This window comes from Vidua chalybeata, chromosome 1 (genome assembly GCF_026979565.1).
Source record: "Vidua chalybeata isolate OUT-0048 chromosome 1, bVidCha1 merged haplotype, whole genome shotgun sequence".
Classification (NCBI taxonomy): Eukaryota; Metazoa; Chordata; class Aves; order Passeriformes; family Viduidae; genus Vidua; species Vidua chalybeata.
Window position 1 is genome coordinate 105492338 of NC_071530.1, and position 524094 is coordinate 106016431.

At 39.4% G+C, this 524094-nt stretch overlaps 7 protein-coding genes and 2 long non-coding RNA genes across 17 annotated transcripts; 4 read left to right on the plus strand and 5 right to left on the minus strand.

The window, feature by feature from the left end:
• The first annotated feature begins 6760 nt into the window (after positions 1-6760).
• Positions 6761-26196, plus strand: THOC1 (THO complex subunit 1). 2 transcript variants are annotated; one of them, XM_053934679.1, is made up of 22 exons: positions 6761-8760; positions 9861-9934; positions 10042-10102; positions 10999-11065; positions 12102-12220; positions 12886-12934; positions 13432-13527; positions 13791-13873; positions 14390-14463; positions 15062-15170; positions 15372-15503; positions 15881-15981; positions 17254-17320; positions 17469-17519; positions 18171-18241; positions 19084-19107; positions 19520-19615; positions 19914-19979; positions 21908-21991; positions 22215-22362; positions 23836-23914; positions 25743-26196. In XM_053934679.1, the coding sequence occupies exons 1-22, from the start codon at positions 8356-8358 to the stop codon at positions 26036-26038; spliced, it is 2352 nt and encodes a 783-aa protein (XP_053790654.1). In that variant the 5' UTR covers positions 6761-8355; the 3' UTR covers positions 26039-26196. The 2 variants fall into 2 exon arrangements, with proteins under 2 accessions (XP_053790654.1, XP_053790665.1); XM_053934690.1 differs by lacking the exon at positions 19084-19107 and having other exon boundaries at positions 6762-8760.
• Positions 26197-27931: 1735 nt separating this feature from the next.
• USP14 (ubiquitin specific peptidase 14) lies at positions 27932-47027 on the minus strand. The gene is made up of 16 exons (XM_053934703.1): positions 46928-47027; positions 44324-44469; positions 43787-43819; positions 42197-42301; positions 40454-40557; positions 38343-38401; positions 36372-36502; positions 35986-36066; positions 35187-35266; positions 33574-33688; positions 32171-32236; positions 31765-31857; positions 30650-30778; positions 29551-29611; positions 28789-28896; positions 27932-28661 (listed from the first exon to the last, which is right to left on the minus strand). Exons 1-16 carry the CDS (start codon positions 46941-46943, stop codon positions 28510-28512), a joined length of 1479 nt encoding a protein of 492 aa, XP_053790678.1. The 5' UTR covers positions 46944-47027; the 3' UTR covers positions 27932-28509.
• Positions 47028-52206: 5179 nt separating this feature from the next.
• Positions 52207-134920, minus strand: ROCK1 (Rho associated coiled-coil containing protein kinase 1). Of its 2 annotated transcripts, none has more exons than XM_053941246.1 (33): positions 134069-134920; positions 103533-103614; positions 99737-99837; positions 98792-98929; positions 97461-97636; positions 94570-94654; positions 92818-92962; positions 92394-92532; positions 91884-91975; positions 91543-91702; positions 89083-89149; positions 85574-85662; positions 83972-84020; positions 83258-83393; positions 82811-82902; positions 82450-82696; positions 80676-80782; positions 79492-79642; positions 78460-78620; positions 77407-77591; positions 76616-76685; positions 75096-75190; positions 73646-73811; positions 72064-72157; positions 71624-71712; positions 71107-71295; positions 70807-70972; positions 64299-64369; positions 60451-60539; positions 59238-59316; positions 58858-59119; positions 57886-58093; positions 52207-53712 (listed from the first exon to the last, which is right to left on the minus strand). In XM_053941246.1, the coding sequence occupies exons 1-33, from the start codon at positions 134159-134161 to the stop codon at positions 53709-53711; spliced, it is 4077 nt and encodes a 1358-aa protein (XP_053797221.1). In that variant the 5' UTR covers positions 134162-134920; the 3' UTR covers positions 52207-53708. The 2 variants fall into 2 exon arrangements, with proteins under 2 accessions (XP_053797221.1, XP_053797231.1); XM_053941256.1 differs by lacking the exon at positions 134069-134920 and adding an exon at positions 133622-133639.
• A 21065-nt stretch (positions 134921-155985) lies between these two features.
• Positions 155986-162407, minus strand: LOC128787249 (uncharacterized). Of its 4 annotated transcripts, none has more exons than XR_008430639.1 (5): positions 162329-162407; positions 161708-162033; positions 158545-158735; positions 157267-157585; positions 155986-156579 (listed from the first exon to the last, which is right to left on the minus strand). It is a non-coding gene; the product is annotated as an uncharacterized LOC128787249 (long non-coding RNA). The 4 variants fall into 4 exon arrangements; XR_008430640.1 differs by having other exon boundaries at positions 155986-156368; positions 156524-157585; XR_008430638.1 differs by having other exon boundaries at positions 155986-156112; positions 156196-157585.
• Positions 162408-174619: 12212 nt separating this feature from the next.
• Positions 174620-306646, plus strand: GREB1L (GREB1 like retinoic acid receptor coactivator). The gene is made up of 34 exons (XM_053941346.1): positions 174620-174693; positions 230973-231076; positions 245719-245878; positions 246178-246375; positions 253434-253610; positions 256297-256473; positions 258401-258523; positions 261871-262008; positions 263903-264040; positions 264378-264497; positions 266220-266357; positions 268125-268310; positions 273911-274237; positions 275090-275218; positions 275816-275950; positions 277862-278059; positions 278853-279033; positions 280427-280619; positions 282084-282217; positions 284243-284582; positions 287521-287636; positions 287976-288220; positions 289241-289800; positions 290251-290353; positions 293230-293385; positions 293594-293733; positions 295471-295632; positions 295930-296134; positions 296819-296984; positions 297679-297906; positions 299274-299415; positions 300512-300712; positions 302426-302564; positions 303912-306646. The coding sequence occupies exons 3-34, from the start codon at positions 245722-245724 to the stop codon at positions 304073-304075; spliced, it is 5916 nt and encodes a 1971-aa protein (XP_053797321.1). The 5' UTR covers positions 174620-174693; positions 230973-231076; positions 245719-245721; the 3' UTR covers positions 304076-306646.
• Positions 306647-307192: 546 nt separating this feature from the next.
• Positions 307193-340550, minus strand: ESCO1 (establishment of sister chromatid cohesion N-acetyltransferase 1). Of its 2 annotated transcripts, XM_053941358.1 has the most exons (12): positions 340466-340550; positions 337683-337786; positions 337327-337525; positions 335388-336750; positions 334634-334745; positions 333410-333473; positions 331234-331348; positions 321705-321836; positions 314242-314331; positions 311586-311729; positions 310544-310731; positions 307193-308173 (listed from the first exon to the last, which is right to left on the minus strand). In XM_053941358.1, exons 3-12 carry the CDS (start codon positions 337521-337523, stop codon positions 308026-308028), a joined length of 2553 nt encoding a protein of 850 aa, XP_053797333.1. In that variant the 5' UTR covers positions 337524-337525; positions 337683-337786; positions 340466-340550; the 3' UTR covers positions 307193-308025. The 2 variants fall into 2 exon arrangements, with proteins under 2 accessions (XP_053797333.1, XP_053797340.1); XM_053941365.1 differs by lacking the exons at positions 307193-308173; positions 310544-310731; positions 311586-311729 and adding an exon at positions 314924-315046 and having other exon boundaries at positions 314247-314331.
• Positions 340551-342154: 1604 nt separating this feature from the next.
• On the plus strand, positions 342155-345142 carry LOC128797586 (uncharacterized). The gene is made up of 3 exons (XR_008434185.1): positions 342155-342364; positions 342764-342810; positions 344535-345142. It is a non-coding gene; the product is annotated as an uncharacterized LOC128797586 (long non-coding RNA).
• A 1826-nt stretch (positions 345143-346968) lies between these two features.
• Positions 346969-371060, minus strand: ABHD3 (abhydrolase domain containing 3, phospholipase). Its single transcript, XM_053960290.1, has 9 exons — positions 370812-371060; positions 369111-369274; positions 366394-366576; positions 364637-364682; positions 361713-361825; positions 358119-358292; positions 357421-357469; positions 357171-357336; positions 346969-349025 (listed from the first exon to the last, which is right to left on the minus strand). Exons 1-9 carry the CDS (start codon positions 370956-370958, stop codon positions 348847-348849), a joined length of 1221 nt encoding a protein of 406 aa, XP_053816265.1. The 5' UTR covers positions 370959-371060; the 3' UTR covers positions 346969-348846.
• Positions 371061-382335: 11275 nt separating this feature from the next.
• On the plus strand, positions 382336-453939 carry MIB1 (MIB E3 ubiquitin protein ligase 1). 3 transcript variants are annotated; one of them, XM_053958763.1, is made up of 21 exons: positions 382336-382766; positions 392003-392174; positions 394878-395007; positions 396805-396909; positions 404149-404215; positions 405009-405213; positions 406653-406836; positions 407127-407271; positions 408429-408562; positions 409543-409650; positions 413389-413586; positions 415768-415919; positions 433850-433982; positions 434364-434450; positions 437145-437306; positions 442068-442249; positions 443490-443682; positions 445964-446042; positions 447636-447722; positions 448874-448974; positions 453609-453939. In XM_053958763.1, exons 1-21 carry the CDS (start codon positions 382538-382540, stop codon positions 453747-453749), a joined length of 2994 nt encoding a protein of 997 aa, XP_053814738.1. In that variant the 5' UTR covers positions 382336-382537; the 3' UTR covers positions 453750-453939. The 3 variants fall into 3 exon arrangements, with proteins under 3 accessions (XP_053814738.1, XP_053814731.1, XP_053814747.1); XM_053958756.1 differs by having other exon boundaries at positions 382337-382766; positions 447636-447749; XM_053958772.1 differs by having other exon boundaries at positions 382337-382766; positions 437145-437273; positions 447636-447749.
• The last annotated feature ends 70155 nt before the right edge of the window (positions 453940-524094 follow it).

The window sequence follows — 524094 nt, forward strand, 5'->3', positions numbered from 1 at the left end:
TTATATGTGAAACTTAAGCAGGTGAGTTATATATAACATAAAACAGTATGATTGATAGAAAGCTGTAGTCAGGTGTTATATTTTGTCATTTGGTACTTTATCTTCAGGTTAGAAACTACACTGTTACCTGAGCATCCCTACTGCTGTGAAGTGCAGGGGCACCTCAGATTACTAATCCTACATAAAAATTCAGGGGAAAATATATTTTGTTTGGTGGACTGACTCTGTGTGTTAGGCAACTCTTTGCACATATTTCTCCACACAATGAGTTCTCTATTTTTTTCTCCCACCTGCTCAGATGGAGTGCAAAACAACATGAAAACAAGGACAAAATGTAACACAATGTCACTTAAATTGGCACTTAGAGTCAAGTGAAAATAAAGAAAGTGAAACTAATTCCAGTGTGTCCTTTCCCTTCAGCTTCTTCCCCAAGAGCCAGCGGAACTTTCATGTATGGTAGTGCATGCTCTCCTTCAGCTGTTTGCCCAGATCCCAAGGTTCAGCAAAGCACAGGAACTTGTCTAGGAATTTTTCTTTGGAGCTACCTCCATGCTTCAATGTATGCTAGCAGACTGTATTATTAATAATGATCTAGTGAAACCTTGATCCTGAATTGTTTTTACGAATCTGTTGCTGTCACGCCTCCGAGCACAAGCTCCAACAACTGGTTTAAAATCCAGATCCATAGCTCAGGGTCTCAGTTTCTTATGCTGCAATACAAACACTCTTGTTTTAATTACATAATTGTGAAATTCCTCAACAATAAAAAGGCCAGTGGCCAGTAACTATGCCAAACTATTAGAATAGTTAGAGAATATAAGTCTCATTATGAAGAATTCAATACCAAATGTGTGAGGAAATTGTTAATATAATGATTGTGAATATGCAAAGAATCCAGACTTGTGAGAGTCTGAGGAATCAGCTAACTAAGGAGAGGAATCACAGTGACATTGCAGGTACTACAGTGTTAGATGTATCTCTTGATACATGCAGTTTGCAATCAGGTTTCATAGTTCTCTGTCTCAGGACCATAACCAAGTCCCAGAAAAAGTGAGAAGGTTGATCAAATTTTTCTTCAGTTTTGTAAGAAGCATCTAAGGTCAGCGGTCATCTGGAAAAGCAACAGATCTCAGATAAATTGAGCAAGTCAATTTAGCCATTACTCCTAGGCTGCAGCCTGCTGAAGAGTAGGTGCGTGCAAGCATCCTGCCAGTATCCTGGTCTGCTCCACTTGCCAGAAGACAGCACAGGTAGGGGAGATCATTAAGTTATTTCTGTCACTGAGATCCATCCCATCTAATTTATGGTACTTAACTGAGTGCCTAAGAGATAAGCATACTTGTCCTAGGCTCTCTGTAAGGGCAACAGACCACCACAGTGTCACTTTCTCACCTAAATCCTGAAACACCCCTTTATTTTATCAGAAGATGTATTCATGAAGGCTGGGATCCTCACTTAGTTCCACACATGGTGGGGATCTGGGCCTTATTGAAGGAACAGAGCTATTTATGAGATCTAAAATTGAACACAAATTAGTAGGTCTTCTACCCCTCGCCTTTCATCTCAGTGCATTGGAGCCTGCCATTCCTACATCTTTTGTAAGAATGATTAAGTTCCAGAGCTTAGCTTCAAGGCTCTTCATAGGAGGGACCCAAGAAACACACAGCCTTACCATTCTGCCCAGTGATGACTAGGGACATCTTTTGAGCAAGTCTCAGAGCCTAAGAGGGCTCTGCTATCAACCAATACCATTTTGCCAACATGGGCATTAGTGTTGTCTTTTTTTTGTTTGTTGTCACTTGGGTTGATTCTCCTGCTGGGAGACTAGAGAGGACTTTCCATTACAGTCTCAGCAACCTGCTTACCACATGTTTTGGTCACACAGGATATGAGCAGCCCTTGAAAGGAGTTTGGTTGCATCACCATAGCAGGTTGCACCATGGCAATAACACTTGATCTTCTGGACCTGCACTATCTTCTTCCACCTAGAGAAACAGCTCACCTTGGCAAAGGTGTGGATGAATATGCATGTGAGAGCGAGAGTAAACAGCTTTAGGTTTGCTACAAATTGCAATGTTAAAGGACAATGGATCTCTTAATGAGCTTTCCCAGTACTGTATGACAAGCAAGGCTGCCTGGAAAAAGACAGCTTCTAATAGCAGCGAGCACTTGGAGATAACTGACAAAAATGTAAACACTCCACTGATTCCAAGTCTGTTCAGATGTTTTGATTGAACAAGCTATACTTCCAAATGCCCTTCCATACTTCAGTAGGTGAACTGTGTTTTAGTAGTTAGATAGTTGCACTAAAGAAATGTTCAAAACAAGAAAACCTCTGGGGCATTTATATCACGGGAAGGCATATTGATATTGCAGGGATTTTAAAGTGATTGGTTTCTCTAAAGCAATAAGAGTGACTAATTCCCCTTTCAATGAATCCACATATGCTCAGTTCTCAGGTTTTGAAAGGCAGCCAAAGCGACATTCTTTCAGGCCTTAAGTTGATATAAATAAAGTATAACAGAGAGCCCCAATAGCAAAGTTTATCAATGACACATGCCTTAGTTAGAATTTACACACGGACACGGCTGGATTTTTTCACTTTGTCTTCAGATGGCTCTTAAAGAAGATCATCAATTGCTGTAAGCTGGCAGTTTCCAGCCACAATCCATCTGAGAGGGGGACACAAAACCCCCATGCATAGACAATCTAAAATTACATTTAGAGAGCAGGAGGCTGAGATGAAACACAGTCCCTAAAGAGCAAGGTACTTTACAAACTTCCATTTGGGTATGGAGAACTTGTGTGTTTTGCAGTGTTGAAAAAAACCCAATCCAAAACAAAATCCAAACACAGATTTAGTAGAAAGGAACATATTCATAAAGTGAGCTTGTAGATGTGACATGGACAGTTTGCTGCTGGTCCTCCCTATGCTTTTTGGGTTTTTTTTTTCAAATATCTTAATAAAATTGTTAGCTGTAGGCCTTACATATGTTAAGATACTATTCTGAATTTCACTACAGTTTTAAAAATATTTTCCCATTCTTTCTTCACTCTTTGTTAAGGAGAACCAACATGTGAGAACAGCATATAGTGATCATGCAGCAACTGTCCTAGAGGATCCCCTCTTGTAAATTATGCCTTGTGCTGAAGTACAGAAGAGATACAGCAGTGAACAGTGCAACAACTTCCGATATAAAAGCTTCACCCAGATAGTTTGCCTTCTTTGGGGAGATTTTTTTATGGAGTCCTGCTACACAGCCTCAGCAGGGCTTTTCCTGATGCATCTCTGTAGCTTGAAATACAAGAGTAGATTCCTTCTTTTCCTCTTGCCTATGCCTGTCAGAGGTTATTTGGACTGAACTAAACACTGGTGGGGACTATTTCCTCATTAATCAAGCCCCACACAGAGAACTATTGGGCACCCAAATTAAAACATTTGTAGCATGGTGGGTTTCTTCCAAAGCAGACTGAACATTTGAGTTAAAGTGGGCTCTCCCTGCTTTAGCTTCTTTTATTCTTCCAAGGGCTCCTTCTTTCCCTCTCCACTAAGCCCAAGCTCACCCTCCAGGACTCATAACTCTGACCCCTTCTTAGCCCTTACCCCCGCTTCCTTGCCCTTAAGGGTGGGTCATCACACTCCCTCTATTCACCTATTTCTTTCTAGGATTCTCCCTCTCTTGTCTTCTTATTACAACTTGCTTGACTTCTTCCTTATTGCCCCAGTCCTGGATTGCTGGGTACCTTTGCTCTCTCATTTCAAATTTATAGTCAAAGAAAAGCTCATTTTCAAAAGCTTATGATCAGAATTAGCTGCCTATCTCTTCCACTGGCTTTTCTATGGTTTTTTTATGTGTCTGTTTGTACTAGAAGTTCTTTGGGGCAGAGCTGTATTTTTCCTGAATATTGACAAGGAAGGTCAAAAAGAAAATTACAAGGAGGAAAGAATGAGCTTCAGTAGTGAAGGAACCACAGGAACTGAATTTGCAAAAATGGCATCATTTTTCAGTAGCATAATCACGGAACAACAACATTCATATCAGAATTCATTTAGAATTCATATTACTGGCAGATGTGAAAGTAACCCCAGGCACTTGTGGTATAGAAGCATGGGTATCTGGTCCAGAAGATGCCTTCCTGCATTCTTTAATAACTAAGTTTGACATTATAATGCACTCATTAATTAAATTAAAGTGGTTCCATGTCAGACTATGCTCAAAATGAGAGGCACATTGTAAGGAAAATCTAGCTTAAAAAATGTCCAACTAATTCAAGTTCTCTGCTGAAATCACAGTAGTATTGCTAGGTTAGAATCCAAAAAATATTGCTACGTGAGGGGAAGAGCTGTTGATAGCATGGTTTTTGTGAATAGCAGCCAGATTGTGACACCATGCTTCTGAAAAAAAGCCAGATTTCCATAGTATTAGTAGCACACAAATATGAATTTTAGTAAATTCTTTTGGCAAAAAAAAAAAAAAAAAAAAAAAAAAACGACATATTCTCTACATTGGGATAAAACAATATATAGTAAACACTTTTGCAAGGTTTTGACTCTAAGGTCAAATCCCAAGTCTTGGTCATTTAAGGCCTTAGTGGGCCATTTGACAATCATTGCTGTTTGTGACCATATTTCCACCTATCTGCAGATATAAATTGATACAAATAAAGTATAATACCTGGCAGTATTCCAGGAGTTCTATGCCAGCAAGTCCCATGTCCCAGATAAAAGATGAAGAGTAGAAAAATCAGCCATTCTCAGATTCACTTGTGAAGCCGTCTTCTAGGTGAATCCAGGTAAATGAACCCTTCCTAGGCACTCTTACCAAATTATTTTTAAAATGCCACCAAAATACAAAATATATCAGTAAAACATTTCTGCTGTAACTGGTATGAGAGAATGAAATCATATGGCATTTATTCCCCAGCAATTTATTCAATAAATCAAGAGGAAGCCCTGAAAGTATTAAATGCACCAGAACATAATCATGAGATTCAACAAACATAAAAGTGTATGTATATTTTGGTGAAAAGTGTAATATACTAATAAAATGCAGAAAGATTCTCTATTATTCACTTTATTAAAATGTTATTTGAGTTTTCCTGAGGGGCTATGCTTTGTGTTAATCTTTCTTCTCCTTCGTCAGTCCACACATTATTAATTGTACCTCACAGTCAGTAACAAGCTACAGTGACTGGCAGGACGCCACCTTAAAATTAAGTGCCTAAGGTAGGACACCTTGTATTCATCAATGTTTAAAAGATAAAACTGCCTTTGTGCAACTTCCCATGACTGGTGTGGAAATAATAGGTAAGCTAGTTAAACCAGGCTCCTAAGGCAATTTATCCACCTTTCATGCCTGTAGTTCTACACTGGAGGGTGTACAAGGTGGTGGGGAAGGAAGTGGGTTAAGAAGAAAAGCACTTCAGCATGAGGGTTGGAAACTGAGGAGGGAGAGCAAAGCACTAAGCCCTCGTGCTATCACAGATGGGAGGCTTCAGAGTCTCCAGACATGCCCTTCTGCAGAAATGGTAACAGAAATTAAAATGGAAACTCAGATTGGTCTTGGAACAAGATTTTACTCCAAAAGACAGCATCTGGTTGAAGTTTTTTGTAATTCCATCTACACAGCCTCTTGACATATGATAGAACATCTGTTCTAACAACTGACCTCTGAGTACAGAGGTGTCCTGAGATACTGATGCTGTTGACTGTTTTCATCCATCTGAGCTTTCAGCTGGTGATAGCTTTAAATCTGGGCTGAAAAATTATTTTGCTTACAATACTGTTACAGAAAGCAATATTTACTTCTTTTTTCCCCCTTAGCTTCCCACCTACCACATACCAGAAGACACAGCTTTTTCTAATGTACGGCTGTCAAATTTATAATCAGCTATATTAATAATATCACTGACTCCTCTTTATATCCAGGACAATTGCGGCATTTTAATTTACAGGTATGCAGCACTACTGCTCTGATTGAGTTTCTGATCCCCAAAATCAGATTTTGTCTGCCAGCCCAGGGCAGAGTTTGGCACCTCTGTTAAGGAGGTGATGAGGATGGCTCTAAGCGATGTTGTCAGATGTTGCACGGTGACACCACCACGTGGCACGCAGAAGTGCCACGCTGCTGACATTGCTGTTGCAGGGGCGGTCTCTGCTCGGGGTGCACAGCAGCTGCTGGGGCGAGAACTTCTTCAGGCACTGCAGCCTCATCTGTCCACAACGCAACAGGAGCACTACATGGGGATGTAGCCCAGCATTCATCCCCACCTCTCCGTAGGAGAGTAACAAACACCGTTCCAAACAGGAAAAATTCGGTATAGAACAAGAGGTGGCTATAAATCACTATTAAATAACATTGTTCTTCCTCTTTATCTGTTCACACCCCAAGAAAAAAAACTCCTCAGTCATGTTGTACCCATTAACAAATATACTGCACTGCTTTTTTCAGTATATTGGCAGTTCTCTCTGTTCATCCGAAACATTAGTCTTGGCTTAAGGAATATTTCTAGTCAAAAAGGACTCAATTTTCTTTAGCAGTATCTCCTTACTTTCACTTTCTATAATCTTTTTAAAGTTTAAAGCTTTTAAAAATAACCTTAATAACCAATTCACAGAGTTCTTCTTTGGTTCTCTTTCTTACAGCAAGAGATGGGGGCTAGAATAATCTCAAATTGTTCATTTAGAATGGCACTTTATTCAACTGATAATATGATTCCATTTATTAAAGTAAGAGATGAGAAATAGATGGGGGGGGGGGGGGGGAGTCACTTTTCTCCCAAGCCTGAATGAACAACATTCAGCAAGTCTCACGTTCAAAGCAAGTCTCATTCAAAAAAGACAGGTCGTGTGGAGCCTATTTTCAATTTCGTGAAGCCCCTTTCCCCATGGTTTGAAATGAATTGGCATGGCTCTGGCATAGCCCAAGTTTTTTAGGCAGTGTCAAACAATGGCTTCAGTTATAGATGAGGTGACAAACTCTGGGCTGGCAGGGTGACTCCACCTCCCCATAGCGGAGCAGCGCCTGCAACCAGCCACTCAAGCGTGGGTCGAGCTGCCCCTCCGCTGCATCTTCCTTTTCTGGGCAAACACTTCCCTCTCCCGGTACAAAAGTTAACTACAGCCACACCACGCCAAAAATAATGCCCCACATATTCCCATCTATCCTTCCATGCGTTACTTTAAATATTTGCACTTAATAATGACAAAACACTTAATTTTAATATTACTCGCCTATGAAAGGAATATTGGATGTTTGAGCTTTTTCCCACCTTTGAACAAAAGTCTGGCAGTACCTGAGCTTTTGGCCAGACACCAAGGTCCCTTCTACTCCAAACAATTCCATGATTCTCATTCTATGGTCATGATAAATGTAATTTCTGCTGGAAATATTTCTGTCGCCCAGGAGGTATCTGTAGGATATAGCTCAACCTGTAAATTGTCAGCACTGAGGTGATTTTACTGATGATATAAGTAAGTCCCTAACCATTTTTACTTCAGTGAAAATGGTGTCACACTGTTTATCAGGAAAAAAAAATAACCAACAGCTACATCTGTAGAGTCATTTCCACTGTAGCAATAGTGAAACGTGAGAAGTCTGGGCACAAGTCTGATGAGGAGAGGCTGAGGAAGCTGGGGTTGATTAACCTGGAGAAGAGGCTCAGGTTGTTGTTCAAAATAGGTCCTTTCACCTGATATTCAAGAAGCCAATCCACAAGCTGAGTCGAGGTATTTTATTTATTTACAGTCCTGAGCAGAGAGGGCTGCCGAGTAGCAAATCCACAAAGCCAGCACGCTGACTACCAACATGTTTCACTATTTATACATTTTAGCAAACAAAGGCATTAATGTTCACTGGCTACAAGTTACATAGTTCTCTTATTAATTTGTATTCTATCTTCTGTTAGTTAAATAATTCCCTAATTCTCACTCTAATTAGTCTGTATGGTCAGGCCTTCTCCTGAGACCATGAGTCGGTGGTCGCAATCTCCCTGCCAGAATTACCTTTTACCCAGCTCAGCAGATTCCAGCACAGTTGAAGAGTGGGCTTTGTTAATTCCATCCTTATCTCAGGAGTTCTGCCAAACGTTCTGGTGGCCTGTAAATGCTGCGTTCTTTTGTGTCCACTCTCAGTGGCACATCCCCGAGCTTTGTCGACCTCCCCACATCCGAGATCATTGAACCATGTCAAACACTAAACCTTAACAAGCCAATCCTACCGACATGTCATTTACCCTTCTAACACCTGCACATCAAGGGAAGACCTCATCACCCTCGACAACACCTGAGGGGAGGCTGTGGCCAGCTGGGGCTCGGCCTCTTCTCTCCGGCAACAACTGACAGGACAAGAGCAAATGGCCTCAAGTTGTGCCAGGGGAGGTTTAGGCTGGATATCAGGAACAACCGGCTCACTGGAAGGGCTGCCAAGCATTGGAACAGGCTGTCCAGGGAAGCGGCGGAGTCACCACCTCGGGAAGCGTGCGGATGTGGCCGCTGGGGACGCGTTTCGGTGGCGGCCCGGCAGTGCCGGGTTAACGGTCGGACCCCACCGTCCCGGAGGTGCTTCCCAACCCAAAGCTCCGCACGACCCGGCGCTCCCAGGGCCGTCCCGCCGCCAGAGCCGCCGGCGCCCGCGCTCCGCCCTCATCCCGCCGGGGGAGCGGGGCCATGGCGTCATCGGCGCGCGCCCGCAGCGCCGCCCGCCCGGGAACATGTCGCCGCCGCTCTTCAGCCTGCCCGAGGCGCGGCTCCGCTTCACGGTGAGCCTCCCCCGCCTCCCTCCTGCCTTCCCTCCGTCCTTCCAGCCTTCCCTCCATCCCTGCGGCTCGGACCGGGCTACGGAACCCGGCTGTGCCTCGGCGCCTCCGGGCCCGCGGCCCGGCCGGGGCTGCTGCCGGGAGCGGCCCGGGCGCTCCTTATGGAGCGCTGAGCGCGGCCGAGGTGCGGCGGTGCGGGTGTGGGAGTGAGGGCGGGCTGCCGTGTACGCCTTGTACGCCGGCTCGGGGCATCAGTCTTCAGGGTAGCGAAAATTAATGTAAATGACAATGAAAGCGTAGCGTGCCTCCCGCAGCAAAACGTCCGGGCGTGCTGCACTCGCTGCCTCTGCTGAAGGATGCTTTTCCTTTCCCAGAGCTGGGGGGCTCCGTGTGTTCCCAGGCCTCTGGATCCCGGCGTCTGCCAGCCACGTTGTCAGACAAGAGGATGGGATTTGCAGTGAAGTGCTCGAGGCACAAGCACTCGATCCATTAGAGCGATTTTGTAACAGGAAGTCGTAATTTTTAGACCATCTTCTTAGCGGGAGTCATGTGCTTTTACACATCTTCATAAACGCAGGACTTGCAGGGATCCTATGGCAGTTTGCAGGTGACAGAAAATTGGGAGGAGGTGTTAACTCCCTTGAAGACAGGGAGAGGCTTTCAGGCACATGATGTGATTCTTGGGGCTGTCTGTGCAGGGCCAGGAGCTGGACTCGATAATCCTTGTGGGTCCCTTCCGACTGAGAGTGGTCTCTGATCTGTGTCCCAAACCATCATAACCACCTGAAGTTGTGAGTGGAGCGTGTGAGACAATGACAGATACAGTGTTGGTGACAAGAGCGTGATCCTCTGTGTATCATTTAGAAATGCTGCTTTCACCGCACTGTTAGCCCAGGTTTGAGGTATGATGCTCTGCTGGGCTCATGTGCCTAATTTCCCATGTGCTTCTTATTTGCCCTCCCTGTTACAAAGTTCTCTCTGTAAACTATCATATGGTGTGTGGCAGAAGGATTCCTTAGTATTTCTGTCCACTGTCAGAGGAAGGAGGAAGATACTTTTTGTTTTGTGCTTTTCTTAGCTTTTCTTTCTTTGCATTTTGGTAGACATCCACCAGAGAGGCTCTGATTAACAAAAGCATCAAGCCATTGTTGAATGCATTTAACCAGGTTCCTGGAAGGTAAGTAAAGTCCACTTGATTTTTTAAAAAGTGCCTATTTAGATAAGTTTTAGTAATCTTGTGCCTGAGGGTTGTTACTAACTAAGGTGAAATGTTTGCATTTGCAGTGAAAATGAAAAAAAGTGTACCTTGGATCAAGCTTTTAGAGTTGTTGTAGAAGAAGAAATAGTAAGTATTTTAAACTGCTGAAGCTTATCTCTTCTTGAACCTCAAATTTCTATTAGCAGGCTAGTGTATTAATGTAACAACAACTTACTTTAGCATAAGAAAACACTTTATTAAAAACTGGAGCTATGTAATGGTGAGGTAATTGAGATTAAATACAGATGATTCAAGGAGATTGGTAGAATCTTGTATTTTACAGACATAACACTATGGTGAGAGCTGTTGAGCCTTTTCTAGCAGTTTTTTGTAATGCTTATGAAAGTCTGCTACATCTTAAAATTCTAATTCATAAACATGTGTTGTTCAATAACTGTACTTTAAGAGTGGGTGGAAAAGGTAGGTTTGGAGTAGATGTCAGAAAGAAATTCTTCACTGTGAGGGTGGTGAGGCACTGGAACAAGCTGTCCCGAAATGTTGTGGATGCCCCATCCCATGTGGAAGTGATCAAGGTCACGTTGGATGGGGCTAGTGAAAGGTGTCTCTGCCCCTGGCAGGGGGGGTTTGAATACTGAGGTATTTTGGCCTCCTTAAATCAAAACTTATTTTGTGATTTGTTACTTATGTAACAAAGCTGCCTTGTCAGCTGAAAAGAATGATGAAAGGAGTCAAATAATGTATGATCAAATAATATTTGAATTAAGTCTGAATGTGGGATATTAATTTTCAGAGGTAAATTACTCTGTGCATTTGGGTCTTTAGTGGGTGGAAGCAGTCAGGAAATGTTTCATTGTCAATAAAAACTTACTACAGTTAACTGATAGGTCAGATTTCATAGATTGTTTTGAAAAGTTGAATGTCAGTATTTGTTTTAAATATGCCTACTTGGAAACAAGAATTTTAGTTTTGTTAGATACATTATGGTCAGATTGGAGAATTTCAACACTGTTTTCTTTTTTCAGATAAACAAAGCTCCATGTGAGAATCTCCTGGCAATTATTTCTCTTGCTATTAATGGAGTCACAGAAGGTGAGCTTCTTTCTTTCAAGTCTATTGGCAGTTTTAGGGACCATTTAGGGGAATTTTAAAATCTTGATTTATGTGAATCACCTGCTGTGGTTACCTTTGGTGATACATGGCTCTTATGCTAGTGGTTAAGCTTGGGTTTGGGTTGAATTTGGTTATATATGTGACATTTGTGTTGGAATCTCTTTTTTTTTTTTTTTTTTTTTTTTTTTTTTGTTAATAAAGAAAGATGAATGGGTTTGGTTGTAGCATGATTAGCAGTTTCTTTGTCCAGCACTCTAAAGTGATTAGAAGTTTCCCATCATAATTTCAGAGATGAGACCACTGAGGCAGAAAGGTAAAATGACTTGGCAGAGGCAGAAATAATATCTCCTGGGTATCTGTGTTCATCTCCTGTCAGTATATGGCTGTTTGTTAGATTCTTAAATCTGTTTCAGTGACAGATTGTGTCAGACATCAGTGTGCTGTTCTCCTCTGAAGTGGCTTTTGCTCTCTTCCTTTTGTTTATTTGTTCACATTATTCATCAAAAATTGTTTGTTTTAGTAAGTACAGCTTACAAGCTGTATGTTTTATGAGCTGTAGAATAACAAGAACTGTGCTGTGAGGAATGCAGTTCACTGCCTACAGAGCATGGGTGGATGGACTTGGAGCACTGTTTTAGTGGTGCTTGAAAAGGCTCTCAGGCTTCATGGATGTGTGTAGTGGACTAACTGTGGATATAGAAGTCTGAAGGAGTTCACTTTCAGTCTGCAGAAAGATGTGACATCGTTTCAGATTTTGAGGTCATTAGAACAGTGATTTTTTTAATATTTGTTTTATGTTAGTGCAAAGCTTTTGCAAATCCCTTTTGGGTATGTGTAGAAATAGGCTTAATGAAAGTTCACATTTTAGCCCAAGTTTTCTGTTAGGATTTGTAGGAACTCAGAAGAACTTCTTTCTTCTACTTTTTTTCATAAAATGTCCCTCAAGTGTAATGCATCTCTTTGTTTTGTATTTCAGTTCAAATTTGTTAAAATAAAAATTCCCTGTTCCTCATAGGTATTTGCACTGCATCAACTCCTTTTGTGCTTTTGGGGGATGTTCTGGATTGCCTTCCTTTGGATCAGTGTGACAAAATTTTCACTTTTGTGGAGAAAAATGTTGCTACATGGAAATCGGTGGGTATTTTTGCAAAATGTTGCATAGCTTGGCCAAAGCTTTTATCTTCAAGAACCATTTTAATGAACAGAATTTAACTGTGTTTGTTCAGACAGAATTTAACTGTGTTTGTTAACTGTGTTTGACACATAAGTGTCAGGAGCTCCAGAGATAGCACCTACTGTCTCAGTGTTTTCCTAATCTGGATTTTCTGACTAGAACCTCCTCCTGTAGTCATTCAGGCTGGTTTGTTTCAGATAACATTATAGGCCCTGGTATATTCACAAACTGATGTTTGTTGTCAATTCAGGTATCTACCAATTTCTTCTTCCAGTTCACCAGTATTGTGAACTTTACTTATTTGTATAAATCATACATAGAGTTATAAAGGAAATGAGTGTAAAAATTAGTGCATTCCAAGAAAAAAAAAGTGGATGGTATTCTTACAGTTCATTGTCACACATGTTTTTTTTTAATGAAGGCTGGATGTAAATGTGTTTTATGCTTTCTTGGAATTCGTGGGATTTGCCTTTTCATGAAACCTGGCTGTTATGTAAGGGAATACTCAAATTTAGAGTTATCTGTAGGAGTGACTTATACTTACTCCTATCTTGTGATTGGATTAAATCTGCTCAAGAAGGTTTTATGATCTCTTAATGTTCTAACTACCTTTACTCTGTTTCAGAACACATTTTACTCTGCAGGGAAAAATTACTTGCTGCGCATGTGCAATGGTGAGTGGTAGTTTTTCAGGGAGGGGAGAGCGGTATTAAAGAACTTCCTATCTCAGCAAATGAAAACTAGCTTAATAATTTGATTTAAATTCAGATGTGTTCAGTAAGTAATAAAAGTTGCATCACTCTGAACAGATACGTATTCTTGCTTTTAATGTAAAAGTCATTCAGGCCTCAGGGAACTCTCTTCATCAGTTGACATCATTATAGAAGAATATCATTCCTCAGCAATGACAATGCCTGTATCCAAGGTTATATTTGAGTAGGATTCATTCAAATTTATTTTTTATTGGGGTTGAAGGTGTTAGGAGAATTGGCAGAATGCATTTGGAAGCAATATGTCTGGTCAGAGAGAGTCACTGGCATTTGAATTGTACAATTATGAGCTTCCTTTCATTAGCTCTGTAGGTCATGTAATTAGCAAGTCTTGGATTCTGTTACATAAGGAATGAAAAGAGGGATAAATACTAATATCTTTTACTTTTTACAATATTTAGATCTCCTAAGAAGATTATCTAAGTCACAAAACACAGTCTTTTGTGGAAGAATTCAGCTGTTCTTGGCTAGGTTATTTCCACTTTCAGAAAAGTCAGGTGAGATTTTTTGCATTTCATCACACTTAACATCAAGACTAAATAAGCTGAACCTTTAAAGTCTATGATGGTTGCAAACCAAATCCAGTTGGACCAAATCACTTTGTCACTTGCATCCTAGTTCTTGTGTCTGTGACACTGTGACTTTTATTTGCTTTGATTTCAAATGTAAGTTTTGATTGCTCTGAGAATTGAGTATCAGTATTTTATAAACAGACTTGGGAACCTCACAGCTTTTAAGACTTTCTCTTTGTTTTTCACAGGGCTTAACCTACAGAGTCAGTTTAACCTGGAAAATGTCACTGTTTTCAATACCAATGAACATGAGAGCACTCTGGGACAGAAGGTGAAAATTCTTATGTCATTTTTCACTGATTCTGCAGTAAACATGTAAGATTGTTTGCACAAAAAGTGTTTGAGACTGTAGGTTCATCATTTGGTTGTCCCTCTGCCAGACCAAGCTGTTGTTTTGGGATTAGGCATGTTACCTGGAACATTAAGCTGTGCACTCTGAGCGGGAGAAAGATGGGTTTGATTGTGAGGAATGAGCACTGTCACTGTGCAAAGTTTTCCCCACAGTATGCAGAGGACAGAGCTGTCTCTTCAGTTTTTTTTCGGGAGAAGTGAGGCTACCATTGCATTAAGACAGAAATTTGTTGCACATATTACAGTAATAATAGATAAGATAGTTATTATTATTATTACAGTAATAATAAGAGAGATAATAAGAGATGTTTTGAGTTACCAGCTTAGTTTTCTGATCTGATATGTAATTGAATGTTTACAGTAAACAACAGTGTGAGAGCTCTGTGCAAACTGTAGTGGCATTTGTATAAATCTTAAATCATTTTTTCCTTTTTAGCACACCGAGGAGAGGGAAGAAGGAATGGACGTGGAAGAAGGTGAAATGGGAGATGATGAAGCACCAACAAGTTGGTGAGCTGACAGAAATTTAAAAGCTGAAGCAAAACTTTATAAAGTGAAAGGAAAAAAAGCTGTTTGGGAAGAATCTTCAGGTGTTGTGGTCCAAATTCTCCTCATGTTCTGCCCTCTGAAGATTAGATATATCTAATCAGTGAAGACTTCTGGAAGTGTCTTAATTGTTTAAGTTGCCTGAAAGACAGAAATGTACAGATCTGAAAATGTTGTATACCCTGGCTGAGAACCACTCTGGTTTTGGCAGTTTTACAAATTCACTTCACAAAACTTGTGATAAGATGTATTCAGGGATTTTGAGTATATGCTTATGGAGAAAAAAGCTGTGTTCCCCTTCATGCCTCAGATACTGAAAAACTCCTAAGATCCCTTTTGTGTACTATTTTTGCTTTTATGGTGAGAAAGTAACAGAAGACTGAATGGAAAACTCTTACAAGGACAAATTTTGGGTTACAGATTTCTCTGTGACGGTTTACTACTGACTCACTAATTTACTTCCAAAGTGAATAATGTTTTCTGCGGTTGTACATTCTTGAGTGAACTTGCATATAATATATTGCTTTTCAATATGTTTTTTTATTCATTATTTTTTCCACAGTTCCATTCCAATAGATTATAACCTGTATAGAAAATTCTGGTCACTTCAAGATTATTTTAGAAATCCTGTGCAGTGCTATGAGAAGGTGTCATGGAAGACGTTTCTTAAGGTAATCTGAGCTCATGCTTTCAACCATTCAGCCTAAGTAAAGGTCATTGTTTACAGAAGTAGCAGTGACAGCATAAGCTACACATCGGTAACAAATGGGTTGTTTCACTGCACTGATAGCAGATTTACCAAGTATTTTACTGGCTTGGCTTTCAGTCTGCAAAGGTTCAGTATTGTTTTCATGTTTCATTCTGTTTTATAGTACTCAGAAGAAGTTTTGGCTGTTTTCAAAAGTTACAAGTTGGATGACACCCAGGCTTCCCGAAAAAAGCTGGAAGAATTAAAAACAGGAGGAGAACATGTATATTTTGCAAAGTTCCTAACTAGTGAAAAGGTATGTGGTTTCCCTTCCAGAATCCCGGGCTAATTAAGGTTGGAAGGCAATTATGTCTGGTTTAGCCTCCCTGCTCAAAGCTCTCAGCTGGAGCAGTTGATCAGCACTATGTCCAGTTGAGACTCCACAGTTTCTCTGGGTATCCCATTACACTGTTTGGCTACTTTATTTAGATAGATTTATTCTATTCCATTTTCTATTTTATTCTTTGTGGGTTGCCTCTTAATTAATGACTTGGGGGCTTTTATTTCTGGAATAAGAGTCTTCAGTAACGCTGCCATTTGTTTATTGGATTTCATTTCTATTGTTGCCTTTACGAAGATAAGTTAAAAGAGAGTAAATATTTAAAGATCTGTTGCTTTTTTATTGTTGTTTAGCTGATGGATTTACAGCTCAGTGACAGTAACTTCCGTCGTCACATCTTGTTGCAGTACCTAATACTATTTCAGTATCTAAAGGGACAAGTCAAATTTAAAAGGTAATGTGAAAATATTTTGTGTTTTGGGGATGGGGAATTAGGAACTTGGAGATAAACCAAAGTATTTTAAAATAGTTTGCCTACTTACTCTGAAGTTGTGGAACTTGGAACCTTGATTGGTAAATACAGGGTGTGGCTGAAGTTATTTTATAGCAGGAGAGCAGAGGTCTCATTCATTTTGCTGTTCCTCTGCCTGATTCTTTGCCCTCCCGTGCTCTAGTGTTGATTGGCCTTGCTCAGACTTTTGCCATTTACTATACAGTCAAAAATACAATCTGCTCATATTTGCAGAGTATGTTTTCTGCCAAGTTGGTGAGTTGTGGGGTCTCAGAGAAGTAGAGCCCATTAAAACTTGCTTATAGTGAGTGTCAGCCATGAGAGGGAAGGAGACTCTCCTTGGCAGTACCAAGTTAAGACCAGTGCAAGGTAATTATGTGAGGCATCATTTTGAATCTATATTGACTCTGCAGTGTGGCATTGGTTGCTGATTTGTTTTTTCTTCATGTACTGCAGAACTCTGTCTCAAATGGCAAGAAATACCAATGGTGATTGTTGCTTTTATAAATTCATGGGATAGAACCAAACCCCATCTGTTCCTAGTCTCTAACATTATTCTGTAGAAAACCCCATCTCTCTCATTTCCTGTGCCCTGGGCCATATGTGCACATCACAATTAACATTCTTAACAAGGCAGCTGTCTCTCACCTGCTATATATTGCTTTTTGTAAACAGCCCTCAAAGAGCTTTGTAAACTAGGATCATTATCCTAATTCTACAGATTATTTATCAAGGCAGTTTTGTGGCGGAGAAGGAATGGAATTCAGGTCTTCTGAATTCCATTTCAGTCCTTTTGAGGTGACAGTCATCATTTCAATGTTAATGCATTGAAATATTAATTATAAACAGTCACTTATTGGTGGTCAAGGATGGTATGAGATACAAATGGTGTAGTATAACACTTGGTGAGGGTTTTTGAGGTAAATCTTTTTATTGTGCCCATTTGCTGTGTTTTGGGTCCAATATCAAGGTGTGATCTTGACTAACTCCAATGGGCTTCCTATTGGGTGAATCTACACCTTGAAAGTATAATCCCCAAGCACATCTAATTAATGCCACAAACTAATAAATGGTCAGTCCCTGGGACCAGAGCAGATCACATTCAAAGCATTTTCCTCAGATCTCCTCTAAGACCCCTCAGAAGGTACGTAGTATAAATTATGTGTCCTCAGCACATTTTCTGATGTGTTGTTATTTTTTTTTTTTCAATTGCAGTTCAAACTATGTTCTAACAGATGAACAGTCTCTTTGGATTGAAGATACTACAAAAGCAGTCTACCAGGTTGGTACAGTATCTACTCATAAAAATTATATGGAAGAATATTAAACATGTAATATTGTATCTACCACCTTTGAAGCAATAACCACCATTTTTTCTGGAGTTCTTTTATACAATGCAAAAAGTTCACCTTTTTTTCTCCCATTCATAGCTTCTTTCAGAAAATCCTCCAGATGGGGAAAGATTCTCAAAAATGGTAGAGGTGAGTATTTTGATGCCTGCCTGAACAAAATCTATATAGCACATTAAAAAAAAGCAATTTCAGCTTAAACTAGCTTTTGGAACACACCTCTTATATCTGAGGACTTTTACCTCATCCTAGTAAAAAATGGTCTTATAATGTCTTTTTTTTTGGTAGTCATATTTTATCCCATGTTTTCATTAATACTCTTTTCTTCCTTCTTCGGGGGAGAAACGGAGATGTGCCTGTATGTGCAAGTGTACATACAGGACGATGAGTTATTGGAAAGCAAAAAATACTTAAAAGGTTTTGTAGATAGGAGTCCTGTGCCCAAAGACATGGAAATGAAATACAAGTGAAATCAATTAAAACCCAAGAAGTTGTCTTTCTGCTTTTCCTTTTTTCCTATACTTTGATTGCATCTATTTTCTTGTCTAGACCAGGGGAAATAAATCTTCTCCTACAGTTTTTGAAGAGAGGAGTTATGCTATTTTTGAATAAATTAAACCAGTTGCCTAAGATTATACTGATGAGCTTCAAGATAGTAACTGAAACACACAACCTAGAACAAAGTTTTCCCCTTAATTTTAATAGCTCCATTTAAAACTTTGGGGTCAACTCTGAAGGTGCTTATGACCCTAATAATGTGCAGTACTTCCTGTCTTTCGACAGCATATATTAAATACTGAAGAAAACTGGAACTCGTGGAAAAATGAGGGCTGCCCAAGCTTTGTGAAAGAAAGGTAACTGTGTTATGAAACAGAAGCTTTCTGCTGCTTGTTTGAAGTCGTGGTTCCACTTCAGAATCTGGTACCCATGGTGTATATGAGCATTAACCGCTCACACAACTTGGAGATGCATACAGTTGCCTGTCCCTTCAGTGAGTGCAGGCTCTTAGATTTCTGCCAAAAGTTGTAAGGCTTGCAGTGTGTTAGGGAAGAGGTGGTTATGGGTGTGTATGCTCTCAGGAGAGCATTCTTTGTTGACTCAGGACAATATTTTGTGGTACTGAGGATCCAGTGGTCCAGGAGACTGGAGCAGGTTTTGTCGCCCCCTGCTTTCAGCAGACCCTGGATTGAAGTGGGTAGTGCCTGACTTTTCCATATATCCCTTTGGATTGCTTCTAATGAAGCCTTTGGCATTATGGCTTTGGCAGGGCAGCATACCTGGAGTTGGTGTAACAGTTCTCTTATGCAATTTATTTATTAATTTGCCACTTGATGGTGATCACTTACCTTAAAGGAAATGACAATTAGATGGCTTTCACCACTGAAAGTTTCCTGTGTTACTAACTAGTGGCAAAACTTGAACTTTGAGTCCATGTGTCTACTTGACTGTTTTGAGGGGATGACCAAACATTTGTCTTCTGCCCTTCCTCATTGTACACACAGACTGTGGCCTCTGTGGTAAGGAGCATCTGGGTCATTATATCTTTGGAGGTTCTCTTTTATTGGCCACCTCTTCATGACTTAAGCTGTTTGTAAATAAAAGGGAGGGGGGCTGTTAGAGAAATTACTGTTGAAGTGGGATTGTGGGGAAGTACAAGTATGAAATTTGACTTTTATAAATATTCTGTCTCCTTTAGATCTCATCCAGAGTTTCAGCTTGGGTAGGTCTTGCCCTAACCTCAGTGCTCTGGGATCTCCATTCTCTAATCCCATGAAATCAGGTGCAGCTGGGGAAAGAGACCTTGCAACCATGATCCCAGCAGCAGGGTAGATCACATCCTGCTGGCACAATTGTGATTTACTTCCTTCTCTTTAGTGGGACTCTGGTAGACCTTTACATTTTTGAGTGAACTAATTTTGGTGTCTGGCAGAATCCTTTATCGCTACTTTGCCTTCTCTCTCCTTTTCCCCACTTCCTCCTTCCACCCTTAGACTCACTGTCCCTCAGTCCTTTCATTATGATTTAACTTGGCACCATCTCAAGTTGAAAGGTGAAGGTGAAATAGCTTTTTTTGTTCTTGAGATTTTACTGGTTTGGTACTAAAGAGCATCTTTTTTTTTTTTTTTCTTTAGACCTCCTGATTCTAAGCCAATGAGACCTGTGAGGAAGAGGCCAGCTCCAGAGGACTTCTTAGGAAAAGGATCAAACAAAAAAATCCTTATGGGGAAGTATGTTGGGTTCTCTTTCCTTTACAGAATTTCTGGGTTTGGGTTGCTTTGAAGTTGGTTTGAAGGGGTTTTGTGTTTGGGGTTTTTTTCCCCACTGTTTTTTCTGTACAGCAATTTTCAAACATCCTTTCTTTGGAACTGCCGAAGAACAGCCAAAGGATATATCATTCTTTTAAAACTTGCAGTAGGCTTTTTTCCCTTATAACTATTTTTTACAGATCCCTTTAAAACAATCCAGAAGTGTGGCATGGTAGAATGATGAACATAAACAATGTGTGTTTATGCTTTTCTTTTTCAGTGAGGAACTGACCCGCCTTTGGAATTTATGTCCTGATAACATGGAGGCCTGTAAATCTGAGAGTAGGTAGGTAGAAAATGAGTGTGTTATTGTCTAAAGCTAAGTAATCAGCACTCTAATTAGAGAGTTACAAAATTGGCATAAGGACGATGTACAAGATGATCTTAGGTGTGCATTTCACACCTTGAGGGAAGGTGGTTGTATGAATCTTTGCCTTGAAATCTCTTTACAGTTTTCCTCACTTCATTGAGTAATTTTCATTGCTTACTAAAATAAAATCTAAGCTGAAAACTAGATGAAAACTCCCCTTTTGTAGAACATGATTGTATAATTAATTACTTTATATAATGAAGGAAGATTGCCAAGTCTGGCGCTGATGAAGTTAGCATGCTACTTGGCTATGATTTTCAAGCAGGCCTGTGCTTTAAACAATGCTAGATAAGAGGAAATTGGCTACCAGGCATTGTTCCAGCACATACCGTGTTTGTGGGGCAGATGCAGAAAAACACAATTATTGGTTGTCCCTTATGCTTGCACAATTGTAGGAAATGCTTAAAATGTACTCTGCTACACAACTTTCTTTGTTACAGATACCAAAATCTCTTTAGCTCTGCAGACATGATACAGAGTAAGAAAATTTGGAGAAGGAATGGGACAGTTCCCAAAGAGAACTCTGCTATAGTAGTGGCTGTTAAGTCTGGTTGCTTGGGGAGAGGTGCTAGTTGTGCAGATATCCTGGGTGGAGGAATTGCTTTTCTAGAGGTTCAAAGCTTTGCAGAGGAAGTGCTCTCTTTCCTTGTGAGGCTGGGAAGTGCAGGAAGGCCTTTGACACAATACTTGCTTTACTAGGCCAAGGGACGAAGGTGGAGTTGTGTTTGGGACCAAAGCTTTTGGTTCCATCTGTGTGATTGTATTGTGCTGCAATGTCTTTAAATAAAAATAAAATAAAATAAAGACTTTAACAAATGGAGGTAAACAAAGAAAATGCATGCCACAGTAAACCAGAAATAGATCCCATGGCATCCGGATTCAATTGCAAGGTTTTGTTATGGGCTTTGTGACCATACGTGGTCAAGTGAGTGTAGCTTTTTGCTTTGGTTCTTCACACCTCCACTCAAATGGGTTAATACTTCCTTAGCTGTCCCCTTTTTAGATGGCTGTTCTGGGAATAATATGGTAGAACTCAGATGAGTTTTCAAGGTGCTGGCTTTTTTCCAGTAGCCAGTGATGGTGCATGGGGCACTGCTGCCCTGGGCAAAATGCCTTTTTCAAAACAAAATTGAAGTGAATTTATAGACCAGTGTGCTTCACCCCCTGCTCTAGCGTTTTACTAGACTCCCTTGCAGAAGCAGGTGTGTCTCTGTCAGCATTAGGTAGGAGAAATACAGATCATTGCAAGCTTGCTTTGCACCACTGAGAGTCTTGGCTCTCAGTAACCTCCAGCTCTCACGTAGTCTGTGTTTCTTGGGTAGAGTCTTCTCAGCAGCAAACCATCTTGATGGTGTGAAATTTTATTTCTGTTCTGTTTTTAGGTCAGGGTTCCTTTTGTGCTGCTTTGAGTACTTGTCAGAACCAACCACAAGTGGTTCCAAGAGCAGATGGAACTGAGGTGGGGGGTAGCAGGAACAGCCATGTTTTGATGCTGTCAAATAGCACAAAACTAGCAGCCATTTTAGACTTCTGAGTGCTTGTGAGCTGTGCAAATGTTGTTGACAGATGTTGATGCCACCTCTTGGTATGGCAGGAGGTTTAAATGTGTATAATAGGCAGGCAACTGCTGGCACACTCTAGTGGCTATGCAGTAAATAATTTTATAGCAACATGTATCAAACAGTTTCTTTGCTTATTTAAAATTGTTAAATTTGAGTGGGTTGGTTTGGGGTTTGTTTTTTTTTCTTCAGTGGATGAGCTTGAGATGTGTCTGAAGGGACAAAGACTGTCTGTTTTAGAGAAGTTTGTGAAGCATATTAAGTTCCTTATTTGATTTTTTTTAGGGAATATATGCCAACACTGGAGGAATTTTTTGAGGAAGCTATTGAGCAAGCAGACCCTGAAAACATGGTTGAAAATAAGTATAAGTATGTCCATCTTTGCTGTGTTTCACTTGATTTTAATCTGTTTCATGTTTGGATTTTTAAAGAAAACGGACTGTTTTCAGCATTACTAGTATCTGTGTAGGACTCTAGAAATGTACAAAAACTGTTTAAATTTGGACAGAATTGTATTACTAAATGTCTCAAATCTTCCTCTGTGTTTTTATAGATGCTAGACTTTACTAATCAAACTTTTGTTTTATTGTAGGGCTGTGAACAATTCTAACTATGGCTGGAGAGCACTGAGACTTCTGGCACGCAGAAGTCCCCACTTCTTCCAGCCAACAAACCAACAGTTCAAGAGTTTACCTGAATATCTAGAAAACATGGTAATCAAATTAGCCAAGGAGCTGCCTGTAAGTAATATTATCTTATAATAATAAATGCTGAATTCATTAACTTTCTGCTTGTCCCTCTGCAGTCCATTTGGTACAAGGGGACAGAAGGGGCAAAAAAAAAAAAAAAAAAAAAAAAAAAAACAAACCAAACCCAGGAAAAAAGTTTGTACACTAAAGTAAAAATTACAAATAAAATTAGTCTAATCTCTGAAGATCCCAGTAACAATAAACTCAGTAACATTGATTAACCTAGTAACTGTTGAGCCCTGCCTTGTACTCTTGTGAAAGAACACAGGTAGGCAGGAGTATATATTTATATGTATGTGTGTGTGAATATATACACATATATATATTGACCCAGCTGCTTGGGTTCCATTTAGCAGTGCAGACCAATTTTATGGAAGGTATAAGCCAGAATCATGGCTCATGAATATACAGGGATGACAGGCAAAGAGGCAGCATGTGCAGCTGAAGGTGCTGTGATGTTACCAGAGCTTTACAGAAAGGTTTGCCAGAGTTTTTCTATCAGCTCCCTGACTTCTAAAATATGCAAAACAAGAATAAACCTTGTGGAGCTGTAAAATTAAGGCATTAACCCTTTGCTTGGTCGACAGTACAAATTTGAGTCTGGGGAGAGCCTTTCAGATAGCTTTATACACAGTGACAAGAGAGACTGCCAGTGGAGAAGGGGCCCTTTCTACACCTCTGCATTAGCACACAACCCAGCAATGTCTTGCAGATACAAACCCCTGCTTCTCTACTGAGACCTTCCTTTTGTGTAATGGGAGGTCTAAAGGTTGGAGTTTAATATATGGCTGTTTTGTTTGTCCAGCCATCAGAGTTAACTGTATGCTAATTGCAAGTTTAGAGAAAATGTGGGGATTTGAATTTATTGAATGTATTAGGGTATGGCTGTATGCAATATTCCTGATGGTACTACTGTCATGTGCCAGATGCTATGGCAAGAAACAACTGTGTACCTAAGGCCAGTGGCTAAAATGTAGAAAAAGATGAAACCTTTTGGCTGATCAGTAGCTAAATGAGGGAGTGAAAAGTTTGTTGTTTGTATATTTGTTTGCCACCTTCCAGAAGTCTAAAAGTACATAAACTTTGGGGAATTCCCAAGTGTGGAATAAAATTAGTGAATAACAGTAATTATAATCTTTTTAAAAAATGTTCATCAGTAGTGATCTTAAATTTGGTTGGCTGGGGTCTTTTTTAAGCAAGTGTTTAAAGCTCACTATGGAATGCTTAGCTGTTGTTACTATGAAAAGGAATCCTATTATGTCAGTGGATGCTTTTATGAGGTTTAGTTAGTAATATGTTTTATTGGAACTTACTGGTGTTTAGGAGACTGGGGGATTTTTAATTCTCATGTGGGATCATGTCAGGCTTTCCATTCTAACACACATTCCAGAGACAAGTACAGAGCTGTAGAATTTCTCTTTGAACACAAAATTCATCCAGTGATGTTTAGTTCTTTCATTGTAGCCTCCTTCTGAAGAAATAAAAACAGGTGAAGATGACGATGAGGAAGATAATGATGCTTTATTAAAGGAAAACAATGAAAGTAAGATTTGCGTATTCTCCATCTTTTCAGTTTTTCTCTTGATGTGTGTTGCAGAATCTGTATTTTAACATAGTTTCCACAGAGGGACCTGTTGGATTAGCACTTTCACTAGGAGTCTCTTCACATTTTATGCTGTGTGGTCTATGTTGCCAGTGTCACTAGGTGTTCATGGCTGAAATGTCAGCTGTGTAAAAGCCTGTGTGAGTACTCTTCACCCACTTTCCTGTTCTCTCTGCCCTTTAAGCACTGGGATAGCCCCTCCTGGGGTGGTAGTTGTGGGATTTTGTAAAATGGACATATTCCAACTCTGAGATGTTTACTTCCTCTTCATTTAAAATACCTTATAGGCAAAAGTTTCTCTGGGAGAAGAGCACCCTTCCTGACAAACATCATCTCACTCATTTTTCTCCACAATCCATGTGTGTTTGTCTCTTGTCTTAAATCCTGGCATGTCCTTCTCCTAGGTGTCCTTCCCTATCTCCTTTGTCTGTGAATCTGCCCTCTTCCATCCTCATTCATGCCTTCATCTCACAGCACCTTCTCCCTTGTGTGTTGTAACCCTGTGTGCCAGCTCCTGGATCCAGCATGGGCAGATGAGATATGCAGGGCATGGAAGTCAAACACTGGGTACCTGTGGCAGCTTTGTTTCAAGCTTTTTTGTCAGTGGAAAGCCACCTGTGGGCCTCTGTGAATCTCTCTAATGTTGCCCTTTTCCATCCAGCACTTGACCTTCTCCACAGTCTGCTTTGCAATAGTAGGGAAGTTCTTTCCTCTTCAGCTTAATGCTAATTCACACAGCCTTTGTGGTGTCACTGTGTGGGATTTACATCTTCCTTTGAATCTTACCTTAGAGCAACGCTGGCAGAGCCGTGGTCTGCTGTGCTTAGACATAAGGAAAGTGATCTGAGGGCTTTTATTGTTTTGTTGTTCTGCATCTTTTGTCCTTTCCCTCGATATGACTTTACTTCAGATAAATGAGTGTGACTGATAAGTGCTGGAGAGACTTGAAACTTCTATTCCATTCCAACTGTCTCTTCAGGCGGCACAAGAAGAGACTGATTTTTTAATAAGAGATGATTTTTTCATAAAACATCTTTTATTAAAAATAGGAATATGGTTAATTTCTCTGTGTAATTCAATCTTTGGTGTTTTTTTCTTTAAAATTGTGAAATAAACATGGGTGGTAAGCCATAGATAAGCTATGAATGTGCAAACCCATGTGTAATCACTACAGTACTTCACTTCTTAGCAGAGCCTAGTGTTCCATGGTTTTTATGTCAATGCCAGAACAACAGAAAATTCCTTAAAGTACTAACTACACATGAAATTTACTGTCACAGCCCTGTTGCCAATAGGAACATGAGAAAAAGTGGAATTAAACTGGATTTGTTTGTTTGGGTTTGTTTACCTGGGTTGACTTTGAGTGAGGTGACCGAAAAGTTCTAAAATACACACTCTGTATTTTAATGTTATAATTGACTTGTGTTGAAAACTGTAGTCTGCCTGTCAAAATCCTTGTTTTCATTTGGAGGAGGCAGTTCTGATATATTTAAGACTTTAGCACTTCTCTCAGTATAATAGGAGATAACATAAAAAGCAAGATTTTCCTTATTATGGGCATTAAGGGACATTGCTCTGAAACCCAGGTAAACATCTGTAACAATCTGCTCTCAGAGCTCAAGTAGGTTTGGAAAGCTGCAGGAAATGTGTAAGTCAGGCTGTCAGTAAATAAACAGAAGATTTAAAATGGGGCAGATCGGGGAAGATTAATTTGCGGTGTCTGGAGATGTTCCCTGTGTTTCACTGATTCCTTCTCTGTTTTCTCCAGGTCCAGAGGTGCAACGGGACAAAGCCATGACAGGCGAGCAGATCGAGTCCTTTGCGAACAGGCTGGGGGAACAGTGGAAGGCCTTGGCCCCCTACTTGGAGATGAAGGAATCTGATATCCGGCAGATTGAGCTGGACAGCGAGGACGTGAAGATGAGAGCGAAGCAGCTGCTGGTGGCCTGGCAGGATCAGGAGGGCATTCACGCCACCCCTGAGAACCTGATCACGGCGCTGACCAAAGCCGGGCTCGGGGACCTGGCCGAAAGCCTCACCAACGACACCGAAGGCAGCAGCTAACTCGCCTCAGATGCCAACTGACTGACTTGGGGCTGGGGGTGTTGGTAATTGTGACTCTTCTGGTGCTTGCCATTGATAATTGTTACTTTTGTTGCTAGGTAACAGATTTTTGATAGGTATTTTATGTTCAGTAAAGGATATAAAGCTTTTTAATATTACTGTTGGATTGTCCAGATTGTCTGAGAAAAGGGTTAGTTGCCATGGCCTGGAACTAGGAAGCTTCATCTTTGGTGGTAGAACATGAAGGGGAGGATGGAGAGTCCTGGCAGCTTTTGTGGCAGGCTGTGGGACAGTTTGGCACCAGCAGAACTCGGGTTGTTCCCACTGGACAGAGAACTGGCAAGCTCGTTCCTCACAGCAGGGAAGGACTGTTAGTGAAGGACTTTGGAGTCACCCTTTGGGGTGATGGGAGCTGAGGACTGTCAAAACCTACCTGGTAGAGGTAAAATAAGAGGGTTGTGATGTGCTCCAAAGCACAGCACTGACTTCCAGGGAAGTGCTGTCCTGCTCTCCCACTGAAGCAGTGGTTCAGTCAATAATCATGGGATTTCCATGCTGGTTTTCGTTAGTGATTGTTTTTAGCTTCTCATTCTTTGGCTATGTAGGAACATGCCTGAGTATTGGTAAACAAAGAATTTTCTTTTCACAGGTTACTGTGAAGGTTTCATTTTAAGGCCATGGTTGTCTGTAGATCGATACAAGCTGTTTTTCCCTCAAAATGTGAGAGATTTTTGTGGTGTTAAGTGGTAGCTGGCTACAGCTTCTTCTGTGGCTAGTTTGTGTAGTGTTTCTGTCACTGAACTCTTCTCTGTATTTCTTCAGCTATTCAGTCATAGCTGTGAATTCCAGCATGATTAGCTACCCTGGCAAAGGAGAGTTCCTGCCTGCAGAGCCATCGATAAGCCATTGAGTTTTGTGCCTGCTGCCCCACTTTGGACTTAAATGTGATTAGGAATTTGATTAGGGTGCTTCAGTGAAGGTTGGTAGGGGCAGAGATACAGGAAAATTATTGGCGCTAACAGCTCCTGCTGCATGTAGGGGTTGGTAGAAGGTATGAACTTCAACAGTTTCAACTGGTTAAGGGACTTGAGCATATTGTGAGTGGAGCTGTGCAGGTGTGACTGACAACTTCAGTGCTGGGAAGGCTGAGGATGACAGCTGGAGGATGTAGTTCCACAAAGCAGCAACCAGGCACTGACACCATCCCTCCCTCCCCTGTAACAGGATGCAGAAGAAGAATTTAACCCTGGAGGTGTTTCTGTGGCCTGCAGGAACAGAGCCAGTACTGCCTTGGGGGCTTCCTTAATGGGCAGAACTTGCCTTGAAGCATCGTGCCACTTAAAATACAGCCCCAGGCCTTTGGTGTGCTCCCAGGTGAAGCTGTGCAGGGAAGGTGGCACTGGAGTAACAATTGCAAAGCAGAAGAGCTACTTGTGATGGCCACAGCTGATGCCAGTGTCCCCAGGGAAGGGTAAAAGAAGGACCCTTTCCGATCAAGTGAGGCACAGGCAAACTCACCACCCTGCCAACAGAAGTCAAAGTATTTCATATGAACATGGACCAGCTTCTTCCAGAAGGCTCTGGGACACATCAACACTGGGAACCTGTACATCAAGGGGTGAGGGGGTGATGACCTTGATAGTGCTTTTTAGGCTTAGCCAGTGCTGAAAGACTTTTTTTATAGCAGTCACACACATCCAGTTACTGCAGATGGTCCTGTAAGTAAGCAAAGCCCAGTTTTGCAGCCACCACACTGGACTTAGCTACTGAGTAATGAGTAACAGGACAGGAGAGACATCCCTACAGCTTAAAAAAAAAAGTGACTTTATTCCATGACTGCTTTGAGACATTAATCAGTGGTGGCCCAAGAAGTGAAAACAAACACATACTGACTACAGTACCAGGACAGGAGCTGTTTTTAATGGAGACACATTGTTGATCACAATTTATTCTGAAATCATGAGATGCCAGCAACAGAACAGACTGAATCAGCAGGTCAGGCTGGACAAATACTTGATTGTAGCCACAGCTGTCGGCTACGGGCAGCAGCACTGAGTTACACAACAAGGCAACGGTTTCTCTTCTACCTTCCTAACAGAACTGCCAGGTAAGGCAAAGGATGGACAGCTACTGAACTGTGGTATAAACCATGCAAGAGTAACAAATGTGAGAGTAGGTGTGTAATAAATACTTGATGACATTAGAGAAGAAGGAGGAGGAGGAGAGGCTCATTAAAAAAAAAATTATCTTCTGCAAGACATTAAAGCTATTTTAAGTATTGTCACCACCACAGTGGGCAGTCCAGTCCCATAGTGACTAATTGGTACATGGATCAGTTTTAAAACAATATCCCTCTGCACACGAGAAGGTTTGAACAAATTATTTATCCACTTGCTAAAGCTCTGGGGTTAAAGAAGTGATCAGTAATCAACATTTATTTCACACCTAGGCAGAATGGCTAAAACGGAAGACTATTGTTCAGCTGCTTCTTCAACGACTTCAATTCTGCGTGGCCCGTAGAGTAGAACATAAGCTATATGCCAGTCTCCACCCCCAGATAACCTCAGAATGTCTTCAGGTGTAACAATGCTGACTTTGTCATCATCAAATTTAATCCATTCATCTGCAAGGAAACAAGAGCATCATCTGTACCTTAGATGCAGAAAATCTAAGCTTGCTTAACAGCCCCTTTGCTGAAAGGAGCTGTGAAGAGTGGTTAACAGGGCTGCAATTTGTTTATTTTTTTTTACCTTGTTTCCTTTTAACCCAAGACACATAATGCCCAGAGGAACTTGATCTGCCTTGATGAGTTAGCACTGCCTGCAGGTCATAATAGCCGCAATTGTTAGAACCAATATCTGAAGGGGAAAGAAAAAGTAGTTGAGTCCTACTTGAACAGCTGCAGTATTTTTAACAGTTCGCAGACAAAAGATGCATCAGCCAGGCTGCAGCACCATAGGTTTGTGTGCAAAACCCCAGCTACAGCATGGTACAAAACCATTGTGAACTAAAAGCAGCAGCTCTCAGCCAGGAGAGTCTCGGGAAACTGAAGATGTTGTGCATTCTTATGAAATAAATATGTACCCATAAGTATTACTGATGTAATGCACAGGGTGAGTGCTTTGGGCCTTCAAGCTCCAAGCCTCCCCACAACTGAGGCAACACCAGCACCACCACAGCACTTTAAAAAGTCCAGTTTAAGTTTTTGTTTTGATTTCAGCCTTCTACCACACACTGACAAGGCAGCGTGCAAAACAACTGCACATTGCATGCAAATGTCTTTTGATGTGCCTGTCTTCTATTATCACCAGCTTGTCAGATGGATGGCAATTATGCCTTTCACTATCTCAATGTTTTGGTTTACCTAATCTTCCCATTCCTGTCAGTCTTTGAAGATTAATTTTCAAAAGCATTAAAGAGACAGGGTTCTCAAAATAGTCCTACCATCAGGTACACTTAAACACAAGTAAATAGAAAGTTACTTTAAAGTAGATTTGCTTCCCTGTACTCACCATCAGGAAAAGAAAATGGTTCATATTTAACTTCTTTCTGTGCCCCATCACTTTTACTAGACTAAAAAAGAGAGTAAGTTGAATTAATGTGGAACAGTTTAATAAAAGCTCTAGCACAATCACATCAAATCCTAAGTCTCCATTAATTTAAGTACATTTCTAAGTCTAAACATTTTTGTTCAACTTCAAAGAAGTTCATTACTCTGTTTTTAAGTAGACATACAAAAGCCTCATCTGAAGACCAGTTTTAAAGCAAATATATAACCATTTTAGCACATACTGCCTGCAGTGTTCACCCACAAGATTTATGGGTTTGTTTATGAAACAATTCTGCAACTGCAGATTTATTCCTTGATGGGGGCTTGCTAGCAGCAGAAGTGGCAGACTCTCGGTGCCAATGCATTCTGTTCAAAAATAGCACTCTTTCCTTGCTCCCATCTGTGTAAGAGAGGATGCAAGCCTTATCCAAATGTTTAAAAGAATTTGCCAGGAGTTAGGCCAGGAAAAATACCAGCAAACTTTAAAAAAATGGCTAAAACACAACAATTTTAGCTCATTTACTTTTGTCTTCATTAAAGACAAGGAAGCCAGTCTTAGAATTATGTAGACAGGATAAGACATGAAATCATTTTCCAAGTTTTTACAGTGCTGACTTTAAGCTCACTAGTACATGTACTCTAATTTTTACCAGTCAGGCACGTAGCAGTGCCTTGTACGACCCTTTCCAGGTGCTGAGCAGGGAACAGCTTCCTACACCTCACTGAAGAAGGGAGCAGCCAGCGAACAGTAATATTTGAAAAGAATATTCTTTTGTAACTTAAAGAAAAACTTTAGGCATAGCAGTGGTAAACAGAAGCACTACATTGTAATATATTTAATACATGCTGTCTGACTACAGCATTTAATGTTTCTCATCAAGCAAACACACCAAAGCAGATACTGTATTACATGATAATACAGGATAAAAAGATCTAAAGCTCAATACCAAGGAGTTGGCTGTGTAAGAAAATAATGTATTTAGGGACATCAAGTTTTCTCTCGTCCTTATTAGTACCCCAATTTCAGCTGTATGAATTAGTGGAAGTGTCAGGAGACTTACGTTCTTTGGCTGTTGATTTACTTTTTTGTCTTCTAGATCTTTGAATTTTGATCGATAAGAAACCATTTTTTCCTGCAGGTCCGGCGTACACAGCTCATACACATCCAACATAAGAGGAAATTTGACATCCTAGGAAGTAAAAAACATAAAGATTTATTAGCATGATTTGGTACTCCACGTTAAAGCATTCTCCCATGGGAAGACAACACAATCAAATTAAATGCAACCCTCTTGATGGCAACCTTTCCTACTGGGATTCTGGTGACAGAACTTACCAAAAGAGCTACAACGCTTGCACAAAAGAATGTCTAATTCAGTATAAACAAACCACTGTAAATTATTACATTCAGCATAGACTAATAATAAATCAGATTCTTTATTATTAGCTGTCATAATTTCACACTACAGAAATACCTATACAGGCCTAAGGGAAAAGAAAAAAGAGGCAGGCATGTCAAATGACTGTATCCTGGAAAAAATGTTAATTTGTGCTATCCAAACTATCTTCTGAAATAGTTAACATGTACCTTCCATCTTGACTTCCTTTCCTCTTGTAAGGAAGGAGCACCTATCATGATGCTCCTTGGGCAGCCTAAGAGGTCTGTTGGCCACAGCCAACAGAAAGCAAAACCAGAACAATTCAGCTGTTTGCAGCTGGTTCCTGCATTTGTCCATCAGAAAGGCAGACAATTAAAACGACTAATACAGCAAGTGTCTGACAGAATAAACATCTCCCATCAACATTACAACACTGTTCAGAGTTTGAAAGCACGGCCCTCTCCTTAGTTAAACATTCTTCTCAGAACCACTGGTGAGAAAAGACAAAAAAAATCTTGTTTGTTGTCATCCTGTAATATTAGCAGTACTGGGACAAATTCACTTCTGCCCCTCACCTCCTTCCTCAGTCTGCTTGGGTAGTGTAGTTCGCCACACACCATCAAAACTGGAAACAAAACTACTTTTTACTTGAGTAAAGAAACTGCTCTCGGTGTTTTAAAATGCAATTTAAAGGCAAACAATTTAGTAAGTTGTCTTCAAGTCCTTGTTGTCTACCTTAAGTAAAAACTCACAGAAAACATAAAGAGGAATTAAACTTTAATATGCAGAAAACTTACCTTAAGAACTTTTGCATTCACAGATTCTTTCTCTTTGTAAAAAAATCTAACCATCTGAATAGTCAGGTACGCTGGCAAGCGACTAATTTTGGACTATAAAAAAAACAAATTAGGAAAAGCTATTACTTTAGATAATTTAGATATTACTTTTACATTCACAGATCTTTTTTACCTTAAACACTGGTTATCCTAAATTACTGTCTATTCTGGGAATGTATTTGTACACAAACCCACAGGAATAAAACAAGGTCTCCTTTTTTGAAGTTCTGTCTTAAATTTCTTGGTAGTGGATACTCAGACACTTTTATAAACATAAATCACATGGTGTTGCAGCAATAACTTTGTGGTTTGGAACAGAAAACTGACAATTAAAAGAATCATAAAGAGCAACAAAAGTACCACTCACAGATTTGATATAGAGTGCATTTCTCTGCAGCGTTGGAGAGAGTTTGGTGATTTCCTCCTGAAGACGCTGTAACAAGAAAAAGAAGTAACACATGTTCATCATAAAACACAGCTTAGAGAAAAGCACAACAGGGGTAAACAAACCATAAACCAAATCTTGTTCTGCCAGTCTCTTCTGTTGCTGTCAGCCATTACAACACATAAGGTTTTGAAATTCCTTGGCAGAAAGGACCATGCCCATTCATTCCTTCAGCTCCAGGCTCATTCCTGAACCCTGACAACACTGAGTTTCTCTCTGCAGAAAATTTTGCTCCACAGGAGTAGAACTCACAATTGGGTTTTATTAGTAATTGTATCTGGACTTGGTTACAAATGTATCATATCATGCTTGGAACACAACTGAAGAAAATACGAAGTTTCCTGTGAGAAGAATATTTGTACATTTCTCAGCTCTCAGTCTCAAGCAGCCAGAGCTGCATCTAAATTGACAGCTGGCGTCTCCTAACAAAAACTAGCTTGGTTCTTAGTGTTGCAATTGTCTTGCTCCAGGCAATCTAGCATAAAAATTGTAGATTTTTTTTGGCCTGAAAGTGAAGTTTCTTTTTTTATAGTTTTTTTCATTTGTGAGCATTAGCTATTTTAGCCTACTTTTCCTTCTAAATTCTGTTAGGGAAAAAAAAAAAAAAAAAAGAAGACAAAGAGATACAAAGATTATCTGAGGATCATACAACTTGGTTTTAGTCCTGTACAAACCAAATCACTGCCCTAGTCTTACACAGTTAATACAAAGGTTTTGCAGTAGCTCCTCTCCTCCTTTCTACTTCAGACTCCCTAAAAAGCCCTTACAATTTCAAAATATATACATACATAAAAAGCACAGACTACCTTAAGGGGTTCTACTTAAAAAAAGTTAGAGAATGATGTTGTCTGACGGAAAATAACGCCCCCTTCAAAATCTGCAAAATCAAATTTAGTTGTTACATCATCTGGGGGGTTCTTAATTAGGAACCAAAATGCCACCCTACTATCAAGTTGACTTTTGGACCTTTTGGGAACTGATTGCTGCATGAATCATGATACTGCTCAGTCTGGAGTGAAACCCAGCTGAAGAAACAAGTAGCAAACTGCCTTGCACTTGGTTACCTGCATGGGGAAGACCACATCAGGATCAAGATAATGCTCTGCTGAAGTCTGACATTAACATGTAATTCCATCTCACAGCCATCTTCCCAATGAACGCCAAAAAGACAACTGAAACTTTGTAGAGCTTGGAAAGCAGACGTCAATTCCAAGTCACAGATTAAATACACTTAGAATTAAGTGCATTTAGGTCACTTAGAATTTCAACTGAAAAATATGCAGGCCATTTAGAATTTCAATTCAATAAAAGTTGCAATAGCTTACCAATTTTAGTCCTGTAAACAGGTATTTCACTTCTTGATTGATAAAGCAGCTAAGCTGAAGGAGATTCTCCTTTCCTTTAGTTACTTCTTCTTCTTCGGCTTCTGTACATTTCATGCTTCACAAAATTAAGGAAAACCATGATGCACCAAGAGCTGAACTACTGCTCTAGTGAAAAGAACATGCCAAGCAGCACAGCAATTCAGGTAATTCTGTGCTTGTGTAGACAGTACTTTCACTTCTCATAGTACAAAAAATATTTGAAGGAGCCCTTCCTTCAGACCAATCTGTTCCTTTGTGGCTAAGGACAAGGGGCAGCAGGGGCAGACAGCACACCAAAAAAATTAAAATAAGTCTTTGATCACTATTTGAGCTGAGTTCTGCTTTGTCTTTCTTCTCCCCCATCACCATCCAACCCCCAGGACACGGAACACATTAACTGGCTGCCAACAGCCAGCTACAAATCATAAGCAACATTACACTCCATTGTTGCTTATGATTAATAAAGTTCTTCTACTGCTGCAGCTGGCCAGACTTCCTGTTTCTTTCAATATGCAAAGCCTCCTTTTTCTGCCTTGTATCTGTCCTCTTCACTGAAATAAAATTAATTCCTTCATTATTTTCTACACGTTCCTTTTAATTGTTCTGTCTGTCCTCTCCTCTTTTCATACTTCTAGCCCAATGCTTTTCTCTCATCCATCTCCTTCCAACCAGGTATTTTTCTGACTGCAGCTATTCTACAAATGCTGCTGTAATCACACTTTGAAAGTCTGCAACTCTTCTAACAAGTCTTCTTGCTGATACTGGCCTATGCATCATTCCTCTTAACTACACATTCCAAGACTCCCAACTATTTTAAGGACAACAAACATCACAGTAGAGGGAGAGAGATGGAAGATTCTTACCTTAAAGAAGGTCTTTATTCCTCATTACTACCAAGCTGTGAGATACAGTGTCTCATCTAAGGGGATGTTTCCTTTTTTCTTACAAGCAAAATGCACAGTGTATAATTCTTTCTAAAAGTGGTGCTCAGTTTGAGGACAGCCAGGATTTTGGGGTGGAGAAATGGGAAAAGAGCAATACTTGCCATGAGATGTGTGCCCCATGTGGTCATATCCTCTTTTTCTTGCTATAAAGAACCCACTAGAAAGTTGTCGGCTGCACTCATACAACTGTGGACACCTAATTTATTTCTTAAGAAATCAATCAAGTTACCTTTTGTGCATCTTTAGTACACCAGGTATGTCAGCAACACACCCTTACAAGCCAAAAAAACCTATTTAGGACAACAGTTACTTTTAGTTGGATAAAGCATGTCAGCATCCTTGAAAATGGTGAGTACCAATCTTCTCTGGGGAGGAAATGTGCTATTGAAATTCAACAAGTTTTTTTCCTGTAGATTTCCATTACAATTCTTTCTCCCTGCATCATCCTCTCTCTCAAAGCATATCCAATCTTGTAGTTTTGTGTACTCCTGCACAACATCATGACCTCATTCCCCAACCTACACCTTCATTTTCCATACTGTTCTGAACAATGCTTTTCATCCTCCCTGAACCCAACTGCTGAAGTGTGAAATCATTATCGTTTATGTCTTGCCTTAGTCTTTAGGATACGCTGTTTCAAATTCAATGCTGAAGAATTGATCAATTAAACTCTTCTTTTTAGAGGACGCTGCTGTAGCTCCAGAGTCTGTCTGTAAAACAAAATCTCTTATGATGTAACTTTAAACAGAATGTAAATACAGTCTTCTCTACAGACAAAATAACCCCATTTATTTAAATTCTTTAAAGCCTATTCCTTCATCTTTCTATAGGTGCATTTTCTCCTAGTCAGCCAATCTTCTTACACAGCATAAAAGTTTCACAACAAATATGCTTATAACATGCTGTTAAAACCAACCTGAACCCCATTAACAAGCAAGATCAAAAATTCATAAATCTCTGGCCCCCCATCTTAAATCTATCTTAAGTTTCAGGATACTCTTCTAAGGCTCTGCCAAGACTCTCCAGAAAACAGTTTACAGAGAAAAGAGAAAGATGTTCTGGTAAAATCTCGGGAAAAACTTTCAGCAATTTCTTTTATCAGGTTAACAGTTCAAGTTAAAACTGTAGCAAAAAAAGTTCTTATGTGCTGAATTCACAGGTTATCAGGGCCAGCTGCCACATACATGAGAGGCTATCACCACCAGCTTGGTGCAACACTGCCTTACAAAGCCCAGAGGGAAGGGTTTCCTTTAGCACACTCCACAGCATCACTGACAGGACCATGGTAGTATTATGCTGATCAGAGACATCAGAAAGCAATTTTACTATTCCAGACACATGTTAAAGAACTCACAAACAGATAATACTTAACAAAACGAATGTGAAATACTATAAATCCTTATTCTGGTTAGAGTAAGACTACAATTACCTCCATAATTGTATCACCTTCTATGCCTTCCAGCTTCTGCTGTAGTACCCTCATCATCTGCACCCAGCACTCATTGGCATCCTAGGAAGGGAACACAACATTAAATCTGACTACAAGCATTATGATTTAGTAACATTAAACCCATCAAGTATAAAGCCAAACGTGAGGATTACTTAACTAAGAACTTCTCCTAATTCCACCATGCATTTTTGAAACTAGCACTTGATACTACATTCAACTTCTATACAACTTTTCTACAGAAAAAACCACCCCACTTTACTGGGAGTAATTATTTTCACAGGAGAAGAAAAGTCTTAAAATGTTCTTGTTCTCGACTTCCAACATACTATAGAATTTTAAACAATAAGCTAATAATTGGTCTTTACCTGTTGAAGGTACTGGCCTTGATCACCTTTCTCTGCAAACTGTGGGAAGGCCATATGTAAAAACTGCAGAAGAATGATAGGTGGGATACTGGAGGAAGTTTTATCCATGGAATCAAACAAGTCTCTAAGAGCTTGAAGAAAAAGTGAATGCTTTGAGAAGCGAAAAAGCAATTCAAACATGGCAGGAAGTGTAAAAAGAACAGTAAAACAGCAGCAACATTTAAAGAATGATCACTTAACAGTGTCCAATTTGCTCTTTCCAAAGCAGGACCAAATTTTCCAGATGGCATAACAGGTGCACCTATGATCTCCTTTATGAACACAACTTTGAAAGCAAAAATATAGCAATTCTGAGAATTTGACACATATTGCTTTGTCTCTCCTGTCTGCTAACAGGGGGGAAAAAAATTTTGAGCAATTAAGATTTCATTTGGAACACATCTGAGGAACATTTTCACAAGAGAAACCAGAAGGCATTCACAATCTATCCTCTAGAGCAACTTAAGTTTCACCAGCTACTAGGAAAAAAAACTTCAATAAAATATCTAGGAAATACCCATGCTTAAGACCCAGAAAAACAAGTATGTGTATGCATATGTGCAGAGAGCTCATAACTATGTGAAATCTGATGAATGATACTGACTGCATGACAACACACATGGCTTTCTTTTTTGTTCCACACTCTAGCATATATCTTATCTACTCAAGTTACAGCATTTTAAATCCACAGATCGCTTTGAAGGCACCTGTTAATCCTCACAACAATCCTGTGAGGTAGGCAACAATCTGCTTGGTCACTAATTTACAAGTGAAGAGACTAATGAATTGTTCTCTTGAGTAATATTATTGAATATAGGCAAGATTACAGGGAACCAAGGTCAGTTGCTTCCTCTTTCAGAAATGTCTTCACTGACCTTGATAAGAGGTGCAACTGATATGACACAGCAATTAAAAAAAAAATGCCATAAGTGTCATGCAGGAGTTCCTGAACAGCTCAGCACCCAAGAATTATCTACAAATTACTTAAACTATTAAAATTCCTAAGAAGCAGAGCTGTCACCTTAAAAAGAAAACAAGGGACACAAAGTAAAGGTGGTGAAAAGGGGAGGGGCAGGCATGGCTGTATAGAGTAACCATTGAACTTACCACCCCAAAATTCGATCAGCAGGCATACCCACAAACTGGACCTTTCCTTCCTTATATTGTTTTGTTTTTCCTTAAATGGACTGGTAGAAATCCCAGTGTCCTGGCCCAGCATCTTAGTGGGGCAATGAAATAGAGTAAAAAAAGAAAAAGCGGACAAGTAGTACCCTTGTTCAAGTGTAAGGGGTCTAACTAGAGTTCTAGTTAGAGCTTGAAGATACAGGGCCACCGTGAGCTCCCACAGTGTGAGCACCCAGACCACCACAACAAAGAGTAACTTCTGTTTCGAAGACTCTCCTTTCCATTCCAGTTATGAAATCTGGATCTTTAGGGCAAAGGCTAAAAAGCATCAGTTTCCATCCTAACAATAATGCTCAGCCAATAAATAATATTAAAAACACCAATGAAATACATATCCCAGGAGCACCTCAGTATTTTAGCCTACCACTACATGAAACAAAGAACATTTCTACACAAAGTGATCAAATCAACAGATGGATGGATGGAATCTGCTTTAGGAAATTCCAATTACTTCATGCCTACAATGTAACACCTTTAAGAGATACATATTGCTTCCACCTAAGCCTAGATCACACTGAAGTATCTTTTCCCTAGTCTGCAGCCCGATAATGTGCAGAGCTAACTGCCTTGCAAGCAGGGGCAGAATAACCTTTAAAGTCAGTATGAATCCTCCAGTGCCAGCAGATCTGACATTCCTAAGGCATATGCACTAAAGAACAATACATAGTTTTAGTCACAAATTTCATCTGCAGTTAGCAGGAAATCACACACTTGTCTAAACCCCTGTTTTCTACTCTAAACACCAACCTGCAGTAATGTATTGAGCAGAGGCCATTTCTCCTGAAGCTCTTAAGGCACCACCATACCTAAAAGGGAAGAAAAATAATTTGCATGCAATTAAACACAAACAGGAAGGACAGTCGCATTTTTGAAGCAGGCAGCAACTGGATTCATTTAAAGGAAATCTATCACCCAGACAGAAGTAACCAAAGGTAACATTCACTCACATTTACCTCAAAGTTTCAGCCATTTTGCAAGCATGGAAGCAAAGGAAAACTGGCATTCTTCAGACAGTAAGTAAAGGCAGACCAAGAAGTCCAGCTACATCACTGCTGCTTCCCTAATCCTTTTGCCTCAAAGACTAGTTTTATTTTTAAAGAAACTGAGAAAGTCTGAACAAAAACTACCCCATTTCTGAAACACTTGCCAGGGCTTCTTCAGATACATGGGGGGAAAAAAAACACCTTCAAGGATAGATGGCAGATAAAATGCACAGAGATGGAAGGCAGGCTTGCTTCCTCCCTCCACAGCAGAAGCAAAACAGTGAGATGTTTTCCTGGGGAAGTATTTCCTACACTGAAAAGGTGTGGGAGTCCACCTTGTATGACAATAACTTACCACTCTTCTTTGAATTCCTAATTCAGCAGCTGGATGAGGAACAGATGGACTCCCCAAAGCCTTCAAGCAAAAGGAGGGTCTCACACATTCTCTAATCTCAGACTGAACTTTTGAAATTCTGACCACTGCTAGATGATGAGCAGGAAACTTTCCCCTGACACACTACAGAACAGGGAGGAGTTCCTTGGGGAGATCAGCAGAGCAGGCCGTGAGGAAAGTAGCTGTAACAGCTTTCCCAAGTGAGTCCTGTCACACCTCTCCCACTGCTATGCACTCTAGAGCCTTCCATGCTGCCACCAAGCAGGGAAGACCAAAAAAAGGCTAAATCTCCAGGGAAAAAAAGAGCTTGAAACCGAGTGTGAATCTGACTTCCCACAGACAATACGGCCACATTTTGTATTGCAGTCTGCCAGTTTCACGGGCTACATTTTGCTTTTTGGTATGTTAAATCTGTCAAATATTCTGATTTAGTGCCCTAACTCAAGAGTCTTTCACATGGAAATGAACAGACTTTCCAAAAAATATAACACTGATAGTCAATAAAAACCCTGAAACCAAATTTCTGTACTTCATGGATAGTTCTCAGTGCTTAATAATTAAGGTTCACCTGCTAACAGAATGAAAAACTGCTTATGACTACTTAAATAACAAGTGATCACAGTAATACAGAATATCCAGCTAGGTACCACCAAATCAAGAAAGCAGTGTATTTCAAAGGAACTAAATTAACCCTAAGATGGCAATAATACCTAATTCTCACTTTTTAAAAAATACTCATTGTTTTCTCATCTCTGAATTCATCTGGAGGACAAATTTAGGCCACATTGGAAGGTATTCTTTTCTCCTTGAATAGTCATAACTTTCAAGTTTCTTGTATATTCCTTACAAAAACAAAAAACCCATCCAACCAAAAAAAAAACAAACATTGATAATTTTCACATTTCATTCTAAAATAACAAAAACAAACAAAACCCAGAAAAGTTACCCTACAATCAGAACAAATTAGCAAACAAAACAAAATTCCATGAAGGCATGTCTTAGAACTTCCTGCTGTACCTCCAAGTAGCAAATGAAGTAGCAAATGTCAGAATTTCCCAGCTGAAAATACTGTGCAATAGAGCCACTGCAGGAAATATTCCTCAAAGGAACAGGACTCCCATATGATTGTTTTATGCAGAACAGGACCATAAAAACTAACAGCAAAAAAACAGGGTTAAGAGTTCAATAGCTTATTTTAGAATTTTAACTGGTCTTGATAGGAACTACTTTCTAGCTAAGCAAAACACATTCTCTCTATTAAAAGCCAGTTCCAAGAAACACGAAGCCTTAATTTCTTTATTAAAGTACAGACTAACACAGCCATAGGATAAACTTTAATTGATCATTCTGTTAATCTTGAATAGACCTAAAGAGTAATAAGATTGTTATGATAATCCATACCAGTATTAAAATGACCATTCTGCAAAATATCTTCTTCATAAACTAAAGGAAACATTTTAGTCACGGTGTTTTTGTCCTACCTTTTAAGGGCCTCTTTCACTTCTGGCACTGAGCGGATACACTGAACCGTAGCATTCATGTAGCAAGTGTTGCCAAGGTTTGTCAATCCACATGGCAATTCCATCTACCAAAAAAATTCACAAGGGTACTTGAAGGTCAGAGAGAAGCGGCAACCGTTTTTGTACAAACGCTATAATATGACAGCAACTTCTATGCACATGAATTATGCACAAAATCTGGAATATTCCATCAAACTTTATGAGGTTTCCAGATCCACTTTATGATTATATTTATCATTACACCATTTGATACTTTTAGGGCACATTTAGGAATGCTTTGGGGGTTTTTCTGTGCATGTTTAGTTTAATTAACATATTCTTCAAACACGCAGTCATTCAGAAAGTTCAACTATAATCTCATTCAAGTTTTGACCTTAAAATTCTATTTCCGTGAAATTTCCACATGAATACATTTGTACAAAACACTGATGTTTTAATTAAAATCAGTTTTCAGTAAAACTCTGAAAATGATGGAGTTCATAGTTGGAAACAAAAGCATTGTTTAAACTCCTCCCCAGAAATTTGCAACAGATTGATCTTTTCAGACAACTTGTGAATTTCTGAAGTTTTGACCAATGTGAAGGCCAACTAATATTAGTAAGCTAACCAGTTTCAGAAATAACTATAAATCACCACGTAATAGAATTTTTCTTTCTTTTTCTTTAATCCTGAATACTTAGGTATTTGTTAGCGAAAAACATATAGTTTAATGAAACTGAAGCAGTACTGCATACCAATATCAATTATTTTATGAAGAGAGAATTCATTCAGCATATCTCACAAGTGAATACATGCACTGCAGACAATTGAATTTTGATGTACAACAAAATTTCCACGTGACCAACTTTTTTGAAATGTTACCTGACAGTGAAATCAGCTCCTTGCTTGCTTCTCTGTTATCTCTGTGTATGGGGTTACTCGAAAATACATAAATACCCTTCCCCTGCAGGTGGCCTGGAAAGCACTAAATCCTGAAGCACAGACCCAGTGCTGAACTACAGATCCTTTTTCATACAGACATGCATAGAAGTATTTCTGTTCTGCATGCACAGTTGACAACAATTATGCAACTGTTAAGTATGACAAAGCTTGCAGAGCAAATGACTGGTGAGAAAATTAAGCCTTTCAAGTTGTAAAAAAGGAAATGCAGGAGTTACATCATTAAGAAAATAATAGATTAATTATGCTCTTTCAGACTTTACTTCCACAAAGCAAAACATGTGTGTCAAACTTATTTTCATTTTTCACAAAGTTGACCTAATACTAGTAACATGGACAAACAAAATCCCAAATACACCCCACCCCAAAACAAACCCTAGTCTCTCCTCACAGATATGAAAGAGGCAGGAAATAATCTTGCATATCTAAGAGGCCTTGTTTAGAAAAAGTACAGAACACTGACGCAGCAAGGGCAATACAACTTCATCTTTAAAAACATCAGCAGTGCTATTTTTAGAAAATCTACTAAGCTGCCTGCTCAAAGGAAAAACGGCACTAATTGTATGACTTTTAAATTAAACTCCAGACTTCTTTTCACCGCTCCCACTTCGGTCATTGATGTAGATTTGTGATTTCAAATTTGTAAATTTGAAGATGCTAAACAGACACTACAGATTCAAAACCCACTTTTAAGCAACTGCAAGTATTTAAAAACTTGCCATTACTTGAAGGTTTACAAGAAACTGAAGTTGGAAACATGCTTACAGCCGAAGCCAACTGCTCCTCTGTCATGTCCTCCACGAAGATGGGGCGAGCAATCGGCTCTTCTGGAAGCGCATCGGCGGAACCCATCATTAGTAAGGTCATGCCCTTGAAACACAGTAAAAACAGCAATGAACATCTAAGGACAGTTATTCCCACTCAAACCCTTAAGCTCTTAACATACTTCAGCTATTTCCCCAAAAATAAACACTGTTTGTTTATTTATCTCTTACTTTAACAGAACCAACATTGCACTACTGTGACTTTAGGGCGTACCTCAATCCCTCTTATCTAGGACGTACCTACTGAGAACAACTCCACAGTATTATCCATGCTAGATGTTTCCACTGAAACATCTGGTGAGGCTGGTGAGCTTGCCTGGCAAGTTCTGGGTTAAACCAGTTGAAAAGTGAAAAATAACCTAAACTACCACAATCAGTTTAGATATTAGAACTAACATTTAAGGGATAAAAAAAAGGCAATCAGGTTTCCATGCTTGCTGAACTAGCATAATATGGAAAGGAGTCTTTTTAGCATTCAACAGGAGCACATCTACACAATAAGATGTGTCAAAGGAGGAGAAAATTACTATCTGTAGTCCTGAAACATACAGTGCTAAGGAAAAGGATGAACAACAGAATGAAGAGAAACTGCTTTGACAGTGTAAATAAATCCCTAGAACTTGTATATAACATTGTTAAAATTAATAAAAGCAACTATTAGCACAACCACATGCAGAAAAAGACAAGAATATTATGCACTGTGGTTTTTGCGGAATAACTTTGCTACAATAGCTGCAGCTACAGGCTGCTAACAGATGCTTGCAAAGTAGTTACGAGGGTAAGAGCAATGCTACCTAATTCAATCTGCCCAGTGAAGAGCTGGAGTAAAACCCGTAAAGCTGTTACAAGATGTTACAAGAGATGTACAGTAACGAAAATGACACAAAAAAAAAAAAAAAAAAAAAAACCAAACAACAAAAACCTGTGGGATTCCCTGATGCAATATTATACAGGCAAGCAACACAAACACTTTCTGTTTTCTTTTTGAACTAGCCAAAGGTATGAATTACCATTACTAATGGTTTTGCTTAAAACTGGCAGCTATCAAACACAGGAGAGCACATTTCAGCAGGCTGGTAAAAAAAGGACATAAGCAGAAGTGTAACTTCAGCATCACCAACACATTTGTCCATGCTGGGGATGTGCAAGGATAAGGGTCTGCAGACAGTTCCCATGTTCACCAGCTCTCTCTAAATAACATCACTTATTTCTATGGTCAAGATAAGACAGCGCTGCTCTGACCCAGAACATTTCTTGTACAGAATAAATAAATATATGCACCCAAGTACTCCAGAAAAGAATTGTATGATTTCCCTGCTGATGCAAAAAAAAAAGGTTTTTTATAAATCAATGCTGAGACCTTTCTAAGCATGCTTACATATGACATCTATAAACTTATTTTTCATCAAGGTATAACTTTTTGAGATAGTACTGCCCATTCAAACAGAAAGAGCAAGCACTTTCAAGTCTTTCTTTAAATGCCAAAATAGAAAATCAGAATAGTAAAATTTAGTTACTGCTCATAACTTACATTCTTTATTTTTAGGTTTCCCCAGTCATCATCCTGTGAAATAAAATAAAAGACAATTATCTTGTAGCAAGATACCTGTAGCAAGTATTTTCATTAATATTAATCACATTTCTAAATATACAATTGTGTTTCATCCAAGGTTACACAACATTAACTATTTACATGTTATCAAGTCTCGTCTGACTAAAATGAAAAGCAGTTGTGTTTGCAATAAGGTTCCTCATGTGTTGTTCAACACTGCTTAAACGTAAACAACTTTTTGCCTATGTCTCATTACAGCAGGAAGTCTCCAGCAGAGAAGCACCCAAGAAACTTCTCTTAAACAAGCTAGAAAGAAAAAACTTACATTCAGATTCTGAACTTAAAAAAGTTACAAAAAAATCTCCCACCAAGCTGTGTTTTGTATAAGTGAGTAAAGAAGTGCAGTCAGTTTAACACATCCAGCCAAAGATCTTCTGGAGGAACACCCAAAAACATCGTCATTGCTCATGTTAACACATAACAAAGTTAGACGTAATATGAAAAATTGATTTCTACCTTCAGAGTTCCTCCTTTAACCATAACCTTCTGTCTAGCTGGCTGAACTCCGGTCAGCGCAAATAACTGGGCTTTGAAGACCATCGGAGGTTCGTCAGTGTTCAGCTCCACGCCATCGAATTTCTCTTTTCCCCATTTCACATTAACTGCAGACAAAATGTTTTGAAACTTGATTATTTCCTAATACTCAAAAATGCAATTACCAAGATTACCAAGACTTCATACAGTCTCAAAACATTGTTTTCAGCTCTTAAAATTGTCAATAATGAAGCTAGGGAACACCTTTACTATATGGCACCCGATCTATCAGAACATGCCACCTCCAGCAGGTGCAAAAATATCCTACAAACAAGTCTAAAGTAACATATATACTGAGAAACTCTGCAAGCAGTAAGTGTGTCTAACAGCAACAGTAAACCTTTAGCAGACCTTCACAAAAGTAGTTTGGAACTAACTCTCCCATTCTCTTGGCACTGCTTGCTGCAAACAACTGAACTTTCTGAAGGAAGTTCAGAGGTGTGATTCCAGCTCAGTTATCCGTAGCACTTCCGTTCTCCTTCAGAGGAAAACAATACAGCACTCTTTAAAAGCAAGGCTATTGACCCCAGTAAAGGTGCAGGACTGGAATTAAGAAGCAAAGTGAAATTTGGTCATAAAAAGTGTAAACCTTGATGCTGGAAATGGGACCATTAGCAGAAACAGGAGGCAGAATGGCACAATGGAATGTTAACTTCACTTTGGTGAGGTTAGTAATGACCAAACGCAGACAAAAAACGCCTGGAATAAGCTGTGTGCCTCTGCAGAACAGTGACACACCTCTGACCACTTCCAAGAACTAACATAGGTACATAAGGCTTCCTTAGCAAGCTGAGATTTTACTGAAAATCTGTAAAATACAGCACGCAGCAATATCCTAGATGCACAGTAAGTGGCTGAAATACCAGACTTTAGAAAAGCCATGTCCTTCTACCTGTGCTTTGGTTTTACATAAATATGTTACAGCAACCATACCTTTTCAAAACACAAAACTCTTAGAAGTCATAATTTTGAAAACACTTCCCAAAAAGTTCAGATTTCAGATGTATGCAATGCTTCTGAAGCGTTATATCACAGAATAATCAAAAGCAAGTCTAAATGAGTTAGACTAAATTAGTCTACAAAGGAACTCAAATGACCAACTTCTCAGTATTTCTAATAGAAAGCATCTTCTATTTTGTCCAACGTTCTGATTTTTTTTAAAAACACATTTATTATTTTGCACATTTAAGACCTACGAAGCACAAGGCATTTCCCATTTTCCAGGAAGGCAACCCGCTCAGTCACTGAACGAGTCAGCTGCACAGACTTTTGGGTTTTGAATTTTTGAACAGTCATGCTTCCACTGCTAAATACGCAGAAGAGTTAGCAATTATTAATCTGTAGCAATTAAATCTGTATTAAACTGTCACCGGTTTTGACAATGCAGCACTCAAGAGGAAGAATGGAATAGCATGACTGTCTTCTCTTCAGAGATTGCAACCAAGACTTTGTGCAAAATAAAAGAGAAACTCGTTAATTTGAAAACAACGGAAAGTAAGAAAAAGGAAGGACGTATTTTCCCTGCTGATCAGAAAACACAGTGCATACACTGCACAGAACGGGTCAGGCTGGAAGGGACCACAGAGGGACACCTCACCCAACCTCGCTGCTCGAGCAGCGCCATCCCAGAGCACAAGCTGCAGGATTGTGCCCAGAACATTCCTGAATATCTCCACTGAGGGAGACTCCACTAGATTTGGATAAGCTCAGGAAAAATCGTTACACTGACATAAGGATCCCAGTTTGCTAACCATAGCCAAAATAGTGGACAAGCTGTGTACTGAGGCTGCATATAACCTAAAAAAATAGAAGACCCCAAATAGGCCAAATCTGAGAGATATTATCAAAGCAGTAACTGGTCCCAGAAGTGTCACTGGAGGTTTTGGTCTTGAAGTCTTCCACGGAAACCTTTCCTCACAGAAAGAAGGGCCAGCAGGATGAGGTACAATTTAAGAAAGCTTTAACTTTAGGTTTAGGCTAGGCATTAGGAAAAATCTCTTCACAGAAAGGGTGATTAGACACTGGAATATTCTGCCCAGGGAGGCGGTGGAGTCACCATGCCCGGCGGCGTTTAAGAAAGGCCTTGGATGTGGCGTTCAGTGCCCTGGTCTAGTTGACATGGTGGTGCCTGGTCAAAGGTTGGACTTGGGGTTTTCCAACCCAACCGAGCCTGTAGCATATAATAGATTTCAAAGAGCGGAGGCAGGCACACCTGGAAGGCGCAGATGCAGAGCTCTGGCTCACCAGAGGGAACGGCCCCACTTATCTTTTAGCAGGAAGCCAGAGCAAGCCGAGACAGGGCAGTGCCGAGGCACGGCGGCCCGCGATTGACACCCGCCCTCCCGCCAGCAGGGCCAGGCCAGCGCTGCCTCCCTGCTTCCCTTCCCTCCCTCCTCCGCCGCCCGGGCCGCGCCTCCCGGGGCGCTCCCGCCGCCGGCCCGGCCGGGATGGCCGCGCACACGCGAGGGGCAGCGCCCGCCCGCTCCCGGGCAGGGCCCGGCGGGAGGGGCGCGGGGCCGCGCTCACCTGAGAAGAGCGGCATGGCGGAGCGGCGCGTCCCGGGCGCAGGGCGGGGCGGGCGGGCGCAGGGCGGCGGGGCGCGGCGCTGGCGGGGCGTGCGGGCGCGGGCAGGCGGCGGTGGCGGCGGCGGGTCCCGGCCCCGCTCGGGGTCTCATTCAAACCAGCCCCCGGGATGACGCTGCAAGCGCGGCCGAGCGGCGGAAGCGGGGCGGGAGCACTGCGCGCGCACCGCCGGAACGGGCGGGGCCGGCGGCGGGAGCGGGCCCGGCCCGGCCCGGGGCCCGTTGGTGCTGCGGGCCTGGGCAGAGTCGCCGCAGGGTCCGGGTTGGGGTCTGGGACGCGCCCGACCCCCAGAATGAGGGGCAGGCGGTGCTGGTGCCGCGGACGGGGAATGTCGGTGTGGAGGGCGCAGGGCTGGAGCGAGAGCGTGTCCAGTTCTGGGGTCGCCAGTGCAGCAGAGACTGGGAGCTCCTGGAGCGGGTCTAGAGAAGGGCAACCAAGATGATGAAGGGACTGGATCATCTCTGTCATAAGCTGAGAACTTCACCTGTTCAGCCTCGAGAAGAGACGACTGAGCGGGGCTGTCATCAATGTGTATAAATATCTAAAGGGAGGATGGAGCCAGGCTCTCCTCGGTGGTGGCACTCAACAGGACAAGAGGCAGCAGGCAGAAAATGATGCACAGGAAGTTCCATCTGAGCATAAGGAAGAACTTCCTTACTGTGCAGGTTACTGTGTGCTGGAACAGATTGTCCAGAGAGGGTGTGGATTCCTCCTGACCGGAGATATTCAAGAACCATCTGGATGCAATCCTGAGCCACGTGCCCTAGGACAGCCCTGCTTGAGCAGGGAGGTTGGACCAGATTACCCTCTGTGCTCCCTCCCAGCTTGACCCGTTCTGTGACTGTGTGATTCTCTGAGAGCTGAGCTGGGCTTTTGCATGCCCAGGGGTCTGCCCAAAAGCTGGGATTGCTCAAGGCAGGGGAAAGAAGGCAGAAAAAATAAAAAGGCTCTTGTGGATGAAATAGATTTGGTTTATAGGAAAGGGTGAAGAAGGAGCTAAAATTACCAACAGAAGAACTTTATTGGGAGGAGAGGAGATGAGTAGTCAACCAGCAATGTTTTTTAGGTTTGGTAGCACTGAAAGAGCACTGAAGGATGTGTGTGATGGCAACAGCCAGGAGCCTTCAGTGTGATAAACCCTAAGTTGTAAACATTAAAACCTGTAGACATGGAGACCTGAATCTGAACTGCTTCTACAAAAACTCTTGGTGTTCGGATGTGGTTAAAGAAACCAAAGCAATGCTTTAACATACAATGGAGAAAATGAGATAAGGGAGAAACATCCCTTCCTTCCTTGGACCTCTCTGAGCTCCCACCTCTAGAAACCCAACACCCCTCTGCTGCTTACAGGTGCAGCTGTGAAGAGCTTCTGCCACAGCTTGTACCACTGTCTGGTTGTTGGCGTGTGCACTTCTGGCCATACTTTTGCCAGATACTCTAAACAAGAAGGATCTTTTCCTTGCTGTTCCCCAAATGTGATTTTCAGTTCCAAACAGTAGAAGAATGAAATATAAAATGGCCAGAAAAATAATCCAGAGTTTGAACATAAGCCTTAAGGTGAAAGGCTTAGAAATGTCTGTCTTTTCAGTTTGTCATGGAGAAGAAGAGCAAAAGTTGATTTTATTGTCCAATGCAGGCTCCTAGATGGGACAAGGAGGTTTGGGGGAGCAAGGATTATTACATTTCACAGAGAAGCTTCAAAGGGTGTTATGCTGAAATTTTGCTGGATTATCTTGGATTTTGAATTAAGATGGAGTTTACAATTACTAAAGTGATTTGATTGTTAAAATTGACCAGCAAAAGTGATGAATCTTTTGTTACTTGGACTTGCTGAAAGAAGATTTCTAGAAAAGCTTTGCTCCAGCTCTAGGGTGAGATCCTGCAGACCATCTATTCAAGAGAGAGCAGATCCCAGCTGCCTACCTCTGAATCTACACGTGGGCTATCTCCAGTCGAATCTTTTGCTCTTTATACCAAAAGTGACATACGTACAGTCACATTTACTCGTGCATTTCAGTGCAGCTTCAGACCATAGAGCTGTAATTGGAAGTGGAATGTTCTATGGTCTGAAGCTGCACTGAATCCTTCCCTTTAGAGAAACCCTTAGCTGATCAGGGCTCAGGCAGTCACAGAGTATATGCATTTCCAGAATTTGGGAAAGGCACTAGAGGGTGCTGTGCTGAAGGAGAAGAAACAGGATTTGTATCAGCAGGAAAAACCATCCCGACCTCTGCAAGGTGTAGAAGCACTATCTCCCTTTTTGTTCCTCCCAGACCGTGTAGGCCTCTTCCTTCAGTAACAGCCATGTGCCTTTTTCCTAAAGGAGGGGATCAATAGATGCTGGTTTTCCTGAATCTTACACAAACTCACATAAGGAGTGTTGACATCAGGAGACAGAGTGCAACCTGATGTATAAATATGAACTTGATGACATTAAAATTGTAAAAGATTGGTTGAACGTTATTAAATGCATCTTTTAAAGACAGGAGCCAAGGCAACCTTGGGTGGAGGCATGGGGACACTAGAAGTGCTTGCCCTGGCTGTGTCTCTGTGGCCTGTGACAGGGCCATCTGAGCAGGGCTCCTTCCCATCCTGAGCTGGCTGGACACAGGCCAGCTTGGATCCAAAGGCTGGGGCCGTGTCATCAGCACTGTAGTGCATGTAGGCCAACAGGCCTGGCAGGATTTATGGGTGCTGGAAGATGGCTCAGAGCAAGTCCAGATCTGTTTAGAAAAGGCTTTTCATGCTGTGCAAGCTCCCGTGGCCTGGTTCCGAGGAGCACAAGTGGTAGGTGAACCCTCAGACAGTACAAGCAGGTGCTGCGATATAGCAGAAGGCGTGGGGAAGGAAACCAAACCCCTTGACAAGGCATGCTTTAGGCACCTGTGTGATGCCTGGGATAGAACAAAGATTCACTTCAAATAATAGACACTCAGGACTTAAAATACTGTATTTGCATTTCTTGTTTCTCTAAAGGTCAAGATGAGTTACCCTCATTCAGCGTATTGGCAGGTGCATTTACTAACGTATATTTGGTTTTCTGTGGGGAACATAATGTTCTTGGGAACCGGTCTACCACAGAATGGTTTGGGTTGGAAGGGACCATAGGCAGGGATACCATTTACTAGATCATGTTGCCCAGGGCCTCATCCAACCTGGCCTTGAACACTTATGGGGATGAGGCAACCACACTCCAGTGTATCTTCTATGTATCTTCAGTAAAGAAAATGTAGCAATGAGAGAAATGTTTAGAGTACCAACGACCCCCTTCCGTTTTTGTGTTACATCTTCCATTTCAGCAGTTTTCAAATGTTTTACATTCTGAGTCACAAGTGTACATCCAGGGGAAGGAACAAGAATAAAACTCTACCTGCATGTTTTTTATGTTTGTAATTAGTACATTAGAAAAATCCCAGCAGAGTTCATGAGCTCAGAGGGAAGCTCAGCTGCTGCCCCCTCCTCTTGCTGTACAATTCCCAATTTGCTTCCGGCTACAGCCTCAGTGGCTACGGTAGGAAAATCCCACCTGCAGAGGAGGCCCTATCCTTTTATTACCAGGCTGTTTTGCTACAGTTAGCTACTCTTCCCATTTTCTTTCCTGTTGCCTTCAGCAGGAATAGGGAGGCTTGAAGAGAGAATCAGATTTTTTGCATTCTACCAATGTCAGTGAACCTAATACAGTTAAGGTGGAGGCAAATCAACAAAAAAAGAGATCATGTAAGAATCTGAACTTTTTGATTTCTCAAGCAGCTTGTAGAATTACAGCTTCACCAGTGTAAAGGCAGCCAGGGTGATTTATGCTGGCTCTTCACAGCTTACACATTTCGTATCTCTTGATGACTTTCAGTTGAGATTGTAAGCATTACTTTTCCTAACAGTAGAAACATTTGGCTGCCTTTTTTATTCAAAGTGTAGCTAGTCCTGTAGATAGGCACCTTGCTTACAGTAAGCAAGTGCCAACATCAGTGTACCAGAACACACAAACTGTAATTTGCACGTCTAGACTTTATTATTACAGCATTTTAGTTGCAATTTATCCCAGACACACAAGCCAATGTAATTTTACAGTTCATTATGTCTGCTGCTGCTTTCCCAAGCAAAATCAGCATTAAAAAAAAAAAAAAAAAAAAAAAAAAACCTGCAGAACTTCAGCATTACTAAAAAACTCTGAAACTGACAGTAGGTGCCAGTCTGTAGAGCAAAAACCATTTTTCCACAATCCCTCTTCTCACTAGTCATAAGCTATTCATAACAGGGCTTACGCTATTTCTCAGATCCATGAAATTACAAGGTACTACTATTTATTAATAAATTTCTCAAGCAAAAGGTTTTGAGCCTGCAGAGGTAGACAGTTACACATAAAGGAAAGCAGAAAAGCAATCCACAACCTAATCTGAGTCTGGAGAGACCATGGGCCTTCCCAACTGCTCCAAATTTCCTATTATAATGTACATATTTAATTAAGGTATGTTTGATCATCTTACTGCATTTTTCCCTTCCCACTATGTGACAGAAGATTTAAGCAGGTCACAATTATCCCTTATATTGCTTGACAAGCTCACTGTCAATGTGACTGGTGATCTGGAAAGTTGTCTTCAGCGTGCACCAGCCACAGCTTTGATATTGCTGACATTTCAGATAGAGCAAGCTCAACACAGAGGAACTTGCTGAAGTTACATCAATGGCTTCTATTTATCTCTACTTCCCAGCTCTGTGACCTTCAAAGGACATACAGTCATTCACATGTAATTTGGCCTTACTACTCTATTGTTCTGCAGGCCTTGGTGGATTACCCAGGGAGATTTATGGACAGCTAGCTTCATGGGATGTACATGGCTGTTTCAAAAAAACCCCAAACAAGCCTAATCCCAAACCCCCCCACCAACAAAAATTGCCTTGTCTTTTGAACAGTGTTCCCTCCCACAAATAAGTGCGATTTCTGAAATTCCAAACCTGCATCATGGAGGATGAAGCAATCACAAGGCCAGCTCAGGGTGGTAGATTAATAATAAATATAAATTAGGCTACTACAGCAGGCCATCAGAATAAGGAAATGAAAATATTATTTAATATGGTATTTACTTACTCAGTCTTACTTTCAGACTGCCCTGGGCATTATGCTGCAAATGCACCTTGTACTTGGAAACTGTTGCAATGTCTGAATGCTTAGAAAGATGTATAAGCTGCAGTCAGGAGAAAACACCATGCCAGTCATTTTCAAATGGGTCTTTCCATAAATTACTTTATTTCTCATTAAATGAGCACAGAGTCATTACCATATTAATAACAGATATGTTTATTATTACATATCCATCAGTGCGGCTTTCAATACCACTTGAAACATGCAAATCGTCCTAAGGACGAATCAGTTTTCCAGTGCTTCTTATTTAATACACAACTGCAAAGCCATTATAAATTACTGAGGAGGTATTTGGTTAAGAAATAAAATAAAACAAAACCATACTGCCCATACCATGAGAATGTATTCCTGCTACAAAGCAAGAGTCTGACAGCATTTACTGAAATTCCTGAATTTCACCCAGAGCTTTTGCGTTTTTTTTTTTTCCTGCACTGCCTACACATCTCTTGGCTTATGAACAAGAATCAGTCTTTCTTTGTAAGAGGAATTCTCACTCAAAGATTGTACTTAATTTAGAAATGCATCTAGCATCTACAATACTTCAACCAATTAAAGTTCAGTAAAAACTACTGATATGCAATAGTTTTTTAGAGGTTTCTTTAGTTTTAGGTTTCTACATTTATCGACATGGCAATAATACAATTATCTCAAATTAAGGCACTAAAAGAACAATGTAAAACCAAGTAAAAGTGTTCTAAGAATAATTTACAGTTCAAACAGTGCATATATTTCTTAAATGTTTGTTAACTTAATGTACGTTATCACTTAAAATTGTAAGGCAATACATTATACAGTAATAGAAATGATGTACCCCAAAATATGCTTCCAAACTCGGTTCTTTTTACTGTTAGTTTCTAGCCTCTAACAATAAAATAATTCAGTATGGCTTGGCAAAAATGCATAGATTAAAGGCAATTACTTGTTTTCCCCCCTTTACAAACCTGCTGCATCAGTATTTTGTAAAGCATAATGTAAAATATTTAACACTTTGATCCATTCCATAGTGGGTGGTTAGCATTAAGGCTGTAAAGAACTCTGCAGTGAAGGCACTGAAGTTCAAGTGATAAGGCTTCATTTTAAGCTAGTTCTGCAGTTCTGCAGTCTTCAAGAGCACAACTTAAGAGTCTTGAAAGCAATTGCAGTCCTTCTCACTGAGAAACCTTCCTCTTCTACTCCATTTCATATGCTCATCTTGACATAAATATCCCCTTCACAGGGTTAACAGTCTTTTTCTTTCACTGGTACGAAGCAAGTTGGCTGCATTTCATTGTGACCGACAGGCTTTTTTAAAAAATCCAAAAGGCAGCACCTTTTTTATATACCTAGCTAAGCTTTATTTGCTTTAACTTGCATTACATAGTAATAATTAATCTAATCTACCTTGAGGCAAACCCGCAATTAAACACCCTCAGCGTGCTTTTGTGCCAAAGCAAGGAGGAGACAGTAATAGCAATCTTAACCCTGAAGCCTGTGATAGTTATGTTGAAAGGAACAACAGCCCGTCTGCACTGCTCTGTGTGGTTAAAAAAAGCCCTGTTTCTCTGACTGCATCCCATGAGGTTCCATTAAGCACTGTACATGTGGTTAGCTGGAACAAAAAAGAAAACAGACAATTAATAACAAATATAAAAATTAACTTTGTAACACTAGTGTGTGTTTGCCAAGAGCCTCAGTGAACAAAATACTTGATTTTAACAGAATTTTTTTTCAATTGACAAGGTACAATACTAACATCATACCTACATCATCTTCCACAAACTGTTCTCAGTTTCAAAAAAAATGAAGCAAACACAGAGATCAGACAGATGGTAATATTACTGCAGCTTTACAAGTAAGCAATTAAGAGTCAATAATCATGGGTGTATTCATGGCAATTGCAAGGTGACCCTCTTTCACTTGTGGGACAAGAAAAGGCTCTCTAGGCTAAGAGCACGCACATGCAGTTGCAGAGCTCATCTGATGCACAGGAATTTTGGCTGGTTGGTTGTTTTCCTCTTCAAACATGCATTAACTTGACCAAGTGCTCAAGTCCAACAGTATTAAAACAAAAGATCTCAGCTGTGCTAATACAACGTGAATAAATCAGCAGACTGTAAGCTATAAAGTGTAGGCTCCAATCTCAAAGCAGTACTGCAAATGCCAGCAAGTTCATCACGAAGTTCTGATTCACTCTCATTAGTGATAAGTTATTAAAATGAGGAATAGAACTTAGGATGAACTTTTATATGTGAAGCTCCTTTCAAGGGGTCTGAGACACCTCTCCATGAAGTCAAGGAAGCACTGCCTACTGACTGCAAAGAAAGGTGAGTCAGACCCTGAATGAAATGTACTGAAATGTCTTCAAGCATGTGTTCAAATCTGTATCCATTCAACAAAACAGTTAATGCCTGCTTACATGGTAGGACTCCATCATCGAGAGCAAGTTCTGCTATACTGTCTGACAAGAGAACAATTTTCGGATACTTAGTAAAAGCTAAACATGTACATCCCATAAAAATCATTGCTGCTCCTCTTATTCCCACACCTAGGTAAAGTGGTGAGGGAGGAGGAGAACTATAGGATGCATGAGTCCATAGAGACTGACCTAACAACTGACTGCCTCCTGAGAGGAGAAGAGCCTGCTGTTCCTCTGCTTAACCACTTTCCTGAGCCCAGGAGAGCATCCTCCTACTTACCTGTCCTCAGTTTTGGCAATCACTGCACTTCTCAGTGCAATGATCTACTCACTAGCTTGGCACAGTTAGTCTACATTTTTTTGACCGTCAGGAAACTGAATTTGTTGACCCTTCATGGAAGGGTCCAAAATGGATCATTTCAAGCACTTATCCAGGATCCAAGGACAGAAAAGAAGGAAAATAAGATGGAGAGGGTAAATCCTCCCCTTTAAGTAGAAGCAGGCTGTCAAATGAGCTCAGCTACTGTGCTGAGCTACCAGTTAAGTGTTTAGTACATAAGGTACACTGTGAATTTATTTAATAAGCCAAATTTAAACACTGGTACATTAGAAGTGAATTTTCCTAAAATAAATCCATCACCTCTTCTTTCTAAACACACAGAACAGAATATGTAGTGGTATCAGGGCACAGGCTGGGCACAGTCCATCACAGCAGTACTTGTCTAGTTCATAGATACAACTCACAAAAAATTTGTCTGAGAAAACCAATAAAAAGGTCCACAGTGTAACTGCCAGAATGAAGAGTTCCAATCTGGCCTTTTTCTAATGCTTCTTTGCTCAGTGGAACTCTGAATCTTTTCATTGTTTGCTCTCATTGCTCTGCAGGTGCCAGGCAGGCCTCACTACACTCCAGTCAGCCCTGTCTGATGGGGACAGAGTGTGTCACAAAGACACCCAGGAAGCTCCCTGAGCATCAGGGCAGTGCAAGGGCACCCACCTACCCTCTTGCAGACATCTCCACGCAGCATGACAGGCAGGAGCACACACATACCCAGCACGCCTGCTGCTCAAGTGCTGTGCCTCTCTAAATGGCTTATGATCAATAGGACTCTTTCTCCACAATCAGTGACTACAGTATGCAGCATTAAAACAGAGTTTCTTACAATTAATTACATGTTCTAAGAAGCTCTGTCAGTATTTGATATCATCAAGAAGCAAGATATCAGTTATGTCATCAAGTTCACTGATGGATTTGGGGTCAGTCTAGAAGAGTAATGTAAATGTTAACTGTTTGATCCATGTCAGCTTGTCAGATAAATTCAAGAAGCTAAAGAGGTAAGATACCATCCAGGTATTAACTTCTGAATTGACAGAAAATCTAAGAGCTTTATTTCTTCCTAAGAACTTGGAAGATCTTGTTGGGTGATGGAGAAAGGTGTGAGCAGAGGTTGTACCACTAGGACAACTGGAGAAAAACGCAAGGCTGCAGTATTTGGAACAGCTGATCTGACCTGACATTCACTTGTGCAAGACCATCTCCCTTCCTCCTTTCGTTCTTGAGGCTCTCCCCCAAACCTCTGTGACTTCTGAACCCAACAGACAATCACAAGCTTTTCTTCTGTGGAGTTAGGGTTGGACTGTTTTTGTTGTCATGCTTTGGGTTTTTTGGCTTTCCTTTAGGCAAAACATTCCTGGATTAATTTTCTGCTGAAAAATAGATCAGTTCACTCTGGTTATCTGTGAAACATGAACTGACACAAGATAAAAGCTCAGGAATGTGCAGCTGTCCTCCTTCTGGTGCTGGTGAGCTATCAGACTCATTGTATCTTTAGGATCTTAAAAAAGAGCTTTAATAATGGTGTTTCTCATTTTTTAAAGAAGTTCCATTCCCTACTTGTGCATTTCTGTGATTCTGTAACACTCTCAACAGGACAATGCCAACAGGATTAATAACAGCAATTGTCTGGGTAACTGATGTCCCCAAACACACCCATTCCTTTTAGAGTTACTGTAAATTTTCAAATATCCAAATCTGTTCCTCCTATAACAGATTAGTCGCAAACTTGTCCTAGCTAAAGGCAACTCCAGCACTTCTATTGAGACAGAGCAAAAAATAATCAATTAATTGATTTAAGAAAATGGATTTTTCTCCCAAAAGAGTATGCATGAAAGCTGGTTATTACAGCTACCAGAGGACCTCACAAGGATAAATGGAGAGCATACTCAGAATGCAATTCAAAAAGGTTTTGGAAGAGGAAGTCTACAACTCTAAATATCCAAATGTGAAATAAAGAAGTATGTGATTATCTTGAAGGCCTTCACTGAATATATTATGACCTCAAAACTATGATCCCTGGGAGTGCTCAAGGCCAGGCTGGATGGGGCCCTGAGCAACCTGATCCACCCTGGCAGAGTGGGTTGGAACTAGATGATCTTCAAGGTCCCTTCCAACCTAAACCGTTCTATCATCACTTAGGTTTTAGGATGGAAATCCTGGAGACAAGAAAAATCAATGCCCTTTTTGTCTTTCATATTTTTCTCATCTGTTCCCTTCAAGGAGGGTGTTTCATGACATACCCTATGTCTCCTTACATGCAGAAGTCTGTTTTTATCGCATTTCATGCCAGGAATGTTTGGTAGCCCTGCCAATCTGGGAAGACTCTTTTCTTACTGAGACACTAGTTTCTACTCCATACTGTCAATTCAATCAGTTATCTGGGGAGAAAACAACGCACATACTGTATCAGGAAGCTAATAAAGGTTAAAATCAGATTACAGCAACCTAAGCATTAAAAAAGTGTATTTTACATCATGTCCTGGTTAATGCATGGGGTCACAAATAGTTTACAAAAACAACTGCTGGGATAAAAGACAACTGGCATGAGTAAGCAGGGAGGAAGAACAGAATTAATACTTAACTGACCTCACAACAAAAGAATTGCCCTAACAACAGTCAGAATCTGTAAGTTTCTCATTTCAGCCCCTTTTGCAGAAGACTTCTACTATACACAAGCTCTGAGTCAATCCACGGATGGGATGACCGTGGATCACCCTTGCTGCTAAATGCCATTACTGACATCCACTGAGCCTTGCCTTTAAATGGGAAAAAAATGCAACTAGCTCCCTCCCAAGCATTGGCAGGCCAGGTACCACCTCCATGATACCTTTCCAAATGCGAAGAGCTGATAAATTTACCATAATAACAGGAAAATTCTGCTCCTTCCTTTGGGATTTGAGCAAAGATTTAGATCAGCACTTCAACAGCCATAACTATGGAATTATTTCACAATGTCACACGGAATAGGACTTATAAATGGAGGGTTTTTTAGCCAAGAAGATCTGTAGGTTTTGTAGCTTATTTCTCACCTAGTTTTTCCAGAAGTATTTTTAACAACTTTTCGGAATGACTGGTTTGCTGAGGATCTTGTAGACAAAGTTCTAGGAGAAGCACGAACAAAAGTAGATGGTGGTGTCTTAGGGATCTTCTTTACTAAATGTGTCACCCACTTCTTCTGTTCATCTTGACAGGATGCCAACAAGAGCATATCTCTTGCTGAAGTTACATCATAACTCACTACAAGGAAAAAGGAGGAAGATGATTCAGTGAAAACCCGGGCTCCTTATCAAAGTAAAAGTTATGACACACCAACTGTGCCACTGGAAGGAACAATGGCACCTATATACATTCTTATATTGGATTTGTTTTTAAATTTTTGGAAGACCCCAAACAGCAGGGAGGATTATGAATATAATGTTTTTCACTATTTGTCATTCTGCATTAAGATTACTGAGTCTAACATGAACATTCGAGAAATGAAAAACTTACACTAATTACAATTTTAATAAGCTGGGAAGTTGTGTGGGTGCCAAGTTCCAGAGTACATAGCCTGAATACTCCACTTCACAGCAGCACAGAGGAGAAACTTTTACTCCAGTCTGTGAGGTGGCTAAAGAACCACGCTGCAAGGTCTCAGCAGAGCTTGCTGATGCAGCCCCTGCAATTGTTCCTAGCATGGGTCAGGTGTAAGTGCAGAGGGAATGGTGAGGGCACCAAGGAGATGCCCTGTACTTGGGAACAAACCTCTAGGGAACCTTGTGCTCTCAGGGCCCTCAGCAGAGCTTCATCAGTTACACCATGGACCTCCCTACAGCGGTTTGCCACAGCTGCCTGTTCATAAACAGTGTAACAGCCTATTGCTTTAATAGAAACTTCCAAATCTAAAATCATGGAACTACAGTTTAATTTTAAACTGAACTGCTTTAATTCACCTCCAGTAGTTCAGCAGGTTTAGCTTAACCACATGGAGAATACAGAACAGAAAAATACCAAGAGTGTACCTTTGCATGGTGCAATTAATTCCTCCTTTTTATCCAAGTGGTCTCTGTGGCACTTCACATGGCATCTTCGACATTCTAGGGCAGCAGGGGGTTTAAAGACATGCCAGAGAGGTTTGGCACAGGCCTCACAGTTGGCTGGAAAGTGGTATAATGTGGGAATAAATTCATGGCCTTTGTGATTTAGAAAATTTGTCTTCTCTGCCGGCTGTACTGGTTCTACCTCCAAATCCTTCCTGCATTCCCCCTCGTTAGCATAGAGAATCTGAAAAAGAGCACTGCTGTGTTATTGTTGAAGCACTAAGTACTTTTATACCCTTTCCAAAGAAGCCACCTTTTTTTTCAAGAGAGTTAAATAGACAAGAGAATATACTTCTTTTTACCTGGAATATTTTAGGAATTTCTTCAGTTTCAGCTCTATATACATCTCCTTGAGTTACAGGCCGGACATGAAACAGCTTACTAGATTAGAAGAAACATGAATCAGAAAATGCTAAAAAGTTATGTATGGTTCAGAACAATTATCAAACTGCTTTGTAGTTCTTAGAAATTATGCAAGCAACATGACCTACTTCAACACTGCAATATGATTTTGGGAACTAATTCATAAACCATACAGATTTTGTCTACCCACGTACGACCAAAATATTTCACGGCATGGAAAGAGGGTCATCTTATAATGGATTCAAGATCCATCATGGTAAATTTACTTAAGATAAAGGCTTTCAAATACTTCCTCAAAACACTAGGAAGTCTAACATTATTGCTAGAAAAGCTTAGTGAGAACCTGGGTGGAAGTAACCATATTAAATAGAATACTATCCAGTAGTTTTTTTACTAAATCATATTATGGCTTGATGAATGATCTATGCCAAAACATCACAAAAGGAAATCTGGGGCACCAGCTGTTGGAAAAACTATTTAAATTGGAGCAAACATCATGTGGGTCAAGACTCCAAGTCCACCTCTCCCAAGATCCTGTTTTCAACAGTGGCTGTAGCAGATGTTTATGAAAAGAGATTACAAAACAGTTCAAAGAGAAAATAACTCTTTTCCTGGTTATGAGCAATTGGCAGCTGAAGCACTTCCTGAGTTTGAGAGTCCTTCCAGACCACTGTATTTGTTAGTCCCTGATACATCTATTCATGAATTCTAAAATCTTTTTTCAATTACTGTGCTGTAAGATCCCATAATGTCAATCAGCTGTTCAAACATCAGAGTCATGTACCAGTGAGGGGTTTCAGTGATATTTGACACCATTTCCCTCATGTATAACCAATGTAAAGGAATCACAATTAATATATTTTACCACTTTAAACAGAAAACAGCTGGAAAAGTTAGAAGCGCTTTGGACTAGAACAGCAATGATCCTTTCTCTTTTTCTCTAACTTTTAGCAATCACAAGATAAAGAACAAGTACTGTCAAAGTTCTGTTAATGGTACGCTAAAACACAGACAGACATTTTCCAACTGGTATGGGAAATTAAAAATTATTTATGGTATTTTTATTTCAAGCTTCTGGATTTGCTATCTGCTATTTCACACACAACACTCTTTTGTCAATTCGTATCCAAAACTAACAATGACTTTACTTACTCTATATCTAATACCATAGATGGATTAGACTGGTCCTTGTCTTTTTCATCGTTGTAGAACAGTATCTTTTTACTGCTCACCACAACATACTGTGGAAAGAAAGGGTACAACAGTTGAAATTGCATTTTAAAAAGCAATTATTTATCCTAATATACTCTCAACAAGCACATAAAAAGCCAGAGTTAATGAAAGGTTTCAAATTAACATCAGGAGATACTCAAATCATCCTGAAGGCAGCTACACTACTGACAGCTCTGCAGTGCTACAGTTGCAGTGACTGGTGACTGTATTGTCCCTGGATCACTCTAGAATGCTTGTGATGACTCTGTAAGCCCATCTGTACACAAACTCACAAATTCCAGTTGCTACTGGCAGGTTATTATGAAATTTACTGTATCACTGAGAGTGACACAAAGCAGAAGTTATCGCTTACTGATAATGTTATAAAAAACTTCTGTAGTTTTACAGGCCTTCAGGACTCACTGCTACTTCATAACAAACTGCTGGTAGGCTAAAACAGAGTTCCATGGCTCCTGCTATTTCCTACACTTCCAATTTAATGGACTGATAAAGAGCCAAAATGAATCAGCCAAAACAGAGATCTGGTAGCTATAAATACACTGAGATAGTCAAGATCAAACACCTCTAACCTAAGCACTTCCCAGTAAGTTCAAGACTAGAATTCACTGCCTGCTGCTCTCCACTGGGAGTTGCTAGTCCAACATCTTTGCTGGAACTGTCCACAAGCATAAGCTCAGTGACTGCTGTGACTGTTCCCTCCCCTGCAGTTTCAAATGTTTTAGAAGGAACTGAAAGATGTAAGACACTAAAGAGGATTTAAAGGCAGTAAACTGGCAGCTCTACACTGGTCTACACTGCTCTCCAGATTCACATATAATATAACCCAGAAGAACAGAAAAGCATGAGAGTGAATGCACCAATACTTCATCTTGAATTCCAAGTACTGGCAGGTAACTGGATGGGTTTCTGCACAATGAAGATACTGGTAATTTGAATAAATGTCTGCTCCTTCTACAAAGGGAGGTTTCAACCTCATTTTACACAGCACTTGAAGCTGACCTCAAAACCTGAGTATGAAAGTCACCTTAAGTTTATACAACAGCCTTTTTAAAATATGCTGTGCAAGGTGTGAGCTACAGTTGTAAATCTCAATTACTGAAAGGCATCTAAAAAAAGCCATGAAAGGGCATTTTGTCACAATTCCTTAATAGAAAGCCTGATCTGTTTGAGTAAGTACTAAGTGTGAGCCTCCTGGGATTTTTCCTATTAAAGAAAAAGACTGTACTTCAATTCCTTTATCCACTCCAATAGAAAACAAATGCCATTTTCATCTTTGAAGTGTGCACCTTTGCCTTTCAGAGACAAGAGCAAGCCCTTCAGATGACAACTATGACAAATGCAAATTCTGACTGTAAAGGAATTCAATTATCACACTATATATAAGCCTTGGTGAAAGAACAACCTAACCTCACAAAAAAAATTAATGTACAATAGTGTCAATATCCTGTTGTGACCATATTAAAAAATCTTCTGACAGTAGTTCTGTTTTACAGTGGTTTTTGAAGGATATTATATCATCTTCATTTGGGATGAAATGAAGCTCCAGATAAAAATAAGGGTAACCCATTTCAATGTCAGCTTTAGGTGTAACTGAAATGTTTATTCTCAAGTAAGTTTTCTACATTCACCCCTTTCTAACTTAAGCTAAATTACTCAGAGCGCATCGGGCAAAAACGTCAGTGCTACTGACATTTGAGTCAGAAATGCAGCAGCTCAAGTTGTAACAACACAAGGCATCAACCCAATTACACTCCTAATGTGATTTTGCTTTTCCTTTAAATTAATCTGGGCATGCCTATATTTGAGGTTGCACATACCTCCCACCTTCACAAAACTGAAACTACAGAATTAGGAAGAGAAGCACCTGAGGAGGTTGACTACCTGCCAGCTTACTTCAGCTACAACAGTAGCTGAAAGTGCAGTTCAGTTCAGCCAACAGAATGCACATGTGAGTGAACATAGTCCTTCACTACTGTGTCTCACTGATATAAGCCTCAGCTAGTTAAGGAACCTTATCAGTACAATTTATTTTGTGACTGAGCCATCCATCTGCAGCTCAAATTCCTCCGAAGTGTGAGCGCATTCAAACTAGGAAAGTGTTGGAAAGGAATGGATTAACTGTCCAAAATATCTTGAAGCAAGTAAATATGCCTATATTGGGCATGCCTGAAGAAATTCTGATAGTCTTTCACTGGAGAAGCTGCATTTGTCATGAGTTTAAGATTTCAGTTGTCAGAGAATGCAAAAATAATCTCCACTTTTAAAAAACAACCATAAAAGGGTATTTAGAAGCATTCTGACAGAAAAATGACACAGTATTTTATACCATCCAGAACAGAACAAAGGTACCTGATTTGTGCCAGGCATCATCCATTCTATAACAAGAGGATTCAGGCAGCCTTAGCAATCAAACAGATCTACAGAAAGCATCTGCCATTTGGTTTTGTTCCTGGTGGTGAACACCTTTCTTGTGGGTAAAGCACCTTCTCTTTCTGTATACTTTTGCTATTAATTCTGCTGGTTTTATTGTGCTTGTCTTAGTCTTGCTTTGTGCGTTCAGTAAACTGTTAACCATAAATTCTGCTTTTGTTCCTCCCTTACCCAAAGGGGTGGGGGGAAGGTGACTGGCCATTAGTTGAAATAGGGCAGAACTTACCACTCACTCCCAGCAAGCCAGAATAGGCGGTGGTTTTAACTTACATGCAAATCACCAAGGTCTGATATTGATGTGAAAATAGGCAGGTCTGGAACTGAAACTCTTGGAGTGTATAAAGAAGGCCATGGAAGCCCACTGAAAGTAGTAGTACTTCAAAGAAGGAGTACAGCAGCTCAAGACCCAATACAAACCCTCAAGTGCTTCTCTGACAGGAATGAATCCCTTCTCCCTTAAATTTTATAGGAATCTCTTTCAGCTGTTGTAGAATGTGTATGTAAATAGGAGCAATTGAGAAATACCTTTCAACAAGAATTAGAAAGTTACTTCAGAAGTGTCATTAATAACTCAGCAATTCCCAGTAGCAGTCTTTGAATATAAGGAAGATGAAGGAAAAGAAACTGTTTAATACAATTAGCTTTTAAAATTTAAAAAAATTCTAGAGACCATGTTCACTTTTGTATTTAGTTGTACTAAAAGACGATCAAAGGGGGGAACTGAAAAGCCAGAAAAGATAATCAGAAACTGGTTCTAAGTATCTGAATTTGAACATCGGATGTTTCAAAGAAACAGATCATAACCTTTGCAGAGGCAAAACAAGACTGCTTTGTTTGGAGTAGGAATTCTGGCACAGAGATCCCATTTCTGAGAGTAAATCAATTATTCTTAAAAGAAACCGATCATTTTAAAGGTGAGGGAGACAGAAACATCCTTGAAATCATGTGTAGCAAGTTACTGTGTGATGCACTCTTCCATGACCTTCAGAACATTTAAGTGTGGTAATCCCTACTCTGTGCTGCCTAGTTGCACAAAGAGGTTCTTTTTCAGTGACAGAATTATAAAGATGCTGACTCAAAGAAGAAATGTGATTTTTAATGGTTCCAAGATGCTTACTGTGAAGCATTTCCTCCCCTGTTGTAAATTTGCACAATGTCATTACTGAAGGTTTCATACTTTAATTTTCTTGGGTTTTTTTTCTTCAGTAATGTACATACACTAAATGACTCTTAATTATTTTGTTTGTTTCTTAAATACGAGTTGTAAAACCAATTCATCACATGCCTAGAAACTTTTCCAATGAAACTGAGGAAGAAAGAAAAAAAGGCATCTGTACCTGTTTCTTCCAGCCATGCCGCCTTATATTTCCTTTGTTTGGTACTGAAAGCCAACCTTCAAGTCTTGATTCTGGTTTTAAAAAATGCATGTTTAATAATTTTGTGTATTTATAATAATAAAGCAGAATAGCACAAAAGCAAACTACTACTAGTAGGAAAGGAAGATGTACTACATGCAGTAATGGGCAATTACCTATTCAGCAAAGCAGAATAAAAAGCACAGCTAAATAAAATGAAGATATAAGGATTTAATTCATGCTTCATCACAAGCCAACATCTGATTACACAGTTACTGCACAATAAAAGTGAAGCTGTTTTCCTTGATGCCAACATCTAACACTGTATGTAAATGGTTTGCAAAGAGCCAGGCAGGAAAGACTTTGCTTTGAAAATATATTACAGTTTAAATTAAGAGATTTTCAATGTAAACGTAATTTAACATTCAGAGGGACTTTATGAAAATACTCAGCAGGAAGATGCAGGAAGTAAAATAAATCAGATCCACATTTTCCACAGGAAACAAAAAAAGGAGAGAGAGCACAAGAGCAAGCAAAGCTACATGGGTGTCCCATTACTCACAGAAGATAAGCATAGGAGATAATTAAATAAGGAATGCAGGAAGAATCAACTAGATATAAAGAATAAGAGACAAGTGTTTTACTCCAATTTTCAGTGAAAAATTATCCAAAGAGAAATGTAATATCCTATTTTCCCACCATTAAACTACTGAAATAATTTAGCATTATACAAAAAAGGGCCACAGGAAAATTAGCATTCTGCCTAATGTGGACTGTTGATTTAGAAAGCCCTTCCAGCTAACTGAGAGTGGCTTCTAAAATTTAAAATTATGAAGCCAGGTAATAGTAGCACTGAAAACTTCAAAAACATTAAGTTAAAATTTTCTGAAACACTCTCCCACAACTATTTATGTCCTGAGGAGCTACTGGTTCCTTTTGTCCTTCAGGAATTACTCTGTGTGAGGTGTATCCCAGCAAGTACTGAATGCATTCAAATGTATAAAAGTTACTGTGCATATGCTTTGCTACACAGAATTACAATGGGACTGACACCTAGCATGGCATTATAATTAGGCATGTAAAAGCCCTTCCCACATTAGCCTTACAGCAGACAATATTTAGAAATGGACTACACTTAGGAATATGGAATAATTTCCCATCATTTCTCCATACAGGATAGCTTCAAATGACTGGAGGACCACTGAACTACTGATAACAACTAGAAGAAAAGCATGTTAGAACTCATTCCTGTGAGAAAACTTCTCAGAAAAATGAAAGAAATTTGTACTTCCCTGCCGTCTCACATCTGCATAAGAACTGTGAGGACTGGGCGGACTCTGCATAAGAACTGTGAGGACTTTGCTATCCCAGACTCTCCCCAGTTATTGATACTCAGTGGCTTTGGAAAAGAAAATCTATTTCCTTCATATCTACAGGCCTCACAGAATATGTTAATTCAAAAGTATTGCTTTGAATACTTTGATTAATTTTTACATTAAGAGAAGGTCCTTCCATTTTTACAAATTATAGAAACATCCTAAAACTCAGGTTTCTATTGCAAAACAAAGTGATGAATTGTGAATAAAAAACAAAGTACAGGAAACTGTGGTTCAAAAGGATATAGGAAGGATGACTTGTTAAAAAAAAAGGAAAAAAGTTTCCGTTGAAATTGTGGCATATGAAAATCTAGAAAGATCCAAATTACGATGAATTTTAAAAGATGCTTATAGGGACAGCAGAAGTTTTTCTAGGTTCCCATCTATTTCAGCATGTTCTGAAAACAATTTCAAAAGAAGTAGGAAGTAAATGAGGTATTTCAAATCAATCCATTGACATTCTTTTCTGTCAACTACAAATCTATTTTAGGGAGCAAATTCTATTTGAATGAGAGACAATTTCTGAGCTGTGAATAATGTCTTGCAGTTGAAAGTAACAGCTCCTGACCATACTCCTTTTCAACAAAGGTAAAATTCATCTGGAACCAAATGTACTCTTGAAAGGGTAGATGAGCTCTTTCATTCCAACCTCACCACAAAGGTTCCTCTCAAGTAATATTTATAGTGTATTTTCATTTCTCTTGACGGACTTAGCTCAACTGCAAATGCTCATCTGGCCATTTCACAAATATTTGATCCAGAAGACTAATATTTATTAGTGTTCTGATTAAGTAATTAAGAAAATATGGGCTATCTAGATTAAAAAAAAGATTCTTCCATTCCTGTCTTTAAAAATAGGCTCAAAACTATTGCCTGACAACTTTCCTCTATTTTGGAAAGAATACCAGAATTGATACCTCATATTTCCAACCCAGAAAGCCCAAGATAGGCCTCAAAAATGTCTGATGGCTAGCTGGATTTGAATAGGATATGAAGAAAGAATTCCATAAAGGCTACATATCTTATACTTATCTCTGAATATATTTTAAATGTAGATTTGCATTCTAAACATCTTCATGGCAAATATCCAGACTGCCAGGATTCATAGGGATTCAGTATGATAAGAGTGCTAACAGTAAGACTTCAATAAAATCACACAAGACAACCATGACTGTATTGCTTTACAAGACTTTTGTTGTTCTGGAACTAAGTAATGAGGGTGCTTTCATGAACAGTGGAGCATCTCTTTCCAATGCTCAAGAATTCCTACTCCTAAGAGTCTTCCACAGCAACCAAAAACCTGGACATACTATCTTGCTAATTCTTTCCATTCTTCCAATTTGGATTTTTCCTTCTGCAGACTGTTCTACTATAATTTCATGTGGATTTCACCAAGGATTTCTGCCTGGATCTTGCTTTGGGGTTTATTCAGGTTTATTCAGGCTGCTTCAGGAAATCCTATCAAAGTCCAATAAAACTGGCTGGCTTAAATGCTCCACACATTTATTATCCCATCTTATCTTTGTGCAAAACACACCTACATATGCTGTAAAATATTATGTGCTGCAGCTAAAGCTGTAGGGCAGCTCAATTGCTTAAATCATCTTGCCAATCAGATGAAAAGAAGCAATTCACCACAAGTTAAGTGCCCTGTACCAATTAGGAGAAAAAACCTTCATGTTCCTGATTATGTTCTGTCTTGGCAAAGAAGAATTCGGTTTACAATCATGCAAGTATAAAGACTCCCTAAGTCCAGCCAGAAGGAAGAGGCATTCCAAAAGCATCATTTAAAAGCAAATACCTCAGTTGTTTCAGCAAGGACTCTGTTAACACTGGACACCAACTGAGATATGAGTGGCTATCTGATTCAATAATCAGGAGTGAGAGTTACAAAACATGCCTAGAATTGAATACAAGGAAAAACCTTCATCCACATAATGATCTTTCCCATGTAAGTGAGCAAGCGCCTGAGAATAGCCTGGATTGTGTAAAGGGGCCAATCCCCACCTTGGGAGAGTATAAGTTGTCATAGCAGCTACCACAATTTGAGGGAGTATTTAGGCCAATGGCAGACAGAAAACACCTCCAAGTGAAATGCAACTCTAAAGTGTGTTACCATGTGATTTCTCTGTGTCTGTTTCTAAATAGAGAATTTTTTTTCCTTAAAATTTTATGAGCATTTTTTTTTTTTCTCAATTAAACCAAAGACTGCCCATTGCCAGAATCATGGCCATGGAATCGTTCTTTTATACATGCTTATATTACTTTGTACTTTTATTTTTTCCCTGGTGATGTTTTTATTGTGACAGGAAAATGAATAAATCATACTATAATTACTTATTATAAAATTCAACCATTTATTTGCTTAAATTTTTTTAAGTGACTTTGCCTTTAGAACTGTTGCACCAGCTATTGACTACTCATCACATCCAGCTCTTAAACAAGATGCTATTGAAGGTGCTCTGAAGGAATGGCCATGTTTGGGCTGTGGAAGTGATGGGAACTTGGCACACAGTTGAAGACAATCAACATCATACAACAAACTGTGGCAAATGGACTGCTGTAATATGTCACCTTCTGTTTTGTACACTAATTATTCGTTTGTAGGAAAAAAAACCTATGTGCTGGATAATTTCCTCTTTCTGTGGCATGGGCTATTTCTACTCTGAAGGCTGGTTGGGTTCTTTTTCATCTTTATAATGCTACTGCACTCCTTTTTTGCCCTCTGCTAAGCTCTTTGACAAGTGTGTGAAATTTGACTACACTAATGCCACTTAATCTCTTTTAATTACCAAATTGCTTCTTATTCAGATCCTGATCAACTCAGAAACTCAGTTAAAAAAAAAAAAAAAAAAAGCAGCATGTAGGGACATGATCTAAATCTAGAGAAGTCCTAATAATATGTATTAGAGGTCCTACCTGTATCACACAGTAAAACCAGCAGGACAACTGCAGTAAAAAATCAGAGGCATGTATAGAAAAAGGGGCAAAAAAGAAAAGAGAAATGAAAAGCTAGCAAAAAAAGAAATAGTTGAGGGCTAACAAGTAGACACCTCACCCAAGAACACCAGAACTTCCAGTAACTGTCATGTTCTAATTAACAATGGGAATTAACAGCTGACTTGCACAGACCAAAATTTCTGCCTCAAAATGGAAGCAAAGATTATGTACCCAAAAGCCTGATTACACACATCTCCAGAGGTAAAACTGAAAATAACCTTCCTTATTGAGGCAAAGAAAGGGCTTTTTCCTACAGTCCATCCAAGATCTAGGACACAATGGGGTCATACTGACACACTACTGCCCTTAAGAAAAAAATAGAGAAGGTGTCTGTGGCTGGATGGAAGGATTCATGTTTTCCATGCAATACACAATAGCCATCAAATGAAAATGGCTGAGAAGGGAAGTGAGCAAGTTCAAAACTACTCTTTTGAGTAGAATAAATCTGGTCTGTTTTGCTGTAGGAAAAACCCTAAAGCTCTCAATTGAAAAGATTTCAGAAATTTTCTACTAAAATTACGAACTGCAGTCTTCTTCAATTACAAGACACTTAAAAACAATAAGGCTTGATTCCAGTTTGTAATTTGAGGGGAGAAAAAAAATCCATTTTAATAAGCAAAACCCCTCTGATTTCCTTTTTAACCCTGTTAAATGGAATACACTGAAAATAAGTATCTATGAGAAAAACTCCTGAGAAGTCCTGCTACTTCAGAAATACCAGAAGGAATTCCTAGTAGGTAACAGCTAAGAAATAAAATGTTCCTTAACCAATCTAATAATTCTAAGAATTTCCAATGGAAGTTTGCCTTGAAGATGTTGTCAAAAGACAAAATCTTTACGAGATGGCAATTTACAGATCAAACTCCAGAATGCAAAAGGCTTCTTGAACAAAATAGAAGCTGCAAAGGAAAAGACTATACCATTATCTGAATGAAAAACTATTCTAAAATTAAATTCATTACAGTATTAATTAAAAATAAAAATCTAAAAATACACTAGGGGAAGATAGGAAACATAAATAGACACAGAAAGGAGTAGCTACATCAAAACATGTACTAAGACTGATAACCTACCTGAAATTTCAATCACTCTAAGACTCCTGGAAAAACTCTAGAATGCGGCAATTTGAGCAGCATGAAGTGCATTAACAGGAAAAGACACATCTAAAATTATTCTAATTATTTTTATCCAACTACTCATCCACTGAAGTCATAAAATACCCAAAATATTATTCTGGTTTTGTATGTCTAAAAATATTTTTCTACAATGAAATTCTGATTTATCAAAAATATATTAAATATTTCACAATGAATTCTAAAAATTACTTAACCATATAGAAAAAAGATATACCTAGCTATGATGTACAGAAATTGTCAAGCACATCTGATTGCAATAAATTTTTTCCTGTATTGAGAGATACAGAAGTGGATCATGTGGAAGTACTAAATGATCACACTTTTCAAACACTGGGCAAGGGGAGAGGTAAATAACTAATCAGTCTAACAGTGGGTCTCAAAGTACAGTGCCTGGTACTGATGCATGGAAATGGCTGGCTACACTGTATTACATGTTCTTATTTTAATCTGCTAAATCAGAGTACCATACAACCATAAATTTATTATGGAAATTCTTCCAATTATTTTTCACATCAGCAATTATTGCCAGTTGTCACAGAGGTGGTACATGACTAAGAAGAAGGTGCTACATGAATAAGAAGAGATAAGATCAAGACAATTTTGCATTCAGGATATAAAACACAATCATGAAGTTGTAGAAGTCTTGGCCCTGTCTTCTATTCACTAAATACTGCACATTGTAGTCACTATATTTGAAAAACAAGAGATGTAAAGATACTCCTTCCTCAAAAGTGCATATAAACAATGCTAATACCAAGCCATACAGTGGGAAGTGTGATGTGAGAAAAAATTAAGTCTTAAATATAAGCAACTAAGGTATGAAATTAAAAAAAAAAAAAAAAAAAGGAAGTGGAGATGTGATACATTAGACAGCCAGAAGACTTTAAGAAGCAATAACAAGTAATTGTTTGAAACAATACCTTCCAGAACTACGTGTACACAACACAGCCAAGTAGTTCAAATCTGCTTTTCTCATACCTGAAAGATTTCCATCCGTTTCATCTGTCGGAAGACTGGCGACACTGGTAGAATCCATTCCTTGCTGGAGGTCCATGATTTTCCTTCGTAGTTGTTCTATGTCACTCTCTTTACTGTCTAGCTGCATCTGGAGCTCATTCCTGTACGTAGATTCTTCTGCTAGTTGCTGTATTTATATACACACACATAGTTACTGTGTTACCAAAAACATGGCAGCCAAGTATTTTGTAAACTATATATATATATATATATATATAAAATATATATATATTCCACAGTATGATAAAAAAATTATTTTACCGCTTGCATTTCATTAAGCTCCTTTTGATATTTAACAACCATCTGATTGAATTTCTCTTTTTCTTGATTAAGTTCTAATTGAAGCTTTCGGTTTTCCTTCTCCTTCTTCCTCAAATCTTGCATGTTAGCTTTCTTTCTGTCTATTTTAAAATCTTTCCGATTCATTATCTCAGCCAGTTTGTTGACGGCCTGTTAAGAAAAAGGAGAACCAGTAAGAAAAATGATATGTACAGCATGTTTCATAAAAAACTTCTCAGTTCCTCTAGTTACAGGATCTGATAAAAAAAATCCCTTCACCAACATAAATGGCCCTTACTCAAAATTGAAGTAATACTGAAAAATCCACAGCATCAAAACTTATTTTTTAAAAAGTAAATTTAACAATGCATATTGTACATCATGGTTAATATAAACTAATTTCAAAGGAACTAAGAGTTAGTTCACAAAAGCAAAAAAAACTAAATACCTCTGTTAATGCAAAGTAATTATTACTATTAAATTGCATTAAAAGTTGTACCTGTGTCTTCAGAGTTCTTTCAGTGTTTATGCTCTTCTCATAATGCATTCTAATATTACTGATTTCCTCCTCTTTTTTCATTTTGTAATCTGTTAAAATAATATTCAACTTTGAGGTATTTTAGTACAAGGTAATTATTTTTAAACTTAATTACTTCTCTAAGTGCATTTTTTCCATTCCGTTTTCCTGTTGCTGCCCCTACTGAGCAAAATACAAGTTTCAAAGACAAAGATTACCAGTTTAACATTACTGCAATGACAGAAAATTACCAAAAGGATATATCAGAAAAGCACAAAGATGAAATAATAAAGCCAACATCCAGCCCAAAATAATATGGAAGATAAATAACAATGTCTTCTTCCACTTCCCATTTCTCTACATATGCTTCAAATTCAATCGTGCTTCAGAACAGATCAATTCAAACTCCAAACATGACATACCTTCCTCTTGTTTCTTAAATTTTTCACTGATCTCTGTGTTTTCCTTTGTTATTAAATCAACATCTTTGGTTAAAGTGTTATTAGTTTCTTCCAGCTACATGAAAAGAAACACATTTTAGAATAAACAACTTGACATAAATTCTAAAAATACCTATAATACTATTATTTTTAAAACCCTTAATTTTATAACAACCATTTACTTAGAATACCTGCCTATGTGAACTTCTAAAAAATGCTGCTATTATTCTGTGCTGCTTTGACTTACCAGAAGGCTCAAAATATACCTGTCCCAGAAAAAAAAAATTATCACTGCAGAACTGACAACACTGTAGTATGGAATCAAAAAACCAACTTAAGCAAAGTTAGATTGTCAGTTATGGAATGTGACAATTTTATATTAATTGGATGTACTTTGGAAAAACTAATATGTAGAAGCCTGATACCTTGCATCTAGACAGAAAAGTAACTGACAGATACTAGAACTGCAGCATTAAATCTAGAGGAGACACAAGGCATTTACTGCTAGATAATTGTCACACATCATGAAAATCACGATAAAACAAGACTAAATTTGGACTAAGACAAAGCAGACATAGGTAAATATGTGCAGAGCTTGCAAAACAAAGAAAAAAGGTGGAAAGGAAACCTATGTCAACTTTGAATATGTGAGTATGTTCACTGCCACAGCCAGAATCACTTAACAAATATGTATGAAAAACAAGACATAATTGTATTCCTAAATAAAGGTTTTGTTTGAAGCTTATAGAAATGATTGCGTATCAAGCTGTCTGACAATTATCAGAAACTTGAAACCAAAAATATATTGGGAAGGAGGTATTCCTTTGATGCCACAGACAATCTTCTAAATGCTGCTTAAGAAATAGTGGTATTCTGGAAATCTCAAGTGTAAAAAAGCAAATTCATGAAACAAACACTATTTGCACTATCTTTTCACAGAGATTGAATATCCATGGTCGCATTAACAGAAAGCTTTGAACAACTGAGCCAAGCTCAGTTACATCTGGAAATTTACACCCCAGGATTTTTAGGAAAACATGCACAGCTGATGCTAAATGGGAAAAAACAATGATAAAATAACTGTGCTACATATAGCCTGCTGTTTGAGACTTTTCAGTTAAAGACATTTATCAAGCTCATACTAGCATCCAAAAGCTATGCTATAAAGTGTCTTTAAAAATTAAATTTTGGGGTTTGGGTTGTGAAACTTGAGACTCTCAAGTGTTTTTTTTTTTTTTTAAGTTACTTTGCAGCAAGAGTCTCTAATACACAGCTCCACATTTACAAGATTTAAATAATACACTTGGCAGTGACAAGAAGTAAATACAAAAGGCTTAATAACTGAATGATAGACATTCACTTCATTTTCATTTTGGCTTCACCTCAGATGAATGCATTTTGTTTTTTAGGGAGGTTACATGATGAAATTTAAAGGTTCCAAGTGAGCCCAAAACTTAAGATACTTAATTAGTTATCACTTACAATCACAACAGGACTTCATTAATTAAAACCATGAATTTTGGTTTCCAGTTGGAAGAGATTTATGCAGGTATTGATAATTTACCCTTCTTATGATGACGTCCTTATCAGTCAATTCTTGTCTGTGCCTTGATGCAGCTTTTTTGCTTTCCTGATTCAGTTCATAATACTGTTCTTCAGCGAGAGCCCGTGCCAACCGTTCCGACTCAGCTTTGGTTTCAGCTAAATCCAACTGGGTAGCAAGTGTTTCTCTGTAAAAAGGACATTAAGACTTGCCTTTTCTATGCAAAACATTCCAAATTTTCAGGAAGACTATCAAAACCAAATTATACCACTCAGCTAATGGTCATTATTTTAGCTTCTTAAGAAAAACAAGAGTTACAAAACTGCATTCTGTACACTTGTATCTTTTGATGGTCCACACAAGCTACAGCAGCAAGCTTACTGTGATTTTCATTAACATTTCAACCATCCATGAAACACCAAGATATATTCTCCTGCCTTTGAGGAACAGAAAATAAAACTAAACTATATGTACAGAATGGTCCATCAAAAGATACTTAATCCACATTTGCCCATTATCACAATTCCATAGTTCTATCCAAGTGAGAAATGTTCAGGATGAACATAAGATTGCAGAGACTAGTGAAGGAATAGAATACAAAGCATCTACAAAAAGAAGTAGGAAAAGAAATAAATAACCTCAAGAAGAATAGGGGAGGTCTTGCCTACCTTCTCCTCCCTCCCCATTTCCTTGTGTTGGTTACCAGTCATGAACAACTTTGCAGAGACATATATATTTTCCTCCTACACCATATTTATTAGCACAACATCTTTTCTTTCTCCCTTTCTTAGCCTACCAAAATGCTGCACAAAACTAACACTGTACATAACCTCTGCCCTTCAGACTGTTTTCCAATGTTGATGCTCAAGCAGAACAAGAGATACAGACTTTAGAAGAAACTGTACTTTATGCATAAGGCTACAGTGTCCTTCTTCAGAACATGAAATAAATTAAGAAATTGGAAAAACAAGCTTAAATTTTTTTTCTTATTTGATAGCTTAGAAAATAGTACATCACCATTAATGGTTGTTAATAATAATTACTTTGGCTGTAATCAGAAATATACTAAATTTCAAAGACTTTGTTACCTTTTCCTCAAATTATTTTACTGACTATAGAAATATATTAAGTAATTATCAGGATAATATAATCAAATTTTAAAAGCTGGTTAGTGAGATGAAAACCACAAATTTGAATTTTTTCAAAATTTTTGATTCTTACTAAATTTTCAGACAAGTCATTATTCTTCTTACAGACATGATAATGTCCAAAGCAAATATGAATAACCATATTTGGCTTTGTGAGTCAGTATAGGTAACATCCTATGTATTTGCCACTTACAAGGTGTTACGAAACACTTTTAAGGCCTTTTTCTAAAGGAACTAAAACATCTTAGATCTGATTCAAAGTATACATGAGACAGTATTACAAGGAAAAACTTAGGTGTATGTATGGAACATAATGGGCATACTTTTCATTTTGCAACTCCTGCATTTTTCTTTGCGTTTCTTTATTCCTTTCATCAATTTCCTCTTTCAGTTCCTTAACCTGAGTTTTGTAAAGTGTCTGTAAAAGAAAGCATAAAAAAAGAATCATTATTCAAATCCCATACTGAAATTCCTCCTTGTTTTCAGCCTACTTAGTTTGAATTTGTCAAACCCCAACACATGCCAATACTGTCATTAGTGAAATTTCCTCCTTCCTTCCTCTCCCAGATGTTTCTTAACAGTTTCTGTTGGGTAAGGAACTGATATGACCAAATTAGTTTTCAGTTTTCTCGTGTGTTTTTCTATATAGCTGCACAAATACACATGCTGCAGAAGAGACAGAAGGCACTGTGACACAGCAGAACAGGTCTCCCGGACAAAAACAGGACAAAATTGCATCTTGAAGCATCACTTGTCTCAAAATGTTCATCCAACAAGCCTAACACCATTCTGTGCTTTCACCTGTTGAGTTCTCTCGGTGTCCATTTACCTCTTCTCTTAGAATTTTAAGTTTTTCCTGTATCAACTTAGTAAGTGATTCAGCTGAGGTCTGATTTATGTAAATGACTTACTTCTGTGAATTACTTCTGGTTTTTATAACTATATTGTTATTATTACCACCACCTGTAGTTCTGAAAGTTAAAATTTGATCTTCTACAGTAAACTACTTTTGCTAAATATTCAGACTGAATTATGAATGTCTTATTTAAACTACAAATTAGTGAAAAATGAAGAAACTGAGAAATACAATGCTCTACATCTTCTTATTAGCAGTATGCCATGGAGAAATGCAGAACAAGCCCCTGTAACAGATAATGAAATGATAATCATATGCAGTTTAGTAAACAAAGTTTTTTATTGCCTCTCCCAGGAAAAACCAAATTTAAAAGTATTTCCCAAAGTGAAATGAGTCTGTTCGTATTCATAAATGTATTTGAAGTTCAGGTGTTACAGAGATTTTTATCCTATTGTTTCTTTTCACAGAGATTAAACAGATCAAACTCCATCTATGAAATACACATTTTGGCTACCTGGAGTACCCAGTAAGGTTCTTCAGAGATTCAGGTGCAGAGAAGGTAGCTTTTTAGAATAAGGAATACATGCAGAATGCTACTGAGTCTATGGTTCTTAAATGTATGTATGGTAGATCAATAGCATGAGCTATTTTCCAGTAAGTTTGGAGATTTTGAACTCTCTACAATGTTTGCAATTGTATCAGAAAAGTATCTCCTTTCCAACCTCAGGATAGGAACAACTCTGATGAATAATTCAGGTAAGAGTTACTCAACATAATGTCAGTTTTGACAAAGAACAAAACAACGTTTTAGATACACCATCCAATGTTCTCTAATATTTTGTTCCTTGTTTGTATTTCAAGCAGGATTTTCTGAATTGCTGATGTATGAAAGGCTGTTACTTATATTAAAACAATTTTAGTTTCAGCTATTCATGTTAATTGATCTTATGTCAAAACTCCTTACACACAATTCCTTACAAGTCTTACCGAAAAATACTGCTCAGCTTCAAGCTGATCCTGAAGCTCACGCATTTGACCTTCATTTCCTCTGTACTGTCTTTGAAGGAATAAAAAAAGGGAAACATTTAAAAGTCAGCTACTAACAAAAGACAAAGACAATTTCTAACAGAACAGTACTCTACAATGATCTTCCATTTGCATATATATTACTTCACAAAGAGCAACAGTTTGCTGTATCCTAGAATTCTGATTTAATACAGCTCTTATTCTAAAACAGTGACCCTTTCAGTATGTAATTTAGAAGCCAAGAAGTACTCTAAGTGGAGAAACATTAAGCCAGCTGAAAGAATACGTGATAGAAGTCTAATGAAAAATGTCTTCATTTTAAGATAGTGAAACATTAAGAAAATTAATCAGGCAATGAAAGGGAACTATTGACTCCCAGGTACTAAAAGTCCCATATGATTTAGTAAGTAGCATCAGAGTCAATCCGTAAAAAAAAGTAACTCAAATAAAGAGGAATATATACATATATATATATCACACACATGTATATGTGTGTGTGTGCCTTAACACAGAATGGTGAGCCAAGAACTGTTCTGAATTGTAGCTCATGACAAAAATATTCCAACACTGAAGGGTACATAGAAATCATAACATGCAGCTACATAGGAATCATAACATGCAGCTAAAAATACTCTTTCAGTTTAGGAAAAAATGCCTATGCTCCAGAGAAATTTATTCACTAGCAGGAACAGGCAAAATAGTACATGCATAATTAAGCAATTTTTTCCATTTTACTTCAGGTTTTTACTTACTTTGCAAGTTGAGCCAACTCAAATTCCAGTAATCTCTTTGCTTCCAACAAGGTATTGATTTCCTGTTTCAGCTGCTTCTCAGAACCCTTCAAGTTATCAGCTTCAAAAGCTTGTGCCTTTAATTCATTCTGTGCCATTATTCGCTTATTCGTCTCTTGTTCTAGCTTAAGTGTCAGATTCCTTACCTAAATAAGAAATATTTCAATTTAGGAGCGTTTGCTAAATAACCAATTACATGTGGCTGAAGAGGTTTCACATAGGAATTTTTTTATATTAAACACCACTGACTAGATGCTACACCATGTACCATATCTCAAAGTATTCCTGAATCTCCAAACACTTCAATGCAATAATCTCACACAAAGCTGCTGCCCTTAGACCCTATGGCAATGATGCTGCAGGATGATAAAGCTTTCTCATTTTTAGTTTATTTCAAAGTCTCTGATTTAACTTATCTCAAAGACAACAACTGAAGGAACCTAAATTGTCTGCAAACCTCTCCATGGATTTCAGACCTTAAAAATCTCTCAACCTAGAGAAAAAAATGCATCTTACCAAGTACATAAGAACTAATTTACATGAGTTGTGACCCCTAAGACAGGTGTTATAAACTTCATTCCCACTGTCCTGTAAAGAAAACGTAAGGATGAAGCTATTATTCTTAGTACCTAGTTTTCACATTCAATAGTCTAACTGCATTTCCTTGAACAAAAGGAAAGAATGCAAACTAGACAACACAAACTTGGACCTGTAAATCATCCACATCAATCAGACTGCACAGTCAAAATCACAAGCAAATTTTTTCTTTAGAAAAAGAAAAAACACACAAAAAAAGTGTTACATTGAATTGGAGTTCAAATATGGAAGACATGATAGAGTTATGAAACAAGCAGAAATTACCTAAACCTACTTAGGCCAACAACTATCCTCAATTCTACTGAGAGTTCTATTATATAAGGAGCTCAGTATAAATGAATTTAATTTTCTGTTTTTCAGTTCAACTCGAATTTCTTATTTATATAGAAAACTATTAGCAATGAACCTTTTACTTACTTCATCTTCCAGTCTCTCCTTTTGCTGAAGAAGATGTTCCAGTTTCTGCTGAGATTGCTTCAGGTCGAAGTCCAACATGGAACACTGTTTTTCAGCTTGAACTATTCGATTTTCTGCCTTTTCTCTTGCTGCCCGTTCTTCCCTTATCTTTTTTTCCATTTCTAAAAAAGATTAAGGAAAGAAAAATAACAAAAATTATTACGTAGCATCTGCAAGCATGCTTTTGTAAAAACAGTCATAAATATCCTAATATTTTCAGACCTTTTTGTTCAGCTATCTGAGCTTTTCTGCTATTTGATGAAAGAAAAAAGATCCTGGCATTATTACAAGGAACACTAAAAAATAAAAATAATTCCAATCTGCATTCAAAGCAGTGGAATATTATCATGACAACTGCAAGATAAATAATGAAAGAAATAAAAACCAGAGATTCTTGAAGTAACCATTTTGACGTAAGGCAAAGTTTCATTTCCATGAATGGAAAGTAGCAAAAGAAAAAATGCTACCATTATTGTTAACTCTAAAAGCCACATTTAGGTACTGATGACCTTCACAGAGAAAACTTGACATATTCAATTACAAAATCAAGACACGCCTTTGATTCATGGATATACATCTATAAAAGAAACTACTCACTTCACTTTAGACAAGCCTAATGTAACACTGGTATTTTTAATGCAGTTACACAGGAATGAATGCTCCAAGGCATCTCTCTTGATAATGCATTCTTTCAATTCTGTTTAGCATTAGACAGAATTTCAAGATTCAATACCATTTCAGAAGCCAAGGAAGGCTTTGAAGTAAGGTATCCAAAACATGAAAAAACAATACAATCTTTATGCAATAGCATGTTAGGGAAAATAATTTAAAATGTGTAGTTTTCATGTTTTAAGATTTTCATACACATTTTCATTATAAAAGGGATCAAACACTTGTGCAACAGTACTACGGTGTAAGACAACGTGTGTTAAAATATCATAATCAGAACATGTTTTATTACGTATTTACCTGAAACTTGCAGGAAACACTTACCACACATCGCAACTGATCTTGCCTCCTCTATGGACTGGTGTTTGTCAGTTAACCGCGCTTTAGTCACTTTGTGCTCATTGACTTCCTGTTCTAACCGGTCTTGTAAGGATTTCAGCTTGTAGTTCAAATCTATCTCTAAATTATTCTTTTCCTAAAGATAAAGAAAAAATTATCTGATTTCTGTAATACCTGAGGAATCACATTTTTATTCCCTTTTTTAGTATTAAATTTCTGTTATCATATCAATGTTATTTTCCACACTTAGCAAAGAACAGTAACAGACCAAAACTGTACTCAGTGCTCTGGAAAAAAATCTCATTAACTTTTTTTCAGTAGTCTATAAACGTGTAAGAAAACCTACACTGGAAACATACAACTAAGGAACAGACATCCTAGAGCACAGAGGAATCAGAATTATTTTTACCTGGATGGATTTGGGTTATTTCGTTGCTAGGATTACCAGGCATTAACAGTAATTCACCAAACAAGCACCGGAGATGTGCTTTGAGAGACAAGCACTGGCCTTTAAATGGCTGCTTCACATAACAACAACTTAGGCTTGTCCCCTTCCCTCCCAGGCTGTCATATCTCTGGTTTATTTGCATAGACCACGCAGCACAGCAAGTCTTTACCTAACCTCACTAGACAGAGTTAACTCTGCAGTCTGTCTGGAGAAAGGGTGCAGGATTTCCTTCTACTCTTAACTTGTTTTTCCATCATATGGAAAGGATCAGAGACGTTAGGGGAATATTAAGAAGGATGGAAAGACAGAAAAAAATTCCACACCTAAGTTGATAAAAAAGCCTGCCTGGCACTGATCCAGTCAAATTAAAATCCAGTAAAGACAAAAAAATCAGATTTTTAAAAAGTTCATCAATTTTCAGAGGCAAGTTTTTGCAGTCATAGTTAGGCAGGAAGAAAAACATTCCTTGCTACTGGCAGTAGGACTGGATCCTTGGATCAGTGATAATGAATGACAAACACAATTTTCATGCACAATGCTACAAGTAAGAACTACCTGAGGACTTGGGAGACCATCCTGATGAGATTGTAAATTAGCAGTTCATAATTTAAATGCAAGACTGATTTAGAGCAATAACTCTGGACTTGGAAATATCAATAACATTTGAAAATATAGTCAAAAGCTGACAAAGAGCATCAGCCTCAACATCATTTCACCATACCTTTTCTGAATGATTAAGCATATCCTGTGCTTCTTTTCTTTCTGCTTCCACTCTTTCAAGATTGTTTTTAATGTTTTTTACTTCTTCTTGTAAAGCTGTAATCCGAACTGCCACAAAAAATTAAGTATCACTCAATATTAGTCACTTTACTTAGATCAATTGTCTTTGCAACTTTTATTGATTTCTGGGCCCATAAAATATTTCAAATACTTCAAAATTTTCAGGCATGTACAATGTACAAGGCCGTACATTGTAGAGCAAACTGACCTTTTTAGACACTCTTTATGCATGTCATCAGTAACAATTAACAAAAACTAATCATGCAAAAATGGTTCCTGCCTTCCATCACTTCCATTATCTAATATTCAAAATTTCTTTCATAAACCCAAGTTCTGCTATGTTATGCAACAAGCACCTATAAGTGATGCTAACTTCATTAATGGGTAGATAAGGCACATTACACAGAACATCAGTCTCAAACAGATTTCTGGGTACAAACACAACATGTATTCACCTAAGTGTGACTCAAACCATGGGGAAGTCAGGCATTGAAACAGGATCCCCATGGAAGGTGTGGAATCACCACCCCTGGAAGTGCTCAAAAGAGGCGTAAATGTAAACCACTTAGGGATGTCGTTTAGTGGTGGATTTGGCAGTTCTGGGTTAATAGCTGGCCTCAATGATATTAGAGGTCTTTTCCAACCAAGACCATCCTATGATTTTCAGTGCTATGACATGGAAGAAGTAACTATTCCTCAAACCCCACAGCATCTACCCTTGTATGACGTAAGAGTTTATATGAAATACTACATAGAATCATGTGGTTTGGAAGAGACCTCTGAAAATAATCTAGCCCAATCTCCCTGTCACATGCAGGGACATCTCTCACTAGGCCCTATTGCTCAAAGCCCCATCCAATCTAGCCTGAAACACTTCCAGGGACAAGGCAACAACAGTTTCTCTGGGCAACCTGTCCCAAGGTCTTACCACCCTTAGTGTAAACAATTTCTTCCTGTATCTAATGTAAATCTACTCTCCTTCAATTTAAAACCATTGCCCCTTGTCCTGTCACTACAGACCTTGGTAAAAAGTCTCTGTCTTATACACTCCCTTTCAGCAGGGAGAGTGCTCATCAAAAGCCTGTGCCTCATGGAAACTCAATACTGCAGACAGATGGTTCCAAAATGGCAAGTTAAGAGTCAGGGTCCATTAGCACAGGCACAGTCACGAACTAATGCATCTGAATAGTTTCTAGTATGGAAGAATCAATACAAATAGTAGAAAGTTTCAAGCATCTTGAAAAAAGGGATTCCGCATCTGTGTCCCTTATTGTGCTCTTAACCTTGCTTGTAAAAGTAATGTAGATTCATCATAAAATAAAACAAATGCAATTTAACAAAAAAATATCCTTCTCCACAAATGAAAGAAGAGCAAGTGCAGGATATACCAACTTGGCTACTGCACAAGGCAGTAAGACAGTGCTGCATCTTCTCTAGCACTGTCTCAGCTCTTCATATTTTCACACCACTCTACTCAGACTTTTAGTCAGTCAGTGCAGCCCCAGACTCACAATCAGTGTTTGACACTCTTCGATTTTGAAATTCTCTCTCTCCCAAGAGCTGCTCAACATGATCAGGAAGCCAGATCCAATCTTCAGAAATTGTTCAGTCACACTTCGTCTGCAGGTTGGCTTTCCTCCCGTCACCAAACTCTACTTCACTTAAATAGGGTTATCACAACTTTTTTTGGTAAAGTATAAATTCAGAATAATTACCCTGTAATTCTCCAATCATTTCAGATCCATGACTTCTGTCCCTTCGTTCTGACTCCAAAGCAGCTTGTAGTTGGTAATAATCTTTCTCCACCTGCAGTTTTGTGCTTTCCAGAACTCTGCACCTTTCCTGCAGTTCTCTATTCAGTGATTCTACCTGACTTAATGACTTGCTCATTTCTGTGTTACCCTTTCTCAGTCTTGCAGCTGTGTCAGATTCTGTCCTCAGCAAATCATTTGCTTCTTCTAGCTGTTAAAAAAAACCAGACAATATTCTCAAATATAAAGATTATAGAACCAGTTTTGCTACATTTCAATGCTCAAATCTAAGATATAATGAAGACAAGGAGCACAAACAACATACTTGTTTTTGTAACTGTGTTATCTTCTCATTTGAAATTTGTGAATGCTGGCTGATTTTTTTCAAGTCTTCCATCTGATCTTTTAGTGTGGACACTAAAAAGAAATTGTACCATTAATACAGCATAGTAAAAAACCCTGAGAGTTTTATTCTTGTTTTTTTTACACAAACATGCTCCAAAATATTGTTTTGCCTTTGTTAACTTTCTGCTTCTAATATATATTTTTATGTCAAATTTTGTGTTTGCAGACCAACAACACAGCACAGTGTTGTAGAGAACAGAATTTGAAAATAAGAACAAAAGTTGTGTTCAAATGAAAATGAACTCAAAATCTGTGTTCATTATTTGAAAAGCTCCCTTTTCAAACTTTTAAGTTACATAACACTACACTACTCCCCAAAACACATCATATACCTCCTCAGTGTCAGCGTTTGGACAAAACTGCATACCTTCATTTTCCACATTGCGTCTTTTTTCATTCTCTTGTTCAAATTTTCTTTGGTACTCATTTATCTTATGTTGTAATACCATCTTTTCCTTCTCAATCTGAGACACTGTTGTTTCCAAGTTCTTCCTTTGATTTCCCTAAAATTCAAAGAATTGGTATTTTATACTTACATTTTAAGGAATGATTGTTAAGCCAGTATCTCTGCAACTAATTAAACAAGGAAATTGATGCATTGCTTCAAATGAATGAATTTTTGGCTTCCTTGAAAATGTATTCAGAAAACACAGCTTTTTTAACTTCTACATGACCAATTTATACAATTACTAGAAAAATTGTTGTTAGTACAATTATATCTAAAGTAACTACTAAAAATATTATCAAGAGACAAGAGCACTTAACAGAAAATCATCTGCATTTTTGTAGTAATTGACTTTGATAAACTCCAGAAAACTTGCAACAAGCAAGACTAAGTAAAATATTTAGCAGAGTAAACAGAAATCAGCATGACTAACAGAAAGAAAAGTTTTTGTAAATGGCTACAAATAAAAATGCAATCTCCCAATGTTATGTATTGAAACATGATTGTTAGGGCTCAAACTCGAACACAGAACAATTTTTTTTTAGTCACAGAAAAAATATCTTAGAATCATGAAAGTACTATTCCTAACTGCACTCTTTACCCAACTGAGGCATCTTCAGGGGGGAAAAATATTACCTCTTCATCCAGTTCTTTCATTATCTTGTCTAGCTTTATGTTAGAAGATCTAAAAATAAAACAAGATCATTTAAGAGATACATTATACATACTGTTTTTCTAGTGAAATGATTTGTGACTATTACTAAAGTGAATGTTAATATTTTGACTAATGTTGTTTTATAATGAACATTTAAAGCTGAAGAAGACAATCAATCATTGCAAATAATTTATAGAAGATATCACTAATTATTTATCAGCTTTGTTACAGATTAAATATGTGAAATTTTAGGTGCCACATTTTATCCCTTAATCTGCAAAAAACAGTATATGTACACAACAGGTTATCCTTAAGATTAGAATACCCTGGGTAAACTGCTAAACCGTCATCTAATTATGACCTCCAAATACCTAAAATAGTTCATTAATTCCACAGTGGACAGCTCCCTACTACAGAAAAAGGTATATGAATAATATTATTTGAAAGTCTCTCTGTTGAAGCAATGTATTAAAAGATCGAACTACAGAGAGGGTGCAGCAAAACGCACAGTAAAACATCATTTAACTGACAATAACATTGACATCGTATTTCTGTAGGCAGCCAACCCTCTTCAAAGAGGACCCAGACAAGGCTGCCTGGCAAGTACAAAAAGAGGCAGTTGCAATAGCTAGGAGTATTTCCTATCTACTAACTCTACAGTGAATGGCATGACATACCAGAAGACACAATGGTGCTCTGACAACAACAGTAGTACTGCAGGAAGACAGCTACTGAATATCCTTCAAGAATGTACATCCTGCTTATGGAGAGCAATCAGAACGTGCCAACAGTGAACTTGTGTTTAAGTAAGCAACAGTGTCACATGGCCTAAATTCCCACTAGACCATTTCAGTTACCAGTTTGCACCTAAGGAGCTTGTAAAGCCACACACTATGGTCCTAATTCACAAGTCTAAAATCTTTGTATATCACATATACCTAGTGTTGACTCCTGGGATTTTTTAATTCTTCAGGAAAAGACTTCAAAAGGAGAAGCTAACTGAAGGGGAATTTAGTTTGTATGACTCTCAGTAAAAATGTCTGATTATCAGAAAAGAAGAATCTCAACTGTTCATAAGTGTGACTGCAAGAAAAACGCCAATTCTCACATAGCCGCTACTTCAGCATGGTAGAAACGGAACTTCAGAAAGCAAATTGTTGTTCTTATATGTCAGCCATAGAAAAAAAAAGTGGCATTCCAACAAGTACTCTGTATTTAGAAAACACCTAATTAATTTTAATAATCCAGTATATGCCATATATACAGAATCTCACCATTTCAAAAATCTCAGCATGGTGAGTGCGTACCTCAGTCCAATAAAACATCTGAATACCGAGGTATCAGGTGAACTCAAACACTTAAGTGTTCAGAAAGAACATGTGTTACACAACTGTCAAGGAAAAAAAAATTCTTTATAGCAAACTAAAGAAAATTTTAGAATTACTTAAACCTGTCCCTGGAACTCCCTTGGAGAACTACAACACCACTCTTAGTGTTATCCTGGTAATCCCTAAAGCAGTACCACAGAACTGAAGTGTTAGATATACTTAAATTATGTGAACAATTGAAGTTCAAAGTCTCACCTGCACTTTTGCTCCATTTCATCTTTCAACTGCATTTCATTATGTAGCTGTTCTTCTAACTCATAGATCATCTTCTGCATATTTTCCAGCTTTAAATATATATTTGTACATGAAAGAACATGCATTAAATTTAGAAACTTTAAAAATGTATTTCATAATATTCAGTTCTGCTTACATTGTATCACAGCTTACTTTCTTCTACCAGAATAAAACATTTTTAATGTGATTAAAATGTGATACATGTCCCTTCCTCCCTGCCCCCCCTTCCCATTTAATTACAGAAGACAGTTTTTTTCATTTGTATGTACATGAAATTTTAGGTATCTTCAATATTCACAGGGCTAAGCTGAATCAAATCCTCCTTGTTTTACATATCTTCAGTACCTGCCTAAAGATATTACTGCAAAAATTTAAGAAAACACTTCAGTAAGTCTGAAAATTTCTTCTAGCATGAACCACCATGTGTATTTTGCAATGCATCTTAAAAGCTCTCAACAAATTCAGGAAGCAGAACCAGGCCAGTCAGTTACTGGCAATGGGGAGAAAGTGCTCTCACCATCTCTTTAGTCAGAGTTCATTTTTACAGCTAGAACTGTACCAAGGTTTGAAAGATAGTAACAAACTTCAGATGTTAATATGGCACATTACTGCATAGCATGTACTGTTTGCCAGCAGGACAAACTCAGAAATTAATTCCTTTCATGTAGTCTCAAAATATCTACCACCTTCTATCGAATATATAGAACATCCCAACATCAAAATCCTGATTTAACATGATGGTGTCAGCTTTGAAGGAGCTCATCAAGCCAAACTCGCGTTGATTCATTATAAACCTTTCCACTGATATTGTAAAGATTTCAGCCTATTTAATTTTTACACATTTCCCTCAACACTCCTGGAATTGCATAGAGAAGCACTAGAAGCACTAATCTAGACTCTGTTCAAAGCAACATATTCAAGTGGTTCTGATGCTTTTCTTTCTTGTTTCCTGTTTTAACTCCAAAAAACTTCAAAAAATTAGACATTTCAGCACTTAACAGAGCAGCTCTGGAAAACAAATTACTGGTGTGACATAGAACATAACACTATGTGGATCAGACAATGCTTGTAGTTAAAAACAAGGGATAGCTTCTAAATCTAAACTTTGCGGACAAAGGAAGGACCAGTACACAATGCATTTATCTCCTTGGTATGAACTGAGAAATAAAGCAAGAAGCAAGACTATTTAAAGGCTCTCACTGTCATAAGAAAGGACCACAGCAAATGCCCCAAAACAGAGGATAACAAAGGTTCAATGTGATTGCTCTTCCATTTCCTTTTACTCATGTTATAGCCCTTCCAGACAGGGTGCACAGAGGAACTAAATGGGATAGATGAGAAACAGGTCTAAAAAAGACATCTGGCAACCGAGGCATTTCTGTACTGACTCCTACTAGCTTGGACTGCTATCGCATCCTCTTGTGCCTCTCTGTCTCTGCATGTTCTCACATCAGGCTGTACCCCAGGGGACCCATCTGAGCTCGCTGAGCAGTCTAATTATATCAGTAGAGACAACAGGCTTCCGGACTAAGTTCTGCACAATCTGCTATCAATAGACTAAAGAATACCTCAAGAAAATCCTGAGTTACAATTAACTCAGTATAAAAGCACGCCTTTAACTTTTAGTTTGCTCTTGGTTTCCATTTTGAGTAGGAAGCAGGGGAGGAAAGGTCAGCTGAAAAGCCTGTCTGCAACAGAGAAGTAAAGAAAAATCCCTCTGGAACTGTCATACTTTTTTTTTTTTTTTCTTGCTCACTACAGTATAGTGACTCTCGTTCTGTACCCTAAGCAAGGAAGAAAACCTAAGATCCAGGGCAAAAGAATCTGTTAATCTCCTTTTTCTTAAAATCTAAACTGTTTACAGGCGATTATGGCAGCACTAAACCAAGCTAAGCAATCAGATCTTCAAAGAGGTTTGATATTCAGTAAAAGGACATTGAATTCTATTTTTGCACAACATCATGGCCTAATTCTCTTAAGTTTTACACACTTGCAAAACAACTAATTTCTTGGAAATTTGTGGCACTCATGTGTTTCCCCAAAAACATTCAAAAGGCAGACATCAAAATGCAGAGAGACCAGGTAACATCTTGTGTTTTATTTCCAGAACGAATTAATTTGCTAACCATGTGTCAACATTACCATTTTCATTGCAGCATGTAATGAAAGAAAAACAGCTGAGAAAGAATTGTGGGGGGAAAATACCTTGTAATAAAGACTTAACATTGATTTAAACCTTCCTATATCACTCAAATTCTTCCAGACCTTCACCTCCCAAAACTGCTAAAATCACAAGACATTCCAGTATGTCTGACAATATGGACAGGACTATTGAGGATTCTTTAACTACACACTGAGTAGTATTCCACTGAGTATGCCAATTCAGTAACTCTCTTCAAAGTCAACCAAAAGCCAGCACACAGTTTTAAGTACTTTCAAACACTGGAAAGTCTGGCTTTGTTTTTAAATTTTACTGTATCAACAGTCAATTGCTTATAAGGAAAAGAAAGTATATAAAATACATCAATGTATGTAAAAAAACAACACATTTCAATTATTAAATTCAGTTGCCCAATAAAGGACATAAACAGTTCCCCTGACCTGTACAAATTTTCTCTGGGTAGTGCCATGTGTCATTAAACCTTTTTATTGCTAATTTAAGAGAAAAGGGAACAGAAATTAGTATATTTTATATACTATTGAGAGTATATACTGTTTTTTTTTTATATACTGTTGAGATTATATCTACTCTCAACAGAAAACAGAACAAAATACTAACACAGTAAATCATAGTCAAGGCCAGTATTTCTTTTAGAGTTAATTATCAATTTTTGACCATGTTTTCTTCTGGAAAGAATGTGATTTGTAAAATATGAGACCATTTTCAGGGAATAGCTCGATTTATATCAGAACTGATATAAAATCCAAGCACTCAACCAAGTCTCAAACACCTTAGCATATCTTCCTGGAAACCTGAGTGCCAAGATGCTTGGGAAGAACTGAAAGAACGCCTGAGCATTTCTTGCTAGGTGAACTGCTCTAGAAATGCAGATGAGTGCCCCAACTCCCAACAGCTTGTGGGGAAGGCCTGTGAAGGAGTAGAATGCCCTTCCACTGAGTTCACTGGAAGTCCAGACTCCATGGTTGCTGCAAAGCTACCCAAGATCAATAAGGCACTCTAAAAACCCTGCACAAGCACTTTGATATTTCTAAGATAAAAACTGTGAATCCTTTTCCACAAAAAGTTTTGGCTATTGTATTCAATTCAGGAAACCAATGTTATATTAAGAAGTGAAATTCTGCTTTTCCAATAACTTTATTAGGGAGGTCATACTAAAGAGCTAAAAATCATGCATTGATTTCATTGATCTCAAAACTCTAAGATAATTTGAGACATTTCTAACTCAAACAGTTTATGCCGATATATGCAGTAGACTCTTTATTAGGACACAATAAAGATGAAGACATACCACACTTTTGTCCACACTGGAGCCTGTTCTGTTGTCATTGGAATTTTCTGCAGGGACACCTAAATACCTGCAAAAACATTTTTAAAGTTGTATTTGAAGAGTTGTTTAAAGGTAAGATTATGAAAAAAAGATCAAGATTATACAGACATCCTAAAATATAACTCCCAGATTTATTGCTCCAAAATGTGGATAATCAAATAACAATCTAATCAGATTTAAGCAAATTTAATTGAAAAATTCAATTTACTGAAAGGTTGAAGTACAAAGCTGCAATAGAAGGCCTCCACAAAAAACAAAAAAAAAGGATTTTTGCCAAATGCAATACAACCACTTTTCTTTTTTTTAATAACCATTTAAAAAAATCTTTGCTTTCCTTAGTTACAACACTCTCATTGGCCTCCATCCCATAAATATTTACTCAGGCACTTAAGCAGCAAGTAGCAGTAATGAAGCAAAGTCTGCAGAGATTGTGTAACTTTCAACAAAGTTACTAAGAGTTACACACACAAAAAGTTTGCCCTGAAGCCAGTGTTCTTATTTTACGTAAATGTTTTCTAAAAATACCATAAATTTCTAATTCTGATGATTCTGGAGAGTCAGGTAAATAAATACAAATTACTGTTTTCAAATTCCTTTGGTATTTGATGTGATATTCTTGGCCTGATAGCAGATCTAAAGAGACATAAAGCATCTATTAAGTGCATCAGTTTACGTGAGAAATAACTCCAACACATGAACTGAGAAAGATGGGACACATCCTTTTTGTTTCACATGGATACTTCCAGATATAAAAAACCTCTCCAAACGATCAAGGACAGTAAAATCAAAGGCATCTCCAAACCATGATCAAATTAAGCACCAATCCAGATTTCAGACAATCAAATGACAGACTGGAAATGAAACAGTTTCTTATGGAAACAAGCTTGCTGTTTGGAGTACAAGAAGCCACCATATTTTACACACCAGGTTGTTGAGCAGTTAGAATGTGATACTGAGACAGGCACAGCGCCAGCTCCATCAAATCTGGAAGAGAACTCACAAGCCAGATACGGCTACAAAGCGTTCTCAACTGGAATTCCAAAATCTGTGTTAACACGTCCAGATACAGATTTATTTTTCTTTTAATGCTTGAATTATTTTCAGTACAAAAAGAAAACAAAAGTTAGGATTACAGGCTTAGCAAGCATGAATAGTCATTTCAGATTTTTCAAGACAATCACACCAGCAGAATATTACAGGACAAAATTCAGTTCTAGGCCAGCATCACAGTTCTAGTAATCCTGCGAAGTTACCATAGTAGCAGAGAGCAGCAGAACTCTTCAATGACAGCAAGAACACAGCCACTTAGCTCTCTAAATTCCTGATACTGTCCCCAAAAAAAGAAAAATAGGGAAAGAAGAAATTCTGTTATTAGCCTGCTCCTAATATGCTACTTCTTGACAATATATTCCTGCAAGGCAAAAATGAAAACTTTTTAAAGTTACAGACTAAAGTGAGAACAATAGGTGAAACTCTTGAACTGCTGAACTCACCCAAAGTGTACAGAAAGCCTGCAAGTCCTTCTACACCTTACCATGGCAAAAGGTAACAACAAATCCAACTCTTTGCAGAGATGGAAAGAATTTCACCACAGGCTTGGAAAAATGTTTCCTCTTCTATGCAAGGATGAAAACCAGATTTATTTCCTTTTAAGATTTTCCTATCCAGAAATGCTATTAAAACTAACAGTCTCTATCTGACAGTTCTACTAGAAGTTTTAGCCCATTTTAAGCCTGACACCACAATTAAAAGCAGCTTTCCAAGTATTAAAAAGTTACTGAGATTTTTGAATGTAGATGTAGCTATCCATAGGACCTACAGTAATAATGACTGTTGAAAGCATGAATTAATACAGCTTTAACTGATGTAATTTAGAAGACTTTTAAAGCAATACTGAAAGCCGTAAAGCATCAAGATCTCACTCAGTCAGTGGACGTGTATTTAAGAAAATTATGAAGCAGAAAGCGTGCAAGTAGGAAATTATTTCTAGTAAGCCAAGGTTTAATTTACCACACACTAAAACACTGATGTAAAGTATGGAAACTTCAGCTCAGGGACAGTAATATGCAGTAAAACAAATGGACTTTCAAACCCTGATTCATGACTCTAAACACAATTCAGTGCTCTGCAGGCAGCTCTGCCTGGTATTGGCAACAGTGGATTTTCTTGCTTAGCTTCTGCAGCATCATTATAAAAGCTTCTCGATGCGGAATAGCACACTCAACAACACAATGTGATATTTTAAGGTAATGATGTCTAGCAGTACTGGTTATCATAGTTAAAGTATTAAAAGAGTGTAATTTTTAGTATTCTGAATGATTAGTAAGTATCTGAATAGACTTGAACCTAAATATTGGTTGGTAAGAGTCAGGAACAGTGCCAACAAAGAATACACCATTAATTTGCTTTCTGCACACATACCGACGGTTGCTGTAGTACGTAAATCCTACAAAAGGAAGCTGGTTGCCCACAAATGCTTTTGGTATGGGAAATGTTTCTTCCTCTCCTTTGTCTTCTTCCAGATCATCAAAATTACTAGTGTCAATGTCACTACTTAAGTCAGGCACAACTGGCGCTACAGCTAGAAAAAATGCAAAATAGTATGATAATAATCAGTATACCACTCAAGTCACTAAGAAAATTTTGCTTGTTACAGAGTAAATAAAACTGTAAACTCCTTTAAGCAAAATACACCAGTCCTTTTGCTAACATGATACATAGGTAAGCCAGGCCACCATTTCTGAGAAAAGCACTATACTTACTGTCTCTGAGTGTTTCCCAAGCCCATTGATCATTTTTGAAGAAAAGGTGCCGTTTAATTTCTTCTACACCATTTCGTCCTAGCCTCACTTCCCTGTTAAAGAGTGTTTTGGTTAAACACATGAGATTCCATAAATTATTCTGAAGGAAAGACTCATTTTAAAGCATAAGCTAACAACAAAGACAATAAAATACCTCTCAAGCTACGGTAAAATGTACGCATAACTCAAATGTTTTCATAAGAAGATCTCTATATGAGCACAGCAGCTACATTTCAGAACACAGTCTGGTTTTAACTTTGTGTATAAGGAGCTCTGCTGCTTCTGTTTCCACCATCATGGACAGTTCAGGCAACTGCCAAGTTTTTACACTGCACTCATGCCCAGGCTCTAAGAACTTCACTTCTGAGCAATTTAAAAATCTACACAAAACAAATACTTTTTTTTTCCAACATGACAAGAAATACTCTTAACGAAGGCTTATTTTCATTATGAGTAAAATATAAACCTTACCTATCAGTTAAAAAGGCACAAATGAGGTTTTTTGCCTCTTTAGAAATGTCACTGTCATCAGGGAAAGTAAGGGAGTTCTTATGGTTCATAATCTTACTGTATGTTCCAACCAAAGAATCAGCATAAAAAGGTGTATCACCTGAAAAAGACGAACCACAAACATTAAAAAGCAGATCAAAATTATTGTAGACGTGATTTGTAATATCTGAATTACATATACAACAATGTAGGCAACGAAGTGAACAACAGGCAAGGACAAATGTTTGAGAACTCTGCCAGAATTTTTTTTAAATACACTCTGTAAATGCCAGGATCTATAGACCACAGCTCATGCCAGAAGAGCAATAATGTTAAAAACAAGAGTGATTTTAACATGGGATTCTAGTTAAGTAGTGCAGACAATTCTGATGATCCTACTACTCACCTACAAGCATCTCATACAAGAAGACTCCAACTGACCACCAGTCACATTCCCGCCCATAGTAACCATCCCCTCCCTGGGACTTCAATACTTCAGGAGAGATGTAGTCTGGTGTTCCCACAGCCGTGTCACATCGTACCATTCCTTCCTACAAAAGAGAGGAAAACAGCCAAATACAAGATCCAAAGTTGCCAGTAAGTTCCATGAGTTTATGCAGCCTAAGCAACATCAACAGATCCACATCAAATTTTGTCAACAAACATTCTTTTTAAATTGTTTTTTTTTTAATTTTTTTGAAGTCTAAGCTGCTAAAGCCAGAACAAAGCACTATATCTGTCAAACACAATGGAAGTTGCTTTAAAAACCTCAGTTAGTATCCAAGAAGTAATCAGAACTGCATCTAAGGCCCTGTAGACACCACACAGCCACTCATGCCAGTATAAATGTGTCATTTGCTGACAGGATGTACTGTAAACAGTGAAAGATCCTCTGTTAGCATAAATGGGTCATCATCAGGGATTTCGATAACAGGAACAGCTGAACTGCAAGTTTTTGGCCTCCAACCCAAGATACTGAATGCTAGAAAGACTAAAGGTAGATAAGGCTTTGAAAATCTATGTAGAGAGACTTCAAAACAGGTAATAGATGAGAAGAATGTTTGATGTTCCACACACCCCCAAGAAAGAGCTGACAGAACCGAGATCAATCACACTGGAGCTGTCATCCAGAATGCTGAAGGTGTAACCACACACCCTTTTCCAGTGCCATTCAGGCACTTCTGAAATAATCCTATGCCATTCCTAGAAATGGATCAGTGGGAAAATTTGCATAAAAATACATAACTAAGCAAATAAAATAAATATTAATGTAATGCTGCATATCCAGCAAACCCTAAATTAAACTCCTATGCTGAGCAATTTTTCTTCTAGAGAATAACCTTTCTCTTTCAAAAGACTAGAGAAACCAAGACTAGGCTCAAGACTACTAGGATTTTTACACATAGTCTACACTTGGTTTTCATTGGTGCCTTTTATTCAGCAGCTAAGTACAATACTCCTGGAATATGATGAGATCATATTGTACATATGACACCAATTCTACTAAGTGCCACGTATTTCAGATTTCCACAATATGTTTTCCTCAAATATATGCACAGGCTGACCAGTCAGTTTTGTGTAGGGAACAGCAGTGCTACACAGCACATGAATACTGCTGCAAAACATTTTTTTTTAAATGACTTCAGAATACATTTAAAAAAAAAAAATAATTCTATGACACCTGTTTCCTTCAGATTTGTCCTCATGCTATGTTAGCAACAGCTAATAAGTAAAACTGGTATTTAACAACTGGCATGACAATTTTTTTTCTTTCATTTCTGACACACTACATAAAAATCATCTAATTTCTTTGCCCTAACTTTTCATACCAAAAGACTTAAAGAAACAACCCTGAGCAACTAGAGACAATCAAAGGTTTGGCTTCAGAAAGTTTCTCTAAAAAACAGTACTTGAAGAACCATTTTAGCACTTTACATTGTCACTAAGTAAGATGCATGAATCACAGAATGATCTGGGTTAGAAGGAACCTTAAAGATCATCTAGTTCCTTTCACTAGGCTATGAAGAACAGTAAGGGAACAAAGTGGAACCTGACACTCTTCTCATCTTGCTTAAAACTTTCTAACACCTTTTCTTTCCACTTTTAAGTATGTTTTCCTTTCACAAACAGAAAAGTAAAATTACAAATATATGTTTACCTTGTTCATCTTCATACAAGTACCAAAATCTGCTAATTTTAAATGACCAGCTTTATCTAGCAGCATATTATCAGGCTTCACATCTCTGAAAGAAAAATACATATTTTAAAAAGTAAAAATGCAATTTAATAGATTTAACTTCTGAAAACAATGGAAGTCAACTGCTTTTCAGATGCAACATTTAATGGAAAAACAGCAACATTAATGCACCACCATTGCCTCCACTTTTTTTTTTTTTTGCTTTCTCTAAGTATCACGACCAACAGAGACTTCTGAACAACAACATTTTTAAAAACTAGAACACATGTGAGAATACAGCCTTAAGTCACCAAATTTAATAGATCTGGACACTAATATTGAACCTCAAGTTCTTAAAAAACACTCACTGATTATGTCAAACAGGCATTGAAAACATAGCTTCTCTCCTGTACCACTTGTACTTCTAGGAACAACTGAATGTCATTTTCAAAATTTTATTATTGTGAACAAATATTTTCCCATGACTGAAGAGGAGTATTAACTTATACCACTCACCAAGTACTTCCACTACAAAAGTTTTCATGAAGTAACTGGGTAAAGTGCAGTATGTTGATATCATTGAATATACTGAAGCAGAATAGCAGTAAGAAACAATTACCAAGATAGCATAACACAAATTTCAGGAGAAAATATATTTCAGAGACCTCAAAGGAGAACTCTGGCCATAACTGTCAGATTAAATGTAGTGCAAATGTACCAGTAAACTCACAGAATCATTTTGGTTGGGAGGGATTTTTGTAAGACTCTCAGTTAGCCGTCTGATCAAAGTATAGCTGCAAAGTCAAGACTGAACTTCAAAGTTACATTAGGTTACTCAGGGTCAAATCCAGGCAAGTTTTCTTTTTTTGAGGATGAAGAATCCATACCCTTTCTCTTGCACTGTTTGACCTCCCTCATAGTGGAAAAAACAGCTAAAGAATAGCTAGATATTCCCCTGCTGTAGTTTGTGTCATCCATTGCCTTTCATCTTTTCATCATGCAGCTTCTAGCCTGATCTACCTTTTTTATAAACTCCAGCTGGGCAGCTGGTGACTAATGCTTTCTATCTTGCCTGAACACTGCTCATGTTGTGAACAGAGACAGTGCTGATCCTGGCATCAAACCTCTGGGGAACTGCTGGTAGCTGACTGTTGCTGGACAGCACAATCTACTCACAAGGAGTATCCAGAGAGTTCTACCCATTCAAACTGTGCCTTTCTAACCCAGCAACATCTACAACCTTGCTAAAGTCAAGACAAACACACTCTGCCTCATCAGTGAAGCCCATCATCTCAACACAGAAGGTAACTGGTTTGGGAAGGCATGTATTACCCTTCATAAATCCATGCAGGCTGTTCACAATCACCTTCCCATCCACATGCTGGAAAATAGTTTCCTCACAATTTAATCCAACTGCCCTTAGGCTGGCTAGCCTTCAGCTCCTCTCTCTCCTCCCAGCCCTTCTTGGGGCAAGACAGGTGTGCCATTTGTTTCCCTTCAGTCATCAGGAATCTCCTAATTCCCACACACCTTCCAAGGTGACAGAGAGCAGTATCTTAAGGCTACTTGGCAGCTCCCTCACCACCCATGGCATGTCCCACCATGTACCCTGGACATGTGCATATCCAGTTTGCACAACTGGGACTCACTTTGATCTTCCTCTGCCAGAGCAATGCTTTCCTCTCCCAAGCTCTGCCACTGGGCACAGGCTCTGAGAGGCCTGAAAGCAGACCTTATCAATGAAGGCTGGGCAAAGGCAGCAGCCTCAGCCATTCCCATGTCCTTTGTCACTCTGTCACTGACCCATTAAGCAGTAGGCCCATATTTTCATAAGTCCCTTTTCATTCATCAGAGTTAAACGTATTAACTACAGGGGGAAACAAATTCCAAAAAATCTCCTGGTGTCAAAATAATCTAAATTTTCATGATAAAAACCTCTCTGTGCTGCTGGCATCTTCTAATGCCTGCTTTCTAAAGCTTGCAATACACACGTACAAACGGTTCATTCAGCCAGATAATTTACCCATTAGATGCAGCATAGCTACATAATTAATGATGTTCTAGATGCTACTCCAGCAATGGATTAGTAGTTTATTTTGCTTTGTGTTCGCTTTTTTTGCAAAAGCTTACGTGCTAACACTGATCTTGCGACCAAATTACAAAACGAAAATGTATATACTATAGTGTATACTACACACTACTCAAATTCTTCCTGTATTTTCTGTTGAAAAAAATTATTCTTCTGCTCCTAGTTAATATAACTAAAAGCTAGAAACAGATACAAGTTCAAATATCAAAAAGAAAACTTCCCAGCCTATCCGAGAAATGACTACATTTCACTTTAGGGCAAGTACATGATATGAAACTAATCCAAGTCCCTTTGCTCTGCATCTCAATTTTCCATCTTGCCCCTCACAAGAAAACATATGGCTGGGAGATTTTCCTCACATTGTTCACAGATTCTTGTTTAATGGGTCACTGAGGCTTCAAATGCCTAGCAGAGAATTAATTCCTAACAGTGGATACTACTGTGATCAGATTCCCTAAACAGCTTTTTCTAATCAAAAGAAAAGAACCATTTTGGGGCAAGCATGCTTATACCATTTTTGTTCTTATTATCTCTTGGTAAAAGAGGGACAATTTTAATGCTCCCCAAACTGAGGAACATCAGCTCACTGAAAACCTTTTCCTTGACTATATCACCTCAGACTTAAGAGTTTCTGATGGCAACAACTTTTCAATTTGTAAGATGGAATAATTATGGAATAACAATAAAGAAGTAGTATCTTGAATTTTAAAACTGCCTAAACGGAAGTAATTCTGGCAGCATCAGAAAATAAACAACCCTATGTAGTATCTTTTTTTTTTCTCACCTGTGTATAAAACCCATTGAGTGAATTGCATCTAATGCAAGTACAACTTCAGCAGTATAAAATCTTGCCCACTTCTCTGGAACATCATAGTTACTCATTAAATTCACAAGGTCCCCACCAGGCATGTATTCCATCACCATGTAAAGGTAACGGTCATCTTGGAATGCGTAGAATAACTGCAAAAAAGCAAAACCAAATAATAAGCCAGTTGTGTTTCAGTTATCTTTAATATTTTGCTTGTCAGCAAATCAAAGGCATTTCTGCGCAAGCTGATTTCCAAAGTAACAGAATTGCTACAATAACTGCAGCAACAGTGCATCATTCAACAAACCTCCTAAAAATAAGTTAGGCTCTAGAACCAGATCCTCCATCCCTTTATATTACCCTGGAAGAAGTAGAGGTCTGGTTACAAATTGTGATTAGTGAATTTGGTGCAATGAATTTTGAGATCATTTCAAAGAATGCTCATTACATTGGGATGTTAGTTGACTCATATGCAAAGATGAAATTACTCTGCTGCAAACATCTACCTGATTTTACTTGTAAACAGTAAATGTTTATTTTTTCTATTGTCAACATTTGCTATATAGAAAATGAGCCTAAACTTTGAACAATAAAAATATTTCCCTTAAAGTTGTCAGCCCTCTGTTCAACATGAGTAATGCAAGCAGATTTTTCTTTACTTAGAACTGTATGAAATTCCTAAGTTTTATTCTGCACAACTACACCCAGACAGATAGTAAAGCAGTTACCCATTTGACTTGGGTAAATCTTGAATGAGTTTGTGTAATTCCAACCTAACAGAAGAATTTATATGCTTAAGGGTAAGAACAGTTTAAATTAACAAGATGACATGTGCACCCACAATGCTCAATAATTGGTTCAGGCATGTTCCTTAGAACTTCAAAGGCAGCAGCACCTCACAAAAAACTGTCAGTGAGAATACTGAAATGGGGAAAAATAACCAGAGTACGCATAATTTGCAAAGATACATAGAATATAACAATTAGAATATACTGAAGCTCTGTCTTAAGCACGTCTTTCTGGTATGCTGGATGATTTAAATCCACAGAGCAGATGTACCAAAATATATCTGGTAAAAGAGTTTTAGTAATAAAGAGAAGAATTTATCTTGTAAATGTGACAAAATACAGTTTGAAGCAAGTGTTATACCTGCTCTTTTATATAGCATTGCTTATCTTAGTCATGCATACCCTAGCAGACCAAAAAAAAACCAAAAAACAAACTTTGAAACGTGCAATTCCAGGTCATGCAGTATTGCAACCAAACTATTCTCTAATGCCAGTATTTTAAAAATAGTATCACTTTACCTGAACAACCCAAGGGCTATTAGCAAAAGCCATAATATCCCTTTCTTCCCAGAAGAATGCAGAATCGGATCTTTTTATCATCTCAAATTTGCTCAGAAGTTTCATAGCATACACTCTCCTTGAGGATTTATGCCTTACCTGTGAAAACAAATGTGACATACAGAACATACTGGTTTGCCATATTAACACATGAAGAACATCACTGAAAACATTACTTTTCCTGCTTTACCATTTAACACATTTTATAAGACTCTTCACATTACTATAAAGGATTATAAATTTGTATATCAAAAAAATAATTACATCTGACAATGCATTACTTTTTAAATACTTGCTAGAACTTTTCAACACGGAAGTGCATAGGCACAGGAGTCACATAATCTGCATGTATGTGCCTTTAAAAGGACAAATATTGGCAGTGTTGTTAAATACTATAAAATTAAAACTATAAGCATTTTCCAGAGTTCACTAGCAGATGTCTATACTTGTTGCTGTATTTCCAGTTTCTCCCACCAGCACTCGATTAAATAAAGCAGGATTAACAAGCCTGGCTGCTAACCTATCACAAACAACACACATCTCTCATCTGTGAGAACTATGTCCACAAAAATCTGGTGTAGTCCCTGAACTGACAGAAACTCTTCTAGCCCTTAAGACTTCAAGTGTCCATGTAAACAGTGGTAAAGGCTACTTTTCTTGATTATGAGGAATACACATTCCATTCTAAGAGTGTAGATTACAATGCAAAACAAGTACTTGTGCACTCGGACAGGACTGAAATAGAACATTTTCAAAAAATTTCCATAAAATGTAATGGAATAAAATTTCACTGAGCCAAAGGCTTTAATATTTAGGACTGCATCTTCTGAACACAACACTGAGAAACAGATGCATGAGCAAGTAATATGGAATATGTTCAAATGTACAAATAGAAACTTAACTTACCAACTGAACCTCCCCAAATGCCCCTCTACCGATCACCTTCACCACTTCATAATCTTCAGCTTTCATGCGCAGATCTCTCATTTTATTTACTGTGTCTTTATCTACATAGAACAAAATCCACATTTCATATATAGTGAACTTAATTAAACCCATTTGTCTAACTTCAATTTTTCATAGTTTTTAGAAGTGCTGCTCAAAGAACCTACATTGCCATTGAAAAATTCCCTGCAAGAATGCGTGACCTTATTCTCACAACCAGTTACCAAAACTTGATATAACCTAATGCGATGACTCCACTGTACAATACTATTACAGGAGATCTTAATTTTGAAGTTTTGTTTAAAATAATTACCTAAAAAAAAAAAAAAAAGCTAGGCAAAAATTTCATATCCAGCATGATCCTGCTTGCAAGCTGATCAGTATAAAAATATTATTTCTGAATAAATATGCAACACAGCTGGGAAAGTGTAGAAGAAAATACACTACAAGACACTTGAAAAAAGTATTTTTTGAAAAAAGTTATGCTTTTCTGCACTTTCATGATTCCTAATACTCAAAAAAAGTAGATTTTAATTTAAAACATGCAGTGGGAATCATTGCAATTATTTATATAAACCTGTCATTCTATAAACTAGAATAATTTACAAACTCCCAGTGGGCAGATATACTAATTCTAATTCCAAATTTGGTAAAAGATTAAAACAGTCTATTTTAATCCACGTGGGTCAACACTGGCATGAGACTACGTAGAAAAGCTTCATGCTTCAGTATTTCTAAAAGCCAGGAAGTTCTACTAAAACAGATATGCTTCTAATAAAAAAAAAAATAATGCAACAGTATTTTATTTTCAAAAATAGTATTATAGGCCTAAAAGCAAAGCTTAGAGAGAATTAAGGACAAGGGAAAAAAACAGAGGAGAAATAAATAAGTTCATACACTAAAAAGTGACAAAGCAGCTGACAGAAAATTATTATTATTAGATTTCTACCTACACAGGCCACAATCTAAAGCAAGAGCTGCCTATCTACAATAAAAATTCAGTAAGATTTTATTACCTTAAGAGGAACAAACATAGTTTCTGTTTGAATAAATACTCTGCAGCATTATTATCTAATGTAAAGCAACCATTTACAACGCAGCATAACACAGGCATTTATTCAGGTAAATTATAGCAAAATTCTAAATTCTGACAAATTCTTTCACATAGGGATCAAAATATTCAGTAGTTCCAACAAATAATGCATTGCCTTATTTGCCCTGGTGACAACTAGCTTACAGAAGAGGAGCAAGACTGCACAGAACTAAAATGCAGCAATTTTGATGACAGCAATTTTCTAGCTATTGTTAACTTCCTGCCTATTAATCTCACAACAGGAGGTTCACCTCTTCTGAATAAAAAAGCACAATATGAATCCTTTAAATGGTATTCAATCACAAGCCTTGCCTATCAACAAAGCAGAATTAACGAAAACACATCTGAAGAGCAACCTAAGCTAAGGATTTTTAAATAACCTAAGTCAAGCTTGTGATCAGTTGCAAATTGAACTTTACTGCTTGAGATACATACTAACACTCAGTTATTTTCAGACAACATGTTATAGTAACAACAGTGCTGAAAATTCGACCTCCATATTCTAAGATCTGTTAAACAAGGATTATCAGGCTGCAGTATACTTCAATAGGCAGCTCCTTATCTCCCAGGACCAGCGGAGGACCTGCCCAGCTTATGCTGTATGAACAGCTGGGGTGGCTCCCATGGCAAAAATCCCCCTCCCAACTTGTCCTGAACTTTGGTTGTAACAAGGCTCAGATGCTGCCTTGAAATAAGCTGAGTCACCACCGCAAAGCAGGGCTCTCAGATACCTCTAATACTCATTTCTTCATTCTTTTAATTCTGTATGGTAGAGAAACAGAAAGGTTCTATATTTGCAAAAGTAATGCTCACAACCTCAACCGGTAGAGGCAGATTTTGGAGGTTCCACAAAAATACAATGTATAAATTAGGGAGAAGTAAAGAGGGGGTAAGGAATGGTTCATAGGACAGTCTACAAAATAAAGGAAGCAAACTCCCTTTTTTTTTGCCATCTAGAAATTTATTTTAAATTTCTGCAATAATGTTGCAAACTAGGCATCTAATACTGCAAAAAGATATTTTAAACAGTCTTCTAATAAAATAAACAGGAAAATGTCTATTTTTTTAATGGAAATTCAAGGCAAACTACACTTCACAGCTCCCTCTAAGGCCACTACTCACACATCCACAGCTTGCTTTAATATTTCAGCAAACACTGCAAGTTAATGTTTCAAAGGCAGTTTGAAGGGAACTAATGTGTTCTGTTCTCCACCTTCAGATTACTTCAGGTCACATCTTACACAGTATATAATTTATACCTAAAAGATATTCATTATCAGGCTGTAAATGTAAAAGTTTTCTTTCACTCAGCCCCAATTGCAGTAGTGAAGCTTTTTGAGACTCACTATTGATTTCACTACTCATAAAAATTACATTCATATTATCTGTTGCAATGACTATTTCCTTTGCCTGGTACAACTTCTCTTTTCTCCAAGAGTTTCACCACACCTTCTCAGTAAATAACTGAATATACAAAATGTGCATGTAACTAAGCATATGGTATCAATACAGTTTGAACTGTAAAAAGTTAAACAAAACATTTGAGCTTAGGCTTTCAGTAACCAGCTTACGTGCAAATGAGACATCAAACAGATCTAGTGGACTCAAATATTCACACAATTGGAGATTAATGTAAAATAATCACCACAAAATTCACTATCACAGATTACAGTTGCACCCAATACACCATTTGAAAACACCATGGAAACAAAAAAAATCTCAACATATATTTCAAAGCAAAGACAAAAATTATTTGAGTCAAATTACTTTATATTTACCATAAAAACATTTGTTAGAGAATTCAATTGAATTGCTTAAGCCTGTAAAAGTCTAACACCATTAGCTTAATTTCAAGTCTTGCCCATTTAGTCTACAGGCAGAAGCAAATCTTCCATCGGCAAACATTTCTGCCAGGGTCTTCAGAATTTGTCCATTTGGCAGCCTTCAGGAAGTTTTGATTCACAAATGCCTTTTTGGGGTTTTCCTTGTGTTTTGATTTTTTTAATTATGAAAATTATGGAACTATTATTTCTATTTAAAAATCAACTTTATTACCTTAAAATGTTATTATAGAGTATAATGTGCAGGAAATCTGGCAGTGGAAAAATACAGGGTAAATGCAGAGAATTCTGCAGACACATCAGCTGCATACACAAGTAAATGTATCAGCTATGCAGTATAAGATTTTCAAGAAAAGAGACCCTTTCTACTAAAAAACCCAAAAGCTTACAAATTATGCTCCAGCCTGTTAGTGAACAAATATTTAATACGATTCCATGACATTGTACACACCACTATGCCGTTTTACTGTTAATTGCTTATGATATCTTAGTACATGAAATTAGAAAACAAGTTATGGGAATCCAGGGAGTTGCCCTAACAAAGACAAGAGTTCTTTCTCTTAAAAGGCTTTGTGCCACTGCAGACAAGGCCATTTACAGGGGCAACAGATTGGACATTCAATTGCTGGGGATGAGATTTGCATAGACAGCTGCCACTTCACAGTGGGAAATAAACAATTAAGACTCTAGCACCCAAAACAACTTGCACCCAAAAACTCAATGCACCCCAAATCCCTAGCTGCTTTTCAAAGAGGTAGAACAGGTGTTTTCTTTTGATATTACAGACTTCTGTTATTTAGTAAATTAAACATTAAATACTTACACCTGTTTAAGAAGTTATCAATGTTCTTATTTTTTCTTAAGGCAGGAAAATCCAAGTCATATACCAAAGCATCTAATCCATCCTGAAAAAAACAAACAAAACAACAAACAAAATTAAGTATTTGGAAAAATAATTACACATGCTGCTAACTAAAGAGCCAAGATAAAAACCCAGTTGTCCCTATCAATCTTCCATGCAAATGAAATCATTCACATTTATTTAATGACTGTTAGCAGTTATGTGAAACAGCTGTTACTCCTTCACTTCCATGAGACTCATCAAAATTTAATTCCATATACTTCTATGTATTATTACCCTAATTAGCTCCATACTTACATGAAAATAATTACTTTTTTCAAATACAAAAAGAACAAATAGCAGTTCTAATGAAGTTCAGTAATATTAAAAAGTCACAGTGCATCACACAGTAGGCACTTGAACATGAAATGGCAACTAGCAAATAGGACAATGACAGTAAATTAATTCACATATATAATAAAACCCCTGCATTTTATCCATTGAATTCAGTGTGAATTCTCATGAACAAGATGTTGGCTTTTTACATTCCAACTTAAATCTAGAAACAAACAGCCACAAGCCCATCTGGCACTGCTATCACAGCATACATCCCTATCAACAAAAGCAAAGCAAACATTATCAAAAAACCAAACAGAAAAATACAATGAAGAAGGAGATACTTTTAAGGTCTCGTTAAGTGCTGTGAACTTTGTGACTTACAGTTTAAGTCTAAGTTTGTGACTAGGTATAAATGACTCCTCAGTGGGTAGCATCTTCTTGGAGAAAGATTAAACCCAGTTTTTTGGCTGAAAACCACAGATACGGCTTTGACTGAAAAAAGATCAAGTATTCTAGGAATTATGTAACAAAGAATTAAAGTGCATTAGGAAGTCCTCTCTCTCTGTCAGGTAAGTATTGTGTAAGTGACAACTGCAAAAACAGAGACAAAGGTCTTAAAATACAAATTGATGGATGTTACCAAAGCATGCCAGAGATTGTACTGCTATTCACTTGTCCGTCCATAGCTAGGTGTTTATGTTACCTATTTTTAACCTGCTTGGAGTGAGATATTAGACCAGACATATCTTTTGATCTGATCAGTTCAGATCTGACTAGACCTAATTTGATTGCTTTCAGCTTCTAGAAGGATTTTTCTATCCTTTTTTAAGGACTGAAAACTGATCCATCAAGTCTTTGTTAAGTATATCGAGTAACTATGCCTGAACCAAAACTAGAGCATAAGCTTTTTGAAAGCTTATTTTCCAGGAATATATAGTTGAGAACACATTTTGTTTAGCCTGAAATATTAGTCTTTGATCTTTCACTTCAAATTCAAACGCATTTTTCACCTTAGTCTTTAGGACTGACTGTTAACTATAAAAAATCCCAAGTGCTATCAAAATCAAAATTATTTCTTGGCTTGCAGTCCTCAGTTTTAAAGTATGCGAGATAGAAATTATTTACTTCAGATATAGTAAGAATAAGCAGTAAAATCATGACAGAATTTGAAAACGGGTAGCTGCAAGGATAATCAGAATTACTTTAAAGGCTGGATATTATTAAAATTGTCAATTTCATAAACACATTCCTTTTTTAAGATACCTCTGCCTACAGTGGCTCATTTTGAACTAAGAAATGCTAAAATGAGGACTATACAAATCAAGAAACGCATCACAGTATTTCACTTCTCTAAAATAAAGTCAGGTTTTGCATCTTGTGCATTAAAGGATCTTCTTCTTGACCTGACACTGGTGATGAAAAAAGAAAGCAAATAGCAAAGAAACAACATTAAACCAGTCAGTAGCAGAAATAAGAGAGTTAAGAGGCCAACAACAATTTGGACTCAAGACAGATGCGGAAATAAAGCTATGCAGGCAGGGTAATTTTAACTTAGTGAGAAATACTTTGCAAACCACTAGAAGACACCTTTTCCAAAGACACATGGTAAATATCCACAAAATCCAGGGAAAAAAAATTAAATTCTTTGGTTCTGTTGAATAGATTCAACAGAGAACCACAATAACTGCTTGCACAGCAGTACGAAGTCCACCAGTAGCTTCTGTGCATTTATCTCCATGCCAGTGAGGCAGTAGGAAAACACCAGCTAGGAGGCTGCTGGGTCCTATCTAGTGATTTTTAAAAGCAAGTTAGAGATGGCAATGAACTGTCAAAATCTGGGGTTCAATGTGCTGTGAAGCTTTCCAATCTGTAGTCGATTTATCCAGGTTCACAGCTAACACAGAACTTCCACACACCAAGCAGAAGCACAAAAGTCTCAAATCCTGGTTGGCTCTGGGGTTGTGCAATTATCTGCTTCTGTTCAGGGCTTGCTTCAAAAGCCAAAATTCACTCTTTTTCTTTCTAGGAAGGGAGGTTTCAAACACCAAATACAAAAATATACAAAAAATGGCAATATGTTTAAATTCATAACATCAATCTTACTTTTGTATCATGCTTTTTCTTTCAAAATACTAAAATATAAGCCCATGCCTAAAGAAGCATAAAGTACAGAAAACTTCATGGTTTCCTTGGTGTCTAAGACATATTAGTTATTTTGTTGTGTTATTTTTAAAAGTTGTAATTTAAAGATGGGAAAAAGTACACACATTCACTTTTAACAAGCAAAAGCAAATTTCAATACTGTTTAATTCAGAATTCACCATGTACAATGTTTCCTGTTCTGTTCTTCACCTTCCAGTTCTTAGATATGAACGCTATCAATTAAAATACTTAACTAAACAACTCTGAAATACAGATTCAAGCTCTTGATCTTCCATTCATTTCAAATAATATTTCAAGATCATGCAAACAATATCAAAGGAAGCTACATGCCAAGAATTGCTTATTTAAAAGGCTCTTCAGGAATCAGCTTCTCTTCACTACAGTATCCACAGAATAAACTAACCTGGATTAAAACTTCCATTTAAAAAAGGTACGGGTGGGTGGTATTCTGTAATTAAGATACTTGCAAATCCTTAACTCTCAAAATAATTATCTTCAACTGAAGTAAGTTTCTGAAGAAAAAAAAGACCTTGGTATTATTTTACTCTCAGACTGCAAATGCAAGACTAAGCTTGAAGCAATTTTATGGAATCATAATTAATGGAAGTAAAATACTTGGGATATCTAGTGTAAAACATAAAACATGAAACAGCCTATTTCACTGACATTAGCTAAAGCAGAAGAAGTTGCAAACACTACAAGCTGTCCCAGCACAAAGGGAAGCACAGAAGCACAGAAATTTTCAAATGGTATCACTAGTGGACAAACAGAGAGGACAAACAGAGAGGAGTACAGAAGCTCAAAGTGAGCGCTGGTTCAAAGTGGTGTGGGTCAGAGAGATGGGAACATACTATGGAATTGTAGAATTAATGGCTTGCAGAAAAAGGGTAAAGTCTAAATGAGACATGATCATTATTGCCAGCAGCTGCAGAGATAGCTCATCTCTCAGCTTTCTTCATTCCACCTTGGTCAATCTTTCAATATGTCATCTGACTTTTTTGCCAACACAGAAAGGAAGGGACATCATCTTTCCATCAAGACCTACAGCAGCCATACTCTTCTCCTCTTAAATGATGACAAGATGTCATTATAATAGGCAACCATACCTCCAGTAGTTCCAGGCCCTGTATTAAAATAAGGCAGCCCCAATTTTATGATGGATTTTTCCTCCACTTGGATGGGTGCCATGTATGTATCTTCTTTAAATACAGCACATTGCATACTTCTTGGAAACATATATTGTGGCTTAGAGGTATTTTCAGCTAACACTAAGCTCTACCTTACTTTGTCATTACAGAGCAATTTTCCTGTTTAGCTTTCAGGCCTACACAGACATTTCCCTTGTAACAGTTAAATTAGATTACTAAAATAAATTGGTTTATACCTCCACTTACATGGGAACAGTATTTCAGAGGTGACTGAAAAAGAACAGGGGAAAAACTTCATTTCTAATGTTCTTCAGTCAGTTTCATGGTCTGATACAACCTTTTCTATATCACATTCATTCAATGAAATCATCAGTAGTTTCATTATCTCTTTAAAAGACCATTTTATCCTTAAATTGTAACAAAGGCACACTAGTAAGTCATTACAATATGCAGAGTTCTTCCTTACGAAATCAACAATTCCACATATTCTGTTGGTTTAGTTTCATTCATTACTACACCATACTTGAAAGTTTAAAAGGTATAGTTATATGGAATACAACCAAAGTCAGTCTACATGCATAGACTGGCTCTGGAGGTGACAGTAAGAGTGTCCAGGAAAGAAGATATGAGCAAGCACTGCTCAGCTGTATGTGTGAGCCAGAAATGGCACTGTTACAGTTAACTATGACAAAAATTTTCTAGGCAGCATTTTCTTTGATGATTTTTGTCTAAATGTTTTCTCCGTCTGTTTCAGTTTCTTGCATTTACAGCATCATGCAGATATGAATTCCACAACCTATAGGCCACATGGAAGTGTACCTCATCTTGAGCTTACCACTCTTCAACCAAAAGAAGAGACAATGACTCTTTACCCACCTCCACCAAGACACAGCTTTACATACTCACAGCATTTCACCATTACCCAACTCTCTTCCAATTATCCTTGTATGAAAGCTATTTCAATTCCCATCATCAGCACACTCTGGTGATTTGTTATTTCCACCACGTACTTTTTAACTGGGGCACATGTGGAAAAACTGCACATTGTATTTAAGTTGTGAGCACACCGTAAGTACACAATGCATTACAACAGTTTCTGTTCTGTGCTTCATTGTATTTTCAGTTCTTCACTGAAATATCTGCTTCGTTTTTATAGTCACTGTGTACTAGATTGATTCTTTCACAAAACTAGGCACTACAAATCCAAGCTAGTTCAACATAAGTCCATAAAGATCAGAGGTGTTTTTTTCCCATGCACTCAACATTCAAAGATGAATTTTACCTACCACTTGTAATCAGCCAGGCACAAATCATTCATTTCTTCTTTGATTTGCTAGATCTTTAATTTTTACTGCTCTACCATCATAAATTGATAATTATTTACCATTTTAGATCCCTTATGACTGTGAAATATCACACATCTGTTAAACCAATATGTTTCGAATAGACTGATCACCAGCTTTCCATTTATTCATCTATTCATACAAGTGGCCAAGCCTTTGCCATTACTTTCCTTCCAGCTGTTCTAAAAATACAGAATGCTGTAAAATAAAACTTACTATTAACACAGACATTAACTACATAATCTATTAACACTGAATTTCTCAGGTTGTTATGCTAACTTCTTTTCATTAGATTTATGTAAAATGGACTGGTTTTCTTCAGTTTGTCTTAAGCAGTCTCATATTAACTGGATTTTTCGCAAATTTTGATCTATACCTACTTCCAATGCATCAAACTGCCAGTACTACTATGACTGTACTAGAGTTCTTCACTCTGCAACTACATTCCCTAATCTCAAAACTCAATACAATTATGTAATGCTGGTTTCATTCAGATATATGAATTAATATTAATATAATTTTATAGGGATGTTTGAAAATATATACTATCAACCAATTCCAATGTAGCAAAACATATCTCAAGATTCATAAGTGATATGAAGTAGAAAATGCAGTAAATGATTGACATTATCAGGGGACAATTACAGCATTTTTATATTTTGAAATTCTTTTTATACACATTTCATTATAACGCAATATCATCTAGCACAAATAAAAATACATAAAATTCAGTTGAAACTTTGTTATTGAGATACTTGATTATTTTACTATCTACTTAGCATTCAAAGCACTAAAAAAAAATACTTAATGAGTATTACCAGCACACAAAAGTTGCATTCCTTGGACAGACTGGCAGTTACCCAAGTTTAAACTCTTTGCCACTTTTCCTTTTTCAAATAGACAAAAGTAAGTCTTAAGATCTACAATTCTTAACTATCTGTATTTTGGTTCCCTGTATTGTAGCCATTTTCCTATCTCTATAGCACTATGATCTTCCCCCCTACTATCAAATCAACAAACCTGATTCACCTTGTTTTGCACATGTTCATCATAATTCGCAATAATGTCCTGTTATACGTAATTCTCTGGTCAACTATGCCAATAGTGCTACATTTATCTATCTCTAATCAAGTACACAAAAAGTTAATCATGCTCATTAATTTTGCTGTCCAAATAAGAGAAAATTGCAATTTAAGGCTTTATCCTTAAAGTGGACAAGACAATGTAGACAGAATTAAAGCACTTCACTTAAGAATTTTCATTAAATTGTCAGAGCAGGCAAAGTACACAAATTGACACATGGGCCTGAGTAAAACACCCTTGATTCTTCACCCAGCATGACAGAACTCTGCAGAGCTCCTTGCTTCCTAATATCCTGAAATACTCCTAGGAGTTCTTGCAAATTTGCTTGAACAGACAGCCTTTCAAAAAGAAATACTGGGAGTGGGGTGTTAACTCAATAAAGAGCAAGGAGTTTGACTCAGTGAAGATTTAACACCTGAAAAAGATCTTGAAACTTCAAGGCAGCATTATTGAAAGCAGTATGGATTATTGCTTTCATTTTGACCATTGTAGAGGGTTATTTGCATTGTAAAGGTTTAGTTGCAAACTTCACCCACATTCGGTGTGCTTCCAGGTATAAGTACATTTACTTGCCTTCTGTTCAAACAATAGCTGTTCAACATTTGCATTGACAAATTCCTGAAATATACATTTCCTACATGACTCACCAGATTATAAACCAATACAGCTATCTCAAATTATATTGATATACATAAACACATACATCAAAACACCCACTGAAACTTAACACCAGAGCCAAAAGGCCTCTCAATATAGTTATATCCATACTTTAGGAAACCTCAGGTGCAAGTCTACAGACAGATACACATGCAAGTAGTAATTCTGCATTACTAATTTTTGTAATCAGTAATTTTTGTTCACATGCACTTCTGGGTGTTGCTGTTTCTTCACTCCAGCAATGGATCTTACCACCTGAAGCATCTCCTAAAATAAACTAAAACAAAATGTAGTGCAAATCTGTGAAATCAACCTATATACAGTAAGCATGCAGGAGTACTGCCAGCATCCACTACACACCTCAGTCTCTTGCTAAAAAAGAGGGTAAATCATAGATCCTTCACACCAGAGCCCTTTTCTGTCCACTGACTAGATGGAGAAATCTCAAATCACTAGATCTGTTCTGAATGACACCTACTTGTGAGACTATCTTATGTCTAAAATTATGGAAAACTGACATTGTTTGAAGATGCGTTCCAGAAAATGTATTTCAGCAGGTGTTTCTTTCCACTCCAAATTCTAACACTATATTACAACATTAATTTTACAACAATAGCATAATTTCTTGTGGTCAACAGTCTTTACATCCAAACTTCAATTTATTACATTACTTCTTTATTATTTCAATTTGTCATCAGAATTAGTTCCACTTAGTATTACATCTTTAGGAACAACCATCAGGTGAGAGAGCAGTGTTTTCAAGGATGATGAAGAACACAGACCAATATGGCACCAAGAACGTATTTCAGTAAAATCTAGGCAGAAAAAAGGTACCATATAATTTGAAAATAGTTCAGGAAGATGTGAAATGGGAGTAAAAGCTGATTGACATTAAGTCAAATTATACTGATTCATTTCACAGCAAGTGAGACCACTGGATCCTTTCAGCTTCATTTCCTTAAAAAAGGTTCCAACTTGCAACCAACTTGCATTGGTTAATATGCTCTGTGGGCAAGTTTTACAAACTTCAAAGCTTCTATACCAAATGTGGCACATTCTACCATGAAAAGAATACTTTACATAAAAAGACCAATGCAGTTGTAGAACTATCTGGAAGGCTACAGACATTCTTTATATTTCAATGTGTAGAAAATACGAAAATAGCCTACTTCAGCTTTAAATGATTTATCAAACCCCATTTGACTAACACTAGAATTAAATAAAGTTTAAGTACAGCTTGTTAAAACCATCCTTTTCAAGAAAACTGTATTAAATGTGATTAACACAAGTACACCTAAAACATATATATTTAAATAGTGTTAGAAGAAGTAGGAGGCCTCGTCAGGAGAACTGATGTTTATCACCATGGAAGCAGCATTCCACAGCCACTGCAGCACTTGGCATTATGAAATGCCTCACAGGTCTAGAGTTCCCAGCTACTGTAACAACTGCAACTGGAGATGAGCAGACAACCTGACACACTATCCACAGAAATACCTCGTGGTGGAAAAAAGTGACTTCACATCCTTTCCACTTCTCAAAGTTATGGTACTAACCAAAAATATAAGGCAAGCCCTGTTCCTTCAACTAAGATATAAGATAACTATTTCATTTTTTTTTTTTTAGCCAAACATCACTTGTAAATTACATCAGCAAATGCTCTTTGAGGTCTCCACAGCTTTCTTGGTTATCCTGTGAGGTCAGATTCTTCCACAGGCAGCAGAGAGATCTGCTGTTCTGATTTGGGAGTCCCAACCTTTTCATTTGAAACACAAACACTCAAAACTACCAATTTAGATCAATGGAAGTCAACACTCTAAGAAATGCTCATTAGAAAGCAAAAGTAACATGGATAAAAATTAACACTATGGATGCAAATACTGGTACATAACTTCCCTTCAACAAAATGTATAAAGACAGATCAGAGATAGGAAAGAATGAAGACAAACTGGTCCAGTCCCAGCTCAAAAGTCTAAGACTTCTTTTGCAGCAACCTGCAAGGAGTCAAGTAAAGACTTCAACAGAAGAAAAGAAACTGCACAACTCCATTAAAAAATAGTGGGATTTACCAAAGGAAGCAGAAACCCCTCCACATCTGCTGCCTAGGAAATTGCTGCCTGCCTCCAGATTTATTTTCAGGCAGGTATCCATGAAGTGAAACCTGACTTCAGAAAGTAAGCCTTTGTCACTTGGGCAAGATGTGAATTAGCAAGACACCAACATGTTCATTGGAATTATTGCAAACAACATCAATAAAATTGCTTTAGTTCTTGTAAAAGTTGTCAAATACGTAAAGCAACTTTAGATCTCTCAGCTTTACATTACACTAAAACTAGCATGAGTTCTCCCATAAATAGCTAAAATTGCTGCTTCTAGCTCTCACACCACGCTTTTGCCTGAAAAGTGATACCTCTGCTATGAAAAACAAACAAACAAAAAATATTACCATCAAAGGATGCAATATTCACTGGAAAGGATACTAATTTTTCTGTAAAGCAACAATACCTTAGCAGCCATACTGAACCTGTTGTCACCTGACCTGGATGATGTTTGCTGCAAACATAACTAAGTGCTAACTACAGATATAAACAATAAACTATACAACAATAAAAAGGCAAGTTCTCTCTTTAGCTTTGACAACTTTGTCTCTGGAGATTATATTAGCTCAATAATTATGCTTTACAAAAAGACTCTAAAAAGGTGTATCAAGGAAAAAAAAACCCTCTGGCAGTAATAAAATCCACACCACAGAAAAATAATCCAGGGTCTGGAAACAGACGCTGAAAACAAAAGTACTTAATTTTTTAAACAGAGCACAGACAATTAATTGAATAACTTTTCAAGAAAGACTGGGAACATCATAATTTTTCTAGCAGTCTGGAAACACTGCACAAAATCGCCCCTTGCCCATCACCAAAATTCTTCCCTAAAACTCTACAAGTCAAAACACTTCTACAGTTAGAGGCAAATAGCCATGAGAGAAGTCCCAAAAAGAAGATTATAAAAGAATTATACTAAAAAAACTCTCTAGAAACTGAAATAGTAATTTGTAAAGCAATATGCCTTCCTTTAGGGTCACATGCTAACTAGTCTGCAAAATGAAAAATATGGGAAGTTGAGGCAAGGAATCAACTCTGAGAAGCTTCTTCGATTGCGCAATCTCCTGTCAGAGCTCTCACTACATTTCTGCAATAAACATTCCAGCACAAGCAATCACACGTCAAGCAGATATTTGAAATATGCAACTAAACAAGAACTTAGCACTATTTAAGAATTTGTGCATCGCTAGGCAGTTTTGTATAGCAAACTCTAGTGAAGCCCATAGACTTTTTTGTGCATTGATTAAAAGAAAAACTTCAGTTTCAATAAAAAAGATGTCTGTATGCAGAAATCAAATGTACTTTTATATTTTTTCTTTTTTTCCATGATGAACACTCACAAAAATGACTTTCAAATAATGTTATTTTTTTAAAAGATTATAAAATTCCATGAGAATTATTTTAGATATAGACAAGTTTTTTCTATTTCCAACCACTTCGACTCATCAGAATTAACAGGATTTTGTAACTAACAGGAACAAAACAGCAAGTTTTCCGCCTTTTTGGGAGATTTTCACTGTTAATGTAGAACAAAACAGTTCTGCTAACAGATTGTTTCCAGAGTTCAGAACCCAATGAATTAAATGTATACATCTAAAAAAACATGTTTTACCCATTACCTTTAAGCAATTTTTAAGTGCGAAGAGACAAGCTCTCTTTCAAAACCCACCTGAAGGCAAAATGGTAGCATATACAGACAATGCCACGAATGACACCATTTTAATTAATACTGGATGTTTAAGTACATATTCAAGTCACTAATAGTGACTACTTTCAGGTAAAAAAATTCTCCCCAATAGATGCTTTCAGAGAAGTTGTGGATGTCCCATCTCTGAAAGTCTTCAAGCCAAGCTGGACAGGGCTTTGAGCAACCTGTTCTAGTGGAAAGTGGCTGTCCATAGCAGGGGGGTTGGAACTAGATGATCTTTAAGGTCCCTTCCAACCCAAACCATTCTACAGTTCTCTGATTTAAACCAAATCTCTAAGTACTCTTTTTACCCTTTCTGACACCACAGCAGAATCATGACTAAAATCCTGAACGTTTTGGACTGCATGTGAAAAAAGAAAGTTCTAACTATAAAACCAAAAATCTACATGAAAGCATGGTTCCACATTCCAGTACTGAAATGACAGAACTGAATCAAAGCTGTCCATGGAAACTTAAGGGTGGCTTTCTACAAACTGCAAGTCTCTCTCATTATAATCAGTAAGGATTTTACCATATGTCATACTGCAACAATATAAGCTGGTTTATCTAGGATTTTCAAGTACAAAATTTCAAGAGGAGAAGAAGAAGTGTTAGAAATCCATTAGAGGATCCAACATTTTCAGTTTCAACGAAGTCCAAAGATGATGTGATTTATCACGCTTACAAGATAGTTAGGGACATGCAAGTAAGTTTTTCTTTGTTCCTTTTCAAGCTTTGAGACTAAAGTTTGAGGGAAACTAGAGCCACTGACTCCATACACCAAGAAAGAAGTTTTTTCCCAACATTTCCATTGCTCAAGCATGACAAATGCATTCCTAATGCACTTGCTAAAGCATGAGACACAGAGAGCAGAACTTCATAAAACTGGTATTCAACTTCTACAACACTGTGTACTTTCACCAAGCTCATATACTGCAATCATAAGGATGAAAAATACTAAAATACTAAGAAATAATTGTAAAAGCAACTCTTCTAGCAACTTCTCCAGCTACATCAAAAGAGTAAGTCAACTCCTCCCTAATACAATTCTCCTCCATAGCACTCCAGAACCTGAGAAAACCACCCCCCGACCCAAACAGGATACAACAGACTGATACATGTACTCCAACGGCATGATTTTCTTTTGGATTGAGAACATGGGAGAAAACAAATCTTAACCCAAGAGGAAAGAGAGCCAGGGCTGTCTGGACCATTGCCACAACCATGGAATCTTGTCAAAGTCTCTCTTGCCTGTCCTTACAAGGGAGCAAGACTGAGCCTGGGCTGATTAACTTAATCTCTACAGGAGATGAGGGCAGGCAATATTTTTGTCACACCATAAAATACTGCCACGAGACAAATCAGAGCACACTAACGTGATATTTTCTGTTCCTCCATTCCACTGACCATTTTGAGTAGCTGTCATTTAGTTTCTCATTAAGCAGAGAGCAAAACTGATAAAAATGTGGTTTTTACAAAATAAATCAAAAGGAAATGAAAGGCGACTTTTTACTTCCATCCAAATTCTATATGATTTTTACCCCAGCATTTGCTTTACGAGATAACTTTTCCAGTATCTAATTTCTTAAGGAAGTTATTAAAAAAGCACAGCTTTCTTGGAAATCACATGAACTAAGAGACTAGAGATACATTGTATGTGTGTATAAAAATATTAAAAAAACAAGTAATTCAAAAGCTATGTCAAACGAGGTCAGGCAGTATCTGCTACTTCCCATTCATATAAATTCTGTGTTTGTAAAACACTGAGGAAAGCAGGTTTCCAATTTCTAAATACTACAAAATATCAACATGAGATACGCTGGAATGTAATTAAAGAGCAACAATATCACTTTAAGAATTTAGAGTCACACTTTTCTCAGATATCTTGCACTTTCCAGAAGACTGCTGGATCACGGAGCCAATTTTTGAAGAACTACGTAAAACATGGATGGAAACAGTAATTTTGGAAACAGATGCTTGTTACCAATCATGGTCATTTTATAAATGAACACATCTAGCCTCAGAGACTTCAAAAGGAAATGAAGAAGGCAGTTATATCTTTTGTGATATTCAAACAAAATGCACTGGCATGGACAATGTTACTACAATGTTAATGCACTGGCATTAACTACAGATAAACAATTTGACTTAGAAAAGGAAATACCCAACCATCTGACATTAGAAAAGGTCTAAGACCAGGAAGTTTGTGTATGCATACATCCTCTATACAGAGATTTACACATCCCTAACAACCAAGCATTTCAATTTTTTTTTTTTTTTAAAAGTGACCTACCACTTTCATTCATATTCACATTTTACAAACTGTTTGCTTGGCAAGAGAAATAAGAAGTACCAAAAACTTCAACAGACACACAAAGTTCTTTGCTTTTACAAAATTACGAGTAGTTCATGAAGCAAAGCTCTATATGCTTAGGGCAGTCTTCAGAGAAGCCAAGCAATGCAGCATTTCATCTAATACTGTCACGTAAAGCACGTTCAAAATCCCCATTACTTGCCTCAGTCATGGTAACACATTGTGTTACTTGCAGAAAACAGAAAAGAACCGAATCTCCTCTTTTCTGAACTGCTGGAGATCAACTGTAAGATCATGTCACATTCACATGTTTAGAGTTCTCTTTCTTTCCTTCCAATATAGAATTAAGGGACAAATATGAAAACCAGTCATTTCTTATAATATTGACCCTTTACCTACTGAACTACAACATGACAAATTTCCAATTTATTTAACCTTACCTCATTGAAAAACCTATTAATCTGCTTATTCTCTGAAGATGACACTTAGCCCAGTTCAACACATTCAGTTAAAAGCCAACTTTTATAAATAAGAACACTGAGATAATACTTCTTAAAGATAATACCTCTTTTTGTATATGTTGCTGTAAAGAATTAAGAAAACAGCAGAAAACCAATCTATGAATAGATAAGCTATTCTTTCTGGAAGCCAATATAAAAATCCATGGCTGTCCAGAAGACAAGAAAATTCAGAAGAAAAGCTGAGTGGAATTGTTCTAAATTCTCACATACTTTTTCTACACAGAAGTTAATCTTAACAGCAGAAAATCATCTAAGTATCCTACAGCCTGACTTGCTGTGTTTCCAAACGCTCTCCAATGTCGCTCAATGTCATGAGCATGCCAACAACATATTTTGAATTTTCAGTACCAAGTTTTTAAAATTTTTTAATTACAAGCAGTTTGATCTTAAAAATTACAAAACCAAAATCAGGATAATACAGCTTACATTCCCTGTCAATCCTCAAAATAAATATGCTATTTTCTGTAAAAAGGGAGAAGCATACCTTTGAGTGTCTTAAAAGGCCAATGTGGCTTAGATTTCTGTTCTTATCAAGAGTCAACTACCAACATACTGAATTATTGTGAACTAGCAGAAACATAATAGGAACCTGATGGTAAAGGGATGACTAAAAGACATCCTGATTTAACCTCTTTGCCTTGCAATACCACAATAACAGAGGTACCTTTCCAATCCAAATGGATCATTTGAACTTGCTGGTTTACATTCTCAGAATATTCTTTCCTTCCTTCCTGACAGAGTTCATCTTAACTTCTAGAGTATGTCACAAAGAGATAAAAATTAACTCCGTGGAGCTGCTTTTCCTGCTGCTTTCTTTTTAAAATTCAGATACTATTGCTGTTTAGAATGAACAATATTTAAGGAAATAACAGCGGTTTATATTTTTGTCCACTTAGAAACTAGATTTGTTATGCATGTATTCTGTGGTTGAGTTTCTTCCATGTCTTCAGGCCACTACCTTTAAAGGTATTTCTCTTTAAGTCTCTTTCACTCTCATGAGACCAGATCTGCTGTTAAAAGAGAAATTAACATCGGGGTGCTCAGCACAGATATCATATCCTATAAATTGTCACCTCAGAAAATGGGACTTTGATAGCTGAGGAAACAATTTGTACATATAGCACGCACCATTACTTTCTGATTAACTAGCACTGCTGCAAACATGTTGTTGCACTGATTTAAGAGCTTCACTGAGACTCTGAAACAAAGCTAGGAAAAAGCAAAGGGAAAACCAACCAGTGAAACCATAGAGATGCTTTCTCCAAAGATGGAGCATCACAGAACAGTCTAGATTTGGTACTACCTCAAAAGTTCACCCTGTCCAACTGTTCAAGCAAAAGGGAGCCTTGATGAGATTGCCCAGCATCCTGCTGAGTCTTGAAAACCACCACCAATGGGGACTCTACCACATCCCTGAGGACATTGCTCCAATGACTGACTACTGTCGCAGTAAAAAATTTCTTTTGCACATAAACCTCTCCCAATGCAATGTGTATATGCTGGCCCTTGTTTTCTCCTCCTGAAAAGACAGCTTTAATCTTCTTTGTAGCTGTCCTATTAGTACTGGCACACCATGATGAGGTTCCCCAACCCTTCTCCAGGGAAGCACCTTCACTTTTCCCTCACAAACCAAGTTCTCCAGCCCTTTGATCACCTTTGTGACCCTCCTTTAGAGCTCTCCTTGAATTGCAGGAACAAGAACACCTCCCTACAGATGTGGCCTTACTAGCACTGAGTGGAATGATCACATCTCCAACTCTGCTACTGACCCCTCTGTAGATGCAGCCTAGGATCCAATTTGCCTTTGTTGCTGCAGCCATGCTCTGCTGACTCATGTCCACCTCGTTGTCCAACAGGGTCCCCAGGTTAGCAAGGCTACTTCCAACATCACAGATCCCAGCCTGTACCAGGCTCTTTGGTTGTGTCATCCCAGATGTAAAACACTGCCCTTGACTTTGTTAAACTTCATACTGTTCTTGTTTGCCCACTCTTCCAGCCCTTCCAGATCTCTCCATAAAATGTCTCTTCCTTCTAAAAGGTCTCCTCACTACTCAGTTCAGCATCATCAGCAAATTTACTGAGGGTACTTTCAATGCCACCATCCAGGTCATGCAGGAAGACACTGGAGAGCATTAGGCCCAGCATCCACCCCAGAAGACTCCACTTGTGGCAGGCTGCAAGCCTGAGTACAACCCACTGACCACCACACAAATTATGATATATTTTTTAAATAGTACATATTTGATGTCTCACCAAAATTAATTCAATTCTATATTAGCAAACTTTAGGTAGATTATTCCTTATGCAATTTTGGTGCCACCATTCAGTGTAACGAAATATTTTCATCACAGTTTCCTTCTAACAAAATCTAGAGTAGAAAATTATAACTGCACAGTATTGAAAGCAAAAACTCCTACCAATTTTTCCTGAAGCTTAGAGTACTTCAACTGAATTTGTAGATTTTTTTGAATTTGCATATTTTTTTAAAAGGAAAATGAATGTCATGATTTCCTATTTTTCATCACGTATAGTGTGCATATACGTATATAAAAGTCTGTGAAGGTACTAAAAATTTCTTTTTATCCAATTCATTTATTTAACTATGATGTTGAGTGATTAATGAAGCTTTTCAAAGAAAGGCTTTCCTGGAATTCTGTTAAGCACACCTTCAGATTTAAAAAGCAAGCAATAATAGTATATTAATTCATTAAAGTTCAAAATCACTACCTACTCAGTATGTAAGGCTAACAAGAAGGATAATTATTTCAGAGAATTAATAAACTTTATTTATTACAACCCTCAAACTGATTAGGTCAATGGAACATTTTAGTGATCTCCCCCCTTTCTTCCAGTGATTACACCACTGGAAACTATGAAAAACAGGAAGAGTCTCCCGTTATACTACTGAGCATTATCAGTTGAGTATTGGACACCACACTTTAAGTGCAACTTAAAATGCATGTATCTTCATTTTAACAGCTTCATATACATGCACAACACAGTTCAAACAGACAGTATTGACATTTTTCCATTGAAAGCATCAAATTTCATTAAGCTCCTCTTTGTATACTATTTTCCCCCGAAAAATACAGTAATTCCCTACCACTAGTTCAATGCAAAGAGAGTGATGAACATAATGAACATGCTACTAAAAAAGCTAACATAATGTAAAATTTTACTTATTATATTGAAGCACAGTAATTTCTAGGTTCATGTACTAATAAGCATTAGCATGCAGAGAAACTAATTTTCTTTACTTAAAAACAGAATTTTGCAGTCATAATCCCATGTAAATCAGTTTTCTCTACTTAGCTGTAGGAACATCTGGAACTTAAGAAAAATACAGCTCTAACTCAAAAAGATATCCCTCTCAATGATTTTTTAATGATTTTGAGAATCTAGAGAGATTCCAGCTGACTGGAAGCTGGTAAACATCGTCCCAGTTTAAGAAGGGTGACCCTGGAAACTACAGGCCTGTCAATGTCACTTCAACAATTATTATAGAGAAGCTTATTTGGGGAGGTATTGAAAAACACCTGAAGGACAATGCAGTCATCAGTCACAATCAGTATGGGCTCATGAGGGGAAAGTCCTGCTCGATAAACTTAATTCCCTCTTATGACAAGGTATTCCCAGGTATCAAGGGAAGCCAGCTGACCTAATCTTTTGGGATTTCAGTAAAGCTTTCAGTACTGTCTCACAGTGTGCTACCAGATCAAATGTCCAGCATTCAGCTGGATAAACACACCAGAGGATGGACAAGCAACTGGCTCACGGGTCAGGCGCAAGGAGTTGTCACCCCATTTGCTACATCAGACTGCCGACCTGCCACCAGCAGGGTTCTGCAGGGCTCTATCCCTCCACAGGGCCTTATGCTCATCAACATCTTCAAAAACTACTTGGATGCACGACTCGAAGGAATACTAAGTAATTTTGCCAGTGATACTAAATTGGGAGGACCTGCTGACTCCCTCCAAGGCAGGGAGGCCCTGCAGAGACACATGAACAAATTTGAGGGCTGGGCAACCACAAACCATAAACAAAAGAGAATGCTGGATTCTGCAGCTGGGATGGGCGACCCTGGATGTACACAAAACCAAAACAAGATGCTGGAAAGCAGAGCAGTGGGAAGGGACCTGGGGGTCCTAGTCGATGGCAAGTTGAATCGGAGTCAGCAGTGCCCTGGCAGCCAGAAGGGCCAAGCATGTTCTGGGGCATCACCAGCATGGCAAGGGAGGGGATTGTCCTGCTCTGTTCTGCACTGGGGCAGCCTCTGCTTGAGTGCTAGGGGCAGTTTTGGGTGCCACAAAATTAGAAAGATACAAAGCTTTTAGAGAGTGTCCAAAGGAGGGCCACAGAGGTGGTTCAGAACTTTACAAGGAGTGGCTGAGATCACTTGGCTTGTTCAGCCTGGAGAAGATGAGACAGAGGGCAGACCTCACTGCAGCCTGTAACATCCTCATGAGAGGAAGTGCAGGGGCAGACACTGATTTCTCTCTGGTGATCAGTGACAGGACCCAAGCGAATGGCATGAAGCTACGTCAGGGGAAGTTTTATGTCCGATATTAGGAAAAGGCTCTTCACCCAGAGGGTGGTTAGGCACTAGAACAGGCTCCCCAGGGAACTGGCCACACTACCAACCCTGACAGAGTTCAAGAAGCATTCCAACAACACCCTGAGGCACATGGTGTGATCCTTGGGGTTTGTAAAACGTTCAAGATCAGGATGATCCTTGTGGGTCCAACTTTGTATTTTTGTGATTCTAGGAAAATAATTTAAAAATTTGAAAGCAACAGATTTTATTAGAAAAGCAGTTTGCAACATACCAATGAAGATACAATGTTAAAGAGACTGATACCTGCCTTTTGACTTTAAGTCTTGCTGTGGAAGTTTTTGTTGGCCATTCATGTTTGACACATGTCCTTGTAGCTTGATGTCTGCTTTTCAAATACCTAATGGTACTACCAGTGAAATTTCCCTACTCATTAAAAGAAGTACAAAATGTAACTCGCCACCATGCCATCAAAACCACAAATTGTGGGGGATGGGGGAAGTACTTCCTTATTTTAGATGCAGGAAACAGAAATACAAAACAGTCTCACAAAAAGACTGAAGAAATCAGGAAACTCTAACTTAAAGCCCATTAGGCCAAACAAACAATTCCAACACCAAAATCATCTTTAATTATCATCTTACTAATTTCTCTGTCTGTTTTTCAAACCTCATACTTGTGTAATTACCTTTCAGACAGACAAGACTTCCTTCCCCATAAAAGGGCGTTTTTTTGTTCTTGTACCCTACCTTGTCACAGCATAAATGTAATTTGTTGTGTTCTGCAGCTTAAAACATTCAAAAGCAAAGAAAGATATATCACAGTATCAAGGATATTGCACTGATGCCTCTATTTGTTGATATTTTATTTACTAAGGCAAGAGGATAACATGGCACACCAATTTTCATTTCACATCCTATCTTTTCAAGAGATACTGGTACTCAAACAAGAGGAAGTATTTAAATTAAATAACTGACTTTTCACAACCTCAACGTCAAAAGGATAAAGTTATTTTTTATAACTGTAAGAATTAAATAATTTATGGTAGGCAAATACCCATTGCACAAGTTTAAGAATTAACTTGAGACTATAAATTGACAGGACTGGCATTACTGACAAAATTTTTGTTGACTGCTCCATTAGTTGTTTCTCCTTTACATGTTAGAACACGATTATGGGTTTTACTTTTACTGCAGAAGTGAAACAGAAATTATATGAAGACTGAAGAACATAAAATCATGACAACAGACACCTCCCTTCTGGATTTAAAAATTAGGTGATTTTTGTATTTTGCAGAGATGAGGACACTGTTATCTTGCCCATCTTCATCAAATGCTCCTACGCTTAACACTGTTTTTACCTTCTTCTGGATGTAGAAAGGGAGCTTAACAAATAAACTAGGTCATTTCTGTGAGTTGCACTTCATTATATCTGAAAGACATTCATTTATCATGATGAAATTCAAGGAAAGCAAGATCTACAGAGAATTATCTAATCTTAAGTATAACCTTTAGCTCTAAGTTACTTGTTAAAGATTGTGTCTTTTTCCATTGTTATGAAAGAGGTTATGTTGATTTCAACTCCTCTGAAAAAAAACAACTTATTTTGTAAAAATATGATATTACTTTTTAAAGTAATTCTTCAAAAATTCATTACCCTTTTTTTTTTCCACTTTTGCTAACCCATCCGCTCAGAAGACTTGTTCTTAAATTACATGTAAGGGCCTATAAGTGGAATTATCATTATCAGAAGAAAGCTTAGGATTTAAACTTGTTTCAACAATACATCTTTGCTGAACACTGTTATTTCCTCCCACAAAATATGAGTAATGCAGCATCACTGTAAGGTAAGTTTTTTTATGCTGAAATATACAAGAAAGAAAGCAAAAGATGTCCTGCATTGGTAGAGTTAGTCAACCTCTCACAAGATAGCCAGATTGGAATGAAAACCTTCAGCTGCCTATTCTGGCTGAATCTTCCACTGAAAAATTAAGCTTCTACTTAGAAGGCATCAGAAACTTTGAAAGAAACTTCCCAACCTGCAAATAAATTATTTTGATCAACCTTTTTTTTTATTCCTGACCATATCTATGAATTTGTCAAAATGCAATGAAACAGGGTATATAAAAAGAAAAAAAAATCCCTTTTTCTCTCCACTAGAATTCATGGTTCTCAGACCCATCTTGGGAAGAACTAGGACAGAAACTATTCTTTATATGAAGGCGGAGTTAATCTGACTCCATTCTTTGCCAGGAGCTCAAAGAGGAGATGACCAAAGAAAAGAACAATGCAACTACCCTAACTATTCCCTGATGCCAACCAAAACTCAACTGTCCAGAAGGCAGGAAGTCACAGAGGAATTGTCTACAGTCACTGCAGTGCCAGACTCAAAGCAGCTCCTGCAGCACCAGCATCTAACACCCCAATTTTACCTCTAAATGCTATCTGCTTAAATCCCAAGTCCAAACTATTAATGATAACAGTGTTATGGACAAAAGCTTTCCTATCAATGTCGGAAGGCATTTGAGGATAGAAAAGAAACAAAAGGAAAACACTTCAAAGATTCTTCTGACCTTACACTTCTCAAGAACAAGAGCAAGAGAGACTTTTAGTCCTTTCCTTACTCCAATCCAGTTTGCCATACAGAATCAATAAACAGCTCTGAAGTTTGCAAGTTACGTGACACAAGACCTTCTTTGTGTTACAACTTTTTCTTTAGACAAACAACCCAGAATTCTCCTAAATACGGTTTTCCTACCAAGAGTCTTCATAGCTTGACTCAGAACCACATTGTGACTAGCCCTAATGATTTCTCTGACGAGCTGATTTTGCAAGTGAAAACTATCTGCAAACACTTTAAGGTCATGCTACTTCCAAAACCCATAGGCACAAAACAGTCTGTGGAGTATGAGAAAGGCTAAAAATAGCCATGGGCATTTCAGTAAAATACAGAAGACAAAAGCTCTTCCAGGAAACCTACTGATTTATTCACTACAGAGAAAGCCTAGCTCATTAATGACATGTCCAATTATAAATTCAGTGTATTGGGGGAAAAAAATAACCAAAACAACCAACCAACAAACAAACCCACTGCTCAAACAAAAAGCAACACAATAAAACACACAATCCCATCAATAGTTCAGCTTTCACTCACAGGTCTTCATGGGCTTTTTTTTTTTGTTTATGCCACCATCTTTGCTCCACAAGTGCTGGCAACAACAGCCCCTCTTTCAAAAGCCATGGTGATTGCTGCCAATACCAGCAGAGCAAAAACTTCAATTCCTAGCGAGTCTACTGCTTGGCTGGCACCACTTTCAGCCTCGAACTTCCACAAAAGAGGATATATAGCATGTAACAGCAGGTTTGAATAGTCCCAGGACTACCAAAAAATGTATCATCGTTATGCCGACAATTGTTTGTTTAATTGCCAATGAACTTAGCAATGATTTAAGTTGAAGGAGGAGGACAGCTACCCACAGAAGATGTATTAGAGCAATAAACAAACCCTCACTGAAGTGGCAGAACCACCTTCCCTCTTTAAAAGTGGAGAATAAATTCTCTCAGCTCAATACCAACAGGATTCTTCACATGCCTACAATCAAAGCTACTTTCTAAGAAGAGATTAGTATAAAAATACATTTGTATAATCAGATTTTATAACAAAGAAGGGAATTCTATGATTCCACCTCTAACACTGACAACAGTGCAGAGTATCAACACAAAGTTGTGAGGCATGAGTAGTACCTCTATTTTCAACCACAGTTTCATGTCCTGCCTGGTATTATTCACACAACCTTGCATCTGCAGGAAGCACAAGCCAAGTACAACCAGTGCACACTTCATTCCTCCTGTCCTACCCTCACCCCACTCCTCCCTGAAGGATCTTCCCCATCCACTCCTACATGGTTAGCTCCTGGCTGGAGAGGTTTCCTCCCCTCTTATCTACTTAACAGAGTCACTTGCATACTTGTAGCCAAACGAGCTTCCAAATCTCATTCAACACCAAGATGGTGCTTGTTCTACTGACACCTTACACTTCAGCTTCTCTGAAGTCAAAGGTTGAAGCTGAAGTCTCTCCTCTGAAGATTCTGCCCAAAAACTCCACAGGCAGTCTCTCCTCTTCTCCAGTCTCTCAGGCACAGGTTCCTGTCACATCAGTATCAAAAAGTCTTTCACACTTCCAGAACAATAAGGAAGTCCTACCCAGCGTCCCTCACTGCCTGTCAAGAGGAAAACGACCTGTGTATACAGATAAAGAAAACACAAGGCTACATAATCAAGAAAAACTGAAGTGGCACTTGTGGAGTGCAAACTGGAGATCACTGCAAGGCAATCACTCTCTTTTTAGCTCCAATAGGAAAATCCTACATTCACAAACTAAAATATGAGCTTATGAATTCACAGCAACTGATGCCAGGTACAAATCTTTATGTTTAAAATATCTGAATCTACAAATGCCTCCACACAGAAAGTTCTTCTGGTCTTCTGTGGCAGATACCTTTCAAAAAATTATTTGGCCTAGAAACAGATTTACTGAACAAGAAGGCCAGAACTCTGCAAATAAATACCAAATGAGTACTGATGACTTTTCTATTTAGTTTTGGTGAATTTTATTTTCCGCTGTGTGAAGTTTCAACAGAGAAAGTATTCTTCTGAGAAGTGGAAAACTACAGGTTGCCCAGAGAAGCTGTAGTTAGGACAAGGAAGGACAATGCAGTTGTCAAAAGTCTTCCTGGGCAACCTGGTCTAGGCCACTCTATCAGAGCAGGGGGATGAGGGACGCCCAGAGGTTCTTTCCAGCCTCAATCATTCTGTGAAAAAAAACATCATTTGTACTCAACAACATATTACTTTCCCACAATACATGGTAATAAAAATTAAGAAGGCAGACTTCCAAATCACCATCCAAAGTAACTGATTTAGAAAAAATAAACAAATGATCAAACAGCAGCCAGCTAGAGATGAATGCCCAAACCATTGTTCGTTCACACTTTCCCACTGGAAATAACCACTATGGCTATAATACAAGTTTTACTAACCATCTGCTGAAAAATGTAACATCTCCAACCACAAAACAGGAAAAAAATTTCCTAGCTGAAATTTCCAGATGTCAAGACAAGCTTCTGGCTTCCTCTTCTTCAAAAAGCACATTCCAGATGACATACTTAGTTTTGTGCAGTCAGGGGTTTTTTTGGCTTAATTTATTTTTAAAAATTAAGCTCAGCCTCCACAGAAACAGTATTTTAATAGCAGTCAAGTCACTGACTACACAGGAAAACAGCCATCTTCTATTAATGCATTTTCTATGTAGGTATCTCACACCAAGTTTTCCTCAATATATTCATACCTTAGCACTAACTGCTGCACTATATTCAGATGTATTAAGTACTACGCTGTTTTCTACTATGTTAGAGAAAAATATAAAGACACAATTAGTCAATCTTTACATAACTATTAGAATTTGAGGATTTTTTCTAAGTGAATATTATGACTGATGAAGACCTGTAAGAAAAAACAAGGACATGTTCCGCATGTGTTTCCAGTTCAATTATAAGCTCCACAGCCCAGACACACTCAAGCTAGAAACACTTTTAGGTAGTTCCAATCTAGAGTCCAAACTAAAGCCTTTGTGTGTGCAGTGTTTCCTACTGAGGTTTCCAAGCATTAGGTCTTTGCATCATCTCAGATCATGCAACTGACAAAAAGCAAGCAAACCTTTACATATTTCTGAGCTCTATTAAAGAAATAGAAAAATGAATGCATATAAGAAACATAAGAGAAGCTAAAATAAAGAAATCTGCAGCTGAATTTCAAACAGGACCTACTAATAAAGAGATCTTACATACTGTCCCCGTGACAGTTTTTATTGTATAAATATTGACAGGGAGTGGCAACCTTTCAGCTAATGAAAGCCAATCCTTTACAAGATTTTGAGTATCAGAATAGACTTTGACCCCTGCTCCAGTCAGAAGCTGGTGCGGATCCTGTGCCGGTTCTCCCGTAGCAACATGGGCAGCTAACCCAGCCCAGCAGCTCCTGCTCGTCTAGACAGCCTCCAGACAGCTGTAACTGAAGATGCACCACAGCACCTTACACCCTGCTGAAGCTGAGCACACTACAGAGACATCTCTACCATGCAGACTGCAGACCTCAGCACAGGCAATCCAATCACCTCAGCACAGCAAAACAACGTGGGCAAGAGAAGCTCCAAACCACTTTTCTTCTTCTCAAAGATCCTGTTTCAGCGCTTGTTCAATCACTGTTCACAGAATCATTTAGGCCGGAAAAGACCTGTAAGATCATCGAGTCCAACCATTTCCCCAGCACTGCCAAGAACAATCATTAAACCGTGTCCCCATGTGCCACCTCTACACATCCTTTCCAGGGATGGGGACTCCATTGCTGCCCTGGGGAGCCTGTTCCAATGCCAGTGTTCCAGTGTCACAGTTTTCCTGCTGCACGTGGCTCCCTGCTCCACCTGTTTGCTGTCCATGCTGTGTGCCTTGGCATTAATTTGCATGTTAATTTCAGCAGATTGCTAAGGAAGCTAAAAGATGGTGTTATTTGCATTTGCTTTAACTGAGCTATAACTGGGTGTTGCCTGCATAGTGCCTGCAGTTTTACCAGTATTGTCTCATCATCCTTCTGGCTTTATTGCTGATGGAATGACTGGACAAATTAAGGTAAAGACAGAAAAGCTTTTAACCATTCTCCAATTTTTTTCTCAGATAAATAAGTTTGGTTTTTCAATATTTCTATTTGGAACTGCAATTTCGTGATAACAAAGGAGTTTTGATAAATAAAATCAAGCAACATCCACCAAAAACTACTTTAATTACATGGTTTGGGACCTCTTAAATTCAAGATAAACATCCTGTATCAAGACAAAAATCGCAGTGTTCTTTGGTAAGAGACCTTAAAAAGCTTTTTATTTCTATATAATACTAAAGTATGACCTAGGAAATTCTGTTAACAGCAACTGTGAGGCTACCAACATCATATGCTCACATGGCTTCTCAGTATTTAAGTTCTCAATGAGTGGCTCCTGAAGCTATCACTGTCCTCAAAGTCAAAGATTTACAGACCAACAGGTTGATTTTCAATTTGTTCAAAAAACAAATTCCAGGTGTTTCCCTCTTCCTTCCCTCAAGCAACAAAAAAAACCCACTCTGTAGTTGCCAGGGGAAAGGACATTGTTTACAAATATTTTTACTTTGTAAGAGCATTTATAGCTTAGTTGGGTGTTTTATTCCTCTTGTTGAAACGTGTCTTAACATCAACTTTCTGTTATCATTCCTCATTAAAACTTTTTATAGGAAAAATAAATAATTACATTCCTATACAGTCTCTAGTTTTATAAGCTAAGAAGAATTGGCTAAGTGAACTATTAATTCTTCTGTAAAACCTACCATACACCATGAAACAAATGTTAACATTTCGATAGTTCCACATCTCTACTGTTAAATTTCTAATGGCTAATGTAATACGAAAAAATTCTTAAGAGATGCAAGCTGAAATAAGAAACCATCAAGTTATTGTATTCTCAAAGCCAACTTAAGAGTTGCATTTTACCTTTGACTAACATAAAGATATATTTTATCACTGACTTAACATAAATCTTAATATATTTCATAATCTGTAGTGATGAGTAGATAACATTAACATTACATAACATTATTATCAATGTTAACTAATGTTTACATTAATAATTAATGGTAATAATTAACATTAATTATTTTTGCATATAAAGTTCAGATATGGTAACCTGAAGACATGGAACTGTATTTCTAGGTCAGCCGGAAGTCTTATTTTGAATCTAACTACCAAATCACAGAATGGTGTGGGTTAGAAGAGACCTTTAAGGGTCATCTAGTACCAAACCCCTGCCATGGGCAAGGACACCTTCCCCTAGATCAGGTTGCTCAAAGCCCCATCCAATCTGGCCTTGAACACTTCCATGGATGGTGTATCCACAACTTCTCTAGGCAAGCTGTTCCAGTGCCTCACCACCCTCCCAGTAAAAAACTACTTCCTCATGTCCAATCTAAATCTACACTTGTTTCAATTTAAAGCCCTTGCCCTGACACTAACAGCCCCTGTCAAAATGGTCATTTTATGACAGATGAGCCAGAAATTCAGATAAACCCCCCAAATCCTTCTCCACAGGGTTGCTCTCAAACCATTCAACACCCAGTCTGTAGTGATGCTGCTGATGTACCAACACAACTGCAGACCTTCCACTTGGACCTAAAGAACGGTAGAAACATGTCCAAGGAGATTTTGTCAGCCACAACACTTTCACATACTTTGGACCATCTTCAGACAACTTAAAGAATTCTGAAGCTGACAATCTGCAAGTGTTCATGAAGTTCTGATTCTTGAATATATATATATATATATATATATATATATATATACACATACAAGAAGCTTCATTAACAATCAAGGAAGCTTCTCAGATACCTAATTTTTCTAGCATTCAATCACTCAGACTTCAAGAGCAGAATTAGCGTGATTTCAGTCAACATGATTTCAACAGCTATTTGGATAGATACCTCTAAAGTAAAGGTACTTACAGTTATTTACTTTTTATTTATTGCTTTTTAAAATTTTATTATCAAAATCCCTAATCACAAAGTCTTCAGAAGTGCTTTCTAACACATTTAACAAAAGGGAAATATGTCTAGTAACAGAGATATATATAGAACTCTAAATATCAAAGATGAGAAGATCATCTTGCATTTTCCTATGCAAGACAGATGAACATATATTAATCTAGTTGATGAAACCAACCTAGGAAAAACAGGTGAATCAAGCTCTGTAGCTACACATTTCTGGTGCAACAAAAATGGAAATCTCTTCAAAGTCGATAAAATAAGTTTGTGATATGCTTTGATTTACAGTGTTTACTGCTGTCAGTTATTTTGAAGACAAACTGCTCAATAAATGAAATATTTGACGTCTTTGATAAATAAGACCACCAAAAGTGTGACGTTTCTAAAATCAACTATGGAAGTAATTGACTAAGTACCTGGATAATTTTAAAATTATATTGTTATATATATATAAAGAGAATATATATAATAACTCAAGTGCCTGTATAAACCATGAAAACACTCTTCATGAGTTCCTACCTGAACAGAGAGAGCACCAAAATACACTTTCACGAAAAGTTACTAGCTATTTCAGAATCAAAACCATATGCAATTCCAAGTCAAAACGTCCCACATCTACACACTTGCTACATCCCTTAACTCCCCACTCTCCACAAACTGGAAGCCCCTAAACCCCGAGAATTTACTAAAATATGGGTTAATTCCAAAAATTGTTGTAGAACCATACTAACTGAACACTGCTTTTCAGTGTTTAAGCTCACTTAGCTCAAGTTAACAGTTAGACACTTACACTGCCTTTGAGCCTCCTCAATACCCCTATGGAAATTACCAGGATCTGATCACTGCACACCCCACAGAGTGACCACCTCTCTAACACAGCCTTCAGTCTTATCACATCTTTTGGGGACTGTAGGACTCCTAGTACCAAATATTTTGAAAAAATGTATTACATGATGCTGTGACACCTTGTCTACACTTAACTCAGGCTTAAGCCTCCTCATGCCTCATCAAAAAAAGACAGCTTATCTATGATTCCCCTGTCTAGTACTAAATCAAATGCATGGAAGCCCCAAAGAAACAAATTTTGTTACAGACAGTCGCAACTTAAATTCATTTTCTTACTCTGTTTTTTATTACGGTTACGTAGCAAAAAACAGGAAAAATAAACACATCTCTCTCCTGCACTTCAGCTTTATGAATTTCCTTCCTGCAGCATGTGAATTGAAGTTACAAGGCCCTCAGAGCACCTTTTCCGCCTGCTCGGCTCTGTTGTCAGCACCCTTCTCCCACACCTTCCTGAAACGGTAACATCTTCCTTTGTATCAGGCTCCACCCCCATCTTCTTTTCTTAGTGTTCTCATACTACTTCACATATAAATTTAGAATCTTTCGAGCATACAGAATGCAGCTTATGACAGTTACAAAGCCCAAAATGGCTACAAAGCTGATTTAAAGGTTATTCCATGTCTTGCCTGTTCGTCTACAAAGGCTACAAACTGACAGGGAAGAAAAATAAGAGCAGAAGAAAAATGAAGCCAAGTTAGAGGATAAAACCATCCTAAGAGAAGCCAAGAGCATTGCTGAGACTTTTCATCATACAGCCAAAAAAAATGTTCCCTGAACCTAAATGATCCCCAGCATTTTAAACCTACACATACAGAATACCAGATGCTGAAGTGCCAGTGTATCTGCTATTCCTGTATTTCTGCTCAGATACGCACAGTTAGCTACCACCTTTGCTTAGGAAAAGTCAAAGCAGTTATAAGGAACGTCAACCTTAATCAAAGGTAAAAAAATATTTTAGAGTTTTAAAGTTTTACTAGAAAGAATTTTTGTATGTAATCAGAAAAATATGATTTAACTTTCTTGTTAAGTGTACCACATCTAAAGTCTGTCAAATTTCCCTCTTTAACTGAGACCTGCAGGGAGGAGAATGGGGAGCTCATTTCAGAAGGTATTCAAATGCAGATCAATTACACCTACACCTAAACATTTCTTCCTTAAAAGCATATCCATACACATTTTAATGGATTTGATAAATAAATAGTGCTTTGGGCCAAGAATGATGTTTGTAGGGTGAATCATCACATTAAGAACTGGTGTAAAATATTTAAGCCGTTTAGAAAATGTTAGGATACTTAAATTCTTCTATAGAAAAGACCCCAAGAATGCGTGAACTAAAGTATATGTCCAGCCAGCAATTAAGACTGATATATTGACCAAACACATACAAAGTTAGCTTACCAAGTGATTTCCTCAGAAGCAGCATTTTCTTTTTTAATTGGTAATAGTTTAAAAGAAAATTCCTAAACAACTGTCACTTCAAAGGACCTTAAAATCTGTAATGCAAACACATGTTCTAAAATTTTCAGCAAGCATGACAGGAAGCATCCCAGCAAATTCATTCCCAAACTGACTACAGCTTAAGCTCCTAATCACAATTAAGATAACTGAAATGGGGCAAATCCTTAAACTGATTATAAGATTAAGGAATACAGTTAAAGATACTACCAACTGCATGTCTGATACCTGCCAATTCCTTCCTACCACTGTAGGAAGGTCCCTATAGAACAGCCAGCAGTTCAGCACATACTAGCAAACTGAGCCATGGTTAATGTAAACTCTGGACTCCTAGATGACTTTATACTCTTGACACCTATAAATAGAACTTGGCTGTAAAAACGTCTGATTAGTCTCGAGGTATCAAAATTGACACACTATATTCTAAGAACCAGAGGTCTTCTCATTAGCTATGGTTCTAAGATGACAGATAGGTAAAGCAGATCAAGAGAAGCAAATTAACTAGAAGATGCAGTGCTATTTTCCTTTGTGACAGCAGCATCCACACAGCTCTGCTTTTATCTAGGGATGTAAGTTTGACCTGCCAACACTTCAAAAGCTCATAAACCTGTAATAAGTTAAAGAGAGTAGATAATATTGTGAACTTGTACAGATTCTTGCATTATTCTTTTAATCTACTCACCGCCTGATGCTCAAGCAAGCTTTCTGCCAAGAACCATGCAGCAGAAAATGAAGAATGACTATTAAGAGCTATCTCCACCCCCACACCTCCCTTCCCTTCCAACCCCAAATGTCAGAGTTCATACGGGGAACAAATCCAATTTCTTTGTTCCTCTCTGTGACAACAGAAAGCCAGGGAAATAAATATACTAAAGAACTTCCATCACTTGCTCCAAAGAAAATAAGCCCTCTACTTCAGTGTGAAAGCACAAATTACACTTTGGTACTATTTAAGGATATCTCTAGACATATCGAAGGACTAAGATGCATCCCAAACATATTGGCTGTATTTGGCATGCAGTTTACTGCGGTACTAAGTGAACTAAATGAGAACTAAAAGATCATCCAATTCTGTCAATCAGCTACCAAATGACGTTGGTTGGTTTTACATCAGGAAGTGTTATGGCTTGCTTTCCTATGATGCAGTTATAACACTGACAGCACTGGTGAGATCCAGCTATTAGGTACGATGATGCGAGCAGGCCTAGCACAACCACCAGTTTAAAATGCATTTAAACACCTGCCCCTACCTGTAAGGGCTTATTAATCGTGTTGTATGAGACTGTCAGCACTGCATTGCTTAGCCACAGCATAAGAGGACCTCAGTCTTTAAAAAAGTTGTTGGAGAGAGAACTGGTATCAAAGCTATTTGACGTCCTGTGCTCACACAGAAGAACGGCAATCACGAATTCCGCCTTTGTGGAAAGGCTCCACCGCCCCTGTGACAGCCGGCGAGGCACAGAGCAGCGCTCGGAGCGGGAGATGACAAGTGTGAGGCAGGGCTGGGCAGGCGCCTCCTTGGCATGAGCCGCTGTCCCGGCACACGGGCACACTCACGCACCCTCAGCCCAACTCTGGGTAAACAAAACACCAGCACGGAGCAGAGCAGTGACTCAGCCAGGAGTGCGAGATTCGGTCCCACAGGGTAAGGAATTCGGGGAGACGAGACCGGGGGCCCATCGGCGCTCCGTACTCACCAGCAAACAGTCCACGTTCACTTCGGATTTGGGGTCCTTCAAAGTCACGTCGATTTTCTCAAACCGAGACTCAAAACTTTCTCCTGTCGACATGTTTCCGGAGTTAAAAAGTTTCCCTTATTCCAGAGCAAAGTTAAGGTTAAAAAAAAATTATAAAGTAAAAAAAAAAAAAAAAAAAAAAAAAAAAAAAAAAAAAAAAAAAAAACCAAAAAACCAGAAAAAACAGGAACAGGCGAGCACAAAAGAGAAACTACAGCCTGTACCAGGCTGAGGAAGCGCCTACTGCGAGATCCCTTCAATCACAAAAGTCTCTGGGGCAAGTCCCCGTCAAGGGGGCAGAGAATCCAAGGGGAGCCCGCAGCAGGCGGGGGACGAGGCTGCTTCTCTCCCCGCTCCTCCAGGCACTCACGCAGCTTCCCGGGATGCTCACAGCTCCGCAGCAGCAGGTTTCCTCTCCCTCCCTCCTCTGCTCGGGCCCCGCCGTCTCAGCATTCCCATTTTCCCAGCCGGGGAAGCCGTCCTGGGCTCCAGCGTAGCGGTCCCTCCTCCTCGCCCCGCTGCTGCAGCGCCGGCGGGTCGGTGCCAGGTTCCGGAGCGCGGCTTTCTTTCCGGTGAACCAGAAGGAACAACAGAAGAGGCGAAAAAAAAAAAAAAAAAAAAAAAAAAGAAAGAAAGGAAAAAAGACAAAAGCCTGCAGCCACACCAACAGGGCAAAAATGGATGGAAAAATAAAACAATAAAACTTAGAGGAATCCTCTCGACGGCGTGTCTCAATGTCGTGGGGTCGCCCCGTCCATGGGCACCGGGCGAGGAAGAGAGGAAGGCACCGGGCGAGTGCCCCCGCGGGCGGCGGACGAGTAACCTCACCGGCGGAACGGCCGCAGCAGCATCTTTCTTCCTCTCTCTCCTCCTCGCTGCCTCCCGCCGCTACCAACGCCGGTTCAGCCCCTCCCTCTTTGCTCCTCCGCCTCACGGACGAGACGGCAGCCCGAACCGCCTCAGGACCGATCCGAGGTTGCGGCGTGAGAGGGGAGGAAGGAAGGAGGTGGCTTAAGGGGAGGGGAGAGCGTGAGGTCCGGCGGCTGCAAGGGAACCTGCGAGATCCACCAACATGTCCGCCTTCCTGTTTGAACAGTCGGGCCGGGGCGCGGGGCGCATGCGCGGGGGGAACGGCTCCGGTGCGGACGGGGCAGGACGGCGGCAGGGGGCGCGCGCCTGGGAAGGAATCACAGTAACCGAATCAGTGAGGTTGGAAAAGACCTCTGAGACCATCCAAGCCAACCTGTGACCGCGTCAACTAGACCAGGGCACTGAGTGCCACATCCAAGCTTTCCTTAAATACCTGCAGGGACCGTGGCTCTGCCACCTCCCTGGGCAGTCTATTCAGCGTCTAATCGCCCTTTCTGTGAAGAAATTCTTCCTAATGTCCAATCTAATCCTCCCCTGGAGCAGCTTAAGGCTGTGTTCTCTGGTCCTGTTGATTGTTGTTTGGGAGAAGAGGCCGACCCCAGCTGGTTAAACCCTCCTTTCAGGTGTTTGTAGAGAGCGATAAGGTCACCCCTGAGCCTCCTTTTCTGCAGGCTAAACACCCCCGGCCCCCTCAGCCGTTCCTCATGGGATATGCGATCCAGACCCTCCACCAGCCTCGTTGCCCTGGTGAAGGAAAAAGCGGGAGAGGAGGGAGCGGGCGGGAGGCAGCGCGTTCGGCTCGGCCCCGGTGCGGGCGGGGCGGGTGGGACAGCCCGGGATCCCCCTTCCGGGAGCCGCTGGCTTTGTGTGCCCGCCCCCGCCCGGCGGTTCCGGCGGGAAGTGCGCGGAGCTCCGGGGCAGCGTCCCGGCGGGAAAAGCGCCCCTTCCCGCCGGCTCCCCGTGCTAAGGGGGGATGCTGCTGCCGTGTTTCCGCCCTGGCTCCCCGGAGGCGCCTCAGCGCTGGTGGCTCCCGCCGCCTTGGCACGGCACGGGCAGGGGGGGACAGGTGGTACGGAGGGTCACCCCTAGAACTGCTGTGGACTCCATCCTTGCGGATCTTCAAAAGCCAGGCCCTGGGCAGCCGGCTGCCGGTGGTCCTTAGGTGAACCCTCACTGCAGATATTCCAGAACTATATGGGCGCAATCCTGTGCTGTCTTCTGGGATGATCCTGCTTGAGCTAGGAGATTGGACCAGATTACCCAGTGTAGTACCTTTCCAACTTGACCCATTCTGTGATTCTGCAGTTCTGTCCTACCCGATCAGGAGGACTGGAGAAGTTCACCTCCAGAGATCCATTTCAGTGGCAGCCACTCTGCCATCCTGTGTGTCCCAGGAAAAGAGATGCCAGCTTCCACAGTGCCAGAAGTTCAAAGCATTCCAGTTTATGTCCAGACAAGAGCCATGTGCAAGGTAGCATACCAAACAAAGAAAGAATAGATACCAGCAGTAAACGTGTGCAGCCCGTGTTGGTGTTTCCAATTCAAACCTTACCTTCAGACCACAGCAGGGACCTTTTCTTCAAATAAGGAAACAATCATAGAATCCCTTAGGTTGGAAAGGACCTATGAGATCATCCAGATCACCCTCTGGATGATCTCAGACCACTGTGTCAATTAGAACATGCCACTAAGTGCTACATCCAGTCTTTTCTAGAATACCTTGAGGAATAGTAATGCTACCATCTCCCCGGGCAGTCCATTCCAATGTTTAACAACCCTTTCTGTGAAGAAATTTCTCCTAATATCCAACCTGACCTTCCTGTGGGTCACCCTGAGACTTGAGCAAGGTAATGATTTCAAATATTACTAGACAGAGGCCACTGTACTGGTTCGGTTCTTCGACTTCCACTGCAGCTCCATAAATAGCAATGGCATTTTTACAAAGATCACTATGAATTGCATAGAGATTGCAATGAATAGTTGCCAGTAGCAAACCCGAATCATTAGCACTATAAGTTATTTTCCATGTCATGGTTAGGAAACAAATTCATAGCCAAGTGTTAGAGCATTTTAGCTATTCGGTCTTGGATGTCAGTACTTGCTATCTTGCTTGATTCAGAAAAAATAAGAAATGGCATTCTACATTTTGCTTTTTCTTATCCACAGCTGTCTACATCTTTGGTTTTGTTTTCTGCTGAGAAGTATATACAGTTAAAGCAAAAATACAGGCTACAACAACATTTCCTGCTCTCTTGTTTTGTGCTGGCTACTACCACAGCCCTTTGATTCAGAGGGTTTGGTTGCTCTTGGAAATACAGATGTTCCATTTCAGCAACCACAGTCCAAAGAGAACATTTCTGCAGGGTGTAGGCTTGGGATCATTTCATAAGTGATGCAGTAAGTAATTTCTAAAATACACAGAAAATGCTTCTTGCAGTCTTCATCTAAAGCAAGATGAAAATCATCACTAGAGATACAGAGCCTAATTCACAGTGCTCTTGGGCACCTGATTTAAGCATTAGGGATGACGCCAGGCCTCAGCAGGGTGATTTGAGGCACCTAACTGCAAACAATGCAAAATTCATGAGCCTGTAATGACGTATGGAAGAGGAAGCCTGAATCTGCAGCTTAGTGGGCAGAGGATCACCACTATGATCAGCAGGTGCCACTTAAGTGTTTTATCCAATGTCTATGGGAAAATATACAGGTACTCCTGGAAATGCAAAACACCTTGCACCTCTTCAGATCTCCCTGCAACAAAGCTTTTTTTTTTTTTTTTTTACAGTGGCCCAGATTCAACACATAAAGTGGAGAGAAGCACCATCCCATTGTTTGGCAACTTGGAGAATTCACAGAGACAAGAGCTGGGCATTGGACAGGCCCAGCCTCACATGGTTTTCTGCCAGTGGAGGATCTTGCCTCTGGAACAGTACACCTGAGAACTTCTACCAATGTGAGCAAAGCTGCTGTGTTTGTGTTCATCTGCGTGCAAGCTCTGTGTGTTTCAAACATGTCTGTCAGACTGGGCTTTTCTCACAACTGTGGTGGACTAAAAGTGCTTGTCTGTCTGTCTCAAATAGAATAGAATTTGTGTGGGAGGTACTCATGCAGCTGTCTTGGAAACTCTGAGCACTGCTTCAAAACTGTAAAAGGGAGGCTTTGGCTACCAGCATCAAAAAGGATAACAGATTCTAATTTTTAAAAGCAGGTATGGGTTAAGTGTCCAGTGTGATAAAGTACTCATGTTGTAACGTGAGAGTGTAATGTAATAGTTTTTAATCCAGAGAACACTCATTCACCTGCTGGGATCTTAAAGCCAGTTTTCACATACTTCAGTCAGACGATTTGTATCTATGTGATTAGGAACTTGCATATTTCAGCACTGGCCCCTTAGAAATCATATGAATCCCCATCCTACACAACCAACTAGTGCATTGAACTTTTGAACATTACATTTTTTTTGTTTACCTTCCTGATAAATAAACTAAAAATGAGTAATTTCTTCTTCTTGCTTTTGTTGTGTCACATATTTTGGAATCAAACTAGATTTTGTTGAGTGAGATAGGAATTATTCAACATATACATGACCTGATAACACTGAGCTGATAAAGCATGCAAATTGGAAAGATCATTTTTTCTCTCTTCAAAAAGCAGAGGCTTTTCTCTCTTCAAAAGTAGAGACTTCAAAAGTCTTTAATTCTTGAAAGTGTCTCTAAGTACGTTGATGTCCGTACAAAGTAAACTAACAAACTGATAATCCTAATAAAACCAAAACCATGGTCCCCATATCCATATTCTCTTGCCTGTTTCATAAGATATTTAAATGTTCCTGCTTTTTCTGTGATACAAATTGACACTGACTTAAAAACTGATTGTTTGGCAGAGATCAAAATTTCTTATTAAATACAGAATATCAGTAAATTGTAGAATGACTACACTGGCTTCCTCTAAACCATAATAAAATACTTATAAAAAGTATAAGTAATACTGTTTATTTTGCAAATAACATTCTTATACATGAGAGTAATAAGACTATGCATGTAAGAGGTTTCAGTAGTGCTCATTTCAGGAACATTTAGCAAACAGCAAGAACACAAGAATAGTGGAATACTCAAAGTACTGGCTCAGCCCTCTCTGAGCAGGTACTATTACTCCCATCCTTTTGTGAAAAAGCTAAGAAGAATTAAGCAAAAGAGCTTGTAATAAAGGCCATTTACATTTTTCAGGTCAATGAGTGTGCATTTTAAAAGGCATACACTCTCAGAATAAGAGAACAGGCTGGGACACCCGTGTTCCTGAAGTAGTTACTGACTTCAAAAGAGTTGCACAAGACAGAAATGAGACTATATCCTGTTCACCATATTAGGCCAAGTTAGTAATGCATGAGGTCCCCTCACAATCAGCTTCCAATTTAGTCAGCATGAAACCTTCAGCAGTTAAATCATATTATATTAAGCCTGCCTTTGGTCCAACGCCCTCTCTCCTTCTTTGCCCTGTGAAACTGGCTTAGTTTAGCCTCTGCTCTAGTCCTAGGGACAGTTAATAGCACAGGCCAGTGTGGTTTGAAGCCCTGGGATGAAAACTGGCCAATAAATCCAGTCCTTGGGCAAAATATTTTATCATTGCTAAAGCCCATCTGTGCAACAGGCTATTTGCAGGAGCTTCCTGCTTCAGGCAAGGTGTGATGGATGCTCAAGCAGACATATCTGAACTGACTTTGGATAATGATAAAGTCACACTAGCATTGATCTCAGTGTGCTTGCAAAACCTGAAAAATAAAAGCTGTGTTAGGTAATGAATGCCGGTGGCTGTAAGTAGCTGATTTAAAGCTGCAGTCACGGTGGTGACGCACTGCAGCCCCCTCACCTCCCTTGGGAACTCACCTATGCACTGAAAAGACTCCTCAGGGAATTATAGACTGAAAGCTTGCAAAGTGCTCTGAGCAGTGAACACATTAAAATGCCCTATGAATAGGAGAGAGAAAGTAAAGAAATTAGTCATAATTTCTTTAAAAAGTAAAAATATTAGTCATAATTTAGTATGCCGAGAAAAGTCATCTTGGCTCTTGATGAGGCAAAATATAGGACCTATAACAGAAATAGAAGTGGCCTAGGCAATAAGAACTTCTAGCACAAGAAAACACTTTTGCATATAATAGATGAAAAGAGAATTTCCTATGGGTAGACTCAACCAAAGTAGTATCTTTCAGACATCTGTTTGGCAAACATATGTTTGACACTGAAACAGCACAACATATAAATATGTTTTTCCTGTCTGTCACTAGATTTAATAAAGGTGTGAGGCTCCAGGCATATGGCCTTTCCTGTTCCAATGTATCCCACCTTCCCAGCAGAGGGTAGCTGCTGCTGTTCCCTATTACAGTGCATTTTCAAGCACCATAGTACTTGTGCTGGAACCCTGAGGAGAACCTGCTCCCACTGCCTGCGAGTGGGGAGTGATGAGTAAGAAATGGGGCACATGAATCTGAACCTTTGTTGTATGTTCTTGAACAAACTAGAAATAGTGGGGGGGAAATCACCTTTTGGAACTTAATGGCTCAGTTTGATGGAGAGGATCCGGTCTGAAAACAAACTTCTGCAAGGGAGGAAGTAAACTGGATGGCATTGTCTGTTCAAGTGCAAACGCAGATGTGTTTGCTGCCAGCAGACAAGGGCATCGTTGTATAAACAGCATAGACACTCCCAAAGTAACTTCTATTGTATCTGCAAAGGAGGGGAGCTGTGAGCTCAGAGATAGATAGCAGCTCCCATATCTGGTCACCATATGGCTTAGGCCAACATCAGCCACAAGTGCATATACAGCAGAGGCTCCCTCTGCTTTTATGCTTTAAAAGTGCAAAAAAACCCCAATCCTTTAACCAATGTATGTTGAAAGGTCACAAACCGATTTGAAATCAAATCAAAATTCCACTGGAATGCTGAAAGCTTCATACCCTAGTAAGCACCATTTCCGTGGCAAATACTATTTTCCTGTTAAAGCCACTTGATGGGTACAGAAAATTTCAATATACCAGAAATTCTTCCTTGAGAAAAACCTTTTTTATTTTCACTATCTCAGGGCTTAAAAATGGCCCAAGTACTTCTTGTTGGAAGTCTTTGAAGAGCCAAACAAATTCAACTCTAAGTCAACAAAAAGCTGTGGAAAAAAATTGCCTGAAAAAACGAAGGTTTCAGAAATGTAAGAGTATATTAAAGCAGGAGCTAAAAAGTAATCTTCTGAGGGTTTCATCCACCAGGATATAAACAGAAATAATACATCATTTGTGTCTATATATTTACATTGTATAAATGGATATATAAATAAATATGTATTTCCATTAAAGTAGAATGATTATCATCATTTTAGACCTCTTAAAAACTATCATGGATCCAATTTTCTACACTGCTATTATCTTGTGAATCACCAATGAGATTAAGGAGTTTTCTTCTTATTTCTCCAGTTCATAACCCTAAGTGCTCTCTTGTAAAACAAATTTCTCCCACCCCACCTTACTCCTGCTTCCCTGGCATACACATATCACATTTCCTGTGGTTTGATTCATTTTGCAGTCCTTTCTCAAACAGTTCTTCTGAAGACAAAAGTTAAAAGTAAACTAGGCTGAGTTTAAAAGTAAACTAGCTTTGATTGCCCTGGCTTTGTTTTTATGTATGCTGTCCTAAATATCTATACTCCTTGTAAATGCTTTTCTCTGATGAAGACTATGAGAAGTCCATAAAAAGCCATGTTTTTTATCTTGGGCCTGGAAAATATTTAACAGTTTCAGCCCTTAACAGATAATTAACTTCTAAATGACACATATCCTAACTTTCCTGGTATAAACAGAGAGGGCTCCATATGATCCTTTTCGGGACAGAATGTCAGAAGTTGCCATTCCTGACACTCACAGTGTGAAGATTCACAACACAAATCATAGACAATTGCTTTTATACCATGAAGCTTCATGAGATTCTACATGTCTTGTCTTAAATTAAATGCACTCAAATGTCCTTAAAAAGTTTTTTTAAAATGCATGTGTTTCATATGATTGTCTTCCGGATATTTAAAAAAAAATTAAAATTTAGCCACTAAGAAAGAATTCAAATTCACTGCAACTTCAGGAATTATAAATGAGTCAAGTTAGTAATTTTTTGGTGAATTTTCATAGCTAAACCCTAAAAGCTGATTTTGTTCACAATTGGGGTATTTTCAAATTCTTTTTTTAATCTCATGCCACTAGGCAATTGGTTAACCATTATTTTATACCAATGCTACTACCCCTGTTGTTTTCTTTATAAAGCTCTGGTACTTTTTGAACACATTTATAAGATTTGAGAGAGCTTAGTCTTAGACAACAGAGATTATTTATATATTGACTTTATTATAATTTTGTTTTCATTTGGCCATAACAACCCAAACCCCAGAAATGAAAATTTTATAGGTGTGATCATAGACAGAAAACTATGTGTATGAAAGTGTGAGCAAGCTCTTTCTCATCAAAGAGTTAATCTTATTCTTCTCTTCCTCCTCTCTTGAAGATAAAAGACACCAAACTTCCTACTTCCTGTGGTAAAATGCTATGCAAGTCTGTTGGGTAATTCAACTCTTGATACTCAGAAGATGGCAATTTTATATCAGTTTTACCTCATTATTTTGCTTCTTTATTATTATAATTATTATTTATTATAATTATGGTTACTTCAAATCCCCAGAACTGCCTTATTTGAAATGGAGAAGGGGTATAGGACAAGAACAAATGGCCCCAAGTTGCAGGAGGGAGGGTTTAGATTGGATATTAGGAAAAGGCTTTTCCTGACCAACCAAAGGATTGTCAAGTATTGAAACAGGGAAATGGTTGAGTCTCCAGCCTTGGAGGTATTTCAAAGATGTGCAGATGTGGCACAAGAGAACATGATTTAGTGGTGGAATTGGCAGTGCTGGGTTAATGGTTCGACTTTTGCAACAGAAACAATTCTATGATTCTGCAGACTCCTAATTTGATTATGGGAAAAATAATCTGATGAAGGGACAAATTAAAGGCCAGGAACAGGCCATTTCAAAAGTGTAGAAGATGCAAAGTAATACCTTCTTGATGGAGAGTTTTTAGGCAGAGGAGAAAAAAGAGCCAACTCTGTTTGCTTTTTCCAGAGTCAAATAAAGCCCATCCACCCGGACTGGAGAATGTCAGCGTTGTCCTAAACTGCCTCTGTAACAATAACCCTAAGAACAGATGAGGCTGCTCTATAAAGCACTGGATTAAAAAAGTACAAGGTGATTGACTCATTCGTGGCCCATAGCCATACTGATACTTGCAAAATTGCCTCTGGCTGATGTTCTAGAACCTTTACCACAGAAACAAAAGATACTGTGGCAAACAAAGCTGTCCCTCAGGAGTCTTAAACAATGAAAACAAAGCTGGGAACATGCATATGCAAAGCAGCATTTGTAAAGAGTTACATCATTACACCTTTGCAGTCACTCAATTTTTTGTGCCAAACTCTGCTGAAATTATGAAATCACTCAGAACTAGAGTGAGTTCTTTTAAACAGGTTATTGAAACTATAAGTACTATGTGCAAATTATTATGGAGTTTGCATTTGTTTTAATGAAAATGTCTTTTGTTTACCTGATTGCATGGAGTTCCCAGCATTCCTTGGTGGTGGCCATGCCATCATTTTATATACCTATGAAGGTAGAAATGTTATATTGCCTGCAGTGTAACATATCCACAGCAACTTAGACCACATCCACAACGTTTTGACAGATGTGATTGTATAATCCCACTGGCTGAAGTCAAAGCAGGTAACATAAGCAGGTCATAAGACCAGAAGTTTATCCCTTTGCTTGTCAGTGTGCATGCAGAAAAGGGACATACAACTCTGTAGCTCCAGACTTACCTGAGCTAGTTTCTAGCCAGCTAGCTGAGGCACCTGCAGTGACACAATCAGCCTCCACAGACCATCACGTTATTTGCCCAGGAGCCAAATCCCATGTTGCTGAAGCTTTGTGCAGCTGTTCCTCAGTCAGCTGGATTACACCATCACATCTGCAGAGCACAGCATGGACATGGTCTGAATTCCTATGGGCATTTCATGATGCTGGGAGCATAATGCTCCTACCTTTACATGTGTAGAAAATGATGGCACCATCATCACAGGGCACTGGGCACTACTTCATGTTGGAAAAACACAAGACCTTTTCACAGAAGGAAACCTGAACTCTGTTATAGTTTGGATATGGTACTTGTAGTTTCAGTAATTTGAATATAGGAATCTGTCCAATTATAAAAAATCATGCAGTTATAACAGTCACTGGTCAGTGATGTTATCTACACTATGGGTAACTATGGCAAGAATTTCTTGTGGCCAGTATTTCTACTCTTTGATGAGCTCATGATTTTTTTTTTTTTTTGTTAGTTGTTGCTATTTCCTTCTTGACTCACTCCTAAAAGGCACTGAAACATCACAGACTTATTACTCACACAGCAATAATTGCAACTATCCTTAAATCAGTTTTGCAAACCTGCATCCAGAGCATCCCCTACCAGAAGGGTGCATGCTCTGCATCTTGTTAAGTTGAAGTCCCCCACTTTCTTTTGATATGAGCCATGAGATCCAGCCTTTAATTTGAGTTTCTTTAGACTGGATTGAGTATGAGGGGAAGTGCCTGCAAAGCACTGGAGGTAAAGCCACACCATGGGAAAATGAGGAAAGAAATGCATGTCTCCTGCAGTGTGGGAGACAATCAACTATTAGCCACCAGTCTTCTCAGCTCAGCAGAGATTTTATTCCCCCCACCTCACTCTGGGCAGCCAACAGATCATTTGACAGCAGTCATCTTTATAGCATCTACGTGAGCATGGTGGGGCGCCTACTTCTGAACACACATTTCGTTAATGTCTCTTTTCATGTCCTGATCAGACTACTGCAAAACCCCACACGCAGACTCCCCAAAATGAGTCATGTCTGCCGGCAGGGATGTCTGCAAGATGTCTCTGCACAGAGGTGCAGAGCCGTGCAGGAAGCGTGGGAGAAGACCACCCTGGCACAGCACAAAAGCTTATTTATTAGAGAGAATGCGTTAGTGGAGCAGAGAGGGCCTAGCAGGTCAACCCCAGGGGGCAGTCCATTAGCTTCCAGGTAAAATGTAGTGGGTTCATTGTGACCTCCAAAGTCTGACTGCCATGAGGGCTGCCTCTCTATGAAATATGTCCCCCCTTGCATCTGCAGAGAATTGAAGTTCTGCTCTGGAAGGGTAATCCCCCAGTGGGACTTGGGACACTGGAACATGATCTGCTCTGCACATCTGAGTCCCCAAATTTTCCTTTCTTATGGCATGTTTTTATTTGTCTGGTTTTACATCCACTGTCCATGAGATTTTTCCTGTACATCAAATCTGACACTGGGAGAAGGAGCTGCATTACTCATACATGATTTCAAAACTGTGGGCAAACTGGATGGTTTCTTGCTCCCGCAGACATATGACTTCATCATGTCTATCTTCCCAGCTTCATGCACTGATACTCTTTGCTTCAGAGGCCTTATCACCAGCTGAAAAAGAGTTCCTTCCTTATCACCTGTTAAATTGAAGGATCAGTTGGGGCAGCCATGTGGCATCTCTTGGTTGCTGTCTGCCAGTAAGTTAGCTGCATTCACTTTCAATAACATGTCTTTTCTTAATATGTTAATTCATTTTTTGTTATTTAAATGGGAAAAAAAATAGGTTGGCATGGTAAAATTCAGACCCTCTAAAGCATAGTAGACTAATACAATAATGCCTTGGTATTGAACAAGTGACAAATATTTTCCCCTTTGACTCCAGAGTTTTCCACAGCATAGTTACCTGAGCAATTTACTCAGGTTATTCACGAGTAAGCTGTGATTAGCAGTATGCTATTAATTGCTGAAGCACTCTGGTTTGCTGCTGTTGTCCATAAAGGATAAAACAACACTTAGGCAGCCCAGTCTATTTCCAGCCCTACAATTTAAACTCACTAAATTACTAGGCCAATTCTATATTCAGAAATTGTTCCATCCTACTCCCTTATGCTTTCTCACTCTGTTTCCTCTCATCTTTTTCCAAGCATGTGTTGGACAACTTATATGAATAAAGTAACATTGATTTTTAAAATATTTATTTAACCTTGATTTTAAAAATATTTATTCTCCTGTCGATCAAAAGAAACAAACAACAACCCCCCAACACACACACACACAAACAAACAAACAAAAAACCCACCAAAAACCAAAACCAAACCCAACCGAACAGACCGAGAAACCAAATTACAAAGCTGTATGCAAACTGATAGAGAAATGGTAATGCAAATTTACCCATCTTTCACACTCAATAGCTGTTTCTAGTAGTCTGCCTTTGTCCTTAGGATTTAATTAAATCTCTCACAGAAAACAGAATTTGCTAGTACTTGACCTTTGTTTTCAGAGCCCCGAAACACAAAAGGCATTTAGAATCAATGACAAGGCACAAAACACAACGCACTCCATTTAGCGCTCAGGGCAACACAATGCTCATCCTTTATATGGAGAGACCCTGAGTTAAAAAAGGATTAAAATTAAGCCGCAGTATTCTTTTCTAGGTTGTCTCCTGAAGAATCACCACTTCTGCTTCAAGCTGATTATATGTTGTGCAGTCCACCAGCACATGATGCCCAATGCTACCCCTAAAGCGAACTTTTTTTCACTATATAAACGATATAGCCACTCTTTATTTTCCTTCACTGGCTTCCTTCCTGTCGTAATTCCTCACTGCAAGCTCCTCACCCTCCACTGAAGACCAAACACAAACTCCCGGCTCCCATTTCTGCTCCCACTTCCCCTTCCTCCCATCCGGGCCGCCTACAGCCAACTTTGTTCCAGCAGCCTTTCTGCTTTTGTTTCCCAGCTGCTCCCTCCTGCATCTCTTCAGCTGCTCTTTATATCACTTCCATCCCTTTTTTCCTAGATGGCTTTTTGCAGAGTTTCTTCACACTTTCTCTTCCTTTTCTTTCACTGATTTTTTGCTGGATTTTTTTTTCCTTCACTTTGGTGTTAATGGCAGAGAAAGAGTGGATTTATGATAAATAGTGAGTAAAATTTTAGTTCTTGCAGAACTCATTGAAGCAAGTGTGAAAATTAACGCCTAGCTAAAACAAAAACTGGCAGAAAGCTAATTAAGGGAAAGCATGATGTTCAATGGCCTTGAACTATGTAGAAAAAGGCTACTGAATGAGAAGCTACAGAGAATAATTTGCTTCTGTTCATGTTAACAAGGGATAGTAAGCCACATATTAATTATATTCCTTGCATTAGGAGTTTTGAGAGTGAAACTCTCCTTAGCCCTTGCAGAGTGGCTCTTAGTAGGAGAAAGGTATGCTCTGCCTGTCACACCAGCCAGCCAGGCCCATAACATTTCCTTCTGTTGATCTCTTACTCATTTACCATCCCACAAGCTGCAAGGAAGCCCGTTCACAGCTTCTTTCCCACCCAGGGGTGGGCTTCACCTCTGCCTGCTATTCATGCAGCTGGGAAAAGTTAGCCTGTTTCCCTGAACTAAAAAGTGTCGTTCTTGTATCTATTAAAACATTGTCGCTCAGCACAGCTTACAGTCTTAGGGTTTACAGCCTGGCTTTTAGCTTAACTAGAACCTGGGCATGTTTTTGTTTGGGTTTTTGAGGGTTTGGGTTTTTTTTTTTTAATGTGGGAGTAGAAGAAGCAACAAATACAAGTTAATATATTTGAGGGCAATAATTGAAATAATTTAATAATAACAATATAACAATAATAACAATAATAACTAAAATTATATTGTAGCTCAAGTTATTGCCACCAGTATCCTGCAGAAGGATCACTGGATTTGCTTCGGCATTTTCAACCCCCCCCCCCCCCATAATATTGCTCACTGCAATTTATACTGCTGAGAGACCTCCTACCTCCTGGGATACCTTCAGGGATACCTGGGTCTGGCCCATATGGTACAAATCACATATTTTAAGCCTTCTGTAGGAAAAGCAAAAGGTGTCCAAAACTTATGAAAACAAAGAAGACTAGGGGAGATGCACTGGCACTGGTCCCATTTCCATCATCTCTGTTGGTTAAACACTATTTTAACAAACGACTATATTTTTAAGAACAAATTATTCTATAGGTCATTTAAACAAATTCCCATAATCTACACAAAATCTGAGGACTTTTAAAGGTGCCTTCCAACCCAAACACACACCACACACACACACACACACACACAGAGGAATCCACCTCTGCCTCTGCTGGGCCTCTCCAGCAACTCTGTTGGCAGGAACTGCTTCGAGGATGTGTGAATCACTAAGGTGTTCCCAGTTTCTGCAGGCTGTTTTACCAGGTGCCAGGCAAGTTGCAAGGCAACCCCCAGCCGGAGGGACTCTCTCTTGCTCATGGTCCTCTGCCGGGCTCTGCACAAGCAGGGGCCTGATTCTGCAGACAGATGAAGGAGGGAAAGGCAGATGTTCTCCCGGAGGAAAAAAAAAGCATGAACTGAAGACACATCCTGTACCACGACTGCACATGTCTACAGAAAATTCTCCACATTACTCTGCTACAGAAGCTGCCTCTCCAGGACTTGCATTTCCTTTGATTTTCCTATGACCAGAAACAGCAAATAACAAATTTGGAATCAAATGCAATACCCACCCCTGAAACCCTCTGCATTTAACAGAAACCAGCTGGTTTTCTGCAGCATTTTTACGGTAATCTATTAAGCTATTTTCAGACTGCTTGAACCAATAATAGCAGTGAATGTCAAGTTCTTGTGTGCATGGCTGTACCCTTCATTTCTCTACGAGATATATTTCCAGGCAAGTATTAGGCCTCAACAACTATGTCAAACATTCAGATCAGGAAATATTATGTCCAAGAGGTAGATAATTCCCCCCCTGCTGTAGCCAGAAACACACAATATTCTACAACCCAGCTCCTCTGTTTCTTCCCATCACATATGCCAGGCACCACTGTTTTCCTTATTCTGTCTTTGTCCAGAGTTTTGACCTCTGATTGACTTTGAAGTTTACATATGAGGAAAAACAGTCAGGCAGCTGCTAAAACAAGCGCGGAGACATCAAACGGTTCTGAATGAATTAAAAACAAACAACTTTTATCTTTTTCTTTTGTGTTTACCAATACATTAACAGATCCAGATAGATGGAGAGATACACAAATGCGCATACATATATATTTAAATGGTAATGTTAAAAAATTACATTAAAAGAATATTGTTTAGAAGGATAAGGAAATTAGGAAAATTAGGAAATACCAGATTAAGACTGCTATGCTAATTTCTTTCTGCTACTGGGTGTGATTATCCTGTGTTGTACAGAATGAGGCATGCATCCTGTGGGAAAGTCTAAAATTTGATTGTGTCATGGAAGGGTTTGTAAGAAAACATATTCACATGGGGAGGGACAAAAAAAGATTGTCCAGAGAGTCTTAAATCTGCCATTTTCTAATGTATCAGGAACGGAACTGTAGCTTAAGTGGCACTATTAAATGACTGGAGCATAGGAAATTGGATGTTCTAGCTTGTTTTCAAGGGAGAAACAAGCTAGTGGAGGGAAGTCCCCTCTGACATGTATAGAGAAACACAGAATCTTGCCATTTATTGAGTCATTGCAGACATTCAATTAATTGGGTTTGGAGTGTCAGGCATAAGTAGGAGTTATTTGGTCCAGGCTCTGGAGCTGGAAGACCATTTAGTAGAAACCAAATTTTGTTTCCTCTACCGTACTAAACCTTTTTAAGCTTCATCTCTGTACATGTAAGATGATTTCCACAGTCAGTTAATTTAAATCTGCTTTCTTAAATGCTTAAAAAGCAATAGGTTATAGGATGAAAATTCTACCAAATCACAACTCTCTGTGTGTCATTTTGCCTTTCTGCCATAGATAAGCCATTGTCTCTTATATAGGCTACAACAGACTGCAAAAGGACCGGTTTGGATAAATGCAAATATGTTTTCCTGTGGTTTTGGGTTTTCTTTTTTTTTTTTTAATGCTGAATTTCACAGCATTGTTAAGATTGTTAAGATAATTTTTGTAGAGCAAAGTAGCAGTATAAACAGAAGTAAAATTGTCTTTTCAGTATTAGCTTCAGAGCTGAAGCAGTTTGTGTACAGTTATCTTTTCCATCTATCCCTTGGGCATAAAGGCAGTGAAAGAATTCCTAAAGAGGGGAAGGAAATTGCGTTGGTCAAGATCAAATTGCAAGCATGCATAATTTGATGTACTGATGACTGTCCACCAGATATCACAGCAGGGAGACTTGCCAAGATGTTAATTGTCCCAAGGACTGGAGTTTGATGCTTAACAAACATCTCAGTTTCATTGTGGAATGAAAGTTATGACAGCTGGAAAGACTCCTTCTTTTAGTAGCATGTGCAGTAGTGAGTAGCATTGAGAGAAATCATGATTTTAAATGAAAATGTCTTCTACTTGCAAATAGTAGTTATTGGTAGAGTTACTAGAGAGAGAGGAAGTGCAACTTCATAGCCTCAGTATGTGGAGTCAGTACAAAATTCCTGGGTTGACTTGGTGGCTTCAAATCAACTCAGACATTAGGGGAGCACGTAATTCTGTGTAGCTCTTTCCACTTTTGAAAATATCAGATTGTATCTTAGAGACAGTCCCACAGTAAAGTCCTTGTATAAAACAGCTCAAACCTCTATTTCACAGTCTTTGCATAGAAGTCTGCAGGTTGCAAACCTGGCATACTACAAGTTGGAAGATGTCATTTGTCACCTCTCATGTATGGACATATGAGCCAACAAACGAACAGGGTACTTTTTTTACTGTTTTTGAAACAAAGGGGTCAGTCGACAGCCCATTAAAAAGACTTACAGTGAATAAAATATTTCTAAACACACAAGACTCCCCTAATCTGACTTCTGTTAAGCAAGCCTGCTATTCATCACCCCAATCCTGAGCAGTGTACATAATGAGAAGAAATACTTCTCCATTTAGGACAGAAATTTTTCTCAATTTGATAGCTAGGATTTCATCCTAGATATTAAGAAAACTCTGACTGCAGTAAGTGTAGATCTCCTGGTCATGCAGGGAGCATTAGCCTCATACCAGCCAAGTAATTGTTGTCCAATTCAAGAATGATATGGCCTTTCTCTCTGATATTTCCCCTTACCACCAGATGGAGAAGAATCCTTCACACAAATGTTACCATGTCTGTTCTGTTGTAGCTGTTACTGTGGAGATTGTACACATGGGCTTAGATTCTCTTTTTGGCTGGAGCAGATTAAACTGCAGAGGGAATAACTGGAATTAACCAAGAGCTATCACACATATGCTGGATTACTGAAGCATGTAGGTGCTCAGCATTTCCCATGGGCATGAGTGAAAAAATGTCAAGTCCTTTTTTTGCAATAATCCTAATTTAATCTCAATATTCTTCTGAAAAAAATTTGGTAGTTATGTTTATCCACATAGTAGTTTATTATTTTTATCCACAGCATATATCCATGATTGTTTCAGTTTCCTCTCTGTGTAAAACTACACAGAAAAAAAATGATCCAGAGTAGAATACATTAATTACCTTATTTACTGATGAAACTGGTATCTTTGCTATAGCATTTCTAGACAGAGTTGCTGGAAACAACTGTAAGGGCAAATATCAATAAATAATGTTGAGAAAAATAATTATATCAAACAAGAAGAATTACTAGACTGTAGTGACTGAAAGCTGAATCTTCATCAGGAATACATCCAGATACCTAAAAACAGTGTGTACTTCAAAGCTCTGTATGTCCATATTGATGATGAGAAATAACAGCCATATTTTGGCCATTCCATAATAACTACTGGTTCCTGAAATGTTTGTATATCTGCAAGAGATGCTGTCCAGCAATCTCAGTTGATCAAACTGTTAAGCATTTTCTTACAAAGCAAGAGAACTTGGCATCAGCCTGGAGCTCAACCTGGAGTAGGCAGGATGAGTTGTGAGCTGGGTAGAGCAGCTGTTGATCCTGTTTTTGTTTCAACTGCTGTTTGCAAGGAGTTATTTACCCTGCCACACTTCATAGGCTGCTCCAAATTGCCATGAGGCTTTTCTTTCTTTCTGCAGCATTCAAAAGAGGCAGGTCTGTAAATTGTCTTCTCTGACTACTCTGAATCATAATTAGCCAGCGCTTTTTTGTAAGCATACCTCATAGTGATAACAGAATTCAGTCAGGCAGGCTACGTTGCTGTGCCTGCTCTTCCCCATGTGCACGTACATTCCCATGTTCACAACCTCTTGGGGAGCTCATACCAGGGAGCAGCTTTACCTTCAGCACCAGGGCAGCTCTTGGGGCTCTCCTGCTGCAGGTGCAGGGAGGAAAACCCTACTCACCTGCCCTCTGGGGAATGCATAACCTGTGAGAAATCTACACAACAGGGAGGCCATCCTCTAAGAGAAAAATCACCTTGGACAGTTTTGTTTCTAGGTGTCAGGGAAAATACTGACATTTATCTGTGGCACTGGCTGATGTCAAGTTACATTTAGGCTTGCTCATGCTCAGGAACTTTTTGGCTTGGAGAGAGAAGAAAAAGAAAGCAGGCCACAAGGCTCTTTGCTGCCTTTCATTTTGTCCTCTGGGTTGCTGCTTTTTTCCTTACTCCACAGCAATTCATGTGGGAGGGGAAAGAAGTGACTGTGGCAGAAAGGCACAACAGAAACTGGAAGCAGGAACCTGCATATTAGGGCATGGTGACCAGCAAATCTGCCAGGAGCTGGCGATAATACCCAGGGCACAGTAACCTACACTTACAGCTAGGAAAAATACTTTATGTGCTTCCAGGTTTGCTGGCCTGTTTGTGCTCTTACACCTTCCTGGAGAAACTATGGAGTTGCTGCTTGGTGTCAGTGCTGCTGGGCACCTCAAAAAAGTCTCTCCATGCGCTGAATGCTTGCCTCTGGGAGGTTAAGATTTTTGGTTTGCATAAATAGTTTATATTACCCAATCATAAATTTAATTCATTATTTATTTTATTATTATAATGTGTTACATATTTTATGTAAATATATTTGCTTCTCTAACTCCAATTTATACTACTCACTTTACTTTCCCAGGAAGGAAGAACCCTTGTTTTGGGAGAGTGTGTATCCACCCTCTGAGGAACCGCCAAAGGCTTGAAACCCAGGTTTCTCCTGCACTATACAAAGTGAGGAAAATGCCCTTGGTGATTATTACCTTGGGCAGGACTGAGAATGAGCAACAAAATCTGAGGAACACAGTCTGAAGAGGGGTGAATTTGTTTGCATTCCTATTCTGGTCTCCTCTTTGCTCTCTCTTACAGAAAGATTTTGGCCTGGACCAGTTTCTGTTTTTCTGAAGTGAGCTTGCCCTGGGACACTGGGTAGCTGAGAACAACTGCTGAGCAAGGACATTCCCCACTTCAGTTTGAGCAAAATACTGTTTACCCCATTCTCACTCATTTGCCTCTCCCATTTCCCTGTTTCTCACTGGAGGCGACAGCTGCCTGAGGCATGGGAGTAACAGCAGATCCCTCAGCTGCAACGGCTGTCAGACCAGGAAGGGCAAAACGAGCCCTGGGTACAGACCAAGTGTACCCAGGACCCTTGGAAATCTGCTCTTTGCTACGTGGTCCTGTTACCCTGCCCAAAGCCCCCTACACCCAGGGAGATGCCACTGCATGGTCTGACATTCTTCATGCACATAACCCCACACTGACTAGGGCACTTTGGCACTTACTTCCCTGTGCCACTGCACAGCATGCATATGCACAGCTGGACATTATCCTCTTCTTCCCACCACCCTGTCACTACTTTGAGATACAGAGGATCCCTATGGATATGAAGAGTGATGTCTCTAATTGTGGTTTCTGATCCCTGGCTGGTGCTGGGACAAGTGTCCCTCATTCATGGGAAAGCACAGAAGAAAGAGGCTCAACTACTAGACCTGTAGGTGCCTGAGCTCAGAAAGTCTCAGGGTCTCAACTGTTGGCACTCAGACTTGGCTTCCTTTGTGTGTTTGGCCCCCTCCTGCTTGCCCTACAGTTCTCTTCAGTTTTACCAGTCTTCTTTTCAGGAGAGACCAGGAGGCTCAGACCAACAAGTTCTGCTTACACTTGGTGACATGGATTGAGTGCTGGTTCATCAGGACTGGTTTCTGCATATCTGTAAGGTTACTTACTCATCACAGACACCACCACCCATGGTGAAAGCCCAGATTCTCACAGTGTGCCATGAGGGAAAATACAGCTTGCCACTGCCTGGGCCAGATTTGTCAGTGGGACAATTGATGGCAACAAGAACAGGAAAGCTCAGGAGGGGGAGCCCAGCTAAACAGCCCTGGGCATGGCATATGTGTGAAGGTAACTCTGACCTGCCTGCACAAACCATCCTGGCTTCCCATACTTGTGTTTTTTGAGTCCTCCCACTCTTAATTCTAATGTATAAGATTTGCTGCACCTGTCTATGCCAGCTACATAGTGTGCACACAGTGGATCCAACCCACATATCAGCAAACCTGCTGTGCACTGGCAGCTGCTGTTGTGGCCTGCCTTTCCAATTGGGAGACAGATGCTTTTGTCTGTGCACTTGTGCCTTAACATGGCATTGGAGCCAACGTGCTGAGAGCTGTTTCTACAGCATGAAGAAATTTGTGGTGGAGCCACTTTTCCCTGCAGTTGGTTACAAGACTGTTTCCTCAGATGGTGCAGAAGCCAACCATCAGAAGGCAGAGCCTTTGTTTGTCCTTACCAGCTCCTGCCACACAGAGCTCAGCTAAAGAGGCTCTAAATTTCAATTTTCCTCAGAGACACGTGTCTGGTTTCTTCCCAGACCACAGGATTGAATAATCTTTCATTCCTTTGTTTCACAGATTCTCCCATCTTTTCTGGGTTTTTTTTTTCATATATTTCTAACATGCACTGGATGTTGGGCATAGTTGGTTATTCTCTCACATGTGTTTTGTATGTCTGCTCTGCTACAGGCATTGACTTGCTCCCATGTTTGGAATAGAGATTGATATTGTTTGTATGGTCTAGCTACATGGAGATCCCCTGTAGAACTATCTTAAATAAGGGATGACAGTTAGTCAAATACAAAGCCATGTAAAGTAAAAAAAGGTAAGTTATTTGAAAACTGGGGGAACGAGAGGCTGGAAAGCAGTGCTGTGGAAAGGAACTTGGGGGTCCTGGTCAATGGCAAGTTGAATTGGAGTCAGCAGTGCCCTGGCAGCGAGGAGGGGCAGCTGTGTCCTGGGGACATCAGGTACAGCATCACCAGCCCGGCAAGGGAGGGGCTTGTCCTGCTCTGCACTGGGGCAGCCTCATCTCAAGTGCTGGGGACAGTTTTGGGTGCAATACAAGGAGTGTTGGTTTGTTCAGTCTAGAGGAGACTGAGAGAAGACCTTATCACAGTCTTCAACATCCTCATGGCAGGAGGTGAAGGGGAGAGTACTGATCTGTTCTCTCTGGTGACCAGTGACAGGACCCAAGGGAATGGCATGCAGCTGTGCCAGGGGAGGTTTAGGTTGGATATTGGGAAAAGATTTTTCACCCAGACGGTGGTTGAGCACTGGAACAGCTCCTCAGGGAAGCGGTCACAGCACCAAGACTGCTAGAGTTTGGACAACACTCTAAGGCACATGGTGTGATTTCTTGGGCTTGCCCTGTGCAGAACCAGGAGTTGGACTCGATGATCCTTGTGAGTCCCTTCCAACTCAGCATATTCTATGATTATATGATTCTGAAGTTCGCTCACAATTGTCCCAGACTGCTCACTCAAAGTTAAAAAGAACTTTTTGCTTTGCTTCCCATGTTCTGCTTCACATATAGGGATAACAACCCTTCACTCCACTAGAATAGAAAGATGAAGAAATATATGTAAATCTCCCAGATATTATTATAGTGAGAAGCATAGAAAAGCCTAGGAAGAAGCTGATGGTTTTTCCTCTGATAATGGGACTTGGGTCAGGCAAACATTTGATGAAGAAAAAATCAGTCCTACATGATTTTTTTCTTTATTGTCCTGCCTAACATTCAGCTTATCTCCTGATACTGTGAGACATGGGGGAATGTGTAACCACGTTGCAGCAGAAGAGATCCTCTATTCATCAGAGAGAATCTACTGCGGCAATCTTCAGTCAGTTTAAGTTCATACTCTGCAAGCATAAGCAGAGCAAACTTGGCAGGCTGAACAGTCTGTCCCTTCGGATTATTGACAGATGAATATAAACTCAATTACCTTGCTTTTTCATTCCAGTTGGGTTACTTGTGCTGTGTAACTAAGTACATCAGCATCTGGAGTCACTCTGAACAACAGGAGAAAACATTTTCTGGTCTTGAAACTAGAATTTTGTACAGCATTTATAACTTGCAAAAAGTCAGGAGGCTGGCTGTGCTTTGTTTCCTACCATCCTGAAAAAAACAAACAAGCCAAAACCAAGATAGAAGGGTCACCATTGCCGAGGGCTGGGGTTTCTTCTTTTGGTATAGCTAAAAGACTGATAGCCATTTTGCATATGAGCCTGCACAACTGAAAGATGTAAAACCAGCTCCTGAGTTTTCCTTACCATTCTCCCCACCACCACCATCTTCACTATCCATCAACCTGCCTCATTGCTGAAAGCTGAAAACACAAAAATAAATATTAGTTAACGAGTTTTGCACCCGGGGGTGGTAAACAAAACTGCTCTCCATGCCTGTGAGCTCTCAAAGGGAAACTCTGCTGTAGGAAAACAAATCTCATCACAGTAAGAACAGGTCTGCTTGGGGTAAGGATGTGTGTGCAGAGAATGAGAAGAATATTTTCACTTTTCTGATTTCATAATTAGGGAATGATGAGGTACAAAATCTTTCCTAAATGTGTCCCTCCAGTTAGAAAATACATACTTGCCTTATCTTTGTTTTCATTGTAGCTAGAAGCAGAAGTTGATGCTAATCTGATTCCTTACTCCTCTGTAGTTTGGGACATTTCAAATACATATTTTTGTCCTGAGATTTTGTCTCAAATGGAGACAATTGAGACTTTGTCTTGGACTAAGAGAATCAAGACTTTGTCTAAAATGCAGTAATACGGCGCATGCTAAACAAAACAAGTCTTTGTGTATCATTGTTATTAAAACACTGTAGCAGCAGGAAATAGCTAGACATGGACTTTCCTTTGCTAGTTAACTGCTGCTATAGATCTCTTAAAGTTCAACTCATTATACATTTAAATCCTATTACAGTAGCTGAATGCTTTGACAAAGAAAGAAACCTGTAAGACAGTTCCTTGCAAAATAGTAGTGCATATATTAAATCAGTACGTTCTCACCTTACCGTGTCCTTCATTCAGTCCACACTCTTCTGAACGTGACTTTCACTCCGGCACCCAGGCGTGACCTCCTCCCGCCTGCCCTCTGGAGCATCACCAGCGAGAAGGCAGGAGCCCCCCTGGCAATCTGGCCCCCTCGGGAGCTGCACGACAGGGTCAGGTCCACCCCTTCGGCATCGCTCACCAGAGCCGGGCTCAGTCCCAGTCTTTCAGGAGCTGTTTGTGAGTCGTTGGTCAGAAGAAACCCCGCACAGTTTAATGCCCGTGGCAGGGTCTGCTCTCTCTCTCGTCCGGCACTCCCCCTCCGCCGGTCTATGGTCTGAAACAAACGCAAGCTCTAGAAAAACAGATCTCCCTAGTCATACATGCAGGGATGGATTTTCTCCTCTTCTTCTGGTGCTCAAATCAGGAAGAGGAATAATTCCTCTGAAGATAATGGAGCAAACCAACACAAGCCAAAGGAGAATCAGACTGTAGCTCTAAGAAACACCTATTCCTATTACTTCCTGTTCTTTTTTTGTTTGGTTGGTTGTTTTTTTTTTTGTTTTTTTGTTTTGTTTTTGTTTTTGTTTTTGCTGCAAATATATAAATCTTTGTATTAGCTGACTTCAAAGATCATAAATCCCTAATTGTATGTGCAGACTACCAATGCAGTGTGCTGCTGATGCATAAAGCACACTTAGATAGTACACAAATACACTCAGGCTGGGCTTAAATTTAGCTTCAACCACACAAAAGCAATCTTTATAACTAAGAATGATGGGAAGAAAGATCTCATTCCAGACCAGATGAACATCTCATTTTTTCATTAATCCTGGATTTGGCTGATCTGACTTAAATGTGTCCTGAGACATTTCTTAATGCTTTGGAAATTACATACTTGGGTTGGAGATGCCAGAGTTAGAAAAAAAGGGGGGATTCTATTTTTAAAATTCTCCTGTTCCTTTTAAAAATAGATCAGCAAAGCATGACTTTTCCTATAGCTGTAATTTTTCAGGCTAAGCAAACTCCAGTAATTTCAAAAGCAGTGGGAACAAGGGGTCACTTGGGGCCAGCCAGAAAAGAAATTAACTCTTTGCTCTTTTCCAGCAGAAGTTTTTGTCATGCTATTATTATTGAAAGGAGTCATCTTATAAATGAAAAGTTAAGCTTTTCCTTGGAAGAAAACACAAACTGAAAAAAGTATGCAGCAATAGTGATTTCAGAGCTGTATGAGAACATTAATGAGGGAAGAGAAATAAAAACAGGAGTTCAGCTACGCATTTTCTCAGTACTTACCACTATAGCTGAACTAGAATTTGCTAAATGACGTCTGTCACTGACAGCTGCTGTCATCAGGAGACTGCCAGAAGCTACAAACACCTTTCAGCAGCAGGAGGCTATCAGCCATGGCAGTGTACAAGCTTTCCATGACATTGCCTTCAGTGGTGAGAGCTCCAAAGCCTTTCCCTAAGAGTATTGCTGAAAGTCTTCAGTTTAGAGGGGAAAAAAAGCCATGTTACAGCAGTATAACCTGACTCTTGAAAATTTAACATGAATAGTACAGATCCTTGTTTCATGATTGTTTTGTATCAGACAGTTATGTTACATTTTATACAAATCTACAAATAACCCCAAAACAATGAAAAACCCAAGCACAGGTAGATAGGCTGTCCTTGCCATTAAGGTGTGTTTAGCAAAAGGATGAACTCCCTCTGGCCTAAATGCACTCCTTTGAGCTCTGGCCATCTCACAGATAAAATCCCTAGGAGTAAAACTCCATCTTTACTTAACCTGCCAGTTGTAGCTCAAGTTTGCTGATTTCAACTGGGGCTCCACTCACATTTATATAGAAGTTATTTGCCATCTTCCTGGCAAGCCATAGGGTAAATGATTCTTTTCCCCAGTACTTTTCAAGTATGGGAGTGGGGGTTAAAAAAATCTATTGGTTTCACAAGTGGCCTCCAATGGGGGTAATGAAAGTTTGGCACTGGAAGTGCTTGGCCTCTGTAGTTTGAGAACCAAACTGGGTAAGCTAGGATAGATATTCAGGCTTTGAAAACACCGGCTATCTTTTGTTTGTATCTACATTTGCATTGAGATAAACAGCTCTCAGCAGAAGAAAATGCAATTTAAGTATTTCAGCCAAAGAACAGCAATTATAAAAATAAGGAACTCCTTTCCCTACCTTCAAAGCATTTGCTAGTGTCAATAACTAGGATCTGAGACCAAGTCCCGAGGCTTAAATCTCTTCTAACTTGGCCAGTTTGACACTTAGAAGATTTACTATTATGCATTAGACATTGTGAAATGTTACAAACACTTTCTTAGTAGAGCTTTTTTTTCCCCATTGACTAAGGAATAGTCACACTGCAATGATGTCACATTGCAATGATGTTGTAGACTCCTCCTTGAGAAATGAGCTTCTTCATGCTGTAACTGCAGAGTGTGATCAGTGGATAGACAGAACACTAATGAATCTTTAGTCACAAGCCATCCATACAGTTCAGTAGCACCCTCTGAAACATCTATAGCTCCTCACTTGTCAGAAATTGTGTTGCCTTAATAAATCACATGAAAAATCCTTAATGGTATTTTAACAGCATGAGCATGCATTGTTTCTAGGAAAAAAAAAAACTAAAACCTCAAAAACTTGGTGATCTAAAAGTGTATGCCAGGAAGGACAACCCTGTAGCTACAACTCACAGTAGCTTCTGATGCTGGCGTTGACAAAACAAAAGGGAGTCTTCTTTGATGTAATAAATATTTCCATGAGTTCATCAGAACCTACAGAACTCTTTGACCAAAAGTCTCTTTTATATAAAAAAAGTCTGCCATATATAAGCTATTATAAAGAATAAATTTTAAGGGCTTAATGAAATAAATTTCTTTCATGAAAGATAAATTTCTGATGAATTGAAAAGTGTAATATAAAGGTTATTGTTTGTTTTGTGTCTGTTACTGAAAAAGTTCTGCTAATATAATAAAAAAAATGCCTTTGTAGTTTTTTCTTCCTTTTACTTTTCAAGTTTTCTATATTTTAATTTTTGCATTTTCTTTCCAAAAAGCAGCTTAAGTATTGGACCAAAATTACACTTGTGAACGACCCAAATTGTTGCGATCTAGTGGCTCAATGCAGACTGCTGTTTTCAAAGACAGCAGATGGATCCTATAGGAAACACTTCCCTGAAAATCTAGCCACCTCAGGCAAAGGCTATTTTGAATTTTATAACCTAAATAGTGCCAGACCACCACTCAGATGAGAAATATGCAGAGAAAAAACCAGAAGATATTTTAAGGAGCTGTAGTGTGGGGACACTGTAAATTTGGGTTTAGGACTTCAAGTATCAGATCAGAAATTGGCAGTTGCATACTGTAAAACATTTTGGGATAAAACCCTCATGCTTTTAGCTGATTTCTATTTGAAACAATCTTAACTCTGTGCAGGTGGCACTTGGGTTTGTACTGATACTGTCAGAACAAATGTCATCAGCCAGTTCTCAGCTGCTTGTTATTTTGTCATCTGCAGTTTGGTGTTGCCAACTGGCGTTGCCAGTCAGTGTCCTTTACTTTGAGATCTTGCATGTTCTTTTGACCTCTTCTTTTGAATCCCCCCTTTGCCTCCCTCCTCATATGCTGAAGAAAGTGAAGAAACTCAGGATGATGTCAGGAATAGATATGGGTCCCTATCTCTAAAGAGGCACACTATAAATCACGTGCACTGTTTGTATTTCCCTAGTTCTGTTTGCCAAAAGTCAGCCTAGTCCTGGGTTGTCAGCATACATCATGATAAAGTTTACAATGCCATTTTTATGTGGCTATCACAGGATAGACACAAAGAGAACTGGAACAGTGCAGGGACAGAGTTTTGAAGTGTGACTACAAGAAAGGAACAGATGACTTGATGCAATAGGGTGCTGCTGGTTCCTGAGGTGGCCAGCTCATCCAAAGAAAGTGGGTACAATGGGACAATGGGATCTTGAGGGCAGACTTCAAACTCAAACTTTGAGCCTAAATGCTTTCTTATCAGAAAATAAAAAAGAATTCAAGGATTGTGAGGGGACTGCCATAGGGGCAGCAGATGAAGGGTAGATGAGTAAATGGGCAGTACCTTCTCTGTCCTTGGGTGTTGTTTACAGGAGAATGTCAAAATTAAAAAAAAAACACCTTGCCTCTGGCCCAAGTAAAGAAGCCATTACGAGAGCTCTCTTCTGCTTGCATTTTTTTATTTGTTTGCTTTATTTCTTTTGTGGGGTGCTCCAGTTTTCTGGGCACGTCTCCAGGGGTTGTGTGCTTTGCCAAGCGGCTGCTTCACATTCTCAGGCAGGCAACATCCTGGTTCCACCCTATCCTTAATGGGGTGTGCTCACACACCCTCATCTACCATCAAGAACACTTTATTTCAGATAGATGTCTGGTGAAGAGAAATTAGACTAAATCTGCATTTCTCCCATGAACTGACCTTATTTAGTGTAGCAGCACCTATAAATATGAGCTGTAGCTTGACACAGCAGTGTTGGAGAGATCCCAGAAGAGATACTCCCTGAGATGTGCACAGGCTCTTTCCACAGTCAGATTCACAATGTCTCCTCAGGCATCATTTGCTGTTGGTGCATTGTGGCGTAGTTTGACTTGAGTGACAAGGGACTTCAGCTGATTAGAAACTACACGGATCACTGTCACATTCTCCAGCAGGGCAGAGATTTCACCTGTGGACCATTGCCCACAGACATTTACTGTCTCCAGGGCTGGCCCAGACATGGAAGGAAAAAACCAGAGATGCAGTTTCTAAACAGAAAGGAAAATAGTTACTTGTTTGTGTAATAGAGGAAAACTGCTTAAATTTTACAATAGTGCCCCGGAACAGGGATGTATAATTCAAGGGAAAGATGTGTAAAAGCCAGGGAGCCGGAGAAAGCAGCTGGGGCAGCAAGGGGAGCGCTCAGCCCAGCAAGCACCCGTCCCGTCCCCGCCTCAGAGCTCTGCTCCCAGGCAGCCATGGGCAGCGGCTGGCTCGCTCCCGCAGCCCCCGCCCCCAAGGAGGGGAAAGAACAACCAGCCTGGTCAGGGGAACGAGACTTACTCCGGTGGGTGCCGCGGAACCCTCACTGCCCGCCCCGGGCAGCCCGCGCCAGGCGGCGGCGGGCCGGGCCCGGCTCCCCGCGCTCTCTGGGCCGCTGGGCGGCGCTGCGGCAGCGCGGGCCGTGAGGGGACTGGCTTGCTCGCGGGGCACTGGCGCTTGCGGGAAGCTGTGAAAATTATGTGTGTATATAAAGTATTAAAAAAATAAAAAAAAAAAAAAAAGAAGATTTAAAAATTTGGTTTAGGCGCAGAGGGAAGGTTCCGTGGGAGGATGACGTCCGTCATGGCGCTACTTGTGTACGGCAGCGAACCCCGGTGGCCCTGTCCCTTTTCCCCCCGGGAGCCACTGCCGATGCATCCCCCTGCTCCCGAGGGTACTGGAAGCACGTTCTCATGTGTCTCCCACACTGAGGCAGTGCTGGTACTGGAGGGTTTGTTGGGATTTCCACGGGAAGGGCAGAGTGACAGGCGGCATACAGCCAGGAGAGTCGGCTGCCGTGTAACACCACGGAAGGGCAAGGACGCCGCAGAGATGAGGAGCAGCATAAGTACAGATAGTAAACATTTCAGAAGAATGTTTCTCTGAAATGATGGTAACAAAGGGATTTTAATAATGTATTAATTACTATATGGGGACAGCATATAAGCGGTAGCAGTGACATAGGAAGGGGTGAAGCTTCAACCAACCTAACTGTGCTCTAGTAGGAAACACTTCAAGGGGATTTGTTAAGACTCTGCCTCAGTTTTGACTCAAGTTTGCCCGGGATTTTTGCCTATGCAAAATATAAACCAAAGAAAGATTTGCAATGGACCTGTTTTGGGAATTTCAATGACTGCCTCAGTTCTACATCTGGGAGTAAAAGCAAGTGGAGTCACTGGTGTGGAGGAAGAGTAGGTATGCCAAAATGCTCAGAACAACAGCCACTGATACCAGACATTCTAACATCAGAAAATGTGTCAGCACCCCAGAACTTCCTACGAGCTGGCAGAAGCTTGACATTAAAACTCGCTTTCAGACCTGTAAATCCAGGTCTGTGGATCTCCAGGGCATCGAAAAAATGTTCATAATGAAACAGTATTTGAAAGATACACAGAACAACCCAGGCAATTCAGGCCTTCTGTCCAGCCCTGACATTGCCTGGATTCTTCTGGCTCTGGGCCTGATGGAAGTGCATAGCCTGAAATGTGTGCTGCCCAAAATGACTGTGCTAGTAAATACCAAGATAAAAGAAAGTATTAATACTAAGTAACATGGATTTACAAAAAACAGATTTTGCTGAGATAATCTGGTACCTTTCTCAGAAGAGTAAGACATTTTCATATAAAGCTGCTAGATGCATGAGGCTTTACTTTTGTGCAGCTCTTTGATGAAGAGGTTGTAGTATATCATTATATCAGTTCACAATCCAGTGGTTAAATCTATCTTAATGTTAAACAATCATTGTTCAGTATCATTCATTGTTCAGACGTATTAACTAGTGAAGCTCCACCTAGATTGTCTCCTGGCTATTTTCCATTTTGGTCTGTGGTACAGAAAAAAACCCCATAAACCCACCCTATGGGAACAGACCAGAGGAACAGAAACGAAGTAGGCCACTGATGTAATCAGATGGTAAACAAAAAGCAAGCATAAAATATGCTACCCTATTACAGGTAAACATGAATCTATATATCTAAGACCAAAGAATGAAGGCCAAAAAATTAAGATGGGAAACTACGCTTTGAAGCAGTAGCTCTGGAAAAGACTCACAAAAGAGGGACACAGCAACTAAATAGAAACTTCCACTGAAAGGTGACCTAGAGGGACAGGGATACCTTCAGGTGTACAGGCAAGTGAGTTCTTCAGTTGGGCTAAGGAAGATTTTGAGATTTGTTACTATTCTTGCCGTTATGCGGAAATATTGGGTCTAGTTCTCCTGTGTTTGGGTCTGGGAGGATGTTCTCACATTAGTGGGGGGAGAGGTCAGTGTCATTTTGCTATGTTAGACCCAAAGCACACATTAAGGAGCTCCTAATGGTCCAGGAACTTCTCTTATAGACAAGAAAATGGTGCAATACAGCAAACAGAGTGCTGACATTTGTGAAAGCAACGCTTTTTATACCTGAAAGATTGATTTCTGGTTGTTATCAAGCATAACTTTCCTAGAACTGAAATCATTCAATACAACTGAATTTTTCTCCTAGATGGAAGTAAATACTTTTGAGGTCAAGCTTTCCAGCTTCTACCTGTGACTGGGAGCAAAATTATGTCCCATAAGATAGTTATCTGAAACAGGAAAACCTTATGCGCTTCTGAGTATAAATGTAAGACTATTTATTTTAGTGGACTTCTGAAAATAGCAAATTAAATCATAGAATCATAGAATCATTAAATTTGGAAAAGACCTCTAAGATAATTTAGTAAAACCATCAACCCAGCACTTTCAAGTCTGCCTGCATTTTTTTTGTAAGGGTTTCTTCAACCTCAAGCACCTTTTTTTCTGCCCTCATATTTTGCTCTTGGACTGCTTTTGTACAGAGCAGCCAATGTCAACACTTGCCTGTGTCCCCATGTGAGGATTTATGTGTTTGCAAGTTGCCTGCATCTTAACACCTCACCACTGTGTTATTTCTTTTCATTTTAGTGACAGCAGCACAGTGCATGCAACTAGGAGGCGGAAAGTGCCTAAAAGCGTCCTTTCTTTTTTGCTGAGTCTCTGTGCAGTTGCTTACTGACGATAGAAAAAAGGGACAACTGGAGAGCACCTGCTCCAAGCCCCTGCTCAGGACAGGGCCAATTTAACACATGCTACGCTGTGTCTTTTCCAGTCAGTTGTAAATATGCCAAGGTATGAGATTCCTCAGTACCTCCAGGCAACCAGTGCTTGAAAGGGTTTTCTTCCCCCCCCCTGTAATGTTGTGATGGAATTTCCATTCTTGTTCCCTGATAGGCAAGTAAGTGTCAACTAGTGTTTACAGGGAAGGCAGTATGCTTGATGGTGATGCGATGAAGGACAAACGCAGGGAGGTGGCATTTACATTCTTCAGCTTGCTCGTGGTCTTACTGGTTGCTCTGCAACTCGTCTTCAGTGAAACCAGATAAGATTTGAGTAGCAACGTTGTTCTCCCAGTCAGCGGGCAGTTAAACAACCAGGTAGTTGACCAAAGTGTTTGATGAAGGCAAAGAAGATTCTGTTTCGACCAGTACTTTAATGAGCATTGTGTTTACCTGCCTCCATTTCATGTCCATCTTCTCATGCCAGTTTTAGTGATTTCTGGTTCCCTCCTTAGCTGCATCTCTTGAAAGATTTTATAAACTATTCCCAATATCTGTCTGTTTTCAGCTCTGACTTGCTGACAACACCGGACTTCTTCCTTGAGTCTTCACTTCACAAGTGATATGCTTTTTCTCCTACCTTCAACTTAATTTGGAATTGAAAAGTTCAAAGTCTTGTGATTTTCAAGTTTACTTTTTGCATAATGTTCACATTCCTGGTGCTGATGATTACAGCAGATGGACACAGCACCCAAGCACCAAGGGTGCTTTTAGTCTGGCAACACTAAAAGTTGCCACCACAGCTGGAGCCACCATCTGTAAGACACCACAAAGCTCATTTGGTATTTTAAGAAAAGTGTTACTCTCAGGTGGTCTCTTGAGGAGGTTCCTGCTGAGAGACACAACAGCATGCCTTTATTTAATTTGAGGCTGTCAAAACCCAAGAAAATCTTTGGACTTTCAACTACAAAACATTATGTAAAACTGAACTTTCTTATGAGGAAAACCTTCCTCACAGGCTAGAGAAAATAAAATAAACAAAACCCAAAACCAAACAAGACAAAAACAAAAGCCCAATCAATTAACAAACAAAAAAGCAAAGGAGGGCAGGAATACCATATAAATTCACAGATTGCTAAATGTCATGAGTGAATATCCTGAGAGACTTAAATGACTTCTTGTTAATTTCAGATGAACAAAAACTCTTTAAACAAACTGGAAAAGCCAGAGGAATTTGTTTTGCATAACCTGGATCTGCCCTTTCGCTGGAACATGGGCCATTCTATACAATAAACACATAATAAGGGAAATCAATAGAGATTAACCCACAGTATTAATAAGTTGCAGTTTTGTAGCCCTCAGGATTTTCTTGCTCTTTTTGTCTGACTGGACAGCAGCTGTTTTGGGAACTGTTTCTAACCAGCAGAGGAAGCAGGCAGGTTTCCTTCCCTGCAGACAGCTATCACAATCCTGTCTGTTTCACTGTCAGGAGGTACCAAGAAACTGGTACAAAAAAGCAACATGGAAATAAAACATGACCTGAAACTACACATTGCAGTCACGAGGATCCAAACATGTCTGATCTGGGACTTGGGGCCATAGATTGGCTGTTGTGGACTCCATGCAGGGAGTTAGTGCAGCAGCCTTCCTTGCTGGCCAACTCACATAAAAATCCCATCCCAGATTGCTTTCAAAATGCTAGTAGGGAATCTCCACCAATTCTTTTTCACTGATGCCACAAGAAGACCCACAGAAATAAAAAAAAAAACTCTACAGCATGTTGTTAGCAAAGGTAACAAACTCACTGTCCATATTTTAGTACCATGTGCTTGAGAGATGGTAATACAGTAAAAGACAGAAAATTACACTAATTTGATGAAACAGCTGTTTTCCCTGAGACACAGATGAATCTAACTCCGTATTAAATCCAGTAGTTTTGTGAGACATTAGCCTAAATTAATCTCCCATGAAAGTTACACACAGAGAAAGAGAAAGAAACATAAGATGGGTAGTTGGACAAAAGTATTTGTAAGTAATACATTTTAACTCACATACAAATTTATTTTTGCAATGAGATTTGTAGTCAAATAGATATTGCAGCATTTAACTTGATTTGTTTTCTTTTTTCTCTTTTGTTGGAGAAACAGGAGAAACAGCTGGGAGATGAGTAACTAAAGTATTCTGTGTCTGCACACCTGCAGAGTGCAGGTTGAGGCACCTCAATGCCAAGACCCTGGAAGCTGCCCAAGAGAGGGATGGTAGGTATCCAACATGTTTCTGAAGCTCTGTGGGAAACCTTCACTGTGGAAAACCCAGCTGCTGGCAGGTCACACCCCCATGGGACACATCTATTTTTCTTTCTGTGCTTCAAGAGAATTGAGCCAAGCTGTCTCTGCATCCACATATCTCTGTACATTTTTCTGGAAAAGATGGAGATTTTATAAATATGGGAGTAGATATCTGTGTAGGCTTAGATGTTTGCCTCCACAAGACTAAGACAGCATTTGAGCCAGTTAAGATACAGTGAATGTTGGACTGAGTTCCCTTACTGGGAAGGGAGTCTGATCTACCATGATGTGTGTGGAGCCAGTAGGAAAACTGGGAGAGGAGTGAATTTCTGTTACATCTGGCAACTTCACAAACCCAGAAACTTTACCATAGGCTGCTTTAAGTAGGATTTTTTTTCTGTGTAAAGGGAACAGTGACAAACCCATGAATAGTTAGGGCTTGTGCAGTCTTATCTACCTCACCTTAAAAGTATTTTCCACTTGTAAGAACCTCAAAAGCACAAACACATCTATGACTTTCTGGCAAAAACAAAACAAAGTCACAAACCAAAATGAAAATTTGATACCCTAGATAGATAAACCTGCATAGATTATAGGTAGTGCAAAACACGAAAAATTCCTTGCACTACAAATATTACATTTAGGCCATGGGTGACATTCCACTAAAGACATGGATGCTGTAATTGTGAGATGACTGTTTTTCACCTCTAAAATTAGCAATTTCCATGTTTTGACTCCAGTTTGGATTCAGGGCCATTTTCTCTGCTATTGTTAACATACTTCTAGTTCACAAGCAGCACCTCTTATGCAGTGCAAATATCTGTCTAAGAAAAGGGCAGCAAAAATAAAGTAGCAAAGGAACTAATTGCCATTACCCAGCTGGATTCAGAATAAATATCCCAACAAATGTCAACCAACACTAACGAGGCCAAATTGAATGGAGCTGTGAGCAACCTGGTCTAGTGGAAGTTGTCCCTGCCAATGGCAGGAACTAGATGATCTTTAATGTCCCTTCCAACCCAAACTGTTATTCTGTGATTCTTTACCAACTTTGATGAGAGTCTCTTCTCTTACTGATAATAACTACAGGAAACTTTGCAAATTTGGAATTTAGAAAACTAACCATTGAGCTTTACTTTGCAAGCCATGTCAGTGCCATGGGGGGGAAAAACCCCCCACCTCTGTATGCTCTAAATGTAAATGCTTATATGAAACTGCAACTTATCTTTTTGCTATATATGACTAACTAGCCAGGAGACTCACAGCCAACCTGTGAGTGGTTCTGTTGTGCAAGTCAAATGGTGAACAACAGGGATAATTTTTTTATATTCCTGTGGTTAATGATCAAGTGATCCCAAGGAGACAGTCTGCATTCCCCCAGTATTGGTGATGTGTGGGTACATAGTCTAACCTAGGTCTCTTAACGCTTTCAAAAGTCAATAAGAACAAGAGAAGAGGGATTGCCTTTTGAAGGTGTTCATTTAAGAATGGGATGAAACTGCCAAGTTATTTTCACTGTCTATAAATAAAGATAGATTAGATCTCAAGTTTTATACCTCTAAAAGTTAGGCAAGACTGCCTCCTCTATAAGTAAGCCCTATTTAGAAGGATTATATTTCACTCTAGGCTATAAAATAATTTGATTCAAGTAGATGTGTTTGGCAATGGAGATGTGTCAATTAGGAGTAATGGATCTAAGTTTCAGTAGTGTCTCTGAAGGATCAACCCATGCTGAAAAATTCAGAGCAGACTGGAGTATTTTATAGAATAATCAGTATTATGCATACCTTGTATTATGCATGCCTTTTCCATTTTGTTTTCATATGGTCTTGCACTTTGAAAACATTCAAACAATAGGTAGTATTACTTTTTATTACATACAATTAGCTAAGTAGCCTTGGCAAAATTAATTTTTTAAAATAGTATTTCCTGATGAAGAAAAGACCAATCTATATCTAGATATCCCAGGGGAGAAAAACGAGTCTTTGATCTATGGGCCTCATGAGTATACTAACTATGCATTCAAAGATACATGGAAATTCTTTATAAGGTAGGTAAAGTGAACAAATCCAACTAACAATCTGAAAACACTCGAATAATTTCAAGCAATCACCATGCTTTTAATTTCCCTTTTAAAAATGATGGTGATATTGATAACATTTTGTTGTATAGTAAAAAATCTGTCTGTATCTTCTCAGTGAAAGAAGTCGAAATGGATTGTGTTAATCACATGGTGTATAAAAACCAGGCTTAATCCAAAAACCTGAATTCACAGTGTGATTCATTTTACTCAGCTACATTCTAAAGTAATGCACAGATTAGGTAACAAAAATGATTCCTTGATCAATAGCTAATAAAAATTATTCACTGAATGATCAGTGAATTCTGAAAGTGAAATGTGACATAAAAATTTGTATTAAAAAAAAAAAAAAACCATAAAAACTATGTAGACAGTCAGCTTTGACAAGTGCTCACTTCCAGGGTTTTCCATAACTGAGAACATACTTTTTTTGCAATATGTGTGGTATTACCAAAAAGGAGTAGTCCTTTTTCACTGCCTTATCTGAAACAAACATATTTAGAAAATTATGAAGAGACACACTCTCTCTCATGTAGTTCATTTTCCCTTTAGCTAGCATCCAGGCTGATGTTAAGGACAGGCTTCCTAGCAAAGGAAATGGCATCCTGCCATGCCTTTCATGATGGATGCTGTACAGTTACCAATCAGTAAACCAGAGCTGACACTACTAAATATTTTATAGAAGCTTCTAAAAAATGGAGACTCTGTTATAGTTTCTAGAGTCAGTGTGACTGAGATCTAAGTGATTAACTCCACGACTTTTCTACAATCATCTTTTTCTTTTTGTGATTATCTCATTAACAGTAGTCATTCTAAATGACCTAAAATCTTATCAAGATCAAAGAGGAATAGAAAGTATATGCCTGTCACTGACTGTGCACTACTGCTGAATTTCCAGAAAAGCTTGATGATGAGTTGCTCAATTTCTGTGGAGTGAGTAATGGAAAGGTAAAGCAAGTATGTTCTTACTAGTTGTAAGAAACACTCTTGTCTCCTTTATCTTGCTGTGCAGTATCAGTTTTTTTGGTAGGCGGCATGCTAAATATTTATGTTAAAAACACAAATGCCAAAATATGTATTTAAAAAATTTTACCATGAAATAATCGTGATAAGGAAGCCTAAATATGGTGACTTGGAACTGGAATTACAGCAGTGTCTGAGCATCAGATCTGAATTCAGTTTAGCTGTTTAGCTGACAGCCCTCAGACTGTCTGCAGTAAAGACATCTAATTTTATGTAGTTTCATACCCCATCTGCATCTCATGCTTTCTGTTTCATCCTATCCATCTGTTTCACCCATTTAGAATAAATGTTTTTGGAGCAATAGCAAATTTCATAGATGTCTCAATGTTAAACAGACCAAATTGTATCAGTCCTAATCCTATTTACAATATTACAACTAGGGAAAGGATAATTCACATCAAAATAATAAAGGGGTAAAGTATAATGAACCTTAAAAGATCATTGGTGATTCATACAGAAGGATAGAAGTTATTTAGAAGGTTCAAACCAGAATTATTTATCAGGATGATGGGATTTGCTTTAGCCCCAAAAAAGAAATCAAAGCAAAGTCTGCAATCAGATTTTAACTACAACAATACCATGTCTGTAGAATTTAGACACTTCATTCAGGCAAAATTTAATACCAAAGGTTTCATAGGCTGGATCAACTAAAACATTGATACTAAAACAGCATAGAAATTACTGGGTTTAGTATGTATGAAATCAATAGTTCACAAATAATAAGAAATTAAAGCAGGGAATTCTCTTGTGTAACTATTTGTTGGTTTCTTTGTGTTTTTTGAAACCTAATTCCTGAGGTTGGATACATCAGATTATCAGTGAATATTTAAATGTAACAGGCATAACAACGATAAACACAAGCTGCAGTTCAGAGAATGATCTAAGACGAACTTAAAACCTTTGCTTGTAGTATTGAGAAAAAAGGTTGAAATCTGTTGGAAGTTTGCCTTTATGGCTTGGAAGAGGGAAATAGACTTCCAGAGCACTATATTATAAAGGACCTTATTCCTATTGCTCTCAAACCCAGCAAATATGAAGAAAGTCATGAGACTTTCACTTAGGTGCAGAGTGAAATGCAATACACAATGAAGGCTCAGGTCTGACTGAGTCGGACTTCTGTAGTTCCACTGGGCAGTGGCCTGTCAATCTTTGCACAAAGTGTAGTATCGTACAGTGTTCTTATACAGTAGTCCTTTACAACAGAATAAAGGTGATGGTATCTTGCCTCGTGAGTATGAAAATGACCAAACCCCAACCTGTGATAGACAATTTTTTCTATGTTGCCTAGTCAGCAATCAGAAAATGCTGTTTGTTAAACAAGGTGCTTTTTTTGATGCTGCCTCTTTACTGCACTATTAATTTGACCTTGATTCCCAAAGTGAGTCTCTAATTGCTGTGTGACTGTATATCTGCTGTCAATAATTCCGAATGATTGGCTTCAATTTCTCACTGCTTGAAGTTGTGCTTTCTTTTTCCCCTCAAATGTCCTTTTGTTCTTGATGCCATCATGTTCCCCCAACTGTGTGGTCTCTCCTTTATTTCACTCCAGCAGCTGCTTTGGCATTCTGCGTCTTCTGTTTCAGGTACATGAGTGGTTCTGCACATTTGTGTTGTGAATATCATGGCTTCAAACCCTGAAAGACTTCTATGTCCCAAAATGTTCTCTTTGCAGATTTTATCCTGCCATCTGATGTGCAATATGGCCCACAGATGGTACAGATGAAACCGCCCTACAAGCTGTAAATGTTGATAGTCAAAATAAGAAGTTAGAAGAAAACATACAATTAATGTTTCTTCCTTTTCAAAAAAGCAAAACAAAAAAAAAAGTCCAAATAGGAAAAGAGTTACTGCATTAAAGCTACCAGAATAATTCTCACTCATTCAGTACATATCTCTAATTAAATTCAAACACAAATTTCGAGGGAAATCTAGACTGCAATTACTGGGATCAATTTAGATATAATTAAGTAATCTGAGTTAGAGTTATCATAAGCTTATCATAGAGTTATCATAAGTTACCATAGCGTAGTATTATACAGGCACCTTGATATGCTTTCAAATCTCTCACAAACCTTTAATAACAATAATAGTTACTATCTAAATGTGTCCAGAGCCACATGGCAACATTATCTCAAAAGGACTGACATTACTTAATTCCATCATATTCGTGTGTAATATCAATAGCAGAGTTGACATACACAGCATAAAAATGTATCACTTAGAACTGGCAAAGTGACAAAGTTTGATTCTAAAACCTGACCTGCTTTGATAAACTCCCTTAAACTCTGGTTCAATTAAATTTTTAGCTACCTGTTGTTACGGGCCATATTATTAGCAACTTTATCAATGCAGAGATATCAAGATGTTTAGGCTAATGGAGGTAGCTTGTCTTCAGGTAATCCACGGCAGAAGCCCAGCTCTAAGCAATTCAAGCATGTGAATAGCCCTCTCAAAGACAACTGATGTAGCTATTAACATAAAATTTGAATGAAATCAGAATCAAAGCAGCCAGTGAACAACCCATTTGCAAAGCTTTATTTGGCAGGTGCCTTGGTTTTGAACGTTAAATGAATCTAGCCTTTTTTTTTTATTCTCCTACCACAGTTCTCATTTCGGGACCAAGCAGCATTTTTGCAGTGCCACACTGTTGTTGTGCCTCTACTTTCTCCAAGGGGTATGGACAGTTTTTTCCCCTCCCACTTTTTGATGGGAACTATGCTGGAACTGAGTGTTTTAACCAGCAAGTACAAAAGAAAAGGATGTGAGAAAAGTACTGGACTTCTTTTTCTCTATGGCACACTGCAGCAGGTTCCTATCAAAGAATGAACAAACACTACCACTTTTTTGTCACTGTACGTTTTTTTTTCTTGGGTGTTGAAGCAGAAAGACAAAACACTTATATCATATCATAGCATAGGATTGAGTCCAATGGTCCCAAGAGATGAGAAAGACTTTTTGAAAAGCTCTCAAGAAATATGTCCTGTGAAAAGTGACAAGGGGGATGGTTCGTACGCTCGCTTAATCAATCCAAGGCAGAAGGAAGGAAATGCAAAATAATTTTTTTCCCAGTTCAATGGATATTTACGCTCAGAGCACTTGGCTATATTTCTAGTCTGCTTCCCATGCTCCTGCTATGTCTGACCTTCATCTTTGTACACACCAAGAATCCAAACCTGCTTCTTCCCCACCCACTTGGACACATTTTACAGATCTAAGTGTTCCAGATCCTTCTGTTTCCAATCTCTCCAACACAATCAGACTCCCTCATCTTTACCCACCTCTATTAAATATCAGACACGGTATCAGTTCAATGTAATATCAGACACAAATATACACAGAGTGCCCTTCTCCTGTTTGCCTCCAGCAACCTCCTAGCATGCTAAATCCCTTCAGCTTCTACTTCAGCACTCCTGGACCAGCTCCATTGCTAACTAAACCCAAACACAACATTTCCACCCAAATTTCAGCTCTGCCCACAGCTTTGACCAGCGTGCACTGCAGGGCTGTCTCTCACAGGGCAGATGGCACTCCCAATGCCATCTTCTGCCCTACCGGCCAACGAGCCACGCTATATATCCGACAGGGTTTTGACATTTCCTAGCTTGGCTCCTCTCAGTGCCCCTTCCCCCACAGAATGGAAGTACCCCAGTTCGCTCCGTCCTCTCCGAGTCTCGGTCGCTACGTCCCGAGTCTCACTGCTCTCCACCTGCCTCCTCCCCTAACTCGTGTCCACACTAGCTCCCGTTCCATCACCTCAGTCCCTGACACGACACTGGCACCCCCTTCCCAGCCCCGCCGCCCTGGGCCACGGCCGGGGACGCTGTCGCCGGACACCCCCGCACCTGAGCGGGGCACTCCCACGGGCACCGCCCGCTCCCCGCGCCTGCCGCCCCCCGACCCCTCTCCTCTCGCTGACAGAGCAGGAGGGGCGGCACCTGCGGGTCCGCCCCATTCTCCTCCCCTCGCCTCCCCTCCCCTCCTCTCGCCGAGAGAGAGAGAGAGACCGAGACCCGGAGGGAGGGAGGGAGAGAGAGAGAGACGGTGGCACTGAGGGCGCCGGGAGGGGCTGCCTGAGCGCAGTGCTCGGCGTGAGGGGAGGGAGGGGGAAATTAAAAAACCAAAACCAAACCCCCAAAATTTCAATTATTTCAATTTAAACAAAAAAGTGAGGGAGGTGTAGAAGGAGAGTGCTTCAACTTTTTCTCTCTCTGCCCAGCAAGGTAAGGGAGCGGCACGGGGCTTTGCTTCGCTTTCTCGCCGGTTTCTGGGAGGGCACAAAGGTAGCGGGATGGAGCGGCGGCATGTCCGCTGGCGGAGTCGCGCTCGGCGTTGTCACCCCGCGGAGCGCAGCCCCGGGGGCGGCGGCGGCGGGCTGAGGGCTGCCACCGGCGCGGCGGGCAGCATCCGTGTCACCCGCGGGCTGCGGGCGCCCGCCCCTGGGTGGGCTCCAGCCCTTTGTTACCGGCGTCTTGGATCGGAGCGGGGGGAATAACCCGCGCGGATGGGGCAAGGTGGGAGTGGGAGAAGCTTGGCCGGGGGGCTGCGGGAGCAAAGCAGCCGCTGTGGCCGGGAGGGCGGCGGGCAGCCGAGCCTCGGGACGAGGCGGGCGCGGGGGGTGCAGGTGGCTCAGCCGGGGAGCGGGCGGGCGGCGAGTGCGCCCCCGCCCCGCGCTGCCACACGGGCGGCCGCCGGCAGAGGGGGCTCGGCAGCCTCGCCCTCCGCGCCCGCGGGAGGCTGCGCCCGGGGCGGGGAGCGCCGGCCGTGGGTGGCCCGCGGGACTGGGGTGTTTGGGGGCGCATCTGGACATGTGCGGGCCGGGTTTGAGGAGGGAGGGGAGGATAGGGCGCCGGCTCCCCTCGCGGCTGTCGTTGTGGCGGAGGGACGGCTGTGTCCCCGGGAGACGCGACGGCCCCGACGCGCGGTGGCGGCCGCGCTGGCCCGCGGGCCGTGTCACCGGCGGCCCGTCCGTGATGCTTCCACCGCAGGGCCGGTGACCGACACGGCTCCTTTGCTGTTGGAAAGTAAGGGTAGAACGAGGAAAAAGCGGCTGGAATGAAGCCGGCGGCGGCTCCCCGCGGCAGCTGACAGATGTATACAGGGGCCTTTAGGTACCGCCGGCTCTGGCCCTTGTCTCCCGGCGCTCCCCGAAACCTCCGGAAGATGAAAACTTTGTGTATACCATAGGATTTCGGCCAGCTCAGCGGGTGGGCCAAGCATTGCTGTTTGTTTAGGCCCCAAGCCTCAAATATTTATCCATATTCTGAAATTTAGGAATTACCAATGGTTTGAAGTGCGGGAGACTCAGTTACCCCGTGGAAAAATATTTCCCATGTCTGCTGCTTGTCAGCATGTTTGCTTTGAATGCGCTCGAGATAGGACCTTTTTTTACATTATTCCATTTGCCTTTCTTTGAATTCAGGCTTTTCCACTGAATGATACTTTAAGTGTTATGGAAATAATACTCCATATTCTTCATACTTCATTGATACCTTTTTACAGAGAGCTTTATAAAAGATGGAAATAAAAAGGTGGCTGAGAAGAACGTGTTGTGTCTTATTGCCTGACTAGGAATTACTGAAGCTTTATTTTATTTAATTTATTTTTACATTTATTACTCTTGTTTGAGAGGTGAAGCAAATAGGTGCATAGTCCAGTTGCAGGTACAGTTATGTATGTGGCTTCTGAGATAGGTAAAGCTTTCAGCACTTTCAAATACTGTAAGGCACACCTAAGTTTGGCTTTTATTAAGGGATATGTCCTCTAAAGAGAAAAAAGGATGGGTCTTATGTTGACTGAAAAACTTACTACATATGTGCTAGTGGATTAAAATAATCTTTACAGATTTTAAACATTATCCTGTTGAATTTGCTTGTGAGTACAACAAAAGCACTTATGAAGCTAGAAGATTAGCTTGTTAAATACCTCTTTGCAAAGCAGTGGGGATTGTGTGAGTATTCTCAGAGCTGTTGAGAAATATTTAGTTGTTATTTTTAACATTGGTGGATTTTGTACATATGCATACTTTTTCTCATGTATTCTCAAGTATTTCCAACAAAATGCTCCAGAAAGTCAATGAAAAATGTTCAATATGTGCCTACCTGTTTAAATGATTGGGTTCTGAACCCTAAAGGTTTAATTCACCATCTGTAAATACAGATTAAAAATACAGTGTTTATTTCTGCTTACTGTTAGTAGTGTTCATACAAAACAATTTTTTTCTAAGGTGTTTAACAGGAAAAAAAAAATCAGCTACAAGAAACAATTTGTACATACCAGGAATTTTTATTGGTTGGGTTTGGTTGTAGATAATGTAGCAATCATAAACCGTGAGGATTTTTTGGTAAGATAGTTTTTAAGTCCAGGATGTAATACTAAAGGAAATAAGCAGTAATAGGCGAGCTGATTACTGAGCTTTTACCTTGACAATTAAATTATGTGAAGTTTCTTAAGATTGCATGAGGACATCACAGATGAAAGGAAGGGTGGTGTGACTGTGTGAAAAGTTTGTCTAGAATTCAAAAAAAGCACATTTGGTTCAAGGTCTTCTGAAACACGTAGCTACTGGCATTGGTATTTGGCCGTTCAACAAGTCATGTCCAAAGTATTTTGCAGATACAAGGGAAAGAAAATTTGGAGTCCAATTTAGGAGACTCTAATTAGTTGCTATGGGATATATAGAAAATTAAACTATTTTTAAAGGAGAAATGTCTGTACCTTGAAGCCGGTCTCACTATGAATGCTGGGCTGTTTATTCAGTGTAAAATTAGACTCAGTATAATGTCAGAAATATACTCTAGGAAACCTTTTAGTGAAAGCTGAAAAAAGATTGAATACTTTTCTCTCTAATTTTCAGTGCTTCTAGGAAATTTGGAGTGGGCATAGGACTTGTAAGGATTTTACTTTCAGTGGCATAACCAGTTTTGTAATACCTTTTATATTAAGCATGTGGTTTTTAAAAGTGCTTTTTTTACTTCGTATGGTTCTGTACCATATGTTTTGTGTTTAATTCCTTGAATGATCACTGAAACACAGCCAATTTTGGGTAAATGTGGCAACTGTTAACTAGAGCTTAGCAACAGTGCACAATAATCAAGACGGGAAGTGAGGAAGAATACCATGTCTAATTGAAACTATGGGGGGCATTTAGCTAGGTAGGACGTAATTAACAAGACATGGAGCTTGGGCATGATATTAAGGCATCACGTCTTGACTCTTGCCAAAAAAGGACTGTGAAATCAATAATGTAAAAAAAAACATTTCAGGTATTTTGCTTTACACCTTGGAAGAACAGCCTCTTTGATATGTATGTGCTTTGCCTATCCTTGCATAATCATTTATTGCATCTAATGCAAAAGGTGCATTTTCTTTTGTTTCGAAAACATAATTGTGAGCAGGAGAACTGTTGGGAAAACTGACAAATGAAGGAGTAATAAGACTTGACATTCTGACAATCATGTCTTTTAGAGAATTAGTCCTGTGAACTGGAGTTCATTAGATATAGTAAACAATTAAGAGATCTCTAATATCCTGAAACAGATTACAGCAGCAGTCATAAAACAACACTAAACTTCTACAATTTATGTGTTGTTGTTTTTTTTTTCCCAGAACTGTTGACTTTCCTCAAACTCTGTCTTGTCATTACTTTCTTTAATATGTTAAGAAAAGTATTGCTTCTAAGAATATGTGTTCAAAATGCTTTTGCCTAGTATAGTTTCAGGTTGGGTTTTTTTTGTTTGTTTTTTTTTTTTTTTTTTTTTTTTTTTTTGTTTTGTTTTGTTTTGTTTTGGTTTTTTTGTTTGTTTTTTTTTAATTCCAGACCTGATAATTTTGTTTCATGCTGTATTCTGTGTGGAGATACATTCATGGACCAATTTTATTTCTTGTATAACCCAAACACATCTTGTTTCTAAAAACTCTGAAGATATTCTTACATAATAAGGAGAGACCTAGTGAATAAAGCTTCAGTAAGTCATTGCAAAACCTTACCTACAACTCTGAGCAAACTACTATAGCCCCTGTTAATGGATTTGAATTTGCAGGTAGGTAGTGAAGATGACCCAAAACCAAAGAGCCATTTTTTGAAGGTGTGTGTATTGGTGAACTATCCAGTAGCATTAGGCTCTTAATAATTAAATAGAATCATTAATGTTTTTATAATCCAGAAGTAAAAAACACAGGATATCTGTTAGAGGAATGTAGATGACAGAAATTTGGAACAGAGTTTATTCACAACGGGGACAGCCAAATTTTGTACAGTGTTGTTGTTGGCTTGGAAGTATCAAACAGAAGTATGGAGTTCTTACAGAAATTATAGGCTGGATTGATGGGCCAAGGCCAATTGTATGAGGTTTATGAGGTAAAGTGCCAAGTCCTGCTCTTGGGTCATGATAACCCCGTGCAAGCAAACAGCCCTGGGAAGAGTGGCTGGAAATGTATGTGGTGGAAAAGGACGCGGGGTGTTGGTTGACAGCCAGCTACACATGAGCCAGTGTGTGCCCAGGTGGCCAAGAAGGCCACTGGTATCCTGGCTTGTATCATGTACTGTAGCCAGCAGGAGCAGGGCAGTGATTGTTTCTCTGTATCGAGCTCTGGATGAGGTTGCACCTTTAATCCTGTGTTCTGTTTTGGGCCCCTCAATTCAGGATGGGCATTGAGGTGCTGGAGCATGTCCAGAGAAGGGCACCAGAGCTGATGATGTTTCTGAAACACAAGTCCTATGAGGAGCAGCTGAGGGAGGCAAGATCGCTTAGCCTGGAGAAAAAGAGGCTCAGAGGAGACCACCTTGCTAGATGGGTGTTGATCTCTTTTGTCAGGTAACTAGGGATAGGACAAGAGGAAATGCCTTCAACTTCCACATAAATTCTGCATGGAAAGGTTTGTCCAGCATTGTAACAGCCTGCCCAGGGAAGCTGCTGAATCACCAGCCTTGGAGGTATTTAAAAGAAGTGTAGGCATGGCATTTAGAGAAATGGTTTAGTGGTGAACTTGGCAGTGCTGGGTTGATGCTCAGACTCAGTGATCATATAGGTCTTTTTTGACCTAAATCATTCTATGATTCTGTGATTCTAAAATGTAATTGAGTTTGGTTTGGATGACTGCTGAAGCCTGGTGAGCTGGTTTCTGTTGTCTTATTCTGTCACACAGTAATGTCACAATTTCTGTGAAATTCTTTTGGGACATGAGAGACCATAGAGAATTTTGTAAATTACTACTTTCATTGAAGTGTATTTAATGTTATTCTCATTGAGTTAGCATTTTAAGTTCTGTGGCACCTCAGATGTTTAGTAAAAAACCTCCATATACTGGACCTGAAAATCTTCCATCATATACTGTCAAATAGTTCAGTTAATTTGCATTTAATTTTTAAAATTTTTTTTAGGAGTTACACTACACTAACTAATAAAATGTTCATAAAATATAAAAGATAGGAAGAACTATATGTTGTGACATAAAATCACCAGAAGAGTAAGAAGGTAGGGAGCAGCCTGAGTCAGTATGACAAGATGTGATTGATTAATATTGGTCATGTAAGGTTTTAGAGAGGTTATTTTGAGATAGTTTTTCAAACTGCTGGAGCTGTGCACAGAAAACAGTGTGGGCAGACCTAAGATACTGTTACTTAAGAGATTACCAGACATCTGTTGTACTGGTTCCATGAACAAGCCTGGAGTGACTAGTTTTGTGAAATGCTGTGCAGCGATTCTCTTGTTCTCTGTCTGCTATCTCTATCACTGTCTGTAATTAGCTCTTTTCAAGACCCTTGGTGTGATTTGATCAGAGCACTTTGAGGCAAGTGAAGAAGTTAGTTACTGAATGTAACTGCAGTCTGAAACACACTCTATTAATAGTCTTCCTTTTTAAAAATGAAGATTCATCTGTGTGTCTCACCAAAAGTGATACTATTTCTGTAGAACTTACAGTGTGAAGCTTCTTTAGATGGCTGTTTTAAGCTGCTGAACATTTTCCTGGTACTCCTGTCCTTTTGCTCCAAATTCTGCTGCACCTCCCTCTGCAGCACCAATTTCTCTGTTGAATGGAGTGCACAGCACCAAAATTTCAGAGAAAACAGTAGCCTTTTTTGAAAGGCTCCATTTCTGACGCTTTTTTTCTCTAAAGCCATAGTAAATTTAAATTTGGCTTCATAAAGAATATTAATGTGCATATGAAACATTTTACCTCTAGCATTCTGCATATTTGAGAGCTATGATTTGTCCCTCCCCTTTCTTTTATAATGCTACCTCCAACTTCAAAACTTACTTTCTTATAGACTCACAGGTCTGTAGGCATAAGGAAACCTAAGCACAATTTTTCTGGGAGTGTGATAGATAAATTATGCTTTTAATTTGGTAGAATTCCCCGATGCCACCTCCCCTGCCCCCTCTTCCCCCCCCCCCCCCCCGCCCACTTTATTTCCAGCTGTCTTTTAAAAGGTAGAGGTGGTCATATGCAATTGTAATGCCAGTGCTCAGGGAGACTTGTATATACTCTGAGTTGTATGGTCCCTTGTTGTGTTATCACTCAGGAGTAATTGAGTAATTAGGAGAGTGCTTGGAAATTGCTGTAAACCTGATCCTCCACAGTCTTCCTAGTAAAGAGGAAATGATCACTTATTAAAAAAGTGAAGTGTGGCACACCATTCTGGGCTTAGTGAGATCCAAGCTGTTTCTCCATCACACGCACTTCAAAGAGATGGTGTACTGGTAAGGAACAGCAAATGCAAATAGCTGAGCTCACCTGCTTCTGATGCTGTAAGGACTCTGGGCAGCTACCTCTTTACACTGGAATCACTGGTGAAATAGGGATGTTCACAGCAAAGTTTTATAAATATTCCTATTGCCTACTCATGCTCATAATGAAGAGCATATGTGACGAAACTGTGTCTTGATGGCTTGATTTGGGATGTGCAGAGAGCCAAGTGCTCTGTTCCCTGTCCTGAGCCCCGTGTCCTTTTCCTGCTGGTACAGTACTTTGCTGCTATTAGTTCTCTTCTTACTATCTCCTTGGTGATAATGTGTTTCACAGTGCACAATTGCATCTCAGTTTTGCCATTCAGGAGAACACGCCATCTACTTTTACTGCTTTTGTTCCTGCCTCACTGACCATCTCCCTGTGGCTTCTCAGGAAGTCTCCCAAACTCTGTGTTGCTTTGCAGCATTAGATGTCTTTATTCTGCTGTTCTTTTACACTTTCAGTCTACTTTGAGAACAGCTGTTTAATAAAGAAAGCTTAATCTTGTAATTTCTTTAAACCACTTATACAGAATCAAATTCTTAGTGCAATTAGATGATTCCTTTGGGAAGACTGCGAAATAGGTCTTGATTTTTACAACTACAATGCACTGAATCAAGAAGTGGGAAACTACAACAGTCATGTTGTATGTGACATTTAAGAACATGGTGGTTTCCTATTCTTGTAAAAAATGCTTTCAAAAATTAATACGTATAGATAAGATGTTAAGATGCTCTTGTTACTCTTTTGAATCTGAACCTCCTAGAGGGACATTTCTGGTTGTGAGAACAATAAGAAATTAGGTGTATTAGCCAAGTGATCAGTACCACCCCACAGAGGAGCAGTTTTGAAGCAAACATAGAGGAGAAGGGTGGGAAAGGCAAAGCCATCCAAGAACACTTTAATGCCTCCAGCATGCCAGAGGCACACCGAACCACCGATGGGATATTTAAAGCAGAAATTCAGAGTGAAAAATACGCATATCCTTTTGCAGTAGGTAAATTTTGACAGTTAGTGCCTGCCATATTTTTTTTTTTTCAGTAGGAGAGTCAGCACTCCAATTTCCTTTTGAGCAGGATGAAGACAACTTGCCTGCCAGACTGTGGACTTGGAGGAAGAAGGTGAAATAACAATCAGGATTATAGCAGATGTGGAAGGTGAGCTGGATTTCAAGGGCACAAAGATTAAAACATTAGCAGTCACAAACTTTTGTATCAAGAGCTATGAAATGACAGAGCATCTAAACATACAGATTTTTTTGTTTTGTTTTGCTGCATTAACTTAGTAATAGTCTTCTTTCTTACTACGTGTCTGAAAATGTTTTGGGTGCTTCAAGGAAAATACATAGGCAGTTGCCTTCTCCAAAGTACTCAAAGCTAGAGAGGATAGTATGTATGTATGTATGTGCATGTACATATATATACATATATGAAAGAGAAGAAGACGTGAATTAGAAATGCTGAGGTCTAATATCATACTGATCCAATACATTAGTGGGTCTTGAAGATTCTTTTTTTAAATGATTGTCTGGCTGAGATGATTTATACTGTTTTTTTGTGTTGTTGACAGTTTTCCTTTAGAGACCAGAAGTTCTTAGTGGGTAGTAGTTGTGCCACTAGTAATGTTCTTCAAAACAGTATGCCTTGGAAGCTTTTAAACGAAGGCCACCACCACAAAAAAAAAAAAAAAAAAAAAAAAAAAAAAAAAAAAAAAAAAAATTAAACAGCAGATGTGACCTTGTGGCAGAAAAGCCTGAGAAGGAAGGGGGAGAAAAAGGATTCTTCTGGCTGCTCTCAGCTATCATAATGAACAGTGTTGCTTGTTGACTGCCCAGCTTGGCTGTTTTATTGAGAGAAGGTCTTGTGTCTGGTGTCTGTGCAGAGAGATGCTCAGTTTTCATCTGCAGCACAACTGACTGGCTTTCTATCAAGCTTGGCTTTGGGATTATTCCAGTTGTCACGTGCATTTGGTGTAGAAAGAGGGAGGCCATGCTTGCACTTGGATTTAAGCACTCCCCTACACAGTGCGGTGTAGGTTTTCAGCTCCATTTGCTGTCACTGTAGTAAATCCATTTCTGATTATGTGCTAAAGCCAGACAGATTAACTGCCAAGTTGAACTTGTGAAGTTGTGTGTGGGTTGCCAGAGTCCCTTCTGCTGGAAAAGGCAGATCTATATAAACTGTAGACTTAGAACAGTTAAAAATTCATTCTAACATTGTTGCTTTGATGTCTGTTAGAAAGCAAAAGAAAAATTTTTGCTTTTGATTACCATGTTTAAAGAATGCTGTCCCAGCAGTGTAATAAATGAGAACTGGATCGGGGACTTAGTTTCAGTAAAATACAGTGTTCTTCCAGATGCTTTTTAATTGAATCTTCCCGTGAAAATGGGCTCAACTTCAAATTCAATAACATGCAATTCAGGGGTTTAAGGCTGAAAACGACAGAGGAATGCAACAGATGCTGCATAGTTTTGATACTTCTTATGTTGGATGATACTGATACTTTAAGCTTGTGTTCTCTATTCTGATTCACTTTATAAACAAGAGCAGCATGAACCTCAGTGTTTAACCTTGACATGACTGGATCTTTACTTTATAGGTCACTAACAGTTTGTCCAAATTGCAAAAACTACATGTTGGGAAACAGATGAAGTATTTGTATCAATAAAATATTAATTTCCTTTAACAGAAGCTGTTTTGTGCCTTGGGCTTTTTATTTTTAAGAAACAGACCTTCAGTCCTTGATTCATTGTACTCTAGCTGAGAATCACTGAGAAACTTACAGTTAGATTTGACAGGATAATAAGTCAAAACTATCAATGCAGATCAGCCATGAACCAAAATAAATCATAATATGTGTTGTTTTAATAGGATTTCCAACATGGCCCTGCCAAGAGTGTGAGTTTGGACTGGTTGACCTTCCGAGTTCTGTTGTTGGTTTTAAAATGAGGTAGTACAAAACCCATAAAACTTGGCACTATTACCTATTGGTGAGATACAGCTTCCTAAACAATTAATCTGGTCCAAGGCCTTTGCAAAAATACTTAAGGAACAGGCTACTGCCAGCCTGAACTGTTTTGGTAACCTGCTTTCCACTTTTCTTCTTTCTGGCCATTTTTCTGCTGTGTGCCAGATGTGCTTTCTGTATATCATCAGAAATGTGTGCTGGTTGCCCATCCAGTCACAGGCATCAACAGAGAGACTCCATGAGTTCTGCTACTGGCAGCTCTCTGCTGGTCTTGTCACCTTGGTGGATGGCAACAGAAATGGTCTGGTGATTGAGGCATTGCTGGGCATGTGTTAATAGGAAGGCTGCAAAGCTTGAGTGACTCTGTAAGAGGTTGTTTGGCCTGTCTGGGATGGAAGATTGAGCATCAAAGGGTAATAATGATACCTGATGGACTGACATGGTTGCATTGTCTAAAATCAGTCTGTCTAGATTCACATTCATAATTGAATGTTTTACTCTAAGGAAACTTGGAATAAGTCCAGTAGTATTAATTTTAAACCTTTTCCAGGGCTAAAATAAAGCATGCATAAAAAGGAGATACTTGTTATTTCAGTCAATCACTCCTTATTTTGTTAAATAGTGAGATTTGGGAACTGCAGTTTTCAATGACATGCCCTCCAGCATCTTTCTGTTGAGTTGTATGTGTGTCCATATGTTTTATTTTTCTGGACATATTGATTCTTATGTGATGATTCAGTATGTGGGTTGCAGTTTCTCCTTGACATATTCTAGCTGAACACACTCCATATGTAGAGGAAAACCGGCCAAGTGTAGAAAGAAGGGGGTTGTGCTTTTTTTGTTGCAATTATGAAAAGAGGAACAGAGGCTGGATGATAAAATACCTTTTCCTGTTTCAAATGATTATCTGAATATGTTGTGGGAGATTGAGGTTTTGTAAAAAAACATAGCAAGGCAGGGGAAAGAACTAGAAATTTGCAACTGCAGATTGAATTTTCTTTGAGAAATTCCACCTCAGGAAGAAGCTGACTGGCAAGTTAACAAGAGACAGAAAGCAGAACTGTTTTATGATTCATTGTCCCAAAGACAGAAGCAAGTGCATTTTGAGGCCATATGCCTGGAAGGAGGCTGGCCTCAGGATGATTTAATTGAAACAATTCTGTCCTCTCTGTTCCAGAGTGCAGTTCATGCTGAGAGAGACTGATAAATTTCTCATTAGGAAATGCTTGTTGAAAATGTGGTCTATTCTCTGTGTTGTCACACTGCCTTTCTGATCTGGAATAAATTACATAAATTGTGTTCCTTTCAGCCAGCATGCAGAGATAAGAGAATGCACGGGTGAATCTTGTGTCCATTCTGTCCTTATGTATGCCTGGAAAAATAGCCCCAAACTAAATATATAAGCAGAAAATTGTTTTAAGAGAAATGTCCCCTTTTGACACTGATGTCACACTGGGGAGTAAATAGTTAAATGCAATGCTACCATATAGGCACATGAAGGATAATACTCAGTTTCTGATGTTCATTGTTTTGGAAATTAGGCTTGCAATTATGTACTTGTAGTTTTTTACTGGCTTACCTATCCCTGTAGGTTATCCCTTTTGTAACTGCTTCTGTGTTTCTATGGATAAACTTATTTTTACGTAACTGCTTTTAACTGATGTTCACGGTTCTTTACCATGCTATTCTTCTGCCCATCCTTTAATGAACAGTAGTGCTATTATGATTTTAATAAGACTGAGGAATGTTCTTATGTTTTGAACACTGCCTATTGCTATTGTATTCTATGGCAAAAAAAGGATGAGGACTTGTTTGGATCATTCACAGATACAAGCTTTATTTTGCTGTTGAATGGCTTAGTTCAAGGTAAAGAGTCAAGTTAAACTGATTATTATAATAGACTGTGTTAGAAGACCTAGAGTTCTGAACTACTAGTTTGAGAGACGGAGAATTTAAAGAAAATACGTTGTGATTTTTCTAAGAAAAAGATACTGGAATGCAGTCTCTTCAGACCTCATTTCATAGAATCATAAAATTATTGACAGAGATTTGAGGAAAGCTTGTATCCTTTTACATTTCGACCAAAAAACATGCAATGTGTCCAGAGATACCACCTTGGCCAGGGAATGTGGAAATTTCTTTGGTCACTGAAGAAAAAGCATGATGGTTTACTTAAGAGGGAAAAGAAAACAACCTTTCTCTCCCCCCTTAGGTGGTTCTCTCTCTCTTACCATGGCAGAGTGGTGTAAGGCACATATATTTAAATGTAAGGGAAAACACCTCTTTTAAAACTATAATAAATGCCTATGGAAAGCTATAATGTATGTTTTTCTCCCAGATGATGGTCTGTGTATTAGCAGGTAAAGAGTATGGAGCTTTTGCAACTGTAGTATATTTCACACCATTTACACTGATGTACAAAAGAAACAAAACCCTTGCAGTCCCTAATTAATTTAATATTTATAGAGAAATTGCTAACTTGCATTAGAAAAGGGTTATAGTTTCATGTCTTATTTAGCCAAATTCTGAATGTGTTAGAAAAATAAGTATATCCATTCCTAAATAACTCTGGGATGACTATCATTGCCTGCCTGATAGAAGAGACTAATTTTGGTAAAGAATTGGATTTAATCTGCAGGTCTCTTGCTCAGCTGTGAGGAGGCCAAGAAAAACAGCTGTAAAAATGTTGACGTTGGCCATGAATTTACATAAATAACAACTTACTTGCTTTTACATGTATACTCAGGGTGGTATTACAATGTGGACTTGTGTCTGCAGAAGATCCGGTTTTATTTCCAAATTCTGCCACTGAGAGATAGCACATGGCATCTACATGCCTCCGATTCCCTCTCTCTAAACCACGGGTGTTCTCGGCCTGGGAGTTTTTGAAGCACTATAGGATAGTAGTGATTTGCTGCTAAGGTCTTTAATGGCTGAGCCTGGAGGGCCCTTAGCTCAAGTCTCCTGGTCAGGTCCCTGGGCTGCTAAGCTTCATGCTTCTGTCAGAAAGCTTTAGACCTCAAAGAACAAATGGTGTTCTTGGCATACATACAAGCAGCTATTTGGCTTTTGTGTTCAAACCTTCTGTTTAATTTCAATCAGCTTAATTTTAATTAATTGAATTTAGACATCACAGTCTCTGGTTTGCCTGTGAAAGCTATTTGCCATGTACAGAAAGCTGGGGCAGCATCTCCGCTGAGATGACTTTATGGTGAAATGGATTCGAAAGTCCAAGGCCTTTGGTCAGTGAAGCAGCCCATGGCCTGTGTTTACCCACCACAGTGGTGGTAACCAGTATCTGCACTGGTGTCAAAGGAGTACATGAAATACCCAGTGAAAATAGGCTGTGTCTTGCAGAAGGTCTTCAGTACGGCTAAAGCAAGCAGTACTTGAGGAGGGAGTAAATAAAGATCTTGCAGACCACATGCTGTCGCCTTTCCCCTCCCCCCACACTCCCCTTTTTTTTTTTTTTTTTTTTTTTTTTTTTATTGGCCATATGTTTTAGTAGTCTAAGTATGTGTCAGCGGTAATCCAGGCTCTGTGCTCTTAAAGGATGATTACCCAGTTTGTTGCCAAAGTGAGACTTTTGCTTCCCCATTTAATTAATTTCTATGAGTGTCGTAATCATAAACCTTTTTTTAATTTTTTTTTTTAATTTATTACAGATTACTCTTTGTGTGGCTAAATTTAACTCCCATCTCTTTTTGCTGGCTACTGGTCTGTTCCGGGTTTGTATGATGGGGGGGGTCAAACAAACCGGTTTGTTCCCTGGATGCTAATCTGAATTTCAGAGGCGCTGTCCTTCACCCCTGGGCTCTGCTCCCCTCCCCCTACTCCCTGATCTCTGCAAACAGCCTCTTCGGGTCTCTTTCTCCCCTCCATCCCACCCCCCACTCCAGCCCTTCTTTCCTCCACTGGCTCACCAGAATAGTAAATGTTGATTATCCTTTCCTATTCATCCCATACCCCAATTCTCACTTATGGTGTTTGATGTACTAGAGAATTAATGTTCCTAAAATTCAAATGGTTTAAAAGCCTGCTGGTCTGTGTGTTGTATTAAAGATATGGTGCTTTTTTAAGGAATTAAATTTTTCGGGTTTTCATGGGTTAAAGCAGGTACAGGGTTTTCTGACGAGTTTAAAAAAAAAAAGGCTGTGACCTTTTGTCAGGGTGTGATGAGGGTCATCTTTGTTTTATATAAAATAGTGATTAGGAACTCCCCTCTTTAGGGAGTAATTTTGCAGGTCACCTTGGCGGAACAGGGAGGGGTTACTAACTAGCATTGGACCCCTGCTTGTAACCCGTGTTCATGGTAGTTCTCATAGCATGGATACAGTTAACCTCCTTCTTGCCTTTAAAAAAAGGAAACATGGCTAGTGGGCATGCAGAAAGGCGTTGTTCTTGCACAGAATAAACCCTCCTACCTGGTATGTGGAAAATAAACAAACCCACAAACATACCGCCCTAGTAGATTGAAATGTATGTGTGTCGGGGAGGAGGGGAATAACACGTAGGAAAAGATTTATGCCTTCCTTTGGGCTGTTGCTTGGTAACAGAAAATGCCTCTTAAGCCTATTTTTGGAGAGGGGAGGGGTGAAACTTGATTCAGTGACCATCTGTCCCAAGCTGGTTGATTTCCTGTTGAGCTCTCCTTTGTTTCTGTCAAACAATTGATTCTTACCCTTTACAGATAAGAATACTGTTGGTGACATTGCCCTGAATCAGCAGGTTGCCTTGTGGCAACCACAAAACAGATCTATTAATTTTAATAATTTTTTCTAATGTTTAAGGGATTTTGGTTTTTTTTTGGAGGCTACTGACCGTGGTTTTACTTATCTGGGATTTATTTATCTGTGTTGTTGTTTTGGTTTTTAGGTTTTTAGCCCTTTGGGAATGCCTGCAGTACAGTAGGCAAATGTAATAAATGTAATTGAAACATTTTTAGAGAAGATGTAATAAGCTGTTTTTTCACTCTGAAATTGTTGGGGAAAAGCAGTCATGGTTTTGGGCCCATTGAGCCTTTTGTCAGTGGGGGGGGGAGCAGAAGTTAATTGAAGTCACTATTGAAGAAATCCCCACTGTTCCTGTGAAAACAAAACCCAGATTCTTAATTGCAAATGGAATATTTGCTATTGTTCTTGCTTAATTGTCAGAAAATCATTCTCTGTTTGACTACCTCCTGATGTTTGCTTAGTAGTAGTGTGCTGGATAGATTTGAACTCGAGTTATTTTTCAGTCATCTGTTTTATTTGTATTGCAGAAGCCCATATTTTTCCTTTAGTTTTATGCATGCAGGGTACAAGGCCCATGCATATGCCAGTATGTGTGTGTCCTCTGTAGCTGCAGTTATTTAAAAGCATTCCAATGCCGTTTCCTTCCCTGCCCTGAATTTCAGCATTCAGAGAAGTATTTCATAGTTCCAAGTATCTGCTGAAGGGGAATTAAGGCATGTGTGACACAAAGAGACAGGTTATATGTGCAAAAAAACTAGTGAAGTCCCCCAGTGCAGAAGGAAAATATAGTCACTGTTATTTCCTTTAGTCATTGAACTCTTTCCTGGAGTACTTCCATGATGTTGTTTTATTGAGGAGAGTGAGAAGGAAAGACTTTCAATACAAATGTCTTGGCATCTTACAGGTCTTTGCTTATTTGAGTTTAGCCTACTTGTCACTCAGTAGATGAAATATGGAGGTAATTCCCAAAGGTCACTTCACAGACTTGGAGGTGTTAGAAAAGGTAATTTCCCCTTTTCTTCTATTTTTCCCACGTGCTTTCCAGGTTGCTTTTCAGAGGTTGGAGACCTGTTGTCTGCAGCTTTCAGCATGGCCCTGCATGCATGTGGATTCACTCTTTCGGAAGCCAATGGCAATATGCCTACTGAACAGTGATTTAGTGAGTGTTGGGTCAGAGATACCTGTGAGATTTCCATCCTTTCAAAAGAACATTGCATCTGTGATTTGTGTCAGTAAGGGAGGTTCATAACAAACCATGTGAATGAGCCCATGGCTTGTGGTCCATCAGCCCTTGGCTCCTTGTTGGCTGCCCATTTCCTCACCCCATTCTCAGTCTTTCCCCCTGTTTTTTTGCTGTTTGTTTGGAGCATGCTGGGATGTGGCAGAATGACTGATCCACTTGAAAAACAACATTGTTTTCCAGGTTACTTTTCAGCTGGATGAATTCCTTGATCCAGTATACCTGCTGAGTGGCATGCCAAGTTTGACTGGTGCAGTGTAACACAATGGGGTGGAAGTGATCAGTACTGAGTAGATTTATTTTATTTTTTCACAAACCACTAGTGCCAAATGTACTGTGAAGTGTTTTTAAACATCCATTCTCTTTCAGGTTGAGAAAGCCTACTTTTGGATTTTACACTGGACGGGTGTAAAATTAATTGAACATGTATATGTGATGCTTTTTGCCTTTTTTTTTTTTTTTTTTTTTTTTTTTTTTTTTTTTTCTTTTTTCTTAGAAAGTGATAGGTACTACCAACATGCCTTTTGGGTATTTTCAGTTTATCTTAAAATTATACTGAGATCAAAAAAATAATTTGTAGAACTAATGCCAACTAAGTCAATGTTGACCTGAGATTTTAAACTTGACATTGAAGGAACTGTTCTGAACTGTTTTAAGAACTGATTAAATTTTGCTTCTTCTTGCAGAATTATTTTCATGAAGGGGAAAAAAAAAAACCCTGGAAATTTTATTTCAGGCTTGAAATAAATGAAAAATGAAGCCCTGTTCTAGATATTTGGAATACATTTTTTGTGTTTGACCTAGAGAAGATGATGAGTGGTTGTTCTTATCCAGATTTTCTCAGAACCCTTAAAAGAGCATTACTAAGCTGTATGACTCAAATTGTAGGGAACTGACAAAAAGTCCAGTTCTTCTGGCATCTGGAGCAAGCAGCTGAGTCCATGACCTGTGCAGATGACACAGCAGTTAGAATACAGTCCTGCACTTGTCTTTGTGCTTTCTCTACCTGGGTTGTACTGCACTTCTCCCCTTAGAACAGATCTGATGTGCCCTGTGTTCAGATAAAAGCATCTCCAGATCTCCCAGTCAGAAGGCACAGGACCTGTGGCTTACCCTGCAGACAGGAGGGCAGTAATTCTAGAAAGGGAGGTTGGTAGAAGACTGGCATCTGCTTGCATTCACCTTCTCATGTTGCTTTTGCAGGGATGGAATTATTTATGAACATTTTTTTCCTATCTGAATGCAGTCAACCAGAGTCTGAAGAACTGCTGTTTAATGTCAGGGTGTTTGGCAAGGGTTTTCTTTTGGGAGGGGGAGCCCAGAGGTAGGGTCATGATGAGCTGCTTCTCCATGCTTGGTGAGTTCATTGTATGTGCCTCAGGTATTATGTCATGGTCATGTTAATGTCCCTATTGCAGTTCTGACTCAGCAGCCATTTACAGAACTGACAGCAGTGCCATCCTTAATACAAGTGAGAAATCTTCCTCTCTTGTGATAAAAAGGCCTATTTGTGGTTTGCAGAACAGAGTTTGGGCACTGTAACAATGACTTTATGCTGTAGGGATAAGAATGATGTGACCCTTCCCTCCCAGCCAAAATCCCCAACTCCAAAACCACGTGCATCAAAGGTGCAAGTGCCAAGCTTCCCTTCTAGGAAAGTATGGCCATTAGCACCACTGACAGATTCTTCAGGGAGGAGGCAACAAAGAAAAGGCTTTTAGGGAGCCTTTTGTTTCCAGCAAATAGATTCCTGAAATTACAAAACTGAAACTTAACTTGGGAAAGGAAAAACTCCGTGTTCTTCAATGGAGCTACATGGCCGATTGCTTCCTAGTCTACAGCCCTGTTCTGTGTTAGAAGTTACTGCTTAGGTGAACACTCATCTTTAAAAGAGCTCCAGGCCTTGGGCATACTGGGCTGTGCCCATCCTCTAATCTTTGCTTAATGTTCTGAGGCCTAAGCTAGTGTCTCAAAACCTACCTTCTCATATTTCTGAATAAAATGTGCTCTTTTGTAACCTGCTGGCTCAATGTCCTTATGAGTGTGCTTTCCTTTGTAGAGATGAGCCCATTTCCCACTCAGGAGTGGGGAATAGCCACTCCCATATATATCTAAAAAACATGTGAGTGGATCAGAAAGTATTCTTCCATACATAATAACTGATTTGATTTAATCTAGATCTTCTTTTTGATTTATTTTATAAGTTGCAGTTGCCTGGAGATACACTGCTGTTATGCACTATGATCAATGCTTCGAAAGTGTAACTTTGGTGTTTACTAATAATGTTTAACATGATCCAGACATTTCATATAATGTAGTGTAAAACAAGAGAATCTGGACTATTGCATATTAAACAAGTGTTGCCTCTGTCTGGTACAGCTTTATATATGTGGGTAAAGGACTGGAGAAGACTGCAGATAAGTGGAGGATGTAACTCTTATGTGTGTCAGTGTTATCCTGGAATGGCAGTTTCTGTGAATGGAAAAGAAATACCTTATCAGTTGAAAGAGAAATGAACCAATGTAAGGCAAGGCAAGGCCAGTGTCTCTGAACTACTGTTACTCTCCAGGCTTTTTGAAGCAAAGATTTTTGTCATCACATGATGACCAAGTAGACCAATATTTCTACTTTTTTTTGTCCTTCACTGAGCAAAGATATGTTCATTCCTTCCCCACCCTTGTTCTCATGAGGTTGAATTTCTTGCTCATTTTTCCAGTGGTTTTGCTTGGAGGTTTTTTCAGATTCTTTCCCTAAGTGACTAGATAGCAGCAAAGAGTAAGGGGATGGAACTAAAATTAAACCAGCTAAAGCCAGCAGCTGCAAGATCTTTGTTCTGTTCAGTCTTGACCACAAACTTCCCAACAGACATTGGTGGTGGTGGGGGCATGGATCTCAATTCTTTATCTTCTTAATTTTCTTCTCCCCCTTCATGAGTAAAATGGAAATAAAGTGTTACTTAAATGAGCAGCTAAATTCTTCTTAGTGTTGGTGTTGAATTAACATACACTGTAAAGTCTGTAATAAACAGTGGGCTTACAGAAATATCCTGGGAGGATGTACTGACTTTTTTTTAGTTTTCTTGCAGTACATTTGTTTAAAGTAAATTATCTAAGTACCATGAAAGTGGGTCTTCGTTTTACTCTTCTTTTTGGAATGCAATTTATTAGTGATATCCAGAGGAGTCAGCAGCATAAATAATGTTTGTTTCTAGTTGTGTTGGGTGCAAAGGAGGGGGGTTCACAGTGAAGAGCTGTTTTGTTTGGTGTGGTTGATTTGTTTGGAGGGAGGCTGGAATTGCTCATAGCTGTCATTCAGGTTTTGTTTCAAAGTCCAAGGACCTACTGGGAAAAACAAAAAGCTAATGAAAGCTGACTGTATTTCAACCCAAACCCTGTGGAATCCAAAATGATGTCCTGACACTGCATGTATTCTTATTCTCCTGCATTCCCATGGTTACTAAGGTAACAGTTTTTTAGAGGCTTTACATCTTCATTGTCAAGTATTTGCTACACTTATTGTTGCTGTTTGCAGATTAGGGCAATTTAAACAATGCCTTTTGAAATGGCAACCAAAAAAAACCCCAAAAAGAAATATAGTAGAAATAGTTGTAATGAATCAACCTTCCCTTGTGTAAATTTTCAGTGATACATCTCAGAAGCCACACACAAAATGTCACCCTGGTCTTAGTGCAGGGATTTTAGGCAGAGGAAAATGCTTTTTTTTAAAAGCATGTTAATTACAGAACTCCAAATACAGATGTGAGGAGTACCAAATGTGACTTAGTGCCTTTTTTGACTACAGAACTGTGAAGAAACTGAAGTTTGTGTTTGTGTCAGGGTATTGTCTCTCTAGTTACAGTATATCTGTGAGAGTGACACGAATCTTGTAAGCTGTGTTATCTACTGCATCTGTGAAATCATACTTGAAAAATTAAGCAACTGGGGAAAAAAATTACTTTTTTTTCTAACAAAGAAAAAGGCAGAACTCTTGTACTTGAACACACTTTATTGATGCTCCTCTGTCCATTTAGATCAAGCAGAAATACGCTCATTCACATCTTCACTGTAAAAATGGATTATAGATGAGATGGTCAGGCTTGTAAGTGTATCTCCAAGAATACGATATTTAAATTGATTTAGTACCTGCTGACTTCTTGCAAATCAGTGCATTGCTGCAGCAAAAATCTTTAGCTTCTGTGCTATAAAAAAAAATAGTGAAAGTAATGGAGTCTTTACATCATGATGATTTGTGCTACGCAGCTGAAATATGTACATAATGATTCCACTTTGCCTGACAGAAATAAAATGTTTCTAGTTGAGAAGAATCCTGCTAGACAGAGGAAATACAGGTACTGTTCTCCCTTGAGTGTCCCTGAAATGAGTCTTTTGCCAAGGACTCAAGAGCCCTTTTTTGGACAAACCCATGCAGTGGGTGAGATCCCCATGCTGCTGAAGTGAATGTCCACGAGTGTCCATGCTGTCTTCATCTGGGCAAGACTCAGAGTATGCCTGTAGACCACTTTTTTAATAAAGGTGGGTTATATCAAACAACTTTATTGCTGCTTATTTGCAGCTAAATATGGTTTCTTTGGAAGCATAAGTGATGATGGTGGGGGGGCCCTGTTGAGCACCATTTTATTCTGGTTTTGCAGATGCTGCTCATGGTGGTTTGTGCTCAGCCAGGCATATGTCTGGTCTCAACCATCTCTACCCCCAATATCAGCAAGAGGTAACTTTCTTGAGGTAGACAAGACTTAGGAGTCTAGTGTTCAGATAAGTACAGAGCAGATTACCCCAGAAAAAGGGAGGTGACAGATGGGTGGCTGACGCCAGAGGGGTGAAGCTGAATGCAGACTGAATTAGTCCCTGCAACCAAGAACAGAAGGTGCTTGGCACGCAGCTCTCACAAGTTATCATTTTAAAGTGTTTGTAGGGAAGCCTTTAATTTGATTAGGTCATTTCCTTAATAGTTTTGTACTTGTGGTTGTTACATTGCCCTGGACAAAAGTGTCATTTGACATCAAAATGGCTGTTAACATTTAGCTTTATAATAAGCCATTTATCTATGGCAAGATTTAAATTTTTCTGGTATATTCAAAAAGCTGAATTAATGAATTAATGTATGTATGAAAATAGGTATACTTTCGTGAGAGTACTGAAGGAAAGGTCATCTTCCTTCCATCTCACTTAAAAATATGTAAAATGCATAAGAAAAATAAGGTGTGCAACTCAAAAAATTATGTAGTGCATCATATATTTACAGTTAGAGTTAATTTATTTAATGGTATTTTTAAAACTTGTTTAAACCTGTTGTTATACTTTCAGCACTTCTTTGAGTTTTTTGAAAGTTGTAGAACAAGAGGGGGAAACAAATTTATTATTAGTGCTTTGTGAAGCTTTTGAGATTCAAAGCTACCAGTATTCAACATGTGTCAGTTGTAAGCTTACTAGGAGGGCTTGTAAATTCCTTAGCTGGGGAAAAAAAAAGTCTCTGAAGTGTAAGGTTTTTAAGGACAGACTTGAATGCAGAAGGGTCCACAACAACTTGTTTTTTAAAAAAGAAATACAATAGAAAAGTCATACTACTGTTTGCCGTACTTGGGACAATCACTGAAAGCTAATGTGGCAGGAAGCTGTAGCACCCTCTGGCAGAATTTTTCCATCCTGTAATAAGTATCTTCCTTCCCTGCTGGAACAGGGATGCACATCCACCCATCTCTGATGTATGGAGTGTTTCAGAGGAGTTTGGAGGGGGCCTCCGCTTTAGGGAGCAGGGAGGGTATCAGGGTGCTTTGCTCATGCTTTGGTATTCCAAATCTAACCAAATATCATTGAAAAGCATTTGTATGGGCCTCAAAGGAGCCTTCCACTTTGCTAATGAAAATCAACCCTACTCTTTCCTTCTTTTGGTCCCCCATCCAAAAGGCAGGAGCAAGTCTTGCACAAAAAATCTGTTTTTCAACCCATTTTTTTCCATCAGTGCTACCTCTTTTGGTTTTTTTAAAGCATGATTTTTATACATTTTTGGTCAACTTTTTAGATTCCACTTTTAATACCTGTTGAAAACTTATTTTTCATTATACTCTTAAGAAGGGTTTCTGTTGGATAGGCTCCTTTCTCTTCAAGATAATTATTTCAGAGAAACTGAAAGATGTCAATAAAATTAGTATGAAACCTAAACTTTAATGAGTCATTAGGTACATGTTCTTCTCTTCAATGTGCTGGTCACTGATTAGATTCTAGGAGATTCTACTGGGTGCTTCAGAAGTAAGAGTGCCACTCTTGACGGTAAATTTGAGATCAGAGTTTGGCAACCTTGATTTAATTATTTTTTTAAAGCTTTGTGTTTGTTGTTGTTTGGTTTTTTTTTAGTTTTGTTTGTTTGGGTTTTTTTTTAATGGAAGATATTTGAATGCCTTTATTTCTGAATAGCAGCCGGAAGAATTTACTTCTTTCTTACCTCTAGATATTTCAACAGAAAGTTATTACCCTTCAGTGAGGAAAAGGGTATTTACCTCAGTAAGAACCAACTGTGGTGGAGCACTGGAGAAAACAGGAAGAGTTTCTTTTTCTGTATGGTTTGGCTGTTAACAGCAAATTGAATTTAAACTCTGAGTTGACTTAGCTGTTTGCATTCTTACAGATGGCATACGTTTCTGCAGTTGTCTTAAAAGATTTTGAAGACTGAAAGTGTGGGTAAAACCAACAAGATGAATTAGTTGCTGGAATGTTTTGTGTGCTCCTGGCTCAGACAAGGGAATGACTTATTCTTTGTGGATAAAAACAACCTAATGCTTTAGCAGACATATAATTTCTAGACTAATTGCACAGTATTTATAACCCATTTATGGGTTATAAATTTGCATTATCTGCAGCAGATGAAATTTTTTTCTCCTGAGCCATTAGGCAGCCTACCAGTTTATTCCCATTGACAATGATGGCTGATGAAGAGGCACAGACATTGCAGGATCAAGCTATAAATTTAACTTCTGGCACACTGGAAGTTCTTCAAAGTGTCTTTTGTTGGCAAAGAAAATTCTTACAATGTAAATAAGTATTGTATCTTGCAGCCCCCATTGAAGAGAGAGGGAATGACATGTAAGAATATTCTTGAGGTTTTGATGAAATGGTTTTCTCTGGGAGAACAGAACACAGAAATAATTCAAGAACCCTTTTAAGGCTGCAAGATTTTACTACTTCATATCTTCTTCAAGCAGCCTCTGCTGAACACCATTGGCTATATAAGAAACACTGAGGGTTCTCCTCAATAACTGCATAAAAGAGAGATGATGAAAAGCAGCACAAACCTATTTTTTTCTGATCCTCTTTTTTTTTTCTATAAACTGACTTTGTGGAATTTCCACACAAAATTTTTAAGAATGGCCCATTTTTGACATGGCAGCTCTCAAATCTGTGTGGAAAAGCTGTTGGTCATGCACTAGGACTAAAGTAAATAATTCATTCAGTAACCTCTTCATCTGACACTTAGTGTTATAATAGAAAAATTATTATCACATCTAATTTATTCAGACTATCTAAACAGAATGTATCCAGTGATAATTAAATAGACTGTTTTTTGTAATATTTGCATTAGCCTATTAATCTTTTTCTTAATTAAGTGTATGGGGTTGTGCAGCCTCTGGTTACATAGGTGTTGGTTGAATAACCTTATGGGAGGAAATTTGGTGGTTTTCAGCTCTGTTTCACAAAACTAAAGTATTCCTAAGACCAAACAAGTACATAAGATCAGTTGCAACTAACTTTGGTTTGCAGCAAGGAAACCAGTGGAAACCAGAAGGCCAAGGGGGTTGTCTTCCATCTGTGCTGAAGATGCAAAGTCATGCTATCTATAGGAAAAGAAAGATGACATTGCCCTTTAGCCTGGGTTTAATGTAGGTCATTTGGGTCACCAGATGACATGACTTTAATGGCCAAACTGCTTTTAACAATTGCCTTGGGCAGTGTTTAATTTCACTGATCCTTGCCAGCCTTCAGGAGAAGAGAGAGGAGAAATCTACCTTATCTTTTGGTTCTCACACAGTGATGATTTAATCCTCTTTTGTACTGAAATTTCTCTAATGAAACCTATTACCTAGTGCACACTTGTTATAGTTGGATGCAGCACAGGTTTGTATGAAATTTCAGAGCAAGTTGACAGGTTTGTTTGTGTTCTTGGGCTGTTCAGCTGCCATGTGCAGAATTCCTAGTCTGTTTAAGTTGACCTATGGTTTATTATCTCTCACATGCAATATCTTCCTTCTTACTGCAAACCACTGTAACAATCAATCATACTGTCATAACAGAAGAGAAAGGATAGAGTGGAATTCCAATTGTTCTACTGTTTTTCCATCCTGGTGATATACTGCAATAGCAGTTCAGGGAATATACAATATTCTCTTTTGGAAATAACTCAGTATATATCTTAGAAAGTGCATGGATGTGTGTCAGTTTTGTATAGATGCTCTGAATGGGCTACTGCCCAGAAACAGATGGAAACAATGCTATTAATGTGCTAGCTTAATGGTCTGTAATGATAGGGAGGGAAAAGACAAAAAAAAGCAAATGTTGAGGCATTAGTGGGAAAAGAAAGGAAACCAGAGCAAAAAAAATTATTCTGCATCTTTAGGATACCTACATCTTGAAGGTCACATACAATTTGTTTCCTTCCTCTTGCTTCTGTGATAACCATATTAAGATTGGAAAAAATACGGAGAAATAAATAAGGTTGAGCCAAGTGTAGAAAAACTACTATAATGTAAGGAACAACTACATTGACTAGACTTCAACCGTGCAAGTCAGATAGCTGAGGTCCATAAAATACTGTGGGGCAGAAGGTGAGAGCTGTTTGTGTCTTCTGGAGGAAAAGAACTGAGTGGCATCAAATGAAATTAGCAGGGGCTGTGCTGAATGCAAACAAAAGGTGATAATTACCAGTGTGAGGTGAGGTATCACACTCCTTTCTCAGTCCCAGGCGTGGTGCTTCCTAAAGCAGCTGGATAAATTTATGGTTCCTGTTAAATGGGCCTTGAGCTGCAGATCAGTGGAGGCTGGGAGGGTATTTCAGATACTTAGGACTGCAGGAACATCACGGAGTTTGTGACAGTATCTGCTGTTGGCCACTGTGTGACCTAGGGAAAGCAGCCTCTGGTCTGACTTTTAGGTGTGTCTGCTTTTAGGTTGATCTATCCACTTCATTGTTCTTTGATTAGTGTGGGTCACTGTGTTGGGTGATGTGGGCTGCAGAAAGTGTTCCAGGTCTGCTCTCACAGTGCATTTTCTGCAGGCAGTGAGCCAGTTGAAAGCAGCATACAGGTGTCTTGTCTGCAGCATGTTGGTTTGATAGGTAGTAAAATTAAGTATTAACAAGCAATTCCAGGAATGCCAGAACTGAAGAAGCTAGTTTCCTAAAGATCTGTCTCTTTCTTTGTTAATAAACTCTGATTTAAAATGTTTTCTAGATTTAGGATGTGGTTAGGATCAGCCCTTCCAATGGCTTCCTGTTGTACCGTTGCACAGTCAAATGTCCTTCCTAACTGGCTAAGTTTCCTCATGAATATTGAGAAGCTGAAATATTTTTCAGAGCTCTGTTCCTCTGTTTCATCTACATGGAATTGTGGGTTTAAGAGGTGGTTGACAGAAAACTTGTAATATGAGCCATGTTTCTCTTGGAAGCCAGACAAACAGAAATAGTATGAAATAAATAGAAATAATACAAATAAGCCAAATAATCCTTCATCTTGCCACAAAATAGTAATAATATAGTTGGAAAAGTCACATGAATATAAAAAACAGATTAATGTTAATCTTTCTAAAGTTTTGAGTGTAATACAGGTTAGTTCACTGCTCATGGTGTGCACAGGAGCAGTGGGGTGTGAGTGTGACATCCTATTTTTCTTACATTATTTAGTAAGTGACACACGCTGTGTTCTTGCTGGTTGTTAACAGCATGTGAATTATGAGGCCAAAGGGGTCTTCCTCATGACAATGGCTAATGTTTGCAGAAATGCAAAGGTCACGATCATGACTACTTTTTTTTAATGCCAACTGGATACCAATGACAATTACTGAACTAGACAGTTCTTAAAGGGTCAGTTTATTGACTTACTTTCCCTGCTTTGTGAGGGGTGATGGAATCAAAGCAACTGCCTGGCTTCTGTTCCGATTTAAGTGAGTTTAGCCTTGGATAGTTTTCCTTCATATTCCCATGAAAAACGGGAGCAACTGGTTCACTAGGTTTTTTTTTTTCTGTGAAGTGCTACTTGATTAGCAATATCTTTAAGAAAGAAAAGAAAATCAACTTCTTAAAACATATTTTGTGTTTTTTCAGATAATTTTCATTTCCTTCTAACCTCTAGTTTAAACTTTAATGGAGAAAAAAAATTGGTGGTGGCTTTTTACTTCCAGATTGTAAGTGCCAATGGTGACTGTAGTGTACTTTTTGAAAATAAGTTTTTAAAACAAATTTGAATATTGACATCTTCAAGCTAAGCCCAGGATGTTAAATAAAGCTCTTTACTTATCTGTGGCTGAAAATATGTGAATGAATGGTTTTGGGTTTCTAACAAACAGAATGTGTTTGGAGGGAATTGCAGCTGTAGGATGAATGGCCATGGGTTGTATCTTCTCTTTCCCAGCTCAGGTGTTCAAAATTGAGTGTCCATGAGGTTAAAATTGATTCTGGATTAATTCCTCTGTAATGCAGTGGCCTTACATCTGTGGGATGCTGGAAGTCTGCACTGCAGTGTGTTTAGTTACCCCTTACAGTGATTAAAAAACTGAAGTGGAGACATGAAGGCTGTTATTTGTTACTTTGAAAACCATACTTTCCAGTTACTGCACTGAGTGATTTCTGGAGTAGTAAAATACTAGTCTAGTATTTTAAGAGAGGGCAGCTCACTCATCAGGAAGTTGAGTCACAGTTGGTGTGGATGCAGCGCTAGGAAGTATCCTTCTTAATAGCCTGAGAAGACAAGAGGTATTAGATGACCTAATCATTTTCCTGTGATATTTTTGCTGTTGTGACTTTATTTTCCTGGTTGCCAAGACTAAATGTGGAGGTCATCTTTTTTTTTTTTTTTTTTTTTTTTTTTTTCCTTCTTTACACAGGAAAGTTTAATCAATATACAGCTGGTTAGTTTGAACCTTGCCTGAATTTGTGGCCTTCTGATGCAGGTATGGTAGGAGTATGGTAGATGTGATACTAGAACTTAATTTTATCGGTTTACAAAACTGTTGATTAATTACTAAAAAGAGGACTTTGGCTTTATGATAAGAATCTTTGTCTCAAAAGAGGCTGGAAATTATGCAGTCAATGACTTTGTGTTTGGTAATAGCAAATCCATATGAAATTTGTCTGAAGTTAAAGAAGTTGGTCTAAAGCCAGATGTATCAATGCAACAGTTGAGTGTAAGCTTAAAAGTTCTTGTTTGTGTCCCCTTGGGAGCTGAGGAGTAGTGGTGGCAAAGTGAAGGATAAAAGTCTTGCCAAGGTTAAAACTGGCAGTGAAGGAAGAGTCACTTTTAGAAACAAATGACAGGAAACAGCAAATACTTTTAGACAAATTATGTTAATTTATTGTTTTAAGTAACTATAGGTGAAATTTATAATCTGAGATTTGCAAGTGGTTTCTGTGACACAGTTTAGTATTCTAGTGCTTTTCCAGACTTCAGTCATATGTCTGAAGCTTTGGCTTGTTGAATGGCTTTTGAAGACTACTCTGTCCCCTTACTTCAGCTGTTGGCAGTTTTTGGCATCAAGCACACAGCGAGAGCAATTGCTTTTTTTTGCAGAAGGGAAAATACTGTGAAAACATTGCTCTTGTTTGCCTTTTTTTTTTTTTTTTTTAATCCCTGCTGTTTAATTACTTTGTACTTGGCAGGAGTAGATTTAATCTTGAGGTTACATCTTTGCTGTCCCTTCAGAAATTAGCCAAAGTTATTTAAGACCCAAAACTTCTAGTTTATTCATGCTCAGAACTTGCTAGTGCTGCACTGCTAAAATTCCATGTCCCCTATGGTTCTGTTACAGCCTGCAGCTGTACAACCTTTAGTTGTACCCCCTGACCCTTACAACCCTTCTGAAGATAACACACTGAGGGTGAGGAGGTTTTAAGGGTGGCTTTTGTGTGTGTGGTTGGATTTAGGCGACTTGCAGGTGGAAGATGGTGAGGAAATGGAAATCATCATGGGGGGAGTAAATGAGGCTGAGAAAGATAGGGAAACTGGAGGTGAAGGATGTAGAACAAAATGAGAAGGAGATTGGACTGGCCATAATAGAATCTGAGGGCTTGGAAACTAAAGGGAAAGAACATGTTAAAAAAATCAAGATTGGCTGGATGAGGAGGAAGTTTTTGAGAATCAGAAAGGGAAGTGAAGGGGTGTTGAAGGCAAAGCTGGGCAATAACACAGAAGATGTTGACAAGGAATCTGAGAACTGCTAAGATGAGGGGGGAAAAAGTGTACTGGAAGCAAGTGTTTCTGACAAATTTGTATACAAATAGGCAATGTTGGTTGTAATGAGCCTTGGGATGATGGGAGAGAGTTGCTGAACTGGGATAAAACTTTAGGAGTGGGATGAAACCCCTATGGAATGACAAGAGCTGGCGCAGTGCAGCCTAGTAAACAGGATTCAGATTAGGGAAAGGGACTGGTCTGGAGTTTGACAAAACAGTTGGGAGATGAAACAGTAGGGTTATATCAGAATAATATGTTTCCACAGAAATGTATCCATTGTAATACCTAAAAAAGGATCAATTTTTTTTTTGTCACTTTTCTGCTGTGTTTTGGGCTGACCATGGCTGGACACTCAATACCCACCAAAATCACTCTATCGCTCCCTTCTTGAGCTGGATGGGGGAGAGAAAATACAGCAAAAGGCTTGTGCGTGGAGATAAGGACAGGAAGAGATCACTCACCCATTACCATCAAGAGCAAAATAGACTTGACTCGGAGAAATTAGTTTTAATTTATTACTAATGAAGTCAGGGTAGGGTAACAAGAAGTAAACCCAATTCTTAAACACCTTTCCCCCACTCCACCCCTGTTCCTGGGCTCAACATTATGGGTCCTCTCCTACTCAGAAGTGATATTCTGTGATATTTCTCTCCCTGCTCCCCTGCAGCAGTACTATCAGTTCATCACATGTTGTCTCTGCCATTCCTTCCTCCTCGGGGGGAGGACTTCTCACACTCTTCCCCTTCTTCACCAGAGGGTCCCCTTTTCACAGGGTGCAGTCCCTCAGGAACAGACTTCTCCAGCATGTGTCCTGTATGGGGTCACAGGTCCTCCAGAAAATCTGCTCCAGCCTGGGCTTCTCTCTCCATGGGCCCACAGGTCCTGCCATCAACCTGCTCCAGTGTGGGTTTCCCAAGGGGTGACAGCCTCCTTTGAGCAGGGTTTTGGGTCTGTGTTCCACCATGGAGCTCCATTGGCTGCAGGAGCACATCCTGCCTCACCATGGTCTGCCCCACAGGCTGCAGGCAGATCTTGGTTCCTGAGCCTGGAGTACCTCCTCCCTCCCTGACCTTGGTGTCTGCAGAGTTTTTTCACATGTTCTCACCCTTCTTGCCAACTGCAGTTGCAGTAGCACATCCACTTCTCCCCCTTCTTAGCTATGTTATGCCAGAGGCACTACCACGGTCACTGATGGGCTCGGCGTTCTTCTGCAGCGTGTCTGTCTTGGACTCCACTGGCATTGGCTCTCTTGGACACAGGAACCTTCTAGCAGCTTCTCACAGAAGTCATCCTTGTACCCTTGTATACCATAACCTTTCCACACAACCCAAAGACATAGTGTCAGTAAATATCATAAATCTTTTCACTGACAGGGTCTTGCCTTATTACTGCTGTTCCACATGAAGCATCTGACTCAAGGAGAGGAGCTCCGAAGAGCTTTGCTGCTTCTTGTTTGCCAAGCAGACATGGGAGAAGTGAGCACCACAGTGTTCTTTCTGATCTGTGGGAATACTGGCAGTGCTGCTTGACTTCTGCTTGTCTTCATGAAAACAGACCATCAACTAATGGTTGCCCACCTCCTCCCCTGTTTGGGGAATAATTATCCCCACAGATACTCAGCAGTCTGATCACATGCTGCTGGAGCCAGGACGTTGGTGGGTTTGGCTTAGTTGTTGGGTCAGGCTGCGGCTGGGATAGAAAGGAGGTCACAGTCAGGGTCAGGAAAACCCAAGGTCAGAGACCAAAGAAGTACAAACACATTAATCTTGAGGGCAAGGCAGGGGTGTGGATGCCCAGCTCTGATGTGGAACATGGGAAGTGCCGGTGTGCCAGAGTAAGCGTCAAAGCCCAGAGTCTGGGCTGAGGCAGAGGCTGGACTCCACACTAGAACACAGGAATGCTGAGAAAGGAGGCTGGTGAAGCAGGATGGTTGGGAATGAGTCTCAGAGTATCAGAAAGGAGGATCAGGGATTAGATGTAGAAATTGCAGCATAATACACAGTTTTAGGGAAATTGGCAAGCTCACAGAAAACCTTCTGTAAAGATGTACCTACCACTTTCTGACGGTATGGCTGAATTTGGGGCAGCTGTCAGGTGGGGCAGCACAGTGGGGGACTCCTTTCATAAGAAAAGTTCAATCAAAGCCCACTTGTGTAAGTGAAGATCATCGTGTGTTTTCCTAACTTACTGCAGATGCCTAGGCTTCACTCTCTATGGAGACTGTGCCACAAATGTGTTTGTAATGTGTGGTGCTTTCCTTGTTTTGTCCCGGGTATGGCAGGTACACTGGCACAGACAGAAGAAAAATACTTGTATGGTGAAATCACATTCTGAGCTCTGATTTTACAAATGTTTATGAAGAAGGTCCTGAGAGCACTGTTAGGAGAGTAAAACCAGTTCTCTGGGAAGCAGCTAAAGCCACAAATTATTACAATTATATGCTTGGCTGTTTCAGAAAATTAGAATTACTAACTTTCCATTGAGGAAAAGAAGGAGGTGTGTATGAAAGCTGATCTGAATTGTTGAAAAAAGAGAAAGTAATTAGTGAGGTTTCATGTAGGTGAAACCAATCTCACTTAAAAAGGCTAACTAGCCCCTCATTTTCATGACTGTAATAAAAATTCATTTATTCCTGGCTGCTGGCAACATAAAGTAGCTTAACAATTAGTGTGGGATGGGCTCATCTGTGGGTGGCATGTGAAGTAATACCAGTTATTCCTGAGGGGAAAACTCATACTTTGCTACCTATATTTTTACCACCTCTAGCACACTCAGTGGACTGGAGTTCTGCACCTGTGGCTCCAGTATAGCCAGGATGGAATGAGTGTAGGATTTGAATCTGAATTGCCATGGGATTTTGGCTCAAACAAATCAAGTGGCTTGCACTGTAAGGTGGAAGCTCAGGTAGAATTAAGCTTAAAAACTTGTATAAATAAATACAGATTTACAGGTTTTGGGATGTGAGGAATTCTTTTGACATATTCAATGTTAATTCAGTGCTCTGCATGTGGAAGGGGAGAAAGTGGAGGCAGAAGTGATTTGATGTTCCTTCAGACTGTTTTAGCATATAACACGGGTCAGAGGAGTTTCTCAGTTGTTTTCATACAAAATCTTGGGACACGGGAGAGGTATAATAATTTAATTTGATTTAATTTGGTTTTCCATCCCTTAAATTTAATAATTATCAATAAATGATAATTTAATAATTATCATTTAACAATTATCAAAATTACTGTTTGTTTGCCTGGGTTTTTTAACTTGTGAGGCACACACAAGGTGCTTTCCTACAATTTGTTTCACAAGACCAGATGATGTTTTGGTGTATGACTTTGAAATTTTGTGGGTTTAGGGTGAGATTGCCTTAAAAATGTAATTTCTTGCTGGTATATCAAATTGAAGCTGAGAAGCATTTCTGTGTTAAATACAGTTAAATTAATTGAAAGAATATTTGAAAATAAAGCTATTTCTTCCTTTCTTTTCTCCTCCTCCCAACTCTACTCCCTGAACTCTAGGAAAAGCCTATTCATTTGTAAAGCTTCATTCTTCTTTCAGGACTGGTATTTTGGGAGGGCAGTTGTACTGTCATTTGTAAAGGGGCACATCAAAACCTACAGTTTTTATTTCTTTTTTCTACCTAGTGTGTTCATCCTGCCTGGTTTTGGTGCAGAGAGTGTAGAGTGGCACAGGATGGGATGGAGAAAGGAAACAGTGACAGAGAAAAATGCAATGCTTAATTTAATAAAATTTGGTTTTCTGTTTTAAAGCCTGAATTGTTATTTTGTCCTTTTTGTAACATTGGCTTTAGAGGAACATTCAAAATAGTGAATCCATTTTCTAAGTTTAGAGAAGTGCTGTTTATTAGGCAGCAGTTGCAGGCAAGTAGAGGAAATTTTTTCGTGCCTACACGCAGTTTAATAAGGTTCTAATGACAGTAAATTTTACTAAAATATTTTTTATTACTTAGGAGAACTGCCAATCCACAAATTTCCTAAGTATGAGGACATGCAGTTGGTGCAGCCAGTATTTCTTGTATCTCCCTCTGCCCCCTCACCTTTGATTTACTAATAACTCTGATTCTCTTGAAAATTTTCTTCCTTTCCCACCCAACAACTGCTTTATAGCTGACAAAAATAAGCAATTTCCTAGCCTTATCCTCTACCTACAGAGGTCATAAAAATTGCTAATGGAAATGCTGTTGCCTTCTGTTGTGCGATTCTAATAGGAAACGGATCACTGCAATTTATGGGGTACTTACCCTTTTCGGTGCATGATGAATGGCTCACTTCAAATGATGCTTCCTCATTGATTTCCAAGTATTTATCACCAGAAAAGACAGAGCAGGAAGAACAGCATTTAAACATGAAGTTGATTTTGAAGATGTTGTCTTTTCACTACTGTGTGAATTCATGGCAATATAGCATTTGCTCTAGTAGGGAAGCAAAAGATGTGAAGTCAGTTCTTTACATTGCTCTTAAGATTAGGTCTCTGAACCCACTTTTTGTTATGCTGTATTAGCTTTCTTGCCTGTTCTTTGGTAGAGAGAGTGAGAGGCTTACTCCGTGCAGGGGTTTTGCTCACACTCTGCCTATTTGCTGCCATGTTCTTGAAACAAGCACATATGATATTTATATGTTAGTAGTCTCTTTGCTGTCACGTTTTTTGGGATATCTTCACTTAATTCACAGGAAAATCTATATGCAAATAAATTCTATGTAGTATTTAGCAGGTGACTGAAATATTTGTATTGGTGTGCTGTTTTTTTATTTTGCTACATGAAGTATTAGAAGAGACCCTCTGAATCTCTTCCCTTTTTATCTGGCTGGACTGGACTGAATCAAAATAAAACGTTAATGCCTGAAATGTTCATATGATCTTTTTCTGTGTGTTGCTGAATGAATCACTGGGCAAAACCACATGTAAGCAAGGTAGATTATGGGCAGATACAATCCTACAAAATATTTTTGTTTTTAAATTGCCAAGAGTAGAAAATTGATACATCCCTGTGCCAAGAAGGATAACTTGCTTCAGTTGAGAAGCATATTGCAGTTTTACAGTTTGTTAGACTGGCTTAAATGTCATCGACTTGACAGTTTTTGAATACTGCAAATGGTTATAGCTATGCAGTAACTAAAATTATTATCTTTTTAAATGGTAATGTTAAAACTTTTTTGCATTCTTCATTTCCAGAGAGTCCAATATTAGTTAATTAGATAATATGCTAGCAAAAATGAGGCTATGTTGGTTAGAAAAAAGCATGGAGTTTCACAAGTCACTTTGATAGCTACTACTGCATTTAGGTTTACTATTAAATGGATATGAACTGATTTTTCATTAAAGAACATTATATGAAACCATTGATGTAAAATGCACCTATTCCAGAGAACTTCTAATAATTTTAACTTTCACTGTGTAAGAGCACATCTTTATACTATTCTCTTACATTATTTATCTGCTTCTCAAGATTATAACTTTGCTCTTTTCTTTCTTATTGTAATGTGATTTATAACTTTTTAGTTTCAAATCATGATGCAAACAATGGAAGTGAAGAACAAAATCTGCAGATGAAGTCTGTGCAGTTTCCATTTTTCTCTCTTTTTCTGAAAGCTGTGTTGAGTAAATCTCTAAACAGCTACCAGGCTGCACATGGATGACTGATAAAAACCACTCTGTATTGCCTACTTCCATTGCTAAGATTTATATAATTGGTATTCAGATGTCTCTAGTGTAAACATACTGGATGTCAAAAGAAAACAAGTTTAGACTGTCATACCTCTCTGATCAATTTGCTCTAAAATGGGCTTAGTATAATACACAATTCCTTTCTACATGAAAAAGCACTTTTCTGTAAAACCATCCTTTTCAGCTGTCCTTTCCAAAATCAGTATTATCAAGTGTTCTGTTCTTAACTTCACCTGCTTTCTCACACCACACTGCAGTTACTTTCACAAGAAGAGCTCTCATACTTGTGTGAGATGTCTCACACAAAATAACAACAAAAAAAACCTAGTTATCAGCCTTGCAGAATGCTAGATTGTATGTTCATATTCTGGGCTAAAAGTTGTCCTATAAAGGATTGCCTCAATTCCCACAGTGTTCAAGTGGAGCCACCACAGTCAGTGATAAATCTGTGTTTCCTTTGGAAACGGATGTTAATTGGTTGGACACTGAGTAATGGGTGATGGTGTGAAGAATAGGTGCAACTTTAAATCTGTGTAATATTGGAATGTAAAAGATAATTGAAATAGTATCTTGTTTTCGAAACACAAAAATAGTATCTGATTTGTTAGAAGGCAGAGAATAAACTATATTCTTTATCTTGGGTATGTGTAAAGATATGGGCGGAGAAAGGGAAGTTAAAAATATAGTCATTTACTGTACTTAATTTCAATTAAAAATAAGCACAATTCAATTCAATGTATCTGCTTTTCTTTGTAACTTAGGGTTTGGTGCACATGCTTGAGTGGCAGAGGACAAAATGTACTGAAGATAACAAATGTTCTAAATGATGAGAACAACATGCACTGAACAAGCACAAATCATTCAGATATCTCTCTAAATTGCACATGTTGAATATAAGTGACTCAAAATTAGGTTGAACTAACAATCTAAAAATACATAGAACCTCTTCTTTCTAAATCCTGCTTTTAGAATTTATGTTCTACATCAAAGAGCTGTTGATGGCAAGTCTTTAAATGACTGGCCCAAATCTGAGTTGAATAATATTTTGGAATGAACTGTTCCTAGTCTTTGCTCTTCTAAACCAGCCTTGTCTCTGAAAATTATAATAATCTATATTTGCAGACTTGCCTTTTGCTCTTGGTGGTGGCATGGCCTGTATTGAAAATCTCACGTCTGGAGATCCTGACATTTTGCTGCAGCTAATGAGCATCTGAATCTGGATAGTCACAGGGCTGCAATGGGCTTGTTTGTAAGGTTGGAGCAATGCTGGTTTTGAGTAGTGCTGGTGAGTGCTGCTGGAAGATCTGTCAGTCAGAAGATTTCAAAACAAGGGCAATTGCAATAAAACATTGACAGAATTTTAATAAAGTTACAATTGCTTAAAGAATGTTCAAACTTATTTAATTTCTCTTTTTACCTTATTATCTGCCTCACACTGTTAATATGTAAATGTAAAAGCTGATTACAAAAGATATTATGTAGGTTCATGAAGTATTTTAGTAGTACTACCCAATTCTTTCATTGCCTTTGCTGTAACCTTTGGCAGAGCTTCATGGAAATGCAGACCTCATTGAAAAATATTGACTTGAATTAAAACCATGTATGGCTAAGAGTAGTCCTATGAAAGCTTTGGATATAATTTAGATTTTCTTTAGTCAAATAATTTAAAATAATCATCTTAAATTATAAATCAGTAGTTTATAGAGAACTTTGAAAACCATTTGTATTGCTGTTTGTCTTTTAGAGCATAGGTGAGAGACTCATAATGAGAGGAATCATGTTTTCTTTGGTAATTCTAGTGGGGTGTTGATTTTGAGGTCTTTAGTGGAAAAAGAGTTTAAATAGGTGACTTAACAAAGTTGTGTTATCTCTAAAAACAATTATACTTTACTATTGGTCATGGCTGAAAATCATATTTTACTGTAGTCTAAAAAGCATTTTTTTTTCATTGAAGCTGAATGTTTGAACAGAGGTTTCTGTTGTAAATGAGAATTGCTTATTGGTTTGAGTTTCAAAAGGGCAGATTTTATTCAATCTCTGCTAGCTGTGTACTGCAGAAGAGCACTCCACTGGGCTTCCTTCTTCAGGTGCCAGGTTCTGCATTGCTAGAACGGACAGCTGTGGCTGTAAGCAAAAAGTCAGAGGAGCTGTTTTAAAATTCCAATTTATTCCTCACTACTTAGTGCTCTTAAATAAATACCAACTAGGCCTGTTATATGTACTGGGCTTTTACCTGTTTATTCTATGCCTTGTGTTTCTTTCTGTGTTGTTTTCTGCTCTATCTGAAACAAGTGTTATGTGTTTGCTGTTTAGTAACTTGTAGTTTCCCTGCTTTTATTTTGTGGAAAGTCAAAACTCCTAGTATATAAATGAGTTGGCAAATAACAAAGTTGCACAACCTGTTATGAAACTTCATCACCGTCAGTCGCCTCTAGTACAGAAAAACATTTTGTTTCCAAAAATGCAAACTAACAAGTATTTGCATGTTTAGTGCTCAGGGATCTGACTTTTATTTTTATGCATCAGAACTTAATCACAAACTCAATAAAATTCTATTTGGATAAAGCTGATAGCAGCTTATTGTCCATCAGTATAGGGATGGAAAGTCGTGTTCTTTGCTCTATGAAGGGCAATGATCATATCCTACAAAACTAGTGAAACCCCCCCTCAGAGGGCCAGCATGGAGAAGATGTCAGTCAGAATATTCTTTTTCAATACTCTGAGGAGTCATTCAGCCTCAGGATGGAGCTTCACTGCTGGAGTCAGCTTTCCCTTCAGCGCTCCTTCAGAGACTGACATTACACCTACAGCTCCTGGTGTTAATAGGACTGCACCTCCCTCCATCTGCAATTCAGACATCAGGATAGGAAGAAGCATTTGATCTTGTCATGGTGCTGTAAATTATGACTTAGAACCTTAAGCAAGACAGAAAGTATTAGTGGTTGTTAGTAAAGCAGCAAGCAAGTCTTTATCCATAGTTTTTTTCTTAACTAGAATGAATTCATTGCCCAAGTGCCCTTTGGCCTCATCTTTCCAAAGGAATTCTGTGTTTCAAGTGAAGAGAACCTTGCATTCAAACTCTGCTAGCTGGTACCTAAGTGCCCAGGGGTATTTAGCATGGGGAGGAAAATGTTCTGTACTCACTATTGTGACTATTACTTCCAACACAAAAGCATCCACAGCTCTGCTCCATGAATTTGCTTCAAATGAATGTGCATATGCTAACAATCTTCTGCTTAACATATATAGGGGAATAGCACCAGTAACAAATGCACTGCCTTCTTTTAAATTAGCAATTTACTGTGAGGAATTTCCAGTTTGTAAATGTCCTGATCCAATCTATCATCATATGGAAAACCCACAATCATGGTATGTTTTTGTATGTTTTCTCAGTGCAGTGCAAAGGTACCAGAATGTGCCTGTTTAGAGAAAGATTTGACTTGGATAGACACTGACCTCAGGACAGCAAGGAGCTCCATGTGAGCTATCCAGTCCATTGGTCAGAACATGATGCTCACAAAGCTACCTGCAGCTGTGGGTGGGCTCTTTCTGCTTCTTGAGCTGCCTCTTCCCTCCAGATATCTTTGCTCTGCATGTGCTGGGAAGATACAGCCTTGTCAGGGCTGTAGGTCAGCTCCGTGCTTTGTTAACAAAAGAAACAGACTCAAAGGCATGTCTTATCTTCACAGGAGCTACTGCAGGTCCCAGTGCTCTCCCATTCCACTACTGGGGGAGAGCTACTCCTTTGTTTTCAGGCATGTAATGCAAAATTCATCAGTCAGATACTGAAATTGTTGTATTTGTTGTTAAACTTCACCTCTGACTGACAGTCACTCAGCTTGCTTTTGGTATTGCAAATAGGAAAGGGAGTACAGACCTGTTGGAGGTACAATGCTAGTGATTCTTGCATAGTTGGAGTCTCATTGAAAACAACCCTTTGCAGTTTGCTGGTGATCTTTAATGCCCTTGTCCAGTTCCTGTGATCCAGTAATACTCTATATGTGGCAGTAAACACTTGATAAATTTTTACCACTGACTTAACAACAGAGAGAGGAAGTGTTCAGCTGAGGAGTAGAGAGCTTTTATGGACAGAAAGCTCTGTGATCTCTTCTACTCTGGGGAATTCATGTTAGCCTAGCCTGGGCATTTTTAAAGCTTGCACTTAAAATTTATTGATCCACATTTTTTCCCCCATCGAGTCTGACTCAGCATTCCCAGTTTTAAGAAAATAGGTGGGACTGCTGTCCAGCAAAAAAGGCATTATTATTTCTGAGGCAAAAAAGATGGCTGGCATATGAAGGAAGACAGTGGTTTTGGCAGCTCATCCTAGGGGAATGGGGAAGAAAGGAGACAGTCTTACTTGTATTTTCACATTCCTTATATGACAATCTGCATTAGTAGCATTTGATATTTGGATTAGAGAATAACTTCAAATTTTGCACCCAGAAGTTCCAATATTCCTTTTGTTTTCCATGGCCTTGTGTTCCACAGCCCTTTGTTCACGATTACCTTTCCTCTGGACTCAGATTGCCTAGCTTTGCTGCTCTGTGTCTCATCAATTCCAGCCTAGTCCCTTCCAGTGTAGAAAGTCTCCTTTCTTCTCTAGCGACATGCAGCAGAGACCACCTTACTTTTTCTACCTAAGTCCCTTTCACCTCCCACCTGGCATCCTCTCTACATTTAACTACAGGTCTTTGAATTTGGATGGTCTCTTCACCCATGCCAGCGTTCCTCATCTCTCTTTCATCTCTCCTGTTGGTGCAAGGACCTAATGGTCTGTTGATTCCTAAACCCAGATGGGGAAACTACATAAGGAAAAGTAGGAGACTGCAGGTGGTTATTTCTATTGTTGCCTCAACATCTGCAAGCATAAAATCCCAGTGAAGAGACAGGGAGATCTTCCTCTGGGTTGTGGCTTACACTATTCTTGAGAGAAAGAATGTGTAATCTTTTGCACTTGTTCTGACATAAATAATATTTAACTGCTCCAGCCTGGTTGGTATCCCTTGAAATTGCATGCAGTTTATGACAAGAACACCATGTTCACTTTTTGAATGGCTAATTTTACTCATAAATAGTGGTGGTTATTCTGGTATAAATGAATGAAAGAAGATTGCTTGGAGAACTCGTCTAGGCCAGATAGCACAGGCAGTTATTTTTAAGGAACGGTAAGACCTGAATGAATCAGTCAAGGTCAGAATGGTGTAGTTAAACCCAGGAGTTACCAAGTTCCTCTGACCCAGATGAAGATCTTTTTCTTGGCAATTTCAGTAAGAAAACGCTGGCTCTTGTGTGGCTCTGCCTTGGTGGTTACATTGGTGGGACACAGATTGTGGTCTGATTTATATTCAAAATAGATCACCAAGAACTGAGTTGGACTTGCCCTGGCTGGCAACAGTTCACAGAGTGCCATGCCCTGGTCCTCTGTGACCTGGACTGGTTCCTCTGTGACCAGCAATTATCAAAGAATTAAGAGTTTTTAACAGGTGTGATTAACACATACACCCTTTATGTAAGTATAGAAAAGAATTAACTGAAAATATAATTATGCCCAAATATTTTGCTTAATGTTTTGGGAAGGTGAGGGAGATGAGTGGAGTTATATAAATACACATATATGTAATGTGTATATAAGAAAAATACGTATTTTTACATGCAAACCCAGTGATTTATGTATTAAGTATCTGTTTCTGAGAAGTGTGCAGAATCTTCTTTACATCAGGACACCTGGATTACGGGTATACCAAGTCAGTATCCTGAAAGATATGTTACTAGTGTGTAGTTTGGTGTATTTTGTAGTGTATGGTATCCCTCTTTTAAGAGCCATAATATTTTCCCCCCAAAAACTGGATTTTCTCGCAATCTTAACAGTAAGGTATGTTAGAGCTTGGGGTAAGTAAGGGAAGAGGAGGAAATTTCAACTGCATTGTGATAAAAATGATTTTGAGTAATTAGGAATACCTAGCAGGCTGAGGGAGAGAAGGAAACTGTATGATCCTGCTCACAAGGGAGAGTGAGAAGGAAGTGTAATTCAATTCAGAAAGCATAATCTGCACAAAACTTTTTTCTTTACAATTTCTACTCTCAGTGCACAGCAATGCTGACTGTCTCTACAATTTGTCTGGATTTTAAATCAGATCAGTGTAATTAGCTAACTTTACTTATTAGCTTGAGCTGACTCTAGTGGCACAATGGTTGAATTGGTTGCCATTATATTTGTTTAACTGCTGTAAAGTAAGATTTTAACAATAGGTTCCTACAGTTAAATAGCACTGTCGAGCACTGGTGCCCTATCAATCAGTCAGACCTCTCCCTCCTGCTGTCTGCTCTGATAGACAGCTCTGCTGATGTGGGGACTCTGGAAGAAGAGATCAGGAAGAAGGGATGATGGATAAAGACCATCTCCTGTCTTGGGAGGAAATCAGAAAAATCCTTTCTTTGACTATCAACAAGCTGCTTTGTCAAGGTGCCAGAAGATTAATTATGTTCATGCAAGAGGCAAGAGTGGCTGTTTTCTGTGCTGGTTTTGGTGTAATGGGATGGCATTCTTCTGAACCATGGCAGAGAATTGCAAAGAAAGAGGCTTAAGAGATTTCAGCCCCCTAACATCAGTGTCCTGTAAGAGTTTGTAAAGCTCTTAGGCACACATCCACAGTACTGTGAAGTTCTGCTGGTAATTGATTAATCAAAGTGTTTGTTTCGAGTGCTGTATGGACTTGATCTCGTGAAACATTTGGTGACAGCCTCTGTTAAAAGTCTGTCAGCATTATTGGTAGTTGGGACTCTCTATACAGAATAAGCTTTCAACGAAAAGATGCAGAAAACTTTTCCACAGCATAACAGTGAACGTGAAAACATGCAACCACTCGCTAGTTTTTGGAGTTTATAAATCAGTGAAAGGGAAAATCTCCAGTAAGTGTTTGGAGTATTTCACATTGGAGCTGAGCAAACCTGCTTTGTGTTTTCTTTGATCCATCATCCTTTTGTATGTTTTTGAATAAATTAAATGTAAAGTATAATAAAAATTAATGATCTTACAATCTTACATTTTGAATCAATCTTTTTGGGAATAAGTAAAATGTGCTAGCTTTAATTCTGAGCAGATTAGATTTTGGTAAAAAAGAAAAAGTGGGTTTTTTTCTTAGAATAAATCTAAATTGTAGACTTGAAGAAATTCACTACTTGAAATATGAGGTCATTTTAACTAAGACACTTGATATATTAAAAAAGTATCTTCAAAAACTCTTTAAGTTTTGAACAAATTATGTCAATAAAAGGGCTCCTTCCATCTGACCTAATCTGTCTAACTTAATCCCATGCTCAGATGAAGAAGAACATTTTTTGTAATCTGCTAATTTGATACAGTTTTGGTTTTTTTCTTGAAAGAGTCAAGTCTTGAGTTAATAAAAGGGAGAGTTAAAGAGCTGCATCACTTTATTAGTTATGGCTTAAGATGTTATGAACTCTAGTACGATGTAGTTGAAACTGTAACAAAACCAAACATTTTAAACATGGCTGTGCCTGACCTTGAAATGCTGCTGATAAAAGCTAATGCTGTTAAATTGCATGCCAAATTAACCCTCATTTCCAAATGCTTTGTGTGTGTGTTTCCTGTAGGATGGGCTTTGATCCTGCCAAGCAACACTTCTTTTACAATCAGTTATTTTTTAATGAAGGAAAATCAATGAACAAGTTTCAGTAGCTGATTTCAGCAGTAGTGAAATGAAATGTTTTGTTTTATTTCTTTCTGCCACTGTGCTTGGTCTACTGTATCAGACACCTGACATGATACAGTGTTTTTGCATAGAGGTAATGGTGATTTTCATCTTGAAACTTTATTTTTACGTGTGTAAACCTTATCAAGCATTACAAGTTCATGTGAGAAAGGCACGGGAAACTGGCTAATAGACTGGGCAAGGAATACTTTTAAAGCAGACTTTTTTTTAAGTCTTACTGATGCTAAGCCCAACAGGGCTAAGCATCAGTAAAGTGGGAATTTTATCTAAATCAAGAGAATAAATGTTAATTGCCTCACAAGTGTTTTTTGCTTGAAGCATCCGGGTTCAAATTAATTTAGCAGTTGTCCATTTTGGAGTGTTTATTTTTAATTCAGAAGTTACATTGCAGGCACATCTGTCTGTGCAATCCACAGGTTTTTCATTTGCATCTTTTGAGAAATATGGACTTGGTATGAGATTTGATGGGATATAATCACGTCCCTTTTTGGACCAGCAGGCCTTTGTAGGTCTGTTGGTGTAAACTCCCACTAAAATCAGACAACAGGCATGAGCAGAAACTGCTCACATATAGATACTGGTTTTCTGTTAGTTCTTATCTGCTGAGGACCTTGAGTGTTCTTGTTTTAAAATGGAAGTGGCTCTTTTTAACCTCTGACAAATGAACTGCCATCTGCATAAATTAATTTGAGGGGGACATAATCTTCCTGTGTGAACTTTGGCGGGAAGTGCTTTCAGGCCATAAAGTGAATCAGTGGTCTTCCTGGGCTGGAGCTGATATCTTGGTCTCTCTGCCTGGCATCTCCTCCAGGATGTTTAGCTCCTGGTTCTCTGTCATGTGTCTTTTTCTGCCGCTATGCACAGGCCATCCATACCATGGCTGTGTCCTGTGAAAGGTCTCTGACCTAGCTGTATTACCTTTTCATTTGGAGAGGGAAATACCATGGTCCATGCTTTCATCTTCACCACATCAGGACCATGTTCATTGCACTGGGCAGATGTCTCCTTCTGCCTGGTCTGTGTGGCTGTTGTTTTCTGAGTGTCACCTTGATTGTGTTACCTTTCTTTTTGCACTTCTCTGCCAGCTTTTTTTTTTTTTTTTTTTTTTTTTTTTTTTTTTTTTTTTTTTTTGTGTCTCTCTAATGTTAGACCTAAGGTTTTTATCTTTTCTTTCAAGGCCCTCAAAAAAAACCCTAAACTGTGAGGGTTTTTTCTCTCCATTATCTGCCACTTGTTCCTCTTTATTATTGAGATGTCCACCCCAGTACCTAATGGGATAGCTGGCCTTGATCCAGGGCCAGCTGACTTTGATCCAGGACCAGCTCAGCACTGGTGAGCCTTGTTGGGTCCCCACTATCTCCCTTGTGTGGTTCTTTTAGATATGCTGAGACATATTGGCTGCAGGAATGGAAGTGTGGCTGCATGGAGCCCACCCAGACAGCTCCTGAGCCAGGGTGGAAGAGCCTTCTCCAAGCCAAAGGTGGCCAGTTGCTGCACTGGCACCAGCTCTGCTCTGGGAAGGGTTTCTTTTTTCACCCTGGTTCTGACCTGACCTTGCTGCTGTCAGGAGAGCTGCTTAAACATCTCTGTGCTGTGGTCCTACTCTCCGGAGCTGGATTTTCATGTTACCCAGTGTATACGGCCACCCACTTCTCTGTGTACTGGAGGTAACTGTATTGCTTTGTGTGGCCACTTTGTGCCTGATGGTGGGGATTTGCAGCGGTGTGAATGGAAGCAGAGGGGAGGCCTTGCCTCTGGAGCAGCAGCAGATGCAGCTCCTGGGCAATGCCGAAGTGCTGCTGGAAGGGCTGTCTGGAAGTCTAGTCCAGCTCCTGCTTTTAACAGGTCTGTTGCCAGCATTTGTGTTAGAGGAGGATGCAAAGGTGATAGGGTATAACCAAAGATACTGCTATATTATAGCTGAGAGGACCTCGGGAAATGCTAATAGTGAGAGGAAGAGGTGATGGGTTTGTTGTTGCCTCCTTTTAGCAGCATTTCTCTGAGAATTTGAGACAAAGTGAATTCTGCTGAAATGACCTTTTCTTCACCTCTTACTGGCTCTTGAAAAGCCTGTGCTCCCTGAGCTGTCCACACAAACACACAAATAATCCAAAGAAAAATCCAAGTGCATGTGCTCCAAGGGATAGTTAAGCACATCTAAAAAAAATCCTCATCACTGCTATTGTGTTAGAGGGCAGTTGTTTCTGAGGAAAATTGATTTTTTTCCCACTTTAATACCTTAAAAATGCTTTTAATCTATCCCTAAGGAAAATGTGATAAGTGCTAAATAACTAACTAGAAGCTTTTTGAAGCCTGCAATATCTTTGTTGTTCTCCCTTTGCATATGTTTTCCCAAGACTAAAGGCTTTGTTAAAACGTAGAAATAATATTTAGAAAGAGATAAGGTATCTGATCTTGCTAAGTCCTATACTTTTTTGTAGAAATTCAAGGTAATTGAAGATGCTGTTTTTTTCATTTTAAAATTGGCCGTACACCAGATAAAAAGTGAGCTTCAAAAGAAGCTGTTCTGGAAAGGAAGTAACTTGAGAAAAATGGGCAATTGAACAGGAATTGGTTTTTTAGCTTTCCTTTGAGCACCAAGTGTTCCTGTTACACTTGCTTGACCTAGTTGTTGCACCATTATTTCAGAATGTACTTATTTTCTCTTTGGTATTTTTGTCTTTCTATTCTTGGAGGAGTAATGTGCAACATTTGCCTGGTACCTGACAGTAGATCAGTCACATCTCTGCCTTCCTAAATGAGACTTTTTCTCTCTGATGCTATTTTGGTTTTTTGAAAGAGGAGAACCTGTATTTTTCTGTCTTGACAGATTAATGGCCATGAATGACACCTTGCAATAAAATCAGCATTCTGGCACAGTCCCTGTTGGGCCTTTTGTATTTGCAGGGTAGGAATCCCTGATCACCAGGTTGTTTTCTGTGCAAACACTGGGAGAATGCTGGGACCAACAAGGTTGAGCTGACCTTATGTGCTGGCCTGGTCACTGCCACTGACTGTCATGTTTCAAAGGTTAAACTAACTGTGGATGAAATGTAATCAGTAGTGCACTGGATCCTTTCCAGAGCTCACTGGAGGAGTGCAATAACCAGCATTGTTAGCTTTAGGAGAGCAAGAGACAGAGGTCATTACCTGTGTGCGTCTGAGCATGAGGAACCAACTGCCTTTCCTGCTACCTCCCACGTATGTTTATTTAAATCTTATCTGGAATTGTTATCCAGCTGGCCCCTGCTTTTTAAAAAAATATGTCTGTTTATTCTTCATACACTAATTTTCATCCTTTTGTTGCTTTCTCATAGTTTCTATGAGAAAAATGTGCTTCTCTCAAACCCTGTCATTAGATGGGATGAGAATTGTTACTTGGGGAAGCAAAAAAGGCTGAAAGAAAGAATTGCTGTGTTTTTAGATGACAGCCAAATGTAGGCTGGAGTAAACCAGACACTACTTTTAAGACAGACACAATATGCACCAACAGAGGAAAGATGATCATGGTAAATTTTCCCTCCTTCACTACTGGGTAGCAAGGCAAAGAGCTGGTAAAATAGGAAGCTGGCAAGAGACAGAGAGCAAGTGTGGGAGGAGGAGGAGGCCAAACAGAAGCAAAGATAGCATTTCTGAGAATTGATTTCCTGTTTCTTTCTATACTCAACCACTCATTTTCCCCAGTTCTCTGTCATTTGTGCAGTACTTTCAGTCCTCAGCATTCAGATCTGCAGCAGGAGTCTGTTCTCATTATCAGATAAAAAGGCTTTCTGGAAGGCACCAGAAGCATATAGGATATGGTGGGGAAGTACTGCTTGTTGTCACATTAGGAATTTCAAGGGTGACAGGCATTGAAGCCAGTTTTTTTTTTTTTTTTTTTTTTTGTTGTTGTTGTTGATTTTTGTGTTTTTTTTTTTTTTTTTTTTTTTTTTTTTTTTTTTTTTTTTTTTTTTTTTTTTGCCTCTATAGCTTTTGCACTACCTGGCCTCTGAAAATGCCTGGACAATAACAGTAGATTTATTTGAGGAGCAAAAAATTATCTTCCTTTTGAATCCTCTGGAAAGATTCTTTTTTACTTCATCAAAGCATTTTCTTTTCTTTATAGATCAAGGTGTTGGTATGGCCTTGAAAACCAATACATTTAGCAGAAATGGAGACTTTCCCTTGAAAGAAGAGAGGGATAGATGGGGGACTTCCATTTCACAGAAAATCAGAGCTGTAGAGAGGATTAGATTATCTTGATATATGTTTTGTTATACACTTGTGATTATTGTGTTATAATCAACTGATGGGAATATGAATGTCTTTTTCAGGATCTTTCTGTATGGGCTTTTCATTTTGAGTTAGTTTCTAAAGTTTCTAAAGAAGCCCTGACAAAAATAGAGCCCTGGACCTGTTCATAGGAAAGTCAGCTCCATTCAGAAAAGCTGGTTGGTTGGTTATGATGTTGTGAGAAGGAAATGCCATTATCCTCCTTAGCCTACCTTTATCAGACTCTCAGCTTTGTAATCACAAGCAGAGAGAGTTCCTTAGCACTGTTTTTATCTGTTGCCCCCTTCCTGTACTTCAAAAGTAGAATGATCTTCTCTTTATTCCTAGTCTTTGGGAGATCTCTTTACTTCAGTGTGTGTGAGAGAGGACAAGGTATTCACTTTCTTTTTTAATTTTCTTACAAAATTCTTATTTCTGAAAGGCCTTTTTTTTCCCCCTTGGCCATTTTTTTCCTTTCTCTTCATACCAGAGCACTGGAGATGTGGAAGGACTGAGTAAAAGCACTAGCAACTGTCTTATCCTTGTGAATGCAGAACAGTATTCTTTCCCAGTCCTGCATCTTTCACATCTCTTTCTGTATGCTAGATTTCTGTGTTAATTGTTCAAAGAGCAGCTTGATTTCTCTTCCCACCTGGAGGTAGAATGCTTCCATAGCCACTTCTGTAAATATTCCTGGACTTCTATTACAGCGAGCAGTGTCTGGGCTAGACATAATTTCTCTATGAATGGTTCCTAGTCTAATGGGATAACTATTCCAATATCCAATATTTGTGGTCCAAAATTGTGCACAAGAAAACTCTCTGGGCATTGTGCAAATCTTCATAGAGAGCTTCTTGAGAGCTTCTCAACAAAGCATTTTTGATGAGAGAAAAGATGTAGACTCAAACTGCAGTCATAGAGGATGTAGATCAGCATGAGTAGTGAAGATGCCCTGGTCTGTTTGTGGTTTTCCTATCAGATCTATAAGGAATCCAGTAATTTTTCTGTGCATGTGGGGGCTTTCTAGAGACCTTGTGCCAGCTCTGCTGAATTACCTTAGGAACAAGAAACCAGTTTCTTCTACCTCCCAGGTGTTAAATAAACTGCCCAGAACTGGGTCCATGGCATTCCCAGCTGGGGAAATACTTGTGAGTCAGGTGCTTGCCCCTGTGTAGAAATAACTAGAATTCCTCAAAGAAAGGAAAGCTTTTAACATAGGCATTTTTAGGAAGGTCTGGCCATCCTCAGTGTTTCTGCACAAGAAACAGCAGATAAACAGCAAGCCCTGATGGAGTTTCTGTTTTTCTGGAATATGTTAGTGATGGGAGAATTTGGGCAACACAACTTGAAATAAATAGCCTTGCTTGGGAAAGCCATTTGTAATTGAAATAAGGGGTCTGCTTGTATTAAATATTTAAAGGGTTTTTTTTAATACTCTGAACTGATCTGCTTCTTTGCTTAGAATGCTCTGATAGTTTATTAGAAAGATGCTAATCATAATCTAACTGTTCATGACTACCAAGCATATTGTTTTCTCTTTGCAGCACAAATGCCAACTGCATTAAAGTGGATGATTTTATGTGATGACTAGCTGCATCCATCTTTGTATTCAGACTGGCTATTGCTATAAATACAAACATAACTTTCTTTGAATGATGATAGGCTGAATCTCTTTAGTGTAAGGGTTCAAGATGAGCCAGCTGTACAACAGTATCTTGTATTTCCCCTCCCCATACAGTACATATGTGTGCACATTTTGGCCACAAGTCATATTTCTTTTTGAAATCTCCTTTCTTCTTGACTCTGTTCTTCACACCTTTCACGTTTTCCTTCTGTGGATTTATAAAGGCGTGTTTATGCCTGACTGCTGTTTTGGATAAGAAGATATCTTTAAAAGAACACTAAAAGAAGAGGGGCTTCTAGTCTGTCTGTCTTCTGCCCATCCACCTTTTTCTCTTGGGTTATGTGTGTGGCAAAATACTAGAAGCAGCATGGACACCATGGTAGTACTCCAGAGCAGAATGGTTTGGAACCAGGGAAAAACCATATGTGCACAGTACCTACTCCATGCCATTGGGCTTTTGGGGTTTGATGGGTTTGTTGGCACAGATGTCCCCAGAGATCCTATTCTGTAATTAGAGGCCTGCATTACATCTTTCCCCTTTCAGGCATGTTTAATGGCTATGTATTTTGAAAAATTCACCAAGTAGCACAAGGTGTTTGCAAAGCTTTTTCTGACAATCCTTTCACCGAGCCTCGATAGCAGGATTTCCAGGTCAGTGCATACCATATATTTGTGTCTGGACACAGCTGCAGGTTGTCCTTTTTTGCTGTCCCCACCAGACTCTGCTGACATGATTTTCTGGGTCTGTTTTCTCTGCATTTGTCACTGAGAGGAATCAGTTCATTTTGGATAGATATGCTTCATATGTGAGATCCCATCCTTAGTGACGCTAGTGGGTTTAGTTGCTGTATGTGTTAACAACCCAGGGGAGAAATGTGGTGTTCCAGAAAGATTTGTTCCCTCAGTTTTCTGTGCTGTATGCTAGCAACAAGAGATGCAGAGAGCAAAGCTAGCAAGCTGAAATGTTCTCTGTATACCACAGTGTTCCTCAGAAATTTCTTCTAGCTCGTGAATATTTCATAGCAGGACAATTTACTGTCTTGTGAAGAAAGAAAAAGACTTGTTTTGGCTTGTTTTGGCTCTCTCTGGTGTTTGCATATTCTTACAGACTTTTGTGTTTGAGTTTTGCAGTTTGGTCCTTGTGATTATATTGTGCCTGAGCTTTTTTCAGGATAAAAATCCTGGTTTAAGCTTCTGATAAGGACTGTAAGATGATTCTTTCCTGTGTTGACAGTAAGTGAGACACACATGTGAGGAGATGGGGACTGGGGGGAGAAGGCAGCCTTCTTGTGTAATTACATGAGAATATTTCAGTATGTGCATTCTCTGCAGGAGACTTTTAAATACAGATGAAACTAGTGAATCTGTTCCTTAAGCCTAGCCATACGTGTTAAGTCTTTTAACTGAAATCTGTACAACAGATTAAAAAATCATTATTAGACCTTTAAAACATCATAAAGATTCAAAGACAAAGAGGCCAGTTTGCCTCTTTAAATTATATGGTGTTCAAGGATGTGTTATTTCAGGAGCTTTTCCAAGACACTGCACTGTCACAGCTTCATTGCTTCAAATGTCACTTCAAGTAGGAGCAGTTTTTATAACTACACAGTAAACTCAAGATGGTTTAATGGAAATGATTTCTTCATGTGTCAAAATGACCCCTTTGTTTCTCATTTTACTCTTTTGTTGCCTGCAGCTAATCTGGTTTTTGGGTTATCAGATCCAAGCATCTTACAAAGCTGACTCTAGCAGCGGCATTCAGCTGGAATGCTGCCTTTTGTTTACTGGTTTCACCAGGCCTCCAGTGCTTTCTTTGGTCATCTGGTGGCTCCACTAATGTGATTTGCACTCCCAGGCTCTGCAGGTAGTCATGGGCTTTTAAAGGGAATTAGAGGAAAGCCTGCCACCCTGGTTGCTAATGAATCCACAGGGTATTTCTTATTGGTGTTTTGTTTTTCCAGATTCTTTTTTCTGTTTTATGGTATTTTTCTTCTGTCTGCTTGGACTTCAGTTTCTAAAGAGGGTTTACCTGGCTGTGGTGTGGTGACATTCACTTTTCTTGAAATAGAAGTGCCAAATCCTATTGATCAGTGTGTCCATGTAGGGTTTTCTCAGGAACTGTAAATAAGTATGGACAAAATAGATATCTACATAAATACTCAAAACTTCTTTATTACAATAGATATTATACAAAGCTTGTTCTTGGTAATAGGGGATGTGGTAAAAAGAAACAAACTTCCACCTTCATGAAAACGTTATTAAAATAGCAAATGTTGGCTCGCATAGGGAAGTTGAAGTGTTTTGCTAATGAGGTGGCATCTGGAATACTGAATTTTTGCAAGCGCACCAGGAGAAGATTCAAGTTTATAAGCACCCTCAGTGCAGTCTTACAAATATGAGCCAGTGAAGGACATAGTCAAAGAAATATTCTATTACAGTTTTTACAAAAAGTAAGTTATACTAGAGAGGGTTTTTTAATATTAAAAGCATATGCACAAGAGAGGATATATTCTTAAAACATCTTTGACTCTTCTTCTGGAGCAAAGGAGAGTTTCAGACTCTGAGGAGTTAAGTTGAGTAGCATGTCAGATGCTGAGTAAGATGCCAAGATGTGTTATATCCACAACCTCTTACTTAAGTATCCTTGTGGATTTGAGTGGGGATTAATAGAGTGATTAGAGTTGGTTGGGTTTTTTTTTTTCCCAGATTAGTCCTGCAGTTTTGTTAGGGCCAGTATTTGGCTTGCACAAAAACAAGCACAATGTCAATGTTTTTAAAGCTTCATTCTAGTCTAATTAAGACTCAATCTCCTGTGGCAGGATGTGCAATGTTTTTATGTTTTCATAAAATATTTTTCATCCATTTCTGTTATTTTAGAATGGAAGAGAAAAAAATCTGTGATAAAAGCAAAATCTGAATAAGACTTTGGAAATGAATGGGCCCTTTCCATGCAAAACCAGTTAATATTCAATCTATTCTTATTGTTGTTTACCTTGAGAGCAAGTCTATCTGTTTACCCAAGTCTGAAGAATTTAGACTGGTAGGAGTTGTGCCACTGATATGTGGTTTATAGCATTGGGTCTTAAGAGTGGAAGAAAGCTTTAGAAAAGTTGAAGTGCACAAACATGTTTCAGTGCTTTGTGCTCCTCCACGGTGTCAGTGCTGTAGGATTTATGTTTATATTATAGGTGTGTGTTTATGTGTTTTAATATGCAAACTGAATATTACAGCATTAAATTGTGTTCAAAGAATATCAGTATAGTTGTTAAATTGATATTTTAGCTTCAGGAAAAAAAAGGTAGAAATTTGGGTGCAGGGGTTTTAATAATGGACATATAAAGCAAGAGTGTATCGATTGAGTTTTACTAGGCTGACAGCAGCACTGAAGGTCCTCGTGATGCAGAAGTTTGTGACCCATGAAATCTCCATTTTCCTTCTATTGCTAATGTATCTTGAAGTAGAGAAGCCTGGAAAATGCATCTTGGGTGACCTAACACATTGATTATCTACAAACAGAAAAATGATTTGAGCCTATTGCTAAAAATGTGTTTGGTACTAGTAAATATAAGGGATAGGCTTAAATTAGATTGTTAAACAAGTGTTCCATGAGCACAAATTTGCTAAGGCAACATCCAATCCTTACAGGTATGAATAAGATCTGCTGTATTTTCCTTTAAAATGCTAATTTCAGATGCTTGGCCATTTTGCTGATTCAGCTTCATCAGCTTGCATGCTGGTGCCCAAAAATCAAAATTTTGCTTTATAAATAGTACTTGTGTCTTATTGAAAGAAATAAAGGGTGGTAAGGAGTTCAGCGGAGTTATTTCTAAAACGGGTAAGTATCCAAGGTTCATGAAAAGAAGCCTGTAGCACACAGGCACACCAGCAGGCAGATTTTACAGCTCTGTCCAGAGCACAGAAAGAAGATAAATCATGGCCATCCCCCTCTCATTTTTGAAATGGTTCAACCCTGGGGTTTAGCTGAAGGACTTAAGGAGTTTTTGAAGTGCAAATAGACTGGTGAAGGGTAAACCTTTTCAGAGTTTCATTTAGATGGATTTTTTTTTTTTTTTTTTGTATGTGGATTTCTGGCACCAGCTGAGATCTGGAAAGCCACAGGATTGTTTTGTTTTTGATCAATCAAGCAAGCAGAACTTGCCATGGGGGTGTACATTCTCTGCATACATATTGATCCTATTGTGTTTAAAAGTAGTTAATTTAATCAGGGCTTTTTGAAACCTTCCCTGGTAAAACTTGCATTAATGAAGTTGTCATTTCAAGGTCATGTTTCAGTGTCAATAACTTCATGGTAATGACAGAAGTTACCTGTAAATTTATTATCAATTTTTCAATCATTCCATGCTAAATTGCATTGAATGATTACTGATTTTGCATACATGCATGTAAAAATGTTCAGCTTCAATTGGACAATGTGAATCTCATTAGATGAGAGATTTTTCAAAGCAGTCTAGAGTTACCAAACACATTAATACTGACAGTTCTGATACTGTTCACTGCTGTTTGGATCAGTACCCTTGATCTGCCCTATTCCATATGGAGTTTGGCTCCAGTAATCTATTTTACACCTTGTCTCTTCCAGCAAAATGGTTGTAATTTCAGAGTTTTTATTCAAGGCCCTTTCTGGTAGCTTTGACCTTTTACTCACATTTTGTTTTGTTTAAAAGCAGCAGCATGCAGAAGATGGATTGCATATTAATTATGAACACTTCCCTCTGCTATGATAAATATTTGGAGATAAAATGTGTAAGGGCTGGCTGCTTGATAAGATGCCCATTTGAGTGCAGAGTACAGATTTTTTAAGGCAGGATACAGTTTGCCACTTTTTCATCCACATCTGATGCCAAGATCTTGAAGTATTTTGGGTGAAAGCACTGTATATTTTCAAGCCTTTTTTTCCTGTGACAGTGTTAAGTGCAGACTTCATTATTTGCTTCTTTGATTTATTTGGGTTGAAAGGAGCTTCAGAAAGTTGTTCTGGACATGGTGACACTCAAGGTATAGTGCAGTTACTGGATTCAGATACCACAGCAGAATGTCCCAGTACATCCCCCAGAGTCAATGTTTTCATTTCATTTCTTCTTCTTCTTAGAACCCTGCCACAGTTGCTGAGGTATGAGGTGGAAAGCAGAGTCTTGCACAAAACTTCTTCAATCATATACCAGTAATGGTCTTCTGTAGATTTTCCTGTTCGTGTTTTTCCCAACTGAGGGGGATTTTATCAAAGATTTTGGTGCCAGATCACTCAGTGGCTCAGAATGGGAGAGGAACTCTAAAGGTGGTCTGAGGCCTAGAGTTGGGATCCTCTTTAGAAAGAACCAAAGTGATTGTTAGTTTAATTTCTGTGTGTTGGATGTCCAAAATGGTACTGCAGAAAGGCATACTGTGAGAAAATGGCCTATATAAAAAAATGGTGTATTTGTAGATTACTTCTGCATTTACAGTGTGGTGGCTTGATGTGGTCTGCTATGAGAGCACAGCAGAAACATTCTACATCAGAATAGGGACCTAAAATCATAACTTATTACAAATTCATAAACATGGCTAAATACAATCAATAAATAAATGTTAAGAAGTCCATGTTATGATTTTTCCCTGACTTTACACTGGACAGGAGATGTTCGGTTATCAGGCCTCCTATTTTATTTTACAACTCTAACTTTACATTTCCACAAGTCACATGTTCTCCGTCTCATGTACTGTAATGATGGTTATTTCATGTAGTGTTTGAAAACTGAACATCAGATACTGTTTAAAGCTTTACTGAGAGACAGGGAAATTCTTTGTAGCACACTGCAGAGAAGGGATTCTCAGCATTTGTGGTGTCACTTTTGCAAGTATGTCACCAGAAGAAGCTAATATGACCCTTCTTTTTTTTAAGTAATATTTTCTACCACCAAGGACTCTTCAACAAGTCCTGTTCCACTGACTGGATTGAGAATTTCCAGTGTGTTTCAAATCAGCAGTTTTTAGCTCAGTCTTACAGGCATAGAAGGCAGATTTTTGTTTAGGAACAGGTATCACTATAGCTGGATATGTGGGTGTTGGCTAGGAAATCTATCAGTCTAATTTTTTTTTTTTTTTTAAGTGATGCACGCTCAAATGTCAAAACACTGAGGGGTTTTTACTTGCAGATTACAGATCTATCAAGCAGCTGTGACATTAAAGTAATCTTACTCTGGTTACAGTATGCATTTGTCAAGGGCACAAACTTGCACAATGATTCTGAATTCCTGTGGAATTTAACTGAGCAACAGCTGGTCTGTAGGACGTGTAGATTTTAACAAGGTAATGTCTGTGTTTTGGCAAAGGACTTGTGTGACCTTCTGCTGAAGCTGTCCCAAAGTGCCTTCTTCCTCCATTCAAGTCTGTAGGGGTCCTGAAACAGTATTTGTGTGAAGTTTCTCCATTCTCTTTTCTCCTCTTGATTTTATCACAAGTAAATTCTACAAAATTCTTCAATGGGGTATTAGGGGGGGGAAAAAACCAAAATAAAAAGGTCATCAACACCACTAACTACAGCTTAGGATAGAAATAATACTCCTTTTGCATGTAATTGTGTCAGATTCCTTTTCCCCGCAGTTGTTGGTTGGTTTTTTTTTTTTTTTTCACTTGAGAGAGGTTTATGGTGCTGTCTCTGCCAGGATAACTGTGTCTCAGGGTTGAAGTTGTATTTCTCCCGAAGTTCCTAGAGGTGATGTTATCTTTTGTTCACTCAACAGTATGGTCATTCCTGAGAGCATCTGTCACTTTAGGCATTGTAAGATGGATGAGTCTCAAGTGAACTGCTGGTTGAAGCAAATGGTAAAAATAAGAAAAGATGTGGGGGTTGGGGGTCTTCAGAGGGGACAGACAACAAGGAAGCACTGTTAAAAATCAAAAGCAAGCCAGACCATAGTGGAAGAAAGAGCCAAGATGTGGATCCTGTTAGCAGATCTCACAGGTCTTGGCAATGAAGATTGGTGGTTGATGAATTCTGAAGAGATCTTCTGCATCTTGGCAAAAATGCTGTTGATTTATTTCCTATTTCATTTGCAAATAAGGGAGGATAAGAAGGAGATGACCTGAACATAAGATGCAAAATATTTTTTTGTCATGTTATTTTACATGGTCAGGACAAATTAATGTTGCCAATATTCAGGAAAAGGGTCAGTGGTATTTTGTATGTCTTAAATACTGTGTAATTATCTGTCAGTTCTGAGTGGACACATAACCGTAACAGTATAAAAACCAAAGCAGCATATCAGCAGTTTAGCTTTTGGAAAAAAAAAATTGGAAACTTAAAATTCATAGTTGATGGTATTTCAGAAGGTACTTAGTATTTTTAAAAGAGGTAAGGTGCCCTACAGCATCTCTGATTTAGCTAGACTAATTGAGTTAGACTTTTTAACCGAGAGAAAGTGGTGCAAAAACACATAAACCCCAAGAAAACTCCCTCAAATGCTCTGACAAGCAGATCTGCACCCCCCACCCCCGAGCTGAGCAAAGGTCTGTGTTTGCAAAAGCAGCCGGCAAAGGACAAAAGGCACTTACAGCCCAGTGTGTGTCAAGGTTTGGGAAGGGTCCAGGAGGATCTTGGCTTGAAAAATTATTTTGTCACACTGTTGGCATTGGTCCATAAGGGGAAGCACTGGTTGAAAGGCGAAGAAATTAAGATGATTAGAAGCTTTAAAGCTTCACAAATGGTGGAGTATCTCTCTTCTCAATGGATATAAATAATAGATGAAAGACTGAGAGTGACAACAAAGGCTCAGGGCCTTTAAGAGAATGTGTGCAGCCTGAATAGAGGTCTGTGGCCTAGGGCCAAAGGTCTTAGCTTTGAGTGTAATTAGAAGAAAATACAAAAATGTCATTACTAGCAGGTGAAATGTTCAGCACGTGTCTGAAAAATAGCAATTTCAGAGCCAGGAGCTGTTGGAATTGGATTACTGACATTCTGCAATGGCTGAAGTCTGTGCAGAGCCCTACAGTTTGGTCGGGGGTTGCGTGTGTTATCCCTGTTGTCCACGTGTGCCGGAGCCGCTGCCAGCGTGACGGGGACGCGCCGTGCGGGGCACCATCGGTGCTCCCTGGCAATAGAGTTGTTTAGTGCCGTTCTTCAGAACACAACAATCCTGCCCAAAACCTTTGCTGAGCCAGAGGTGAGGGTTACAGCTGCTCTCTTAAACAGGCTGATTTTTAAAATTGAGAGGAGAGGAGGGGGAGGAAGCTATAAGGCCTTTAATTTAAAAACCTGGAGTTTGAATTCGAGGTGTACAGCTGCATTCTGGCTTTGCCAGTGGACCTGTGCCTGTAGTCCCAGCTTTAAGCCTTAAAATCCCATTTGCGAGCACTAGGGAGAATTCCTTTAAATCTTTTGGCAAAATATGGTCTGCTGCTATTGAGAAACCAAAACAGTTTGTCTGCCTAAGAAAGTCTTGTCAAAGTCCACTCAATGATAACTTAATTTAAAGCTTTTCCTGATGCTAATTGGTGTTCTGTACAGCCCTAGGTATTTTAGGAGTTACCCTTTTGCTTGCTGCTTGCTATGCCATTTTTACCATTCCTTGGGGTATTTCAGGTGTATTTTCTTTTATTAAGTGCAATTTCTATTAGTAATGTTTTCACTTCAATATTTTTATGGAAAGCCAGATAGGAGAGCAACTAGCTAATTCTGATTTCATTTCAGCATTGATCTCCAGGGTAGATAACTGCTCACTCCTTTAGTTTATTTCTTTATAAATAGTTAAAGAATTACTTCTTTATCATTATCATCATTACTTCATTATCATATATTTTTTAATGTTTCTGCAACAGTTAATTTTATCATATTAATGTGATAAATTCCTAATCTGTCATATAATGACTTCAGCGCCAAAAATGTGCAAATTCTAAGTTTGTAGTTCTGGTAGAATATAGAGAAGCAACCAAGCACTTCCGATCAAGTATTCCTCTAAAAATGTGCTTTTTATAGTCATTTGCCCTCCTTTTTTCACCCTAGACAAGGTTTCCACAGGAAGGGCTTTTTGTCTTGTTATAAACTATATGCTGGCATGAGTAATTCTGATTTTTTTCTCCCTTTTTATTTTTCAGGTGTTCAGGAGTTTTAAGCAACTTTGGAGCAAGGCTTCACAAACTCTAAGCTGCATCCTTTAATCATGACTGCATTTCGAATAGGTTAAAAGAAATCTGAGAAGGTACCATACTTGCCTTTCCTAATAGACAATACACTGTATGTGATCAGCATCTCTGCTTTCATTTCCATTGACTGCATTTTAGGAGCAGTGTGGACTGTAAATAACTATTTTATTTTTGCTTCAGGCATGTAAAATATTCAAGTTTTTAAAAAAATAATGAAATCCAGTTCGTATAATCAAAAAGCCTTCAACAGAGGGCTGATTTGTGCTTCCATTTTTTTCTTATATACCCACAATGAGGTCAACTTCATTATTTAATGGCACTTTTTTGAAGCTGTAACAGTCTTCTTCTGCTGTTTTACTTAGAGGCTTTGCAAATACCTAAGCAACTAGCTAAATATATGTTTTATGCACTTGGAGGGTTTGTTTGTTTATTTGTCCTCTCAAAGGGTTTAAAACAAATGGGAAGAAGAATGCAGATCTTTGTAATGATTGGGATAGATTTGTGCTCCCAACTGAGATTCTCACACGTCTCTTTTTTCCTGACTTCTGAGAGGGGGGGAGGCTTGCCTCAGTACACAATATTGGGCTCACATAGTTTCTTGTTGCATTTAAATAGCCAGCGTACCCAGAAGGCTGCAGATCTATTCCTGCTTTATGACCTGTTGTATCCCTGGGGGCAAGGGCAGCCCTGAGCGGAGCAAGGGGGTCATGGCCACAGCCCAGGTTCTGCGCGGCGCCTGGGGGCTCCCAAAACCTGCCTGCAGGAACATTTTGCTTGGCAACATCTGGAACGTGGTATAAATCTGGAAGAGGGGGGAACCTCCAGGATTTTGCTTTGCCAGGTGCTAGGAGGAAGCAACATTAGCCTCTTTGATTGGGGGGGGGTGCGGGGGGGCAGATTCTGTGGCCCTGAAGTTAGGCTAAACAATTGCAGAGGTCAAAGGACGGCTGAGTGCGGTCAATGAGACACCCTGGGGTGTATTTTGTTACTTAGTAAAAGGAGCAGCATCCTAAAACCCTAAAGGATTCTCTTGAAAATCTGTGTTGTGAAAAGGTTTTATGAGTCTGATGGCAAAAAGTGCTGATTTAGCTAAGGAATGCTTGCTTTTGTCTAAATGAAAGGCTAATCCTTACCAAATGTTGGCAGCTATTATAGTGCAGTCAATGCAGGTCTGAAAGGACAGTTAGAGTAGAAGTGTACCTTGGGATCCCAAATGTTTATCATTTTAATGGTTCTGTAACTGAAAAGATTTCTGAAACTTTCACCCTTTATGCTAAAATTTAAACCATGAACAAATTATCTGGAAAAGTAATAAGTAACTCTTCACTTATAATTTAAAAAACTGTTCATAAGGGAGCTGTGCCTGCCTGGTTGTTCTGTATGCCCTGACAAATTTATTTTAGATTTTCAGGGTACTGCCTGGCTTAAAGTGTAGCTTCCTTTAATCTGCTAGCACTTATTAATTGGCTTTAAAAAAAAAGTGTGGGATTTTTTTCTGGTCTTGAGAATTTTTACTGTTCTTGTTTCAATGCTCATGAGAAAAAAAATAAAGAATAGGTCTGGGGAAATTAATTCCTATAATTTGTTTAGCATTATCTTTCTTTCAAAGGACAGCTTATTAACACTTAACATTTGTCATAGAAACAGATAAGAAATCAATGTCAGAGCCAAGACCTTGTAAATAACCCGAAAGGAAATGTAATAATGGCCGTCTTCACCACAGAGGAGGTGGGGGGAGGACTGGGCATGTGACAGAAAAGGTTCAGTGCTTTTTGTTTTCCTTTGGAAGGGGGGGGGGCTGCTGCAAGGCACGACCCAGAGCCTCTGACTCGTTGGCCCTACTGTCTTACACAAACACTCGTGGTTGTATTAGGAAGAAAAAGGGACTTGGGAGCCAGTGGTGGTGGCGTTTTTATAGTGGCCAGCCTGGTGTTTCATCATAATCTGTAGAAGAACTCTATAATAAGAGTGAAAAAAGAATAAACTGCATAATTTTCAAGGTGGGGGGAAGTGTACAAAGAAGTTGACAAGTTGGTTTGGTTTATTTTTGAAAGAAACCTCCTTGCAAAATATAGCTCTTTGCAGAGTTTAATTTTTAAACTCTTCAGAAGTACTCCATACAGATGCCTAGCATTGATTTATGTCAAGGTTAAGGCACCTTTAAACAAATAAAGTCGGGAATGGATAAACCTACTAAAATACAAATCGCCTATTAAACACAGAAGATGTTTGTATAGCATTCAGGTTGCCACAAAACTGACACATGTCCTGAAATTCTCCTGATAACCCCTTCTAAACTCATCAGGAAATGATGGCATGTGTTTGAGGGTTACACAAGGGAGCAGCCAGAGAGGATAGAGATGGAAGGTCAGGCTTTAGCTTTGACTTTCTAGGCTTCAGCTTCATGCTTTTGCAATAGGGTGATGGCAAATGAAGAAAGGATTTAAGTGATTTATTTATCAATGAGATTGTTCTGGCTTTTGCTGTAGGAATTCAGTGGGAGGTCCAAGACTATTTTCAGATTTATCCCTACAGACGTTAACTATCACATTTTACACATATATCTATGTGGAATTAAGTGCTATATCGGTATAATTAAACAGCTTATAAGAGTACATATTTGAGCTGTAATGCTTAATTTTGTTTGTAACTTCAGAATTTAACTACCCAGACTACATAAAATAGGTTTGCATGTGTTATATTTTTTTTCTCGTCTACGTTTCTTGTCTGTGTTTATAAACTGTTGATCAGGTGTTTGGAGGTTTTTTTTTTTTTTTAAGCAGATTTTAGCTCACAGTGAGAATTTTATGGATAGTATTTATATTCTACTGTGGCAGCAGTAACAGAAAAATATTTTGAGCATTAGTTTCTTGAGTGTCAGAATTTACTGGAAGTTTTATATGCATGCCATCAAGAATCTGTAAATATTCTGTGTTGCTGACTCATAAAACCATAATAGCAGCTTTGGGAATCAAGATTGCCTGTGCTAGCCTGTTTATGTTGCACATAAATTAAGTCCAGCCTGTAAACATCATTAAGATTTTGGGGAGAAAAGTACAGAAGCATATCTAATGCCTCCAACAAGTCAAATATTTTATTATAATTTTTTTTCCTGTTAGACATAACTGCTCCTCTCCCCCCCCCCCCCTCCAATTTCTCATAGTGGCTGATGAGTTGCATTACAGAACAATACAAGCATTAGAAATTGAAAATTATTTCCTTCTTCTATTAAGTGTTAATAGTATGTGATTTGAATTTTTGGATTTGTGGTTTGAGTAAAGGTGGGTTTTTTTCCTAGACCTAAATGGCATTGTATAAATGTCATTTGTGGACATTTATCCCACAAACAACTTTTGAGATTCCTAAGTATCTAGAAAAGGTAGCTTGAATGTCAAAACTCTTCTTTTTTAGCCATATCCCTGGATATGGTGTTCAGGTGTTCTGTTGATTGTCTGTTTGTTGCAAATTTCATCATAAAAAAAATCTGGGATATTGCAGATGGACCAACAGTGATGTGCATCTTTGATCTCAAACAGGGTTGCCTCCAGTAATTTCAGAGATTCTGGACAGAACTTCGTTTATTTTACAGAAGAATTTGTGGGGATGAGGGAAAGTAGAGTCAGCTTTGACACATGACAAACATATGTTGTGGAAAAGGAAGAGCTCTATAAAGGACTTTGGACTTGGAAGTTCATTTCCACTAACATTATCTATGAGAAATTTGGACAGTTTCCCACCAGCAGGGAAGTTGCAAAAAGTGTCTGAATGATATGAAACTGACATTGCTTGTGGATTTAATCTGATTGTTATGGTTTTGACCTATAGAGGGTTTTCTTGTCCATTCAGAGCAATGTTTTTTGCATGGAAATGGCCATGAAGGCAGCTAGCTTTGCTGTGTTGGTCTTTTCTTGTCTCTGCATCATGGGCTAAAAGTGACTGCAGAAATGTTAGATGTGCCTCTCTGTCTAGTGACTACGTGGGAGCTTCAGGGAGCTTTTCAAACAAGAAAAATCTTGTTTGTTCTGTTCTAAAACATATTTTGAGTCCGAAAGAGCAGAAGCATAATTATTTTGACTTACTTGAAAATGATACTTTTGGAAGAGCTGTGCAGGTATGTGCTCTGAGGGAACTTGATAAATATTTTGACACAAGCCTCTGCAAAAGAAGAGGGGCTCATTTCCACCTTTTTTGGTTCCCTTTTAGGGATGACTAAGCCTTGTAAAACCAAGGAGAACCCTTGTTCAGGCTTGCCTGTTTTCAAACTGGGCTCTAGAGAGAAAAACAGTCCTTTTTCAGAGGATGTGAGGAACCAACAATTTATCTATCCAAGTGCATTAGTGAAAGCTAGTTTAATTACTTAAGGCTGACCTTATTTATTCTTGATTAAATTTTATTTTCAAATCTAGAAATCTGTGTTAGGGATTCTTACAATAATCTGTCTGAAGAGGGAGAGGAACAAAACTTGATGGTGCTTTTGGCAGAATTATGTGCTTTACAAGTGAAGGAGAAGGGGGAAATGCCATGTGTGAGTCACTTGGATGCAGGGTGTTACCCTTTGTACAGAGTCATAGACACGTTCTGGCTGCAGAGATTTTTTCTCTTTCTTTTTTTCGTTTTTTTTATTGGTAATCTTGAAACTACTTTCAAGTTGCATATTTGAAGAAATGCCATGGTACATCTCCAGCTCTGCCAACTTCACGGGGGAAAAAAGTTTGCTTGCAGCAAAGGAAAAGTTGAAGTCAACAAACTTTTACTCCAGGCCTTTATTTTTAGCCTGTTGCAGCTGTCAGAAACGAGAACATGGATCAGATAAGATGAATACAGTGGAAAAAAAAAGTATTAAGTGGGTATTTGTGAAGAATTGGGTCATCTTTGTTTGGAAAGTTTTAAGAGCCAATGTAATCTGTATTACCATTATGCCTATTATTCAGAAAGTTTTATTTTTATTAGTGTCAGTTTGTATGTGTTTGAAGAACTGAGAACTCTCAGAACCACTAATAGCTTTGCAAAATGAATAGCGATTTGTTTATATTGCTTGGCAATAAAAAATATTCTTTCCTCTTGTACTAAGCAGCACTTTCACATGAGAAAACTTTAAAAAAAAGGAGGAAAAGAACAGGGGAAAACCACTTTTATTGTAGATATACATATCTAAAATTATCTTTATTAAGGATTTTCTTTTTAATGCTGTACAATCTGATGTTGAGATGTGTCAAAATGGATTACATTTTAGCTTCTATTTTCTGTATCTTAATAGTGACTTTTTTGCTGTTTCCAATCAAGTAGTGTCATCTTAGTGAGCAGTCTATAAAAATGTCACACATAAGTTCCTATGCAAATGGTACTGTCTGCCTATAATAAATAATTAGCATAAGCTGGGATATTTAAAACTTAACATTTTGGAGCCCAGTGGCCTAAGGATTTACAACAATTCACGTGCATAAATGTATAATATATAAAGCTATGCTAAGCCATAAGGCACAGTCTTACTCCATAGTTCTACTGAAGGCAGCACCAGGCAGGTGAATATGTAGTTAGATTACTGAGTTCTGAAAGCAGATCAGGAGAACTGGTGTAGAGACAGCTTGCAGGAAAAAAATGAAACACAAACAAACTCAGTGGTTGGAAATTACTTCAATATCATTAGCTTCATATGGTGGTCTTTGTTAAAGAAGAGTTGGTTGAAGAGTTGAAGAGTTGGTCCACAAATTCAATTGATAAGGCATTTGAAGTATGCCTGGGATTGTAGGTGAAGTGCTCAGCTTCCAGGTGCCCAGTCCTAAAGGGCTTCATAGATGATCATTCCTTTCATTTTCACAAGCAATGCCAGCTGAGATGCCATTGTGATTGCTTCTTTTTATGGCATTACATGGCTCTTTTGAAACATTGGTGACTTTGCCTTTCAATTTCTCAGGATAGAAGCAACTGGAAAAAAAACCCAAGTGAAAATATAATTCGTAAAAGTCAGCAATTAGTGATAATTGCCAGCATTAAAATTGTTGACAAGCACAGACTTGTGTTTATTTAGAAAGACCATTCACTGAGCTTCCCAGTTATGGATTTTTTTTTATGGTGGAATATTAGACAGTATGCTGTTGAAATGAACATTAAATCTTCATTGGAAGCAAAGCTTGATATTAGTGGGTACATCTGAGAAGATAGCTTACTTAATAGATTTTTGTAAACTACAAAAAATAGATTTTATATCTCTAATGCTTCTTAATAGTTTAACTGGTAATTACTAAATATAGTTGTTAGCTAATAACTTACAATAAGATCTGTGTATTAACAACATATGTTGTTAGTGAATGACTAAATTACTTATTACTGAATTACTTAGTCATAAAGTACTTATGACTAAACTACTTATGTATACGAAAAGTATATAAAAATAACAAAGTGTCAATTAAAATATATTGGCTTTGGGAACAGTTACTGATTTTGAATACATTATTTGAGGAACAAATTTGTATTTATTTCATTATGTTAATTGCTTACATACTATGTATGTACTATACATAGTATGTATTAATAGTATACATAGTATGTATTAATTTTATCTGCTGTGTTATTAAGAGTGGTAGCTAAATGAATTCATAGAATCATAGAATGGGTTGAGTTGGAAGGGACCTTCAAGACCATCTAGGTCCAACCCCAGAGCCTCACCACCCTCACAGTGAAGAATTTCTTCTTAATACTTACTGTTAATATATCTTCTTTCAGCTTAAAGCCATTTCCCCTTGTTCTATCGCTCCTTGCCCTTGTCAGAAGTCCCTCTCCAGCTTTCTCCTAGGCACTGAAGGTCTGCCTGGAGCTTTCTCTTCTCCAGGCTGAACAGCCTAAACTCTTACAGCCTCTTCTCACAGAAGAGGTGATCCAGCCATCTAATCATATTCATGACCCTCCTCTGGACCTGCTCCAGCAGGTTTGCATCATTCTTAGTATGATGGAGACCCCAGAGCTGGATGCAGCACTGCAGATGGGGGCTCACCAGAGCAGAGGGGCAGAATCACCTCCCTTGGCCTGCTGGCCACGCTGCTTTTGACAGAGCAGGATGTGGTTGGCCTTCTGGGCTGCAACTGCACATGGCTGGGTCATGTTGCTCTTCTTGTCAAATGACACCCCCAAGTCCTTCTCCTCAGGGCTGCTCTCAATCCATTTTCCCCATCCAGCCTGTATTTAGGCCTGGATGACATTTTCATGGGACCGCTTCTCAAGCCTGTGAGATTCTTCTGCATGGGATCCCTTCCCACCACTCTCACCCCATTGTAGAAGATTACCAGATTTTCAACACGATTTGTCCTTAGTGAAGCTGTGTTGGTTGTCACCAATCACCTCCTTATTTTCCATGTGCTTTAGCACTTTCCAGGAGGATCTGCTCCATGATCTTGCTGGGCACAGAGGTGATTCAAACGTAACTGCCTGACTATGTGAACACGCCAGGTTGTTAGAAGAATAAATTGTAATTCATGTCTGCAACTAATTGCAACATCAAAATTACACAGCAAAAAATATGCCTTGATCCTATAGCTAGGATTAAGCATCATTGCTGATTTGGTTGTATTGAACTGACATGTGGTTAATAGTCCTGTTGATTTAGGAGAGAAAACATAAGTGGGGAAAGCTCTGTAGTAGCATGCATGTTTTAAGGAAGCAGGCTGAGGTTTTCAAAACTGCTCCTTGGTGATTGATTTGTGCCATCCTTGCCAAGACTGTGTGAGCATATACTCCTTTTAAAATGATGAAATCTTTTAACAATATCTAAACTTCAAAATCAAAAGTAATGTTTTTAGGTTGATAACCTTTTTTTTCCCACCTAAAGGTCTTTCTATTAAAAGAGAAGTGTATCCCTTTTGTTAGGGGTGCATAGTAATGGTCCTTTTCCTATGTATATTGTGAAAGGTCCCTGCAGCATAAAAGGATTTGCTCCATCTTCTACTAATTTATTTAGAAAACCCTACAAAACCTCCACAGTAACATATCTGCTCATTTCATAACATCATTTGAAAGGACTCCAAAAGCTTTGCAGTCAGAGAAGGCCAAATCCACATCATTAACTCCTGAAAACTTTTATATGTTTTCCTTCATCTGCTTATTGCATCTGTTTTTTGAGGAAATCACATCAAATGAAGCTTGGAACATGCTTAATCTTAAATCACCTCACTCCTCACTAGAGGAATGTGTTGGTGCACTGGCTGCACCAGTTTTCCTCTCACTGTGCTGTAAGAGTTTAACCTATCTAGAATACAGCATTTTTTTCCCATAACCTAGAGAAAAGTAAAGCCAGTGCCATTTTGTAAAACTTGAGCTCAGCTTACAGTGACTTCTGTACCATTGTGCCTCTCAGTGTATTCTGTGTTTGATCGTGGTTGTAAACTGCTCTTTGTGTGCACAGCTCAGTGGATAACACTGTTAAAAAGAACTAAAGAAACATTTCAAACTTGAGGTAAAAGAGATGAGATGGTTTTTCAGTTGCTATTTTCGGTGGTTTACCTTTGCCAGCCTCAGTGTTACGTCACTGCTGGTTTATTCTGTGAAGCCGAAAACTCCCAGGTCACCAAATTTCTAAAAATTCAATTCAGACCTAATTTTTGCTTTAAATCACTTGGGGGTGATTTGAAGTTGATACCTTCATTCATGTAAGTTCAACTTAGTAACACCATCCTGCATCAAGGTGTTAATTTTACCTTTAGTAGGTTTATTGGTTTGTGAGCCATTCCTGAGGCCTGTAGGAAAAGTCTTGGGGTGGAAGGGATGGAGCAGTAAGGGCATAGCAGCCTCCATATTAAGACCACTTGTGATTTGCTTTCTGTTTGATGTTGTGGGGAAACAGCTGCCCTCTTCCACCATCCTGCATGTAGCTCTGTAGTATATGCATTTTTCTGTCTCAATCCAAGGAATTGTCCAAATCCCAGATAATCTGATGCAATACTCCAAGTACAGATACCATTAGTTAAGCAATAAGAGAAATAACCTCATCACGAAAAAAAAATGTGTTCTTGATCCTTCCCACAAGAAGGATCTTTCACACAGAAGTGGCAACATTAGACTGAAAGATGAGACTCTAAATGGTATTGGATACAAACAATATTTTCTTAAAAATAAAATGAAAAATAAAGATGAGAGGAAACTGCACTGTAAATAGGGTAAATCCAAACTAAGAATTCATTTTTCTTGAAAGACACTGTGAATGAGTTATCTGTCACTTACATAAGAGTGTAAGCTCTTTGTAAGCTCTCAAACAGTTGCATTTGAATATCCCTAATGAAGACAAAACAGGGTGAGAATCTCAAAACCTTGAAAAGGCTGTGAGGGGGGGGGGAAAAGAGGTCTTACGGTGGTTATGAAGCAAGGCTTCTACTCCACCTTACAATCTTGTTTTGAGTCACACATAAGTCTTCCCCACTGAATGCTACAGTCGATGCTGTACATAGACTTTTGACTTTTAAGTCTGCACATTTAGTGAGTGTATATATTTGTTATTGTCATTATTATCTGACATTCTTTCTGCTGTATGCATGTTCAGGGTACATCCTAGTGATGCTCTAATGGGAAAAAATAATACTCTCAGAACATGACTAAGAATGATGTAAACAATCAAAACCACTAGCTGTACCTGAAACAACCAGTTCAGTTATTCTGCAGCACAAATAGATGCCTGGTCTCTCTTTGCCTGAGATAACCCTTGGAGATACAGAAGCTGTGCTGGGCCTGGCAATGCCTTTGTGGAGGAACTTGCTTTCTTTTCCTTTGAAGAGAAACTTCTTTGTGGGGTAGGCCAGATCAGAAGCTAGATTATGTGTTTTGGAGAACACAATTACATTATTAGGTTAAACACAAAGTAAGGACATGATAGAGCTGACTTAATGGAGGGTGTTTGCATCAGATTCATCATTCGCTATCAGGTAATTGTGAAATTGCTTTAAGCCATAACAACAACACTCACCCCCTCCCTCATCCTCCAGTTCGGTTCCTCTCCTTTAAAGTCTCTGGGGTCATGACCCACCTGGAGGCCAAATATGTGGTATCTGGTGTACTGAACGATCTGATTATATTTTTACTAGCAGAGCCTTCAACTCAATGTGCAGTCTGGCTCCCAAGAGTTATTGTGTCATGATCCACTTTTCAAAGGTGACTTTTTTTTTTTTTTTTTTTTTTTAATGTAAAGAAGCATAGTCACCTTTTTTTTCTATCTAAAAGTGGGTAGTGTTTACTGTACTTACACACTGCTGGATCTGGGCTCTGGTTTTTCTCAAACATCCCATGTCATGTTTCTGTACAGATCTTTTGAAACCTGGGTGACCACATGGAACAAGATTATTTGCTTGAATTGTCAAGGCCTTTTTGTAAGTTCAGTTTCTGGGTTTGAAAGTGGGATTAGAATTTCCCTGAGTCCTTCACCACACAGTGAAGTGATGCAATGTTAAAATCAATTCTCTTTGAAATTTTGCTTTTGTTATTTCCATTTCTGTCTGCTTTAATAGAAGCTCATGGTAATTGTAGTTTTGCTTTCCACAGTGAATACCCATATTAATTGTTTTATTTAAAGCTATAGCAATAATCCTCCTTTACCTGTGGTCAGGTTAGAGGAATTTCACAGTTGCCTTGTTCATGTGTCTTTGTAAAGAGACAGATGGAAATGTGAGGGCTGCCTTCCAGCTCTGTTTTAAGGAGTTCTCACTCCAGCAAATCTCATGGTTAATCCTCTAGTTCAGTGATGGGCCACTGCAAAGAAGACTTGAAGTGTGTTTAGGAAATTTCCTTTGAAGAAGCACAGCAGCAATGGAGATGTGTTGGGTGGTTCCTTAGTAGCTGAATCTTTTCAGAGAAGAACGCTGAGAGTGATAGAACCTGGAGGTGGGGAAGATCTAAATTTTAGGAAATTCCCCTATTATTTCATGGGGTTTTTTATTCAGATTTAATTTTGAAATTATTCAATTTTGATAATATCTTCTAATCCCCATTGTAAGTTTTAAGGAAATTAAATAAAATTCATCTGTGTACAGCGGGAAAGTAGTTGAGGTAGAGGGGAAACCGTAAGAGTGTTGCCAAATTGAACCTTCCTCCTTGGTAGGGTGGTGGGGAAGCAAAAAGTATAGCAGCTAAATACACATACACTTTGCACATACTAACATTCTGTAGAGTTCAATCCAAAACAGACCTCAAAAGGTTGCCAAGAGAAGTAGGCAAGTTAAGAATTACACTAGCATCCATCCAGGTGCAGGTAAAAGGAAAGGTGAGGGCTGGAATGCTGAATTAGAGATGTGCAGATTGCTCGTTGCCGGGAATCTAACCAGGATGGACAGGAGGATGAGCCCTGATGTGCCAGAGTTGGTAGCATAAAACCAGGTTTGTGAGATCAGGGAGGAGCTCCTGAGTCAAGTCCAGCTCTGTTTTCTCAGCCACTGTGTCAGATCGGCTCAGATGAACTCAACAGTGGAATGTCTTTCCCACATCCTCCCGAGCTCACTGATGCATCAGATGGGCAGAACGTTAAGAAAATCTTATCTTAATTTCACTATGAAAAGCAAGAGCAGTTGGTTTGGGTTTTTATAACCAAATGACCTCATACATGAATGATAGACATATTATTTGGGTAACTTTTTAAACAATGAACATTAATTTAGTTATGTTAAAACATTGGCTTTGGTCATATTTAAATGCAGATATGGCAGATACATGTCTTAATAAGAGAAATGTTCTTCGGTTTTGGTGGTTTGGTTTGGTTTGGGTTTTTTTTCCCCTCCCTTTAAATTCTATCAATTTATTTTTCCTCCAGGCTCTGCTGCCACCTCAAGCCCCTTCAGCACACTGGAGTCCATTTAAAGCAGGTTCTCCCTCTCCTCTGCCGCTGCTGAGGTGTGCTCCCATTTACACTGTGAGGAGGAAAATTAACCATTTCCTAATTGCACCAGGCATTTAGGGGCGGAATCAAGTGCCGACACACTAAGGAGTTACTCCCTTGAATTGGTGCTCCTGGCTTTCGGGGAGGCTGCATCAAGCACAGCCTGAACCCGGCAGTAGCTCACTGCTGGAGGGTCTTGCCACCTCCTCTCCCCTGCAGAAGGAAAAGTCCCTGCTCTCCCCTCCCCAGCTCTATTGAACTCCAGATGAGGCCCAGCTGCCCTAATGGCCTCAGGCAGTGTTAGGAAGTCAGCTGCCCCATGCTGCTCTCCAGGGCTCCCAGCTTTCCCAGCCGCAGCCCAGCAGGGCCCGCGGCCGCTCTGCCCCCACACCTCTGCCTGCCCTCTTGCCCAGGCACATCCCTGGCACGCCTTCCTCCTGCTCGGCTTCCACGCTGCAGGGACCAGAGCTCACACAAGCTCTGCTCCCCGAGCTTGTCTTTGCTTGGCATTTCCACCAACAATCTTGTTTTCTCTTGGCAAGCTAGAAACATCCTCTGGTAACATTAACCATTAACCGTTTCTCTGGTAAATCTGTGACAATCTCCATCCACAGGCAAGTCACCTTGTAGAGATGCCAGGGAAGCAAATCAAATTGCCAGCATTTTTGCTGTGTGTGTCCTATGCTTTATTAATAGCTTCCCATAAAAATTAAAATAGTTGTCATAGATTTTATACAACATGTAGGCTGTAGAAAACATGGAGAATGAACAGACTTCACGCAGATGTTGTGCTGTGGGAATTGCAAATTTTCTGATTCATCAAGGTTGATTTATTTTCATTTTGGTGTTTTAACTAAAGTCTTTTAATTTGAATACATTCCTGAAATCTTACCTTAAGCACATCATAACTGACATAAATAGCACAGAAATTAAATTTTATTGCAGGAAATTTAATAATAGTCTGTGCTGATTTCACTTATATTTATGGAAGTATCATCACTGATTTCAGTAAAGTAAGTATTTTAGTCACTTAGCCGATTTCTGTCAATTCTTTTTTTTCAAAGGCACCTGACAGGCTTTAGCTTACTGCAGCCTTAATACTGCTTCAGTGTAGTTTTTTTCCCTAACACACTTTGTAGTTGTGTGTTTGTACGCAGTCCCTACCATTTCCAAATTTAATGAAAACATATAGAAGGGAAAAGAGAATCTACATATCTTAGGTATTTCACTGCTGAAATAGCAGAATGTGTCAGGTTAAGAAATCGTTTTTTATCTGGTATTGTCTCTGGTTGGGGTGGAGAATTGTAATTGCCACAAAATTTATTAAAAGCCAGTCTACATCAGAGATGGGGAATTATTTCCCCAAAGCTGCATAAAGACCCTGAACAGGGAACTGACCCTCTCTCCCAGGTTAGAGGTGAATAATTTGATTTGTTTCACACCTATGTATCCAGTAGTGTAATAATAATTAGCTCTTAGATATTTGTTTACACCAGCAGACCTCAAAGGCTGCTGGAAGTGGCTGTCATGATTATTGCCCTTTTACAGGTGGCCCTGAGGACCTTGAGCAACCCAGTGATAAAGCAGGAGTGGAACTATAGGTTTTCAAAATGCCAACTTATCTTCTTGGCCAAGGTCTCTTCCTGTTTGTAGGGCTAGGTGACATCTAGTGAGGGGAAGTACAAAGATAATGTTATAAGGTTTTATACTTTTCTGTCTGTTGATTTAGCTGGGGAAAACTTTTCTCTGTTGAAATAAATTTCTCTGAAAGTTCAGTCTTGTGTTCTGAATGTTGAAAAATTTTAGACTGCTGTTTCCGTGTAACAAATGTAATTTGGTATAATGATCTAGCAGAGTGGAAAATTTCATATTTCAGTGAGTCTCCTTTAGCTTATTTTAAAACCTTCCATGGCAACCCTTTTACTAAATGTTTAAATTTGAGTGTCCATATCCCAGTGCTGGGTGCACAAATATAACAGTCTTTGGGCTGTGTGATGCCATCCAAGAAGAAAAGATCTACAGGTCTGTTTGTGCTTGAATTTTTAATTAATTTCCTAAGTTCATCATCGATATCAACAGAAATATTAATTGTTAAAGCAGATATTTAAATGATTGTTATTACTCTATGAGTGTAAAGCATAACTTCAAATAAAGACATTTTACTGCATTTGCTGCATCTGGTTTAGAAGTTACTTATTTCTCTCTTTTTTATCTATATCTTTTGTTATAATTATATCCTTTGATAGGTCAGACTACATGTAAATCGTAATATTACATTGAAAACAGGAGGTGAAGAGATTCTGAAAAGACAGAGAAACTGACCTTCTGATATGAGCAAGAGCAAAAATTCAAGTTACTGGATGTGTTTCTGTAATGTTTTTCTCCAAATAATGGCATACTGACAAGTGAAAAATCATGTAAACATGCTCTTTGGCAAAAAACTGATGAAGCTCAACTTGATTTTTAATTTTTTTTTTCTTGTTATGTACCCTTCTGTATTCTACCCTGAATAGCCTAAAAAACCCCAAATTATAACGATTTTATCTATCCTCCATTAATTTTTTTTATACCAGGCAAGTTTTTGAGGCTGTTGAGCGGCTGTGTACTCAGAAGACACAGAGCAGTGTGTTGGAGATGTGCTAAAAGCTTAGTGGAACAGAAGGATGCAGTCTGCCAGATTGAGAGAGAAACATGAATGTGCAGTGCTAGTCAGGGATGTTGTTTGCACAGCATATTTTCTTGCTAACTTTATATCCCTGTCATGCATGATAGTAAGATCTCTGTCTTCATTTGTAAATTCTCTGTTCATGGACATTCCCATCCCCTTATCAGCTGTTTCCTTTGTGGTTTTAGATCATGGGGAATTCATATGCAGGGCAATTAAAATCTGCCCGTTTCGAAGAAGCTCTTCATAACTCCATAGAAGCTTCTCTGAGATGTAGCAGCGTTGTCCCACGGCCAATCTTCTCACAGTTGTACCTGGATCCTGACCAGCCTCCTTTCTTGCCGGAAGGTAACCATGAAAGTATGGCACAATTCAGTTGTTTTTCTGCGTGTGAAAAGGGTGGGGTGTGTTTTATTTAAAAAAAAAAAAAAAAAAAAAAGGCAAAAAAAAGGCAAAAAAAGCAGGAACTGCACAGCAGTTCATTGTGTAACAAAATCTGAATCTTGGACATCATTAAAGGGAAAGAATGGCATACTGGTTATTTTAAAAGGAGATAAATGTTATATTAAAAGGAGATACTGTTGTAAAGTTTAATTCTCTAGGTTATTTTTATTTTTACTAATTTTTTTTCTCTTTTTATTCTTCAGATGTGAAGCCAAAGGTAGAAGAGTTGGATAAAGAGTTAGTACATCGCTATTCACAAAATGGAAACCTGGACTTTTCTACCAACCAAACTGCTAATGAAATGGAAGATGAAGAGGAGGATGAAGACATGTCAGATTCAAGTAGTCCACCAATCCCATACTCGCAAAAACCTGCCCCAGAAGGGTCTTGCACTACTGATGGTTGGTATCCTTTTTTTTACTGTATGATCTTCACTACTGTATGATTCTAATGATAATGTGCATTCTTTGCAGTTACAAGTTCTTTAGCTAGAAAGTCTGAAGATCCAGTTTATAGTCAAAGCTGTAGATCTGACAAAATACGGATTAGAAGGACTTGTTTGAGAACATAAAGTTTAATGTATCATTTGAAAGCAGCGTTGAGAACTGGCTGTGGCACGTCATTAGTTTCTGAAAGCCCTTTTTTGTCTGTGGTTTTCACAAACATTTGCTGTCCTCAAAGAGGTTATCGGAGTTGGCATCAGTATGGCTTGTTCTCAATCTATCCCTGAATGATTCTGGAAACATTGGCAAAGCTGGATTTAGTTGGTTCCATGGGTAGAAGGAAGAGTTTGGAGAAAGAAAATGGGGAGGACACTGAGTGTACTTTCTGCTGCTGAGGTGATAACAAGGTTGGTAGTGGAAGCTTGCCTGTTTTGTCTTCCCTGTGTGCCTGCTGGCCATTGCTTCCTACCCTGAGCTGTCCTGATTTGTTGTTGCCCAAGATGAGCAAAATTGTTGACCATACTATATTTGTTTGGGTTTAAATGTGTTAAAGATAGACCCAGGTAATTATGCACATACCTACTTGGCCTAAGATAAATTGATATGACTGGTTCATCTTACCCAAAATTGTTCTATTCTGAAGGTTTAACTTCCTTAAAAAAAGATCTACTCATAGTTATTAGCTGTGCTTCTTGTTAAAACATCTCCCTGCTGACTTCAGACACCTGAAAACAAGAACTGTTCCCACCAGGTCCAAATGCCCTTTTTGACATTTTATTCAATATCCCCCTGAATCATGAAATTCCTTGTACATAATTCATCAAAAGCTGTAATTTGCGAAATGGTTTGGCACTTTACTGAAGTATCTGGTTATATGAAGTGATAGAAGTAAGGACCAATCACTGGTAATTCTTTGACACTTCTGGGGGGTGGGCATCAGTGCCATGTGTTGTCATCTTTGCCTTTTGCACTTCCGAATGCAGCTCATAGGAGCGTGTTTACCCTCTGTAACAGCATACTGCCCCTTCCCTGTAGCACAAAGAACAGAAGGGCTGGCTGGCTACTGTGAAAAGATGGGGAATATTGTTGGGAGAATTCGTTATTCACACAGAAGTGTGGTTTTCTGTTCTTTGAAGGCTTGTAAATTTGAAGGAGGAGGGAAGGAGAAAGTATAAAAGGATGTATTCCTAGGAAAATGTTCTCAGTTGGGGACAAGTATCAATAAAGTCTGAAAAATCTCCTGTGGAGAGCAGGAGCAGTACCTTTTCCACTTCACATATTATATGTATGTGATATTAAACTTAGTATACATATACACATATAAACTTAGTATGTCCTGGGAAAAATTGACCTTTCAGGGGTAGGTTTGTGTTTTGATGTTTATCTATAAGGCTTTTGTGATCAAAGCACTCTAGAAGAAAGTTTTGTGTGTTACAGCTGCAAAATTTTAGGGTTGTTCATTACTCCTTTTTAAGTTTACCATTCTGGGTTTACAAAATCTGCCTTACTTTTAGATGTTCTCAAGGAACCAATTTATGAGAGGAGTGTTTTTGTATCTGGAAAAAGAAAGGAAAACAGATTTTTTTTCCAAATACTTCTGGTCATCTATTAGGACAGTTTTACATAATTGTTTAAAATGCCCTGGTTCCCAAACATTTGCACTGCAGACCATATCTCAACAAGATATTAATCTGATAGCTCATCTTTTGTCTCATGAGTATGCCTTCCGGAGATGTAAGACAGGATCACAGCCATTGTCTGCATCCCTTATCTTACTTTTTAATTGCAAAGGTAAATAACATTATGAAGATGTTAAACAATACTGATAGACCACTCACTGTATTTGAATACTTTAAACTAAGCGTGTATTCAGTTGCTTATCCAAGAGCAAAATATTGGTACTAGAGCCTGCAGTTCATAGCTCTGCTTGCTGTAAAACCTGTTTCCCACCTTTTGGATCAGGTGGGATGAAATCTTTTCCCCTTTAAGGTATTTGTGCTGTTTGCTTTTCCTGAATCCAGGATGTGTGCCATAACCATCATATTATTTTCTGTGGTGACTTGTTCTTTTATTCAGATGCATTTGTCAGTCACATGGGTGCAGAAAGTAGATCTTAATGCCTTTAGTTGTCAGTTAAAAAATTAAATGCCTCAGAAGTGAGTTTGTTGGAGATTCTTTCTTAGCTAGTATTAGATGTCTTAACTCTCTTCTTAGCCCATTGCAAAGAGCAAGTGTATTTGCCACTGAGCCTTGCTATTAGTCATGAAAGTAATTCACTTATTTTCAGGGCCTTTGGGGGTTTGTTTTTGTTTTTTTCTTGCTCAACACAATTTTTGTAACTAAAATGTCCATGAAAATAGGGTTTCAAGAAAAATAATTTATTTGTTTTCATCCGGGTACCTCAAATAGCCAGCAAAATTCTTGCATTATCAAGAAGCTGTTCTGAACCGCTTGCTTGCTGTAGCTTTAAAAGAGGCTGCTTCTAATTTGTGGAATAGCATTCTATGCAAGCTGTGGGAAACACAATAGTATCACCTTTCTTTTGTTAGCAAATCCTCAATTTACCTGATGCTTAAAGAAAGGGCAAGGTAGTTTCAGCAGTAATTAGGTAAGCAGGTACTTAACACCTGATCAGTTACTGTGAGGTTACAATAGCGAGTGACAGTGACCCCTAATTCATATGTAATCCCTGGAAGCTAATTCCTTATGCAAATACCCCATTTATTACAGTGCAACAAGGGGCTGGTGCCCCACATGGAAACTACTTCTTCTTACAGTGGGGAACGGGAAGACAGATACAAATTTCATTTTTAAGAAGATTCTAGCACTTGTTGACAGCTGGGGGGATACATTTTCAGAAAGATGAGACTCGGTTACTTTAAATGAAGTAATGTTGGAGAATGCAAATGTGCTTCTCAGAAGCAAAAACGAGTGAATTTTCTTTCAAAGAAATGCAGATGTCTGTAAAAGCTGTTAATATTTTAATTTTTTTGGTGACTGCTCCTGGTATTTGCAAATCTTTAATCGAAGTATAAGTGCTTGCTCCTTATTTGAAACAAAGCTGAGATCCTGTGTGACCGTGTTGTTTGTTTGTTTTTTTGGTTCAGCAGCTCAGCTTTGGACTCTTGCTTTTTATAATTACATGTCAATAAAAGATTTCACAAGGAGAAGCTGATTTGGTTTGCTGACTCATATTTTCATCTCTTTGTACTTAGATTTTCATAAAAGGTACACAAGTAAATTAAAGTGCCATTCTTTCTTCCTTAGAGGAAATGTTTTACTGCTGTTTGACGTAGAAATGTAGGTGCCAGCACAGTTATAAATGAATAGCTATGAAATGTAAATGAATTTTAAATGTTCTAAGTATTTGCTATTAACAGCACAAGTTCATCTAGTACTGAGACATTATGTCTTGTCTTTGCTAATGTGGAAATTATTATTTCTAACAGATAATTAATTACCAATGCAAAAATAATGCAAAACAGAAAAGTAAATAAGGTTGGGGTCTCTGTGGTGCTTGCTAGTTAGAAAAAGACAATGTAAGAGGGAGAGGGTTAATCCCCCCTTCATCTCCCCACAGTCAGTTACTTGCTTCCAAATCAATGTGTTTTGGGTGCAACTTCCTCATTCAGTTTCAAAAAGCAGCAGAAACTTAAAAGAGTGCTTTTCAGCCCTAAAAGTCAAGGGAAAGAAGGATGATGATGGGCTCTTGAAGTATACCATCTGCATGTCTTTGAAGGAAAATTCAAACCTTTTTCTGCACAGGAGCAGATTTGCATCCTCTCCGTATCTCCTGGTGGAAGTAAATCCTGGCTGTACCTGGGCAGGCTCTGCAGCCCTCCCTGCTTCTCCTGTGGCAGCCGTTCAGTGAGCAAGAGAAAAGTTCATGGAGGCTCTGAGGGTCTGTCTGTGCTGCCTCTCTCCCTGCCCACCCATCAGGAGCCCTTTCCCTCTCAGAAGGGGAGCCAGAGGAAACCATTTGGTGTCAGCCCTGTTTATTTATCTCACCACCTCAGAAAACGAGGTTTTGGCAGTCACCTGTGAGCTCTGAGCTGGTGGCTGCTTTCTGCCACTTCTGGTAGAGGGGTAGAGATTGTAAAGGTAGTTATATAATTTCAGCAAGATTTGTGAAGTTCGGGAGCTGGTTGGATGACATCAGTGTCCCCAAACTTAAGTACCCCGGGGCAGCAAAGTAATTATAGCTCTCTCAGAGGCTGAACATCACAGAGGCATGTGCTGGTCAGCCAGTCTGCACATGCATACCTCTCTGATCCAGAGATGTCGCCAGCCAAAGCAGAGGAGGATGCCAAAGGAGATTGTGAAAGGAGGGAGAAGGGGGGTCTGGGAGCACTGGCTAAATAAGAGATGATACTGGGGTAAATTGTAGGTATTGTTTGCAGATTCAGTAGGATGCAGCATTTCTACAGTCCAGTCCTACATATCCTAAAAGATGGGAAATATTAAGTATATTAAGATCTACAGCCTCTCAGCTAAGAACCTGCTCTTCCCATGATAGCAGGCTGTTAGTGAATTGTGCCTGTAAACTTGTTAAGGTGTTTTTTTCTTAGGGCTCTCCTGTAGCTTCTCCCTTGGGGACTGATGCAGAGTGGTGACACACAGGTGCTTAAAGCATAGCTGAAGTTGTTTTGCTCGTAGCCCAGATAAAGCTGAGTCTTTCCTTTCACCTGGGATGTTGTGGAGCGCTGCTTCACTTCACTGGGACATCAAAACCCTCAAGCACTCCAAGGGGCTCAAAGCTTCCCGTGTGATATTCACCCTTCTCAATGTTGTGTGCTCCTTCAGAAAGCCAGTCTGTGTTGGCACACAACACTGACAACCTTGCTTGTGCTAGTATTTCTATTGCTAGCAATTCCTTCAAAAGTCTCCTGTTGGGCACTATTTGTGCTTCTGGGCATTTCCGGAACATTTTTAAGTAGAGACTGGGCTGGAAGCTAATTGTGTAAAAGCACAGGTTTAAATCTGTTGAAATCTTACTGCACTTGCTGTTTCATAATCCTTATCTAGAGATTTCCTGTTTTCCCACATTGTCAGCAGTGGGTAATTTTTCTGTTTTAAATCTAGATGTAAAGTGGTATTTTCTAAGCATGTCAACTACTCAGATTTCACTGAATGCCTAAATATTTAAGGTCAGTTTTGAAAATTTTGGATTTAATACCCAAGTGACATAAACATTTGAATAAGCAAAGTTTATTTTGAATATAAGGGACTTTCCCCTGGGTTTATCTGTGACTGTTTCTTTCTAAATTACATCAAAAAGTCTAGATAATACTTCGCCTGGTACCTGGCTTTCTATTTGAGTATGATCAATATGTTTTTAGAGAACATGCCTTAAGAAGGATTTAACAGATTAAAATAAAATGGCGCCTAATCAGAAAAGAAGTAATTGTACTTTAAATATGCAGATTTAATACTTCTCTCCTAAAACATACATACGTTTTTATTGGTAAGTTGTTCATATAATCCACTGATTCATACATGAAAACTTCAGGCGCTTCATTTCAATTCATTGCCTGGAAAAAGGTGTGTGTGAGGGGTGAAGCCAAGCTAGCTTTCCATGAGCTGCTGCTGGAACTGAGCTGATTGAAGAACTGAAGAAACCATTCAGCCCAGAACTGGTTCAGCAGATTGCGAGTGTAGGCACAAGACTGAACCTGTATTGGACCCTGTTTTCAGCAAGCTGCTGCTTGTGAGAAAATTCATGCAAGCTGATTCTGTGCATTCCACTTTGTACTTGCTCTGTATCTGCTACAATTCTGAGATAAAACCAAAACCCCATTAACTTCCCTAATGTTTGCTGAAGTTGCTATAGGTTTTGGCCCAGGAGCTAAGAGCACAGATATACACATCAGTAATGGCTGAGGGGGCTTTTGGTTAAACTGTGATCACATTGTATTACCAGATGCTTACACAAGGTCTTTCACCAGGATTTTTTTTTCTTCCTTAAAATTTCTGTGACAATGAATAATATTTACATGAATAATATTTTAAATCAAGTGTAAGTAATAGGTATTAAGAGCTATTGCAGTACTTTCAAATTTAACAGTCATCTTGGTGATTATGATTTTCTTTATTTATTGTTTATTTAGCCTGGACACTGCTCTGGGTTGCCTTGCTATGCTTTTTGTGTGACTCAGCCTGCTAGCTGCTCACTGCAGGGCATAGAACAACAGAAATGCTCTCAGGTCCTCATTTTTACTCACTTATGCTGTTTTAGTTCTACACTGATTAGAAGCCCAAGAGGCAATGTTATGTCCTTATTTTGTGGGCATATGTGTATTTGAGTGGGGAAAAAGCTTAACTGGGGACTTGAGAGTCATGCAGTCCACTGAGACTTCAAGAGACTCAACTGGAGACTTAGCGAAAACATGATTCGCATGTCTAAAACGAGTGAATTATTTATTAGATGGAATTTCTAAAATGTCTAGAGAATTTAAAAATTATATATTTAATTATTTTAATGCAATAAAATTATTTTTAGTAGCCACTACTAAACTTCAGTCATCAATTTTTATCATTCTTTTGCATTACTTAATGGTGCTTGTGTATCCATGCTAGCCTTCTACAAGCAACAAAGACAAAATAGTTTCTCTTGAAAAAACTGTAAACTAAAGTTTGGCAAAGAAAAAATAATCTTTGGCATGTTTTAAGAGCTGTTTTCTGTTACTAAATCACAAGCTTATCCTCTTATTTTGATTGTTTTCGAAAAATTTGGTTTCGGAGCCATTTGATGTCTAATGTTTGGACACTTACATTTCTTTTGTGCCTGTAGATGTTCAGCATATTTAAAATAATGTTATCTATTGCCTCTGAAACTCTCAGCTAGTGGTTCTGGTGAGATGCTATCTCAATTTCCTCTATTTGCCTTAAAAAGGATATATTAAAACTCCAGTTACAGCATCAAGTTGTGAAGCCCATTTGCTTTTGCAACTGATAAAACAAAGAAAATTAAATTATTTCTTCTGAAGAGTTATCATTTGTTTTGCTTTGTTTTGTAGGTTTTTGTCAAGCAGGCAAGGATTTACGGTTAGTATCTCTGTGCATGGAGCAAATTGATATCCCAGCAGGCTTCCTGTTAGTAGGAGCCAAATCTCCCAATCTTCCTGAGCACATTCTAGTCTGCGCTGTTGACAAGAGGTTTTTGCCGGATGATCATGGAAAAAATGCACTTTTAGGTAAGAGATCTTTTTTCCTTTTTGCCATAATAATTCAGAGAAAAAAAAAAAGCCAGTTGAAAATTATCTAATGTCATTTCAGCTAATAACCTTGTATTAGAAATATGTTGAGGAGAGGACTGACTTCATTAAATCAAATTTGTAGATGAACCTGCCTTAAAAGCCCATTATAAAACAAGTCCCTGATTCCAAAATTAATCACAATTGAATCTCCTAGATTTCTGTGTGGGCAGAAGTCAATTGCAGCCCTGGCATTCTAAATGTGAGCTATCCATATACTCTTTATCTCAGCTGGAGCTTACAGCATTTTCATTTAAGAAGAAATATGCTCATTCAAGTACTCAAAATGAACTATACAATTTAATTTTTTTTTTTTTTTATTAGGGATGATTTCTGCCTTTGGCTTCACCAGGATCATTGTTCTCAGTAGCAGTTCTGGGAGCAGTTTGCTTCCCAATACATAGGGACACCCTGCCCAGCCTTTTCCAATTATGTCATAATCTGTTAACATTTATGAAGTTTAAAATTTTGGTACAACAGTGCCTCTTGGTAATAGAAGACAGGCCTATTACACCTAGATTTCCTGCCTAGGTCACTACTGGTACACATTTTAACAAGCTAGTAGAAGTGATTTAATGTATTTTGACTCTTTTAGCCTGTTTTGAATTTACTCTCTCATTTCTCCCTCCAGTCATTGTTATGCCTAGGATATATTCAGAAAGACCTTTCAACAGGAAAGAAGTTACAACAAAGGATAAATATCCTGATTTAACTGCATTGCTCAAATTCTGCTCCAGACCAGCAATATTTTGTGTAACTATTGGAAACAGCTCTGTTTTGTGCTTTAACATTACCTCTCCATTAAATCCATTTGATAAATCCATACACAGTAAACCTTTGGGCCTAAGGCAGAAATGCCCCTGGCCTGAGTTAGATAGAGGCTGTGGTGTGATGTGCATTCACTGGGTATCACTGGGGATTTGGGATAACAGGGTACACTTCAGGATTCAGAGGAGCTTCTCCCTTGCTAAGCAGGGGAAGTGTCAGGAGTTGACCAGTAAGAACTGATAGGCAGATGATGTTTAAGCCTGATTAAATGTGGTACTGCTTGTCTTGGTAAGCCTCCCCACCCTATCCCAGCTTTGTATCCATCCACCATGTCTGGTCTCATTTGTTAACGAGCCTGGTGGCTCACACCTCTGGCATTGCTGAGGTATTGAAGTGCCTCGAGGCTTCTGTAACTGGCACCTGTGAGCAGAGAACTGACTCAGTGGCTCTGAGAGACCCTGGTTACTCTTTCTGAAAATTGTGGAGATGCACCAGTAGACCCTGTGGGCTGCAAGGGAGTAGAGAAAGAATGATTCAGTCCCAGGAAAAACAGGATGAAGAAATTTGCGTCTTGGCATCCTTGTCTAAGCTGATAATGAGACGCAGTAAGGCTAAAGACAATGGCCTAATTATTAAGAGTTTTATGGATAAGGCATTTTGTCAAAAACACTGAATATCTTTGTCATAAAGCTGTTATTTTGGCTGACAGGTGAGTGTAGGAACCAGCATTCTTCAAGGTGTTTGTCATTGTGGAAAATAATGACTGTAGCAAGAACAAAAAATTGATTCTCTTACAGATCTTGAACTGATCAGTAAATGGAAAAAAACCCAAACAAATAAAAAGAAAACATTTCCACTAGATATTAATCTGCTAGCAACTTTCATAAATCATTATTGATATTCCATAGAAAATCTGTTTCATTAAGAATTGAAAGCGGCATGGTAAGTAAGACAACAGGGCTTAATTGTTCAGCATTAGATAATAGAGGGCTGATTCAAACAACAAAGATTTAAAGGCAGACCCATTTGAGAACATACCCTGTGCTTTGTTCTATGAAATGTTAGGCTGGTGTCATCATTATGCCAGATTCCCATTAACATAGCGGTGAATAACACTAGAAATCAAGGCTGCTTATAATACTTAATCTGGATTGTATCTTCCAGATCTCAACTCAAAATCTCACTCCTTTCTGTGAAACCGTGTTGGGAACGCTGCAGAAAAAAACAGCCGTTTCCCTAAATTTGTTACTTTCTTGAGAAGTTGTAGGTTTTTTAAACTATTTTGAAGCACTTCTAACTTTGGCCATGCAAATCTTAATGTCAAGTGATTGCTTTGAAGACTGTAATAAGATGTAAGGTTCAGCTTACTTGGAAAGTATTTTGTGTAAGAAGCCTCAGAGAAAATTTATTTGATGTTAATTTCACTCATCTGAAATTGCTCTGATGGATTAGCCACTGTTTTGAGAGACATGTCTGCAGTTTGGAACCCATGGTTTTTTAATAGAGAAAAAACAGCTTGGTTTTTGTTTTTTTTTTGGTTTTTTTTTTTTTTTTATCTCATGGAAGTTTCCTAGTGTGGCAACATAGTTCTTGCCTGTCAAGTAGTTATTCTTCTCTGCACTGTGTAGAATGGAAAATTGGTGGGAGGATTTTTGGCATGAGTCAGTATGGCCCAAAGAGATGTAGGAGTTTCAGAAGAGCTAAGAGTGACACACGTGTGCTGTGTCCACAGAAGCTGGCTGGCTGGAGGCCTCCAGTCCCTGGAGCTGGATGTGCAGGTAGGTTTAGATGGCCTTATTCCTAGCAGATAGTAGAAGACATTTAATCTGTCTGTGTATCTTCTGCTTTGTTCTTCCAGGATTTTCTGGGAATTGTATAGGCTGTGGAGAAAGAGGATTTCGGTACTTCACAGAGTTTTCCAATCATATTAACCTGAAATTAACCACTCAGCCAAAGAAGCAGAAGCACTTAAAGTACTACCTAGTAAGAAGCTCCCAAGGTGTACTGTCAAAGGGACCCCTTATTTGCTGGAAAGGTAATAAAAGTGCCCATTCAATTAGGGGTATTTTATGCTGTTAGGGGTGATGTTGAATGAAAAATTGAAAGTTGCCGTTGAAAATGTATGCATTCAAAAGCAACTGCTTGAAGGGAGAATTCTCACTGATTTCACTGAAGTTTGGATTTTGCCAAAGAAGTTAAAATCTTAATAATTACCATGTGATTGTAAACCCTCTTCTTTCATCTCCCCATGCTTTTGGTGGCAGCCCTAGGTCTTCCCATCTTGGAGTGTGCAGTCATCTTGGTAGAAGAAAAGAGGCTACTCAGTCTGTTGATTCTTTTATGTGCCTGAAGCAAGGTGACTCACAGCCAGGGCTGCAGCATTGGTTTTCCGCTGATATTCATCTTTGCAGGTGCAATCCAATCTGTCTCATGCCTGAGGATAGCTAGCATGCTGTAAGATTAAGAAAGCTCAGGGCATTGATCTCAGGGAAAGAAAAGACTTGGATGCTCCTGCCATTTGCAGTGTTCTACACTTGGTCTTACCCTCTACCAGAGCAGCCTGTGTGATATTTATGTGCTACAAGAGGGTACATTTGTGACCCCAAGGCAAGTTAGCGATGGGCTCTCTTTTTGGAGGATGCAGGTTTTTGGAGCTAGAATCATGCAAAGACTTAAGGACAGAGTGGTTTACCCACTCGCTGTCTACCAAGTTGGTTTATGTGCAGACTACCTGACCTTTTCATCTGTGGTCTCACTCAGCGAAGACAGAGTTTGATCTGGTTCCTGTTGTTCCAAAAAGTAGATGTGAGGAGAGGGGAAGCTCTGCAGGAGAACTGACAGACATCTGAGGAGTCACATCCTCATGTGAATAGCAGCATGACACCAGAAAGAGATGGTTATCACTGAGCTGTATGAGTGATTATAGTTTGTATCAGTTAGTGGTTCAAAAGGATCCTGGTTTCATCTGCTTTTCTATGTTACAAGGAAAATTAACTACTGCTTTAACGTGCATGTGGCTTTTCAACAGCTTTTTTCACAAAAATGACACAAATATTTAATTTGGTAGTGAAATTCCAAATAAAGACAAAGGAAGCCTTATTTTACTTCTGGAATCTTTTTTCTGAAACCCCTCTCAGATGCTCATGCAGTTGGAGTTGGTGTGTGTCCTGGTAAATGCAGTCAGGAGTAATGCACATGTGGAAGAATCAGATACTGGTTTCACTTTTGGTTATATGCTAATTGCAAGCATTCTGAGCACCCATGAAAGTTTAGAAAATCAACCAAAAGTCAACCTCATGGCCATTACTTTGATAGGTCCTATGCCCATATTGCTGCCATGCATCTGGTAACCTTTCACTCTTCACTTACATGATAGGTCTAATTAGAAGAAGAGTGTTTTTAAACACTTAAACCCTTCTCTTAAAATAAATCCTGATTAAATCTCAGTTTTAAAAATGGAGTAATATGTGATTTTCAAGGTGACTTTCTCCTCCTTCAACTCAGTTTTCATCCAGACAGACACTAACAGCACTGAGATCTCCCTGAAGGTTTGTGGAAGCATATTAAAAATCTGGGTTTCAGCACAATTTCTCCTTTTAAAGGGCAACATATGACGGTTTGTATACAGGTTGTGCCACAGAAGTCGCTGAGTGTTTTCTGGGACATGTCCAATACCTTCAAATCTCTTGGAAGCTGTGATCTAAGGGCTCTTGCCATTTTGCAGCATCTGGTCTGTATTTGCCTGGCCCCCTGCGTGGCCCCCAGGGAGGTTTTCTTAATTAGAAGACAAAGTTGACAAAACTGCGGATCCGTATTTTCGTTGAATGCTGCCATTTGCCGCTGTTTGTTGTACGTGCTCTGTGTATGCTCTCAGCATTTTGTCACCTTTCGCCACCGTGTTGCTGAACTTTGCTGCTGGAAGGAGGCCTTGTTAATATGTACTGTAGCTGCTTCATTTGCAGAATGTAGAAGCAGGCAATCATCTGCTGCTAGCCTCTCTGCTAAACCAAATCCTTCGGTGTCACCGTCCACGACCCCAGAAGGTGGATCAGCTAATGGATACAAATCAGGGTTCACTCAGACAGGTAGGAGCTGAAAGTGCTGTAAAGATAACCATTGGGGGTGGTAAGTTAAATCAGACACTGGTGGGTCAGGGATGCTGTAAACAACTGGGTATTTACCTTGAGCCATGTATAGATTACACTGGAGAGGATGCCTTTCAAAATTTGCTTTGGCAAAGATTAAGACCCAGGTGAGGCTGAAGGTTAGATTAGTCTCAAAACAACAATTGATGTAAAAACATTAAATGATCTTTTGATTAACTTATTTGATTTTGTGCCTCCTTGTCTTTGTTTCATTAATTTTTTTGTGCATCTCAAAAAACTTCAATTACATGTTTGTAGAGAAGTGTTTGCTTAGTATATAAACTAGGCTATTTGTCTGAAAAAGGAGAATAATCTCCTTTTAGGGATAGAAGACCAGATGTTATTTTATTTACTTGCTAATTTCCTTTTTTATTTAAATTTTATTGCATGCAAAGGTGTACATAGAATTGCAATTTCCCCATATGCATATAGTGAGTTTTTGTTATGTGAACTAACAGGTCTCTCACAACTAATCTAGAAAGCTATTAATGATATCCTTAAATAAGGAGAAAATATAAAAATCAAATAGACATTGACTGACAAAGAAGCAGCATCTTAATATCATGTATCTATTTATTTATTGCAAGTAGACAAAGTGCTTTTGTTTGAGCTTTCTTCCACATTGCTTTATTGCAGCTTCATCTATGCTGTTGTATGCTTTTGTGTGTTTGTGCTATTTCTTGAAAAATTAAAAACAAGAGAAAATGGCCTGTTAATTATTCTTAATTGATATGAATGTCCAAAAACACATGTTTCTTCAAAGGAGTATGAAAGATAGGAAGCAAGATGGTTAAAATACTTTTTACACCTAGAAAGTTTGTCAAAAAGAGTAATGAACAAAAGCTGAACACGGGCATTCATATGAGATTATAATCACTGATTAGTATTTACAGAGGCACTTCCCTCAGGTCTTCCCCTGTCTCTGTTGAGGAAGCTAAATGCTTTAGGCTTTGGGTAAAATTAAATTTTAGTGTGGTTAAAACACATCTGCATTTCATTGCATGATCCCTTGGTTTCCAGATCCAAGCATGAGAACTGAGCAGATGCATGAGAACCTGTTTATTTGGAGCAACAAGAATTCTAATATTTACACAGCTTTGTCTTCTATTGTATCTGCCAAGTTAATAGATACACCTTTTATATACGGCTTTCTCCTTATCACTCCCTGCCATTTTCAGTCTGCTTGGTGTTTCTGTGTGTCACTGTTTGTACTCCTAGGTCATGCTCATCAAAACCTTTTCATCTACTGTTATCTCCTAGTGAAGATAATGCCACATACATACACATGAATCCCCCGTGACTGGGAGAAGGAGGGAGAGCACCTTTTATTCAGTGGCATAAATTCTGACATGTCACCTATGATGGAGGGCTCTTTTCCTCTTCTCTTCTCTTCTCTTCTCTTCTCTTCTCTTCTCTTCTCTTCTCTTCTCTTCTCTTCTCTCTTCTCTTCTCTTCTCTTCTCTTCTCTTCTCTTCTCTTCTCTTCTCTTCTCTTCTCTTCTCTTCTCTTCTCTTCTCTTCTCTTCTCTTCTCTTCTCTTCTCTTCTCTTCTCTTCTCTTTCTTCTTTCCTCTTTCTCTTCTCTTCTTTCCTCTTTCTCTTCTCCATATCTCTTTCCACTAGAGTTTGCTTCTTGGTTGTTTTAAAACAGGATTACTTATTAGCAGGTTGTTTTCTGCAGTTGTTTTCAGTTCATCATCAACTCAGACCCCTTTTTTTCCTTAACAGTTGTGTAAATATTTCTGGTGAGCAGTTCAGTCTCTGAGTTCTATAAGATACATGTAGGCGTACAGTATCAAAAATACGATTTGGGGCAGACACTTGAGAGGGGAAAATTCCATTCATGTGTTAAGCAACTAGAAACAAGGCTGTGCAAGAGAAAGATGAAGAATATAAGTCCTCGGTAGCAGGGTAGCGTTTAAACATATACCAGCCACATCCACATTCACAGATGAAATTTCAAGAAAATGTATTGCAACTAGAAATGGGGGAAAAGAAATCCCCAAAGCTTTTGGACAGTTTACTTAAAAGAAACTTTAACACTACATGTTTGTTACATCATATTTAATGACAGACCAGCATCTCCCTCCAAGGGCCCAGACCTGGTGGTCTATTTTGTTAGCCATTCAGTGTATTTCCTATGAACATGGACAAGATTTTCTGGTAGGGCAGCAGCAGCGGGGGCTTCTGTGATTGTTCTTCATGTCAGTTACTCTGTCTGGCAAAGAAGAACTTCCTCCCACCCTCCTCCACCAAATGGTGTGTGGCCTGAGGGTGAATGTGTTTGGCAGATCCAGTTGGTCTTTGTCTTCTGTTTTCTTTAGCTGGCTGTTTTAGTAGGACATCTGTAGGTGAACTTAGCCTCCTTTGCCTGCTTGTTGCAAACTACTTTCTGGACTGATGCTGAGTTAATATTCTTTCACTCTGGTTATAAGAATTTAGACTTGCCAGTGTATCAGCATCCGAATGCCAATTTTTTCAAGTAAATTGCAACTATGCAATTAAACTATCATTTACCTGATGTTAAAGGGACTTACATGCTGAGAGGTTTGGAATCTGTTTTATACTGGGTAAATATTAAAAGTTGTTTGTTCTTCAGTTTATCCTCTAAAAAATAAGATTTATACCTTTTAGCCTTGGTAAAGTGCTCTATGTAGTTTGTTAATTCATGCAAAGAGTTTGGGCTCAAATATCCTTAATTTTTACCCAGATTTATAAATGAGTATACGCTTTTTATAGTTTTACAGACAGTAGTGCTGTAAGGAGGCTGTGTTTTTGGGTTTGGTTTTTTCTGCCCTTAGTCAAGTTTAGTTGTGTCTGACAGAGATTCAGTAGCTTGTTGTTGAAAATTTCAGGTGATAGAGATTCCACAACCTCTTTTAGGTAACTTATTCCAGTCCTTATTCCCTATGCTTGCTGGCTGCAAATTCCATAAGCTTCCTCATGTGAACCATGAGATAACTGCATTTACTTGCCTATCCCATGAGGCTATTCTGAGGAGCAATGAGATAACCCTTTCTACAGTTAAAATATTTTTTGAGTGTGTGTAAGTGCAAAATATTGTGGAAGAGATCAGTCATGGGTTCAGTAGATTCTTCTATAAGATTCTACAGAAACGTCCTGTTAAATGTTTGTTAAAACTCCTGAAAGACACATGGTAGTTTCTTAGGAGTGTAAACAAATTGTTTGCAATTTATGCAGAGATGAGTTTTGATAAATGTGTATGTAATACACATTTTTTCATATATATATATATATAAATAAATAATTAAACAACTTACATTCTCAGATTCTTCAGTGTTCAGTCCAGCAAAATCACCTTCTGCTGCTGTTAACTTAAGTGGAACACAAGACCCATCCCGGAATAAGAACATTGTGAAACCTCTGGCTCTGTCAGTACAGCTCGTAGGAAAGGCATTTGCTGCAGGTATGGCTTTGCTTTCCAAAACACCTGAGAGCCAATGGAATCATCAGCTTAACAGCCAAGAAAAGAGAGTGTAATTTTTTTGGTGGAAAAGGGAAAGGAAAACATTCACTAGCATTCTCCAGAACTCATATTCTTGCAGTCTTCAGCAAAGAAATTTTTGCAGTTACTACTGTCCTGAAACTTGAGCCACACCTTGACTTTCAGATTTAAAATTCTGGTAGGAGAGCAGTGATACGTCTCTCTGCACCTTCCTAAGATATGCAAGAGAGCATAAATGTCACCTCTTGATATCACACTGATTCCTGCCTCAGTAATTGAGAGTTGTGTGCAGTTCTGCATTTCTAACAATTATAGTTCCTCAATATACATTTAATGGAATTTAGTCTCATTTTAAGGAGTTTTAATAGATCTGCTTTTTTAATTGCTTATTTCTGTATTGTGTGTTTAATGAATTATAATCCTCAACTATGACATCTAAGTCCCACACTGATACTCTGTTGGGGTAATCTGATTGTTTTTTACTTTAGGTGGTTTGTCTTTAAGCAATAAAAAAAGAAATCATCATACTTATTGCAGGACAGTATGCTTGAATAAGAAAATATATCCATTTATTTGGTTTATATATGCACATGAGCATATATACATCACTTTATACATGATGTATTACATCTGCTATTTGATACAATATGGTGTTGGTTATGGTACATAATACAATTATGTTGTATCTAATAAATCATTAACAGTTCTTTGTGCAAAAATAGCTTTCCCCCCCTCCATACTTGTATGATTTTATTTTGCACTGAAATTTCTTCCCAGCTTTTCAACCACTTCTGTAACTGACCCATGTTCACCATATCTGCCCATACAAAATTGTTGACTCAGAGTAGAAATGGGGAGCTTACAATGGGTGAATGAGGTTATTCATATTTTGCAATTGGCAATTGTGCCAGAATTTATTTGGATGTCTGCAGCTGGGGAGTTGCATTGTTTTAAGCTACATACCCACATATCTAACACTTTCAGTTGCAGCTGCCATCAGCAAGCTGCTCTATCATCTCCTGGTGTTGCTCCTGAAGTATGTTCTTGGGAGCTAAATCCTTGTGAATCTGGCTGATACCAGCAAGGAACTGGAGTTCCCACTGGCCTCCATGTTGGCAGTTTATGCCATTTTTTTTCTTCTGCAAAAACTGTGTTCTGAAAAAGAATGAGAACGAGCTCAGATGAGTGATGGTAACTTCTGGTGATCATCCGTTGTTGTAGTTTAATTTTGTATGGATATAGTGGGTCCTGCCAGAGTGTCAGGCTTGCTGGGACTGGAGGATCACCTTAGGCAGAGGTAGCAAAATTAAGCATGGTTTGCCTCAGTAAGACTCAGGCCAGGTACACTTTGCAGCAGACTGCCCTGTCTTCCCCTGCCCAGAGTCCTTTGCTAAGGCTTTAGATGAGAGCTCTGTAGTGAATTACCGTGCATAGCATGTGGATGACTGGGAGAAATTATGTAGATACACACAAGTGGTTTAGAAATCTTTACAGACTGAATTAGTGATGTATGTTAAAAAAAAAAAAAAAACACTGTGTAAGAAAATACGTCACAAACTTCCCAATGATTTTGTATGTGTGCAATTTATATTGTATTTTGGTGGGGTTTTCTTTGCATTTTTTCTTCCACCTATCTATCCCTCCTCACCTTGAAATCTGGACACCCCTTTTCAAGGCTTGGATTTTGCAATGTGAATGTTTCTCTGCTGAGTACATTTCATGCTTTCCCTGGAGTATGTTTTTCTCAGTCACAAATCTTGCCCTGTTCTTTTGCATCAGTGTGTGGCTGTATTATTTTATTTGTTTGTTTTCAAGATTGTCTCAAGCTACACACTCTGTATTTTATTATACTCAGCTCCTCTTCCACTGCGTGCCACGGATGTTGCTAATGGAAACGCTAATGGAGGAAGAAATAATGCATTGAGTACTACAGTCTCTCGGCCAATGCCTCACTCGACATCTCCAAGTCCTGGCTGTGCAGCTGGAGATCATGGTAAAGAAAACATCTCTTTTTTTTTTTTTATTCTAAGCTACATTGGATGTTGAGCTTGAAATTTGTGATTTTGTTCTTCTTCCGATTGTAGCTGTTTCTACAGTTCAGTCTTTACAGATCCATTTGATTTTTGGCATGACCATTAATGATAATGCTGAACATTTTAACACAGGTAACAATTTTTTCACATCATAGTCTGGTTTTATGTAAATCTAGTATGAGGCTCTGGTGCTCTGTGATGTGATACCCGCTCAGCACTGGTGTGAAATGGAGTGTGGGCTGGAATTTGATCATTTGGGAGGACAGAGTGTAAAATTAGTTTTTGCTTTCCTTCCAGCATCTATGTCCACTTCTGGACCACCAAAGAAACGTCACCGAGGATGGTCTCCTGGGTCCCCAGTCCCACCTCCTGCTTTAGCAGTACCTGTTCCTACGATCCGGCCTTCGACAAGAACAGGTAAAACTTGAACAACACTGAGATTTCATTTGTTAAAACGGGAACTCAGCCAGCCCAGCAGCCCCATGCTGCACCTCTCACGTGTTGGACAGCAAACATAACTGATCTTGTCGAAGTATTCAACCACATCATGGAGAGTTTTTCAGGTGACCCCAAAATAGCACATACGATTGCTTGGTCCTGGTTGTTGTAATCTAAGATGCAACACAGGGAAAGTAAAACTGCTGGGGGAGAGAGAAGAAAGGAAGAGTCAAATAATATTATTAAATTATTAAAGCTAAAAGAAATCCCTGGTCCCTCAACTGTAACTGAGTTGTTCTAAAATTGTGCAGGTGTATGGATATATGAATATATTTCAAGGATTTTTCGTTAGCCTTCACCTTGACTGTTGTGTTTCAGTCTGGTGTGGGATGCTACAGAGCCTGTACACTCTGTTTCTGCATGGGAAAAACAGCTTTATATAATTTTGGCCTAACAAAGGACACTGATACTGATACGCTAGGTAATCTTCAGTTAAAAGCAGAAAGTGAGGCCAAATGTTACTTGTGTGTGGAAAAGCTGTAGGAGTTTAGTATCATGACATGAAATAGAATTAATTACGAGTACTCACTGATATTCATGTAGATACCTCTTTATTCATAACTGTTAACAAAACTTCACTATTTGAGTACTTTTCAGTTGAGAGATTTAGCATATTTTCTAACAGGGAATAAAGAGTTATTTATTCTTCTCTCTATAGAGTGAGAGAATAAGCATCCAAGGAATGAAAAAAGCCATTCATCAATATGCACAGTGCATTTTTAACTCTGCTCCTGAGGACTTGGTTTTAAGATACTTTGGAATTATATTCAGAGATATTTATCATAGGAGGAAGGGTTACATGGTAGTGCAGATCTGCTTATCTGAACACCTCTAATTGCAGCTTTTGTCAGTTTCTATCTTCAGAAACCTGTCGAAGAGACATGATATAAGGCAATCTCCCCTTTTTGTTGGGTTTGTCTCCACTAATCTGTTACCTCTCTTGTGTACTCCATTTTCTATGAGTCTTTAGTAGTACTTTTTTCTGTTGGATAAACAGTTTCCCCTGGTAAAATGTATGCATTCATTCATCCTGCCTTTGATGTTTTTCTATTGATAGCATGGTTTGAAAAACTGGTTGCAAACCACCGAATGAAGCCTAAGAAACTTGTGAAGCAGGCCTTACTCTGAAACCTGATTACAGGTGACAGAATTGTTGCACTTGGTTTCCTTTACTTGTGAAAGCTGCTGTTGCTCTTTAATGAGTAAAGCCTGATTTTTATCCTTGTAGCAACTATCTAAGGGCAGCTTTGAGATTTTGGCCTGCTTTTATTTTTCTTATCGAAATATATTCTAGGTCAGAAGTTGAAGCAGTTTGTTCCCTTGTATTGAGGCAGTACTGGGGGTTGGCCTTTTGGCTTAGTACTTGGCTTTGTTTAAAGATGCATATTCAAATCTGTGGTTTGCTCTCTCATTCTCACCAACAATACAGTGGTCAGAAAAAGTTTTATTTTAGGGGTGGGGCTACAGGGGGGATATAGGCTCTTCATTTAAATTACTTAAAACTATGGCAGGAAATGCAGAGACCTTTTGAATTTTATTACAGTTAGTGATTTGCAGTAATTTTTTTCTTATTTGTTCATAAGGCCAAATCACAGTATGAGCCTTTTAGTAATGGAAGTCTCTCTTTTCTTTATTTTATAGAGCCTCTTTTGTCAGTCCCAGTTCCTCAATCCATGTTAACTGGAATTTTACAGCCTCAACCCATCCCAGCAGGGGAGACTGTAATAGTTCCTGAAAACCTGCTGAATAACTCAGGAGTCAGACCAGTGATTCTGATAGGTAAGTCTTACACTGGGGAATCAAATGCTGCATTTTGTACTAATACACACTCCCCAGGACGAAAGGGGGTTTATTTCTTTTTGTTGGTTCTGGTATGCAGTACAATGCTGTATTGGTTTGTCAGAGATAGTTTCCTTTAGTTGCTCAATATTTAAAACCGAGAATCAGGCAATTTCTGGAGAACCTGATTTGCAAACAGGTCACCAGTAGGTCAAATTTATGCTGAACCACTGGCCAAATCTACGTTTTATACAAATAAGATTTTTGTAAAACCCAAGAAGAGAACTTCTTCCAAGTAATGAAAATAGCTTTCCAGTATAAACAACTTATAAACCAAGCAAATATTTCCTGCAACATTTTTAGTTCAGATCTTGAAGCCCCAGAATTCTACGTGAGAACCAGAAAATTGATTTGCACTGACTAAACAGAAGTAAATCATACTAACTTTTTGTCATTTATAGTCCATAGTTCTTGTAAGCAATTGAGATAACAGATCAGGCTTCAGGCTTTTAAAATCCTTTAGCTGTATAAAGGACTTCGTTAACCCTTAGAAAGACATTGCTTTAAGAGTATGATTTTTAATATGAATATGCCTTTCAATCTGAGCTATTTGGGCATAATACATTTAAAAAAGATGGGTCAGCCAGTGCTGCCAAAATTTTGATGAGTGATTTTTTTTTTTTTTTTTCCCTCTAAATTTCTTTTAGGTCCAATATAGTATAGATGGTCATATAAAGTAGCTTCAGAGTCAACAGAGCATGCCTGTCAATACAGTCCGTGGAATAATTTACCTGAAGGAATGGAGAAGTTCTCCAAGTCCTCACTTGCACAGATAATTTTAATACACACAGTTCCTGGAGAATTAACAGGACCATCTACACCAGTTAATCTGTCAAGGATAGGGTTACGCTTCTGGTTTGTTTTGCTTAGCGTTGTTTTCTGGAAGCCGATTATAAAGCTCTAGCATGGTGCTCTAATGGTTTTCAGAGAAACACTTCCTTATTAAAGATGAGGGTGCCTACAGCCATCAGCTTAAGTGCAAATTGAATGCAGCCCTTAGGCTCTTGGAGAGCTGCCATTAAGTCCTCAGTTAGGCTAAATGTTAGTGGCCCTGAGAAACAGTGTCCTAATAATAGTACAGAACCAGATGTACCCAAAAGGATGGATTTGGCAAAATCTCTGTGGAAATGCTTCTTTTGAAACGAAAAACATTTTGAAGGAAAATAGGAGTTAGCCTGTGCTCATGTGTTTTGCCTTACAGAATAGCATGTTTAGTTGTCGATGTTTATTTTACCTGTTTATGAAAACAGAATGGGAAGGTGGCAAGAAAGTGAAATCAACCACAGCAATACCAGTGGCTGAATCAATGCTAATGTGACTTATGCTGCTTTTATAATGTTAAGATCAATGTACTTTTGCTTTCATTGATTTTTCTTCTTTGTACACTATATTATGGAGAATCTGTATTTAAAGGTCAGGGTAAGACCCAAACAGATAATATTCTCATCTGTATTTGGATAACAATAGTTATCATGCAGTTAATGTTAGTTCTTGCAAATGTATGTGATCACTTGTTGTAAAACACAGCAGAGGATCCCTGGCCTATAATTTATTTTTAAGCTATTATAATGCCAAGAACAGTCATTGGTGCAATGTGTTTTGCCAGACAGCTTTAAGAAGATGTTTGGAAATGTGTTATTGTGCAAGATTTCATGTAATAGCAAATTTCATTAATTTCTGGGGGGGGGTTTGTTTCTTTTATCATAGGCTATGGCACTTTACCTTATTTCTATGGAAATGTTGGTGATATTGTTGTAAGTCCCTTGCTGGTGAACTGCTACAAGATTCCACAGCTGGAAAACAAGGATTTGGATCTCTTGGGTTTGTCTAGCAGTCAGCTGCTAAGTGTGGAGAATATGATACTTTTGACTATTCAGTATCTTGTCCAGCTAGGTAAGCAATTTGTCATAAGTACGTGGTTTTATTTGAGACTGTCCTTTTTTCTTCATACCTTCTTTATGTCCATTTTAGGGCCAGTTTTCTGGCTGCTTTTCTGGCTGGAAGAGGCAAGTGGCTCCATCTAGTGTGTGTGACTTTGCCACTTTGTTCCTGAAACGGAAGAAGTGAAGTGAATTTAAAGGCTGATACTGCTTCTACTCTCCATATGGGGATTGACCAGGTCACCTTTGTGAAATGGATTTGCAATGCAGATAACTCATTTTCTTAGGGTATCAAACCATCAGTTATCACAGCCCTTTCTAAGGACACTTGGTCTGTTTTATTCAGTTTTGTGACAAATGCTGGCAGATGTGTGATGGTTGTCATTGTTTTGGTGACAGCACTGTTTACATGAAAACCGCATTTGTTATTCAGACTAAGGCAAGTGATTCAGTGCATATCTCGTTCTTGTAAATGTTTTTGAAATGCACTTTTTGCAAGTTTGAGAGCAAACCAGCAAGCCACATGTTTTTCTCTTATTGCAGGTCCAGTCATTTTCCCTACCTTAGAATAAAAAAAGCAGTGATAGCAGCAAGGTTTTAGAAGTTAAAAATGCAGGATAGTGTTGGGAAACTTCCATGGCAGTCTCACCCTAACTTTTGTATTTGAAAAGATGCCACTTATCATAGGGGAGTGTGAAGTTACTTTTGTGAAGAGCACAGTGCATCTGTAATACATAATGGTATGAAATATGCAGGTGCTCCAAAAGCAGCACAACTGCTGATAACCTTACAGTTTGGGGAGCAAACGTGCCCCCAATGTGCCGGTTTCACCCGTGAGTGCTTACACTTTGCTCCAGTTCTGTAAGAGACAGGAAGGAAACCATTTTCCATGTTGTAATACTCTCTAAGTGACCTGTTAGCTTTGTTTATCATTCTCTGCCTCACTAGTCCATTGGATGCCATGTTAGGACTGGCAAAGGGTTTGATTTCTTACAGGATGTTTTTCTGTTACTTTCTTTCAGTGGGCCTAAATTTGTTGAGATTTTCTTCTTTATTGGAAAGTTTGTAGAGTGTGTGTTTAAAAGCAGCTGCTTTTGGATTGATAGAGGCAGCTTGCAAATTTGTAGCCAGCAGATAACAGCATTTCCAATTAAAAATAAACTATTTATTGAAACCTGTGAATCAGTGAATCACACTTCATGAGCAAGGCTAAGGTTAGATGTATGCAGCAAGTCTATACTTGCTGCAAACTAAAGGAGGCTTCATGCAAAGCTTCTGTAGCAGAACTGTGTTTATTGAGCACTGTGACTTCAGCATAAAGCAGCTCTCTTATTAGCAGGTGTTTAGTTTGGCTTTTTGTTCTTAGCTGGGCAAAGGTGAATAGTTTCCTATTTGACCTTATGTGGAGATGTGTGCCAGTACTGTAAGATGAAAGAGCCTCATGAGGAGAAAAGTAAAAACATTCTGTAGAGGAGGGGATCAAAACATGTTGCTGGTTTGAATATTGCTGTAAACTTAAAGCTGTTGGAATTGTGACAGCTGCACCAAACTGTAGCCTTTGTCCCATGTTGTTAAATCAAAGCAGATTAGAGATAATTGGAGGGTGGCCAGATTCAAAAGTTTTTGTCAAGAAGAGACAAATACACCTATAAATTAACAATTTATTCACATAAGCCTCTTTTTTTAAATTGAGAAAATAGGACTAAAATGTAAATGTAAATATGGGGAAAGAGTAAGATAAAGGCAAAGATAAAAAAGCAGGCAAAAGCGTGATTATCTTGCCTAATTTTTTTCAGATCTCTCTACTTGTATAAAATACATTTGCAGATGACTGTGATCACAGATGATAAGAATATTATCCATGGAAGTACTCCTTTTTTTTGAAAAAAAAAATAAAAAAGGATATAGCTGAGAATTCCTGTCAGTTTTCTTGTGAAATTATGAGAACATTAATTGTAGACGATGCTATTGTGTTTTCAGAAATCTGCTGAGCAACTCGTGATGATATTACAAATCAAAGTAAAAAAAACCAAATGCATTTCTGATGCTTTAAACCTTTGAAGACTATATGTAGTTAAACATGTGGTTGTGAGCTGTAGCGTTGCTATAAATAAATTCCACTGACTGTGATAAAGGAATAAGTAAAAAAAGATAAGGAAGTGTGTTTGATTTTAGTGAGTTTTTTTAGTCTACCTCTGGGACTTACTCGGATTTCACATTTTTTATCTTTAGCAGCATCCATGGTGAAGTATTCTCAAGCTTTGTTTTTACACTTGAGAATGCCCATATTTGCAGTATGGGTTACATTCCATCATCTGTAATTGTCAGCTTTTTACTATTGCACTGCCATTTCTACAAAAACAATCTCAGCCTATGCAGTGCTAAGGTGGTCTGTGTTCTGGTTGAAAAAGATTTCTGAATCCTTCGTTATACCACCTGTTTAGGATTCTGAAATCATTCTTCCTTCTCTCTTGTTGTGATGCATTTGAGTAATTTTGAATCTATATTTTGTATGCTGTGACACCCAGAGGTGTTTTATAATTTTAATGTCCAAATGCACATCCAGACTCAAGACTCTTGCAGGGCTTTGTTTTGAGTGGAAGGGATAGTCAGAAACTAAAAGCAAGAGCTTAATCCAACAATTCTCCTGTTTTAGATGGTTGGAGAAGTAGTCTCTGTGGGATGTACCCTGAAATTTGTCTAGCCAGAAATGAGTGTCAGCCAGAAATGGATGGCATTTGAATATGTTGACTTAAACTGTGTAGAATAAAAGAATAGAATCATAGCAGCATTGAATCACTTAGGTTGAAAAAAAAACTTTAAGATCAGTGAGGCCATCATTAACCCAGCACTGCCAGGTTCACCACTAAACCATGTCCCCAGCTGCCACATCCATGTGTCTTTTGAATGCCTTCAGGGATGCTGAATACACCACTTTCCTGGGCAGCCTATTCCAATGCCTAGCCACCCTTTCAGTGAAGAAGTTTATCCTAATGTCCAATCTAAACTTCTCCTGGCACAACTTGAGGCCTTTTCCATCTGTCCTGTCACTTGTTATCCGAGAGAAGAGACCAATCCCCACCTGGCTACAGCCTCCTTTCAGGTAATGGTAGAGAGCAATGAGGTCCTCCTGGGCCTCTTTTTCTCCAGGCTAAACAACCCCAGCTCCATTCCCCATAGAACCTGTGCTCACCAGTTCCATTGCCCTTCTCTGGACATGCTCCAGAACCTCAACATCCTTCCTGTAGTGAGAGGCCCTGAACTGTACACAGGACTCAAGGTTTGGCTTCACCAGTGCTGAGTACAGGGGGATGATCCTCTCCCTGGTCCTGCTGGCCACATTATTTCTGGTGCAATCCAGGCATTGGCCTTGGCCACCTAGGCATATATATGCTGGCTCATGTTCAGCCAGCCATCAACCAACACCCCCAGGTGCTTTTCCACCAGGCAGCTTTCCAGCCACTCTTCCCAAGCCTGTTACACTGCTCGGGGTTGTTGTGACCCAAGGGTGGGATATGGCACTTTGTTTTGTCGAACCTCAAAACACTGTTCTCAGCCCATTGATCCAGCCTGTCCAGATCCCTCTGCAGAGCCTTCCTGCCCTCTGTTACCTGCAAACTGCCTGAGGGTGCTCTCATACAGAATTACTGAATATTGTCACTTGAAAGGGACCCATAAGGATCATCAAGTCCAACACTTAAGGGAATGGCCCCTATGGAGTATGAACCTACTACCTTGGCATGATTAGCACTATGTTTTACCCAACTGAGTCAATCTCACTCAATCCCCTTGTCCATATCCTCAATATAGATATTAAACAGACTGGCCCAAACACTGAGTCCTTGGGAACACCACTTGTGACCGGACACCAACTGGATGTAACTCAGACATTAATATTTTATTATATTGTTTCTTTTGCAGTTTTGTTTTTGAAATCAAGATGATCATTTGCATGCTCATTTCTGTAGAGAAGCTTCTATATATTCCCTTTTAGCATCAATATATTTTTTTTAGGAAACTATTCACAATCAAAATCAATATCTATAGTTTTGTCTTATATCTCATCTGATATTAGTTCCATTATTTTTCTGTGGAGAAAGACTGCCATACTTTCTTATAAGTAATCTGAGTGAAATTCTGTGTATTCTCATACTGAGAAACTGCTCTTCCATTTGTACCATTATTTTAATCTACTTGGATTCATGATGATGACCCTTGTGTTTAGAGCCTCTTTCTTAAGTAGCCTCCCTCAATCAGCAAAAGCTTGCTTTTATTTCTGTTAGTGGGTAGCATCATTTTCAGGGGTTGATATGTTACTTTATTTCTGCAGAGGAACATTCTTCTCTACTGATATATGTCTAGGGTTTTTTCTAAATTTTGAGATCTTCAAGGACCTAGAATGTGTGATGCTTTCTTAGAAGGAAAAAGAAAGTACATTTCCAAAAGAGAACTGTAAAAGAAAGAATTATGCCCATGCTGCGTTAAATTTGACTCATCAGAATTTTTCAGTTTGCATCAAAAATGGAAACAGCCTTGCACTTACAAGTTTATAGTTGTCTTACCATCCTATGGTAATTGGATGGTGACACTTCCCATATGTTACTTCTCAAAGAGGCAAAAATGACAACAGGTGGCAATTGTTACTGATTCTGTGCTGTGGGTTATTTACCCACACCCTGTTTCTCACACAACCTTTCTGTTTTGTGGCCTGAAAGAAAACATAAAACCAAACCCAGTATTTTACATCTCTCTGTTATTTAACCCCCGCTCCCCCCTCGTTTTTGTCATAGAAAAGCAAGCTGCTGAAGTGTGAAGCTGACTCCTTTGGCACTGATATGAGATCTTGGCAATATAAGCCATGGTTACTTTTTACTCTGTGTTCATGAATGTTTTTTAAGTGTTCCTGAATATCTTTGACAATGAGACAAAGCTAACTGAACAGAACGTTAATTGAAGTTCAGTTGGACGACTGATGCCAAGATAGGATGGCTTATATTTCTGTTATCCAGTTCAAGTTGACAGTACAGTTGACAGAGTCTGGGGAATGTAGATCTAAAGTTACATATTCTTCTTTATGTTAGATGCTTGCAGATTTGCTAAATTAATTTAATTAAGCTAAGGAAGAGGTTAAACATGTTTATTTGCATCCATGCTTAGTTGATTAGTATGCAAGATGAGAAAAGCAAAGCAAAGAGCACTTAACAGGCTTTGTCAGGCTGCATGGCTGTGATTAGGCTACAAGGATAAGCATTTTGAATTTCTGCTGCAAAAACATATGGCTGCATGCTTAATCCTTCTCTTCCAGGCAAAAGGCACATATTTTCCCACTCCCTTGTTTGTCCCACCAGTTGCTGAAGCTAGGAGTGAGGTGGAATACCTCATTGTTTGGAGGAGGAACAAAAAAAGGCGGTGGTGGAAGAGAAAGGCTTCTAAAATAAAAAACCAAGAATAAGCCACGTGGGTAGATATCCACTGAGTAGCAAGTGGGTTTTTTTAAATATAAAAAAATGTAGTGAAGGAGCTTGTCAGATCAAGACAGACATGTAATTATTCCTGGTTCAATAACATTTTTATATGAGACACTGTTCTTCTATTTGTTTGTTTTCATTGTAGGTCCTGACCAGATACCCCTGAGGGAAGAATTTGAGCAGATCATGTTGAAAGCTATGCAGGAGTTCACTCTGAGAGAGAGATCCTTGCAAATGAGTGCACAGTGTATCTCTGTGTCACCGGGTCAACTCCCTTGGCTTGCCCGGTTAATCGCCAGTGTGTCTCGGGATCTCGTGCATGTGGTCGTCACACAGAATTCCCTGGCAGAGGGCATCTCGGAGACCTTGAGGTCTCTCAATGAAATGAAACATCAGCAAAAGCTACCAGATTATGTAGTTGCCATTTGTGCATCAAAGATTAGAGGAAATGAATTCTGTGTAGTGGTTCTAGGTGAGTATATTTGCAGACTGCTTCAAATGGCAATGCAAATTAATTTTCTTGAGTTATTGATCCAGTTTTTTAAATCCCTTTTGTTCTTTTTATTCTCCTTTATATTGTTGCACTGCAGTGTCACAGTTTACTATATGTTCAGCAAGACTTGGAGTCCTGAGGTCCATGAGGATATAGAAAAATTTCTTTATGCTAGTCATTACTACTTCTTGAGAGGCCTTAGACTTTATTGTTTGTGTGATTGCCTTAGAAAATATCTTGAAGTGACCCAGTGGCAAAATAGTTGCTTTGTCTTTGTTTCTTGTAACAACTGCAATATTTTACATGGCTTAGTTTTCTGCAGACTGCTTAAAACAGATTGTGCTTTTCATCCTTTTTATCCTTATTTTTATCCTTTTTATTCTGCACTGATGACTGTCTGTGGTGTTTGTGTGTGAATGAATATGTCTGGATGGAAATGAACTTTGACTAGTCATCCTTCCTTCATAGGCAGATAAATCAGTAATGCCATTTTTTACTTTTTTTACCTTTTTTCTCCCACACTAGGGATAATTACTTTTTTCCTATTTATCCATTTAGTCTAAGGTGCAAATACTTATTTTGAGTATCATTTGTCATACAAGTATGCAAAATGATGTGCAATTGCAAAGAACCTGCTAAAATTAGTTATATCAACTAATTCTCCAGTCACTAATGAAGTAGATTTGAGACTGTTCTCCCAGTCTACTGGGTAAAGGTAGTGGAGATCCATGATTGAAGATCAGAGTGCCCCGGACTTCTAGGATGAGGAGGTTGTCTTGACAGTAAACTGTATTAAGGTTTGCACTCACACCTTTCCCTTCTCTCCTCCAGGTCAGTATCAATCTCGGGCCCTTGCAGAGAGCATGCTTACCACCAGTGAATTTTTAAAAGAGATCAGTTATGAGCTCATCACAGGGAAAGTTAGTTTCCTGGCATCACATTTCAAAAATACATCTTTAGGTGAGTGATTCTAAGAAACAGAAGTTCTAGCCAAGACAGTCTTCTGTTTTGGGTTGGTGTGTCTCCTGTTCAACAGGTAAAATGCACATGGATACAGCTCTGCTCTCTCCATCCAGAAGCATTCTATTCCCCTCTCCTCCTTGTGTATAAAAGAGTGCTTGTCTCCTTCACCTGTGTGGTGGTAGTTCATAACCCTCTGGCAAAACATTTTTAACCCTGTCTCAGGTGTTGAATGGCAGGGCATGTAAGGCACCCATAAGTACACAAGTGTTTTCTAGTTTGTGCTTTTAGCAAGGTTTTAGAGGTTGTTTTATAGTGTGTGTTTCTTTGTAATCATCAGATGTCACCAGTAGCTGTAAAGCCACAGACCTGAAATTATACAACTATGTTTTCTTCTTATTTTTTTTTTTTAATGAATCCAATTGGTAAATCAGTAGATAAAAAAGTATTCTGCCTTTCTCTCTTCCCTGTATCCCCAGTCCCTTGCCTGAGTGCAGATTTGACATCAGCTATATGAGAACATGGGTGTATGTAATGTTCGATGGTGTTTCTCTGAAACGGTTTCCAGATCATTTGGTGTTCCTAATTCTGATCTAGGTGATGATTTGGACAAACTGCTGGAGAAGATGCTACAGCAGAGAGGGGAAAGTGTCATTATTCCTTTTAATGGAGATGTTAGTGAGTGTGTGTCATCTCAGGAGGCAATTGCCATGGTTTCTACACAAGAACCAGGTAATTTTTTTTATGTGCAAGATATGAAAAAAAGTGAGTAGCTTGTTAAAAGTCAAAATGCATACACCTCAGGAGAATCTGAGGCCACATTTGCAGTCAGTGTGCCAACCTTAAAATACTAATACTGTCAGCTAAATGTAGCAATACAGCAGTTACTCAGAAAACCTCTGTAATAACCTTCAGCACTTTTTTTCCCTGATGTTTTTATATTCTCTAAGCTAAAACATGTTATCTTCTGTTAGGCATCAGGCAGAGTAGAGGAGATGTTTCTTTGTAACACTGACAGAATGGATTCATCTCATCTTTTTGAATGGAGAAAAGAAATGTAACAGGTGTCCTCCTGCCTGGTAATATGCATTAGAGACTTGTTCTCTGAGGCTTAGACATTTAGGGAATGTGTTTTAAGATCTTGGGCTGAAAGTGCTAGGCAAGTGTAATCTGTAATTTGTTGATCTGAGATGTGTCTTATTCAGCATAATGTGATAAGATACTTAAGTGCAAAAGGTAAGCTAGGATTTCTGGTCTAAAATTGCTAATTTTCAGAATTCTTTAGCTATTCAGAGTTCTAAACTTACTTTCCTTTTCATATCACGATAATGGCAAAAGATACACTGAGCTGTTGTGAACACTGAGATTCTTTCAGGTCAAGTATCAAAGCAAATTCAACCTCCAGTAAAGCTTTTTTTCTGTGAAAGAAAGGTATGCTCTTGGTTCATATTAGTTAACTTAAATTCATCTATTTGGTGTTAAATCTGAATGGAAGCAAAATGGTTTATTGTCTCCACATGCATCAGGAGATGCAGCTAGAAGGGCAACCAGGGACTTCGCTCTGGCACCCTCAGAAGTACAAGTCTTGAGCTTCCCCAGAGGATTAATTTGAAGGGAGAATGATCTTTAGATTCTGAGCATTTTTTTCTTCTTACTGTGTACTTTTTTTGAAACCTTCATATTTTCTCAAACAATTGTTCTGAGTTCATTTTGTCCTTAACATATGGCTGTACAGTGGTTGAAGCTATTGAGAAACTGCCTGAATAAAAAAAAAAAAAAAACACAAAGAAATAAGTCTCCTAGGCAATGAGAGGGACATTTCTTCCACAGCAGATCTGCTGAAATGGACACTAAAGCATATTTGAACAGGAGATAATCACATGGGCACACACACAGACTAAAACACATCCCTGTGTAAAACCAACACAGTAGAAAAAATAGCATAAACAAAAAAACACAGTAGAAAAAATAGCATAAACAAAAAAACTGTAATACTAATATAGGATTTAATCTAGTAATCTGCAAGTTGAAAAGTGGTTAATGAAACATGGATTGTTGGACATAGAATTTACCTAATGGAAATACTGAAATGGAACATGCTTTTTATTTTGAGGAAACAAAAGTGCTCTGGTCGGTCTCTCAGTTCTCTGCATCTAGTGTGATACTGATGTTCATTAAGTCCAAATAAATCTGAGTTTCAGGAGAACATTAGAGCTTTGTTCCTCTCTCTCTGCTTTTTATTATATGTACACATGCACATCTTTATATATATCTATGTATGTGCATGCATATTATGTATGTGTTGGTTCATTTAACAGAATGCATTTCGCTGTGTTGGCATTGAGATTTCCTTGGGTCACACTGTTAGAAATCCTTAAAACACTTAGGGCATTTTAAAAAATGGGCAGTGCTGTACTTGAGGTCATCTGATATATTACCACATTTTGATCAAAGAAAGAAAGTTGGCATTTGTGATCTGGACCAAACTCTCCAAAAGGTTGAGATTTATTCTGGTGAGTGATTTTATTTTTCCTGATAATAGAGGGTAGGCTGTTTGGAGGGTCATGTTTTGCTGGGGGGGGTGGGAAAATAAACATGTTTCTTGCTGTGTTTTGTTTTCTTTTTCAAACAATCACACTCTAGATTTGGATGTTGATACCTTCCAAATTTACCAGCCACAGCTCACAGTTGCCAGAAAGCTCTTGTCCCAGGTTTGTGCTATAGCAGACAGTGGCAATCAGAGCCTGGATCTGGGCCACTTCAGCAAGGTGGACTTCATCGTGATAGTGCCCCGTTCGGAAGTCCTGGTGCAGCAGACCCTTCAGCGGATTCGACAATCAGGTGAAAAGGAGGGGAGGGCAAACAGGCTGATAAACTCCAGTAGATGATGTTATTACATCATTACTGGTGTAAGGGGAAAAGTAAGTTGCTCCAATAAATCTTTTGTCCATGTAGTTTGTGTTTTATTTAACTTAAAAAAAAAAATTACAAAATCATTAAGACCCTGGAAAATACCTAATTGACCCATATTTTAGAGTAGTTTATTCCTACTTCTTTAATTCAAATGACATTCAAAGTTAAATGCATTGCACTATGCCTAATTTATGAATATGACAGCAATATGTCTTTACAAAGACTAATTGTATTGACACAAACATTGAAGCAGAGCATGAAAAGTATGATATGATGTATGATACTATATGATACGATGCGATACTAGGGAGAATCAATTTTATATAAATTAATGATATTTGCAAAGGAAAGGTCAGAGTGACTTTTTCTAACTCAAACAATATTAATATATTAGCTTAATGTAGGCAAGATTGGCTGAGGATTGATCATAGAGCATACCCCACTGAGTGCTGCTTTGGAAACGTTTGTGGAGGCCTGATGTTTTCCCCCATTTTTTGATAATGTGAGAAGTTTTTGAAAGGTCTTCAGGCACTTTCTAGAGGAAATCCAGGAGCCAAGGAGCACATTTTGGCCTCCATTTTTAGAGAAATCGCATTTGGATAATCGTCTTTCTGCTGGGACCTATCAGTGGTTTGGTGGACAAGTGGCAACTTCCCATTGACCTTTCACTTTTGGATGCACTCAAAGGAAATTATTTTTGTTGTATTCTTCTTTTTGACAGGTGTGCTTGTGGATTTGGGCCTAGAAGACAATGGGACAGCCTATCAGAGAGCTGAGAAATACGTGGTTCGGCTGGACAATGAGATCCAAGCTAAATTTGAAGTTTTCATGAGGCGAGTGAAGCAGAACCCCTACACGCTCTTTGTGCTGGTTCATGACAATGCCCACGTGGATTTAACAAGGTAGCTGCTCCAGTCTGCTGAAGGAAAACCATCCTCTCCCAGCACCTTCCCCTTAGGTTTTTCAGAAGACTTATGATCTTAGATGCGTATTGCTTTGTCTAGACATTTTTAAGGCATTTTGTGCCTTATAATCGGAAAGAATCTCTTTTGGTTGCCCATGATATTTGTTACCTAATTCTGATTCACCTGAAGCTAGGTAAGACTAGTTTCAGATTATTGGATGCCTAACAGGACTCTTTTTAGGGTTCTATGCTATGGTGCTGAAATCTGGGGGGAAATGCTGGATTTTGCGAATTTCTTTGTTCTTCTTGCCTTTTTTTTTTCTATTTCTCTTCTTTTTCTGTACTCAAAACCAAATGTGTCCAATGCCCACAAGCTGGTTGTGCTTTAATTCATGTTTTTATCCCTGATAATAGTGTATTGTGATAAATGTTTGCAGACATTTAAGTCTGCATTATAAGAAAGATGCCATAGCTTCTGTAAGAAAAGGATTTAAAGAAACTGTATTGAATTTGGCTTGAGGTCTAAACACAACATGTACAAACATGCAAAAATATTTATTCACACCAAATCACAACTTCATATTGAAAAAAGAAAGGAAAAAGTAAAGCTGATTATTCTGTTCTTTTTCCATGAGTAAACTAAGGAGAATAATGTGGTTTAAACATGATGTATAAAGTTGTGGGATTCTTTTCCATATTAGAAATAGTGAAAGGTGTCCCTGCCCGTAGCAGAGGAGTTGCAACTAGATGATCTTTAAGGTCCCTTCCAACTCAAACCATTCTATGGTTCTATAATAAGCAAACTATTCTCCTTGAAGGACAGCTGAAAAGAGACAAAAGCAACATTATTTCTATCTGGTCTTCCCATTCACTTTTTTTATTGTCCTTGCTATACTTTGAATTTGGAATTTCTGAATACATAATGGAAGTAAAGGCAATTTCAGGAGCTCAGAACATCAGTAGATTTTCAGGCTCTCCAGCCTTTCAGAAGTTTGTTATTTCAGACTGGAAAAGCCACTGGATTTCATAAAATTGCTGCTATATCCTATCCCCACAGCTCATGGAACAGTGTTTCTTAATGAAGGGGTTTAATCAGCTTTGGATTATTTTTGGTTTCCTCTGTGTGATACTTTTTTAACTTGTCACACTAATCCACCTTCTCACTGTCAACAGATTTCCATCCTTTATTTAGGTGTTTGTTGTTTTCCCTTGTTTTCCTGAGTTTACCCACAGAGAACAGTCAAATGTTTTTTGAAGTCTTTTACCTTTCCAAATAGAGTTTTTTTTGAGCCATGGTTCTCAATCATTTAGAGATTTTTCTGTAGGAAGAGAGTAATCCATTGAATTTCAGGACATCAGTAAGGCAGTTCTTTGCATTCTTATTTCTGCAGTGCCATTTCAAGTTCCCTGTCACATGGTGAGCCTAATCATGGTCTGGCTGATAGAGTTATTAATTGCAGGGAGGTGCTTGAAGCATTCAACCTCCTTGTTCTTCAGGTCAGCTCTTTCCCTTATGCCCTGCAAACACAGCAGTCCAGGATCAGCTCTAGCAATGAGGTACATTGGATACAATCTGACACTGTGGTAAGTGTTTAACTGTTAATTTTAACTGTGAATTTTAATGGGGAATTCACCCCTAACAGAATCTAGAAAATGTGTGTGTTGGGAGGGAGCTCTTTCTCTGCTTGAGTTTATTCTCTCGGATTCCAGATAGACAGCCCTGAGATACTGATGGTAGAGGTAGCACCTGATATTTAGGACCAGGAATTAAACAGTTTCCCTTATCCAGTCATGGCAAGATGGCATGGCATGGCATGGCATGGCATGGCATGGCATGGCATGGCATGGCATGATGAGAATTCACTTACTCTGCTCTGGTCAGACAAAGCTATGTAGGCATGCCATAAAGCTCCAGAGCTGGCTTTCCCTTTTGAAGCAGTCTGACTTTTGCCTGTAAGTTATATGTTATATGTCAAGTCTGTTCATTATGTTCCCAGTCCTAATTAAAGTTGTGTGCTAGGTTAACAAGTTTTGGTGTAGTAGGTGCTGTCATTGTGCAGAGGAAAAATCCTGTTGGATATTCTGCACTATTATCTTTTTTCAGCCTTTCAGCCAGCTGATTCTGAGGATGTTTTGGATAAACCTGCTAAAAATAGCATTTTCTCCTATTATTTGTTTGGTTTTTATATCAGATTTGACTTTACTGTGCTGAGTGGACCATTAGTTTCTGCAAAGTGTCTTAAAATGGGAGCTGTAAAAAATAATTAATGTAAAATGACAGAATGAATGAATATTCTAAGTTTGCTTTTTGGTTGCTTGTTAATATAAACCATGTGGTGACCTTCTAAAATGGTCTAGATAATTTTTTGTTTCCCAAAAGTAAAAAAATTAACAACTTTTAGTCTTCTGATTAAAAAAATAACCCACAAAAAAGGGGAAGACTGTAGGAGGTTAATTACATTCCTAGCGATTACTGCTGATATAAATGCACTGGAGAACATGCTGTGCTTCCATCAAAGGCTCGTGAAATTTGAAACACAAATATTCTGCCTTTCTGATAGCTGTCTGCAGATTTACATTCCAAAAAAAAAAAATATTTATTTGTGGTTTTCATTAGAAAAGCATGTAGACTCTGACAATCAAGAACAACTTTGGAAATTAACAATCCTTCTCTTTTCAGGTTCTACACTAAATAGAAATGAGATGACAGTTTTCAGTAGATTTAAAGCCAGAGATAGGGAGTCAGAAAATAATTAGCAGGATTCTAGAAACCCCCTGCAGTTGCAGGTAGGAGATACACTGAAAAAATTTGCAAGGACCTACACCTGTCTTTCCTAGCTGTAGGCAAATAATAAGTTAAGTAAAAAAAACAATTTACATTTTATTGTATTAATTGAAACAAATAAATAGCATCACTTAGGGAGAATGGATAAAAAGAAAGGATTCTTTGGTTGGGAAAGTGCTTTCTGCTTATTTGTTTAAAATGACACAAGAAATAAAAATTTGTTCCAGAATACCTTATATTTTTGCTGTTTGTGTATGAAACAGGATGATGCAGCAAATGAAGAAAAGCTATACTTTGGTTTGAATGAATACAGCAAATCCCTCCAGTGGGGAGTCACAAGTCCCCTTTTGAGATGTGATGAAACCTTTGAAAAAATGGTCAACACGCTTTTAGAAAGGTAAATAATAACATGGAAACTTGAGATTCTGCCCAGTTGGGATCTTAAAGATACATCTTTATGAGCCCCATTACAGGGGATGAAGACATGGTGACCTTTGATATTGATCTTGGAAAACGTGAAGTATGTGCAATTTTATTTTTGTAACAAATTTAGTGCAGTTAAAGCAGGGAGTGGATATCCTTCATTTGTTTTTAGAAGACATGGGGTTCATTCAGCAGCAAGCTGGGCTCAGCTGTGCTTCTCTCTTGTTTTGGCTCAGCCATCGCTGAGCTCAGAAGTTACCAGAGGTTTCATGCCTCACCACTTCTGGTGTCTCTCTTGTTGGTGGTGAGGGTGTTTCAAAAACATTTTTGTTATTTCAGCAGTTGGCCATGGTTTTGGTTCCTGCAGCTCAGAGTCTGTTAGTACCCTGCAGCTGCCTGAAAAAGCTACTTTCATGGCACATATCCAAGATACAATTCAATGTGCCCATTTCAGGAATGAGGGGAATACTGTAATTTCCAGCAATGTGGAGTTAATCTGCTGTGTGTATCAGCAGGACAGATCCTTTATAGCACTTCAAATAATAGGTCTCATGTTTTCATATTTGCTAGAATAGGATTGTTCTGTGTTCAGTACTGTGTTTTCTGTTTGAATTAGGCCAGTATAATAGTTGTAACTGGATCTGTATTTATTAAGTAAAATTCAATATCAAATGTGTTAAATTAGCAACATTAATAATTAAATAAAGAATTAATACATAATACTTGTTATTATCTACAAATAGGCAATAATAATTAAGTCAATTCTTTATGTTTCTCCTATTCTTTCTGGTCAAATGCAATGGAAGAGATAGCGGTCACTATCTCTCTGTTTAAGTGTGGGTGGGAAAAAGGATGAAGGAGGATTTATGTATGTGTAAATAATCATACGAGATTAGGATAATGCTAGAAATTGATGGCAGGTGAACCTCTCTACCTTAGAGCCATGATATATTTTTGTGTCACAGTTTATCAATTTGGCTCTGTTTTCAAGTAACCGGGCTATTCTGTCTGGGTGTATGAGCCATTCAGCTGTACAATCTGAAAATATTGCAGACAGTTTTGTATTATAAGAAAGGCTCCATTTGTTTTAGTAGCAGAAGTACAGTGGGTACTTTTATGGAAGGAAGAGTAAAAGGTATTTTAAAAACTAACTGTTTTAATGACTGGCTTATGGTATCCAGAACAAACTACTGTATCTACTGGCTAAACACAAACCCAAAACTTTCTTTAAATAGATATTATATTGTCTATTAGATTACTCAAGAAAGAGACCAGAGAAATTTGGAACTTCTAGTTATTTTAGTTATTCTGACTTATGAGATGTAAGGCATAATAGTGTAGTATTTTTCTGTGTTATGGTGGCGAGTGAGCTCATGGGAAATGCCTAGAAATTGAGTGGGTTTTTTTGCTTGAGTAGGTTTTAATTGTATTTCTCTTAAAATTTTACTTCATATTTGTTGTCACTGCATGTAGCTGTAATGAAGGCAAAGATGTTTGCTATGTAAGTTAAAAGTCAAAATGGAAGTTCAGATTTGGTTCAGAGCCAGTAATTCTTATTGGTACGTCCAACTTTCTGGTGAGAGATTGAGAGATGTGAAATTATGGAGTACTTCTCCCACAAACCACTCGAAGCCATGATGGTCCTCCAGTTTGTAGAAGAAAAAGCTTCTGGAAAGCAAAGCAGTTATAAGCGTGTGTTCTCGGAATAAATTGGATCTGAGGTGTTCCTTATCTCCATCAAGCTAAAGATCTTTAGCTAAAATTTTGGACCAGATGAGGGTAACAGAAGTTTATACTTCCTGTTACTTGAACTCAGGACTTGGGCCAAATGCAGAGAATATTTGTTCGAAGGTTTTGTCTGTGAAAATGGAAGACTTCGTTCTTTGAGCACTACTGGAAAAAATAGACACTTCCTCACTATGCAGTCCTGCTTTTTGGCTGATTTTCAGACAGTACTGTGATTTTGCATGTGCTAATGCAGAACTGTGTCTCCCTCAAGGTACCCCCGGCTGCACAGCATGGTGATCCGCTGCTACCTGCTCATTCAGCAGTATTCCCAAGCTCTGATGGCCCTCACCACCATGGCCTCTCTGAGGGATCACAGCACACCTGAAACACTCAGCATAATGGATGACCTTATCACAAGTCCAGGAAAGGATAAGAATGGCTGTGGCCACATGCTCGTCATTCGGGTGCCGTCGGTGCAGCTGGCCATGCTGGCCAAAGAGAGGTTACAGGAAGTAAGGGACAAGCTGGGGCTGCAGTATCGTTTCGAGATCCTCCTTGGGAATCCTGCCTCGGAGCTCACTGTCGCGAAACACTTCGTGACACGGCTCAAGGTTAGCAGAAACTGAGTGTTTGTTTGTGTGCTCACTGTAGTAATCCGGCTTTTGTAGTTGTTTTGTGTTTATTCCCATGTGTTTATAGGTTAATTATTCTACAGGGAAAGGGCAGGTGCTCTGTACCTGTCACTGTGATTGCATTTCTGTACTTTGAGCATAAAAGATAGAGAGACTTGGAACAAACCTGAATTGTTACTGGTCCATGAAGCCAAACACCAGCTGTTATTTCACTTCTTAAAATTGATTAACAGTGTGCATCACATAGGGTTCATCTCTAAAAGCAGACTTCAAATCTCTGTGGGCAAACTAATTATTTCCACCAACTTATCTATCTGTCCAGTGTATCTGTTGTCTGCTCTGTTCATCCATCTTCTGCCCTTCTGATAACTGGTAAAGTATGCTGTTTGTCACAGATTTCTTTCCTCAACCCCCTGCATGCTGAAAGCCTGAAGAGGCTACATGCATATATTCATAGCATATCTGCACCAGCCTAAAATTTTGCATGGATTTACAAGAGCATGGTTCAAGTAGCCAAACCCACTTCATGTATTGATCTCACTACATTAAACAAAGGGGCAATGGATTGCCTGCCTTAGGTATCAGCCTGAAAGTAGCCTCTGGTTATCTGTCCTGATCTCTGCTCTAATTCTCACAGAGAGCTTAATTTTCTGCTTCTACTATGAGTTATACAGTATGTTCAAAACAACAGAAAAGAGGAATGAACTTTGTGAGCCTGTCTGAAAGAGCTTGCCTATAGCCAAAAGCAGAAAAAACGTCCTTTAAAGAAGCTATGACTCCTGCTTCTCAAACTTTATCTGCAGCAGGAGAGGGAAGAAAGTAGTCATAAATGAGTAAATGACATGTGAGATTAACTGCTCTGTGCTGGTGGGTTTTTTTTTGGATAGGCATGAATTCCACCCTAAATAATTCTGGATTGAGTCCTGTGAGGGCTTCTTAATAGTGCTTTGCCATAGTGAGTTGCAGCCCTTACGCAGTGCTGAAACAGCCTGTGAGGCCTTGAGCTGTTGCAGGTGGATATCCATGTAGACATTGGTCTGGAATAGAGGAATTTTATCAGGTAGAGAGTGAAAAAATCTTCAAAATAATTCTTCTTATTCCTCTCTCCAAAACATAAGATGCATTTTTGGACCAAACAGAGCTGTAGGATTCTGGATTTGTTTCTTTTCTTGCAGTTTACTAGAAGAAAAACCCTCAAATCTGAACCATGCATATGAAGGGAGTTGAGGAGAGGAATTCAGTTGCCCAAATATAAGTCTGTAGTGTCTTTTTCAGGTGGGGTGTCCCAGTAGTATTTCAGAATAATAAAGGTCAACTGTGAGGCTGGTGTTGTGCTACCATACTGCTAGTCCGGTGCCTGGGATAATGCAAGATTTCTGACATGGTGTGAGCATATGTTTACGGAACTGATTCCCATTACAAAATTCATCAGCCTAGGTTATTGCAGACGAATTTGATTTAGTCTCTATGCTGCTGGGCATTTGTTCTGACATTAGGTGGAGTACTGAAACTAAAGGATTTTCACTACAGGCATCCCAGCCCTTTTTTTTGATGTATGTATGGGGAGAGAGCAATATGAGGCTACTGAGTGCTGAGGCTCAAAATGTGGTCCCACCAGTAAATACTCTTTGTTGCAGGAAGAATAAGACCTCATCATGATCATTTTCAGAGGCAGGGAGGGAAACTTTATAGATGTTAATAAACCCAGCTGAAAAGTGTGACTTAACTTAGCCTCTCCCTCAGATGGCATTAGCAGGGTGTGTGATTAGCAGGGCAAGGAGGGTGGGCAGCTGTCTCTGCAGTGCTGGTGGCTACATTGTTCTGTCAGACAAGCCTGCTGGTCAGCCAGAGCAGCCAGACAGGTCATTCCTCTCCATCAGTGAGTCAGAAGTAGAGAATGAAACAAGAGATGGAAGACAATTTTAATAACTATTTCACTGACCAGGGATGCTGTCATGGCATACCCTTTAAGTGTAACAAGGATCAAACTGTTTGGGAGACATTCAGAAGTGAGGTGCCCTGAGGGTTACGCCTCTCTGACCTTCTGAGAAAGATGGTCAAGAAATGCATCTTCTGGATGCAAGTTTACAGCCCAAAGCCCCTTTCTCTTTAGGTCCTTATGCTAGCGAGAAGAAAATCAACGAAAATAAAAAGAAAAATTGTCTTCCTCTATTTCACTTTCTAGTCATGCACTTTCACAGAAACTTTAGTCTGTGGAGAGGCAGGGGAACACACAGCTGGACTAACCTTATTGAGCCAGAAAATCTCTTTCTGCTGCCAAGGCTGCTTTACCAAGTCTTTAGATACTACTAGGTAATTGGAGAAATAAATTTTTTCAGTAAGCTCTGCTGAACCAGGGGAACTGAAGGGTGTAAGGACATGGGACTGATGCTACCAACCTTTCCAGTGCTAAGGGAAAATGGTGCAGTTTTGTGGTCTCAGGCCTTGATAAACTGTAGGTAAGCAGTTCTTTTATGGGGGAGATTACCTCCAGGGAAAGGTGAAATGTGTTTCTGTCATGTAATCTTTCATTGTATAAAATAATTAAGCAAGGTTCATTGACCCACTTTCATACTCCACTTTAAAGTCTTACTTTAGCTTTACATTAATATCTTTTATCTGTGCCAAATTGAACGCATCAACTGCTTTTTCCTCAGACAGACCACACTAATACCACACCTGGTGAATATTTCCAGCACTGAATAATGTATGCACCCATTTTCTTTGCATTTAATGCTTGGCTAACAGTTGGCTACCAGAGAACAAATGCATGCCTGCACCCAAAGTCTCCTTCCTGTTGGCCGTTGAGTAAGCAAGGCCTATATACAAAGCAAAAGCAGGAACTGATGAAAAAAGGAAACAGCTGAAGATTGAGACGATGTCATTTAGGTGTGACTGGAATATTCTCTGTTCACAGGCTTGGAGGGGCAATGAGCAGGATGACTGGATTCCCCGCACCTATCAGGATCTGGAAGGTCTACCTTGCATTGTTATTCTCACTGGCAAGGACCCTCTGGGAGAGACTTTCCCCAGGTGCTGTTATTACTCTTTCAATATGGTTGCAGTCTAACATGTTTAGATAAGTTGGTATCATCTAGCTGTCTTTTCACAAAAGAAGTGTAGTTTTATAGACTTCAGTTAGGAACTGTTTAAAGCTTTGGAAAGTGCAGTTTGTGAAAAGTTACATTACTCCACTGTGTTGTGGGTCAGTAAGTGTCTGTGCAAAGAACAAAGGAGCACAATTTATGTGCTGAATATTTTAAAATAATTTTATGCCTGCAGACTAATAAAATTGTTCATGAATATTTAGTAAGCAGTTAAAGATAGGAGAGAAAACAAAACTTCTTTTTTCCTTCATGTTGGTTTTTCTAGGTCATTAAAATACTGTGACCTTCGACTTATTGACTCCAGCTACTTAACTCGTACTGCGTTAGAGCAAGAGGTAGGCCTGGCATGCTGCTACGTCTCCAAGGAGGCGATTCGAGGGCCTATTGTAGCTCTTGACCTCAGTGAGAAGGAGCAGGAGAAGGCAAATGGTAGCGAGAATGACTCTGATGAGCTGCTGATAGACTTGGACCGGCCCCAGAGCAACAGCAGTGCTGTCACTGGAACCTCAGGTCAGTTATTCTGCTGTTGGTCTGAAAAACAAGTCTTTCTTCCTGCGTCACTGGAATTTGGATGCAAACACTGAGATGTTTTCTCAAATGTGGGTTGCTTAGCTGGATTCAGCTGCAGGCTAGACAATGAAATGTTAGCTGCAGAGTCTTCACACAGTGAGCAATTTTCCTGTCTGCTGCTAAAAGGAGACGGTGTTTCAATGGAAGGGATGGTATGCCATAGCTAAGCATCCCTTGTGATTTTGATTTTTAAACCTATATTTCACATTTGTTGCTAGCTTTGTTCAGTGGATCCTGAAAAGATCTTAGAAATCAGAGCAAAAAGGGCTAGTATAAAATTCTAGGAATAGAAAAATGCTCTGTAACTCTGGGAATACCTATGGGTGAGGATGGATATCTGCCTCCTTGCCAAGACCAGCAGAATGATTGGGTCTTGTCCTACCTCTTCAGGCATCACCTCCCACCAAGCCTTCCCTTCTTTGCCTTCTGCAGACATTTCTGGTTCCTTCCCTTTATTTCCCTATGGGTCTGAGGTATTAAGACAGCAGAACTGGGTCTTTGCAATGCACCAGGTCTTCCCATACACTAACTAAACCTGACAGGTAGAGAGGAGAGGACATAGCCCAGTTCATGTCCGAGTTGCAGTGAAATAAATGCTCTGTTATTCATAGAAAGGAAGATACAATTGATCTGTGTATGCAGTGGTTTTTTAAACTTGACTTTCAGAACGTTGTACCATCAAATTCCAAATCCTAGATGGGAAATGATAGCTAGCGTACAGAAAATTAGGATTGAGCACTTGGAGTCTGAACCTTGTTGCAGCAGGGCATTTGCCTCTCCAGCCAAAGGGACAGACAGATGTAAATGATTTCTTTTTACATGGTGAAACACTGACCTAAGCCACAGCAGCATTCATTGAACAGAAGTATTTGTATGTTAGGAGCGTTAGTAGATCAAAGGAATTAGTGGTTTTCTTATGTCAGTCAGTAACTCTTCATTGCCTGCTTTTTGTTTTCCCAGGCTCCCTGGCTGACAACGGTGTGAGCTCCTCGAGTGCCGCAGACAAGTCTCAGAAGCAGGCACCATCCCTTAACTTCCAGGCTGTGGCACACAGCTCAGTAGACGAGGGAGTTTACTCTAGTTTTACAGCCAGAGAGACCCTGAAACAAGAGTGTGACTCGCTGGGTAACCAGATGGCCAGCAGCACCACTCCCAAACTCTCCTCACTGTCGTCAGTCTCCCAAACCTTTCAGTGGCCTGCCCAGTCAGCCAAGGACAGCAGGGCTCTCCGCGTGGCGCTGCCACGCATCGTCATCCTGTCCAAAGCTGCGTACTGCCTCCTGAGCTCAAAAAATGGGAACTTGCCTTCCTCCTCTTCCCTCCTGCCTCATGCTGACGTGTCTTGGCTAAGCTCCCTGAGGCCTCTGCTCCGCAAGGACACGAGCAGTGAAGAGGAGTCTCTGTACTACAGGCAGTGGACGACAGCCCGACAGCACCACGCGGACTTCAGCAATCAGGCTGAGGCGTCTGGCACCAGGACTTTTCACCCCCGACGGCTGCTTTTGACAGGACCACCACAAGTAAGTTCCTCCTGCCTTTTTAGCACTCTGAGGGGGCCAAGTTTGCGGTGATGTGTTTTGAGGTCAAAAATTAAGTCAAATTTTAAGGCTAAGTCCACGCTGAAAATGGTAAGGAGAGGAAGGGTGATGCTTTATATCATGTTTTAGGCTAAATGAAACACATGTGAATGGGACTGGGCATAACATTGCTGTGAGCAAGTCAGGAGAGAAGCAGTTATCACTGCTGATCTCCCTGCACACAAAAGTGACACAGGCTGTGGCCAGGTTGTGCTCAGAGACCAATTTAGTACAAGTGTTTTTAGTATAGTGGGCATTATGACATCTTGCAGTGTTTTCAGGCAGAGCTGAACACAGAGCTTTGGGATAAGCCCAGAGGCATTTATCTGAAATTAACCCTTCCACTGTAGTAGTTTGGGTTGGCATTTAGACTTTTTTCCATCTCTGGCTCAGGTTGGAAAGACTGGTTCATACTTGCAGTTCCTAAGGATTCTCTTCCGCATGCTGATCCGGCTGCTGGAAGTAGATGTGTATGATGAAGAAGAGATTAATGCCAGTAAGTATTTAGTAGGTATTCTTAAGATGTGTCATAAACAGCCTATGTTGTGTATTATTCAGCAAGGAAGTTCCTAGGCTCACTGAAAGACTATGAATTACACCTACTGCATGTCCTCTCCATTGGTGTGTAGCTAGACTCTAGGTGTCTGCATGTATTTCAGTATAGATTGATAAAAAAGTGAACTTTGTAATGGGCTTATTTGAGAACTATTAAATGTATTTTGGGTTGATATATTTGTGTAGCACTCAAACAAAAGTGAGCACAAAGCTGCAAATGGGCAACATCTGTCCACGTTCTCTCTCCTTGTAGGTTTTTAAGTGCAGGCTGCTTTTAAGCAGAAGGACATTTAAGAGTGTTTTGTTCCTGGCTGAAACCTAACTATTATTTTTTTTTTTTTTAGAAGTTATATACCCATTTTCAGTAAGATTGTCTCCTATCTGCAGTTTGCAGGTTCTATGCTGAGGATAAAGGGGAGCGGGATCCTCTTTGGATTTGTGTTCATTTGTCAGATCTCACAGATCCATGAACTGCCATGGCAGGACTTTGCCTTGAGAAGAGCAAAATCTTTTAAAAATTAGTCCTCTTCATGTTGTTCTGGTAATTCTCATGAGCATTCGACTGGCATCCTGAAAATGTAGTTGTTGTTGAACCTTTGAAAAGACTAATATTTCTGTTCATAGAGTGCTATTCATGCAAAAAAAAAAAAAAAAAAGAGAAAAATATATTTTCCTTTGATTTTGAGCTTTGGGGGCAGTTATTCCCTCGTTGTTTGAACTAAAGTACCTCAGAAACTTAGGATGAAATATTAAAATGCAAGAGATGTTCTGCATCATGCTGACTGGCCTGTTGAGGTCACAGCAACGTGTCACACCCCTGCCAGGAATGCATGGAACTCCAGCAGAAGAGCAGTTTGGGTTTGGTTGGGGTTTTTGGTTGTAGCTTTTTTGCTCCCACTACTTCTGTTGGAATGCTTCTCCAGAGCCCTTGTGTTGTCATTATTTTAAATACTACTTTATTCTCCACCCCAGATATGTTTCTGTCCCATTTATACACATTCTGTTTGGGACCTAAAAACCATAGTAATTTAAATTAAAATACTTTTTCTCTTCTTTGGGTTTTGTTTCTTTGGAGTGGTCAGGCAGCTATCTTACCTCCCCTTCAGCATTCATCTAGGTAGTCTGGATCTTCTTACAGGATTCTCACAAATGACAGGCTCTTTATTCTCCTCAGTTTGGTACTCTGGCCTACACATGTTTTTTCAATTTATCTTCTGGTGCATGGGTGAGCAGAACTGAATGTTAAACCAACTCAGCCTACAACAGCTCATGTATTTCCCTGCCCCCACTGAAAGCCTCATGACTGGTGAAACTCATGAATGCACTGGTCTTTTCCATTCTGCCTTTTCACTGGCATTGATGCTTAGGTTGTAATCCAAGGTTTCTCAGCAACTTGATCATTTCCAACCAAGATGCTCCCAACCTGCTGCAGAAATGCTTGTTATTAATTCTTGAGTGCACATATGACTCACAATTTTTCTGATAAATACCACCAAATTTTTATTGTTACAGTTGTTGAGGCTGTTGAATTCTTTCCAGCTGATCTTTGATTCCTTCTCCATGCTGACAATGACTTTTAGGAGTGTGCCACTAGCAAATTTAAGTCAATTTTTAAGCTGGTGACATTAGTGAAAATATTAAACAGTGTGCCCCTCTACTGACCTTTTAACTTCATTGGTAATCTCACCTGCCTTAATGCTTACAATGTTACATGCTGCCATCTTCTATTTAGTCAACTCTTTCAATTTACAGACCATTCTCAATTTTCTTCAGCTGTATTAATAATTTGTCCTATAGTATCATTCCAAGTACTTGAGTCCAGAAGGGTAAGATTCACTGCATTTCCTTTGTTCAGAGAAATAGGCATTTCATAGCCATATAATGAAAGTAACACAAGATTTCTTTAGTCAATCTATTTGCATTTTATCACAATTAAAGAAGTAATCTTTAAATACTTCCTTTACCCTCTCCAAATTTTGAATATTATCCAGGTCAAAGTAATGGACTCAGAGCTCTTTAGATTACTATCTCTCCTCTTGCATTAGGGTAGGGTGAGCATGTGCTCATCTGTAGACCTAACCTTCATTTCACCTGAATTCACTTTTCTAAAATCAGTAACCTCAGTTACACACCTACTTTCATGTGTTCTTCCATCTCATTTTAATCTGAATTGACTTATGTTCAAGCTGCATTCCAAAGTTATTTTCTTAGGCCATTGTTTTCTACCATTCCCACTGCTTGAATTTGATTTTCTACTTTAGACTTACCTCTGTTGGATAATACAGAAAAGTTTCACTTGATCCTTGCTGGCCACATCCTCTTCTGTAATAGGAGTGTGTCTTCTCCTGCCTTTATCATGTACCACCAGCTACTGGTTCATAAATATATACAGCCTCTCTTTCCTTGCTTTCATCCTTCTGCCTTTGGATACTTTTGCTTCTCATTTACCCAGTGCTCTTCATTCCATCACAGTGAGGCTTGAAACTACTACACCCGTGCCTCCTGCACAAATAGGACCATTCATCTGAGCATTTTATGCTTAAACCAGAGTGAATTATACCTCAGCAGCATGATGAGGTACAGTGCAGAAAGATACCTAGGAGGCTTCTTCCCCTGCACGCAGTTTCTAAGCAGTTGCCATTTCTTTGAAATGGCTTTGTGTGGATTGTAATTCCACTGGTAGTATTTATCATGTGCAAAGATGTTGTTCTGTGTGTGTGTCTGTGTGAGTTTCGGTGCAACTGTAAAGCAGCAACCATCACATAAGCATCATTTGGTGGGTATCTGATTCTGCTTACCTGAAGTGTGTTGTTGCAGATCATACAGAAAACAGCGAAATTACTCAGTCTAGCAATGACCACTGGCCAGACATTGAGATCTTCAGCAAAATGTCTTTTGACCTGAGTGTACATGACCCTAAGTACAGAAATATAAGTCCTGTATACACAGAACAACTCTCAAGAGTGAAACAAGGTAAGTAAAATATAGATTTTTTAAGGAATACTTTCCTACTGAGACTCAGTGTTTATTGGTTCATTTGAACACAAGTTCACAAGAACCTTTAAATCTCCCAAAGTTAAATGGAAAAAAAAAAAAGTATTCTTTACAGTTTTTACCAGGATCACAATCTCTGTTTTTTAACGCTCCTAAAATTTCTGTTGCTTCTTTTCTTTGTGCACAGAAACAAGCAAAGAAACAAAATCAGAGGAACCTAAGAAAAGGGAGACCGTGTCCATGATGCTGACTAAATATGCAGCTTACAACACCTTCCATCACTGTGAGCAGTGCCATCAGTACATGGACATTAATCCTGCTGCACAGGTTGGTGTCAAGGTCTAAGGGTAAACTGCATCCTTGGTTTTTTATTGTGGTCTCTCCAGGCACGCTGCTCTCATCTCAGGACTCATGCTTTCACCTTCCCGGAGATGGAATTGTTTAATTCTTCCATTCTCAGGGGAGATATTGAGCTACAGACCCAGGAGCATCAACTGTGTCTGGCACATTCTGAATGAGCAGTTTTCCTCTGCAGCTGCCTCTGGCAAAGGGTGAATACTGTGATTAGTTTTCTGAAGCCAAAGCATTATTCAGCCTGCCCAGAGGGTTTGCAGTGTCTCACGGGAGAAGACTAAAGATTAAGAGAAATGCTTGTCTAACCTAAATGCCAGCCATCCACACCTGTGATGGGAGATGGCAAAGCCTGCTTCTTCCTTGCTTTGTATGTATCTGTGCATCCTTCTCAGCCATAGCTTATGAGTCACTGGACAGAAATGAACATTTTAATCTGTTTAGTTAAAAAAATCTTTCATTTCTACAGCAAACAGTTATGCTCACAGAAGACTGGCAAGTAAGATTATTCCTGGTTAATAGCTCACACATTATTTCTTAGCCACCAGCAGCAATATACCTGGAAGTTTCTTATCTCCATTCATTCATTCATTCCTTGCTTGCTAATGTTTTCCAGCAGCTTGCTATTAAGATATGGCAGTGTAGACACCCCAGCCTGGCAGTGCACAATGCCAGTTCCCTCGGAGCAGCACCAGCAGGTCTGATCTAAACCTCATGCTTCATTAACTCTGTTGACAGAAGCAAATCCTCCCCAAGGACATCTGTTGTTCCCTCCACTCATCTTTGTGCATGTGGTTAAACATAACTAGTACTAATAAATATAAACATCTACTTGTATGTGCCAGTGTGAGCTGTGTATATAGAATTAAGATAATTAAGCTCAGGGAAATTACACTTTCAAAGGGGAGTCACTGGGTAGCAAACATTATGAAGGGAGAGAGATTCTTAAATGCTTTAACAGAACCTAAATAAAGTCCCTTGCATTTTCCATCTTAGTCTAATTATTTCAGTTTTTAGCAAAAGACTATAGAAAGCTCATTGGTAAGAGTAAGTGATTTGACTTTGTAGTAAGACAGATGCTTTTGTAGGATAAAATCTATCTGCTGTGTAGGCATTTGTATACATATATATTTGTATTTGTTCAGTGAAGTGCTGTGCAAAATTAAACTCACCCAAAATCTTCATAGCCTTGTTAATGGTGTGCTCTGCTTTGGTCACACAACTACTTAAGAGAGTATTGCCACAGGAAAAATACTATACTGATACCAATACAGTAGTGCTCCTGCTGAGGTGTCTGAACAACAGCACATGCTGCTGTGGAGGCACCCCCACATACTGCACTGCTCTTTGAATCTTCTTGGTAAATTGATTTGGACAGTTTTTGTTCCTAGCATGTATGCATGTCTGTGTGTGTGTGTATGTATCTGTATATTTTTCTTCTCTTTGTAAATATTGAGAAATAATTCCTAGCTGAAATGGACTTCAGAAGAGTCCAGTTTGGCCAAAGACCATTACTGGTACAGAAAACTGATTCCTTTAATAGCAAGGCCTAAATAATTCCTTATTGTGAGGAAAAGGATTACTGGAAGAGAGTGGTTTGGATGTTCTTCTCTGATGGCTTCCAGTACTGTGACTGTAAGAACTCCTCCTCCTTAGATACTCTTTATGTGTTACCTGCTTGGAAACCTCTTTTTGCTGCTTGTTTGTATTCAGGTGTCTGACTCCACTCTGCATGCATTCACGTTTTCATCCTCCATGCTGGGAGAAGAGGTTCAGCTGCATTTTATAATCCCCAAGTCCAAAGAGAACCATTTTGTCTTCAGCAAACAGGGAAAACATCTCGAAAGCATGCGACTCCCACTTGTTTCTGACAAGGTGCGTGTAGGGCTCTTACCCATCTGCTGCAGGCAGTCAGCTTGACATACATATTCAAATTAATGGGGGGAGGTTTTTCCTCTTGTCTTTTTGTTTTAAAGTCCTTTGTGTAAATCTTGCCTGAATGTCCTTAGAATGGGTTTTTTGAGGGCAAACATCCTTTTTTTCTGTTTCTAGCGTCCAGTTTCTATGTGTTGCAATAATCAGTGATGTCAAAATCTGGAACAAATGGAAGTCACTATCAGGAATAACCTGCTTTTTTACATAATGTTGCCAAAATATCTTGTGTTCCAGCAGAATTTGAATGCAGTCAAGAGTCCTATCTTCACCCCATCAAGTGGACGTCATGAACACGGACTCTTGAACCTCTACCATGCCATGGAAGGCATCAGCCACCTGCACCTCCTGGTAGTCAAGGAGTATGAAATGCCACTTTACCGAAAATACTGGCCCAATCACATCATGCTTGTCCTGCCAGGCATGTTCAACAATGCTGGAGTTGGTAAGAGACACCATCAATGCATTGCTGTGAAGGTATCAAAATCTACGTTGGACAGTGTGGATCTTGCTGTTGCAGGAACTCGTGCAGCAGCTCCTCACATACCTGCTGTGATAACAGCAGCAATGTCTGTGCAAAAATCTGGAAGAACTGCTGTCAGGGGCATGGAATATATGTTTGCATGGATCACTGCCTTCTCAGCTTAAAGTCTGATGTTTTATGGGCCATATTCACTCATTTTACTCAACCCTGCTATGTAAATTCTAGATGTTTTACACATATTCAAATTGCAACGTTTTAGTTAGCAGAAGGTAAATATTAACTGCAGTTGAACACTGGGGGCTTGAACTTTGGAATTTGTTTTCATGGATGCTGAGTTTATTTGCAAGAAGTTTTAAGTAGCTTCAGTTTTAGAATCTTAGCCCCTTCTTAGTTCAAGTTACTTCATTTATGCCCACAAAATTGTGTTCTGCAGAGTGTCTTAAAGCATCCAGTCTTCTTGGAATCTGCCTTTTAGATTTAATCACACTGAAAAAGGGACATACAGATTTCTTTTCAAACAAAGGTGTTATGAGCACTAAGTTCAAAAAGGGTAATGACTGCAGATGTTTGTGTTAACCTTTCTCTGGAAAGTGTGATAAAGTCTAATAAAGATGTCTGTGCACCTTCTTTATGGTATTTCCTCAGGTGCTGCCAGGTTTCTTATTAAGGAACTTTCCTACCACAACCTAGAACTGGAACGAAACCGCTTGGAGGAGCTGGGAGTGAAGCGCCAGTGCGTGTGGCCCTTCATCGTGGTCATGGACGACTCCTGCGTCCTGTGGAACATGCACAGTCCCCACGAGCAGTCCAGGTTGGTACCCACCCACGCTGGCTCCTTGCACTGATCCAGCACTGACAGCAGCACATCTGTGACCGAGACTCATCCCCAACATCTGGCAGGGCACTCAGAGCAGTAGGAAGGCCTTATGTTTGTCTTGTTGACCACAACATTCAACCACCTGCTGTTGAACACTTCCACATGACTGTGTCCTTACATCTGTGTCCGTACCTCCAACAGACCTCTGCTTGTGTTTGTTCTTTGCCTAGAGCCACTCTTGTTTCTAGCAACCGTTTGAGTGATTTTTCACTATGTTACTTTGTTTTGATTCAATTTATGTTTCTCAGAGCAAACAGTTTATTTGGGGAACTTAGAAGGCATTAAGCTCTTGACCTTCTCAATGCTTACACTGTCCAGTACAGAGAAAATAGCATTCCAAAAATTATGTGTAAGGTGACTTCTTTTCCCTTCCTAAATTGCTGTGTAGAACTTATTCTGCTGAAAGGCTCATTACCTGAATGGTTGCCCTGAAGAGGTGAAATTAGTTGCCTATTGCTAAAAAATCTTCATTTATGTATATATTTTTACAGCATCTAGAGTAAACATTCTCAGTTGTCAATGGAATCTTTTAGTCCTTTTGATACACACACATGTATATACATGCAGTGTATGTAATATAAAAAATAATAAAATATGTTTGTATGTTATGTATGATCATGTTTTGCAGTCAGTCTCTGGAGCCTGGGGGTTTCAGCAAGAATGTGTCTTTGAAAAGTGTCCTCCAACACATTGAAGCCACCCCCAAAATTGTTCATTATGCAATACTGGGTGTTCAGAAATGGAACAGCAAGCTGAACACCAGGAAATCAAAGGCTCCGTTCTCCAGGTGCCATGTGCGTGATTTTATACTGCTCAACATAGACTTGACCCAGAATGTGCAATATGATCTAAACAGGTAGGCAGTACATACATATCTATGGGAAATAGCATGTTGACTTGATAAGATCCATGTCACAATGTTTCTGAATGCTGTTGAGGTAAACAGAAAGATCCTACCTTAGGTAATGAGTGCACAATCACAAAAATAAAATACAGTGTGCAACATATTTCATCTGAATAAGGCATCAAAATAAACCTGCTAAAAGCCAAGAAAAACCTGAGAAAGACAGATCAAGGGCAAGGAAGGGCTTCACAGGACTGAAAGAGTGAGGAAAGAAGAAACTTGAGGAGAAAAAAATAATTGGGATACCCAAAGTACAAGAAAGGAGCCAAAATGGCATCAGTTACAGGAAGAATGGGGAGTTTCCAGAGTGCCTAGGAGGAGAGATTCCTTATATTTCCTTCAGAGATAGCTGTCCTCCCTCTTGCCACTTGAGTTTGCAAGAAAAACAGATGAAAAAATTACTTTCTACTATTTCCTTCCTTCCCTCCCTGCCCCCCGCTCTCACCTAACTTCATCCTAAAGCATTTGCAATAAAGGAGCCATATCATGGGCCTTTATTGCTAGCTCTCATCACAGATTGAAGAAATACCCAATTCTTCTTCTTCCCAGACAAGTGAGTTCCAAATAAACGCTGTCTCTGCTGGCCGTAAATGGCCCTGGGGCTTCTCACCTTGCACTCCTGCTGCTGTTTTCGGGGATCCTGTGTGTTTCAGAGAGGAATTGTAGCCTGTCAGTGCAAGCTGGTGTGAATTTTGGAGCTCTTGATTTCACATTCTGTGTCAGGTTGAATCATTAGGTAGGAGTCAGCCCACAGAAGTGAACAATGACATCATGAATAGTGGAGGACTAAGGTTACTTCCCAGCAGCTTTTTCTCCCATAGCAAAGTATTTGTTAAAGCCATATTTTCCCCCAAAATTCAGTTTATGGAGAAATATGTCATACGGAACTGGCTTATTCAGAGGTGGAGGTTGGTCACTGCAGAGCTTCTGTCAAGTCCAAAATACAAAATACAAAAAAAAACCAAACACAAAAAGAATTAAAAAAAAAAGAAGTAAAGGGTGGGGAGGAAATGATTGATGCCAGTATGTGATGAGCATGGGAGCGCAAGCCAGATTTGGTGTGGGGAAAAAGCACACAGGCACACTGAAAAGTGAAGACTAGTTTGGGTTTAGGGTGACCAGCAGCTGCTTTCCTTGACCAGGAGCACATTGAAGGAATGAGTCTTCAGAGCTCTGCAGAAAATTTGTAGTAGCACCATATCAGATGATCTCCAAAAATCTCTGCTGAGCCCATACTGGTGCATTTCAGCAGGGGGTGTGTGAATGCTTGTGCACAGCAGCCACACAGCTGGCTTAGTGATCTTGCGTTTAATGTCCAGGTATTTCTGTGAAGATGTGGATTTTAATCTGCGGACCAACAGCAGCGGCCTCCTCATCTGCCGCTTCAACAACTTCAGTGTCATGAAGAAACATATTCAGGTTGGAGGACAAAAGGACTTTGTTGTTAAGCCAAAAATCATGGTAAGTCTGGTGTATTTAAGGGGTAAAATCAGGACCTGTTTTCCCTAGAAATAATGAATTCTCTATTCTTTAGATTTATTTTGTGCTTATTTGACATCTGACAGTCATGGCTGAATCCCTGGTAGGGCTGTCACATCAAAAATAGAAAACGAGAAACATTTTGCTATTTATAAATTACTAAAAAATCCTGTCAATCTCTTAGAAGATGGACTGAGATTGGGAAGAGTTTGGTTTAGCTTTTTAGTGGTATCTCTGATAGAGGAAGACTTTGCAGACTCTGATCTAAAGCAAGCAAGTTGTACCAGATTCAGTTTTAAAAATTCAGCACAGCCACAAGTTTCTGGTGTTTGCTGATTTGTGATGAGTTTCAGTCCTTGCACTTCCTAACAAAAAGAGGGCTGAAGAAAGGCTCTGAAAACTGCAACCTTCTGAAAACCCCCCAGGAAATCCAAGTATTTATAAAAATATACTAAATATTTTATACAGAGTATGTTACACCTATGCCAGCTTTAAATGGAGGTGCATTTCAAAGGATTGTCTTTAATCTAGGAATCTTACAGTTTGTGTTCCTGGTGGTTTTGAACACATCCCACACCGTCTTCCTTTTAAAAAACCACCTCTCATACTTCAGAATTTAACTGACTAAACTCTGGGTTTAAGTCTTTTTGAAGATTGTTTTCTCATTTTCCTTTACTTATGGTTGCAGTGGAATCTGTAGTGATGGACTGGCCTATGAGAAAACTCCATAGAAAACACTTTTTATGGATGACTCCACACAAGGAGTATGTAATTTCATATAATGCCCACAAGTAAGGCAGGACGAAGGCCGCTGTGACAGTCTGAATTCCACGTTTTATATCCCTTCTTTAGGCAAGCAGATATCCACAGAAGTACGTAGCAAGCACAGAATGAGCAATTAATTTATTTCTGTGCTTTGGTGCTATGTGAAAATCAAATGGGGAATTTTGATCCTTTTGTTCCTTTTCTCTCTCTTCCTGCTCTGTCATGTCAGTCCCTTCCCCATTTAGAGGAACTCCAGCAGAGCAAATACATGGAGTAGGTGGGTTAAAAGGGGTTCCCCTTGGTTTCACTGCAGGTCTCAGACAGTGTGGCACCAATAATGCCTCTTCAGTACGTCTGTGCCCCTGACAGCGAGCACACATTGTTGGCAGCCCCGTCTCAGTTCCTCCTGGAGAAATTCCTTCAACACGCAACCTACAAACTCTTCCCCAAGGCCATTCACAACTTCAAGAACCCAGTATTGGCCATCGACTGCTACCTGAACATCGGGCTTGAGGTACAAGGGATTTGCAAGGATGATGGGGACAAGGAAATGCAAACCTTTACTTCAATATCTTGTGTTGAAATGCCCTTCTTCAGCATCAAAGGTAATGTTTGAAGACTTTAGTCTCAAACAGATTCTGCTGCTGGAAGTAAAGGACCAATCCACTGGAGGAGCTGGCAGTGAAGCCCCCAGCTGGCTGGTGTGGGTAGAGACCATTAATGTGACTGCTGGACTGTGCCCGCTCCTGCACTCGGGTCCAACAACTCCATGCAGTGGTACAGGCTTGGGGAAGAGTGGCTGGGAAGCTGCACGAAGGAAAAGGACCTGGGGGTGCTGGTCAACAGCAGCTGAACATGAGCTAGGATGTGCCCAGGTGGCCAAGAAGGCCAACGGCATCCTGGCTTAAATCAGCAACAGTGTGGCCAGCAGGACCAGGGAGAGGATCATTCCCTGGTGCTCAGCACTGGGGAGGCCACACCTCAAATCCTGTGTTCAGTTTGGGCCCCTCATTTCAGGAAGGATGTTGAGGTGCTGGAGCATGTCCAGAGAAGGGCAGTGGAGCTGGTGAAGGGTCTGAAGCACATGTCTGATGAGGACCAGCTGAGGGAGATGGGGGTGTTTAGCTTAGAGAAAAGGAGGCTCAGGAGAGACCTTATGACTCTCTACAGCCACCTGAAAGGAGGCTGTAGCCAGCTGGGGATTGGCCTCTTCTGCCAGGTAACAAATGATGGGACAAGGGGAAACAACCTCAAGTTGTGCCAGGGCAGGTTTAGATTGGATATTGGGAAAAAATTCTCTATGGAAAGGTTTGTCAAGCACTGGAACAAGCTTCCCAGCGTAGTGGTGGGTTCACCATTCCAGGAAGTATTTAAAAGATGTGTAGATGTGGCATTTGGCAACATGGTTTAGTGCTGGGTTAACAGTTGGAGTCAGTGATCTTGGATCTCATGGATCCATGGTAACAGTGGGATCTTGATGAGCATAACTTAAAAAATTCCATGATTTGCAGAGGAATTGGGTGTGTCTGTCTGAAATAATATTTCATACTAAGCAAAACCCTGAAAGTGATGCCATTCTTGACAAAACCTGGTGTTCATCCTTTGATGCTTCTCTTTTTATGAACCTGGGTTTCAAGGAAATTAGATTTTTGCAAGTATGTTCTAGATGTCTGTAGGTGGGGAATTTAGAATTTTTGAACCTAATGGTCAAATTGAACCAGGTCTGGAGCTGGGTCAGTGTCTAACTAGGGTGTTGTTCAGACAAATTTTATGGAGGTCAGTGGTAAGATAGAGGAGACACCCTTTCTTATGTAACAGCCATCACAGCACTGAGACACAAGACTGCTTGGAACCACAAGCATCAGGATTTCCCCTACTTATGGAATCGCTTACTTTGTTTGACAAATGTATCCTTATTAGAATAACCTGTATAATCTATACAGTTATTTTAAGAAGGTAATTCATAGAGGGAAAAAAAAATCAAACTGAATTACAGAGAGCCCTGAAATAACGTGTTGCAGACTTGGTGACCAAATTTGAATCTAGAGGTTTGTTCCGTGTGTTACTTCTTTGGGAAGGTGTGCTCAGTACTGCAGTCTTGTTGGATTGGATTTTTATCAGAGCACCAGCTGACTGGCCTGTTATGACTAAGCTATATTCCATTGCATGTAAGTCATCCTTAGACATTTCTAAGACAGAAAGCATTTCTTTCTCCCTTGTGTTTCAGGTGGCCATATGCTACGTTAGCTCTCGCCCACACTCAGTCAATGTCAACTGTGAAGGGGTGTTCTTCAGTGGACTTCTGCTCTATCTCTGCGACTCCTTCGTTGGTGCAGACCTCCTCAAGCGGTTCAGGTTTCTCAAAGGTAATCTCACTTCTCTGCTGGGCATCCTGGGTGCCTCTTGTCAACTAATAACAACATGGATGAAAAGGGAAAGGCAGAGGAATAAACAGCTTGATTAAACAGCTCCATTATTTTCACAGTTTGTTTTGGCACTGTTTTCAAAAGAAATAGATGGAGTGGTTTTTGAGGGGTGTATGAAACTTCTGTTCCTGTTGGCAGATAATTGAACCTTAGGTAAGCATTGATAAATGACATTAATTAAGTTATTTTAAAGTGACATCAGCAAGGATTGTGGACATCAGGCAGTGAATTGTTCAGTCAGCAACTTGAGAGTTGTGAGCATAGATGTTAGTGATGAGGACAGGAAATTCTGCTCTGGCAATCAGTCTATAATGGCAGTAAATCTTCAGTTCTGTAAATAAGGACAAATCTTAGCTGAAGGATGATTTGGTCTGCCTCACCAGAACTTGATAAACCTCATAAAAATCTTTCTTTTTGTCTTAATACTGGCAATTAGCAAATTGCCAGAGGACTTCAGTAATGCTGAAGTGTGTTACAGAGCTCCAGTGCAGTTATGGTGGCACAGCTGAGTCATTTCCCTCTCTTGCTGACTGAGGATGGTGCAGGGGTACCATAGGGATGACCCTTAGCCAGTTCTAAGAACCACATTTTGAAGTTTGCTCCTGTGCCCTTTTGGGCCCTGCCGGGCAGGGACAGAGGAAGAAGGCACAAAGACATGCTGGGGATGGTCCTGAAGGTGTCCAGTTCTCCTGCTTATTAAATGATCATATGTAACACCAGATGGGATGAAGTTTGTAAATTTGTTAAGCCACAGAAGACATTACAGACTCTTAGAGTGCTTTACCAAGGGCAGCTCTCATACTTAAGGAAGTCAGCAGATTTTATTAAGTCAGTTATGAGACTGGTTTGGCTTCGTAGAATTTAATCACTGACCTTCTACAAATCCAAATGTCCCATGAAATAAACAAAAAAGTAGGCTTTATTATTTGGGCTTAATTATCAGTAGTAATTTAAAGATCCAGTTAATGTTCTCTCTGCTGCAGTTGATGATATTAACACTGCCTGTCAGGCAGTGACATCCTGTGATCCAAAGCACAGCCCACACCATGCTCGCAGAATTCTCCATGTCTGTGCCTTCCTGGAGATGGACGCATTTGTCTGTCCTGAGGCTCAAAGGATTGATCGGAGCCTGGACTGGTGGTGATATCACTGGTTGGTGATAGACCCTTCTAATACTATTTTCTTCCTCCCTAGCAGCAGAGGTTTCTTTAAAATATCTTGGGAAAATCAGTAAAAGAAATGAGTTGTTATTGTCCCTCGAGAATCTAACGTGCTTTTCAATTGAAGGTGCCACCCTGTGTGTCATATGTCAAGACAGAAGCTCGCTCCGGCAGACAATAGTCCGGTTGGAGTTGGAGGATGAGTGGCAGTTCCGACTTCGGGATGAGTTTCAAACTGCAAACAGTAGTGATGATGAACCACTCTATTTCCTTACGGGACGCCACATATAAGCTTCGCTGAGACACCGCTAACAAAGGAAAAAAAAAGAACTTTTTTTTTTAAAAAGTACAATCACTGTGGAGCAAAGTGCAACCAATATTTATCTTGACTGCTCTAAAGGATTCCCCACATTCTGAGGTAGCTTTATTCTTTGGGGTAAAATTACCGCATCGGTTATGATTTAAAGGATCCTGGATTCCAGTCATTTTCACATCATTCACAACCACCAACACCAATCACACGGCCAACCAAGGTGTAGGATCTGGGAAGAGGATGTTGTTTCGTCAAAGAAGAATCCTTTTTATATTCAGCTGAGTTAGGGGAAGAAGCTGCTCTCCTCTTGCAGCTGTAAGCTTGAATGTGTTACATGAAACGCACCCTAGCATGTGGAATTATCGAAGATAGGTGGAGGAGAGCCCACTGCGTCTCTTCAGCTCTGTGCTGTGGTACAGGAATACTCAGGGGTTTGAAACTACAATATAAAGTAGATATTTGTATTACGAAGAATAGTCTTGTTCTCTGTGCAGTGTTAGTTTAAAATTTGTAATTGTGTACGTATTGAAACTGTCTTTGGCAAAATTTCCACAGGTGTTCAAAGTTTACTACTTAAACCTGAACAAATGGGCAAACGCATGGCAGGCACTGTGCATCCTTAGCAATGGTATTTTGCCCCAGCAGGCACCCCCTCCTCAGCTCCAGGGCCCGAAGCAAAAGGCTTCTCAGAGCTGCTCTCTCTTCAGTTAGAGGCCAGAGTAACTCCACAGCAAATCACCCTCAGTTTCTCACTCTCCTCAGAGCTCTGGAGACTTGCGGTCCATCCCCCTTTGCATATGGAAATGCATCCTCCTGTTCATCAGGTGCCTCTGTGGTGGACTGCCCGCAACTCACTCTCCGTTTCCTTTACACTCAACTCCAGTTGGCTGTAGAGCTGAGATCAGGTCAGAGTTGTACCCCTGTATGAAACAACACACCAAGAAATGTGCGGGAGAGTAACAGTGCTTGAGCTGGTCCCAAGACAAACTGGAAGTATTCTACAGTTGCTGCAGGGGGGAGCAGAAGAGAAATCCCGGGGAGCTGGGACTGCTCAGGAGGGACTCTCCAGAAGCAGAGATGTGTGAACACATCACCTGAAACCATCATCCGTGTACCTCTGTAAATACTGGCTCTGCAGCAGTCACACACTGTTGTATTTCCAGCTGCAATACTGATCCTTGTGAAGGTTCTGGAATTAACTTGATGTCACAGCATTTGGCTGTCAGAGGTGTTCCCCTCACAGTTAGCAGGTGTTGTCTCACTGAAGTTTACACACACACCCCCCAACAATCATCTTTCTGCACATTGTGACCCCCTTTATCAGTAATAAAAATGCAGAGTGTTCTTAAAGGCTGTTCAGGAATATGAATTTACTCCCCCCAAAAAGCAATGAAATTAATGCATCTTTATACCTGACCTGCAGTCATTGCAGAAGGACCTGCCAAAGCTGCATTTTTTTAAGACATAGTGTTAATTAAGCAACTTTTTTTATCTTATGAAGAGATGTTTACAGATGAATAAACATAATATATTTGACAGAGGCCAAAGGAAAATGGTTTGCATATGTCTGTGTTGATGTAGCATTATTTCTGATACTGTAAATTTAGCAAATTTCACATGAACAACCCCTTTCAGTAAATTTGGTTTTTATTTTCCTTCAGCTACAACCTGCCTTACCTATTTTAACACTGGGAAAACGTAGAGATACGAAAGATGATTCTTGAAGTGTTTGCTACATGCCTGAATGTATTCCAGTAGCTCTGGTTTTGCCAGAGGGCTTAAGGCCAGTCTTAGCATGGTGTAGAAAAGTGTCAGGTATTACATGTTCAAAAATGGTTTCCTTTTTGTTCATGTATTTGATGTTTGCACTAAGTTCTTAAAATTCCAGGTGCTGAGACTAGCAGGGGAGCTAGCCCACTGGTGGAGCAGAGCGAAATCATCCTGAAGGCTGAGAGTGCATTTAGAAAATCAGCGTATTTGCCTGCCTTTACCAGCTAATAGCAAACCCATTTCCTTAGTGCTGTCCCCTATGAAGCAAGGAGTTTTGGTAACGCTCTGGCCAGAGTGCACTACACCAGCCCCAACAGCACAGGCCTGTTCCATGGAACACTTTAAATTGGCTGCCTGTGAATTCCTGGCAAGGAGACCCTTGGTGGACAGGCACACAATTGCTATTCCATTTTGGTTTTAAGCCTTGCCATTAAGGCCATTCTAATGAATGTATGAAAATTGGCCAGCGTTATTATATTTTACCTGTAGATGTTCTTGTCTATTCACAGGTTAAAACTGAATGTAAACTAAGATTTAAAGAATCATATGCAGATGCTTTTTGCTTAACTTATGTAATTGCTTTTTGTGACTTTTGGAAGAGGGTTAAAAATGTTGCTTTCCTAGTGTAAAGTTTTCTTAACCAAAAACTTGGTGAATTTAGCTTCACTAGTCAGTCTACCTCATGTTATTGTTTATGAACTGAAACTGTCTGAAGTTGTGGCTATGGTATGTTTATAATGTGCTTTCATTAAATTTGAATATATTAAGTTACCATTTCAGACTGCCTCTCTGTTAGTGGATCCTGCTTTCTGAGCCCACCACAGAGGATTGCTTCTGGAGTTCCTGTGCACCTGCACCACTTTTCTGACAAAGCTCTTTACAGGCTGCTCACAATCCCCTGGAAAATTACACATGGCAGCATGGAAACAAAAAGCCTCTGCAGCCCAGAATTCAGCACTGTTCTGCTACTCCAGCTTTAAGTACTCCTGAGTACTGTTTGGGATGTGGTGCGAGGTCTTTGCTTTAGCTCTAGACCAAGGCCAAGGACAGCACACCATAAGCAAGTACATCCTGACTGCACACAGGTTCCCAAATTGAAACAAAGCCTAAGTTTAACCTTAACTAAATCTTTCCCATCCTCCATTAGGGTTTTAAACTCTTACTCAAGACAGAAGGTATCCCCTCTGACCTTACTATAAGCCTTGTATGGGGATGGTCTTGATCCAGAGCTCTTGAGGGTATTTATCCTCAGCATGTTATGTTTTTCCCACCAAGAAAAGTATGAAATACACTAAAGATTCACTCACACTTAGTATTATACAGAGTAACTTTAAAAAAGCTATCAAGTATTTTATTTTTAATCTATCTACATTATGTACAGATCAAGAAAGGCCACAGCAGTTTTTCAACATACAAACCCTTTGAAAGAGGAGAGATTTATGAAGGGAGTGACAAGTATCAAAGTGAAGTCAACTAACAAAGGTATATACTCAGTACAATACTTGAAGAATGACGAGTACACCAGTCCTTGGGCTTTTCATTCCACCTTTTACTCCAAAACTAATCTGGGGGAGAAGGGGACAGAGGCCACAAGAAGATTCTGATGCTGCTGCCAGGGAGCAGGCACCCTGACATGGAGCAGAGTACAGGGGCACCCCGGAAGGCACCGTACAGCCTGTGAGGGTTGTTGCCCACAGCGACTGCATTGTAGCACCTCCTGCCCCCGATTCCACAGCCTGGAACTCTGTCAGACAAGTGCTGGTAGTGGGAGCCGGGACAGGAGCCCAGCACTCCAGTACTGGGAAGCACTGGTATATCACCTCAGTAAGAACTTCAGCATGTACTCATCAGCCAGACTAGAGTCTTTGCATTAGTTTACAGTCCACTATGAACAATTTTCTGCTGCATGTAAACATGAATAACTAGATAAAATACAATCAAACTTTTGTAAAAGTTAATAAAATATCTTTCTTTTAAAAAAACAAAGTTAGCCTATTACTGCATTGTTTACAATTTTAATAAAATAGTACAACCACTTGGTTGTTACCAGTCCTGAGTTCACTGTAATAAAAATGGCCCTGGCTTCTGCTGAAGGTCTGCACCAACTCCATGCAGTTTGGCAGAAGTCTCCAATAAAAATGGAATTCCTGCAGAGCAGTTAAGTCTGGTGCTGTCCATTGAGGAAGTTGTATACCAGGAACTGGCCAGTGCCACAGTACTGTGTTGCAAAGAGCTTTCCATCAGGAGTAGGGTCAGAGAAAGCAATTTCTTCCTTGCTTAAGTATGAGCCATATATGAAGTTGCTCCTGTTTAAAAGAGGGGAAAAGGAAAAATAAAAGATAATTATCCTCAGAGAATATGAAAAATATTTATGCTATTAGGCAACGAACTGTTAATTAAGTGGCACAGTAATTCAAACGGAAGAAGTTCTGTTAGGAGGGTCTATTCACAGGATTTATCTCCTTCCGAAGAGCAAGGAGGACCACTTGCTCTGGGAGGGGGTTCTATAAGGGTCTGGTGTTTTAGAAGGAATATTTGTGCACAACAATTGCATCAAGAGTTCAAATTCAGAGTTTAAAATAAATAGTTTGAATTCATTCCAAAGATTTTTTAAATAGAAAAGAGACCACTAGGACTGTGACTACAATCACTAGGATTGAAAACAAGCTATGAATCAAGTTGGGGTGCTTATGGAGGGGCCTCAAGGGACCAACCTCAAGGCATAATTTCTAAATACACATTCAGTAATTAACTATACAAAAAGAAAGAAACAATTTGCTTAACCTGTTAATGAAGAGTATTTCCTGTATGGTTTAGTCTTATTTGAAAGGAGAGTGGGAATCAAGTGATACCATTCTAATTCTCTGGCTGGCTGTGTGAGCAATTTTGGAAAACTGAATTCAGGCTTTGAGACCTCAACTGGTCTTAAAGGGGAGGTGTTATTTTATCCTTAGAAACAGAAGAAACTCCCTTTAGACTTATTTAGTTTCTACAAAATAATCATAGATGTACTTGAAGAGCAAGCAGGAGCTTCACTCATATGGACATCATGGACATCACCACTGAATACTGAGGAAAAGATAACAAGAACAAAATCCTCTTTAATTAGTACCAGCTTTATTCTCTTCTCTTTCATGTGTTCAGAAACATGATTTTGCAAGGTTCTTAAGACTGTCTGATGGGGTTTCTGTGACTGCAAGGTACTGTGAAAGCCTGAGTGAAATGGGGCAGACATTCTCAAAATGAACCTCAGTCTGTTACGATGCCTTCCACATTTTGAAGTCAGGATTTAGCTGGTTACCGAAATTATCCCATTCCAAGTACCTTTTGCTATGGAAAACATTTAGGTTTAGGCAGCTGAGCATATATAACTGCTTACTGCCATCTCAAAGCAAGTCTCACTCCTTTCCTCTGCCTTCTGCAACTGCCGAGGTTCCCTCATCTAGACCAGCTCTAGAGCTCATCAGACCTTTCTACAACCCAGTGGAGCACCAGAATAACACAAAACTTTTTAGTGAATACAGCAATGAGCTACTGGAAGGCCAAACAAGCACCAGAGCAGAGCAAAAGGGGAGGTGCAGAGCACAGTTAAGAGGAAAACTAAGGCCTCACTATCTGCAACAAGTAATCAAAATTGATTCTAAAGACCCTTTAGGGCTGTAGCTAAGGGAGTAACTTCAGTATCACTTTGGGAGAGAAATTTTTCCTTTAGAAATAGTTTTTAGGAAGCTACACAACACACTATTAAAAATCTGCCAAAAACATAAGCAAATAATCAAGTTAATATGCTTATGTGAATACAGCTTTACCATCAATAGGTCAGCCAAAATGCGATCTGATCATTATTTGCTCCACCAGCCAGATGAAATTGTGCAGGGCAGAACAGCTTTGCTGAGCTCTCCAAATACCCAAGAAGGTGAGGACTGGGAGAGGCAGCAGTACCTGTTCTAGAAACTCCAACAAGATGAGGTGAGCACAAACCTGACAGCCTAGCCATCGTTAAGATATGAGCAGTTCTTGCCATTACTTAGAACTGACATTTAAACTTCTTGGAAAGAAACATAAGGTTTGGAGAGTCAACATTTTAAACATTTATCTAGACAATAGCACAGATGTCTGAGTACTTTTTATGGATGTAGCACTTAGCAGTCAGCTGGAATACACTCACCACTAACTACTAAAACTCCATGGAAAATGAAAATATCCATAAGGTTCAGTGAACCTGAGTATATATAAAAAACTAAAACAAAACAACAGCTGGAAGCCACCAGACTATACCCAATAATTTGGTGGACTGGGTCTCTGTTGCTCCCCTCTTGCTACCTCTAAGGAATGGACCACCAGCCAGTCCCGGTCCATGGGTGTTCTCACACTTTGACCAAAGACAGTCCTGTATCCTTTACTCATCATTACTATGGAGGAACTTCCCCCTGCGAGTCTGCCAGGGTGACTCATTACAACTGCACTCAAAGATTTCTGCAGAAGACGAATGACTGTAGAGTACTGACATTAGTTACTGAATTCCACCTAATACTGGAACTGTCAACTGCACTCAAATCCATATCCCCAGTACCACCAGCAGCTTGGAAATACAAGCTTGAGACACACAAAACAATCAATGTCTTGCACTGAGTTCTGTCTAAACCACGTGTAGCTGAGGAATGCTTTCCTCTTACCTGAGACACTCTATCATCCGAGAAGCGATCTTCTTCCGGCGCATCATGCTGAACACCCAGATCCGACTGATCCCACAGATGGCAGGTTCTGGAGAAGTTGAACAGCACCATGCTTTCTGTCTCTCAAATATCACTTTCTCATTTTCTGAACTGATTTCTGGAACTTTCTCTTCTATAACTCTGTAGCCCTGCAGATGAGGTAAAAAACATTTGTCACTTTATAAAATCATCACTAATGACTGAAGAAAATAATTACTTTTTAATTTATTTCAGTTAAACATACTTGGCTGCTAAAATGCCTTAGCAGAAAGACTGCAGTTTTGTATCCCATTTAATTTCTCATAACAGTTTCAAAAATCAAGCAAATTATAAAAGATTAAATAAACAAAAAGCCTTCTGAAGTTTATCTCACTTAAAATAACAGCAACAAATAATCCAATCCTTATTACTACCTGTATTAAAGCTTTTGCATCAATTTCTCTGGCTTTGGCTAAGATTGTTTTGCTTGTTGTCTGATACTCCCAAGGGACAACAGAAAACAATACAGTTTGGAATGAACAGACAGATTATGTGACATCAGTGATTAGTACTGCAATGACTTCTTGTCCTGCCTTCCATTCCACTGCCTTCTTTTGTCCTCTGCTTTTATTTCCTGTGGAGCTGTTTGACCCTATGGTGATCCAACTCAATCATACAGGGCATCCACTCTTTCATCCATGTTGGATTTCTGCTGGGTAGGGAGTTGAACCTGCTTGCCCACAAGCAGAGCACAGCCAGAGCTGCGTAACACCAGAGGAAGAAAAATTCCACCCCTCAGCTGTAGAAAGTTTTTAAATTATGAGGTCTGTCTGAGCCAAGTGTGACACCATCCATGTATCTCTGCTCAGTGTCAACCACATAAAACTGAGTAACTACATTTCAGAATGGTCCAACCACCCAGTCTCTTCCTCTGTGGAACAGGCACACACAGAACAATAATTTGCTGTGAAAAACAGTTATTAAGCACTGACACAGATTATCTTTCTCCAATTCAACCACTTACCCACTGAATATGTTCTGCAATTAAGCAACCAATGACTTTTTTGTCATTAGAAATAAAAAGAAGAGTTTTAGTTCTAGAGTAGCACATGAGAGGAGTTTGCTGAAATCCCAAGTCATTGTCTACCATTTCTCTGATTTCTTCAACCTGTCAAAATAATTTTAAATGCTGTATAAGAAGCATGTCTAAATGCACATTTTTATAAATTTACATTAAAATCACATATTTGCAGAAATATATTAGGGTATCTAGAATACTGAAAGTTATTCCAAAAGTTAAGGATCAACCCAAGTAATCTGCAACACATCATCAGCATAAATGTTCCTTAAACAATACTCGTCTGGAAATAGGAAGAGTAGAGACCCCTCAGTCAGCTTCCATTATGTCCAAACTTCATTAGACAAAGGCTAATAGAGAGAATGCAGAAAATCAAATTGTGAACTCTGATATTTTAGAAGTTAATTAGAACTGCAAGGAAAGTTAAAGCAGTTTAAGATTTTTTGTTATTTTTGAAGTCTTGAAAGAACTAATCCATTAAGGGTTTTGAGCAGATGACAACAGGCACAGTGCCAAGGCAGGTAGAAAATATAGGTATTTGTTATAAAGGAATAACTATTGTCAGTCTGAAGAGGTTTGTCTGACCTCTTCAGACTGTATTACAGTGCTTTGCTAACCATAACAGTAGGACATTTTCCCTGAATGTCTTAACAGAATCTCCATACTGCAATATAAGCTCATTAGTACTAATCATACTGCCATAGCTATAGAAAACATCCTTCTTTTCCTTCTTGCAGTAGATTTTTTTGTGCTGAACAAACTGATTGTTTTTTTACCTTAAGGAGATTGGCTGGATGTGTTGGTTTTTTTTAGTTTATACTCCTACATAATGTTTCTTAGAGCTCCATTCATTATCATGCTCTCTTCTAGCTAATCTCCATTTGTGCCATGACTCATGTCTTCCCTGATGCTCTAAAACTGGCCCCAGCACACTAATGGGGACTTAGAGCAGTTGAGTACTTAAGTGTCCTGCTGGCTAACCTGTGTTCACACGTCTTAAAGTGTCATTTCACTGTAGCCTGCCGCTGACTCTGCTTAGCTGGGGATTTGCTGTGGCTAATAGGGACTTTTTACAGTATCCCTGTCACAGGGCCACAGAATGGTTGAGGTTGGAAGGGACCTCTGGAGGCTGAATTGATGCCGAAGACAGCTCTTGCTGCTGGTGTGGTTGTAGCTGGTTTCTTTAGTCTAAGTAACTGAATTAAAATGAAACTATGAATTTTCACATTTTATGCAAATAAGTTTATTCCTTTAGTTGTATTTTTCTTGTGGGATTATCTTCATTTTAGTTTAAGTTCTATCTTCATTTGTTGTACATTCATTTTTTAATATAATGGCTGAAGAAAAAGAAGGAAGACTGTAGCAAACTGAGTAATTTAGGATAGAGTTCTCTGTAGTTCTGTGTAGCTGAAGTTGATAGAATCTTACAGCTGTCACAACCAGCTTTCTTTGATTTCAAGAATAGTTTTACTTGGTGTTTCAGATAATAGGATGTGTCATTAAATGATTAGTACCTGAAGGTTAGGTGAGAAAATAGAGAGTAACTCATACCTGTTAAAAATTCTTTTTAAAGCCTTTCAAACACAGCTTTCTTTACTGTGTGGGTGCCTGTTATTGGAACAGATTGCCCAGAGAGGGTGTGGAGTCTCCCTGACTGGAGCTATTCAAGAACTGTCTGGATGCAGTCCTGTGCCATGTGCTCTGGGATGGCCCTGCCTGAGCAGGGAGGTTGGACCAGATGTGGTACTTTCCAACCTGTGGAGCCATTCTGTGATTCTGTGATACTCACAGCATCAGTAATTCTCCTTGTGCATTACTACTGTAACTACAACATGAATTTAAGAAACTTATGCCATTTAATGCACCATAGGTGAGGGCACCTTTTTTTGTCTTACAGGAGATGAGGAATGATAGAGGCTGTTCCAATGTCCAGATGTAGGTTCAGGAATCCCTCAGTAAAAAATCCCTCATGCATAAGCTTCATTTATGTTCATGCTGGAGTTTTTCTGTTTTTTTCTAAACTTGCTGATACTAAACAAAATTTTATTTTTAGTTTCAGTTGCTCTTTGAAATCTCAGTGGAAGAGTAGAAAGCTGAAGGAAGGTAGAATTTTTAGAAAGTTGTCAGATGCATCATAATCAGAGCAAATTCTGCTTTGCACGTGGCAATGAACTAGATGACTTTAAAGCCACTTTCCACCTAATTCTGTTTTTATCAGAAAGTCACCTAGAGAATGGTGCCGTATTTGTGCTGTGTTATAAAGTTAATAAATTTCAGTTCATTTAAATATAACAGGAAGTTTATATTACATAAAATATCTGTCAGACATTCTGCAAGGATACTTAAAACAAACCAACACCAAACTTTAAGAAGTCAGTTGGTTGATGCTCTTCCCACCCCTGCCCAGGCCCAGCCTCTCTATGAAGAAACCAGCAATGCTTAAGAGTGAGGCATCTGACCTGTCTGTGGAAAAGGGAACACAACCACTGCAGTTTTGAGTCCAATTTCAACTGTTCACATGTAAATGACACAAACCTTTCCATGAACATTTATATGAAAACATCAAACAAAGTGAGACATACAAGTCCAGTCCTCACCATACCTTTTTAAGTGCATACTTTGGGTCATCAGGAAGAACCATTATTATCTTCCCATCAGGATATTCAGCCAAGATTCTCTCCTTTTTCCAACCCTAAATAAAACAAACACATATCTAAATCATATACATGATGTACTTTTACAAACAGAAGTGGCAACTTATTGTTCTAGACACTGAATTTATGCAGATTTCACAGAATTTAGCAGTTGCTTTGCTAGAGAAGTAAACTTCAGCTAGCCTTTTAAAATGAGCACAACAGATAAAATATTATGTTATTTATACAATAATTTATACAGTAACCTAACTATAACTAAAAACAATGTGAAAGCATCTTAACAATTTCCCAACTAGATTGTTCCCCCAGAACTCAAGTGCAAACTCAATTTTAGAACAGAAGTAGCAAATTCAGCTCACATAAATGATTTCCAAACCTATGTAAATGCTTATTTTTTGAAGTCCAGTGAATGAGAAAGCCCTAAATTTTATTAGAAGATTTCTTTTTAACATAGTTACCTCCACAAATACACACTCAGTTTTTAAAAGTCTGGCATGCGAAAGACCTCCAGGAGGTTCTAAGTGAACTGATTGGCATGCAGTTGCCCAAAATGTAAGGAATAGTTTATTTTGTTACTGATCATAACTGTTAAAGCCACAAGAAGGATACTAGAAAAAAATTTATAACTACCTTCTAAGAATCTAATAGGGAAGGAGACTACGTTGTGTGTATCTGAAGTGTAAACATACTCAAAAAAATAGAGGTAATTAACTCTTCTTCAGATCCACACTCGTGGTGAATAATGAGCAGTACCTGCATGGAAAAAAACAAAACAAAAAAGCCACTTAAATCTAGCAAGATGGGACTGGTAGATATTAGAACTCAAGTTGCTTTGATGGGACCTAAAAATATTGAATGCAGAAGTAACTTCAGCCACTAAAAAGGCTGATCTACAAGTCTTACTTCAAAGCAACTTTAAATAAAAAAGTCTTTGAAGAAACAATACTAATGGAGTGATTCTCACTGAAATCTGTATCTTCCCATAAAGTAATGTTTGACTAAAGACCAAGCAATAGAATTTGGCACTATATGAATGCCATATATACTACCACAAAAAATGCTGAAGTTCAGTGTTATAATACTTGATCGGCACCTCATTTTATCCATACTGATTTTACTCCCTTACCCCAAGGAAGACATGAAGAGAAAAATTTTAGAAATGTATCTACTTGCTGCTAGCCCTGAAACTATTTAAGTATTAGTTTAGCACCCAGCATAGCAATCATTGCAACACAGACACCATTTTAATCCTGTCTGCTTTTCTTCTCAGTAGTAAACTGAACAAATGAAGATCCTGCTTGAATTTATATATATTATGGTCTGAACACAAAGGGCAGTAAACAGCAGTGTCATCATATTTAGGGCAGCAGGAAAAAGGGAATTTGTGGGATTGTGACATGTTTTTTGAGACTGTTACCAGGAAAGGTATCAAAAATCAGACAAGGATTACTACTCTCCAACCTCAAACCTTACCTCGCTCAATTTTTTGTCTTTTTCTGCTTTTTGGCTACCAGTTTGCTCTGCAAGAGCTTTTTACAGCCTATTTTAAATAATCTCTCAGGATGTAAATGCTGAGATGTAAATCTGCTCAGGATGTAAATCTGTTTGATAATCCTGCCATTACAGCATCCAGACTGCTGCAAGCCTAATGCAGAAAATTCAACACTAATTTTTAGGTTAAGGTATCCTGGTAATGTTATAGCCAGGTATTTCCAAAAAATGAAATACAATTAAGGATACAACACTTCTCAACATCACAGTATTTATGCCTTTAAGCAACAGTATATTAGCACAAGTCTAAAAATCTGTAAAAATGCAATAATTGATTTTCAAATGTACAGGACTCACTATTTTCATTACTGTCCACCTGTTCATCTTCTTAAATGATATGTATAATATGGAGACTGATGATATTCACAGGAGGGATAGTTTCTAAATGGAAGTATTTTGGAATACAGAAATGCATCTTTTAAATACAGCTTTCCAAGAAGTTTCTGCAAAGCCTAAGCTCATCCAGATTTTTACAGCCATACTAAGCCTTTAAAGTAATATGCAGCTCTAATAATATTATAAAAAAACCCTATGATTTCATATATTTATCTGCACCTTATTTCTGAGTTTTGCTTCCTTTAAACCAGACAAATGGAAGCAATGCACAAGACTGCTCACAATTCTGTCCTACTGTAACATTGAATGGGAAGTGCTACAGCTGCAGCTGGGACTAATCCTATTAGATATTTACAGAACACAAACTACGCTTTAGTGTCAGCATTTTCATGTGGTCTGAAAATGATTTCCCTAAACACACCTATTAACACTTTTTAGCCAAACCCCCACTATCTTAACACTACTAAAATACTACAGTCTGCAAGGTATTTCAATCACTGAGAACTAAAGTGGGACTCTTTCAGCAGGCAGATGACAAGAACACCTCAGTAGATTAAGAAACAGAAGTATTATGTCTGCAACATATAGTATTCTACTGCAATGTCAGAAAAACTGCTTTCCCTTTTCTTTTAATTGACATTTAGGAAATTAATACTTTTTTACTGCTAAATCAGATGCCCAAGCATTGATACACATCCCTGTGATGACCAAAGAAGTCAAAAGGAAAGCTACTCCTCCCACAGGGAAACATGTTCTGCAAGGCCTGGAATAAAAGCAGATGATTACAGCAGTCATCCCTGATACTCCAAGTCTATGCCCAACAACAGATTACCTCTAGCCAGCAGCAGCAAGGCAGGCTGAGACCCTTCACCACAGCTGGGCAGACTGGTGCTGTAATGGGATGTGTAAGCACTGTAGCAACACTTTCCTCCCCTCCATGTTGAGACTAGTGATCCTACAAGTATTTGTAACTGCTTGAGAAAATAAGGCAACCCTGCAATGCACTGTTGGCTCCTTTTTAGTATACCTCTAACTTCCTCCCAATTCAAACAAGAATAAAGGCTGCTTCTGCTGTGTTTATTAAGGGGCAATGGCAATAGTATTACAAAAGATATCATTACAAAAAGGGCAATACAGACAAGCACCTGCTACCAGATCCTGAAATAGTGTGGACAGTAGCTGCCACTACAGAGTGCAGCTCATTATTTTCACTGGATATAATGTATGTATATAAAAAATGAGGTAGAACAGAGGTGTAAAGATGGCTCCAACATTAATAGCCCAGTAACTAAATGTTCAGTTCTCTGTTTTTCATGAATTATGTTCTGCTTATACTTTAAAATCATCTCTGATGTAGATTTGTCTTTAAAAGTCTAAGTTAGGAGATGTGATAGCCTGCTTCCCATGAATCTCCTAAGTTTTTAGAAATTCTTACATATGAGTAGGAAATGATACAGCAATGCTGATGCCTTTCTGTTCATGCCAGTTCTGGCTTTTCTGTACTCACTATTTCTCAACCAAATACAAAAACATGAAAAAAACCCCAGTGTTTTTTTCTTATAAAGCTTCTTTTCCTCAAAAATACTGAGGCACTGAGGAAAACATGGTTAATACTGTATAATTCTTGGTCTTCACTACAAAAAGCATTTATGAATTTTTCCCTAGTAATGAAGTCTAGTGTGAAATGTTGTAAATCATTGTCCTTGACAATCTGCAGCAGAGAAATGGTCTGCTGCATTCTTCTTCCTGACAAGTACAGATATTCTGCCTCTCCTTCCTATGCATGGAATGTAGAGAATGAGTTTTTGACAGCAGAACACATTAAGATCCTTGGATGTAACTACTACACTGTTAAAACTTCTCACAGAAGATACTAATGGTAAGAACTTAATTTGTAACATTTTTATGTCATACAGATGCATTACTTTCGGAATTAATGCAAATCAAGACAAGTATGAAATCCTTCTAAGATGACATGAAGTTCAGCACTATCTTCAATCCCAATATCCTATTAACTTTAGATGCCAAAAAGTCAAATATTGCCTTTCTTTAAATGTGAGAATTGTAAGAAGCTCAAAGAATAACTTCAGTGCAGTTACAGCAGAAGAGCTGTAAACTTATCAAGATTACACAGCCCAAATATAATAATAATAATACGTTTCCTCCTTTTTCTTAAGCTCAAGATATTCTTAACTAAGAAGATGAGCTTGAAATACAAACACATTAACTGCAATTACATATGACACCTGAGTCCACAGGCATTTACTACCTTAAGGTTTTGGCTTTGCAACTTCAGACACCATTAAAAGTGCCTTGCTCCTACGTGGTATCAGAGAGAGGATGTAGAATTGATACTGTGTGGTATCACAGCTAGAATATTTTATAAAACTGAATCATTTTTCTATCCCAGAGTTGCCCATCCTGCTGGAACTAACACCTGATGTGTACATCACCACTCACTGCACACACACACTAGAATGGCATAATTTGTCTGAGACTTTCAGATGTCTGAAACCAGAGGAAATCGAGACAGATTGCTCCATTTGTCTGCAGCTGGGGACATCTCTCATTTCTGCTCCAGTGCTACTCTTGACCATCTTACCTTCTTGCTAATTTAATCTGCATGCTTCTATTAAAAGAAAATGTCACCCTCAGGAAAATCCGTATCAATCCTTGCCAATCTTCTGTTCTCAAATCTAGAAATTGTCATTACACTTGTCAAATTTCCTCTCTACGCACAAAGCCTACAATTTCCTTAACATCTCCATCAGACATCCATGACAAAGCAAGTATCCAATACTAATTCCTTGTATTGGAAGGAAGGAAGGAAAGAAGGAAGCCTGTCCTTCTTCTAGGGTCATCATTTCTAGAGACCTAAACAGAATTTTTTACTACAAGGAGTAAGACAGGCCTTTAAAATAACCCACCAAACAAAGTTGTATTTTGTTGAAGATAATAAGTAATTTATTATTTACAAGCAAACTACCTTCTGGCTACTCAAAACTTTTAAAAAAACCTACAGAGCACCTCCAGGCAGGTGGGAAAGACTGACAATAATGTCCATTTTCACAGTTAACAGCTAGGAGCTCTAGCATGACAATGATATAGACCTACTTTTTTTGAGTCTGTGAAATGAATCATAGAACTACTAAGTCCATAACAAGAGATGATTAAGAGGGAGAAAAAATGAGAAAAAATTTCTCAAGTCAGACTGGGAATCATATGACATGATCATATGACATGGAGAATGTGAATGATGAAAGAATGACAAATGCTTATAAAATCCCTTAGAATGGCTTCTGAATCACAAGTAATGCCAAACATATTAACTACATATAAAGAGTGTCTGGAGAGCTAAAAAGTAACATATCAAGGTCACTAAGACCACATGTTCCTGGACCAGGAAGTCTAGCCAAAGAGTTACCAGGACTTTCCCTAGTACATTTTTTTAATCCCCTGACACTACTACCCAGTTAACACTGTCAGGGCAAGGAAGACAGTTAAAATTTCAATGCATTAACTACATACAAATATCCAGAAACCATCCTCCCAACAATCCCCACTAAAAACTGCCTACCAAACCCAGGAAAATTAGCAATCATTCCAGTATTTCTGGATGACTAACAATTAACAAGTAGTCACTTGGTGTACTGATTCACTGCCAAGAAGGCTTATCTTAAATTGAAGTTATTTTCTAAGAGGAGGTGAGAATGTTTCTGTCACAATACTATCAACCAAGAACCAGTAACTCCAGATCAAATGACTAGTAGTAAAAACTCATCTATTTAGAATGGCAAAAGTTACTCATCCATGCAGAAAACAGTGTTAAGATTGTTAAGAGGGAAAAAACAAAAATCAGAGGGGAATTTGAAGACTCCTAAGAGTTCTTCTTCTTCTTCTTTCACCTCTTACTCTACAGTTTCTATTCCAGAATAACCATCTAAATCATGGCTCCATGGCTCTACAGTTGTCTACACTGCCATAAAATACAACAAGAGCCTCAAAAGATTACAGAGAGACTCTTCACTCATTGAACTGACTATACAAATAATTTGCTTGAGTACACATCGTTGGAAGTTTTAATAAGATGGCTAGCAACTGAGAAAACAATAGGGAAAGCTTTTCTCCAATTAAAAGCATACCTAACTCTGTGTAAAATTATTTATGACTGGTTTAAGGCAGTCTGCTCATTCACTTTCATGTTAATTATGTAGCTACCCTAGACATACACTCAAGTGTGAGATTTCAGCTCTTACAACTTCCAAAACATCTAAAACTTCAGTACAGCTTCTTACCTACATGAAGCTACTGAACTCATGTGCCAAAGAGCTTCTGTCCAAAAGAACTAAACATCATCTTCTGTGAATTATGTTTACATCTTTGGTAACATTCAAGATCTGAAAGTACTTGGGTGGGGAGAGGGAGAACAAAAAGGAATAAAATGGGGAAACGTGTTTTATGCTGCCATTATAATGCACTGAGTCCCATCACAATTTCTGCCCAGTCCCACCCGATGATGTAGCTAATGTGTATCAGAAGAGATCTTTCCAGATGTCCAGATTATTTGGCAAAAACTAACCAAAGACAGAATACCAGAACTATTCACCAGGGACTTTCAAACACTTTAGGGATGAAGTTATATCTTTTTTGCAAACAGTGGGATAAAAGTGTGCCTGAGATTTAAGAGTAGCCCAACAGCCATTTGGTGCCTACATGAAATGAATAGGTGGCCTCAGTTCAGTTATCCTGGAGGTCTTATCTACTCGAGTGTAAGAGTACTGAAGGTAACATGTATGATAAGAAAATAGATTTTGTAGACTCTGTTCTGGATTTCAGACATGTGAACAGGCATTTCCTATGTCTTGTAATATCAGCTAGTGTGAAGTAGCTGATTTTACAATATACTTGAAATTATACAGATTTTTCAAATCTGAGATTTAATGAGATATTCAGTGACAGCATATATAATGAAATTTTCAAGCTCACATTCTCATAAATGGAATTTTAAAGATCACATTCTCATAAATTCAGTACAGCTTCAATATGCTATGAAATTGTATCAGTTGAATTCCTAGGCAGTGTCTCCTCAAATTACACATAATTAATGGAAAAGTAATTTCTAAAATCACACACTTAAAAAAACAGGACAGTCAGCCCTTCATCTGACTATTAAGTCAACTGCTGCTGCGAACACCAGTTGTAGAGAAACCTGTATTTAATACTTTCAGAACAATGACATTCCTTTGTTTTCCTATCACTACCCTTACACCTCCCCAGGATCAGGTAATTGTAGCAGAAGTAATAATAAGGCAATGAAACACCATTATTGTACTAACTATTTTTATACATAATATATAACTTGTCTACCATGGCTCTTAAAAACATTTATTTCCCAAAGTGGATGATTTATGGCCTACTGTGATAATAATTTATTAAAACACAACTTAATGTAATATGAATTGTAACTAGTACAAAGCAAACAAAAGATACTGTTTATGTCTTTCGAAAGAGAAGGTTTTCTTACCACATATTTAACAGCACTTATGAACTGGTTGTGGAATAACAGATGTTGGGTTTCATCCTCTGGATTTGACACAGTGTAAAGCATTCCACAAATATTACAGGAAATAGCACCAAATCTCTTCTGTCCTCCATCCTATAAAAAAAAAAAAAACAACAAAACCAAACCAATAACCCACAAAGCAGGAACTTATCAATTCCTTGCACAGTAAATACAGTTAAACAGAACTTTCACTGAATCAGGTATCCCTCCTAATAGCGTATCTCCTGGAAACTCAACACAAAGCCTAAAATGGGCTGAAACAGGAGAAACAACAAGCACAGAATTTAGAATTTCATCTTTCAACAACCCATATACCCTTAAAAGGCACAGGCATCAATCACAAGACAAACTCTACCTTAAAAATAGTAGCTCCCCATTACTTCTGAACAAATTACTGTTATTGTATGACATACAAAGAACAGAGACTTCTTCCTTCATTTCACCATCTGCTGAAATATAAACATCTTCCTCAAAGAAAATTCCCATAGCCAGCCCCACACTACTTGGTTTTCCCTACACTTCTGCTGCTGTCTTTGGTTGTGAGCTGCTTTGAGGTAGGCCACAGGTGAGCCATTTTCCTGAAAGTCTGGAAGCATATCATAAAAAATGAGAGTTATGGAAATAATTATTAAGGTCAGCAATATATCTGCAACAGCTGATCACTACCTTCTTTGGTTTTTAACAAAAATAAAATATTTCAAAGCAATTTTTGAGACACTGCATAGCAGCTACACTGAAAATGGAAAATCACACCACTCACGACCTTCTAGGTTCTCCTGCTACTCTATATGCAACCATTATCAAACTCGGGGCACTACTCAATATCTACTACTTTATGTTTCTTCATTAAAAGTGTTATTAATCTCAGATTACACACTCAAGATTTTGGAGTCAGTGCCTAATGAAGAGTGAAGTATCAGGTCCTGGGGCTGCCTTTTGCTAAGAGCAAGAGAATACCAGTTAGAATAAAATCCCTACCCAGAAAAGGCATGTTTAAGTTAGAGCTTAATGCTCAACTACTTTTTTTTGGAAATTGAACTTATGTAAGCAGCAATAAATGTCACTTTTAATTTATTTTAACACACATTTAATTTATTTTAACACACATCACAAGCAATAGAGAAACAGGAACTTACTGTATACTCTAAACCAGTATATTACATAAGCAAAAAGTGATTTGAGAATGTTTTTTAACATTAAATTGATCTGTGTGGGCAATTTGCAAGGAAACAAATCACATGAACTTAATATTGTTTTCTAAGAGCTGGAAATATTCATAGTAAAAAAAGCCTATTTAACAGAAGAAAACATTTTGCAACAGAGAAGTGTTTAGAAAACATTTCCTATTCCTTCCATCTTCAAAGACATGTCTATGAGCTAAACAACAGTTCAATTCTCCACACAACAGCAATTTATTTCAGAGTCATTAGTGCCATCTTAAGTGTAGGTATCAGTTTCTTTCCAAGAAGAGACTAAAGGCACAACAGGCCAGACTAATTCAGAGTTGAACATCTCCTTAGGAGCACATCTATGGAACTCAGCCAAAAGAAAGAAGCTGAATCTGGGAAGTCATTGCTTTAACCATGCATGAATGTACAGATCCGTACCATACACAGAAGGATAAACAGGAGTACACTATGTTTCTGAATGAAAAGGGAAAGATGAACCCTGAGGTTAGATTTGCCAAGTCAGAGTAAGATGAGCATTCTAAAAGTCCAAAAATTGAACCAAACACATTTTATTTCACTTGCAGATCTCCTTTAAAGCAGCAAAACAAAGCAGCCACCAAAAACAAAGTAGCCACCAAAAGACCCTGCATTTCAAGGGTTAATAGACTAAAGATAAAAAAGGCAGTTCAGCTGACTATCTGAAGATGAACTCAATGAACCAGATTTAATAATCCTGTCTTGAAGATGGAGAAAATATTCCCTATAGCTAGAGTTGGATAACTGAAAAGGAAGTGTATTTTGATGCTTGGAATATATGTCAAAAAAAACCCAACCACTTCAATTAGAAAATCAGCTACATAAAGCAAGTCTTAAGTATTGGTACTGCATTAAGTCTCATGACACAATTTCTGTTCAAATCATCAAGACGCTAAAGGTATTAAACTAACCTGTAAGTTTACTATCAAAAAAATCTCAAAGCAAAGAAACCCTAATTATGCAGGAAGTAATCAGAAAACTCAAGGCAAGGATATCCTCAAAGTTGTCCAATTCCCTAGCTCACCCCATCTCACCTTGTAAATACAAATGCTGTTTTGCCAGTTTCCCCAGTTTCCAGGAACAGATTAGTCCCCTGGAATAGTACTACCACATTGTATCTTACAGTCAGACTTTCTCAGATGTTGCTGCTATCAGGAGCTTTTGAGTTTTGGGGGGAAGATTTTTTGTTTGGATTTTTTTTTTTTTTGGATTTCACTGATATTACTATTCTACACACATTCAGTTGTATCAATGGGCTACCCAAAGAGGTTAATATGAAAACCCTGTTTCATAAATTATTGGAAAAAACACACTGTAGTATCTAAAGCAATCTTTCCAACTCTGTAGCCCTAATAAATGTGGACTATAGCCTTTAGGAAATAATTTACAGTCTCCTGAAGGCAAGGAAGAAGATTTTTGTATAACGGAAGTACTATTTCAAAGCCACACCACAGGACATAATGTTTTGGGCAAAAATTAAATGCAAGAGGTTTAAAATCCAACACAGACTGCAACAACAAAAAAAGACATGCAAAACAAAGTCAGGAATTATGATGAATGCATGTTTGTACTTCAACAAAACATCTACAGGACGACTATTTTTAAAGTGATGTCACTGCATAAGTTCAAGTCGAAAGGGCATGCATCGAGAGGAAAAACGTGCTCCCAAATCATAATGCTGCATTAAAGCTTGCCAGACCTTCCTACTGGGAAGAGATCAACAACAACAACCAACCAAGAAACAAAATGAAACAACTCCGAAAAAAACCAAGAAAACAAAAAAAACCAAACCAAACAAAAAACCCCAAACAAAACCAGAAACAAAAAAAAAGCAATAAAAAACCTCAACCAAACCCCAACAACACAGGAGCACCTTCTGTACTATGTATGAAAGTAAATATACCATGAATTTGAAAGTGGAGGGGTGGAATCTTCTCAGCAAGCATCAGATACTGAAAAATAAACCTGCTGACTTGTCACAACTAAAAAAATATGTAACAGGTTTGACTCTCAGAACTTAATGTTTTTCAGAGCAAAAATATTCAGGAAAATGTTTCAGGCAGAAAAAAAAAGTTGTTATTCCATTTACAACTCAGTTCTCTAAAAAACAATAAAGAGAAAAAATACTTTTACTTCCTAAGCAAACTCTGCACCTGTACATGGCAATTAAGAATTCCATATCTCAGGCAATCCTAAAGTACAGAATATCCACTGTTTTAAGGCTAACTGTAATTGAACATTGAGACAATACTGCCTTAACTTCAGAAGGGTTTCTTAATTCTGTGTTAGACAGAAAGAAAAGTCTTACCAATATCCTCTTTGAGAAGGTGCATGTCTGCTGATCCTCCATATGTGCAATAAGGAACCCTGCAAGCAAAAAAGGCATTTGGTGCCTCTGTAGGAGATGAAAAGGGGCCTTTTTTTTTTTTTTTCTTCCTTTTTTTTCCTGTCTCTTCAGTCACAGACTGGGTCACCTCCTTCTTGATTACCTAGTATTAGAGGAAAACTGTTTTTTCCTCTTTTCCTCTTGCCTTTTCACAGAACAAAGAATAAAGCCTAGCCAGAGAAACAGGCAGGCTGGAAAGGAAACACAAGAAATGCAGGAAGAAACAACACAAAGATTTTGGGGCTCTCTGCAGAAAATTAAAAGTTCAAAGAATGCTATTTCAGTGAAAGATGCATTCAAGACTGAAACTGATGGATAGATCCCCTTGCTGACCAGGAGGATCAGAAGACATGTCCCATCTCAGAATAAAATCCAGTCTTCATTTTCAACAAAAAACCCCAACCAACCAAGAAAAAAACAAAACAAAAAAAATCCCAACCCATATCCAGTGCCCACCTCCCTACAAAGCTATTTTAACAAAAGGATAAATCAAGTCAAACTTTCAAAGCTGTGATACATCTAATTTTCCTTAGCGTATCTGAAAATTGAAAATGGAGGGTCATTATCCATCATGAAATTATATCTTCACTGGTCGCTGGCTAAAGCAATATGAAATGCAATACAAAGTAAGAAAATAAATCTGTGCAGTATTTACAATGGACAGGTAATCCATTCTGAACTCAAATAAAAGTATTAAGCAGAAACACTGTATTACAGAAAGTGCTCTGATGAGCGCAGGTTTTGGCTTGGATAAGGTTAATTTCCTCCACAGCAGCTGCTATGGTGCTGTATATTAGATCTGTGACCAAATCAGAGCTGATAACACAGGAATGTTTTAGCTACTGCTGCACAGTGCTTACACAGCATTCAAGGCCTTTTCTGTTTCTCACACTGCTGTGCCAGTGAGGAGGATGGGGCTGCCAAGAAGTTGGGAGGTGACAGAGTCAGGACCAGAGGATCCCACCTGACCAGAGGGGTATCTCATGCCATACGGCATCCTGCCAAGCAGTAAGAGCTGGGGAAAGAGGGAGGAAGGGGAGGATGTTTGGAATTATTGGCATTTGTCTTCCCAATAGTTACACATGATGAAATCCTTTTTTCCCAGAGAAGGCTGAACATCTGCAAGCTGACGAACAGCAGTGAACGAATTCCTTATTTTGCTTTGCTTGCAAGCACAGCTTTTGCTTTACCTGTGAAACTGTTCTCCCCCATCCTACCTGGGGCCAATGAGGGAACAGCTGCCTGCCAGGGTAACCCACAGCACAGCATTAGCGGCCTTGGTGCCCGAATTCCTGTAGCAGCTCCCAGCTAAATTTGCAAAGCATTCTCACCTCCCTATAGGACAAAGGACATCAAGTACAACCCACCTGAATTTGCAAGACAAAGCTGGGTTGCTGCAGAGGAGAAGAAATGGGAAGAAGTGATAATAACAGAGGATATCATCCCTGTAAGATGAAAGCACCATTTGTGTGGAAGGAAAAAAACCTGCTCTCAACTACCGAACTCCCTCCCTTTTGCTTACGAAGTAGACAGGAGACAGGCAGTACTTAACTAATGAGAACAATGAAAGACTGCCTAAAAGCCATTCTCCAAATCTTCACAGAAATTGCCTAACCAGACTATACAAGTTTAGGGAAGAAAATAGCAACTTTAAATGATTGCTATGCAAGTTTCTTCAGAAATTCTTTTCATAAGAAATTACTCTTACACTTATTATTTCCACTAAGGGCTGTGTTTTGACCTTAAAGAAAAATGTTTTTTTTCATATATAACCTACTTCAGTCAAGCAGAAAACTATACTGAATTTCAATCAAAATATATGTAAGGAAAAATTCAAGCATGATATCCTAATCTGTAAACTGGATTGCATATCACACCCACATGTAGCACCAACTCAAACCTCAGAATCAAAAACACCTTCCATCAAGCAATCCTGATCCATGCACTTGCTGACACTTACAAGGATCAACTACATTTAATCACATTTGCTGGCATCCAGGCATTACCTCAGAGCTCTATAAAATCACAGAAGTCCCCGCAACTCAAAACTGTCCTTCTATCACTTCAGTGATTTGTTTTCACTGTTCATTCATTTTACATGTTCTTTCCTAAAACTGGTCACTTATTTTCAAACTAGTCAAATTCAAAGAACAAACCTCAAAATGGAATAAGTATCCCTGTGCTTCATAGGTAATCATGTAGGAGATTTCTTTGTAGCCTTAATGCTTTTGTCAATTCTCATGTTTATGGTCAAAGTTTTGTCCTAGGTCTGACAGGCAAGCAGGATTGTTACAAGACAAAAACAACTGACTTTCCTTGTCTTGCTTGTACAGCATATCTCATTTGATGAAAACTGAGAACACATGCTTTGTGCGTTTGTATTTTTTTCCATTTCAGAATGTAAAAGAACGGATGATTTCATATTCAAGTTCTAATATTTGCAAATCACCTTCAAGTAATTGCAAAGTAAAGAACAATTTTAGTGCATTACTCTACAAAGCTTCCTGTGGTGCTTCATGCAACCTGACGACCTACCAGCTGAACATTTAATTGAAATATTAGAGGGTGCAGTTCACAAATATTCAGAACAGACTATTCCACCAAACACCAAGTCACAGATTTGGAACACAATGAATTTTTAGCCTCTATCTTAATTTCTTTCCCCTAAGGGGAAAGAAAGAGAGGGATTTCTTTCCCCTAAAAGACATCATACTCTCTTTACTCTGAACCTAAGTCTTTGCATATCACTTCAAACACCACTGTTTTCTGGCACTGTTTGCTTTATGAAGTGTCTTGGAGCACTAGATGCTTTGCTGTTCTCAGCTAAGTTCTACGCTCCGAAGAGACTTGCTTTTTAAGATGTGTGACAGCAAGCAAATCTGAACAGAAAAAACCCATCGTTTGACTTAGATGTACTTCTACAAAATGAGATCATTTTATGTTTGAAAGCTGTCCAGATAACTAAATGATGTGTTCTAGGAAAGAGAACGGTGCAAGTACAGCTACTAAGTATTTCTTCTACAAACAGAATTTGTGTTACTTTACTTCTGTTAGTCAAATAGCCTTAAAGATTCTTAAAGATTACATTACTTAAGAAAAAAAGAAAATTAATCTATTCATTATAGTAATCATATGGGAGAAGAAGGAACCTAAGATACAGATACATCTTTAAGGATGAAATATAAAAAGCCCAAAGCATATTGTGAAAAACAAAGCCCAGTTTTACCATAACACCTCTCTAAATATAGCTCAGGGACCAAAAAGATTAGAATACACAGACAATACTGTAACATTCCAGACTCTGAGCCTCAGATACTGCAAAAAATTAAAAAGGACAAGTGTCAAACTTATGTAAAAAAGACAAGGAAAATTCAGTAGCAAACAAGCACCAAAACAAAAAATTTTGCCTTATGTGACTGGTCAAATAAATAATTAGTTTTTCAGCTTTGGTTACAAAATTAAAAAACGATTCTGTACATACATTAAGATGGACTGGCTTGACACAGCTCCAAAAGAATCAGACCTCATACTGGAGAGCACTAAATTGCATCTTTCAAACATTTGGGTTTTTTTAAAAGTGTAACAAAGCACTAATTAAATGTCTCTTGTTAAGAATAAAAGCATGATTTCCCAACTTTGCTCAAGGTGAAGAATAATGAAACTGCTTCTCTTAATACAACATGCCAGAAACTTGAAATAAAGATTATTTCTAGCTATTAACTATAATTTTTTAGACACTATAAATGCTAATTTAAGTGATGTGACCTTGTATACTGAGACTGCTCTCCATACAGCAGAAATTTCAACCTCAGCAGTTTTTAAACCAAATTACTCATTTCTCTGTTCTCACAGGATCATTACGGAACTACATAAACACCTTTGAAAATAATTACTGCTAATAATAGAAAAATAAGCCCAGCCATTCAGAATCTACATTTTAAAAACTCATCATGGCTTTGCAAGCAAAACTATTAATTACAAAAAGTACCTTATGTTATTACATGCATTTAATCTCAAATCTTTTGAGTATTTGTAGGAGGAAAGCTTAGTAATTTAGAAGTTAATTCAGCCACTTTTCACCTCTAGAAGCTGGCATAAACTGTTCTAAACATAACTATGTCTCATCTCCACTGTAACCAAGGTCAAGGACAGTATTTTACAAAGTGGCTTAACTAATATTTGGGTTCTCCTACATGTTTTGACAAAAGAGCAGTTTTCCCCAAGGTAAAAGAATAACAGACCTATACTCTACCTAATGTTGTTTTGGTAAACTGAAATATAGGCATTATTAAAAAGCCCTTTCCACACAATAAAAAGCCTACTCTGAACTCAATTAAATCAAAGTGAATTAGATTTGTATGAAGTAGGAAAAGCTGAAATATGTAAGATATTGTGAAGCTGTTACTTACACATTAACAAATTAAATATCCACTTGCATTTTCCAGAAATGCCCACAGAAAACCACAAAGCAAGTCTCTCCCATTCTTCCTCATTTTCTCCATTGTTCTTCATCAATGAACCTTTCTTTAAAATTTTGCTTGGTAAATAGCTTTTATTGTTGTATACATGAAGAAAAGATTACTCTCCTAATTCTAGCTGAATATAAGGATACTCCCAGCATAATCAGTAACTCACAAAAAATCTCCTTGTATAATAAACATTGCAAAGAAAATACACAAGCCCTCTTCAGTAGCCAAGCAGGAAGTTCTGTATTTCTTCATGTCAAAGATCCTAGCAACTTTTCAGCCAAGTTCTATTACTGTATGAGTAAAAATTAAGTCAGTTTCACAGAAATGAAAAGGGATATTCTTATAGTCCCTTTAATGCAGATAAGATATTTAATATTTCATTTTAATTCTATTGGTAAAATGGATTTCAAAGAGGCAGTAACTAAAATACCTCTTAAATGTTAGATACAGTTCAGTTATCCTGTGGCTGGGCATTCACATGCCTAAATTTGTATAACATCAAACAACTGGAGGATATATTTATCACTTTAGTTCTTAGAAGCTCTGATTTTAAAATATTTCAGTATGGATATAACAGAGTGTTCAGAATTCATTTGGATCAATTTCAGTTAATATTTCCATGTGTATAATCCATGTATTACATGAAAAAAATAACTACTTAGTAACACCTCCAATTATATGTTAAGAGGTATAATTTCATAAGAAAACTCCTTCCTTCCTAATGATCTGGATTCCTCTCCCTCTCTAGCCTTTCATTTCTCAAGGATTACCTGACATGTGCGTTATTGAAAACACAAGCCAAAACAAAATCAAAAACTCCAACTGCCTCACAATCAAGTTGTGTGATCCTACAAGACAACAAAACAATTGTGACACTCCCTTCTCATTTCACGTTTTCTTGTTACCTGTATTTTGTAGCTAATAGCCAAAAGGGTAAGAATAAATAACCCAACTGGTACTACTGCTTAAATACTATGGTAAAAATAAGTGCATGCACTGGAAATCTTTAAGTTGGTCTCAGAAGGACAGACACCGTAATAACACAGGAACAAATCTATTGATACTAATTCTGCACACAATCTACCAGATGCACCTCCCCCTATAATTCTGAAATTTTAAGAAAGTGAGAATTTACACATAAATAAAGGCATATTTACTCTCCCTATTTTCAATGAAAAACCATTATATTTAAAAATTGCAGAAATTTATTTTAACAAGAAATGTTAAACATTAAGGCTTGCTGCTACCATTTTCCTATCCACACTGAATGGCAATCTAGTACAGGTTCTACTTTTACAAGTCATTTACAATGGTGATAAGTAGTATGTATAAGTAATGAATTTTAGACAAGTTTGTTAAACCATACCACTGCAAATTCAGTGATTATTTCTTCAAGAAGCTCTAAGCCTTACTAAAAGGGTATTACTTACTGTGATCAGCTGCTTATCACCATCTTTTCCTGCTTCTTTTAGCTTCTGAATAGGTTCCTCAGATGACGGCAAGTTACTGCATTTTGATGCTAATGAAGGATTTGACAATGGAGCCCTTGCAACACAAATGTATTTCATGTTAAAAATGGAACTGCTTATACACGTCATGCTAGATACTCAAAACGTTGTGATTAGTACAAACTTCACCAAGATGCAAATCCAAATTAAATAAAACACAGTCCTGTATATTTTAATGTGCAATTCAAATGGAAAATTAAGGAAATAAAAGGATTAATCAAAAAACACCATTTGTACCTAGCCTAATTACAAGATTTTTTCTGAAAAAAAAAATTATTATCAAGTGGGTAGGTTAGTCTCAACCACTGACATGAGCATTTAAGAGAGGCACTTTCAGAGCATGACTGATGGTGCCTAATGCTATGTATTTCCAAAGTAAGATTTAGGTACCATAAGTCAGGCTGCCAAAGCAGACCATGTAAGTGTATTCTCACAAATCTAGGTCAGATGTCAAATCCCCACAATTAAAACATACTCTCTTCTAACAGGTGGCAGTGAAGGGAAGAAGACCTAAGAAATAAATGTATCGGTATCACGGCAATCTTACTCAGTTTAAACCTCTCTTTGTCACAGCTGGAAAACACCGGAAAATACAATAAACTATCACCAAAACCATTCTATGAACTTGCTTCTACATTCAGGAGGAAAAAAAATGACATTTGTTCCAGGTTTGGATACAACTCGTAGAGACTGCCAAAGCAAAACACACACAAAAATACACATACTTCAACTAGGTATTTACATATTTTTCTGTTTCTGAGTAAACTTAATTGTGGCACCTCCTGTAGCACAGGCAGCAGGTTAATCCAGTGAGCTTTTCAAAAAAAATTACTCTAGCCAGGCATTTTTCAAACAGCATTTTGTGCTAAATCAGGAGGAATTTTTTTATTCCCTTCATGTGCCCTAAAATTTGCCTTATGTAGCTACTTCAAGGTTTGCCTTTTCCTGCTGCAACCTTTTCCTACAAAGCCCTAAAGAGAGCTACACGATAGATATGCACATAGGTAACAGATTACTCTATGTTATGGCAGGATTACCACAGAAAGGAAGATGGCTTAAATGTTGGATATCATACAGAAAGTAGGGTAAGAAAGGTCTCAGAATTAAAATATATCTCCAAATAAAAGTAAATCAAAATGAGCTTGTTCAGGTAATAATGGTACTAAATTTAAGTAGATACTATAAACCTGTTTGGCAGTTGAGAATAAAAATATAAAAAATCAAAGTTATTGCAGTGCTTATCAATACATTTTAAACCACTCATTTAACTAGTTTCTGTTTACCTTACCAGCCATCTTCTGTCAAGTTTCATAGCAGTAGAGTTTTTCAACATGTACAAAAGGGCTGGTTAGTCAGAATTGTTAATCTGGCCTCAGAGATGTACTGAAAATCACCTGAAACGTTTCTTCTTGTCCCCATTACGAATATAGAAAACAGTAACAACACACTGACCACTGCTGCTGCTCAAGGTATCAGGTACAAAGAAATTTTTGTTTTAAGCTTGTAATTGGCTAAAACCAGAGCCTATGTCAGAACTGCTCAAAAATGGTAACAGTCAATGTGATTAAGGCTAAAATACAATCTTGAACTGTAAGATAAATTTAGTACTAAGAACTTTTTCTTTTAAAATGGCTGCTGACACCTTCATTTCACAGCAATCACAAAATTCTGAATTAAATCCCCTCCTCCTCATCTAAAAAAAAATTCCCACGTACAACACTCCCAAAGTACAAGGAGTAGAAAAACTCCTCCAGACATAAGTGAAATAATTCAGTACATGAAAATCATATGGGAAATCTTTCCCCTATTCCCTGGATCTCATTTGATTTGAGGAAGAGACCACTAAAAATGTTTTTCCAACTCTGTTAAATAATACTTTTTGAAATAAATATGCAGCTACAAATATCTTAATTATTTTCTTAGCAAAGCAAACACATCCCTAAACAATGGGACAAAATGAAAGTCTGTTTTTACAAAGGACAAGTCACTTATTTGAAACTGAAAACTGAGGCTGGGAGAAAACTGTTTTATAATAAATTCTCTCATAACTCTACCCATGCAAGGTTACTGCAATTTCATAATGTATGAAATACCATACCTGTTCTCAGACTCAGAAGTTTGACTTGTTACTGAAGTTTGCATCAACTGCGTGGGAGCCAAATCTACAATTAATCAAAGATTATAACTTCATTATGAAGTTTTTAGTTGCAAAGGAAATTTGAGTTACACAAACAATGATTTTCAAAAAACATATTCAAAACAATCTATTCATGGCCAATAAAAAAATATCAAGTTTGAGGCAGTATTTGCATGTTTCTCCAAGTATACTTAAAAAAAAAAGGCATTTTTCTCCAACATTTTGACAGCAGTTCTGCAGGACAGTTTGCCAGAAGCTAAACAAGGCCAGCAGTAAACTACACAGGAGTTTAAATATGTTTATACTGACACGCATATAAATACCTGTCTCTATTTTATTAGAATCATAAATGTACAGTATGCCCCCATTTGAGGCATGTTCTGCAATACTTAAGGAAAAGAAACAATCAAAAACAGCAAAAGAAAGAAATTTTTTTTAAAAAATTCTGTAACAGAAATTAAGAGTAGTTACCCTTCAAAAGTATCCTATAATGACAGGAAAAAAAAACTCTTAACTATTTAGTAAAGCTAAATAATAAAACAGTGCACTCAAACTAAGGTTCAGATTAAAAAAAATACATGAAAACCCTAAAACAAACCCCTCACCACTAAGAACAGAAAAAAAAAATAATGAAGAGACAACTTAATGATTTATTGACAGAATTTCTTAGTCAAACGTACTTCACTCAAAATATTCACATCACACTCATCATAAGCTTTGACAAACTGCATTCACATGCTGATAAATGAAGACTACATAATAAAAACAGGAGAGTGATAACTCAATTAATAATTTGGTTAAGATCAAGTAGACAAATTCAGAAGAAACAAATGCAGATACTTATTCAAAGGAAACAGAACAGAGAATTAACAAAAACCAAGCCAAGAGAAGAAGCCAACGGAAATATGCACGTTTTACTGCTTTATTACATGGAAAAGGAAAGAATTTGGTTGGGTTTCTCCTCTTTCCTACTCCACAGCCCAGAGAAGAAAGCACATTTCAATGTTATTCAAGTGGCCCTGGGTGTGACACAAAGCAATACAAAACCTCCTCGTTAAAAGTTCCAACTCCCGAAGTTTAGTTCTGAGCCAGCTATGCCTTACTCTGTGAAGCATTCCTCTTAAAGGGAGACTTATCCTTCCCACAGAACTGATCAAACCAAGTGCAGAAATCTGTAGCAGTTACCTTGAGGTTCACTTTCTCTGGGTTCTTTTTTTAATTGTTTTGGTGGTCTAGGAGCTGTAACACACTTTACAGGAGAACTTTCTGGACTTGACTCCAAATGTAACCGAAAGTTCTAAGCAAAAGAGAAAACATTAAACTAAAAAGTGTCCAAATTATTCAAAGCCTTTAACCTATTAATAAAACCAGTAACTGAACTAAGTATTAATATTTTGAGTACAGCATCAGTTTTATGTTAATTTAAGCAGACAAAATGTAACTTATTAGCTAGTTCATATTGAAGTTTGTGGTATTAAGTTTGAAAAAAGCTTTTTCATTTTATATATAAGCTTGTAAAATATTTCCTATAGAACACAGGTACCCTTAAAATCTTCAATTTTAGTAGAAACTCATTCAGATAAGGAAATGAAGAGGAAAACAGGTTCATTTACTCCAAAAATGTAATACACCTTTGCAAAACAAAACAGCTACAGAAGCTGAAGTGTCCATATGAATCCATACAACCTTTGGCTCCAGCACAAAATTTTATGGATCAAGATTTAGTTAACAACAGAATCTAGGAGGGTGGAATCAATTAATTTTTCAGCTTACTATCACCCATCTATAACAACACAGCAGTAGATCTCTAATACATTTGAAAAGTTTAAGTTACTGTAAAATAAAGTTATTGTTAAAACAATTCTGAGCACGGGATTCTCAGAAAACAGAACAGATTTAGAACACCCTCCCACTATACACCATAATTAAAATAACTTACCTCATCTGGTCTTGGCTCACACAAATGTTTTGTCAAGTTAGGCAACAGACCATTTTCTGCACCTTTCCTTGTGGGCTGTTTTGTTTCTGATGTCACTTCTTCAGCTTCATCTCTTTTAGATGAAGGATGTGATTTTTCCTGTGCACAAGTTGCACTTTCATTCTCAAAGAGTCTTGTTGACAGCTTGCCTTGTGCCTTTGAAAGCTCTGCTTCTGCAGCCATTTGACTTGCCTCTGAAACTTCAGGGAAATCTTTTAAAAAAGGAAGCTTGGGGACATTTGGAAAATTTGAGTTACTTTGCTTCACATTACTAGCTTTCAGCAATTTAATTTTGGTCCATTTAGAGTTTTTGTTTGAGGAGTTATTTCTACCATTCAGAGTGCATTTGACAGGCATTGCTTTTTTGCTAGGGAAGAAACGTTTGCACTGGGTACTTTGATTGGGTTCTTTCTGAGTAAGCATTTCACTTTGCTGTAACTGCATCTCATCGTGCTTTTCTTCTGCTTTGCTATCCTCTGCATTAGGGGAATCTTTTCTCACTTCTACTGTATCTGACTCAATCTCACCTGCAATTTCTTCACAAAGTTCAAGGATGCTCACCCTTTTGGATTTTGCATCATTATCTGGTTGATCAGCCACATTTGTCTCACTTACAGATGGCTGTGAAGTGTTTTTTGGTTTTGTACTGGGTTTTATGTTCTGATGTGTTTGTTGCTTTTCCTTAGATGCTGTAGAATTTGGCTTAAGAGAATCAGTTTCCGCTTTCTTTGTGTTGCTAGAATTCGAAGATACAGGGCTTGTTTGGTCTTTCTTGACTTCCTCAAGACTCTCAGCAGGACATGACGAGGACCCTTGAAGATTGTCTTGAAAGCTACTGGAATTATCCTTTTTATTGTCTGCTTTACACTTTTTCAGAGAGCTGGTCACTTCTACATGTATTTCTTTATCCTCGTTTGTATTGTTTGGCTTTATCTTTGTGTTTTTCTGTTCCGTTTTCCCTCCAGCAGATTTCAGTGGTTTCGCTGCAATGCTCCGAGTGTGTTTTTTTGCCTGGCTACTGTGCTTAACTTCTGAAACTTTTTCTTCTTTAACTTCTCTGCTGCGCAGGGATCTTGCTGGAACATGCACATGTGTTAACTGCTGTAGTCTCTGTGATCTCCTCATTACTGGCTCATTTGGTGCAATTAAGCATTTTGACTTTGGAATTTCTTGCACAGATTTTTTCTGGCATACCTCCTTATTTTTTGCAGATTTAGGCTGCTGCTGTTGAACTGTTTTGCCAGGTATTGTTTTATTATTTGAGTTGAGTGCTAATGATCTTGTAGTCATGCGTGTTCCTACTTCAGGTTCATTGGAGTTATCACTGAAAGAGTCAAATTATATTTTTTTCAGCATCCAGAAAGTAGAATCTGTCATAAGATAATTTTCATTCCTCCTCTGCCTCTTTCTTTTCTTTTTTAAAAACACTAGATCTTATACTCTCAGTATTTTTGGAAGAATTTGCTCAAGAATTATCCCAAAAAGATGTTCACTTCCACCCAGTTACTCTTAAGTGTTGTATTTAATGTTTTTTATGCATGGCAAGACTGAACTATGAACCCCAGATGAATACTTTGCAACATTTCTAGCAGTTTTTAATCACTGATGCTTGTGACTTTCAAATGAAGTATGAGTTACATATACATAGACAGATAATATTAGATTTATTTTTGCTTCAGAAACCTTTCTGAAGGAGGTCTTTCTGGATTTCAAGGCACTTAGGTTCCAGAGAAAAATCATGTAGCTAACAGCATACATAACGCTTTAAATGTGATCTCCCTTCTAGCACTATTTAACTATTTACTGTATCTTTAACTCAGATTCCCTCTGCTTAGATTGTTTTTGCACTAATGTAGTCTATCAAGATAATGCAGAATTACGTAATTTTTTTGTCACTGACCTGTTTGGTTTGACAGAGGTTTTGAGCACAGCTTTCTCCTGCACTGCACACTGATTGGGCTTTGATTTATTTGAGCCATGTTTTGTATCTGACACTTCTTTTTCCTTCTTTGACAAAGATGGCTTGCTGTTCTTGTCCAGCTTTGGACGTTTAGCAGAAGGTTCCACTAATGCAGACTTCCTTTTCTGAGCTGCCATTTCTGTAAAAAAACAAGCGACTCAGCTTTTAGACTCTTTGTCAAATATTGTAACTTTTCATTTTTATATATTCGCTTTCCTTTTACAGCCAGATGATGCTGTGATCAGAAAGCAAATCATTAAAGCAATCTCAAATCAAATGACACTCGTTTTACTTACAGGTTTTTACAAGAGGCAATCGATGTTTAGGCCAAAGTAACTTATCAAGGTGTGACAAGAGCATTCCTTATGCATTTGCTTACAAACAGGATGTTTCATGCCACCTATGAAGAACAGAAAACGTTCATGCAGTAGACACTTCATAACTTCCGACTTAAGACACTCAATTCCCATCCCCTCAAATAATGCTTAGCTTTAGAGTTTCATTGATAGGGAAATAAAAAAAAAACAAAAAAACAAAACAAAACAAAACCAAACCAACAACCAACCAAAAACCAACAGACAAATTTTATTTTTTATTTCCATATCCAACCATTTTTGGCACTTTGCTGTCTTAAGCACTACTCTTTTACCTTTTGAAATGTGGCCAGTAACAGTATAATTCAAAAGGAAGTTTCTCAGCCTTCCACCTTTTTCCAGAAAATAGTGTGCTGCTCTTTCAGAGCTATCAAAAAACATGGGACTTCTGTCAATCCTGTGCTTCACAGCAACAGAAATAAATCCATTAGACTCAGTTACCAAGTTTTGTGGATGCTACAACAGAACTTCAGAGACATCAGCAACCACCTACAACTTCTAATATGACTTAAGCTACAAATCAGAGATGGAAAGCCTAGAAAGTAGCATTGTTAGAGACATTTGCCTTGGGCAGTTAAAGACAACGTCTTCATGAGAACTGATGTTAATGATGCAGAAGTTACTCTTCACAAGAGTCTGAAAGCTAACAGAAACTCTTGATAAAAATATCTTCACAGATTTGGCTGATCATCCCTTTCATATACATTTCTGACTTGTGAAACTTTTCAGTTCCCTTATGCAAAGACACCGTTACTGTATTATGGTATAGGTAATAATTGTTCAATAAAGGTTCACTAATAACTTCATAAAATAAAGTTTACTGGAAGACTCAGTGGTCAGAACTTCCACATCACCTTTTTAAAACAAGAATTACCTATTATTTTTTGTCACTGACAGACTTACAGATTATATACAGGTTTCTATAAAACTACATTGCTTTTCAAACCTTAACTGATCTGATGTTAAATCTGACACATTTTTAAGGTCAAACAGGAACAATTCACTGGTTTTGTAACACAGACCAGACACTTTCAGTTCATTACAACTAAAGTATGACTTCCAGTATTGACAAATGAATGTCTTTCCCCAACAACTTGAAAGATATTTATGTTAAGCTCCTTTTAATAACAGATCATTATCCAAAAGGAAAAAGTAAACAACTGTACTTTTTCTTTTCTTTAGACTTTTATTGTCCTTAACCTCATTTTCATTTATCCACTTATGAAAGCATTTCTAACCATGCAAAACTGGTAATTTTGTTTAAAAGCTGATGAAAAACTCAGATTCCAGACACCAGTGCTGTCTTCTGACCTTCTCCTTTAAAGAACATACATGATAAACAACCCATATTTGAGGTATATTTTTTAAATTCTACCCAGGGAAGAAATCTCTAACAGCACTTTTTTCTGCTGCTATTTTCATGTCTCTCCCTAAGGAGCAGGTAGTAGAATTTGTGTGCCTACATTCTAATGGCTCATGAGCTCCATGACACCTCACAAGCCTGTGGGATTCCCCAAGCCAAAGAAAACCCATCTGAGATGCAGTATGGTCACTCATCCTGAAGACAGCAGCCCTAGTTGCTGAATAGGTCTTTGGTCTCTTAGAGCACAACACTGACCCTCAAAACTTGAGAATATCATGACACTGCTGTATACACCTGGACCTTCTTTGGTTTTTTCCAGACATGACATGGCACACTCGGGGTAGACTTACAAGTACAAAACAGAAAGTACAAAACTTCCCTCGCTGGCACTCCTTCTCAGGCAACTAAAAAATACACTCTCCTCCCACGGAGCTCTTGAACAGTAATTTCTTTCGTACTAATACTTTGTACAACAGAGCAAAGTCTTTTCCAGACATTCTAGAACTGGCAGTCTCTGCCCTGGAGAAGTCACCCTCTAGTAAAAGCCGGATTATGAAAAGCAGGGAAGACATAGAAGTGCAGGAACAAACTAGAACACGAGCAAAGAAAGGTTTGGTGCAAGAAGTACGGGGGGGAGGAGAGGGGGGGGAACCCCGAAAACAAAATACAGCGAACAAAAACCTCAAACCCAAAAAATCCAAACCAACAAACAAGCAAAACAGAGAAACGCGAGCCCCACAGCTTCCAGTCCTTAGAGCAGAGGCTGAAACAGGCAGCCCACCAGCTGGACAGGGCGCGGGTGTCTCGAACCTGATCCGTCCCGGCTGAGGGCCATGGCAGCGCCTGGCAGCCCCTACGGCACAACTCAGGACGAAGGGAAGGGAAGGGAAGGGAAGGGAAGGGAAGGGAAGGGAAGGGAAGGGAAGGGAAGGGAAGGGAAGGGAAGGCCTCCAATCGTGGCCCGTTGTCAGCCGCCCCGGCGCCCCGCGGTGACAGCCCTCCCGGGGCAGGGCCTGGCGGTGGGACCCCACTCCCGGCCGGGAGCTCCCGCGGCCAGGGCCGCCGGGGGCAGAGCGGGAGTGCCAGGGTAAGGCCGGGCGCTCGCCACGGCTCCACGGCGACTGGGCACGGCCGGCCCGCTCTCCCCGCGACAGCGGCGGGCAGGCCCGGGGAGGAGCCGCCGCCGGACTCTCGGCCCCGGGCTGGGGCGCGGGGGACAGCGGGCACGGGGCAGCCGGGGGTGACGGGACCCGGCGGGACACGGGTGGGATGGGGAGTGCGGGGGAGAACAACTTCCTCAGCGCCCCCTCTCCCGCCCCCCGGTCTGCCGGCGGCCGCTTACCTCGCGGCGGTGTCAGCGACGTGCCGGCGCTGGCGGAGGCGGCGAGCCCGAGCCTCGAACCCGCCCACAGCCGGGCACCGCCGCGGCACCGCCCCGTCCCGCCCGCCCCGCCGCGCCGCGCCCCGCCCGCCGCCGGCCCAGCCTCCCCCGGCGGGGACGGGGCATCTTCCGGCGGGAGTCGGAACGGGGAGGGCGGGAAGCGGCGTGGTTAGCGCACGCGCAGCCGCCTGTGAGGGTGTCTGCCGTATGGGTACGTTAAGTGAGGAATGCAGAGACGGTACTAATTAAAACACCGGTCTAAGGACTGGAGGGTGTTTACAAGAGCACGTATTGAAAGGACAAGGGGGGATGGCTTCAAACTGAGAGAGAGTAGGTTTAGGTTAGGTATTAGGAAGAAATTCTTTTATGCGAGGGGATGAGGCACTGGAACGGGTTGCCCAGAGAAGCTGGATGCCCCATCCCTGGAAGTGTTCAAGGCCAGACTGGATGGAGCTCTGAGCAACCTGGTCTAGTAGGAGGTGTCCCTGCCCACGGCAAGGGGGTTGGGAGCAGACAATCTTTAAGCTCCCGTTCTGGCGATGATGTCCCAGTGGCTTAGCCCGCTCGCACCACCGGGCACCCAGGTGGGTTGTCCGAGCCTCGTCCTTGGCCAGAAAAACGGGGAAAGTAGCACCATGTGCCATGGGGCCAGTGGGGACGAAGTGACTGCCATGGTGGCCTGCGCTGTGTCAGTGGCTGACACCTCACAGCTGGCAGCTGTAGTGAAGTGAAAAGAGTCGACTGAAGAGTCAACTGGGAAGGGGCCTCATGAATGTGTATAAATATCCAAAGGGAGGATGTCAAGAGGATGGAGCCAGGCTCTCCTTGATGGTTCTAAGCAGTAGGACAAGAGGCAATGGGCAGAAATTGATGCACAGGAAGCTCCACGTGAACATGAGGAAGAACTTTACTGTGACTGTGGACTGGAAGAGTTTGCCCAGAAAGGTTGTGGAGTCCCCCTCACGGGAGACACTCAAGAACCATCCGGGCACAATTCTGTGCCATATGCTGTAGGATAACCCTGCTTGGGCAGGAAAGTTGGACCCTCTGTGGTCTTTTCCAACCTGACCAATTCCATGTTTCGGTGATTCTGAGTCCCACCAAGTTCCTGGTGGTATTACAGCAGATGTGCTTGCAGCAGTGTTTCCGTAGTGTTTGCAGGCCTCTTCCCATAATTATGTTTGCAGACACCTTTGAAATAGGTTACTCAGCTGTGCAGTTGTGCAGACAGCTGTTTGGTACAGGTGTGCCATGGTGTCAGGATATGTCACTTAGCTGTAAAGCAGGATGGATTGTGTCTGGGAGGTTAAAGAGGGTTCTTGGATGTGTCTTGGTCCTACACCAAGATGAGTGCACTGTGTGCGCTCCTCTTTCCAGAGCACTGAGTTCACTCAGTGAGCTGCCTTTTTGAGTCCATTTGTCCAACTTGTTTTGCTTTCCTAAGTCCAGCAGTAACTCTGAAGGTGCCATCTAGCTCTATTGTTCGGTGTATTCTGCATAGTGTTTCACAACTCACTCTATAGCATAACCACCTATTTGTGGTTTTTGCCATGGTCCAGGATATTTGAGTCCTTGCTACACTTGTGTTTATACCTCACCAAACCTTATGTCATGGCTTCTTTGCCTCAGGATATTTATGTGTCTGAGCTTGTTGTCTGCATTGGCAAGTATGAGAAGTTCTGAAGAAAAAGCTGAAGATCTGACATCCACACCACTGATGTGGCAGTCCAGACCAGCTTTTGTCACTGTGGATGCAGTGACAACTGGAGTTTGAATATACCGAGTGTGTTCTGGGGATGTAACTGTGGATTTGTCTTCCTTCAAAAGGAATCCATTATGCACACTCCGAGACCCTGGATGGTAAGTGGGAGCCATCAGAGGATTCCTTTCAAAAGTGAGCTGCAGAGATAACTAGAATACTGATGCAGAGGTACCTCATGCATACCTAGTGTGCTTCATCCATATTACTTTCCTAGAGGTAACCTGGAGTAGGTCCTACCTGAAATGCACATACGTGTATCAAGATCTTGACATTCAGTATCTTTGCTCTGCACACCCACTCCTATCAGTCTATACTTGCCAGTATAGACACAGCCTCAGTTTATTTGACTGTGAATTCACCTAGTGATGTGTATACACCACTGGAGAACAGCATGATGAACCTCAGCCAATAGCCATGAAAAGTTTTAGAAGAAAAGGTACTATGTGATGGGGTTTCTCCCAGAGATTTCTGATTTCCTTTACGATTTCTGGTTACAGCTCAGTGATCTGAAGGAGACCACAGAAGTATTTTATTATTTGGTTCTGTAAGTACTCATTTGTTAATGCTTGAAGTATTTTTAAAAGGGCTATTTTTGTTTTTATAATAAACTTCCTAGGTCTGTTTTATAATCTTAAAAACATTTTAGTGATTTCTATTGTTACCACATTTATAGGATTGTTGAAAATTGCTGTCAAGTTTCTGACTAGCATAAATTTGTTCATATAAATATCAAATTTACCTGGAGATACTCTGTTTTGCCTGTCAAGTTTTCTGTCTCTTTGTTAACTGGAACACAGAACTGCTTTCCTTGATAAGTCCTCTTTCTGGACACACTTCATTGAAGCACAGTTTGTACTGGATAAATGGGACTTTTCAGCAGCTGTAGTTTTTTTTTTAAGCTGATAGGAAATGTTATTTATAACTCCCTGTAGTAGCTACTCTTTAATGCATGATAATCTGCTGTGACTTTACAATGAACACAGCCACATGTGGTCTCCTGCTCTCCTAACCAAATATTTTCCAGATGAAGCAGATTTTAATCACTAGGCTGCATGTAAATTTCCTGAAGGATGATAAAAGTATTTCTTTATGTTACCATTATCTTTATTTAAATTAATTAAAATTTAAATTTATGTTTTCCCATATCTCTTTCTTAGGAATATGAAGCAAGTAAACCTAGATTTTCTTCCATTCTTCCATGAAATAGAAATTTGTTGTACAGCAGGGAAATAGTAAAGTAGCAGGCATTCTTATAAAGCATTAAATTTCAAAATTTGGAAAAACTTATTTCATGGGATAGAAGAATATCACTAATGTTCCTGTTTTCCACAGAAGGTGGCAGCGTTCTGAAGCACTGATGTCAGTGTGAACTTGCTAGCAAATGCCGTTGTTGAAAGAACACAAACTTTACAGAAATTTACTCTCCTTGGAGGCTGTCACGAATATAAACAGGAGTGCTTGGGCATGAATTGTTGTTGAACTGGGGAAACTGGGGAGGGAGGAGAAACTGCATTCACATAGGTGGAGTACATGAGTCAGACAGATTTAACCCCAAAAGTTTTAACCCCTTTGTTAATTTAGCCATGTTTATTTACCACTGCAGTCATACTGCTGGAGTGCCTCTTGTCTGAAGCTACGTGAAAAATTACTTGCTTCTAGGTTATGCCTTTTTTCATGGAATAACTCAGCTGATAATGGATCACTCCACTAAATGCAGTGAATGTCCTGTTGGGCTACAGCTTTGGGAGATGACTGTCACCAGAGAGTGGAAGCTTCTATTATTTTTTCCACTTCCTTTGCCCACTCCCAGCAGTGTTCTCCAGCTCCTTAACCACGCCAGCCTCCATCTAGCACCTGAGGGACCCCCATAGACATGCAAATTTAACCTCCTAAGCGTGCAACAAACAAACAAAAACAAGAAAAGCCAGTGGAAAAACTGAGTCATATTCTACGTAAGAGTAAGAGTAAGAAAGGCCATATGACTGGAATCGGGATAAGAAAAGACAGGGGAGGAGGAAGCGCAAGCCTTCCCCTTTTGGCATGAGGGAGCTGTTAACATTGACAGCTGCTAGTGAAACCGCAGCCTTCGGCAGGCTGCATAGTTACAGGATTGAGCCCTTGGTAAGGCCACACGGGAAGCTCATTTAAATCCGTGGTTTTCTAATCACTACATATACAGAACATTTAAGGAACTGGAGGAGCAGCTGAGACAGCACAGGGCTCCGATTTTCCTCCTTTCAGCAGATTCAAAAAGTCTCTCTATCCTAGGAAGAAGGGAGAAGCTGATTTTTGCATCTCTAGTAGAAGGAATGAGACAGGAAAATTGGATCCTTCAGAGGAAGAGATGCTTGCCAATGAAGAACCACTATCTGCTTAGCAGATTTTTCCCTTTTCTTCTGTTGGAATGAAAATTAAGCAACAACAACAACCCAAACCCAAAAAGTGGCTGAGATATTCCACAGCAGATTGGCTGCAGCAGAGTTACCTGGGGAGACCCAGCATGTGTGCTGGAGGTCAGTAGCAAGTTTCCAAGGCGAGTCTCTTGGGCTTCTATATGTCTTCCTCTTTCTTATTCATTGCCTTGAGCATTCCAAGGGTCTTTTTTACAAGCTGGCATGCTGGGATGAGAACCCCAGTAAGTGGCACGGGTTGAAGTGTGCCTGTGTGTTACAGCAACTCGATGTTTCCTTTTTTCCCCTCGGGGTGATGATGCATTGAGTTGAAGAGACCCGAGGAGAAGCGGAGTGCAGGGCTAAAAGTCTTCTTCCTGGCAGGTGTGAGTCACTGGCAGGAGCCAGGTAGCTACAGGAGTTGTAGGTGAAAGAGGCGGTTCCCCTCTGGCATTCCTGTGCAGAGGGCACCTGGGGCAGCAAGGATTGGAGAATGCCCTGGCTGCCTGGAGCTTTACAGGGCAGTTAGTTGAAAAGGTAGGGGGCCATGTTCAAAATGGGGGGGGGGGGGGGTAGAATTTGAATAGTTGGTTTTCTTTTTGCAGGGAAGCAGGGAAAAAAATGGGGCTGGGACTTGTCCACTTTGCTTGCATGTCGACTGTGACTTACTTGGGGTTTTTTTGGTGGCTTTTTTTTTTTTTTTCTTTCCCAGGGGAAGGGGAACAGGAATAAAAAGAACTGCAGATAGCTACATCTGGAGGGAAGGCTGGTATAGTTGGCTTACAGAAATTTGGGTCTGGGACAGAGAGTTGATACATATATGAGTGGTACACAGGGGTCCAGACCATTCCAGAAAAAGGAGAGGAGGCTGTTGTCTGAAACATTTGGGAACTGCTTAGATAAAGTAAGCTGTTCCATCCTGTTGATTTGAAGGGCTCAAACAGTTGACTATGAGATCTCAGCTGGAAATTGCAACATGGAGAAGGTAAGGAGAAGCTTCCTGAACCACTTTTGGGGAGTAATTCCTGAGTGTGGAACCCTTTTCCAGTCTCTGCAATGATGAGTCTTAGGCATCAGAGTGACTGCACTCTGCAACAGTCAGCATGTTGGTACCTGAAGTGTGACACTCAGTGCCACATTGACAGGACTATGTTGACCTACCTGGAGTCACTGCTGCTTTATTGGCGTTTTCTTGACACTAGCTCCTGTGGAGTTGTAGACTGTCACCCACAGCCCTTTCTGCTCAGTATTTTAAATGGTACTGTTAAGTGTCTGAAAAAAGCATTAATTCTTCTGTTTAGTGTGAAATGCATACAATGGATTAGTTCTTTGTATTTAAAGAACAATACTTGTCTATTGGAAATTTTTAGGTTTTTAAAGTGTTTGGCTTTTTTTTGTTTGTTTGTTTGGTTTTTTTTTTTTGTGGTTTTTTTTTGTTTGTTTGTTTTTGGTTTTTTTTTGTGTGTTTTTTTTTTTTTTTTTTGCCAGGAGTGGACATAATAAATTACACATTTAAGTCTTGTTCTTTATGATATGGTGCTAAGACAGCTGAGGCCATGAATGACTCCTGGGTGACTGAAGGCCTCACAGAGAAAAAGAACTGTGCTATGCATTGACTCCAAGGGAAAATTGAGAAGAGGTGGATGTTCTGGAGCATGTATGTGATATATTCTGTCTTAGTCAGAAGGGTGGAACGAGATAATCTCTAGAGGACCCCGCCAGTTTCAACTTCAGCTACTTTGGAATTCTGAACTAGGAAAAAAGTTTTTTTTAAGAGGTAGGTGTCTGCAGCCTTTGTGGATTGGAATGTCATTTTTGTCCTACTCCATCTTTTCAGTAATGAGTACATTGAGAACTAACAGCTTTCTGCCACATTCAGCATTACCTATCTCTGTTGATCCTGGATACTCAGATCACGTGAAAAGCCAAATAAAGACTCTGTGAATTCACACTGTTTTGAATAGAGGGCACACTGTGCTCACTTTATAAAAACTGTGTGTGAGGTACAAAGTTACTACACGGCAAAAATGTTTATGGCATTTGCTTCTAGCTTGTGTGTACCCTGTAAGATCTGAGGTGTCTGCATTTTTTGTTTCCGAAAATCTGACTGGGAAAGCTTGAAGATACCCATAATAAAATTTGATTGTTGCAACTGTGCTTTTTCCCTGATGGGGTGTAAGGACACTGTACATTGCGGGAGGAGGGAACACCAGCTTTACAGATTTTTGCTTGATGTAGCTTTAAAGATAAATGTCTCATGGAGATCTGTATAGGGATCAGACATAAATTAAGACAGTGCAGAGAGACAGAAATTCTGGCATTAATCATAATACTTTTATTTAAACGGTAAGGTGTGATTCAATGTAAGTAGTTCTATTTTTATTAATACTTTATGCTGAATTTTGAACAGTACTGTACCTAAACAATTTTACAAATATAACACTAAATACACTGTTTATTGCTCTTTTTTTTGCATGAACATAAAATCTGGAAATGAATACAAGAATAAATAAGGCACCCTACTAATATGCTATTTTTCTGTATTGTAGCATGCAAAAAATTCATTTTGCTTTTGTAAACTTTCCTAGTTTTTCTTATTAGAGATAAAATAAGAGTTTTGGGGAAGTGCCTGTTTGAAAAGTCAAAACTTGAAAGCACTTTTTAATTTTCTTAATTCAACCATCTACCTTACAAAACAGCTCTCGTATAGCATGTCCTAATTTCTTTTTCTAAATACAAAAAGTATTTTTGTTCCTCTTTTGCTGTTACTAGGAAACATGCCTTGCAAGAGGAGTGTTCACGTAGTGCTTGAAACAAAAGACCTGACTTGCTTTTTTTAGCTTCATTTTCTTCTTGTACTGACCCCTCTCAAAAGATAAAAATAAAAATGCAGAGGCATCTTTCCTGACTTCTTGTATGTGGCTGGGCCCAAATCAGTGATCAGCAAAAGATGGGAGCTCCACAGATGCTGCTTAAGGGCCTGTTCTAAATTTCAGTATGCCCTAAATTAGGGCTTCCCAACAGTTTCAAAATACATTCTGTCCAACTGTCCTTTCTCCATGCTGGCTGTCACTCTGTCAGGGCTCAGGAGAACAGCAATGCGTCGGCCACCCTCACAGCTTGTAAGCTGCTAGGGCAGAAGTTGGTTTGCAATGGCTTCAGTGATTTGACAACCTACTGCCAAAATGGTAACAAATGATTAAATAAACCAGAGGCATGACTCTGACCTCCATCCCAACTTTCTTTAAACAGTTTGTTCCATTCTTTTCAGAAATGATATAAGACAAAAGCTTTGAATTTGTTTTTTAATCTAAAGCAGAGTATATAATAATTTCTTGATGCTCTAATATTTATTCTTTAAAACTGAAATGTTCTTGCAAGGTAATATAAACATAGCAGGTTCAGTCACCGAATTTACTAGTTATATGAAATATGTGTTACTTATGTGACAACACCCAGCTTTACATAAACTCTGAAATGCAAAATGTCTTTTAATAACATAAGTTATTACAGTACTTTTTTAAAGGAATCTTTTGGTTATATGTAAACACTATAAATTAGCTCTTTAAAAAATAATCATGTAAGACAAGTATGGCATTGACATAGTTTAAAAAACAATGAACAGCCCTAAATCTGAATACTCTCAGGGCAGAACAGCAAAAGCTGGTATCAGTCTAATGTTGTGGAATAACATGCTGAAATTTTGACTTATTTGAAGACTCAGTACTTTTATTTGATCCCTCCTTTTGTTTTCATTTTTTAAGATTTTCACCATCAGTGCTCTAAGGAATGGGCCAACTGGTACTATATGTGACAGGATAATATAAGCTATTTTGAGTGTTGCCATTCCAATACTAAAAGCCATTTAAATAAAGTTTCCTAAATGCATACTGGTTTAAATTATAATCCTGAGGAATTATAATCTCTCTACTTGATAGCTTTGGTTAAGTGCAATTTGATATATGCAGAACACTATTTCATTTAAGGTCATTCTTAGTAAGGCATATTAAAAATAAATATAAAAGTGACAACATAATATTTAGTTTCTTGCTACAAAATCTTAGGCAAAAATATTTTTGCATGTAGTAATAGACTTTATCCATTTCCTGGCTTACAGGAGTTAAAATTTGTGCACTAAGCTTAACTGCCCTTGTCAGAATGTGCCACTGTGCTGTAACAGTGGTCCAAAGCTATATGCTAAAGATTTTATTTCCATGCTCAAACACAGCTTGCACAAACTGCTTGAAGACTCTGTCCATGTAAGTGCACTTCCTTGGCCATATTCCTTCCAGAAAACCGATATGGCCTCCACACGAAGTCAGAACCAAAGCAACGTTTGCATTTTGTTTGGCAGTTTCTACTGGTATAGCTGAAAAGGGGGGGAAAAACATTTTAAGTCCTTAACCTTCTATGAAATGCCAGCCATTGAAAAATTTCTCTTAAACATTTCTCATATTGTGTACAAATAAATAGGCACAACATTATTTAAGTATACACTTAAATGTCTTACAGGGTTTAGAACCACAGCTGTATTAAAAGCCATTTTTCTCTTCATCATTAACTCACCTTACCTGTGTGATTTTTTTTCCCCTGGCTGTTGTAAAAATTCCAGCTTCATCTGTCTTTCACACTGATGGAACAGCACCCATGTTAATGCATACTTAGGATTAGCTATAAATAGTGTAAGTAAAAGGACAATCAGCCCTCTAATTTTTAACTGTTATTGCAATATTCAACTTTAGAAAAGCTGAGGAACTGGGACCTCAATTGCAATTGTATGAGACTCCAAGCACAGAACTTTTAATGTCAGAGTAAGATTTAGTCTGTAAGATATCCTATCAGCTAATATAAAAAATTACCATTATATCTGATCTGCCATATGTTTACGCCTGCATGTTTAAAGCATGCAAACACACTGGGGGATGGTTCTTGCCCTGAGGAGCCCATAATCTAAGACACAAGGTAAACAGAGAAAAGGAAGAGGCAAACAACTGTACAAGGACGCAGAAAGCTGATCTGTGCCACCCAGGAGATTAGTGGCTCTCTACTGAATAGTGACTGCTAGAAATTATTTTAGAATATAGATTATTAGACTGGATAGTACAAGGATTTTTCTTTTGCTGGGTTAGGTTCCCTGATCTGATTAGCACCATAATCCAGTTCCCCATATTAATCTGAATAGTGGCAGCCACAGTCAGATGGAGCCTTCAGTGAGGTGGCCATTTCAGTAATGGCTTACAATTAGCCTAAAGTCATCAGTGAATGACACCTGAGATATGCACTGATCTGGAAATGTGTAGGAGGGAGGCTTCAGTGCCTCCTATTTTGACTCTGCATAGATGTGTGGCTTAATCAATTTCACCACCTGGGCAGTTCCCTTTCTGAAGGAAAATGGAGGTCACTTAGCACAGACTAACACCAGAGGAAGCAGCACTTTACAAAGGGTACTTGGTGCAATAGGATCACTCTGGTATCATTTGAACTGGTTGACACAGCAGTGGAGCTTTATATCAAGGCTGCAAACACCACGGATCTATGAAAATTAAGTTATTTAAGCAAATTCCTCTGGAGTTTTAGGTATGCTAAGTAGACATCTGAATTAACAGAAATCTCAGCACACTTCAATAAAGAATGCATTTCAAATTTCCAGTTTTCAAGTAAGAAAGTTTATGAAACAGAAAAAAAAATCATACAGATTTTTGATTATTTAGGACTGACAGAAAAAGTAACAGCAAAACAAAAATGCTTTGTCCAAAGAAGGGAGTAGCAGCAGTTTCACTGTGTTGTCTAAAAAAGGTTATGACAAGAAAATAATGCTGATTTTAAGTCATATACTGCTCTACTAAAAATGCCTTGTCACTACAACGCTAAGCAGCAAGTCGTTCACAAGATTTATATTACTTCTTCATTTATTTTAAAGTATTTTTGAATCAGATTCAATTTTGGGCATGTTCAGTTGTTCACATCCCTTTCTGACTGCAGTTCCTTCAGAGACACCTTTCAGTCATTCCTGTTTCTAGGAGTCTGTTCCTTTACCCCTTCATACATTTGCTATCTCAAAGGTCATTATCCTTGAATAGTCCTTATCTCTGCATATTATTGCCTTCTTCATAGATGTGCTCCTTACTTTAATTTGGATGCTGGCAAACTCTGTGTGCTTGAGATACCAGTTTGCCTTCATTTTCAGCAACTGGAGTAAGAGCACAGAGTAACCCTTTGCTTAGCCAAAAAAGGACCCCCAGTCAGAGTAAGTCACAGGAGAACTTGAGTGCAGTGACTGTGGTGAACAGCTGTGCAACTTAAAATAGATCAGGGCAGAAGCACTGGACCTGTGGAGCCAGGGGAGCAGTCTGTGCCTCAGAGGTCCCCACCAGCAGTGCCTGGAATGACACGCTCTGTTCCACTCCGGGGCCTCAGCACGGATACAAAACCAACTGCCTGCAGAGCTGGCTTAGAGTCTGTTGTGAAGGTTTGTTACAAGCTCCCTGCCCATAACATAAAGTACCTTACCATGCCCTGGGGGAGCACAGACTGAGCTCCAGGGAGCAATGGGGGCTCTCTTGCCAAATATCCGAGGTTCTTTGCTACTCAGTGCTATTTCTTCCACTCTTTCCCTCCTTTCAAAATTCCAGGCATCTAAGTAGTTCGTAGATTTCAGCATTTACCAAGTGATTTTGGTTCTTTACTAGGAGGAAGAAACTCTGCTTCTTACTGTTTCTACAAGAAGTCCTTTTCCTTTGTTCAGTTGGAAAACTGAAAATACTGTATGCAGGATCTGGCCCTTTTAAAGCACTACTGAGGCCAGACTAAAAAGTCAATGATGTAAAAGCCTAGACTGGGGAATAGCACATGCTGAGAACATGAGATGCAGAAAACAATGTGTTATTTCTTGCAATCCAACACATGCATTATTTTCAGACTCAGCACGCGCTTGTCTGGAGTTTTGCCTCAGTTAATCTGCTCAGCAATCTCTGATCTGCCTCTCTTGGATTCTGTGGAGGAACACATTGCCATGTACAAAGAGAGTGGCTGCAATTCAGGTCACCTTCTGCTGACTGCATAGGAATTTGCCCACTTATCTGTACCAAGTCATCTGCTCTTCTTCACTCCAGTAGCCTGTGGTCCATGTTACACAGAATCCCAAGAGAGAATTAGGGATCAGACACAAACCCCATGCCTGCTTCAGGCAATGAATCACCCTTTCCACACCCGTTCTGCAGCTGTCTGCCTGGTCACTGAAGGGACTAATAAATTGCACAGGGTTTCTGTGCAAGGGTATGAGAAGGAATATGTGAGGAGAGACAGATTTGACCTCCAAGTATCAGAGATAGGCATGAGAACCCCATCAGTCCTAACGGATTCAGGATCAGCTGCTAACTGGCCTGAACGTACCTCTTCACTCGCTAAAATGGGCAAAAACATGAGAGTCATTCAATTTGGCAGATTAGTGTCAATGTGAAGGGAGAATGTCCCTTCCTGACAAGAAACTGCTTTGCTGGGGGATTAAAAGGGAGATCCTAATAAATGTCTCCTCTACTGTGCCAACCCAGCTGGGGAAGTCCTTACAGGCCACCAATCTCACCATGACCTCTGCATGCCTGTCATTACGAGGTTGCCAGTGTAATCACGGCTCCCAAATCAGTTTGCTGGTGGTCATTCATTCCCAAACTGGTTGGCCATACTGTAGTGGGTGCCATGTGCTGCCTGCCTCCACACAGCTACAGTGGCTCTTTCCTGGAAGCCTACCAGTCCTGCATTAGGATGCTGATTATTTTCCATGCCTGATAAGGTGCAAGCTACATGCAGGTCTTTACAAATGTCATCCTCCCCATCCTGAAATTCGTTCTATTTGTCCATGTAACTCCTCTCCAACAGAGTTTCTTGCTCTGGAGGTTCTCGGAAGAGAATTGAGTATATTGTGTTGCTCCTCAGTGCCAAAATGCAAATGATGCTTGGCAGTGGTGTAGTACTTTTCTCAAGGCTGTTCCTAGGGACTGTTAGCCATCCAATAAATAAAACCACAATGCAACAGAGTAAATTTTGCAATGTAAAAAGCAGATGAATGGAGCACTGGATGTATGCGTTCTAGGAGATAGGACTGCATGCCAAAAGATAGCACTGCTCATTTTTGTCCACATGTAACCTTGTACTTAAGTTTCTTTTGGCCAAAATCTGTACTGCTGTTTGATCCAGCAAGCACAGACCTGATTTGTGATCACAGAACCACAATGTGAATACTTATATGCAGAATTACTTCATTCAAAACCAATTTGTTGTACATTCTTTGCCAAAAAAAAGTTATTATTTTCTTAAAGAACAAAAGAAAGAACATGTAAGTTACTGCTGTCAGACATTCCGTTTTTTGCTTGACTTCTCTCTGTTCCTTAAAATTTTAACCTAATTATTATCTGTCTGGCCATTTCTTGACCATTTGGTCTCTTCTGACAACTTCATCCAACTGTGCTTTTTTATGTAACAGGATGTACACTAACACCTAAGACCATTCAAGTTTGAATTCAGGGGGACACAAAAGCTTCAGAGAATTCAATAAAATACATATAACTGAGCTTCAGACATGCACTTATTTGTCACAGTGGATCAGGAGGGAGCTGGCATGGTACCTAGCTCCAAGGGCAGGCTTCCAGCTCAGGCACAATGCTCATCAGCAGCAATTAGCTAAGCATTAGTAAAGTGAAATTCAAGTCAGATGCCTAATGCACTGCTTAAAGTCTCTTCAGAGAAAACTGCCACTTCAGATGAAAAGTTAAATGTGACAGTGATAATGAATGCTATCACACCATCTTCCTGATTTATTTTTCACATTTACAAAATACAAGGGCTTGACTTGGCTTTATTACATATTTCCTGAAACAGCAGTTTGTTTAAATTAGTTATGGTGAGAGAAGTGTCATGCAATGAAGAAAACATTTGTTTTCATTAGTCAGTATTATGCAATATGAGAATTGCATTCCAGAATTAAACTACAGATACATCAGCTGCTGAGCTCTGTGAACTTTAAACAGTAACATTAAGGAAGGACTGCAAATTGATTGCTTCTTCCTAATACTGGATTGAGATCAAGTAGCACATTTTCACAATATATTTAAAAATAACTGCTGGGAAGTACAAAGTGTACCAAAAAGCACATGAGAAAAAATGATCAGGTAGTAACAAGCAACTGAGGCAGCATCTGCACTTTTTAAGGGAAGTATCTATTTAGGTCCACATTATGTAGTGACAAAGCAGACTTGGGTTTGTATCCCTCAAGCTCTGTTACTGGAAGATAGATGTGCCTGGTTTTATGGAAACTATTTAAATACAAAGGAATTCTGGCACAGCGTTCTCCCTGATGAGTTTTCTAGGCTGGTTTCCCAGCTCTTGGAAACTACGGCTATCTACAACAGAACTGGAAGGTAGCTTAAAAGCTGGTCAGTATTACTGGGAGAAATGAGGCATGAAATAACCAGTCCCCAAAGTCAACAAAAGGCTGGGGTTTGGATGAGTATGAATTTTGTGGCTTTGAATCCATGATACAGTTGTGAGTGGAAACTGCCTTTGGTTGCCACAGGCTTCTGTGTGTGCACACACAGAAGTTTTTAAGTTAGAAAAAAAAAAGCCAGTTGCCAGAATGAAGTCACCTCCAAGAATAACACCAGCCCTTTATGTTTGCTAACATAAAACAGCTCACAGAAGATGTCAAGATGAACAAACTCCAGTAACTAATGGCAGCAGACATAAATCCCAGGCTGCTAATTGGGGTGCTCTGTGTCTCCTGCCAGCACAATTATTGTCACTGAGGGTACACAGCACAAATGAAAAAGGAGCCAAGGATAGACAGATATAACAGAGTTGTGCTATTAGCAGGAGATCAGCATTGTCATGGTGGCCCTTTCTGAGGTAAACTTGTTAAACTTGTCTCCACAAGTACAAGGGTTTATAGCTAACAGCATTAACTCTGTGAACAAGGAATAAACAAATGCCTAACCACCCAAATATCTTCATGGAGAAAGGCTGGTTACTGTCAGAGTTTTAAGAGAAGATGGACAGTCATTACAATAGACATTTATCACTTCTTGTTGCAGAACTACTGGTGTTCTACCTTGCCCCCCTCTACAATTCAAGACTTCTAAGGCATCCTCACAATAGTTTAGATATATAATTTTACACAACCAACCATCCCACTGTTCACCAAGACTTGTGTTACTTTTACAAAAGAGCTTCAAAGATTGAGAGATCTACTACAGCTGTATTCTAAGGGGACTCAATCTTTGAGTACTCAAACTACACATCAGAGAACTGCTGAGGATGTAAGAGACCTCTTTGAGATCATCTAGTCCAAGCCCCTGCTCCAGCAGGGTTACCAACAGCAGGTTTTCCATAACTGTGTCCAGTAGTGTTGTATCTCAATAGATGGAGATCACACAAACTATGCCAGCATTTGACCACTCTCACAAGTAAAAAAAAAAAAAAAAATGTTTTCTAGTGTTCAGATTGAATGTCATAGGGTCAGATCAATAGCTGGCTCTTGAGAGCTGGAGATAAAAAGGGGATGGAGTATCTACACTAATTTTCATCTAGGTAACAAATGTCCCAGTCCTAGTCATAATGGGCTGGGAAAGGTTAACAAATCTTTCAGGGACTGAGGCACATAGACTGGTTTACTGCTGTTGTCACTATGCTAACTAGGTAGACCCTGCCACAGTTATTACTTAACTTTAGACAAACCACAAACTAAGTTAGTGCTAAACAAAGAGGTAAAGTCATTGTTCCCTCTCTCAGATACTCTGTTAAAGAAACAAGGCACAGCAGATGGACTCCCTGCAGTACTATGGGGAAAGTCATCTCCAGGGTCCTAAGACCTGTAAAAATTATCTTCAGAATCACTAGCCAGATTTTATATTTGGACATAGATTTTAGGGTTACAGCCCACCCATTCTCATATTCAGGCCATTATAAGCTTATAAGAGAACAAACAACTATCTGATTTCACGGAAAAAAAAAATCCCACAGAGAAAATAAATACAAAAGGACTAACTGTTTCAGAAAGCCTTTGAACTGCAAATTTTTAAAGGTGCATACAGTATTCTACTATAATATTGCTATGTTTACCCAGATCTTATTTTTTTTTAAGCCTCTGTTTTGGCCAATGTAAGGGATAGGTATTTTGGCTAATCTAGAGTCACCATTTTTTCCCCTCATATTAGGTGTCTGTCACCTCTTTACATTGTTCATGCAAAGCACAGATGCTTTTTGTTCTAGAGAAGAAGAAATCAGATTTTTTCTAGTGTAATCTACTGGAGTGGCCCTTTTCATGTCTCTAACATGTCTTCAAACTATAAATAGTAACATGTGTGCATGTTTCTGCATACAGATAAACAGTACACACAAAGAGACTCTTCCAGTTCTTTCATTTCTGCTTGTTGTTCTGATCTGTTTGCCTGCTCACTTTGGTTTCATGACTCATTCTGCAACAATCTCACTTCATTTGTGGTGGCAGAAGAAAACTTCCCAGAAATAAATCAGCTATATCAACTAAATTTTTAAAGGTGTCAGGTGCTCATTGCTGAAGTCTGCTGCCTCAAACAGCTGTTAATTTTTGTGGTTTTCTTCTACATTAGCTTTTGTTCTCCTTCTCTTCTCAGAAGTTATAACCAAAACACAGACCACAGGAACAAGCATATGTTTTCAGAGTAGTTAGCAACAGGGTTTTGATCTTCAGAGGAAAAGAAAAATGTTCATAATGATTACATGTTTGGCATGAAACAGAAAGAAAATGGAAAATGGAGTTTTCAGCCTGTTACTTAGCTGATATTGATGGTTCTTATCCATTTCAACGTGCCTCCTTCTAGGAGCTCACCTTGTACCTTGTGTGTATCTTTTCCCTTACCCTAGATTTTGGCCTACATGATTAGATGTAACTAATCTAACTAGTTGGGTTTTTTTACTTTTAATTTACAGGCACGGGAGGTGACACTGAGATCAACAGATGAGGATTTCAAGTCACCTCAAACATAAGCAACTCCCACACATTCTTTGTAGGGACTCAAAGAATGGCAATAAAAGAACCCACTTGTTTACAGTTTGAATTCTGAATGTCTACAGCCAGACAGAATGACATCAGAATCCAAGTTCCTTTTTTAGGGTTCTCTTCATACTTGGTGAACAGAAACAGATGCTTCTGAGAGGGCACTATGTCTGGTATCTTCCTTACAGTGAGATAACTCATACCCTAAATGTGTCTATTTCTTTCTTTTGACTGTAAAAACTCCACTAATGCCTTATGAGGCCATCCCATATACTTCTGCATTCTGTACTAATCAAGTCTCTCCATCATCACCTGTTTTATATGTGTCTTAACTGCAAGACTGAGCCCTCCATGGAAGTTTTAATCCTATGTGCAAGTAACATTTAAATACACTTCTACACATAGGTCTGAGTTTATTGTCAAACGTATGTAGTTTGTCTTAATGACTGCATATACAGATAAATATATTTTAAAAAAGCCTAAACTTACCATGACCTGGTGAGAAAACATCATCCACAGAGTTTAGACATAACACTGGAATTCCTATTGACTTCAGCTTGCGACATGGGCTAGCATCTTCATAGTAATCATCAATTGAACGGTAGCCAAACATGACTGAAGTGAACTGCTTATCAAATTCTCTAATAGTTCTAGCCTGAAGTACAGAATTCAAATAGGGAACTATGTCAGCATTTGGAAAACAGCATCCAGCTCAAGCAGAAGTAACATTTTCACATACCTTCATCACAAGATCCATATCAAATAATTTCTCTAATATTTGTCGATGCCTAAAAAGAAGAATATAAAAATTGGAGGGCTTGTATTTTTGTTATGTAAACAAACATAGAATTTTTCTGCTTTACAGAATCATTCATAGAAGTAACTGTCTAACATGCTTGTTTTTAATTTTCTGTCATACCAAAAACCTGTCTGGAATCCAAGAGCAGAATAACTGTTCATCCATATGTAGGCACATCCAGCAACATGGTAAAAAACTGCATAAGCCATGAGAAAGATGCCAAAGATAAGAGAACTTAAGATTTGGGAATACAAAATACACCCTGCTTTTATAAAGCCAATGATGAACTATGCCTATCTGTGCTTTTGCAGCCAACACCAACTTAAAAAATTATTATATATGCAAATCTACTCAAAGTCAATATGTGCAAGTTCTAAAAATTTTAAAAATCCATTTACTTCATCTATAGATACAGAAGTAAATTGGGCTTGTTTCAAGTCCCTTGAGCAGCATATAAATTTAGTCACATTGATGACAAACTTTCTTGAAAAGATCTTTTTGATTTCAAAACTTACCAAATAATGCACAAAGAACAACTAGAGTTGTTACAGCATTAATTTTGCCAATATTTTTATACCTTCTGTCGATCTCATGTTAAAATCTTTCCACCTTGCTAAGTAGTTCAGTAGGCAACTCACCTGCTGATAGAGGATTGTAGACAAGTGGTCAAGTAATAGTTGAAAAGAAGCCAGTTTAGTGGTTTCTCCAGAGATTCTATAGATTCAAAAACATTCCAACCCGCAGAGAAAATTGCAGCTGCCATTAAAGGAGTGTCTCTGCCAGTTTTTCCCAGGTAATTTAAAAGAAGCATGCTACAAATGAAAAACAGAAACATACATACTATCAAACTGTTTGCTTTAATTTAGAGTAAATGTAACAGCCATGTTTTTGTCTGTTTTTCAGTAGTTTCTTGTACGAATCCTACAGTTGTGCCTAGTACACCTAGCAGGTAGTCACCTAATCAACATATGACTCATGAAGTTTACTTTCTCTACTATCAGAGAGGAACAGGGTGCACTGTGTCAGGTGTGAGTAGGAGTGTATGAATTAGTCTTAATCACCAAAGGGAGGCAAAAGTCAAATGATTCTTACTCATGGAACAAGTATTCCCAAGTGTTAGTAACTTTTACCATCTTACAAGCTCCTGGTCTTCCTGACGTGATAATTCTGATCAGCGTGCCTGACAAACACAAGCTGCCCCTGGCACACCTGCCTCACTATGAAGAAGTCTTTTGAGATTAAGGTAGTGCCATTACCTCACCTCACACATATGAAAGAACATAGCTCTTCTTTAACACAAAGTATGTGAAGTCTTGGATAATGAAAAAAACTAGAGAAACAAAATTATGACCCAAATAAATGGCTCAGGTCTTGTCTTTCTGACCAGTTGCAACTTACAGTCTCTACTGCTAATGTACACTTGAGTTGAAAATGGGGTGAGTTCACAAGTATCTACTCTTCAAATGTAGAAAAAAAAAAAAAAAACAGCAGGAAAAGAATAAAACAAAAATACTGGTGGAAAAGCTCTAAGTCTTACTTTACTGCCTGAGACCATAAAGTTTACAAGAAGCATTTTAATACCAAATCTTCAACACAAACCACTACAGTTGATTAGTAACATTAAGATAGCTCCCTGAATTACCACACTCTGTACCTTGGCTCATCTACTGTACTTCAGGAGACAGCAACCTTTAGCAAAGACATTATGAACCAGCCTTCTATCACAGAGATTTTATCCCTCTGCACTACCTACCACATCAAAGAACAGCAGTCCAATAAACCAACCAAAAAATGTTGCAGTAGCAGAAGAAGCACTTCTCTAACAGAATTCACAGAGAATATGTGGTGGAGAGAAGGCATAAGAATCTTTAAGTTACAAAATGAAGTCCCTTTCCACAATACTACCTACAGAAGATAGTAGAACAGGTGGCCTTCCATTTACATTTATATGTCTGTGAAGTGAGTATCTATTTTAATTCTAAACTGGGGCAAATCTGTCTTATATAGATGATCTGACTATTCAGAAAATTCTGAAAAGCAGTAGATGATAAATATTTCTGTAAGCTTAAGACAAGTGGATGATTTTTGCACTATGTCCCTGATGAGATCTTTGCTCCTGCTTCATTTTAAACATTCAATGCTCCAATTAAATTTGAAGCAAGGAAACCATTCTCATTAGATTATTACAGACTGTTCCAGTGTTCTGTACAATTAAGCAAATGCTTTCTGGTTGTGGTTCAGGATTTTAAAAACATATTGCAGGGGGAAGGTGGAACACCTTGCCTAAAATTGCCCAGTGGTGCTGGTTACATATAAGCCAGGAATACAACATAGATTCCCTGTGCCATTGTAACAGATTTTGTCAGTACTTTGTATAAGCCAAGGACAGAAATGACACTAAGGGCTGATGTGGCCTTTTGTACCAGTTTCAGAACTGCCAGCTTCTACCACACCTTCAGCCCTTCATAACTGCCAGGCACAGGGAATTGTAACCATCCCAGCATCAACTGCCACAGCAAGGCACAAGCAGACCAGATTTCCATAGAGTGTGGAGGACAATATTTTTATATATTATCAAGGATCTAGATAGGAAAAATATTATTTGGATCTGCTATTCATATGTAATGAAGAACTGGTCAGGTAGAGAAGATGTAGAACAGTCTTGGCCACTGAGATGATGGTGGATTTTTAAGATGAGAAGTCAGTGGGTAAGGTAAGCAGCAGAATTACAATACTGGAGAGAGTCAGCTTTCATTTACTCAGATATCTGGTTGGCAAGATCTTACATTAGATGGCCCTGATGAGCAAAGGGGACTTTAAGGATAACCAAACATAAAGCAGAAGTGGGATACATTCTGATAGCAGGAATTTGAGCAAGAAAAGCAGAAAACCACATGGAGGAAAAAAAACCTTCTGACCAATTTCAAGGAGGAAGTATCCTTAAGGTGGAAGACAAGTGGTCTACCTGGGAAAACAGTCATTGCCCAAGCATGCAGGGATGCAGTTAGGAAAACAAGTTCAGCTGGAGCTGGAACAAGCAAGGGATGTGGAAGACAACAAGGGAAAAGTTTCTGCATCAAGAACGGCTTCTGTAAGTCTTTTGGTACAGAAGATGACTGAGAACAAACAACATTTTCTTCTTTCCCCTCATGAGTGAAGCCAGTCATCTCTTCATAGAATGCAATCAGATCACCTGGGCATGTTTTGTCTTTGATGAAAACAGTCACCATAATTCCCCATATGCCTGGAAATGGCTCCCAGAGGATCTTCCCAAAGAACTGAAGTTAGGATGATTAGCCTTTTTCCCTCCTGGGACCACTATTCAGAACAGGGAACCTAGTGACTAAACATTTGCAAAAAAGCAAAAAATACCAGTCTTGAGCAAATATGTATTTATCTCAAAGCTCCTACAAGTCATTGATAGATTAATGGCAATATATAGTAATATATATAATATCAATATATATGGGCTGTATCTGCCGTCCCCCACAAAATTTATCAGAGGAAAGGGAAGTTTCAGGAAGTTACCATTGTGTCTGCAGTATTCCTAAGGAAAATTCTCCTCTGCTACAATTTTTGTTAAAGAGGCTGCTGGAATATTTCTGCTAGCTTCTAGCAGTGTTGTTTCTTTTTTCCTAAGAAACTGTGCTATCATTGTCTGTTCTCATTGTGCTTCCTGGAGAGAAGCCAGGACACAGCAAGTCTTAATACCACATGCTCTGCCAATCCATATCGGTTTGAACAACAATACTACTTCTTGCTTCTGAGCCAAACAAAGCAGATAGCCACACCTCTTCCAGCCTAACCTACCCACATGCTGCAGAACACAGAGTGAAGACAAATCTTCTTGCCAGAGTTTGCTGTGAAACATGGTGTATTAGCTCAAGATCCAATTTTATACCCCTCTGTTCTGAAGACAGCCTCCATAGTTTCTGAAGACTGTATTGCCTACCTGTTTGGCTGTCAATCTGCCTGTCACTATTTCCTGTCTTTCTCTACCCCCCTCCCCCCAATTTTTAAATGTTAGCCAATTTCAACCTTTCCTGACAAAGAGGTAAAAGCCTAAAAGATACAAAGTTTCTAAAAGTCTTCTGCATATTAACTGTTGAAGAGAAACCTAACTTGCTTGCAGGTCAGTAAGCAATTAAAGTATTCCAGAGTAATAATTTACAATCAGGCTACACCAGTCTTATGATCACAGTTAAACTGAGACTTGTGTTTCACCACCTTACCCTCCCATAGAAACACCTGCTGCCATAAATGGAGCTGAGGGGTGCAAGCTGTGCACATGATGAATAACAGTCTCTAAATCCTCTGTGTTAGCTGCACAGTAAGTCCTTGGTGTCTGTAAGGAGTCAAAAGGGAAAAAAATGCCATTATAAGCTTTTGTATTATCCTTTCAGGACAAAGCAAACTGAACAGCAGATCGTTATATAAGAAGATAAATGTAGCATTTATTGTGAAGCTTCACTAAATGGCAAATAGAAATCCAGAACATTTCACAGGGAGGTAAAGGAAGGAGTTATTCTTGTTATCATTACAAAATAAAAGCGGTGACAGTTATCTTCAGTATCTGCAACCTCCAGGTCATTAGAAAAAATCTGAACAGAGAACAATGTGCTAAACTAGACAGAACTAGATAGGCACTGATATTTTTAAAATACCCCAAGGAAATAGAAACATTATAAATGCTGTGGTTTACAGAAAAGAAAGTTATAACAACAATTTTAAAATATTCACCCACGTTCAAATGCAAAAGAAAGCATTAGATTTCAAGTTCTGTCAGCCAGCATTTGAAAACTAACCCATATTTAGATTCTATGTACAACACAACCAAATAAACAGATAGATAAATTCCCCAGTGTGGTTTGCCTAATTTAGTAATGTATTCTATTAACTAAAGCAATGAAACATGTATTATCAGTTCTTTATCCATCATTAGCGTCTCTTTAAATCCTGAATCGAGACATGGAATGACTTCTGCTGGCATCAGGCCGGGTAACCCCTTGGGTAAGATTTGGTTCACCACTTCCCTGCTATTGAAGGATAATCACAACTTTTGAGCCTCCCCTGCACAGACACCTGGAACAGTTCAACCTGAGGGACTATCTGGAGCAGTATGAGGGAGACAAGTCCATTTAGGCACCATAAGAATCACAGTGACATGAGTTTCTTTCTAATGGTGTTGTCCAGATCTCATCTACAGAGAAATAAAGTTTTTAACTTTAGAGCTGCTACGAACATGTTAGTGACCTGGACTTAAGTATAGGTACTGACTGAACTGCCAAAATTCAGTGACACATTAAAACTAAATATAAAAATACATAACTATGAGTTAATAGAACTTTTCTGTTGCCTGAAGCAACGATGGATTTCAAGGGTGTTTTTTAAATTGCTTTCAGTTAAACTGCCTGGCTATTTGTGGGTGATTTTAACAACATTAAACTAATTACTTAGAACACATTTAACAAGAATATTGAAATGTTGACGTCAAAGATGAGGAAATGGAAAGAAAAGCTAAATCTAGATAATTAAAACTGAAGACATTTTTAATTTCCATTTATGTTGCATTTCCATTTCTCATTCACATTAATCACTCTTCACTGTTTTACATCCTATTAATTATAAACAGTGTGAATGTGTTTTATTTTAATTAAATTGTCACCCTTACAAGGAAAAATAAATTATTTTTGGTAACTAGGATCTAATGCATTCTAAGTGAAAGTGTATTTGATTAAAGTTTATAAAACTAAAGATATATCACCCATTTTAAATTCAGTTAATTCCAGACACTTTAATGTTTAACTATCTACAATTTGTATGAAGATATTTTAAAACACCATCTTAGCTCACAGTGACTGCGGTCAATATAATATTTGATTATTCCAGAGCAATAATTCACAATGCCTTTCAATAATCAATGAGTACAGTATTTTTAAAGTAATTATTATTTGTTGTAAATTTGAATCTATCTTTAAAGTGACTAGAAAAAGTATTGCTTACATAACTAATTTCTACTGTGGTGCTTAACTATGCTTCAGACTCCTTAAGCAGGGATTTTATACTAAAGTGTTGAAACTACTTTGCAGAAAATGTGATAATTTCAGCTGGTTTGCTGCACCACAAGAACTTATAAAGATGTAAATCCGATTACAGTAAAATACACACAATGTATCCAAACAAGGGATCTTTTCTCTAAATGATTCAGAAATTCATCAATAAGGACTTTGTGTGTCATAAAACTGCTTTGTAGATCCATCTCCAAAAGTATGCAGAAAACTACTCTTAACATGGCAATATTTGCATTGAAATGCTTTATCTGATTATGGAAAACATTCTGAGCTTTTTAAAGTTTGAAACCAGGGGATTAAAAAAATGCTAAACAATGCCGAGTATTATGCACATTCCTTCCAGCTGCAGAATTGTCAACAGAACGCATATGAAAAAACAAAGCTTATTCAGCAATATTTCATCATGCCTTGTCCCTAGCTGCAGAAAACATTTAGCTTCAAGTTTTTTTTTCATCTGAGGAATGGCCAGTTATTTCTAAGCAAACATGATATGTCTGTCCCCAAAAAATTGTCGTCTGTAGCTGAGTTTGTGTCATGATTGCTGAGAAAAATACAAGAACACATGTAACTTTCAGGATACAGATATCCATGTAAAGCTGGTTCATTAATTTACTAACATGTAGTATGGATCAATTTTAATGGTACACCTTTCTAACCATATCAAAAATATAGTTTAAACTGGGAAAGAAATTACAGTGGGTTATATTTGGATATGTATGTTAAATCAATGGGAGAAAATTGCAATGATTGAGCAGAGATGTACACATTTCAGATACTGCACTATTTTTGGAAAGAAAATGAAAGGATTGTTCATTTTAGTGTAACAGATACTATTAAGTGAATAATTTCCTAAAATGAAATGTTCAGAAAAAATTGTGTGTTGACCAGTTGACCCTCTAGGGTTTCAAAATAAAAAATTAATATTGGCACATGATTGATCTACCAGACGGCTGAATTCTCTTCTCTGCATTTTCAACCTATGCTCTGAGTTTCTCTCATTTAAATCCAACTGTACAAATAGGCACAAATGATTTCATAATTACCACTTATAAGTGAGAGATGCTTATCTTAGAAGTCATCCTTACCAAAAGCTCCTCGCCAGCAATTCCCCGATTGTTAAAAACCACGCATCTAAAAATTGAGACAGTAAATTCAATTGTGCACATTGTTAATTTCACCAAAAGAGATAACTTAAGCACACAAAAAAATGAAAATGCATAAAGAAAAGGGAGCCACTTCTATTAATAAGTTCAGCACATAAATATTTATAGACCTACAGATCCTAGAGGCTGACCTGTGTGGAACAAGCTTTACACCAAAATGGAGTTCGCTGAGGTCAGGGGGACTATCAGAGCTCTGTGATTTGTCGAGGGCAGATTGCAGGGTGAGAACCCCAAGGTTTAGCTGAAGGTGGTACAGACATGTCCTGCCTGCACTCTGCAATGAGCTCTGACAGTGCAGGGCCCAGCCTAAAGCTGTGCTCTGAAAAAAGAATGTCAGAGATCCGTGTGTAGACATCCCCCAAAGCTACATAATTCTATTAAATTGGAAGAAATGAGCCAAGTCAAAATGATAATGACAGCTGGATCTAAGTTGCAGGTTCTTGGGAATGTAGGTTTTTTTTTCATCTGGTACAGCAGAAGTTTCTGGTCTCTCTCTGTTGGTGGGAGTCTCTGAATCTTCTAGCAGTATTACCATGATTTAAGAATCCATACTTTCGCAATAAATATTACTTTTCTATTGGTCTTCTACCATCTCACTGAAATAATTTTATTAAATAATATAAATAGTTAGATGGGTTAAAGGCACGAAAGAATACTTATTTTGATGTTTTTATCAAATATTGCTATTTAAACACAAAATTATAGCATTCTCTTGAAATCTGACCTAAAGCTCCACTTTTTAATGTTCTACCTTCTTCCCTTAGGGGATGAAATGCAGATATAACTTCCAGTTTAAAAATTAATAGTAACAAGTTGTTGATTTCAGGGCTTTTCTCTGATATTTTTTACTGCTGAGTTTTACAGTGATTTAGAAAGTACTTTGAACAATTAAAGTGGTGCTTTACTTTCATAATTTAGTAAAGTAGCTCTCCAAATAGAGAAGAGATAGCCAAACATGTAGATAAAAGCTAATATGTACATATTCAAAGAACTTACTGGAGTCAACACCAGAAGCCAACCTGCAAAGACAAAATCTAATATTCCAAATACAGATCCTGGAACAATGACAACGTATTTTAATGTGCAGCAGCAGCAATATGGTTACATAAAGGAGTCTACTCATCGACTAATACACTTAAGTTACCCAAATCTGACCAGGAGCCTTAAGAATGAAACTGAATTACACAGTAATTTGACAATGAAGAGGTGACAGACCCCCTCAAATGCCATCAGTACGAGTAGACTAGCTCTCCTTTCTGCACCCAGGAATTTGAGGCTGCTGAATCAAGCAATTTTGGCATTCAGAAGCTGACCTCCTCCAAGGCCTACTGCCAGCAACCATACACACAAGTTTTCTTGGAGCTGAATACAAACCCTTTCTCTAGAAAGTGTAAAGGTTAACACCTAAGGTAACTTAAGAAGCAGCAGCAAAGCCCTATGCAGACTTAGCTGGCGTTCACTGCAATCTCTGAGGCACATCTGTAGATATTAAAACAGCCCTTCCAAATGTACTGCCTGTTATATAATTCCACTGTGATTATCATTACTAATAACATTTTCTTACATAAACTACTGTATTCAGATCTCATTTGCCTTAGGAAAGCATCCGATACATATACATACTGATACTGGATCCTACCAGAAGCAGCAAAGTGAATAGCAATGAAAAACAACAGTACCTATATCCCAGTGTTTCGCTTTGATGGATCATATGAAGAATGTAGGATTCCTTGCTTGTTCCTGTCAGGCCAGGCAATAACAGGACAGTGGGTCTTGTGCTGGCATCTGGATAATATGAGCTGCCATTATTATCAAACCAATCCAACGAAATCTGTCCTCCATCTGCTGTTTTAATGAGCTCACTGAAAGGTACATTTTAAGACAACACTGATTAGATTGAAAAATACATACATGCTATTAAGAGTGCAGTTTACAAATGAAGAGGTATGAATTCTGCATTTTTCATTATGTTTTAATACTCAAAGTGCCACCTGACTAGGCATGTCTGCATTCAGAAGGAGTTACATGTACAGCTGACAAGAGTTAGAACAGTCAATTTGCAGAGTAATTCCCATCCAGTAAATGAAGACAGTAAATGAAGACATGGCCTTTCATAAATTGCTGCTGATGTACTGGAAGCTTGTAACTAATGTGATTTTTGGCACTGCCTTGTGTTTTATAAAGGCATTTTGGTGTACTACAGAGTTCCTTTGAATCATCTGAGAATCTTTTGATAGCACACTAGGTAATGTGATAAACATTTATCACTTTATTTTTCCCCTCTTCATCCAAAGAAGTAGAATGTATAATGGATTGTTATATTTTAAACATGCAGAACACAGACACACACGACTGCATCTTTCATCCCAGACTGTGCTAGAATGCACTCTTACAGCATATATCTTAATAATGCAACAAATATTGCAATATATCTCAGGAAGATATACATGCATTAAACAATGACAAAAAAGTTTCATTCTTTTTTTCAGAAACATATAAATCTTCCCACTTCCTGGAAATTTGAACAGTTAAAGTGCTACTTTACCTCCATAATTTAGAAAAGTAGTTATCCAAATGGAGAAGAGATAGCCAAACATGTAGATAAAAGCTAATATATACATGTTTGAATGGTTCGAGGGAGTTGGTGTGGAAACTGCTGAAGTGTAAGCCTACCTTGAATTTTATTTTTCTTTTGAAATTCTTGGTAATGACTACAGCAGATTTTAAAGGTGACCAGCCTTGTCAGACTCATTAGCTCAGCTTTGCCCTTTTTCAGTAATGGGAAGTAGATGCACTGCTAGTGAGTACTGCCAACACAATCCAAAATGGTGCAAAATAAGCACTGTTCCATGGAACTATGTTTCTTTTCTCAAAACCCTTGAAATAAAAGTGCACAAGAAGGACTAGAAGAAGTGGACATGGCCATACCACTGAAATGTTTCCTAGTTACTAAAACTAAGGGAAGCTGCTAAATGCTGAATCTATTCTACAGTGCAAGCAGAGCTGAAACAACTTGTGTTGCATCCAGGTTCCGGCGTATAAAAGTCCTTCTCCTTAGGTCTTGCGCCAAATGCTTCATTTGCCAGACTAAGTCTCATTTCTGTGTGAAAGAGATCAGCTGAGGACAAAAAATAAATATAAGGCATTTTTTGCCTCTTAGAATGAAGGAAATGTTGCCTCTACTCCACAGGTAAAAGTTACTCTGAAAATCCCAGAAGTTCTGTATATTCAAAACAAGGCTGAATGTGGCTGTGCTATGGTTAAGGTACATCATGTTATTTTAATGGACAGATACAGTGACTGCATGACCTTTGCATAATTATGGCATTCAAACACCAGAATATTTGATAAGCCAAGTAATTGTGCTACCATTCAGAGGGGCCTCTACAGGCTGCAGAAATGGGTTGACAGGAACTTCACCAGCTTCAGTGAGGGGAAGTGAAAGTCCTGGGCCTGGGAAGGAACAACCCCATGTACTAGGAGAGGCTGCCCATCTGGAAAACAGCTTGGCAGAAAAGGACCCAGGGGTGGACACCATGTTGAACACAAGCCAATCATGTGCCCTTGCAGGAAAGATGGCCAAAAGTCTGGAGGTTGTGGAGGCTTAGAAGGAGTATAGCCAGCAGATTGAGGGAGATGATCCTGCCCCACTATGGAGCACTGGTGAGGCCATACCTGGAGAACTGAGTCCAGCTCTGGGCTCCCCAGTCCAAGGCAGACATGAACTGGAGATAGTCCAGCAAAGGGCCACAAAGACAATGAACAAACTGGAGCCTATCTCCTATGAGGAAAGGCTGGGACAGCTGGGACTGCTCAGCCTGAAGAAAAGGCTCAGAGGAAACTTAGTAATGTGTTTATATACCTGAAGGGAAGGTGCAAAGAGGATGGAGGCAGGCTCCTTTCAGTGGTGCCCATTGACAGAACAAGAGGCAATGGGCCCAACCTGAAGCACTGGCACCATTTGCCATGGGGTATTGTGCAGTCACCATCGTTATGGAAATCCAAAAGCTATATTGACATGATCTGGGGCAACTGGCTCTGTGTAACCCTCCTTGGGCAAGGTAGTTGGACTAGGTGACCTCCAGAGGTCTTTTAAGACCTCATCCACTGTGTAATCATGTGAACATATAACCACATCAGTTCCTATATCATCACCCATATTTCATTGCTACAAAGCTCTGAGCTAAAATAGGGCCATTTGGGAACACTGTCCTTTCAAACCTACTTCATATTGAATCCATGATAAAGGTAGTTCCAAGTCTATGACAAAGTTGTAAAGGTGGGCATAAAGCAAAAAAATACCAGGCACAAACTTGAGCAATGACAGTGGGTGTGACACAGAGTAAGAGAACAGCTGGATACCAAATCAATCACTTTCCAGAATAAAGGCACTTACTTCCTGTACTGTACTTGGGGTCTAGATGTGATAAAAGGGCGCAGGAGTGTCTGTACCCGACCTTCCCAGCACCAAATCGTGGGATAGTAAGTTTCTGTCACAACAGGGCAATATTCCTCAAGAAAGCGGCAGAAACGGTCATTGCTTGCCACCAGCTGGGGTTTCTAGGAAAAGAGAATACAGTCAGACATGGGCTTTCTTATGAAACAAACTAAAAAACAAATAAAAAATAAATAAAGCTTATTTAAATCCTCTCTCAGTGAATTATTTTATCTATATAATCATTTGCAACGCTCTTACCTTTAATGGTACAAAGAGAAGTAAATGAAAACCAAACAAAGTGCCAAAATGCCCAAGCAAAAAGTGAAAACCAATAAGCATAATGGATTCCTTACCTATTTCGAATAACACACTGATCTAGCTCTACTTTTACCAGTATTGTATCTTCACTGACAAATTAAAATCACACTGTTTCTTAGTAAACAAGGAAGATTTTACCAAGTCTGTTTTCTTGGACCACACAAAAATGACATTTAATTCATGTATGCACTTTGACCAGAGTACCTTTTTTAACCTGGTAGGACACTTCTCCTCCCATCTCATTCTACAGTACACAAGTGCATTGGTTCCTCCTCTCTAATAATGCTCTGCATGCAGACAATTTGCTTACAGTTTCCACTTGTTTACCAATCAACATGGAAAAGTCCCTGTATACCAAACATCTCAGATTTTAGCAACCATATTTCTTATACCTCTCTGTCACAATGACTCCCCAGCATGCAAGCATTAATAGGACAATAATACATGCTTTGAGGAAAACCATTCCACATAAACAGCTATAATGGCACATCCTTAATTTTTCTCCTCTGACCAAAATCAAGTACTCTCTTCTCTATGAAGAGGAAGGCTATGTTCCCAGCGGTTCTCTGAAGGACTGTGGCAACACTCAGGTCCTGGGTCAAAAACCTTTTGATATGCGTATTTTCAATTGATTACACATTCAACGAGGCGCTTCAGGGGAGGGCCACTTCAGATCTCGTCAGGCTCACTGTATCCAAGTAATTTGCGATTGCCTAATTTATCTGTAAAACTACTGCTGATGAGGAGATGCCCAAGAGTGCTCCAGCTCCCAAAACGCTGCCATGGTGCCCCCAGAGGTACTTGGATGGTACCGACGGGGACACAAGGGCAGCAAAACTACTTTATCACTTGCCAAGCGACTGAACCAAGTAGGTCGGGTTTGTGTTGTGGAGGGCAGTCTCCTAACCTCCCTTGCCAAACCATGGCACCCGGCCAAGCTCTCTAACTTGGTACAATTGCATTTTGGGGACTGCCGAGACCGGAGCCTCTTCCCCTCCCAGACCGAGCAGGACCAGGGGAGCCCTCCCTCACCGCAGGCCGGCGGCCTCCGGGGGTCCCCGGCGGCCCCTGCAGAAGATGCAGCCGCGGCGAGCGGGGAGGCTGCGCTGCCGGGCCCGTGTGGGGTTCGAGCGGGGTTTCGGCCGGCCGGGACCCCGGGGCGGCACCTCCAGGGGACGGACGAGGGATTTGAGGACAAGGCGGCCGCAGAGCCCTGCCCCCCCCCAGCCATTTCAGGTGCGATCCCCTCGCCTACGGGCGGTGGGTCGCGGTGACCTTCGGGACTGTCCCCATCGGCGGGACACCTGCGGAGCCCGCCCGCCCCGCCGCCCTCCCGCTCACCTTGGCGATGCTGTTGAGGTAGTAGCAGGCGTAGGCGACACCGAAACCCAGTACCAGGGACAAGCCCACGCCGGAGCCGAAGAACCCCACGCGGACCTGGCTCTCCAGGTAGAGGGAGAGCTCCCGGGTCAGCACCTGCCAGTCCATCGCACCCGGGGGACGGCACGGCACGGCACCACACCCCGGCTGCCGCGGGCGAGCCCACCCCGGCGCCGAGGGAGGAGGAGGAGGAGGAAAGGGAGAAGGAGGAGCTGGCACCCGCCTCCCGCTGCTGCTGCCCGCGGCCCGCTCCGCGCTGCAGCGCCGCCCCGGGACCGCCCCCGCCGCGGCCACCGGGGCCTGGGGCCGGCTTGGAGGGGCCGGGGCCGGGCTCGCTCGCAGCTTGCCCCGCAGGGGACGCAGTCGTGAGCCCGGCTTCTCCGCGGCAGTGCTGCCGGCATCGGCCGCCCCACGGCAGGTGACGTCTCGGTGCTCCTTCGGTGTCACCTTGCCCCGTCGCTTTGCCGGGAGGGCAGGGAGGACGTGTGCGGGTGAGATAGGAAAGGGACCCGTCCAAAAGCGTAAGGAGCAGCCGATGCAGGTGTGTGGAAACTCAGTCACTGCCGGGCAGGGAAGAGGGAACATGGGCTTCCAGATGCAGCAGTGGTTAATCAGCAATCTCTCTCTAAATATTTTACCTGAGACAGAAGTGTGCTACTGCTCTTCCACTTACCACTGCTGTTACAAGGCATTAGTGAAGACCAGAGAGGAGTAGAGGTATCTCCAATTCCCAAGAGAATTTTGGCCAGCTCCCTTTTCAGCTGTATGGATTGTTGCTTGGAGGCCCTCGTGTTTGCTAACTCAGCTTCATAAAAAGATGCACAGTGTCTGCCTCTTTTCCTTGGCAAAATCCTAGGAGCACAGCTGATAAAATGAAGCTCCTGGAGCTGAGCATCTGCTGTTTGAGATGCATCCATGCACCACAGAACACAGAAGTACTTTCCCTCTCCTTATTTTATGGCCCCAGCTCCATGAACTGCTGAGAGAAGACAGACGTTGCTCAGTGAGACTTCACTTCTTACCTTATCTGAGTTTTCTTGCTATATCCAAATTTCAGAATTAAAAAAAAAAAAAGTGACAGCAGAAAAGCAAAAAATGTCCTTTTTCATTTCCTCCTCCTAACTAAGACAGAGCTTACCAGAGAGATTCTGCTTTGACATAAAACATCTTGGTCCAAAATGTTCTTGTTCACCTTGGAAAGACTAACAAGGGTGTATTGCAGAGATATGAAGAACTTTTAAATACAGAACTTTTAAATACCTATTCTTCCTATACAGTTCAGCTGTTCAAAGTTGAAAAGAGTATGGGAATTGGTAAGTGGAGGCAGGGATGGTCTGGGGTTTGTTTTTTTCCCCAGAGCTGTTACAGAAACAGGAAATCAAATGGGTGGAAACCTACTGTCATCAACGCTGCACTTCCTCTGCTGATGGAGAATAACCATACCCAGGTTTTGGTCCTGACACTTGCTGGGAGTGTATGCTGTACACCCCAGATAATAGGATTTATCATGAAGGGACACTCCAGTGGGAGAGCTGGAGTAGATAGCTCAGTTTGAGAACTGATAGCTCAGTTTGTAGGCTTCTTCTGCAGCGTGAACTTAGAAATCTTCAGAGACAATAATTTGGCTGAACTGATAACTAGATTTTAGGATGCAGAGGAACCTGCTACATCTGAAGGAGAAACTGGTTTTGCTTGCAGCAGACTGTTCTATATCTGAGTCCTATCCTCATTAAGCTGAAGAATCCTTGAGTCACCCAAAATCTAGAGAAAAGAAAAATCCCAAATGTCAGAGAAAGAAGAGGACACAGCCTGTGTCCTTGGGTCTAGAAGGCTTCTAAATGCATATCCACTCATTTGACTGAAAAGTGGAAGGTGTGGCTGTTGATGGTTAGAGAAGGCCTTTGAGTCATACAAATCCAGTAGTTTAATGACTTGATCAACAATCAAGAGAGATTGAATCCTGAAAAAACATCCAGACACAAAGGTTGATGAGGTTTATCTGGTCTTGGACTTCCACCTACCCTGTGTTAGTTACTCATGGGAATATCAACAAGGTCAGGCACATGTGACATGCTGCTGGCAAACGGAAACAAATTACATGTACTGAGAAGGGCTGAGGGGTTTGGGTTTTTTACTGTGTAAACATGTTCCTACACTGACAACAGCAGTAATGTTAATAACTTCCTTCTGCTTCAAGCAATCCCCATCAGAACCTTCAGTTCTGGTGTTGGGTTTTTTTAAGTCTTTAAAAGGTTGTCCTTTGGCCTACAACACATTTTGCAGAGCTGATAAAGAAAAGACTGTATTGTGCTCATACTACAACCACTTCCAAGTGATGGAGTCATTGCAAATTATGCATGTGTGAAAAAACGAGGTGGTCACTATGGTGTTTTGAAAACTTACTGCATTTTTTTTCAGAGGAGGAGAGTCCACATTCCCAGAGAGAGTTACTGTTTGCAATATGCTCTCTTCTCTCCAAGTGCTTCATAAAACGATTGCCTCAACCCACTACTAATGGATAATAGATTAAGCAGAAACGAAAGGGCACAGGACTGTTCTTTCATATTGTCTCCCAATTTATCTTGCTTAAGCAATAGATAATAATTGACAGAAGCAATTGAAGAGTCACAGTTTGATTTGCTTTTATCACTAGAAGTCTGCACTATGTTAGTGTTATCTTTTGTTTAGGGAGGTGGTTCTATGATCATCTGAGGTTTGGGACAGAATCATTATGTTCTTACTGACATTCCAATGGGCAGTTGGCCCCACTGCAGTTCTCTGTAGGCCCACTCTTGGAATGGATTTCAGTGCAGTACCTCTGAGGAGGGGCAAAGTGACTTTTAACCTCAGAGCTCTAAATTCAAGGTTCTGTTTGATTATATTCTTTTAATGTTTGTTTAACTTTAGTATTCATCTAACAAAATAGGAAATATATTTGTGTCAGCATAAACTATCTTGGGATACTTAAAAAGTGCAAAGTCCATGCATAAAACATCTGAAAAGTTTTCCATTAAGGAAAAGGCATACAGTGTTGGAGATATTTATTATCAGCAAGGGAATGGGAGAAAAAAAGTGTATTTGAAAAATTCAATTCAGCATTTCTTAAGACTTCCTCATGCATATTATTTATTTGTCTTTCCTTAAAATATGAATGAAGTCAGTGAAAATGCTCTGTTTTGGAGGCTCTTCAAACTTCAGATGGAAAAAGCCAAGCTGTGTTTGTGTTTGTACTGTTGGTGCTCATGAAAAAATCAATAATTGTGGCATTAGGAAGGGCTGCTTCTGTTGTCCCTTTCTTAAGCTTTGCTACTCTTACTATTCATATTCCCATGCATCCATATTTTTTTCTTCCATGCTTCTTGTCTTCACTCCATCAAGGAGTATTTCTCAGCCCTTTATGGTGGTAAAATTGGAAGGAACAAAGGATTCAATAAGAACTTACTCGGGACATATTGGTGGATGAGAAACTCAACATGACCTGGCAATTGCTTGCAGCCCAGAAGGCCAACAGCATCCTGGACAGTGTCAAAAGGAATGTAGCCAGCAGGGAAGGGAGGTGATTCTCCCCCTCTAAGTTTTTCTTGTGAGAACCCACCTGGAGTGTTGCATCCAGCTCTGGAGTCCTCAGCACAGGAAAGATGTGGGCCTGGTAGAGGGCCACAAACATGATCAGAGGCGTGGAGGACCTTTGAAGACAGAGAGAACAGGAGTCATTCATCCTGCAGAAGACAAGGCCCTGGGGACACCTAAAGCTGCATTTGGATACTTAATGGAGGGCTACAAGAGACCTGGCGAGGGACTTTTTCTGAGGGCTTGTAGTGGTAGGACAAGGGGGAATGTGTCACTGTTGAGTAAGAAAAGACACAGACTCACCAGAAGGCTGGTTTGCACAGTATAGCCACCACTTTACTTCGAATTCTCTCTTTTTATACATTGTTCCAATACAGATAGACCAGATTGCTCAATTAATCAATACATTTCACCTGATTGCCTAATTAACAAAATGCCTTTCTTATAAACAATCTTTGAGAAAAACAGGAAAACAGAGAGTAGGAAAACAACACCTGCAGGTTGTGTATGATAATAAGCTACCATTGTTTATCTTCAACTCCCTAAAGTCTCACAAGCTGATTCTGGGAAAACTTATCTAGTTTTCTCACTCTCTGACCAGGTTGTCACATCCACAGGAATGGCTTTAAACTGGATGAGGGTAGATTCAGAGACTTCAGAGAAGTTGTGGATGTGCCATCTCTGGAGGTGTTCAGGGCCAGAATGAGTGAGGCTTTGAGCAACCTAGTCTAGGGGAAGGTGTCCCAGCCTATGGCAGGGGGGCTGGAACTAGATTATATTTACAGTCCCTTCCAACCCAGACCATTCTATGATAATTTAGCTTCTTCCCTTAACTATGGTTCTTTCAATTAAATGTCTTTCAATTCATCAGGTGTAGTATTGTTTTACTCTCTGTTTGGGTGACTGAAGATACCTTCAACAGCTGCTGCAACAGGAAGACTGCTCAATATTTGTCTCCCTCGGGATGACTCTTGCAGGATCTGATTTGCATGAAATCAGCTCCGCGCCTTTGACTACAGCTGGCAAACTGCTAAGTACAAAATCATGGCTAATAGAGGACTGTTGAAAGTGAGCAACTATATTGAGGACATCTGTCTTATCAATTTTTTAAATTAAAAATATTAACAGAACCTGCTACAGAACTTAGAGAATTTTTGAAAGAGCACACTAGATGTTGAATCCATGTTAAATTTCTTCCTGTCTTCAAAGAAGATTTATTGCAGTAAAGCATTCTCAGTTTTATGTACCTGTTTTCATTCCTTCATAATCACTTCAAAAAGATAAAAGGATAAATAGTTGTATTTCACACAATAGACCAAAATATCTTAGAATGATTTATAATCATATAACACCTCCCTCCCCAATGAAATAACTTCCATATACATTTGGTAAACTCTTTTTCTATGTACATTAGCAGTATGGCCCCTGCTGAATTCAGTGGAGTTAGAAATAAGCTCAATGAATCTTCTTCCTTTAGGCAATTTCTTAGATTTTCTTTAGCATGTTAAGAGTGAAAATTATTTATAAGAATTGTATACTAATTTAAATGAAATTTATCTTTTAAATATTTACTTTATGCAAAGCATTTTCCCTTGTTTAGCAATGGATTTTTTAATTTTAAAAAAATTTCTAGCCATGTTTTAGATAAATACAGATTTCAACAAGTCTGTCACAGTGTACTGCAAATATTACTTCTTAGAATTTAGGATTACATAATGTTGTGACTGGAACAAGTTTCTTTTGACAGAACATAGAAACTTTAGATTCTTCTTGAGTTGCTCAATACTTGTTACTATTTTGGAGGATTGTTAAAATTAAACAGAGATATTTTTTGGTACTGTCATCTTTTGGAAGTTGTCTTTCAGGCATTACTTAGTGCATATTGAATGCCTTTGTAGTACAAGACAAACCTGTACTTGACACAGGACACTGTATGCACACAATTGACCCCATTGATTGCAACAAAGATTATCATGCACATAAAGTAAGAACATTCTTAAAATATCTTGATGACTCGTGGAAACAGTTTATTTTCCTGTCAGTCCAAAAATATGACCTATCTGGTTCTGATTACATCTTAGAATTTCAAGTAAGTACTTTCTTTACAATCTTTCTTTGCAATCAGGAAATTTAATACCAGGAAGAAATTAATCCCTCCTTGCAATGCATCACTTATTTTTAAAATAATCTATAAATTAAACAACAATATTTGGCTAAACGCTTGGAAATATCAGGTAAGTATATGTTTTTGAATCCTCTAAGGTGTGCTAAAGTAGGAGAATTTGTATAGATGTGCAAACATCAGTACGTGGTATTGTAGTGTGTATGCCCTAGACTGCTACATATTTTTAAATTATTTTATTTTATCTTTGAATATTTAAAACTTCAGGATTAACTTCACAGGTTTCTTATTTTTTTCTCCATTCAAAAGAGTTCAGCACAGTAAAACTTAAAATCTTAACCAAAAAAGAAGATTCCAGGATGCTCATTATTGTTGTCCTAAAACACTTTTTTCAACATGTTGAGTTTTTTAGCTACATACAAAAAACAAAACCAAAAAAACCTAAACCAAACCAAAACAAAAAAAAAAAAAAAAACCCAACCAAAAAATTCTCAAACCAAAACCCATTATTTTTTAGCAGATCTCCATAGGAGTGCTTCTGTTTCCCAGCAGGAAAATTAAATTATGGTTTTTATTCTGTTATCTGCTAAGCTGTTTTTTTTGTCTGGAAAAGGAGATAAAACTCCTTAGGAAAAAAAAAATCCAGTGTGATAGACATTGTGGGTTAATATATCTGTTCTAATTAACAGTTTCATATGGGATGCCATTAGCATAGTGGAAACCAAACTCACCCAAGCAATTTGCTCTGGTGCATGACATCTTGCTCACTATCTGGCATTAAAAAATATTTTAATCTGCAGAAACTAGGAAAAAAAGCAATGCCAATTATTCGTGACATTTCTGAAAATTGAGGAAGAAAATTGGATTGTGCCAGGGTAATGAATTTGTCAAATAAAGCAGAGGAAATAGAGTGCGACAAGACGACGGGTGAGTTTTAGCATTAATGAGAGATGGTTCGTGGCCACGCGATGGCAGCAGAGGCTGCGGAATGAGGGTTGGTTTTGCCACTAAGCCACGGATAAACAGGATATGCCCTGCATTTCCTAACTAGTACTTCGTGCTACATTATGTACATTTTCACTTAAAGGAGTGGCTTGTTTTTCAGACCAGAAGTTTCTGTGGAGTGGGTTGCATACTTTTCATTAAAAAAAAAAAAGTTTGGGGCATTTTTTTTCCCAGTAAGACAGTATTTTTTATCTCATTTGCCAGTATTTCTGTCTGTCTTCCTCAGTTACTTGAGTTAGTTACACAGAGAAGAATAGGCCTATTTCAATAAAAGCAAGGCAGTTGCTTTCTTTCTCCTCATTTTTTTTCCTAGTACTTTTGTCCACAGGAAAGAACTGTGGTATAAAATCCCTTTTGGGTAAAACCAGAAAATTAAAATCTAGAATGCTTTCAGTTTTCAGGAGGAAGACTAAAAAAATGTGCTTGTTCTAAAATAGAGTCTTGAACTAAGGAAGTAGAATTTTTTGACACAGATTAGTATAAATTAATAACCTCTGTAATTTAAAAAGAAAACTGCAATCTACTCATTGTATCCAAACTAGATGCTCTCTCAACTCATAGGCAGCTATTTATATATATCTCATATGACAAGTTCTAAGAACTGAGGATTTGTGCAAGATAGTAAACAAAACCTCGCAACTCTACAAGTTAAAAATTATCTTTGCGAGAAGTTGAGATTTTTTTCTTCTGAAATGTGTAAAAGCAAGTCTTTCATATAGAATTCTTTCCTGCAAAAGGCACAGTCCCCTTCCTGTATTCCAGATAGCACAGTTCCCTTTCTGTGGTCTGTTTCCATTGTGTGTTCCAGATACTACACTGCAAGTTCAGCTTTAATCAAACAAGACAGTCCAGAAAAACCTCAATCAAAGCTTCTCTTCAATCCCAGCAAATGCTTATATTAAAATTTCCTGCTGGAGCATGACATTTTGCAGATCTGAAAGACAGCCAGGCAGAGTTTAGATAAGCAGCTTTTTGATGGCTTTGATGGGCAGGAGCATGGGCTGGATGTTCTCCAAAGTCCTATTTCCTGTGACTCTATGAGAGTTGTCTTGAGAGTTGCCCTACCCTTCAGAAGGGTGGCAGCTGCTCTTATAGAAAGTCACTCTTACAAAAGTGTTTGCCTTCCAACAAAACCAAGGACGCTACAGGGTATGCACAACACTGGATTCTGCACAAACCAGAGGTCTTATCATTGGCCTCTTACTGGATTGCTCCAATATGGCAGAAAGTGGTGAGGAAGACCATAATCACCAGCTGGGGGATTAACTCAGCAATATACATAATTTTGGGTAGCCAGAAGAGAACTCGTTCACTAGCTCATTTTGCACATCCAAACTCCTGCACTGGATGAATATGAATGAGTCTTTGCAATTAGAGCACTAAAGCACTGTGGATTCCTTTCCTCCAGCCTGTGATTCAACTGGTCTGCCACTACTACCTGAGGTGTTCAAAGCAAGCACTGTCTCACAGAGCCAGCAACACTGTAAATAAGCCTTTCACAGATGAGCCTTGCAACCCCATAGTACCATTCTTCTACTGGTTCTCGGTTTGAGGGGGGGTTATAAGTATAATTTTTAGATTGTAGACCTGAAAAGCAAAGAAATAAATTGTTTGCCAACTCTGGTATTGAGGGTTTAGTTGGCATTTTACCCCACAGTCTGAGGACTGATGGATTAAATTACCTGAAGTGTGAACACATGATTCACAAGGGACAGTCCTGTTTAACCAATTTGGTTATGATACATTCACACATCTAGTGGCTGAAGTGAAGACAGTGAATGCAGTTTTTCTGGATTTTAGTAAGGCTTTTGATATTGTCACTCACATCATCCTTTTGGACAAGTTATCCAAACATGGGATGAGCCGGTTCACAATGCACTGGGTGAAGAACTGGCTGAAGGAAAGGGCTCACGCAGTTGTGGCAAATGGGGTCACATCTGGCTGGTTACTGGTCACCAGCAGTGCTCCTCAGGGTTCAGTCTCCTCTCCTCTCCTCTCCTCTCCTCTCCTCTCCTCTCCTCTCCTCTCCTCTCCTCTCCTCTCCTCTCCTCTCCTCTCCTCTCCTCTCCTCTCCTCTCCTCTCCTCTCCTCTCCTCTCCTCTCCTCTCCTCTCCTCTCCTCTCCTCTCCTCTCCTCTCCTCTCCTCTCCTCTCCTCTCCTCTCCTCTCCTCTCCTCTCCTCTCCTCTCTCCTCTCCTCTCCTCCTCAGCAATTTGAAAATGGAAGGTAAGAAACTTGCACCTCTTCTCTCTCTCTTCTTCTCTCTTCTCTTCCCTTCTCCTTTCTCTTTCATACCCCTTCTCCCTTCTCTTCTTTCCTGTAAAATGGCTGTTCTGTGCAATTAGGGGCAAATGCAAGTTTAGGAGATATGAGAAGCTCTCAGCATACATCAGGAGAAGAAAACAGTCCTATTGAGGGACCAGAGACTTGTTAGAGACAACTGCAACTCCGTGTGAATTTATTTTGTGTACAACCAGCCAGCCAAGGAGCTAACACCTTCTGCCTCACAAAAGGCCTTAAGCCAGCAAGGGTTTTTTTCAGCTGAAAAATGAATATGAGTTCTTTCCTTAAGGTGTTACTGTGGCTAGCTTCCCACCTTCTAAATAAAATGCTGACACATATCTGAAAATGCAGTGTCTGTCGATTTTCTTGTCACAATATGTTAATTGGATTCAACTTCCTATGGAATCTCTATCTTGTTTATACTTTTGCTTGTTTTATTTTTTATCTTCGTTCAGCTTCTTTTCAAAATTCAAAGTTCTCTTCTTCCTCATGCTATTACATTCTGATTCTTCTATCTACACCCTTCTGTGAGTCTCCAATAGTCTTCTGGTCCTTATTCAGAATTAGATTTTCTTGCTGATTATTGTATCACTAATGCTGTTGTATATTCCTGTGTCTGATACCAGAAGAATATCAACATAGGACCACTTAACTGTCCAACGAAACTTGAAAATCTTTCCCTAAAGCTATATTCTTTTTCTGTGCCCTGATGTCACTTTTTAAATCTCCATCTGAAAACAGTATTTACTGCTTATTTTGAAGGCTAATTCAAATAAAATATTCAAGAGCTAAATATCTTTTTTTCTTTACTAGTTGATTAAACAGGAGCACAGAATATGGAATATAAATTATGATTCTAAGAGATAATACAGTAAAATATTTTGGATATTTTACATCAAGATACCTCCAGAATTTTGGAGAAATTCTGCCATGTACCAATGTAATAAGCTAGTACACGCTGTGGGTAGCTTTTGTACAAGGAGAAGCATGTGCCATAAAACCCACACTGCCTGGCAACTGTGTGGTATCTGTTGTTGGGCTTTGAGGTTTCCACTGCAGGAGCAGAAATTGGACACTGCTTGGGATTTCCCATTGTCAGGACACAACATCATGTTTGAGGTAACATTCTTTAGCCTGAGCAGGGTTTTAGAAGGAATAAATTATGTGAAGAATGTGGTGGCCTGGTGGTTACTTGTTCATATTATTCTGCTGTGTTATACTTTTTGTAAAAAATCTGCTTGAAAGAAGTCAGGAGATGACCTCATAGACTCTTCCAGCTGTATTAATAACCACAAAGGTGGAAGAAAGCAGAGAAACATTAAAAATACCCAGAACATAAGGTATGTCTTTTTTCAGCCATAACCCTGTTGACTAAGAAATGGTTTTCCTTTGTCTGGTTCAGACTTGCCTGTCCTTAGGACAGATGATTTTAAAAAGGTGACACACAAAAAAAGGAGAGACAAATGCAATGGAGTACCATTTTTGAAATGAAGAATCATATTCTGTAAAAGATTAGCAAGGTTGTGTGGAGTTAAAGGAAATCCTTGAGTGTCATGAGAGTGCTAACGAAGAGGGTAGTTTATGAAGAATTGCATTGCAGGTATTGGCTCAAAGTTTGAGCAAGTAGATCCTCTGTGAAGGATCCTCTGAGGTGGGAAGGGCAGGTGGAGGTACTGATTCCTCCCTTTGGCAGACTGGAGCACCTGAATACCAGCTACAAAAGTATGGCCCCACCAACCTCACCTCAGTAGTACACAAGCCTCACATGCACAGTTTGAAAAGAAAATGGGATGTGAGGACACGAAAGTGAATTGAAAATGAGAAAACACAGGTTTAGAATAATGGAATTGTAGATTCATAAAATGCCCCATCCTTGTAAGTGTTCGAGGTTGCGTTGGATGGGGATTTGAGCAACCTGGTCTATTGGAAGTTGTCCGTGCCCCTGGCAGGGGGGTTGGAACCAGGTGATCATCAAGGACCCTTCCAACCCAAACCATTCAATAAGTCTATGGTTTACCTAAGGTAGATCGCTCATGACTTAGTTGATAAAATTGAATTGATAATCCCTCTGCCACTGAAGCATGGACGGTAGGAGCACCTTGTGGATGGAGAAGGAGGCGGGCGGTTCGGCCACCACATCACCACCTCAGGGCCGGGCGGGGCGGCGCCACAGCCCTCGGCGGCAGGACGCCGCGATTCCAGAAGGAATGGCCGGGCTGGGGACCTGGCGGAGCCTGAGGCAGCCCTGCCGGCAGGGACGAGCAGCCCCGCTCCGCTCCCCCGCTCCCGGCCCTTCCCTCGGGCTCAGCGCCGGGGCCGGGCCGGGGCAGGGCGAGGGGCAGTGCCCGCCGCGGCTCCGCAGGGGGCGCTCGAGTGACGCGCCCGCCGCGGCGGCTGCGCGTGCGCAGCGCGGCGGGGCGGGGGCGGCCCCGCCGGTCTCCCTGGAGCCGGCGCCGTCGCGGCCGCAGGTCCCGGATGTAGCGGCGGGAGCGGGGCCGGCGGTGGGAGCGGGCGGGGGGCGCCGCTGGGGCCGGGGAATGGGCGCGTAGGGAGCGAAGAAGGAAAGAAGGAAGCGAGCGAACGAGCAAGGAGAAGAGCCGGACGGAGATTCCCGCCCGGCGCCCGTGGTAGCCGCCCCCATCGGGGTCCCCCTCCGCCGCCTGCGGGCTGCGCGCCCCCTCCATCCGCCCCAGGGCTCCGCCGCCGGGATGAGCAGCTCGCGGAACAACCGGGTGATGGTGGAAGGAGTCGGGGCCCGGGTGGTCCGCGGCCCGGACTGGAAGTGGGGGAAGCAGGATGGCGGCGAGGGCCATGTGGGCACCGTGCGCAGCTTCGAGAGCCCCGAGGAGGTGGTCGTGGTGTGGGACAACGGCACCGCCGCCAACTACCGCTGCTCCGGGGCCTACGACCTCCGCATCCTCGACAGCGCGCCCACCGGTGAGCGGGGCGGGAATGGAGGCACCTCCACCCCCACGGCGCAGGGTCTGGGGAGCAGCACTCCGGGCTGCGGGGGGGTCCCGTCCTGGGGAGAGGATTGCGCCCTTCCTTCCCCTTTTAGAGGTGCGCCTTTGCCTTGGATTTGGCCGGGGGGGAGTCAGGCACCCTCCCCCCTCCCCGCGCGTGGGTGTCTGTCTGTGCGCGTCCGTATGTCTGTGTGTGTGTACACGGAAACTTGGGAAAAATCTGCAGCGCGGGGCCGCGGGGACAGAAGTTGTCCCGGGACTGCTAAATTGGGGTAGACAAAGCAAAAGTGATCTGCCACAGACAGCAGACTCCTGTGGTGGAGTGAGGCAGTCGAGAGGGAGATACACCAAGGTTTGGGTTTGCTTTCACGCCCCGATCCCCACTTCTTGAATTTATGTTTCAGAGCAGTTTTGTAAAATACTGGGAATCGCCCTTGAATCAAGTATAGGGATAATTGCAGAAGAGATGTGTACTACCTTTTTTCTAAAGGTTACACTAGGTGGTTGAAATACTGTGGTTTCGTGCCTTTAATCTGCACGTTGCCTTTTATCTGTATTGCCAGAGCTGCTGTAAAATGGTAAAGGTACTGGGAGGAAAAGAAGTGCATGAGTTCATATTTTTAATTATTTAGCTGCTTGATATTTATGCTTTAAATCCTGTCATTTTGGACAATGGAATTTGATCTGCACTGACATTATGCGGCAGTGTTAGTGTTGCAAACACTGCAGGGAAATTGTTCATTATAGCACCTGTTTTTACAGTGAAAACTTCACACAGAAAAATACAAATATTGTTAAGTTTCATCAGAAATACTGTGAGGTGGCTTTTGGGCCGGTCAGGATTGCCTCGGTAATGAGGTGTTTGTACTGATTTGTTGAGGCACTAGAGCTGTATTCTTTTGTAATGTGTCTTTCATTTAGAACGTGATGGAGAGACCATCTTTGTGCCAGCTACGTGTAGTGTTACAGCAAGGAAAATTATAGCAGTAGTTGAAGCTAAAAGACTTTTGAGGAGACAGAATCATGGAATTCATCCTAACTAATTACAAAAAACTTTGGTAAGGAAAGAACCCCAAATATTGCTAGGTTACCCTTTGAGATGGATTTAATTTTTCAGTGACTGGGTACCTTCCTCTCTGCTGGCATGATGATGATGTTTTTTTTTGAAAACCCTTTTGCAATGGACTTTAAAACAGAAAGAGGAGTCTTTCAGATTGTCAGTCCTTGTCTTGCAGATGTTTATGCTTAGACACTTACCTGTGTTTGATGTCATGTAGAAACCAGTGGGACTGCTTCTGCTTAGAACTGAAGCATATGCATAAATGTTGCATATGAACCTCGAATGCTCATTGTTCTAGCCCTGCCTGACATATTTGCAAGCAGATGGTGTCCTCTTAACTGTATCTGGAAGCCTAGACTTAATATTCAGTTTTAAATCTGTCATATTTTTATTTCTGTTTCTTGCTTTATTCCTCCTGATTCTCATTTCTGTTTATACTTTTGTATTAGAATTTTAACTTCTGTTTCAGATAAAACTGTGTATATTGTGTCACACACATTGCTGTTGCCAGGCTTAGCAAAATGGTATTTCTCTTCCTGAGGTTTCTGGCAAACATCATCCTCATCCTCATGGAACTGTTGTGTGGAAGTACCCAGGGTTGCTTTTTGCTGGAGGGAGTTACTTTTGAGGTCTTTATTCCTGGGAGATAGGAAGAGTAGAATTCTGTAAAGTAGTTGTAACAAAAAGGCAAAGTTAATAGAGTTAAGGTGCTGTCAGTTTGGACTGAAGTCCTCGGTTTACTGCTGATTCACTTTGTAGTCTTGTCTAAATCACTTCCCTTCTTCACCTTTTGGTAATGATTTGTTTTTTTCTCCATGGTGGTGACTGTCCATTGTTTAGAGTAAGTGACTCTGACTTTGGATGATACTTTGATACTTCTCCAGGGACATTAATGTAAGTGAGATTAGGTGACAGAAATTTCTTGTGGTAGTATTAATGATGATGTTGAGCAAGGAAATGTTATAAAGCATGGAGTGGCCTTTTGTTTGAGGATATTTAGTGGAGTGTGTGTCATGGCTCTTATAGTTTAAAATGAAAAAAAAATTCTCTGGTTCATGAATTTACTGTCACAATGTAAGTTAATAGGGAAAATAAATATAAAAGTAAAATATTAAAAATAAAAATTAGTTATTGCTGGGCATTCTTTCTATTATGTATTCAAAACTAGTCTTGATTGTAAGTTCTTAGAAGTGGTGTTTGCAGCCAGAGTTGCTGCTTTGAGGCCTGTGCAGCCAGGAACAGTAGTGGTGCATCAGGAACTTAGAGTGTTAAATCAGACAGTAATGTTTGAAGGTCATTCTACTGAAAAAAAGAAAAAAAAAAAAAAGAAAAGGCAAGTTGAGTTTGATTAATGTATGTGCATATATATGTGTATGCCGGAACTATGCTTCCTAGACTTAAAAGGTAAACTGTTCTTGTCTTTCAATGGTTGTAGGCTATTACCAGCATTGTGGCACTATGTTAACATCTTAGAAAACTTTAATAGCCTTAGTGCTAAGATACTAGGATGGTCTTCTTAAAATAAAAACTCATTTACCTGAAGAATATCTTATGAACTCTTTGCTCTAGATGTAGTCATCTGGGTCATGAGGGACTTGTGATATGTAGTTTGGGGTTGTTTTGGTTATGTCTGCCAGGCTTGTGTATTAGCTGCCTTTTGGTGTGGTCATATTTACATTGTCCCACATTGCTTTAAGTGAGACAGGGCCCTTGAGAGGGATTGGTAAACCAAGGATTTGAAAAGAATCAAAATTTCACATAGAAGTAAAACTTCAGGTAGGTCCTGTGTATCTGGCTCCTCAGTGGAGAAAGTGGTCAGATGTGATACATCAGTAGTGCAGTGTGGTTGTTCAATTACTTGCAGATAAATCCTGTTTTTTCTGTGAAGTAGATTTTGCAGGATCTATGAGTTTTGAGTGTCCCCCTTTTTTGATAGTGCTCTGGAAAAGAAACAGGGGTAGTTTTCTGAGTTGCTGAAGAGAAGCAAGAAAGTTATAAATCCAAGCTTTTTTATTTAGAAAGAAAGGCATCATTTTACCTGAGCTAAAGGCCAGACAAGTAGCAGGTTTGTAGAGAGCACATCTGGCTATGTTCACATAATAGCCATGAGCAATACAGAAACCTTTTCTGTTTATTTTCTTTCTGAAGATTTGCTTTCTATAGAGCAGAATTAATTTGTCATTCATGTCCTTTTTTTATACAGTTGGTTCAAAGTAACAATATTACTTTCCTGCTGAAAGAATTTACCAAACTGTGTTTGAATAAGGGGAGGCGGCGGAGGGGCTGGAGTCAGGAAATGGAAATCTTGATACAGAATTATCCCCCAGCTGGAATGTGCATCAGTGCAGTGTGGAAAGCATAATGTGCTGTATTCTGGTAATACTGAAAATCTGGGTGTTATCTGTGGAAGATGAGTGGCTTTCTGTATTGTATTAATAGGTTTTTGTACCTGAAAAGGGGCATAATTGATCATGAAGTCGAACATGTTAAAAACATTTTAAAAGACAGAGCACCTATGATTTATCCTGTGTATTTGTTTATTTGTTCTTGCTTTTAGAGCATCAAGTGTAATTTACGGCAAGTTATCTTAGTCAAGATTTTTTTAGTGGCTACTTGTAAATACCTACAGGAGCCCTTCCAAATGAAAAAAAATAATAGCTTCCTGAGTAGTGGTACTTGGGAAGCCTGTTTTTTTTAAATAAACGTGTTCTTTGTTCTCCCCGCCCTTCCCCCATGACTCCTACACGATAATCCTCTCCCTTCCGTGTATCTTGTGATTCCCTTACCAGATAGGACACATGCTTTAGCAAGTCTGGCATTTTGTATCTGTAATAGTAATTGGTCAGCTGGCTACTTCCAGATGGTGTATTTAGTAGATGAGTTATTTTTGTGGGAACACTCATTAGAGTTTTCATGCAGTTTTTCAGAATCTAACTGATTATCTCTAAGAATTTTTTGTTTTCAATTTACCTAAAGTCTGGCCCTAATGTAAAAATGGTCTGGGGTGAAGGAATAGGAAGAACAAAACATTGTTACTGCTTTTTACATTGGGGTGTATATAAATCAATTTTTAAAGTTGTTTATGGTATCCCTTACCTGATGGTAGTATTGTCATTAGTTTATGAAGTTCATTACAGGTCTGGAAACCAGATTTTGATTGTTCTAAGAAGTGAAATCACTACTGGTATCTTCTGTGTTTAACAGTGAGTGAATGTGGATACCCCTTGTACATCTGATTTTACTGTTAAAACCCTTTTACTGGACAGCTGTATATTGCCATCTAATTATCTATAGTACAAAAACCCTATTTGTAGCAAATTCAAGTAGCAATTTAAGCAACTCCACTTTTATTTCTGTTCACAGCTGTAAGAGTGAGCATGGGTTTCAAAAACTTTTGAAGGGCTGTAAAATTGATGTATAAATGAGTGGTGACAGAGGAATAGTGAGCTAGGTAATCCAGGGAGGATTTGGGAAGAGATGAGAAAAGTGGAGATAACCATGGCATTAAGGTAGAAAGTGAATATGAAATTCAGATAGAAATCATAATAAAATAATAAAAGCATTAATGACAAATGGACATCAGGAATATTGGATTTTATGGTGTACTAAAGGTGAAGGGACATAAGGAAATGGCAGTTATTTAAAAGTAACTAGGCATGGTGAAAGTACGCTTCTCATTACCTGGTTTGTTTTGGTTTTTAAAGTGTATATGACACAAAACTGGTTTCATTTTGAAATAGGCTGGTTCTAGGAAATTTTGAAGAATATTTAGAAGTTTAATTTTTTCATTATCTCAGTTTAGAGAGCTAAAGTGCACTTCTGGTGCACAGCTGGTCAGCTATAGGCTGTTGTCTGAATTTTAAAGATTTTATGGCACTTTAATTTATTCCAGTAGTTTAATGAAGGCTTTCTTTCCTAATATAAACTTTGTAATGTTTGTGTTTCTCAAGCTTTCTTAAACAGCCTTCCTTTTGAAGAGAGGAAGAGTTTGTGACAGATTTTGCTTCTGGGTCAGGATTTTAGTTTGGCTCCAGAGCCTACACTTGATGCAGTCTCCTGGTTGTTCTTACATACTGTGCTTTGATTTACATCATGGGCGTTTTGGGAGTGCATAAACTGCTTTGCTTTTTTGTAAAGGTAAATTGAAATAAATTATCTCAATGCTGATGAGCCTTCAGTCCGTTGGGGTAGAACCAAGCTAGTCTGAAACTCTGGATTTAATGTCTCCTTCCTTCCCTCTGAGTATCTGTAGTGCCACCGTCAGGTCCTCAGTGCTGAGTTTTGGTGTGTGGATGGTTAACCAGCAGATGGAGACCTCAGTGATGCAGGTTGTCCTCGTGCCACCCATGGAGGGCCACAGTGGAGCAAGGATCCTCACTGCAGCACATGGGGGAGCCCATGCTCAAAGAGTGTTTTCCTCAAGGAATAAAGCTTGTGGAGAGGACACAAGATGGGTAGGGGAAAAGTGAGGAGCTGTTTTGGACTGACCCTCTGTTCCCCATCTGCACCAAAAGGATTGTCAAGCACTGGAACAGGTTGCCCAGAGGAGTGGTTGAATAATCATCCCTACAAGTATTTAGAAGATGTGTAGGCATGGTGCTTAGGGACGTGGTGTAGTGGTCATCTTGGTGGTGTTAAGTTAATGGCTGGACCCGATGGTCTTCAGGGCCTTTTCCAGCCAAAAAGAGTATGTAATTTTAATCTACCCTGGGAAGAAGCAGGGAGATAGAGGTGTTTGGAATGAAGGAATGCAGTTGTCTCTGCGAAGACATTGAAGTATAGGGAGAAGGTGTTTTAGTTTTTGTTTTCCTCACCATTCTCTTTTTTTTTTTTTTAATTAGCTATAAATTTTCCCAAGTCAAATCTCTTTTGCCTGTGATGGTGATTGGTAAATAATTTCACTTTTAGCATGACCTAAGCTGTTTCATTTTCTTTTCACTCTTTGTCCTGTTGAGGAGGGAGAGTGAGAGACTGGTTGGGTGGACACCTAACAGCCAGGCAAGGTCAACCTACCTACAACCTACACAACCCTTGTGTACCTATAGTATCTAGTTGAACTTAAATTCTTTCAATCTTCTTTAACATGTATTATTGATCTAAATAATTTTGTTTGTATTATGACCATGAATAAGAGTTCGGTATCACACTATGTAATCAGTAGTAGCATCTTGTTTTACCCTTTTTTTTTAGCAGATGAAGTTCAAGGTCTCTTAGTCCACTGTCACCAGAAGCATACAAATCTGCTTCTTCCTCCAGAACTCTGGTGCAGCGGTTAGACATTGTGTAACAGGATTACTTGCCTGCTCCTGCCCTGCAATTCTTTGTTTCTCATGGCAGTAGTGTTGTGCAGCACCTCAAAGAACGGGATTGGGAAACCAGTTCAGCTGAATATTTTTTCTCCTGGCTGTTTTCCAGCCTGGTATGTTTCTTGATGCAGTTTGCATCCCAGGTCTGCAAAAACCTTTTGCACGCATAATGAAAAGAATGGAGCAGCATGGTCAGGTGAGGCATGCGCTGAAGTGGGTGTTGCTGCTGGAATCATGTGTTGGGGAATGGATGAAGAAAGGCCATATCTATCAGGGCAGTGTTTAGGGATCTGTGAGATACAGAAACGTCACTTTAGATCAGACACTTCAAATACAGACATGCACTGTTCTTTTTTTAAGTCCCAGACACTGTGGTCAGTAAAATGACTTGAGTCAAATATCTTTGTACAATTTTTTTCTTGATCTTTCCTAAAGAAATTTTGCTGAGTTTTGCATAGCTGCTTTTGCCTCACTGTCAAGAAGTGTTTAGTTTTTATTTAAGTTTACAGTGAGATGACCTATTCTGTATCACATGATTCCTGATTATACCTCTCTTTTGCTGTTTTTCCTGCTGTTTGGTCAAGTGGAAGAATCCTACAGCACCCAATTCCTCCGTCCCTTCACATCCAGAATAAATGTATTTCTTGGCCAAATGCCTTCCCGAAAGTTCAGCAGGCATTAAAAAAGAATATAATCAAATGATGTGTAACTTCTGTTTCTATATGAAATATCAATTTAGCAATCAGTTAGAAATAAAACCAAAACAAATACTACCTCTCAACTCCAAGCACTATAATAGTTAGACTTTTTAAGCTAGGTGACAAAAATATTAACAAGATTTCTCAGTGCTTTTAATGCATCCACTCTTGAAGACTTTGGCTTTGAAACCAAAAAGATAGTAAAATGCTTCAATACAATCCTTAGAGCAAGAGGGACTGGTCATACTGAGATTCAAGTGAAGGGCTGCAAATGTGTTTCAAAGAATCGTAAGGCTGTCTGGTACAGGAAGAGGATGAGGGATCTGGTGGTGCTTAGTCTGGAGAAGAGAAGGCTGAGGGAGATCTTAAGAGTGTTTATAAATACCTGATGAATGCTGCAAAGAGGATGGAGCCAGGCTCTTTTCAGTGGTGTCAGGTGACAGGGCAACAGAGAATGGGCACAAACTGAAATACAGGAATTTCCACTGAAACAAAAGAAACATTTTTTTTCTAGGGATGGTTGATATGCTGTGTTGTGGAGTCTGTTCTTGGTGGTGATCAAAACCTTGACTGGATATGGTCCTGGGCAGCCAGCTCCAGTTTACTTAGCTTTGAGCAGTGGTTGTTGGAAGAGACAATTTCCAAACATTACTTCCAACATCAGCTGTTATGTGTTTCTGTGAAATGATCAAAAAAGAAGGCATTTCCTTCAGTTTTGCCTTTCCAACTGTTGATTTTTCTTTGCTACAGATGGCTCAGCTGTTGGGTGTAAGTGACTAATAGTTTCATAGTGAATTTGGCAGTCATTTCTGAAAGCAGCCCTGCTGGAAGGAGCAAAATCCGTTCTTTTTCCTCAATTTGAAATTGATCTGGGATTTTTTTAAGGAGAAGTGACTGGGAAAATTCTATGTTACTCTAGCTTCTTAGTGCTCATTTCTGTCTAGTGCTGCAGACTGAATGCTAGTGCTTCTCTCTTCTATTGCTCAATTTTTTCCGAAGAGCAGAATTTGATTTTTCTTTAATAAACTTGTGACTGTTCACTGTATTTAGAATGGGTGGATGGAAACTCTGTGACTGATCATTTTCACTCTGCTGTTGCTTGGCAGAGTTGTAAGGCTAAAGTCTTGGGATCAGTTTTTGTGGAAGGCTTGGCAGAGCTCACGCTGGTGAGTTACATCTGGTCTGTCTCTGGCACATTCTTTTTAGAAGCAAAACCAGAATAACAGTAAAATGCTTCAAAAATGGTAACAGATTTTCATGAAGCTAATGGCATCTATCCAAGAGAGCTTAATTTTTTTCCTGTATAAAAAAGAATAGAGATAAGCACTTAAATTTTCCAGTGTACAAAATGTGTAAGTCAAACCAGTAATTTTTAGGCTGCCACACACAGTTGAGCGCAGTATCCTTTGTGATATAAGATGTGTTAATAGCTGTACGCTTCTGACCCAGAAGCAAAATCTGTCACAAACTCTTCCTCTCTTCAAAAGGAAGGCTGTTTAAGAAAGCTTGAGAAACACAAACATTACAAAGTTTATATTAGGAAAGAAAGCCTTCATTAAACTACTAGAATAAATTAAAGTGCCATAAAATCTTTAAAATTCAGACAACAGCCTATAGCTGACCAGCTGTGCACCAGAAGTGCACTTTAGCTCTCTAAACTGAGATAATGAAAAAATTAAACTTCTAAATATTCTTCAAAATTTCCTAGAACCAGCCTATTTCAAAATGAAACCAGTTTTGTGTCATATACACTTTAAAAACCAAAACAAACCAGGTAATGAGAAGCGTACAGATTGCCCTGTGTATTTTGATAAACTCATTTCTGACCCTTTAACTTGTAGTTAAAAGATTTCTCATTTTCTTTCTCTCCTTTGTATAGATGGAAGGAAGCAGGCATAGCCTTCTCAGCTTTTTAAACTGAAAGAAGATAGAATATTTCAGGAACAGACTGCCAACTGGAGATATGAGGGAAAGTCCACTATCTTTTCCCCTCAGTGATACAGGCTGATAGGGTATAAGCAACAGCCTTTCTTTATTGTTAACTTTCTAGTGTATGGTTTCAAATGATAATGGTGTGCAACAGCAGTCTGTGTAGTGATGCAGCAAAGATTTTAGGCTTTTTTTCTTTTTTGTTTTCCTTCCACAGGTATCAAACATGATGGGACTATGTGTGATACTTGTCGACAGCAGCCTATCATTGGCATCCGATGGAAATGTGCTGAATGCACAAATTATGACTTGTGCACAGTTTGCTATCATGGGGACAAGCATCACTTGAGGCATCGTTTTTACAGAATTACCACACCAGGAAGTGAAAGGTAAAACCTAACCTTTTCCTCGTGAAATCAAGTAGAAACAGGTATTTGTGGTTAACTTTGAAACTGAACATTTGGTTACTGAAATTTGGATTAGGTACGCGAAGTGCCTTGAGGTTAGATTCTGTTTCTGGGAGACAGCTAGCTAGGATAAAAGTCTTTGGATCTTGGAAAACATGGAAATTTTATGAAAAATGGAGTACAGAAAAAAGTTAGGATATGATTATTCAGTTTTGCCTAATCTCCTTGAGGCTTTCCCAGTTTCTGTGCTCTCATATAGCAGCTTTAAAACAGAGGCAATTACCTTTATACTATGTGTAATCACAGAAAGATTTGTCAATGAATTCTGAATGTGAAGGTTTAATTAGGTTCAGTAATGGTGTGGACAGACTGAGGGGAAAATATCCTCCTTGAACGTTACGGAAAACAGAATGATCTGGGAATAAAACCTTGGACTTGGACTGCTTAAACTGCTCACTACAGGAAACAGAGAAAAAATGCTATGAAGGGTTGTTCTACTCTCGCCTTGGTTTTCATATTCTATTACCATCTATTACCATCTCTCAGTGGAGAACTCTGAACAAAATTGCATTTAGTGTGTTCTTGTATAGGTGTTCTTGACTTTAAATAACTTGTCTCAGTCCAAAGCTCCTCTCTTGTCATGATTTATCTACCAGTTAAGTGAGAACAGTGATACTTGCCTGCTGCTAAATACTTGGAGAGCTATGGAAAAACACTGTGTAAAGGCTACACACTGTGGTGTCACCTCTGTGATGTTTCCTGAATGATCTTTCATTAAATCATCAAATTTTTTTTTATATGGTGCTCATTTGAATGTGACGTGTAAGACAAAATTTTTATCTTCTTCTTGGAGAAGTTAGGTTTACAAGTGTGCTGTAAATTAGTGGTGTGCTTTAATCAGTTCTTTTACAGTTAAGGAAAGTAGTTGGAGCACACAGCCAGAGGTCTCAAATTATGTCTTATGGAGGCTGTGTTTACATGCTCAGCTGTTTGCTTAAAAGTTTGAACTGTGGCTCAGATGCCCAAGTCAGTGGCTTAATCAAAACGTAAGAACTTTTTGTTGTTTTTTTTTTTTTTTTTTTTTGTTGGTTTGTTTTTTGTGTTTTTTTTTTTTTTTTTTTGAGTCTCACACCAGTAGCTTTAGGTACCAAATGGGTATCATAAACTTATTCTCAATTGCAATGTTGAATGCAGAACAAGACCTAGAAGTTGGTCTTAGAGATCCTGGCTTATTGTAGTTAAAGAAGAATAGGTGACAAAATACATATGTTTTCTATTTAATTGGTTTTTTTGAGGTCTTGTTGCTTTTGAGAATGCTTGCCAGACTTTTTTTTTCTTTCATAAGCTGAGGTTTCCTTTGTAGTTTTAAGAGGTTGGCTATGGTAAATACAGCACAAGTTTTAGTTTTGAAGATAGATTGTACACCGTAAAATATTGCTGGAAGTTTTTTGCATCTTGTCATTTTCCTCCTCTCTTTGTTTACTCTCACTGAGCTCTTATCTAGAAGGCAGCTTCTTCTGCCAAGGAGCTGTTTCTATTGGATCAAGCTTAGCTGAGAAAAAATTATGGAAGTTAACTGTTTTAGGGAGGAGAAAAGGGCAAAACAGTGCTGTTGAATTTGAGGGATGTCTCACAGGAAAAATGGCAAGAGACATGAAAGAACGTTTTGATGAAGGGAAGCATATGCTCGTACTATTTTATTTTTGGGTCTGGGATAGTGTATGGGTGGTATAATGAAGCAATGTAGTAGGTTTTTGTCTCAGTTTTGTAGGTATTGAGAACTTCTTAAGAAGCTTCTCTAAACAAGATTATATTTTTGATAACTTTTATATTTCTTAGGAAAAAAAAGGCAAATATTTTCATGTGCTCTTTGCATTGATTGTAACAGTTGAACTTTTTCCTTGTGTGCCATCTGCTGGATGTTAAAAGTTAGCAGGACGCTGAGAAATTTCCTGAAGTGGTCAGGAAACGTTCCGAATGTCAGCTGAAAAATTCTTTTGTCAGGCAACACGTTCCTGGTAGAAAGTAAGAAGCCTTGTTGTGTGAAAATTGGTGGCTTTTGAGATGATTATTTCTATTATTTCTAGTTAAATAATCATGTACTGCTCTGTTTAGGCTTATCTACTTCAGTCCTGTTGAAGTCAGAAGGAAAAGATTTGCTTTAAAAAAAACGCATAATATGACTGAAAAAATGGATGCTACTATATTGACTTAAATTTGCTAAGAGATGCTATTAAAAATGTGTAGAAAAACTGAGGGAGGAGGGAAAAGAGTTGCTCTTAATAGCATAATTCTGAATAAAAGTGACAGGGCAGTTGTAGGACAGAAGTATTGGCTTAGAGCACATCTAAGAGAAGCAGAAATGTGTTTATATGGCTCTGCTTGTCCTTTAATGATTTTAATAATATAAGTACAGATCAATATGCAAGCATTTACAAGATGAATGCTGGTAGTAGGAAGTCTGGAGAAAATTTGTTAGAATTTGAAAAAATAATTATAAACATTCATTAAATCAGATTTTGGAAGTTTGTGGGGTATTGTGTACTGCTTGTGTGATTCATGCAATGAAATCTGCAGTTGTGGGTTATTTTTGTTTTAAGATGCTCTCCTTCCCATCCCCAAAGAGTTGTTTTGGACTTCCTTTATTATGTTGACCTTTGTGGGTTCTTCTTTTAATAACTTCAGGGTATTGTTGGAGTCTCGACGTAAATCAAAGAAAATTACAGCAAGAGGAATCTTTGCAGGTGCCAGGGTGGTGCGAGGAGTTGACTGGCAATGGGAAGATCAAGATGGTGGCAATGGGCGCAGAGGAAAGGTAAATATAAAACTGGTTTAAATAAGAAGCTGCACCTCTTTTTGCTCATGTAATGGCCTCAGTGGCCTTTTTAATTGTAGAGCAAAAATACAATCATGAAAGCTCCTATTTTAATTGGCTGGGTACTTTCTAATCTTATTTTGTAATACTTAAGCATTTAGAAAGAGGAAGGGGTATACACCATAGCTAGTTCTTTCACATTTTAATTTGCTTTTTTACAATATCAGCATAAAATTTTTAAAAATTATTCATTTTTTGTCATGGCTGTCTATTTAAGATTGATTTGTAGCAACATTAAGATCTTGAGCATATTTCAGCATTACTAGAAAGCTGGTATAAAAGCAGAGCTGTCAAGAGTACCCCTTTCTAGTCATCACTGCATTCTGTAATCTTGCTGCTTGTTGGCCTGCACATTTGTGTATCTCTTGCTCTTGGTTTTCAATGCTGGAACCCTAGGGTTTTGGTTTTCACATAATGATTATAGGGACTTCTCCAGTTTAAAATTAAAAAACTTTGCAAGTTTTGGGTGTGGCTATTATGTTACTGGCTTAGGACAGACTCGGAGTGCTTTTGATGCAGTGCTAGAGTAAAAACATTAGTATGGAAAGATAAGTTACTAATCAGAACGTTTGTTTATTTTACTTTTACAACTTCCATTTACTTTGAGAACTAATGAAGGTTTGTTATAAGTATAGTGTAAAATTACAAGTATAGTGTAAAATACACTATGACTTTCTTCACCAAATTTGAGAATTGGATGCCCTTATGTCTTGGTGACCTGGTGGGGTTTTTTTCAATTTATTTTTAATATACTTAAACAGCATTTAAAGGAGAGTAAAAAGTTCCTAACTATGATATTTAGCCTATTTTATATTCTTGTTTAGCTTATTTTATATCCTAGACATTTGTGGAAGCCTTAGGACTTTTGGGGATTTTATTTTGAATTTTACTGAAAAGAAATAGTAATTTTAAATCTCTTAAAGCAAGGGATATTTAAATGCAGATTTTTTCATCTAGATTATTTACCTCTTCCCCTGTTAAGATACACTGAAATCTCTGAAACTTTGCAAAATAAGAGTATTTTCCTGCACAGTCTGCTTTGTGTACTAAATTTGTATTAGAGAGATTGCTTACCTATACATCTGAAAATACATAGAAATGCATGTAAATGTTCTTAAATGTGGACAGGTAGGTTGTAGATAGCAGAAACATTGTTTAAATAAATATAAATAACAGTGAAAGCAAATTCTGGAAACAGTTTGTTTTTTTTTTTCCTTTTTTAAAATAATGGAAGTTTTTTCAGAATTTGGCGCATGGCCTTCTGATTTCAGAAATGTTAGGGAAAGACATTTCTCACTCTCCTTTTGTATTGTTGTTAAACATAATGGAAATAAAACTCTGTCTCTTAACATAGTGCACAGCCACCAGACTAATGCAAGTTAAATCAGACAAATTGAAGCAATTAGAATAGTTTGCATCCCGTTTCTCTTAGTTAAATGCTGCTTCTGGTAAGAACTTGTAAGAGCAGTTCAGATTTTGTTCTCTGCTTGTGTAGTTAGATAACCTCCAAATATACAAAAGAGAAATAGGCCTACAAAATATATATTCAGAATGCTGTCTTAACACACCTAGGGAACACTTGCTTCAAGCAGAAAACAGCTTCAGAAAAAATTTATCAGGTTTAGTAAAACTACAATATCATTAATTATTTTGAAGAGATGAGTAAATTTTTAAGTTCAAATTGTGCTTCTGAGTCTTTGCTCTAGAAACCATTTTCTTATTCTCACAACTGAATAGGTAACTGAAATCCAAGATTGGAGTGCGTCGAGTCCACATAGCGCAGCATATGTTCTTTGGGACAATGGTGCTAAAAACCTTTACAGAGTTGGCTTTGAGGGCATGGTAAGTATAAAAGAATACAAAGGGTAAAAGGCATGATGGGGGAAGGGCAGTAAGAATAACTTGTGCTTTATGGTCCTGCTTTTGTAATACGCTTTGTCAGTTTGCATGCTGGTAGTCAGGTCATTGTGAATCCAGCTGTAGGGGTCATGCATATGTATTAGTAAGAAAGTCTGATCTGGGAATTTATTAAATGTGGATAACTACAAGTTAAGAGCTGCTTTCTGCCACAGTAAATATTTGCATCACGCACATTTATCTTTCTGTGCTACTGTTGTGTTTAGATTAAAATTCAGAAAAGAACGGCAAGCGTAGTTATAAACTTTTAAAAAACCCTGTTCTTCAACTCCTGAACTCTTCAGTTGACTTCAAATTTTGGTGTGATTACTGCAAGATTTGTAGTTTTTAAATTACTGTCAGTGCTTGGAATGCTATTGAGAGCAATTTTATTTTTGCAAATGGAAAGGTGTTGAATTAAATCACGACCTTAATTTGCTTTAGCGCTAAATTTTTCTGTTTCCTTTTGAAGTTTCTCCAGCAACTTCTTCAGCTTTAGAGAGAAAATGGGTCAGACTCTAGCCTAAGTGCCTTCTGTTGCTGGGTTTTCTTATCCTAATGTGGGTCAAGGAAAGGTTACTTTGATTATCAGCTGCTTAAAACATCTTAATTAGCATTTTCTCTGCATGATTTTTGTTTGATTCTGCAGGGGAAAACCATGTTAATTTAACATTAAAGTGTCATCTTGTCAGATAGTAATAAAATGTTAAACAATGACCAGTTACTTTTTTGAATGTAAACTATTTGACCTTATAGCCTTACTTAATTACAGTTTATTTTTATATTTAAAATGAAAGTAAATACCACTTTTGCGGGAAATACATATTTTAGTGTTACATTTAAAAAGAGTAAACAAATTTAGTTCAGGTCAGCTTTTCTGATGCATTAAGATCCTAGGGGTAAAATATGAGTCAGTATTAAATTATGTGCTTCATGCTGTCCCCCAGTTCTAAAGAAAATTCTTTATATACTGGCAAAAATGAATGTATGTTGTATTTTGTAGTATAACATTAAATCAATGTTTGGAGTCTTCTCTCTTGTGATACATGGAAAAAGTAATGGTTACAAAAGCTAGATAGAATGAGATACAGATCATCTGAGATTTTTTTTTTGGGTTTTTTTTGTGGTTGTTATGACTTCAGTTGCTATGTTAACATTTTTGGACTGCATAGTAAAAGTGCTGTGGAATCATTGAAGATTCCTTCTCGTCGAAAAAAGTACATTTGAGATGCGATAAGTTATATTATGCTTTGAAATATTATTCCCTTAATAAAGAAAAATATTATTTTTAAATCAACTACATTGTGTTTCCAAACTTCAGCCACCTTTGAAAGTAATAAATATTTTTAGAAAACTCCATTAAGTACTTCAGCTGTAAATTTGAAGGGGTGATGGTGACCCTTCACATAAGTTTTTGGTCAATTAAAAAAAAAAAAGCCTGTTAAACTGTGTGTGAGACTATGTATATAGATGTTTTTAGGATAATTGAGAAAAAAATATGTACATGTGGATGTTCAGAAAGGATAATTGGAGGCTGTGTAAGTAGTACTTACATGATTGTAATCCATTCCTACACTAATTTTATCTTCAGTGTTTTCAAAATATGCAATTTTCACTTCAGACAGAATGGATTCTTGGATATCTATGAGTCATTTGAATGAAGTTAATTTTATAACTGATTAATAATTTTTTAAGTGTACAATTCATTATTGTTGTTTACTACTATTTACCTGCTGTTATGTAAAGCTGAGGCTGTCAGAAAGTTCACGTAAAGTTGGGGTAAACTTGTTTTGGTACTTGGAAATTGGTTTAAAAGGTCCAGAGAATGTGGAATCAACAATACTCAAGAGTGTGTAGCCCTGTAAATACAGCTGGGAAGAGACCCTGACTTGCAAATGGGTAACACTTGACTCATGCTAATGGAGCTGATTAAAGAAACACAGCTCATTATTGTAAGTCAGTGTTCTTGTTTGATAGCTGATAGGCTGCATCTGGTCCTCAAAATCAATCTATCTGGCCTGCCAGCTTTGGAGAGATGAGGTTTGGCTGGTGGGGCAGCAGGTGCTGACTGAAAACATGCATTTATTTCTGGTCAGATACTTGGAGGTTTTATTTGTGTTTGCTGTGCTTACATATGAAGTGGCTGAGAAGTGCATCTTGCCTCTGGTTTTTGTTTTTTTTTTTTTCTGTGTATGTGGTTTTTGGTGGGTTTTTTTTGGTTTTTTTGTGGGGGTTTTTTTTGGGTTTTTTTTTTTTTTTTTGTGAAGTCTGTGAGTTTCTGTTGCCACAGGCCACAAATTCCTGAATTGAAATATGTGTTTATGATGTTGTTAGGTCAGATAAAATGTTTGCTACATCCTTAGTAAGAATGACCTACTGTTGGCTTATATGGTTCGTTATGCTACTCACATTTCTTACCTATATGTATGCAGAGTCCTGAGCCAAACTGAGCTGTTAACCAAATAACCCCCTTTGGGCATTTTTTCGTTTCTAAAAATGTGTGAACGTATCCTTTTGCAATAAAGAGAGGTCATATGGAATTAAAAAGTTAATGGGAAGATTGTGATTTTGTTTTTGGGACTTGTGTCTGGATTTTATTTTTTCATACCCTGTGAGCTGAGGATATAAAGCTGGTGACTTCCCTTGGTTTTCAGTGGAAAATAGTTCCATCTACAGGAGTGTCCTAAATGAATTTCATCATTTAGGAATCTGTTTCTTTCAGAATTTAATTTCTCTGTACCACTTGCCTTTTTTTGCTGCAATTAGCCTCTCCTAGTTTCTTATTTTGGAGGATTGTGCTTTCATCTGCATAGCCTCTGAAAGGAGTATGTGTAGTTATCATCCCTTATTGTCGCAGTGATATGTAGCCATCTGTGTTGGTGTACTTTTTTCCACAAATTCCAAATAGTGAGTGCATAAGGGAAGTTGAGATTGCTTGCCCTCTAGGTGATTGATAATTAATGTCTGTTCATCAACTTTTATTTGGATTACCCATGAAGTTATTATTTGAAATTGTTCTAGAAGATTTTAAGAATTTCTTGTTACCACTTATTTTTTTTAAATAAAAGCAAGGTAAATATCTTGGTATACTAGGCATTGTATGTGAGTGTTATAAAATATACACTTTCCACTGTAGTTAAAACTGTCAGATCTGTAATGTCAGTCAAATCTTCAGTTCTCTGGTCATTTATCTTGTGCATTTTGTTTTGTTTCTTTTTGATGTAGTCACAATTCTGCTGTAGTCCCAACCAAGTAAAGTTTTTCATCTTTCTGTGTTGTGAAGAAAAATACTTCCATTAAGCATAAATGTATTTACTGATAATTTTCCAATTTTATTTATAGTATTAACTGACAAGGAAAACTATCTTCCTTTAATAAAAAAAAAAAAGTTACATATGCAAAGCTTTAAGTGCCTATAATAAATAGTAAGGTTACAAACCATTCACTCAGGATTTGCCTGAGGTCCGATTTCCTCTGTAAGAAACTGTTATTATTGTTTCTGTGCCTCACACCTCTTTGTCATTTCAGTCACTTTCTCTACCATAGTCTACCTTCTCCATTTATTGCTTCACTTTTCCCAGCTACTTGAAACTGAGAAGGATTTGATTTCATGAAATTTGAAACATGGCATTTCTTATAAACTTTTAGTTAAAATGTATGGATTTATCCAGTCTCTTGTTGCCTTAATCTGGTGACAAAGCAGCATGCACTGAACTTTTTCCATTTGCCTCCACAGGCCTGATTTCCTTCCCAACAGGTGTTGTGAGTTTAAAGACTTAAAGTGACCTTTATGTGTGTATTCAGTGCTACCTTGAGCAGCTGCAGCTATGGCACTTTTCCTGCCGGTGTATCTGTAAGATCAGTACTAATTTCTCCCCTGATATTTGCTGCTGATGTTAGATGCTGCATCAGTGCATCTGGATCAAACATTCCTCTTTTTCTCAGCAGCAGAGCTAGTTTTCTTATCAAGTCTGTAGATCCTCCCTCCCTGGTATTGATGGATGGCATTTCATATTGATTGGAATAACTTAATAGTTATTTCTGTAGTCAGCTGCTCCTTCAGCTTTGTTTTCCTCCTCAAGGTCGGGGATAATGGTGCTTTTACACCATCTGGCAGCACTGCTGACTTTGCTCTACATTTTCTCATTCTCTGAAGTTTTATGAAAGATGAAATTGCTTCTGTTTATTTCCATTGGTATAATTGGATGGTATGTCAAAGTTCATTTACTGTATTTCCTATTTGACTGAGCAAGTCATGATCTCTATGTAATACAATCACATATTGCTGGAATGCAGATTTTTAGGAAGTTAAAGTGTGGGTGCTAGAAGACCAAAGTTCTCCATTGTAGGCAAAGACCATTTGCCATTACGTAAAGCCTATACAACAACCATTATTACCCATGGCTCATGTGCATCAGCTGTTACTACTGACCTGCAAGTTGTGCTGTGCAATGTCTGATTTGCATACTTTTCGTTGAGTTCTCATTGATTGCCTGCTTAACTGGGCTTTCTATCTCTAATTGTACACAAAGTCTACAAGATCTATAGCTTTTTTTTCTGTTTCTTGAAAGAATTCTGCTTGGGGTTTATCAAACAATTTCTCCATCAAGTCATTGTAGAAAAACTGATTTATTTATCTCCACCAAGTATTTACATTATACCCAGCCTCACAGCTGTCAATTCTTTTTCTGGTGGTGTCACTGTGAGTCTAAAACTTGTATTCTAATATCCCTTGTTTTGGTACTTTCCCTTTTACACTGGCACATCTCATCTCTAAATAATCTGCTATTTTGATTGATTTTGAAGTTTCAGAGTAACTCATAACTTTTAGAAATCCCAGTGGGGTTCTCTGAAGTGCAAAGCCTGGTGCATCCAGGCTCCATCCATGTGTGGTTTTTCTCCATGTGCACTAGGGGGGCCTCTTGCCATGCAGTCCTCAGAGTAGTGTGACCGGGAGCTTACCAGCATCCCTGATTTTTTACTTAAATTACTTGAGCAGGAGACAGCTTATTTTACTTTTCTGAGAAATATAGCAGCCGAGTGTTAGAAGGAAAATTGTAGTTGCTTACCCAGCTTTTGTGTCGCTGAAATACAACTAACTGCAGTTTTTTGTCTTAAAACGCCAGAATCTTGTTTGGCTTTGGTTATATTTTAAGGCATTTGCAGGCCTTTATCATGTTGATAGTTCTTTTCTTAGTAGTGCTGTTTGCCTTGTTGCCAAAGGCACTCTGCTTATATACAGTATATAAGTGTATTTTGTGCTACCTTAATATCTGTCAATGTCTTATCATTGTGTGTTTTGGGTCCTCCATTATTTTGTTGAAGGCTTCTGGGAAAGAAGAAAAAAAAAAAAGACATGTTCCCTTGCTTTTCTGCTATAGTTAGATCAGACTCTTGTTTCATTCTTTAGCAATATAACATTGACTACATCATGTAAGAGAAAGGAAGACAGTTGTGAAGCTGGAGTTGGACACCAATCTACCACTTAGTCTTTCAACCAAGCTTATTATACTCCAGAAATAAACTGTTTGCAGATCACAGTGCAGGCAGGGTAAAATACAAGTGCAGGTTTGTGAGTTTCGGGGTTTTTTTCTATAAAATTCAGGATACCATAACAGACTTCGTAGTAATGTCAGCTGCAAAATAGTAATTAGCCTTTTAATGAACATTTTGTTTCTTCTGCTAGGTTTTAGCCATCAGTCTGCTCAGTGCATTGACACTTCCTGTAACACAAGCAATCTTTCACTCTGATTTTGCCTGGCAGGGAGGAGTGCCTTTGGACTCTCCTGGGCTCTCCTTAGTGTTCTGAAGAATGTGACAGCAGCTCTTGCATGTGCACCCCTCCTTGTCTCCTTCGCAGACAGCTGGTTGTTGCCTGACACGGAGGGCTTGTATTCAGTGGGTGAGACGCAGTGCTCCCGGGCCCATTCAATCTCCCTCGTTCCGGGGAGTGAATGAGTTTGCCATCTGGGACAGTCCGCACAGCCCCTTTGTCTGCGGCCGAGCTAAACCCAGCACCTGCCCACCGGGTGGCAGCATCCTGTCGCAGGCCTGCTGCTGCTGTGCTGAGCAAGCTCTTTCTCTGCTTTCTCAGGGGATTTGAAGAGAGGCTAAAATCTTATTGTTTTCCTCTGGCTGTCTTTATCATTTTTGCAAAGTGACGGTACATTCTTCGTAGATCAGAACATACACTGAATTTTGTATTGTTTCTACTTGCCTGTTGCCAAGGGTGGTATTATGCTCATCAGAGCCTTGATGATTTGGAAGAGTGCAGAGTTTTCATTTTAATCCTTTTGCAGGAAGACAGTCTGTCAGTAAATCTTGGGCAGGGGTAAAAGAATAAAGAATTGTTCAAAGTACTTGTTTAGTTGTGGTTAATTATATCATTACCACCACCTGTCCCCTACTTCCTCCCCCATGCCATAGAATATTCTGACACATTTTTCAGTTTCTGATCTCCTTCTCAACTTATTTTGCACACAAAAATGCCCTTTGTTTAGCGAGAATTGTTTCATAAGGAACAATGGCAGATGATAGCTATTTGGAATTAAGCATTGCACATAAAGGAGAGTTATAGAAAATCCTCTGGCTTTATGAATAGGAGTTGGTTACCACACTTGAAGTTTCTCTTTCATAATATGAAACAGTTTTATGAAGGATGAGCTTTAAAGCTTTTCTCTTTATAAAGAACATGTTTAGCTCAGTAGTATTTTGTAGGCTTTTTTGAAGTAATACCCTTCTGCATATTCTTAATTGAAAAGTTTTCATTTCATGGAATCTGAGTGACAAGTTTTCTTCCAAGTTAAACGTGGATCTGTCAAAAAATGTGGGGAAGAGTGGGCAGCACTGGCAGGCATTAAATGATGTTTCCTTGCTTGTGTTAACAGAATTTTTTTTTAAAGGAAAAATAACTTAATAGAACAATACAAAGGTGCTTTGTGTTAATTCCTGTCTTGAAAATAAAAATTTATCATCCTTTATAGCCTCTTATATTTATAAAGGTTATTAAAGTCTTGAGAATGTCAAGGCTGAATGATTGGAAAGTATTTGAGATTATCTGCATCACGGACATGTTTTTTGTATGCAAAATTTTCAGCCTTTCTTAATTAAATATTTCAGTTCTGGTTTCACTGACCTGGAGACTCGGTCACTGAGGACTAAAGTTTTCTCAATCTCTTTCTGTAGTCTGACCTGAAATGTGTTCAAGATGCAAAAGGAGGCTCTTTCTACAGAGACCATTGTCCTGTGTTAGGTAAGCTGAAGTAAATTCATGTTGATTTGTATTAATTATACTCACTCTGGATTTCCCTTTCCTTTTTAAATGTCATCCAAAAGGACTGTCTTTACTAGTGAAATGTAAATAGCAACATTTCTATCTGCTAATGATAAATTGTCATGCTTTTCTAAATTGTATTTGACATCAGTGTACCAAGGGGATGGCAAGGGACCTTTTAAGTGTTCATTAAGGTAGAAATTGTGTTGTGTGTCCTGTGCAGTGTATTTCTAAAAAGCCAAACATAGCTGTTCATTCTTACAGAACTGGCTTAAATATTAAGAGATATAATAAGTCTAACTCCTTGCACAAAATCACTGTTGTTTGATTGACACCAGAGCTTTTATGTATCCAGATGTCTAACACCATATGATAGCTTTTAAGATCCCAGTTAGAGCCTATAGTGGAACTTGTCACAATTATTTAACATTTACCAGAGTCACTGCTATTTCCCTTGAAAACTCAACAAGAAACACACAGTTCTGTTGCCAGAGGTTCCAAAGTTTTTTTTACCTGTTAGCCCCTATGGTTTCAGAGACATTGGTGTGGAGTCACCATCCCTGGAAGTGTTGAGAACATGTTGATAGGGTACTTGGAACAGAGTTCAGTGTGAACGTGGTGGTAGTGCTTGGTTGGTCATTGGACTTGAAAATCTCAAAGGTCTTTTCCAACCTTAACAATTCTATGGCTCTCAGAAATTAACTTCCGTTCTTTAAATTGCTTGGAAAATAAGTATGGTGATGTAAACTTTTTTTTTCTTACTCCCTTTCAGGTGAACAAAATGGTAACAGAAACCCTGGTGGCCTGCAAATAGGTGACCTTGTAAACATTGACCTCGACTTGGAAATTGTGCAGTCTTTGCAGCATGGTCATGGAGGATGGACTGATGGCATGTTTGAAACTTTAACAACAACTGGAACAGTTTGTGGCATTGATGAGGACCATGACATTGTAGTACAATATCCAAGTGGCAACAGGTTTATTCTATATCCTTCATCATTGCTTCTCACAAACTTCCCTTGCCTTCAGTGCTTGTGATTGATTACTTGGTGCCAGAAGCTTTCTCTTCTCCTTTTGTGTCTGTTAAGATTTCCTTCTAGATGTGTAATGAGGACTTAACTTAGAGGATGCTTTAGCAGGAAAAGGAATTTTGCTGCCTTGCTCATTTGTGAAAATTTGACTCCAAAAGAAGAAATGACATTCTAGACGATCTTATTGGCAAAATGCAGTGTTTTAAGCAGTAACTTCCTTTTTAATTATAAACTATGTATCCCATGGTTTCAAGAGGCAAGGTAATAGCAGTTCATTTTGGGTTTTCAGGAAAATTGTTTAAGAGGACAGGTGACAAATTTCAGGGGGGGATCTTTTCTAAACTAGAGTTACTTTTATTCAAAGGAATTATTATTTTATTATTCAAAGGAATGTTAGTTTATGTAAATACAGACCAAGAATAGGAGGTACTGGGGAGGCCAAAACCACTCCCTCCAAGCAGTTCAGGTTTGAATTTTGCTTATCTGCATCCATGTTAACACAACTCAAACCCAGCAGTACAGCAGGGTTTGAATCTAATATGACCACATGGTTTTCTGTTCTCTTGCTCTCAAGTATTTGGCTTATCTTAAAAAAGTAGCAGGTGAATGGAATATCATTTCAGTTGTATATGGAGTTTGACCTGTTCAGTTTGTCCAGAAAGAATTAACAGTGTACTGTTCATTCAGGATATCCCTCAAGATATTGTTTGCTAATACTGCAAAGCAATGCAGAACAAAGCTGTTTTCCCAGCTAAACGGATGCAAGTGGCTTTTCTTCTGGCAGTCATGTCAGCAGAGTCAGTGACAGGAGCTGCTCTGTCTTTTGGTCTCCTTCCTGACTAAATAGCTAAATGCCTCTAAATCAGTAAAATTTAAACTACCAATAGGATAGTTTGACTGAAAATTAAGGTATATCTGGGACATCCATTTAATTGAAAAATATTGTTATAGCTTAATGTTGCATCTTTTGACCTGGGAGGAAGGGCCAAAATTCTGTCTTCTTCCTGTGGTGTTTCCTGACAGCTCAATCCTTGTGAGACAACTTGGATCTGCTGCTTTTTAGCCAGTTATTTCCTATCCCTGGAAAAATAAAGCAACCATTTAGCTGCTTTCAGGACCTTTACATTGCTGTCAGCTTGCTTCCCCTTAGGCAGGATATTTCTTAATTGCCTTTACAAATGTATATCTCTGAAGATTTTCCTTGAAATTAATCAATGAACCACAATTAATGAATTAATGAGGCAAGTTTATGGACAAAAAATGGATAACAGCAAATATAGTATCCATAGTATCCAGTCGCAGAAAGTTTGTAGGCATACAAGCAGAAACTTACCCAAAAGATAATTTTTAAACATATATTTTGCTTTAAATGATTCATTGTTTAGGTGGACATTTAATCCAGCTGTTCTCACCAAGGCCAACGTTGTCCGAAGTGGAGATGCTGCTCAAGGTGCAGAAGGAGGTACCTCTCAATTCCAAGTTGGTGACCTTGTTCAAGTATGTTACGACCTGGAGCGAATCAAGCTTCTCCAGAGAGGTCACGGAGAGTGGGCCGAGGCAATGCTTCCAGTGAGTAGCTGTGTGTTTGCATTCATAGAATGGTCAAGCTTGTACAGTATTTCTAGTTATTATTGGTAATGTACCTGGAGGCTGCAGCAGTCTAAAAGGGATTAAGTTTTCGTCAAACGCAGTGTAATACTTGCTCAGGTGCAGCAATCTGCTTACCTAATGAAACCTATGTAAAGATAGTAGTGATTATGGTGTTAAACAATAGACTTAATAAAATTTATGTAATATTAAAACCAAAATATTTAGAAATCGGAATGTTTTATTTGCATTTGATGTTTTCTTTAATTCAGACTTTAGGTAAAGTTGGTCGGGTTCAGCAGATCTATTCGGACAGTGACTTAAAGGTAGAGGTTTGTGGGACATCTTGGACCTATAATCCAGCAGCTGTCTCAAAGGTGGCATCAGCAGGATCTGCTATAAGTAATGCATCTGGTGGTAAGTTTGAAGAATAACTAGTAATATTGCCATATGTATGACAAGTAATTGTGTTAATTTAAAAATTGTTATTAGGTATTAATACATTGTTTGTATGCAAGGTTAATAATAGCCTTGGAGTTTGTGTAATTGAAGTTTTATGTGAGAAAGATAGGAAAAAAGCTTGCAGTCAATATGGAGATGTTGTTAGATTGATCAGGTTTGTCACACAGTACTGTTTGGTCACAGTACAGGTGTGTCTTTGGAGGTCCACTCTAAAGAGTTCAAAATGGTTGGAATGGACATCAGATTGAAATAGGGACTGAGGCATGCAGAGAGTGTCACTGGCAGTAACAAGCAGCCTCCTTGTTTAATAGGTGGTTTAAGATAGCAGGCACAGGCAAGGGATTTGTTGCAGGTGGTTATTTATTATAACTCAGGATATTTATTTCTTTAAAATTTCTGTCTTAAAATTTAGTCGGACATCCTGTGACTAATTACAGTGGGATTTTTTGGTGTCTGTGTAATGACACTTCAGTTTTGTTGAACACTCTGTCATTCATATAATAACAAGGCAGAAAGACTGTCCAGCGTGTTTTGTGTTCTGTTGGCACTTTTCAATTGAAACTAGAATTTTTCCTTTTTTTAGTCACAGCTAGTTATTCTTTCCTCTTCACATACTTGCTTTAATGCCAAGAAAACTTTCTACATAGTTTTTTAGATTTTTTTCCCTAAGGAGGCATAGATGCAGTGAGTTTTCTCAATAAAGAACCAAGTACAGTGGCCACAAAACTATCTAGAAGAGTAATACAACTTAGTGTTTCAAATCACAGAAGATAGGCTATACCTAATGTTAGAAAGTAAGCAATAGCAATACATAAGTTCATGTTTTTACCTTGTCCTGCCCTTTCGTATTTTGCAGAACAAAAGCTATTTGAGCTATTTGTGGTTCAACCAGCTTTGTTCTGAAGTGTCTAATGTGGTAGTCTCCACTGTCTAAAGGGTGCTAGGGTGCAGCTCTTATTTCAAACTCAGTCATTTTACAGCTGCTATTTTATGGTAGTTTGTCTATTACTATGTACATGGCCTTAGAGACAAAACAAATGTTGCTGGGTTTTTTTTCTGTTCTTGTGTAATTAGAATTGTAATCTTAGTTGTCCTTTGGTTAACAATTACAGAGAGATTGTCCCAGCTATTGAAAAAATTATTTGAAACCCAAGAATCTGGAGATCTCAATGAAGAATTGGTTAAAGCTGCTGCCAATGGAGATGTTGCTAAAGTGGAAGACTTGCTAAAGAGGCCAGATGTAGATGTGAGTGTTCTGTTTTGGGGGTATCTCTTTTGGGGGGCCTCTAGTACTAAAGGAAGTGCAGCTGTTCTGAATACTCCTTGCCAGTTGGTAGTGTCTTCTAGAAGTAATACAGCTAATTCCAGTGTCTCTTCTCCCATTTGTTGTCCTATGAAATGTGTGTGGGCTGTGTGAACACAGAGCTGTACATACTTTCTTGCTGGACAGATTTTGTAGTCTTTTGTCTGCTATGAATTAAGATAATTTTCAACTGCTGGCTGCCAGAGTTAGTGCAGAGAACCAAACATTCACAATTACTGAAGGGTCTTCAAATTCTTCTTTTTTCAAGGGGAATAGAGGAAGGAGGGTAGTTTTTTCTGGATGTTTCTGCTGTTGTTATGAGTTTGTTTTATTAACTCACAGAGTAGATAATCTAATCTGTTCTCTGTCACATTTCTTTTACCAACTTGTCTAATACTGAAAAGTCTAAAAGAAAATGCTTAGGAGTTCGTTTAGGGAATGTATTTTAAAGTTACAGTCTTTCTCACTACAGCTGTAGTAATGCTTGCAGATAGGAGTCTGAGCTTCTTTGCTTCTAAGCACTGATTTTTAGCTTAAGATTTTACAAAACATGGGTTTTTGTTCAGACTCTCTCCTGTTGTTGCCATAAATTTGGCAAGGAAGTTACATATAAATCTGAGACTTGTTCTCAAAAATCTTTCCTTTACAGGAATTACTCAAAGATGAATGTTTTTAATTCATGTATCATTAATGTCTTAATGTTTGGTAAAAATGAATTTCTTCCTTTTTGCTTCAGTCTAGCTAATACAGAAATGAAATAGAGAAACCTCAGGTGATATATATATGCTAAGAAGGCATCTTAAAATTATTCATTTGATTCTGTGTTGTGTTTGCTGTTGCTTTAAGTTTTCCACTAGTAAACAGCCTCACAGGTGTGTGTGTGTGTGTGTCTTGAAACTCACCTGCAAGTATTGGCATTCCAGGTGAATGGTCAATGTGCTGGACACACAGCTATGCAAGCTGCAAGCCAGAACGGCCATGTTGACATTTTGAAGTTGCTTCTGAAACAGAATGTGGATGTAGAAGCAGAGGTAACCTAAAAATTTCAAAATATGCTTTGTATGTCCTTAAACTTTGTTACATGCATAACAATTCTACTCAACTTGCCGTCTTTTTAAATGCCAGAGTGATTAACTGCTTTTATTACTGTGATTGTGTACCCAAATTAGACTCCTGCTAATAGTATTATGAAGAAATAATATCTAATTCTTTAACACTTCTTATTAAATGAAATATAACTACTGACATGATAGAGCTATGTAAGCCAGTATGCGATGAAGCCCCCTTCTTTCTTTCCTTTGGTTTCATTTCAACAGTAGAATGCACTGGGAACTCTGCCTGTGGCATTGAGGGGAAAAAGATGTCAGATGCTGCATCTCTAACTTCAGATGCTTGCCATGCTCCTTATATATACAAAGATCAGTTAGGAGAAGTCTTTCAATTCTTAACTAAAACAAGTTTAAGCAGAAAGTAATAGCAGTATCTTTGGGTAGAAACTGCCAGCTCTGTGTCCAGTTTTTTCAGTGTCTTTTTTTTAAACATCACTAAAAACAGAAGGGTGTCTCTTGTTTAGGATTTTTAAAATAATTTTTCATTACTATTATCTATCAGCATAATGTGATATTTGCATTTTGAATTGATTTTTACTCAGTTATTTACACAGAATGCACTGATATTGCAACCATTTCTCATTTTACACAAGGCAAGAGACACAAGAAGGATCTGTCAAATTTGATTTATTAAGAATAAAAACTGAAGACTAGTGGGATGCTGAGAAATTAATTGTGCACCCAGTTGTTGTTTGCATAGCAGAAAAATAACTTCACATGCTGGGGTGTCTAGCATTATATTGTATTTGATATACAGAAGTTACAGAATGTTAAAACATTAATGAGGCAATGTAATTCTTGGAATTAAAATTATTTTATATTTACAGATACACCATTAATTTATAAAGCTTTCATGCTGGCTTAGATTGATGCAATACATACTTGCTGTGGTCTGATTTCTGTGAAATAACTTCATGTTAGAAGTAGTGCTTTCAGTGCACTACAAAGTTAAATACTGTTAAAATTAGCCTAAACTGCTTTTTGTCTGTACTGTGGTTTTCAGAGCTGCCATGTTAATCAAGTAGTGGACTGAAGGGAGTGTTAGAAGCATTAAAGATATAGGTAGAAGCACTACTTAAACAGTTTGAAGGCAATACACCTGGTAATCCGTTAGCACTGGGATTGTGAAGAGTTTCATGTTTGCTCAGGCTTCAGAAGCACCATTAAACTAGCATAAAAAATTGTCAGGTATTTTACTTGACTTTTAAAGCCATCTTCACATAACTGTGTTGCTGAAGTGAATATGGTATTCCCACTTGATTATATAATTGCATTGGTTAGTATAATATTAATAATTTTCATAATATTATTAGATTTGTAGTTACATCTTTCAGACTTAAAAAATGTAAGCTGTTTTTCCATACTTATATATATATATATGTACACATATAATGTTTATAAACTTAATTGTTTATAAAATGCAAATGTTCAGAGCCATCCCATGAAGCAGATAGCAGAAATGTAGTCCATTTACTTCAATGTTCTGGCCTGAGGCATGGAAGCAATGGATAAAAATCCTTACTTTCCTTGCTTTATAGCTAAGTTGGATGTTTTTACACTTACAGTCATTACTTCAGAATATATACGTTCCTGATGACATTTTCTGGGAATATCATCATTGTTGTCTCATGTGTTTTTCTCTGATGTCTACAAGTGGCCTCTGTTTAGTCAGAGAGCAGGTGGTTATAGGCATAGCTTGAAAACCTTGATGTAGATATTGCATAGTAAGAACGTGTAACCTTCTAGGCTGCAGACATTAATGGTTGTCAGTTATTATATTAACAGTATTATACTGTTGACATGTATAGAAATTGTAGTACTTTTAAAATTTAGATTTTTATTTAAATGCAAATGTAAGTCTTAAGGACAGATGATTTACTAGCTGCTAGCTTTTTCTAGATGAATTACTGCTATTGGGTAGGATTTAGTTCCTGAGATGATTTATTTTGATGCTGAGCTAAAAAAAGGCCTACATGATCTTCGACCTCTGCTCATTAAAATAGGAATTCTAGACATTAAGACTTAATAAAATCAGGTTGTTGTGTATGAAAATTGAAATATCGTAAAACTAAAGCATTCAATAATTATATGGGGTTTCAACTATAAATATCTTGGTGTACTTTTCAGACTGCAAATATGAAAAGACAAATTACCATGCCTCTGTGAAACCAAGTGCTCTGTAAATACAAATCTTGTAGCAGTTTAGGACTACTGGCACACTCTTGATAAGGTTTGCCTCATAATGATCCATATTAACCAGATGAAAATTATACAGAAGGTCCCCTTTCTGATCCTTTCCCCTTCCAAATGGGCAAGCTTTGGCTTCTTTTGATGGTTGGTTTGTGTTAGATGAGCCTGAGTAAGAATCCTAGAATCTGAGAAGGCACCTTGGTAGTGTGAGTTGATTTGGAAGGAATAAAAGTATCTTTTTTAAAAGCTTTTGAAGCTGCTATGTAGTGCCCTGACTTTCATCTTGAAAACCGTATCCATATTTTCAAAAAGATACATTTGGTAATTAGGGGATAAGTAGTCTTCCACCATTTCAAATGCTGTAACTAGTCTCATGGTGCAAATACAGTTTATGTAAAGAGCTATTAATTTTTGAGTTAGTCTAAATATATTAGAAATGTGTTATATATAATAAAAAATACTTTTGAAAGATGTTGCTGAAGAAGCAAATTGATGAGAAACCTAAGTTAACTCGGGAGAGACAGTGTTCGCTTGATCAGTCATGATTTTATTTTACAATTTTCAGTGTTTCTCTGTTTTCAAAATTGAATCCTACAAATGCATGTTTACATTAAACTATGCAGAAATACTCAGTTAGAAACTAGCTTATGGAAGTTATTTCATCATGTATAACTTCCTTTTTACTTCTGTCTTTTGTATACTGTCATTAATGCTGAAATCACTTGACTGATATTTTAAAATGTTTCATGTTGTACAGTCAACTTCTATGAATGTTAAAATAGCCTAAACTGACAAATTTGACTTTCACATTTAGTTCTCAATTTGTGTGAAACTGAAACAAACTGAATCAGAGTTTTAACACTGTGAATCATCAACACAGAATCAGAACTTCTAGTTAATGTCAGCATCAGTCACAAATTCCCTTTGAAAAAGATTTATTTAAGTGAAAACCAAGACATATAATAAATCCTAATAAATACTAACTTCATTGTATGAACAAAGAAATACTCATGTCTTGCACTATGATTTGGAATCTGTAACACTTCCCAGGTTACAGGAAGAACTGCCCTGGGATATTAAGTGTAATATTGTTTGGGCATTGGATTTTCATTTGTGGGTTTTTTTTGTTCTTTTGTTTTGGGTTTTTTCTTGACAGTGGTTGTTTTGTAGAAGAAACCCAAATGAAGACATTTGAGTTTGGTGAACAAACCACACAAAGATTCAGGGCAACAGTTGTATATATGCTGTACAATATCATATGTTGTAGAACATGTGTGTTTATACATTAAGTGATTCTTCATCCTCTATTGCTGCAGTTTGAACAATTATTTAATTAGGCATTTTAATGGTATCACGGTAGTCTCATTTTTCTTACTACATCAAATATGGACAGTTGTTAGTTGAAATAATCTTGTTTAAATGCAAAGGAAATGTGAAATCTACCAAGTTAAATTAATGTTTCCACTTTAGGACAAGGATGGAGACAGGGCTGTCCATCATGCAGCCTTTGGTGATGAGGGTGCTGTGATTGAGGTTTTGCACCGAGGCAGCGCAGATTTGAATGCTCGCAACAAGCGCAGGCAGACTCCACTCCATATTGCTGTCAACAAAGGTCATCTGCAAGTTGTCAAGACTTTACTGGACTTTGGCTGCCACCCCAGTCTCCAGGTAAAGTCAATTTTAATGTAGGGTCACTTTTGAGCTACTGCATTGTATGATTTGCTGCATGTAGGTGATAGAAAAATTATGGTAAATGGGAATGGGGTTGGGGTCTCAACCTTTACCCCCACCATGTGATCAGCTGTAACAGAAATGCTGTTAAGTCTGTTTCCTTGACAGCTAGATTAACACCTGGTTTATTCTGTAGTTGATACTAATTGGTATTTTCACGGTCTGTAGTTATTTCTAATTGTTATTTTTCCTTCCTGATTAATTACTCTTATATTGAACCCACAACACTGTGCTTCATCTGCAAGCTACAGTTTAGAGGCTGATGATACTGTGGAATGTTTTGTTAAAATAAACCTTTTATTTTTTTCCCAAATAGATCTGTCATTGATAGAACTACTTAGTCAGATTCACTTTCAAATATTCATCTTTTTATCTAGAAAGCCCTCATGTGTAGGATCTCAAGTACCATCATTTCAGAGATAATTTCACCTTCATCTGTAATGAAGGTGATGGATGCAGTAGCATAAGTGCAATGTCCTGTTTAGACGGTAGAGTGAAAACGTGCTATCAGATAAGCAGGTATCCACACTGCTAAATGCAGTTGCATGAACTGCATTAGTAAAACCAATGAGAATGGATAAGTTTGAAGAGATTTGCATCAGGAAGAGCTGTAGTGGCCTGGGCAAATCAAGATATGCAGTAACAAGACATTGCTTTCTTGCTTTGCCATGTCAATAATCAGATATTTTTGGAACTGTATATCCACATAAAAGAAGATAAGCAAAAGCTTTTTTGAAATTAATGATCATAGTGGTTATTTATCTCCTTCTACCTGACTCTTAAGGTGCTGTCTTGATCTTGCTGAGGTTAAGCTGTTATATCCATCCAGATCCTGTTTAGTGTTTGTTGAACAGTAGGTATAATAAAGATTCTGATGTGCTGAGACCAGTAAAGGGTGACTGTAAATCACACAGGAACTATGGGTAGCCAAAGTGGATTCGCCCGAGTTGAAATTACAGCATTTTGTTTCAGTTGAAGAAGTCAATAGAATGGTGCAAGGATGCTCCATGTGGAAAATATAATTGGCCATTGAAAAAAAATGAACTTTCAGATTCAGCATATGTGCTGAGGAATTGCGATTTGCAAATGTGAGTAGGTGATTGATTTTGTCAATGAGAACACAGGGGAGTAAGACTGAGGCATGACTGGAATTTAATTGGCCAGCACTCTACTACTGTGGCCACTTCACTGTGTAAACAGAAACATATGTTAGTCTGTAAATAGGAAATCCAGGAAATATGATCATTTAGACCAAATAAAAGCTACATGATTTAGTCTGGCAAATTGGTTCACAGTGGTTCAAGTGTTTTCCATATTCTGGCACTTTTTGTTTGGCAAGTTTTGATTCTCACTGTCGACATCTGTTTTCGTACTAGTGTATTGCTAAAATGTTCGGTTTCTGTGTTAACTTGCAGTTGAGTCAATGTTGGTGACAAAAGACTTCCTGACTTATGTGATGCAAGAATTCTACTGGAAGCATAAATCTGGAGACTTTGCCTATGTAGCTGCAAATAAGCTTAAATGGATGTGTTTTCTCACTGTTAGTCTAGAGCATTTCTCTTCAGTCCAACCATTTGAGTCCTTGAATAAGTAGTGTACAAATTGCTTCTAGGAGTAAGAAGTATTTTTTCCTTAATTGGGATATTTGAAAAAAAAGGGCATCAAGCTAGAAGTATAAATTCTTTGCCTGTTCAATTGTGCCATAAAGTATTATCATGTATTTCACGTAATATAATCTTGTATTAGCCATAACGAGTTAAAAGCTTAATATTGCTTTATGACATTGGCTTTTGCTTCATGGAAAATGATATGCTTCAGTTAAAACAACAGATATGCCTACTTTTAGTACCTGGACTGCATTTTATTTTGATTTGCCTATGCTTTAATTTCACACTGCCATTTTGGTATTGTCTTCTACATAGTTAATTGCTGGCTAAACTTAGCATTTATTACTCAAAAGTCCATGCCTCATTCCGCCTGACTAGTCTTCCTTCTGTTACATTAGTTTTTGTTGTTGTCCTGTTATTCATAAATTGTAAGTAATTTTCCTAGAGATATTTTAGTATCTTTTTAATGTGGATGCGTGCAAAAATTGATGTAAACTGTTTCTGTTTTTAGGATTCTGAAGGAGACACTCCACTTCACGATGCAATAAGTAAAAAGCGTGATGATATCCTTGCTGTACTCTTAGAAGCTGGAGCAGATGTTACTATCACCAACAACAATGGGTTTAATGCTCTTCACCATGCTGCACTAAGAGGAAACCCTAGGTACAGATTTCTTTTTAAAGATTGTTTTTTATTGTATGTAATAGAAAACAAGTACATGTAAGGGTAGAGCTATGGTCTTCTTTCAGAGGATCCTTAAATCTGCATGTAGTTGTATTTCTTAAATGTTGATGTTGCTTAGCTATGGCTCTTTCTAATTCTTGGAAGCCCTTACTAGAATGAAGCTAAGAGTCTGCTCAGTTTAATGCTGTATACAGGTAACTCCAAATTCCTGATAAATTTCCTGTCATGGCTATAAAATTTTGCCAATAAAAGTTTTGATAAATAAGTTAGTAAGATCTTGAAGATGGAATTTTGACATAGGATGAAAATAGTAAATACAGCTATGTTTCCCTTCTTGAGTATTTGAATTGATAAAAGGATTTGAGTTTTTTAGAAATACTTCTTTGTGGATAACTATTAAGTAAACCATACAGTTCTAAAGCACTCTCAGGATTGTTACATTAGATTATATTTGTCAGTATTTAAAACAGTTAATTATATTTTCATAGACATATGAAGAAATTTTGTATTTCAGCTTTTATATAGCAACTCAACTGAAAAAATTCATTTTAAGGCACAGTTTGTTTTATACTAGCTGCATTCTATATGTCTACATTCAATTTTCATTTAAGATAGCTTTTGAAAGCTACTGCATAGATAGAACTTTAAAGAAAAGTTGTGTTGCTGATTCCTTATTACATTGTGGATAAATGGTATTTTTCAAAGCTGTCATGCTAAGAAGACTTCAAAAATACTTTATCCTCGGGTGGAGTATTTAGTATAGTTTACACAAAAGAAGAGTTGTGTATGTTTCCCTCTTTAGTAGTAAATTCAGCTTTTCAGGTGAGAGAAGTTGGAGAAATAAGGCTGTAAATTTGTATCAATTTCACCCATTATTAATACATGGGATTAAAATCTAGATTAGTCTCTTAGAACATAACTATCAGGACTAATGGTTAAAAAGCAAACATAATTAATTATCTGTGTTTATGGAATGGAATAATTTAATGAGGTAAAACAGTAGTGGTTGGAAATGTTGATAGGATGAATAAATGTTTACTGTTTTCTACAGTACTCATAAAAGGTCTTTAAGAGAACATGTCAAGGACCAAATGAAGGGAGCTTACTTTTGGCATTCAGAAGACAATTCTACCAAGTCTCATTTGGTAACTTCTTCCTCTAAAGTGAATTCTTCCTACTTACATAACAGCATTAGCCAGGAGCACTATTTCCTGTCTCAGTTACCCTGGTGGGGTGTTTTTTGTTTGTTTGTTTGTTGGGGTTTTTTTGTGTTTTTTTTTTTTTCCTGCAGTGCTTTTCCTCAGCTCTTCTGGTAGTTGGTTTGTGTGACCATAATCTCAAGATGACATGCAGGGAAAGTGTATGGGGCAAAAAATGTTTTTCATAGGCATGTGCTGGAGATTTTTCTGTGGGTGAATATTTTAGTAGTGACAGACCATTCATTTGATGGAGGGATCCAAGTTGTAGTTCAGACTGGGTCAATTTGATGGTTGGTAGAATGTGAAGTATAGTGAAGTTTTAACCAGAATCCTTCCTCCTTTACAAAAGTTTTTATTGGGAGAATTGGAAAATGTTTCCTGTATTAGTGATTTGAATGCTGTGTGGGTTCCTTCCACACATGGGGTTTCACTTGTATCTAAAACAGATACTTAATATTCTTTTTTGGTTCAGTTCCATGTGAGCACTGCTCAAGCATGTAGAATAGGAATTTTGTCTCCCATCACAGAAAGAGTACTTGAAATAGAATAAAAAAGAAATAATTGAAAATGATACCAAAATAAATCTATTTTGATTTCTCCCCCCGGCCAAAAATTGTCATAATAGTTTCATTCATCTAGGAGTTGAGTTTTCTATTCCTCAAGACTTCAGTGATACTCCTTTGTTTCATTGCTGATTTTGTAGTTCTGCCACTTGCCTGTTTCTGAATGAAACCAAAGTTTTTATATTTGCCACTTTGTTTTTCTGTCCTGATATAGAACAGCAGCTATTACTGATCTGTTAAATGCACTAAGCGCAAGCTATTTCAAACACTGTTAAAAATAACCCCCTCATCTTTAGCTTGTTACTGCTATGGGTCACAGACAGTATGTAATAGGTTCTGCTTGAAACCTTTCTTTAAGACCTATCTTCCCTCATCTAAGCTTCCCTGCCCCACCTAAACTGGAGTTTATGTGGCTTTGGGGTGTGGTGCCTTATATTAATACAATGCATTAAATTCTCCTTATATTCAAATATATAGATATATTATGTAATTTCTGTATTATTTTATAAAAGTTAAACACGTATTCACATGTGTATATAAATGTGTATGCAGTTGTGTGCATAGCTATAATTCTAAAAATTAAAAACATGCTATGTATGCAAGAATTAATGAAATTCACATGCATCTTCCTTTTTGAGGATAATAAAACAAATGCATGTGATAAGTGCATGAGTACCACAATAAATGGAGGTCGATTTCTGTAGTATTTTTTCTAGATGTCAAATAGGTGTTTGGAACCAATTTCTTTTTCAGAGCAAAACCTCTTGTTTCTTGAATTCTGACCTTTATAAATAATAGGAAGATAAAACCTACAAATTATGCTGAGAAGAAGATTCCAAAGTTTTTAATTTTTCATATGAAAACAAATATGTTCTATTTTAAATGTTTGAATATTGGATAAATATTATAAGATAGCAATTTATGGCAAATAGCTTAGGTTTTCTCAGCACTTTATCTTCCATGGCAGTTTGGCTGTGTTTTCCACAAGTCAAGGTACAGTGTGTTTCAGAGAGCATCCTATTCTTAGTAGAATATTTCTCCTTTTCATGTTTTGCTTCTCTTTGTACCTTGTGAATTGGTACAGAAAGAACTTCTGGTTTTTGTGCTGATGTATAATGTTGAAATGTAGAATGAATGTTAGTTTATGCTGTAGGTAGCTTTAAACTTGTGCACGGGAGATAGAGCTAAAAAGAAATTTTAAATTAAGTATGGGGAAGTTAAACTTTTATTTAATACATGGTTTCTTGTTCATGATTTTTAACTGAGTCAGTCATATTAAAAGTGCATTTTTTTTGGACTTTTTTCAAAGTACTGTGAGCCTCAAAGCTTGGCAGACTTTGCCTCTTCAGTGTTAATGAGATTTTTTTCAGACAGAAAAAAGGAGAGTAAAATTTGAAAATACTGTACAGATTGGTTATTTTTGCCATGTTATCATCTCTTGCTTATGTTTGATCTATTCGCATACCTGTGACTTCAGATTTTTGAGCTGAAGACATGACTGTGAAGTGTAGGCGTATTTTATATCCGTTGCCCCAGTTAGTTTTAGATTTGCATTGTGTCTTGTGAAGAGAGCTTTATTCACTCTGCAGCTAGCATCTTAAATAGAGGCTGCTCTTGGAGCTGACCTGACTTCACACACTTGTATAATTAGTTCTTCAGAGCAATAAAGTGCTGGACTTTAAATCAAAAAATTAAACTCCTGGCCTAAGATACAGATTTCAGGTATTGCTTTCCAATAGCAAGAAGTATGTCATCGTTATGTTCATAAACTGGCAAGCAGGAGATTGTGGTTTAAAATAGAATTGTAATTTTTCCCCATGGTTTTCATATTATTTAGGAAATCTCTGTTTTTAGATTTGCAAATGGTTTTGAACGGGTTGGCAGTGAAATTTCTAACTGTAGCAATTTAATTGAGAGGTAGGATTTCTCACTTCCACGTTGGGTTAATGAGTGTCTTCAGGAAGTGTCTGCAGGACTTACGGGTTGACTTGTCATGGAGGTCCTCAGAGAGACAAGTTCTGAGGAAATGAGAGTGGTACAATTATTTTCTAAACCAGTCAAAGTATTTTTGCTTTTGTATTTGCAGTTCTCACAGTAAATGTAGGTTAAACTTAGATGAAGCAGAGTGCAAAGAGAGTCTGTTTTTAAAACCTCTTATTAAAAAGTATTATGTCAGATAATGCTTTGGAAGAATACTTTCGTTCAAGTTGGTTTGGAGGAAGAATATAATCTTCATGAGCAGACCTATTATTAGGTGTCAGATTAGCCTGTAGCTGTTGAGGTCAGTAACAAATTTATTATCTTTAAATAGTAAATAATGTGCCTGACAGATACAAAATGACAAATACAGTTCTGCCCTGTGGAATTTCCTTCCTTGTACAACATAAAAAAGGGAGAGGGGTGCCCAGAAAGTAAACCTGCCCTGCCAGTACTGTTCATGATTGTTGGGTTTTGGGTTTTTTTCGTCAGTTCTGCTAGAAAGGGCACCAGACTTGAGGAAGAATACAGGAGACAATAAATCATTGGGAAATGTTTATTTCACTGCTTACCTATCTTCTTTATAAATGTTGTAAGAGATGATTTTTACTGCATATGGACAAAATGTTAAACACCAGTAGCTATTTATTTACAAATACAAACTTGAAATTGTGGAATACAGAATTTGCTACAGTCCTGGTTACCTTCCGTCTTCAGGCTGCCTAGAAGTTGAGCTGGACTGAAGAGAGGACTACATAATTGCTCTGAGCAGGTTTCGTGTCCAGTTTTAACAACATGAGAAATCCTGTAGTGATCAATGCATAGCTACAGCTGGTTGAAGGGGACCAAATCCATTGAAGAGGTGATTTGGTTCCATTTTACCAGCTTTAGCAAAGCATTGGAGTGCAGGAAGCTTATAATTCAGTAGCACATTTTAAAGCACGTGAGCAGTGCACAAAGAACACACGGCTTTCTTCTGTGTTACACAATTTGTTTCTTGTCAATGCAAATTTTTAACTCTTTCCTAATTTGGAGATGGCACAATCAAAAGCTGTATACCAGAAAGGCTTATACAGATTTGTTCTGTCCTTCAGTATTTCCTTGAGGATCTTTGGATGAGTCTCAAATCAAATCATAGTTACAGTTTAAACTCTTTCCTGTGTAGTGTAATCAAATTTTAGAATAGATTTAGAAACTGTAATCTTAAAGTTTCTATCAGAAATAGAACTCCCTTAATTCTTTATGTTAAACTTTAATGGGGAAGAACATTTCAGTTTCCTTGTCACCCTCCTCCCCTCCTTCCCCTCATTCATTTTTTGGCAGGTTCCCTTTTGCAGCTGCTTTTATACTGTACTTGGTTAGCACAAATATAAATGCCAAGTGCTTTCAATTCCATTGCTATATCTCTGGTTAGTATTAACTTTTTAGGAATGATTATATAATATAGCAGGATAAATTTAATTTTTTTTACCTTGATAGGATATGTAAAACTGTTTAATGCCAGAAAAACACAGCTTTTGAAGATTTTTCTGGGGTTGCATCTGATTTGTTCTAAACTAAGGTGCTTAATACAATTGTGCGAGCTCACATAGCTTTTGTAATGTCACATTAAATTCTTTCTGAGCTTTGACTGCAGTGGAAATTAGGGGACAACCTTGGTTCAAACCATTCTCTAGTAATGTCAAGGATAGTCGACATGTGTTTATTGTGTTTGATGATGGTGAGAAGATTTATGTAAATATATTCCCTAACACTATGTATCCTAATAGAAATGTAGCAGGTGTGTCACTTGGACTTAAGCATCATGATGGCTATAAAATGAGTTTCTATTTTTACCAGTTATAGAGGAACTGTTTTACAGATACAGCTGCTCCAGTGCGCTTTTAGATGGCAATACAGTTTCATGTACTGGCCATATCGGGACAAAAAACGGCTGTGGAAAAAAAGCCGTGTAGCATTTGATAATGTCAGCATCTGTTATCCCTGTCAGTCACACAGTTGAAATGTTTGAGTTACAACTGTGTCAGCAGATGCCCAAAGTTCAACGTGTGCTCGGTTAAAATTGAACAGCTGATCTAAGTGATGGATGTGACATTTTAGAGTGACTGGGTATGTATTCTTAGAGATATGCTAACATGAACTAGCAGGAAGCAATGTCAACATATAATTTTAACTTTTGTATCACTCTGAACTGTCATTTTGTGTCAGAATAACATCGCAGTGTTATACAAGGGAGAACACAGTATGATAAATTGTTACCAAAAACCCTTCTGATAAATTAAAGCTGTTAAAAAAATCTGTCCCATTTTATAGTAGAAGCTAAATCAATTGGTGCTGAGCACAGGAACTCATCAGGAAAAGAAGAAAATGCTTTGCAATTAACCCCTCAATGAAACTGCTAGTTATACCAAATTGCTTCTGTGAGCATGACTGAGTTTAGTAGCCTTGCTTTATTCAGAAAACCTATTGCAATTTGATTTGTTTCCCACTATAAAGCAGGTTTTGATTTAGATGTTAAGATACTTAACATCTTCATGTTAAAATACCTGCCTTCGTATTAAAATATCTGCTTGTATGAGAAAGAGCTTTAAAAAAATATTGAAACTTTGCTTTCTTAAGCAGGTAAGATAATATTTCTGCTTATATATATATATATATAGTATGTAGTCTCAGGTGTTAAAAATACCAGGCTGTGTATATTATTAGTTGTTTGAGAATTATGTGAGTATTTAAAAATAAGTTCTCCATTTAAAAATCATGGGTTGCCTTTGTTTATATTTCTTGTTTGTTTTGGTTGGAGTTTTTTTCCTCACAGACATTTTAGTAAGCAAAGGGCTACAGTTAGAATCTTTAAACTGGGCCAAATGTGCCTACTTATCATGAACATATCCTATTTAATAACTGCTTTTAGAAGGATGGTGTCATGAATAGAAATGGCTGTATTGATGAGTGAGGAGTTCTTTCCTCACATTTTTCCCTTGTTCCCGGATTTGATGTTAAGTATCTTTACTTAGGGATGGTATGCATCAGTGTATTTTAATTAATATCACTTTTAGAACTTGAAACTATTGCAGAACTATTTCTCATGTAGTTCTTAAAATTTTTTGAATGCTACAATGGGGTTTTTTTATGGCCAATTTTCTTAAATTTGGATTTAAAATAAATTCAGCTAATTTCAAAATAGTATTTAAGATAACTTACCTTTTAGGCTGTAGTTGTCATTAGTGTTTTCATTTAGAAATCTGTCAATAGCTTTAATCCGCTGACTAGCAGCTCTGGCCTAGAAATCTCTGTATTGTCACTTTCTGTGCATAAACCTGACGCTGCACTTTGTATCGAAGAGCTCAGTGAGCATAATAAGTGCTGATTTGGAGAAAATTCTAACTTAAGTCTTATTAAACTGCAGAAGTTATACTCAATTATTTTGGCTGTCAATTTTTGTAGATCAGACCTTTAATTCCTTAGCTGTTAATACTTGTGTTAATTGCAACCTGTGGATTAAATGTTCTATGGTAGGTGCAAATTTAAGTACTACCATCTGAAGTACACAGAACAGGCTGTGATTACTAGAACAGTGACTTGTTTTTATGAGATACATTTTGATAACTAGGCTTTTAAGTTTAGTTTAAGATCTATGAAGTGAGGAGGACTGGTAATGATGAATTTTGCAGCTATGCTGCAGTCTTAATTGGTGCATTTCAGGGTTTCATTTCCAGCCTTGCTTTGATTTCTGCTTGCAACTAATATTCTGCTTATCAGCTGTTAACAATTCTTCCTACCCACTTTTATAGTCACTTAATTTAATGTTTTGTGATTTGTTACTAACAAGTATGAGTTATTTTGGCAACACCAGCTGACCCTAAGCAAGCCAATTTGTCACATGAATGTCATTCAAACAAGAGGGAAACCTGTTTCTTCCAGCAGCTGTTTAGTTTCCTCTTACTGGTCGTTCCTGGCCTGCCAAAAATACATACTTCTTTACATTCCATAGCATTGTATGTTCATATGGGTACATAAAGAAGTATGTGCTCTGAGCAGGTACACACATAGTTGCTTGACTGCCTGTCAGATGAATCTAAGTAGTATTTTGCTGCTTTTTCTTGCTGTCATTAGGTGAAACTGGCTGACAGTTCTTTGGAAGGACAACAGTTCTCATAAACTGATGGTAGAAAAGAAACTTACTATGCTAACTTAACTTTGCAATGCAATTTACCTGCACAGTGTCTTAATAGTTCATTGTTTTGGGATGGCACTGATGTTAGAAGTACTTTTCCATATTTTTGCAGCCTCTTGCTCTTCTAAGTGACCGTGTTTAAGTAGAGAGTTGAATTGCTGGTAGGCTTGCAATGTCTTTTCTTAGAATTTGTAGTTGTAGTCCACTGTAAAAACTTCAGCTTCCTCCCAGGTCTTCTAGCAGATTTTCATGCTGGGGTACAGTTTGCATCTAGTGTCCTGAAGGGAAGAATAGACTGAGATAAAATAGCAGTTATAAACTTAATTTCTTGCCCCAAATCCCACTTCTATGCTTTTTATATCCCATCCATTATTCTGCAAACTCTTTGCAGGTTTATACTTATTTACACTGTATTTCAGAGTGATCTAAAAATAAAGCAAAACAAACAAAAAACCCAGAAAAAGCCCAACCCAAACACAAAAGCACATGTCACCAGTGATCCTGCTTATCCTAAAGATGATGACATTGAATTAAGAAAACAACCTCTAACTACTGTGACAGGATTTGGATTGTTAGGCCGAAGGTCACATGTGAAAGCTAATACCTATTCAACACTTCTGCAAGCAGTTTTTCTCGTTTTTTAAAACTAGCACTCACCTGCTTCAGTCAAAGTCTTGTCCACCCTTGAAATATTTATGGCAGCTAAAATAATTAACTAAAAAAAATTAACCCAAACCAAACAAAAAACCTCATAGAAACAAAGGCCAAGTTTAACCTTGTTTTCTAAGATTTTGTGCGACTTGATTTGGAACAGTGGTTAAATATTTGATGTGCAGAACAGCTTTGACTTCTGAGGGACTGTCGGATATAGCTCATGGTTGCTTAATATGTATTTCAGGAGTTGATTTGGGTTTCAGTAAAGAGTAAGCTTTGTCTCTATAGCATTAGAAGGTAAATTTGAAATAAGCTTAACAATTAGTAACTGTAATAGTTGTAAGGAAAGCTGAGAGCAGAGGAAGTAATTTCTGCAGCTCATGACAAAAACCTAGTGCAGCTGATAGAGAGCAAATCAGAGTGTAGCAGTAGCTAGCACAGTAGTACAAGGAGAATCAGCAATGCAGCATTAGAATCACAGCAGTCACATTCTAGTTTTTAAGTAGGCTGTTTTCATGTACGTCTGATATAAAGCACCTTGAAAATTTTGTCGAGACGTATTTGAGAACTCAGCATTGCACTATCACACTGTTTATTAGGTTTTCTTTTTCAAGTTGGTACATTTTTAGTTGTGCATAGGAAGATAAGAATATATTTCACTGAAATGAACAACCAGTTAATGGCATTGCAATTTACTAGTTTATCTTCTTTAAAAAGAATTCTACCTACTAAGCAAGTTGGGATTTGGTTTTTTGTTTCTTCCTTTTTTTTTTTTTTTTGCTATGAAATTTGGACTAACAGTTGATTTATTTCAATCTGCTCTTTACACTACAAATGCTTGGTACTTTAGCGCACTCAAAATTAAGCTGTTCCCAGAGTAGAGGGATTAATACAACAATTTAAAAAACAGTCTAGTAAATAAGATATACATGCAGAAAGTTATAGGCATCCTTTAAACGTGCAGAATAATGCAGGTCTCCTGATGTTCTGTTACCTGTAAGCTTAGTGTCATGCAGCATTTGCAGTTGGAAGAGAGGTAATGACCTAGAGACACATCAGCAGCAGCCATCTCATCCTGAGTGCTCTCACTCTATTCGCTGAATCAGCTCTTCGTTACATGGGAGGGGGAGGCAAGGGGGGGTGAATGTCGGTGCATACAGTACCTCACCACCCTAAATAGAGAAAACTTAAAAGAAAAAAAAAAAAAGGCATGAAGATGGGTGCCTAATTGGCACCTTCTTCCTTTCTTTTGAATGCTAAAATATGAATGATGTTGTATAGAAATTATACCTTATGTCTGCTGGACTGAGAGTTAAGACTCCAAGGATAGATGCTAGGAAGCCAAGGGAAGGTGAACTTAGCCCACTGTCAGATGAAGATAATCACAGGCAAAAAGAAAAATAAAAACCCAACAAAAGACCAAAACTAAGCCCCCAAAAGTTGGAGTTGCTTCCAAAAAAAAAAATTAGAAAAAGGCACCAAAAAAATAGCGATCGTCTCCCCCCTCCCCCGGCAAATATTGGTTTCTTCTAGTTCCTTAGATATTGCACTGCATCTTTTCTTGCTTGAGGTTATGTTTCCAGGCTTAACTGTAGGCAGGTCTGTGTTGAAGCTACTTTCCATCTTCAGAGGTCAAGTCTGCTCGCGAGGTCAGGGCTCCCGCACACACACTACAGAAGTCACCAACCGTATTTCCCACTTAGAGGGCACGAGCAAAAGTGTTACGGCTTTATAGGCAGCTAAGCATTTGAAACATGCACTCCCAGGCAAACAGGCTCTCTTGTGCCTCTCTCTTCCCTGACCATATTTAGTCAACCATTGCAAAAAATAGTCTCTCAGCTGTCGATTGTCGATCCGGCAGCGAAGGGAGCCTCTATCCAGCTCTCTGCCTATTGATTGTGCAGCCTGCACTTCCACCGCCGCTTAGCCATTTGTCCCCAGGTTTTTTTAGCACTGCCAAATAAAGCTCTCTCTCATGTTTCCAGTTAGATTTCCCAGGTTTTCACTGAGCTTGCGCTGCTACTAGTAAACCCTGATGAGGTTGTCACTATACTTAGAAACGTTTGGGGCGGGGGGGGGAGGAGTGGGAGAGGGGAAAAAAAAAGGCAGCGCTGCTAGTAACAAGGCAGGGACTTCACGCAGATATAGAACAATAAATATCTGCACTGCCATGGCAGGTTGTGTAACCTGGTTTCTTGATCACTGAAAAATGCCGTGACTAACATGTCGATTAACCCAAGGTCTGATCAGCCTCAGTCTAAGTTTTCAATTGCAAATCATACAGTTGTTTTATAAATAAGAAGTCAGTGCCCATTTGTAGCCCTGCATTTCCATATTCAAATCAAGTTAGAAATTATTTGAAAAAACTTTAATTAGTAAATTTGTATACTTGCATACCATTATGTTTAATAATGCCATAATATTTTGTTTCTAATGCTTATCCATAGAATTGCATCTAAAGAAAATAAATGCATGTGTCAATTAGATGCTACTGTTCTTTTAAAAAGCTGCATTGTTCTAGAAGAAAAGAATAAAAGAAGAAATCAAGGGAACAGCTCATTGCATTAATCTTTCATGTTTACAAAATTGGCTCATGGCAAGCCTAATAATTGCATATTCAAAATACGAAGAGGGATTTTCATATTCATGGGGAGTATATGCAATGTTTTCTTTAAAAAATAATAACTGAAATTTTGGCATTTAAATACAACAGTCAGGAACCCAAATACTTTGAGACTTTCTACGTATTTTGCGGACAAAATCTTTGCTTGAGAGCAAGAAAGATCAAAAAGGTGAAAATATCTCAGTATAAAATGAAACAAACTTATTAAATCAAAATACCATTCAATTAATATTGATGTAATTAGTAGTTATAAAGTTCAGTACAGTAGGGTAGAGAGTGAATTGCAGAGTCCTGAGCAGACCAGTATCTTGGATTTATACTTCCCTTGCTGCTTCTTTTTGTGTTGATTTTATCCTGTGCTTGGTAACTGTTTACTCTGTAACTTCTGTTGCTTTCTCGTTGAAGTCATGTTTTTTTTTTTCTCTTTGTTTTCATAATTATTCACTGAAGACAAAGCTGTTGTGCAATACATTCTTGTGAATTCCATGTAAATGTATATACCTCATTGTTTCTTTGCATACATGTATATTGAAATTGATTTTTCAAAAGCAAATGATGCTTGAAAATCTAAGAAGCAAAAAGAAGGAAACAGCCTGCCTACTTAAACTTTTACTAACTAGACCATTGTTCAGATATGAAATATTAAACTCTAATTTCAAGGTACAGTGTGCTCAGTAGTACCTATCTAAGGTATTAATCCCTTCCTGTTGCTTGTTCCTGAGAGGTAGATACTTCCTTCTTCATTCTTCCAGTGGTTCTCTCTGTACTGCACAGCGAGTGTGCTGTGAATCAGATCAGGGAGCTGATTTGGCTTGAAGTTGTGTGCTGACGTGCACTTACCATCTTCTGGTTGCCAAAAATAGTGCTGTCCTGCTCCTGTGTTACTTCTTGCACTATGTTGGTACAAATGTTTCTTTGGCTTCACAGTGAGCAGGCTTGGAGTACTATTCCATATGAAAAATAATCCTACAGAAGGGGATGACCTTTCAGATGCTGTGTTGGGACCACTTTTTGTGGGAGCTTTTTTTGAGCAGAGGTGGTAGTCAACAGGATAAAAAAAGGATTTAGTAAAATGTGGTTTTTCTTCAGTTGTGTTGTAAAATGCATGTTGGACTACACCGTCTTGAAAGAAAACTTTGCCATGGAAGCTGTCTTTAAATCTGAATTGTTCCTTAAACTATTTGAGGCTCTAACAGGAGGCAGGTGAATGGGTTTAGCTGAGCCAGGGTTGGGAGTCTGGAGAGGAGTATGTGGAGGTGGAGGAGTATGTGGTGGCGTGTGTGTATGTGGAGAATACTTCAAGCCAGGATTACAGTAAAATACATTATGAAACCATGTCACACTGAGACAGTGGAAACCTGAGTTGAGGGAGGAGAATAGCATGAAAGTAGAAAAACCTGTAATAGAAAGTGCAGTGAATCATTACAACCTCTGGTGCTGGGATTGCTGATAAGTTTATGCTGATCTAAGACTCTGCTTCTGGAAAGGGCAGTCTGCCCTCCCTGCAGCTCTGGCTTTGTCATTCCCTTACTCCTATTGCTTCTAGTGATCATGAAATTGCGGGGTAGGTTGGATTATCTCATTGATCTGTCTGAAAGCAAACTTGCCAAATCAGGAGTCTGGCAGGTTGTTTCACTTGCTAGAAAATGATGTGTCTGTAGAGCCAACATAATGCAGGAACTGAAGTGCAGGGAAAAAAGTGGGATTGTGTCTTTCAGTAGCAATTTAAGTTAAATGTGCTTATGCAGATTGTGAAGTAGCCTTTCTAGTTTTTTCTGCCTAAGTATTTGTTTCTATAAAACCTTAACAAACAAACCCTGAAAAGCCAAACAAACAAACCCACTCCACCACTATCCCACAAACCCTCAACCATCTTCATTTACCTCATTCTGCAGTCAAATTGCAGTTGGTGGCAGAGAATCTTCTCTAGTTTTTGTTCATGTTTTTTTAAAACAGAGTGCAAGGATGCTTTTGCTGCTAAAACTGTTGAATCTGGAATTGTTTTTATACAATGAGGTGTTGGCTTCATCTTGTTTACAAGTACTTTTATCTTGTAGATTTTCCAAATCTGTTATTGTATGTTGTTTCATTCTCAGTATTGATGAGCATCTGTAAAAATTCTGTGAGCAAAGTACTACATAAAACTCAACATTTTATATGTAGGTTAGTAATGAATAATACACCATATGCTAACTTTTCATCATAAGAATATTTTTTTTTTGTATGTCTTAATGTTGGTAACTGGTATTGAAACAAGTGCTCCATGTGGCTAAAAGTAAATTTGTGTATTGTTCAGATCTGTGACATATCTTATGTTGCAAATACACAGTTCATGCTGCTGATTTCCATGGCAAGGGTTGGAATGAGATGTTCTGTAAGGTCTATTCTAATCCAAGTGATTCCACGGTCCTATATATGTTAAGTTGTGGTTCCAGACTTTCTAAAAACCTGAATTTAAAAAGAAAAAAAAAAGTATTAATCATGTGGCTAGATCAACTAAAGATGCATGCAACAGCAGCATGTTGCATGTTACTCTTCTACATCTCAAATTAAATGTAGCACCATATTAGTGGATGTTCCTTTGACCAAATCACTTGTAACTATTAGAGTCTGGGCTGTTATTTTATGGGGATGAATTACGTTGGGCAGTGTATCCCCAACAGCTGTGCCTGGGAAAGCAGCAGATACCTTCATCTCAGCCCCCTATGCACACATGAGCTTTCTCAGTCCTTTTTGACTGAGCACGTGTTTAGCTCCTAAAAAGAAGCAATAGTTTACTTATCCCTATTAAAGCTTTACAGATAACTCTCTCAAAAATTCTCAGTGGAGTTTTTATCTTGTTGTTCCATTAGAAATTTTCAGAAGTTGCAAATGGGCATCCAGGTAAAAAAGGCCCAAAATCTTTTTATGAGCTTCTGCAGACCAAAAAATTCCAAAGCTTGCCTGTTACAAAATTTTTTATTGGTGATGCTTTAGTAATAATGTACAAAGGGCATAGTGAAGTTCCATGTTTCAATTAAGAGTTTTAAGCATTTGATCAGTAATCTTGCAGCTCCTCAGGCATGTAATCTGTTACAGTTGAATACACTGAAGATGATAGTTTGAAAAGTTTTCTTTAGCTGTTTTCATGATCAGGTTACTAATAGATTTGCTGATTTCTTGATCTTTGCAATACAACTACAGTGAAAGCAGTCTGTGGTTTGTTTAATGTGTACAAGATAAAAGCAAGTTTTCACATCTATGTTGTGATCTTAAAACAAGAGCAATACAACCCAGCTTCTTCTGTAATACTTCATGGGGAAGAGTGAATCACGAAATGACTGTGTAATTGGCAACTTTAATTCTCTAATGTGACTTTTTATGATGTATGCCTGTTCCAGTGAGTGCTGCTCTGAATGGTAGCCACTTAGCTGTCAAAATTTTGGCAGTAGTTCTAGAAAATCCTGTAAAAATTGAATGAAACTACCTCTCATCTAATGAGGAGGAAGATGCAGCCACTGAGCTGAATTTACCACTGTAACATGTTAATATCTTGCAGAATTTTAAGGTGTCATTCCATGAAATAGTCCTTCTAGCCTGCTGTCCCATAATGTTCTGGAAGAGAGAGATAGTCTTTTTCTGAATAAAAAGAAACAACTGAGTAGTGTTTCCTGGCCCTTTGATGATTTACTGTGAACCATAAGATAAAAATCTATATCACACAGAAGCCATTTGTTTGTTTTGGTGGTCCTTCTGTTTTTCCAGTAAGACCAATGCATCTTAAAAGCATTCAGAAATGTAGCAGGCATCTCATTTCTCTGAAAGCAAGATACCTCCCAATATTTTTTCTGGTGTAAGACAGCAAACTAAAGATTTGAAAGATGATCTGGTAAGGATAACACTCACACAAATATTAAGATGAGTAACTTTTCTTCACAGCATACAAAATACTGAGTCAGTTGATTTCTTATTTTTGTTTCAAAAATGAGGTTAAAGAAATGTCAGTAGTATTTCTGAAGTACATTTACGTATTGAGGAATCTGATGATGTGTGTCAATGTAATTTTAATTTTATTTATCTGTAGAGTTGGCAATTTTCTTATTTCCTTACTGAAGAAAAGGATATAAAATATCATTGAGTTGGTTAGGACAGTTTCTTGTTTAGTTACTAGAGCTACTTTAGAGACAAGCTGGCTGTAATTAGTGTTGCTGCCCTTCCACAGTGTCCCTCAAGTTGTAGTAGCAGTTTTAAGAAAAAATTCTTGTTGGTTTTTTTGTTTGTTTTGTTAGATTATTGTTGCCCCACCTTATCCTGGTTGCTCACAGTCATATTGCTTCTGTCAGTCGTAGGGAATTTTCAGGAATTTTTTATTGTGCTTTTTAGAGTATCCACAATAGACAACCTAGAGCTTTATGGGGTCTTTAGAAGTACTGAGCCTGGCAGGTGAAGATAAAGAGCTTACATGACATGGTGCCCTGTGGGAAGCCACTATAGAAGGCTTGTTGTGCTGTTGGTACCGTGAGCTTTGTATCAGCCCAGCATCCTGAAGAGCTGGTGTGGTAGTGTGCCTAGATACCAAGCAAACCATAGTGCTCCAGACATGCTCCCTGCCTAAAGTAGCTAAACACAGTTCTGATGGTGCCAAGATTTGAAAATATGGCATCATTGCATTACAAAATAGACTATGTTTATCAGTGCAACTGATACTGGTTAATTTTGCCACATTTCATAAAGCTTTGGCAACTTGAGTTTTACTAAATTATATTGTTAATTTTGAAAAATCCTGCATAAGTGAATCTCTCAAAGAATTAATGTTGCCATGGTTCATTTTTTTCTGAAGTATTCTAGTCTTTTCTTCCTAGCACGTGAGAGAGCTGTAGAAGGTGTTATGAATAGAAGCTGAGCAATGGCTCACAATGAGCAATGTACAATCTGTTAAGTGTTGTTGTCTTATGTTGCTGTGTTATAAGCGATTTGGACTGTGAGGAAGTGAGAAGCTTTCTGCCAAGAAAACAAAAAATCCTATGAGGCTGAAAATGGCTTCTGTCCACTCTGAGGAGGACAAACATGCAGAACATTCTGGCTATGGATGCTGCACGTAGCAGTCAGTTTCCTGTGGGTTTGTATAATCCTGTGGCCTGAAAACGCAGTTGATTAGTTGCAATTCCTTTAGACGCTCTGATTCTGGGGGCAAAAAAATGTCTCTTAATACACCATTCTGGCAGCTGCAGCATAAGTGTGAAACCAGAGGTTTATGTTGTGCACTCAGTAGCAGAAGAACATGGAGATGCTTATTAAGCAGTCTTTTATGGGAGCATCTGAGCAGAGTGTAGGAAGGAGTGCACTTCCTTACTGGGTACAGTAGTCTACCTCACAGACTTCTCTGCTGTCAAGGAGGGCTTATTAGGGTGAGCTGTGCCCAGACACAGCTTTTAGGTTTTTTTGTAGGAAACTCATTGGATTGTTCTAAAAGAGAGCTTAGGAGTGAATAGCATTTCACCTCACTGTGGATGTTCAAGGCAACAGATGATTGGAATGAACTGGGAGCACAGTTATGACTTGACAGAGCAGTCATTCATACCTTATGAGGGTATTTTTAAGTAAAAGCTGAGAGATTCAATTTATGAGGCTAATTCTGAGGATTATTGAGATCCCACATTTTTGATAACAGAACTCTAATGAAGAACTCTTTCATTCAGATACATTATGTGCCTTGCAAGGCACTGTGTGACTGAGTGGTTCCACTTGATTATCAAGGATTACTTTGATTTAAGAGTTTGAATTTTGTGTAGAAGCCCTGTTTCTCCTGTATATATCATGTTTCTTCAACAGTAGGGAAACATCAGATGACAGAAGAGGTTTCTTGGCACAGGATTGTAGCAGTTTCTGGTTTCATGTTTGTCTTTAAGGAACTGTCATAAGGGAGCTGCATATGCTGTTTATAAAGATAAGACAATAAGGGATTTAAGTTTGCTAAGTTATGTATTCCAAAAGCTAAGTGAAGACATGTAAGCTTAAGAAAACTGTATTTCTCAGATAATACAAGATTGAGCAATTTGTTTATCTAGCATGTTGTTAATACCTTTAACTGAAGGTTAACTTTGGACTTTGTGGATTTTAGTCTGCTGTAATACTTGTAGTAATCAAGTTGCTTTTCCCCACCCTACCCCCTGACTACCAGACACTGCCATGGTATGTTATATTCAACCATTATATGTTAAGAAAATATCCCACTAGAATAATCACTTCACAGTTTCAGCATTTATCTTCTCTATGCTTAAGAGATCTTCCTCCATTTTCTTTCTCAGAAACTGAGTTTTAACTGTTACAGCCCACCAGAAATCTAATGTAGTAGAAGTTGGTCATTAAATACTTAAGTAAAAGATGTTAAAAAGATTTTGAGGGAGAAAATTCTTTTGTCTACATTTCAGAATTTGTTTGAATGCTTCTTTAATGTAATTTTTACTGCTAGATAGCATTCTCTAAAGAACAAACCTGATCCTCACACTGATACAGGCATGTTATGGTTTATTTGTGTGCTTTAATGAGAAGGAAGTGGACATGAAATTATTCTGCTTTGGAAGTGTTGGTATAGCTTTTCACCCACTCCCTCTGTTTGAAAAAAAGATTAAAATTATTTTAGCCACTACTACATAGTTCCGAGAATTAATGTTGTTCTACTGTTGTCATTCAGCATACATTTTAGGGGTGTTTGTGCCATCTCTGCTTATTTTTTTCAGCGCAATGCGCGTGTTGTTGTCCAAGTTACCACGACCATGGATTGTTGATGAGAAAAAAGATGATGGTTACACTGCCTTACATCTGGCAGCTCTTAATAATCATGTGGAAGTGGCTGAACTTCTGGTGCATCAGGTAGGACTCTTTTCTCAGGAGGATTTAAATGTCATGCTTTGATTAACCATCTGATGTGAAAATAGTTGGCTGCTTTACGCCTGCAGTTGCAATACAGAAGCAGTGGAGGAGGGAAGGATGTGTTGAGCGCTAAAGGTCAAATTTGCCTTTGAGATTGTTACAATGGCCTAATGGTGCAGAGGGACTGAAAAATTGGATGCCTAGTTTCATTCAACAGATCAACATCTGTACAGTGAATAATTGAAGCATTTAATCACTTCTGTGATTAAATCCCCTAACCAGGAATTGTATTCAGGGTCATAGTCAGTGTCCTAATGGACTGCCCTGCCTATAGATGAATTGCTGGGGTGATAATGCTCTAATGTTTTGAATATCTTGCAGGGCAATGCTAACCTGGATATCCAGAATGTTAACCAGCAAACTGCTCTTCATCTTGCTGTTGAACGACAGCATACACAAATTGTTAGGGTAAGTATCTTATTTCAGTAAGCCATATGGTTAATGGTATTTGACTAAAGCTGATGGTGGCTGTTAAAATATGAATACTTCATGAACATTTAAAAAATTATTTGACAACATATAGTCACTGCATGTTTGTTTGATGGATTTTGTTTAATTCGGAAGCCTGCCAACTCGCACAGAAGGTCAGTCAGCAATATGAATGCCACTTGAGGCATGCTGAAATTTGTACATGTACATTATGGTTTCCTCTGTGTGGTTGCCAATTCCAGCATCCCTTCTTTTTTAGTAAGGAAAAATGTGTTCGGCTGTTACTTGTCTGAATCTTGTGGTGCTGTAAGGGGATCTTCAAATAGCATTTCTGATGCCTCTTGCTGTATGAGTAATTGTTCTTGCTCATAGCTTTCACAAATTGTAACATGGAACGTCTTTTTATGCCCTTAACTACTTTTCAGTCTCTAAGTGTTTGGCATTTCCTGCTCTTGACTTGGGAGACCTATAAGCAGCGAACAGTAGTACCTTATTGGTGAAAGGAATGTTATCCTGTTTTTTTGTTTGCATGGGTGCAAAAGTAAACGCTTCAACTTAACAAAGCTTTGTTACTAGCACAGGAAGTGTGACTGGCATAGCTTGCTGTTTCTGGCCTGTATGCATTGTCATACAGGACTTGTATGACTGTTTGCCTTGCTGCTGTGGGCTTTTGAGGCTCAGAGAGAGCACTCGCTGCTCTCAGAGTGGATACATCCACCTGGCCTTGGCTTGTGACATAATTGTTTTGTCTTTATAGAGTGATCTTGTATGAAAAGCTGTCTCTGATTCAGGCTTAGACAGAATTGTCCCTGCTATGCAGACCTGCATTCTGTTAGGCGTTATTTTACCATAAGGCTTCTCCCTCTCTGAGGGCTGATGGGTGTGATCCCGTTACAGTGAAACATGTGATATGGCCCTATATCTGGAACTGCTTGCTACCAGAAGACCGGTTTCCTAGAGGCAGTGCCACTTGCATCCTGTAAGCTATTTGGCAGCTGTGTTTGGTGAACTCTTGTGCCCTTCTGGAATTTACATAGTACCTGGGAATGCAATATTAATGTAGCAGATGAGCAGGAAGGCATGTGGAAGAACTAGCACGTGTGTTTGACTGACATGCTTATATCTGAGAATGTTTAAGTGAACGACCCTGTAGAGTATCCATTTTTCGGAACTGGATTAACTTTAAGTCCTAAAATAGTTCATGCAGCCATGCAAAGAACATGTTGGCTCCATATTTCAAAACTAATTCCTGTTGGATACCTTCCAGGGCTGGGTTTGTACCCTCAGGCATTTGTGGAATAGTGGTCAAAGGTAGCATGGTTCTTTTAGAAGTCCTCCTGCCATGACAAAGGGCAGTGGTTTGCCCTTTTTTTTAAATCAGTTTTTTTAAATTTCTGCAAAACCTCTGAAGTTCTGTGGTAGTCAAGGATTCCAGGAGAAACTCAAAGCAGTAAAGAGCTAGTGGGCAGACACAAGATATGAATATGAGAAAAGAAATTGGGCCAGAATAAATCCATTTAGAGAGTGTAAGAAGTTGAGACTAGACTGTGTCAACTATTAGCTGGTTTTCTTGGTTTCACTTGTTGTAAGAGAAGGTTGGGGAAAATGATAAGCTGCAAATAATTGCAGGCGGATACTTCCTTGAAAATTAGGCTTTGAATTCCTTTTAGCCTGTTCTGAATTCTGAGGTTCTTTGGTTCTGAGAGACTGAGCTCCTTGCAGGTATGTGGATTCCAAAGAGGGAGATCCTTTTTTGTATATTTCTGTTTTTAGATGCCTTTTGTCTCTATTGCTAATCCCCATTTTGCAGAGTAGCAGAAGCTCAAAAACTGAAGTTAAAACCTCAGCTGCTGCCCACAGGTTTCTGAATGGAGACAGTGATGGGGTTTAATTTTTAGGGGCAGTTGGCATTTTTTGTCAGCATGTATTGCTTTGTTTTGTTCAACGGTGTATTTAAGAAAGTTCTGGTGGGTTGAATTATGGAAGGGCTGTGTGCAAAGGCCATAGGAATAGGAGGGCCTGTGCAGCCTTGTGCTTGTTTTGTGTCATGTGAACAGGACTGGGTGTCTAAAATTAGCCTTAGAGACAAGTCTTACAGTTCATTACTTTCCAAAGTGTTCTGAGAGAGTTCTTAATAGTGTCATTGGTTTTTATGTCTTCTCCTGAATTAGGGTAACCCAAAGTACATGCTTAACTACTTTGCTAGTGCAAAGACACTGTAAATTAAGTTGTCAAGTTTAGCATGGTGTGAAAGTGGTGATTTTTGAGGTCAGTGAAACCTAATAGTAAAGAATATATACCCATCTCAGGTATTGTACATACTTCTGTAATAAATTACATTGTTTGTAGGCTGTCTTATAAGAATTAAAGTCTAAGGAAGTAGAAAGAATCCTCTAAAATTGTGTCTTTTGTAGCACTCAGAGCACAGACAAGTGTTAGCCTTCTGCTGAAATAAGCCTGGTTTTTGAGACAGATAAATGCTTTAGTTGAGGACTGAGCTCTAGGTATGGAAAATAGATTTAAATTAATTCAGCTGTGAATTGTAGAAAGATAGGAGTAGCCCTTTTGAACTTCCTAGAGAATACTAAACCATAATTTTCTAAAATTAGTTCTGAAATGAATAAATAGGGAGTTTTTTTTATTTTTTTAAATTTGGGTTCTTTCTCTTTTCAGCTCTTAGTCCGTGCAGGTGCTAAATTGGATATTCAGGATAAAGATGGGGATACTCCCCTGCATGAAGCCCTGAGACACCACACCCTGTCACAGCTCCGCCAACTCCAAGACATGCAAGATGTGGGCAAGGTAGATACTGCTTGGGAGCCATCAAAGAACACAGTAAATAAAACACATTTATTTATTCTTTTTTTCTGCCTGTATATTTGTCTCTTCGTCTAGTTCTGTACTGTCAGACTGGTTTTTGGCAGTGTAAATTTATGTAGACATTCTGCATTAAACTGCAATGTAGGCCAAAATCATATTATTCTATGTGGCTTTTCACATGAAATCATTACCTTTTTTGAAGAAAAAGAGGGTTATGTAGCTCAAAAATATTTCTACAAATTTATCTTCTGTAGTGAACATGTATGGCTGCCAAAAAATCAAAGTAGCTTTTTTGGAAAGAGAATTAAACAGAATACAGTACAGAATAAGACTTAAATAGTTTTCTGTGATTCAGCATCTTGCATGTCTTTATAACTTTAGTTGCTTAGTTGCTTCTATAACTTTCTGAAAGTATGTTCTGTTAGAACAAGGCATTCTTAATTTTGTATGTTTATTGATATGTATATTTTTGACAGAGTTCATTTCAGAAATTGTGCTGTAGTAAGGAAATAGTAAAAAAGTCTCCAGATAGTAAAAGTCAAAATGTTTTACAGAAAAAACGAAACTCTTGCAACCCAAAAAGCTGTGTGAACCCCACATATAGAGGTGAAGTTTATAGTTTACCTGAGAGACAAAGTAGAAATAAAATTATGGAGCAATTCAGATTGAGAAAAGGAAACAGTTTTTTTCTTTACATATTAAAGATGCAGAACATAATGGTCGATCAGAGCTGCTGAACCATTAGTTACCAGTATAATGTTTTTTCTAATTTTAACTGAGGGTTAGAATTAGGAAATTTTTTCTGGTTGCTTTTGCATTTCATTAAGAAAAAACAAATACACCAACTTTATGACAAATCTTTGTTCAAAACAATAATTCCACTGTACAGATTTTTTTTTTCCAAATTGATTACTGAATCTCACTGAAATACACTGAAATAAGCTTTGAAAAACATTTGAAGTATGACTAGTATGTGTAAGAAAATGCATGTGTCCTTTTAAATGAGACAAGAAGAGTGGTTACAGCTCAGTTGTTTCTGTGATCTGAAATAGACTCTATGAGAGCTGTCTAGAATACTTTGTGTTCATGTGTTTAACTGTGAAATGAATGAAAGGGAAATTTTTTTCCTCAGATTTGGCATTTCATAAATTGATTTCTCAGCCCAGTCTTATTAATGGCCTCCACAATGAAACTAGAGTTGTGTATTGAGTTTTGAGGGTTTTAACAGAAGAGGAATGGTTTTTTCCATCACCTTTTAAATTTCTCTTTGGGAGATTTTATATTTTAGAGAATAAATTTTTATCTCTAGTTTCATTTGACAAGTATCCTTGGTTTAAAAGTGTAATTTTTTAAAAATTCCTATTGAAGTAATAAGACAAAGAGCAGGCAAAAGATACGAGAAACAAAGAAAAAAATTCCCTCATCATTGTGTCTCTGATCACCTAAAAATGTTTAAAGTTTTAAAAAATCATGATCAACCAATACCTCCTATCCTTTATTAGCGTGATCAAACTACTGGCCATTTCTTTGTACTTTGTTTAGCTGCAGAGAAAATTTTCGCCAAACTAACAAATTTGGGTGGTTTAAGTGGTGTGGAGAATAATAAGTTCTGGCAGAGAAGAGATGAAAACTTGCTTGTTTTTATTTCATGTGAAATGTAAAAGATGGAGTAAACATGCCTGAAAACGCTTTAAGATGATCAGCAAATCAAATTATCTTGAAAACGTTTTGTGAAAAACAGAAAATGAGAATAATACCTGTACCTATCAACCTTTATTTAAATGACAGTAAGGTAAAAATTCTATAAACTAGATTTTACCATTAAACAGTTTTAAATATTAAGCTGCCTTTGGCCCAAAATTGAGTATCAATAAAGACAGAATCGAAGCTGTGAAAATATGTGCAGGCATCTGGACCTTTAAAGCTATCCAAGGACACATTGGTAATTTGTCTTGTGTGGAATTGCTAATACAGGTAATGGATAAATAAATAGGATTAATAATTTCGCCTGGGAATCAGTAAGGCTTTTGTTTGTAAATGTGATGACTTAAGTTGAGGGTTTGAGAGATTTTTTATTATTCTTCATTAATTCCTTTAAAGGTTGCAAAATGTGTCAGATTTCATTAGGCTATGTGATAGCAACACATCTCTGTAAATATTTAGGTTTTAGAGCTCATTTTTGCTTGGCTAAATTTGAATTAATTTTGGACTGCTGTCTTGGAGATTCCAACCTACTGAGGCCTGTATGGTGTGTCTTTGTATTACATACATACATAATAGAAATAGTTATTTCTATTTTTGTTTCAGTTGAGTAAACTGAAAAGAAAAATCTCGCTTGCAGGATTTTAGGGTTTTTTCATACTTGATCAAGTTGGTTGGACAGCAACTCATTGAAATTGTGTGATTTGTTACTTTTTACTTTGACCACTGTTTAAAATATGAAACAATACTTTTTACTGATTATCATTAACTGAATTCATAAATGGAACTAAATTGAATGAATTATTTAACATTGATTTTTCTTTTAGTAGTTCCTTCTGAATGCCAACATTATGCCTGTTGGAACAGTCTCCCCAGGGAAGTGGTCACAGCACCAAGCCTGCCAGAGTTCAAGAAGCTTTTGGACAATGATCTCAGGCACCTGGTGCAAATCTTGGGGCTGTCCTGTGTGGGGGCAGGAGCTGAACTTGATGATCCTTGTGAATTCCTTCCAACTCAGGATATTTTATGTTATACGTAAAACAATTTTTGTCAGGTTTTTTCAGTTGATTTTTTTGAAAGACTGTTTAAAATGCATGTAGTGAGCAATCTTGATAGTACACAAAGTCCTATTCATTTTAGGTACCATTCTGAAAAACATTTCTGTGCTCAAGTGCTATGAGCAGTGAACCCCATTTCTTTAAATAATTAAGTTTTCCATACAGCATATTGTGGTGATTGTGCAGCTGGGAGGAGGAGAAATTTTCTGAAGTATAGTCTCCACCACCACAAAAATATCATTTGAATTGCTTTATTACAGATGCACTATTCTGGCCTAGAGTACTTTTTATCCTAAATAACTGTATTATTCCCAGGGTCATTTTCTGTAATTTATTTTAATATACAAGTGTCTTTCAGGTGTCTTTCTGACCCTTAAAATGCTTTTAAGTGATACCACTGCCTAAATCCTAACTTAAAAGAAAGAAACTAATGGAAAGTGTTGGCTGCTTGAAAGTTACAATTACTTAGATGATATTTATACAGTTTTTGTGGAATGCACTGAGACTTTTCCCTCACTGGTGAATTGGCTGGGACTGGCCTGTATTGATGCATTTCAGGGCTAGCCCCCTCCAGAGGTATGCTGCAGCCATACTGGGCACTGAGACATAATGGAGAATATTTTGTGCATGGTTTGTTTTGTGGTGTTCTCATTCTTTGTGCCTGAAAAGTTGCAGACTTCTTGAGAAATGTCACAGGATGCAACATTGTCCTGGTGTTTTCAAGTTGTACAGCAGAGGCATTTTAGGAACTAGGGTTTTTGTAACTAATGTAGATGACTGTTCCACAATGACTCTGTCAACCTTGGAGCAAATCACTTTCACTGGGTGTTGTGCTGCCTTGGCTGGATTAATAATACAGTCCAAAGTACCAAGATTGAAGCTGGATCAAATATCTGCTTTGTTTCAGCCAGTGCTGCAACTGAAGTGCAGAAAATAGTCTCAATTGATAAATGAAAATTTTCTGTTATCTGAATACCACAAAACAATTTGATTCCCTAACTTACTGATTTTCCTGGTATGAAGCCTTTGGAGCTGTACTGTTCTTACCTAATCATGAGGAAGAACGCAGGAGGAGTGTCTGAATTCATAAAGTGACCTTCAAGAGTCTTGTAGCTTCAGTGATACATCTTGATATGAGAACTTCTAATTTAAAAAAAAACCATACCGACTGAGGTTTAGAAAAATGCTTCCCTAAGCAACTGGGTTTCCTTGAGTTGGAGCTGCCCTAGCTTTACCAAAGCTCTTCCTTTGAATACAGTGTAGTGTAGTTTGCTGAGGGATTCTTAGTGATGCCAGCAGTTCTGTAGACTATATTATACTTAATGCATTTCATCTGATTGAGCTTTAATACAAAAAGATGTTGGGAGCCCACAGTGCTCTGGGGAATCCACTCCTTGCTGGGCTGTGGTAGTGAGCCTTCTTAGTGTTTCTGGCTGACCCGGTGAAGCAGTAACACAAGGACACAGTAACAGCTGTAAAAGGGCAGAGTAGCATTATGTGATTAGATAGTGACAGTGTGTGAGTTTTAATTCATCCAGGCTGAGAAAGACTGAAATTCAGTTACTTTCTTGGGCAGGTACTTTACTTGCTGGACTAAAAAGTAGATGTGCATTCATTTCTCTGCTCAACTGTGATTTCAGTCCAAGTGCAGTGGTAGCATTTTGTCTGAATTGAGCAATTTGAGTATATACTGAAGTGTGTTCTGAATATACCCACTGGAACTTTGCCCTTTACAGTGCTTGCATAGAAGGACAGCCACTTCACACGTGAGTATAGGTGTACAGGAGATTGAGTGCTTCAGTAGAAGGATTCCTTGCTGAATTTTAGTTCCTTAAAGGAAAGCTAGATATAGCTGACTCAAAATGAAGCAATTGTTTTGATTTTAGTTCTAGAGACGCTTCCTTTGGCTTACACATTTACATATATGTGTGCATGTGTGCATGTCAAGTAGCTTTCTTTTAGCCAGACGATTCTTAACTGTTTAGAGAGTCTTGCTTACGTATTTGTTTTCTTTCAGTTAATAATGGGACTTGGCACTCAAGGAGCAGAGAAGAAGAGTGCTGCATCTATTGCCTGCTTCCTGGCAGCCAACGGGGCTGACCTTGGCATTCGTAACAAAAAGGGTCAGTCCCCTCTCGATCTCTGCCCTGATCCAAGTCTCTGCAAAGCACTGGCTAAATGTCACAAAGAAAAAGTCAGGTTTGTATATTCATAAAATAAGCAGTTTCCAAATGTCTGCTTTCTGCAGATTAACTGAGGTTTTTTTTTAATTTTGAGCTTTTAATTAGCAATAGCTAATCAAAACATACAAATTTGGGGGTTTGGTGGGGTTTTTTTGTGTGTGGTTCTTTTTTTAACTTTTAATTCTTTAGGATTGTATGGTACACTGAATGCTATTCGCAAATACATGAATTGAAACTTACCGAAGTCTTAGAGGACTTTCATGCATATTAGTATGGGAGAGGGGAGAATGGGAAGGTGTGACAATCTTCGGGGGGGATTGGTAGAACTTCACAAGGCAGTCGGGGGAAAATCCCTGGAAGAATAACTAAGCATTGCAAACAGGTTGGCCTGGGAAGTTGTGAAATCTCTGTCCATACAACTTTTAATGACTGAAATGGGCAAAGCCCGGTATAAACATATGAATTCTGTGTTGTTGCTGCTTTGAGAAGGTCATCTACTGAGTCCCTGTTAATCTGGACAACTGTATGATTCTGTGAAAAGAGAATGAAGGGGGTAGGTCTGATGTCTTTAGGAGTTACGGTTTCAGTGAAATACCATGTTATCAGGTCCATGCACTATCAGAGGATTCACCTTGTCCTAGTTACGTTCCACCCCTTGCCTCAAATGATTCTCAACTTTAATTCCTGTGTGGAAATCAAAGCTGCACTCTTAAAATGTGACAAAGAGAGGCTGTTTTTATTGATGTTGCCCTGGTAAAGAGTAAGGTGCTTGTTTCCTTTCGGTGTCTGTGTGTGTGTCCGTGCGTCCCGGCCCCATCCCTCGGCGGTTCCCTCCCGCCGCCCGTGGCGGGCGGTTGGGCACGCGCGCCCTCTGCGGGCCAGCGCAGCGCGGAGCTCCGGCCCGGGGTCCGGCGCTGCTGCGCGTGGGGATGGGCGAGGCCCGGGGGCTGCGTCTGCCCGTCACAGGGCACGTCTCTGTTAGGAAAGCCAACTCTTAGGACGAGAGGGAGGGACTTTTTACGTTCATAACACGATATCCTGACTTGTGTGTCCTGTTTCTGTACAATGCCTTATCCGAGTATGTGACCTTGCACTGCAGTGTCAACTGTACTTCTTGGAAAAGGCAGTTCAGATTACTTTATGATCATACATTGATGCCTGAGAACATAGGATACATAAGCAAACAGTTGATGTGCATTTTAAATTGAGTGGGTTTTTTTAATTATGAAAAGTTTGACTGCAAGGTTTCTTTGTAGTGGCCAGGTTGGTTCCCGAAGTCCGTCTATGATCAACAATGATTCTGAAACCTTAGAAGAATGTATGGTGTGTTCAGACATGAAGAGAGATACTCTGTTTGGCCCATGTGGCCACATTGCCACATGTTCTTTGTGCTCACCACGGGTGAAAAAATGCCTCATCTGTAAAGAACAAGTTCAGTCTAGGACAAAGGTAAAAAGCTCTGAAATTTATTGGTTCTTTTTCTTTTATAATGAAAAAGTTAAAAAAAAAAAAAAGGGAAAAAGAGGTCAAAGAAATATAAATCATCTTTTATGTGGTATTATGCCCTACACATGTCTCACTGGATGGAATGAATTTTGCATCATAATGATGTCTTGCTCTTTTCTGTTTGCCTGTCATGCCTACCTCTCCCTGCCTTGCAATGTCTTTATTGCTCAGGTCCTCAGAGTTCCTAATACAGTCACCTGAGGATGCTTTATTGAAATAGACTATTTCCCCCCTGCCATAGTATCTTTTCTTTGTGTCAAGATAAATTGCTGCTTTTTCTGAAGTATAATTTTCCTCAGTAATATTGAGTTCTTCTATTCCTAAGGGCTTCTTGAAAGATGATTTGCCTATAAACTGAGTTAATATATGCTTGTTTCTGTAGTTAGTAATTACTTTCAGCTTTCACCTTCTTTTTCTTTGGAAACATGAGTTTCATTACACTGTCTTTTTCCTTTGGAGAATCAACCAGTCATGCCCTATGCTGGAGACCAAGGTTTCTCAAATGGTTACTCACAAGTAGTTTTGACTCTATGGGTACCTCCACATTGCTCTTCTGTTTGAATATTCTTTTATTCCATGTAACCACCAAGTCTTGTCCTGGGTTTTTTTAGCTGTTAAAAAAAGAAATCGTGGGTGTTTTTTTTGGTTGGGTGTGTTTTTTTTTTTTTTTTTTTTTGGTTTTTTTTTTTTTTTTTTTTGAAACCCAGCTATTTGGGTTCTGTGGTGGTTTTTTTTTGTTGTTGGTTTTTTGTGGTTTTTTTGGGTTTTTTTTGGGGGGTTTTTTTTTTTACTTTTTCCAAACATATTTGATTAGTCTGCTTCTGTGGTACCTTGTTTTTTCCTCCATCTCAGAGTAAGTATAAGAATTGTGAATATAAAGTTGCACTGTTTTCACTACTCTTTTATTCTTCTTATATTATTTGCTGTTCTGCATTGTATATGTTCAAAAGCCAAATGTTAACATAATGGGAGCTCCTTTTCTCTAGACTTTCTTTATAGTCAGTGAAAGAGTTCTGACACTGGGTTATTTGGAGCAGCAAAGTGAGGGTTCTGCCCCTACTCATCCATCTAAAGAAGCAAATCTGTGGAAATCAGCTTTCTCAGATGAAAGCTAAGCTTTATGGATAGCCTTCCTTTGATTTCTTTTCTGCTAATTTGAGAGACTGGAATATCTGGTCAATACCTCTCTTATACTTTTCTGTATAAAAACTTAGAGTAGTATCTGCAAGGCTAAGAAATGAATGAATCAGGACAGCAGCTCTATGAGCTGGAAGAGGTGGTCCAGGCCAGTATAAATGTAATTGTATGTGATGTCTGTGATCATGTATATACCCCATCCCTGGCAATGTTCAAGGCCAGGTTTGATGGGGCCCTGAGTAACCTGGTCTAGTGGCAGGTGTCCCTGCCCATGGCAAGGGTTGGAGCTGGAGGATCTCTAAGGTCTTTTCCAACCCAAACCATTTGATGATTCCATCAGCTCTCACACTGAAGGACTAAGAAGAAACCCTAACCCAGAATATTAAAACATTTCTGTAAAAGTACCTTTTAAGTGAATTTCATAGGATCATAGAATGTTGGAAGGGGCCTTTAAAATCAGTAATGTGACTGCCATCTAATACTGTGTAATGAGCAGGGACATCTTCAACAAGATCAGGTTGCTCAGAGCCCTGTCCAGCCTGACCTTGAATGTTTCCAGGGGTGGATCATCTACCACCACTCTGGGTAACCTGTTCCAGTGTTTCATGACCCTCATCATAAAAGATTTCTTTCTTATACCTAGTCCAAATCTGCTTTCTTTTAGTCTAAAACTATTACCCCCGTACTCCTGCAACAGGCCCAGCAGAAAAGTTTGCTTCCATCTTTCTTATAAGCCCCCTTTGAGTACAGAAAGGCTGTAATAACATAGTCCTGGAGACTCTCTTCTCTAGCTTGATCAACCCTGATTGAAGTATCTGTGATGGAATAAAGAAGGAGAAAAGAAAAAAGAAATATATGGTGTCCTAAATGCTTCTGTGTGCCTGTCATTGTACTGAATGGGCAAAAACTGCCAGCAAATACCTGTTCTTAGAATTTAGTGTGATAACTCTTTTAAGTTGCATTTTGAGATGGTGAATGAGTTAAAAACCCCACTAGATGGAGATTCCTGGAGCCCATGTGCCTTGAAAATTAATGTAGAGAGCAGGAGATGCACTTTGCTCACATGGGTGTGTGTTGTTCTTTACAGATTGAAGAATGCGTAGTATGTTCAGACAAAAAGGCAGCAGTGCTCTTCCAGCCTTGTGGTCATATGTGTGCCTGTGAGAGTAAGTAACTTTACAAAACCTCTTTTTGAAGTAATTGTGAAACAGAACATTTCAAATGAGATTGCTAAAAGCATTGGCCTGTGTGTGTGTCGTGTGTCTCAATTGTCTCAACAGTGACAATTAGTAATCTGATTTCAGGTTCAATTTACTTGGTAGTCTGGTGTGATCATCAGAATTTTGGCATTATTTGTCATGCTGGTAATAATTGGAGGACAAAGTGGAGATTTTCAAGTATTTAGAAAGCGTGTGCTCTTTCATCTATATTATTTAACTGTGTGTAGGCTTTCTCACCTTATAGAAGCCTACTGAATATCAGTAACACTTTGGTAGTAATTTGAATAAATTTTATTTTTTGTTGCAGCTTTTTGAAGGCATTCAGATATGCAAACGGTGTTTTAAAAAAATATTGACAATAAATATTTAGTATGCTTCATTACTAATCTACAGATTTGCACAAGGGCTGTATTTTGCCCCAAAAGTCACATCATATATCTTTGCAAAGAGCACCAGTTATGGTGTTTTATCCTGTGTAATGGTAAAATAAGTAGGAGATCTCTAGAATTTTTTTTGTTTTGAGTCTATGTGGATGAGAATGCAGCTATCACTTGTCTCCAGACATTTCAGGGGTTTGTTGAAGGGTTATTTCCCTAGAGAAGAGCAGTCCTTATTGATGAGGCTCTACACAAGAGGGAGGGTAATTGTTCCCATGAATAACTGCTCACTTGGACTTGCTGAGGAAGTCTGGGTTCTTCTGTTCTGGCTGAGGCAGCTGACATCGAATCACTGACTGTAGTTAGCCTGATCTGGCCTCTTTCACTGTCTGCAGTTGAAAGATGATGAAAGAAGTTTTTTTGAATCATTTCCCAGGAAAGAAGACAACAAAAAGATTGATTACTGTGGTGAAGGATTTCAGCAGTACAGTACACGTTACCAAGTCTAAACTGTAACAAGGATAGCAGAAGGTTTAACAGTTGTAGATTATTTATTTCTAGATTTTTTTCTGGACATCTTGTTCGAGCAGGATGAGAGAGTCTTCAAGTTTGTATATTTTGTAGGACCCACTCTCTTGATTCACAGTAACATTTTAGCTTTTCTGAGACAATAACTTGCCTTTAGTAGAAAAGTTACAGCCCCCTTTCTGGGATTATATCAAAAGATGCAGGTTTACTCTTAAGGGTAAAGAGCTACATCTCTTTACCCCTGGAGCATTAGGACAGTTAGTGAGATCTTTTGTTCTAAAGAAAAAAGCAGATAGGCCGAACATTCTTGGAAGTTCTGGTCTCAAATGTGGGATTACCTTTTAACTTCTGTAATTCTTGTGGATTAGACATCCATCTGGAGATAGCGGAACCTGTTCACTTGAAATATCTTAAAAGGAGATAGAGAATAGATTTACTTTGAACACCAAACAGGACATTGTTTAGGTGTGATTTGCAGAAAATTATGTCAAGATAAACTCAAGTAGTTCTTTGTATTATAAGCATCTGTTAAATCATTGCTGTATAGTTACTCTGAATAAACAAACACATGGATAGAAAAAAAGAAAAACTAAGTGGGAAGATTCAGAGTTGATTTATTTCTCTGTTCTCTCAGATTGTGCAAGCTTGATGAAGAAATGTGTACAGTGTCGGGCAGTGGTTGAGCGAAGAGTGCCTTTCATAATGTGCTGCGGAGGGAAAGGTACAGAAGATACCAGTGATGATATTTGTGAGTGACTCCAGAGTCCATACTCTTTCATGTTCCTCCACCAATTTATTTTCATTCTCTTAAATGATCTAAATATTTCTCTCCTTTCTGAAGAAAAGTTTAATGAAAACAGTGCTAACCCAGGTATCCTTTGCTGTTTGCACTACTTTCTGCATTGCTAGCAGCAAATGTGGTAACACCACCAGTCGTTACACTGGGGAGTTGCTTCTGGCATTCAGAGTAGAATCCAAAACCTGTGTGATGACTTGGCCACTTACTAATGCCCTAAGAAGTAAAAGCTGAAGATTGTCTGTGATGGTGCAAATGAGCAAATATTTTATTTTTTTTTTTACCTCTGGTATTCTGAAGGTAATGGTAAGTATTTTGCATCTAGGTACAAGCAACTTTCCTGAGAGAATGTCCAGTCTTACATCTCCTCCTTTGACTAGTTTTTAAACTCCTTGTGACTTCAGTAATTTCTATGAATTATTTGTATTTGCTCTGTGTGTGTATATGTGGTATACAGTATTTCAGTTGAGTTTATGAGAATTGGAATATTAGTTCATTCTTGTCATAGTGTTCTGAAATAGATAAATAGAAGAATAGCCATTAAAATCAGGCTTTCAGTACTCACACTGGAAGTCCAAGACTTGACAATTTTTCTTTTATATAGTCATATTGCTTCCCAGATTAGTCAAATATGGGAATATTAATCTGAACTTGTTCAAATTTTGAACGAACTGCTTCCAAGATACTTGGGCAGTTTTGAACACCAAATAGAATCATCTAAGTCAAGATAAAAAAGTAATTTCAGTGTGAAGGAATTTGGCTTTTTTTCTTTAAACCGATGCAAAAAATATTTATGTCAAGAACTTCACTGACAAATAAGAATTCTGAGAACATTAAGGGACTACAACCATCATTATTATGGAAATACTTGTCAAAGAAGTGTTAGCACTAAGCTCAAAGAAATTTTTCGTTGAGCTGCAGTGATGGTTAGTTAACTTAATTAGATTATCAAAGATGGTTGACTAGCATTTTTTTAAGATAATTGAAAAATTATAGCTGTGACACTGGAAATAATTATTCCTGGTTCATTAGATTGCTGCGTAGTCACGTATCTTTATTTTCTTTTAATCTTACAGCAAGTGGAAACATTCCAGTTTTGCAGAAGGACAAAGACAACACTAATGTCAATGCAGATGTACAGAAGCTGCAACAACAGTTGCAAGACATCAAGGAACAGGTAAAAGTGCTGGATAAAAGTTGTAAGAACCATTAAGTGCAAGAACCACTTGATTGAAAAAGCCAATGCATCCTCTATTATTTAAAGCAAAATGACATGTTGAAGTGCATCAGGTCTTAAACTGTAGTTAGAAGACCAATATTTTTTGTGGGATGTGGCTTGTATGTCCTCTATGTAAGGGGTTAAAAGAAAAAATTGAGTGGCCATGTTTGATAATCCATCTATTAGGGCATGTTGTGTTGATGTGACTAAAAAAGAATGCTCTTCCCAGTCAGTACATTCTCTGACTGTTTAGCTGACCTGAATGTGTGAGTACAGCAGAAGCTGTTTTCACAGAACAGTATAAAAGTAGATCATCTTCACCATTCTGTATCTACCTTAATCTTGACTTGTTTGTTCATTAACTGCCTTGGAACAATAGCTGACAGTTATCTGTCTTATGAAGGGTATAGTGAACACACTCTTCAAAAAACTGTGTGGCTGCAAGGTTAAAACTTTGAAAGTATTATACACGTAATTCAAATATTTGGAATTTAAATGATAAGGTTTATCTTCATAATTAGGTATAGTGTTTGTAGCTCTTTCAGCAGCAAGGGATCTGGAGCATCTAACTACTGAATGAGCTTACTCTATTAGAGCCCTGATAATGTGACCTTTTGCTTCCATGCATATAACACAATGGGAAGAAACTTTTCATGGATACAGGAAACTGAAGTGTTCTAGCTTGCCTTTTCCTGTGGTAGGCTTACAGCAGTCCATAATACGTCAGTCATGGCAGCATCACATCTAGTCCTGGTAGTTATTGGATTCAGCTGTTCATGTGCATGAAAACCAGGGACAGAACATTTAGATTGCCAGTTTTAGGGCCTGTGTTTCTAAATGTCTTAAATTTGAGAGCTGATATGCTCAACTGAATGCAAAGAGCTTTTCCTGTCATGTGGTGACTGGGCCAGCACCCCAGTAATAGAAATTCAAAATTGTTTCCTATGTAGTTTTTATCTGTAGAGAACATGCAAGATTGAAAATTGTAATTTGAAAATGCATGTCTGTCTTACCTGGAATCTTCAGATGTTACTGTCATCTCTGGTGGCTTGCATCCACTGTATAGCTTCTGCTTTACTTACTTTTTAGCATTGAATGGAAAGAATAAGGTTATTCTTTCGGCATTTGAAATGATACGTGTAAAAGATGCCAGATGCATGCTTAAATGCAAGTAATCTGTTTTCTTCAGATACATTTTTTCAGGGTACTTTAGGAGTTATAGAAGATTAGAGTTCTGTTTGGGTATGCTGATATTCTTATGTGTAGGCATGTGAAGAGAAAACTACTTCATGTTACAGTTTTTCTTCTTGATTAGATGTAATCTCAGGGGTTTTTTGTCAGTTTTCCTAGGGTCCTGTTTTAGTCTCTCTGATTTTATCTAACCTTTGGCATTTTGCTAGCCAGCAGCCAAAATTGTTCAGTGCCTCTGACTAGAAGGAGATAATTCTGGTCATTCCTTATGTGCCTCTTGGCTTGAGACTTCTGTGTTTTTTTCAGTGTCTTTTGTGCTTAGTCTTGTAACAGGGCAAGTTGTATCATACTTGTGAGTAGCAAGTCAGATTTATCATCTCATCTTTTAAATTTGTGCTTGAAGTTAGGCATAGCATTCCACTATAATTGTGTATTCTTTTGATTTGTGCTGTAACAGTTCAGTCTTCGTGTTCAGTTGATATTTTTCTACTTAAAATTAATTTGTTCTCTCTCAGCAGGTATAAGCCTTTGTTTCAACTCATACCTTCAATGATAATCTAATATGTTAGTGCAGCAAGCTTTTAAAACTATTTCTGGTGCCAAGCAGAAGTGATGCTGATGTCAACAGAATCTCCCACATCTGATGACCACACCATTCTTCAGGGATTCCCTGAATGTGAACCCTTTTGACTGTAATTGCAATACCTTCACTCCATTTCATACATAATCATCATCATCCATCTAATATCTTATGTATGTTCCTTCACCATACTTACATCACCTTTTACTTCCTTAAAAAATAAATTTATTTTGTCACTGTGCACCTGTATATTGTTGTAAAAACTGTTTTTCATAGTGAGGCATTGATACTTCAAGCACTTTAAAACATCTTGTTAGTGACAAAAAAATTATCTGAGTTGCAAACTCAGTTATACTTAAGGTGCAATGGGCACTTTGCCAGAGTACTTACCTGAAGAACTGTCATATAGAACAGGCATAGTGCCTTTTTATACTATTTGTTTTCCTTCAAATGATGGGAGTTAAATGTTGGAGGCAAATAAAAAATGTGATTTCATACAGAAGATATTCTAACAAATAGTACAATAGTTACAGGTACTTATTTCTCACTTTTTATTTTCTGCTGCCCAGATGGGGCATAAGGCTTGCAGTGGACTTCCTTTCACTGTAAAAGTATGTGTAAGATGATGGATAAATAAGGAATTCTCCTTCAGAGTTGGATAAAACTCCGTTATCTGGGCTTGTATCCCACTGGGAGACTGCTGAACTAATTGAGAAAAGCCTGTCACAAGAGAATTGTATAGCAAATAGGAAGCTTGTTATTCTGCCAGCTGAGTCATCCTACTGTGAGAAGCAACTTAAGTGTTAAGATAGTATCATGTTAAGAAATCAAACAGCTAACGTATTTTACTGTGCTTCTGTACTAAGCAGGAGAAATAGGGCAATTTTCTAATACTGCATGACTATAACATGAAAATCTTGTGATTTCAGTCCTTTACTGAATGAAACAGTTCAAAGTAGTGGTGTTTCAACAGATTTTATTTTTTTATTATTATTTCTGTGCCCCTTAATGGATGTTTTCATTTTTAAATGATGGTGTAGCATTTGGAGAGAAACAGACCCTTGTAACTTCCATAATTCTGATGTTACTTTTAGACACAAAAGCAAATAATTAGCCAAAACATAGAATAAAGGCTACACATTGGGAATTTTCCCAAAGATAAGATGAGTGTTTGCTTTGCCAGTCCTTTGTGAAAGGTCATCACGCCAGTGCTGCCAAGTTATAGGCACTTGTCACACAGTTGTGTATTCATTGCATTGAAAATAGCTGTTTCACTGATACCTGAAGTCTGAGAGTTACTGAAGGAAGAATACTCTAAAGGTCCTATTGATGTGCAGGATGTGAAGGTGATGACTCTGTGGGAAAAGAAAAATTAGCAGGACTGACTGACAGACAGGCTTCTGTAAATTTTTAATTTGAGAACTGTTTTGTTACAATACTGTGGAAATTCTGGCAAAGCTGGAGGACACCCCCTCCAGGGCTTTTTTTTCAGCATAAAATGACTTAAGGTTTTACCTGGAAATTTTATTTTCCTGCTAGCCCATTATACTAGTATCCTGGAGATTAAAATAGTGATTTGGCCAGATTCCTTGCCAATTTAAACTCTTAAGGAGAATTATGGTGAATTTTTTTGGTCTTCAGTTAAGCTATCTACCCTAGGAAGTAATACCTGTTGATTTCATAGAAAATGTGCTTTAGGGTTTTTCTGAATAGGATACCTTGGTATGGATTCTCTCATGCAATGAACAAATTGAAGTGAAGCCCAGTGATGAATACAGAAGCAAGTCACAGGTGCAAGATGGTGATAAAATGAATTTGTATTTGAAATACAAGCCTTGTCAGTATTTCATGTTATGTATGAGATCAACATTCATAAATGTTAGATATATGTAGTGTGTCTCAGATAAGAGGACATCTTAGATTTGATTTTTTCTATAGAATGGTGTTCATTTTCATCTGTTTTAACATCTATTCATTTACTAACATTTGATAAACTGTTATAAATGAAATCCTAATATAGCTGCAATATGTTTATGGTGAAGGAACATGCCATATGAAAACTTCAATTTCTGCACATGACAAAAGGTGAAGGACATTGTTCCTTAGTGGCTTGGTGCAAAATGAATTTTGCTGTTGAAGAACTTTGGGCATTGACCATCACTTCACGTTCAGCAATTAAAACTGATTTTAAAAGTTTGCTGTGCTGCTGTTATGAGTGAAGGTTACAGATTTAGTAAACTGTTCTTCATTTGAAATTTGAGATGTTCTTTTGGTTTACAATCTAGAGAACTTCCACAAAGTACTAAATTTTGCATATCATATTGATTATACAACATTTTTATTCCTTCTGTGGGTGTTAAGTGCTTGGTGTTTACAGGTAAGTATATGAATGGCTAGCTAGCCTGGGAAGAAATTTGTAAATCATTACCCAAGCATTACATACATCAAGCTGTTTATATTTTGTTCCCTGGAAGATGACATGATGTAAAGGAGAATGTTTCTGAAGAGTGTTTTAATGTTGCAAACTTGCATAATTATATTGAAAATATGATGTCAGCCTACTGGATCACCTTAATTAAAGAAATCATATTTAGAAAAGATCTACATGGTTGTTTTTGTCATGATGGGGTAGGAAAAGCCCATATAATTGTAAGTCCATGTGGAATAAAAATGGTATTTTAAAAAAAAATTAGTGCCTATGGCAATTATCTGCTATGCTTAGGATGACATTTGTTGTTGAATTTCAGCAATTTATATGTTGCGTATTCAGTACTGTGTAACTACTACCACTGACTATGTAACCTGTCCAAATCTTTTCCAGACGATGTGTCCTGTCTGCTTGGACCGCCTGAAGAACATGATCTTTCTGTGTGGCCATGGAACGTGTCAGCTTTGTGGAGACCGAATGAGCGAGTGCCCCATATGCCGCAAGGCAATTGAACGGAGGATCCTTTTGTACTAAACGGGGGCCAGGGTCTTTTATTAGGCTGTGAAAGAGTAAGGTCATGTTGATGGTTTTAAACCTCTTAGTTTGAATGGTAGTAGAGGGTTCTAATGAAAACATTTCTAATACTGTAGCACAGGTTTGTTACATAGTAATTGTTTAAAGACTGTGAACACACCAAATAAAAGAAACAGTATTTGAACAGTCAGCTTGTAGCTTTACTCTTAAAAAACATCTAAGCCTAATGCTAATTTAAAGCAAGTCTTTCTTTCATTTTGTTTCTGTCTTCTTCCCCTTAAAGTTTAAAGGGACAATCTTATTTTGGTTTTATTCATGTGTATCATGTATGTATCAGATGTCAAGTGATGTAAGGGATTTTTTTTTATATTGTCAGTTGCTACCAAACATAAATATTTAGGATTTTTTTTTTTTTTTTGCTTTATGCTTTTTATGTGTCAACATTTTCTGTGACAGTTCTATTTCACAATTCATTTGTCTTGAAATACACAGTAATGAAAAATCAATACAAAATATATACACAGTAATAATAGATATACTATTCCCATAAGGTCATGCCTCAGAATGCAATGTTAGGCTAATTCTGACTTCATCATGCCCTTTGTTCCTGAGGATGGGTTGTGTAGGAAACAGTAAAAAGAAAAATCTGTTTTAGAAGCATTATGTTTCCAAAACTGCATTTTGAGCTAACAGGTTCAAGCTAAGTAACTTAAATAGCGAGCCTCATAATTCCGCTAATTACTTGACTTTGTATGGAATTGTTTTTAACTTCATTGGAAAGGAGAACATTTGAGCAGTGGGTCAGTTATCCCTTTTAGATGAGTGACTTTGATCCATTGTGTAGAAACACACACATGCAGAGCCGTTTAAAAAATTGTGGGTCTGTGAATTTGGAAAAAACAGATTTTGTAAAATTTAAGTGAGTTTTATTGTCAACAGCAAAAGAGAACATTTAAAATTGATTATTTATCTAAGTGGGGTATTAACACCATAACTTACCTGTGAGCATTACTGAGTAATAGTGCAAATGAAGATATTGCTGACAGAACAGTGAATTTTGTGAGCTGTGCCTAGTTGAGCTGAATTTTCCTGAAGGAGTTTGTTGTCCCTGATATGATAAAGAGCTATTCCTCCTGACCCCCAAAATGCTACTGTTATGGACTGCAAGCTATTAACATTTTGAAAACAAATGTATCCTTTCATCTTTTTTGCTAATAGAAAATATGCTGATTTAAGGATTTCTTGTAGCTAAAAGGGATCTCTGCTTACTCCTAAGTGATTCAACAGTTTTCTGAGTGCATAGTTCATGTAGCCCATTGCCATTGTGCAGACTTCATTTGGACATGCTCTTGCAGAACATTAAAGAAATCCATGCTGGAGTCACTTAGGTGCCTTACTTGCAGTTAAGATGAATTTATCATTGAATTCTCATTGCATCTGTCTAAAACATGGAGAAAAAGATAGTTCAGAGAAAGATCCAAGTAAGGATAATGTTATAATTGTGGTCTTTTCAGATAAATCAATCTGTCTTCTGAAACTTATGTTGATATGCCTGAACTGTGCAAATGTTGGCAAATGTCTCAGAAGACTGTTACTAATAAACTGTAAAGATAGACAAACCTTTAAGCAATAAGATTTAAACACTGAAAAATGTTTTCCAGGAAACAAGTACAGTGATATATTGGAAAAGTGTATGTAGAGGGGCTTTTAAAACACCATGAAGTGGTGTAATACACAGCCTTACAATAGTCATCTTTAATCCTTATCCAGCATTCCAAATGTTCCTCATTATTTTCAGTGTTCTTTCATTGGACACAATCACAATCTGGAGTCACTGTAGTAGTCTGGTTTATTTTGTATACTAGTGGTCATCTGTTCTCAGATAATCTGCATCTGTATTCTTGACCAAATGAAGCAGCCTTCCCTTTTTTTGCTTCTTGATTCCTATTTTAAAATACCAAAATTTCAAGGAGTTTTGGAAAGTTTTTGATGTAAGGCCTTGTTTCAGTTCAGCATTTTGATATCTCCACTTGAATTCCGTGTGCATCTGAATGTTCATTGCGATTTTCATTTGGCCAATACACATGTTACTAAGGTTTTTGGTTTGGTTTTTTTGGATTTTTTTTTTTTTTTTTTTGGTAGCATGTTTTACAGCTGAATTTTCTATAGTAGGCTTCAGTTTCTTGTCAGGCTTCCCCTGGAAATACTTCTGTAATAGGATGTGCCATTTGATGATCCATTCTGAGTTTTAGCCTGTCATGCATCAGATTTGTACCTTGATTTCCTCTGTCTCTGGCAGACATATTTTTGTCCTCTTAATTCTTTAAGGTAACCTCTGCAAACTTGGCTGCACAGATGCAGAGTGGATCTCTTCTTGATAACACAACTCAAAACTGAAACCCCAGTAGGGCAGTATGCATTTTCCTGATTCTTTTTTGCTGGAACAAGCCAGAATTATTTGAAAGTATTCCAGCTTAGCATCAGTTGAATAATTCAGTTGAGTTAGAACAGATCTGAAGCATCCTGGTTAGGAAACTGGATGTAAGTTACTGTTTAACACCCTCAGTATTTGAATACCATCACAGTCCTATGGAAATGGAGACAATGACTGAAGGTATTGCTGTGGGAGCAGCTTTAGTGTCCTATACTGCTCTCACAGCGGATAGGAGTTTGTGATTGGACTCATTCAGCAATGTTGTGTGCCAGTTGAAACTGAACTGTGTCAGCTTGATGCTATTTTGTTGCCAAGAAAAACAACTGAATTAGAAAAACTAGGAAAGCTAACCAAGAAGCTTGATTTATTTATACAGGTCTGTTATTGACAGGGGTATTGTATCTTGTCTGGCGATGGCAATACATCCTTTCAAAAAACTTAATGAGGAAAAATGCTTGCAAATCTGGTATCATTTATGGAAATAAATATTTATATTCGGACCTTCTCTTTTCATTCAGATGTAGAAGGTGAGCTAGTCTTGTTAAGGAGCCCAATAAGCTCATTCACTTTATTTTGTGGTTATCTGTGCAATGTGCACAGAGTACGAATGTTTAATTGGATAGCACATATTTGAAGGATAAGAAGTTCACGTTTGAAAGCCAAAGGGGATCAGAACAAGTAGTAGAGCTAAGGAAATATCACTGTGCATCTGTCTTCAGCAGATGATTAAAGTCTAAATTTCACCTGAGCAAAGTGAAAATTAGAAAAATCAGTTGGGCATTTAATTTATTGTAAAATTGTAGAATGTGACAGTTGTAAGGTTTGTTATGTCTAGTGCCCAGCATTAAATAACCATTTTGAAATTAAATGGAATGAAATATCTCTATTTGTTTCTTGAAACAAGATACCTAAAAATATGTATTGTTCAGTGTGAGGTATGCTCAGATGTTTAAGTAAAATGTTTTCTTTTCCATTCATTAAGAGACATTAACAGTCATATCACTATGCAGTGATTTAAAGTGTAAAGACAACCTAAGAGGTTAACAGAATAAATTTACTGTTTGTAGATTGTTAACTTTTGTATAACTACCTGTGACTTTTTTTCCCCTCAAAACTTGTATCATCACTTATTGTGGCCCAAGCTTATATGGCACTTCCCAAAATCTGGGCTGCTATTACCTACTTTCCATTTGTTGGATTACTGTGTATTTGTATGTTGGGGTTTGGAGAAATCCCTTTTTCCTGAAGTGGATAATAGAAACTACACTGGTGAGATAGCAAACAAGTTACTTTGTAAATGTGAAAGTTTGATTAGAAGGTGGTGTTCTTAACTTGGACTGGCTGAGAATATAGCAGATTTGCACAAGTACTTGTGCCTTGTTAGCATAGTCTTACAATTGGTATTTTAGCTTATTTTAAAGACCTGAAATGGTCTTTTAAAAATAATTAAGTACTTATTGTGTAGATATTTTCTAGAGATGAAGGTTTATGTACGTGTAATTCTCTTTAGCAGTATTAATTGCAGTTAGTGTAAACACTAAATTGGTTGAAGAAGCTGCTTTCAGCTAGTGATCTGAGCTTCCTCTACAAAACTAATTGTCAGAAATTTAATTTTACTCTTCCAGTAGCAGCTGGTGAACCGAAGAGCCTATCCTGTTCTTTGTGCTGCATGGGTCAAGTTTTCACTTAAACAAACCAAACCCCAACAACACTACAGTCTAACTAGCAGTGCTACCTCCTTTCTGTCAAAGTGCTGAATTCTTCTCTAGCTGTTTGTTGTCTTTGCGAAGGGATGGGAAACACATCTGTTTTCTTTTGCTTCATCAGTTTTGATGTCTGAATACAGTGCAGAGGTTTTTTTACTTTATAAAATTACCATGTAAATTGCATATAATAGCAGTGTGTGATTTGCCACAAAGTACATTGTATACCTGTGCATAAGTCGCTGGAATTCATACTGTTGTCTTTGTGTGCATTTCATACTTTGTTTGTGTTGACAAAACTAAACTGTTGTCTGCAGAAGCTTTAGTGTGTGCCATTTTTATAGCCTGTGGTAAATACACAAGTTCTGACTCAGGGCTTTTTAACAACTTAAACACATTTACAATGTTCTTCAGCACATCGTGGAGAATATTAGAGATTTAATGACTGTACAGTGCCTTGATAGAACTATTGAATGGGCAGCAGCCATAGGGTCTTCACAAGAATACAAGTATCTTTTCAATCCAGTTAATAGGTTTATGTTAATATAGTTGTAATGCCCTTGCCGTGGATTTATAAACTTGTATATATTTTCTGTAAAGGAAAATTGGGAAATTTAGATATTGTTAAGCTTTCTGAAAGCTGTTTAATTGTTGCACTGGTCATGAGGATCTGAAGGGCATAATAATCAAATTTACAGGAGCAGCTTTTGTGTCAAAGACAGCTGAGAAAATTTTCTGTATATGACATTTTTAGTGTGAGGGAGAAGTCATTGTATAACATGTAAAAGTACCTGCTTTATTCTGATCTAGTAAATCTTCTGTAAGTGAGAGAGAAATAACCAACAACAAATCAGTATGTTTGCATGCCATTTCATAGTTAGAAAACTTTGTGTCATTTTGAGCTTCTAGGAAATACTTAATTTGTCCCAGCCTTAGTGTCTTCATGAATGCAAATTATTCATGTTAGAAAACAGGTTTTAATGAATCACAACAAACATTTTTGCTTTTGTTAAAACTAACTTTGTATTTTCTGTAAACTGTAGATTTTGACATGACTGTTTATTGGAGAAATTTAAGATTGCCTGTGTGAGTGTAGTGTATTTCTGTAGGCAGATAGCATTATATAATTGCTTACTTTAAAACTGCTTAGCAAGGTCTAAGCTCTTCAAAGGAAATGCTGATGTACTGTATGGTTAGTAAAACTTGTCATATACGATGTATACTGACTTTTTCAAGAGCTTTGATTTAAAAGTATAGTTGGACTGAATTAATACTGATTTTTTGCACACAACATTGGAAAAGCGGTGGTGACTCATTTGTCTTCCTCCTTCTTAGTTGTAATGATGTTAGATGTCACCATAGAATTTGAAAATTGGATACCTGTAAAATATGTGCAAACTTGGTTACTTGTTGGCATACAATGTTTAAAAAGAGCACCAGACTTTATTGAGAAATTTTGCTCCAAAGTTCTTAAAAAACCTGGTTCTTTTATAATATGTTCCTGAAGAATGAGTTTGTGGAAGCATTAGAAATGCTACGTGCCTTTGAATCTCCAAGGTACTCAAACATTGTTAAAGCAGCACAGTAGAAATTCGAAGAGTGGATTATTTTGTAATAACAGAAAAGTTGATTTAAAATTATCTCTGGATTATGTGCAAATTTTTCTGTAAATATGCAGTTCATAGCACTGTTCTACTGACCTGAGTTGCTGTTAAGTGTATGTTAGACTCTGTGTTTACTTGTAACTGAATGGCCTTTACAGATCTGGCTATGTGAATGTGATCATTTAAACATCTCCTGCCAGATACAGTAACTTCCATATTCTGAGACAACAGATGCTGCATCATGGTTTGTACTTTTAGGATTCAATGTAATGGATGCATTTGTAAAAAAAAAAAAAAAGTCTATGTAATCAAAGGCAACAAAACCAACCAGACTTACATGACTTAGTGTTTTTATTTGTCCTAGTGTACAGGTGAAAAAAGGAACTGACAGAATAAAATGTTTGTTGCTCTCTTTCTCAGTTTCTTTTCATTTTTCGAGTTTCTTCAGCCTTGGTTTATATGACAAGTCTGTATGAAAACATAGTGTTTTCAAATACTTCTGAAAAAAAAATCAAATAATTTATGCAAATTGTTGAAATACATTTGAAGTAGCCTCTTGTTCTTTGCTTTGGGATTTATGACCTGTTCACATATTTCTCCTTAAGTGTTCATTGAACATGATGGGAGCAGTGCTGGCATTGGTTGAAGACTTCATCTCTGTGGTCTCAAGGGTTTCAGCCCCTGCTGTTGATTGTAGTGGAAGCTGCAGGTTTTGCTAGTATTTGGTATTGATGGATTTAGATTTTGAGAAGGCTGTTTCATACTGTACAATATAAATAACTATAATAATTTTATAATGTAAGTACTGTATAATGCACTTAATTTCTTTACAGTGCACTTTGCTGTTCTAAGTCATTCCAGCTGTATCCCATATACAGTCTTCTCTTTTTGATGGGAGTGGTGAAAGTGCATGGAGATCTCCTTTGGATTTGACAGTAATCAAATGCAGAGTTCTTCATGGATGTACTGTTTCATTTAGGGGGCAAAGATTAGTGGTAGTGTTGGAATAAAAAAACATTAGCCTTTCTTTTCAGACTTGGTTTTCCACCATAAGGAAAGGAAATATAAATAGTCAGAAATAAAATTGTTGAAGTTCTTGTGGTTTGTGCAGCCCTGCTCATGACAGTGACATGCTTTAGAAAACTTTTGCTTTCAAGAATGAATCATACCAACATTTCTTGATACTTAAAAGAAGGTTTTGGCTGAAAAAAAATTCAGGGTTTTAAATGGCTTGTTCCCTTTTCAGCAGAGTAGTATATCCTGGCTTTCCAGGAGGATAGTAAGGTTTTTTGCAGTCTTCAGAAGTGATGCTGTGATGGGTTTAAATAGTTTATGTTAAAAACTGAGAACTGTGCCAACTGGCAATGTATAAATTTTAGTCTTCAACAATGCAAGACGCTAAGTTATGGGAAAGTCATTGCAGTATCTACTACAATTAGATTTATTGACACTTATGTGACTGCCCTAGAGAAGCTAATAAACCTAATTTCTAAAATTGCCTGAAATTGTGAAAATACACTTGTGAGACTATAGTGACCTCTTGCAACACTATCACTGTTTCACTGAATTTTCCTTAGAAATAAATCTGTGGGAGATACGGAAACAATCTTAATTCTCAGCCAATTTCCCCATTGACGTGTCTGCAACCTAAAATGTGTATTTCTCCCACAAGGGGTCAGTAGTACCCTCCATTTGGCACCACTTTTTATTACAATATAAGCAGAAAGCAAACAAGGGATAAGGATAATGATGATTGCATTAATATGTGGGTGGACCAGACCTAACTTGTCTCCTTCTTCAGGCAGGCTAAGTATAATTAGGTTATTTGCTGACTGCAGTAAGCACCATATTCTATCCTCTGACTCTCATGTGACATGAACATTGCTACTATTGATTAGGGCAAAGTTCCAGTGGAGTGTTTGTCTTTAGCTCTAGTTGAAAGTATTCATTTAGTCAAGCTTTTTTTCAAAAGCATACAATTGGAGCAGATAAACTATATGAAAGAGCTTGTCCAGTAGGCAGGGGAAAAGAATTCTTGTATGAGTGTCCCACATATTCTTAATGATAACCACAGTCTCCCTAGATGGCTAGAGCTGATTAATATTTTCCAATCTCTAGTAACACAGCTTGTAGTTAAATATGCTTTGAAGCCTATCAGGCTGCTCAGTGGAAGGAATGTCCAGCTTCTCAAGGCTTCTCTGAGTATGCAAGTTACTTGAAGGCCAGAAGTTTGAAGTAACTCTCAATCTTTCTCCCAAGAGGCTGAACAAACTAGAGAGCTATTCCTTCAACAAAAATTTCCATCCCTTGTAGCAAAGTCATGTTTCACAAATAGGAATCTTGAGATGGTCAGTGTCATTGAGGCACAGGTTCTTATGTGTCTTGAATGTAACAAGGGACCTTCCTTACCTTCGTGTTTGCAGCTCTCATTATTCTCTGTCGCATCTGTTGTGGGGTTTGTATTTCATGTCCTTAGGGCTTCTGTCCCCACTACTGAAATCCTCCATTTCAATTCTTTCTTTGTCTGTATTTTTGATAGCACAACTGTGTCCCTTCCTTCTTGGTATGTCCCTTCTGAATGTCCTCCTGTTTTCTTTTACACTTGAGGTTGGCATAGGCATAGTGAAGCCCTGTCCTTGTGTCAATAACTCCACTGTGAATTTCATGTACTGCCATGAGGAATTCCTGAATTTGGTCTGGGCATAATTTCACATTAATTTATTGACATCCCTTATTTCTCTCCATTGGTGGCATAAGAAAAAGATTTTGTCTATCACCTGAGGAAAGGATAGGGGCACTTCTGATCTCAACCATATGAGCAAGTTCAGAAACAAGTAAATGTTTCGCGGTTGTTTGGCTTTGGTGATTCTTTTTGTCCTATAGGCCACCTGTACTTTTCATTCTTACTGTATCCTGGATTTGGTTTTTGGTGGCAGCCTAAGGGTTTCTTTTCAAAGAAACTTAGAAGCAACTAGAAGAGAGAAGCTTCCTTCTAGAGTATCTTGTGCACTTATGTTGCCTGGAGGAAGTTGAGTAGGTTTGCTTGCAAAGAGAAGGGACCTGGTTTTGGACTTCTTGCTGCCTCCATAGAGAATTAGGAAAATAATTTCATCTCTTTGAATAAAGTAAATCTGAAACCATGTTCCAAGTAAATATTGCTAAGATTTCATAACCCCTACTGTGTATATACTTTACATTTGTAGCATGAGATTCTCTATGAAAGCTATATAAGCTAAATAGCAATTATATAGCATTTATTTCCCAATGGCCATAGATTCTTGCCTTTGAAATATAATACTCTTATTCTTCCTCTTTTCTTCTTCTGTGATGAGACCTGTAAAATAAAGATTACTTCAGATCTATCCAGACAAGGTGACTTTTCCTAACACAGAGTCCTAGTTAATTGGTTTGTGGTACAGCCATACAATTTAAAGCATCATGCTCAAGTTTTTTGTCTATTTTTCTGATTTATAGCATATGGCACTTAAAACACCTAATTTATATTGATCTTGGGTTTTGGTCAGGTGATTCTGATTCTGTGTAAGGCTGAGGAAGTCTTCATATTGATGTCCTCTGAAACTGCATTCTCCCACCATTTCATGTAGAGGACACATAGTCTGGAAGCACCATACTTTTTTGTTGAGATAGGAAAGTGTGCTAGAGTAAGGGTATGGGGAAACTTAAAGCTAAAATAGTCATAGATACAGTTCTTCTGGTGTTCATGAGGTGAGAAACTCAGATGGCAAATTTGACAGAAGAGTGTACAGAGGAATTTAAAACTCTGCTAAAATTGAGTTTTAAATTCCTCTGTACCTCTCTGGAGAGCCTGTAACATGGACACGTTGAGTCCTTCTATAACCCTGCCATGTCCTACGTGTCCCACCACCCTGCATAGGTCTCTCCACACCAAATCTCCCTGGAGGAATGTGTCTTAAAGTTATACTAAAGCTATTCCACCCATGGAGAAGGAAGGCATAGGAGTTACGAGCCAGTCCCTGGTGGAAAAGTTGTGGATTTGCTGTTTTATTTAACACAGCTGTCTTCCCATGGCACACACTTGAGGATGTAAAGGAGTAAGTGATCTTGACTTGGATTTTCTGTGTGCTGTGGTTGTCTGCACCCAGGCAGCAGCATAAAGAAGCTGCTGCAAATGAACTGCTCAGTAATGAGCTGTGTGAGGTGCTTGCCCTGCAGCAAGCAGAAGTTGGGAGCCACTTAGGCTTTTAGAGTGTTGCAGCCAAGTAGGGTTGAGTGGGCCAAGCCCTCTGGGCATCTACTTATCCTGAGCTGACATTGCTTTATTGGTAAGTGGCATGGAAATGAAATAGATTTGAAAAACATATCTTCATTAACAAGGTTGGGATACCAGACATTTAATTTTAGGCTTTATCTGCTGTGCTGAATCAAACAGTGACACCAAGATTTGGCAAGCAGTTGTTGAGCACTCCAGGAAAGGTTAGTCATTGGCTTTTGTAGGAGTTTCTCAACTTTGAGTACTTAGTCAAATAGTCCTCAGGAAAGAAAAGAAAAAAAACAACTAGCTAGTAAGAGTGTTTCAGAAGCTAGGGTTTTTTTGTGGGGTTTTTTTTTTTTTTTTTGTTCTCACGCTCTACTGGATGGCAACTGTGTCTGGTTTTTCATTTCTCTCAACAATTTTCATTTAGCCAAAAAATGCTGCCATAACTGCTACTTGACATCTGGATTTGCCAAAATCAAACATGCATCCTATATGTCTGTTCCAGCTATTCCTGACCATCATACTACCTCTCCCCAGAACATCCTTCCAAGGGTATGAGTGTATGCTTGTGGGATTATAGGAGAGCTAGTGTAATCCTCTGTAATTTTCCATGACAAGGAAAGTAATTTAATGGTGATTTGATCTGATCTTTTTCTTTCTGACTATCTTCAGTTATCAAATGTTGAGATGCCTTTTTTTTCACGTGGCGTCTAATTTTGAGAGGAAGTCAATGGGGGCATCACTGCTGTGCCTGGAGTTCTTGGATTTGGCCTGTCCTGTTGGCCTAAGATGTGTTGTTTTATGAGGTATAGGTATTTAAACACTAAGCTAGCCAGCACTGCTCATAGGAATATTAATAGAGATGGCCTGGAGCTGGCAGCTTTTTCTAGGGAAGATAAGGAAGGGCTTAGCACATCCTAGGTTAAGCTCTTCCCTGTCACAGCTGAATGTTAAATGCTGTGTGACCTGCAGTGTCTGAAGGGTAGATATAGATTAAGGCATCTTCATGGTACAGTGCTGTGTCCATAGGAGCTAGCAGTGAGGGAAGTGTGCTGCATCCATGATAACGTAGTATTTTTTGTGAGTTGGTACATCTGGCTTTTCTGGAAGGGTAGGTAGCCTGAGATGAGGTCAGTAGGTACCCTAGGGAACCTGGATATAGAGCATTGGTTGGTGCTTAGTACTTGTAGCCCAAAACTCTAGAGCAAGTTTGCTTGTGTATCTGTGGATTGGCAGGCAGTGAATTAGAAACAAGAGAATCTATAAGGCACCAGCTTTCCATGCTGCATGAAAATTGTCCTTCCCTGTGGTTTATTAATTTGCCTCCTCCTGATATGGAAAGAACGCAGGAAGCTAACAAGCCTGGCTTGTTTTGGTGCAAACTGTGTATATGGAGCATTGAACTTCTCCTTAGATAGCTTTGAATGTGGACAGACAAAGGGAAAAAAAAGGGAGAGGGGGGAGAACAGAGGTCTTTAATGATGTGTTACATTATTGATGGAATTTCTGACCCAGAGAACTGCCTGCCTGGGAGCTATGGGCAGTGTTACCCACAGTTACTGCTTGCTTGTGCGTAGTTCATTTTTGTTTTATTGTTCAGGGAAGATAAAGTGGTGTCTCTGCTAAGCGTGGTCACTGGCTGGGAAGAGCAGCTTGGTTCTGCTGAGCACAGCTGCCAAGACTGGAGCAAGCCAAGGGAGAGCAGTTCTTTTGTCAGGGACAGAAGTGTGGTCTGACACAGCTTTCTTATCAAAGGGAAGGATTTTTCACTTCAGGAGGAAGTTTGGCTGGGAAGGAATTGGATAACTTTTTTTTTTTTTTTTTTTTTTTTCAGCTCCGCGGGAAGTCCTGTATAAATGTGTTTTCCATGAATGTAATAGTTCTGCTTCTGACTCTCTGGAGAGAACATTAGTGCCGTGCATGCGGGAAATAACACATGGGTGACTAAAATATTTTTAATATGAGTAAGTCAGCAAACACATCTTGTGTGCTCACAGCCAGGAGCCATTTGCTCTTGGCTTACGCCATGGAGCAGGCAAAAAGTAGGTCTCTTTTTTTTCTAATTTTTTATTCTAAGTATTTCTGAAATTTCCCTTGATCCGTTCCGAGTCATCATGTTGTAGTTAAATTAAAACTCAGCCTGTTCTTCTGGTAAATACCTTGTGTAACAGGAGTGATTTGTTTGTGTTTCAGCTTAAACTTGGATAATTTTGTTTAAACATTAAGAGCCTATGTGTATATATTTTAAAGAAGTTTCTCTAATACAGCTGAAGAAAAAAGTTATCCTCTGAGGCCATTAGATTGTGATTTGTTAGATTTGGTTTCCGTGGTTTTCCTGTGACTCTTCACACGAGTCAGTTTTCTGTTTCCTCTTTTTCTTAAGTGTGAAATAAGAAATTACTGCTTGGGGGTATGAAAAGAAGTCTGCTGGTGTATGCAGGGAATCCTACAACAACCATAATGAGTTCTTGAGTAGATAAGATGCCTCCTCTGCCAGCCAGTCACACTGATGTACCAGCTCAGTTCAGTGTTTTCCTGATGAAAAACTGAAACCAGGTAATAGTGCTACTTCAATCTTGCCACAGAGCAAATAGGTATAAAATGAACTAGTACCTTCCACCACCCAAGTAATGGGAGTTATTAATTAACTAGTAATTATATACAAATATGTATTTTATTATACTTAACAAGTAACTGTTGATCATTATTTCCTTATTCAGTCTGTTAATGAGAAAGAGCTGTATTCAATACAGGTACTGAGTTATAACTAAGTGAACTGATAAAATGCCAGCTTTTGGGTGGCAACATTTCTCTGAGGTTCTGTCTCTGTGATCTTGTCAGTGCACTGAAGCATTTTAATAGGTGCTCTCTGGAACTCCACCTCCCACAGCCAGTGGGTGTCACTGCAAGCATTGCAGTGAGGGAAGAACGATTTTGGGAAGAAAGAATAAAAGTTCAAGTGTATGCTGTATTTTCTTTAAGTTAGAAATAATTGCAGAAGAACAATTAAATCCTAACTTTCTAACCTAGCAATTTGCACAGATGTTTCTTGGAGATGCTTAAAGGTTTGAAATACTTATTAAAAAAACCAAAATTAAGTATCCTAGAAGTATCCTTGGCCAAGGCCAATCTTCTGATAGAAGTCACTGGCAACTTCCATAGCCACGCTGGCCCCAAATGCCAACTTGCTTCCTAGTGCTGAATGTTATGCGCCTCAGAGATGATGGTAGTTTAAAAAAACCCCAACAGCAAAACAGCCAAAAACAAACACCGAAGAACCCCAAAAAGCCTTTCCTTGAATTCTTTAAAACCATTTATATGGAATTCTTGCCGTTTGCAGGTCTGAGTGCTAAAGGTCACTCTTGACTGAAAGCCCCCATCTTCCCCAGAGAGCTGGCCATGCCCAAAGCCAGACGAGCTGACACAGATGCTCCTCCAAGCCACTGCTGGGAGAAGACGTGTGGTTGTAGTGTCCCGGGCAGCCCCCAGCCCTGTGCCCCCAGCCCTGTGCCCCCAGCCCTGTGCCCCCAGCCCTGTGCCCCCAGCGTGGCACAGCCCAGGGCACTGCGCACTGTTCGCAGCACAGACCCTGCCCAGCAGTGGCAAGGGTGGCCCCTTCGGGAGGGGCCTCCCTCGCACAGGTCGTTGCTAAGGCCCGCGTTGTCTCTGCCTGTGTTATCATGAGGATGACAGTTTAAACAGGCCTTATCACTGTGTATTCAATCAAGGTTTATGAGGGCTGATAAAGATGTCACCTAGTTGCTTTGTGTGTTCATTAAAACCCTATTCCCCAGTAGGATTTTGCTGTGTTACATTTTTCTTTTTTTTTTCTTCAATGAATTTTAGGTATCTTCTGAAGGAAGAAAGAGGTGCATGTTGGAAGGAAAGGCATAATGCTTACTTGAATACCCCTGATCTTTCTGAGGGGAAGCCCAAAGCCCAAATTTATTCGCTTGGTTGGCACAACTCTATCTGTATTTAATATCTTATATTGTCATAATTGCTTATTTAATAGTTCTGTAAAGTTTCCTAAATGTAGCCTATGCAGGGCAGTAAAGTGACTTGTGTGCCCTTCCCTGCTCTGTTGTGTTGGTGCTGAAGGTGGCTTGGGAGGGGCTTGGTGTTACTCAGTTATGATACAGGATGTTGTAGGTTGAATTCCCATTGAGACTTTTCCTGATGGACGGAGACTGCTTATTTCCAACACAGAAATGTATGCCTTGTTCACTTATTGTTCTGGTTGTATGTCAAAGCTGAAGAAATGGTTGCAATAAATAGGTAGTCATATAAAATGCATCTGTAATTTTCAAGTCATCTGTCTGTGAACAGTAATAGAAAGTAGGCAAAGATTAAGTCTGTCTTGTCCTGTAAACGTCTTCATTTCAAGGTGTTTTTTTCCCCTCAACCCATGTCCTCCTAGCTAAAATTTAAAACAAATACATTGTCTTAACTGTATCTGATGTCATGTCCAATTCTGCCAGTCTTCAGAAAAATCTTATTTCTACAGTGAGCAGAAGTTGCTCAGTTGCATTTTTGTTGGTTAAATAAAATTTGTTTTAAAACAAAACATATACAAAACCATAATGAAATATGATTAGTTGCAGCTGCTTGCTGTGTTATAAAAGAGAAAAATGTTAGGGGAGTCTATTGGCTAAAAAAGATTTGAAAATATGTAACAGACTCAAGACCTTAGTTCAGGCACAAATCAATTGAGATTAAGCATGTCTGTTGAGGCTGTTTTAAAAAATGGGAAGAAACTGAATACCCAATTGATTCCATAGATCCCCAGGTCATAGATAATTCCTGTTATTTACACTTTAGCATATTGGCTCTCTGCATCCTCTAAACTTTGTGAGTACTAATGGCTGTTGGCATTTCAGAAATGATTCCTTCACTTTGTTTACAGTTTTGCTGCTGCTGGCAAGCATTGGACTATCAAAGGCTTTAATGCTGTGCATGTCCATTTCATAATAGAATGTTATTCTATGAGGATAATAACACTTACTAGAGATCAGTAATAAAATGAAAAACAGAGCCTCTCCACCATCCCTTGTTAACACTTCTAATGATTGTTTGCCTATTAACACTAATTGGATATATGCTTCCATTTTAGCCCTGTGCAGGCTGGCATAAGCTTGAGGCACTCGTGTATGTACAGTACTTATGAATAACTGTGCTGGCCTACTGATCTCTGCAATAAAAGTTACTGTACCATGATCTGGGTCTGCTTTTTTTTTTAATGTTTTATATCAGAACCACTTGTTGACCTCTGCCTTATCAATTCACTCTATCTGTTTGCCTTTAAACAGTAGTCACGGTATTCTCTAGACTATTTGCCTGGTACAGTGGTGTCCATTTAGCCTTGACCATTGAATACTCTGTGGTCATCCAGTAGTACAATATTTTTTGAAGTTTGCATTAAAACTAGAATGTGTTGTTAAACCTTTAGTTGACTTTAAACAGTTGACTGTGGGCACTTTAAAATAATAATTGATTTGCCTTCTGATGTTCCTGGGGCTAAGATAGAAAGTGTTGTGATTGCAGCCGGTCACTGGGTTCAGGAAACCACCTTCACTCAGTGAGCACTTTTGGCAGGGTGAGGAAGGGAAATCTGAAGCATGGCAATGAAAGGTACCTTTGGAATCTGAAGTCTCACCCCAGACACGTATGCTAAATTGCCAGAACATGGTTGCCATCCAAAAGCTTGTCTGGCTTCAAATGTGTATTGATTTCTGTGTCCTCATTTAAATCCAGAAAGCTCATGACAACAGAATATTAGGCTGAAAATTTGGGGATAATTTGGTACAGAAAAATGAAATGGTTCAAATATTAACAATTCCAAGAGATCCCCGTCCTGTTTCTAGCCAGCTGAATGGGAAAGCCCTCTCAGTGCAGAGTAACTGGCTTTTCCTTTCTATTCTTCTTTGGATGAGCCAATATGTTCAGTTGTATCCACACAGGGGTCGTTTCAGCCATGCCTCATAGTCATTCACCTCTACTATCCAACCTGAGACATTGAGCTGAACAAAAACTACACTTCAGTACAGTTCTTGGCATCAGCAGTTTCCTTCACAGATCTTAGGCTGCTATCACCAGCCTCTGGAGTAGTGTCAGGAAGTATCAAAGAGTCACAGTCACTTCTTTGCTTCCATACTGAGAGGGGAATCGTGGTAAATCAGGAGTAGAAGAGGGCCCTGTTATGGGAAGAGCCATGAATGATCGTGTTTGCCAGTGGCACTGCCTTCCCAGAGCACGCTGCTGCCTCGTGAAGGGAGGCCGAGCGTGCAGCGCTGATAAAGGATGGCGACGATGCCAGTGGTGCCATGGCTTTGCTGCGGTGTGTTGTGCCGTAGCCATGGCACCTGGTGATTGATGAATGTCTGTGGGCTGGTGCTGCGCTGAGGTATGATTAGATATTTATTGCTAACAACCACGCTAGTCCAGTCTAAGAGATGACTTGAGGCCTCTGCAGGTCTGTTGAGAAGACTTGCTCTCGAGTTGAGGCATCTCTGTGTAGGTCAGTGTTTATGGACACCTGAGTGTTCACCAACAGTCAGCCTGGTTAATCCAGCTCCTATGGAGACGTCAGTAGCTCCACTCACTGGGAGATTGCCAGCCCCTGTCCATGAGGATGTGGCAATTGATTGTCTCAGTTGAGTGAAAAGAGCAAGAAATCCTCTCCATGTGTCATTCTGGAGCAATTGCTTACAATATCACATGATTTGTTTTGTTGTGCCCACTAGCATTACTCAGGGACATACAGTGAATGTAAGTTTAGGAAATAGGTTTGTTTCTTCTTGAGGTACATTTCATTTATCTTCAAAGCAGACCTCAAAGGCTAATGATTTAAAACCATTTCTCCAGAGAGTAGAATGGCTAAATCCAATCAAAGAGAGTATCCCACAGGTATTTGTGTACCTCCCTCAAGTCAGTTGATAGGACTGATATATTAACTAGAAACTTCATCTTTTCTAATTAGTGAAATTACAATTCAGGCCAGCCACAAAGTTTTGTTGTTATAACCCTCACCCACCTTCCCTGCAATGTTGCTTCTTCTTGTGCTAATCTAAATGTAAATTGTAAGCCCTGTGGTGCAGGGTCCGTCCTTACATTCTCTCCCTTCTTTTTCTGTGTATTTAATTTAATTTAATTTTGTTTAATTTTACATTTGCAAATGATTCTCATGGCAGAGTAGCTGTTGCATGCCTTACATGCTCCTTGATGATTCCTAAATTCATGTCTTTAATCGAATCCACTCATGGCCTCTCTATTCCACCATGAATCAGAGTATCTGCAATAAGCCAGCAGCACAGAGCGTATTTTAAGATCTTAATGGCTCCCACTGGAGCCTCCTCACTTCCCCCATGACCAGGAAAAATGAATTGGCTGTGTGAGATGCTTGATCAACAAATTAGAATTGTTTGAGAAAAGAAAAAGAAATGGATGTGAGGAAGGAGTTACAAAAAGCCAGAGAACACCCTGCAGATTCTTCTCCCTCTCTCACAAGTGGGGATCCTGCTCCTGCACAGCTGTGGTGGTGGAGCCTGGGCTGGGAGAAGGCTTTGGGATGTGTAGGCCCCCAGCCACAGAGGGAGTTTATGGGTCAAAATCAATACCTGTATGTTAGTCCATATAAATAAATCATATGCCTGTGAAATACATGCTGTAGTTTGCTGCTGGGTCCTGCGGGAGCAGGAAAATAATTTAGCACAGCTGGATTCTTGTTCGTCTTCCAAACTGTTTTTATGAACTAAAAGAATATCTTCCTAAATCGCCGTCCCATGGAAAAGCAGGGTGTGGGGCTGCACCAGAGCACAAAGGCACTGGTGTCATTTTAATTAAAAAATCTGCTCTCTCACTTACCTTCCAAAACACCCCTGTTCCCTCTAACCAAGGAATTTTTACCTAATCCGAGCGAGCAGCTGTCTGCCAAATGGCCAGTCTGTGCTCCTGGTGGAGCTGGCTGGGTGAGCAGCGTTCCCTCTCTCCCGCGCTGCGAAGGGCTCTGTGTGAAACCTCTTCCCTCAACTTGAACTCCAGCGAGGAGTCCCTGCGGCACGTGGAGACTGAACCGGTGCTTGCAGCAATAAAGGCTCGTTCACAAGGCTCCCAAAGACTCTGTAAGCGCCCAACACCACTGAAGTTGAGGACCCATTGGAGATGTTGGGATGCCAAGAAATGATGTTTGATGCTAACCTCTGTGCTTAATGGACCGAGTAATTTCTTCACTACCCTTGTCAGTGAGAAAAAACAGGCTTTTGTGAGCCCAGTGGAAACTATAGGAATTATTTTAGAGGCTTTGAAGACCACAAGTGTGGAATCAGTGCTAACTAACTACAGAGGTGCTTCCTTGCTTTGGTGCCTGCAATCCATGTGAGGGAAGAACCTGGCGCAGGTTTCCATGTCCTTAGAAACTGTGGTGAATGGGCTGTAAATATCTTTGCATTCAGCTCAGATCTCTGAGGAAAAGTGGGAAGCCAGTTCTGGTGTTTGGTCTCTATGGCTGGCAGCACCCAGCAGTTGCTCCCAGCTGAAAGATGGAGGAATGCCTGCTGGCCCAACAAAATGCTGTATGAGCAGCAGCAGAGCCAAAATTTTGGTTTCTCCTCGATTTCTGGTCTATAAAATGCTCTGGTAAGTTCTGTCATTTGGGAGTTGGAAGGAAATGGTGTGGCCCGGGGTACATGGAGAACGTGGGCCCTCATCAGATATATGTCCCCTTTTAAAAATGCAAATTGATAAATAAACACTGAAACAATAGGGCTGTGCTAATCCTTTTACAAAGGGTAAATTGCTAATCTAATTCCCCAGCCAGGATGGCTGCTTCACCTTAACAATAGCTGCATTTATACCTTATGTTTTACTTGTAAACTGACATGTAGTGAATTGGAAAGGGTTTCAGCTCACCTGCTTGCTGGGGGAGGGCGACTAATCCTTTCATGCCCTTCACACTCGGTGAGCAATGCTGCCATTTGATCACGCTGAAGCAAAAAGGCCAGCCAAATTTTCAGCCAGTTTAGACTTGGTTGCGCTTGTGCTCTAACAATGCTGCCAGTGTCTCCAGTGAGGGCAGAGAGAAAGGTCTATTCATGTCTTCACGAAGCGAGTACCCGGGGGCTGATCTTCAAAGGCACTGGGCACCCCCAAGAAAGGATGCTGAGCTCGCTGACGTTCAGTGACCGCGGTTTTCCTCACTTTGCAAGCGTGTTGAATCTTTGTTAATGGATATTGGCAGCAGGGAGTGCGTGTGCCTGCCTTCAGTGGCCTTCTCCTGGCTGATGAGGCCATCGTGGAAAACCAGCTGGAAGGGAGAAGGGTCTGAGCACCTTGGTCCCTCACGTTGCTGTGATAGGGGACTGGGAGCTTGGAGCATGGGCGGACGGTGTGATGGGTTACCAGGGAGGTGGAGTGGTGCCAACGAGTTGATTGAAAGGTTGTGCGTGCCTTTGCCTTGCCTGGCATTCATGCAGATTTTATAAGTTTAACAGAATTGCTTGTGGTCGTGTTGGGTAAGTCCTGCCTTGGAGTTTTGTCCTCAACTGCTACAGCTTCTTGTCCTTTCCTACCGCTTGTTGTTTTTTTTTTTTTTTTCCCCTTCTATATTAGTCTCCAGCATAAGATCTGATCCAAAGAGATGGAAATAAGATTTTTCTTGATGTATTTGTTCACTAAGGTGTCTACAAACCCATGAGCCTGTTCGGGAATGAAGGAAACATGGACATTTCATAGCTGTAGAGTCACAAATTCAGGGCAATTTGATTCAGACTGAGTAATGAACAAAATATTTTGATAGACAAGACCTATGGGGTTCTATCTTCCATGTAACCAGATTTATATGAGCACAGAAGAGGAAAGTGATGATTTCTAATTTTTTATCCCTGGAGGAAATATAATCTACCAATATCATGTGAGATTAACATCAACGTGCATTTTTCCCGAGAGAAATCGTATCAGGCATCTGGCAAAGCAATTCATGTCACTTGTATTTAAGGGATTCTTTAGAGAGGAAGGCAGAAGCAGTCATGGACCAAACATGCCAGAAAAGCTGTGTGGAAGACTTGGAGAATCTTGGTTTGATTTTGCTGGTCTGAGGTCTTCTCACTGCCAGGAGACGAGTGTTAATGCAACATCAGCTCCAAGGAGAATCTAGCCAAGTAAGAGATGCTGCAGCAGATTAAAGACTGTGGGAAATGGATAATTAGAACTTAAAACCCACTAGCTCATAAAGACCTAAAAGTTTCATTATTTTTTAATATGAATTTTTACCACAGTTAGCTTGAATTAGGAGTAATCATTTTGCTTTGGTTAATGAAGCCAGAGCTAGCCCAAGTAACACCAATGGAAGAGTTAAAAGAAAAAGCTTTTTCATCTCCATTTCGGTCTCACAAAGTTAAGAAAAATTCACATGTTAAATCATTGGTCATGATTTTTATTTGATTTCTGACTCAAACTATTGGCATTGAAAATTCAATGTGTGGTTAACAGACAACAAATTTAAGTGACTTACCTGTTAAAAATATATAATAGATTTGAAGGAGTTTTCTTGGCAGAGTTTCATAAAATTAAATTTGGCTACTAAGTTGCATTAGTATTTTCACCAACTGTCAGTGTAGGAGTATGCTGATGACCTGGAGTTGGGAAGCATTTTACATAGAGAGTGGAATTTAGATCTCCACAAGGAGAACAGAATAATCACATAGCAGAAGAGGTGTGAAATTTAATGCTGCAGGAGATAAGATCTCATAGTATTTAGGGGAAAATAATAAACATTTTGGCAATGAACTGGAGCCGGAGGGTTCAGAGAAGGTGAAAACCAGGGTGCTATAGTGAGTCACAGGAAGTGTAAGTTGGATCCAGTGTCAGTGCAAGTCTTTCCAGGGAAGAGGGGAGCACTGTAGCTGTACTGCTGAGCCAGGTACTGAGGAGAGACCTCGTGTGAAATGCTGTTCTTCCTTTGTAGGAAGAACTGGAAAAAAGAATCAGACCATGCTAAAATAGGTGCAGCATTGGGCTAGCAGAGCAACCAGGAGGCTGGAAATCCTTGTCTTGTGAGAGGGCAAATCAGCTTCACTCACAAGCTACAGAATGGAAAAGTTGCAAAGAACAGGAGCTGGAACTGAAGGATAGTGACTATAAAGAGTATTCACGAGTGAAAAAAAGTAGGGAGAACAGTTTAGTGTAGATTTAAAAATATAGGCTGCAGCTTTAAGAGGAGATTCCCACAGTTTGAGCTGTGAGATTCTGGATGAGCCTTCCAAGATAAGCAGCTTAGAAAACCTGGTGAGTGTGTAAGTGTTTAGTACGTGCATTATTAGATTGGCAAAGACGGATGATCAAGCCAGCAGCAGGGAGGGCATTATTCATTATAATACTGGCCTGGTGTGAGGGACCTGTGGGAAAGAAGGGCAGGGACAGCCCTCAGCCAAGCAAACCATGCTGGAAAGACAGAAAAGCTGCAGAGGCTTTAGTTCAAATTACACTGTCCTAGGTCTTGTCTTCTCTTCCAATACAATGGTATTAGGCATCTCAGAATAAATGTATTCAGTTTTGGTAGATGGTAACTGCTTAAGCTGGTGGTGGAAAAGAGACTCATGCGGATGTGGGAAGTGGGGAAGGAAGACAATGGATTTTCTTTCTATATTCTTTCTATATTATTTTATACACACACACACACACACACACACACACTGACATAAATATTGTTTTCATTAAAAGCCTCAAAGGAAGGTATTCTTGATTCAGTATGCTGCCTTAAATTTCTTGTAGCCATCCTTGCTTGTGGTAGGTAGGGGCAGGAATGAGCTCTTTGAGTTAATGAGAGCAGCAGCCCCTGTACAGTCTGTTGGGAGGTGTAAATCTCTGCGTGGAGTAAGGTGACCAAGCAGTGTTTGAGCCCAAGCTTCCAGCTTTGAGACTTCCAATCTGCCCAGCTAAGTCCCCTTTCAGACTGGAAGCACAACTGTGTTGAAACCTGCTGTGAGACCCTCAAGACTCTTGTTTAAAAAGCAACTGGACAAAGGTCAAATGCAGAAAGGGAGAAAAAAAATCCCAACAACAAGAAACTAAAACCTGTGGGAACAATCATAGACGGAGAGGAAGGAAGAATGTTTCCTGGAAAATAAAGAACCTCACTGAACTTTAAATCTAACCCAGACACCAAGAGTTGGCCCAGTTATGTTGGAAAAGCTTAATCCAGCAGAAACAGGGAAGGAAAATAAAAGAAGTTAAAATGCTGGAGAAGTGAATGGTAACAAGTTGCCCTTGTGTCATGGTCATTCATATCCTGACAGTACTGCACACCACAGAGGGATGTTTTGTGCATCCCTGTGCTCAGGCTGCTTTGTTACTAGATAGAAGAGAGAGGGGAAATGGGTGCAGGAAGACAGTGTCCAGAAGAGGAGGAATGTCACTCTGGACACACTCTGGACAGTTCAAACCAGCCTACAAAATGCTGCACAGGAGAACCCCCACTCTGCGGTCCTAAACACACACTGCGCAAAAGTTAAAAGCAATCACAAGAGACTTCTAATGCCATACTAAATGTTGATTCACGTGTGGCTGGAGCCACAGTGAGCTGGAGGGCTGGTGCTTGATCCAGCTCCGAAGTGATAAATTGGTCTGTCATTTATGCCAGTTTCCGTGCGTGGCAAAAGTCATCTGATAGGGACCAGTGGTGAAGGGTGTGACTTGGAGCTGGAGCCAGGAGCCGTGTCCTCCTGGCGTGTGTGTGCACCTGGCAGGCTGAGTCACCAACTGCCTTTGGGAATAGCCCTCTGCACAGGAATGTTATCATCACCTCCCCTGCCAAAACAGACCCCAGTAGCATCACTGGTCCCTCACTGCCCGGATTCAGGTGCATCGTATTCAGTGTCTTCCACTCGAGAAAGGAGCAGCTGAAGGGTTTTAGCAAGGAATTGCTCCCAATCTGATCCACACCAATGGTAAACATCTTTTACCCCAATCACAAATGGCAATAAAAAAACACTACCCTATTGCCTTTTTTTACTGTTATCATTTGGTTTTGATCACTTAAAATAAAAAAGTACTATTTTTTAGAAAATAGATGGAATTTTAAATATATATCAGATGTTTAGGCCAGATGCTTATTAAGTCAATGAATCATTTGCAATTGAGAAATATTTGCTGTCTCCACATGTTACTGACATGAGAAGTGCTTTTTTTACAGAGCATATGGAGGAACAAGTCGCTCTCTGATTAAGGGAGTGAACTGAATCAGATTTTCATCAGCTTTCACTGGAGCAGATTCTCTGAGCTCCGGCTGTTCTGTGAGTGAACCATGCTGCTTTCTCTGGGTCTCGTTCTCTTTTATGCAGTTGTCTATTTTTCTCAGGCTTTGTTAAACTTCAGTTTGTGAAATTTGGTTCACCCAAGGTTTGGTTCCAGAGGATGCTGAGCTAAATGCAATCTGGTTTAAATCTGGCAGCCAATTTGTGATCACTTAGACAAATAAAGGGAATTGTCTTGAAGTGTGTGAACATTGATGAAAATTGGGACATCTGTGTCATCTTCTCACCAGCAACTGTTCTTGTGAGTATCCAATAATCATTGTCTGTCTTGTTTTCCCATAACTCTGAATCAAGGACAGCATCTACAGAAACTGCAAGCTGTATTGTAAAATACCTTCAGGCAGAAGTTGTACTTCATTAGTGTGTTATTATTGTTCTAGCCAGGGCTGCAGAGAAAAAGAACAGTTTTGGAAAGATGCAGATAGTGGTATTTGCCACAAATTAATGTTGGATATTGAAAAGGTAAAAAGTTTTAAAGTAACACTTGTAGAGATTAATGGGCTATCCACATAGGTTTGAAATGCCATCATTCCTTTGAGAAGCAAATAGACTTATGTGCTGCATCCTGGATCAAATATTGTTATATTTCTTTATTTCTAATTAACCTGTTGATTGGTATTGTGTGTGTGTGTGTGTGTGTATATATATATATATATATATAAGGTGTATATGTGTCTATTGTATATATATGGTTGTATATTGAACAGCTTTGGAAGTCATTAGGCCCTGCTCAATTGTGTCATCTACCTAACTGAAATTAGCTATAAAGTTTTGGCCAAAATATGTGTTTGGATTATCAAGAATCCAACAGCTTTTAGGACTCTGGCAGGGAAGAGAGGAACAAGTGTCACATTTATCTTGCTTATTTATTTCTGTGCATAGTTCCTTGATGCTATTTGGGCAGTAGGTCATATAACTGTTTCCCCAGAGCTATTTGTCCAACAGGAAATCATGAAAGCATTAGACATGTGCCAGCTGAAAATCCCCTTGCTGAAATACTGTAGATTTTGCTATATTTCTGCAGTATGTACTTTTCTCTGAGCTCATGCATGAAGAAACCTCCCAGACTGGAGCTGAAGCAGAAAGGAGAAGCTAGACAATGTGGCAAAGTTGACGTTTTGAAACTATTTCCACTTATTTAAACAAATCTATTACCTGTTTGAATACCTGGAAGTACTCCAGGACTTCAAGAGTTTATAATTTTCTCTTGTCTGGTTCCCCTGGTTTATTTTCCCAGGCCTAGTAGCTGCTGTCTCAAAATGTTCTCACTAAGGAGGCAGAGAGATCCCTGTTTTCACACTGTCTTCGTCCCTGCAATTGCAGGACTTGGTATTACAGGGCTGCTGCACTTAGCCTCCATCCCAAAAGCCTCATAATGTTCAAGATTCAGATCTGCAGGGTAGTAAAAAAGGCTCTGGGCTTGTGGTGAGCAGTGGTAAGGTTCCTTGCCTTGAGGAAAGGCTTTAAAATCTGACTACAGTGGGTGGCTATCAGCAAAGGGACTTCAGGAGCTGGGTTGCCTTTCATGGGACACAGGAATAAGGAGCTCTTTGAGGAGTCTCACTCCTGGCTTTCAGAATGGATAAAACCCAAGGCTTTCCTTAAGCAGTGGCTGGGCAGACTAAGGTTTTGGTCACAGGGCGATATTGCCAAGGCCTGTGGTGCTTAGAAGGATTTAAAAGCAGCTTGATATATACACACAAGTGCTCTGTGGCACAAGCAGCAGTATTGGTCTAATGTGTTAAAAAAATAACAAACCACTGCAGGGTTGACAGTTCCCCTTCCTTCAGGCTATAAACCAATTTCTTGTTGTACTTTTAATTCCTCTCCTCTCTCAATAAAAAGTGATCTTGTTGGCCAGGTGTAATGTCAGAAAGTAGTCCCTGTCAAGCAAAGGCATTGGCCAGTTTCCTTGGGACTTTATTAAATAATGGAGTACCACAGCAAAATGTGACAGAAGTCCAGCATTACTGACCATAAATAAATAAAACACCAGTCTTTGACCATGGGGAAAAACTCAACTTATATTGCACACAAATCTCTGGCCCTTGAAGAGGCTGCAGGAAGGGAAATTTAGTTCCTTTCATAATGTTAACCAGACCTGCTTCCCAGTCAGAGCTGAGCTTGCCATTTTCTCTGTTTGGAGCGCTTTTCCTGAAAGTGGGAAGTAGGAATCCAGTTGCATGGGTCTAATTTGCAATGGAGCAGGTCAGGAAACACTTTCCTTCCATCTTCAGTTCATAAGGTTTGTTCAGTTTTCCCCTTTGCTCATTTGCTGCCTATACTTGTCATACCTTTAGAGCAAAGCTCAGCATCAGAACCCTGCACCCTGTCTTTTCTAGTCTGTCTGGATTAATAAAATTACTTTTGACAGGCTTTCATGCTCAAGTCATTTTTGTGTTGATGTCTCTCATATCTTCTGCCAGGTGAGAATGGCTTTGTCACTTCTAGTTTTCTTGGATTTTTAGGATTTTTTTTTTTTGTTTTCAAAGAAGGAACTGTGTGTGGGGGCAGATGTTTCCAAAGAAGCCAGTGGACTGGAGTAGATCTTTACTAAGAGACCAGGGCAGGCATTTTGCCACAGATTATTCAGCTACATACATGGTGGGGGCAGAGGTGCTTCAACGGGCTCTGGTGAAATTAAGAACCTGAATCACCACCTACTTTTGAATGAAGACTGTAGGAGAATGGCTGAATTATACTGTTGGAAGTCCTAATACCCACTCTGTCTTCACCTCCATCTCAGACTGATTTCTACTGCTTTTTGCACCCACATATATTCTATAATTTGTGTTTGTGAGTTTGCATCTTGCAGTGACAGAGGAAGACCCCATATATGCCTCAGGGACACTTTCTTATTACGTCTTGGCTTGTCATTCCTCATCTCAGCATGCTCTTTCTAGTTTCTGTTTATGAGGAGACACATTCCTGCAGAGGAACATCTTCCTCTGCAAACTGAGCCATGCCTGCGAGATGGACACCTGTCACCCATCGCTCAGTTTGAACACAGCTCCATTCAGGTGATATTGGCAGACCACTACAGCTCTTTTCTTTCCATTGATCATTGCTGGATCACACACTACGATGCTATAATCCCAATCTCATTCATGCTTCTGGTGTGCTTGTCTGCCCACTTTGCTAGTCCCTGATTTCACAGTCCTTGAAGAATGGCAGTCACCATTTGTCACTGTAAATGTAACCCCTGGGGATCCATTTTCCTTGACGTCCATCTGCATTCTTGCACTTTATTTAGGATAAATTGTCCTTTACCACATGTCCTTTATCACGTGTCCTTTGCCCACATCAGAAGCTGAGAGAAGTGGCTTGATGCATGAAATGTGTGAAAGGAGTTAACTGCTTGCAAAATAGGTGGAGACCTTCCAGCATAAGCAAAAAAAATAGTTATTGGCAATCAGAGTTTGATTTTCCTGCTAGGAACTCCATTCCCTTTCCTTCCTAAGTCACTTGGCTATGGCTCTTGATCTTTCCTTCTTGACCAGTCACTGCAGAACTCATAAAGGTTTGTAGAGGCCACTCTGGAGAAGGAATCGTTTGAAAACCACCTTTATTTGCATTTTCTTCTGAATGTTATGTAGAAAATTAGTCAGTCATGTGTGAGCAGAAAAGCTAACATCCCTGGTAACCAAGCAGTTGAATGCTCTGTATACCTAGGCAAGCAGGCTGTAGAAGCTGCAATTAACCACCTCTGACTGTACAGTAACTTCAAATTTTCAACTTTGATGGCCACTCGTTGGTGTTTGCAGAGCATTCCTATGGCATATGGTAACCTTTAGCCCAGCACAGACCTTCAGGAGTAAGTGCAAAACCTCTGTCATTCCTGTATGGGGCATATGGTTAATATTAGAGCATGGCTTAGCTCTTACTTGTTTGTTTGTTTGTTTTTGCTTTGAGTACATCTGAGTCCATCAGCTCCCATTCAATATCACCTCTAGGGCTGCTTGAAAGAACTACATCGATGCTAAAATACAAAGCATCTCATTTGCAAGACAGTCATAGAGAGGCACGAAGTAATCCTGAGGTGACTCGAGTGACATGACACAGCTGACAAGAGACGAGACCAGGAACAGGACCCAGAAGTCCTCGGCTGTGTTGCCTCTCTCACCCACTATGTGTTCCCAGGGCGGATTGTTATTTTACAGATGTTTGTGAAACATCTGCATGCAAAAAAAGAACAAATCACAAACCAGTTGTAGTTTTCTGCTTTTCTTTTCTGTCAGAAACATTGTTTTAGAACCAAGGAAGAGAGACAGAAAGATTTGTTAGCAGCATCCCACAAGAAATATAAATCTCCTGAGAAAATAATGCAGCTTCTTCATTCTATCTGATTTCTGAAAGGCTTTCTTCCCTTGTAGGACACTATACGCTTGGTGTCCCAACATATTCCCGAGGAGAAGTGCTGTGCTGGGCAGGCAGAGGAGCCCAGCTGGGAATCTGGCAGAGCATGAGAGGGGGGTGAAAGACAGTGGGTGTCCTAGCTGGCTTTCTAGAGTTTGGACACTGTCACTTCGTTTCCTGGAGCTTAAAAGAGAAAAGAGCAGCTGTAGGAGAAGTTAAGGTTCTCTCTCACGTCCTTAGCCTTGAAGGGATCTGTTGCCCTAACTGCGCCTCCCTATTTAAATTGTTGGCAAGCAATAGAGGTGGCAGTCAGTGGTGCCTGCCCCACCCATCTCACGCAGGGGCAGAGACAGGACTGTATCTCAAAGCAGTTCACAGCTTGTTGTATCGGAGCAGCCTCCTTTTGTCAGCAGCTGGAGCCAGCGGGGATGTTCTTGAGTGGGGAGAGCTCATGTTCTGCTGCTGCTGTCCTGCTGCAAGAACCCAGCAACCTCTGGGACAATGGAGGTGGCAGCAACAGATTAATTTGCTCTGAAATGCAATTTATCTGCTCAAATACTCGGACAGGACCTTCTGTCTGCAGGTCTCTTAGATTCTTGGGGGCACTCGTGTCCTAATGCCCGTGGAATTCTCACAGATCTGACACAAGTGGGAGCTCTGGGCACCTCAGACAGCTGAGGCCACATGCTTTCAAAATTATTCTCCCAGATAGCGAATGATCCAGATTTAAAAGCCTCTTTTGAAAAATCTCACTTCTAACAACACTTCCCACAGTTACAGTGAACCAGTGGGAAAGTCACTCTGCTCAGTGGTGCCTGAAAAACAGGTGGTTGCATGAGCAGAGGAAAAGTCAATCCCTTCAATCCATGATAATTTAAGCATTGAAAAATTGACTGTTTTTGAAAATATGTGTCCAAAAATGTTTCATGTCAGCTCTTCAAGTGCAGATTGAAGAACTGTTGGGAAAGGAACTACAAAAATCAGGCCATCTTCTTTCCCTCTCCTCCTCTCCAGCATCTGTTTAGGTTAGGATAAAAGCTGAGTCCAGATTACATTTTCTGGGACATTTTTCTGTGAAGACATAGATATGAGAGAGGGATAAATAGTGGAAAAGTACATAATCTGAGAGATTGCTGAAGGGGCTGAGGTGTGGGGACGTGAAGGAAGACAAACTGTCACTGACTGATGCATTTTTTGTAATTTCTAAATCAGGGAGAACAAAAAGGTTTTCCTGATTATGACTGCACTATTTTAAAACATTAAAATGAATGGTTAAAAAATTGGTGCCTGAAACTAAACCCCTTCAAATCCATAGTTAAGCATTTAAGTAGAGAGGCTTCTGGACTCTGTGGCAGAAGACCCCTCTGCTGCAGTGCGTTTAGTGGAATTTTGCTGGACTTTTGCAAAAGCTCTGAGCATCTGGCAGCTACTGCTGAAGTCCCACTTAAAATATATTTCCATTTCCTTAAAGTGCTGAATTATGGACTTAAAAACTGACTCTAGGCACCATTTTTCTCCGTGTGAATGATCTGGTTACAAGTATAATATAATAAATTGTAATAAAATAGATTTATGGCTTTTTTTTTCCCTTTTTTTTTACTAGTGAATAGATGGGAAAAATCAGTGTGTGTTTTTTGGTTTTTTTTTTTTTTTGGTTTTTTTTTCGGTTTTTTTTTTGTTGGTTTTTTTTAATGTTTCTCAGTCAGTAGGGATTGTACTGGGAATTGTGCTAGGAGCTCTTGCCTCCCAAGCTATTCTCTGAACAAGGCTGTTTTGCCTCAACTGCCTGAGCTGGTGGGCCCACTCAAGCAAGCATGGGCACTTCTGGCTCTGAGCATGCACCAGGGCTGCACAGGAGCCTGGTGCTCTGTGCCAGTAGGAAGTGGTAACGAGCCACCCCAGCCCTCTGGGATGAAGGACAAGTTTGAAATCTCCCTCCTCACATTCTCTTCTTTTCAGTTTTCAACGTTTCCCATCTAAACTGTGCCTGGAGTGCCTCAGCTTTGCTCGCAATTAATACCATTTGAGGAAAAAAAAAAAAAAAAGACAAAATGCAGAAAAGAATCCCATGGCCGTGGCAGATCTGTGAAATCTTAAGGCAAGTTTTCTGACAGCAAAACTTCTGCAACTTCGGCAAGCGGCTCTGGTCCCTCTGTCTGGAGAGCCACGCTGTGCTATTTCTAATTAATAGCAAGTCGAGGGGCGAGTCACCCAGTAGGTACCAAAGTGCTTCTTCTCCCGACGCATCCCCCCGCTCCCCTCTTTCTCCTGCCTGCCACTTTGTCCCACCTTTTGTCACCATCTGTACATGGTTAGCTGGAGAATGTTTATTATATAATTTAGTTAACTTTCGAGCTGCGAGCCTGCCCGTTTGATGTGCCCTCCTGTTAATGCAAAGCACACCATTACTAGTTAATGATCATGAACTGTCATCACAGTCACTTTGAAAAGGTGACAGTGATGAATGGAGCCGGTGGCTCCCAGGGAGGTTGATCACTGAATGGACAGTAAAGTTTATTTAAGCCCTGGCCTGATAATAGCTCTGCATATTTCAGATGGGTTGTTTCCACTCAGTTCTGGGATAGCAGACATTCCCGAAATGATGTGTGCCGCTGCCGCCCCTGCCCCCTGCATTCTGCTATCTTATGGTAAGAGAAAATCTCCCCCTGCTTTTGCATCTGCTGCCCTAACTGCTTCCCGGTCCACACTGCAGCTCTCTAGCCAAAAGAGAGGAAACCCTTGGGCAAAATTTCCTCCAAGTTTTGATGAAAGGAAAAGCCCCTCTTGGAGCTGTTTCCTGAGTGACTGCCCACAGCTGCTCCACAGGCTGGGGAAGGGGCTCACACTCCAATTTAACTTGCCAGGGCTTTTCTAGCACGATCGCGGCCCCTTGCCTGGCGTGAGGCTGGGGGGATGGGACTAAAAATAAAATCTGCCTCTCACCGGGCGATCCTAATGGGGGCTGGCAGCCAGCACTGGCAGGCCTTGGAACTGGGAGTCAACCCGGTGCTTTCAGGTTGGGAGGTTCGAGGTCCCAAGATAAACAAATCTTCTGGTGAGAGTGACCAGCGTTAGGTCAGGCTAAGGGTCGCCCGAAGGTCACGCCGCCCTGCAGCTTGGATATTTTGGTTGTGTATTTACCTTCCCAAAATGCATGTGCGCTGGAAGGCTTGCCACTCCGGGTCGTGGAGCTGGGATCAATCTGCCAGTCGGTCCCGGGAGGGGACATCCCTGGGATGAGCAGGGCCTTGGTGGTGTGACTGGAGAGAGGGTCTCTGGAGGGCCACAGGGCTTGGGGTAGGAAAAGCCTCCATGAGCAGGCAGAAGGTGCACAGGGTGATTTATGTCAGCATAGCCTCTTGGCTTTCATTTTAACATATGCTGTGTGGGAAACACTGGTGGTAAAAAACAGACACTCTTTTGTCAAGCTGTGTAAAACCTGCATCTTCATCACCTGACAGACTGGCAGATTGCACTGCCAGAGACTCACACATGCAGCAATCAGGTCTGGCTTAAGGAGGCTTTTGTAAGCCTGAAGACACAGAGCAAAACCCAAGACACTCTTCATTTTTCTCTTTCTGGCTTTTGAATCTTTGGAAGACCTGTCTGTCAAGGTTTGCTGTGCAGCCAGGAACGCTAGAAATACCTTTTTTCTTTTTCTTAAGGCAAGAAAGTAGAGATATTTGTTTGAAAGACTCTGATGAAAGTTTCAGGGAAGTTCACAATTCAGGATCTTTTCCTTGTCAGAAGCATGAGAAGGAAACTGTCATCTAAGAGTAGCTTCTAGATGACCCGCTGGTACATAGGACTTCTATGGCATTATCAAAACCAGGAGGTGTCCCAGCTGCACGAGAAAATCATATCAATTTACATAAGTAATGGTTTGTCTACAGTTCAAACCATATCAAGCTTTACTGTCAAAGCAAAATAAGGACACTGCCACAAGGGAGCCACTTAACCAGCCTGTTTATAAACTGACATGGCTTTTCCTGGTAGACAAGTCTATAAACCATTTGCTGGTATCTCAAATGGCAAGTTATCATGCATATTTAGGGGATAACAATGGGCTTTTAGGAAAAATAAATCAATGGGTGGAATTAATAATCGCTTTCATTGTAAAAATAAATGTTTTACGTGAGCCGCAGAAAGGGAGGCAAATTATTCTGACAAAGTTCTGAGGTTTGGGGGCGATGCCAGGGAGCTGCTGGTGGCAGGGGGCTGGCAGCATGGATATTTGCAGCAGTTTTGCAGAGCGGAGCCACGTCCTTCGGAGAAAGAGCTCCCTGTCGGCGCAGGTCGCGGGGAAGGCGGGAGGCCGAGCATCAGCAGGAGCGCCGAGCTTCCCCGCCCGGAGACGCCTTCCCCCGGCCTTCCCAGCGCAGGGGAAGGGATGCAGGAAAGCCACTCTCGTCTCCCCGCTGCCTCTCCCGCCCCACGCACCGCGGGGAGGTGACTGTCCTTATAAATTTGGGTTGAGACATTTTACCCGAGCGTCTGCAAACATTTAGACACAGAGCTGCTGCTGTTTACTGCCAGCCCATTGTCTGCCGCTGACACTTTTCTCTGAAAGTCACTTACCAGGGGGCGAATGTTGATTGAGCAAATGAACACAAAGCGCTGAAGCCGCTGGCTGCGAATTGTGCTGCTGTTAGTTTAAACAACTGGAACAGAAATGCCATTATCCGGGTGTGTTGAGGGAGCCGGGTGGAATATTCACAGCGAGAAAATTTGCCGGCAGTGACTAGCACAGCAAGATGGATGGAGTGTTTGGCCTTGATTGACATATCACCCTGGGTCCAGCTTATTGTACCCACACTCTGCTCTTTCCAGAGGGATGGAATCCGAAGCTTCTCCCTCACTCTCTCCCTCCAGCAGAATTGAACCTGTGTTCCCTGGTGCTCCACTCCCAGCCTGTACATTCCCAGCCCTCCATGTTCTGCCTGTTTATTCCCCTCTCTGTTCCATGGGTTGGTTTATACCTTCTGTGGTAGGTGTGCAGGCCAGCACAGCTGGCTGGTCAGAGGAGCTTGCTGGGCTCTTGCAGAGCTGGAGCTCCAGCTCAAATGTGGCATTAACTGGTGTGTTAATGCCAAAAAAATTGCCTTCAAGCTGGGGATCAAAGGGTCTCTCCTCCAAGCAGAGCACTCATTGAATCCCCCTGGCTGATGGAAAGGCCTTGGGAATGCCACAGCTTGGTCTCTGACATGGCACAGGGAACAGGCAAGAGGAGTAAGAGAAGTCTCCAAGGTGCGACTCACTATGCCATCAGCATTACAGACGTCATGTAAGAGCAGCTCCACCTTGGCTGTGTTTGCCACATTCTTTTCCCAAGGCCTTTTCCAGCCTCTGCCACCACATTCACTGCCATGTGTGCAGCATCATCCTTGGGCACAGAAATCTGTCCCCACGAGGGGTACAGGCATGACTCAGAGAGAATGGCCATGCCTGGATTGGGCAAACTCTTTGGCTGATAAAGTGGAAGAGAGGAATGAAAGCCCTGAGCATTCCAAAGGGTGGGGAAACAGCAAACCGAATGAAAGATGTGGATGTTGTCTGATCCAACAATAGAGAAATGAACATTTAAGAGAGATGAAACACCTGATAAATTAACATTTGTGTTAAATGGGATCTGGTCTGTTTCCCAGGGGTGGGTAATTTGTGAGTGTGAGGTGTTGCAGCTGTAGATTGAGGTGAGTAGGACACATTATTCAGATTATTTTCTCACTTGAATTTTCTCAGGAGACAGTGGATCTTCCTGCTTTGCAGCCTCATGGGAGTAGCAGTGTTGGGTGCCTGGTGCCTGATTTTCACAGGGAGCAGGATATTTGATTACTAGAGGCAGACATTGGTAGCTGATGGTATTAGTGCTCTTTTCCCAAGCTGGTGTGAATGCAGTAAAGCAAATACAGTATAAAAGTGAAAGTCTTCAGTGCTTAGCAGCTGGAGGGCACATCAGTTGGGCTTGCTGTGAGAGGAATGTACCATCCCACCATTTGTAGCTCCATACCAGCAGTATCAGGAGCTGCTGGGCTCCTTGTGGAGGCAAGAGGTGAATTGTACTTCATGCAAAGTAAGTTCTAGCCACCAAGACCCTCAAGCTCTGGTTTTAATTAATTTCTCCCACCACACTCTTTGCTCTGCCATCCACAGACCCACACCAAAGCCAGACTTTCAGTGAGCAGTCGGAGTACTGGTGTAAGGGAGCCAGAAATAGCTTTGTCTTCCTCTTCATGGGTGCAGTTATGCAGCCTCAACCTACATGCAGGGCAGGTCTGCTCACCAGGTGGGGTGGGGAGGAGAAATTCTCCATTCTGGGATAACAGATATCACCAGGGACACCCCATAAACCCCCTGGGGTGCTCAGGGAGACTGCCATTTGCTCCACCAGCACAGCTTAGCCACAGGGCACAGCCTGTTGAGGCTTCATGTGAGTTCAGGTAAAATACTGCTGCCTTGTAACACCTCCTTGTCAAGTGTCAGCACCAGCCCTGAAACCAGGGGGTTGCCATTCTTCAAGGGTGTGTGCTGCCCCTCTGCTTGCTCTGAGCCCAATTCCTCCCACAGCATGGTCCCAATGCCCAGCTGATGAGAAGGACTCTGGCCCTCTGCCTTGCACCAAAGCAGTTGACCAGACTAAGCAGATCTTTCCAGCACCTTATCTCTTATGGCTGCTGCAATGAGGGATCAAGGCAGCAGAGCCTGCGTGGGTGGGAGTGATGGTCTGTGTGCTTTGGCTGGTGACTCTGGACATAGAAAGCATCAGTACAGGGCAGCTCAGGGAGCCTCCAGACTGAGCTGTCACCCACACACAAAGAATCAAAAAGGAAAGAGGATTCCATGTCATTGGCCACCCCTATGTCAATAAATTAAATTAGGCCAGGGTGCAGCTGCTCTGTATCACTGAATTGTTAGCACAAGTACCTGCATGAGCTTGGCCCATGCCAGTTACCGCCGCCCTGAGATTTTGTTGCTAAGCCACTCTCCATCATCCTTGAAAAATCATGGGAGGTGCCCAGTGATTAGAGAAAAGCCAGTGTTACTCCCATCTTCAAAAAGGGCAAGAAGGAGGATGCACGAAACTATTGGACAGTCAGCCTCACATCCATCCCTGGAAAAGTGACAGAACAGATCATTCTGGAGGTCACCACCAAGCATGAAGAAGTAAAGTTAATCAGGAGTAATAAGCATGGAATTGTGAAGAGAAAATCATGCTTGATCATTCTGAGGATTGGTCATCCCATCTATGGTGGTGTGGCAGGGTGGGACAAGAAGAGGAGAGCAGTAGGTGTTATCTACCTCAACTTCAGCAAGGCTTTTGACATGTCTCCCAGGACATCCTTGTAGGTAAGCTCTGAAAATGTGGGTTAGCTGAATGCACAGTGAGGTGGATCAAGAACTGTCTGAATGGCAGAACCCAGAGGATTGTGATCAGTGGAGCTGAAACTGGAGGCCTGTAGTCAGTGGCATTCCCCAAGGATCGCGACCCAGTCTTATTCAACTTGTTTATTGCTTGTTTATAATTATTTACCTGGATGAAGGGATAGACTGTACCCTCAGCAAGGTTGCTGATGAGACAAAACTGGGCCAGTGGCTGATACACCTGAAGGCTCTGCTGCCATTCAGTGGGACCCTGATAGGCTGGAGGATTGGGTGGAAAGAAACCTGATGAGGTTCAACAAGGGCAAGTGCTGGGTCCTGCATCTGGGGAGGAATAACCCCAAGTACCAACACAGTCTGACCTACTGGAGAGCAGATCTGTAGAGAAGGACCTGGGAGTCTCAGTGGATGACAAGTTGACCATGAGCTGGCAGTCCCTTGTGCCCAGGAGGGCCAGTGATATCCTGAGGTGCTTTGGGAAGAGTCTGGCCAACCCTAATAATTCTGTGATTCTGTGATTTGAGTGTTTCAGGTGTTTGCGACAGCTGTGACTACCAAGCACATTAGTTGTGACAAGGCTGTTTTTAGAGCTATGTTAACTGGCCACATGTGTGTGAACTGCACTGGGTTAGTAGGCTTTGAGACCAGGGGACATTCCTGGAGGATTTTATTCACTTAGAGAGATGTAACTACACTTCCCTGCTGCAACTTGCATTTGGCACTAGCACAGCCTGATCCCTGGGGTGATCCTGCAGCAGGTAGGCTGGAAGAGAGCCCCGGCTTCAGGAAAATTCTTTTGGGCTCCTCACCCTTTGGTTTTGCACTGTGCTATGCATTGTCCGTTTGCTGCTCCATCATTTTCCCAGAGCGGTCCTTTCCTCTCTGCACAGCTCTGTGCTGCCCACATCCTGGAAGCTGGTGCTCAACCCTTCCAGTGCCTGTGCTCCCCTCTCCTGCATCCCACACTTCATCCTTCTTCTGACTGACTGTCCACACCTACTCTTGTATCACCTCTTTATGAAAACACATCCCCTGCACTTCTTCTCTGCTCACGAGAGCCACACACAGAGTCATGTCTTCACATGCATTGGCTGGCACCACCACATTGACTTCTGGGGCAGGGGACACACACTGTCATGGAGGTGTCATCCTTCACCACTCACACTGGCACCGAGATGGACAATGCAAAGTGAACTTAATGCTGTTTTTGTAGCAAGGTCTTCATTTACACCTCAGCTGGTATAAGTGACGCCAGATTTTAGCAGTCAATTTAATCCTTTTACTTCTGCTGTGAAAGAATGTGTGCTCGATGGCTGGGACTGCCCCACACAGACCCATCCCCAGCCTCCTCCTTTTCCCCTGGAGGTAAAAAGTTCACCTGGACCCTGTGTTGAAAGGTTTTCAGCATACCCAGCTCGCCAGGGAAGCGATCAGCGTGCGGCAGAGCATCCTTGGGCGCAGGGATGCGAGCGCGTCTGCCCCGGGCTGGGCGGGCATGGCCTATACATAGCTCAGCTCCGGGGCCGGCAGACAAAGGGAGCCTGTAAGGCTGCTGGGATTTGCGGTTATCAGCGGCCAGGGCAGGAAATGTCCCACACCACAATAACCTCAACTCCACCTTATGTCAGCAAGCCCTACAAACAGAAGGAGCCAGCCGCGGGCTTTTGCTCTGGCTGGTACTGTACACCGGAGCTGGCTTCCATGGGGAACGGACGGAAAAACAACGCGACTGGGCTGTTCTGATGGCAGGCAGATAAACCCTCGCTCCACTCAGACGGGTATTGTTTCCTTCCCACAGGCCTCCTTGCTGCCACCCCCGAGGACACGATAAAGACCTGGCTTTTTATAGGGCTTCTCTTTGAGTTTGTGCCGATTTCAATGCAGTCATTCAAAGTGAACATGCTTGGTGAATTGTTAATTCAACTGTCCTGGAACACAGCAGTTAGGAAAAAAAATGGAAGGATTGCTATTAACCAGTTAATTCTGGACAAAAATTCCCTAGCTCTACTTGAACTAGAGTTAGAACTTCTTCAGCTTTACATAGCAGTTGACTTTGGAGCAGGACTGGCAAGGAGAGGAGAAAATATGTGCATATGTCACAAGTTGTGCTACAATTTTGGTCCAACTCTGCCAGTATTGCTGTTTCCCTGTCTGTCACCTGAGATGGCTGAAGTCATTGCTCCAGCCTGGATTCCAGCAGAAATAAAACCAGACATTCACATAAGCTCTGTCAGGTACTACAATCCAGCACACATGGCTAGAGACAGGAAAAACCTGGGGCCTTTTAGACCTGTATCCTCATGTTTCTTATTCTGGAAAGTACTGACAATGAATTCAGATATTCTGCCGGATACTTGATGAGTTACAGCAGCACCTTGGGATCCCTGTTCTGGGCCACCTGCTGATATCCTTTCCCCTTGCTGCAGCACCCAGCTGGCAGCCACACACCCAGGCACGCTCAGGCAGGAAGGGAAGGTGGGAAAACACCCAGCATGCTTGGGCAGAAATTTAGGTTTTTAACTGGTTGGTTTAACACAACAACCTCTGGGAGAAAACTTAGTGGAGGTACTCTAGCTGCTGACAACCCGTTTCCTTGCACTGCAGGAGTGTGGGCATTTGTCTCAATCGGTGCTTCCCACACTATTTTAAGGCTGAATGCTCTTTCAGGAAAAATAAATGGGTAACAGGCCCTTTACAACACAAGCATTTATTATTAAATGCTCCTCTCCCATGTGCAGCTCATCCACAGCCATTTCCCTTGCTATGTCCTCCACGCACTAGAAAACATTGTCTTCATTTAAATATTTCGTGAGAAAATCAAGTGACTTCTGTCTCTGCCATGGTAAGTGGTACTTACCAGCCACTAGCAACTGGCTGTATGCACCTAGAAGGATGTGGCTCTCTAATCCTTCAAACTGGTTTGGGTTTTCTTCTTTCGTGTACTGCACAGGCTGTTTCATCCTTTTTTTTTCCAGCTCAGGTAGCTCTCTGCAGCTGGTCCTTTTTTTTTTTTTTTTTTTTTTTTTTAATTGGATTATCTGCAGCAGTTTTTTGTTTCCTCTGTTTGTGAATTCATTTGTTTCTTCTCTATTTGTCCTTGCTGCACCCACCACACTCACTGTAATCCTACCGGCACTGAATCTTCATCTCCCATGAAGAGGTTAATATTGCTTGACTGAAATATGCAATGGGAACATGGGACAATCTCCCATATCCTTGTAAGTCATGTGTTTCTCCTCTTTTTGGAAAAGAGGAAAAGGCTCAATAGCCTGGGCTTTGATGAGGTACAAAGACTTTGGTTGCTGCTGCTGCTCCTGCTGCCACTGCTTGGAGTGGGGGAAAAAAACAGACAACTTAACTGCCCTGGGAATATGCAAAACTCCAGTGAGAGACAGTCCCTGGCCAGAGAAACTTGCAGTCCTGTTAGACAAAACAGTGGCAGGGAGAGGAGGCACAGGGAGGTGGGTGCTGGAACAAGGGGATGTTAAACCAGGTTCCTGCTCAGGAAGGGCTCTTCAGGGCTCCAAGTCACCCACTGAATTTTACAACCCCTTTTACTTGATCACTGAATAGTCTGATCTTTACGACTTTTGTATCATTGTGTGTGTTTCTGGTAAATTGGGTTTTTTTGTTTGGGTTTTGATGTTTGTTTCTTTTTGCTTTTTCTTTTTTCTTTTTTTTTTTTTTTTTTTTTTCTGCAACGCTAACTCAATAAGCAGGTAATTTCAAGCTGATCTGATGTCTCCTGTTATAAGGTCATTCTTTGGACACGTGGTGATCCTCCTGAAGGATGGCTTTTGCCTGGTGTCATCTGCAGCTCTCAGGCTGGCATATGCAGCTTGTGAAAGTCTTTTGCTTAAGAGACTAATAAAATTAAAATCTGTGGCAATTTCTGTGGTGAGGGCAACATCTGCTTCCTCTGACATATCACAAGTGTGGAACATACCAGGCCAGAAGGGACAGTACTGTGAGAGAAAAGAATCTTGAAAAATTAAAAAGAAAATACCCTTCAGCAGCTACAGTGCGTCAGTGCTATGTCCTGGCACTGAGGCTGGCCCAGCGTGGGCGTGTGCATGCCTGTGCCCATGCCTGTGCCTGTGCCCCAAGAGTGCCATCCTGGCTGTCACTGAGGAGCCACATGTGGTCCTTGTGGACCCAATTGCTGCCTTGTGTCCTTACCCCAGTGCAGGGTCTCCCCAGGCTGGTGAGACAGAAGAAATCCTGGCTAAAGGAGAGGATCCTTGTCCCTCAGGTCCCTCCACTGTCATACGAACCTCATGGGTGTGTGTGGCAGGACCTGAAGCAAGGGGCTATGACCAGCAACAAAAACCCCTGGGATTATGTTTGTTATGGCCATAGGGACAAATAAATACCGATAAAAGTGCACGCAGGCTCCAGTCTCTGGTTGGATTAACTCCTTACAGTAAGGTTGGGTCCCCCGGACATTTCTCTATCCCTTGCACTTTTGTTCCCTGCCACAGGAGGCACACAGTGATTCCAATCCTCGTGCATCTCCAATCCTTCTCCACGCCACAGGAAAGAAACATTTGGAAAAGTTTTCAGTCAGATCCTCCTCCTCGTTAAATTTAGCATAAGCCTGTAAAGCGCCACCAGGAACAGCAATTAAGGAGCTGCACGTTTTGGTTCATGGTTATCTGCAAGGTCAGAGAGAAGTACAGGCTGTGTTAGTGAAGGTTTGTCAGTTCTCATATAGTTTAAACACAGAGGCAAATTTTAAAAATAAGAAGAAAAGCAAAATGTGTTAGTCAGTCCTGACTGTTAAAAACCTAAGCCCCTCCCTAACTGCTCCCCCCACAGCTGCTCCTTCCATTTGCAATATTGATAAAACACAATCAGCTATATTTAATGAAAGCCAGCTTTGTTGAAGGCCAGGAAAGTCAATGAACTACTGGTCACTGTGCAGGGCTCCCAAAATAGGGATCTGCCCAAGGATCTTCTAGCTAATGGCATCCCACTTGACAGAGAATGAGGTCAGAGGATCTTCATGCTAAGAGTGTTTTACCATCTCTTGTTATTTTTTAACTCCTTTTAATTTTTATATTTTCCTCTCTCTTTCTCCTGTCATCACCCACCCTTTGCTTTTAGCCCTTTCCCAAGCTCTGTACTCACTGCTTACCCAACTTTTTTCTTTCCTTTCCCTCCTTTTCCACACCAGACTGCCTTCATCCCGGCTGCCTAGGCTCCCTTTGGTCTCTTGGGCTCCCTCCTGCCCTCTCACCCTGGTCCCTCTCTCCCTTATGCCAGGTCCCTGCCTACTCTCAGCACTGCTGGGGGACATCCCAGTGGGTGCTCCCTCTTTTCCTGCCATGCTGGTGGCATCACACATAGACATCATGACAAGGACAAACATTTTGTACAGCGGGATGGGACGCCAATCACTCAGCACCCCCAGGGACAACCAATACCTCCTTCAGGCTCAGCCTGGCTTTAACTTGCCATGGGCAGCACTCCAGCCTTTGTGCCACCTCATTCTCCCTGTCTCCCCTTCCCTTTCTCTCTTCCCCTGCCTCATTCCACGTCATTTCCATTGCAACCAGAATACGCTCGCTCTTTCTTTTCTCTAATGAGCCTGGTCTGAAATGTGTCTGAGGGGTATTTTTAGCAGAAAGCTTGGCAGCCTGGCAGCCCTGGGCATTTTGCCACCTTGAGTGAAAAATGTGCCTCAGCCCGATAAGGATTACAATGGTGTGCTGGGGGCTGCGGGCAGGGGCCATCCTGGTGGCTGCGTACCTGCTCTGTGGGGCGAGCGGCCCTGGGGCTGCCCCCAACCCATCCTGCGCCCTGCCTGCATCCCACACTGGCCTCTAAAATATGTTCAAAGGTATAAAAGGAGGGGTTGCTATGAAAACTATAGGAGTTAAGTGGAAGAAACCCATTTTATGGCTGGAATAGGGGTATTTTCTGGCCACTGTGTTCTTGCCGGTGATGTGCACACAGCATCTTGTCCCAAAAAGTTGCCTTGAGAATGTAGTAGCCAAGTTATGATGGGGACAGGCACAGCTCCCAGTATCATAGCCTTAGGGTTGCTCCTTTTCTTCTGCTTTGTCCTTTTGGCAGTGCTGTGGCTCAGGGCAAGGTTGCTCCTTTTCTTCTGCTTTGTCCTTTTGGCAGTGCCATGGCTCAGGGCGAGGTGTTGGCCCCCTCACAGGCACAGGGTGAGCTCTGGGAGCAGGCACTCTTTGTCCCAGGGCTGTGGCTGGCACAGCTTGCTTGGAGCTGTTGTTCCCTGACGTGTCAGGCAAAGTATTTGCAAGTGGGAATGGCCTGCCGGGTTGACTTCCAGCTGCAATCAATAAAGAACTGTGCTGTGCGTTTTTAATTTGAAAAATAAATATCATGTCCAGCTAATATTTTTTAGTATCTAGTTTCCCCCTCAGAGTTCAAGGGTCTAGATCTTACTTAGAGAAATGATGACAGTGTGATTAAACGTCCTGTGAAATGTATGCAAAAATGCAACTTTTTGCAAGCAGGACATTTTGGGGAAGAGAGAGATCATATAAGCCAATGCACCAAATTTGCTTATCTAACCTCCTGATCGTCTTAGTTACCTCTGTAGTCGAGGAGGGGAGAGAAATTCCCGCAGGAAGTATTTTCGGGGGTAACACAGATGCTCTAAATACTCTTCAAATAGACCTATCTTTCCTGTCGACGCCCCAGGGAAGAGCTGGCTGGTCAGTCAGGGACCCTCAGCTGTGACAAACTCTTCCAATCCACACCACTCTGACCACACCTGCACGGACTGGTCGAGGCAAGGGTGATCTCCGACTCCAGACAAATGGCTCCATCATCCTTCTGTGCCAAGTGGAATAATTTCAAAGGGAACTGTGCCTCAAGGCAGGTGGTGAGGATGTTTATTTGGTGCTGGATATGTATGGATGACTGCCTACCTGCAAGTAAGGGATCCCATGCCTGGATCACAAAAATGGATGGAGGGATTGGAAGGTGTCTCCAAAAGTGTGTCTCTGTCCAAGAAGAGACCAACTATACATGCACTGTGTTGTGAAAGGTGTTCTTACATCATTCTTCAGGGTCTCCCTTACCATTAGAAAGGTTTTTCTCCCTGTTCACTAAGAACAGGGGAGAAGACATCCCCTTCTTCATCTCTGAGCGGTTTTATGTAGCTGAGGGTTATTATTGCATCTTCCTCAGCTGTTTGTTTTTGACCTAAACCATCCAGTTCTTCCAGCTCTCCCCTGCAGGACACATTTCCCAGACCTCTGGTGTTCCTGGATTCTCCCCAAAAGGCCACCATCTTTCCTGAAATGCATTGCACAAAACTGGCCACCCTATAAGAGCAGTAGCATAGCACATCTGCACTGAACAAAAGAGCCACTTCTTTGTACAGGCAGTACTGCTTGTTATTCTTTCCAACATGACATTTGCTTCGTTGGTTTTGTTTTTTGGTTTTGGTAATTGTGTGATTTAGAGTATTTTCCACAGCATTGCTTCTTAACCAGCCATTTCTACCTGGTTATTTCTGCCTGATTGTAGTTCCTTGCACTCCACTCTACTGAGTTTTGTCACACTCTTTCTCTAAACTGTCAAAACATTGTCTCTTTCCCCCATTTTTCCTCATTTTAAAGATTTTAAATTCTGATTCTCTCTGCCAGGTTTGCCATCACGGTCTGTGTTCCCTTGTGCTCTGACAGATGATGCCAGGCAGAGCTGGGCACAAGCCTCCTCTACCCACCCCTCTGTATCTCTCCCCTTTTTGACAACAAACATCACCAGCTGCTTCTTGGACTGCATTATCCAACCAGTTTTGTATCGAAGCTGTGTTTTCCTGGTTTACCTGAAGGCACAGCACCAATCCCATGCCCAGACAGTACTCAGAAGAGAAGATGCTGCTGGCAAGACAGCTGGGAGGACACCCTGGCACAGACACTGTGGGGTTTAGGCATTTTGCCACTTAGCTTGGCCATGTTTTAAGAAGCCAGGTACTTCCCAGATGTCTGAAGGCACCTGAGCAGAGAAGTTTAGCACCAAACCTTCGTACTCAGATGCCTCTGGGGCCATTGAGGTTTGGTTTAGTCACCTCTGCCTGTTTGCTGGCTCCAGCTCTCACAGTGCAGCTCCCTGCTAGGCCAAAGGGCACAAACGCACGTCAAACTGAAATGTTTCACTCAATCCTGGTCACGTCTTTGGAGATGGTGTTCTGTCTGAAAAAGACTCCCAGTGTTCATTAACTGGTATTTTTCTTTTGGAAAACTTGTCTGTCTGGGAAAATACTGGATACTAAGAACTTCTACCCCAGCTTACCAAGGAGGATAAATATCCAGGTGCTGGAGAGGGCTACAGCCTATGAGACCCCAGCTCTCAAGAAGCTGCTGGGTTTTGGTTGTCACTAGTGTCTTGTATTAAAAGCCAGAGGCTGCTGCACGAACCAGGGGTTTGAGGTACTGTGAAACCTGCATTTTGCCTTCCCCTCACCCCTTCCTGGCATTAAAACCTTGAAGAGCTGCCGCAAACGCAACAAAGGAGAAAGCAATAGGAGAACGGCAAGGTCACACATCTGCTGCTTTCCACACTTTCTTATCTCTGACATCACGGGCCTCAAGGTCTTTCTTCTCATTAAAACAGCTGAATAATTGCAAACTGTACACAAACTGACTAAACCTGTGGCCTTCTGCCTTAGTCATAATATGGGATGTCTGGCTAGGGAGGATATTTCTTGGCAAGGGAGGGTGAAGGGACTGAAAAAATGAGCAGCTCTGGGCAAACACAGCAGGAAGCTGCTGCCACTGCCCCTTGGGCTGACAAGCTGCAGGACATCCAGCCAGCTGAGTCTGGTGTCATCGATGGTGGTACTGAAAGCTCTGGGATGTGACCCCACCCCGCCATCAGGAAATGCAGGGCCAGCACCAAAATGACTTTGTGGAGGGCTGATTTGCAATGATCCCACCAGTGCTGCCTCTGCTTGAGGCTTACTTCGTTAGCAGTGGAGAGAGAAATAATAGGCTAGGGGTGGGAAGGGGAACTATGGACTGAAAGAACTGTGGAAAATCAAAAGATAAGACGTGTTGTGGATGCAGAAGCATTAAAAAATGACAGCAGAAAAGGCAAAAAAAGAGTACCTAAATCATAAGTCTTTTGCACAGCCTGGATTTGTTCAAGCGATACCAGCCTAAGCTGACCTCAGGCCCCTCTGTCTCTTGCATCTCTTCACATCTCTGCGGTTTGGACAGTCACTTCTCAGGTCTGGCCATTGCACGCACTCCTGCTGATGCCTCTGTGGCTGCTGCACCTCGACCAGCTGCCACTGGGATTTCTGAAAACCACACCTGCATCCCCCACCCTGCTAGTCCCAATGAAATTCATTAATGGCAAGTCATTCGTCATGACCTAACGTGGGATGTAAAAGATCTATTCTTGGTGGCTGCACACGCCTCCCTGCTTGGTGATTAGTGTTTAGCATCTGGAGTGCAACAATCTGGGAAAGATAAGACATTAGCAAGTGGATGGGGGTGGTCTGCTCTGTGAAAAATTATATGTGTGCTGAAATAAGTGGATAAAGATGGTTTTAAGGTTCCAAACATTTTCCTACAGGAATAGAAATGATTGTGAAAGATGAAAATCAGGAAAAATTGTGTAACAGGTGGCTACTGACATCAGCAGCTAAACACAAGTGTTAGTGGTTTTAGTCCTTCCCATGTTATTTGTGAAGGTTTGAAGGTGCCAGAGCACAACTCTGTGGGTATCCTGCATAACACTGGCCACACAATTCCTCCCTGCATTTTGTCCCCCTGGTGAGCCCAACAGCTTGCTGGCATTCTACTCATGCTTCACTGCAAATAATGTAGTTGTAAGTTCTCACATCAGTTTTTGGTTTTTTTTTTTTTTTTTTTTTTTTTTTTTTTTTTTTTTTCCCCAATCTGGCTTCAAATTCCACTTCTTTGTACTGTGTCTTTCCCTACCAAAAGTAAGTGGGGTTTGCTATGTGACACAATTTCCTTCTGAATGGATTTGTACTACCAGCAAGCCAACTCAGCCTTCTTTTAAAAAGCTGGACACTGACTGAGAAATGCTGCCTCTGATCTGTATTTTCTTGTACATTCTCCACTTTTTTGATGGTTTAGGAAGTGTTGATCCTGGAACAAGAGCCATAGTCCACTAGTGCTGTCTTCACTTCCGTGAGACTTGGTGAGACCCCATTACACCCTTCTCATCCTACAAAAGCAGTAGAGGCAGAGGCAGAGATCTCTCCTGTAACAAGAATGCACAATTCTACAGGTGTATTATGGGTTTATTTTTACAATCTTTTTTCCTTTAAACCCTGGGTCTTGGCTGCTGCTGGAAGGAACGTTTCAAACAGATCGAGTTTTCCTTGGAAATGAGCTATCTAGCAAATTTTCTCTTTGTGACAGGTTCTTAGATCAACATGCTGCTTATCTGATAAAACTCTTATCAGAGACAATTTGTGGCATGTTGCCCCAGTACCATGGTGCAGTCCTTTTAGCTTTACTCAACCGTGTGAAGACAATAGAAGATGACACTGCAAATAGTAAAGAGCAAATACTCCCTGTGTGTAGGTATCTTCAGACTATCATTCCATAGTTTGAACAAACAGTCAAATATATACAGGCAAACAAGCAAAAGTTGGCAGGAATTAATGGTCCTCTGGAATAACAATGTGCTGTGGGAGTACTGCTAAGCATCCCTAGTTGGACAACTGTGGCAAAATTTATGGTTTCTCCTAGACAGAAATAGTTTATTAATGGATTACTGAGTCTTTTAAATTATCTTCTGGGCCCTGCCTCTTGGCTAATGCTCACAGGCAAACTACAAAGAGAATAAAAAATATGCAAACTAGCAACAGTGATGCTTGGTATAACTGTAGGATATATTAAAGCCTGAGTGGAACAGTTATTCCTTTTGAAATTTCTAAACATTTCATACAAAAAGAATTCCAGTTCTGATGCGACCAAATATATTGAAACAAGTCACTAAGTCTTCTGCATTTCGTATAGAGGATGAAATTCAAATCTGTTATTTCAGCATTTTCTCTAAGTAAATGATTCAACTAATGAATCATCATCTTTGGCAAAGTGAAGTTTCCTGGAATTATTCCAACAAAGCCCTCCTGAATATCAATTTTGTAATTTAAAGTCAGGTAGCAATTCCGGTTAATACTTTGTTGTCAAAATGGCAAAAAATTTTGTAATGGTAAAATAATCTGCAGAATAGAAATTATCATTCCTAACCACAACTAATGAGAAAGAAAAATAATTCAAGTCTATGAGGTGTTGCACACAGAATATCCTTTAGACAGCCCTATGGCTAATGTATATCTGCTGATATAGGTATAGACATGTCTCTCTTACATATGTATAGCTTCAAACCTGTGGACAAAAAGCCACTCCAGAGCTGGAAAAATACAGCCAGATCAAGCATGATAATGTCAGGGATAAATAACATTAGGAAGTGCAAACTTACTGGTAGGTCTTCCCTAATGATCAAGGTGGGACTTCCACAAAATTTTGAAAGGTATCCCCATGCTCAGGCCATTCATGCATTTCCTCAGCATCTGGCCTGAAGCACTCAGGCTGAATGCACTGTCCTCCCACCCCCAAACACTTGTCCTCCACTAATAGAAAATGATCAGCATTTATTACAATGTTGTCCATAATGGATTTCAGCTGCCAGTGTCCCAGGGAAGCAGGACTCCATGGTCTCTTGCTCCTCCCCTTGTCAGGATCACTCATGTTGCTGCAGTACCTTGGGATCTGGGGATCTGTTGGTCTTGCTGTCACACACACACACACACACACACACACAAAAGAAGGCAACATCTTATTATCTACAACTTATTATCTAAGTAGATACCATAGCATAGAGGCAAGTGAGCTTTTGTGAAGTCCACATGGCAAGTTGGACGTAGAGGTAAGTTTCCACTATTCCATGCCAGTGTTCTGAGTCACTGGGCCCAGCATTCCCATCCTTAGTGCCTTCCTAATGCCCTTCCTCCATATGTGCTCAATGTGATCTGGATCAGGAGGCATCACTTCTGGAATACCTGATCTCTTGGTTGCTTCCTGCTCTGAAAGTGGCATTCAGATCTTCACCTCTTAGCATTGCCTGAGACATTTGTAACTGGAGTCACCTTTCAGGTGGCATCAAACACCGCCTGAAACAGATATCATGTTCACCCTCTGCCCCAATGCCAGCCCTTCTCTCCCTCAACAGTGTGCGTAACTTTTCAACGACAGTTGAAAAGTGGCTGAAAAGTGGCCCAGTGGAAAAGGATCTGGGGGTGCTGGTCAGCAGCCAGCTGGACAAGAGCCAGTGTGTGCCCAGGTGGTCAAGAAGGCCAGTGGCATCCTGGCCTGTATCATCAATAGTGTGGCCAGCAGGACCAGGGCAATGATTGTCCCCCTGTACTCTGCAATGCTGAGGCCACACCTCGAGTGCTGTGTCCAGCTCTGGGCCCCTCAATTCAGGAAGGACCTTGAGGTGCTGGAGAGTGTTCAGAGAAGGGCAACAGAGCTGGGGAGAGGTCTAGAGGGTAAGTCCTGTGAGAAGCAGCTGAAGAAGCTGAGGTTGTTTGGCCTTGAGAAAAGGAGGCTCGTGGGTGACCTTATCACTCTCTAGAACCACCTGAAAAGAGACTGTAGCCAGCCGGGGATCGATGTCTTCTCCCAGGCAACAAGTGGCAGGATAAGAAGACATGGCCTCAAGCAGCACCTGGGGAGGTTCAAGTTGACATGAGAACGAATTTCCCCACAGAAAGGATTGTTAAACATTGAAATAGGCTGCCTAGGGAGGTGGTGGAGTCACCACACCTAGAGATGTTCAGGAAATGGCTGGATGTGGCACTTGGTGCCATGGTCTAGTTGACAAAATGGTGTTTAGTCAAAGATTAGATTCGATGATCTCAGAAGTCTTTTCCAAACTACTTGAATTTGCAATTTTGTGATATATTCCTGATCCTAGAGTTCATCTATGGGGTCTCAGGACATCAACTGGTGCAGTACTTCCATTCTTCCAAAGAGAAATGGACCCTAAACTGGAACTCTTAACACCTGTGACTTGGTTCTAATTTAACTGCGGCATTTTCTACTAACATTATGCTGCATTTTATACTGATTTAAGCTGAGAAAGTAGCTCTGATTACATCAGGACCATGCTACTAACCCAGTCCAGGGCTAGGCATCTTTAGCAGGGGTTGTCACCTTGGACGCAAGGTGGCTTGAACTCCTCCTGCAATCAAGTGGTTCTTGTCAGTCAGCTGTGGAATTTCTGCTCTGCAGTCTCCTGTGCTTTGGAGTCTAAGTCTGGAAGTCAGTACATCTGGGATGTAAAATTATCAGTGTCTAGGAAGTTTAAATACAGGTTATGTTGAGGCCTTTCCATGCAGAAGAGTTTTTCAGAGCAAAATATTCCTGATGAGCTCATCAGCTTCCAGAACAGGAGATCCTTTGATACATTTGTGTAATCTGCTTTAGAGCTGACCCAGAGGTTTCCTGCATACAGTGTCGCATCTGCAAGAATGGCCACAGAGAACCTTAATTAGGTGTGTCTTTAATTATTTATTTATTCAGAGCACACATTCATTCACATTGTATTCACCAAGCTTTGGTCAAATCCCAAGTCATTGTCTGCCTGCACACAAGTATTTACCCAAAGGTATGGGTTTAAACTGATTAACTCACACTGGAGCAAACGCCTGTGTAGGCACTGATATTGGCTTAATACCTCACTCAGAAGTACTCTGAAGTTGGCTGAGGTCTTGTACAGATCCTCTCCTTTGAGAGTAAAGTGTTTGCACAGGGGCAGGACTCGGCTTTACTGGGTTGTACAATGCTGAGCTGAACTGATACCACGCTGACTGGGATGCATGGAAGCAGCGTGTCTGGAATCAGGCTGCTGGAGATCTGGAGATGGAGGACTTCAACTGCATTCCTGGTGGTGGAGACCGACTTTGTTCTTTCAGAGTTTCCAGCAAGATAATGCTGTTTTAGATCAAGGTGAGCAAAGGCTGCTTGTACCTTCCCCTGGTATGATGTGTCCTTGCCACGTCCCACAGCAAGCTCATTTGCTTTGCAAAGCGCTCACAGATGCCTGGAAGTGGAAAGGGGTACAAACCCACTCCTTGTGACCCAGCTCCATTGCTGATGAACCACACATACGTTTTCTGCCACTGGGGGTGCCTTCTCACTTAGGTGCTGCCTCCTGACAAGTTTAATCCTCCTCATGTAGGAGAGAGACCAGAGCAGCAGAAGAAGCACCCGGCTTTATCAGCCCCATTTCTTCCTTCAGCTTCTCAAAAACGGGCTCCCAGTTGGCTTTGTTTGACTTCTAGGGTTTATTGGATTTGTTGCTTCCCTTCTTCATTTTCATATTAAAGGGTAAGGTTGGGCTGTGATCCTGCTGCTGGTAGCCTCCAGCTCCTGAGCTGATCCTACCAGCTCTAATTGCTCAGCTGCCTGATGTAATCACCAGGAGGTATATTGTGTGTGTGGCTACAGGCACTTCATATTTTCTACCCAGCCAGATGAAAAAAAAAATAAAAAAGAAGAAAAAAAAAGTCAATTGGCTCTAGGTCTGTCAATAGTGACTAATCAGGTGCTGTACAATTAATTATGAAGGGGTGTCATTTTAAAACAATTCTGAGGTGGGAAAGAACAGGCCTGGGCCCTTTACCTGCTGGCACTGTTTGTGTTGCTAAGCCAATCCAGGCTGCGTCCTCTATTTCATTTACCTTTTAAACTATTGCCCCCGCATAAGTAAACACTTTCTATAAAGTCTGTGTGTGTGCATGCATGTGTGTAAGTGGGTGGAGGGTGATCTGGGAAGCTCTCCACCCTAGAAAAGAAATTAATGATGGGGAGGAAAAAAAAAAAGAGAGCAGCATAATTTGGCAGTAATTTCTCAAGAACGGCAGGAGATAATAGCAGGTGGAGGAAGCAGGAATAGGATGAAACAATCTGGGGCTGAATCCCAGTAATCAAAACTGCTGTGAGATGCAGAGATGGAGGTGAGAGATGTGCCTGCAATGCAAATGGCCCTGAGCAAGGAGCCTGGGCTCCCCAGCAGCCAGCTGCCAGCACGTGTTAAGGGGGCAAATCCCCGTCCCATCTAAACTGGCTCTCCCAGGCTCCACTCCCAGCAGTGGCCAACACCTCCCACCCACTCCCCTGGGGATGTGGCTGCAGAAAGCAGGATGGCATTCCTGCTCTTCACCCCGCTGGCAAAACAGAATTGTCCCTTGCAAAGCAAAACTCATTTTTCAAGGAGGATGGCAAGGGAGCTGCTACAGTCCAGAGCCAGGCTTAGGGCACTGACTGGGGAAATTGTGTGTGTGGAGGGGAAAGAAGGGCAGTCACAGAAATGACAAAACAGCTTTGTAGAAACAAAGTGACAATGCTAAAAGCATTGAGGGAGCTGTCAGTCATTGACACTGTGATGACAATATGTCTGTTGCCTGGAGTGGTAGAAGATGGGCTGGAAATGTAGAATCGAGGATGCTGGAGGAAGGAAGGCCTCTGCTGGGACCACCTCCTTGAAGATGCTGACTTCAAGAGATCTTCTGGAATGTGGCAAGGGGCAAGTGTCATGGTGTCTAGTAGAAAAAATTAGAAATACCCTCTCCAACCATTTAGCTTGCTAATACAAAAACTCCAAATGGCCCTTTGGTCAAAAATTTTGCCTGCAGCACTTGCAATTCTGTTCCATGGGCAAAAAAAAAAAAAGCTAAATTCCTGTGTGTGAGAGACTGTATAATTGCTAACATTGCTTTTTGCTATAATAATTGTAGAATTAGATGGATTGTTCTGGGTAACAATTTATTAGCAAATTTAATAGCAAATACTGGTTAATATTTTAAATGAAAACAAGCATTAAAGATATAGCAAAACATTTGATCTAAAAGCACATTTATTCCGTCTAATTGGAAGACTTCTAAAACCTTACTCAAAGTTAGTTTCAGGGCTTTGTGAGTATTTCAGTATCATTGCTGGCAGTCCTCCTCTCCCCAGTCTTCAAAAAACCATGATAGATTGGCTTTGTTAACAGTGAAATATTTAGAACCCTTAACCTCTGTTTCTGTCAGCATTTTGATGACAGCAGCTACTGGATCCCAGCCACAGCATTTCCTTGCCCTGTGTCAGAGGACTTTGAAATACGACGTGAGGAGGTTCAGTTTGTTGGGGCTGTACAAACTAGGGGTTGCCAGCCTGGTTTAGGTCAGGAGTCTGTTCAATCCTTAGTCCTGGTTTTGAAGCAAGTCTTGCACCAAGAGCATGGAAATGCATTACCCAGAGAAGGAGCTTTACCCTGAATCTTCCCTTGGCCAAGTCAGTCCCTGTAGAAGGGCACCGTGGTACTGAGCAGTGGCTAACCCAGGGTTACACAGCAAAGCAAAATTAACGGATGTAAAAGTGGAGGTTACAACATAAACATGTGCTCAGATACTGGTGTAATGAACATAGTATAAATATTTAGATGTATTCCTACATCTAATTCTTATACTCCTCATTCTTATGTCAAATGGTTTACAGAAGGCAAAACTATAGTTCAGTTACAGGCATGGCTTCATAATTCTTCAAGTTAATTAAGGCATCTAAATGTGCTTCATGTCTGTCACCTCTACTATGCAAATGGCACATACCTGTAGGTAATTAAATGCTTTTCATATCAGTGACAGTAATGGCAGTTTAGGTGTCCAGCCTCAGGGAAAAGCAGCAGCTATGAGTGTCATTTGTACACCTCCAACGAAGAGACTGTTGCTTGTATCGTGTGTGCAGACATTATATAAGAAAAAAATTAACTGTGGTTTGTGATCTCTTTATACTGAGTGTGAGAGTCCTGCTGCTTGTGTAGGTGCTGAGTGGTGCCCCACTGATTAATTGTGGTTTGGGATCTCTTTACACTGTGTTAAAGTCCTGGTGCTGGTGTAGGTGCAGAGTGGTGCCCCACTGATGGGCAGTTGTTATGCTGATGAGTGCCCAGGGGCGCAGGGATGCCTCTGCCAGCCGTGGTGTCAGGGCAAGGGGCCTGTGGGTGCCACCTTCCCAATATAGCTGCAGTACTGTGCGGCTCGTGTTGGCCCAGAGCACCTCTCATTGCTCTGTTTCTTTGTCTGTGCCTTTATTCATAAACTGTATAACTGGCTGCACAGGCAAGGAAGGAGAGGGGTGGCCTGTCTCCAGCTAGGGTGTCCCCTTGCAAAGGAGACAGGGGGAGCCGGTGACAGGGTGCCACCCACAGCAGAGATCTCCCCAGGGGTCTGAGGGTGGGCTGCCTGTGGTGGTCCCAGAGCCTCACTGGCAACTGAGATCTGCTTGGTGCCAGGTGGGGAATCTCCCTTTGCCAGGGGAATCCCTACCCGGCCACTTCATAGTGTTTTTAAGGACAGTAAGGAGCCTTATCATGTTTCCACATCTGCTCCAGATGCTTTGCATTCCAGCAATGCTCCACAAAGGTGCTGAACCCTACAGCATCTCTCCAAAGAGGACTCACTTCTTGCCACCTCGGCAGCTGTCAGCTTCCTGCATGCAATCCAGGGAAGGGAGCAGCCGTGCTCTCAAGGATGTCCCTGCAGAACTGACAGCAGGTGACACAGCCCTGCCCCTCACCCATGTCAGCGGGACCATGTGTGGCAGCAGGAGCTGTGTGTGCAGGAAGGCTGGGCTACATGCAGCCAAAGTTCAGGCAAACAGTGGAGAGCAGAAATGGTTTCCGAGCCAGTGGCCACTTTGGCCACTTTTGGGTTTCACCTTGAAGCGCAGCCAGAGCACAGGGGGCTGCTGGCACTGGTGTCTGTGCAGCATGGTGTGGCTCTCGGGGAGTGCTCTGTTCCCAGAAGAGGGAATCATTAATAAATGCCTCCCACAACATTTTCTAAAGTACAGTCAGTCCCTAGCCAAACCCCAGTGCTCTGCCATCTCATTGCTGTGTGGGGTATCAGCATCCCCTGTCCTCCATCTCTCTCCCTCTATCTCCCACATCTGTGCTGTTTCAGGGCTTCTTTCCCTTTAAGAGGAAACTCGGCGGAAGCCTAGCTATTCAATATTGTTTCATATTATTTGGTTGTGAAACAATTTAATTTGTTTATGGCTCTAAGGTCAGATTTGACTATTGCCCAAATTTCTAAAGAATAATGAATGCATCAGGGACTGAATGGAACTTCATGGCATGATCAGCTGGAGAAAGAGAAGGGGGCTACTGAGAATATTTAACTGGAACAGCAAGGCAAACTTACCTTCAGCTCAGGTTTAAAAGCCTAGTCAATGATTACACTTTTTTATTATTTACCTGGTACAAAATCCCCTGAGTGAAAAAGTAGAAAAACTCACAGGCCACACTCTCAATTTTTTAGCAGCTTGCTCAGCAGTTTTTTTTTCCTCTGTCTCAGGACAGTTGAAATGATATGGGTTGTGATGGTGCCTGTGGATAGATGAGAAATGAAGTGGAAGAACATTGTGGTTGTAGCTCCAAGCAGGGGTGTTTGTAACAGTGAAGAGAGCAGGGCCAGCCAGGGACTTTGAGAAGGAAGGTAATTCTCACACAGTCATCAGAAGACAAAGGTTGCATTTACACCTGGCCAGAAGGTTTAATCATCTACTATTTCCAAACATTGCAGGCTCACAATCTGTTGTGTCTGAGATCATAAAACATAATCACAAACTGGAGACAAGAGACCTGGGTCTTGATTGACCAGACCTTATCTTTTCTTTTTCTTCGTTCTTATTTTTCACTCAATTTTCTGCCTTTTTTTTTGAGGGGGGAAGAAAAAAAGGTGCTTTGGAAATAACTTGCTTTGATCAGAAAATTCTTAATATAAAAAAGTCTGAAATCAAGGGTTAATGGGCAATTTTCATTCTTCTTTGTCTCCCTTGTGTCATGAGCACTTGGGAGACAGATTACCAGCTTGCTAAAATCTGACTCGCAGGCTTTCAGGGAACAGAAATTGTGGTAAAGGGACCAAAGAGAGAGAAGTATTCAAAGAGAACCAGGTACAAACCTCTCATAGCTTAGTTTTCCAGGTCCTACCACAAAAACAACTAACATTCAACCACCTGAAACACTGGGTGTAGGTGGCTTTCATCTGTCTTTGGGGGAAGGGTAAAATTATGGTAACATTGAAAGATAATCTGACAGTGATGGGAGGGTTTCTGGGTAATGTTAGCCACATTTTTGCAGTTTGAGACTGTAATTGGTTTCCTCTGTACCTGTGAGGTTGGTGAGGAGGTTTATCAAGCATGATCAGGGTCTCCAATAGCATGGAAAATTTGGGGCACCATTACTTCTGCTTCCCTCACCCCATTGCCGCTGGAGGGTCATCGCTCTTTACTGTCTGCCCATGGCCAGGCTTGCAGAGAGGAGCCAGGTGTTTCTCACCTGATATTCCTGACGTTTACAGGAGAAAGGGTGGATGGGCCGTGTCCCAGCCCCGGCTCCAGCCTGGCTCCAAAGCCTTGTGTCGGCATCAGGGAGGGACGCTGGAAGCGTGGATGTTGCTTTGCACCTCGTTTGGGTGTTACAGTGCGGATTCATCAAAGCATTTAGCGATGGGAGGAAGAGCTGGCCCTGTTGAGATGAAGGGTTGCCCTTGCTGACTTCAAAGGGGGCTGAATTTAACCCTTTCACTTCAGTGGGGTTTGAGCTCCTGGCTGGAGTTTTAAGCACGTGCTGTTTCTGGATTGGGACCTTCCTCTCCTTGTTTGAAAGGGGAAATAAATAATCCAGTTAATTTGCAGTAAATCATCATCTAACTGATGATGCCTCTGTGTGTTTTATGACTGGCAGCTCTGTAACTTCCCTGCTTAAAAAAAAAAAAAAATAATAGATTGGGAGCAATAATAGAGTGGGAGAAGTTCATTAAACAAGGCAGGCTGGAGAGCCATCTGCCCCGGCACTGCCCGGTGCCTTCGCAGTGTCCCTCACCTGGCTAGGGCTGCCTGCCACCTGATGAGAGTGGCATCTTTGATGTCGTCTACGGCAGCAGCCATACCCAATTGCATAATCAAGGTCACTGGAAAATTACACAAAACTTTGCCCAGCTCTATTGGAAAAAAAAAAAAAAAAAAGTGAAGCAAAAAAAAACCCAACCCCCCCAACTTCTGCTCATGCCACCAACTTGCTACTCTGTGTGAAGACACATACAGTGCCAAGCTGCCCCCTTACACTGCCCGGCAAGCATTGACCAAAAAAAAAAAAAAAAAAAAAAACCACATTAAGGCAATTGCAAATTTTCTCTGGTAGCCACATGAATTCATCCCTGTGGTTTTCCCTGTCTTTCCTTCAGCTACAGTTTCGAGTAGATAACAATGATGTGCAAATGCAAGAAGTAATAGTCTCACGCATCGCATTGCTGAATGTTGACCTTCTGAGGATTTCAAGAATCAGGGTGGTGAGTTTGGTTTCACATGCCCTTAGGAGCTATCAAGTCTTTCCAAGGCTTGATAGAGAAAACAGTCAACTTGAAAAATCTGTAAATGAAAATAAAAGAAGAAAAAAATTTGGAATTTATCTCCAGAAAAATAGAATTCTTGGAGAATTTTCTGTTATTCCTCCAACATTTTTCCACTTCAATTTGTGAGAAAAAGAAAGTCATGGTGTGGCATAAAGAGGAAGAACTTGTAGCTTGAAAGAAGTCAGGGCTATAAAATGGAGCAAGAAAAAAGTCCTGAAAAATTGAAGGATTTTCTTTTTTTCCTGCCCCCCCCCAAAAAAAAAAAAAAAAAAAAAAAAAAAAAACCCAACCAAAAACCTGAAAAAAAGAAAAGCCTCTGAATCCCTTGCTGGGCAGGTGCTCTGTGTCGAGGAGAGTGTAGGTCCAGCCCTGTTTGCCCAGCTGAACTAGCAAGGGCCATGTTTCCCAGTTCCTGCCTGCTGCCCACTCAGTGGGGACATCCTGCTGGCATTACACCACCAAAATGTGTCACAAAGGTCCAGGCTGTGGTGGGGAAGGCACTGTGATGCCCCTTTGAAAATCTTATGCCTTTAACTCTCAATTTAAATTTCTGACTAGCCCCCTCTTGCAGCCAAGTAATTTCTGGGTAATTTGAGTTTGTCTCCTTCCAATTTCTGTCCTGTAAAATCTCTTCTTCTTCAAGCCTTTCCCAGCTTCCTGAGGAGTGTTGGATAACTGTCAGCATTTCTGGTCATGAGAATATTGTGGCAGAACTTTTAAGCTTCTCTTTCCATAGACCCAGGTAAATAGTGATATGAAATATCTATCCTTTGCTAACTTCTAGAGTTGAGGTATGCTAGAAACAAAGCCATCTTTCTGCCCCACAGTGGAAGGGCCTCTGTCTTTCTGTTCTTCACATCATACATGGAACAATAATTTGAATCTGTCATCTTTAAAAGTTTGAAAGTTTAATAAACTCTTTATCCTGTTTTTATTTGTGAGGAAGCTGTTAGTAAACATCCCCATGGCTTTCCAAACCAATATAGCATCCTCTAAAAGAGAAATCAGCCTCCTTAATCACATCCTTAAGCCAGAGGACTTATTGCAGTATAGGAGTTGAAGGGAGGGCACAGTCCATCCTACTGAATTTCCCTTGTGCTCTTGTTTTGGTTTTTAAATTGACACGGTGGGTAAAGATCCTTATACTCAGGACACTGACATTTGTAAGGTTGTACTGCTTATATTATCTCTGATGGGCACTTTGTTATGTCTTAAGTAGTTTTAAATTTCCATAATCTAATTTCATGCTAGAGAAAAAAAAAGAAATATCCATCCTGGAGAGCTCCTAAATGCTTGTGGGCACCTTCCCACAGATGGCTGGTGTGCAGCCAGGCATTCCACTTGATGTCAGCTACCAGTTCCTCTGTCATCACAACAGAGTCACTTTCCAGTTTATTAAGGAATAAGACTTACATTACAACTGGCAAAGCTGTAGTAGGTCAATCTCTCCAAGAACTTTTGCTCAGGAATGAGATGAAAGTTAAATGCTAGGTGTGGGAAGCACAGATAGGAGCTAGTACATGGAGATCTTGTTCTCCCTTTATTAAGAGAAACTGCAGCAGGCCCAAGGAAGTGCTTTGTTTAGCATTTGTTTCCTCCAAGGGCTGTTACTCGTGGTTTAGCTCTTGAATGCTTCCCTCTGCCCTTCAAGGAATCATGCTGCCCCCATGAAAAGGGGTGGTTTTGGGGCTGGGTAGCTGGGAGCCAGCAATGTCTCCACGTGCCTGCTCCAGCTATGGGGTGGCAATTTGGTGAGAATTTACAGGAATCTGGCTAAACCCACTCCTGGCCTGTTGGGGTAGCAAGATGGCTCTGGGGCCATGGGCAGGGCAGGGGCCTGGAAAGCCAATAAATCCAGGAACTCTGCTTGCTTGGCTGCTTTGTGCAGAGATGCAGCAGTACCAGCTGGGACATAGCCCTCTCGCACATACCTCGAGCATTTACTGTCACCCTCAGAACATTTCCTGGATTAGCAGAACGGCTCTTCAGCTATAATTTTTGTTGAAATATCTTGCTTTAAACCTAGAGAGCAGCAATGGAGGCCTCAAATCTGTAAATCAGCTGCACTTCAGAAAACAAATCATTGCAGTGGAATTTTGCCAAGTCAATTTTCTGTGCTCATTCATTATGTAGTTTTCATTTTATGAGCTGATTTAAACCGACCATGCTCCAACTGTACCAGTTGCATCCAAGATAGGAGGCTGATTTACACTTTGAAAATGTTAACTGTTCCATGGTTGCATTTCCAGGAGGAAGAAATGCTACAAAGAGAGGTCGTTTGGCAGCACCCATAGGCCTTATAGGTTTGCTCGAGAGCTTGCAGGTTGCCTCTGCTAGCCTGCTTGAGCTGGTGAGGTGTAGTGAGGGGAAAGCTGTGATGTTCCCATGTGCTTCAGAAAAAGGGGTGTTTTCCAGGGAGAAAATGACAAGACAGCTCCAACTGTGATTGCCCAGTGGGAAAGTAGAAGATAAGAAGGTAGCGTGGAAGAAGCATGTATGAAAGTAAAAGGGCACCTGGAAGAAGGGGTAGCAGAGGAGAGACAATGGAGATGTGGCATTAACATCTTCAGTCTGTGAAATGCACAGGAAGCATCAACGGCTTGTGAGAAGAATGGGAAGAAAACAATGGAAAATTTTATACTTATTTAAGTGGCCACATAAAACTCAGCTCAACAAAACTGTGCCTTCACCCAGGATGTCTGAAGGGGCAGTATGAGATTGTGTGTCTTCAACAGCCCTGTAACAGCCATTAGGGAGGATGGAGAGCAATGGTTTTTAGCTTTTCTTCTTGGCTTTGAAGGTTTCTGTAGTTCTGAGGTTTTCTATGGTAAAGTGAGACAGATTTGGTAAAAAATTTCTTGATTCAAACACTTAAGCGCACTGCTAATAAATGTTATTAACCTCAGCTATTTATTTTTTGGAAGTTAACCTGTTGGAAAAACTTCCCCATTTTCAGCCTTCCCAATATTTTTTTCCTCTGGTATCCGTGTGAGATCAGAATTTTTTGATTGCAGTAGTGGGACTGAGTTTCACCTAAAGTAACTTTGTTCCAGTTACAAGCAAGGCAAATATGAAAGTGGAGTTGCTGTCATACAGTGCAGTTTCCACACCATTTTTGCAGTTCCTGTAAGTCTGTGTAATTACACAGATTTTGAGATGAAACCCACATATTCCTTCCTTGCTCATGGAAAAGCCTTTCAGGCTTGTTGAAGATCATTATAATAGTGCTATATTGGAATGCTAAGAAATACCCATAATTTCTAATACACAATTTTTTACATCTATCATAAAACTTATTTTTAAAGAACTTTTCTTCAAAGGGAAAATGGGCTGCCTTGTTATTAATATTGCAGCATCCTTGTTTTCTTACCTCAGTGAGCAAAAAAATATCAATGTATAGGGCATAGGCTTATGTACAGAAATATGAAATCCAGAACTGGTATATCTGCATGACTGAAAAAAAAAGAAGCTGGGTTTGTAGAATTCTCTGGTTTCACATTTGTCCACTCATAGGATTAAGGAGATTTAAAACAGTTGAACAGATTCACATAAGAACAATTGTTATAGCCCCTATCAAAACAGTACTATTGATATGCTCTTTAAAATGCTTTATGCTTCCAGAAGCAGAATGAAGAAGCCTTTGTGTGAAATCCCACTGAATCACCTATGCTAAGACTGTAAAGTGCTAGGAAGGGCAGCTGTTGGAGATGTTGTAACTCTGCATTTTCCAGCCTCTGTGAAATTCCAGGTACATTTCTCCTAATGGTCAATAACAGGAAAAGGTCCCCTTGACAAGCTCTTTTATGTGGATAGCAGTCAGGAAGGCAATTACTGTACTTGTTAATCTGAGTAACATTTATATTGGCCCATCTCTGGTGTTCCTCCTGGTACTGCAATTCCCTTTCATGTAGTCAGAAGTATGTATCCCATCATCATCTTTCTAGGGAGGTGATCACAATCCCTCACTTTGGGTATGTCCTTCCTTCAGGTGGATCCCTTAAGAGATTGTTATCTACATTTCAATGCCTTCTTCCCCCCTGCAGCTGTAAGCATCTTGAGCCACATCTTCCTAGCATCTTCCTTGCTTTTAGTATTTCCAAGAAGTCATCCTGGTGGGATATCGAGGAACTGAATGTGGTGCCAGGGGTGTTGAGCATTCCCCAATAAGAAGGCCGACTGCATTTTACAAGAGAGCGGTTGTGCAAGGATGGGCAGGACAGATGGCTGAACCTGCAGAACGAGTTTCAGCCATAAATGCTCTGAACACCGTAAACGTTTGGTGGCTTTTCTTTTTTTCTTTTTGAAAGCTGAAATATATTTGGGAAGTACTTGTTCAAACTACAGACTCGGTCAAATATTAACAAGTGGAAACTGAGCGGGGGGAAAAAAGATACTTTGAAGGGCTCAAGCATGTGTGGGTTCTTGCTGTATTTGCCTAACTATAATCACCGGGGCCACACTTGCGACAAGCTGAAATGTTGCTGTGAATAGAAAGTATACACTAAGGGTTCTCAAATATGAAAGTGGGGCTGGAACAAAGAGCAGGCACCAGACAGACTTCCCCTGTTAACGATTGCTGGCCTGTCACCCTGGTGCCAGCAGTCTCAGAAATCCTGTCGGGAGCGGGCGGCACTATCTCGCCCGGTGTGACGGGGCTGCTTTGAAACCCTGCCCACAGCCTCGCTGCGTTCCTCGCTACCGCCTCGTCCCGGGGGAATGAACATTATCTCTGCGCTTTTAAGAGTGTTTGCTTTAAAGATGATTTACCACACTTGACAATTACCGAATTTCCTAAATTCAGCCTGAGGTATTGTTGTTGTTGTGTATCTTGCGCCGTGCAAAGCAGCGCCTCGTCCGCAGCACGCAAAAGGTCGCCGTGGCTCAGTGTGCTGCAGGTTGCTCTCAACATGTGCCCAAGGTCCTCCAAGGCTGTTTCCCTCTGCAGTCCCGTGGCTCGGGATGTCACTGGGGCCATGAAAACCTTCGGACTGAAGGGCAGAAGAAAACAAAGCTGTAGCCCAGTCTTGCAGGAGCATCAGTGCACCACTGAGTAAGGACTCCTCTCGCTGGTGTAGCAGGGACAAACACGCAGCTGAAAATGCTCCATAAAGAGTTTTCAATTTTTTTTTTCCTTGCCTTTTTTTTCTTTTTTGAAACTATGTATTGATCCTGGTAATCAATGGGGTAGCAGCTCCAAAACAATACCTACCATTTGCCACTAATGTGATTTTCTTCAATTATGTTGTTGCTGACTCAAGTGCTACAGGAATGGTCTTCCTCCACTCAAATGTGAGGCAATACAAGGAGTTATTGTTTCATTTGAATTTTGTTGGGAAAATTACCAAAACCTTTATGTTAGAATATTTGACTACAGTGTTAACAACATTTCCCTGGACTGCTGCTTAATATACTTTTAATATTTGTTTTCCATATGTTGGTTCTTTTAATCTGTTCTTATTAAAGTCTTCCATGTTTCAGTAATTTTGTCCCTGTGTTTCTTTTGAAGAAGGCAAGTGTGTGTACTGAAAGATTAGATTATCCTGTTAAAAAAAAAAAAAAAAAAACAGAGAAAAGGGAGAAATGTCTTCAAAATGAAGCACATCAAAAGTAAAAGTAGGTGACAAATGTTAATATTTGCAAAGTGCTTCTGCTTTGATCCTGCATTTCTATTTTTTTAAGAGCTTGACAAATGTGTCCTGTGGTTTGGCTCAAACCTCTTTGCCTAGTGCTTTACTTGACCCACAATCCATTTGATCTTCCACTTGTTTTTCCTTCTGTCCAGGAGGCCTCTGGACTTGACAAAGGCTAGTTCTTATCTTCCACTTGCTGCTGTTCAGGGAAATAATTTTTAATTTTTGGTTGGATTAAGTTATTGTGTCTATTTACTTAGGCAGTTTCTGAAGAGATATTCACTTTGCTGTTATTTGGGATGGTTCCCTTCCCATTTCCATGCCAGTAACAGCTATATCAGATCAGCATCTGGTTTGGCTGATTGACTCTGGCACCAGATGTGAGGAAGACATGGATGCTGGAGTGCCTGACTTTGATGGCACACTGCCACTTCGTTTCTACAGTACAGTTTCCAGGTGTGCTGCATCCAGTACCTGAGCCTACAAGTATTTAATATGCTTGTAATATACTTTCAAGGGCTCTGGACAAGCTACAGCTGAGTAAAATGCACACGCTTCTACAGGCCCCAAACACCCACCTCAGTCTACCTGCTGGGATCCCAACCCCAGTATTGTCTGCAGCATGTCTGATCTGTTTCCACTATGCTGCTTGCACAGTCCCAATACTGCCCAGCTCAGTAAGAGCCACCCTGCAGTCCAACAGCCCGAGCAATCTGGAAGATGCTTCTACAAGTATGAACGGTGGCCATAAAAGTTGACATGTGATTTACAGCCTGTTTTATTGCATCAGCTCCCTTATTCCCCCTCAAGAGCCCCTCCTCCCAAGAAACCATAAGTCACAGACCACAAATGAGGGAAACCTGGAGTTTTGAGCTGCCATTTCAGCCAAATAGGCCAGGAGGTACAGCACCTTCCAGCCATCCTCCCTGCAGACCACTCCACCAGCTCCAGGCACAAGGGCACCTCTCCATGTCCCTTCCTCAGGAGCTTTCTTCTGTCTTGAAACCAATGGAGAATAAACCATAAATTGAAGGAGAAGATACTTGCTTATGTATCACCCTACAACTGAGTGTGCCCCCATGGTAGTGGTGCCCCAGGGCTTTGGGTGCTGACAGTGAGGTTGGTGTTATTTATGCTGCTCCCAGGTTTCAGGACAGAGTACATCTGCCAGGGCTCCCATGTGCTGTGCATTTGCTTTCTGGAGACACATTTAGGATATCATTTGCATTGCAGATGTGTGGCTCCACTGCACTCACCTTCTGTTCCCATAAAAAGGTATTGACAGAGCAAGGTCAAGTCCACTGCCATTGCAAGAGACATGTATGTTCTGAATAAGTGTGAATGTGAGGGATGGAGGGAAGCTCGCTTTTGGGAGCAACAATTACAATGCCCTGCTTAATTGGGGTGGTTAGGCAGGATGTTATAACAGCTGAAAACCTTTGCAGATACATTTCTTGTCTTTAGTGGCTGTATGACACCTGCCAGCTCTCCAGCTGTTTCCCTCTCCTGCAGAAAACATACCTTCAAGTGAATGAAGAAGACAAGGTATGCAGCAGAACAGATCAAGGTTCGGATTTTCACAGGTACAATTGTCTGTCAATTAAAAAAAAAAAAAAAACAAAGCACATAAAAAATTCTGAGAATGAGGAAAATTGGGATGATGGCACTCAGAGATTCAGAAAGAGCCTCGCTAGGTAAACACTACAACACCATGGTGGCCTCCTTTGTGTTTGTCTATCCCTTTTCATTCACTCATTTTTCTTGCAGACTTATTTCCTTTTGCACTTAGAATTATGTGACTCCTTTGCCTGTCAGCTTTGTATCTTCTAATACTTTACCCATAATAAGGCACTCTGCTTTTCCTGGGGTGGCAGGATACTTTTCTTCTGGTGAGAGCTATTTTGTTTTCTTTAAAAAAAAAAACCAAAAACAACGAAAAAAAATCACTCAAAAAATGGCACTAGGATTTTGCACCTTTCTTATTTCAGGGAATGTCTGCAGCCAGATCAGCTATTACTTTCCAAAACTGTTTTCACAGGCATTTCCTGAAGACAGACTATCACATAAAATGCTGACTTTAGCCTTTTCTTTATCCTCTGCCTAGGGTATTATTTTATTGTTCTTGTTTTTGCAGTTCCTCTCTCTGGGTTTTGCTGAAAACACTTTTACCAGTACATGAGGAGTTCTGGTACCACTGTCAAAGAAGCTGTGCACATCTCTGCTGGATAGATGCCTGAAATTGCTTTATGAATTATAGCCAAACTTATAGCCTAACATAGTCAAACCACTGATCACAATTAAAGAATGAATTTGTTGGGTTTTTTTGTTCTGTTTGGTTTTTTTTTTAAGACAGTCTTTGCAAGAATTCCTCTACTTGGAGGATGTCTCTGATGGACAAAGGCTGTCATAAAGTCTCTTATTGCACCTTTCAGTCTGCAGGAATGCAAGTGGAGAGTGGAAATAACTAATTCTTGGTGCTGTGCTGGGGTCCTCTTCACTGGCTTGCCAGCCTCAGAATGTCAGAAATATTGTCACTCTACCTCTGAGCAGGTTCAGTCTATACTTAACTATTTGGTAGCTTCTGAGGCTGCAGGTCTGCAGCTTTTCACAATGCTTTTCATCAACTGAATGCAAGAGGATGTACAAAATTACTCCTTAAACACAGTGCTGCTTGGTGTGGAGTAAAACACCCAACAAAATGACCCAAACCATGTGAAAGGGAGGATGTAGAATAATATATTATAATATTGAATATTTTAGAAACAGTACAGTTTCTCACCTCCGCAGTAGGCTTCTCTTATGCTTTCTCCACACACTGTTAGGTTGATAAGCAAATTTAATTTTTTTGCATTTCCTGAGGAGAAGACCAAGCATAATCCTTGTGCCGGGCTACTGGTTCAGTCAGCAATAATTGCTTGATTTGCATGAAGATAAAATCATTGCTAAAGGGAAGGGTGTCCATGAGGCTGAGAGTCCCAAAATGCAGCCTCTCTGAGGAGCTTCTCTTTTTCTTGGACAAATGACCTCCTGCATTGTGTCTCTGAGCTACAAGCTAACAGAAAATGTGTCATGTATGAAATGAGAACTTTTGAACAACACCTAAGCATCTGGATCCCAAGGGAGGGAATTCATTCCACTTGCTTGAAATCTAGATGTTTCATTTCAGCCAATTGTCCTAGTTAGCTGATGGCCACAGAGATTTAATAGTAAGGAGTAATTTAAACTAGCTTAGTCTGGACACTTATAAGAGGCAGAAAAGGATAGTGAGGAATGCAGTGACAAGAAGAGTATCAGGCATTTCTCTGAAGATCACCCTCTGAGGTGCTTGTGCTCTGCATGTGCACATTACTGCTTCTGCTTAACACTGGCATTTGTTACCTCCTCCCCAACCAAACTTGCAACCCAACACTTCAAATTCAGTCCTGATTTCCTAGTTCTAGCAATGATGTTGCTTGTGTAGGTAAGTTCTGTAAGTGCATATAGGGGGTTGATCCTCCACAGAGAAGGGCTAACTGGTTGGTGTGTGAGAAGAATTCTTTTGCCTCTGTGTGGTTATTTTTCTCGTCTCGGTCTTCTATTTCAGCCCAAGCACAGCCCTGCTTGGTGGGGAGATTCCCAGCACCATGCCTCAGACAGAGCCTAACCCAGAGGGACAAAGCCAGCTGTGGCCATCACAGAGGACCCCTGAGGCTGGGCACATGTTCACTGGCTTTTCTAGATGCTGTGTAAGATGGGGAAAGTCTGTCTTTTGCTTTTGTACTTGCAGAAGTGTGAGTAGCTTTTTGCCTTGGCACAAGCAGAGCCAGGAAGCCTCCAGGGAGGATGGAATAGCAAGAAGAAAAGTCTGTGCAGCAGTTTGTAGAATGGAAAGTTTTATAAGTTGAGGTGGTTCAGCATTGTTGTAACACCTGTCAAGGGTAGGAAGCAATACCTTGACCCTACCCTGGTGCTGCTCAGTCAGGTGCTGATACAGTGATGGATGTTACTTACACAGGGATAAGGGGGAGGCAGGAGGAGGGGCTCACTCCTTCCAGAGAAACATGTCACAAAAAAGGTGCAGATTTAGCAGGTCTGGAAGAGAAGGAAAGGGTAAGCATGTTAAGAGGAGGAAAATGAGTACAGCTCAAAAATAAGCAAGTAAGCAGAGTTAATCTAAAAGCCCAGACTTGAACCAAGCTTCAGTTTGTTTGGTGTTTTGTTTTGTTTTGTTTTTTTAACTTGAAGTTAGTGTGTGCATAGATATCTTACATAAGCTATTTTCCATTTTAAGGAAGGAGGGAATTACTGGATCTGAGCAGAATTGGCTTGCAAGGTGTAGCACCGTGAAATGTTCAGGCAGGATTTGTAGCCTGCCTCGAGATGGGAAGTACTGGAAATCACATGAGAACTTGTGATTTTTAGTTCCATTTAGTTCCATTTTGGAGATGCAAGAAATTTTATCTTGATCCAGCAAGACAAATAGCTGTGTCTGACTTTTACATGTGTGAGTAGCTGTTTAATTTTTGTGCAACTAACGCAGAGGCTCAGTGTTACAGCAAGTGTTACACAGGTAGAGAGATACCCCACAAAATCCTTCCTTCGTGAGACCCTATTAAAAACATCCAGGTGTTTGTGAAACATCCAGAGTGAGGTGAATGCCACCATCTTGTGAAGTTTGTTCTCACCTCACACTGCCTGGGTTCAACCTTTTGCCCAATAAGAAGTCAGTAGTATAAGTTATGCAGGTAAAACAAATAATTTTAATTTAATACCAGCCTCTCATGTAAAGCCTATTATTGCCTTCATACAATTAACTGGTAACCAGCAGAGCTATCTGAACCTTGTGCATTATTTGAGGTACCTGCATATTAGCATTAATCTCAGACTGCTCAAGACAAATCTTTAAAGGGATGGGGAAAGACATAATCTTCTGTCTGTCTCTTCTGATATTAGAGTTTATCTTTCTGCTTGATGTCCAAGACAGAAGGCTTGTTTTGCATTGTTCTCCCCTGCAGATGACTGACATAGGCAGTGTCCATCATCAGCACAGCCGTCTGTTATGCTCTTGCCCTCCCTGAAATTTGCCAAAGTGGTGGCATGTAGGGCAGGAAGTCAGCTGTTGTGCTCACAAAGCGGAGTCATGGTGTGCCCTGGCATTTCTCTTTGCTCCCTCATCTTCCATTTGCTGCTTTCTGTTGCATTTGGAACCAAGCAGCTCAAATGACCTTCATTTCCCCAATCTGAGTTATAAAACTTACCTCTTCCAGTTGACTGCTTCCTCAGAAATAAGCAAACCAGTTCTGCCAGAGAGCAAGTGGTGGAGGCTGTAAGTGGAGGTCCTAGGTAATCGGTGGCTTTTATTCAAGGCTCCTGTAACCCCATCAAGAAAATGGTCATCATGGCCTTTGTTTTGGTTGCTAGTGTGGCCATGGCCAAAACCCAGTTTGCCACAGATCTTTGTGCATTGGGCATAAGAGCTCTGGGAGCCTCATATTCTGCCTTGCTTGGCTCTCCTTAGATCTTAAACAACAACGTTTCAAGAAAAAACTGAGGGCTTTTTTCTTTCCTTCCCCCAGGATAAATGGCCTTCCTTGAAACATGTCTGAAAATTTCCAGGAAGCCCTGTTGATTTTAATCCATCATACCCTATAGATACAGAGTTTTTCTACTGAGAGCAGCTATGGAAATTTTCTGTCTGCTTTGCTTCTCTCTTGCCTTCCCCCACATCCTCCATTTTCTCTCTTGTATTATTACCTTAAACAATACCTTTTTGGAAAGCATACCCTTTTGAGAGGTGCTTTGTTAAAAAGCAAAACAAAAACACAAACCCAACAGCAAATAACAAACTTCCCTGAAATTCCCACAGAAACAAATAAGACAGCTTTGAAATTGTAAAGCACTGGCACACGGAGGGTGCCACTGAGCCCAGATGTTACAGCCCTAGCAAACCACTGTTGCCCTCCAGTTGCCCTCCTAACTTTTCAACTTCCATTTGATGCTCTTCCATCGAGCCCCAAGGTTTCCAGGCTCAAGTGCCAACATCCACAGAGACCCGAGCATGTACAGAAATAATGTTCCCTCTGCTTCCTCCCTCCCTCCATGTCTTGGCATCTAAAAGGGTTCCCGAGGGAACGTGGTTACAATGGGAAAGGTGCATTAGACACTACATAATGTCAAATGTGACACTACATAATGTCTCTTGTGGACAAAGGAAAGCTTAGAAAGGCCCTGCTGAGCTGGAGCAGCTGGCATGAGGATTGAAGGATTTTTTTCCTGTAAACCAGGAGCTGCTGTTCTTCCTCCCTCAACCCTCATGACCTTTCTGGGAAGAAAAAGAGTAGGTGCCTCACCTGCAGAGTGCCACACGTCCTTAGCTAACCCTCAAACCTTTTTGCAGGCAAAGAACAGCTGAGCTCTTCCATTCCAAGCAGGAACCTGGAACTCCCTCTCTCCCTGTGTCTTGACTACCATATAAATATTTTGTGGTGGGTGCATCAAAATAACCACACCAGGAAAACGTGTCTTCTTTGCACTGCTCAGTGCACATGAAGAACAGACAGATGAGGCACAGGGGAAAAAAAAAACCCATGTAGTCCTTTCTCATTTCCTTTTAAAACTGTTCATGACTCAATGTTACAACCTCACCAACTGTTTGGAGACTGTGTTTATAGTCTAACCTCTGGAAGGACCTTAGGACTACTGGATTAATTATACCACTGCTTCTAGAGGAATTTCTGTATTTTAAGCGATCCTCTGGGCCCAGGGCTGTATAAAGTGTTCATACACTTTCATTGTGTTCACTTAGTATGAATATGTATTGGGGTTTTTTTGTGTCCTGTCACATCTGTGGTGTTGATATCACAGGACCGATTTCTCCTGCCAGACACTCCTGGGTAAAGCAGCTTGTGTGAGTATCTTGCAGCACACACAATTTGTGTGGAGGGACTCGTATGTGACCTTCCTTGCATTGTCCTACTAATGACCCCTTCTGTAATCAGGCAGAAATCATGCTCCTGAAGAGTGGGAGGTATGACTGCTTCCATGCTGGTCTGCTCCTGGGCCCCCGCTGCACAGACATTGCCAACAGTAACAAATTGCTCTGAGTTATGTGCAGCAGTTTAGTGATGTGGACTAGTTATTTATTAGAGAGGGAGCTGAGACATAAGCAAAGGGCAAAAGAGTGAATAAAAGAAAAATCCCCAATCAAATGAAATGAAGCTGCCTCGTCAGGCAGGCTTCTTGCAAAACTGCTCTCTCTTCTGGATCACACCTTGTTTATCTAATGAGGGGATCACATGCAAAGATTTGAAAGTAAACCCCTTAAAATAAAGGAATGTCCCCAAAGGCTGTGGATAAAGGTGGCAGAGTTGGACTAAACTGCATTTCCAGAGGTGGCAAATCAGTGATTTATTGCTTCATTAGTCACAGTTTCCTAAGCACAAACCTGTCTGTGATACTGATTGCCTTGCTCAGAGGCACCTTTTGAAGATATATGATAAAGATAAGGGACCTCCTCCCATGCACTTGGAAAGAGAAGCCAGCTCCAAAAGAGTGAGGGCCCTGTCTGGTAAAAGCCAGACCAATGGAGGTCACTGAAGCAGCATTCATTGTCAAGAAAGTCCTGTGTTTGTTTTGACTTGGAAAAGAAACTTCCAAGTTTAACACCATGGGTCTATAATGTGGGCATTCCAAAAATGGGAGGAGAGTTCTTTATGGTGATTCTTTATGGCTTGGTATTCCAACAATTCTTTAATGTTGATGTGCAAAAGTGATGCCATTAGATTACTAGTCTGCAAACATAATTAAGTTTCACCCTCATCAACTGAATTCAGTTTTCCCAGCATAGGTTTCTTTCTCTTTTTCTTCCCTTCAATTACTTAATGGTCACCCATATTAATACTCAGTGCATTTTCCTGGTGCAGGGTCCTGAAGGGCTGGAGGTGCCCTGGAGAGGACACTGTCAGCTCCTGGGAAGCAAAGGACTTCACAGTCAGAATAGGATGTGACAGCAACATGACCCAGACCTGGAAAGATCTGGAACAAAAGAATTGGTGGGAAGAAGTGTTGCTGCAACCTCCAGTGCAAAAGGCAAGCTATGCTGAATAAGGGCCTCTCACTTCTGGGGCCTCTGACTCCTCACCACAGAGATTTATGCTTGTCTGATGCACCAGAGCAGTTAAATACGTTTTTCAGCAAGTGTGGCACATGTCCCTGGGAACAGAGACCTAAGGAACTGGTGTTATTTACAAAAGTTATCCCTCCAAAATCCTGCGGCACACTGGGGAAGTGACTTCCCCCAGGCTTTTTCCATGAAGAGAGAGAACTAAAGTAGACTAATGTGTTTATAAATAGATGTTGATCTGTGAATTCTGCTTGGGAAAAAATAAGTCTGACTTTAATGATGGCTGCAATCCAAATTTGGGTCTACCTAATCACTGAATTGCATCTTCAGGATAAGAGTTTGAAATAAAAAAGATCGGCTTGGTTCAGGTCGAATCAGCTCCTTCCCAAAAAAAGCATTGTGACAAGACCCTGGGAATCAGTGAGGCTTCAAGTTATGAGCTTCAGAGGGGCTGAGGGCTGTACCTGCAGGGATTTGCTGCTGAGACTGCAAAGCCATACGCTGCTCACCTGCTGGTCATCTGTATGCAAGGCAGGGGCTGTGCATGCCTGCCATGGGGACAGCCACTAGCAGACCTCTTATTTGTGAAATTGCTAATTCTGTAAAGATAGAAATACATTTTTAAAAATGTGCTTTTTAAAATTATGGATTTCTTAAATACTGGATTAACTTTCTTTCCCTCTTTTAATTTCTTTTTTTCCCCCATTATCTTTTTTGCTGAATAGTGTATTAAGTGTACCCTCTTGGTTTCCCTCCTTTTGCCTCTCCCTGATATTTCAACATTTCCTCAGCTTTGGAGGCTTACCGACCAGTTAAAGTAAAACTAGGTGGATCCTGGATATGTTTCACTCACCAGAAAAGAAATGTCTGGGGAGGAGGGCAGAAAATTTTCGAAGTGATTTAGGACAGCTCCCAAAATCAGATGAAAATAAAATCTACTGAGACCTGAAAACTAAAAAGAACATTCAAAGTCCAGCTCACCCCTGAGACAGTACTTCTGTAATTTGGCCACCAAGAGCAGCAATGCTTAAGATGCTTTTCACCACCTTGCAAGCATGTAGTGAAAATTTATGGGAAGCTGCAGCATTTCCAGTCCAACATAATGGACATTAATGCTTTTTTTATAGACATCAGTAACGATGTGTTCAGATCCACCCAAAAC

What these genes read in the sequence shown, in the direction of transcription:
- THOC1 (XM_053934679.1), top strand. Translation starts at nt 8,356, where the DNA reads ATGGCCTCAAGTTGTGCCAGGGGAGGTTTAGGCTGGATATCAGGAACA. An exon ending in AGGCGCGGCTCCGCTTCACG is followed by an intron (nt 8,761 to 9,860) that starts GTGAGCCTCCCC and finishes GCATTTTGGTAG; the next exon opens with ACATCCACCAGAGAGGCTCT. An exon ending in AATTAGCCAAGGAGCTGCCT is followed by an intron (nt 22,363 to 23,835) that starts GTAAGTAATATT and finishes CTTTCATTGTAG; the next exon opens with CCTCCTTCTGAAGAAATAAA.
- USP14 (XM_053934703.1), bottom strand. An exon ending in GTGAAAGAGGCCCTTAAAAG is followed by an intron (nt 38,402 to 40,453) that starts GTAGGACAAAAA and finishes CTTCCCTTTTAG; the next exon opens with GTATGGTGGTGCCTTAAGAG. An exon ending in ATGCACTCTATATCAAATCT is followed by an intron (nt 31,858 to 32,170) that starts GTGAGTGGTACT and finishes TTTTTTTTATAG; the next exon opens with TCCAAAATTAGTCGCTTGCC.
- ROCK1 (XM_053941246.1), bottom strand. Translation starts at nt 134,161, where the DNA reads ATGTCGACAGGAGAAAGTTTTGAGTCTCGGTTTGAGAAAATCGACGTG. An exon ending in CTTGTATGAGATGCTTGTAG is followed by an intron (nt 92,533 to 92,817) that starts GTGAGTAGTAGG and finishes CGTCTTTTTCAG; the next exon opens with GTGATACACCTTTTTATGCT. An exon ending in GGCATGGCTGGAAGAAACAG is followed by an intron (nt 60,540 to 64,298) that starts GTACAGATGCCT and finishes TTCTTTCCACAG; the next exon opens with TATGTTGTGGTGAGCAGTAA.
- GREB1L (XM_053941346.1), top strand. Translation starts at nt 245,722, where the DNA reads ATGGGGAATTCATATGCAGGGCAATTAAAATCTGCCCGTTTCGAAGAA. An exon ending in GCCCACGTGGATTTAACAAG is followed by an intron (nt 279,034 to 280,426) that starts GTAGCTGCTCCA and finishes TTATTTCTGCAG; the next exon opens with TGCCATTTCAAGTTCCCTGT. An exon ending in ACTTCGTGACACGGCTCAAG is followed by an intron (nt 284,583 to 287,520) that starts GTTAGCAGAAAC and finishes CTCTGTTCACAG; the next exon opens with GCTTGGAGGGGCAATGAGCA.
- ESCO1 (XM_053941358.1), bottom strand. Translation starts at nt 337,523, where the DNA reads ATGGCAGCTCAGAAAAGGAAGTCTGCATTAGTGGAACCTTCTGCTAAA. An exon ending in ACTTCTGAGTCTGAGAACAG is followed by an intron (nt 331,349 to 333,409) that starts GTATGGTATTTC and finishes TTGTGTTGCAAG; the next exon opens with GGCTCCATTGTCAAATCCTT. An exon ending in TAAGTGCTGTTAAATATGTG is followed by an intron (nt 314,332 to 321,704) that starts GTAAGAAAACCT and finishes TGTTTTATTTAG; the next exon opens with GGTTGGAAAAAGGAGAGAAT.
- ABHD3 (XM_053960290.1), bottom strand. Translation starts at nt 370,958, where the DNA reads ATGGACTGGCAGGTGCTGACCCGGGAGCTCTCCCTCTACCTGGAGAGC. An exon ending in CCCCAAGTACAGTACAGGAA is followed by an intron (nt 366,577 to 369,110) that starts GTAAGTGCCTTT and finishes TGTACCTTTCAG; the next exon opens with TGAGCTCATTAAAACAGCAG. An exon ending in TTGCTGGCGAGGAGCTTTTG is followed by an intron (nt 361,826 to 364,636) that starts GTAAGGATGACT and finishes GACTCCTTACAG; the next exon opens with ACACCAAGGACTTACTGTGC.
- MIB1 (XM_053958756.1), top strand. Translation starts at nt 382,538, where the DNA reads ATGAGCAGCTCGCGGAACAACCGGGTGATGGTGGAAGGAGTCGGGGCC. An exon ending in GCTGCCACCCCAGTCTCCAG is followed by an intron (nt 413,587 to 415,767) that starts GTAAAGTCAATT and finishes TTCTGTTTTTAG; the next exon opens with GATTCTGAAGGAGACACTCC. An exon ending in GCACTAAGAGGAAACCCTAG is followed by an intron (nt 415,920 to 433,849) that starts GTACAGATTTCT and finishes TATTTTTTTCAG; the next exon opens with CGCAATGCGCGTGTTGTTGT.